Source organism: Orcinus orca, chromosome 12 (genome assembly GCF_937001465.1).
Source record: "Orcinus orca chromosome 12, mOrcOrc1.1, whole genome shotgun sequence".
NCBI classification, from domain to species: domain Eukaryota; kingdom Metazoa; phylum Chordata; class Mammalia; order Artiodactyla; family Delphinidae; genus Orcinus; species Orcinus orca.
In genome coordinates, this window is record NC_064570.1 from 13822909 (window position 1) to 14280000 (window position 457092).

The following is a 457092-nucleotide window of genomic DNA, read 5'->3' on the forward strand; positions in this document are numbered from 1 at the left end:
AGGGGGGCCTGGGTTCCATCCCTGGTTGGGGAACTAAGATCCCACGAGCTGCGTGGTGTGGCCAAAATAAATAAATAAAATTAATTAATTAAATAAATATGGCAATTCTGAATGCAAATGTCCCCAAAGGCTTAAGAATATGTTACACTGGAGAGTGTGATCTGGAGCCAGTGTGTGAGTGGATCTAGTCCCAGTCAGGCACTCCAACTTTGACAAACTCCCACAGATAGATTTAAAAGTTCCACAGATTGCTAAACGTTCTCCCAAAGCTGGCTGAGTACTGGAAATAAACACACGGCACCTCTAGACAGCTCTGTTCCTTAGTAGCCCCAGAAGGATAAGACAACACACGGGGTATGTGGAGAGGGGGGCTTCCAGGGATGGCCCAGTGAGGAGACTGGTAAATCCTTGCTCCAAAAAGCAACTATAAAGCTGAACAAAACTGACAAACACAACCATTTCAGCACTCTGCGAAGTGGCCAAAGGCACACAGCAATATGAGAAATGTTTACTCTTAAAAAAGTGCTGAGATGGGCTTCCCTGGTGGCGCAGTGGTTGAGAGTCCGCCTGCCAATGCAGGGGACACGGGTTTGTGCCCCGGTCCGGGAAGGTCCCACATGCCACGGAGCGGCTGGGCCCGTGAGCCATGGCCGCTGAGCCTGCACGTCCGGAGCCTTGCTCCACAACGGGAGAGGCCACAATGGTGAGAGCCCCGTGTACCGAAAAAAAAAAAAAAAAGTGCTGAGCATTGGGTGAGTGCAGGGGCTTCTCCCATCCCCCACCCATGGTCGCAGGTGGCTCACTTGATTTGGTGGATGAGCAGGGAAGACCGAGGCTCTAATAGCCCCAGGTTGTTGCTGTGGTTATAGCAGGTGCCTTCCTGGCTGAGGTTGCAGACATGTGTAGCAGAGGCTGGAAAGTGCCCAGCTTCCCCCAGCACTCCGGTCTGACCCTGCAGGCAAAAAGCTGGGTCAGACTTGAAAACAGCCTGAAAACTAAATGTGCTCCCCAGTCCACATGCAGGTTCATCAGCCAAGGATGAAAGTCCTCCTGGCTCCAGGTGCTGGGAAAGGTCTGTTCAGTCATTAGATAATCATGAAGCTATACAGACACAGGGGCAGCTCCTCGGAAGTCAGACTCGAAAACCAAAATGAGAAGAATAATCTAAGAACCTAGCAGAAATATCTGAGGCCAATGACTGCTGGAGAGACAAATTTCACCATTTTAACCCAGGTGAGTTACTAAACACAGAAACAAGCAACAGTGGAACACAGCACCAATAGCAAACCACTTTAAGGGGATCTGAACCTGGAGTTGCGATGACATAGTGTCTAAAGCATTCAGCTTTCAATAAAAAAAATTATGGGATATGCGAAGGAACTGGATAATGTGACCTATGCTCAGGGACTAAAGAGGTCAAAAGAAACAGTTTATGTGTCTCCCCTGATGCTGGATTTAGCTGACAGTGACTCCAAGCAGCTATTATGAATGCATTAATATATCTAACAGAGATCATGTTTAAAGAGTTAAGGTATGACAACAGTGAATCAACAAATAGGGGTTCTCAATAAAAGATCGAATTTATAAGAAAAAAGGACTCAAGTTTTATGCTGGAGCTGAAATGGACAATAACTGAAATTCACTGAAGGAGCTCAACCTCAGAGTCAAGATGTGGCAGACGAAAAAAATCAATTCCCCTGAAGATGGGTAAATAGAAATTGCCCAATTTGAAGAGCAGAGAGAGGAAAAAGGGATTAGAGAAAAATGAACAGAGCCTCAGAAACCTGTGGAACAACATCAAATGTACTGACCTGTATTTAATGAGAGTCAAGAGGAGAGGGGAGAGGTGAAGAGAGAGAAAAATTATTTGAAAAAATAACGGCTGAAAACTTCCCAAACCTGATGAAAAGCATCAATCTACACATCCAAGAAGCTCAGTGAATCCTAAGTAGGATACACACAGAAAGATCTACACTTAAACACATCATAGTCATGCTGTTCAATGAAGATAAAGAGAAAATCTTGAAAGTAGCAAAGAAGAGCTGACTCATCAGATACAGGTGAGCATCTGAAGGTTTGAAGCGATGGAGGCCAGAAGGCAGTGGGATGATACGTGCTCAAGACAAAACAAAGCAAAACTGATGACCAAGAATTCTACATCCAGAAAAATGTTTCAAAAATGGTGAGGGCTTCCCTGGTGGCGCAGTGGTTGAGAGTCCGCCTGCCCGATGCAGGGGACACGGGTTCGTGCCCCGGTCCGGGAAGATCCCACATGCCGCAGAGCGGCTGGGCCCGTGAGCCGTGGCCGCTGAGCCTGCGCGTCCGGAGCCTGTGCTCCGCAACGGGAGAGGCCGCAACAGTGAGAGGCCCGCGTACCGCAAAAAAAAAAAAAAAAAGAAGGTGAAATAAATACATTACCAGAGACAAACAGAGAATTCATTGCTAGTAGATTTGCCCTACAAGAAACACTCTAAGAATTTCTTCAGACTGAAAAAAAATGACACCAGACATGTGAATCCACAGGAAGAAACGAAGAGCCCTGAAAATGGTAAATATGTTGATTAAAAAGTCTATAAATATATAGATTTTCTCACTTCTTGTCTTCTGTAAAAGATATAAAGTTGTGTAAGCCAACAAATATAACATTTTATTGTTGGGTTTATAACATATATAGATATGTATGACAATATTAATAATATGAAGGAGAAGTAGAGAATGGAGCTATATTGGAGCAAAGAGTTCTATTTTATTGTATCAAATTTAAGTTAGTGTTAATCTAAAATAGACTGTGATAGGTTAAGATGCATAGTATAAGAGTAACCACTAAGAAAATAATTGTAAAATAGTAAAACAAATCAACAAAAATTAAAATATTACCCTAAAGATATTTATTTAACCAAAACAAAGGAGGGGCCAGTAAGGAGGAATAGAGGAATGAAAAAGACAGGAGACATGTGCAAAGCAGCAATAACGAAATGGCAAATGTAAATCCAATCCTATCAATGATTCCGTTCAATGCAAATGCTCACAGAGCATAATAACCATTATAATAATGATGGCTAACATGTATTGAGAGCTTTCTATGGGCAGGTCCTATACCAGGCACTTGAGACATTTATCTCTTTTGATCTTCATAATAACCCTATGAAGTGGGTATTGTTCTTATTTACATTTTAGATATGAGGAAACCAAGGAAAATCTGGACTGAAGAACTTGTGCAGGGATAATAGAACAAGAAAACAAAATAAGCTTCTTGGAAACCAAATGACTCAAACAATGAAAAACCTAAACTCATCCTAATAATGAAGAGAGTGCAGACACACAGTTGGAGAGGACTCAGGAAAGGGAGCAGTGCCAGCGGCTGTCCTTAAATGCTCTCTGTGAATTAACCCGTGTAGTCGTCACAGCAACACTTCCAGGCAGGTGGCACTATTAGCCATCTTTACAGGTGAAGAAATTGAGGCACAGGGAAATTACCTTGCCCAAAGTCACACAATAAATGGTAGAATGAGGATTCAAACTGACTAATCTAGCTGCAGAGCCTATGTGCGAATTATGTTGCCTCTCAGTTAGTCACATTATCTCCTCCACCCCCACACTGCCAATTCACCAGTTAAATCACAGAGAAAATGGGGAAAAGAGAATAAGCAGGTATCTCTCTCTGCAAAGGGAAGGGAGTCGTGAAATGGAAACCAGAGGTGGGATGGGGTGGGGATGAACCACTTTCCTGCTTCACGTGCATGATGGGGGAGAGGTTTCCGAGCAACTATGTAAGTTTCAGATCATTCATTTATCCATTCACTCGTTCTTTCTTCTTCCCCGCAAAGAAGGGGTTGGGATCAAGCATTAGAAAACAACTACTATTTTAATGAGCACCTCATATAATCTTCACAATTGCCCTGTGAATTAGGTGTTACTATCACCATTTTGTTGATGAGGAAGCCGAGGCTCTGAAAATTCATGACCAACGGCCATAAACCTTGTATGTGCCGGAGGCAAGACGTATGGCCAGGGCTGCCTGATTCTAAGGTCCACACATTCCCTTCTGTGCCTGGGTTGGGGTGGAGGTGGGTAGGTGGGGTTGGAGGGGAGCCTGGCATCAGACGGATCATCTGAATTCACTGTGCTCTACAGATGCATGTCACCACCTTGATCCTTGATCTTGGGCAGCCGGTGCTGAACCACTAGCGAGAAGGGAGCTGACAAAAAAACCAAACGTCTTTCATTTAGGTCTTTATTTGAACACCAAATAGGTAGAGAAAATTGTTTAAGGTGCTTGAGCATCCCACTGGATTCTTTACTTTCTTTAAGGTGCAAAAGAGGTTTACAAGTGTGTTTCATTGAACGAAGCAAAGCTGCAACAAAACAATCACATCAATAATAGTATATGCGTCGGCGAAAGGGCATATTAAATCCATCACACACAATTCGGCATTTGAGCTTTTCCCCATAAAACAAGAGCTCTACACTGAAGAACTTGTAGTGCACAAAAAGCATTGTTTATAAGCTGTGAGAGAACATAAACTGGCATAATGTCACTTATTAATTCAAGTCTCTATGACCAATGACCTCTCTGTGAATGCAAAGGGGTCCGTGCCTCAGGCACCTGCTCATGGGGCTGTATGTGGTTTCCAGGGTACACAGCTCTGTAAAAACACACTGAAGATGGGTTTGAAACATGGCAGCATTTACATATTTAAAAAGTTCAGGCACATTTGGATGCAAAAAAAAAAAAAAATAGAAATTTTTCTTGAATCTCTGAAAGACAGTGCAAATTGAAGTACCCTAATAGAGGCAGCAGGTACTTAGGAAACAATTTTAAGTGACTTAGAAAGAGGCCACACTCACTTTAATCCAAATGGAAAGGAACTGCAGTTAGAAACAGAGATAATACTAATGAAAAGGTGGATATTTGGGACCACAGTTAAAGTCATTTGCTCCAGTTGAGAGTAAGTGTTCAGGGAGTTCATCCCGGAGGTGTGCAGTGTCATCTGAATCATCCTCCCAAGACTTGCACCAAAGAGAATCACGGTTGTCTCAGAAGCTATGTATGACTCTGTTTGTCTTTCCAATAACCAGCTTCCTGAAGCAAATTTGCCTGTGAATATCAGACATTACTGTGGTCCTAGTGATCACTCCCGGTATCCACAGTCCAACTCAGAGTTGGGAAGGGATTTGGAATTGGTTTCATGAACCAGTGGCCTAAATCAACGGCCATTTCAGTGTATAAGATTTTAACGCAAGAACATCTTAATGGGATCAGAAGTAAATTATCAGTAAGTCCCTTATTTGTTCAGCCCCCAAAAGGCATAGGATATGGCATGGTTAAACATAGTTGTAAGGTTAATAGGGAAATCTAATCAACGACTACACTTCCTTAGGGGCTGGATTTTGCAACCTACGTAGGGTCTTCTCTTTGGATGAACTAGCCTCTCTGATTGTTGCATGACAGCATTGCAGAATCATTACCGCAAGCCTGGAGCTAGGCAATGGCTAAAAGAAACACAGACCACTAGGTATTCCTTGGACTGTACTGCAGATGCCACTAGTTCTTCCCTAGAACTCAAGCTGCCATTATATCTGAATGGCTGTCAGATACAGCTACTTATTTGTGGTTAACAGGGCACAAGTGAAATACTGAACCCTGGTGCATACCCCAGGTGCCAGTATTGATCTGCTTCAAAATACTTTCAAGACTCTTATTACGATATTTCCCATTCTTCAAATTCCTAAACCCACGTCCCCACCCTACCCTCACCCACCCACCCCACCCCAATCCACCATGGCTTTCAAACTTTAAATTGTCTCAGAGCGGGGGGGAAAAAATACAGCATGTTCCCTACACCCAAGAGTAATGTCAGCGGCAAAGTACCAGCTGTCCATTAGTGGCACTTGAAATAAGAAGAGACTTTAAAAATTACTTGAAACTCCCGGGCTAACATACCAACCATCTGGTGTTCTCTGCCCCATTTCAAACGTAGTAGTATCTTAACATGAATACAAACATCTCAGATGAATAATGTAAAACCCTTCACTGGATTATTGTTTGGATTTAGCTGGTATTACATCACCTATAGTCCTAGAATTTTTTTTGTTGTTTTTATTTTTTTTAAAAGAAAATCTAAGTATAAACATTAAAAAGAACCCACTGACCCATTCACTACTGTCCAAAAATATTACTACTTATATTTTGGTAAAGCAAAATTAGCTGCCCTGAATAATTTTCCTTTTCAGGCATAATCTCTGCTACATATGATTGTCTATCATTCAGGATCCAACAATAGGCATCTGGATTAGTGCTATTTTGTCTACTGTGGATATAAAAGTTGATATGAAATGTGATCTTCATTTAAATGAATAATCACCAGGCCTTAGGCATCAATGACTACATCACAAGGTAGTAATACAAAAAAAGTAAACATTTTTCCTTGGTTTTGAATGTTAACCCAGTCAAATTAAATCCAGAACAGAATTACTACATTCAGTTGTCTGACAAACAAGCATTGCAATTTCAAAAAAATATATATTATACTATATAAGGTGCTTCTTAAACAAAAACAACAGAAGAATTATGTTCTAAACATTCTTACTGCAGATACTGATACATAAAATTGCCCCCCAATTTAGATGCACTTGTGAAAACAACTGTTTTTTTTTCTTGGCCCTCCCAGGTTCCCAGTCCTTTGGTGATCACTGATGGGGTCATTGGAAATGGATGAAATCCACTTTTGAAACAGGCATCCCAAGAGAAGCCCTAGAAGTTTGGCTGGGTTGTTGGCTGACGCATTGCCTATCACTGGGGTTTGAGTTAACAGACGATGCGGTCACCAGAGGAAACCCAACTTTCTTTTTAGCTGAAAAGGGGAAATAATCCATAATTGCTTTAGAGAAGCAAAGACCCAGGGAAATCTGCCCTGTGGCTGGAGTAGGCCTCTCTTGTTTAGCCTATAGGTTTAAGGATTCCTATGGCCCAATTCTGGTCTTGCCCTCTTGGCTCATGAAGGTTAATGAAATAGACTCTAGGGAAGTTTGTTTGTTTGTTTGTTTTTCCCTCAAGGCCAAACCCTGATTTTTGGATGAGCTCTAAACAACCAAAGGCAGGTGTGGTCTGACCAGGCCCCAGGCAGCCTGAGTTCGGAGCGCTCCAGTCCTGGCCCTGTTCCCCCGCCCAGAGTGTGCCTCCAACCTGGGCCATGCGGGGAAATGAGGAAGAGAAGGACTGCCCCATGGACCCCAGGGCAGCCCCGCAGTGCAGTATGGGGTCTGCCAGTAGCACTCCTAAGTGGCTGCAGCCTGCGGCAGGGCCACCCCGAGCCTCACAGTTTTATCCAGTTTCTGCCCTGCTTTCCTCTTTGGTCTCTAGTACCTGCAAGAATCATGCACATGTACTATTAAGCCCACTGCTCCAGGGCTAAAAGTGTCACCAGGGTGCCTGCTCATTTAAACTGCCCTTGGTCATAGCCTGGGCACTACCCCTAATTCACCTTGTAAGTTACACACCAGGAAGAGCCAAGCAGAGCGCCCTCTGCTGATAAGAGTGAGATCACACCAGAACAGGTCCTGAAGCCCATTTACTGCAAGTCCTGGGGGGAGAGGGCTTTCTTTTATAAAATGAAAAAAAAACCCAAAAAACAAGAATTTATCTCTCACAAAGGAACTGGTGTATGTGGAGGTGACTTAACTGGGATCAACTTGCTGTTTTCCATGGGTCCATGGGAAGCAAGAATTAATTGGAACCCATGACCTATACCTAGTGCTCTCAAAAGCTAATGGTAAAGCATTCAGCAAATCTGAAGGTGCAGTGTATTTAGTTGACAAAGTGTTGACAGTTAGGGGCTCTTCCTTCCCTGTGTGCATCTTGTATTCCTATAGGGGAAGTGGGTGCACAGTCACCAGATATTCTGCTACAGCCATGCAACAGAGCAGAAGCTTTAAGGTCTGACTTTACTAAAATGATATGTTACTATAGGAATACAAGAGGATGTTATAATGAACCCTGGACCTAGCTTTCTCCAAGTCAGCAATTAAAGGAGCCACTTTCAATTCTTTCCTGTGGCTTACGCTTAAATAAGATCCATTAAAAAGTGCTTCACATTCACGGAGGTGAAATGTCCACTCTCCAGGCCTTGGGTCACAAGTAGCTAAAGTGCACAGTCATCTGAGCCCAGCTGGTAGACGGAGCTCAGCCATGAAACGCTAAGGGAATCCTCATGCTGAGTAAGGTAGCAAAGGGAGAGAGAGAGAGCTGTTAACAAAGAAAGTAGCCCTGGAATAATCCCTTTGGCTGTTCCCAAAAGAAGGTGTGCCACTTAGAACCGAGCAAGCAAATGAATGGCCACCCATATTAGAAAGCCAGCGCTGGGTGCATGCCAGAGTGTGTGCAGGGGCAGAAGTCGGCTAGAGTGATGCACGATGTGGATAAAGTGCGACAGGGATTCTCAGAGCCCTGGGGGAGCCGCGGAGCTCTCAGATTGTGGTGGGGAAATTCTCTGCCTCCCCCGTGATGTAATACGTTTGCAAGGAATGTGATGAAGTTGAGCCGGCGGTGGCCAGCTGGCTCTGGTTCACGTCCTCCGTGGGTGCGCTCCCGAAATTGGCTGGGGCGTGCAGGCGGTGGGCGTCCAGCATCTCCAGCAGCAGGTCATAGAGAGGCACCACATTCTTGCACTTCATGCTGTACAGATGCTCCATGCCTTTGTTACTGTGGGCGGGAAGACACAGACAGGACCACTTTAGACCATCCCCAGATCCAGGACTGCTGAAATGCCGAGGAAGGGCAAGTAAGAAAAACCCCAGCGACACTGATATGCCAACCTTTCTTCCTATTTAAAGAGCCAGTTTAGGGTTTACTATGCAGGTGAATTTCTTTCCCTCTATCACAATTACATCTAAAAAGAGAACAGATGAGATAGGCTACCAGGTAGGAAAGAGTTTTTATTTAATTAATTTATATTTATATATATAAATATATATATATATAAATATATATATATTTATAAATATATATATATATTTATATTTATAATTTATATTTATATTTAATTAATTTATATAAATAATTTAATTAATTAAATTAATTAATTAATTAATTAAATTAATTAATTAATTTAATTAATAAATAATTTTATTTAATTAATTTTTAAATTGTTGTTTTACTTTATTTTTTATTAATTTTTCTTGGAGTATAGTTGCTTTACAATGCTGTGTTAGTTTCTGCTGTACAGCAAAGTGAATCAGTTACGTATACATATATCCCCTCTTTTTAAACGTGCAATAAACCGTTCAAGAAGTTCCCTTGCTTCAAACTGTTCAGTTGCTTCCCATGTAACTCAGAATAAAATCTAAATTTCTGTCCGTGCTATGCAAGGTCCAACTGACACGGCTTGTCCTGCCCCTCTCCCTAACCCACTCCCTTTAACCACCCTAGTTTCCATGCTGGCCCTAAAGAAACAAAGCAAGACTTCCAGACTCAGGGTATCTGCCCTTGCTGTCCCCCCACCTGCATGAACTTCCCCCAGATCTTCGAATGCCACCTGCTCTGAAAGGCCTTCCACGACCCCAGTGGCATTCAGCTCAAGACCCTGCAGGTTTAGCCGTTGGCTTTCATGTTACTGTTTTTCTCCCAGCACTATGACAACCTGACCTTCTCCTATGAATGTATGTCTTGTATGTATGTTTATTCTTGTTCCATAAGCATGTGCACACACACACACACACACACACACACACTGCCAACCCACATCCCAACACACACTGTGCAAGTTCAGTGAGGGGCTGCAATTCGTCCATCCCGTAGGTCTCCAACAGTGGCAAGAACTGGTAAATGCTCAGAGAATATGGGCTGGACGGACCTAGGGAAATGCATGTAAATGGTGCTTCTCCTCTTACCGCTCTTCCCCCGACCCCCAGCCCCGTCCTCCACCAGCTACATCTCTGCTCTCTCCCCACAACACTACCACCAGGAAAAAAAAAAAACAACTATTCTCTAGATTGACATTTATTTAAAAAGAATCATGGATCATGAGTAGACAGACCAAGAACATCCTAAAAAATATTTGCATTTTCAGTAGGGAAAGTCAGCCCTAGCTGGAGACGCGCCATGGAAACATAGCATCAAAGCGATTCGGGCCATATGACACAACCACCTAAATTACGTTTTCCAGTGGGATTTTGTTTTCTTGTTTTTGTTTTAATTTAAAATGCTGTTAAAGTTAAATGCCCCTGGATCTGACACCGTCTTCCTCTTGCAACCTAATGAATCACATTTACCATCCGATGAAATCTGGTGTTAAATGCTCTGAATAACAACATATGGCTGGGGCCAAGCTTAACACAACAGAGTTCCGTGATTCAGATTGGCTGTAATGAGGCACCATAATATTGTTGTTGGTATGTGTGTGTGTGTGTGTGTGTGTGTGTGTGTGAGAGTGAGAGAGAGAAAGCTCAAAGCTTGCAAAAGAATAGCAACTTCTCTCCAGCTCATCCCACAATTCAAACAGGAACTCTCGCCGCCGTGGCCCTTGGCCATGTGTTGCCAGTAAAACTAGCAAGGCCTGTATGTGCAGTGCAAATATACTTGGTATTAACTAATTAGGCTGGCTAATGCTGACAAGCAGTTAATGGATTTGAAAATCCAGCAATTCCTACCAACAAAAGAAAAACCTTCATCTGTGATACATGGTTTCTACGTCAGTGAAATTCCTAGCTTGGAGTAGAGCTAATACATTTTCTTCAAGGGGAAGGTTACTCTCTCGGTCAGGAAATTTGGTAGGGGATTATGTTATTCTGATCTAACCCCCTCTTCCCTATGTGTAATATTCATCAAAAGAAATGGATGGGAAAGGACTGAAAATGTGTACTCCAAATGCAGTCACCTACTCAACTTGGCCAATGTGAGTCCTTCATCTGTGACACAGGGATTCTTGGGGACTCCCTAAGAACAGAGACTGCAGTCACTTTCTCCCCAACTTTGGCAAGTGAAAGCCATCATTTGTGAATTTCAAATTCATAGGAAAAACTTCAGGTAATTTGTTCATTCATCCATTTATTCACTCATTCACTCAGTAATAATGTTGTGAGCATATACGACATGTAAGACTTCATATACGGCACTGTGGGACATACAAAGAACGAAAGATACATTTATTTTCTCAAGAAGCTAACATTGGCAAAGTTGGCAGTTGGCAAAGTTATCTCCAGAAAAGGAGGCACCTGGGACTTTGATGGGATGAACTTCTTGCCATTTGACTCAGTCTCAAGGTCTGAAGACCCTTTAAAAATTAATCAAACTCTTTCTAGACACCTTGGCCCTTCCCTCATAGCCACTAAGAAACAGAATCTTTTTCATTCCTGGGGTTCTGGTGTAAGCCCAAGGTCATAGACACTTCATCATGCAGGAGTGTCATCACTTCACCTCACTGTTGTGGCCTTTCTGGAGTAAAGAATCCGATACTTTCTTCGTCTCTTCCCTGCAGGCTGGGTTCTGTTCACAGGAATGGTACCCACTAAGCCTCTGGCCAGCCATTTAGAATGGAAACAAGGCCACTTTTACCTTCTGGCACAGAAAGACACTATTTCCTCTGCTATCGTCCTTCTATAGAAAATATTCATTGAGTAGTTACTACGTGCCAAGCCCTATGCTAGGTGGTGCTGGGTACACAGAGTAAGCAAAGTGGGTTGTGATAACTGCCTCACAGAGTTTACAGTCTAATGATGCTGAAAGATAAAAAATGAGCAGTAACCATCAGGAAGGACAGGGTATAAATCTCACCTAGGTGTTAAGGGTCAGGAGATGCTTCCTGCAAGGAGTCATATCTAAGCTATGATAGATTAGCTTACTGTCCAGAAAGATTCAGTCTCTGTGCCATGTGTCCATGATCCTTGACTTTGGGCTGTATCATGTGACTTGCTTGGCCCATGGAATGTTCGTGGACATGACTTAACTAAAAGATTAAAATGCACTTCTCCAAACAGACTCACTTTCTTGTGCCTCTGCCATCAATATGAGAACATGTCCCAGCTCTCTTGTGGCTACAAGGAGGGCAAGAGGCACACGGGGTAGTCACCTGGCCAACCTTCAGGCCTGCAGCTAGATGCAGAGTCTCCCAGCTGTGCCCTGCTTCCATCAGCTGACCCGCAGATGTGTGCGTGAGCCCAGCGGAGGGAAACAGCTGTGCAGCCCATCTGCAGCCTGCAGCGGAGGTCCCCCTTGACTCAGAGAACAGCTGATTAGGGCTACAGCCCAGACTACCAGGAAGTCCTGAAAGTTAAGTAAGGCTAGAGCATAAGAAGGAATATAAGCAAAATAAATGGATTTATACTTTCATCTAAAAGCAATGGGAAGCCATTTCAAGGCTTTAAGTAGGAAAGCAACGTGATAAGATTTGGTATCAGAATGATCACACTGGCTCTACTGTGGAGAATGGATTAGAAAGGCTCTGAGTTGAAGACAGGGAGACAGGTTAGGCAGCTGGGGCAGAAATCCAGGAGGAGATGATGGTGGCTTGGGCGAGGGTAATGGCAACGGGGGTGACAAGAATGGATTGAGAGGGATGGAGGAGTCAACGTCGACCATCCACAAGGTGTTTGGACCCAGAGTCTCTCATTTAGAATTTCCACTTGTTAAGTAAGGAGAGTGCGACACAGGAACAGTAATGGATGTGCGCAGTGCTTTCCGAGGACGAGTGTGCTCGCGGACTTCCCCTGATTGGCTGGGGCCGAGTGAACAACCAGACGGGACCCTCCTCCCCTGAGCTGCACGCGGCACACTCTTCCCCGGCTTAGGATCTTGCGCATGCGCCAAACTGAGCGAAAGTATCATCTCTCTGCAGGCTTCTCTGACACCCGCCCACACCCCAGACTGAGTTACTGCCTCCCTCTGCTATCCTCCCACAGCCTTTATGCTATGTGCCGGGAACCATCCCGAGTGTGTTATCTGTTCTCAGACGTCAGCCCTTCCTGGGCCAGCCGTAGCATATTGTTGGGGGCTTGACTGCTTTACGTCTCTCCCATGGGAAACCCAAGGACGCCTCACCTCATGTGCCTGATGTGAGAGAGGATGAGGAGGAGCTGGGCCAGACGCCGGTGCTGTTGCTGCAGAGTCAGGCCCGCTTTGGCCATCAGATGGATCAAGGTGTCTGTGATCTTGTCCAGGACACGGTGGATATGGTCCTTCTCTTCCAGAGACTTCAGGGTGCTGGACAGAAATGTGTACACTCCTGAATGTGCAGAGAGAGAGTGAGAGAGAGAAACTCAAAGAGGATGAGGTCCGGGAAGCTGGGCATGTGCGTGGGACGTAAGACTGAGCCAGTGCCCCTCCCCCCACCCTGCCCCCGCCCGGCAACGGGGATGTTCGGGATCTATTCGGTCCAGGCAACCATGCAAAATTCCTTAGGAATATACGTGGGTGAGAGCACACGTTTAGGAAACTCATGTGGCCCCCTGTGTGGGAGCCAGTTTCCAGGATTTGTCATCAAGATTCCCTGGAAAGGCACTGTTCGCCTTGGGGCCATGGTGGTTGACACCAGCCACCTCTCCTCTGACACGCCTGTCACCAACGCTATCCTGTTAACGCTGATGACAGCTCCACGAAGGAGGCATTATTGTTCCTTTTCACATGAAGAAAGCGGAGGGCAGAGAGCTGCATTAACCTGCTGAGCGAACTCGACAGGATGGAGCAGAGTTGAGAACGAGCCAGTGTGCTGACTCTACATCCGGTTTTATAACGGAGACGCTAAGTTAGAGACACGTGACCGCTCGGTGAGGTGCACAGAGAGAGCAAAAGTGATTTGCTAAGTGACTGACAGGCAATTTTTAATTTGCTGTTACAGTTCAGGTCAGCTGTGGGGCCTTCGTACTTTTCATCCTCAGCTGAAAGGTTTATGATGCGAGGGTAGAGAGGCCCCCGGGAACTGCTGTATTTCACTGCCAGGCATGTTTTTTTTTTTTTTTTTTTCCCCTCTTGCCTTTTTTCTGGTAATAAATCCTGCTCTCGGGGCCACAGGTAGACTCAAGGCTGAAATTAGACAATCAGGTCACTCTATCCTTTTGGATAGTATTAGCCCTGAGATAGACAATCAAAGCTTTTTCTAAGTTTGCATATGGAAGTTGTGGGCGCAAGTTCCTTCCTCTAGGGTGGAGGCACTGGGAGTATGAGAATGTGGGACCTGTAAGCGCCATCTTCCAGGTACGTGGAGCTCCCCCTGCAGAATGGAGCCCAGCGATGACCAGCAGAGGTGATAGTTACGTGGGGGAGGCAGGAGGGGGGAGGGGAGGGAAGGGAGAAATCCTGGTTCCTGTCATAAGGTCCTGGTTCTTACTTTTTTCATTTGACCTTAGAGCTTCCATAATGTCCTTTCTAACACATGAATCCATAAATCCCCTGTTTGCTTAAGATAGTGTTAGTTGGGTTTCTGTCACTTGCAACTGAAAGAATCCTGACTCTTTGACTTAAGTTGCGAGCTCAGCCCAAGGAGCAGAGGAAGGTGAATGATTAAGAGGTGAGAAGTACTGAAAGCAAAAGGAGGGCAGGATGGAGTATTCTTGTCTTGGGACCACAACGATGGCTGTTCTATCAAGTAAACACTGCAGAAATCAGCTCCTCCTACCCAAATGCATCATCTCGCAGGGCGCAGATGACGCGGTATTTTTCTCAAGATATACGTCTATTTAGCAACATTTTTTTTTGGTCTTATGAGCCCACTGGCCCACCCGTAAGTATATTTCTTCTCCTCCCCTCCCCCCATCCTCACTGGTATTTTCAAGTTAAAGGCCCCCAAGTTTATGAATCCCCGACTTTGTACTTGTAACGCAGTGACGAGTTACTGCTCACACAGCAGCCTGTAGGTCGGGAATGGGGAAAACACCCACACAGAGGAACTTACAGTACATACAGTTGTAATTGCCTGGAATGGAAAAGGGCTAATATTTAAAACAAATACAACAACAGCAGAACCAGAATGGTCAGGCTCTGGGCTTACAGGCAGTAGAATAGAATAATGTAGTTTTGATACCCGGAGGCACTCTGATACAGAGGAAATTGAGCACAGAATGAGTAAGCAGCGGACAGGCAGTGGGATAAGAAAGAAATTGCTGGATTACTTATGTTCCACGTGGGCTTCTGATAAAGACTGTGTCCACTAGAAAAATGGGCAAATGTCTAGTGGCCTTGGTGTTGGCCGGGAGGTAACGGATGGCAAGGGAGGTGTATGCCAGTGGGCTGGGGGGGTCAGGGGCAGCCTCTCCAGAGCCCCACGGCCACGCCTCTCCCTGCCCTCATGTCATCACACACATTCTAGCCTCGCGTCTCTCAGAGGCCCTGCGTCTGGCTGGATGTCCTGGGAACCTGCCCAGGCCACAGAACTGAGTTAATCCAACTTGGATGCTGTGTTTTCTACCAAATTCCTTTTTTGTTACCACCCAGGATGCTGGCCTCGTTCATCAATAATCCCATTCTTGTTCGTGGAAACCACAGAACCAAGGAGCTTCCATGTCCCCGCGTGGGAAGGTGACGCTCAGCGGCACCTACGTGTGTGCACAGGGTGAGGGCACCCTGTGCAGAATCACGGGCGTCCTGAGGGCCCGCGTTGCACTCTGCCCTCTCCTGTGGAGGTAAGAGCCTTGGCACTCAGGCTCTGGGGAGTGTGGTTTTCCCTTGTGCCGCTGGTTCCCCATCCTCCCGTGGGCTCCCCCCTCCCGCATGCTCTCATTGAGAACCTACTGTGTGCGGACGGTGTGTCACGAGATAGGGATTCCAGGCCTTATTTTCTTTTAAGCATTAATGTCTTAAGAGCAGCTATTGCCTGTGGAGGAAGGATTGTCTTCACACTGTCTCTCGGGATGCAAGCCACTCTCAGAACAAGCCTGTTTTTCTAGTCCTGTTTTGGCACCAACACAGCTTATCATCTCATCCTTGCGAGACGCTTCCTAGCCGTGCAAATATACTTCGAAATAAATATACAGTCCTGTAGAAATGCCAATAATTGACAACTGCAGCCATCTTCCTTTGGGGCTTTTCTGGCAAAACATGTGGTCCGTGTTTGCTGCCTTTTGCCCCTAAGGGGCCGGTGGAGAGAAACAACAGAAATCCGAATTCCCAGAATGCTTCAGGTGCTCTGGCAAAAGCCAAACAGGGTTCCCGGTAATTTCCATATCCCAGGTGGTCCCTGCCACCCTGGACAGCTGCACCAGTGTTCCCAGCAGCACGGAGCCAGTGATCAGACAGTGCGAGCCTTCAGAAAGAGTCTTACAACAAGGCAGGCTTTTGCAACTCCCCAGGCTGCTCCAAATCCCAAAGATGGAAAAAAACAATCTGTATGTCATTATCCAGTCTTGAAGTGCTGTTGGCAGATCTGAGCCTCTACATATTCTGAATCTTGCAGCCAACATTGGGAGCTTTTAGGAAGAGCCTATGGAGAAAGCGGGTGGCAGAAAAGAACGGGGAGTGGGACTGCATGGGCCCCCCATAGACACGAGATGTCAGCCTCTCTCCCTCTCTGGCTCTCAGTGACCGTTGCCCTTGCTCTCTCCCTCCTTCTCTTTCTCTGCTTGGACACTCTCTTCCTTCTTTCCTCCTTTTTGCTCCATCCCACAGGAACACCCTTGCTACCCCTCATCACTTCTCCAGATGATGGAGTCTTCTGGAGGCTGGAAGAATGCAGATATGGACACGGTAGTGCATGTGTGCATGTGACTGTGTCCAGAGGAAACAGTAGCACAGCCCAGGGTCCTGCTCGCCCGGCCACTGAGCTCCACTGAGGGGCACACCTCACTGCTCCCGGAGAAGTGGGGAAGGCTGAGGCTCACCAGATGCTTGAGGACAAAGTTTCAAGTAAGGCCATTTTCTTTTTTGTCTTTTCCAGAAGGAAGAATGTGACAACGGACCCTGGGACAGTCATTCCATCTATAGCAGCTTGACCAGAAAAGCAGAGGGAATGACTCAAAGGAAAAAGAGAGGGAAGAAAACTCCTCAAACCCACGGCTGTAAGTGGTCCAGGCCAGAAAGCTGCCGCTCAGCTGGAGTAAAAGAGAGCTGCTTTCTGGATCTGGCTCACGGACGACCCAGGGATTCATCGGCAGGTCAGCCTTGAGGGTGGGCCGCTGGGAATGGCTTCCACAGCCAGACGGTGTGCGCTCATAACTGCCTTCAAGGCTGAGTTTCATGAGCACTGCGTCCGTTTTAGCCTTCACCTCTGACTGCGGCTTCTCCTCCTGGGGTTGCTGGTCCTGGTGGGGTGTTGGACAGCTCGTGGCCGCTGAAGCCACTTAGTGGGAAGGGCTGAGCTGGATGTCCTACAATGCGCGGGACAGTCCCAAATAATGAAGGATTTTTTTTTTTTTTGCTGTACGCGGGCCTCTCACTGTTGTGGCCTCTCCCGTTGCGGAGCACAGGCCCCGGACGCTCAGGCTCAGCGGCCATGGCTCACGGGCCCAGCCGCTCCTCGGCATGTGGGATCTTCCCGGACCTGGGCACGAACCCGTGTCCCCTGCATCGGCAGGCGGACTCTCAACCACTGCGCCACTAGGGAAGCCCAGGAGCCTTCTTTTTGTTAATTATGTCTGTAATATATTAAGAAACAGCCAGGGTTCTGATTTTCCTATTCTTCAGTCAATTACTACCTTTCTGAGGTCAAGAAGACAGTCTGAAGAGACACGTGATGGAAAATGTGCAGCGCATCTAATACGAAGGGGTTTGTTCACAAGGTTCCACGCGGAACTCCTAGTGCAGGTGAGCTAGCCTGGTCTCAGGAGGCCTTGAGGGTTTCACTTTTTTCCCAGAAAAGGCAGGCTAAAACATTCTGGCTGAATGTGTTTCCCTGCATCTCACCTTTTCTCACCTGGCCTTTCAAAGACAACGGAGCAACAGTGCAGAGCAGGGAGTGGCTCTTTACATGCGTTGGGGCAGATTTATTTTCCAAAAATGATCACAACAGTATCTCCCATCCGACATGTGTCTCTACGACGTGATCTTGGCAGACCTGTCATGGAGATGTGCGGGTTATGGCCCTCCCTTGAGTCTGGGTGGACCCATAACTTGCTTGCCATCAATAGAATGGAATAGAAGTGACGCCACCTGGCTTCTAAGGTATGACATGCCTGTCATACAAGGCATAGAGCTTCTGCCTGTCATCTGGGACACTTGCTTCTGGAGCCCTCACCGCCTTGTAAGGGGTACAGTGCAACAGGTAGTGAAGAAGCCAAGGCCACAGATAAGCATCCCAGTGGACAGCTCCAGCTGAGGTCCCAGCCAACAGCCAGCATCAATCGTCGGCGTGGGAATAAAGTCCTTTAAGATGTCTCTGGCCCACGACTATCAAATTACTCCCAGTGGATGACCCTAACCTGCGGCCCCAGACATGGTGGAGAAGAAACAGTCCATGCCCTCTGTGCTCTATCCAAATCCATGATTAATAGAATCCAACCCTTTTTTTTCTTCTTTTAGCCATTAAGTTTTGGGGTAACTTATTACACAGCAGCAGTAAACAGCACACCTGGATATCTGCGCCAGACATTCAGGGAGGAAAATGACCCAGAACCAGCAAGTCGGAGACTAGACTCCTGACCCAGAACATCATGAGATGAAACAGCATTTGAATACTTCCTGCTCCACGTTATGAATCCTACTGTGTCTCAATGCCTTGGCCCAGCCCTGACCTTCACTCTTGTTAGTATAATGGTCAGGGCTCAAGCTCATCCTATCAGACCCTGTACACAGTTAACAATTTTCATAGGAGGCCTTTATCCCTAACAACTGCCCAGCTGATTATCAAAATATATGGATCTTCCCTTAACTGGCAACCTCAAATATCTGCACCCTACTTTCTTATCAGAGAATAAAACACTCAAATTCTGGGCTTCCCTGGCGGCGCAGTGGTTGAGAGTCCGCCTGCCGATGCAGGGGACACGGGGTCGTGCCCCGGTCCGGGAAGATCCCACATGCCGCGGAGCGGCTGGGCCCATGAGCCATGGCCGCTGAGCCTGTGTGTCCGGAGCCTGTGCTCTGCAACGGGAGAGGCCACAACAGTGAGAGGCCCGCGTACTGCAAAAACAAAAACAAAAACAAAAAACAAAAAAAACACTCGAATTCTCAGTTGCATAATCTTTATCGAGTGCTGGTTGTGAGAAATAGACCTTGTCAAGATGTGCCTAAAGGAGAGATTTTATGTGGAACAACTAGTCTATTTTATTTTATTTTTATTAAAAGCCAGTGGAGCTTATAATAGAATGTGTTCCCTTTGCTTTGGCCCAGCAAAGGAAACTGAGAGCCAAATTTGTGGCCCACTCCTAGCAACCGTACAGATGGACTACTGTGTGCTAATCTGACTCCTGAATTTATTATTTTCTTCACATTATTTTCCTTTTCTTCAGATTGGGTTAATTACTGCCTTACTCCCTTTGCATCACATGAAATTTAGTAAGCCATTTCTAATCCTCTGTGGAATAGGCAATGTATAAACAAAATAATGAACCGGACGCCCCTCCCTCCTCTGCCTAGTTAATAAACTGAGTTAGTGTGAATACAGATGCTTACAAAACATCATTAAACGTTCATCTGAATGAACTGCGAAGCCAAAAAAAATGACATACGACCTAAGAATATATAGTTGGTTGAATGCACATGTTCACATCATCCTGAGTTGAACAGCACTATTTAAAAACCCTGTGATGAGCAACGCTGGCCACTGTGAAGTGACACCTTCTTGTGTGACTGTAAAGTCCACCCCTTCTTGGTGCTGGTTTGCATGTTTATCTCCAGAACCACAAAGATTCATCTACACTTTTTTCCCCCTTTTTCCTAGATAGAAAATCAAAATGGCAAAACGGCTGACAGTCTCGCTGGTTATTTTGAAAAAGATAGTGTCCAAAATTACTATTTCAGAAAGATAAGTGGACATGTAGATGATACCTATTCTTTAGACGCATCAGTTCCATCATTTCAAGTGAGCTCTACAGTAGATAAAAATTGTGGTGAAAAAGTATCACATGACTGTGACAGGCTTATCTCATTTCTCCTTAATAGAGCTTTGGGAAAAGACGTATTATGTTGCAAAAAGGAGACACAGAATTCCAGCATTATGGATTTAAGTTCAGTGTTTTTCAAACCATTCTGAAAATCAAAATCCTTTTAAAAGAGTGAACTTCATGTGAAACATTCACATAGTTTATAAACGGAAAGAAGTCAAACTTCTCTGATTAAAGTGGGAGAAAGGGAGAGGGGGAGACTGGAGCCTGCTCACTCAGCCCCCCCTCCTCAGCCTCATGTCCCCATCCTCTGGTGACCAGAGGCACCTTCTGAAACATGAGGCTCTAGCAGAAGATTTCAAAAGCACTGATCTCGGGACGATGCAAAGTCAAGCCACAGACTGGGAGAAAATATTTGCAAAAGACACCTTTGCTAAAGGACTCTTAGCAAAATATTCAAAGAACTTGAAACTCAACAAAAAGAAAACCAACAACCCGATTAAAAAATGGGAAAAAGACCTGACACTTCACCGAAGAAGATATAGAAATGGAAAATAAGTATATGAAAAGATGCTTCACATCATATGTCAGTAGAGAACTGAAAACTGGAACAACAATGAGATACTGCTACACGTCTATTAAAATGGCCAAAATCTAAAACACTGACATCAGCAAATGCTGGCAAGGATATGGAGCAACAGGAACTCTCACTCATTGCCGGTAGAAATGAAAAATGGTGTAGCCACTTTGGAAGACAGTTCGGCAGACTTTTACAAAACTAAACATACCCTTTCTATATAAGCCAGCAATCATGCTCCTTGGTATTTACCCAAATGAGTTGAACATTTATGTCCACACAAAAACCTGCACATGGATACTTATAGCACCATTAATCATAATTGCCAAAACTTGGAGGCAAGATGTCCTATAGTAGGTGAATGGATAAACTCTGGTACCTCCAGATAATGGAATATTATTCAGTGCTAGGAAGAAATGATGCCACAACTTCTGAAGCCCACATGCTGCAACTACTGACGCCAGCGCACCGAGAGCCTGTGCTCCACAACAAGAGAAGCCACCGCAATGAGAAGCCCGTGCACTGCCACGAAGGGTAGCCCCCACTCACCACAACTAGAGAAAGCCCGCTCACAGCAATGAAGACCCAATGCAGCCAAAAAAAAAAAAAGAAAAAAGAAAAAAGAAACGAGCTATCAAGCCATCAGAAGACATGGAAAAATCTTAAATTCATATTACTGACTGAAAGGAGCCAATCTGAAAATACTACATAATATATGTTTCCAACTACATGACATTCTAGAAAAGACAAAACTAAGAAGACAGTAAAAAAAAATACCAGTGGTTTTCAGGGGTTAGGGAAATGGGTGGGTTGAATAGTCAGACCACAAAGGATTTTTAGGGCAGAATGTCCTAAATAACATACAGAGTGGAAACTCCTCTGTACATACTATACTGATGGATACATGTCATTTCACAGTTTTTAAAACCCATAGAATGTACAACATCAAGAGTGACCCTTAATGTAAACTATAAACTTTAGGTGATAAAGATATCTAAACGTTAAGTTCATCGATTCTAACAAATATACCTCTCTGGTGTGGGATTTTGATAATGAGGGAGACTGGGGGTGGCGTGGAGGGGGGCAGGTTACATGGAAAATCTCTGTACCTTTCCCACAGCTTTGCTATGAACCTAAAACTGCTCTAAAAAATAAATTCTACAAATAAATAAACAATTTTGTTAATTTTTAAAATTGAAGGCTAGTTGATTTACAATGTTGTGCCGATCTCTGCTGTACAGCAAAGTGACTCAGTTATACATATAGACATTCTTTAAGTAAATAATTTTTAATGTGAAAAGGCCCCCTACTGATCCAGTCATTAATTTACTTGTTGGGAAACAGAGGCTCAGAGAGGTTAAGGAACTGGGGCTAGTGGATGCTACTGCTGGGAGGGTCTTCAGACAGAACAGCAAGGCTGGACTTGCCTGAGGTCACCCTGTGGGTAAATAAAGGGCAGAGTTGGAACGAGCACCCAAATACCCCTCACTCCCGGCAGTACTGAAAGGCTACACAAAGAATTTCCTAACTTCAAGGTTTGTGAGAAACTAGAAATGACCGCCAATAACCTCGCCTCCAGAGATATTTGAGAAAACTAATAATTTTCCTGGAATGATTTAGAAGCACTCCAGATTTTCCAAACAAGGTGCAAGATGGTGTGGAGAAGAGGTGCTGGTGGACCCAAGCACCTTCTAAGAGTCTCTTTAATTAAGAACATTTACCGAAATGTTAACAATGATTACTTTTGTGCAGTGAAATTATGATGACTTGGGAGATATTTTTCTTGGTGGCTTTTCTGTATTTTCCAAGTTCTCTGCCTCAGGCATGTATGCCTTTCGTAATCTGGTAGAAGAAAATGCTATTGAAAATACAAAATCACAGTGTCTTTCATTTCTATTATTTCACAAGCTTTGTCAATGCCTGGATTGATGAGAGGGAAACAGAGCTGGTGATGGATATTCCAAGGACTAAGGAGCTTGCTGTAGGGATATTACTTATTACTATTTTCATAATATTGCTATCATCCCTAAGCCTGTTCGCATTTCTGAAACTCTTCAAGGTTTGCCATTTCAGCAGAAAAGGGAACTAACAAATTTGCTACTAAAGCTTCGGAGAAAATTTTTCTTAGTTGGAAATACCTGCGACATGTCATCAGTAACCTGAGCTACTTATCTAAGTACAGAAAAGATCAGCTTTGTCCCACGAGGACTGGCAAGTTGGAACGCAAAGGAAGCAGAGCATTAAGGTCTTACTAGAAGGTGCTGAGTGCTTGGCTTTCACTGAACGCGAAGGTTGTATTATCTCACTCAGAGTAACATCCGCTCTACCAAAAGTAAGGGCTTCACCATCAAGATGAAAAAGGAAAGGTCGTGTCAGTCACACAAAGTCCCAGAACCCAGAGCAAATGAAATCTTTGGAGGAGGCAGGTTGTCCTTCCCAAGATGAGTTTTTAAAGGGAGGTTCACTTCAAGAGTGAACCATTCAACCTCTTGTCTTTCTTTTTATAAATATCCCTCAGTAAAAACAGTGGCAAAGGGACCAAAGGCAGAGGGTAAGATACTAAATGCCAACCCTCTGTGCATCCTGACTGCTTAGAATAAGAGCAGTTCACCAGCACAGTGTCTGTGCAAGTCATAAAATTTAAAAATGACATAACAAGCGCCTATATAGATAAGATAATAAAATAAACAACATTCTCTGAAGCGATAATTTGCTTCCAAAGGAGTGAGCTTGGGATGTTTGTAATATGATGTTTATAACATGTCCTATGTAGAAATTCCTGCCTGGGAATTTCACAGCTGAGGGCAGTAGCTGGGCTGCAGGGAGCTGTCTGCATCGCTGCCTTTGAGGCGGATGCACCCACGTCTGTCTTCCACATGCATGAAAAGGTTACATTTACGTAAAAGTGTAATTTGATAAAGTTTTCTGGGGCAGTAGGCAATATGTATCAAGAGACAATGATATCTACACTCTTTCACCCAGCAAATCCACTTCGCGAAACATTATCCAAAGTAATGATCACAAGCAGGCAAAAGACAATTATAAGAACGCAAAAGAAGCGTTGTTTATAATAACAAAAGCGAGAAGTCACTTGTGTTTAACAATATCAGATTCGTTAAATAAATGATCTTATATCTTCATGAATGATTATGGCAGCCATTTAAAGTCTTATTTTTGTTTATTTATTTATTTTTATTTTTTATTTTTGGCCGTGCGGCTTGCGGGATCCTAGCTCCCCGACCAGTGATTGAAACTGTACCCTTGGCAGTGAAAACTCAGAGTCCTAACCACAGGACAGCCAGGGAATTCCCTAAAATCTTATTTTTAAAGAGAGTACATGTGTATGATCCTAATTAACATGGGTAAACCTAAAGATGAATATATATACACACAGTACGAAAAGAAAACAGTTTTGAACACAAATTAAGTGTTAGTCTAAAGTAGGCACTGTATTGTAAAAGCAAACCTGTATTAACAGGTAGGCACTACCTACCAGGACCAGGGAATAGGAGCCCAAAGCGTTTAAGTAATTTGTCCAAAGTCATACTACTAAATAGCAGGAAGGGGATTTGAACTTGGAACTAGAGTCCCTTGCTCTTAACCCTTATCCTCTATTGCAGTAAGAGCCATCAGAACGTCCACATGGTTGGTTAACCTCACGTGGTCATTTCCTTAATAATACATTTTGTTATTCTAAAATTATCTAAATTTAACATATTTTTTGTAATCATAATTTCATTTTTAAAAAGAACAGTTCTGAAGTCAGAAAGAGAAAAACATATACTGTATTCTAACGCATATATATGGAATCTAAAAAGAAAAAAATGGTACTGATGATTCTAGTTGCAGGGCAGGAATAAAGAGATAGACATAGAGAATGGACTTGAGGACACGGGGTGGGAGGGGGAAACTGGGGCGAAGTGAGAGTAGCATCGACATATATACGCTACCAAAGGTAAAACAGTTAGCTAGTGGGAAGCAGCCGCATAGCACAGGGAGATCAGCTTGGTGCTTTGTGACCACCTAGAGGGATGGGATAGGGAGGGTGGGATGGAGACGCAAGAGGGAGGGGATATGGGGACATATGTATGCATATGGCTGATTCACTTTGGTGTACAACAGAAACTAACACAGTATTGTGAAGCAATTATAATCCAATAAAGATCTATTAAAAAAAAAGAACAATTCTCTTTTTATATCTGTCTTTATCTTAAGATCGTGCCGTCCCTGAGGTCGAAACTGCCTCACTAATCACTGCTACTATAATCACTACTGGTATGACCACGGGGTCACTTTGATGGAGCGTCCCTAGGGTCCAGGGAGCAGTCCACATGGCTCACTTTATGCAAACTAGTATGTAGGAACTACTACTAGCTCCCATTTTACAGATGAGGCAACTAGAGGCAACTTTTCCTTTCCAGCATTTAATGCCTGGAAAAGTAGTAAATGCTCAATAAATGGTAGTGAAGCTAACATAAATCCATGGACATCACTCAGTTCAGTGGGGGTATTGCTGTCTGTCTTATATGCCAGAGAAAAACAAAACCGAAAAAGTAGATATAAAGTAAAAACTCAGAGAAAATAGAACCGAGGCAACCTCAAGCTACCTCAACATACAAAAGTAGCCGTACCCCCTGGGGGAAAGTGCTGAAGGAGTCTGAGGCTGATGTGGTGCTCAAGGACCAGGACCCCATGGGAGAGGCAGGGAGTTTGTTGTTCCACCTTTCTTTCAACCCAAGAGAAGCAGTCAGATGTAGCCGTGGGCCCACACATGAAAGGCTAGGCCCAGAAGTAGGTCTTCCAACTAAGTGTAGGGGTGTTTGGTTTAGACTGAAAACTTGACAGTCTGACTTTCCATTTAAATGTTTCAGGAAGCAAACATATTCCAACACGGCTTTTACTTGTTCAATGAGTATCATGCAGGAAAGGAAAACCCCATTAAAAAGCAATATTTTATTTCACTTCTGAGCTCAAGAAATGAATGGGATTTTGTTGCTGTTTTCTCATGGGCTTCTTCAGTTCAAGTGTCAACACACATTTAGATTTATAGTTCAATGTGCCAGGCATGAGGGCAGAGAGAGGGCATCTATGGCCCTTCCAAATATAGGGCCTGAGTGTAATTCTTGTCCTATGATTAGAACAGGGAGATCGTGACACCAAAGTCTCTGCAGGATATTAGATCACATATTTTCCCCCTAAAAAAACAACAGATTATAATAGTAATGATGATATTAGCTCATATTTTTAAGTTATCTTGTTATGTCATGACAAACCTTTGGGTTAACAGGACAGTTTAGAATTATTATTTCTATTTTATAGTTGAGGAGACCAGTGAAGAGTGGTCCAGTGGCTTGATGAGACCCTGTTAGTTTAATGGTGGAGCCAGAACGTTCCCTCTTGCCTTCTGACTCCAGCCAAGTCCAACTCACCCTAATGACTCAGTTGAAGCATCGGTGCTCAGGTAAGGACCCTGCTGTCCATCTCTGCGGACACTCTGCTTCCCTTCATCATGACATTCTCTTATCTCATGACATTGACATGATCTGTTAATTGCCTGTGTCCCCTGCCCAAGCCAATGTGTGAAAGACAGGCCTCCATTTCCTGTCCCCAGTGCTGGGCAATGTTCTTTCTGAGCACCAGCAGTTTTTCCCCACAGTTTGCAGAATGGTTCACTTTATAATGTACTAGAGAACTAGTTTAACTTAGCAGACATTTCATCACCTACAGCAGTAGTGTTCAAACTAATTTCCACACATTACTGAGAATTAAAAGAGGATTCTCAAAGGTCCTTAAACTGTCTCCTGGCCTTTTAAAATTGTGCGCTTTTATCTTAACGATATTCTAAACAATATCATTAAGACATTAATTTCAGAATGTTCTATGTCAGTTAGATCAAGAGTTCTCAGTCCTGGTGAGACTGAAGTCTTGGTGGGAGCTTTAAACAAATACCGATATTCATGGTTAACAATATTGGAATCTCTGGGAAGGGTCCCCGCAACAGAATTTTTTCAGAGACCCCCAGAGGATGGAAACGTGTGGAGTATTGAGATGGACCCATCTAAATAATCCATATCATCTTTGACTGTTTCCTAAGTTACATATTTTTCACCCGTGCTCATGATGGCCTCAAGTCTAACAGTCATGTCTTAAGTATCTCAGAAAAATAAATGCAGAAGCAAACAAAATACATAAATGACGTGTTCTTGCCAAAACAGGGTGCTACAGAAGCAAAGCTTTTGCCATCCTTTTGAACACAGACAAAGGGGGAGAACAGGGTCCTCACAAGAGGCTCGGTAGACTAGCAGACAGAGATCTGCCCCAGCAGGCTGCAAAAAGCAACTCAGTTTCTGCCAAAACATTATTACCAGTTTGCCTTTCAGTCTGTATTTAATTTGTGAATTTGTTTTGGTTTTGTGTATATAAGAGCTATGAACATGGAGTTTACACTCATTCATTTACATAATGTGATTATTCATATTTAAGCAACATACAAAGAGCTTTTTTTTTTTTTTTTTTGGTGGTATGCGGGTCTCTCACTGTTGTGGCCTCTCCCGTTGCGGAGCACAGGCTCTGGATGCGCAGGCTCAGCGGCCATGGCTCTCGGGCCCAGCCGCTCCGCGGCATGTGGGATCTTCCGGGACCGGGGCACGAACCCGCATCCCCTGCATCGGCAGGCGGACGCTCAACCACTGTGCCACCAGGGAAGCCCCAAAGAGCATTTTAAATCAGCAGTGGGGTAGTCTGGGGCATTTTTCTTTTTTTTTAACAGTCCCGTATATTATTCAAACTTAAGAATACAGACAGGTAATTTCTGGGCCCTAGAGAATGTGGGTGAAAGTGGTGGTTGAATCAAGGACCTAGGAGACAGCTTCCCCCTTTGTCCATGCTCCTTGGAGCATAAAAGGATGGGCAGCTGCTCCTCCCTCTGAGGTTCTTGAATATGAATGGATAACTGCTCCTAATATCAGGATCATCGGAAGGATTTCCAGTCTCCCAATGGCTCCTGCCTTTGCCCCGTCCAAAGAGTTAAGACCCCCAAGTCTTCCCCACGTTACAGGCACTTAGCTGGTTCCCCCAGTTCCTTAGAAGTTCCAAGAAGTCTCTGCAAGAAGACGCAGGACCCATTCCACCCCTTCTGGGGCCTGGGACTATTCCACTCACAAGAAGGACATCTTTGCCGTGAGAATGCAGTTTTTTTTAACCCCAAATGACCTGCGTGAAATCCCACTTCAGAATTCCCAGGCAGGAAGTTATGTATCATCTGCTAAGAAAAACGTGCCAGGGCTTTTGTATTTGGAGAGTCTACAGACTGACATTTATGTGCACATATTACGTGCCAGGCAGTAGGTGGTCATGGTTTCAATAGTCACAACGATTCTGTGTGTTAGGTATCATTATTTCCAGTTTACACATGAGGCTCAGGGAAGTGGCTTAGCAAAGGGCATCCAACACCGCCTAAGGAAGTGCCCGAGCTGCTTCTCTTGAATGCCTGGGCTCTCTAAGACAAAGTCCATGCTGCGCCGAGTGTTCAAGAAATTAACGGAGGCTGAGAGGCTTCAGGCCACACCCTTAGGTGGGAGCAAGGAAAGACTCCAAGAGCTGTCGACTGCCTCCAGAACCCATCAGCCAGTGAGGAGACAGTGAGCCACTTAGTAACTATCAAGGGCCGTTTATCTCAAAGTTACCACAATAAGCAGGGGCTCCCTGGAGAGGAAGCTTGGCATTATAAAGAACCCAAGAGAGAATACAATCAAATCTTCTCCACTGTGACAGCAATGGGCAAACCTGACAATGTGTCTGTCTGAGATTCCAAGGCTTGTTCCCATCAGGAACCTTCAACTGTTAAGAATGAATGATCCTTAATGTTTGCAGTCAACATATCTACAGTATGTTTTTAAAATGTTTTTTCATCTAAATATAGGGACGCTGAATCATTGTCTAACTTCTACACTTAAAAATATCCGGGCATCCCTGGTGGCGCAGTGGTTGAGAGTCCGCCTGCCGATGCAGGGGACACGGGTTCGTGCCCCGGTGTGGGAAGATCCCACGTGCCGCGGAGCAGCTGGGCCCGTGAGCCATGGCCGCTGAGCCTGCGCGTCCGGAGCCTGTGCTCCGCAACGGGAGGGGCCGCGACAGTGAGAGGCCCGCGTACCGCAAAAAAAAAAAAAAAAAAAAAAAAACACCAATGCAGTGAATAATTGTCTAATAATTAGCAGAGAGAAAGCAAAGAATTCAGCTCCGAGAGAGGAAATAGTCTTTGTGATGGGAGCCTGTTATAATTAATCATGATTACAAATGCTTCTCTGACGAGATTGCAGCCTCTGGTGAACATATACAAAGCAAATGGATGTCACCAGCTTCAGCCTCAGATGTTTCATCAAGACATCAAGATGACAAGATATGCCATGATTAACAAAGCAGAACTAGGTGACAGACAAGAGCTGGTACCATGTTTATGTTTACATTTAATGTATATGCACCCGTGGCATATTCCATATCCTTTTTTCTTTAAATGAACACGGGGATACACACGTTAGAGATGTTGTCATAATTCTTCCTTCCTGGCATTTTACTTTCCTTTAACTTTCCACCTCGGGTTTTTAGCCCCAGTGGTTTTGGCTCCTTATTCTTCTTTAATACTCCATCAATTGAAAGAGACATGTTGTCTGAAGATCAGCTTTGGATGAACAGGTAATCAAGGGTACAACATTTTTACAGCAGAAGACTTTCCAGGAGTAACAAACGTGCCTGCCAATGGTAACACCGGGATCCAGCGGGCAAAGAGTCGGAGTAATTGGAATTAGTTTGTGGATAAGGAGAGAAAAGAAGATCCACTGTAACACAGAGGGCAGAGGAGCTGCAGTCAGGGGTCTGACAGGCTCTCCAGGGAGCCAGTTGGATAAAGTTACCTGGGAGTGAAGTACGTGAGGCTCTTCAGAATTACTGAGGCATATAAAGCATTGTGGTCAGAAAGATGTTCAGAAAATGGGGAGAAATAATTATTAAATCGATCTTGAAGGCCAAACCCAACGTTCATTAGAGACTGTAGATTTATACGTATTAAGCTTTGACTCATGAATTTTTCCGAGTCTTGGAAAACACTTCCTAAATGGGTGGTGTTCTGAATGAGGGTGGATTCTGAAGGCTTCATGAGGACCACACAGATGGGGAAAGAGGATGAGAAGAAGCAGAGTCAACTGATGGTGAATGGGGACACCACAGAGTTTTCGTTAAGGTCCGTCAAAATTAAGGTTCAAATAACAATCAATTACTATCCATGAGATAATCTTGCTCTAAAGTTTCTCTAAATAAAATTAAATAGCACAATTAACAAAGCCTCAGGAGAAGAGTTACAATCTCCATTGTTATTATCACCCTCCTGTCCCTGCATACTTTTTTAAGCCTAGCGGAAGGCAGGCCTTTAAACTAAAAGCACTTAATTTTATTGAAAAAAAGGCATGAACTGACTCCGTTTAAGCCAGAGATTCTCATGAGTGATGATGACAGTTGTCACTGATTGAGGACGTACTATGTTCCAGGAACTGCATTAGACACTTTATACACAGTTTCCCCTTGATCTCACAATAACCCAAGGAGATGGGCATTATTTTTTTCCCATTAATAGTCTGACATTATCTAGATCTATAGTACACTGAAAAAGATGATATGTTTCATCATGGTGGGAACAGCATGGGAAAGATGGGGACTTTCTAGGTGCTTTTGGTCATGTCCAGCAAATACGCGTCTATTAAATGACTGAAGGGTCTAATACTTGTTGGCAGTTCACAGGCTGTGAGGAATAAAAAAAATTAATAGTTTATAGGGAAATTAGGACATACACGCATAAAGAACCCATCCAGGCTAAAATAAAACACTGAAAACCCAAAACCAAAGAATGATGTCATTCACTTTCATATATTTGGCTTACATTTCATGGTGGGAATTCCATAACTGATGAGTTATTGAATAAATTAATGAAATTATTGCATCAATTATTGAAATCAGTGCACCAACTGTCCAAATGCTAGATTGTGAGGTACTGGCTCTAAGAACTAAAATAGTCTGGAGAAGAAAATCTCATTACGGACGTGGGTTGTAGCAAGATTTCCTGAATGAGGTGAGGTCTGAACCGGACCTGAAGAATTTGAAATATTGGAGTTACAAAGAAGAACTGAAGTCATGCTGGGTAGCAGGAATACAGTAACCGGGCACAGAACCTCCCTCCCGGTCCCCCTCTGTAGCTCCAGCTCCCTCCTCCTCTCCCACTGCTGCTGCCTCCCAGCCTTTTGCCCTGAGCTCACCTGCTCTGTTCGCATTTGCCCTACCTTGAGCCCCGTCCAGCTAGTTCTCAGAATGCCTTGACACTAGCATTGATTTGGCTAGGGCGTCTTTGGATTAACTAGCAACGCCTCTGTCCTTTGGTGGGGAGAATAAAAACATACAGTGTTTGTCCTGTGGATATTAGAAGCTTTTGCAAGCAAACTAATAAATTATTCTGTCTCAGAAATGATGAATCCCTCCCCCTCGCAAACAGCTGTGAAGAGGGCTTCCCCTGGAAATGTTGGCATTTGGGAGACCTTCTCAAGGCTTCCAGAAAGACATTCCTAACAGGTCCTCATAACAACCTTTCAACTCCCCTTGTGTCTCGACCCCAAAGTCAAGGCCAATGTAAACACACTCTTCTCAGACTTTGTCAACAGGGGCTCAGCCCAAAACCCAGGGTTCCTCCATACACTGAGGTCTTGTTTCCCAGGGACCAGAAAAGCATCTTCTAGTGAAGGTTTCCTGAATCATTTCTAGCTTGGCTTCCGTCAGAGATTCCAGGAATTAGAGTCACTTTGTATTTTGTCTCATGACAGGTGAAGAGCTGCCCCTGATCAGAGCAAGGAATTGGTTGGATTTTTAGAAAAGTCCATACCTCCAGTTGCGGGAAAAACCTGTTGATCGTCGTGGTGACCCTCATATGACTGATCACTTTTTGACTCTGAAAAAGGCCCTGAGCTCCACACCACTGTGTTTAGGAGTCATGTTTTTTTTGATTCTGTTTTTCAGGAACAATATGAGACACCAGGAGCTGTGCTCAGCGGCAGATCCGCTTTTCCAAAACAGAGCTCACTTTTGGAGTGGAAAGAGCGATTCCACTTTTCCCAAGTGGAGAGACGGCTTCTGTTTTGCTACAGCGCGTGAGCCAACAGTGCCGTCCTTACAAGAAAAGATGAGCTGCTGGTATCTCATGAAAAAGACAACTATAAACTCTGTCAGTAAAACAGTGCCTCGTATTTCCAAAATAGCGTTCCAACCCTCCCGGCGCAAGGGAGCTCACAGAAGATCCTGAGAAAGGGGTAAAAGAACAAGGATAGAGCAGGAAAGTTTAACTGGTGTCAGGGGGTAGCAGGTGGAGGTCCAAATCCTGCGGTGGGAAATACTGTTTGGAGATGCTGGTGTCAGTCTTTAATAAATACTTTCTTGTGAGGGCTTAAAGTTTTTCCTCTGGGATTTAAAATACTTAGGTCTATAAATCCAATATTTTGATGGCAAAAGTCCTGCCTTTTTTATTACATAATATGAAAAAAAACACCCTCCTATAGGAACAGACCAGTAATGAAGGAAAAAACTCTGCAGATCTGAAGGATATAGTTTTGATTACCAAGATCAGAGCAGCTCCTTTTGTTGATTTTATAACTCCAGCTAATTTCACTTCCTGTCCGGGGTATTATTTCCTGGTAAAGGTAGGAAGAAAGTCCCAGCACTTGACAGGCCTGCCTTCCCTGAAATTAACAGATTGCCCACACGAGAGACGTCTGCGTGTGCCAGCCCTCCAACAAAGAAGGAGCAGGTTCAGGACCTGGCACTGTGTAGCCGAGTGGCACTGCTCCCAGAACTCTCATCCAATAAAGAGCCATTATGGGATCTGGACCCTTCAACATACAGGACAAATGACTCAAATGAAAAGCACAATACACGTTGAGTGGAACCTGAAACTTGAATGGAGTGGTAATCACTTCCTTAGTAGAGACCACATTATTTTTCATGCAACTTCATTCTGTAATTCAGTCCCTGCCTAGTGTAATAGTACAGATTTCCATTTATCAGTTAAGTGAGAATGATTACTATGACAACCATTAAGCAATATAGGTTACTAGCATTGGTGGGGAAGAGAAGTGGAAAATTGTTAGGGGATATGGGAAGGGATTGGCATTCAACAGGAAGAAACAAAACATCTCAAAACACAAGGGAGTGCCGACGCTTTCCATATGGGATCAACACAAACTGTAGTTCAGCTATTGGGAACTTTGAGACCGTATCGAATGATGTAAGAAACTAAATCTGAAATCGGGTCCAGGGCTTCCAAACAGTTGTGATTTGTATGTGAGAATGAGGTCTCCGGCATGAGGTAGGCCTGAGGCTGGGGGACTAAGGTCCAGATTAAGGGCATCTAGGTGCAGGTGGCACCCCATTGTTAAGCTTCAGGTGGTGCAGACTGGGGATCTAGTGCTTAGACTCAACTACCAAGGAGTCTGGGACGAGTCAGGGTGCTGATTCAGGCTGAGCCATAGTTTCCATCTGGGTGACCTGGAGTGACTCATTATGCAACAGCCAACCTCACCACCAAAAAAAAAAACAGATGCCACTCTCAGCTAAGCTTTCTCAAATGAATACATAGGAGGGGACAGTTGAATTAGACACCATGGATCAAATGAAAACCACTCTTCCAGCTGGACCAATGTACCGAACTCCACGTCCCTCAGTTTTAGAACTAGGTTTTTCTATCTCTGAGCCAATTATATATTTCAGCTAATCAATTTTGACCAGAAACATGGTCTGTCTCAAATAAGCCTCTTTGCTTATGATCTGGAACTTAGAATTGGTCATACTATCCTAACAGGGTCACTCGCTCTACTTACTTTCTGACATATACAACTAACAACAGACTTATGTCCACATACATGTACCACTTTAATAAAAACATCCCCAATATCTGTGAGAGGATAAAAGTATTTCAACAGAAAGGCCATTGGATTCAATGTTCGATTTTTGGTTTTCATTCATCATTTTTGACCAGCATGGTTTCACCTCCATAAGTAATTTAAAAAGAAGATAGGCATTTTATTTTATTTATTTATTTATTTTAAATGTGTTAATTGTTTCTATCAATTTGTGATTATGTCTTGGTAGTAGGTAGCTTGTACCTGGTTGAAAGTACAAATAACTATTTCTTCCAGTAACCAGCATTAAATTTTCCCATGTTATCCACTCACCAGAATTAAGCAAAATGATGGATTTGAGGCACACAAACTCCTCTCCCTGGAGATTCATCATACGGAACCGAGACGATGTAGCCAGCAACATGTCAAAGATCTCCACCATGCCCTCAACACATTTTCCCTGGTTCCTATGAAAACACAGGAAAAAGGAATTAAAGAACGGGAAAGCTTCCAGAAGACATGATAAGGTTCACATTCATAAAAATTTACTGGCTCCAAATCTGTAACAAAAAACCACAGCCCATTCTCTTCATAGAGCATGAACATTCATTTGAATTCTAGAAGGCAAGATGAAGAAAGATTTTCCATCAATAAAACATTTTCATTTCAAATTCTTAGAAGAGATGTATTATTCAATCCCCAAATCTGTCACACTGAATATGAAGTTCTTCAACCTATGGGTAATTAAAAATGATTCGAATTCAGATAAATAATTTTTCTAATAAATATTTATCAAACTGCTACTATATTCTAGACGTTGTGGTAGTAATGAGAATAAAAATAGGGCCTCTAATCTCAATATGCTCACGACATGAAATAATATAATCAGTTTTAATAGACTTATATAAAATGCTTTTGAAATACAGGACAAACTATGAAAACTATGAGCTGTAGTTGTGCTGGAACCATCGGTGTTGCCTAGGATGACAGGTAAAGATTTGCCGAGTGGGTGGCATTTGAGCTGACATTTTAAGAAAATGTAAATAGGATTTCATTGAGCTGAGGTGTGAAAGCATCATTGGAAGAGGCCCTAAACATGGAAAGGAGGAACAGTGTGAAAGAACTTGGAGCAGTGTGCTATAAGCAGAAGGAGATAGGAGAGTAATCTGGGAAAGAAGGACAATGTCGGTTGATGAAGGATGTCCTACATCATTATATAAGAAGTTTAGGCTTTTTCCCTGTACAACAGAGCTTTGGCATCAAGGATTTAGCATTAATAGTTGCAACTACTGAATAAGCAAACTCAAAGGTTCAAAACGTGTAATATTTTCAAAATAAAGTATTAGTATCTTTTCCGTAGGGTTGGTGCAAAAATTAAATGCAGAGATAGATGATACATGTGAAAGGAATTCATTCATCTTGTTATTCATGAGCTGAATTTTGGGCATGACGGGTTTGGGGGGCTAGAAGGAAGCTAGGATATTTTATGCGTATGCAAACATATGTTTGTGCAATATATAAAAATTTAAAACATGAACAGTAAACACATTGTCCAGCACCTTGTTTTGTTTTTAATTGATATATTTTGGGGTTCTTCATCAACGGTTTTTAAGAGCTGCATAATTTTTCACTAAACAAAATGCTATTATTTCTCTAACTACTTCTTTGTTGGTTGATATTTAGTTTGATTTCAAGTATTGTGCTGTTGCAAACATTTCATGCAATGACTATACTTATGTTTATGTCTAGACACATGTATAAATAGCTATAGAATAAATTCCTAGAAGCCAAATTGCTAGATTGGAGGACTTATGTATTCTTAATTTGGACAAATAGTTCAAATATTGCTTCTAAAGAGCTTGTACCATTAGGCTGTTGGTTGGAGAATATATTGGTATAAGCTCTTCCTCTGAGCTGCCTGCTTTTGTACTTTGCCCATATTTTTGGTCATTTTCACATTGATTCTTAAGAGCTCTTTATATATTACAGTAATTAGCCTTTTGTTCTATGTGCTTTTAATTATTTTCTCACTATTTGTCATATTTTTCTTTTGATTTTGTTTCTAGTATTTTCTTCTGCAAAATATTCAATTATTAAATAATCAAATTATCAAACTTTCATTTATGGCTTTAGAACAGTATGTCTTGCTTGAAAAGGTCATTCTCTCTTCCAATAACATATTAAAAACTACCTTATGTTTCCTTCTAATACAGTTCCATGTCTTTACACTTAAATCTTTGATCTTCTGGGATTTATTTTTATAACCACTTTATTGAGATATAATATCATATCATATCATTCACCCATTTAAAGTGTACAATTCAATGGATTTTAGTATATTTATAGAGTTGTGCAATCATCATTTGAGATTTCCTTTGGTGTAAGATGTGAGACAGGGATTCAGCTTCGTATTTTTCCAGGCAGCTACTTAGTTTTCTTAACACCATTTATGGAATAAGCCATCTTTTTTCACAGTGACTTAAAATATGCTAGGTGGGGCATCCCTGGTGGCGCAGTGGTTGGGAGTCTGCCTGCCGATGCAGGGGGCGCGGCTTCATGCCCCGGTCCAGGAGGGTTCCGCGTGCCGCGGGGCGGCTGGGCCTGTGGGCCGTGGCCGCTGGGCCTGCGTGTCCAGAGCCTGTGCTCCACGGCGGGAGAGGCCACGGCGGTGAGAGGCCCGCATACCGCAAAAAAAAAAAAAAAAAAAAAATATATATATATATATGCTAGGCACTTTTGATAAATTCATTTACTTCTTACAACTGCCCTTAAAGGTTAGTATTATTTTCCCTATTTTCCAAATGAGGAAATTAGGACTCAGACTTGTTAAGTCAAACCACACTGCCTACCAACCAAAAGAAAGTATTCCAACAATAAGATTTTCTTTGTCTTCCTTTCTTGCTCTACTTTAATTCATTCAAAAAGACTTATTGAGGGCCCCTTATATATCAGGCTTTGTGCTAACATTAGGGGACAGAGAAGAAAGCCACGGCCCTTGTTAATGAAGAGATCAGGATGGGTGGAGGGGGTGAGATAAATTAGGAGTTTGGAATTAGCAGATACACACTACTATACATAAAATAGATAAACAACAAGATCCTACTATATAGCACAGGGAACTATATTCAATATCTTGTGATAAACTATAATGCAAAAGAACCTGAAAAAGAATATATATATATGTGTATGTATGTATATATAAATAAAATATATATATATATATATATATAAAACTGAATAACTTTGCTATTTACCAGAAACTAATACAACATTGTATATCAACTATACTTCAATAAAAATTTTAAATAAATAAAGAGATCCAGAACAGGGGCAAACAGACAAGAAAAAGATGAGTGCAATACAACAGGATACATTCCCCAGAAGAGGTATAGAAAGAGTCTTATATCTAATGTCAGTCTCCGCAGATTTACCCCAGATCAATATTGAAGCAATTGTCATAGAATTCTCCAATAAAGGTAAAAAGAGTTTTTATGTAAAATGCTTAGAATGGCATGTAGCACACCGTAGGGGCCATATTTAAGTCTTAGCTACAGACGTATTGATAAATAGGTAGATCCATAGGTATCTGGGTAGAGGTTGGCCTTTTTACCTGAAGTATCCAGAAAACAATTGCCACAGTGCATTTTGCTTTGTGGAAGTCCAGGTGCATGAGAGCTTGACATAAGCAGAGAGGAATCTTTAAAAGCTATATTGGCAAGGCGGACCTTCAAGATGGCGGAGGAGTAAGACGTGGAGATCACCTTCCTCCCCACAAATACATCAAAAATATATCTACATGTGGAACAACTCCTACAGAACACCTACTGAACGCTGGTAGAAAACCTCAGACTTCCCAAAAGGCAAGAAAATCCCCATGTGCCTGGGTAAGGCAAAAGAAAAAAGAAAAAACAGAGACAAAGGAATAGGGACAGGACCTGCATCTCTGGGAGGGAGCTGTGAAGGAGGAAAAGTTTCCACACACTAGGGAGCCCCTTCACTGGTGGAGACTGCGGGCGGGAGGGAGGGAAGCTTCGGAGCCACGGAGGAGACCACAGCAACAGGTGTGCAGAGGGCAAAGCGAAGAGATTTCCGCACAGAGGATCAGGGCCGACTGGCACTCACCAGCCCGAGAGGCTTGTCTGCTCACCCGCTGGGGTGGGTGGGGGCTGGGAGCTGAGGCTCGGGCTTCGGAGGTCAGATCCCAGGGAGAGGACTGGGGTTGGCTGCGTGAACACAGACTGAAGGGGGCTACTGCACCACAGCTAGCCGGGAGGGAGCCCGGAAAATGTCTGGAACTGCCTAAGAGGCAAGAGACCATTGTTTCAGGGTGCGCAAGGAGAGGGGATTCCTTCCCTGTCTGCCCACAGAAGGCAGAGCACTGCCTAAACGAGCTCCAGAGATGGCTGTGAGCTGTGGCTATCAGCACAGACACCAGAGACAGGGACGAAACACTAACGCTGCTGATGCAGCCACCAAGAATCCTGTGTGCAAGCACAGGTCACTATCCACACCCCTCCCCCACGGGGAGCCCATGCAGCCTGCAACTGACAGGGTCCCGTGATCCAGGGACAACTTCCCTGGGAGAACACACAGCATGCTTCAGGCTGTTGAAACGTCACACCGGCGTCTGCCACTGCAGGCTCATCCTGCATTCCAATTATAACTACTGTATCCCTCCTTCCCCCAGGCATGAGTGACCCAGAGCCCCCTAATCAGCCGCTGCTTTAACCCTCTCCTGTGTGGGCGGGGAACACTACACGCAGAGGCGGGGCCAAATCCAAAGCTGAACCCCAGGAGCTGTGCAAACAAAGAAGAGAAAGGGAAATCTCTCCTGGCAGCCTCAGAAGCAGCAGATTACATCCCCACAATCAAGTTGATGTACCCTGCATCTGTGGAATACCTGAATAGACAATGAATAAACCCAAAATTGAGGCGGTGGACTTTGGGAGGAGCTGTAGACTTGGGGTTTTCTGTCTGCAACTGACTTCTTTCTGATTTTTATGTTTATCTTAGTAGTTTTTAGCACTTGTTATCACTGGTGGATATGTTTATTGATTTGGTTGCTCTCTTCTTTTTTTTTAATTACTTTTTTATTTTAATAATTTTTTTATTTTAATAATTTCATTTCATTTTTATTTTCTTTCTTTTTTTCTCCCATTTCTTCTGAGCTGTGTGGCTGACAGGGTCTTGGTGCTACGGCCTGGTGTCAGGCCTGAGCCTCTGAGGTGGGAGAGCTAAGTTCAGGACATTGGACCACCAGAGACCTCCTGGCCCCATGTAATATCAATTGTCGAGAGCTCTACCAGATATCTCCATCTCAATGCTAAGACCCAGCTCCAACCAACGGCCAGCAAGCTCCAGTGCTGGATGCCCCATAAAAAACAACTAGCAAGACAGGAACACAACACCACCCATTAGCAGAGAGGCTGTCTAAAATCATACTAAGTTCACAGACACCCCAAAACACACCACCGGATGCAGCCCTGCCCACCAGAACACAGGCACCAGTCCCCTCCACCAGGAAGCCTACACAAGCCACTGAACCAACCTTACCTACTGGGGACAGACACCAAAAATAACAGGAACTACGAACCTGCAGCCTGTGAAAAGGAGACCCCAAACACAGTAAGTTAAACAAAATGAAAAGACAGAGAAATATGTAGCAGATGAAGGAGCAAGTTAAAAACGGACCAGAACAAACTAATGAAGAGGAAATAGGCAGTCTACCTGAAAGAGAATTCAGAGTAATGATAGTAAAGATGATGCAAAATCTTGGAAATAGAATGGAGAGAATATAAGAAATGTTTAACAAGGACCTGGAAGAACTAAAGAGCGAACAAACAATGATGAACAACACAATAAATGAAATTAAAAATTCTCTAGAAGGAATCAATAGCAGAATAACTGAGGCAGAAGAACGGATAAGTGACCTGGAAGGTAAAATAGTGGAAATAACTACCACAGAGCAGAATAAAGAAAAAAGAATGAAAAGAATTGAAGACAGTCTAAGAGACCTCTGGGACAACACTAAATGCACCAACATTCGAATTATAAGGGTCCCAGAAGAAAAAGAGTAAAAAAAGGGTCTGAGAAAATATTTGAAGAGATTATAGTTGAAAACTTCCCTAACATGGGAAAGAAATAGTCAGTCAAGTCCAGGAAGCACAGAGAGTCCCATATAGGATAAATCCAAGGAGAAACATGCCAAGACATATTAATCAAACTATCAAAAATTAAATACAAAGAAAAAATGTTAAAAGCAGCAAGGGAAAAGCAACAAATATAATACAAAGGAATCCCCATAAGGTTAACAGCTGATCTTTTGGCAGAAACTCTGCAAGCCAGAGGGAGTGGGAGGACATATTTAAAGTGATGAAAGGGAAAAACCTACAACCAATATTCTCCACCCAGCAAGGATCTCATTCAGATTCGATGGAGAAATTAAAACCTTTATAGACAAGCAAAAGTTAAGAGAATTCAGCACCACCAAACCAGCTTTACAACAAATGCTAAAGGAACTTCTCTAGGCAGGAAACACAAGATAAGGAAAAGACTGACAATAACAAACCCCCCAAAAGTAAGAAAACAGTAATAGGAACATACATATTGATAATTACCTTAAATGTAAATGGATTAAATGCTCCAACCAAAAGACACAGACTGGCTGAAGAGATACAAGAAAAAGACCCATATATATATGCTGTCTACAAAGACCAACTTCAGACCTAGGGACACATACAGACTGAAAGTGAGGGGATGGAAAAAGATATTCCATGCAAATTGAAATCAAAAGAAAGCTGGAGTAGCAATTCTCATATCAGACAAAATGGGCTTTAAAATAAAGCCTATTACAAGAGACAAAGAAGGACACTACATAATGATCAAGTGATCAATCCAAGAAGAAGATATAACAATTGTAAATATTTATGCACCCAACATAGGAGCACCTCAATACATAAGGCAAATGCTAACAGCCATAAAAGGGGAAATCGACAGTTTAACACAATAATAGTAGGTGACTTTAACACCCCACTTTCACCAATGGACTGATCATCCAAAATGAAAATAAATAAGGAAACATAAGCTTTAAATGACACATTAAACAAGATGGACTTATGTGATATTTATAGGACATTCCATCCAAAAACAACAGAATACACTTTCTTCTCAAGTGCTCATGGAACATTCTCCAGGATAGATCATACCTTGGGTCACAAATCAAGCCTTGGTAAATTTATGAACATTGAAATTGTATCAAGTATCTTTTCCAACCACAATGCTATGAGACTAGATATCAATTACAGGAAAAAACTGTAAAAACTACAAACACATGGAGGCTAAACAATACACTGCTAAATAACGAGGAGATCACTGAAGAAATCAGAGGAAATCAAAAAATGCTTAGAAACAAATGACGATGAAAACACGATGACCCAAAACCTATGGGATGCAGCAAAAGCAGTTCTAAGAGGGAAGTTTACAGCAATACAAGCCTACCTCCAGAAACAAGAAAAATCTCAAATAAACAACGTAACCTTACACCTAAAGCAGTTAGAAAAAGAAGAACAAAAAAACCTAAAGTTAGCAGAAGGAAAGAAATCAGATCAGAAATAAATGAAAAAGAAATGAAGGAAACAAAAGCAAAAATTAACAAAAGTAAAAGCTGGTTCTTTGAGAAGATAAACAAAATTGATAAACCACTAGGCAGCCTCATCAAGCAAAAAACGGGGAAGACTCAAATCAACAGAAATAGAAATGAAAAAGGAAAAGTAACAACTGACCCTGCAGAAATACAAAGAATTGTGAGGGATTAATACAAGCAACTCTATGCCAATAGAATGGACAACCTGAAGGAATGGACAAATTCTTAGAAAAGCACAACCTTCAGAGACTGAACCAGGAAGAAACAGAAAACATAAACAGACCAATCACAAGGACTGAAATTGAAACTGTGATTAAAAATCTTCCAACAAACAGAAGCCCAGGACCAGATGGATTCACAGGCAAATTCTACCAAACATTTAGAGAAGAGCTAATACCCATCCTTCTCAAACTCTTCCAAAATATAGCAGAGGGAGGAAAACTCCCAAATTCATTCTATGAGGCCACCATCACCCTGATACCAAAACCAGACAAAGATGTCACAAAAAAAAGAAAACTACAGGCCAGTATCACTGATGAACATAGATGCAAAAATCCTCAACAAAATACTAGCAAACAGAATCCAACAGCACATTAAAAGGATCATACACCATGATCAAGTGGGGTTTATCCCAGGAATGCAAGGATTCTTCGATATAGGCAAATCAATGAATGTGATACACCATATTAACAAACAGAAGGATAAAAACCATTTGATAATCTCAGTAGATGCAGAAAAAGCTTTTGACAAAATTCAACACCTACTTATCATAAAAACTCTCCAGAAAGTAGGCATAGAGGGAACTTACCTCAACATAATAAAGGCCATATATGACAAGCCCACAGCCAACATCATTCTCATATGGTGAAAAACTGAAACCATTTCCTCTAAAATCAGGAACAAGACAAGGATGCCCACTCTCACCACTATTATTCAACATAGTTTTGGAAGTTTTAGCCATAGCAATCAGAGAAGAAACAGAAATAAAAGGAATACAAATCAGAAAAGAAGAAGTAAAGCTGTCACTGTTTGCAGATGACATGATACTATACATAGAGAATCCTAAAGATGCTACCAGAAAACTACTAGAGCTAATCAGTGAATCGGGTAAAGTAGCAAGATACAAAATTAATGCACAGAAATCTTTTGCATTCTGATACACTAATGATGAAAAATTTGAAAGAGAAATTAAGGAAACACCCCCATGTACCATTGCAACAAAAAGAATAACATACCTAGGAATAAACCTACCTAAGGAGACAAAAGACCTGTGTTCAGAAAACTATAAGACACTGATGAAAAAAATTAAAGATGATACAAACAGATGGAGAAATATACCATGTTCTTGGATTGGAAGAATCTACATTGTGAAAATGACTATACTACCCAAAGCAATCCACAGATTCAGTGCAATCCCTATCAAACTACCAATGGCATTTTTCACAGAACTAGAACAAAAAATTTCACAGTTTGCATGGAAACACAAAAGACCACTAATAGCCAAAGCAATCTTGAGAAAAAAAAATGGAGGTGGAGAAATCAGGCTCCCTGACTTCAGACAATACTACAAAGCTACAGTAATCAAGACAGTATGGTACTGGCACAAAAACAGAAGTACAGATCAATGGAACAGGATAGGAACCCCGAGATAAATCCACGTAAATATGGTCACCTTATCTTTGATAAAGGAGGCAAGAATATACAATGGAGAAAGGACAGCCTCTTCAATAAATGGTGCTAGGAAAACTGGACAGCTACATGGAAAATAATGAAATTAGAACACTGCCTAATACCATACACACACACACACAAAATTCAAAATGGATTAAAGACCTAAATGTAAGGCCAGACACTATAAAACTATTAGAGGAAAACATAGGCAGAACACTCTATGACATACATCACAGCAAGATCCTTTTTGACCCACCTCCTAGTGAAATGGAAATAAAAACAAAAATAAACAAATGGGACCTACTGAAACTTAAATGCTTTTGCACAGCAAAGGAAACCATAAATAAGACGAAAAGACAACCTTCAGAATGGGATAAAATATTTGCAAATGAAGCAACTGACAAAGGATTAATTTCCAAAATATAGAAGCAGCTCATTCAGCTGAATATCAAAAAAACAAACAACCCAATCCAAAAATGGACAGAAGATCTAAATAGAAATTTCTCCAAAGGAGATATATAGATTGCCAACAAACACATGATAGGATGCTCAACATCACTAATTATTAGAGAAATACAAATCAAAACTACAATGAGGTATCACCTCACACTGGTCAGAATGGCCATCATCTAAAAATCTACAAAAAATAAATGCTGGAGAGGGTGTGGAGAAAAGGAACCCTCTTGCACTGTTGGTGGGAATGTAAATTGATACAGCCACTAAGGAGAACAGTATGGAGGTTCCTTAAAAAACTAAAAATAGAACTACCATATGACCCAGCAATCCCACTACTGGGCATATACCCTGAAAAAAACATAATTCAAAAGAAGTCATGAACCACAATGTTCATTGCAGCACTATTTACAATAGCCAGGACATGGAAGCAACCTAAGTGTCCATCAACAGATGAATTGATAAAGAAGATGTAGCACATATATACAATGGAATATTACTCATCCATAAAAGGAATAGAAATTGAGTTATTTGTAGTGAGATGGATGGACCTAGAGTCTGTCATACAGAGTGAAGTAAGTCAGAAAGAGAAAAACAAATATCATATGCTAACTCATATATATGGAATCTAAAAAAAAAAAAAAATGGTTCTGAAGAACCTAGGGGCAGGACAGGAATAAAAACGCAGATGTAGGGCTTCCCTGGTGGCGCAGTGATTGAGAGTCTGCCTGCCGATGCAGGGGACACGGGTTCGTGCCCCAGTCTGGGAAGATCCCACATGCCGCGGAGCGGCTGGGCCCGTGAGCCATGGCCGCTGAGCCTGCGCGTCTGGAGCTGCAACGGGAGAGGCCACAGCAGTGAGAGGACCGCGTACCGCAAAAAAAAAAAAAAAAAAAAGAAAAACGCAGATGTAGAGAGTGGACTTGACGACATGGGGAGTGGGAAGGTTAAGTTGGGACGAAGAGAGAGAGTGACATGGACATATATACACTACCAAACGTAAAATAGATAGCTAGTGGGAAGCAGCCACATAGCACAGGGATATTAGCTCGGTGCTTTGTGTCCACCTAGAGGGGTGGGATAGGGAGGGTGGGAGGGAGATGCAAGAGGGAGGGGATATGGGGACATATGTATACATATAGCTGATACACTTTGTTATACAGTGGAAACTAACACACCATTGTAAAGCAATTATACTCCAATAAAGATGTTAAAGAAAAAAAAAAAGAAAGCAAGCTATATTGGCTCCTCGAGGGGATGAGCTGGTGATCACACCAAAAGGTGAGTTGGCCTTAAGCCCTAGTGAGCCTTAAACTAGAAGTGGCCTTAATCTAGAAGTGAGCTTTTCTTGTCCTGTAGTTGAATTTTTTTAAGTGGCACATTTTCTTTCTGGTGAAAAAATAAACAAGGAGAGGGGCAAATGTTTGGAGGATAAAGCTTTAAAAGTAACAACTCACAGCCAAAATAGTGAAATGTTCCTTTCTCAGTATAAAGTCTTTGTTTACTTAACAGACTGCACACCGGCAGGGGAGGACATCTCTGTGTGGGAGGGAGCCTGTGTTCACCTGCTGTGAGCAAAAGTTCAGATCAGAAACTGAGAAAGTGGAGTCTTAACAATTCTCTTCTCATTCCCTTTCAATAGTCTCCCACATTTTCCCATGAGGAGCTTGTTCTGTACTCTTCCAGAGAGAGCGTATTCTTCTCAGCCTCTTCTCACTGGATATCCTGCTATTTCTAAGCAGCAATTATTATCTGGCCACAGCACAGTGCTGACACTTCAGCACACATTAGGACTGAGCCCTCAGCCATGGCACACACCCACAACACTCAATTCAGTTCTCGCTATGCGTGTGTGTGCGTGTGTGTGTGTGTGTGTGTGTGTGTTTTACTTCAGAGGACGTGGAGGGAGCATACGTTAAGTATAAATCATTGAGACAATATGATAGAAGGACCCTGGGGCTTACCTTCCGTACAAACAGAAGAGCTTCATATTTGCTGGTGGGGGTCTCAAATTTGAGGGCTCTTGGGGGAATATTCACTGCAGTGAAGCTGCAATTTTCTAAGCAATGCTCTAAGAGTCTGGAAGAACTTTACGCTGATGACTCCAAAAGAATGAACACACTACCTTTCAATGGGAAAAACTCACTTGGTCTAAACACTTCAGCCAATCCATTATTTGTGTAATAAATTAAAAGTGTGTACTTTGATGGCCCTGATGATATTTTCAGTAAATCACTAGAATGTTGCCTGCATGGAAATGACTGATTACGTGGTATGTGACGGTCTCTCACCGGCATTACCACCAGGTGAAAATGCTTGCCATGTGAGCTAGTGGACAGGTGATTTGTCACCGTAAGATCAGGTACAAATCTATGTGGACTTGGAAGGTTAACTGACACTTGTCACCTGCCCGACACAAAGGAACCCTTTACTGTCCACTGAGGTCATTACACATTGGGGTCAGGGCTTCATTTTCAAAGCCCTGTCGAAATATCCTACACTAACTTCAAGGAGCCAGTCAGGCTAGCACATTTAACTCAATTTCAGGGGACCCGATGAATCAATGCCTCAGAGATGGGGTGATGGTTAAGAATCGGGAGGTAACCTGTCTATGATAAGACAAGATTAGTCTAAATCCATGAGGTACTCTTGAGGCTGTGAGACACATGGGGCTTGGAAGAACAAGATTTATTTTTAAAAGAAGCACAGCTTCAGGCATAGAGCAGGAGTAGTTTACCAAGCAGACCAGCCCATGACTCCCACTGTGAGACACGTCAGCCTGCAGTGACGAATTCCACCGATCACGTCAGTCTGGCATTCAGAGCACCTCAGAACCACCTCATTCTGCTCCTTACCCTCTGCAAGTGAAGTCCAACTGCACTTAAGTCATGGGAGAAGAAACAGGTTTGAAAAGAACATTTGCTCATGGAAGTTTCTCCTCTCTAGAAACGAGCACCTGTTTTTCAGAAGCCCTTAGGTACCTATTGCTCCACGTGGGAAATAAAGAGCTCTAATGAGGGTGTGCAGAACAAACCTGCTTGTATACCTTCAAAAATAATTTTACAAAATGTAAAATTACCCCCTAGCCTCTCTTTGTATAAATGGATATTGACAGATGGAAACCGAAAACCCCCAGGGGATCAACAGAAGACATTCAATTTAGCTGTCCTGAAAAAATTTACAATAGAGTTAGAAAAAACGTTAAGAATTAAGAGGCTGTTTAATATCAATAGTGGCAGGTTTAGTTGTATTTAAAGAGCTTCTGTATCTTTGACGCTACAAAATCTCTCAGCACATGCTCTGATATGCTGTGACTCCATAACTCTTTGTATGATCAAGAGGTTTACATATACAACCCACTGATGTGTGGGACAAAACGCTGAAGATGGCAAGTTGGAAGTGATATACCTTGAAAGATGCAAAATTTGAATGGTTGTATCTCAAAGCGGATTACTTGAGAGGAAAGTGGGTTAAGATTCTGGAATCCAACTGCCTGGGCCCAAATCTTCATACGACTATTTACCAATTATGTGATCTTGAACCAATTACTTAAACTCTTGTGTGCCTGAATGAGCATATACCCACAGTGGTAGGTTGAATAAGAAATAAATAAGTTGTTAGCCTATGTGGATCAATAAAGAAATTGGTCCTGAGAGTGGGCTACTAACATCAAAAATATTTACCCCCTTAAGGCCAAGTAACAAGAAACAGATATAGCAAGCTAGAGAGCCCTGTTACAACATTGCAAAATATCTGGTAAAACCATGGTCTGAAAGAAACTGGAAGGCAGACCACTCACCTGGAGATGTGGACAGAAGGAGTCAGAGTGATGGTGTGTGGTTACCTGTACAAAAAAGAAGTGAACGCAAGCCAAGAATTGAACGGTTCTCAAGCAGAAACTGAAAGGAATGGGGAAATCCCAAAGATAAACAGTCTTACAAGTTTGGAAAAGCCAAATGCTTCTGGCTATGAAATATTAAAGAGATGAAGTTAAAAAGTGTTCTGCGTTTAAAGGCCAGTAAGCCTTCTCAATTTACAAGGTAACTCAGTGTTCAGAGAGACAGAGAGAGGGAGGAAATTGGGGAGCAACAGCATCTCTGGCATCGGAGCCAGAGTGGAACCAGTCAAAAGGAGTAGTGGTAAGAGAAGTGGCAGATTGGGAGGGACCAAGATGTTGAAGGTTAGAAGGTCAAAAGGAAAAGGCAAGCAATGTGATGAACTAAAGGCAGGGACTGAGAGAGGGAGGGAAGGAGAGAAAGATGGAATTTTTATAGATGAGTACAGACTCAATATCATCATAGGAGCAGGAATGCCTTTTTCTAACTCAAGAATAAGAGAAGAAACAGTGTCAAAACAGGGAAATTCTGGGCTTCCCTGGTGGCGCAGTGGTTGAGAGTCCGCCTGCCGATGCAGGGGACACAGGTTCGTGCCCCGGTCCAGGAAGATCCCACGTGCCGCGGAGCAGCTGGGCCCGTGAGCCATGGCCGCTGAGCCTGCACGTCCTGAGCCTGTGCTCCGCAACGGGAGAGGCCACGACAGTGAGAGGCCCGCGTACCACAAAAAAACAAACAAACAGGGAAATTCTGAGAATTTAGTGTTAGAAATAATATCACCTCAAATTGCTTAGGAAATGGGACGTAATATTATTGCAGAAAATATGGGAAGGTAGATTGAGGCTGGAGACTTCAGGACATGGGAGGAAACCGTAAAAGTTGTTGGGGGCCTGGGATCAGACAACGCTCAAGAATGCCCTTGGATTTCTGGCCCTTGCCCAGTCTTCTCAAGTCCATTTCTTACTGCCTACCTTATAATTTATGCTGCACGACACTTGTGAACAGATGCAAATTATCCATAGCACTCACTCCTGTTAAGGTTTTCACCTCTATCCCACCGCATCCTGCTCTTGGATATCTCTTTCTCATCTTTCAAGGTTCAGGTACATATTTCCTCTTCCAGCGGGCCTTCCTTGACAGCCCAGCATTCTCCATCCCTTGGGTTATACACTTTTCCTCTGTCCTCTGAGACTATCCTTTACATCAGTAATTAGCAAATTTTTTTTCTGTATAAGACCAGAGGGTAAATATTTTAGGCTTTGAGAGTAATAATAGTTTCTGTTGCATCTACTCAACTCTGACATTTTGTGGTGAAAGCAGCCATAGACAATATGTAACCAATGAGCATGACTATGTTTCAATAAAACTTTATTTACAAAAGTAGTACCAGACTCGATTTGGCCTCTGGGCCATGCTTTACTCCTGCTGTATACATTGTTCTATACTCAAAAAACGTATTGAGCACCAACTATGTGCCCATGTTGGGTGAAAAGAATGTAATGATGAGCAAGACAGGAATGTGCCTGCTTCAAAAAGAACTACCAGGGCTTCCCTGGTGGCGCAGTGGTTGGGAGTCCGCCTGCCGATGCAGGGGTCACGGGTTCGTGCCCCGATCCGGGAGGATCCCACATGCCACGGAGCGGCTGGGCCTGTGAGCCATGGCCGCTGAGCCTGCGCGTCCGGAGCCTGTGCTCCGCAACGGGAGAGGCCACAACAGTGAAAGGCCCGCGCACCGCAAAAAAAAAAAAAAAAAAAAAAAAGGAACTACCAATCTCTTTGGGAGACAGATAGTGAAAAGAAAAGAGACGAGAAGAGAGGGAAGGGAAGGGAAGGAAAGGGAAGGGTAGAAAAAAGGAATAATTAAAGTTGTAATTAGTGGCAGAAGGAAAAATACTAGGCTCTGTGGAGAAGTTTGAGATGCCCGCGGGATATCCAAATAGCTCTTAGAGATCTGGAACTCAGAAAACCTTTGCACCTGGAGATTCAGCTTTGGGAGCTGCCAAGAGAGAGTGTTTCAGTGCAGAAGGAGAGAAACAGACAGCATCTCAGGGGAATCCAGCCTAAAAGGAAGATGAAGCTGCCCAAGAGGGGCAGTGGGAGAGACGAAGAGGAACCAGGAAGGAGGCGGACAAGAAGCACAGAATGATGTCCAAATGGAGGCTAGAGACGCCAAGAAGAGAAACAGAAATCTGTGGGCCAGACCAAGATGATATTCCAGCTTCAGAAAAAGTATTGAGTAGCCCGGGAATGGAAGCGATGAAAGTAGACGGTGGATGTGGCCCGAGGATGAAGACTGATTCTTTAGGCAGAGAGAAGAGTCGAGGGGAGAGAGATTTAGAGGTGACTGATTACAGGGCTTAGGATGAACCAGGAGGAAAACGAGATCAGAAAACTGTAATCAAAGAATAGGAGGAGTTAAGTGTCAAAGATAAAGAGTAGGTCCAGTAGGAATAAAGGAGCGAGGACGTAGAGGCTACAGAAGCTATACTCCTGGAGAGGGAGCTTCCAATTTAAGATACTACTGGTGGTACAATCCCCAGGGGTGGCATCCACTAAAAGAGAGAAGAAACCAAATAACTGAAATGTAGAACCTTACGAACACTGAGACCAAGTTTCCTATCATTATAACAAAGCAGGATATTAAGTGACTGGCTTTAGAGTTGACCAAAAGTCTCAGTGTTTTGAAAAATTACCCAGGGCTCTTTTGTTTCTGCAAGAATGGGCTCGATGAACTCACTAAAAGGAGAACATATCTCTCTCATGCTCAGCCTTCCCTCTGTGCACCTGTGAACATGTAAACTTCGTGGCTTTGGGTCAAAGTCTGTGCTTCATGTGTGAGTGTACTTTAACTATCACAGGCTATATGTCAAGGCAAATGAGCTAAGAACACATAATTATAACTAGTAAAAATGTCATTCCTCTTAGAAAGGATAGTGTTTAGGTAGAGAAAACTGGAATATAATGAAAACCAATGGGGAAAATTTTAAGAATATGGCCAAAAGACCATCTTCTTAGAGTTATTCTGAGGAAACGGAGATAAAAACCATGTTGTATGATTCATTTGGAAGAACTGGATTTCAAGTGGAAATAACTTGTGGTCCATTATCTAGAGAAGAGTTGCTATGAGACTGAAAGCCAGTGCTGTCTTCATTGAGAGTTGGAGGAATAAATGCATAGAGCGATTTAGGAGCATTTTGGAAATGTAAAGTCCTCAGAAGGCACATTCCAAGTCAAGCAGACCTTGCTAAAGAAGTAGGGAAGTGTGACAGTGGGAAGAAGGTTTTCAACTCTGCTTTTCTCAGCTTCAATCCATACGTAGCGTTGTTGCTATTGTTGTTTTCCTTTGAAACATAAGGGAATCTACCAAGAGAAGCCAATCAACATTGGTGCCCAGTAAATGGACTTCCAATAAATGGAGAAAAAAGCCAAAAAGATTCTTTCGGCATAAGGAGGTCCATGCTCATTGAAATCACAGAAAGGAGTGAGGCTTTCTTTCAGGCAGTGACCTCAGGATATGTTCAGCTCAAGAAAAAGTCATTCTCCTTCAGAGAGGCATTAACTCACTGATGACTGAAGTGTTGGAATGGCTGCCACAGGATGCCAGGCCATCAACACATATCTAGGCATACATCCAATCCCTTCCAGAATGAGGACCCTACTCATGTCCCCGCAATCATGCCCTGACACAAGGCCTAGAGGACTCCCAGCCCCCGCTCCTCTCTCTTCATTGCAGTCTCTAAGGGTGGACTTCAGCCTTGCAAGAGTTGCTGGGAGCCACCTCCCATCTTGGCAACAGAGTACAGATAATTGATATGCCTATTACTCACCCAGAAGGATCCAGACCCTTTTTGTTCATACCGGTGCAAATGGTTGTCATGAAAATTACACAGGAAGCATTACAGTGACCTATCTGAAAGATGGTCTGTGTATTAGCTTCAAACACTTAGTCATCTAATATCCAATTATCTTTATTAAGCCACCTGTCACCTAGGAGTAAGACTCTAGGGAATTCATTGCTATTTACTTTTCTCACATCAGTAGGTTGATAGTCAAAAGAGCTTTGAAGCCAAGAGATATTTTCTAATAAACAGAAAATGCCTTAACATGTAGTCTTTTCATATACTTTAGGATGCTAAAGTAGCAAGAAAGGAGGTTACAGCTGGCTGTTACAGGTGCTTCTGTCAGAATGTGTAAAACATACTTCTGGGTCTGAATCATTTGCCAAAGGGAGAAGGAATTCTGCACTTCTATAGATAACGATCCACTTGAGTTTGCTTGTTCAGTATATACAGTTTAAGAGCTAAAGTAAGTCCCTAGAAGAAAATTCTCTAATGGTTGCATCTATTCAAATATCCAGTTGAAAGGGAGTTGGTCAGTCATTTAAGATGCCTGCATCAAGTATGGAAAACATCAGGAAGAATGCCTCCGGTTATTCACTTTCCATTTGGATGTGTTGGAATTACACAAAGCAGTTAAGTAGTTTTTCTCCCGTGTACTTAGATGAGCAGATTCTCTTAACTCGAATGAAGGTAAATGAATGAACAGAGAGAGAGTGGTCTGTATGAGAGCAAGTTTCTATTTTTGATAAACCAATAATTGTTTCTCTGTGGATGATAAACACTTCACTTCTTCATTAACTTGATTTTAGTTATACACTATGTTTTAGTCTCTTATATATGCCAGATTCAGTGCTAGACACTAGGAACTCAAAGATCAATTTTATTCATTCATTCCTTTATTGATTCAGTGAATATTTACTGAGTGAGAATCTATTATGCTCTGGGCACTAAATTAAGTGTTGAGGGTTTAACAATGAGCGAAACAATGCCCTCCTGCAGCGTAAATTTAGTAAGGTAGACAGGCATTAAATACACACACACACACACACAAAACAATAAAATAAGTAAAACTATTAATTGTAATCAGTGCCAAGAAGGAAGAGTACAGGGTCTTACGAAAGACAGTGACAAGAGGACTACCTTAGATCGGGGGAAAAGGGGGTGTCAGAAAAGGCCTTTTTGAGGAGGTGACACAATCTGAAACCTAAAAACTAGGAATCAGATAGGAAAAGACTTGGGAAGAGTGAACCAAGGAGAGAGCTGTGTATGTAGGTTTTAGAAGAAAAAAAAATACTTGATGAGTTTAAGAAACTAAAAGAAGGTCAGCCTTTGGAAATATGGAACTCTGTGATCACTGGCACAGTGGTCCTGGATGAGGCTGGCAAGGCAGCCACAGAAACGAGGCCCTCAGGCTTTGATCGGGAGGGCAATCTTCAGCACTCGGCCAAGAGAGGCCATTGCAGTATTAAGAGAATTCCGGGGAGAACTTAAGAGTGACCAAGATTTGCGTTTTTCAAAGATCAGACTCACAGGGGGTGTATTTCCTCCAGTCTCTATAGCAGGAAGAAAATAAAATTCACATTTCTTAACCTGGCCATTCTAATTGCAAAAGTTTTTACGCACAAAAAAACAAAACCAAAATGCACCACCAAATGCTGTTTTGTGGTACAGAAAGAAAATGCAACCAAAATGCAGTCTACCAAAAATAAAATAGATAGCTAGTGGGAAGCAGCTGCATAGCACAGGGAGATCAGCTCGGTGCTTTGTGACCACCTAGAGGGGTGGGATAGGGAGGGTGGGAGGGAGGGAGACGCAAGAGGGAAGAGTTATGGGAACATATGTATATGTATAACTGATTCACTTCGTTATAAAGCAGAAACTAACACACCATTGTAAAGCAATTATACTCCAATAAAGATGTTAAAAAAAATAAAAACACAGTCAATTACAGCCATTGAAATGTCTGAAGAAGAAGCAATTCCTTTCTTACCCTCTTTCTTTTATAGAAAACCTTAATCCGTTCACTATCCTTTAAGACAAATAACACATATCCAATACAGAATATCATGATTCTAAGCACTAAACTAATGACCTAGGAATTCTCAGGGGAATTCTAGAATCATTCATTCAATTAGGATTTATCAAGCTCTTATTTAGATCCCAAACACTTTGCAAGATATTCAAGGTCCCTACTTTCCTGGAGCTTCCACTCAAATGGTAAAGGCAGATAAAGAAAAGTCAACACACAAGTAAGATAATCTCGATTGTGACAAGGGCTTTTATAGGAAATAAAACAAGGAGCAGCAGGCTGCGTGGTAGATGGCAAATTCAGCTAGCCTGTCCTCCAGGAGGTGACATCTGACCTGAGGCCTGAGTGACAAGATGTTTTGAGATAACCCAGACTCCATTTGCAGAAGAGAAAATTTTCAAGTGTTTTTTTCATTAGGATAAGAAACAAGCTAGTCATTTTAATGGTTGGTTTGAAGGCTCACAAGAAGTATTCTGGTTTTGAAATCAAATAGGGTAGATCAACACATGCAAAGCATGGTGCCAAACAATCCAAGAAACTGGAATTGAAAAAGGAGAATTAAAAGTGGCCAGAAAAACCACCAGTCCCTCTCATCAGGAAAATTGCACAAGCCTCTTAGATAGCCGCATCCACCAGAGGGCAGACAGCAGAAGCAAGAAGAACTACAGTCCTGCAGCCTGTGGAACAAAAACCACATTCACAGAAAGATACACAAGATGAAAAGGCAGAGGGCTATGTACCAGATGAAGGAACAAGATAAAACCCCAGAAAAACAACTAAATGAAGTGGAGATAGGCACCCTTCCAGAAGAATTCAGAAAAATGATAGTGAAGATGATCGAGGAACTCCGAAAAAGAATGGAGGCAAAGATCGGGAAGATGCAAGAAATGCTTAACAAAGACCCAGAAGAATGAAAGAACAAACAAATAGAGATGAACAATACAATAACTGAAATGAAAACTACACTAGAAGGAATCAATAGCAGAATAACTGAGGCAGAAGAACGGATAAGTGACCTGGAAGGCAGAATGGTGGAATTCACTGCTGCGGAACAGAATAAAGAAAAAAGAGTGAAAAGAAATGAAGACAGCTTAAGAGACCTCTGGGACAACATTAAACACAACAACATTCGCATTATAGGGGTCCCAGAAGGAGAAGAGAGAGAGGAAGGACCCAAGAAAATATTTGAAGAGATTATAGTCGAGAACTTCCCTAACATGGGAAAGGAAATAGCCACCCAAGTCCAGGAAGCACAGAGAGTCCCATACAGGAAAAACCCAAGGAGAAACACACCAAGACACATAGTAATCACATTGGCAAAAATTAAAGACAAAGAAAAATTATTGAAACCAACAAGGGAAAAACGACATATAATATACAAGGGAACTCCCATAAGGTTAACCGCTGAGTTCTCAGCAGAAACTCTACAAGCCAGAAGGGAGTGGCATGACATATTTAAAGTGATGAAAGGGAAGAACCTACAACCAAGATTACTCTACCCGACAAGGATCTCATTCAGATTTGATGGAGAAATCAAAAGCCTTCCAGACAAGCAAAAGCTAAGAGAAGTCAGCACCACCAAACCAACTCTACAACAAATGCTAAAGGAACTTCTCTAAGTGGGAAACACAAGAGAAGAAAAGGATCTACAAAAACAAACCCAAAACAATTAACAAAATGGTCATAGGAACATACATATCGATAATTACCTTAAACGTGAATGGATTAAATGCTCCAACCAAAAGACACAGGCTCACTCAATGGATACAAAAACAAGACCCATATATATGCTGTCTACAAGAGACCCACTTCAGACCTAAGGACACATACAGACTGAAAGTGAGGGGATGGAAAAAGATATTCCATACAAATGGAAATCAAAAGAAAGCTGGAGTAGCAATACTCATAGCAGATAAAATAGACTTTAAAATGAAGAATGTTACAAGAGACAGGAAGGACACTACATAATGATCAAGGGAACAATCCAGTAAGAAGGTATGACAGTTATAAATATATATGCACCCAACATAGGAGCAACTCAATACATAAGGCAACTGCTAACAGCTATAAAAGAGGAAATAGACAGTAATACAAAAATAGTGGGGGACTTTAACACCTCACTTACACCAATGGACAGATCATCCAAACAGAAAATTAATAAGGAAACACAAGCTTTAATGGACACAATATACCAGATAGATTTAATTGATATTTATAGGACATTCCATCCAAAAACAGCAGATTACACTTTCTTCTGAAGTGCGCACGGAGCATTCTCCAGGATAGATCACATCTTGGGTCACAAATCAAGCCTCAGTAAATTTAAGAAAACTGAAATCATATCAAGCATCTTTTCTGACCACAACTCTATGAGATTAGAAATCAATTACACGGAAAAAAACGTAAAAAACACAAACACATGGAGGCTAAACAACACATTACTAAATAACCAAGAGTTCACTGAAGAAATCAAAGAGGAAATCAAAAAATACCTAGAAACAAATGACAATGAAAACACGACGATCCAAAACCTATGGGATGCAGCAAAAGCAGTTCTAAGAGGGAAGTTTATAGCAATACAAGCCTACCTCAAGAAACAAGAAACATCTCAAATAAACAATCTAACCTTACACCTAGAGGAACTAGAGAAAGAAGAACAAACAAAACCCAAAGTTAGCAGAAGGAAAGAAATCATAAAGATCAGAGCAGAAATAAATGTAATAGAAACAAAGAGAACAATAGCAAAGATCAAGAAAACTAGAAGCTGGTCCTTTGGGAAGATAAACAACATTGATAAACCATTAGCCAGACTCATCAAGAAAAAGAGGGAGAGGACTCAAATCAATAAAATTAGAAATGAAAAAGGAGAAGTTACAACAGACACCGCAGAAATACAAAGCATCCTAAGAGACTACTACAGGCAACTCTATGCCAATAAAACGGACAACGTGGAAGAAATGGACAAATTCTTAGAAAGGTATAACCTTCCAAGACTGAACCAGGAAGAAATAGAAAATATGAACAGACCAATCACAAGTAATGAAATTGAAACTGTGATTAAAAATTCTCCAACAAACAAACGTCCAGGACCAGATGGCTTCACAGGTGAATTCTATCAAATATTCAGAGAATAGCTAATACCCATCCTTCACAAACTCGTCCAAAAAATTGCAGAGGAAGGAACACTCCCAAACTCATTCTATGAGGCAAACCTCACCCTGACACCAAAACCAGAAAAAGATACTACAAAAAAAGAAAATTACAAACCACTGTCACTGATGAATATAGATGCAAAAATCCTCAAAAAAATACTAGCAAACAGAATCCAACAACAGATTAAAAGGATCATACACCATGATCAAGTGGGATTTATCCCAGGGATGCAAGGATTCTTCAATATAAGCAAATCAATCTATGTGATATGCCATATTAACAAATTGAAGAATAAAAACCATATGATCATCTCCATAGATGCAGAAAAGGCTTTTGATAAAATTCAACATCAATTTATGGTAAAAACTCTCCAGAAAGTGGGCATAGAGGGAAACTACCTCAACAAAATGAAGGTCATATATGACACACCCACAGCAAACATCATTCTGAATGGTGAAAAACTGAAAGCATTTCCTCTAAGATCAGGAACAAGACAAGGATGTCCACCCTCACCACTGTTATTCAACATAGTTTTGGAAGTACTAGCCATGGCAATCAGAGAAGAAAATGAAATAAAAGGAATACAAATTGGAAAAGAAGAAGTAAAACTGTCACTGTTTGCAGATGACTTGATACTATGTGTAGAGAATTCTAAAGATGCCACCAGAAAACTACTAGAGCTAATTGATGCATTTGGTAAAGTTGCAGGATACAAAATTAATGCACAGAAATCTCTTGCATTCCTATACACTAATGATGAAACATCTGAAAGAGAAATGAAGGAAACACTCCCATTTAGCATTGCAACAAAAAGAATAAAATACCTCAGAATAAACCTACCTAGGGAGACAAAAGACCTGTATGCAGAAAACTATAAGACACTGATGAAAGAAATTAAAGATCATACAAACAGATGGAGAGATATACCATGTTCTTGGATTGGAAGAATCAATATTGTGAAAATGACTATACTACCCAAAGCAGTCTACAGATTCAATGCAATCTCTATCAAATTACCAAAGGCATTTTTTACAGAACTAGAACAAAATATTTTAACATTTCTATGGAGACACAAAAGAGACCCCGAATAGCCAAAGCAGTCTTGAGGGAAAAAAATGGAGCTGGAGGAATCAGACTCCCTGACTTCAGACTATACTACAAAGCTACAGTAATCAAGACAAATATGGTACTGGCACAAAAATAGAAATACAGATCAACGGAACAGGATAGAAAGCCCAGAGATAAACCCACACACCTATGGTCAACTAATCTATGACAAAGGAGGCAAGGATATACAATGAAGAAAAGACAGTCTTTTCAATAAGTGGTGCTGGGAAAACTGGACAGCTGCAAGTAAAAGAATAAAATTAGAACACTCCCTAACACCGTACAGAAAAATAAACTCAAAATGGATTAGAGACCTAAATGTAAGACTGGACACTATAAAACTCCTAGAGGAAAACATAGGGAGAACACTCTTTGATGTAAATCACAGCAAGATCTTTTCTGATCCACTTCCTAGAGTAATGGAAATAAAAACAAAAATAAACAAATGGGACCTAACGAAATTTAAAAGTTTTTGCACAGCAAAGGAAACTACAAACAAGACGAAAAGACAATCCTCAAAATGGGAGAAAATATTTGCAAATTAATCAATGGACAAAAGATTGATCTCCAAAATATATAACAGCTCATGTAGCTTAATATTAAAAAAACAAAGAACCCAATCCAAAAATAGGCAGAAGACCTAAACAGACATTTCTCCAGAGAAGATATACAGATGGCCAAGAAGCACATGAAAAGCTGCTCAACATCACTAATTATTAGTGAAATGCAAATCAAAACTACAATGAGGTATCACCTCACACCAGTTAGAATGGGCATCATCAGAAAATCTACAAACAACAAATGCTGGAGAGGGTGTGCAGAAAAGGGAACCCTCTTGCACTGTTGGTGGGAATGTAAATTGACAGAGCCACTATGGAGAACAGTACGGAGGTTCCTTAAAAAACTAAAAATAGAATTACCATATGACCCAGCAATCCCACTACTGGGCAAATACCCAAAAAAAAACATAATTCAAAAAGACACATGCACCCCAATGTTCATTACAACACTATTTACAATAGCCAGGACATGGAAGCAACCTAAATGCCCATCCACAGAAGAATGGATAAAGATGATGTGGTACATATATACAATGGATTATTACTTAGCCATAAAAAGGAACGCAATTGGGTCATTGGTAAGACATGGATGGATCTAGGGACTCATACAGAGTGAGGTAAGTCAGAAAGAAAAAAAAAATCATATATTAACACATATATGTGGAAGCTAGAGAAATGGTACAGATGAACCAGTTTGAAGGACAGCAATTGAGAAACAGATGTAGAGAACAAATGTATGGACACCAAGGCGGGAAAGTGGAGGGGCGGGGGTGGTGGTGTGATGAATTGGGAGGTTGAGAGTGACATATATACACTAATATGTATAAAATGGATGACTAATAAGAACCTGCTGTATAAAAAAAATAAATAAAATTCAAAAATTCCAAAAAAAATAAAAATAAAAATAATGGCGGAACACTGCCTTCCTCTAAGAATCTCCAGTCTTTTCATGCTAAAGTTGGACCTACAACCATTAGGAGAATAACGGCTTTCCCTGGAAGCCAGTTCACAAACTCGGCCCATGAGCAGTCCACAGAAGATGGCAGTATTTCTTAGCTTACATTGGAAACAACCTTCTTTGATGGAATACATCTTTCTTTAATATTTACAACTGTTGTGGAGTTCTTTTGTTTCCTTCATTTTTAAAATTTTTGTCTTTTATTATGTATGATCCCTGCCTCGCTGTACCATATAATATCTACTCTCTAACTTCATTTCATACATCTCAATCTACGGTTTAGCCAAATAAAAACACGAATATAAAACATTAATTTGAAGAAGGGTAATTGACACTGAAAGCTGTTACACACCCATAGACAGCACCCACCACCTCTGTCCCTCACTTAGCTACTTTTTATTGACACATTTTAAGCTTTGTCTGTTCATGTAACTATCTTACTACTTCCCCCACCCCTAATAGGTTATATGCTATCAGAGGACAGGCTTGTGTCTTATTTTTCTCTATATTTCTAATGCCCAGGAAAATGTTGATATTATTAATCAATATCACTCATTAATGGTGGAGCGAAAGAACATTGATGCTGGAGTGAGGAGTCTTGATTCCTGCCACTAAGGAGCCTTACAATCGTAAGCAGATACATTAATAGCTATAACCTCATTTTCCCAGAGGAAAGATGAGCATTATGATGTCTATCTTAATATCCTGAAAGAGCTGTTTCAAGGATAATGACAGAATGTGGAGGGTAGTACATTATAAACCGCAAATATGACACATTGTAGAATTACTGTCATTACTTAAAACTTAGCCTTCTTTTCTACAAGGGTTGTTTCTGAGGCTTTTTTGAAGCAATGCAATCTAGGAGAGGGAAGGTTATAGCTCACAAATGCTTATTAGAAACTGAAATTAAAATTAAGAAAAATGCACTGAGTTTCATTAACAGCAAGGTTCAACATCATCAAAGTGACCTCAAAGGCCAGATGAACTGGTTCTCCTCCACCCAGAGCTACATGTACTGGCATTTTCAGGAGAGAAATAAGAAATTATCTACATCTCCTTTATGGATGAGTGTGTCTTTCTCAGCATCCCTACCGTAAAGGGCAAGGTTTTGTTTTTTGTTTTGTTGTTCATTTGTTTTTATGATACTCTTTTCTCATTTACTGTCTCTCTCCCTTTATTAAATATTCCCAAGTCTTCAGGCTGCAGTACATGGGAGAAATTATATATTTCAACTGACAGAGTAACACTAAACTGGGCCAATACCATCACTCTAATTTACCAAGGACTTCTTGAAGAAACTAAAGCAGGGATTGAAGTTTAATCCTACCATTTCATCAGTGATTGGCACTACAATATATTGTTCTGGAAACAATTGGTAAACAAAACTGGAGCCCATTTCTGGGCTTTTAGAAAAACATTTTTATCTTTTCTTTCCCTTCCTGGTGTAGTCCCAAGGACTTCGTGCTGCACTCTGACCCCTCAGGCCTCAATGATGATTAAAATTGATTCTGAACCAAGGTAAACAGGGTTCCTCCCAATGGCCTGGAGAGCTCCAGTCGGCAGAAGCTAATGAAGCCCTTGAAGCAGGCTGCTCCTCTTCCACCCACACTTTATTGAAATGCTTTTGAGTCTTATTGTGTTGTAATTACATACTATAGAAAACTCAACCATCATCTATTTCTAGGATTGGACCCATGACTCTTACTAAAACATTTCAATTCCATTTTCCTGAACATACCATCTCTAAATGCACCTGTGAGGGCCCTCCACAAGTATTTCCATTTCACATTTCAGAAAACTTAGAGTGATGCAGGTTCCTGACTGAGCTGATGATGGATGTAAAGGGACAGCCATTCTGAGCTGTTTAAGTTGTTCTCTCTTTCCTTACTTCATTTTCTGTCTAATATTTGATTCATGCAAAAGAATTGTGATCATATATATGTATTTTATAAAGCATAATAAAAAAATAAATACCCATTTCTCCAGCGACCCACCTTCTGTTATTTTTTTTTAATAAAAGTTGTTCATTTTAGAGAGATCAACTTTAGCAATATTTCTTTTAGGGTTAGTACTTTTTTGTGCCCTGTTTAAGACATCATTCTCAAAACTGAGATGGATATTTTCCTAGAAAACGTTTAATTTTATCTTTCAATTAAATCCTTCATCTGGAGTTAATTTTTTCACGTGCTATGAAATAAAACCAGATTTCTTTTTTTTCTTTGTAAATAACAATGGTCTCAGGACCATTAATGTAATGCTTCTTTCTTTCCCTCCCAACCTCAATGCTCTATCAGAGGTCAATTTTTCATAAATGTCAGTTTCTGAACTCTCTTTTCTATTTCTATGTGATTACCACACTGTCAATTATAATAGCCTTATGAATTTATAACTTAATTATTATAGTTTTTAACCTAATCTCCCCACCTTAATTTCAGTCTTCAGAAATATTTGGCTATACTCGGCCTTTGACCTCTACCATATAAATTTTAGAATTAACTCAAGATTTTGATTGGAAATGCACTGTATTTATAGATCAATTTGTGGAGAATTGGTATATTTTCAATAAAGGATCTTCCTAGTCATAAACATGGTATAGCTTTCTTTTTAAGGCTTTATGTTTTTAATGTCTTTCAATAGAATTTTCTAAGTGTCTCTACAGAACTCCTGCAATTTCTTTATTAAATTTATTCCAAAATACATTATAGTTTCTGTTACTACTGTAAATGTATATATAATTATATAAAGCATTTATATAATTATATTTAATTGTGTTTTATATTTATTGCTGGTATATAGAAATAGATTTAGTTTTTATATATTGATTAACTAAACATTCTTCTCAACATTCTGATGGGACTGAATATCAGAAAGATAGCAAGGGAAGTTCTTGTCTAAGAGTATTTTAAACCAGATATATCAAGTCTGTCTAAATTGCTCATGATTAAACAAAAAACCTGGAATTTTTTATTTTAATGGGAGGCAGCTGCTAGAGAATGGAAGTTAATCTCATAGGCTTTCTTTCTGCCTAACAAAATATAAAAACTGCGTAGCTTGAAACCTAAATGGCTTCTTTTGAGTGAACTTATACCACGTACATAGCAGTCTATTGCTCCCAAAATCAAAACACACTTCAGTGATGAAAAAGGGTCTTTTGAAAGCTCCATTTGATGGTTCTGAGTCCTTCTAATGAAGGATGAATTTGTGTTTGTTTAATGCCCATTTTTAGCATGTATCTTTGCTAGTTGTTAGTAAAAACCTGGTGTGGTTGAGACCTATGATTCATTGGGGTCTGCTTTGACAATTCAGCTCTTCCAGGTACTGCTATCCACAAAGGAGATGAAAACTGTAGCCTAATATATCAGAATAAGTTACAAATAATGAAGAAAATGGTCAAAGCTTTGAAAGAGTTGTACATTTCAGAAACAGAAAATACAGAAATGATATGATCAGGGAACAGAAAAAAATAAACAAGAACTGAGACATTTTGGAAATAAATTTTAAAATAAAGAAAAAACATTCAGAAACACAGACTAAATTAGACAGGATATAAGAGCAAATAGACTCCATGGACAGCATAGTGAGGGGAATAAAGGATGGAAAGATAAAGAGTAAAGAAAAAGAATAAAAAGATTTAGGAGAAAGTCATAAATATAGAATACAGATAAAGAGTACCCATTGTATGTACAAATGGGCCCCTAAAGAAGCAAACCAAAGCAATATAGCAAAGCAATTACTTAAAACTATAAATCAGGAGAGTCGAGAAGTAAAGAAGATTTCAATCTATGTAGTCAAAAGACACACCATGCACTTGGGAAAACTGACTTAAAATGGTCAACACAGAGACATATCTTAATAAAACTACTGAAATTTAAGTCCATGAAAAAACAAACAAACCCTGTAAGTATTCAGACAAAAAGTCCAAATCACTAACAAGGGAAAGAAAGTCAGACTGCCATCCAACTCCTTGACCACAACATTTCATACTAAAAAACTAAGGAGCAATTGTTTAAAATTACTTGAGAAAAATGTAAGACAACGACTTTGTATACAGCCAAACTTTCCACATAAAGGACACAGAAAAATAATTATAAACGTTCTAAAACTAAAAAAAAAAAAATTTGATAAGTGGTCTCATGAATCTTTCCTGATAATAGAAGCTCCAGACAACCAGAAAAGATTAGAGAACCATCAGCATATGGTGTGAAGGTGGACATTAAATATATTTAATGATAGAGTTAACACTAATATTTGGGGTTGGGGCGACAAAAAAGAGCATCTAAGTGTTATTGGCACTAACTCTGCACAAAAATACAATAAATAAAAATAAGATGAGAAAGGAAGAGTCATAGAAATTACTATTAGCTTATGATTATTTCATAGGTAATAACTGAATAAATTAATATCATTTGATTCTGACAAATCAAGTAGTAGAAGCATAAGTACATTTAACACTTTCACAAAGTTTAACACTAAAATAATGTTATGGGCTTAAATTGGAGGGAGGTTGAGGAATGTTAAATGTCCAGCTTACTTAGTAACTTATAGTAGGTGCTCATAGCAGGAAATGAACAGTTTCTAAAGGAAGAATTGACTAAATAGACATAAATTTAACAACCAGAACAAAAATACAAAATATCTAAAAACAAACAAAAAATTAAAAATAGCAAAAAAAAAGAGATAGGCAGATAATATTTTACCTTCTATCTTAATAACAGTAAATAAACATTCATATCAAGCATATATTAAACATTTAGAAAAACTGAAATTATATTAGTCTACAAAGAAAATGTTAATAAATTGCAAAAATAATTGAAGTAGTGTAAGCAGTATTCTCTGATTCCAAAGCAAAAAATGTTTATTAATAACAAAAAATGCCCTTCAAACCTGGAAATTAAACTGTATATTAAACAACTCTTGAATGAAAGGGAAAATAAAATATGAAATTGCTGAATTAAAAAAATAAGGATAATGAAAGCAAGTATATCAGAATCTATGGGACATAACGAAGACAGAGCTCTGAGAAAATTCTTTGCATTAATTACCCATATTATAAAGTGAAAATAAATAAATTAAATATCAACTCAAAAAGCTAGAGAAAGAATTACAAACTTAACTGACTGAAAGCAAAAAGAAGGACTTAATAAATCTAAAAATATAACAATGAGTTAGAAAGTAAAAACCAGTAGAACTAATAAAAAAAAATAAGGGTGAAAGAATTGACAAAATAGAGAAACCACTAGCTGACCTAAGTTCTAAAAAAAGATAAACACATAAAATAAATTATAAGGGTGGAAGTAATCATCAACCCAGAGAAAAAATTTTTTTAATCATCAGAAACTACTTTGTCCAACTCAATGCAATAAATTTGAAAACTTAGATGAAATGGATAACTTTATCAGAAGATTTATATACCAAAACTGACTCCAGAAGATATAGTCTACAGACTAATTACTACAGAAGAATTAAAGTTTCCAGAAAGCTCCCCTCTGAGGGAGCCACCAGGTCCAGATGGTTTCAAAAGGGAACTCTACCAACATTTAAAATTTTAAAGATTAAGTAATCCCAATGCTACTCAAACTTTCCAGAGCATAGAAAAGTAAAGAAAAATTCCAAACTAGTTTTATGAGTCATGTGTAGCATTGATAACAAAAACTTGTAAAGACTACACAAAGAGAAAATTTCATAACAAACTTTCATATGAATTTTGATGCAAAAATGACAATAACCTTCATTCCTAATAAAAACATCTAATAATACAGAAATCTATAGAACCTCTTGTAACATGAATATACAAGAACAAGGAAATGGTGCCCACTATTGCTACTATTTTTATATGGTATTAGAGTTATTATTCAATGCAACTAGATAAGAAAAAATATTTTGATGCTTAGGGATAGGAAGAGGTAAAACAATCTCTATTCGCAGGTGATGTGATTGTATATTAGAAACTCCATGGAAATTAGTGGAAACACTAAACAATAAGAGACTTTAGTAAAGTAGTAATCTATTAAAATAATATGCAAATATCAATTATCTACATACAGACAATATACATATTTATTTATACTTATATATCTACATATATATTAGCTAGGTATGATCTTTATAATATGTGCAAAATATATATAAGGGTATTTGAAAACACTTCTGAAAGACACAAAGATGTAAACACAAATGAAAAGGCACAACTTGTTCTTAGATAGGAAGATTCAACACCATAAAGATGTTAATACTCCCCAAGCCAATTTATATTTAACATGCTCCCAATAAAATTACCAACAAAGCTTCTTATGGAGCTAAACAAGTTAATTCTAAAGATCACATAAAAAAAGGAACAAGGAAGAATCACCTATAAAACCCTTAAAAATCAAAAGGCAACATTAGAGAGATAGCCCAACAAGAATTAAAACACAATTTGGAGCTACCATAAATAAAGCTAGGTGATGTTGATTCATAAAGAGATAAACCTTAGCAGGTAATTAAAATTTCATGAAGAGACAAGTTTATAAAGACATTCAGTATGTAATTAAGAAGAAAATATTGATTTTTTAAAATAAATGGTGTTGGGAAAACTGCAAAGCCATCTGGGAAATATAAAAGTCAATCTTTATTTCACACTGTTGTATCAGGATAAATTCCAAATGGACTCAAGGTATGAGAGTAGAAAGTACTAGAAGCAGGCAGAGTGAATATAATTATAATTGGGGAGCAGAGGAACCCTTTAATAAAATAAAAGATTAATATATTTCTGCTGTATAACTTAATATGCAAACGTTTTTGCATAGCAAAATCCTCCATAAGCAGTTTAAATACAGATGAGAAATTGAGAAAATATGTTGACAATTTACACTGAGAACAGCTACTCTATCTCTAACATATACAGAGCTCCTAAAAAATTTTTTTAAAAAACACAAGCTAATACTAAATGGACAGAAATATGAATAGACAATTCACAGAAGATGAAATGAAAGGCTCTAAATGTAAATAAGATGCTCAATTTTATTCATAAATAAAAGGAAATGTACTTAAAACCATCCTAATATACTTCTTACCCATCAGATTGGCAAAAATCCAAAAGTTTGACAACATATTCTGTTGGAGAGGCTGTGGAGAAACAGGCCCTCTTATACATGGCTGGTGAGAAAGCACAATGACACAATATCATTGGTAGTAAATTTTCCAGTATCTACTAAAATTATGTATGCATGTACCTTTTGACCCAGTAACTCCACGTCCAGGAATCTATCACAAAGATAGACTAAGGAAAATACAAAATGACTTACTCACAAAGTTAATTATGGTTGCCTTCATTCTGTTGTTGTTTATTGCATAAAATCGGAAAGAACCTACATGCCCATCAATAAGGGATCCACACAATGGAATATAAAATAATCATGAACAGGAATAAGGAAGATCTTTACACACATACATGTAGTAACCTCCAAAGCAATATGCAGAATTATATATCATATGTTACTTTTGTGTATGGGGTGCGGATATGACTACATACGAGCACACATACATATGTATATCCACCTCCCTTCTAATCTTAATTCAAACTTGACATTATAGGGAACACCCAGTGGAGAGGTTAGTAGTGCAAGTTAGACTCTGAATACACCTGGTTATAAAGTTTTGACTTTGGAAACAAATATTTTACATATTCAAACAATTAAATTAAAAATATAAAAATGAAAATCAAGTTGAAATGAATGATTCTTACTCTATATCAAGGTGGCAACATAACTTCAGAGAGAAAGGTTACAACTAGTGTCTGCAAAATATATTTTGACTTTCCATTCTCAGTGGAACATAGTTCAAAGACAAACTAAGCTACTTAGAAATCTTCAACTACATTCAATGGTCTAATTGTTAGCTATATCCTAATTTTATCCATTGAAAAGGTCAAGAAGCAATGGCAACTCTAAAGCAGTGAACACACCAAGTGCCAAGACTGAGTTCTAAATACCATTTTCCCTGAAACAAGTGCCCCTTGTAGAAATGGTTGATTCCAGCTCTGGGGCAGGAAATATGAGGTTGGGAGATGTTATTGTGCTATTCTGTAAGGAGGCATCGAAGATTAATGGCTTATGTCAAAATGACACAAACGTCGACATGAAGAAACTCTATTAGCCAAAGATGGGACACCTCGAGCAACAAAAGAGGACAATAAATCAATCGATTGACACACACTGAAAAAAACAAGCCTCATAATGCAACTAAAAACTTTCTCATTGGATTGACCTAGGACACCTGCCCCCTTGATGCTGTGCTATCAAGAACTAGAGATCCACTGCCTTTCACTACCAAACATCTGAAAAAGCTAGTTTGTATTTCCTTTCTCTAATTTTCCCTACCCATGTTCTCTTTCATACATTATACTTACACTTAACACATTTACACTCTTGTTTTATTTCTCCTACCTCTTTACATTTTTACTAAAAATGCCCTCTTCTCTTTAAGGACAAGAATTATCCCCTACTTATCAAATCCTTAGTCCCCTCCTTCTTACTCCTGCCTACCCCTCTCTAGTATTTGGCGTAATTCACCACCCTTTTTCTTTTGAAAGCCATCACTCCCTTGGAATCAGAGACTTTGTGCTCCTACTTCTCAAACAACTCAATCCCAGGCTGGGATTCTTTTCTACTTGTAACTCCTAAGTGTCAGCCTTTTAAGAGGTCTTTCCTCAGTCCTTTGGACACCACTTTCTCCATTGTCTTGCCTACTTATCACATTCATCCCACGCTTTTAACTAAGGAGATGACTCAAATCTTTTATCTCCAGCTTTTAATCTCCATCTCTCTTCTGGGCTCCAACCTTCTGCAGGACATAGCCTTGAGTATATCCTCCCTGTACCTTAAGCCCAACATATATAAGGAAAAATTCATCAGATTTTCCCAACACCTACTCTTTCTTCTGTCTTCCTATCAACAGCATTGCCATCCTTTCAATTGCCAAGACTACAAGTCTTGAAACCTTCTTCATCTCTGCATTTCATGCCACACCCACACTGAATTAAGTGCTCCCTCAGGCTCTGCTCTCCTCAGAGGCTAAGATGGATCCAGTCACAGGCTCAACTTCACAAAGTATTAAGCTTGTCCTATCGAACTTGGAGATACAGAAGAAGCCCTTTTCTTATCAGGGGTATGACTAACCTTTCCTTATTATTGTGACATGTCTGTGGCATCATATTTTCCAATGATAAAGTCATGATGGATCTTAGAATCTGTGCCAATGGAGAGTGGCCAATATATAAACAGATTAAGAAACTGACTCTCTGCTGTGGTATTATAAGACCAAAGAAAATACTGACTGTGTGTTTTTCATTTCTCTTGCATTTGATAAAATAGAAAAACAGGTAAAATAATGAATAAGAATATATAATGACTTAGAAGTGCCTCTTGAAACATCACAAGAGAAATATGATCCTAGTATTTGGATTAGGAGCCTACAAGGAGAAGTCAATAATAGCAAAGAAGAGGTTGGAATTCAATTACAGATCATAAGGGCATATAACCATGACACTAATAATAAAGAGAATTGTAACTTTACATAAGAAATGGAAATAGATATACTAACTTCATTTACTTTGAAGTGAAATTCCAAACCTCTATCCAGTCATAAAATTAAAAGCTGTAATCATAGAAAAATATCCAAGCAGTACTAATACCTTGTCAGAAATAATATTTCAAAAATATGTAACTTTTGGTCATCTACCACAGAGGCTTAAGAAATCTCTGCTAAAACCCCCTGCTGCCCTCCTGCCAGACCCAAAAGACCAACATATGGAATGATCTTTTAGAGTTATCTATATTAGCATGCACTTTTAAGCAGGATAAATGTATAATGAGTATAGTTAGTTATGCTGGCATGGAAATGTCAAGAATGAACCAGTTTATAAATGTAAGTATAAACCAGGGTTTGATTTTCCCTTACATAGACATTAGAAAGTGAAAGAGGTACAGTTGATACAACAGAAATACAAAGAATCATAAGAGACTACTGTGAACAATTATATGCCAACAAATTGGAGAATCTAGAAGAAATGGATAAATTCCTAGAAACATACAACCTACCAAGACTGAATCATGAATAAATAGAAAATCTGGACAAACCAATTACTAGTAAGGAGATTAAATCAGTAATCAAAAACATACCAATAAAGAAAGGGACCAGATATATTCACTGGTGAATTCTACCAAACATTTAAAGATGGATTAATACAAAACTGTCATGAACTCTTCCAAAAAATAGAAGAGGAAGGAATAATTCCAAATTCACTTTACGAGGTCAGCTTCACCCTGATACCAAAACCAAAGACACTCTAGAAAAGATAATTACAGGCTAGTATCCCTGATGAACAGAGATGCAAAAGTCCTCAAAAAATATTAGCAAACCAAATTCAATAATACATTAAAAGAATCATATACCATGATCAAGTGGGATTTACTCCAGGGATGCAAGGATGGTTCAACATTTGCATATCAATCAATATAGTACACCACATTAAAAAAATGAAGGATAAAAATTATGTGATCATCTCAGTAGATGCAGAAAAAGCTTTTGACAAAATTCAATATTCATTTATGATTAAAACTCTCAACAAAGTGGGTATAGTACCTCAACATAATAAAGGCCATATATGACAAGCCCACAGCTAACATCATACTCAATGGTGAAAAGCTTAAATCTTATCCTCTAACATCAGCAATAAGAAAAGGATACTTTCATCACTTTTATTCAATGTAGTATTGAAAGTCCTAGCCAGAGCAATTAGGCAAGAAAAAGAAATAAAAAGTATCCAAATCAGGAAGGAAGAAGTAAAACTGTCACTATTTTCAGATGACATGATATATAAAACCCTAAAGACCAAAAAACTGTTAGAATAAATGAATTCTGTAAAGTTGCAGGATTCAAATGCAATATACAAAAAGCAGTTGAGTTTCTCTATGTTAATAAGGAACTATTAACATATAGCTCCTTATTAACATATATTATGATGCATTTACAATTGCATCAAAAAGAATAAAATACCTAAGAATAAATTTAGCCAAGGAGGTGAAAGACCTGTACACTGAAAACTATAAGATGCTAATGAATGGAATCGAAGAAGACACAAATAGCTAAAACTATATCTCATGCTCATGGACTGGAAGAATTAATATTGTTAAAATGTCCATACTAACTAAAGCAATCCACAGATTCAATGCAATCCCTATCAAAGTTCCAATGGCATTTTTCACAGAAAGAGAACAAATAATCCTAAAATTTGTATTAAACCACAGAAGACCCCAAATAGTCAAAGCAATCTTGAGAAAGAAGAACAAAGCTGGAAGCATCACGCTCCCTGATTTCAATCTATATTACAAAGCCATAGTAACCAAGACAGCATGGTATCGGCATAGAAATAGACACATAGATCAAGGGAACATAATAGACAGCCCAGAAATAAACCCACACATATGTGGTCAATTAATTTATAACAAAGGAGCCAAAAATATACAATGGGGAAAGGACAGTCTCTTTAATAAATGATGCTGAGAAAATTAAACAGCCACATGCAAAAGAATTAAACTGGATCACTATCTTATATCATACACAAAAGTTAACTCAAAACAGATTAAAGACTTGAACATAAGACTAAAACTATAAAACTCCTAGAAGAAAACATAGGTGGTAAGCTCCTTGACATTGGTCTTGGCAATGGTTTTTTTGGATTTGGCACCATAGCAAAGGCAACAAAAGCAAAAATAAATGAGTGGGAGTACCTCAAACTAAAAAGCCTTCATACAGCAAAGGAAATTATGAACAAAATGAAAAAGCAACCTACCAAATGGGAGAAAATATTTGCAAATCATATATCTGATATGGAGGTAATATCCAAAATGTATAAACAATTCATACAACTCAATAGCAAAAAACCAAACAATCTGATTAAAAAATAGGTAGAGGATATAAACAGACATTTTCCCAAAGAAGATATACCAATGGACAACAAGTACAGGAAAACGTGCTCAAACACCACTAATCATCAGGGAAATGCAAATCAAAACCAGGAGATATCACCTCACACCTGTCAGAATGGCTATTATCAAAACGAGAAGAAATAGGAGATTGGTTCGAGGTGGCAGAGTAGAAGGACGTGCTCTCACTCCCTCTTGCGAGAGCCCCGGAATCACAACCAACTGCTGAACAACCATCAACAGGAAGACACTGGAATTCACCAAAAAAGATACCCCACATCCAAAGAAGGAGAAGCCACAATGAGACGGTAGCAGGGGTACAATCACAATAAAATCAAATGCCATAACCACTGGGTGGGTGACTCACAAACTGGAGAACACTTACACCACAGAAGTCCATCCACTGGAGTGAAGGTTCTGAGCCCCACGTCAGGCTTCCCACACTGGGGGTCTGGCACGGGAGGAGGAATTCCTAGAGAATCAGACTTTGAAGGGTAGCGGGGTTTCATCGCAGGACTTCGACAGGAATAGGGGAAGCAGAGACTCCACTCTTGGAGGGCACACACAAAGTAGTGCGCACATCAGGACCCAGGGGAAGGAGCAGTGATGCCATAGGAGACTGAACCAGGCCTACCTGCAAGTGTTGCAGAGGCAACACTGCAGAGGCAGAGGGTGGCTGTGTCTCACCATGAGGACAAGGACACTGGCAGCAGAAATTCTGGGAAGTACTCCTTGGTGTAAGCCCTCCCAGAGTCCGCCATTAGCTCCATCAAAGAGCCCAGGTAGGCTCCAGTGTTGAGTTGCCTCAGGCGAAACAACCAACAGGAAGGAAACCCAGCCCCAGCATCAGCAGACAAGTGGATTAAAGTTTTAATGAGCTCTGCCAGCTCTACCCACCACCAGTCCCTCCCATCAGGAAACTTGCTCAAGCCTCTTAGATAGCCTCATCCACCAAAGGGCAGACAGCAGAAGCAAGAAGAACTACAACCCTGCAGCCTGTGGAACAAAAACCACATTCACAGAGAGATAGACAAGATGAAAAGGCAGAGAGCTATGTACCAGATGAAGGAACAAGACAAAACCCCAGAAAAATAACTAAATGAAGTGGAGATAGGCAACCTTCCAGAAAAAGAATTCAGAATAATGATAGTGAAGATAATCCAGGACCTCGGAAAAAGAATGGAGGCAAAGATCGAGAAGAGCAAGAAATGTTGAACTAAGACCTAGAAGAATTCAAGAACAAACAAACAGAGATGAACAATAAAATAACTGAAATGAAAACTACACTAGAAGGAATCAATAGCAGAATAACTGAGGCAGAAGAACGGATAAGTGACCTGGAAGGCAGAATGGTGGAATTCACTGCTGCAGAACAGAATAAAGAAAAAAGAATGAAAAGAAATGAAGACAGCCTAAGAGACCTCTGGGACAAAATTAAACGCAACAACATTCGTATTATAGGGGTCCCAGAAGGAGACGAGAGGAAGGAACCGAGAAAATATTTGAAGAGATTATAGTCGAGAGCTTCCCTAACATGGGAAAGGAAATAGCCACCCAAGTCCAGGAGGTGCAGAGAGTCCCACACAGGATAAACCAAAGGAGAAACACGCCAAGACACATAGTAATCTCAGTGGCAAAAATTAAAGACAAAGAAAAATTATTGAAAGCAACAAGGGAAAAATAACAAATAATATACAAGGGAACTCCCATAAGGTTAACAGCTGAGTTCTCAGCAGTAACTGTACAAGCCAGAAGGGAGTGGCATGACATATTTAAAGTGATGAAAGGGAAGAACCTACAACCAAGATTACTCTACCCGACAAGGATCTCATTCAGATTTGATGGAGAAATCAAAAGCTTTCCAGACAAGCAAAAGCTAAGAGAAGTCAGCACCACCAAACCAGCTCTACAACAAATGCTAAAGGAACTTCTCTAAGTGGGAAACACAAGAGAAGAAAAGGTCCTACAAAAACAAACCCAAGACAATTAACAATATGGTCATAGGAACATACATATCGATAATTACCTTAAACGTGAATGGATTAAATGCTCCAACCAAAAGACACAGGCTCACTCAATGGATACAAAAACAAGACCCATATATATGCTGTCTACAAGAGACCCACTTCAGACCTAAGGACACATACAGACTGAAAGTGAGGGGATGGAAAAAGATATTCCATGCAAATGGAAATCAAAAGAAAGCTGGAGTAGCAATACTCATAGCAGATAAAATAGACTTTAAAATGAAGAATGTTACAAGAGACAGGAAGGACACTACACAATGATCAAGGGAACAATCCAATAAGAAGGTATAACAGTTATAAATATATATGCACCCAACATAGGAGCAGCTCAATACATAAGGCAACTGCTAACAGCTATAAAAGAGGAAATAGACAGTAACACAATAATGGGGAACTTTAACACCTCACTTACACCAATGGACAGATCATCCAAACAGAAAATTAATAAGGAAACACAAGCTTTAATGACACAATAGACCAGATAGATTTAATTGATATTTATAGGACATTCCATCCAAAAACAGCAGATTACACTTTCTTCTGAAGTGCGCACGGAGCATTCTCCAGGATAGATCACATCTTGGGTCACAAATCAAGCCTCAGTAAATTTAAGAAAACTGAAATCATATCAAGCATCTTTTCTGACCACAACTCTATGAGACTAGAAATCAATTACATGGGAAAAAAACGTAAAAAACACAAACACATGGAGGCTAAACAACACATTACTAAATAACCAAGAGTTCACTGAAGAAATCAAAGAGGAAATCAAAAAATACCTAGAAACAAATGACAATGAAAACACGACGATCCAAAACCTATGGGATGCAGCAAAAGCAGTTCTAAGAGGGAAGTTTATAGCAATACAAGCCTACCTCAAGAAACAAGAAACATCTCAAATAAGCACTCCAACCTTACACGTAAAGGAACTAGAGAAAGAAGAACAAACAAAACCCAAAGTTAGCAGAAGGAAAGAAATCATAAAGATCAGAGCAGAAATAAATGTAATAGAAACAAAGAGAACAATAGCAAAGATCAAGAAAACTAAAAGCTGGTCCTTTGGGAAGATAAACAACACTGATAAACCATTAGCCAGACTCATCAAGAAAAAGAGGGAGAGGACTCAAATCAATAAAATTGGAAATGAAAAAGGAGAAATTAGAGCAGACACCACAGAAATACAAAGCATCCTAAGAGACTACTACAGGCAACTCTATGCCAATAAAATGGACAACGTGGAAGAAATGGACAAATTCTTAGAAAGGTATAACCTTCCAAGACTGAACCAGGAAGAAATAGAAAATATGAACAGACCAATCACAAGTAATGAAATTGAAACTGTGATTAAAAATCTTCCAACAAACAAACGTCCAGGACCAGATGGTTTCACAGGTGAATTCTATGAAACATTTAGAGAAGAGCTAACACCCATCCTTCTCAAACTCATCCAAAAAATTGCAGAGGAAGGAACACTCCCAAACTCATTCTATGAGGTCACCATTACCCTGACACCAAAACCAGAAAAAGATACTACAAAAAAAGAAAATTACAGACCAATATCACTCATGAATACAGATGCAAAAATCCTCAACAAAATACTAGCAAACAGAGTGCAACAACGCATTTAAAGTATCATACACCATGATCAAGTGGGATTTATCCCAGGATGCAAGGATTCTTCAATATAAGCACATCAATCAATGTGATACACCATATTAAGAAATTGAAGAATAAAAACCATATGATTATCTCCATAGATTCAGTAAAGGCTTCTGATAAAATTCAACACCCATTTATGGTAAAAACTCTGCAGAAAGTGGGCATAGAGGGAATCTACCTCAACAAAATAAAGGCCATATATGACACATCCACAGCAAACATCATTCTCAGTGGTGAAAAACTGAAAGCATTTCCTCTAAGATCAGGAACAAGACAAGGATGTCCACTCTCACCACTGTTATTCAACACAGTTTTGGAAGTCCTAGCCACGGCAATCAGAGAAGAAAATGAAATAAAAGGAATACAAATTGGAAAAGAAGAAGTAAAACTGTCACTGTTTGCAGATGACATGATACTATACGTAGAGATGCCACCAGAAAACTACTAGAGCTAATTGATGCATTTGGTAAAGTTGCAGGATACAAAATTAATGCACAGAAATCTCTTGCATTCCTATACACTAATGATGAAACATCTGAAAGAGAAATCAAGGACACACTCCCATTTAGCACTGCAACAAAAAGAATAAAATACCTCAGAGTAAACCTACCTAGGGAGACAAAAGACCTGTATGCGGAAAACTATAAGACACTGATGAAAGAAATTAAAGATCATACAAACAGATGGAGAGATACACCATGTTCTTGGATTGGAAGAATCAATATTGTGAAAATGACTATACTACCCAAAGCAGTCTACAGATTCAATGCAATCCCTATCAAATTACCAAAGGCATTTTTTATAGAACTAGAACAAAATATTTTAACATTTCTGTGGAAACACAAAAGAGACCCCAAATAGCCAAAGCAGTCTTGAGGGAAAAAAACGGAGCTGGAGGAATCAGACTCCCTGACTTCAGACTATACTACAATGCTACAGTAATCAAGACAATACGGTTCTGGCACAAAAACAGAAATATAGATCAATGGAACAGGATAGAAGCCCAGAGATAAACGCACGCACCTACGGTCAACTAATCTATGACAAAGGAGGCAAGGATATACAATGAAGAAAAGACAGTCTCTTCAATAAGTGGTGTTGGGAAAATTGGACAGCTGCATGTAAAAGAATAAAATTAGAACACTCCCTAACACCGTACACAAAAATAAACTCAAAATGGACTAGAGACCTAAATGTAAGACCGGACATTATAAAACTCTTAGAGGAAAACATAGGAAGAACACTCTTTGACATAAATCACAGCAAGACGTTTTTTGATCCACCTACTAGAGTAATGGAAATAAAAACAAAAATAAACAAATGGGACCTAATGAAACTTAAAAGCTTTTGCACAGCAAAGGAAACTACAAATAAGATAAAAAGACAACCCTCAGAATGGGAGAAAATATTTGCAAATGAATCAATGGACAAAGGATTAATCTCCAAAATATATAAACAGCTCATGCAGCTCAATATTAAAAAAACAAACAACCCAATCCAAAAATGGGCAGAAGACCTAAAAAGACATTCCTCCAGAGAAGACATACAGATGGCCAAGAAGCACATGAAAAGCTGCTCAACATCACTAATTATTAGAGAAATGCAAATCAAAACTATAGTGAGGTATCACCTCACACCAGTTAGAATGGGCATCATCAGAAAATCTACAAACAATAAATGCTGGAGAGAGTGTGGAGAAAAGGGAACCCTCTTGCACTGTTGGTGGGAATGTAAATTGATAGAGCCACTATGGAGAACAGTATGGAGGTTCCTTACAAAACTAAAAATAGAATTACCATATGACCCAGCAATCCCACTACTGGGCATATACCCAGAGAAAACCATAGTTCAAATAGACACATGCACCCTAATATTCATTGCAGCACTATTTACAATAGCCAGGTCATGGAAGCAATCTAAATGCCCATTGACAGATGAATGGGTAAAGAAGATGTGGTACATATATACAATGGAACATTACTCAGCCATAAAAAGGAATGAAATTGGGTCATTTGTAGAGACGTGGATGAATCTAGAGACTGTCATACAGAGTGAAGTAAGTCAGAAAGAGAGAAAGAAATATCGTACATTAACGCATATATGTGGAACCTAGAAAAATGGTACAGATGAACTCGTTTGCAGGGTAGAAGTTGAGATACAGATGTAGAGAACCAACATATTGTCACCAAAGGGCAAAAGTGGCGGGGGGTTGGGGGCTGGGGGGATGAATTGAGAGATTGGGATTGACATATATACACTAATATGTATAAAATGGATAACTAAAATGAACCTACTGTACAAAATAATTAATTAAATAAAATTCAAAAAAAAAGAGAAGAAATAACATGTGTTGGTGAGGATGTGGAGAAAAGGGAACCCTTTTGTGCACTGTTGGTAAGAATGTAAATTGGGCGGCCGCTATGGAACACAGGATGGAGGTTCCTCAAAAATTTAAGAATAGAACTACCATATGATCCAGAAATTCCTCTTCTGGGCATTTATCCAAAGAAAATGAAAACACTAATTTGAAAAGATATCTGCACTTCCATGTTCATTGCAGCATTATTTACAATAGCCAAGGCATGGAAGTAACCTAAGTGTCCATCAATGGATGAATAGATAAAGAAAAAGTTTATATATATACATATATATAATGAAATATTATTCAGCCATAAAAAGACGGAAATCCTGCCGTTTGTGATAATATGGATGGACTTTGAGGGCCTTATGCTAAGTGAAATGAGTCAGACAGTGAGAGACACATCGCAGTATGATATCACTTATATGTGGAATCTTAGAAAAAAACAAATCCACCAGGCTCAAAGATACAGAGAACAAATTGGTGGTTGCCAGAGGAGGATGGTGGGCAAAATGGGTGAAGACAGTGAAAAGGTACAAACTTTCAGTTATAAGATAAATAAGTTCTGGGGATGGTAATGTACAGCCTCGTGACTACAGTTAATAAAACTTTACTGTATATTTGAAAGCTGGTAAGAGAGTAGACCTTAAAATTTCTCGTCGTAGGAAAATATATAACTATTTGTGGTGATGGATGTTAACTCGACTTACTGTGGTGATCATTTTATAATATCTACATATATCAACTCATACGTTGTATACATGTGTTGTACAATATAATGTTATGTCAATTGTATCTCAATTTTTAACACAGTGATGGAGGAAGCTAAACTAGACATGAATGATGTGGGGTGTGATGGAGGCTTGCTTATAATGTCTTGCTTTTGCCTGCATTCATTTGTACACCAATATTACTCGACCACTAGACAGTGAGTTCCCTGAGGACAGGTCTGCCTCTTACACATTTTTTTCATATCCTCCAGTATCAGGCAGAATAGAGACATGGACATACTCAATAAATATCTACTGAGTTGACTTAAACTGAATCCTAACTAACACAGACTTGAAGTTGTGTTATCTCCCTTTATCAATGGATTTTAATTGCACTCATTAAACAAATGAGGATCTTTCCAATTCCGACTATGGAAAAGCAGCTGCGATTAAAGCAGATATGAGAGAGGGATTACGTGATTACCTCTATGTAGCATGTGTGACTTAAATAATATCAAGATATTTTAGAACTGTCAAAAATATTATGATGATTGTATTTTAAATCAATTAGCAAGTTTAATTGTTAACAATTTATGGCAAATGCAAAAATAATGTGGTAGGTAAACATGTAAGAAAAGTTAAATTAATCTCTTACACAGGATTAATTCTTTGGTTGGAATTATGCCTTTTCCTCTGGGGCAATTTTATATTAAGTGGATCCTTACTGTTTATAGGCTTATTCCTCTTGAGGAGTTAAAGACTTGTGGCTTAGTAGCCTTTATAACATAGCACTGCTTAATTGCTTTGCTTTTAAGGAGAAATTTTGATTTGAATGTTTTGTTTTTTACCTTTTTCCAGTAGAACCCCTACAGGCGCTTTCATGATTGAAGGTCTTGTTGGTCAAATTGACTTTTTCCAAAACTCCAATATGTGTGTGTGTGTGTTTAGTATTTTTATTGAGATATAATTCACATATCACATAATTGACCCACTTAAAGTGTGTCATGAAATTGGGTTTTAGTCCAATAGATATTTTGATACCTTTTCAATCAGAGATAGCAGTAATATTAGCAGCTTGGCTAATTTCTCTCTTCTTTGGGCCTCAATTTTTCTCCTCTGCAGTTTACAGTTTCATATTCCCAGGATTTGTCATAACTCTGCACCAAAGACTTTAAAGAATCAATCAGTTGGCATCTGCTGTTGAGGAATTAAGGACTCAGAACTGGAAAGAACCAACGGATCCAGCGCCAACAATACAAGCTGGTAAAACCCTTTGCTACCTGTATTCTCACATAATGAATAAAATATAGTATAGAAGACAACCCAACACACTACTGTACAGATTAAAGAGGTTACATAAAGGTTGGCTTCCTTTCTTTTCTTTCCTCATCCAATTCTATAAGGTAGAGCAAAAAAAAAAAGTTATGAACAAAGTTCTTGGGATATGAATGGGCCATATAGGGATGCAAACCAACACAAGCCTGGAAAGTTATGAGGGGATCCAGCAAAGCCACTGGAGTAACCGAAACTGTCTCCTGCCCAGGACTGACTTTGCTGAGGAGCTGATCACTCCCCCACCCACCTGCTGCCCCTGCTATTATAACATCCCCCTTCAGTAGAGCATATATTTTTCAGGGAGAAGAAATCTAAAAAGGGAATATAAAGGGAGGTCATTCTTTTTATGCCCAAGAAACCTTTAAACAAATTACATTCTGAATTTATCAACTTACTTACTTTCTCTTCCAAGTGAAAAAAATCTGCAAAGAATTTACATCAAATTTTACACAGGAAAAAAATTTAAAAGGCCAATTAAAAAAAGGCCCGTAAAAGCATTTGCTGGAAGCATTGTTTCATTTGCATGTTTTTATCTGCATGTTTTTTTCTGAAATATTTACAATAAATAACTTGAAATGAGCATGCTCTTGCTTCTAGAAAATGACTTTTTTTTTTTTCAGTTTAAAGTGAATTTATGGTCTGAAAACAGTCAGTTATTTAGTAGAAGAAGCAAAATGTTCTCTCCAGTGCAACAACCTGTTTTTCTCTTAAGGAAGAGAACTTATTCCTATTCCATGCCTACAAGTCAAAGAACTTTCTGTTGTCCAATATTATTTCCTACAGACAGAGCCTCCTGATGCAGGAGCGATGGAAAGAGCTAGATCAACAACCCTCTGGCCAGACGCTTGGTAGAGGGAATATTCTCCTTGTCGAATTAAGCTTTGCTTTCAAATGGATGAATAGTTTTTTTTTCTCTGAGAGTGAATAGGAATCGAAAGAGAGTGCTTTGGCTTCACTGAGAAATCCGCAAACATTTCTCAGAATTTGTTAGCATGGATGGCGCCAGCAAAACAGAATTTAGACAGTGCTCTGGGAACTGGATAGTCTCAGCGAACTGGCAATTCACACTGTGTCCTCTAACATCACATCTGCCTTCCAGCGATAGCAAACTTTACTCCTGCGAAAACAAAGCGATCCCACAAGGAATGACTTATATTGAACACTTTTGCTTCTGTTTTCCGTCTCTGTTTTTCCAGGGTGAGCACTCAACCAGGACTAAACGAAGAGGTGCATTCCTAGTTGACACAGGGGACATATTTTGTGTTTTCTGGTGCCAAAACACACCAAGGGATTAGGTGCTAGAATGGAAAATGAGTTTTCTCCATTTCCTGATTACTTTCACAGGTGTTCTTATTATCTTTAACTTCCCTCTTATAAAATACACACACTCACTGAGAGAAATGACTGGGTTCTCTATTAATACCTGATAATAAGCTTTATATCTTGGTTTTCACAGGAAGAGAAGACTGCATTAAGTGCTTGGAACTCACTGCTGCAAGATACAGGGAAGAACTGGAAACTGTGGGTAAGCTAAGTGGCAAGGATAAAATTTCCCTTCAAGCATATGACTACCAGGAAAGCTATAAACTACCAGAATCAAGATATCATGGGTTATCATCAGGAGTAAATCAAGCAATAACTATTTTGAAACGGATGCTAGATAGGAAATACAGTCCTCTGCTCACAAGTGTGGGATGGTAATCCAGCAATTTTTTTATATTCTTATAATCACTAAAGCCCATTTGCCAATACTAACATTTGAGTAATTACAAGGGAAGACTGAGGTATATTCTATCCTCTTGATAGCCTTGGAAAGCAAGGCTGGATTTGCAAAGAAGGCTTAAGAAAACAGGATATCATTGTAATCTATCGCAGATAAACCCTTGTCTCTAGTTAGCAACGTTGATAATCCCTGGGTGACAGGACTCCTTGGGACTTCTGGCTTTCCCTTGTCCCCAGGTCTATGCAGATGTAAACACCCTACGGAGGCCGACTTTGCAAAGGTAGTATCACCAAGCCTGAGATAAAATAAAAATGATGCAGCTAACACTCATCTTTTGCTTACCAGCTCTCAAATACTTGGCTTTAAAACTCATGGATTTCTACATTTTGTTACAAAAAATGTTTACAATGTGCAAAAGGATGGGAAAAGAGCAAAACGGAGATCAAGGTGACTGATGTTAATCAGAAAGCTGAATGTTACCAAAAGGGTTGGGAGCCTGCAAGGCGAAAACATAAACAGTGCTCTCAACTATCCCTCAAAAGTCATCTTCCAGATGTATAAAATTTCAAATGGGTTGCTGGTCACAATATTTTTTACTGTTATACATATATCACTGTCATCAAAAGCAGTTATCTTCTAATACCAAGAGAGTAATTTAATAATATTGAAATTTTACAATATTTAGGTACATGTTAATAATTAGAAAAATATAGAAAATTATATACTATAGACCATATTTTAAAAAATAATATTATTTATATTATTTATGTATTTTTCTAATCATTAACATGATTAGAAATGTATGTATGTAAATGTTCTTAAACATATTAAAACCTGGAGGATTTTACTTCATAGTGGGTCTAGTGATGGAAGAAAAATAAGATCCTCTGTTTATCTTCATTTGGAATTTAACAGGTTTGTGGAATATAAGCAGAAGTATAAGCATAAGACAAATGCACTTAGTAATTTTTAAAATCCTTTCGAAACAGATGTATCTTAATTTCTTCAAAGTCTAGAAGGGTCTAAGCCAGGAATTAAGTAGCCCTGAACAAGAAGTGAGTGAGTTTGATGACAAGAACAGTTGAAATGACCATCAGAAGACGTGGCTTCTCCTGACTCTGCCATGAGCCACCGGGGGACCCTGGCCAGCGCAATTAACACACACTTATCGGGGATCATGGAAGACTTTGTTCATTGGAGGGAACAAAAAGGCGAACAAGATCTGGTTCCTGCCTGCATGAAGTTCATGAGCTGAAAGGGAAGATAAGACATACAGTCATAACTTACAGGTGGCAGAAGGAGAATAAGAGAAGCAGAAACCAAACCCCAGGAGAACACAGACAAAGAAAAGGCTACTTTCTGGCTAAAGAGGAGAGAGTTTGGAGGAAGGTTTTCTGGAAGAGTAACATCTGAAATGGCCTTAAGGAAGGTCCCAAGATTCTGACAATGAATCCTAAGGGTACAGGGCCTTTCAGAAGCAGTGGAAAAAAACCTTGAAGAGTGAAGTCAAGTTCGTGGCTCTCGGGCTGCAGTCAGGGCCCAGGTGTTTGTTAGCCTGGAAAAGAGCCCACCAGGCTCACTTAATCCCCAGAACTCCGTTTTGGACTCAAAGCCACTGGCCTTCCTCATTACATCATCTGACCCGCTCTGCTGATGTCTGTGTCTGTGACACTTGCAACAGGGATTCATAATTATCAAGGTAAGAAGTCTAGACAGAACTTTCTAAAGAAGGCAGAGAGCCAATGGAAGCTGAATCAGGAAGCATCAGGATCGCAGCTGTGCCTTAGAAGGAAGCCTCTGGCAGCCCTGTGGGAAGAGACTGAAGGAAAAAGGGCCGGTGGCCGAGAGACAGTGCTGGAGAGGCAAGCCTGTGGGGAGGGCTGACTTGGACCTGTGCTAGGGGAGGAATGGCGACAAAGGGGAGGTGTGGATTTCAGAAACAGGGCAGGAAGGATTTGACAGTTAACTGGATAATCTGGTGGGGGAAGTGGAATCCATGGTTAACTTGAACTTGACAGCTTCAGTGTCTAGATGAATGCCACTAATAGAAAAAAAGAAAAGGAACAAACGTGGTGAGGAAGATAATGTATTCAATCCTGTGAGTCTGAAGAGCTTATAGGATTTTGAAATGGGAAAATCTAGAGTAGTGGTTCTCAACCAGGGACAATTCTGTGCCTCCCTTCCCCCCGCCCCCCCACACACAGGGGACATTTAGAAATGTCTGGAGACATTTGGGGTTGTCATCTCTGCGGAAAGGGATGCTGCTACGAGAGCATCTAGTAGGTTAAGTCCAGGAATGCTGCTAAACATCCTAAAATACACAGGACAGTCCCCCCACAAGAAAGAATAATCCAACCAAAAATGTCAATAGTGCAGAAGTTGAGAAATCCTGGTCTAGAGGTAGTAGGAACTTCCTATCTGGAATTTTAGAAGGTAGGAATGGAGAGAAATGAGAACTCTTAGTCACTGACACTGCAGTGAGAAACATGGGAGAAAATTAAGCACACTGACAGTGTGTGGAAAAGAAAGGCAGATGGTTGATAAGATCCTACACAATATCACCTTGCTGGCAAAATGCGTTTCATCGGGGTGAGGTGATGTCACAAACACTTTCATATCTAAAATGCAATGACTGATGATTGCTCTCAGGGAGTGTGTACCTAAGAAGGTAGACATAGATGAGGTAGTAAATCAAGGGACACATCAATTCAGTCAGGAATGTCCCCAATATCCTAAACCCTGAAGACACCTTCCAGTCTACTGTGGAGAAACACTGTATGTGGTCTATGATTTTCATCTGCAAATTTATTATAACTTGGTCATGGAACGACATGACTGTAACAGAAAAAATTGAAAAGCAGCAGAAGAAAAAGGAGGAGGAGAAAGAAAAGGAGGAAGAGGAGATAGGCCAAAAAAAAAGAAGGAAAGAGGAAAGCGAAGGAAAACAGGAAAAAAGAGGTGGAAGAGAAAAATGACAAGAGAAACAAGGGAAGGGAAGGGAAGGGAAGGGAAGGGAAGGGAAGGGAAAGGAAGGAAAAGAAGTGAAGAAGCACTGTAGAGACATCCTCTAAAAGGCAGGCTAAATACCGTGCGAGGGCAGTTCTACGGAACCAGACCAGTGGCCGCTCTCGATCAGTCCACAGAACTGTGATACGGGCCTATATTCCGTGGAAAGAAAGAGCTGCTTCTTGAACAGCGTCATCACTGTTGATGACGCTATAATAACACAAAATGATGAAAGAGTAACCAATACGTATACAATTCTCCAGTATTTAAATAAATAAATGTTGCCAGAACTCTGTTCCAGGCGGCTTGGCAGGTGTAGGAAAGGAAGCCAGAGCAGGACAGGAGATGAGGGGGCAGCGTGGTGCTCCGAAAGGAAGGAAAGCCCAAAGGTGCATTGCGTGCAACCTGGCAGCCTTGGACTGATGAGCAGAGGCAAAAAAAGTCTGCAAGGAACAACTAGAAGATGGATCTTTCCCATTCAAATGATTATGTCGTCCGTAAAGACAAGGTACATCTGGTAACAAAAGGTCACAGTAGCAGACCAGAGAAGGCATTGCTGATGAGGAAGGAGTGTGAAGGACGTGTGCACAGGGCAGGAGCCAACATGAGTGTGCCAGAGACAGACAGATCTTGAATTCCAATCCTGGCTCCACCATCGGCTAGCTCAATGCTCTTTGCAAGTAGCAGAATGTCTCTGAAACTTAGCATCCTTTCTGGTAAAACGTGAATGATAAGGCTTCCCAGGAGTGATGATTAAATGAGATCATGTATGTAAAGTATTCAGCACAGCAGCTGGTGCTGGGATAGGGACTCTGTTAGTGGTAGCTGCTGTTAAATAATGTCTAAATTCGATTACTCTAAGCAATGACTGAATAAGAAAGAATAGGACCCACATTACAAGGCAACCCAAATAGAATACATGAAATAAGGTGGCACATTTGAAAACTGAAATCTTCATTTTCTAAAATAAGCAAGTTAACTTGTATGAATTCATAAAACTGGAAGTGGCCTTCAGAACTCTGTTCAAATTTCTTCATTTACTGATGGCAAAATTGGAAAAGGAAATGAAAAGACTATTGTGGTTTGGATGTCCATGAGCCAAAAAAAGATTTTAATTAAAGGAAAGTTACTCATCATTCTTTTATATAACACAAGATGAAGGTGAAGTTAGAAAATTACAGTTCACAATTTTGTAAATACACACAAATACATATGTGTATATATATTGATACATACATATGTGTATCTATATTGATACATGCATATATGTATATATAAATATACACACACATATACAATATACATGTATTTTTTAGAAATGAGAGAGCTAATCTGGGGAGACATCAGGCAGACAGTTATCCTTAGCCTTCTGTGAACTCGACTACCCTACATCACCCGAATCCACCCATTTGTAAATATATCTGATAAAGTTCTTGGAAGCTTCGTGCAATGCTGAATAAAGGAGCGTCAGGATCAAACTGGTGATTATCAAGAAGATGCTTCCCCCAAACTACAGCCAGGTCACTCACCTGTCCAGGAGCAAGTTAGGAGCAAACAGGAGCTTCCCTGGGTGCTCCATGGAGCGCCAGACAAGACCAATCATGAGAATCTCTAGCCAGGCACATTCCAGAAGGTGGACCTGATCATGGAGGGTCAAATCCACAAATCCTGAAACAAGACAAGAAAACCCTGCTGACTCAAATGAAAAGTAATGCAACCAGGGATTTGAAGTGGTAGGGTCTATTTTTCATTAGATGGGAAAACATAAATTAGAAGCACACAGTAGGAAAGTCAAGTAACTATTTTTTAAACCTAGCATATCAATGAACTTTACTGTGGCATTCTTTTAATGTCTTAGTGTCATATCTACAGAAATATACTAACTTAAGCAACCCACTTAGTTTTCTATAACGGTCTGAACTTAGTGTTAAAATGTGTATGCTTTTTACTTAGACATTTCTAATAGCCCTATGTGATCATTACATTTCATTTCTGTTTCAGCTGAAGATATTTAGGTGCAGGAAATTTAAATTACTTGCCCTAAACCAAATAGGAATTGGAGCACAGGCAGGACCAAAGTCACTAAATTTCTACCTCTTTGCTTCATCACTAAGCCATGCTCTTTTTTTCACACCATGGAAAAGAAAGACTAATGCAGTAGAATGTGTAAATAAATCACTCGGGAGAGAATGAGTCAGATGAATAAAAGTGACATTATGGTTACTTCTGGTAATAAACACTAAAAAGTGTCCTTGTTTTCCAATGGCGTATTGGGAGAGTAAAGCTTTCTCCAATCATCACTGAAAATATGGTGGATGCCTAATAGTAATAATAATAGTGAGAAGAAGGAGGGGGAGAAGGAGAAGAAGGGGAAAGAAGAGGAAGATCAATTGATTGAGCCTTTACTATGGGTTAGAAGCGATGCTAAGTACTTCCCATACCAATTTTTAAAGTATTTATTAACACAATAATTCTCAGAGGTAGGAACTCATGGCGATATCATTTTACAGATAAGGAAACAGATGTTCAGAGAGCTTATATACTAGTTAAGGTCAGAGATGGAAATATAATCTCCAGAACCTATGTCCTTGACCACAAGTGACAGTACTTCTTATGTGCTGCAATTAATTGTAGACTTTGGATCAAGTGACTAAATAAATCTAACCACACAAATTAAGACATGTCAGAGTGACAAGGGCATTGCATAAACAAGATGTCCATAAAGTTTGCTCCTTTCCAAATAGGTTCCCTGTTCTTTTGTCCTGAGGTACCCCCATCACATTTCCTTCCCCTCTCTCTCTGCCCTCAACCCTTTGTTCTCTCTTATGCATGAGATGGGTCTAGGAATCCCATTTTTCTTTGTCCTCTTCTTTAATTTTTTCTCACTAATATTATACTTTTATTAGTTATCTATACTTGTATTTACTAAAAAGCCAAAATGTAAGTTTATTTTCCTTAAGCAGTAGTAGCGATGGTTTGCCTACTGAATGTTTCTTCTTGGGGGTGTTGATTAAAGAATCAGCATTAAACAATTAGCTCATCATTTCTTATATACTTAAGTGCCATCTTTCATATAATCCTTACCACCAAGTAGATGATATCCACATAGAGAAACCCAAGGTGGAGAAAGACCTCAGAGTGTAAGCCCCCGCTAGCCACCATCCCATAACCAAGCCTCATTAACCCTATCTTTGAAGTAACCATAAAATTCTTTTTCTCCTTTCTATATTTCCACCATTACTGCATTTATTTAATTCTCCAAGAGTCTCTCATCTTTTTGCCTTCTTTAACTCAGCATAATTATTTTAAGACTTACCTATGTTGTTACATGTATAAATAGTTGACTCTTTTCATTGCTGAGTGGTATTCCACTCAGCAATAAAGAACAGTTGATTCTTTTTATTGGATATAGCCAATAAATAAATACAATTTATCCTTTCATTGGATATTTGATTAACTTCAGGCTATTACAAATAAAATTGCCATGAGCAATCTATGTACAATTTTTTGTATGGACATATGCTTTCATTTCTCCTGGGTAAATATTTAAGTGTACTATGGCTGGATTATAAGGTAGGTATAGAGTAGGTATATGTTTAACTTTTTAAGAAACTGCTAAACTGTCTTCAAAAGTGATTGTTCCATTTTACAACCCCGACAGCAATGGATGATAGTACCAGTCTCGCCACATCTTCAGCCAATACTTAGTATGGTCAGTCTTTTTCATGTTAGACATTCTGGTAGATGTACAGAGGTATCACACTGGCACTGTGATTTTAATTTGCATTTCCCTAATGACTAATGATATTGAGCATCTTTTCATGTGCTTCTAACAGATCATTATCTTATACTCTATTCACATTAATTATGCATGTGTCTGTAAATCCTTCTAGACTATGTACTCCTTAGAAGCACAAAATGCATAATTCTATCAAATTCTGCTTTTTTCACATCTAAATTTAGTGCACCTTCTGCTACACCATTCAGCCATGCCAAGGCCAATTAACAGTGTAGCATTTATCAGAGCAAGTGTCTTCCCACTGGAAAGGGTGGGTTTCAGTCACACAAAGCGGGACTTGCAACTGGAGAGAAAATGGGCAGTGCTGTTCATAAGAAAAACTAAGGGATTAAAAAACAGTGACTGGGTTTCAGGACTCCTGGGAAGAAAAAGGAACAGATATCCCTACAACTTGGAACTGTTCACCTATAGCATGCTTTGGGTCAAAATGGACTAGCCTTGCTCGGGAAGAAGCAGTGCCTAAGGCAGCAAGAAAGGCTTCTCTTTCTCAGTAGTCAACGTCTAATGGGATAAACCATCTCCAGTGAGCAGTGTTTATAAGGAAAACTCACAGGCAAGTTTTAATTCTTTAAGATTTCATCCCAATTTTTCAGATAAAGTCTCATAATAGCAATATAAACCTACCCTATAAATCAAACTCACTTTCAGAAATGTTAACATTTGAGAGGTATTTTCTCTCTTCTCATGACGTTCCCTGTTTGATGTGGAAAAAAAATGTAATCCTGTGATAATGTCACCCATAATGAAACCTACACGATGTAATTCAATACCCTCCATAAGCCCCAAACAATCACGCAGGATGACATTTAGAGGGTATCTCGAGAGAGAACTGCAGCCATGTAACCAATCAATTTTGGAAAACCAAAGGAGCACTTTCTGGTAGCAACCTTACATATTAAACTGAATCATACTTTTTAATTCTCATGTCAAAACTTCAGTGCTATTTAAGTCGGACAGTTTTAGTGGTTTTTGGGGAGTCTCAGAAGCTCACCATAACCATTTGTACCACAGAGGTCTGGTGATTATGAAATCTGTCTGAAGTATGTCTGTTAGTGACAGTTTTCAGTCTGAATCCAGCAGAATTGCTGGGTGCTTCCGTTGAAATGATGTAGATCTCTCAAAAAGGAATAGTCTCTTTAATTATCTTTCCCAGCTGTGCATATTGCCTGCAGACAAGGGTTATTGTGTCTCTTCCAAAGTGTCCTCTGCAAGTTCCTGGGGCAGGGCTGCAGGGAGTGTGCAAAACTGTCAATTAACCTTCTCAGTGAACGGGAGAGCTACTGAAGGAAGTTACTGGATGGAGTGTCTCTTCCAATATACTGATCTCAATATTATTTTAACCATACAGGAGCTGCATGCTCTTTTGGTGTAGAATAAATGTCCTTTAATACTCTCAATTCATATACAGTGAAGAAAAATAATGTAATAAATCCCAAACAAAATTATACTGGGCCAACTATCTATAGACACCGAGTTTCAACCCTTTGGCTTATTTTCCTTTGAAACAGGAAGAATAATCTATTATGCAACTTCAGCTGAATCTATCATAACTTAGAGGCATGCAACAATGCCTTTCTTGAACACTTGAAAGTGTGGCCAGTATGAAGGTGGGAGCTAGCAGCATCTAGGGGATGTGAATAGAGGCATCAGTGACAGAACTTCTTACAGGTGACACAGTGAGACATGATTTACCCCCCATCACTTAGGGACTCTCATTTAGTGCCAGTGGCAAGGGGTCTTCAGGGCTGTGGAATCCACACCAGTGGGGTAGAATGCATACCTCAAAAGTAGTAACAGTAGTTTATTGAGACCAAGTGAAATCAGCTGCAAGGAAATCTCACTTTATAAAATAAAATTTTAAGAGAAAGCGAACATGAGCCTTTATTCTCTAGTCTGCACTTACAGGTCTAGTAATAGAGTATCCAGAGATAGGATATACTGGAAACAGACAGAAATGCTTCAAGTCCTGTTCGCCACCTGTTATGTGGGCAGGGATCTGATGAAGTTGAGGAAGGCCTCTTTCAGAGAAAAAGAGTCTCTCCATACAGACAAGCAGCTTGTTATTTCCAGTCTCATCACCAAGTAAAGATATTTCTGCCTTCTTTCTTCGTTATAAGGTAACTGTTTTGCCTCCAAGATTTTCCACTGCGTTTTGACTGTGAAAGGAGCTCGTGGCATGTCTTCCCCCCTCCCTTGGGCCTCATGAGATCCTAAGCCCTCTTCCCCACTCTGCTAGGGACTGCCATACTAATTGCTTAATTTGCCTTGGCACACAGGAGATACTTAAAGCCTTACCCACTCTTACGGGGTGTGGCAAGACACGGCAAAGTGTGCCGAGAGCCTAAGGCAAAATGATTAATATAATATGAATGCCCCTTAAGTTCTGCAGTGCTGTTGAATAAAAGATAAACCAGAGTGGGTCTTCAGTAGAGGCATGAGAAAAAAAGCGAGGGCTACAGTAATTGTATTTCTTATTTCCATGGAATACAATCTATATGTTATAGATGTAAAACAAAGTAGAATCTCTGTGAAGAAAAAAGCAACTTTTTCCTGGGGAGCAGTTGTCTCAAAACTAGAAGCCAGGTGGTTGGTTCCCTTAGTAAATCCACTGGAAAAATATTAGTTTCCTGACCTTCAAAAAATTAATCATGTTCTCAGTCATATGATGACCCCAATGTTCTCCAAAATGTCAGTTATGTTGCCCATTGCATTCTTTCTGTTTTGCCTTAACTCAGTGAAAGAAGATTTAAATAATTCATCTATTTTCCCCTTGATGCCAAAATAAAATAAGGGTTTTTAAAAAAAAAAAAAGAAAGAAAGAACATATGGAACATGAGATTGTAGCATAAATCAGCTACAAACTGAATAAAACTTGGGATTTCTGAGAGAAAGCCTATAGAACAGATAATGTCAGAACAACCTAGATCCCAGCTCAAATGCTAAGCAGTCTTCACATCCTCCATTTTGTTGTTGCTGTTTTTTTTCTTTTTATCCACAAGATAGTAACTTAATGCCATACTACGAACCATGTACCTCATGGTGTAGTTGACTATAACCTCCCTCCTCCAAATAAAAATATGGAATCTCCTTTATATGCAGCCTTATTATAGAGAGACCCATTAGAACTGTGATTCTCATTCTCTAATGCTTTAAGATGTCTCCGTAACATATAAGCATTGAAAAATTCTTTTCTAAGAAATGAATTTAATCCATTTAAATAAATAATGTAATATACCACTCTTACCAAATATGTACCACTGTTATAGAATAAAACGGTATGAGACTATCACTTGTTTAGACATACTGAATCACAGTGCAAGAACATGGGCCTCCTACCAAGCCTGCCCCACATCACATCCCTGTGTATTCTGGCTTTCCTCCGCTATAATAAAAGGAAGTGTTCCCAGGCCCCCTCTGGCAAACATCACCTATCCAAAGCCCTTATGCAAACACCGTACTCAATATCCACCTTGCCAATACCAAGCGGACACTTTCCAGAGGCTACAACAGCCTCACCCTCAGGCCTGATTATTAGGTATTTCCAAGTCACTTCCCAAGATGTAACTCTTTGGAAGGTACACACCCTCCCTTCTCCCCCAACAGAATGAGGAGGACAGAAGTAATTAAAAGACAATGAACCAAAAAGACACGTAGACCTGGCTTGAAATTATTCCGTGGCCCACGGTCAGTTACTTAAGGTCTCTGAAAGCTCTTCCCATCTGTAAAATAATCACTTTGGGTTATTGTAAAACTTAAGGAGTTAGCAGATGTCTCAGTTCCAGAGTGGCTACTCAATGAACATTTGTACTCTTCCCTACTTCATCCCAACAGGCTGGAACTTCTGTCCAGTAGAAGGGAAGACCACTTTTGCAACGTACCAAGAGAAATGTTTGGTTTTAAAATATTGGAGATTTAGAACTTCAAACTTAAATAGAGCACTTTGTGTTTGCCCTAAATCATGACGTCATGTTGTGTTTTCTGTTTATTTTTTCTTTTTATTTATATGTAAAAAATAACCTAATAAAAAGGATAAAAGACTTCCTGGACATCAAACAGTTCTTACAAAACAACATTTTCATGACTTAAAAGTGGAGGGAACATGAGCATGTGGGTTATATTTCTCCTAAAATACATATGTGAAAAAATGAAAAAAGAAAGCACGTTTGGGCTTTTATTATACTCAAAGCATTTCAAGATGTTTAGCAAATCCAGAATGCAGCTGTCTTCATGCACCCCTCCCCGACCAGCCCCAATATAAGTGGCCCATGGCTTTCTATTGAACTCAGCAGACCTCCACTGAGGTCCTTTGTTGCTCCTTATTTGCCTTGGGGTAGAGAGAATGAATCTTACACTTGAGGTGACTACATGCATTGGGAAATACAGTGGTATTCTCAAGGCAATGCTAAGCAATAAAAACCAGTGGTAAGTGAAGAACTGAATGTGACAAAGTTGACGTTTTTTAAAATCTGTCACGTTTAGCATAGTTGACAGCCAAATTAATTTGAGTAAAGATCGAAGAATTCAGCCCAGAGGTTTTTAAATAAACAAAGGTACTGCCTTTAAAATTACTGGAGCGTCCTTCAAACACCCCTTACTTAGAACACCATATGTTGAAAGAATTACAGATGATGAAAGTCATGATATCTATATAGATCCACGAACTTTCCAATCTTGACTCTGCAAACTGACAAGAGTGTCATGTTTTAGCTGACACTGTATGATGAAGACGCTATGACATCATTACTAATCCCTTCAGAACAGTGCAGCAGAGCTTAACACATTTTACTCTGTGACTTATTTTTATGTGTACAGATTCAAAGGTAGAGTTTCTAAGGCACATCCAAAAGAAAAACCAACACCGCTGTCTGCGGTTATTCTCCTTCTTCCCCAGTTTTATCTGAATGAAAGACAAACAACAGAGAGCTTGCTTGGGAGGATCTGAGATATTTCCCAGACATCTCTCTTACAATGCATACATGAGAGATAAACTAAATGCAGAAAATTGTCCTTCCTCTGAAAAGATCTTAGGTATAATGAGTAGATTACTCACTGAGAAAGGATATCCAAAGACAACACTGGCTTCAAGTTTGCTCAATTGTTGCTTGGTGTTTTGTTTTTTTTTTTTGCGGTACACAGGCCTCTCACTGTTGTGGCCTCTCCCGTTGCGGAGCACAGGCTCTGGACGCGCAGGCTCAGCGGCCATAGCTCACGGGCCCAGCTGCTCCGCGGCATGTGGGATCTTCCTGGACCGGGGCACGAACCCGTGTCCCCTGCATCGGCAGGCGGATTCCCAACCACTGCGCCACCAGGGAAGCCCCTGTTGCTTGGTTTTAAACACCCTCCCAGAACTATATTCAAGGAACCACACTCCTTATAATGCTTCTTTGAAAAATTGTTAGACTTTCCCACAAAAATGTATTCAGAGTCTACTTCAAAAATTTTCTAGAAGATTTTCCTCGCTTCAGACATCAGCCCACATTTATTGTTTAGTCATCGTACATGTCTCTGGATATGCATCTGTGTGTGTGAACTATTGCGGTTACATTTTACTCAACAACCAGTATTTGACTATGTTTACACATCAATGTATAGGAAAAAAAAAAAAAAAAAAGAAGAAAGTGTATGGAAATAAATTACCTCTGATCTAGAGAGGTAATTGTAGAACTTCTCTGATTAGAAAGAAAAAATGGAGCACCTCAAGACTTTAAGTTTAGAATTACATATTGTAGCATATGTAAAATAATTTTAATACAAAGAAGGAAGTATTCTTGACTTAAAAGCTGAACTTCATAAAATATTTCCCTTAACCTTTATTTAGTGATTTAGTTTACCACACTCCTTTAAATGGCTAGATACGTATTTTCTTATTTTTCAAAGGTTCGGTATGTCTTAATTCTGATCACAGCATGTGTGAACTTGTGAAATGCTGACTATATCCCTTTAAAAAATTAGGTTCTCAATTTTTGTAGTAGGTGGATGTGAGAAAATGTCACTGCATCTTTGGTAAAGGAGTGGATAAAAGGTATTGAGCTGCATCCCGCATGTAAGCAATCATTTATTTGGCAAATTTCTCTCGAAATGTAGTAACAGGAAAAGGTTTTCCTCTCCTAAAGAATTAATGCGCTCCTTTTCGTTGGAAAATAAGAACACCAGAGTTTCTTACAGACTGCACAAAGCCCTCCCATCAAGAAGCACAGACATTAATACAATGTTCAAAAGCAGTAATAGTTTTCCCTGTTTCCTGGGAAAATTATTGCCTGAGTCCTGCTTTTTCTGATCTTTTTTTTTTTTTTGCGGTACGCAGGCCTCTCACTGTTGTGGCCTCTCCCGTTGCGGAGCACAGGCTCCAGACGCACAGGCTCAGCGGCCATGGCCCACGGGCCCAGACGCTCCGCGGCATGTGGGATCTTCCCGGACCGGGGCACGAACCCGTGTTCCCTGCATCGGCAGGCGGACTCTCAACCACTGTGCCAGCAGGGAAGCCCTGATCTCACTTTTGCCTGTAGTGTTGAATTACTAGGCACCTTGTATCAGACTTTGCAAAGTAGATAGAGGAATAAATCATTAAAATATGTATACTTGTTTTCACACACACATAATTATCCTTTTTTTCCCCTCCTTTTAGCAATAAGTAAGGTATGTGATGACAGATAAAGTCAGGAGAAAAGAACTAATCTCACAACTATATCTGACTCTAGAAAGAAAAATAGGTCAGGACTTTCAGGTATGAAGATCATACTTGGGGATCAAAAAAAATGTCCCTCAGAGAAAACAAAGCAGATGGCAACTCTACCTTGTTACCAAGCCCATCTGTATTACACTCGGGGCCTTGGTTCATGAAGAGATGGTTGTCATGACAATAAGCATTTGAGAAGAGTTCTGGAGAAGCTGATGGATTTGAGAGTGTCTCCTAGCTTCCCAATTTTCCAAACACACACAAAAATCCCATCCCCCCACCCCATCCTCCAAATAAACAATTCTATTACTTCTTGTGTTGGCTACAATTATCCTATATTGATGTTACAAAATTTTGCACTCTCATGTCAAAATCCTCCTTGGAGGTACAGAACAGCTCTTTACGCTGATACAGCACAGCTTGAAAGTAAACTGGTCTTTTATTTTTATTCAGCAAAGCAACTGTATTAACTACAGCTTAATTTTTTTCTTTCCAAGCTCAGAAAGAAATCAATTTCAGCTTAAATGAGAAAGGGGAAAAAAGTAAAAGAAATTATTTTCCAGTTTCTGAGAGTAGATGGCAAACTAAAGAAGGAAAAATATTAATAAACTATAAAGTGCTTAAGACTGTCCTTTGACATGCTTGTCAAATGGACAGGAAGGCCAGCACCGCGGAGCGATTCTGAGATCTCTGATAAGGAGCACGGGCTGGCTGCGTTTAAAAGTCAACAAGCACTTGTACCCTGGAACATACATTTTTTCCTGTGTACCTCATAGCAGACCTACAGAAGCATTTCAAATACTATTGTCATCAGTCTGAGTTTTCTGGGTACCTGCATGCTCCCCGTAAACACTACAAATGTCATCAACACAAAGATTGAAGGAGAAGCGGACAATCTCCTTTTAGAGCAAGTTCCCCAAACAACTGAAAAATGATGATTTCTTCCTACCCCCACCCAGCTAAAGTCCCTTAATGAAACCAAAATTGATGACTATCTTATAATTTTAGAGAGTGTTTCCACACACACACACACACACACACACACACACACACACACACACACACACTTGATTTAAAAGCTAGAGGAACACCTGTTGTTGCCAATTACCCAAGGACATCTCGTTCTAGAATGAATTAGGAGCAAAAAAAAGAGGCTTATTCTCCCTTTCCTATAGTTAAATTCAGAAGGTTAAAATGGGAGTTTTGCAAGCCAAAATCATCAAGAAGTAACAGAAATGCTGAGTAAAAAGTCACATAACAACACCTCTCCTGAGAAACCAGAGGACAAGATACAGGGCCCCACACCAAGAAGAGGCAGGGCCACAAGTCTGGGGCGGTGGAGGCCTGCGGGTCTCACAAGCACATGGGGATTTATTTTGAAAAGTTTGCTTCCTCTGTTCCAGGCGTCCCATAGTGCCCCACTTCCCACATTCTTTCCATTATCCTACACAAATTTCAGCCCCAGAGAGGACAAGCAACAAAAGGATGGAGAAAGAAATATTTCAGCCTCTTCCACCCCAGATCTGAAGTCAATGAACACTGACCTTATATACACCATTGCTGAGAGGCCATAAGGAGATGAGAAAGCCAGAGACTATATTTCTTTCATCCATGGTGGATCCTTTTATAAGCATAGCAGTTCCTGCCAGGCCATTAAATAGCCACTCTAAAAATAAAGTGGGTAGCTAAGCAAACCTCAAAGAGAGATTCTCTAAGTACCAATTACCTTCAAAGCAAGAACTATTCCATTTGTTCGCTAACTCAACACGGCCCGTGGCTTGGTATTGGGTCCCATCAGTAATGCTGACTACCTAAGGTTTACAACAGGAGTTACAATGATATTTCCTCATAAAAGTAGAGAGTAGCTGTATTAGTTTCGTAGGGCTGCCATAACAAAGTACCACAAAGTGGGTGGCTTAGAAAAACAGGAAACAACAGTTCTGGAAGCTAGAAGTCTGAACTCAAAGTTTCAGCAGGGCCACGCTCTCTCTGAAGACTCTAGGATAGAGTCTGTTCCATGCCTTTCTCTTAGCTTCTGGGGTCGCTGGCAATCCTTAGCATTCCTTGGCTTGTAGATAGATGCATCATTCCAATCTCTCCTCCATAATCACATGGTTTTCTCTGTGTGTCTCTGTGTCTCTTCTCTTTTTGTAAGGACAGCAGTCATATGAGATTAGGGTCCACACTAATCAAGTACGACCTCATCATCTTCTTCTTTTTTCCTTATTTTTTTTTGGCTGCGTCGGGTCTTAGTTGCAGCACACGGGATCTTTGTTGAGGTATGCGGGATCTTTTCATTACCCCACGTGTTCTGCTCAGGCTTCTCTCTAGTTGTGGCGTGCAGGTTTTCTCTCTAGTTGTGGTGCGCAGGCTCCAGGGTGTGTGGGCTCTGTAGTTTGCTGCACGCAGGCTCTAGTTGAGGCACACGAGCTCAGTAGTTGTGGCACGTGGGCTTAGTTGCCCCACGGCATGTGGGATCTTAGTTCCCCGACCAGGGATCGAACTCGCATCCCGTGCACTGGAAGCCAGGTTCTTTACCACTGGACCACCAGGGAAGTCCCAAGTACAACCTCATCCTAACTTGATTATATCTGCAAAGACTGGTTCCAAATAAGGTCATACTCACAGGTGCTGGGGGTTAGGACTTCAACATATCTTTTGGGGGTGTGCAATTCAATCCATAACAGTAAGAAACTGTAAACATTTTACCGCTGACATGTCATGTTCAATATTCACCAAATATTTCTTGAGTATCTCCAATATATATATAAACCTGGCATGAGGCTGGGTACTATCGGTAAAGAGATGGGACAATGTTCTCATTCTCAAATAGCTCCTAGTCTATAGGGGAAGCAGAGAAAATGGACATATGATAATAATGACAGGTGTTAAGTGCCAAAATATAGAAAAATATCTGTGGAGCAGACACCTTAATCTCTGAGGCTGGAGCAAAGGTTATTCCTTGGGCTACTGCATACGCCTTCCCTTCTTCCCAGAACACTCTTCCAAGGACTTCAGCGCTCACAGCATCAAGATCAAGTTCTCATTCCTAGGGTAGCTCTTAACTGTGTGAATGCCTATGTGCTCATTAGCATCACTCACCAGAAAGGAAACAGACTGAGCACAGGGACTATGTCTTGATGACATTATGCCTACAGTACTTAATGCAGTGCCTGGCTGAGAAAAGACCCTTAATAAACACTTCTCTTAATGAATGAGATGATGAATGTAAGTGAATTATCTTCTTGTAGTAGGTGCAGCAATTTGAAGGACTTCTTATAAGAAGGTATCCAGTTTCTCTGGGAAGAAGGAGGAGAGCTCCTTTCTTGGGAAGGAGAAGGAGGTGATAGGTAGGGAGTTAAGAGTAGCAAAGGAGGGGACTGAAATTGTCACTGTGGGAATAGAAAGAAAGCGAGAGTGAGAGGAAGAGAGACAGAGAGAAAGGGAGAGAGAACACGCTAAAGAGGCAACAAGAATATTTGGAAAACTTAGCTGTTAGACCCTCCAATCTCTAAAAATTATTCTAAATGTGGTCATAGATTAAAATAGGAATATATCTTTCCCTTTAACTGGGATATTGTCCTTTTGAGTATAGTGTTGCTTAAGTCTTAAAAATTCAGTAAAATCTATGCATAAACCCAACTTTTTAAGGAGCAAGATGTGAAATTTAAATACCCAACCTTCCCATTAAAAAAAAAATCAACAATACTCACAAATACAGTATTCTTTGGAGTACTTAAAAGCATAAATTAGTTACAGAAAAATTAATTTCTTCACTATTTTGAACACCTACCATGTGTCAGGAACAATACTGATGTTACGGACAAAAAATTTTAATATGTCTTGGTCTCTGACATCAAAGCTAAGGGAAAAGAGAGTCCAATTTAAAAAAAGATTGTAATCACTACTATATGTAAAATAGATAAACAAGGACCTACTGGGAACTATATTCAATATCTTATAACAACCTATAATGGAAAAGAATCTGAAAAAGTATATAAATATATATATTTATATATGCATGTTTATATATAACTGGATCATTTGCTGTACACTTTGCTGTACACCTGAAACTAACACAACATTGTAAATTAACTATACCTCAATTAAAAGTGTTTAAAAAAAAAAAAATAAAATAAAAAAGATTGCAGTGTACTATCTAAGACCACGTTGGAGGTCTGTGCAGGGCTCACTGGAGGCACACAGGACCGGCAGCTATAGTCCAAAGTGGCAAGACTCATATTTCTGATTTGAGTCTGGATGGCATACCTGATGGAAAGGGAGGCAAAGCTACAGAGGGACCAGAGAGGATGGCACGTTCCTGAAACTGTCCCTAGACCAGACAGAAAGCAGGGCAGGCGTGGTCAGAAATGGGGCCAGAGAAGGAAGCTGGGGCCAGGTGGCTTCACCCAGAGGCAAAGAGGAGTCACTGAAGGATTTTAAAGCGAGGAGTATTAACTAGTTAAGTTCATTCTCCACTAGGAGAATGAACCAAAGGAGAGCCACTGATGAGATATTAAGGAAGGTGAATGAAAGGAATTTACCAACTGATGAGATGAAAAAAGGGGGAGAAAAAGCCAAGGATCTCCCGAGTGTCTGGGTGGTAGAGCTGTGGCCACTGTGATGGGCAGACAGAAGCAAGAGGGGGTTCACAGGGGAAGGCAGTGAGTGCCGGGTGGAACATGTTTAGTCTAAGCTTCATGTGACACCACTGCGTAGTAACGTCTGGTGGTTTTGCTGAAACAAGGGTCTGAGGCTGAGAAGCCTGGAAGGCAGGTCGAAATCAAAGATTTGGGTTTTATCAGGAACTAGGTGAGAACTGAATTCATGGGATTGCAGTATCAATTTGAAGGAATGTGCAGAGAAAAAAAGAGACCAAGATGCCATGAAAAATGCCAACGCATCAAAATGATAACATTTTTCCCATACTGGAAACAATGACTTGATAACTTTAAAAAAAAAAAAAGAAAAAAATAGAGCATGGGGCTGGCATATGCTTTCCTTTCTTTGTACTCATTATGTCCAAAGTTGTTAAACAGATGTCCAGAAAGGGAAAAATACACATCTGTTATTTACTGATTCTAAAAAAAAAGAAAAAAGAAAAAACCAACTCTGGCCATGTTTGTGACTTTTTATCAAAATACTTTCAATAATAAGAATTCAAAAACGGCATCAAATACATTGCTTCTTGACCATTGCTGGCTGGGATGCAACACTTCCATCCACTTTCTCACATTAGGAGATGAACATGAAAAGATCACATGTGTTCTTTTTCTTTAACCCCAAAGGGATCCTGAGGGCAGACAGGGTCCCAGCCTCAAGGAGCCAGCTGCAGCTGTGTTCTCCCTCCCCCAGGACCTTGGGAAGGTCCACTTAGGCAGCAAATGCAGCCCTGGCTTTTGCAATGATGTCACCTCGTGCCTCCCAGGAGACCTTGCGCCAGATTTCTCTTTGGGGAGAGGCTGGATGGCCTGACTGCACTGAGGGTGCCAGCCTTGGAGCTGTCCACTGTTCATCCCAGAGGGGAGCAGGCAGAGATGATGGGATAATTTTTTCTTACAAACCTGCCAGGCAAGGTATCAACCTGTAATGAAACTTGAGGAAAATGAAACTCGAAACTGCTTTGTCCATTTTGAATTCTTGGAACTAAAAATATTTTGAACATAATTATTTTTTCTTCTTATGGAGAAGTTGTCTTTATTTTTACAAGTTAAAATTAAAGAGAATATCCATGCCCACTAATGTTGGATTAGTCAGATTTCCAACCTATATTCCACTGTCATAAACCCAAAGGAAAGGATTTCTTTTCTTTCTTTTTTTTTTTCTTTTCCCTTCCGACCACCTATGAAGCAGATAGGAAATCCTCCAGGGCACAATGGGCTAAAACTCCTAATCACACTTTCAATTGCTGTCAGTGTCAAGGTCAGCTTCTCAAATCAGCTTCCAATCTGGAAAGAGGAGCTAAGCCAGAACTGGAGATGGCATGAAGTGGCTCTTTTGATTCCAAGAAATTGTGTTTATCATCATAAACCTGGCTTACATTTCCTAATGAAAATATAATCCGTCTTCAAGACTGCAAGGTCTCTTGTTCTACGTATTTCAGACCACAAATGAGAAAATCATGGGATCACTAAAACAACAAAACCATTCCTCCACACCTTTCCCTCACCACCACACACAAACCAATGGTACATGCACCAAATTAGAGGCAAGATTTATGACTATTTAGCAAGGCAGAAGAGTAGATGTCTTTTCTTGAATACAAAGACATACAGATGCCATCTCTGAAAACGACATAAATTTTTATTCTGTCTCATGATGACAAGACTAGTGATGGTTCTAGAAGAGAATGAACTTATTTTAGGAAATCGCTGTTTGGGCTCTGGTTTGCTCAGGCAATGCTAGAACAAAGAAAAGCATGAGCAGAATTACTACTTTGGGGACTTCCCTGAAGGCACAGAGATTAAGAATCTGCCTGCCAAGGCAGGGGACATGGATTCGAGCCCTGGTCCGGGAAGATCCCACATGCCGCGGAGCAACTAAGCCCGTGCGCCACAACTACTGAGCCCGTGAGCCACAACTACTGAGCCTGCTCACCTAGAGCCCGTGCTCTGCAATAAGTCACCACAATGAGAAGCCTGCGCACCACAATGGAGAGTAGCCCCCACTCGCCACAACTAGAGAAAGCCCGTGTGCAGCAACAAAGACCCAACACAGCCAAAAATAAATAATAAATTTTTAAAAAAAAGAATTACTACTTTGCAGGAAGATCTAATTATGTTTCATATTTATACAAAGAGAATATCTGTTGGCTACCTTCTTAGAGTTCTGTGTTTCTCAATAGGATTTTTAACTTTTCCAATGTAGAATGAGATATTATGAAGATGCAATGTGTGATGGGAGGGACAGTGGGCTTTGCTGAGTTCAGCTTTGCCACTTCCTAGTGATGTGACCTCGGGTGAATTATTTCATCCCTGATGCCTAGCACAATGTCTGCTCGTAATGTATACTCTATGAGTATTTTTTAAATAAATGAATTGCTCTGGGCTTCAGTTATTTCACCTACAAAATGGGAATGATAACAATATCTCTACAGTATATTGCGGTGAAAAATAAAAAGTATCACGTTGCCTGGAAAACACTGGTAGTTGACAAATAAGTGATAGCTATCATTGCTTTAGTTCCTTTTTAATGATCAAAAGTGCCAAGAATATTATGACCAATTTTCTTCTGACACCCTGACCATGAGTTTCATCATCTATAATTTGTAGGTTGAAATACATTTATGACAGGGTTCTTAAACATTTTGCTCAATTTGGAAGTCTGATGAAGTCTATGGACCCTTCTCAGAATGGAATTCTAGATGCACAAAAGCAGATATTTTAAAAATCACAAAATAAAACCAATTATACTGAAATTCAATTATATTTTTTAAGAACTCTGTGTGTCCATGGACCCCAGGTTAAGAACCCCTTGTCGGGGAAGGCTAGAAGTCAATGACTTCCCAGATAATCAGAGGCTGCTGGTAATTTCATGCACATCGCATTACAACAGGGAAGTCCTCTTCCAGCCCCTACTTTTCTTGGAATGCTCTCAAGACATTATTGAAGAGCAATGAGAATATTATTAACTATTGGAATGCTTTGTGCATATGAGACAAAGAGATCTGAAAAAAAAAAAAAAGGTTGTCATACAGATCTAGTAAAAAAAACCAACTGCTCCTTAAGAGCATGTACAGGAGTTGGCCTTAATGACTCACATTCGATGACTCACCTCATAAGCTATTAAGGGAAATTGTTCCTACCCTTATTTAACTAAAGAATGTCTGTGAAAATTCATCAGGATTTAAAGAGTACAGGTAAATGGCAGTTCTTATAATAAAGATAATTGACTGAATTATAAAATGGCTGAGATATCAAAAAACACATTTGATTTACTTTTAAGAGACAGCAAAATCTACTAATAAGAATTTACACATGAAATAGACAGGCAAAACCTCAAAAATACATGCTTCTCAACTTTCACGTGTCAGATGTATGAGGTTTTTATTTATTTTTATTTTTTTGAGGTACATGGGCCTCTCACTGTTGTGGCCTCTCCCGTTATGGAGCACAGGCTCCGGACAAGCAGGATCAGTGGCCATGGCTCACGGGCCCAGCCGCTGCGCGGCATGTGGGATCTTCCCGGACTGGGGCACAAACCTGTGTCCCCTGCATCGGCAGGCGGACTCCCAACCACTGCGCCACCAGGGAAGCCCTGTGTGAGGTTTTTAAATGGCCAGCTGAGAACTGGCCAGGAGGACAAAGTCATTAGCTTTGACATGACCATGATGAGGAGTGGCCAGAACGGATGAGGGCAGAAATGGCCACCCAGCCCACTTTGAAGAACTTCTACGTATTCTGTCCAAGGCATCTTAGACACCAATAAATGTCAAATTTTAGGACTAGAAATTGATAGCCAGGGCAAATAGTCTGAAACCCATGCAGATGTGTGAAAAGACGTTGCTTTAGATAGAATAAGAATGTGAAGAATACCTAAACTTCAGAATGTAAGCTGGCAGGAAGGATAGTCATAAATACGTGAAGGATCCTCAGTCTTACAAGAATTGATTATACTTGGTTAAGTAGATCAACGATATCATCTTGATCTGGAGTTTACAAGACTGTGCATGATTAATGACATGTTTTCAGAAAAATGTAATTGATTGACCGAAAAAGGTTTCTGAACCTTTCTCTCATCCTTTCCTCAGCCTAGAAGATATCACCCCCTCCAATGCATGGACTTAGTAGAGAGGAAGACACAGGCTCACTCATCTTTGCTTTCCCCAAAGAACCCAGAACAGTGCTTTTCATGAAACTTAATATTCAAAAAGATTCTGACTGAATGTTTGCAAGGGTCTAGAAATTAATATAAAAAAATTAATGCTGATTTTATTGGCAACTATAATATCCTAATGGTGGAGTCTCCTAAGCTAGGCCTCATTATCTTTGTGGCTATGTGTAAATGGCATGTTTACATATACATTTTACCTAGCCATTTACTATACCCCTAATTGGAATGAATTCAAGAGAAATAACAAAGAGAAAGATAAGAGATAATGAATAGTCTTAACACAGAAAATACAAAAGCAATAAATCTAAAAGCAAATAATCTTCCAAATAACAAGTTCTAGCAAATACCAAGGAGGGCTGGGATCCCCTCATCACTTCTGGAAGACTTCAGGAACACCTCCAAATGCTCTTTCCCTCCCCTTGGCTTTCAGTGGCCTGTTTTCTAATCTTTTCAGGATGGTGGCACTCTAAAGCTTTTTCATTCCCTTTTCTTTTATTTCTATGTTTTTCTCTTCTGCTACTCCATTCAGTGGAATTTTAGCAAAGTGAACTTGATTTAAATTTTGAACTCCAACAAAAATCTCAAATCACTTTTGCCCTGCTAAAAGCACAATGTCAAGAAAGAGGCAGAAAGTGGAACGATGGTTTGTTGAAAAATAACTTAGATTCCTGGTTCTATCAGCTTCCGGCAATCACAGCCATTCTGCACATTACTTCTCAGGAGGTATTTTTCTCCCGATGTATCAGTATTAGCAGTTGTAATGGGTTATACTTGTCCATTTGAAGTTCTTACAGCTATAATGTTAACCCTCTGGGATACTTTTTGTCTTCTGTCTCATTTTGCAACACTGAGACTGAGACTGAAAAAAAAAACACACTTTTTTTGGATCAGAGCATAAAAGGATTCCAAATCTCCTAAGGTTGCTACAAAAAAAAAAAAAAAAAGATCATGTAATTTGAGCACAACAATTTGGGTTTGCAGTTATCTAATGTCTCAGTTTCTATTTCTTGAATGGGCTACCACAGATCCTTTCATTTACTAGCTGATTGGTAAATTACATGTTAATTGAATGGACAAAAAAATAAATAAGTATATTATGAGAAAATTCCGAAGCCAAATATATATCAATACTGATTTCCCCCAAAGACTGACCAGATCTAGTCCTATCAACCACGGTTGGGCAAAACAATAAACCCCAGTGAGATGCTCTTCACATCGTCTTTTAGTTTTATTTTGCCATTTTGTTCTTCTTTTGGCCAGGACTAGGAAGGGCATTTATATAGGGAGGGAGAGTACCTGCTTATGAAAGAGTCTCATTTGTCCCATTTTGTCACCTGGGATCAAGTATTAAAATAATACCCATGGATGGGCTGAAAACCTTGCACTCAAATCTCTTTTGTCTTTAATAGGGAGTGCTATTGTTACTGCTATCTGTTACAATACACTTTATTCCATAAAGAGAAAGAAACAAGAAAGCCTCTTTACTTACTTTGAGATAGTTTCTTGGACTCGCTTTTGATGAAGGGCTTTTGATACTGCCCACTGTCACACATGGAGTAACAAGTGGGAGAGGGTTTGTCACCCACAGGTCCTGGGTCAATGGCATGAGGAGTGTGTTAGGACTTCAGCAGGCCCTTATGCTTTGCTTTGGCTTTACTGGGAGGACTATTTTGCAACTTAATTGAACAAGTTTTTATTGAGTATATATGTGCCTAAGGTTGCTTGTGCTCATCCATCCATCCAACCACCTATCTATCCATCAATCCATCCATCTAAGATTTATTGAGCACTTATGTGCTGGAAAGTAGCTGGGAGACACAAAACAGAGTTGTACGCAATTCTTCCAGGAGCATAAACTCATAATTAAGAATAATGAGAATCCTTCCCTGTAGGAAAGATGGGCAGGCAGCTACTCTTACCTATCTTCTTCCTGAACTAACCTGTCTGACAAAATAGCCCCAAGCACATGCATAAAACACACAAGCACATGCACACACACACAAGCACATGCACACACACTTGTGCATGAAACAAAAATTGAAGGGTGGAGAAAGAGGAAGGGGGAAGGAATAGAACAAATGATCTATATTCTTAATCTTCCACTGCAGGAAGTCAGGACTTTCCGCTTGCCGTGAGAGACAGGCAAATCGTTTAAAATTTGGCCATAGCCACTGGGAGAACTAGTGCATTAACAAAGGATTGAAGAGAAGGCAGGAAGGGACTCTCACATTTTAAAAATTTAATACCCACATGCACTTTAATGTTTTGCCTTTTACATTATGCCTAACAAGCTTTTCAAAACTAGGTTTTCTAAAGATAACTAGTTAGTCCACAAAATGTGCAATATATCTATTTAAATTCACTTTTAATCATAGAAATAGTACTTGCAAATAGTAGCCCACCAGCGCTCAGAAAACTACAACCAAGAGTGGACAGGTACTGAATCAGACTGTTCGCTCAAGCATAGCTAGAGTTTAACAACAGAGGTAAAAATCACTCTGCGTGAAAACTTCTGCATTTGTACATATAGGTGCCATAACTCTAGCTTAGCTTCAAATGCCAGAACTAATTACCCAATTTTTTATTTCTAGTGTTTTTGTTCCCAGATTGAATCCTACTTGGATATTTTAATTCCTCACAGTTGGGTTTGAATATCACTTCAACCCACATTTCTCAGAAAATAAGAGAATTGTATTACTGATGGGAAGTAGCCATATTAAAGATGTCCAATGAGAAAACAGACATATGGATTAGATTCTAGGAAAAGCTTCCTGTAACTAGAAGGATTATGAGATACTAAAAAACATAATCAAGGATGGCAGCAAAAGTCTCTTTTACTGAATATTTTAAGCAGTAGACAATTATCTTGTAGAAAATAGTCTTTCTTGAGAATCTTTCTAGATATACTAGGCTGTTCTTGGCTGTTTTGCTTTGGTCTTGCTTTTTGGTTTGTTTCTTTCTTTTTTTTTTTTTTTGGCCTACTCTTCAGGGAGAGTTGGTGAAAACAAAGCAACAGGCAAAATCTACACAGAGTCAACTGAATAGTTGGAAGTTTACTTGATCCTTTCTAGGGACTCAGAATTGCAAAATAAGCAAGGTACTGATGACTCTATGAGGGTGTTAGTTAGCAGCAGTAATGAGTCATCTGAATCTAAACCATCTGCTGTTTGTCTCAAGGAGAGGTCCAACATCCCAGACAGGTGACAGAAGAGCAACCACTCCCACCACTGCCCCAGGTATTCAAGTAAAAGAGCCAAAGACAGGAATGAAATCTGTCCCACCCAAGAGCTGACAGTTGAAATGCCAATAAGCAAATGACTACTAGACCCGAGATGCCACAGGAAACCTTCAGTACGGCCATGCCAACCACAAGCAATAATAAAACAATAACAACAACAAAACAAAAAACAGCATTTTTCATTGGAAATGAATAAGCAAAGTAAATTCGCGTACAGCTTAAAAAAGTATTATTCACAGGGAAATCTTGAAGGGGACAAGCTAAGATTTCTGAGCTACAGAAGCAAAGGCATTTTGGCACACCCAAGATGACACTAATATCCACCTCTCTGGAAAATAGGCCCGTGAATCATAGTTAGACTAAGCTACTTAAGCTCAAGGACCATGTCTATCTAACTGAAGCCCCAATACCTAGCCCCGACATCTCACATAATGTGTGTTCAATTACTCAGTTAAATGATTAAATGAGCCTACTATTGCTACTTCACATGCTTCCAAGAGATCACATCAAAGTGTTTTCCTTCCTCCTATCTCCTTGGTAAGTTTCTATTGGGTTTTCAAGATCCACTTCACGGATTCCTTTCTTAACTCTCTAGAGCTCTCTGCTCACGCCTCTGCTATAGCACTTATCTTACTGAGTTGTTATTCTTGAGCTGCTCTATCCAGTATGATAGCCACTAGCCTCCTACGGCTGTTGAGCACGTAAAATGTTAGTGTGACTAAGGACCAGAATTATAAATTTTATTAATTTTAATTAGCTTAAATTTTTAAACTGATACTCAATTCAGTTTAAAAAAAAAACTTTTAAGTATATTCAGAACTAATTGGGTATGTGAACCTACTTTTTCTCCACCCTAAAGTTTATAAAATCCAAACACAGATTCAAATACTCTCAATGAAAAGTTAACATCCAAATCGAGGTGCTTTACGTGTAAAATACAAACCAGATTTCAAAGACTTACTACAAAACAAAGAATGTAAACTAGCTGATCAATAATATTTTATATTAATTACATGTTTAAAAGCTAATATTTTGGACATATTGAATTAAATAAAGGATATCATTAAAATTAATTTCATCGGGCTTCCCTGGTGGCGCAGTGGTTAAGAATCCACCTGCCAATGCAGGGGACATGGGTTCCAGCCCTGGGCTGGGAAGATTCCACATGCCGCGGAGCAGCTAAGCCCATGCGCCACAACTACTGAGCCTGCGCTCTAGAGCCCGCGAGCCACAACTACTGAGCCCGTGAGCCACAACTACTGAAGCCCACGTACCTAGAGCCCGTGCTCCGCAACAAGAGAAGCCACTGCAATGAGAAGCTTGCGCACCGCAACGAAGAGTAGCCCCCGCTCGCCGCAGCTAGAGAAAGCCCTCGCACAGCAACAAAGACCCAACACAGCCAAAATAAATATAATTAATTAATTTTAAAAAAATTAATTTCATCTGTTTCTTTTTACCTTTTTAATGTGGCTACTAGAAAATTTTAAGTTACATATGTGGCCTAAATTTCATTTCTATTGGATAAGCATCGCTCTAGACATTCTATGAACACATTGCTATTCACTAAGATAAGCAATTTATATGTTAACCCTGTTTTACCAGTAAGGAAACAGAGGCTCCTAAACAAAAGTTATGTAACGTGCCCAGGAGTGCAGTTAAAGTGGGATTAGACCCAGGTCTCCACGGCTTCTGAGTTCCAACCCTCAGCTCCTCTTTGTTCCTGGTGTGTACATGGTAGCCTGCCCATTCGGCTATGAGCTCTTCCAGAGCACAGACCCTGCCTTAATCATATTTATGTCTTCCTCAACTGGTACACAGCAGGCAGCCAGTGAATGCTTGTTGACTGAATGAAACACAAAGTGAATGAATTAAATGGGATTATCTAGGTAAATATATTTGTAACACATTAAAAAATCTACATAATGTTAAGCTCAAGTTTAACAATATAAAGAGGGTGAAGACACATCTGATTTGTCTGGAAACACTGCAGAACTCGTTAGTTTTGATGCTTACATTTACCCAAAGACATACAATCCTTTTGAGGAAAACATGTTCGCTATGAACATGAAGAGTTTAGCCTAATCACAGACGGATAAGCTGCTGGGAAACCAAGTTGGGCAAATGTCTACCAAGGGAGCAAGGGATACTAAAAGATTGCACACATCTGAATTTTTAAGTTCAATATGGTTGAAACTGCTCAAGCTAGAGCAGCAGTAACTTTGTGTGAACAATGAGAACAATCTTATATTCTTAGGTTTATATTTCACAACAGACTTTTTAATAAACGTTCTACACATATTTCTCAAGTTCATTCTGTTGGCCTTGATCTGCCACAAAGGAATGTCTTATGCTTAAATGAAGATTTGTTTTACAAGGTAAAAATTAATGATCTATAAGGAGAATATAGAAATTTTAGTCTTGATGTTTCCCTTAGATTGAAAGTTTCTGTAATACTATTTTCTTTACTGTCTACAGTAAAGAATTTTCTTTACTGTCTACAGTACTCTACAAAAAATTCAATTCAATCCCACAAAAATCATCCAAATGCCTCGTGGGTGCTAGGTGCTGGTTATTAAAAAGTGAGTAAAGCCATGAATAAGAAACTCCTCCAGATCACTGGTTTTATCATTTCTTTCCCTTCTTACCCACTACTGAAAATTTCTCATTACTTTAGGAATGGCAATATAGAAGTAAAAATAAAACAAGTTTGTAAAGAAACAAGGAAAGGTAGAATACCTCTAAACCTTAAAAGGCAGATATTGAGTGAACAAGAAGACTAGAACCACTGTACAACTACAGACAGAAACTGCTCAGAACATCCTGTGCGGGACATGAGAAATGCAGCATAACCCTAGAGTTCATGGTCTGGTCATTCTTTCTAATCATTAGAAAATAAAATTAGTCTCCCACTAAGACACCTGCAGCCATTTTAAAGCTTCAGATGGCTCCAGTATGCAAAGCTCATCTATCTGAATTTCTTTTGGGCAAGATAACCTAGACATGTCGGATGTTACCGACTGTTGGTCTAATTCTGTTCTTAATGGCTACCCCGAAGAGAAAAAATCTCTATAATAGTCAACGATGCAAATTAGTAATCTATGTTTTGTCACCTCTCTAGAAAAACGTTTGAGACTATTTAGACAAAAATAGTTTTTGTCTCCTATTTAAGAAAAAATATATATTCTTTCCTTCATTGCTTCTCCCCCTCCTCAGAGTAAAGAAATTGTCCTTGAGCAAATGCCAGATGCGGAAAATTATTCAAAGCATTATAGTGACACATCAAAGAGAGAAGAGACCAGGAAACTAATTGCAACAATTTCTTTTGAACACTCTAAAAACTTCTTTAACTGGTGTGTAGGAGTGTCAAAGTCCAAGAATGCCAAAGGGGAGGACTTTTAGAAGAATACAAATTGGAATGTAGCTGACCATTTGAATTTATTTTCTTGTCTAGTAAAATTAGCAAGCAACATGTTCCAAGAAACCCATCACTTACTAACCATCTAAAGGGCTGTTATTTTTCCTAAGAATCCTTTCCAAAATGTGACAACCAAAAGTGCATTGTTTGTTTGAATCTTTCAACTTCAGGCAAGCAAATACTGAATAAAATGGCTGTCATTAAAAAAATTATGTGCAATTAACTAGGCAATAACATTATGCAATTTGGGAAATCTGTTCTTCTGATTATTTTTAAGGTTCTTATATGACCCACTGTGTTACACAATAAAATGTTTCTTATTGAAAAACCAACAGTGAACAAAGATTATGGATTATGCCTATTGAGATTACAGCGCTAAAAGCTCATTAAGTTTTAATTCCATGTGCAATTTGGTATTTAGAAAGCAAATGTGTCCAAGATTTATGTTCCATTATCTAGAAATAAACCCAGATTAATCAAGAGAAGCAATATTGCAAATAATACTGAAGAAGAGGAATATTCACCCTAGTTAAAACAGATTATTTTCAAGAACTTTAGAACTATGTAATTAATTTTTAATTGTCAATTGCTCATGAAAGCAGGTTTCACACTCTGCTTTCTTAATCTGAGTCACCATACATTCTTGAAAGTCAATTAAAATATGATTTCTTATGATGCTATTCCTTAGAAATGATAGCTTTACAACACTAAGTAAGGAGCAGGTAACTGAGTTATGATTATGAGCCTTTTGTTTATTGTACTGAGTTTTTAAAACATGTCAAGTCATTAATAAAATCAAAAAGGAGGAGAGCTGGTATATTTAATATTCATTTTTTCTAAAATCATCTTAGGTTAAATAGCCAAGTTCAATCCTCCAAAATAACTTTGGTCTCTTCCTCTTCCAGAAGACAGGATTTTACTACAAAAGTTGCATGGTTACAGGCTGAATGGTGTCCCTCCCAAAATCATATCTTCAAGTCCTGACCCCCAGTCCTTCAGAATATGACTGCTTTTGGAGATAAGGCTTTTAAAGTGGTGATTAAGTGAAAATGAGGCCATTAGGGGGGGACCTAATCCAATCTGAGTGGTATCCTTAAAAGAAGAGGAAATTTGGACACAGAAGAGATACCAGGGACACAAAGTTCATGGACCACTTCAAGTCCCATCATCCCCCTTCCAACTTAGATATTATTATGGTCCCATATTTTAGTTCTACTTAAATATTTAACCTTCAAATTAGACATTATCATTGCTTCATTAGTCAATGCTTATTTTTATTTACTCACATATTTCTCAATATTTTACTCACAATCTCTTTTTGCATATCAAACATTTTTTCTAGAGTCTTATTTCTTAGGATTGCAAACTGTAGGCTTCTGAATCTGAGGACCAGCGTCTTTCAACATTTCTGGACGATTTTCGGCCATTATATTTCTTGAATGTTGTACGTTTCCATTCCCTTCACTATCTCCTCTTTAATCCTGGCTGAACTTTATTACACCTTCATACTCTGTTCTCCGTGTCTCTTAAACTGAAGTTCATACTTGTCATCTATCTATCTCCTTAAGCTTCATTCCTGATCAACTGTCTGAATATATTTTTCGGTTCACTAAACGTCTGCTAAATCCATACTGTTTAAACCGTCTAACAATTATTTCACTATAATCATTATACTTTTATTTGCAGAAGTTCTATTAGGTTCCGTTTTAAAATTTGTGTCATCATTTTTTATAGCTTCTTACTACTTGCTAATATTTCCAATCCTCTTTTACTTCTTAAAGAGATTTAACATACATCCTTTGTATTAGGTGTCTAAATCTCCAATATACGAAGTCTCTGAGTTTGATTCTATTGTCTTTTTTTTTTTCCCCCTGCTGGCTTACTCATAGTGGTTTGTTTCTGGCAGAGGTGGGTGTTTGGTGATTTCTGAGTGTGGGTACCGATTCTTTGAAATATTTTAGTGGGAATTCTTTGAGGCCCAACTTGAAATTCCATTCCCCCGTGAGGATTGGTGTTTCCTTTTCCCAGTGCCCTGTGGTCACTATCAACCTGGGTCCAAATTAAAGAACAAAGTCTGGCTGTGGTTCTTTTGGACTACAATCCTGGCTGAAAGCTCACATGAGGGCCAGCTTGTGGTTATCGTTTCACAGGGAAGATATTTTCCTTTCCTCTCTCCAGAACCAATGTTGTGTCAGGCAAGTTTTGTTACTGTTCTTTCTGCAGAGATAGCTGTTTTCTCATTCATCCTAACACTGAGGGTATATATTTTGGAATCCCAGATTTATGTGGGAATCTTCTGTTGGACTACGTGCAGGTCAAAATGGAAACCTGAGGTCCTTGGGTTTCATAAATATCTTCAGGCTTGCTTACATTCCAAGATTCCTGCTTTCACTTTCATTTGTTCTCTATAATGTCATACTTTCTCGCCAGCTCAGTGATGCATTTTGAAAGATATTATTTAACATGTAATCCAGCATTTATAGTTGTTTTCAATAGGTTATCCAGGATATCTAGTCACTATGTTACCAGAAAAGGAAGTCTCTACGTACATTTTTAAAGACTTCAAAAAGCCTCAATTGAAAATTCTCTTATTATTTTCAGCGGTAGATTTAATTTTAACTATATATTTATATAGTTATGTCTACTTTATACATAGATACATATAAAAATTTTGGAGCATCTGCGAGTGCTGAAAGGAAAAAAATCATCATAACTTTACACTGTTAAAGGACTATTCAAGTACAGAAGAAAGCACTACCAAAAAGGTAAACTACTTAAAACATTAGGTGAGGATGACTAATAAAAGGTAATTTAATTTCTATCAAAGAGTAAAATTTTGCTTTTTGAATTTTATTAGTTCTATGCTGTGTTTGTCTGAATAGGAAATAAAAGCTAAATGTGAGAGAGTTATTACTCTTATGGTATTTCTGAATTAATCCAAATCAGGACATAATGAAACAGCATAAGAAATATAATTCTCATAAGTTACTTTACTGTATTTTCCAGATAAGCAGGACCTATAGAACCAAAAAGACTCTGTAAGTGCCATAATGGGTAAGGAGATTGAATGAGTAATCAAAAACCTCCCAACAAACCAGATGGCTTCACTGGTGAATTTTACCAAACGTTTAAAAAGGAATTAATGCCAATCCTTCTCAAACTCTTCCAAAAAATTGAAGAGGAGAGAACACCTCCAAACATTTCATAAGTCCAGCATTAGCCTCTTACCAAAGCCAGACAAAGACACTACAAGAAAAGAAAACTATAGGCCAATATCCCAGATGAATATAAATGCAAAAAATTTCAACAAAATACTAGCAAATTGAATTCAATAGTACATTAAAAGTATCATACACCATGACCAAGTGGAATTTATATCTGGGATACAAGGATGGTTCATGAGATGCAAATCAGTGTGTGACATACCACATTAATAGGAATGAAAGATAAAAACAATATGATCATCTCAATAGATGCAGAAAAATCATTTGACAAAATTCAACAATCTTTCATGATAAAAACTCTCAAAAACTGGATATGGAAGGAACATACCTCAACATAATAAAGGTCATATATGACAAGCATACACAACTAACATCATACTCAACAGAGAAAGGTTGAAAGTTTTTCCTCTAACATCAGAAGCAAGACAAGGGTACACACTCTCACCACTCCTATTCAACATCATACCGGAAGTCCTAGCCAGAGCAATCATGCAAGAAAAAGAAATAAAAGATGCTCAAATTAAATCAGAAAGAAGAAGTAAAATTGTTTCTATTTGTAGATGACATGATCTTATATTTAGAAAATCCTAAAGGCTCTATACCAAAAACTGTAAGAACTAATAAACAAATTCAGTGAAGTTGCAGGATACAAGATCAACATACAAAAATCAGTTGTGTTTCTATACATTAACAACAAACTATCTGAAAAATAAATATGTGAAACAATCTAATTTACAATTGCATCAAAAACAATAAAATACTTAGTAATAAATTTAGTCAAGGAGGTGTAAAATGTCTAACACTGAAAGCTGTTAGACATTGATGAAAGAAATGAAAAAAGATACAAATAAATGGAAAGATATCCTGTGTTTATGAATTGGAAGAATTAATATTGTTAAAATGTCTGTAGTACCCAAAGCCATCTATAGAGTCAATGCAATTCCTATCAATATTCCAATGGCATTTTTTACAGAAATAGAACAAACAACCGTAAAATTTACATGGAACCACAAAAGACCCCAAAGAGCCCAAGCAATCCCAAGATATAAGAACAAAGCTGGAGGCATCATACGTCATGATTTCAAACCATATTACAAATCTATAGTAATCAAAACAGTATGGTACTGGCATAAAAATAGACACACAGACCAATGGAATAAAATCAAGAGCCCAGAAATGAATCCATGCATATACGTCAACTAATATTGACAAGGGAGCCAAGAATACTCAATGGAGAAAGGATAGTTTCTTCAATTAATGGCTCTGGGAAAACTGAATTGTCACATGCAAAAGAATAAAATTGGACCCCTATTTTACACCACTGAGAAAAGTTAACTCAAATGTATTAAAACAATATATGTGTGTGTATATACAATATACACGTGTGTGTATCTATATATGAATATTAGCCATAAAAAGAAGAAAATCCTCACATCTGCAACAAATTGGATGGACTTTGAAGGCATTATATTACATGAAATAAGTCAAGCAGAGAAAAGACAAATACTGTGTGATCTCACACGTGGAATCTGAAAAAGTCGAACTCATAGAAACAAAGAATAGAATGATGGTTACCAAGGCTGAGGAATGAGGGAAATCAAGAAATATTGGTCAAAGGGCACAACTTTCCAGTTATAAGATGAATAAGTTCTGACGAATCTAATGTGTAGTATGGTGATTATAGTTAACAATATTTGAAAGTTGCTAAGACAATAGATCTTAAATGTACTCACCACAAAAAAATTGTAATTATGTAAGGTGATGGAAGTGTTAATTAACCTTATTGTGGTAATTATTTCACAAGAGATACATGTATCAAATCATCCCATTATATACTTTTAACTTACATAATGTTATATGTAAATTATATTTTAAGAAAGTTGGGAAAAAAAGATGGGAAAGTTTTATAATTTTCTGAAGTCATGTAAAATGGAGCAATTTTCATTCACATAAAAATCAGTTTCATTTTTTATATAAAATTATTTTATATATTTTTATATTTTTATATAATTTTCATAAAATTTTTATGATTTATAATTTTATATCTCAAATGACTGATTTTTATTTTTTACTCAACTGTACATTTGAAAAGACAAACCTTTAGCTATTACTGTTGGAACTATTATTGTTAGAGTTATTATGCATGTAGAAATATACATTCAAACAGTGTAGAAGGTACAAATTAAAAGTGAAAACCTCCTACTTCTATTCCTCAGAGATATTATACTCGATTATGTCCATTTCTAGTTCTCATGGTTATTCACACTGCATCTACATTGTTTATTTACCTCAGAAAGGGCACACATTTTGAATGCTTATTAAAAGCTTGAACTGTGTACAAAATGGTGCGGCATACTGTGTTACTAAGAGATATTGTCCCCACCATAGCTTTTCAAGCAGACTTTATTGACATTTTCAGCATAGAGCTCTAAAATGTTGATATTTAATGTAAAAGTTGTCTTTAGTACCTAATACGACCATGAATAGCTTCACTGCAACCATTACCAAACAGACATTAAAATATCCATGTAAATTCTATTTGAATAGATTTCATGCCTTGTAAAATCTGAAGAATCTTTTAAATTGATGTGGTGTTAGAATGTTTCAAGAAATAAATTGCATTTAATACCAGATTTATCAGAATCTATGAAGGTTGTATTGTGGCATAAATGAATGTACTATAAATGCCGGGGGGAGAAAAAGAAAACAATCTAAGAATGGATAAATTCCCATTGGATGTGCTGTTACCAGTTTATTATTCTGAGATAACTATGAAAGCATTTGCTAACATTGTCTGTTCTAACTTTTCAAGCACATAGTTGAATTCAATCAGAACATGATTTTCCAACTTGACAGCCACTAGAGGTAAGAATTCAGATAAGAGGAAGAAAAGGTTCTATAAGTAATTATGGTACCAAAATTAGCAACTGATTAAATCAAGTTGCTGTGAAAACTTTAAGTTAAATAGTTGGCTTAGTGTGTGTTAAACTCCCCTCCCCTATGAAAATGTAACTGGTTGATGGACTTACTTTATTTTGCAACTAGTATAGATAGTAACTGAACTCAGGCAAAATTTCTTGGAAGCAAAACAGAATCTCTTAGGTGAAAACAAAGTTATGATGCTATCAGATAGCAGGCAATCACACTTCTGTAGACTATCTCCTTTTCCCCATTTTATAAAATGAAAGAATGAAGCTTATTTTATTGAGCATTAAAAAATCTAAATCTTAAACAGAAAAAAAAAGAATAAGCTCTTTACAGTTCTTGGACTGGTAAAAATAATAAACACATCAACATCTTCATCCTTGACAAAAGTTCTTTGAAATTAATCAGTGTGATATTATATGCTTGAAGCCAAACTACTAGTTGGTAGAACCTATTAGTTGGGTGAACTGTAGAGGCAAGGACACTGCAGATATCTCTTGTTGCCTCTGACTTAAGAAGAGGTTCCTTGATCTCAGCATTCCATAGAAATGCTGGTTCAGAATGACCAGTATTTCTCTCTACTTCCAGTTTACAAGTAGGCTATAATGACAGGTTATTGATACCAAACGTGATGGCTAACTTTATGTGTCAACTGGGTTAAACTATGGTGCCCAGCTATTTGGTCAAACACTAGTCTAGATGTTGCTGTGAATGTATTTTTTAGATGTGATTAACATTTACAATCAGGAAAGTAAAGTAGATTATCCTCCATAATGTGGATGGACTTTGTCCAATTAGCTGAAGGACTTAAGAGCAAAGAGTGAGGTTTCCCTATGAAGGCATTCCGCCTCAAGACAGCAACCCTCCCTGAGTTTCCACCATGCTGGCCTGCACTACAGATGTCGGAGTTGCCAGCATCCACAGTCCCAAGAGCCAATTCTTTAAAAATAAGTATTGCTCTGTAGATAGGTAGATAGATGATGGATACATAGATACAAAGATACATAGATCCTGTTGGTTCATTTCCCTGGAGACTCCTGACCAATACACCAAATTAATATAGACATCTGTTACATAAAGAGCTAGTAAAAGAGAGCTGAGGAAAAACTAAAGGGGGAATTTACTAAGCACAATATTGTGAAGGAATAGCTTGGGTGGAAAAAGGAGCAGCATTTAAGGTTACCTCAATTCTTTTACTTCGTGATTTTTTTCAGATGGGGAGATGTGTACCATTCCATCCCTGCAAGTCAGTTAGTAACATCTGGCCAGAGGCTGTGAGGACGGGAAGGAAGGCATTGGGAAAGGGGTGCCTCAGAACTGTATCAGCCAAATCAATCTTTAACAAGACATGGTTAAATTGGAATCACACATTTGAACTCTATAAAAACATAACTATATTTTATGTGCCCTTTGACCTCTTTCTTTGCATCCCAGCCTCACCTCTATCCTCCCTATGTCCACCCAGCCTAAGTGATTTAGGAAAAGCCCTTTGAAAACAGTTTACTCTTGCTCAACAGAGTAAAGGAGTGAGAGAATGAATGGTACACCTTTCCTTCATAGCAGAGAGGGACCTAGATATATAACAACAAACACCCAGAAAAGGTGAGTGCTCTAGGGCTGGGAGAGATCAAGAAGAAAAACAGTGAAGATGGCTTTAGGTGTCAACACCCTGATAACTCTCTTATGGGTTCAAGAATTCCACTGCCTTTCTTAAAAATTTCTTTTTACTACACATTAAAAAAAAAAAGACTAAGATTGTTTTCTATGTCTATGAGTCTGTTTCTGTTTTGTAATAAGTTCATTTGTACTATTTTTTAGATTCCACATATACGTGATATCATATTTGTCTTTCTCTGCAGAGGGGTGGTGGGGAGGGGTAACTTGGGAGTATGGGATTAACAGATGCTCACTATTATATATAAAATAGATAACAAGGATTTATTGTATAGCACAGGGAACTATATTCAATATCTTGTAATAAACTATAATGGGAAGGAATCAAAAAAAAGAATACAGATATATACATAGATATATGTATAACCAAATCACTTTGCGGTACACCTGAAACTAACACAATAATGTAAATTAACTACACTTCAATAAAAAAGACTAAGATTTATCCAAATGACAGACTAATAACTAACAATTATATAGTGTTTACAGTTTGTAAAGCACATTCACATACTTTTTTATCCTCCCAGCTGTCTCTATGGTTGGAAGAACAAGTTCTATTATTATTCCCCTTTTATAAGTGGGAAAACTGAGGCTCAGCCTTAACGTAATTTGCCATGGAATAAAGTTGGAGTGTGAACCAGATTTCCGATTGTAAGGCCCATCTCAGTTTAGTATCATTAGTATCTGTGTAGGTGCCCATGAATCCTGAAATCAGTCCACCTGTATCAATATATTGGCGACACGTAACCCCGGCAGGCTCTCTGTGACTCAGTTTTCTTGGCTGTATGTGAAGATAATAATAGTACTTGCTTTATAAATAATATAAAGCATGTAAAGTGCTTAGCAAATTGCCTGACATGTAGCAAACACTCATTACGTGTGAGATGCTATTAATCTCAATGATTAAATTAGATGGTTGTGTCATCAATTTAGTCATTTCCTGCCCAGTAAATTTTAGAAAAATATAGAAAACACAGACTCAAACACGGTAGCATCTAATAAGCATAGCACATTTCAAATCAGGGGTCGGAAAGCTACAACCCAGGCTGATCCCCTCATTTTTTCCAATAAAGTCGGATTTGACCACGGCCATGCCCCTCGTTCACAGATTGTCTATGGCCGCTTTCTTGTCTATGGCAGAGTTGAGTGGGTGTGACACTGACTAAATAGCCCACAGAGCTGAAAATATTTACGATCTGGCCCTTTACAGAAAAAAATTTGCCAACCTCTGCTTTAAATCAATAATGAAAATTCAAACAAAACCAAACAAGTAAACAACTCTGCTAGGTATCCAACAGAAGGTAAAGGGAATTACGGAAATGGGAAGGCTCTATGAACCGCCTGTGAATCAAGAAAGGCAGGGAGCGGTGTTTTTCCAGTCCTGTCTCTATTCAGGAAACATTCACTGAGTGTTTATAGTACTCAAAGCTTTACTTTCTACCAAAAGATGCAATCATTGGCCCTCCGATGAACTTCTGTTTGTTTCCAAAAGCATCTGGAAAGTTATGGTAAATTACACAACGACTTTCTCAGTTCCGGCTTCTAACAAAGTGGAGGAGGGAAGGGGGCCGGTGGGGCTGGTGCTCGTAGCATGATGGGCGTTCAGGAAATGGTAACTGACAGCGTAGTAACAGTTTGGGGCATCCCAAACACTCAGCGCAGAAAGTCACTCGCTCAGGGGAAGTCCCCCTTGTTGATCTTGCAGTACGGTGAGCCAAGCTATCAAAATGGGAGTAGACTGAAAAGCCAGCTGTATTCTTTAGTTTGCTTACAATTCAGACAATAATAAACCAGCACATCTCAAACACAGACAGAACACAGTGGCTGTACTCTTTTCTACCAGCTGTGTATCCTTGGCAAGTTATTCAACTTCTCCAAGCCTGTTTCCTTTTCAGTAAAATGAAAATAAATACCTACTTCACCGAGTTGTCATAAGGTTAAATGAGATAATCTTACTGTTGTTATCACTATCTATTTTTCCATGAAGGCTATTAGCCACGTTTAAAAATTAACGATAGACATTCTCCCACAGATTAAAACCTCTACTATCCAGGACACACAAATGATGCCAATTTAATATAAATCCATTCCACAAGATCTATGGATCACCTGTGTTGTACAAGGTACTATGCTAGGTACTATGTGGAATACAAGAATAAATGAAATACATTGAGTCTGGAAGAAATAAAGCATGTGCATCAAAAAATCTGATATAGGGGGCTTCCCTGGTGGCGCAGTGGTTGAGAGTCCGCCTGCCGATGCAGGGGACATGGGTTCGTGCCCCGGTCCGGGAAGATCCCACATGCTGCGGAGCGGCTGGGCCCGTGAGCCATGGCCGCTGAGCCCGCGCATCCGGAGCCTGTGCTCCGCAACACGAGAGGCCACAACAGTGAGAGGCCCGCGTACCGCAAAAAAAAAAAAAAAAAAAAATCTGATATAGGTAAACTATACTATAATAAACATGTAAACAAACAGCTAGATGGAACCAAAGGCTTCTATTGGGATGGGGGTGAGGAATGTCATAGAAGAAAAGTAGCATTTAAGCTTGTTTTAGAGGATCTGACAAGCAGATATCGGCACTCGACGGGGAGAGAATGGTGTGGGAGAGACACAGAAGGAGGAAAATGGAGTGAGCTCAACAGGACAGGAAGTCGCCCTGTTGGGCAGAACAGAGAGTGTGGGTGAGCCAATGCATGAGGCTGACTGCCTTGCTAAGTGCAGACACTTCATTTCTTCAACTGCAGGGTTTCTGGGTCAGCTGTCCAGTGTTTCCCCATGTAATCAGTTACTAGTAATAAACTGTGAATAATCCCTTTACAATATGAATTCGAGGAGCTCCACGGCACTTCCTGTAGTAACACTGCTTTCATTATCTTGGATCTGCTTTCTAGAGTAGGAGAGAAAGAGGCCCACTTCCTGTAAGTACCAAGGCTGGGACTGCTCCGTAACCAGGCTTATCTTCATGAAGCCCAGAAAGAAGAAGCCCTGGTGGGGTTTTCTTCCCTACAAATTTTTATCTGTTTCTATAAAATATGGGTACGCTCATGAGAAGGCTTCTTATATGGGAGTGTTCTTGGCCAGGCATGTCATGACAGGAAGACTGAGAGATGTGAGGGGCCAGTGGTGGAGAAGGCATAGGGAAGGGGTAGCAACAGAGGACTGCAAGCCGTCATTAACCTCCATCCTCTGCCAGCTGTGTATCCCTGGTCTTCATTAACCTTAGGGACTGAACGGCAAGCATCATGGTGAGCATGTGGAGGACAGAGAGGGAATCAAACAGGGATACTATCTTTGCAAAGTGTCTAATCTGGTCATCATCAGAGCCATGCATTGGAAGGGCCTCTCTGGAGGCAAAGGTAGAAATAATGGAAAGGAGAAACAACTAAAAGGCAGAAGGTCAGCAGAGCCTAGCGCAAGAGTCCAGGACTACGGGGACTGCACCATAATGATGTCATTAGAAAGGAGAAGACTCATAGAGGTGACAATGGATAAACTAAAATTAGCGTATGTTTCAAAAGGAAAGTCAAGTGGGGAGGGAAAGCGCCACTTACAAAGACACATAGAACAGGATTGGGGGAGTGGGGAGAGACCATGAGTTTCATTTGGTTTCAGGAGTTCCCGCATCCTGAAATAAAGTCTCTAAGGTGTTTGTGGCTCACAGTGGACCCAGGCTAAGCAAATCAACAGAACCTGCCTCCACTACTGTTTGGGGGAGTTGTCAGCTGCAAGAGAAGAGGGAAGTGGGAGGGAAAGTCATATCCTGATGACTCAATATTTTACTCCTATTGTCGATACGGCTGGCTCCTGCACACATTCCTGCCAGAGCCACTGGCACTGCAAATGGTGAAACTCCTACCACCAGCCACCACTCAGCTGCCTGTGTCTGCTGGAACAGTTAGATGAGAGGAGACATGGAGAAATGGTGTGTGTGTGTGTGTGTGTGTGTGTGTGTGTGTGTGTGTGTGTGTGTGTGTGTGTGTGTGTGTGTGTGTTCATACGCAGATGTACACACTCTTTTGCAGGGACTCACACCAGCTGTATACCTGAATGACTCATTTAGAAAAACGTTTCAAAACATTTTGGAATACTCAACTTCATTTTAGTCTGCTCCCTCCTTCCACATGAAAATAAACGCTCTTTTTTAAAATTATAGGCTGATAAAGGTTTGACTCTGGACCCAAACACTGACAAGCTACAATAATAAAGTTCATGAGTCTGTAAAAATATAAAATCTTATTTAAAAATAAATCAGAAGGGCTTCTGGTTCAGGGAAAGGGACAGAGCACACCCACGTGTCTCCCCTCCCTTCCTACCCCTTCAAGGTAGGAAGCAGATGCAATGAACTGGCACAGAAATCAGAGCAGAGGTAACACACCAGAGGTAAAGGAGTTCTTCCTAGAAGCCAGAAGTTCACAAATGCAAAGCACCTTGGAGCAAAAATCAGAGTAGTTCATTAAAGAACTGTATTCAGAAAAGCGTGGAAACCCATGTACGTCCCACCTTTTGCCCAATAAGCTTGAGCCTTTTAGCCTCCACCCAAAGCCTGAGCTCTGTTTACTGAAAATGTGGGTGATCTGTATGAAGAAGAATCCAGCTAGGGGTTTTGATGCCAGAGAAAGCCTAAGAAACTCTAGATCTCAACTGTAGACAGGAAGAAGAAAAAATAAATCAAGAAGGCAGCTCTGCCCAGGACCATGCACAGAGGAAGTCTTCTCTAGCTTGACCTTTTTCCAGCCTGTCTCCCTGCTTGCTCCCCTCCATCAGGCTGGAAGTATGCCTGCAAGAAGAAATGGTCCATTCATTGACCCAGAACCAGATCAGCTTGCCCAGTGTGGGGAGAGGTATGGCGGGGGAACAGATTCCCACACCCGCAGTGAAATCACTGACCAGCTGCCTGTTCCAACCTTGACTCTAACTAATAAATGTGAACACAACAAACAGACCACCATGGACCACCGGATGTTTGAGGAAAACCAAGAGCAAGAAAGAGAGGACATAAGACAAACAAATGAAATTAATGAGCCATGAAAAAAATAAGATAGAGATGATTCTGGGAATAAAAGAGTACTTTTAAAATTCTCTTCTCCATGCTCAGAGAGATCTACAACAGGTTATTTCATCCATAAAATGAGAGAAGATTGCAATGAAAAAGGAGTATAGTGGGATTGAATTCATCTCCCTTCACAGCTATTATTTTTCTCACCTCACTTTAAATAAGGGAATGCAAAGCAGTACTGACAATGCAGGTTTGAGGGATGACAGCATGAAATGGAAGTCTGCTGGTCCCAGTACAAAGAGTGATAGCAAAATGAAAATTGGAACTTAGCGATGTGGTGAGGGGTAGAGAAAAAGAGAGAAAGGGATGTTGAGGGAGGTGATAATATATAGGCATTGGGGAGACTTGAAGACAGTAACAAAATGTTTGCCCCACAATATTCTGCACTCAGAGTGCACTCCTAACCAGCTACGAATAAGAATAAGTTCTTCCTAGGTATTGTGGAATGTAAAAGTAGGGTTTCAGGAAAAGGTAGAATACAAACAACCAATACTTAGAAATTAAAAATATAGTTACCAAAATTGAAATTAAAAATTCAAACACAGATTTACTAATAAAATTGACATAACTGAAGATCTAATAGGTGGTGTCCCAAAGTGAAAGAGTATTCTAAATGTAGTGTAAAAAGAAAACAAAGATATAAAAATATGAGATAATCTCAAAGACATGGAAGAGTGAGATAGGGAATCCAATATATCAAAAAGGCCTTCAAGAAGGAGAGAAGAGAGACAATAAAGGGGAAGAAGAAAACCAAAACATAACAGATGAAAATTTTGCCAAGCTGAAGAAAGATGAGACTTTAATTGAAAGGCCTTTTGAATATCTAAAGGACTAAACAAAAGAAACACTCACACCTAGAGACATGATAGAAAAGTTTCATCGGTCAGAGGATAAATAACAGTTGCCTAGAAGAAACAGTCAGGTGACCTCAAAGAAATGTCTCAGACTGACACCAGAATTTCTCATTAGCAGCAACAGATTCTAAACCACAGTTGGGCAGTATCTTCAAAGTTCTAAGGGCGAAAGAAATTGAACCTAGAAGTTGATATTCAATCAAACTGCTAGCAAATATGAAGGCAAGATTTTTGAACATATGAGAGGTCAGAAAGTTTATAACCCTCATACCTATTCTGAAAAATTACTCAAGGATATCCTCCAGTCAAAAGAAAAGGGATCCAAGAAAGATTGATCCAAAGTAAATGACCTCTCTGCGGAGTAAATTCTTCTTTGAGAATTTTATTATTATTTTATTAAATATTACTATTTTATATAAATAAATACATTTTATAACTACAGAGTAGTAATTATTATAAATCTTGACAATCTTAAAGCAGTAATATAGCAAAAAAATTGGGAGGTCTAAGAAATAAACAAAGATGTAAGTAAGTAATCAATTTACACACACATATGTATATAAAGAAATTAAAATGTTTAAAAACTATAGCAGTTTCAAAAACATTTTAGAGAGACATGTCATGGCTTGGAAAGACGGTCACAGCATGTTAAGTGAAAAACAGCAAGTTGCAGATCAGATGATATATGATCCCAACTGTATAAAAATTAATTAGGGGCTTCCCTGGTGGCGCAGTGGTTGAGAGTCCGCCTGCCGATGCAGGGGACGTGGGTTTGTGCCCTGGTCTGGGAGGATTCCACATGCCGCGGAGCGGCTGGGCCCGTGAGCCATGGCCGCTGAGCCTGTGCGTCCGGAGCCTGTGCTCCACAACGGGAGAGGCCACAACAGTGAGAGGCCTGCATACCGCAAAAAAAAAAAAAAAAAAAAAAAATAACTAGGTGTGTAAGTATGTGAAAATGCCTAGAAAATATCTGGAGACAGTTTCATAACACTGTTCAGCAGTTTATCTACTAAGGAGTGCTTTTGGAAAAGTAAGACAACACAGCTTTTGCTTCTTAATTTATAAACTTTTTCATCACTTAGATTTTTTTCAGCAAACCAGTATACACCACATAATTAAGAAAATAGTTAGAGAATATGATCTATTACTCCTAAACAAAGAACGTTCTCCACATTAGTATAAAAAGCCCTACAACAGCACATGATTTAATTATTAGGTTAACATTAACATAGTGATTGGCAAAACAACATTTATCTCTAAATGGATAGCATTGATTGCACGTTATCAAGGGCCTTAACAATTTCATAAGTAACAAGCTACTCTGTTTATTGTAAGAAAAAACTAAATTGCATCTGTAAAGTAATTATCTTCTTTGCAGATTATTTACACATTTTTTGTCCTATCACCTAAAATTCCTAGCTTAAATAGACACCCAGTGGTTCAATGTGTTAGAGGTTGCAAGAGAATATGTCTAATTCATTTCACATCGCTTTCTATAAGAGCCATAAATGATTTGAGGATCCTGTCTTCATCAAGGTAAACAATACATCTCTCTTCTACTAATGAGTTTAATCAAGAGATAAGACTATCTAGTGGGAATATCGTGCCACAAGTTCAATTTCTAAAAATCAAAACTCAGGGGCCTGCCTGAAAAGAAAATGGCAATATGTTGATTTCAAAATTTGTCTCGAACAAAACTAATTATAAAATTTTATGTCAAGCCTTATACAAGTTGGCTGGTGGGGAGAAGGGTAGCAGGAATAGAATTAGTGATAGATCAGCTAAAAATGCCTCAAAAAGAAACTTAACCAAATAACCACAAGTTATTCTAACCACTCAACCATAATGAGTTATTCTATAAAATGCTCAGGACAAAAGGATTCCCTGCACTGACTCTGACAAATATCAGAATTCTCTACAGATTCTATTTGCTTAAGCTCACTTAGGTTATTGGCTATTAGTCATATGGCAAAAACTATAGCTTAAACTTTAAAGGGTTATAAAAATCACTTTTTTTATATATAGCAGAGCAAAAAGTGAAAAAATATTTTATCACAGTCAACTGTTATGCAAATAAAAATCTGGTTAACTAGGTCCCTTATACCATTTTAGGGACCATAAAAACAGCAACATAACGATGTGTGAGGCTTACAAGTTGGGTCTAAGAGAAATTTTAGAATATTTTCTACAGTATTTTGAGAAATGCAGCATTACTGTCTCAGGTGTAGAGTTGCTCAAGTAGAGTTGAAGGGCAACTTTCATTTGAAAGCATGGTTTTGACATTTGTTTTTTAAAAATGGAAGTTTCTTCACATTCTGGTAAAGATTCATGTATGAAAAAGAGCATTTAAAACATAAAAATTCACTCTGAAAAATATTATCAGGGAGAGATAATTTTGACACATAATACTATACTTCAAGCTTGTAGCACTTTTTAAACCTGAAAACAGAAACCAAAAGGATTTAGAAACCCTATGACCACCGGCTCTGCTCTGTGTCCAGCCATAAGAGAACTCTTCCAGCAGGCAGACACCTTCCCCCAGGGCGAGGCAGTTTCACTGGAAAGGTGGAAAGAGCTTTAATCAGAAGGAAAAAAATCTAAAAGAAAATTACCTTTATTTTCTGTATTGGGGAAGAATCTAAAATTCAGCTTCTAAAATCATTTCATCTTTTAGAGATAACACAAGGGGTAGAGGATGGAAAAGGATATCAGTGAGAATCAAGGCAATGGCCCCTCAGGATCCCAGAACAACTCAGAGGGATAAAGTGGCTAAGATGTCAGAGAAACTGGTGGAAAATCTGTATAATAGGTTAAACTAACAGGCCCCCATCCTACTTATCAACATCAGGCTTCACATTTTTACTCTCTATCCCTATCCCCCAAATCCCTGTCAAAATACTTGAATTTTATTTTCTGAAGAAAGATAATTAATAGTTTCATACTTTGGAATTCCAAGCATGATGGGGGTCGGGGAGGTCTAAGGACTGAAGACAAGCAAATTAATGAATCTACATTCTGATTAGGGGATCACTCTACCTTCACTTTCACTTCCATACAACAGGCAACTAGGCTTTCACTTCCTGAAAAGGAGATTGGAAAATTATAGATTTGGAGAAACTAATCAGTCCCAGAGAAATGCTTGTATTGAACCCCACTGAGTTTCACTCAGTGCATTTTTGGTTCCTCGTGGTTAAAAATGAATGAATGGTCAAATATTTTGTGATAAACCTCCAAAATCAAGAGCAAGAGAAAAAGAAGGAAGGAGAGAGGGAGAGAGGGAAGGAGGAAGGGAGGGAGGAAGGAAATAAGGAAGGGAGGAAGGGATGGAGGAAGGAAGGAGAAAAGAGATAATTCAGGGACCAGAAGAAAAGTGTTTTTAAAATACCTATAACTGTAATTATGTAACATGATAGAGGTGCTAATTGTCACTACAATGGCAATCATATTACAACATATAAATATATCAAATTAACATGCTGTACACCTTAAGTTTACACAATGTCATATATCTAATACATTTCACTAAAAAAGAAAGTTAAATATAAAAATTAAAAAACTGAACTCAGAAAATACCTATAACTAACATTCACAGGGAGATAAAAAGGTAACACAGTAACAATGAACCAAAATCTATATAAAATATATGTATATATTATAGCTTTTATATATTTCTAAAAGAAAGCTTTAGAAGACAAAGAGTAGCCCCTGGAAATTTAAAATAGTTCAGACATAATTTTTTTTTAATTTATTGGACGAACTGGAAGATAAGGTTGAAGAAATTTTTTAAAGTAACCCTTCCCCACAAAATTCCCAAAACCCAAAAGGGTCCACTGAGTGTGTGTACCCAGCACAGTGAATGAAAAGACCACATAATTATGAAATTACAGAACACTAGATATAAAAGAGCCACAATGCTTGGGTGAGAAAGCGGGCTGTGGTAAAAAAGACACATACAAATAATGAGTGATAAGATTACCATCAGACTACTCAATAGTAATAAGGATCTTTAGAAAACAATGGATAAATGTCTTCTAAATAATAAAGGAAAATTCCATACCCAGACGAATTATCATTTAGATGGAAGAATAAGAAAAAAGACATTTTCAGACATGCAAGAACTTCAAAAAATTTAGCTAACGTGTCCTTTCTTAGGAAGTTCCTCAAGGATTTGCTCCATAAATGAGGCAAGGAAATAAACCAAAAAAGATGATGTAGGATTTCAATTTGAACCAAAGACGAAAGATGCTGTCAGGTATAACCCCAGGGGGAAAACTTGTAACTTTGTATTTCAGCATGTTTGTGTAGGCATACTAGACAAATGTTGAAATACCTGGAAAAAATAAAGCTTAAAAACTGGGCAGTGGAAAATATGAAGTAATTATTAACCTCAAGAAAAATGAAAGATTTGTTCAAAAAGAAAAATGTGGCCATAATTCCCTATGTGGCTTAGCAATGCACAATATTTACAGATCACAGTAATGATTTAATCAGTACTTGTGATGTAATTATATTGGGGGGAAGGAAGAAAGCAAAACTTGCGTTGATGAGGGATAGCTAAATTATTTTTCTCCTTGTGAGCCAACAGCAGATCAGTCAAGAAATATCTGCATAAACAGATAACTAATAAGGATCTATTGTATAGCACAGGGAACTCTACTCAATACTCTGTAATGACCTGTGTGGGAAAAGAATCAAACAAGAGTGGATATATGTATAATTGATTCACTTTGCAGAAGCTAACACACCATTGCAAATCAACTATACTCCAACAAAAATTTTTTTAAAAAGAAGAAATATCTGCATAAGCAGCATGGATAGATGTAGAGATTATCATACTAAGCTAAGTACATCAGAAAAAGAAAGACAAATACTATATGATATCACTTATATGTGGAATCTAAAATATGACACAAATGAACGTACCTACAAAACAGAAACAGCACATAGATATACAGAAGACTTGTGGTTGCCAAGGGGTAGGGTGGTGAGAGAGGGAAGGATTGGGAGTTTGGGATTAGCAGATGAAAACTATTATATATAAAATGGATAAACAACAATGTCCTGGGACTTCCCTGGTGGTGCAGTGGTTAAGAATCTGCCTGCCAATGCAGGGGACACAGGTTCAAGCTCTGGCTGGGGAAGATCCCACATGCTGCGGAGCAGCTAAGCCCGTGTGCCACAACTACTGAGCCTGTGCTCTAGAGCCTGCGAGCCACAACTACTGAAGCCCTTGCACCTAGAGCCTGTGCTCCGCAACGACAAGCCACCACAAGAAGCCTGCGCACCGCAACAAAGAGTAGCCCCTGCTCTCTACAACTAGAGAAAGCCCGCGCACAACAATGAAGACCCAACACAGCCAAAGGGGTGGGATAGGGAGGGTGGGAGGGAGGGAGATGCAAGAGGGAAGAGATATGGGGACGTATGTGTATGTATAACTGATTCACCTTGTTATAAAGCAGAAACTAACACACCACTGTAAAGCAATTATACTCCAATAAAGATGTTTAAAAAATAAATAATAAAATAAATTTATAAAAAACAAAACAAAACAAGGTCCTACTGTATAACACAGGGAACTATATTCAATATCCTTTGACAAACCATAATGGAAGTGAATATGAAAAAGAATATATATATATATATATATATATAACTGAATCACTTTGCTGTACAGTAGAAATTAACACAACATTGTAAATCAACCAAACTTCAATAAATTTTTTTTAAAAACATATATCTGGGGCTTCCCTGGTGGCGCAGTGGTTGAGAGTCCGCCTGCCGATGCAGGGGACACGGGTTCGTGCCCCGGTCCGGGAAGATGCCGTGGAGCGGCTGGGCCCGTGAGCCATGGCCGCTGAGCCTGCGCATCCGGAGCCTGTGCTTCGCAACGGGAGAGGCCACAACGGTGAGAGGCCCGCGTACCGCAAAAAAAAAAAAAAGATATATCTGCATAAGCGCATAATTTCCACGTTACTGTAGCTGTTGATACCAGGGAAATGGCAAAGCCAAGCGGAAACTTTTTTCTGAGGTGTGGTTCTTGAGATGATTGTTATCTATCACAAGCCTTATTATGGTACCAGACTTTTATAACTAAGTATATGCATTGTCTCAATTAATCCTTCCAACCCCTTCCAACCTTATGAGATGTACACTAATAGAGAAGTTTTCAGAGACTAATTCAACCAAGAATAAGCAGCTAATTAGTAGCAAAGCTAGCCTTTAAACCAGGATCTGTCGAACCAAGTTTGAGTGCTTCACCAGTGCTCAACCAGCTTCAGACAGGCTGCTTCTGACCACCTCTGAAAGGACTGTGGTAAAAGCTTTGCCCAAAGTCTCTGCTCAAATCTATGAACCATTTGTCCAGATCCATTTCGGTAGTTTTCCCCAGGCATGTGACACTGTGATGGCAGAGTTCATCAATAACACAGCTAAACAGTAAAATGATCTTTGCTCATTTATTTTCTGCTTAGGGGTAGAAAAAGATCTCTGCACATCTTCTCTTGCAGAAAATCAAAAATTATCATGTGGCTTCATTTAGAATAGTCATTTAAAACCATGTCCTTTACTTTCTAATAATAAGTCCTTATGGCCTGGAAGAGTCTCCTGGGTAAAACATTACTGGTGAAGAAGACAATAAATTTACATTAGTAGCTGCTTTTGAGTATGTAAGCTGCAGATTTTTATTTATAAGAATTTTGAGTGCTTTGTCTCAAACATTGAGGGGACTATTTCAGTTTCTGGCATTAAAATGTTCTTTGCTTTTTCCTTTGCTTATTTTAGGTTTCTTTTCTTCTACTTCAGTTTTGGTTTTGGTTTGCAAAGGAAAGAAAACTCAATAACGATTTCATTCCTTGCTGGATTGCTATAGTACAAGATTCTATTTGAAAAGGAATTAGATCAACTAGGAGCCCTACATCACACTGGAGGATACGTGCTGAAGGCTGTGATCACACCAAAGCAGGTGGGAGGCTATCAGAGCAGAAAATTCATTTCAGGAGGCTCTGGGGGCTCCTCACAGGGTGGATCTGGTATGGGCTGAGGTAACCCACTTCGGTTTCAAGCAACCACAGACATTCTGCCATTGGAGTCTCCTGAAGGGCCTCTGGACTCTGGATAAGGTTACACAGAATGCAGGTCTTCCAAACACACTTCTGGGAAGATTTCAAAGCATCCATGAAGAACCCGACTTCAGAGACTTCCGTGAAGCAGCAGAGCTCCTGGGAGATGCAAGCTCTCGACCCTAATTATAAAGGACAGGCAGCATGCTTGGGGTCCCACTCCCCTTTCACCATCCCCTACCCACTCAGCATCTACATTCCTGCCTCACCTGCACCATTTTTATTCATTAGAATCCCTGGTCCCTCTCTTGATTCATCATACAGAACTACTGCCCTGTTACATTCATGCCAGCTCCCCATGCAGCTGAACTGACTGAAGAGAAACACACAACCACACCTTCATGACCCAAACGTCAAGTGGGCCTGTCATGTAGCCCAACAACCTTACTCTTCTGCCCTGATCCATCCACTCTCCCTCTCATCTCTCCTGTTTCCAATTCCTTTCCTCCCGATTTCTCATGAACCCACTCCGATTAGGCCTTCACCACAACCACTCTATAAAACTGCGCTTGACAAGGTCACCAGTGACCTCCAAGTCTCTGACTACAATGACCAGCTATCAATTCTCAGTGTACTTGACTTAAGAGTAACAGCTGATACAACTGATCATTTTTCTCCCTGTATTTTCTTCATTTGTCTTTCAAGATGCCACAGTGAGGACCCCATTTCCATCTCCTTTGACAGGCCCTCCTCTTCACTCCGACATAATGTCTGAGTGTCCCAAGGCTCAGCCTTTGGTCTCCTTTTTTTTTTTCAACCTTGTTAAAATAACCTTTCTTTTCAACCTTGATGAATCTAGGCAACTAGTGGTAACTAAAACTATCAGAATGAAGGGTTGACAGGAAACGATAGCAGATAAACTGTTCACCCTGGAATCACTGATTAATCTTAACATCTCTAAAAGTGGTGTTTCCAGATCTTATCACATCCTGATGCAATTCCACAGTGTTCTTACCAATGATATTGAACAGGAATATAATCAAGCCTTAAAATCCAATTAACACGTAACAATAAAGAGAGTAGAGGAGATTATGCTAAAGGTCATCAGAAAGATTCAATTGGCCACCTCCAAACTGTAGAATATTTTACAGGGTATATTTCCTGTTTCTTCAGTAAACAAATGGCAAGAAAAAAAAAAAAGGGAGGGTCACACCAACCAAGTGCATGGTTTGGACATTGGATCCAAATCAACTGTAAATAGACATTTTGAATGGAATGGCTGGGGAAAACTAGGAATTTGATATTTAAAGATTATCATTTATTTGCCTGTTAAATATAGTTATGAGATGGGGCTCTATTTTCAACAGTCCTTCTCTAGTAGAGATATACACTAAGGTATTAATATTTATGGGTGCAAAAAACAGTGTCTGAAGTTTTCTTTAAAATACACATACATACACAAGTGTTTTGGAGGGAACTGTACCATTGTTTCCACTTATTTTTCAGATGTTTGAAAATTTCTAGATGTGAAGAAAAAGTGGCGTAATCTAACACTAGAGTAGATATATAAGATAAAGAAAAAGGAATATGAAAACACCAATCTCCTTCTCTTTTTTCTTATACTCACTTCCTTGGTGATTTCAATCATCTCTATGCTGGGGACTCATGACATTATATCAAGTCCAGACCCACTTCCAAATCCCAGGACATCTCTGCTTGGATTGTCTGAAAATATTTCAAAACTGAACTGATTACCTGCCCCAGAAAACACTACGTGTAGACTTCTCCATATCAGTTGCTGACAAGTCCACCTTCTAATTATTCAGGCCAAAATAACCGGAGCCATCCTTGACACTGTCCTTTCTCTCACACTCTACACCAGCCCATGAGGAAAACCCTGTCAGCTCCTCCTTAAGAGATATTCAAGGTGTGACCACCCCTCACTGCCACTCTTACCACCCCTGTCAGAGCCGCCATCAGCCCTTATTTCTCAACTACTTACTGTCGTAGTCTCTCAACTGCTCTCCCTGCCTCGACCCTTAGTCCTCTTTGGGGCTTTTCTCAAACCAGCAAGCCACAGTGAACCCTTGTAATGTAAGTCATATGTCCCTCAAAATCCTGCATGAGACCCCATTTCCCTCCAAATAAAAGCCAAAATCTTAGTTGCTACAGGGACTCACACGAGCCCCCATTCCTCCCCTCTCAGGCCACGTCTTCTCCTAACTGGCTCCTGCCTCCTTCTGCTCTTGTCCTCCTTCCTGTTCCTAGAATGTTCCAGAACTGATCTTGCTCCGAGGCCTCTGCACTCGCTGGGCCCTTTGCCTGGAATGCTGTTCCCTCCACATGACTAACCAACTCTCTCACCTCCTCCTTGAAGTGTTGCACAAATGCTCTCTCCGAGAGTTTTATTCTGACCCACCCCCTCCCCCTTCCCCACTCCTGGTCCCCTGTCTCCCTCTCTCCTTTTCCTTTGTCCACTGTCATCTTCCAAAAATAGATAGTGAACTTGTTCATCACGTTGGGTTTTTTCGTCTCCTCCACTAGACTGTAAGCACCAGGGAGGCGGGGCTTGATGTATCCCGAGCACCCAGAACAGTGCCCGCCTGTAGCATCCTCAATGAAAATTGCTAAGTGAACAAAATCATCAATAAATTATTAGCCGCCATCTCCAACCATACTCCGGGCTCCTTAAGGCAGTGTTTCTCCACTTTTTAAAGTGCAGAGACTCCATCGGAACATCAGTAGAGTCTGAGGACCTACCCCAACCCCCTTCCCCTAAGCACACACATTAATGTCCTTTTAGTGAGTGTTGGCTGAGAAAATGTATAATAACCAAAAAATACTGAGATCAGTAATGTATAGACTGAATCTGTATTTTATTGATCATGCAACCGTCAACAAATAGTTAATAAGTGCTTACTATGTTCCACGTACTGTTCTAGAAACTGGAGATAGTAACAGTAAACACGATGGATAAAAAAAAAAACTCTTCTCACAGAACTTAAAATCTACTGGCTCCATGGGTCTATAAATACTTGAGAACATAGTCCATACATGTGTAAGACATATTATTCAATGTTTTGTGCTCATATGGAGTAGTGGATCTCTTATATTAATGCATCTGTTCTCATCAGGGACAATTATTATCTCTGACAAGGGAAAACTTAGATCTGGGGTATCAAAAAATCTTGGCTATGACAATGGTCTGTGGTCTTCCAAAGCTGCGGGTACCTGATAAAGTCCTATTCTGTAGTATCTGATAGTCCTCTAAATTAAATTACATTAAATTTTTCTACTTGGGGTAGCAATAATGAACAAAAAGGTTGAGGTACACTGTGATAAGGCAGTAGGCCTCCTGGGTTTGCGGGTCTCAGATTCACTGCCCGTGCTCCAGGAATCCCCCCAGCCCAGCTTTGCAACCTCTGAGGGTTGCAGGTCCCTCAAAAGCTGGTCCCTAGACAGGAGTCACCCATGGCACGGCACTGGCCATGAATCTTCTGAGACATGTTGGCGTATAGAGACTGAGAAAAGATGATTAGTGGGGTGGGGAGACATGGGAAAAGAGGCTGTGACTGTTTAGCAGAAGAAACATTAAAAAAAAAACTCATGAGAAAAATCAGCATTTGAGTTTGCATTTGTTCATGAGTAGAAAAAGATGTGTGCCACACCAGTGATTCCTAACAATGAAGAGTTTACAGTTTCACAGATGACTAAGTGATCTTTCACTATGGTTGATTAATGGGATGATTCAAACAAAGATGGAAGAACAAGCCAAGCGCTACCCCTGAAAATGTGTGGGTTGAAGAGGCATTTCCTGTTGAACATTTCTGTCCCAAGATGACCAGTTCATACATTGGGGAGAGTTTGCATTTATATACTTAGGTGAGTGGTTCTGGAGCCCCAGGGAGATGCCAGTCCTGGTCGGCAATTCCTCCTCACTCTCCTCTCCACTCCACACCACTGTCCTTGCTAATGTAAAAACTAAAAACTTTGGTCATTGAAGCTGTTGGCTCTCGATTGGCACTGAGGCTGGGTCCTGGGTCTCAGCATCTGAGGACTCAGCATCATCAGCCCTCTGAAGACAAGTGTGTAATATTTGTCCACTACTTATGCTCAGAACACATTCCCTCGCATACAGAAAATCTTCCTTCAAGAACTATTCTCAGAGGTAAATGTGAGTGTGTGTATTTTGATCTGCTGCACACAGTTTAAAAAATATGCATACAGTACTATCACATGGGTACAGCATCCCAACAGTTAAATAATTTGAACAGCCAGAATTTCTCACCAGACCATGAAACAATCATCAATGCTCATGATGACCAGCTGCAACGTCTTGAAATACTGCAACATCCTGAATGACAAAATGAAGCAGCAACATGCAAGGGCTTTGAAGGTACATCATTAGGAACCAGACTTCCCAGAGCTCTACCACTTCTTAGCTCATGCAATTTGGGAAAGCTGCTTTCATCTTGATGCCTCTGTTTCTTTTCTCTGTAACGCAGCCACAATGATAGTACCTAACTCATAGGAATACTGTGATGATACTTCACTCAATGCTTGATAATAAAACACTCAAGAAGTAGCAGATATTTTTCAATATGGCTTTCATGTGAATTTTGTTTTTTCATGTTCTGATCCTTTTTTAAAAATGATCTATCTGTGATATATGTTGATGTCCAGCATATACATGAATATCCAAGTCAGAATATTCATTAAAGAGAATGTCTAACTCTCCAATTATGATATGAAGATAACTTGCAGTAGAGACTGCTATTTGTCTACCAAATATCCATTCAACTCTTATTATTACTAATAGGACTCAGATTTTATTCCAGGTACAATGTACATAGCTTAAAGACTATATTTCCCAGTGTCTCTTGCAGCCAGATGGAGCCTAAGTTCTGACCAATGAGATATAAGAGGAAGTGCTGAGTAAGACTTCCAGCCAGGCTCCTTAAAGGAAGCTTTTTCAGCAAAGTGTAATACGACTGACTTTTCCCTCTTCCACTTTTCTGTGGTCTATAATGCAGCTATGATGGCTGAAGCTCCAGTAGCCACACTGGACCAAGAGTTGACCTTGAGAATGGAAGCCTTGGGCTAGGCTGGGAAACAGAAACTCAGAAAGAGCTTGGGTCGTTTTGACTGTGGAGCTGCCATACTACTGGTAAAGCAGTACAGATTTATCTTATGTGAGAGAAAAATAAGCTTTGTATATTAGGCCACTATGACTTGGGGGTTTTCTGCTACGAGTGGCTGATTCTAATCCTAAAAAAAAAAGAGTTATATTTGAAATAGGATTTCTTCTAAAATAGGTACAATTTCTTACCCCTATATTCTTTCCAATTTCATGTAAATATTTGTATGTACAAATACTTTAAGCTTGTAGGATAGCTTAAAGCATTTAAATATAACCAAAATGTAGTTAATATTAACTCAGAAAAATTGGCAGGAGCTGATATAACTCAGGAATGTTTTTTTTTCCTTAATTGTAATAACGTGTAAAAACAAAACAAAACAAAAGCAAAGAACATCAAATCTCAATTAGTTTTGATTATACAGACCCTCTTGATGATGTCTATGTCTTATGGCAGGAGAAGGGGGAGTAGACGTTATTTTGCTTTTTTTAAAAAAAATCTAATAGTGATAAAATGGTACAACTTTTTGAAACTGTGTAATCATTTTTTTAGCCTATTCTAAGAATTTCACACAGGAAAGTATCCTAGAATACAAATTGTTTCCCTAATACTAAACTTTATTAACCTCTCTGTCCATCAGTTTCCTATTCTATAAAATGGGAACAATAAAAGCAATCAGCTGAGTTAATATCAGTTAAATGCTTAGAACAGTGCCTGTCACCTAGTTAGCTACTATTCGTAACAGATAAATCACTAAATTCATCTCCACTTCTTCTTCATGTGGAAAACGGACCAACCATAGTAACTGCATTCACATTCCTCATGTGACAGCTAGCACACTGAAAGAGAAGTTCCTTGAAAGCAGGATTTTGTCACTTTTGCTCTCTAGTGTATTCCCACACGTAGAACATGTAGGAGGAGCTCATTAAATCACTGTAAAATGAACAAAACTGTGCTCTTATTATAGAAGACTCTCTAAGCGCCTAAGGTAAAACCTGTTTCTAGTTCATTATTCCACTCCACTTCATTGGATTATTAATTTACCTTTTTACAATGTGTTTATATTCTACCTAAAAATCAAATTCAAAGTTTTGGATGAGAGAAATGACCTCTGAACTTTGTATCATTTTTCTCTATTACCTTTTTGCCACGTGATGCCTCTTTCCTTTTCATGTATCTGATGTAAAGTATTATACCTCCTTTTTTATTGTGGTGAAATATACATAACATAAAATTTACCATTTTGACATTTAAGTGCCATTAAGGACATTGTTGTGCCACCATCACCACTATCCATCCATACCTCTTTTTTTTTAAATGTAGCTTCTAAGCTATATTAAGTTCCATTTACTAAACATAAACAAGACAAATCAGAAAATGATTAACGAGGCTAATAATAACCATGTTCCTGTTCTGACAGTTATTTTTCCACTAAAGATTCAGTCAAAGTGATCTGCTATTAAGAAGGAAAATTAAAAGATATTTAAGTAGATCTCTCTGATTTCATGAGATTGTGAATCATGAGATTTGATACAGTTATTAGACACTAACTGACTATTTGATATATATCTACATATTTGTCAACCTTTTAAATTTGAAATCTTTCTTAATCAGCCTCAGTGAAGCCTTCCACTCTCACAGACCCACTATAAAGGTAGCATTCTTCTGGATCATAGTTTGGGGAATTTCCGATCTACTCAAGAAGGGGCAGTATTTTTTTTTTCAGTTTCTATTTCTGAATTGTGCATAGCAATAAAGAAAAAACAAAAGTGATTCTATCCCATTTCTGCCTTATTGATACAGGAAGAAAAACACTGCCAGATACAACTTAAATGCATGCTTAAGGCCACAGCTTAAGACCTTGAATGATTTCTCAATTCATAGCATTTATCCACTAATTTTCAAGGATGGCTTTCAAATGCCCTAAGCAAATTTAGGCAAACACCTTGACCAGGTAAAAAGAACCAAATGTTCTTACGTGACATGCTATTCTATGAAGAGACACTTTTAACACCCTCCAGAGAAAAACGACCCACCATTTTATTAGATTTCATATTTATGAAATGGTCACACGATAAACACATGCTATACTACAAAGAGAAACTTCAATTTCCTCTAGAGATGGGCACTGCCACTATTTTATTAAATTCTGTTTAGCAATCACACTTCTAATTTTTCATATTATTGTGTTAGGGGCTCTGCTAGGTGCAAGTAGGTGAAAAAACTCTAGACCAAAAAGACAAGGCCATTTGTTTTTTTGAACTAAATCACGGTGAATTTGACTCAAGAATTTTTAAGCAGAAATTAGATTTTAACACATCAAGCAATTTACTTACAAGGGAGAATGTTCGTAAGAGAAGTACCCATTCGAAGTTGAGCAAACTGCATGGAACAGTTTAGTAACCAAGGCAACAAGAATTGAATCTCTAAGATTCCCTGGAACTAGAGGTGCCCAACAAGAACAGCTAATTTTGTCACTTATCCTTTTGAAGAAGATGAACTAACACCAAGCTGCTTGTGGTGACTCAGGTGAACTTTAAAATTAAATATAAACAACCCCAAGGTTGTATCAACCTTACTATTACTGTTAGAATACCACAAGCATTAAAAGGACCTTACCACAGCACTTTTTCTAATTCCCCACCCTCTGTGCAACAGCAGGGTGTAGAATGGGCATCTATTTACCTAATGACTATTACCATTTTCATCTAGGAATCACCTTAAGAGAACAGTCACACTGCCTCCTCTGGGAAATAACGTATTTGAGTTAGAGAAAAAGAACATATTTCTATATTATATCTAGCTTAATACTTTCCAACCTGCTTCACTGTTTAAGCACTTGCTAGAGGCAGTGGTTTTATTTTCACACTAGCAAGAAAAATGTTTACCATGAGTATTTGAGACCTGGGGGTTGGCGGGAAGTGAGGAGAGAAAAGTAATAATTGTGGCCCAAACAAACAGTCAGTTTAGACTGTAGTCTAACATAAAGTCTACAGTGTAAACCTGGTGATTAGAGCTCTCTGGTTCCTGTGAAAGCAATAACAGTGTGGTGGTATGAAACAAATTTCAAATCTATTGATTGAGATTTCTCTAGAAATTACTGGTTTTACAGAGTTGCATAGGAAATAGGTGAATTCTTTTAATTCTACTCCCTTACTCCTTCCGAGGTTCTCCTTGTTTTTAATGGCTCTGCCTACTTAGATCTCATTAGGGCCAATACTGATTTTCTCTCCTTTTTGCAGTTCTCTGGTCTTCAACCCCCTAAAGAAAACTAACATCTTACATCACTGAGTGTAACTTCCATTGGATAGCAGGGAAGTTGAAACTTCAGTTTGGCCATGTTGACGCTCAGGGCACACAGAGGCTAAGCCCACAGGGTGCCTCAATACACACCTGTTAGGAATAAATGGATTCCAGGGATGTAGACAGAGAATTGGCTAAGCCAAAAGGTCAAGTGCACTCATCCCAAGAAGAAAGCCACACGTGTCTCGGAGAAGCCATACAGTTTCAGGGTCATTCTGAGAACGCAGCTATACTACAGTCAGTCCATCAGTCAGGTCATAACGCTAAGAAATCTCAATTTCTGAAGAAGCACAGTTCAATAAAAATAAGAACATTTGTTTTGTCAAAGGAAGGATCACTTCACATAGCTGTATCTGTAGCAGGTTTTATATAAATGAAAGACACCCTTACTACAATTAAAATACGATTAATTTAATATAAATGCATTCTGCACATAGACAACTTTTAAAGAACAAGTTCATGGCTTAAGCAAGTCAACCTAGATTGCAAAAATACTTTTCCTTTGACAAAGTTCCCTGGACAAAAAGAGACACTCAGCCATCAAGAGACACCTATTCATCTTTACATTTAAAAGAAGACATCCAACCATAGTATAAATGAATCGCCCAGCAACAAATCTACCATCAGAGAAATAAGAGTACAGTTTAAGAGCTCTTGCTGTGTTTTAGACCCTGGATGATTTAGTTCATCTATATACATCTGACAAGGCACTCTGGACCATGGACTGGTTACACTGTGATGGCAAATTCAATCCAAGATTACACTGATTAAGCTAGTCTGAAGTTTCAGAAAGGAAGTAGAAGTTGAGGTGTCCGTTTAGGGGAAAAAAATGAGTATAGAGGTGAAACAGAGAGAGGGAGATGCAGGTATTCAAGCAGAAGAAAAAAAAAAATGAACACTTTGTGGAGGGGAGACCGGCAGGAGGAAAGGGTGAGGCAAGGAGATCAGATTGGAAAGTAGAAATCAAATACAATGGGAGAGACCGACCCGGTGAACAGCTTTTCTACATGGTCCTTCACAAGGGTCTGTCTGAAAAAGGGTAGCCTAGGGTTTGGCGCCCTGAGGCATAGTCTCATTCTGCATTTTAGGCGTCAAGGTACACTATCACTTATCTGTTAAAGCCATTGCTAAGTTAGACAGTCAAGTCCACTGCCAAATTTTTAATTGAATAGCTGTTTCCCCTAAAATTCATATTCACCCAGAACCTATGAATGTGGTCTTATTCAAAAGTAGTCTTTGCAGATTTCATCAAGTAAGATGAGGTCATACTGGATTAGGGTGGGCCCTAAATCCAATATGACTGGCGTCCTTCTAAGGAGAAGGAAATTTAGATACAGACACACAAGGAGAACATCGTGTGACAACAGAAGGGCAGAGATTGGAGAGATGTATCTGTAAGCAAAGGAATGCCAAGGGTTGCCAGCAGCCTCCAGAAGCTAGGAAGAGGCAAGGAAGGCTTCTCCTCTAGAGCTTCAGAGAGCATCGCCCTGTTAACACCTTGATTTCAGACGTGCAGCCTCTAGAACTGTGAGACAATCCATTTCTATCGTTTTACGCTACCCAGTTTGTGCAACCTTGTTATGGCAGCCATAGGAAACTAATAAAGGGAGTGGAGCATTCTGAAGTGATGATTTGCAGAAATTACTCTGGCAGTGATGAGTAGAAGTTGAAGGGAGGAGAGGCTGGAACCGAAAAAGACCAGTTAGGAGGATATTACAGTAATTTGGGCTTGGAAAACAATGAGGATGTGGACCAGGCTGGTGACAGCGGAATGAAAACAAAGCCAAAATCTAGAGATGTTGAAGAGGAAGAACTGATGGTCCACAGTGAAGAAGAGCCAGACACAAAGACGATTCCAAAGTTAAGTCAGAGAGAAGGGTGGGGACTTCCCTGGTGATGCAGTGGTTAAGAACCCACCTGCCAGTGCAGGGGACACAGGTTCGAGCCCTGGTCCGGGAAGATCCCACATGCCACGGAGCAGCTAAGCCCGTGTACCACAACTACTGAGCCTGAGCTCTATAGCCCGTGAGCCACAACTACTGATCCCTCATGCCACAACTACTGAGCCCGCGCACTCTAGGGCCCATGCTCCACAACAAGAGAAGCCACCGCAGTGAGAAGCACATGTACCGCAATGAAGAGGATTGACATATATACACTCATATGTATAAAATAGATAAATAATAAGAACCTGCTGTATAAAAAATAATTTAAAAACAAACACCCGAGAAGGGTGGAGTCCCTGGCAGAAATGGAGAGGATTAGAAGAAACAAATGAGTTTGCCATAAGGGGGAGAAAGAGAAAACAGCTAGTTTGGTTTCATATATCAGAAGATATGTGGGCAGTTGAAAGTGGGAACTGAAAATTTAGGTGTTGGGACCTACAGAAAGAAATCTGGAAATCGTGAGCCTAAAAGTAAACAGCTGAGGCTCTGAGGACACTAGCTTTTCAAGTTGGTTAAAAGCAGCAGGAGCGCTCAGGGCCCAGTACTGAAGTATCTGGGGAACGCTTTCAACAGATGAGGAAAGAGAGAAAGGAAGCCTGGTACATCCTTATCTTTCTCTCCTGGGAACAATTTTTCTGTCCTATGAATATTGAATGGTAATTCTACTGATTACCTCTTATCAGCACTAGTCTTTTCAAAATGTATCACATCTCATGAACTTTTGCTTCTTATTTCTAAGATCAGTGGAATGTTATGAAATACCTCTACACAAGACAGCCAAATCACATTATATATTCAGTTAATGTAAATTAGGCAAAATTTATAACTTGTGAATAAATCCCTTATTTTCTTTTTTTATTTTTTATTTTAGAATTGGGAAAAAAAATAACCAACCGTGTAAACTAATGGGTCATATCTATCACTCTACTTTCAAAGCTCTTAACAAATAGTCAACTTGGAAGGTCAAGAAAAGTCTTAACAATACTTCTGTAGGAGGCCGTTCAATGAATGGAATCGAAACAACTGTGCAGCCACCTGTAGAAAAACAACGTTGGAGTCGCACCTCATAGTGTAAACCAGGATGAATTCAAATGGATCAAAGATATAAATGCAAAAGAGGAAACTATTAAAGTACCAGATGAAAACATTCTTTTGTTGGTTAAAAATTTTTACCAGGTAGTTGCCAGGTAGATGCATGGAACTGTTAAAAGTTCTAAAACAACTTCAAAGCCAGAAGTTCAGTGGAGTACTTGGACAGGCAAAGGAGAGAATCTACAAGAGTAAATGATTAGCCAAGCCTCCACCAGGTGAGCCAAACATCCCTTTTAAAATCAAAAGCTCCTTATTTCTTCTGCCTTAAAAATACAAGTCCCTTTTATTTTTAAAACAATTGGTAATCGTTTCCTAGAACTGTCACACAAAGTATTAAATAGTGGGTGCCTTAAAACAACAGAAATGCATTGCCTCACCTTTCTGGAGGCTAGGAGTCTGAAATCAAGGTGTCAGTGGGGCCGTGCTCTCTCAGAGGCCTCTTGGGGAGGAGCTGTCCTTGCCTCGTCTGCCTTTGGTGTTTACTGGCAGTCCTTGGCGCTCCTTAGCCTGGAGAAGCGTCATTCCGATCCCATGGCCATCTTTTCTCTGTGTGTCTTCACATCATCTTCCCTCCTTGCGTGTCCACCCCTGAATCCCAATTTCCTCTTTTTCAAAGATTAAGCCCTACTCTAATGATCTCACTCGAACTTGACTTCCTCTATAAAGACCCTATTTCCAAATAAGATCACATTCTGAGGTACTAGGGGTTAGAATTCCAACACATCTTTTTGGGAGTATACAATTCAATCTATTTCAACACACTTCAATAGTATTACATCTGTTTAGCACATAAATAGATACAAAAAAACTGACATTCTCCATGCCAAGTTCCCCCCTGCCCCAGAAGTAGCACAGCCACAGGCCAACAACTCCCCACGAGGAGGCTTGAGAACCCTGGGCCCCCACCCCCACCCCGACTCACAGAAACAGAACCCTGAGGAGGGTGGGACAAAGAAGCCCAGATGGGGCATTTTCCTCAAACACTCTCGAGAGGAGAAAAGTATTTTAAAGGCTTAACAGCATCTGGGCCAACACGCTTCTATGGGGCTTCAAAGTTTCATGTGAAAGAAAAATCAGGAAGTAGGTGCTTTCCTTGGATTTCAACCAGAGCTTCCAGAGGAGCAGTGAAAAGCCGGGTAGGGCTGACTTGGAAGTGGAGTGCTCCAAAGAAAGCTCCCAGGGGGCTGCCACCATCCATGCGGGGGTAATTCTAACCCAGTCCCAAGGCTCTTATTATAGAAAAGTTGCAAAGTCTAAACCACAAATCTTACCCTTAAACATAAGTATCTGTCGCCTCTCTGGGATGTCACCCATGCTTCCAAGTCACTTCCAAGTTATCTTTCATCACTGTGCCATGCTGAAACAGGCTGGAAAACTATGACAGCTTTAAAGTAAGGTCCACTGATCTGATTACAAGTTGGGAATCAGAGTACTGGGTAGGATTGCCAAGTCCCTGGAATCCACAGGAACCTCCCAGAATAAGATATGTTCCTTGAAGATGCTCCCAATTCCCAGACTGAGGTATTGTGCCCTCTCCTTGGTGCCTTGGCCATACCCATTTTAAGGTTTAAATTACCCTCGTGAAGTGAAACAACCTCGCTGCTCGCCAAGCGAAGCCTGTTAAAGTCCTCAGAGCCCAGTTCTGTACATGTCTCTGGATATTGCTCTGGCCCTCACAAAAGAAAGGCTGGAAATGAGTCTCATGAAGGCAGCTGCTAGAAGGATGTCATAACAGCAGGTAGATTCTGAAGGGAGGTGAAAAAGAGTAACACCACAACTTTAAAGATCACTTCGACTTTATGGAAAAATTGAGTTCTAACAGGGCTCAGAGATTTCTTAAATATCATTAGTTTCCAAAGGCTTCTTTCATTCATTCATTTATTCATTCATTCAACAAGCATCTCCTGAGCTCGATCCATTGCTAACTTGTATGATGAGGATACATGTTAGAGTCCAGGAAGGTGATTACTGGATTCCTGGTGAACAGAGCATCAGAAGCAGCCTTGAGCCCTGGAACGGCTAAGACAACCATGAAGTCTCAGAGATAACACAAGAAGTTCCAGAGAAACGTGAGCTTGGGGTTGGTGGGGGGCATGCTCAGAAAAAGTGAACCTCTCCCCTCTCCCTGGGGCCAAACAGCAAGAAAGGAACCCACAGTAAAACGATGGGGAGTCGGGGGGCTCAGAAGGAAGAGGGGACTCGTCTGGTGTTGAGTACAGAGTGACCTAGGCAGGAAGGGAGAAGGAGGAAGTCCATCTAGTTTGCCACTGAAAGAATGAAGAAGTGGATAAGGTAGTATGTTTCCCATGAGCTTGACTGTGAACATATGTCCCCTTTATTCTTCTTCCTGGGCCAGCAACTTCCGCACACTCATAACCCACCCAGATGTGCCTGGGGCTCAGTGAGACTGTCAAGCTTCTACTTTTCAGCCTTTAAAGGGCAGTGAAGAGCCCAGGGCTAGATATTTGTCCAAATATCCATTAGACAGAACTAGAACACAAACCTGAAGTATGAAATTGCCCTTGAGGTATATAAAATTATAGTGAATTTTGGAAAAGGCATAATTTTTAATAAATCAAATTAACGGTTTCCTGATGCAATTCAGCTTCTGGGGGAAAAATCAATGTACTTATTAACACTGAAAAATAAGAATCAGCCAACCAATGATGCAATTAAGTGTGATGCAGAAATTAAAAATATAACAACTTGGCAGTCATACGTTTTTTCCTTCTGACCTTCAGATAATGATGTTACACTTGTTGACAAGTGTCACTGTGTATAGGATAATGATGAATTAAGATTTAACAATCTCTTTTAGAACTAACTCTCCATCCATGGATGGATTATATAAAGTGCTTCTTAAAGTTAACAAATTTCAGTACAAACAATAAAGAGAAAAATACTTCTCTATAGCTAGATATCAAAAAGCAGATATGTAACACCTGTTATAAAAAAGCATCACTTGTCAGAGTGGCGTAGGTAGGTTTTATCATTCTCCTTGCTGCTATTGTTTTTAAGTTGCAGAGGGAAAAAAATTAATGTCGTGATGTGATCTTAAGCCAGGCCAGCTATAAGTACTTTACAGATGGGAACTTGATTATCATACTTGTATGATGTATTTTATCATGATGCTCTTCACGTCTTGAGTCTGAGTAGAGAGATATTACAAGTCAAAAAATATGCCCTAGATAATTAAGAGAAAGGAAAATTCAACTTACAATCACCAACATTTGAAAATTCTGACAATACTCTGTTAGTAAAAATGTACTTCTAGAACTATTAGAATAGTCCAGTGAACTGATTATTTTTATTAAAATTCATCAGGCAAAATGAAGTCAACTGGGGGTTATGGTCCAAGATGGAGACATAGGAGATCTCTGAACTCAAAACTCCCACAGGCATACCAAATCTCCCCTACAAACAGAGTGATTTCCCCTAAAAGAAATCCAGAGACTAGCCGAATGAGTCCTTCACTTTAGGCAAATGAGAAAATACCCTTATTGAAATGGGTAGGAAAGGCTGAGACACAGTCTCACTGAAACTCCACCCCCAAACCCTGGCACAATGCCATAAAATCAGAAGGGAACTCACAACTCCCAGCTTCTACCTGGGAAGGGAAGGGTTTGGTCCCAACATCTAATACCCCAGGAGTAGGCCGCCAAAGCACATTGCTCTGGAAGCCAACAGGGCTTACATCAACCACACCCATAATACTAGAGCAAGCAAATTGTTCTTAATGGACTCACTATCTTCCCAGGGTCCTGCACAAAAGAAGCAAACAGATACAGGCATTTCCCAGTGTTTCCCTGAAAAAGGTCCATTTGCATACTTTAAAAGCTGCTACCTGAGAGTCAGGTTTCTAATTTAGCACAGTCTAGGGACTGACTGATTCTCCCCAGAGACTGGGAAAGCAGGAGACACGATCTTTGCATTCTCCCTGTAGGCTGCTCCAAATTGCCAATATCTCCCTGGAAGGAGCTTGTACACACGTTTGGCACCCCAGCTTTTGCAGATGCCACCTAAGGAATACATCCCTTGATCACCTGGCTCTAGTGGCCAGCAAAGCTTGCACTTGCCAGCCCCACAGGCTTTTAACAAACAAATGTTCTTAAGGGGCTATCCTGCCAAGGGTCAGCACAGAGGAAGCAAACAGAAAATCCCATCACCCAGTCTTCCCCTAAAAGGGATCTATTTGTATACTTTAAAAGCTGTTACCTGAGGGTCCAGCTACCAATCAGCCTGTATCTGCATGCTCACTGAGATCCTCCCCTTTAGGATACTGACAGGTCTTGGCATACCCTCAACTATTGGGAGCCTCTAAGAACAAAGAATTCACCTTGGAAAATCACAAAGGTCTGAGAGACAACCAAGAGCTCAGGCTGGGCTGAACAGTAAGGTTCATCTCCAACATGAAACCACTCTGTCAAGACTGGAAGAGGTGGTTGTTTTATCTAAAGCACAGAAACCAATACAGAGACTCAAGGAAAGTGAAAAAACAGAGGAATATGTTCCAAACAAAAGTACAAGATAAAACCTCAGAAATAGACTTGAATGAAATGTAGATAAGTGATTTACCTAATAAAGGGTTGAAAGTAATGGTCACAATGACGCTCACCAAGGTCAGAAGAACAAGGCATGAACAAAGTGAGAAATTCACTAAAGACATAGGAAATATAAGGAAGTATCAAACAGAAATTACAGTACTGAAGAATACAATAACTGCACTGAAAAGTTCAATAGAAGGGTTCAATATCAGCTAAATCAAGCAGAAGAAAGGACCAGCAATTCAAAAACAGGGTAGTGGAATTCATCCAATCAGAGGAGTGAAAAGGAAAAAGCATGAAAAAGAGTGAAGACAGCTTAAGGAACCTATATAAGGACAACATCAAGAAAACCAACAGTCACATCACAGTGGTCCCAGAAAAGGTCAGTACAAGAGAAACTGAAAGGAGTAGAAAGCTAAAGAAATAATAGCTGAAAACTTCCCTAACCTGGAGAAAAAAACAAACATCCAGATCCGGGATGCTCAGAGAGTTTCAAATAAGATGAACCCAAAGAGACCTACACCAAGACACATTAAAATTAAAGTGTCAAAACTTAAAAACAAGGAGATAATCTTAAAAGCACCAAGAGAAAAACAACTTGTTACATACAAGGCTATCAATAGATAAGACTATCAGCAGTATTTCAGCAGAAACTTTCCAGGGCAAAAGGGAGTCACATCATATATTCAAAGTGATGAAGAAAAAAAAAAAAAAAAAACACCAACCAAGAATACTCTACCCAACAAAGTTGTCCTTCAGAGTTGAAGGAGAGATCAGCACTTTACCAGATAAGCAAAAGCTGAGGGAGTTCATCACCACTAGATTAGACTTACAAGAAATGTTAAAGGTACTTCTTCAAGCTTAATGAAAGGATGCTAATTGTAACAGAAAAACATATGAACTTATAAATCTATAAAATAGGTAAACAACAAGGACCTACTGTATAGCACAGGGAACTATATTCAATATCTTATAATAACCTATAATGGAAACGAATCTGAAAAAGAATTTACACACATGCACACACAACTGAATCTCTTTACACCAGAAACACTGTAAATCAACTATCCTTCAATTAAAAAAAAGAAAGTATAAATCTCACTAATTAGGTAAATATAGAGTTAAATTCAGAATACTCTAATGTTGTAATGATGGTGGGTAGTTAACTTATAGATCTAATATGAAAAGTAGTAAAAATGTAAATTGTGACATCAAACATAAAACATGGAAGGAAAGTCAAACTATAGAGCTTTAGAAGTTGTTATCAACTTAAAATAGACTTATAAATATAAGTTGTTGTATGTAAGCTTCATGGTAGCTACAAAGCAAAAACCTATAATAGATACACAAAAGATAATGAGAAAGGAATCTAAACATACCACTAAAGAAAGTCATCAAACCACAAAGGAAAAGAGCAAGAGAAGAAAAAAGAAACAGGGAAATTACAAACAGCCAGAAAAAAATCAACAAAATGGCAATAAGTAGACACCTATCAATAATTACTTTAACTGTAAATGGACTAAATTCTCCAATGAAAAGACATAGAGTGAATGAATGGATCAGAAAACAAGATCCAACTGTATGCTACTTACAAGATACTCACTTTGGGTTTAAGGAAACACACAGATAGAAAGTGAAAGAATGGAAAAAAGATACTCCATGCAAATGGAAACCAAAAGAAAGTGGGATAGCTATACTTATCTCAGACAAAATAGAATTCAAGCAAAAGACTTTAATAAGAGACAAAAAAGTCATTATATAATGATAAAGGGGTCAATCCAGTAGACGATATAATATTTGCAAATAATTATGCACCCAAAATAGGAGCACCTAAACACATGAAACAAATATTAACAGACCTGAAGAGAGAAATAGACAGCAATATAACAATAGTAAGGAAATTCAATACCCCACTTTCAACAATGCGTAGATCACCCACAGAGAAAATCAATAAGGGAAATATTGGACTTAAACTATATATTAGACCAGATGGACTTAAGAGACTTTTCATCCAACAGCAGCAGAAAACACATTTTTCTCAAGCACACATGGAACATTCTCCAGGATAGATCATGTTAGAACACAAAATAAGACAATAAATTTAAGAAGACTGAAATCATATAAAGTATCTTTTCCAACCACAATGGTATGAAACTAGAAATCAAGTACAAGAAGAAAACTTTAAAATTCACAAATATTTGGAAATTAAACAACATGCTACTGAAAAACAAATGGGTCAAAGAAAAATCAAAAAATACCTTGACACAGATGAAAACTGAAATAAAACATACCAAAACTTACAAAATACAGCAAAGCAGTCTAACAAGGAAGTTTACAGCTGCATTAAGAAAAAAGGAAAGCACTCATTACATTGAGAAAAAAAGGAGCTCAAATTAACAACCAATTTTACATCTAAGGAAATATAAAAGAAGAACAAAGTAAGCCAAAACCTGGTAGAAGGAAGTAAATAGCAAAGATTAGAGTGGAAATATGAAATCAAGATTAAAAAGACAACAGAATAGATCTTTGAAACTAAGAACTGTTTTTTTGAAAAGATAAACAAAATAGACAAACCTTTAGCTAGATTTACCAAGAGAAATTAAAAAAAGATCGCAAATAAATAAAACCAGAAATGAAAGAGGAGACATTATAACTGATACCACACAAATACAAAGGATCATAAGAAACTACTATGAATCATTATACATCAACAAATTGGACACAAGAAGAAACTGATAAATTCCTGGAAATACACAAGCTACCAAGGCTGAATCATGAAAACAGAAAATCCAAACAGACCATTACTAGTAAGGAAATCTAATCAGTAATCAAAAACATCCCAACAAAGACGAATCTAGGACCAGATTGCTTCACTGGTGGATTCTACCAAACACTTAAAGAAGAATTTCAAACTGTTCCAAAACATAGAAGAGGAAACACTTCCAAAATCATTTTATAAATCCATCATTACCCTGATACCAAAACCAGACAAGGACACTACAAGAAAAGAAAATTACAGGTCAGTATCCCTGGTGAACATAGATGCAAAAATTCTCAACAAAATATTAGCAAACCAAATTCAACAATACATTAAACGAATCACACACCATGATCAAGTGAGATTTATTCCAGGGATTAAAGGATGGTTCAACATCCACAAATCAATCAACACACAACATTAACAAAATGAAGGATAAAAACCATATGATCATCTCAATAGATGTAGCAAAAGCATTTGCAAAATTCAACATCCATTCATGATAAAAACTCTCAACAAAGTGGGTGTAGAGGAAACATACCTCAACATAATAAAGGGCATACATAAAAAGCCCACAACTAACATCATACTAAACAGTGAGAAATTGAAAGTTTTTCCTCTAAGATCAAGAACAAGACAAGAGTACCCTGTCTCACCACTCCTAATCAACATAGTACTGGGAGTCCTAACCATAGTAACTAGGTAAGAAAAAGAAAAAAAAGGCATCCAAATTGAAAAGGAAGAAGTAAAATTGTCTCTATTTGCAGATGACATGACATCAAACATAGAAAATCTTAAAGACTCCACCAAAAAACTATTAGAATAAATTCCGTAAAGTTGCCAGATACAAAAGCAATATGCAAAAAGCAGTTGCATTTCTATATACGAACAACAAACTATCAAAAAGACAAATGAATGAAATGATCCTATTTACAACTGCATTAAAAAGAATAAAATACCTAGAAATAAATTTAGCCAAGGAGGTGAAAGATCTGAACACTGAAAACTATAAGACATTGATGAAAGAAACTGAAGACGGTACAAAGAAATAGAAAAATATTCTGTGCTCATGGACTGGAAAAAATAATACTGTTAAACTGTCCATACTACCAAAAACAATCTGCAGGTTCAATGAAATTCCCATCAAAGTCTCAATAGCATTTTTTACAAAAGCATTTAAAAAATCCTAAAATTTTATGGAACCACAAAAGATCCCAAATACCTAAAGCAATCATGAGAAAGAAAAACAAAGCTGTAGGCATCAGTGTCACATTTCCTGATTTCAAACTATATTACAAAGCTATAGTAATCAAAACAGCATGGTATTGGCATTAAAAAAAAAAAGTAGATCAAGGGAACAGAATAGAGAGCCCAGAAATTAACCCAGGCATAGACAGTCAACTAATATTTGACAAGAGAATTGAGAATACTCAATAGCAACAGGATAGTGTCTTCAAAATATGTTAGGAAAACCGGATATTCACATGCAAGAGAATGAAACTGGACCCCTATCTACACCACTCACACACACACACACACACAAAATCAATTCAAAATGGATTAAGGACATGAATGTAAGACCTGAAACTATAAAACTCCTAGCAGAAAACATAGGGAAAAAGCTCCTTGACACCAATCTTGGCAATAGTTTTTTTTGGATTTGACACCAAAAGCAAAGGCAACAAAAGCAAAAATAAACAAGTGAGACTTCATTAAGAAGTTTTTGCATAGCAAAGGAAATCATCAACAAAACAAAAAGGCAGCTTACCAAATGGGAGAAAATATTTGCAAATCATGTATCTGATAAAGGGTTAATATGAAGAGCACATATAGCAAAAAAAACCAAAAAAACAAAAAAACCCCTATGATTAAAAAATGGGCAGAGGAACTGAATATACATTTTTCCAAAGAAGATATACAAATGCCAATGGGTACATACAAATATCCTCAACCAATCATCAGGGAAATACAAATCAAAACCACAATGAGATATCACCTCACACCTGTTAAGTTTGCTATCATCAAAAAGACAACGGATAATAACTGTTGGTGAGGATGTGGAGAAAAGGGAATCCTGTATACTGTTGTTGAGATTGTAATCTTGTGCAACCACTGTGGGAAAGAGTAAAGAGTTCCCCCCCCGAAAATAATGTAGAATTACCATAAGATCCAGCAATCCCATTTCTGGGTGTATATCCAAAGGAATTGAAAACAGGATATCAAAGAGATATCTGTAGTCCCATTCATTTCAGCATTATTCGAATAGCCGAGATATCCAAGATATGGAAATGAACTAAGTGACCATCAACAGAGGAATGGATAAGGAAGATCTGATAAATCTATATCTACATAGATGGGCTTCCCTGGTGGCGCAGTGGTTGAGAGTCCGCCTGCCGATGCAGGGGACACGGGTTCGTGCCCCGGTCCGTGAAGATCCCGCGTGCCGCGGAGCGGCTGGGCCCGTGAGCCATGGCCGATGAGCCTGCGTGTCCGGAGCCTGTGCTCCGCAACGGGAGAGGCCACAACACTGAGAGGCCCGTGTACCACCAAAAAAAGAAAACAAAACAAAAAATCTATATCTACATAGATATATAATGGAATATTATTCAGCTACAAGAAAGAAGGAAATCCTGCCATCTGTGGCAACATGATGGACCTTGAGGGTATTATGCTACGTGAAATAATCCAGTCAGAAAAAGATTAATATTGCATGGTATCACTTATACATGGAATCTAAAAAAAAAAAAGTCAAATTCACAAAAAGAGAGTAGAAAAAAGTGGTATCCAGGGTTTAGAGGATGGGACAAATAGGGAGAGGTTGGTTAGAGTATAAACTTTCAGCTATAACATGAAAAAGATCTGAGGAGCTAATATAAAACATGGTGATTATAATTCAAAACACTGTATTGTATAATGGATTTGCTAAGAAAGTAGAATTTAAATGCTCTCATCAGAAAAAAAAAGTAAATGTGTGAGGTGATGGATGTTTAATCAACTAGATGTAGGGAATCCTTTTATAATGTCTAAGTATATCAAATTACCATAATGTACACTTTAAATATAATTTTGTCAATTATACTCCATTAATGCTGAAATTTTTTAAAAATGAAATCAATTCACAATCTCTGTTATACTGATAGCCATCTGAGGATATCCAAATGTTCTATGCAGGTTTTTGTATCATACAGCTAATTCCAGGTACTTCTACAACTGCTTTCTTACTGTCCTTCTTACTGATGATGTTTTCTATTCCCTCTATATTAAATTATTATTATTATTATTCTCAAACTGTGACCATATAAATGTAATATTGTCTATATTAGATTTTCGGTGTGAACTATGTTTTTAATGACAGAGAGTAGTTGGATACAAAAAAGCTTTTCAAAATGTGACTTTGTCAAATTTCTGAGAAGCTTGACAATCATCTTCAAAGATGATTCCAGAAGACATTTTTTTCTTCCCTCATTTTTCATCTTTTTAAAATCAATGACTCTTTTTATTCTGCTTCGTCAGACTACTAGGCTTTTGATTTACAACAGCTATATTCCAATAGCATATATATAATTTCATTTTTGCCTTTATAATTATTATTTTTTTAAACCATCAAGTAACAAGATACAGTTTGGTCCAAGGATTTTGGAACCATTCAGGTCTTTTAAACTAATATAATCGAGTTATAGAGTGGTTTTGCTACACATCACATTATCATAAATTTGTTTAGTTCTGGGTTTAACAATGGGATGGCTAAGCATGGACGTAATATTTTCCTTCTCTTGATTTCCAGCTCCATTTTATTCCTAAATTCAGAAGATTATTGCCATGAAATTTTCATCCACTGGTAATGTATTTGAATTTAGTTCTCATTGTTTCAAATGCCCTTCAAATTTTTATAATTATAAAAATGTCATGATAGAAGTCTACTGATAAGTATGAAAAATATATACTTGACTTCAACAGTGTTCTAGAACTAGTATTACCAAAACTTCATTCAGGAAAATATATGCTTATAGGACAATAAAACTTAATAGTAACTAGAGTTGGTTCTCAGGGATATGACCCTTAGTTGTTCGTTTGTTTTTTCCTCTTCTCCCAAAGTATTTTTTTAAACAAAGGCAATAATAAATATAAAGATAAAACCTATAACCACATTACATGTAAATTCCAATATTTACTTATCATGGATCTGCTTCTCATGGGAATGCTAAGGTAGGTAAGTGCTCATTAAAACTCCTAATTCCAAAGATGGCTGGGAATTTTTATTTGCCAGTTGGACTGAGTCTGAAATCTAAATATGCCTGTTAATCCCCATGTTTCCATGTAACCCAACCTCTGCTACCTAAATAGATGCCCTCTACAAAGTTTGGATCACAACATTGCTGGCTCCTTATTCAAAGGACCACATGTTCATATGTTAAGAAATGCAAATACATGAACCAGTATCTAAGGCCAGATATATGTTTTTCTTGGCCTATAATAGATCTCTAAAATGCAAGTACAAAACTCCACATTTATTTAGTTTAATAAAAAAAAAAAAGTCCCCTGCTTCATAGGTAATAATTAACTTAATCTATTAAAAGAGAGCACACAAGACAATCGCTGTCTAACTTCATTACTCATTTGATCTATAAGCCCAGAAAAAAAGATTTAACTTCCTCTTGCCTTGGTTCATCTACGTTAGCTCCTGAATGGATATGATGGGGCATGGAGGAGGTCATTTTCTAGTCTTGTTTCCATAATAACTAGAGTTCTTCTCCCTGAACAACAAGAGCAACAGTCAAGTTTTACAGGAACACCAGTTCTGAGAGTATCAACTGAAGGACCGAGTATCACTTCAGCCACTGTCACCTTTCTACAAGCTCCTCTCAGGGATGAGAACTTAATTTATTTTTCTATTGTATTACCTTTGTCCTAAAATATTAAGACTAGACCGTTGAATGAATAAATGGCATTCAGTTAAAAAAAATTAACTCTTTAGTTTATAAATACCTTAAAATAAAACTTAAAATCTTTTAAGGTAAAATTGATGATTCATAATTTAGGTGTTTTGAAGAAAAATCCTCAATATTAAAAATTTATAGGGCATAGATCACTTAGTGTTAAAAATTTCTGCCACTGTGAACATATAATATTAAATGCATTTATTGCCTAGAGTCCACCCCCAATTTTTTGGTGAATACCGATGGGTTAAAAATAATGTCAGATTAAAGACTTTAATCATCTAGATCTTGATTTCAAAACATTATATCCTAACTTCCAGGAGAATTACAGCATATGGATACTGAAAAATTTTAACCAATTCTGATGTAACCTTGAAACCAATTAGATAACAAACTGGTTTTTCCCACTGTTTCTCCCATGATACCGCAACCAGTTCATGAATCGTTAATGGCTCTGAAAAAAACAGTTGAGCTTCGTGTTCTTACCTGGCACCCTCTTTGCCCAGTTGATCATGTGGACCAGCTCCCTGTCTGCAAGGCTGGTCAGCAAGCCCATCATTGAAGCCTCACTGAAGGGTCTGGTAGGATCGTACTCGGAATAGATTATGGGGGGCTCAGCCTCCAGCAAGGCACTGATCATCTGATCGGCTGTCAGGGACAAGACGGGGCTGTTCTTCTTAGTGTGTTTAATCAAGAGTGGGCTCGGCCAAAGGTTGGCAGATCTCCTGTCTCCAGAGGGCTCCGCTTCGTTCCTGCCCTCCCCATCATCTCTCTGGCGCTTGTGCTTCAACATTCTCCCTCCTCTGCGGTCTTTCCGTATCCCTGAGAACACAGGGGAAAAAAAACACAATTTATTCTTTTTCTCATATAAACTTTCACAGCAAAACCATCTTCAATGCTAACAGCCCTTTATTTTATTTGAGGAAAGAGTTTGGGGCACAGTTGTGCTGGTAAGTGTTTAACAACCAGCTGTCCGCGAGAAAAAAAAAAAATAGGCTTTGATTTGTAGCATTCGCCAATTTCCATGGTGTAACTACTCCCATTTCCATGGCAAATTTCAAGCTAGTGGTCTGAGATTAAGCATCATACAAAACTCCTGAAAAGTTAACAGTAAGCTTTTATGAGCCAGTACAAGCTGGTCTAACAAGCCATTGGGGTGTGTGTGTGTGTATGTGTGTGTGTGTGTAAGAGCTGATGTAAAAAGGACATGATAATAATTATTCTTGAAATATGGCTTATATCAAAGATTGCTTCTGCTATGAATATTCTTTCAACAGTAAATTAAAAAGCCATCTTTAAAAAAGCATTTAATAAACATCCTTATCATCCAACTACACCTCTTTATGGAAGACACTAAAGAGGAATGATTTATCCAAAACGTATCTGACAGCCTCTGGATCCTATAGGTGTTCAGTCAGTCTTTCATTGCTACTAAACTGTACCTCACCACCTGAGGAATTGACCCACAACCCTCAACTTGTTTACTTGGTTCTAAGATTGACACAAATGTATTTCTATTTTCCTGATACAAAAGTTTTTAAATAGTTGAAAATAGTTTCCCCCCAAAGATTTACCAGCTGTGGTTCCCACTAACTAAATTATAGGGCAGGGGAGACTCCATTCTCTTTTGCAGAGACTCTGAGGTTTGGCTCAGCATCTTAACCTGGAAAAGGCCAGCCTGTGGTGCTGAAACGTATCAGCAGAAACAAATATTTTAAAGGACAAAAATGATCACTAGCTTCCATATTTTCAAAAACTGTAATCTTTTCAAAATATGGCAGATAGCAGCAGTTCTTAGATTTACATAAAAGAAATAATCATTTTGGTAAAAAGTTAATACAATTATTTTTAATATTAAAGACATGAGAAGTCAACATTCTTTATAACATATCACCTGTTCTCTTACTCGAAATGAATAACTAATGTCAGAACTTTGTTCTATGTCCTTCTAATTTGTCAAGGCGTTTGAACAAATGTGCGGTGGTGAATTTTTTATGTATAGCTTTTATTCGTGTAGGTCTAGATTAGATATGTTAGATGATACTAAAAATATAATGAAGCCACAACCCTTCCTATTTGTTCAGTATTAAAATAAGCATTTCCCAGAACTCTTGGAATAAGTAACAATTGTAAAGATTATTATCGCTAACATGCACTGAGCACTCACCATGTGCTTAAGCACTTTAATATATACTTTACATGTGAGCATTTCACAACTAATTTAGTCCTCACGATAATCTTGGAAGGTAAATACTATAAAACTGCTGCTTTAGAAAGGTTAATGAACTTGTCTGAGACCATTCTCTATTAAGTATGATGCAAGATCCGAGCTCTGAAATGAAGTTTGTTTTTTTTTTCCAGTTAACAGAGTTTTAAAAATGTATCCAACAAAGTCGACACATTTAAGGATACCTAGAAGTAACATAGTAAAGAAATAAAATGAGAAGAATCGTTGTATCTGACCAATTGTTGTCCATAGTCAGACATTTCAACTCTTTCGCTGCTAGATATGCTAACGAGAGTATAATATCTGAACTGAGGAAGGTGATACAGCCTACTCTCAGCTCATCAGAGCACACCTGGAGTATCACACAGTGCTGGATGCTGCAGAGACAAGCAAAACAAACCTATTCAGAGGAACTAGGATGGTGAGGAGATGTGAAATCAGGTCACATGGAGAACCACTGAGGAACTGAAAGGGGTTAGCCGAGAGAAAAAAAGACTTTGAGGAAACATGAGTGTCACCTTCACATGGGCTATACTATATAAAATGGCATTATGGTGTGAAGGTTTGTGCCCCCCCCCCAAATTCATATGTTGAAATCTAATCCCCAATGTGATGGTATTCAGAGGTGGGGCCTTTGGGAGGTCATTAGGTCACGAGGGTAGAGCCTTCATGAACGGGATTAGTGCCCTTATAAGTAGAGGCCAGGGGGCCAGCTTACTCTCTCCACCCTGTTAGGATATGAGAAGACAGCTGCCTACAAGCCGGGAAGCAGGCACTCATCAGACACCAGATGTGCTGTCAAGCTTGGACTTCCCAACCTCCCGAACTGTGAGAAATAAATGTTTGCTGTTTAATCTATGAAGTCTATAGTATTTCTGTTATAGCACCCCAAACTGACTAAGAGAGATAGATGGGTTCAACTTGCTCTTTATGAGCCCAAAGGGTAAAATAGAAAAAATATGTGGAAACTCTGAGTAGTTAGAGCTCACTGCAAGGAATCAGTTTGTAGGAGTCAAAGCTGACAACAAAGATAGAATCTGCTGCCGCAGGAAAGGATGTGTTAGATCACTGGAGGTTTCCAAGAATAGGCTAGATGAAGACTTTACAGGGGTGTTACCAAAGGCATTCAATTACCCAGTATTTGCACTACGTGACCTTCGATATACTTTCCATCCTGAGATTGTAGGACTCTATGTTCTTCCATTTAGAATGTAAGACCAGTGGCCTTGGAATGAAAAACAGGAAAAGAAGATCGAAAGCAAAGAATTCCTACAGGTTCACATTTCTTAGGAAATTCTGAGGTCAGAATTTTGAGAGGATGATTCTGATTGTTATTTACCTACTTTGGGTAGGAACTAGGGTGAAAAAAATGCATTGTTCTTCAATATTAAACAGAGTATAACTCAAATACTCTTTGCCCCCCTACTCTATAACTTTATAAAGAGATAGAGAATGTGGACAGATCTTATTGGAAAGTTGCAGCATTCCAATAAAATCTTTTAATATTAGATCTACATGGAAAGATAGAAGCAAGTGACTTGAATAAAGAAGAAATGGTTAAAGGTGATATTGTTTACAGTAAGATGAAAGCAAGTTACCTGAGTAATCAAGTTATGACTATACACATGCATTTTACTTTTTAAAAATGAAGACGATGCTTTATGTTATAACTGTAGTTTATCTTCATTTTAAAAGATTTCCAAAATAAAGACAAGTAGATAGAAGGTTAATGAAGCAAAACAAAACATAGTATTACCACCCACTTTAAAAGTTCCCAGCAATCATACTACAGACAATCTGATCTCCAGAAGAAGAATTTTAAACTCAATTCAGGTTCTAGGAGTGACAGTTATAAAAAATTGTTTACCAAAGTATTTGTTCTTTTCGTAAAAATTTGTTCAATACTTACAATGTATATTCACAGATGATGCAGTGGGAAACAAAGATCATGTTACCCTCCATCAAGTTTTCAGCTTGGAGGGAGAAAGCCATGAATCAAAAGTTATTCTGTTATTTGTGGAATGAATGCATTAGCTGCCCAAAACACTATGGAAGGGAGGGGGAGGTGCTAATCGGAGGAGAAAAAGAAGGCTTCTCTAGGAGACAAAGTTACATTTGAGCCAATTCATGAGATTTCCTCTCTTGGAGAAATTTCAAAGCTGACTACTCAAATGGTTTAGGTATAGCACTACTTAGAGCAGTGAGCTGAATCACCACACCACTTTGAGTCTCAAATATTTGATTCACGTTGTTGAACACAAGACAAAAATGTCCACAGGCTTGGAATGCAGAATGAGAAAACACAACCAGAGAGATGGAGGAAAGAGTTAAATATTTATAAAATCATCAAATTGTCAAATAGGGTAAGGTAGATTCAATTAGCATTAACAAATATTTTCTTAAATTTACCCCTCAATGTTCCATATTTTTCAAATGTCAAAGGCTCTATAAAATATACAGACAGAACAAAAATAGCAAGTTGTACATACTGTGTGGCTGACTGCATGTGATAGGATCCCAGGGCACAGCTCAATGAGGAAAGCAACCATTTCTACTTGTAAGCAGTAACTGTCATATAAGTAGTGACTATCAGTGTCACTACCAGTGATAATATTGCATATTTCATAGTAGTTCAAAAAAAATCAAACTGGAATTGAGTGGAACAGGTGAAAAATGGCCCAACTTCTACTATCTTAACCTAGGTTAAATGAGAATTGCAGATCACAACCAATAATTACAGCCTGTGTCACTATGGAATATACAGCCAGTTCCTAATTATATACAGTGATGGGGTATAGGAGTGGCATGCATATTTGAAATCCAAAGATAAATTTAAAAACTCATTCTATGCTCCCTACCAAGAATTTTTCCAGACAACATAGACTGATAAGTATTTTACTTAAGCTCAATTTCCTTTGTCTAAATTATTTTAACTATTTTGGTACCTGAACAAAAGTTCACAAAGCAGGGGGGAAGAAAAACAATTAGCTTAGATCATGCAAATATTAAACAGGCAGCCTCTTGACAGTCAAGATGTTTCTTTGTAACAAGTAGGACTTTGGCTTGTAACGCCATATAAACAAGATGTATTGTCATTCAGCACCCCAAAATGTCATTTCCCAGAATGGTTGAGCACAATATTTAGCAGCGCAATTCAGATGTCATGTAACGGATATGCTAGTGTACAAACGTTATTAGCTCTCAAGTTGTGTCACTGATTAGACAAGAGTTGTATCACAGCAAATTTCTCTACATTCCTTTGAAAATTTCATAAGCTTACAATAATTCAGTGATTACCCTCAGGCTTGAGAAACAAACTCTCTCTCATCAAGCAAGCCCACCACACATGTGAAATGCCATCACTTTGAATCTTATGCCCTTGGGTTAAGCCTTCTCTAATACCCTGTCGCACTGTGGTAAGGATTTAGAAGCGGAGTATAGAACCTCTGCTTTGTAATACTCAATGTGAATTTGAGTGATTCTAATCCACTAGGAAGTGTTAATTTCAGGGAATTTATTAAACCAATAAGCACAGACCACTGGAATGAGAACAAAAGGGAGAGAGATGATGCCCAGGGCACTAAGATCCCTCAGGAATCTCTCTAAGGCTGCCTGGGCTTGGGGAGGTCTGCGGTAAGGCAATGTAGGGGCTGAGCCCTGGCAGGGAGAAAGGGGCTGGGGACATATCCACTGCTTAAACAATTATGTCCTGGCCCTAAAATAAAAAGATCTGTCCTAATGCCTCAAACTAGGAGTTTTGAAAGACTGCTTCTAATACTTGAGTTTATTTAATCATCCTTTTTTTTAAATTCTTTAAACTCTTTGGCTTGGTCATTATATCTTAGGAAAAATGAATATGCTATCTGAATATTCATTAATTAATAGAATTCATTGGCTTATTTGCTTCTAATGCATTCTGCTTTTTAAATTTTCTTTTTCTGAAATGATCTTTTTTCTTCTTAGTACCCTTTGCCTCTACAAAAAGCTACTATAACTTCAGTAAAGTTATTTCTCCAATTTCCCAAGACTACTTTAATGTATTATTAAATATTTCAAACATTTGCATAATCACCTTTCTTTTGTTTTTCAATAATTCCACATTATTCATGAGGCATTAAAAACCCAGGCAGAGAAATACCCTAAAAGCTTTTTAATTCAACATGTTGAAGAAAACAGGAGTGCTGATTAGTTAAGAATTAAATAAAGATAAGAACTAATGAAACTTGCACCAGAGAAACTTCCCTGCATCAATTCTAATGCTTTCCCTTCAAATACTAGAAATGAATCTTGTAAGGTAGGCACTGGTACAGTCCCCATTTAACAGAAAAAAAGAAGTTTAGAATAACTATCATGACCAAGGTCATACCAAGCGCAGCACAGAGATTTCAACCCAGGTGAATTATGTAATTATAGATTATTATTAATATTATCATAGCCTCTAAGTGGATCATTGATGATGGTACATCAATGATCCACTTTGAGGTGATGAATTATCCAGTTCATTTAAAGCTACTTAATGCTCTTCCTCTCCCTCCTTTCACATCCAACAAATCACCCCAACCTGTATTTACTCACATATCTCTTCCTTTACTCCCTTTCACTCCATCTTTACTGCCACCATCCTGGTTCACACACTTCTCCCTTTTTGCCTAGATTGATGCAGCAGCTACTAATTTGTCTCCCTGCCTACCTTCAATCTTCCTTCCAATCCAATCAACTGGCAATTGAATAATCTCCACTACACACCTATTTTATCCTGTTACGTATTGTCCATCTAAAGCTGTCAAACACCTCCTTAGCTACAGCAGTTGTTTGTGCTCTGAAGACTCTTGGCAATTCTAAGCAGTAGGGGTACAATTAGGGCTTCTGCTTGCCCCGTTCCCCCCATTTGTCTAAAGCAGCTGTATATATATATATATATATATATATATATATATATATATATGTGTGTGTGTGTGTGTGTGTGTGTGTGTGTGTGTGTGTGTGTGTGTATTTTGTACTGGGATTAGGGAAATAACTCATTTTTAAAAGAGTTTACTGGTTGTATTTTACATTTAAAAAGCCACTAACCCACTGAATAAAATCCAACACTACACTGACTCATGAATTTCCACAAATAATCCCAAAGTACTTTTCAAATCTATCTTTACAAATCCCCTCCACAAACCTTTACTTTTTTATGAAACAGGGTTGGCCTTGCCACTTTTTATAATACTTCCCAACATCACCATCTTGTACAATTTCCACTCCTCTTATATTGGCCACCAAATCCCAAGTAAAATCTCATTTCCTCCATAGTCAATCTTGGACCCCACTCCAGTCTAGTGGCTCTACCTCCTTCATTCTTGTAGCTTTTCTTTCATCTTTTTCTTTTCTTGTGTCATTCATCGGATAACCATCATGTACTAATTTCTGTGTTTAATTACACCTGAGTTCCCCCTCCCTGGCTATGGCCTCGAATTTCTCTCCAGGCAGGAAGTTGGAGCAACAGTAGGGCTCACCTCATCTATTTTCCCTTTCTCAAGAAACAATGCCCCACGCTGCCTGATATCCAAGGTTTAAAAACAGTTGTTTCATATATTATATCCATTTTTAAAAGATACTTCTGTTGGGAGGCAATAAGGTTAGAACTGGAAAGCAAAATAGGTCTGCTATTATAGTTGGAAACATCATTATCTCCCTGCCCATAACTGATTACTTAAGTAAGCAGAAAATCAATATGAATGGAATTGACCTCAAAAATACTATCAATCAACTTGATCTAATTGATATTTATAGAAGACCCCATCAAATAACAGATGAATACACATTATTCTCGAGTTCCAATGGAACATTCACCGAGACAGACCCCATTCTGGGCCATAAAAAGACCCTTAACTGTTATAACTTTATCAACTAGAGTACAGTGTTTGTGTATAGCCCCTTTTGTCTTTAAAGGTTATAAGAATTGTGAAACCACTCTTAGGTATATTGGAATTAAATAATTAAGTAAATGAATGGCACATAATGGGAGCCAGGTTTCACACTGTTGCAGAAAGAAGTGACTTGTAAGTAAGAGAAGACTAGAATGATCCATGCTGTAATGGCAAGAGTTGGAGACATCAGTGTGTATTCATTTTTAGCTTAAGACAGATACAGATGTTAAGCTGTATAAAGATATATAAATACAAATATTTATAAATAGGTGTATATACATGGGCTAGTACAAACATATATCTCCTTGCACTGTCAGCTTAGAGGTCCTAGAAGTAACAATATCCCAGGAACAGAAAGTACATCTACTGCTCAGATCTTGGTTTCCAATAAGAGAACCATGACTCCATGGAAAAATGGCTGATTCTAGGACTGGGTAAGGAAATATACAAGATGAGTCTGAACTAAAAGGAAGAACGTGCTCAAAAAAAAAAAATTGCTCAATGATGTGTATGTCAAAAGAATACAGGAGCCAACTCAGAAAGCTCCCAGTGCCAAGGCTGGGACAACATGAGCAGCAAAATAAATAAGAATTGGATTATATCCCCAAACATAAATATCCATGAGTTTATACTGATATAAATAAATGACTGAATAAATCAATTAACTGAGAATAGCAACTCCAACTAATTTATGTAAGTACTCCAGCCTTAAGGCATAACCCCCCATTCCTTAAGTATGAGCTGCACATAAGCACTTCCTTCCAAAGCTAACTGTGTGAAAAAGGAGAATAAAAGAATAACTTTACAGTACAGAAACCTAACAAATCCTGCCTCGAGTAAGGTTGTCAAGGTCAACATCAATAGTGATAAGTCATATTGATTGATTATACGTACCCTTGATATGATGTGATGACAATGACACTTTACATTTCTGGTCTCCCTCCCAGAACTCATTAACCCCAGTCTAACCATGAGAAAAACATCAGACAAATCCAAACTGAGAGACATTCCACCAAATATCTGACCAGTAATCCTCAAAACTGGCAAGGTCATCAAAAACAAAGAAAGCCTCAGAAACTGTCACAATCAAGGGGAGCCTAAGACAACATGAATACTTAATAGAATATATCCTGATGGGATCCCGGAACAGATGAAAAGTATTGGGTAATAGCTTAGGAAATCTGAACAATAATTGACTTCAGTTAATGATAAAATATCAATATTGGTTCACTCATGGTGATGAAAGTACCATATAGTAGTATGAGATGTTACCCACAGAGGAAACTGGGTGTGGGGCATCCGAGATCTCTCTGTACTATCCTGGCAATAGTTCTGTAAATGTAAAACTGATCTAAAATGAAAAGTTTAGTTCTTAAAAGTCAAGGGGAAAACACTGAGCAAGAAGTGCTTTTATATAATATGAAAATTAATTTTATACTGCTTCCTGATTGTTTGGAATAACTAGTCACTGCCATTCACGCCGCTATGTTGAAGGAGAACAGCTGAGTCATCCTACCCAAGAGCTTGCGTCAAAGTATAATTCTACATTCATGATTGCATTGTGTATGGAGAAGACCATGGAGTTGGTCAAGAGGAAAATTTAAGGCTGTCAGAGACACCGACCTATAAATTGAAACTACAAAGATTATATCTTTGCTGCTTAAAAAGTTTTCAGGATGTAGAATAAGCTTTGGAACTGGGCACATAAATTTAACCCTGTGGTAGCTTTTTATCTTTTCCTAAAATATATATAGAGAGGGAGACGGAGAGAGAGAGAGAAAGAGAGTGTTAGTTATGGTCAGTGTTTAACACAAGTTAAAATTATAAGCGTCTCCTATTAAAGACATACAACAATCACAACAAAATATCAAAGACTACTCAATTACAAACCACATGAAGGCAGAGATTACATCTGTCTTGTTTACCAGTAGACATAATTACCTACTAGACTTCAATAGATATGGCGGTGGAATACATAAATGAGTCAGTAGGACCTAGAATCACATTGAATATATTAATAACACAAGTTTGATATATTAAAACATCTTGGAATTGTTGGAATTTTATTATAGCAGTGTTTGAAATCGGTCTTTCTGGTAAGGCAACTCACTTTATGTGATCAATTTAAGTAATTTAAGTAACAAAAGTCTTAAATAAATTGCTAAATAAAAGAAGTAAGTTAGGATCAGTCTTTCCACATTCAATCTCCTGACCCAGCTATGTATCCTAAGTACCCTGTGGTCTGATTTTATGACTTGATTCCTCTGTCCCCTCCCCATATCGTTAAGTTCTGTTTCCATTATCTTACATAACTTTGGAATAAATCTGTTAGTAGTGGGGAGAAGGTCGTGTACATGACCCAGACAAGATCGGTTAATTCAGTTTTCCTTGAAAGTAGTTAATTATTAACTTTTCCACCAGGCTACTGTCACCACCACCAGTTAACCTCAATTGTCCCAAGTGCTGTATACCAACTAACTTGGTCCTTCTCCTCCAGCCCAGTGGCCTATCTATCAACCTCTCAATAGACTGCAGTACTCATGAGGAGCCGTAATATCCCATGGTGTCACCTGCCAGCACCCAAATTCAAATAAACTGGCAAGTTTTCTTAACACTAGGCTCCTCTGGGGTGATTAACCATGGTGAGTTAATTGTCCTTGATGAGTAAACTTGTGTACAGATGAGCAGTGTTTCCTCCCGTGGATGCAAAGAGCACATTTCCCCCCTTTCCTCCTAAACTAGGACTCCAGTGGTATCTGCTCTAATTATTCCATTGGCATCAGGGTAACCAGAGCCCCCCATGGTGGCCAATCATGCTACCCCAGCCCAGTCTTCATGCTTCTTCCCAGGCCCCAGAGCTAGGTTCCTATCTGCTGTGACAATAAGAACTCAGCAATGATGGAAGGGAGCAGCTGAAGTTCTATGACAGGAGAAAACTTAATTAATATGCTGTCAGCTCTGCCTGGTCACGCCTGTTCCATCGTAGAGTGTGTGCCCAGAAGTTTACAACAGCCCACGTTTCTGCCCTGTTAAGCTGGTGTCGTCTGCCAGAAAGGCACTTGACAAACACCAACTGCAGAAGTACACAGTGATTCTTCTCTGCAATTAGCATGTATTTATGTTTACAATCTGGAAAACAAAACCCATATATGTTATTATTTTGAAAAGGAATTCTGCAAGCAAGTGCGGAGAGAGTATTCATCTCTGTCTTCACCAAATCGTATTGGAAAACCATGATTTGCTTTGATAATATTTGATAATTTATCCAGTTTACTTTGATGAAATTTTATTTCAAAATGGATTGTATTGTTCCTGTTCTGACTTGTTGCTGTACTGCTTTACAAATGTCCCTTTTGGAAGCTGAAGCAACCAAAGAGGTAGCCTTCGTATAGGAATGCACTGTTTTGGAATTTTCCCAAAAGTTTAGACAGGGAGTGCCAAGAAAGGGAAATCAATCACAGGTTACCACACCTTTAATTGCATGTCAAATCATGCTGCCTTATCCCAGCAACAAAACCAAGTGTCCAGGTCCAGATCGAGTGGGGAGTAAGTCACGATCCCGTGTGATCTCAATGACATCCGTTTTGACTTAAAAGCATAATGTTCACTCATAAAACTGCTGTGCACTTTAATAAAAATTCGGCTAATAAACCCTTGTTTCTAGAGGCAGCTGTGGCAGGCTGTTCTATAAGAATCTGATTTATTAATAACAAAATTTATGGGGTGAGGAGAAAAGCAATACATATTTTTCTTGCCTGGCTTCATTTCCCTGTAATATCTTAGTGATGAGTCTCCTGCTGGCAGGCATTCTGTAGCCAAGAGGAATAAATAAGACACCAAGGTTTAGCCTGTGAAGTTCTCACTTTTCTCCCATTTCTTAGCAGTTCTGCTACTCAGGTCTGCAGTTTTCCCTTCTCCAACTTATAAAAGAAACAGTTTGTCTCCCCACCTCCCCATGGGTCTCTTCCGTGTCTCATGCTGATCGGTGCGGCGTTGGATACAAATGAAGTCCTTGTTGTCTTTAATTCGGTCGTGGATGAGCCTTCCCAGCCTCACTTGAGTCACCAACATCCAATTACATTCTCCTGGACCAGAAGTGCCTGCCAGTGGGACAGTCATCTTACAACAATCCTACAACTGGGTCAACAAACCAGCTCACCCTTGCTGGTGATTTAACAAGTCCTCAAGTGGGTGAATGTCATATTTCTTGAGGCTTAAAAGGGTCTATTCCTTTCTACAAACTCTCATTTGTGAGCTCTGTCACCTTAAATCTATTAGAAATCTTTCATACACCCTACAGCTCAGACCTGGGCAAATTAGGGGCTCGATAAATATATGTTAAATGATGAATTTATTACTTGACCTGGTAGCTAACAGAAATCATTGGGCTCCTTTCCTAAAATGTTGACTTGAACAAGTACTAATAATAGAGGAGGAGGAAACAGAATTATCAAGAGCCTTCAGGAGCACAAAATTCTACCACCCGTATTAATAGAGAGCTCAGCAAAAGGAAATACCTCATTCTTACCACTGATACAGGAGGAGCAATTCTTTGTCACCATACTTATGCCAAAGGAGCCCCTATTGCCCCAAGCCAGAAAGTTTCTCTCTCTGAAACATGCCAAGAGTTGAAAGTTTCTTAATGATAAGGACTGTGCCTAGTTCTCTGTATTTCTTGCTAGATTTAACTCTGTACCTTGTAAATAAATTAGCTTTGCTAGGTAATGATCAATGAATGTTTCGTGTACTGACTAGAACCAGCGCCTTTCAAAGAAGACAACATTCCACTGAGGGTAGAAGTATCATCTTGGGGCCAGGTTCTCCTCTATAAAATCTCCATTTTCCTCTTCTTCGACTCTATTTCAGTGTTAGCGACTCCTCATTCAATCCAAGCAAAGTAACAGATTTATTATACTGTGATTTCTTCCTGAATATCAAATATCTTGCCCCATCTGATTTGAACTCCATTATTCACTCTCACAAGTTCTTATCCACTTTTCAGAAAAGTTAATGCATCTCGATGCAGGAAGCGTGTCCACATCTGTTTGCCTCACCAAATACCAACTGGATCCTTTGTCTACAATTGCCAGAGCTGAAATTCTATTGAAAATATCTTAAACAAGCATGTTTATTAAATGTCAAATACTAAATACATGCTGCTCCAGAATACTTGTTCTTCAGTGGGAAGATACCTAGCAACCTGACATAACTACTGGTTTCCTATAAAACTGGATTTCCACCGCTAAGGATGCAGGAAGAGAGAGAGAAAAAAAGAAAGAAGTCCTCAGTCAGAATGCAAAAGCTGATGTCAGTACTTAGGGTAGCAGAAGATATTCCAAAATAAGCTGGCCGGAACACTCTTAAACTCAAATAAGATGCAAACTTAAAAAAAAAAAATCTGTAAAAACAGCTCAAGACTTGGATAACACATCAATGATAATAACAGTCCAATCATAAGTCGAACTTACAGAATCTTTGAATTCTTTGAAGTCCTAATACTTTGTGAAGATAATTAGGTGGTTTCCTGGCCTCATACGTATTGCACCTGTGTCCATTTCTAAAAGCCAGTCATTTTGCCCATGTTTAGTGCAAATCAGAAGTTATGATAAAGGATAAAGAGTTGAGCATCAAAATGAAGATTGTAGCCCAAATGAAAAAAAAATACTCCTATTGCTGCCATTTCAGAGAAAAGTTCTTAGACTTTACTCATAGCTCATGAAATTATAGATATGTAATTAGGATATGTTCCAAAGGGAGATATAGGTGGAAAATTAATTGCAGATTCCAGCTTTCTTAGTAAGGAAAGGGCTTCCCCAGAAGCATACTGTCCCTTCTGGAGAGAACACAGGGGGACTTCTGCCCTTTCTCAGGAGGGCTGGTGCCACAGCCCCATATATAATCAGCTTCATCAAATTCTTTGATTCTTGACAGTTGGTAACTGTATATCTCTTTTAAGCTTACTATATTTTTGGAAATGGTTATGGCATATAAAGTATATTTTTATTGTGACTCTGGGATGTCCAGTAAACAATCTGAAATTATCCTGTTTAAACTGGCAGGGCTTTGATTCAATTAAGAAAGAAGCTATTAGAATTGAACACATGGATTTTAGGTTTATTCATAGGAATACCTCAGTGTCTAGGGCCTCCAGCCTTCCAGAAAAAGCCTGTGTAGTCATTAAGTTAGCGATGACTGTCTGAATGGTCTGACTAGGGAAAAGGTAGAAGAAATTGTTTCAAGCCAGGTGATAGACTTGTTTTGTAACTGAATAAGAAATATTTTAAAAACTAGAAAGAATATCTAGTTGAGATTTGATCAGATGGGCTATTCCATCTAATACATTCTAGAGCTGATACCAAGGTTTTAGCTGGTAGAGGAAGTGAAAGCAAGTTTAGCTACCCATGGAGTACATTTATGCAATAATGATAATAAAATAGTTTTATCTAGGCTGAAGTTCACCTATCCTGAATTCAAAGCAGAAGTGCCCATTTCTTGGAAGGACGAGAATTATCATTATGGAGGCGATTATACTATGGTCTGTGGACGGTGCTTTACATATCACTTCATTGAAACATCTGAGATATTAACCCCAATTTTATAAATGAAAGGGCCTGTAGAGGTAATGATGGCTTAACCCAAAGGCACACAATTAGGAACTGACAAAAAATTAGAACTCAAGACTGCTAATCTCAATGTCCATGACCTTTTACTCGCTATACCATCCCCAATACTACTATGATTTGTCAAATGTCATGATGATTTGCCTTATTGGCTGTTGACTCAGTGCACAGGGATATGCAGATTCTCACTATCGTTTCTTGATATTATATTGATTATGGGTTATTTTACTTTGGCTACATTGCACATTATGCAGTAACATGAACATGCTAGCAAATTCTTTCACAGTACATGATGATTTTTGAACTCATTCAGAAGTTACGCATCCAATATGATTAAGCAGGACAGAGACTTAGTTTCAATCAATAAGCAGATGGGTTTTAAATACAGCAACGTACAGATGATGAAGTCAAAAGAAGGCTGAAGATATTTTAATAAAAAAGCAGACACAAGTACAAAGGATAATCTGAGAAGCTCAAAGAAATTGTGAGCCCTGAATTGCAGAGAATGGAGCAAAGTAAAACGTTCCTTACAGCAGACAGAAAAAAGAGAGAAAATTGGCTTGCTGAAAATGATGAGGGAATTGGAGACAGGGATAAGGAAATGACAGTTATTTTTCCCATGATTTTAAAGTGAAGGAATAGAACACAGAGCTCCTGAAACTAAAGATTTTATTTTTCAGAGAGAAGGCACATAAAGCCCACATGCAGCAGAGGAAAGAAAAATTTAAGTTTCGATGAAATATCCTGAATGGAAACAAGAAGGATACTGGTGGACAGGGGGGTTCTAAAGATGCTACTTTGAAAATTACAAGATTATCACAATAATTCCTTTTTAAAAGGAATCATTTTTGAACTAAGGGCCTGATTGTTAAAAGAATTCTCTGGTAATTTAGTGATGCTTATAATTTTTTAACTCAGTATGTGAAAAGAAGATCTAATATACATTATTCTTCTTCATAATATTACGATTTTACAAAATCTGAAATATCATACTGGGACTCAGCCTTCTTTGGGAGAACAAGATTAAAACTGAAGATATATGAACTAAAATGGGAAAAAAAGATCACTTTGGTTACCAGGTCCTATCAGAATAAGTTTCTCATAGGTATTCTAAGAGAATAAACTTCCTCGAGTTACTATCTGTATATTATCAGCTATTCATTACAATTATCAAATACAATAACCAGCTTATCTGCCAGAGATATGAGTTAAACTGCCATTTTAATAATTCTTCTTTGTACCAGGAAATGTCATTATTTGAAATAGGGTGAAACTTAACAGAATGAACTTGTTAAAAATAAAGCAAATGCATCTACGAGATCTTAATTATAATTACATAGTCATTTGTGATCATTTCCAATAGTTCTTGGCAAAGACAAATGAGCATAATGAGTTCCATTAATGGACTGATGTGTTCTGTTTACGTGCAAGGAAGGGATTTAATAAAAGTGTCCGAAATAGCAGGAGGGCATACAAAGTGACAAACGAGGTACGGGTGAAAATCTACACAATGGTGTAAGTGGAAGCATCGTGTCAAGAAAGGGATTTCAAGTAATTTGAGAAAGTGATTCTCACCAAAAGTCAGTAAAGACTCAGCTGGTAAAATGGCTACTCTTAGCTTTTTGCTTTTTAATAAATGAAAATGATATTAAGGTTGACATTCTCCCACTCCTAATGTTCCTGTTATCATAAGAACCTGTAGGACTGGCCTAGTAGGATGTTTATACTGATGTATTATTACAGCATGAGATCTGTCCCTCCCTGGATTTCACAAATGTCACGGTACAAGGCAATGACTGACACCATATTTTCGTTTGGTGGGATTAGAAACCTTGGGACAATTTTCACCAGCTGTTCACCTCTTCCGTAAAGCAATATAGATTTCAGAGAGGATAACCTCTATGACTAAATTATTTTTAAATGACACACACAACAAAAAATAAGTTAGGGATTAAGTGAGATGCTGCTAGAAACACTCTAACAAGGGAGATAAGTCAAACAAAGATAGGCTAAGCAAATCATATAAAATCAAACCAGTCCTTCACTTAAGTTAACTAAAACTTATTTCAACTGAATCTAAAAATGAAGGGACTCATAAACTAAGTTCCAAATGTAATGTAAGATACAGTATCTACCAATCACACCAAATGCTTTGGGGTTTCTGTTGTATTGTACCCTCTCTCCTTCACTTCTCCAATGTGATGTTTCCCAGTTGTTAACACAGCTCAATAGACTTCTCTGTGGTGATGGAAATGCTCTACAGCTGGGTTGGACAATACGGTAGCCACTAGCCACTCTGGGTACTAGTGGCTACCGGGTACTTGAATGTGGCTGGTGCAACTTAGGAGTTGTATTTATAATATTATTTCATTTTAACTCATTTGAGTTTAAATGGCCACAAGGGGCTAGTGGGTACCTATTGGGCTATACAGTAGACAACTGTGCAAAAAACTAAGTAATATCTGAGGATGCTGAACAGTGCTTGAGGGGGACAGATAGCGCGTCTTAGAATCACCCGGGGAGTTCTGAAAACAATTCTGGGAACCTCCCTCAAACCTAATTGGTTTGGGAAGAGGCAATGGAAACAGGATTGCTATCTCTAAATCAGAGCAATAAATAAGCTTAAGTAAGAAGATGCTCCCAGAACTAGAATTTCTGGCACTGTATTCATTTTACATCACTTATGGAGGCAGCTGTGAGGGAAGGAGTCAGAGCAGGTTACAAAGGGAGATGACACATCTTGAAGCCTCTGATGGATTTTCAGAGATTGTTAGAGGGAGCTATAAAGATACAGAAAAATGAAACATCGGAAAGATACAGACATGGGAAGAAACAGGAAAATTCACTGAGCGTAAAAGAGCTATGAAACTTATAACAAGTGAACTGGCTAATGGAGTTATTGAAAAAATTGTAAAGAAAATCTTTCAGTAACTATACTACCCTCGTTACTACTTTATCAAAATATCTGAGCTAAGGATATTTAATCACATTGGTTAGCCCCAGGGATAGCTTTGTCTATAGGTTATACTATTGACCAGAGAGCTCTCTCTCTCTCTCTCTCTCTCTCTCTCTATATATATATATATATATTTTTTTTTTTTTTTTTTTTTTTTGCGGTACGCAGGCCTCTCACTGTTGTGGCCTCTCCTGTTGCAGACCACAGGCTCCGGACGCGCAGGCTCAGCGGCCATGGCTCACGGGCCCAGCCGCTCCGCGGCACGTGGGGTCTTCCCGGACCGGGGCACGAACCCGTGTCCCCTGCATCAGCAGGCAGACTCTCAACCACTGTGCCACCCGGGAAGCCCCTCTATATTTTTTTGATTACACATCTCTATTAGGAAAAAATACTTGAGCAAGCACCCCCAATAGATGTATATATTTTGCTGTACTACTGTACTAACATATTATATGACTATAACACAAGCTGAAACACAAGTTTCTTAATGAGACAAAAAAAAAAGAAAAAGAAATTATTTTCTTCCAAACCAAACATTTCCCTCTTTGCAGAAATTCCCCTGAACAGTCTGCACGAGATATGTAGTATATCCTTCAGGAGCTATGTCAGAGATGAAAAGGATGCTACTGCCAATAGAACATTCTCTCCACCTAGTTTGTGCAGTCTTGATAATTGGTCACAGCACCCCCGCTTTTGTCCTCTGTCTCCTCATTCATAGCGTCTTACAGCTGAATTTGTTTGTGGCCTACAGTTCAATTTCTCCCAGGCCCCAAGCCAGCCAGTGCAGACAAAGACAGTATGTCAGCCTTCCTATTTGTCCCTCTGGTGAAACTTGTGATTACGTCAGGCTCCCAGACACAGCACAGCCTATCTTCCACATCCACACGCAAGACCTGAGCAGATAACTGTGCAGGTCACCAAACGTGCCCCATTCCTCACCTGCATCACTCCCCGACGGAGCAGTTGGCCAAGTTCTAGAGGTCATGCTTCTGCCCAGGGTTTTCAGGGGTGAGTCTCAGCTCTGAACTCAGTGCAGCTGGGGAACCATTTATGGCACTTGCCCGTGCATCTTCCAGCGACGGACCCCGGCCCCAGAGCCCTTTCGAATGTGGAGGACCCTGTCCCTTCCAGGCAGATGCCTAACGCTGGCTTACGCCGTGACTCCGCCTGAGAACCCTCCTGGTGGCTGAGCCCAGCCAGTCTTCTGTGCCACACCCACTGAAAACAGTGCTTGGACTAACACCCGCTTCCTGAAGCCCATTTAGTTTTTCTCATCCTCCACCACTGTGTCCTGGCCTGAGACACTCTAGGGCCCCTCTCCCAGCCTCAGTTGGCTCTCTTCCTTGATCCCACAACTGGCTTCGAGTTGGAGACACCCTAAGTTACGACATGATTCACTAAAAAATCCACACTCCTGTGCCTCACTGTGAATGGCTAGCAGATGTCCCAGGGAGTCTGTGCCAAGGCAGTGGGGCTCTTCCTCTGAGTGTCACTGCCCTGTAATGGGATAGGGCCCACGACCTTGGTGTCATTAGCACCCCGCTCTCACCAGCTGAGTTAACCCGTCTCTAAGTTTCAGTGAAAGTTTAAGGTCACAGAGGTTGGCTTGCTCTTTTCCATCTTATTCACTGAAGATGGGGTGAATTACCTTGATTGCAGGAGTTGCCCAAATAAAAACATTTCAACTTCGCAATATTTCGGAACAAGGTGTGCCGCTAGTGGACGTGAAGCAGGCAGTGAGAATGAGCTACCACGTACCAGTTACAAAATCTCTCGGAAAGAAAACCTGATGGCGGTGGGGTGCCTGGCTGAGAAAAAAGATAACTTTAAACATAAAATTATCAAACTCTTTGCCAGTAATTACCTTAAGAAAACACATTGAAATAAAAGGATGGGGCATACGTTATTGTTTCAGAACAACTTTTTTCTCAATTGTTTGGAAAGCTTTTATTGTTCCCGAAATCTCTTTGTTCCCTGTTTACCTTCAAGAGGGACTGACTCCAAAACAGTCATTCGTTATTGACATTTCAATATCATGATTCTGATGTTGAATAAACTCACTCCATGATACTTCTGAGTTTGCCTACAACATAGTTAAGTACCAAATGGGGAATAAAATAATTACAGTTGTGAAATTTAGCAGCTAACTACAATAAGAATAATGTACACAGCTGTTATTGTAAGATAGCTGGCAACCTCATTCCTAGAAGAGAGAAAGAAACATATAAAAAGAATTGCCATGAAGAAAGTTTCCTAAAAATTAAAGAAATGAAGGAGAAATATTATTCCATTAAACCTATATAAAAATATCAAAGTTTTTAAAAAATTTTATTCATAAATAATTCACATGCATTGTTGAGAACAGAAATGACAGAGAAGAAAAAAATAGAAAATAAAAATCATGCATAATTCCCTTACCCAGGGCTAACTGCTACTAGCTTCTTGTTGGGTACCCTTCCAGAATCATGTATTCATTCACTTATTCACTCTCCTCTTTATTGCTTATAAGCCTAAATAATTAAAATACTTAAATATTATTTATAATCTGCTCTCTTCATGATATAGTCCACATCAAGAAATATATCTTTATATATCATAATTTGTAATGTTTACAGTGTTCTTTTATGTGATATTATGATTTCTGAACCAACACCACTGGATTGATTCTGACAATATATATCAAAAGTCATGGGAAAAGTGCATAACTTTTGACTCAGCCATTCAAGTTCTAGGAGTGAATTCTAAGTAAATAATTATTGTGGTATACAAAGATTTAGCAAGAAAGCTGTTCACAGTCCTGTTTAAAATTGTGAAAGCAAGAAACAATGTAAATACCAATAATTAGGAAAATAATTCAATAAATTATAGTATTCCATTTTGGAATATTAATGCAACTGCACGAATAATCTTATATTGAAGGATACTCAGCAACATGGGAAAATTTTAAATGAATAAGCAATGCAGTCCTGAATTTGTAAATTTTTAAAAAATATATGACATGTCTGAAACAATAAGATAATGTAATTTTTTAAAAAGATATGCCTTTAAAATGTCAGTAACACGAAATAGCTAGGAGTAATTTTTTTAATATGCAAGACCTTTTGGAGAGAATTTTACATTTTTATTAAAAGTCATTTTAAAAGATTTAAAATAAGTAGAGAATTTATATAATGTTAATGGGTGAGAAGACTAAGTATCATAAAGATGTCAAACCTCCCTAAACTAATTTATAAATTCAATGTAATTTCATTAAAAGTTGATTTTAAAACTTCTTTTGGAAGCAAAAGTAGCCATAAATAGCCAAAACAATTTTGAAAAAGAACAAATTTTTTTCAAGAAGGATTAAAAAGTCAAAGTAATTACAAAGTTATGGAAATTAAAACTGTGGTTTTATTGACAAATAGAGGAAAGAAATACCAAAGAGAGCTCAGAATCAGATTCTCTCTTAGAGAGGAACTTCATATAAAAAGGAAGTAGCTTTACAGATCGATGAGGAAATAACGTATTGTTTAATTAATAGCTCTGGGACAATTTGGTTATCCAAATGGAAAAAAAATAAAATTGTATTCCTACTTTTTTGGAACGTTCTGGAATTTTTTTCCAAATATTTTTGATCCACAGTTGCCTGAATCCGTGGATGTGGAACCCACAATACAAAGGGCTGACTGTATTTTATTCTTTTAATATTCTCAGTATTTTTGAAATTCATCTTGCTAGGGTTTGTTCTGCTGTTTGTTTGTTTTGTTATTTGTCCTTGTATCAGATGACTCTCTAATTTTTTTTATTGGATTTAAATCAAAGAGTCATCTAGTACTGATTTCCTTATCCTCCCAGTGGTTAAATTTCAAAATATATTCCTTGAATATCTGACAGATGTGGATGGGCAATTTTCTGACCCATTACCACTATTAAAAGTCAGAAACCTACATCACTTTGGGAGTAAACAACACATCCATGTGAAGTGAATCAATTCCACATGTACAAAATTTAATTTTGGGAAGTTCTCAAGTGAATAAATGGTGAACTGCAGCCCTGGAGCAAACATAGGTAAGTTATTCCAAAATCAATTATTATTAAAGAAAATCCTTAGAACTTATTTTTTTAATCTTTCATTTAATGAACTGAAACCACATTGAGAGAGAGAGAGAGAGAGAGAGGGAGGGAATAAAAATGTGTGAAAATATGTTTTTAAAAAAAATAGAGCTAATAATATCTGCCTGCAAGAAAGAATACCTGGAAAATTCATTATGAAACCATTGTACTACAACTAATATTTTATAGGAAATTCCCATGTATAGCAAAATGCATATTTTGAATCCTCAAGAAACAAAATAATGAACATAAACGTATAGGCTAAAGGAAAAATAAAACAGGAATTATCCACAATAAAGACGCTACACCTAGAACTTCTCAAAACAAATATCTATAAAAAGTTTCAACAACCAACAAAATAGTTCATCTCACCTGTGATACTAAATATTACCCAAATAATTCAATAATGAGGAAATCTTATTTTAACTTAATAAATTTGGAAACGGCTTTTTTTTAACTTCCTAAAGCTTGCTTTTCTTTGACTTAAGGTACAGTTTTATATATTTGTTATGATAGTTGTAGTATTTGGTGTCATTACTTTTTATGCCTAAAATTGCATAATACATTTCCCCCAGGTCTATGCACTAGGCAAAAAGAGAGAGGGAGAAAGATGGGGGAGAGAGAGATCATTACAGTTAGTGGTGTTACTTCAGTCATGCTTAGTGATCTGAACAACAGACTAATGCCAAGAGAATGGCTTATCTAAACATTAAGATAAACCACCTCTTCTCCTTTTCCTATTAGCATTAAACTCACCATCAATAACGAATATTTACAAGATATCACTGTGCTATCAATAAAACAAGAATATGACACTCTCTGCTTCCAGAAATTAAAAAGCTAACTGCATAGATATGAGATGAATATATTTTTAAAATACAATACTAAGTCGTTAGCTTGGGTGAACTCAATCTGGTTCCTAGAAGGTGAATCCTATATCCCATTCAATTAAGTGTTCAAATAAACAAAGATATGTATTAAGGCAGCTGGCTGGGTGCTGGTGGAACCGCACAATCAAAGGACCAGAAGCTAAGGGGCGTGGGCACTCTACCACTCGAGAGGCCAGCCTAGGGATGAGACTCAGTGACAATACTGAGGCCAGAGCTGAGTGGTCTGGGTATCTATGGGTGACAGTAAAGTCTAGACACAGTTCTAGCAATGAGAAATGAGCAGTCAGATAAATAACCCAGTAGTCAAAAATCAAAGCTTTATGCAGATGGAATCATGCCAAAGATTGGAAATGAAAATGAGGAGGCGGAAGGCTGACAACGAAGTATATGTTAAAATCAAGGGTGGTGAGGTCAAGCAGTAGTCAAGCGTCAAGACGGCGCAAACTGCTCTCTTGCGGTTGGAATTCACTGTACACCAAAGTGTCCAGCTTGTCCTCAGGCTGGCGGGGTTCAGGATGCTCAGTACCTGGGTTAGCACCAGGATACTGACAAGCAGCTCACCTGACCTGATTAACACAGGGAAGGAATAGAAGAGCTATTCCAAGGAACAAGGTGATGACTTACAGGGAGTCCTAAACGAGTGAAAGAGAGGGGCTTTAGCAATCAGGGAAACCTACTACGAATAAATAAAGTATTAATAACTAACTTCAGATTGAAGGGAGGCAGAAAGGGATAAGGTACATTCTGTGGTCAATGAGCAGACCTGCTTGTTGTAGCCAAAGGTTTCTTAGGACAGTAGGAAAGAGTCTGAAAAAAATAGATGTGATTCAGAAGATAGAGAACTCTGAACGTCAGGCTTGGCAGGAGTCTAAATTATAGGTTCCTCGAGGCTAGGCACTACCTTTTATATATCACTGATTATCCAAGCTGAACTAAATACATAATAATTAATTGCTAACTAATCCTTGATTAATTGTGACAGTGTCGAATTGAATTTTATATGGAGACTAGAATTAAGTACATCAGGCAAAAATTGAATGTACTCTTTATTACTGCTGTAACCAACTTTTATGGAGGGCTCACTACAGGCCAAATACAATACTAAAAGCTATAGATTAATTCTTACACAACCTTGTTAGGTAGATGTTATTACTGTCCTCATTTGGCAAATAAAGAAACTGGGGTTAGAGAAGTTAAGTATCACGCTCATGGTCATACGTGTCTAGACAGAGCTAAATTTTGAATCCATGGGGTCTGATTACCAAAGCCAAAGACATAACCACCAGGCTACACCATATATGAAATATGAAACCTAACATTTGTGTGCCAATTTTTAATTATCAAAAGATAGTTCATGCCTTTAATTCTCAGAAGAGCCTGATGAAGTAGTTAACGTTTTCATGCAAGTATGTTTTCTATGAGACTGGGACCCATAAAGAGAAAGAAATAAATCTAGTATGGGCAGGACTTAACTTGGCAATAGGACATATCCCCGTGAATATCAGCCGGAAGTTGAAACCCCAAAGTACAAAGGGCCAGCCAGCAAACTTGAGCTTGCCTGACCCCTGGGAGCACTGAAAGATATCACTAGGGTCACAACTGGTGGGTAAACTGAGGCAGCAGGAATTTTTAGGCCAACTCCAGTCCTAGGTCTCTTGAGGGAATGACAGGGCTTGGTCACCTTTTATGTGAAAAATCTCTTTCCATCATTAGGTTGTCTAGACGTTACGCTCAGTGACCATGTTTTACCCTGTGTCTCCAAACACCTTCACATAGTAAATGCTCAGTAAAGGTTATCTGTAAATGACTTAGGCTAAGAAGTTTGGACTTGACCTGGCATTTGTTAGGTAAAATTTTCTAAATAACAGTGCCAAAAGTGTAATACAAAATAAATATAATAGTAACTAGTCTTAAGCAAGCTTTTAAAGATACCAACCCCTAGGTATAACTTTGTATGTTTCTCACTACTTTTTACTTCCTCAGTCAAGCTTAAACTAAACAATGTGTCACCTCCAGATGTAACCAGAACATGTCTTTATAATGACTCCTCACTTTACCTTCAGTCCCTCTTAGGGCTGGTATATATTTCCGTGATTTCCAAGAGGTCTCACCTCAAGTGTGTTGGTTTACGCCTACTGGATAAGTTTTCAAGGAAACCTCACCAGACTCCCTTGTGTGGTATTTAAACCAGGAACTTCTCAAAATTCACTATCTTTTCAGCCTCTTCCTTTCTCTGTTCCACAAGGCAGACACTAGAAAGTTTCACCAGCTCCTGGGACTCAAGTCTTAGGCATGACTATTACATTTTTAATAACAGACAAGAACTTACTGGTCTTCTCAAAGTCCTATCTCAACAAACTTTGTTCTTGAACTCTTTCTTTGATGTGGCTAAAAAAAGTGTAGTGATATTATAGCCATCTGCTCATATCACTATGGACATCGAACTCATTTTGGTGACACTCTTCACTCCAAAGAGATTGACTTTGAAAGCTAATCAATGAAGAGAATAGCTTTGTCCATTCCAACAGGTTTTTCCAGTTGCTGGTTGCTCTGCAAATTTAGCTTGAAATGTAAATATGATAGCTAGTGAGGTGGTTCCTCATACTGGGAAACTTGTATACATACCTTTAGCTTTAAATTCTGACCCTCCCATCATAAAACACAAAATTTAAGATTTGAAAGATGCTCTAGAGACCACTCAGTCCTAAGCCCATATTTTTCAAAAGTGACAACTGAGTTCAGAAGAATTACGTGATCTGCCCAAGGGTCTTGAAAGAGCCAGGTTCAGACTGGACCCTTAGCCAGGTCTCCTTTTACTTGACAAAGTTACCTTTTTTTATAGCAGAATAATCTAAATATTTAAACAATAAAAACAGATGGGCTTTCAACAAATATTGCAACTGTTACCTGAAAACAGTGAACACCCTTGGCCTGAAGGAGAAAATGTCCTTTTTAAATGATATTAAGCAATAGGAAGTAATGAAATATTAAGTAACTCTTTTTAAAATAACCATCGCACACTCCATATAAATGTAATGTGGTACTTCTGCTGTGCAACTATGCTAAATGCATTGATTAATGTTTTTGTCGAAGAAGAGTAGTATTTTGTGCCCATAGTAATTGTTCCTGAGTCATAATTTGGTCTGTGTGATATTAGTATCTTACTTATACATGAGTCTACATTTCATTATGATCTAAATTACTCCTGGTCAGTAAGGCAGTGCAGTATAATGAAAAGAGCCCTGAACCAGGTGTCAGGAGTCTTGGCTTCTGGTCTGAGTGGTTAACTAGCTGTGTGACTTGGACGAGAGCAATGAGCTGAAAAACAAAGAGGTGGACTAGGGGATCTTTTAAGTTCGTTCAGCTCTAAACACCGTTTATTATCCTAATCACAATCATTGAAACAAAATAAAAACACATGAAAATGTATGAGGTCTTAGGCTTATAGAATTTAAAAACAGCAATTTATTCATACAATTACTGCCCCCAGAGTTCTGCATTTTGTAAATACTATTGACAGAAAGGGTCCTTACATCATCTCAAAAACGATTTGCTTTTGCAAAATCAAATTATAGGAACAAGAAAGACTGATTTCTGGAATTTTTGTAAAAACCCGTCAGCATTTCTTTTAACATTCAAGGTGAGATATGGTCATTCGTGAACAGGTAAATGAAGATCCCTCTTCCTGTCCTTTAAAAACCAAAATGACCTCTAAATAAGCAGTCAAAATTACTTCAGCATAAAACAGTGGAATCAGTATTCTAACTCTAACTTATATAAAAGCAAAAGTATGATCGTCAGTGTTTCTTGGTTCATTTTATATATGCAGTGAACTTCTACTGAAATATTAAAATAGCCTTCCATTTAATTGTTTTCTAACATCCATTCATAACCAATTGTAACATACATGAAACCTACATCTAAATGAATTAGTGAAATACAGCACATCTGAAACAAGCCCATATTTTTCCAGAAGTACTGGTTCACGCCTACTCCTGGTTTTTTTCCTGCCCTATTGTGTCCACTCATCATGTATATAAGGCAGGCGCGAAGATAAAATTCACATCCATATTCAGCACCCCTCACACAGCTGTCAGGAAAGCTAGATGGGGGATTCCTGCACTGAGTATGGAAGAAGGGTAAACGAACCTATAAGTCCCTTCCAAGTGTTAAGAGTCCATGACACTCTAATTATTTTTCAGTTTCAAAGCTGAAAAGTTCATATTTCTGGTTGTGATAGATGACAAAAAAGGGTTCCAGTTTTTTAACCTTTGCCAGATAACTCTGAAGGCCCCTCTCACGAAACCGAAGGACTCAGCCATTTGACGGGCACTGGCCCTCGGACATCAGCTGATAATGCAAGCAAAAACTTGAAATGGGCTTGTGATTTGGGGCTTGTTCTCTTTTGTGCCTCTGCCATTACTGGGAGAACACGCCTGGACTAGCCTGCTGGAGGATGAGAGACCTGTGAAGCAAAACTCAGTCATCCTAGTTGCTCCAGCCAAAACAGCCAGCTGACCTCCCGACATATGAGTGAGCCCTGCCAATATCAGCGGCTTCCTAGTCTCTCCCTGACATGTAATAGATGCTTCTTGTCGTATTGCCATTGAGATGTTGAGGTGAGGTTCTGCTACGTGGTGAAAGCTAACTCCTATACAGGTTTTAATTTCCAAGCAGATATTCTCCCTTCATTAGAAAAACAGTACTCTTGATGCTCAATCTATTCATAGCTCAACACTTACAGTGTCCTTTCAGTTGTGCTCATTCATTCTATTAATTCGTGCATGCTACAACTAGTTCTCGACTGTCTATTAGATGCAGGCACTGATCTACGCACTTGAAATACATCAGTGAACAAAACATACAGGCATGTTTTGTTTGTTTGTAAGCACTCATCTGGAGCTTATGCTCTAGTAAGGGAGACAGATATCAAGCAATAAATCATCTAATAATTAATTCCATGGTGTATTAGAAGGTGAAAATGCGGGATGTGTGGGCTGCGCTATTAAATGCAACAATCAGGATAAGCCTCATTGATAAATTGACAATGGAGCAAAGAATCTGAGGGAGGTGAAGGAGTCAGGTGCCCAAATATCTGGGGGAATGGCATTCCAGGGGGAGGGAAAAGCTAGAGTAACTGGTCCAAGACATAAGTGCGCCTGACACGTTAAGAACGCCCACGTGGTTTAGGGTAAGCGGGAGAGGGCGGAATAAGAAAAGAGGTGAAAGAAGTAAGCATGGGGAGGAGATCTGGTCTTCTGGCCACTGTAATGACATCAGCTGGGTGAACGGGGAAGCCGTGCAATGTTTTGAGACGTGATATGATTTGATTTCCATTTTTAATGTATCTTTAGGGACAATAGATGGTAGGGAAGCAAGGAAAAAAGCGGGTAGGGCTTTAGCAATAAGCTGGGAGAAAGATGATGGTGTTTCACGCCAGAGTGTCAACAATACAGCTGGTGAGAAGTGGTCAGATTCCAAAAATATTTGAAGATAGAGCCACCAGAATTTCCTGAACATGAGGTATGGGAGAAAGAGAAGCGTCAAGGTTAACTACATTTGTTTTAGCCTGAGCAATTCAAAAGATGAAGTTATTAGCTAGGATGGGAAGGATTGCAGATAAAGCATGTTTGAGGGTGAAGCAGAAATTCAGGTTTGAACAAATTGAGTTTGAGATGTTTCTTAGACACTCAAGTGAGGAAGACACCTGAGAAGTTGTATACAGAAGTCATGGACTTGGGAGAAACTTTGGGCTAAAGGTATAAACTGGGCAGTCATCAGCATATAAATGGTATTTAAAGTCATGGGATTAGATGATACCAAAAAGGAGCGAGAAAAGACAGAAAACAAAAGAGACAGAGAAAATAACGTGAATTCCCAACCCTGCCTTCTGAAAAAGCTTCGATTCAATGCAGCTACAAGTCTCACAAGGATTGTTGGACTATCCCAAGAAAGAAATTCACATTTACATTCTTTTCTTTTTTTTTTTTTTTTTTTTTTTTTGTGGTACGCGGGCCTCTCACTGTTGTGGCCTCTCCCGTTGCGGAGCACAGGCTCCGGACGCGCAGGCTCAGCGGCCATGGCTCACGGGCCCAGCCTATCCGCGGCATGTGGGATCTTCCCGGACCAGGGCACGAACCCGCGTCCCCTGTATCGGCAGGCGGACTCTCAACCACTGCGCCACCAGGGAAGCCCCACATTTACATTCTTAATTCATTGATTTGGTTCTCCTGTCATTAACATTAATAAACAGTTACTTCTGGCAAAAAAAAAAAAAAAAGAGCCAATGTAGGATCAAAGGAAACCTAATTTTCTGGTCTGGAAGCTCATCCCATCAATGAAACAAATTATAGTAACACGTGACTATAAATATTAAACTTAGGCAAAAGGAAATATTTTATTTTCCAGCTCTTCATTGGGCATCTCAGTTATTCTGAACCCACAGCATACATTTCCCCATCTATATTATTATTTTTATTATTTTCTCACTTTAAAATTGTAACATTAATTTGTTAAATTTATTTATTGTTTTGGAATATTTCTCAAAATTAAATTGCAATGTTGTCACCAAAATAAAGACTAGTGACAATTATTACTTTATCTCAAATTTCTTCTTAATGTATTACAAGGAAGCACAACCAGGATGGGCAGTGCATGAGTCCTGCACATCAATTAATTTCTGGTGACAATTTCCTTGTCTGAAAAATGAAAACCTTGCCACCAACACACTTCCGAGTTTATCGGGAGGAATTTTAACAAGTTTGTATAAATCCCTGGCATCATAAAATGATAATCAACAAATTTCATTCATCATGAAGCTATATCTAGCATATGACACCAAAAAGAAAAAAAGAAAAAGCAGATGTGTCTGAGCCAGGGTTTTACTCCCCACAAAGGAATTAGATATTTATACTTAGTACTAGTGATAAAATTGCCATTCTTTTCCTTCCAAGAAAAATCTGTGCTGAGTATTTAGGTAAGATAGGAATTATTTTTAGGATAGGAGATCTACAGGCATACCTCAACTTATTGTACTTTTAATTTTTATTTTATTTTATTTTTTTGCTGTACGCGGGCCTCTCACTGTTGTGGCCTCTCCCGTTGCGGAGCACAGGCTCCGGACACACAGGCTCAGCGGCCATGGCTCACGGGCCCAGCCGCTCCGCGGCATGTGGGATCTTCCCGGACCGGGGCACGAACCCGTGTCCCCTCCATCGGCAGGCAGACTCTCAACCACTGCGCCACCAGGGAAGCCCATCTTATTGTACTTTGAAGATATTGCGTTCTTCACAAACTGAAAATTTGTGGCAACACTGCATAAAGCAAGTTTATTGGTGCCATTTTTCCAACAGCATTTGCTCATTTTCTGTCTTTGTGTTCCTTTTTGGTAATGCTCACAATATTTCAAACTTTTTCATTCATATTATATTTGTTACAGTGATCTGTGATCAGTGGGCTTTGATGTTACTTTTATGACTTGCTGAGGGCTCGGATGATGGCTAGCATTTTTTAGCAATGAAGTATTTCCTAACTAGGTACGTACATTTTTTTAGACATAATGCTATTACACACTTAGTAGACTACAGTATAGCGTAAACATTAACTTTTATATGCACTGGGAAGCCAAAAGAATTTGTGTGACTCACTTTATATTTGCTTCATTGCAATGGTCTGGAACCAAACCTGCGATATCTCTGAGGTCTGCCTGTAATCACTAACACTTGTGTTGTACTTTATAAAGTACTTCACATGTTATGAATTGTGACCTTTACAAGAAACTTGTTAAATATAAATTATTTATTTTTATTTTACATCTGAGGATAATGAAACTCATAAAAATGACTGTAACAGGATTGCTCAGCAAATCTGAGGGGAAGCCAGTATTTGGTCCAAGAATTCCATCTCTGAGGTTTTCCCCTTTCCATCAAACCAAGCTAGAATGCCAAGTTCTTGGATAATAATATACACCTTGGAAGTCACATGGTCTGAATAACACTCTGGGTTGGACTAAACCCAGCAGTGGCTGGCCAAAGCTCTGAACTTCCACTGGCTGCTGGTCTTCCATTCTCATCTTCATCTTCCATCCAGGTCTTAACTTCTCTTCCAGATTTTTATTTGCCACCTCAGGTGCAAATGTCCCCTTTGTACAATGAGGATTCTGATGGAAGGGACTAGGTGATTATCCATGTTTGTACTCTTCATAATAGCTCACCCTTAAGCAGCCCTGAACAAATAACTATTTAAATGAATTAAGCCATTATTTCATGGGAAAAAAATATCTTGAACACTCACTTTGTGACTTGCTTAGTGCTAGATCAGTAGGCAGGACAGTCTCCACCATCGTGGAGTTCATGGACAGATGTTGAACAACTAACAATAATAGTGAGGAGGGCTCAGGGAAGAGTTGTTTCCTATAAAAGGGAGAACACAGGAAGCTAACCTAGTGTGGGGCAAAAGGAAGACCTCCCTGAAGAAGAGACATTTAATCTGCCACTTAAGGTTGAAGGGGAGGGAGACAGATGAAAAGGAAAATGCAAGCTAGACAGAGACCAGCAGCACTAAGATGGGAAAGTGCATCCCCTAAAGCATGTCTTAAATTCTGCATCTTACTGAACCATCGTGGCTCAGGACCAAATCTAATAATGAGGTTGGGATTTTCAGGGTACAGCAGGCATCATAAGAGATTAAATTTTTTCATGTAGATAAAACATGCACTGTTTTGGATCTTTAGGGTACTTTAATAAATGCATTCTACCTTGCTATAAAAGTAGGAGGGGGCTTCCCTGGTGGCGCAGTGGTTGAGAGTCTGCCTGCTGATGCAGGGGACACGGGTTCGTGCCCCGGTCCGGGAAGATCCCACATGCCGCGGAGCGGCTGGGCCCGTGAGCCATGGCCGCTGAGCCTGCGCATCCAGAGACTGTGCTCCACAACGGGAGAGGCCACAGCAGTGAGAGGCCTGCGTAGCATAAAAAAAAAAAAAGTAGGAGGTAAGTTTGTGGTTCTCTCTCTTTTATCTGAAATGAAACATTTTATTTCATATGGAGAGATTCAGTATTCGAATTGGTCTCTAGCCTGGTTCAGACACTGGATTCTTATGAAACCAGTAGGAAAATGTTGTAAAGATTTATCTAGTCACAGCTGTTCTTTACAAGTAATTTCAAATTTTATAGTTGGCTATAACTGTACTTCCAGCTGTAAATTAGGTCTTTACTGGGTGGGATCTTGGGAGTTGTTATACAAGGTGTCATGAGGTTATGTGTGGTATCCCATACTGTGGAAGAAAAATAAATTATATTGCATTATGGCAAACACTATACATATAATTAAAATGAGATGTTCTCACAGCCTATAGTTTTACAATTTTAAAGCTTGTCGTAAAACTTATACACACGTATAAACTGCCAGAAAAACACATGTTTTCATTTTACGTAACGGATACTAACAACTGCTAAGGAATCTCTATGGGAAATTGTTATGGACTGAATTGTGTCTCCTCGACAAATCACATTGAAGCCCTAACCCCAGTACCTCAGAAGAGTACTAAATTTGGATATAGGGTCTTTAAAGATGTAATAAAGATTAAATGAGGTCCTAAGGGTGGGGTCCTAATCCAATATGACTGGGGTCCTTAAAAGAAGAGAAAAAAACACGACGGATGCACACACACAGAGAAAAGGCCACATGAGGGCACAGCGAGAAGAGGACCACCTTCCAGCCAAGCAGAAAGGTCTAGGGTGAAACCAACCCTGCCGACACCTTGATCTTGGACTTCCAGCCTCCAGAGCTGCGAGAAATCAATTTCTGCTGTTTAAGTCACCCAGTCTGTAGACTTTGCTATGGCAGGCTGAGCAGAATAACACAGCAGCAAACTAGTATAGATATATATTTTGCACTCATAAATATACATGTACAAGTACATGCATGCACACATAGATTGACTATGTGCAGTAATTATCTAAAGTCCTATTTGAAAGCAGTGGGAAGATTTTTATTATGTCTTTGCATGTTAAATTTTTTGTTAGATAAAAATGTGTATGCATAATTTATATTCATGCATCCAGATTGTATCTGGATGTTAATTAAGAAAAACAGAATTGTTTCTATGAAGTGGGGTCAATGTATGGGTACCCTCAAAGAAAAAAAATGTTTTGGACCAATTTACAAGTTGATCATTTCAGCTTTTAGAGAGAATTTAAGAGTCTGGGCTTAATCTACCTACAATTGCCAAAGAAGAATATTAAACTTGGACTCTACTCTTTCAAAGTAAACTTTTTGCATGTAGCTGTTTTATTCCTGTCACTTATCAAGTTACCTTAAGAAGCTTTTTGTGAGTTTAATTAAGCCTGACTAATTCTCCAACAGTACAAAGAAAAATGAATTCCTTAAATATTTAATCCATTTATGACTCAAAGTGTCATTTTCTGAATGTGACTGTTAAATTCTTGGAATTAATTACCCTTTGAATCAAAGCTGCTTTTTCAGACACTCAAGACATATAGTCACAGCTCACACAATGTGTAAATTCAACATTTCATCTGTTCATCAAGATAATTTATTCCAAATGCTGTATTCAAAATCTCAACCCGGTAGATTTATTTATGGCCATTAACAAAGGAATCTTTGCCTATAAGCACCCTAATAATCAGGCATGATTGTTGGTTTTTCCTCTGCCTCCCCCTTTGTCCAAGTGTTAATGAGTTAAAGGTTAGCTTCCCTCTATTTACACAATCGCTACTCTTTTTCATGGCCACTTTGTTCTCCTTAACTAATCTCAAGCCTCCTCTCCAGAAAGATTTTCTCCCATTCTGATCAGCAGGCAGCACCATCATAGGTCTGTCTCTCTCCTTTCTATCATCCTAAAACACTGGATGCACCCATTCCTTTATTTCAATTACACATTTCCTCTTGTTCTCTCCCAGTATCTTGAAGGCTCTTCAAGACTAGAAGTGTTCTTCAAAACTAGATTCCAAAGAATACAAGGAGATCAGGCAACCACATTTATGGAGCACCTAATATTCCCAGAACCAGACGCTGGATTCCTGTATAAGAAAACTGGAAGGCTGGATACATGAGGAGACAGAAAACCACACATACACACACCCACAGCGCAAATACACGGACACAGATCCCGACCACCTCGTGACGCTAGCGCTCAGAAATCACTGCATTGTTCCCAGCTCCATACTGGACGCTGAGATTATGGGAGCTGCTAGTTAACTCAACTTCTAAAGGAGAAAGCTGCCTTTTGATTGAAATTCAAATTCCCTAAGGGATGTGAAGGGATTGAAAGATGACAAACTAGCTCTTTAGCTTTCACATGTACAAGTCTCAGTGTAAGGAAAGTTTCTTCGCAGATACTGTTTTCTAGCATTAGGAAATATAAACAGTAACTGAAAACTATTTCTAGAATAATTCGCTGAGCAGTCTTCTTTTCCTTCCACCACCACCTCCCACACACTTTTGATTTTAAATATAAGTATTTACATTGAAAATATGAAACACAAAATGGTGTGCTCGGATTTCTTCTTTTTTAATAAAATGTGTTATAAAAATAGTTTTGTTGTGAAGAAAAGTGAGAATAGGAAAAAAATTAATTAGAAGAGAAACCACTCCACTCCCGTGGTGACTAGAATGGAAATGGCCAGCAGTGGGTGGGGGACAAGGACCTCATGGTGGGCGCCCTGGGTCCAAGGTACCTACCCCCTTTCATCATGCCCACTTCGTAGCACTTGCGTAGCCGGCAGGCCTGACAGCTCTTCCTCCTGTTTTTATCAATCGTGCACTGGTTGGTAGCCGGACACATGTAGTCATTATGTCCTATCGAAAGCAAGAGGACAGAATTAGTATTATTTCAGGAAATTTAGTCGGTCGGAATCTACAGGGAAGCTGTCTGTGGGATGTTTTCACATCTCTTCCTTGGCCTTTCTATGTTGCTGCCTCAACCCATCATCCTTTTTTGTGTCCTTCTTGCAATGTTAAAAAAAAAAACTCTCCTACAATTAATTTCTGCCTCCCCAAGTTGCTTTGCGAGTTCTTTGGGCAAATCCCCTTCAGTTCACACAGCCTATATTTGGGGGCATGATGTTTTATATATATATTCTCAAGGTTAAGCTTTCTCAGTAGATAAGGCCTTTTTTTGGACCCAGGCCACCCACCAAAATTGTTGTCCAAATAGAGCTGTTAGAACTTTCAGACAGAGGGTTTCAAAGTGGCCTTTCTTAAAATATAATTTAAAGAATCTTTAAGTAGGTCTTCAAATGCAGCACAGGACACCTAAATTTCAGTTGCGGGGTGGTGGGCTGTGGTGGTGACCAAGGTCGATCCTTAAGGTAGTAAGTCAGTTCACCACTCACTAGCTGGAAGACACTGAGCAAGTTGGTTAACATCCTTAGGCCACACTTTCCTCCCGGCACCGCTACATAACATTATTCTAAGAACTAAATGTGAGACTACATGTCACGGGCTTAGCACAGTGCCGTAGGCAGGGCAAACACCAAATGAATATTAGTTGTTGTTGCTGTTATTTTATTCTAAATCCTCTTTCTTTTCTCTCTTGTTTATTGAATCTCTCTCACTCCAATGCTTCCTTCTAATTGGCTTTTTTTTCAAGGTTTATTAAGATATAATTAGCATATAATATTGTGAAATTTGGGGGGGACCTATGAGCTTCATGAACTTGGATGTCCAAATCTCTCCCCTGTTTTGGGAACGTTCTCATCCATTATTTATTTACATAAGCTTTCTATCCTTTTCTCCCTCTCTTTCCCTTCTGGTTCTCCAATAATTCCCAAGACTGTTTCTCTAATGATGTGCTGTAATTCACATAGGTTTACTTCACCTTATTGGCTTGTATCATGTCATGCAAGTCTGACCCACAAAAAAGGTCTCCCTTGATCCACAGCACTCTCGAACTTCTATCTTATATCCTGTCCCTCCTTCTCAGCTCAACACCTGACAGATGTCTGCACTGGAGGTCTTTTTCCTCCTTTTCTCCTGCCTGGCTCAACCCACGTCAATCTGCTTTCCACCTTTGTTGCTCCACAAAAACAGCTTCCCAGAAACCGCCAATGACTTCTGTTGCTGAATTCAATAGACACTTTCAGCCCACATCACACTTGACCATTCAGAAGCATCTGACAGTTCCTTCCTTCCTCTTGAAACATGCTTTTCCCTCGGCTTCTGTAACACAAAATGCTCCCAGCGCTCCTTCTACCCGTCGAGCTGGAGCTTCCCAGGGTTTGCAGATTTGCCTCCCTACATGCCACAATAATCCAGAGCTGCACAGGGCTCAATGCCAGGCCCTTTCCTCTTCTGTGACTCTGAATTCTCCCACCAGAACATCTATCTCACGCCTACGGCTTTCATCACCACTAAATACAGATGACACACAGACTTAAACTCCCAGCCCAACCCTCTTCTCTGAGCTCTGGGGACAGGTATCCAATTGCCCACATGCAGTTTCTGCTCTAAGATTTAGAAGTCACCTCCATTTCTTTATCCCTCAAAAGAAGTCTGGTTGATAATGTACAGAATATTAAACTTCACAAATTAAAAAGTATTATTGGCATGTTTTTATAAAGCAGCCCATTTATATGAGTCTAAATACTTGCACCTCTTGGGAAAACATCCTGAATTTAGACTAAAAAGATGATATGTACTATTTTAAAATATGCTTTCCATTCACAAAAAACAGTAAGTGTATATGCGACCTTCTAATTCAGATTCTCTGTTTAAGCCTCCATTTTCTCATTTAATAAGTGCAAGACTCAGCATGTAGTGAAATGTTTTAACTACAGACCTCTTTGTTCTTTATTCAACTTAAGGGTCAGCCCAATTAGAATAGGGTGGAGTGGGGACTTGATAAGAAATGTTGGTCTCATAAAACTCGATTCTCTATCTTTAGATATACATTATAAAAGTCACTGTATAAACAGGCTTCAGATTAAATTAACATCTGCATTCTTCTATTGCATAAGAGGAATCAACAAACAGTTAAAACCTTGTAACTTCAGGAAGAGACCACACACTGCCTCGAATACCCAGGCATAGTTATTACTTTTAGAATCTTCCCTATTAACAGGGGCAAATTGAGGAAATAATAGAATCAGAAATAAAATTTACCTGGGCAGATATAAACTCTAGGCAAAAGGTGTATTCTTCTGACACCTCAAAGAAACTCTTAGTGTTTGGTCTTCTATGATGTTTATGTAGTACATGTTGACTTATTTTAAATCTTAAAATATAAGTTTATATCAGAAGAAAACAGTTAATAATAATTTGAACCAAAAATTACTTTGATTCACTTTCTTTCCCAAAAGCCAGAAGTTCTGCAAGCCAGAAGATGGGAGAACTGAATTGGGTCTGAAGTCAATGGTTAAATCTTATGTTTGGATTGGCCAGCCATCGTAGATATGTATCGTTATAAAATCAAGTGAAATTCCTGAACTAACATGTTTAACACATAAAATATGCAGGATTTGTACAATCGAATTCATCCCTTAACAAGAATGAAAATAGACGCACAAAAGAACCAAGTTCATAATGCAAACCTTTTGTGACAAAGCTGGGCTTTCTCCTGCCTAATGTACGTGAACATTTAGAATTGACAGATTGGCAACAAGAAAAAGTTAACAAGTACTTGCTTCATATAAACAATTAAAACAAATTCTTCTTAACCAAACACCATTAACAACTATTTATTTCTAAGTCTTCAACTTGCATCAGAAGAAAGGAAAACATGAAAGTTTTTTGTTGCCTAATGAGTATAATTTTGTAAAGATGTGTTCTTAAAGCAACTGATTTAAGTTTCTTTAAGAAGAAATTTCTTTTTAAATGTTATTATTTGGTCTTGTAAAAATAATGGAAGAGAAAATCTTATTGAATTAGAGTTCATTTAAAAAAAAAACTCGCACCAACAATCTTAATGAAACATACAGTGTCTTTACTGAACAGACTGAGGAACTCTGTGTACCTGTGACCAGATCAGCCCCAAAGTTCCTCTTGCACAGAATGAAGTGCAAGAGGCCAAATCCAAGATGTGAGCTGCAAGTGAAGGTTTGGAGAAATAATCACTATTTTTTTTTTGCCCACCAAAAATTAAAGCCTTTGAGCTAATGTAGGGTTTGAATAATAGGAAGCGGGGGTGGGAGAAGGGATGAGGCAAGCGAACCGTAAGCAGGAAACGTGAAGGGTCGGGAGAGGAATTACTAGGAATTGCCTGTAAGCAGGAATTACCAGACTCACCCCCGGCTCCAGGGGCCTCACACAGAGCTCTTCCCCAGGCCTCTCTGGGATTCTTTTCCTTGACTTTTCATTTCCCCCTTTCTTCTTATTTTCCCTCTTTCAGCTATTTTTGCATTATTACCATCACACAGAAAGTCTATATTTGTTAGTTACCAAAAATAAAATAAATAAATAAGGGCTTCCCTGGTGGCGCAGTGGTTGAGAGTCCGCCTGCCGATGCAGGGGACACGGGTTCGTGCCCCGGTCCGGGAAGATCCCACGTGCCACGGAGCGGCTGCACCCGTGAGCCATGGCCGCTAAGCCTGCGCGTCCGGAGCCTGTGCTCCGCAACGGGAGAGGCCACAACGGTGAGAGGCCCGTGTACAGCAAAAAAAAAAAAAAAAGCAATGGCCCATATTCAGAGATTGAAAAGAAATATAACAACAGACCAAATTAAAACAAGCAGGGGAGGATGTGGAGAAAAGGGAACCCTCGTGCACTGTTGGTGGGAATGTAAACTGGCGCGGCCACTGTGGAAAACAGTATGGAGGTTCCGCAAGAAATTAAAAATAGAACCACCATACAATCCTGACGTGCCACCTGTGGATATGTATGCAAAGGAAATGAAATTGTTATCTTGAAGAGATATCTGTACCTCCATGTTCATAGCAGCGCTGTTCACACTAACCAACGATGGAAACAACAACCTACGTGTCTGTTGACAGATAAACAGATAAAGAAAATGTAGAATATATATAATGGAATATTGTTCATCCTTAAAAAGTAAAGAAATCCTGTCATTTTCAACAAGGTGGATGAGCCTGGAGGGCATCAGTTAAATGAAATAAGGCAGACAGAGAAAGATAAATACTGCATTGTATCACTTATATGTGGAATCTGAAAAAAAAAAAAGTCAAACTCATAGAAACAGAATAGAAAAGTGATTGCCAGAGGCTGGGGTGAGGGAAATGGGGAGAAGCTGGTAAAAGGGAACAAACTTTTAGCTGTAAGATGAATAAGGTCTCAGGAGCTAACGTATAACATGGTGACAATAGTTGGTAGTGCTGTATTGTTTAATTGAAATTTGCTCAGAGAGTAAAATTTAAATGTTCTCACCCAAAGGAAAAAAAAAAAACAGAAAAAAGTAAATATATGAGGTGATGGATGTGTTAACTAATTCAAAGGGGAGAAATCCTGTCACGATGTATACATATATCGTATCATCACAATGTACACTTTAAATATCTTACAATTTTATTTGTCACTTATACCTCAGTAAAGCTGAAAACAATAACATAAAACAAGCAGTAACCTGAGAGGAATTTAATAGTGTGTATCTTTACTTTTGTCACCCTTTTCCCTCAGTGCTTTCTGGCAGTCACCTCAGACCAAATCTCTTTACCAAGCTTCCCACACCTGCCCCCAGTTCATTTAGACTCGACTATCTCACAGACTCTTTGAGATGTATGTGTCCCAAACATAACTGACCATCTTCTCTCCTCACCTACCTGTTCCTATTCACCAACACACCATGACGCCTGAAACATGCGTGTTGTTCTAGCCTCTATCCTCTCCCTCACTCAAACCCCACACACACAGAGTATAAACATCTACCAAATCAATTATTTTAAAGTTCTTTTTCAAAGCCACATCAACTTTGTCCTGGGCCTGCCGTCACTACCATAGTCCCAAGAATTTCCCACCCAGGTTTTCACGACAGCCACGGCCTGCAGCCTTCCCCTGCCAATCATGCCCCACCACGTTGCCAGAGGGATTTTTTTTTTTATGTCTCTGCTGTAAAATGTTCATTTTTTTCATCTTTATTGGAGTATAATTGCTTTACAATGGTGTGTTAGTTTCTGCTTTATAACAAAGTGAACCAGTTATACATATACATCCGTCCTTATATCTCTTCCCTCTTGTGTCTCCCTCCCTCCCACCCTATCCCACCCCTGCCAGAGGGATTTTTATAAAATCACACACCATCATGTCACTAACCCACTTTAATAGTCTGACGTTCCTCAAAGCTCTCAGGATAAAATCTAAACGCCTCAAGACAGCTCAGCAAGCTGTCCCTGACCAGCCCTTACCTCCTCTCCCAGCCTTCTCTCACCACCCTCTAAGTCACATCCAAGCTCTAGCTGTGTCTTTCTGTTCACTCTGTGCTCCTTACCTCCTCTCCCAGCCTTCTCTCACCACCCTCTAAGTCACATCCAAGCTCTAGCTGTGTCTTTCTGTTCACTCTGTGCTCCTTACCTCCTCTCCCAGCCTTCTCTCACCACCCTCTAAGTCACATCCAAGCCCTAGCTGTGTCTTTCTGTTCACTCTGTGCTCCTTATCACCCCGGGGGCTTTGCACAGGCCCTTCTTTCTTGTGGGAACGCACTTCTCCTACTCTCGGACCAACTGACTCCTACTCATATTTCAGGTGTTATCAGTTGAGATAGCAATTCCTCTGGGAAATCCTTTCTGCCGCTCCAGTGATGCCTGTCTTTTGTCCTGTCATAACACCTACTTCATTGCCCTTTAATCGCTGTTTCAACCCCCAGGTCACTTTGGGTTTGACAAGGAATGGACTATCTCTGTCTCATTTGTCACCAGGTATCCTGTGCCCAGCACATTATCATGGCACACAGTGGAGCTCAACAAATATTTGTTATCGGAACAAAATGGAATCCCTAAGCTCTGTGTTGCCCCTCCCTCGCCCCCTGAACCCCCTCTGTGGAGCACAGGTCTCCTGAGGGGGCAGACTGGAGTTGTATGAAGGAAGATGGTGACCCCCAACAAAGCAATGGTCACTACATCCCAGGACCCCAAAACTCAGGTTCACAAAATCAAGACTTGGTCCTACGGGACAAAAGCAGCAGAGGGAGAGGCAAGTCTGCTCTTCAACACTGGATGGGGCCAGACATTAGCATAAAGGAGCAGGTCTTCACAGATGTGACAGGTCAGGAAGTGAGAAGTAAGAGCTTGGATTACCCATGAATTATCTCCACCACTATTTCTATTCTGATGCCTTGCTGGTGTTCTAAGATGAGTGTATTTTATGACTGCCCCCAAATAAAAATCAACACGTTCTCATTATTTCAAAGCTTGTTCTTTATAGAAATGTTTTCGTGAATTGTATTTTTTTCCCCTCTAACATTTTGGTTATGTATGCATGATAATACGGTTTCTTTTACTAATAGTGATTTCTTTTAGGAGTGTTTTAACTTTTTTGGAACTTCTACTTTATGACTTTTCTGAAGTTCAGTTCTACAAGGTGATTAACAATTTCTTCCTCTCATCTCCCCCCTCACTGCCATCACCAAGAAACAGATTTAGCTGTGAAAATAATGGGTCCCTTTTATTACTTCCCATAAAAAATTTAAAGTCTTATAAATGAATTATTAACAGCATCAAAGTATTAGTAGGGAAGGAGGCACATCTTAACTGAAGGGTTTCCTACATATAAACTACATGGACCCTTCCGTAACTGAAGCTAAAATACAATGTGTACTGCTCGTCTTAATAAAGATATTTAAAAGATTTGCTTCAATAATATTACACAAATCTGAACATCAACTTGCTTCAATAACAGTTCTGTGATAGGTACGTGTGTAGTTTTTTATTTTCTTCCTCTTTTACTACTTTCTAACTTGTGGATTCAGAAGTTGTACTTGAACTGTGCTTTCCAACTATTTCTGTCACTGACACATTTCAAAGTTTGAAGGAAGCACACACACAGATTTAAGTCATAACCAGAAAAACTTCAAATTATATGACATCAACTCTTATTTTATGATTTTTTATGAATGAGCTCAGTAAAAATATACACAGTTCTCTGGGGGAAAAATGAATTAAAATCAAGAAGACTGATGAGGTCAGGCAAAAAGCCAAGCATAGTAAGGAATAAGCACTTAGCATTTTTTATGAAAATATGAGTAGTTAGCTAACTGTTCATATTTTTAAGGCATGGAAATGAATTCTCAAATTAAAGATAAATTAACTCTCCAGTGTTTAAGCAACCACAAATCCAAAAAAAAAAAAAAGAGGGTCAATTTTAGCTAATCTTATCTGAAAGTCTCATTGTATGGTTTCAACAAAATAGTATTTCATTTTCAACGTCCCATTCTTTTATACCTGATTAATCCATAAATTTAGTTAGCATCTATAAAGCTTGGTTACCTTTTCATTAAAGGCTCACTGAAATTAGAATTTGAAGTATCCAAGTACACAAATTGTTTAAGGTGCCAGATAAGATGTCAAAATCAGTATTTCTTTCTCCTTCTAAGAATCAATATGCATTTATAGAGCGTTCAATACAGTTTCAAATTTGATATGGAATCACAGGATCGTATACATATTTGGCCAGGAGGAAACCTCTAACTTTTTGTCTTATCAGTGAAAAATTATTCTTTTCTTGAGGTGCTAAGGTACAGAAAACATGTCAAAACATAGTTTTGAGCCTTAGCATTGGGAAAATAGGGGTTTGCTCATGAATCTTCAAAGCACTGCAATATAAACAAGCAACCATCCCAACCTGAGTGGGGGCTTCCAGCTACAGCCCCGCCTCAGCTTGTTCATTTCACACTTGTGCATGAGATCGTATGACCAAACATTCTTGCTTCTAAGAAAACTGACTCATCTGGGTACTGACCGTGATGTGCCAGGCGCTGCGTCATACACGGATTATTTCATTTAATTCCCCAGCAACTCTATGAGGCAGGGATTATATTTATCTCCATTTTACAGATGTAAACCTATGATAAAAGTTATAAAGCCTGCTCAAAACCACACGGCAAGCAAGTGGCAGAGATGGGATTTGAAGCAAGGGCTCCCTTACTCCAGAGATTGAACTCTTATTCATATATGGAAGGCTCAACTTCCCCAAAGGACAAGACCTTCACTCAGGAGCTGTATCTACTTTCCAGAGGCAACAATGGGAAGATTCTCTGCAACTGGTTGACCACTGAGTGTTCCGCTTCTTAGAAAGCTCATGCATGAGAAAGTAAAAAGTGAGGAATTAATAAGACCAATGTTACTGTCTTCTATTTAACTATCTGAAAGAAAAATACTGTGCAAGCCCAAACCAATATTGAATTCTTTTGGCAATAACATTTGACTTACATGACAGGGATGAAATGAATGGTCCAACTCTCCTGGACATGATTGTACAAAGGAACAGAAGTCTAGTCCTCCCTTACCCTCCAAGGAAAATATTGACTTCCTGCATTATCTCCAGCTACTCCAACCCTGACTCATGAGGGCTGCTTGATCTTAGCAGTGCCCATACATTCATCGACTGTGACCAAAGGAAAGAAGTGTGATGGGAGTTGTTGGTTAGCACTGAAGAACCAGTCCAAACGGCAATGCCGTGGGGCCCTGCTGGCAAAAGGAAAAAGAAGACTGGCAGGGAATCTGTTGTAGAAATGAGAGTTCAAAAGGGTTTTTTAATGAAAATGGGAGTGTATAATTTTCATTAAAAAAATGAAGAATCCTAAAGTATTCAAAGTTATGTCAAGGAAAAACTCATACCGAAATATGCACTAATCATCTCTGAGTAGTAAAGTAGATGAGGCAGAGAGATGTGAAGAAGTTTGAAATAGCTTTGCCAAATTCTTAGGGCTGCAGAAGAGGAGGAAGAAATCAAAGATTCTGGTGGTTTGCGCCAGGTGTCTCGAAGACTGTTCTAATCATTAACCACAAGGAGGATCTGATTTGGGAGGCCAGTGGGAAAAAGAGGTACAGAACAACTTTAAACATGTTGCATTTGAGGTTTCAGGAGCACACCAAGAACCAGCTACCCAGCAAGTTATTGTAAATGCAATACTGAAGCTTGGGAGGCAAGTCAAAATGAAGTTGGAGATCATATGATTCAGAAATTCTACTTCTGGGTATATGCCCCAAAGAATTGAAAGCAGACTCAAACAGATATTTGTACACCCATATTCACAGCAGTATTATTCACTATAGCTGACAGATGGAAACCACCCAAATGTCCATTGATAGACAAATGGATAAACAAAATGTGGCATATACAGTAGTCCCTCCGCCATCTGCAGGGGGTTTGTTCCAAGAACCCCAGTGGATGCCTGAACCACAGACAGTACAGATATATATATACCATGTCTTTTCCTACACATGCATACCTGTGATAAAGTTTAATTTATAAATTAGGCAGAGTAAGAGAATATCTGAATTGTTAGCATCTCTACTCTCGCACTTTGGTGCCATTAGTAGGTACAATAAGAGTTACTTGAACACAAGCACCACGATACCTCAACAGTCGATCTGATCCACCAGATGACTACTGAGTGACTAACAGCGGGATACAGTGGGTAAAGGGATGATTCACATCACCGAGCAGGACAAAGCTGGATGACAAAAGATTTCATCTCGTTACTCAGAATTGTATACAATTTAAAACTTAGGAATTGTTTATTTCTGGAAACTTCCATTTAATATTTTCAGACCACAGTTGACCACAAGTAACTGAAACCAAGGAAAGCAAAACTGCAGGTAAGGGGGGATTACTATACATAGAATGGAATTTTATTCAACCTTAAAAAGGAATGAAATTCTTTTTTTTAACTTTTATTTTATATTGGAGTATAGTTGATTAACAATACTGTGTTAGTTTCTGGTGTACAGCAAAGTGATTCAGTTATACATATACAGATATCTATTCTTTTTCAGATTCTTTTCCCATATAGTTTATTACAGAATACTAAGTAGAGTTCCCTGTGCTATACAGTAGTTCCTTGTTGATTATCTGTTTTATATATAGTAGTGAGTATATGTTAATCCCAACCTCCTAATTTATCTCTCCCCCCTCTTCTTTCCCCTTTGGTAACCATAAGTTTGTTTTCTAAGTCTGTGAGTCTGTTTCTCTTTTGTAAATAAGTTCATTTGTACCATTTTTTAAAAATTCCACATATAAGTGATATCATATGATATTGTCTTTCTCTGTCTGACTTACTTCACTTAGTATGATAATCTCTAGGGCCATCCATGTTGCTGCAAATGGCATTATTTCATTCTTTTTTATGGCCGAGTAATATTCCATTATATATATGCACCACATATTCTTTATCCATTCATCTGTGGATGGACATTTAGGTTGTTTCCATGTCATGGCTATATAAATAGTGCTGTAACTAACATTGGAAGGCATGCATCTTTTTGAATTATCATCTTCTCCAGATATATATGCCCAGGAGTGGTATTGCAGGATCATATGGTAGCTCTAATTTTAGTTTTTTAAGGAACCTCCATACTATTCTCCATAGTGGCTCTACCAACTTATTTATATTCCCACCAACAGTGTAGGAGGGTTCCTTTTTCTCCATATACTCTCCAGTGTTTATTGTTTGTAGACTTTTTGGTGATGGCCATTCTGACAGGTGTGAGGTGATACCTCATTGTAGTTCTGATTTGCATTTCTCTAATAATTAGCAATGTTAAGCATCCTTTCATGTATTTTTTGGCCACCTGTATGCCTTCTTTGGAGAAATGTCTATTTAGACCTTCTGCCCATTTTTTGATTTGGTTGTTTCTTTTTTTGATATTGAGCTGCATGAGCTGTTTGCATATTTTGGAGATTAATCCCTTGTCAGTCGCATCATTTGCAAATATTTTCTCCCATTCGGTGGGTTGTCTTTTCGTTTTGTTTATGGTTTCCTTTGCTGTACAAAGCTTTTAAGTTTCATTAGGTCCCATTTGTTTATTTTTGTTTTTACTTTCATTACTCTAGGAGGTAGATTCAAAAAGATATTGCTAAAAAAAAAAAAGATATTGCTGTGTTTTATGTCAAAGAGTGTTCTGTCTATATTTTCCTCTAAGAGTTTTATAGTATCTGGTCTTACATTTAGGTCTTAAATCCATTTTGAGTTTATTTTTGTGTATGGTGTTAGAATGTTCTCCCCATGGACCAGGCACTGTGCTAAGTGACTGCAGCCCTTTATCTCATCTTAACATCATAACTGAGGAGGCAGGGTACTGCAATTCCCATGTTATAGAAGCAGAAGCTGAGACTTCAAGACTGAGTAACTTACTGAAGGCCACTTGGCTGGTAGCTGGAGGAGCCACGACTGAAATCCAGGTCTGTGTCATTCACAAGTCCTGGTTCCCCCAGTAACAACACAATAGGGTTGGTGAAATGGAAAGAACTCGAGAACTATTGAACCAGAATGCCTAAATATGTTACAATTGACACTGTAATAAAAATAGAATTCCCTAATGTAATCACTGTATTATATCTTTGGGAGGGCATTTCAGAAGCAGCAAGGAAATTAAATAAAACCTGTGATTTCTAATACTTCCACAGTTAAAGTTATGAGAGCTTAATCACATGAAATACATTCATCCATAGGTTACAACACTTATTAGACAAAAATCTTTCCGGAAAACCTTTCAGCACGCTCCAGCGTAAAATAAAGAAAAGGAGAAAGTAGAAATAAGGTATTGAGGAAATAAATAAAAAATTTACATTCTGTGAAAGAACAACTGCAGTATTATGTTTAGAACCGAAGTTTGACTCAGATATTGAAGCGAATATTCTCTGATTTACGGCCAATGCGACAAGCCAAACAAAATGAAACAGAATTTGGCTGTCTCAGTGAACACATTCCTAAAAATCCAGTGAGGACATTCAGTGTGCCACGATCTGAACGATTTCACAACCACATCTGTACATTAATGGCATGCAAATAAAAACAGTATACCTTCATAATGCATCCCCAAATTATATTTGTACAGCTAATCAGTTCTAGTATATCGTATCAGTGACAGCAACCACCTACAAATGACATTTTATTTTATTTTTTAATGAAAGTATTTTTTAATAAAAGTATTATTTATACCTCAGTCTATTTTTAAAGGAAAAAAAAACTTTAAAGGAATTCTAGGAAAGATACTCGCCCTGGAAAGTTTATTTTTCTAAATGAAGTAAAGGGGAAATCTTCTATCTACTTGCCCTCGTCAGACCCCCGTCTGCTAAAAATTTTGGCCAGGGCAACAACATGATCCCTCTCCTTGTCTGGCCTCGCTTACCATGTGCAAAACCACAATTGTTTTAAGGCCATGGCACAGGATCAAACCAACAGCTGCAATAAAGGAAAACATAATGAAATCAGTAACCACCAGCTCATTGTCAAACCCCAGAGACCATGAACCGCTTCCCATAACGCCTCTTAGGGCTCAACCCATAAGCAAGGGCTGTTCCACAGCCCAGAAAAGGACTTCCTGAAATTGCTCCCCCGGAACAACTGATAAGTATCAGACAAAGAGGGGACCAGCGTGACAATCGGAGCGATGAGTTCCATGCCAGTCCGTGTTCTGCTCACCTCAAGACCCCTCTCCTTTGCTCTGTTCAATTGTTTCCAGAGCTTTTCTTCAAGCTTTTTTCCTTCCTGTGTTCATTTAAAGTCCAAACAGTGGTGGCCAAAAACAGTAGAAACAATTTCAAACTGTTCTTGTCCCAAGCTGAAGAGCAAATAAGAGGAAACTGGACAAGCGATCAGAGCAAGAGGGTAACACTTAGAGCCTGAGCAGAGCTGTGCTTCAAGTCCTGGATGCCTAGAACCACCGATAAGTGCATCGCCCCACCCTGCCATCTCTGGGTCATTGTGGTGCTTTAAAGAGAAAATGGAAAGACTATTTACTAAGATCCGACGTGGTGTGGAATACGAATGTCCTTCAAGCTGCCACACCTGAATGTTCCCTTGTAGGCGTTTGACCATCAAACTGCTAAATAAGGGGTTTCATCCACCTTCAGGAGGCCTCCAAAATTAACGCCCCAGGTGAAGCTCCTCTCAAACATCCTGGTAAAGATAAAAGAAGAGGCAGGAGCTTCCGATCCCACGGTCAGAGGTCTCTTCTAGCATGTTTTAACAGATGAGTTCAGACATTTTCTTAAACTGAAGTCCACTTCAAATAAGTGGAAATAAACCAAAAGACAATCTGTCAAACTTAGAAAGAACTACTAGTCTTCTTTCTCAGCTTGAACACCAATTTCTCCTAACAAGTAGAAATAAATGGATACTGGTTTTCATTCACTGTGTTGCCAGTGAACCTTTACAGGATGGTTGTTGGATAAAACAAAACAAAACCTACGCCTCAGGAGAATTGTTTTGTACTTAATTGTACCTATTTGCATGGTAAATTTAAATCCAAAAGAGCACAAATAATCTCTTGCATTTTATGGTCCTCAGGGTGGGAGATGTTACTTCACCATAAGCTGCAGGAGCCCTGCAGCCTGGCAAAGAGCTGTGCGAATATCAGACGCTCAGTAAGTGAATGAGTGGGAAGCAGAAGTGGTATTAAAATCCACACTGTCTGGGCGTCCAGACAGCTCAAGTCTACGTGGTCATACTGCCCCGGAGGGAGCATTCTCTCAGACAAGCCACTTCACTGTGCTTGGAAAGTTTTCTCATTTCTCAAAGGTCTATATGCAGTCCACACCCCATTGTAGCTGAGGAGAACGAGAGAGCCTGGGAAAATCTAGAGTCTCCTTTCCCTCCCCTCTCCAGAACTAGCTCAGGAAATAAAATGGCATCGCTGTATGGTCTGAACAAGCCTTTGATGTCTTGGACGCAGATCCTCATCTGTACAGGGAAAGGGATGAATCTGTTGATCACTAGGGCCCATTCTAGTTCTAAACTATGATTATTCTCTTTTCTCACTTTCCTAAAGTACACATTTCCTTTTCACCTGGCCTCTTGGGGTTCCAGATTGATGATTTTTTTTTGGCTCCTGCCAAGAGTTGACCTCCACTGGTGGTCGTGGCACTAAGTGGAAGGAATACAGGCATTTTTAGGGAATGCCACAGTGCCAGGAGCACTGAACTTCTATTTGAGTCCCATGCCATCCTGGATGAACAAGGCAACCCCTCTGGGCCTTTTGATACCTTCCCTAGTGGCTACCATGAGGCCCAGAAAGATAATATATGCAAACACTCGGTCAACCATAAAACTTTGTGCCAACAGAAGGTATTACTATGGACTAATATACAGCCATCAAAATAAAATGAGACTTGTATGTACTAGTATGGAAAAATCTCCACTATACATTATTCAGTGAGAAACACTAGGCACAAAATAATGTGTAGAGTATGATACCACTTATGTTACCAAAATATGCACATGTGTGTATAAGTGTGTATGCATATGTGTATGTATATTTATGTAATTTTTGGAAGAAACTGTTAATATAGTGTTTACCTATCAAGAAAGGAAGTATGGACTTTTGAATGGGAGCAGAGGAAGACCTTAACTTTTCATCATATACTATTTTGTACTGTTTAACATGTAACCATGTGTATTTGTGAATTCATTGTTTTTTAATAATCAAAAAAGAAAAAATATTTTAAAAATTTCAAACCAACACCAGCCCAGCGTTAACAATCTTCATTTCTTTCCTGGTTCTCCTGCCATTCCCATCCAGTGGTTACTTCTCTCTGCTCAGCAACCCATGGGCCAAGCAATAAACTTAACCACCAGAACTTCACTGAGCAAAAGAAAACACCACATTTCTTTTATAAAGAATGGGGAAAAGGTTAAGTGTGAGCTGCATTTTTTGGTCCTCAGATAGTCCAGCAGAGAATGAGTAGCAGATGCCCAAAACACAGGCAGATGCTCCTGTCTTGAAGCCATGTCGAGTATGTGACTCTCCTCCTGCCCCAGCTGGGCCTGGCACCCCTTGATTTCTGCTGACCCAAACCTTTATCTGTGAAGGGTCTTGGTCCCCTCCCCATATAGAGGGTGGAGTCATCATTCACTTTTATCCTATGCCAATAGGGTATAAGTAGGCACAGGGGGGTGGCCCGGATTCTGCTCAGTGGATAGTAACAACCCCATTTTCCCCTGGCAAACAGGACTAACCCCAGTCAACTCTGTACCCACCGTTTCTTGCCTGTCGTCTTAGTGGGACAAGGAGCCAGCTATGGTCAGGTGGCAGTCCTCACTTCCAGTGTCCCTTTTAGAAGCATTCCTTCCCTTGGGGGATGCCAAAGAACACAGTGGTTAACACAACACAATGGGTTCTGCAGTCCAACTAGCTGGGTTCAATACTAGTTTTGTTTCTTATACACCTCAGTTTCCTCATCTGTAAATAAGAGTAATTTTAGTGCTGACTTCCTAGAATTTTGTGGAGGATTAAATGAGATGATGCATATGAAACCCTAACGTAAAGCCTGGAGCAGGGCAGGTACTTATTAAACATTAACCATCATTATTATGATTTTTTAAAGGTTTATTTCTTCATTGTGGTGCACAGGCTTCTCATTTCAGTGGCTTCTCCTGCTGCAGAGCACAGGCTCTAGGCACGCAGGCTTCAGTAGTTGCGGCACCTGGGCCCTAGAGCACGCAAGCTTCAGTAGTTGCGGCGCATGGGCTCAGTAGTTGTGGTGCACGGGTTTAGGTGCTCCACGGCATGTGGGCTCTTCCAACCAGAAATCAAACCCACGTCCCCTGCAATGGCAGGTGGATTCTTAACCACTGTGCCACCAGGGAAGTCTTAACCATCATTACTATTAGAAACTCAATCTCCAGACCAGAAGAGCTCAGCTTTTAAGAGACAGCACCTAAATGACAAGACCTTCAAACCAATCTGGAATAACCTATCATTGCTTAATAGTTAAACAATCCTTTTTTACCCTTAAGTAATTCTCTTCACATTATATAACTTGCTAGGCTACACTTATGCAGTCAAGTGCAAATCATCCGAAACACTTCATCCGATCCAAAAATTCACTTCAGTCGCATAAGGCTAACCGTCAGAGCTGGAAACTATTCTTAGGCTTGAAAAAGAAAGCAAAAATGTAAGAAAAATAGCTATTTATTCGAACCTCTTAATAAAATACATTCAAACACCTTTTTAAACAACAGAGAATTGCAGTCTAACTGTCCAAGAATGTAGGAGAGTCATAACATGCCTCTGAAAAGGGCTAAACTCAACTAATAATTCACTTCTGGGCCTTAAAATGAACGTGGCTGCCTCTCCTGCCCAAGAAGATAAAGGACAAAAGTCATCTATAGTCAGTAAGCCCCAAACTATTAAGCCAATCTGTACTCCGATTCCTGATTCAAGCTACCTGAATTATCTTCACTGAGAACAGGGAAGAAGGACTACACTTTATTTAACAGAATATATAATATTTCAAGAAGTGTTAAATTTGGTATAATTACCTTTTTGAAATCTATTCTTTCTACTGATTAATAATTTGGTGCCATTCCAAATTCTCATTTTGAAGCAACAATTATAAAGGTTATTGTGATTTTTTTTTCTAATTTACTGCAAAATGCTTGTTCAGTCTGGAAGCAGAGTCCACAGTTTGGGACTGCTCTCACAGAGATTACATTCTTTGGTGTCGCTATCAGGACATAGCAAGATTTAAAATGGACTCTTTAGACTCAACCAACCATAAAATAAAGTCTATTCCAATAATTTACATATCCAACAAGTTTAATTTTAAAATTGTTTGCCTCTAATTCCATACTAAAAGCCTCGTTTTTCTGACCCTTCTTGATCTACTGCCATATTGGCAGGTACCAAGCAGATAGCCCCACGATAACTGCTCCTGTAAAGATTTTCTTCGAAGAATGCTACTGTAATGACACATAGGCCTTTTTAATAACAGTTCACCCCACTTAATTGGTAACTGAAACAAAGCCGATTTTGAAGGAAAAAGTTTCTACTAAAGTCGTGCAGAAATAAATCAACGTGACCTGTTATTTCTTGATAAATGATTCATTCTTTAATTTCTAGTCCCTTTATTTCAAATACACTATTAAGTAGTTAAATGATTTCATACCATGAATGATAATCACAGCAATCCCTAATGCAGTTATGGCTTTAAGCAAAAGGGGAGTCCCAAGCAGGATGGTACCATACGAGGTATGACTGTGGTCTCGTTCCTACTGAAAATACAAAGCTAAACTCCTTAGGAAAAAAGTGAAGCAATTGAAAGTAAGATACTAATTCACAGATACAATACGAAAAACAGAGAGGAATGGATCAAGAGGTGGGATGGTAGGCCAGAGCTCATCTCACATTCAACTCCCAGTTGCTCGGTGGTACAAAGGCATCATTAAAACAAATTGCAAGCATTAGCCTCAGTGTTCTTCCAACCATCCTGACAACATGCCAGAGTCATCCCCTTTCTCTCCCTCAAAATCCAATCTGCTATGAATAGTTGCCATTTGGAATGGTTCTACTTCCAAATCAGCTGCTGCCTCTCCTTCGGCAAAGCAGCCTTTCCACGTGGTGAGGCAGGGCCCCCGTCAGCTGCCAGGCTGCGCGTCCTGTGTTCCTCTATTTGTCCCTAGTTCTATCCAATTTTACCTCTCACCTTGTCTATTCCAATGGTTTCTTGACTCCGACATGTTTCAACACATACAGGCAAACTACTCAAGGGCAAAAGAACTAAAAGGACTAATCTACTAGGAGTAGTAGAGTGGTGGTAGTAGTAGTAGGAGTAGTAGTAGGAGTAGTAGTGGTGATAGTACTAGTAATATTTCAAAGAGCTACCTTCTTGAAGAGGTAAAAATGAAGGGATTTTAAAAATTGAATGGCCTTAAAAACTAAAATTAATTTGGATAAAGGAGCTCCAGCATTATGACGGTCAAGTGAGAAAATTTCACATCTCTAAAAAGAAAATCACTAAGACACGCTTTTCACATTTCTAAGAGTTAATGCAACAAAATACTCTGTTTTTGCCCCGAGGCAAGAAGAAACAGCTCATCTCATCTCAGGGGCACATTAGCACAGAGGAGATGTCCTCCACTGCTGAGCCTCACCTGGGGTAGCCGGGAGCCACCAACGCAGAGCCCGGAACCCCCTGGCACACCAGACAGTCTATTCAAGAAGACCAGAGCATCTGCTCCTTGTCACTGAGTAGTTAGTTTTCTATCCCAAGGCCTTCTTAAAGGTATAAATTTACTTTTTTTGTGATAAACAAACAAAAGAATAGAATCATTACAATGATTAGTCCATTACAGCCAAAGATAACTGTTTGCTTTCATTACAGTGATTAGTCCATTACAGCCAAAGATAACTCTTTGCTTTCAATTTTTCCAGCTGCTTCAAGATGACTTTCCTACCCTTTATCCAACCACTTTCAGAATGAAAAGTACAACATTTCTAAATGAAGAAGTGGGAGCAGAATGAACTGCTAAAGTACATGTCATCAGTCACGATGCCATTGGCACAAGGAGTTATGGCAAAGGGCAGACAGTCGAGGTGAGGACCAAGCACTGTCTGCAGAGTGATCAACTCATGTATGTCATCCATGTGTGCAGTATGCTTCAACTGTGTAGAGCCCTCAGGACAAACATAAGATGCAAACGCATTTGAAAGCACCACTCCTTTCACGAAAGCTTACTGTCAGGATGTGGTTTCTCAATCAGTCCTCAAATTTTATCCCCTTTCAATCCTTTTTCTTGAAAGGTCTGGGAAATGCTGGTGTAATGCAGAGTCTAGTACCTTAGCCAAAAGGTTAAGACACCAAGGGAAAAAAAGCCTCAATCTAATGCAAAGCTTTGTGAATTTCAGCGGCTGTCCCACCATATTCAAATCAAAGGGGGGAAACTCTTACTGACACTAGTCCTCTTGAATGACTAAATTTTAAGTCTTTGATGGACTGGGAACATCCTTTGGAAAGACAAAGACTTTTTCATGCTGTGGGACTTGAGAAATATGAAAAGGAAGTTGAGAGCTGCCAGTTCTGGACATCCGGATTGCAATTCCTCATTTCAACAGTGTTTCAGTTCTATTAGCGTGCGACTGCCATCAACAACTGTTAACACCCAAGGCCCTCCCAAAAGGCTGGCTCTTCCTCCCTGGGATGTATGATTAGGTAAACAATCGCTATTTGGCTGCATGACTGGAATATTTCATCCTTGCTGGTCAGGCCAGCTACTCTAAAGACCTAGATTCCTCAGGTATCATTGACACAAGGCCTTTCACCTCTGCTATAGCTTCTCAACAACGCATACGGAATACTTCTTTACTGGCCTCAGCTACCTCATATCCAACTGATGCAATTTCACTTGGGCCCGTGAATAATAAAATGAAAGCTGTTACTTCAGTGCATATGGGTCCTCTTGCAAACAGAGAATAAAAATGTTTTGAAACTCAGGTATGAAGACTTGCTAGATACACGACAATCTTTCTCTACTGAGGAAAAAGTAAAGTAAATACTAGTGTGAAATAAGTCAATTACGACATGGATCTTTAAAATAATTTTTTATTACACCAGTAAAGATACTTATTAGAAAAATTAAAATGCAGATTATCAAAAAGATTAAAATTTAGTCATAATCCTATAACTCAGAGATAGTCACTGTTAATATACTGTAGTACCTATTTCCAAAGTCTGTACATAGTTCTTTCCCTCTCTATATATGAGTGTATGTGAATATGTGTATTTATGTATGTATCTATGTATATGTGCATATGTATGTTAATACATACAACACACACACACACACACACACGGAAGTGTTTACAAGAAACTTCTGACTCAAAGACTTTCTCCTGTCTTGTATTCAGAAAAAGCGTCTCTCTAGGAAGCATTTAATGAGTAATACATGGTCCACAGGGATCTTAACAGTACCTATATTTCTAGGAAAATGGATCCAAAATCAGGATTGTGACTCTGGTGCCCTTACTTGGTTCAGGAAGGAGATACAAAAGTGAGAAAAAGGAGCGGGATACCTCAGCCCTGGTAGGAGTTGAACCAGCACCTACCTTGCCCATCCTGGTCCTTGCGTGGATTTACAAAAATTCAGGAAGGAACACAACCAGAACAGGTGGTAGAGTGAAAAAAAAAAAAAAAAAAAGCCCATTTCTGGGATCTAAGTTCACGTATTGCTGTCATCTTATGCCTTTACACCAACTGCCTCAACAGTACCAACCTTAGGATAAAGTATTATACAGAAAGAATGGAGGAGAGAGGAATTGAAATGCTCCAAATGCCCTTAACAAAATTGATTAAAGCTGACCAAATTATTTTTTTTTCTTCTCTGAGATCAGGTTTCCTGCCACAATTTTAAAAATTAAAGGATGTATCTAAGTTTATCATCTATCAGTGGTTCACATTATATGGAAGTTTATGTCAAAGCTTAGAAGTGAAAGTCTCTAGCCATTTTTTAGAACACCGTTTCATAAATATCTCATAAATTAAAACCAAGGAAAAAAGTCAAGAAAGTTGCAAACAGAAAAATTATGGAGTCTAAGCTAAGCCTACTTAAATACATCTTAGCTTGGGACCAACTGTTTTCTTCCACATCAAATATCAAATACATTTACCTCCATAATAGCTACATTACTTCAGAGGAACATCTTCAGGTTTTTATTAACATCACTCCCATGTCAAACTTCAAAAGTAAACTGAAATAGCACATTATCCTGGAAATAAGTAAAGTGTTATCAACTTCTGAATACATGAGAGACTTACTGCTAATAAAAGCGGTCCAGATATACACATGGAATATGTTTTTAAAATATGTTACAAATAATAAACCCATATATATATATATATGGGTTTCATATATATTTATGAAACTGAATCGCTTTGCTGTACACCTGAATCCAACACAACACTGTAAATCAACATTTCAATAAAAATTAAAAAAAATAAACTACAGGTAAACTTCAAAAAAAAAATAAAAATAAAAAACCCATACTCCCCTAAAATATATAATGTTCTACGGTATTAAACATGCAGAAGCGAGCCATGAGATCACAACAGTAAATCACAGGCACTTACAATGAAGTAGAACTCTCCACCTGGTCCTCTGAACAGGGTGTCCATTTAAACACCACGATGTCTTCAGGTTTACTCCAGTGCTCTGTGCCCACTCCCTCCTCTCAACTCATAACCTTATCTTCTGAGATATTCCTTTGTTCCTTTATACTGCTTTGTGGCATCTCCTGTAGTGCTCAGTTTAATGCTTCTATGGTTTAGTGTGTATTATTACAATCTTTCCACTTTTGTACAAGCTGAATTCTTAATTGGATCTCACAGTCTATGGATTTTATATGTTTGCATTTCTCCCAGGGCTAAAATAAAATGGTCATTCAAGAAATATCTGTTGCATAAAAAAATCTTGTTCTAAGTCTCTGAACTCGAAGAGTTAGCCCTCTTGGGTAGAGAGGCTGTGAGGAACTTGAGGAGGGAGGTCTGTAGGCTAAGAAGACATGAGCTAAGAAAAGTGCAATAAGGAAAAGCAAGAATTGGGTCTGGTCAAAGACAACACTTCGTAGAAATCAGGTTGGGTGGTGAGAGGGGAGAGAATGGCATGTACCAGATAACACAGGCAGAGGGAGAACAACTCCCACAAGGGGTTGGTGAAGACACCCACCAAATTAACTTGATAAGAACAGAGGCCAGTATGAGGAACTGCACACGAGGAGGTCGGTCGAGAGGGCAGAGATGGGGCTGGTCTGCAGGCACTTGTGTAGCAGGAAGAGTGATCAACATGCTAGCAGTCAGAAAAACAAAATAAAGAAGAAAACCATCTCCAAGGTGACTACAATCTACCATCGTGTCACTGGTTAGTAGTAGTGGTAAGTGTACTTTTACATAATTTTCAAATGAAATCTCTCATTAGGAACTCTGAAGTGTCAAAGGAACAAAACAATTATGAATTTCAATTATCTTAAGAACTATAACTTATCTTCTCTGGTGTATAAGGAAAATATTGTGTGCATTACTTAATGAAATATAGTAAAGTGTGTGTAGGATTCTTTTAAATCACTGTACTTTGATTTGAATCACACAAAAAATGTATATTTATAAACGTAATCTAGCCACTCACCCCTGGGGGATGATTTAAGAATTTCTTTACTTATTCACTCCACACTTCCTAATACATGATTTTGAAACCGCCAAATGGATCGGATAAAGATGATGTTCCTCTGGATAAAATTTAAAATCCATGTACCCTTTCTCAAAGAAAACAGAATAGTACCTATGGCAGAGAGAAATTATAATTTAATAATTAAATTGTTTACTTCTTTGTTCCTTTACTTCTTAGCAACTGAAAAAATGAAATCTCTTTTTTATTTCAGCTAAAGGAAGACGAAAATGTGAGGAAAATAACAGAAATATTTCCCCCACTATATTCTCTGTTTCTCAAGTAAAGCACTACATTTCTTTAAAAATATTAAATCTGCTCCTAAAACTCACACATGAGCAGAGAATTAACATAATTCCAAGAAAAAATTTGACAAAGTGGATGGCAGATCTATGAAACAGATTTTTCTTGAGTGTTGTTATTTTTCAGTCAAAAAGCCAGGCGAGCAGGTTACAGTATAACCTGTATGCACAGTTCTGAAATAGCAAAGTATAATACATAGTTCAGAAATGATCAGACTACATCTCGAAGTATACGCTTCTCTGAATGAGTATCAGAGAATCAGCCCGTTCTCTCTGAAAGGATCTAAAAGGAAATAGCATTTTAACGGTATCAACAGCAGCTTTCTATGAAGGAAAGGGAAATTTAGGCAGGATTAGGCCACGGGACGCCATTGGTAGGTTTTGTAAGAACAGTGTTAGCACATAATTTTGAGGGCTAGTTAATGCCCTTTGAAAATGTGCCTATTAAAGGCTATCTATAATTTTTGTGTGAAATTAATGTCGCTCATAAACAAGGCTTTCTAATGGAATTGTTGATAAGCTTAACCACTATATATGGGCACAAAGTCTACTACTTTAATGGAAATAGTCAATGCCAGGACCAGGACAGAACCATTTAGTAGGGAAATTGGAAATTTAACTTCAATCAGATGGACAAAAAAAGGAAAAAGAATGCTTGAAGTGGTAGCATAAAAACACCAGCGATTAAAAACATTTGGAACCTTTGCTTACCCTTCAAAGGCATTTGTTGCCATGGTTTTTAAAGACCTCTAAAAGCTTCAGCTGTGTCCACAAGCACCGCCAAGAAATAGGGGCTCTAGACTGAGTTTATTTGTCAGATGCATTTTGTCTTAATTATCTCCAAGATAAAGATTATTTGGCTGAAGGATAAAAAAAGAACAGCCACTGTCATTTCACAGGTAGAAAGACTATGATTTTGCTTTTCTGAGCCAGTCTTCAAATGCATGCATTCATGTGTGCACACACCTCTAATTTTCATACTGTAGCATTAAAGAGTAACTAGGACTTAAAATTGGTAATAGGGATGGCACTCTTACATGGAAGGAGGTTTTCAAGTCTTAAATTTTAGGGTTGTGCCTTTCTTTTTTTCCTCCGTTGACAGCCAGGAGCCAAACATCTGGCAGGTTTACCAATAGCTGGAGGTAAGACTTTTCTTTTAAAAAGTTTCATTATAAATTCTTTCATTTGAAAATTACATGATAGCTCATATGTATACACCCTAAAACTCTCCTGCCCTTTGGCCCCGATTGTCTTATTTCTCTGTTGCACAATTTGCATCTTTCTGGGTTAGAAAAGCTGTCTGTGGACTCCCACAGTATTAATAATTGGGGGTGTGGGGGAAGCTTGCTTTTTTATTTGAACATCATAAAAATGCTTCGATTTGTTCCTGCCATTTACTATTTGTACAGCTAATGTGTTGGTACCAGCATGTTCTCAAATTGTAAGATCCTGGAGAGCAGCATTTGGCCCTATTGGGCTAATTTGTGATTTTCCTGTTTAGAAGGGCCTTGAACATACACGTTTAATAATGAGTGCTTCTTACAAGGTTTTGGTAAGATCCAGGAAACTCATATTATCATGAGAATCAAGAGGATGTTTCTGGAGTTACTTCTTCATTATTAACAACGGACCACCTTCAGGAAGTAGTTAAACCATTCATTTCATCAAGTTTCTTTAAAATTAACTGAGGAAATCGATTCCAATTCCCACTCCTGGACTGTCTGCAGGGTGCTGCTTCTGTTTCTGTAGCTGCTGGATAATTCTATCTGAATGTCCAGCTATCACGTCAAACTCAGTACGTCTGGAATTTAATTTTCTCTACCCCTATCTGTTTGGCCTTCCTGTTGATTTTCCCAGTTCAGGTGATGACACCAGCATTTTCCCTCTGTTTTTGAACCTCTTTAACTTTCTTCTTTTCCAGATACTTCATATTGAATCATCTTAAAACAGTGTAGATTCTTTCCTTATAATATCCTTCATTCTATTCCTTTTTCCCATTTCACAAATACCAAAGTTCAGATTTTTAGTAAGTCTAAGGTATGTGACTATCAGACAAATTCATCCTCGTGCTTTTAGTTGCTCCCTTCTCTGGTCTCTCCGAAATGCCTCTGGCAGATTCATCTTAATTAAAGACTGTTTTGTCATATCTCTCCCATGACTGAAAAAATGTAATGGCTTTTATGTTGCTTAAAGCAAACTGATCCTAACCATCCTTTCATTCCTGTATTTATTCATTGAGTGACTCCTGTAATATGAAGCCTCGATTTGGGCCTTGCCTTTGGGAGACTCACAGTCAGTAAGAGAAAGACACACATACACTAATACAAGCAGACCTCAGAGATTTTGAGGGTTGGGTTCCAGATCACTGCAATAAAGTGAATATCACAATAAAAGGAGTCACATGAATTTTTTGGTTTCCCAATGCATATAAAAGTTATGTTTACACTATACTGTCATCTACTGTTCGCAATAGCGTTATGTCTTAAAAATGTACCTGTCTTAATTAAAAAATACTTTATTGCTAAAAATGTTAACCATCATCTGAGCCTTCAGCGAGTAATCCTTTTGCTGGTGGAGGGTCTTGCCTCAATGTTGATGGCTGATAACTGATCAGGGTGGTGGTTGCTCAAAGTGACAATTTTTTAACATAAGACAACAATGAAGTTTGCTACATCGATTGACTTTTCCTTTGACTTGAACAATCAGAGGCTACTGTAGGGTTATTAATATAAGACAACAATGAAGTTTGCTACATCGATTGACTTTTCCTTTGACTTGAACAATCAGAGGCTACTGTAGGGTTATTAATTGGCCTAAGTTTAATATTGTTGTGTCTCAGGGAATAGGGAGGTCCAAGGAGAAGGACAGAGACTAGGGAACAGCTCATCAGTGGAGCAGTCAGAACACAACATTTATCAATTAAATTCACCATCATGTATGGGTGCAGCTCATGATGCCCCAAAACAATCACAATAGTACCATAAAAGATCACTGATCACAGATCACCATAACAAACATAGTAATAATGAAAAAGTTTGAAATATTGCGAGAATTACCCAGATGGGATACTGAGACATGAAGTGAGCAAATGCTGTTGGAAAAATGGTGCCAACAGACGTTCAACGTAGGGTTGCCGCAAAACTTCCAATTTGTAAAAAACGCAGTATTTGCAAAAAGCAATAAATCAAAGAGCAGTAAAACAAGGTATGCCTGTACCTGCAATCCTAGGCAATGGGAACAAAGTACAGTCATCCCTCAGTATCCTCAGGGGATTGGTTACAGGATCCCCCTCAGATGCCAAAATATGTGGCAGTTCAAGTGCCTTATATAAAATAACCATAGCATTTGCATATAACCTACACACATCCTCCAGTATACTTTAAATCATCTCTAGATTATTCACAATACCTAATATAATGTAAATGCAAATAGTTGTAAATACAGTGTAAATGCTATGTAAATAGTTGGCTGGCACAAGGAAAATTCAAGTTTTGCTTTTTGGAACTTTCTGGAATTTTTATTAATATTTTTAATCGGGGGTTAGTTGAACCCACAGATACAAAGTGCTGACTGTAAAACGCACTGCCAAGAAGAAAGAGAACTTCTGCATTAACATCAGAAGTTTGATGACAATCACTTTGACTAGGACAAGAAGAAATTTTACAGGTAAATCCAGAAAGAAATTCCTAGCAAAGAAATGGGATAGTCATGTTTGAATAACAGTATGTAGTCCAGTCTAGAGGGTCTACCTCAGAAGTAGAAACGATGACTTTAAGACAACCAGAAAGATAGGCTAGGACATGACTAGGGAAATCCCTGAATGCTTGGTTGTCTAAGGATTATTCCATGGGCCCCAGAAGTCATTAAAGAATTCTGTGCAAAGTATTGTTATGATTAGTGATTTGCTAATGTTAATAGACTGTCAGTGTGCAGACAGGTTTGGAAGAAGGAAAACAAATGAAGGAAGTGACTTAAATGAAGAAGGAAAAAGGAAAAATTAAATTACTGCAATGATCCTGGTGAAAGTTAATGAGGCAAACTCGAAGTAGTGGGAATTGGATGGCTAGACATTAAAGAGATAGACCCAACAGGATTACACAACAGTTCTGATGGGAACCATCCCAGGGAAGGACTGCAAAGTGAAAAGATGAGGATAACTACCTCCAAGCTTTTAAGTGTAGATGCCTGAGGGAATGGTGAGGGAACTGATATAAAAGTAATTAGGAGGAGTGGCTAGTGTCAGGGATATGTAGGCGTCACTAAGAAGCAGGGTTGGTACAGCTAAACTTGGAAGATATTTACATAGCTGTTATACTGTAGGTCTTAAATACTGTTCCCTAGGGCTACCATAACAAAGTACCATAAATGAGTAACTTAAAACAACAGAAAGTATTGCCTCACAGTTCTGGAGGCTAAAAGTCTGAAATCAAGGTGTCAGCAAGGCCATGCTCCCTCTGAAGGCTGTAGGGAAGAATTACTTGCCTTCTGGTGTTTGCCAGCAATCCTTGCTGGTCCTTGGCTTGTACATGCATCACTTCAATATCTCTTTCCATCATCTCACGGCATTATCCTCCCTGTCTCTCTGTCCAAATTTCCTCTTCCAATAAGAACATTAGTCACCATACTCTAGTATGACCTCATCTTAACTAATTATATCTGCAACAACCCTATTTCCAAATAAGGTGACATTCTGAGGTACTGGGGGATTAGGACTTCATCATATCTTTTTGGGGGGGACACAATTCAACCCATAACAGATATGTACGACATTGCTTAGGAAACTGGGTGGAGAAAAGGATGAGCAAGTGAAAGGAACAGAGGTTGCAAACTCTGGAATGCCTGCTTGTAGAGAGACGAAGAGGGAAAATAAAGAGGCAGAGAGAAGACAGCAAGCCCTCTGTTCTTTCACAGTTGATTTACCCAATTTCCACTGTGCATTTCTTGGTTTATGCTGTTTCACATTTCTGGAATTCTTCTCCAAACTTCTTAACGCCGATGAAAATCCTCCAATTCTTTCCAGGCCTACATCAAATATACCACTTGCATTAACACTTCTCTTGCTAGCCTGACCTGATGAAATAACTCTGTTCTCTGAAGCCCTCCAGCAGGTTTTATCTACTATTCTTTTGACTTCTTGCCATGTTCTATCATTTAACAGACATGTGCCCACGTGACTGTAGACATGGGAGTTATAGCAACAAACAGGGCAAACCAGACCAGAAACCGGCTCTCACTGAGCTTCCACCCAAGTTTGGGCAGGAATATTTGAAGGTGGCGCCTGTTGCAGACAGATAATAATCAACCAAATGAATAAATTTGTAAGTTCATTAAGGGTTTAAGGGCCTTAAAGGAAAGTAAGGAAGGTATTTTTTAAAACAAAAAAACTAGAGGCAAAGGTTTGTAGGGTTATTTTTGGTGGGGTAATCAGGGGAGGTAAAAAGGGAACCATATATACTAAGGTCCTGAGAAAGGAATGTGTGTCGTGTGTTGGGAGAAGAGAAAGATGGCCATCGTGGCTGGATTACAGTGATGGGGAGAGAAGGAAGCAGGAATACGACCATGCAGAGTATTTTAAGGCATAGAAAGGAATCTGGACTTTAAGTGCAGTGAGAGTTTAAGTTTAAGACCGTATGACCTGATTAATGTATCTAAAAGAGCTCTCCTGCTGTCACTTGGAGACTAGACTGCAGAGGAGCAAGTAGGGAAATGTGGAGACAAAAGACTTAGTATTTTGGGGTGCATGTACTGCCAGGATCAACTCTGAGATGTATCTCTGAAATGACTCCAGAGATAAGACAGTTTTGTAATGAGAGAGCGGCAGCCTCCACTTCTACCCCATCCTCTGGCCTTTTCTAGACAGGGGCGCATAGGTCAAGACAGAAGGCGACTGGAAATGGGAAACTTAGCATAAAAACGAACCCATCTTGGGCAAACAAGAGTGAATTCCTAAGCACAAAAGAACTAAGTTCTCTTTTCACAGACCAGCTGAACGGGCCTGAGGTTCTTTAGAAAGTCAGTCTCTGCTTACCCCTGGCAGCTGCTGAAGGAGCTATCCAGGGTGCTGGACTCTCACCCTGAAGCTTTCTAGGGCCTGGTGGGTAAGGACATCAGTTATCCTTGTCGGACCTAAGACCCCCACTGTGCTGAACCATAACCAGACTCCACCCTAATACCATGTCCTTCTGGCCTTAGCTAACCTTTAAGTCAACATGGGCCTGGGCCATATCTGTTAAGCATAGTGTTAAGCATCTTCCACAGATGCCTTAGAAAGAAAATATAAAGTGGCGGTGCAGCTAGGGGTGTACAGATAGGTTTGAGCCTCCACTGTGCCTCATGACCATTTATAATATAAGACCATAATATGATCTTTATAATATTTATTTGTAATATTATGACCAAGCTGCGAGCTCCATGGAGTCCTCTTCCTTGGAATAATGTTCAAAGGTAGTACTTGGCTGCTGAACCTATAACCAAATCTCCTTATGTAACGTATCCAAGAGTCTCTGCCTACAACACATCTTAAGGAACACTGCTCCTCTACCTACAGTGATTAATAAATTCACAGAATATCCAATTTCACCCATCTCCTTTAAATTGTGTCCTTGACTTCACTTAAAAAAAAAAACGTATGTTCAACTGGAGGCCATTATTCAATTTCTTGAGTAATCAAGTTCATACACTAGGCAGGGGATGAAAATTTGTATGCTTTCAAGTCAAACACTTTACCTCTTCAACTAAACACTTAGAGCACTAGAGTAATCGGATGGATACTCATTTCTAGCTCTCTTCTTAAGCAACAAGAAAAACAGGAAGAGCTACAGCATCTTCAGAACTTTCTACCTGCAGCATGTCAGACCCTTCACTGTCCTTAAATAGGTTTGAGGGGCAGCGTGATTTATAAAGAGTCACAGAAGTTCAGTAAAACTTTTTAGTTCCAAGCTATCAAGACTATGATGAGAAAGACTCTATTGCTCTGCTGTTTTCCTTTTATATACGCAAACAAATCAAATAGATGGAAACGCCATTGAAGTCAAAAGGAAATAAATTACTTTGTTTTTACACAGTCTAAGAAGAAATATATGGCCCAGGAATGTCTTAGATGGTGTATTAATTTTGTTAATTTTTATTCACAGAACTCCCCAAACTCTGCCTTACCTCCTGGGCTTTACCCGCATACTCAGTCCCATTTTCATATGACTGAACACTCAACCTGCCCTTTTTCATTTTGCTCACTTGCAAAATTCTCCAGACAATTTTAAATCAGGAAACTTTCTCTGAGAGCCTGACTCAAGCCCCACCAGGAATAAGTGAAGTCTGGACTCCTGTAAAATCTGTACTCACCCTCATCTTGGTACTTATCACACTGTAATTTAATTGCTGGTTTATCTGTCCACCTCTCCTACTACCTTTCAGCTCTATGGGGGTAAGGACTATGTCTTTACTGTAATTGTATCTCCAGGACCTCACACAGTGCTTTGCTTAGTAGAGGCATTCAATGAACAAATTAATAAATTAGTGAACTTTATAATTTTTAAGGTTCCTCTCTATCTTTAAAAGTTAATAACTCTGCCTTGTTTCCAGGCTTCCTGCAGAACTTTGGACTCAATAGTCATCTCATTTAAGAAACCTTCTGTAAATGTCTTCATACCATGATAAGTAAGAAGTTTCTGAAGCCACGTAGAAATTGCACTTGTAAGCAGTTTATATGTACAACTTTCGAGAGTATAATGAAATCCTACTACTTAGTCTGTACGTACAAGTTAGATATCAGATACATACTTTAACTATCAAAGAGTAAGCAAACATTTTTTTGAATATTTGAACTTGAGATAAAGCCATACCAACAAAATATTTCTTTTTATACACTTACATTGACTTCATTTAATTTTTATAAGTATTTTTTTCCTGTGTTTTCTGTTCCGATGCCTTAATGCCTAGAGACAATACTAAGTTCAATGTGGTGTTACATAGCACACTCCTAAATGCTGAACACACATGAAGAAAATAATTTGTGAAAATATTGTCATTGTTCCTTGGAGGAAGATAGTTTCTACCTTCAATCTCAGTCTTTTTACATTTATAACTGACAATATCTTCTTTTCTTATATTCATCTATTGTCTTCCCTATCTGTATCATAGCACAGCACTTTATACTAACTTACTCTCTAATCCTATCGTGAGAACGTGTACCTTTGTCTCCCCAAATAAATTTCCCAAACAAATTCTAAATTTTGTGGGATTATGGATTACTTCTTACACATATTTTTATTTCCCTCAGACTATCTAGCACAGGTACAGAGTAAGTTCTCAATAAACATGAAAGACAAAACGTTAGATTTGGAAACCATCGATTCTCTTGTCGTACATTAAATCGGGAGTCAGCAAATTATGGCCCACAGGCCAGTCCTGGTCAGTTACCTGTTTGTGTATATAAAGTTTTATTGGCACACACCCATTTATTTACACAGTACCAATGGCTCCTTGCAGGCCACAATGCCAGAGTGAGTAGCTGTCACAGAGACTGCATGGCCTGCAAAGCCTAGCTAGTTACTCTCTGGTCCTTTGCAGAAAAACTGCTGACCCCTGCTCTAAATCATTTTTACAGATGAGGGAACTCAGTCTCAGATAAATGACTTGTCCAAGTTTGTAGTTGAACCTACCCACTAAATCTACCTCTGTCAGATGATTTTTCCATACCAGATTAAATGCTTGATAAAAATAATGGTATCTTAGATTATATAAAACTAACTGAAAAGAAGAATCACAAATGAAGATGGCTGTCAAAAGACCTTTAAGGGCTTATACTAACTTAAACCAAAATACAAATATCACTTTTCTAAATTAAGATAGTATTAATATCTGCTAGTAAAATTAAATAATCTGTGTTGGTATGTATCTATATACAAAAATCCACTATCATATAATATTATAAATTTTATTAAAATTCTAATAAAAAAGTCCCAGTCTTACAATAGATTTCTAAAAGATGGTGAAAGTAATAGTTGTCAAAAAAAAGTGCTTTTAAAATGGACCAAGTTGACCTCACATGCTACTCTATTAAGATATGAATAGCCTTTAAAAAAATCCATCCACTGGCAATGAAAGGAAAACTGAATAGTGTGTATCATCCCCCAGCTTTCACCCCACATCAGGGCAGCGAAGAGCTACAGCAAAAAGTCCATGAGAATAGTGATTCATTCTCTATTCAAAAGTGTCTGCAATCAGTACCTATTAATTTAGTAGACTCTGGTTTTCAACAAGTTACTTCAGTCTCAATTTCCATAGAGGGAATCACACAAAAACTCCATCAGAAATATTCTTAGTATTTATATACTAAACTTTGTTTAAGCTGAAAAGATAAAGGAATAAGAACAGAGAAAAATGGTCCAGTATTAAAACAAAAGGTTAATCCAGCTAGTTTGAACTGCTGTCAGGCCTCTGTTTTTGTCAAAGGATCTTTAGCATAGATATTTTAGGTAGTAAAAACGATTGTTTCTCCCAGTATATCCTATATAGACAATATAGCAACAATATAGACACTCCTGGAGTAGAAATGAAATGTAGCTGGCAGTCTATCAGAGAAACTGCACTTGGAAAACTGTATAAAAGAAAAGGATTGAAGCAGACATTGCAAATGACATAAATGAAGTCTTACAGGTGTATACTTAATAACTGCATGATACAGATAATACATCCCTTATTACAAGTCACCAGCCATTGAATCTTCTCAGTTTAGCAAAAGGTCATGTCATCCATTGAGACAACAAAGAGATGGAAGAAGAGCAAGAGAAGAACGAGTTAAATTAGAATTGGTCTGGAGCAAAGATCAGAATGCTTATCTGCGCAAAGCTAAGCTGGAGAAATAATTATATATGGATAATTCATATCACACTACATCACAACAGCCTAGTTGCCTACAACACATAAATATCCACCTGCCATCCCCCAGTCATGGCATGGACAACATCTCAGAGACACAGCTATTGAAATCCTCTTCCTCTAGAGTTGCTCAAGACTGTTGGGATCTTGCCAAATGGAGGAAGCATAATGACTCAGCCACAACTACCCTGACATTTGCCAATTCCTTCTCCTAGGATCTTGTCTCTTCTCCATGTTTCTACCATAGATACTCGTGGACCTACCAGGTATTAGTGTTTTGTACAAATGGCTGATCACATGCCTTCCTCTGTTGCTTCCCCTCTTAGGATTAAAAAATGGGATAAGTTGTTTGCAACACACTATTACCTTGAATACTTCTCTTGAAGAAGGCCTTACAGCCCTCGCAAGACCAAACTCCATAATGGTAGCCTGAGGCATAGTCATTGCACACTGCACAGTAGCGAGTCTCCTTGGCAGATTCCATGGCCATGCTTCCCTTGTCACTGGTGCTGGCCAATCTCTCTCTGCCACCCTGGCGCCGATTATCTGAATTTGGCCTGGGGAAAAAAATAGGAGAAAAAAAACAAAAAAACAAAACAAAAAAAACACAGTGAATCCATTAACATTAGAAAAGCAAAACATGCACTCTCCTCTAAAGAATAAGAGGCTTGGAAGACGCAGCAGATCCACTTTATTCTGACATTTCGAAATAATGAATCATAATGTAAGCTAATCTTCATTACCTCTTGCCGTCTGTTGCAGCAAAAGGGGTTTGCCTATTATATTAACCTTGAGGGGAAATTGTTTATTGCAAACTTTCTTAAAAAATGGACTTCCTACACCAGAATATATTATCCAGAAAATGACAAAATGAAATTAGCTGGTTTCTAATAGACTTAATCATTTTTTTAGGGATTCTCAATTAACCCAGAACCATTAGAGACCAATGCTCATTCCAATTCTAGACCACACTAAGGGCCTTTAGAAAACGGAGACAAAGCATAAAACAGCTGGAACATTTGAAAGTCAGATGAACTGATGAACAACATAGAACATGTATAGAAAGATAATTCAAATTTTTACATCATTGTTACAAGGTAACCCCGGGTATCAGTTGTTATGACTTGACTGTAATTTGAGGATAGTAGTCAATATTCAATATTCCTCTTCAAGAACATGTAGAATGAGAAGAACAGAGGAACACAAATGATTACACCAACCCTGAAAATTTTCAGGGAGGAAGCGTATCTCAGAAAAGAAACTGAGAAGGCACAGTCAGAAAGTTCTGGGAGAACCAAGGAAACGGGGAAGCAAAAAAGTTTAAAGAAGTAGAAAGCTTTAAGAAGGAGAGTGTGACCAATTGTGTCAAAGGAGCAGAAAAGTCCAATAAAACCAGGACTGATAAAATGAAGCTGGATTTGACAAGGAGGACACTTAGCAAGGAGTTTCAGTAGAGGGTACAAGCCAATCCAGTGGGTGGAGAGTGGATGGAACATAAGGAAATGACAATGAGTGAAGGCCATTCCTCTGAGAACTTGGACGTGAATGGGAAGAGAAAGAGATAGGGTTGTCACTAAAGAATACAAAGACAAAAAGGCGTGTTTTGAATGGAAGGGGCCTGAGAAGGCCTCATGGAGACTGAAGGGAATGGGCCAGTAGGGAGGGAATGGTGGAAGGTACAGAGAAGGGAAAACAGAACAAAGTCAAGAAGGAAAGTAAAGCAGTTGGGATTAACTACACAGGTAGAAGGGACAGCTTCACTGAAGACACCTTGAAGAAGACAGGGAGCAAAGAGGTAAGGAAAGGAGTAGATGAGACTAAGTTTGCATGTCTTATCTAACCACGTATAGGAACAGAAATGACATTGACCCAGGATTTGCTAGGCATGTGCAACAGAATAAAGGTGGTATGAGAGAATTGGGGAGTATATAGCCAGAGCCCAGCACAGTGCCTGGAATGTAGTTGGCACTCAATAATACCTTGAAATGAATGGAGTGTTCCAGGGTATATAAGGGGGGAAAAAAGAAGTAGAAAAATATTGGAAGGAAAGATGGAATGAAGCCTATGACATTTAAAAACAAAACCAAAATAAGATGAGAAAAAGTGAATTGAAGATCGAGCTGCCAGGGTCTCTCGGTTAAGGAAGCTCATGCTTCTTGCTTTCCGCTCCCCGCCCAAATAACCAGACCACCCTGACTGTCACCACTCCTCCCCTTCACAAGCCTGCCTCTCCTTTTAGCTCAAATTGTACAACCCTTCCCTGCCCTTCTCACTCATTAACGTCGCCCACAATTTTGCGGCAGTGGCTCTCAAACTACATTTGCCGTAATATTCACAAAATAAGGAGCTCCTTGGGTTGAGTGCGTCTGACTTTGCCAGTTTGTTCCATTCTAAATGACTTAGCTCTTAGGTTGGCAGCCATAAACAGGAGATCTTTATTTTTTTAATATCCTTAGAGAGAGCTGCCTCACAGTATTCAATTCTAGTTCATATTCTGTTACCCATCTCCTTCCATTTCGTCACCATGCCGTCAACGCTCCCCCAATAACCTCAAATCTTTCTACTGTTTGTTTACTAATGTCTCATGCATGATTCAAGTCAGCAGGTAGCAGCTGTGAAGATTTCACTACAGAAGCTTAGCACCTGGGGAGGGAAGGGGTGGTGAGCAAGCATGACACTGACAGATTCGATGTCTTATAAACATTAGTATTGACCCTCGGGAAGCAGCTCAGCACCTAACACATAGCAAGCGTGCAATACATGTTTGTTGAATGAATGAATGAATGAATGAGTGAATAGTATGTGCATGGGCAAAAGTTCCAAGGTGTCAAGTATCCTCCACCCATCCCTGCATAATAAAATACTGTATTTTTTTTAAATTGTGGCAAGGTAAACATAATATAAAATCTGTTACCTTAACTGTTTTTAAGTGTACAGTTCAGTGATAAGTATATTCACACTGTTGTACAACCAATCTCCAGAAATTTTCCATCTCACAAAGCTGAAACTCTTTACCCATTAAACAACAACTCCTCATTTCTTCTTCCCTCCAGCCCCTGGCAAACACCATTCTACTTTCTGTATCCACGCATTGGTGCTCTGGATACTTCATATAAGTGGAATCATATAGTTTCTGTCTTTTTGTGACTGGTTTATTTCACTTAGCATCATCCGTGCATGAATTCCTCTCTTATCAGCCACTCTTAATCCCCACACGCTGGAAATAACGTATCCCTGTTCTGAACTCGATAGCAGGTTTTCCTTTACTTCTCTTCTGCTACTTACTACATTAGCCCTCTTTCAATTGTACATTCTCGTCTTCACTGCTGTCCACTAAGTTCCTTGTGTCTTATCTTTGGAACGCTGAGCGTTTAGAGCACAGAGCCTCTTCCAGAATAGGAACTCAATAAATATTGATATCAAATGAATTAATCAATGACTGAGTCAATAATATAACAATTTTTAAAACAATATAAATAGGATATGCAAAGACTGATTTTAAGAATATGGGTAAAAGATGTAAGAGCAAAAGCCCATTTTCCCCAGATCTAGCAGCGTTGCATGCCGTCGGCAAAATGCCTTTCATCCACACTTTACCTTTGAGATGGCCCTGGAATACTGAAAGTCTACTGTAGACATAGGGCATAAAATCAGAAAGCCTCCGAGAAGAAGAGAGGGGAAATTACACAGGCCATGTTTCCTCTCCATAAAGCAACTTTTTTATCCAGATGGGAAGTTCACATATATAACACTGTCAGTAATCATTTTGGCTCAGCCCTGCTCCATGAAGACTCCCAGACCAGGGCTGCATAAAAACGAATATAATACAGATCAAGCGAAAAGGCAAGTGAGATCATCTCATGGGTTGCAAAGCCCTGCGGCACCTTGAAATGCGACGCTCAAGGCTGTCTTGACAGTCAAGCCAAGCTCACTTGGCACAGCTGCATCCAGATAGAGATCCGTGTCCTCAGGATGCAGACTCACTTGGCCCCGTTATCCGCAGTAGAAAGGATCAGAGAGGGAGGTGCCCAAGTCTGGACTCAGACCAACACACAAGGGTGGCTCAGGCACCAACCCAAGGTTAGACCAGTCCCCAGGGATAAGCCTACTTACAGGTCCCGGACTCACCTCTTCCAGCTGTCCTCTGCCTGGCCTTGCCCGACTGCAGCTGTCATAGACCCGGAACCTTTAGCCTCACATCTCTCTAGTAGGAAGTGCTTACATTACATTTAAGGCAACCTTTCTTCCTCTCCCTCTGCCTCAGAGGCCCTTTGGCTTCTCCTTATTTCCACAGGACCAACATTAACTACTCTCATTAACTACTTTTCATGTTCTAAACGTCTTCAGGTTCTGCCTTCCTAATATGAGGCTTTGGATAAAACCCTTTTTATCCATTTGGATAAAAATGCCCTCCCCCTTCATCCTATGTGAAGATTTAACTAACTCTTTTGCCAAATTGCTAGAACATCTCCCTTTTTGTAAAACTTGTCTCCTATTCTCACTAAATTGTCACCAAATTTAGTGAGTTTCCCATCCTGGACACTTCCTCATAAGACATAGATAAGAAGTTGACTAGTCTATTAGGCTACGTATTAAGAGATTAGATGTTTTTAGCACTACAGATACTTTAAAAGATTCTCTGAAAAGAAGTAGGGCAGAAGCTTGAATGAGACATGGAGGGATGTTCTGCCTCAGTGACTTAACACATTGCAACTCTGAGGCGCACAAGTGACTAAGGAATGGAGTAAAGTAATGGCAGGAAAAAGAATGGCAGAAGCTGGAGAGCATCAAATAACAAAAGACACCACCACTGCACCTATGGAAACTAGAAACTCAACTGATTAGATTTAGTTCCATTTTCATTACATCAGTTTGACAACTAAATATTTCCAAATGGATGACCCACTGATATTACATATCCAATATGATTAAGAGAGATGTCAGAAGGCATTCATATTGAGGTCAGAGAGTGGACTCTCTTGGACCAAGTGAAAACAGAGCCCATTAAAAAGTATTTGCCAGGCAGATTTTCATTAATCAAAGGAAAAGTTTGAAGCTCAATGTAACCAAATACTCTTGTTTTTCCAACCACAAATCACGGTACCAGACATCCAAAAGCACTATTCCCCTGATTAGCCAAGCATTTAAAAAATTTTTTAGAGCCTTGGTTTCTAAAGGAAATATTTTTTGCGAAGTTAAAAGAATCAGCAAATATCCACTCCCTAGAAATGTGGGGGTAATTAAGTGCTAGTGGAACAACTTCATGACGTTCCCTCACCAATCAAATCCCCGAAGTTGTGAGCGGTCAAAGCTCCCTGAACTTTCGTTTCATGGCATTTACTATAATTTCCAGTCCCATGATTGAGGCATTATTGACAAATATATGTTCCCTGTGGTAGACAGTAAATTCCATGAAGGCAGGGACCCTGTCTCATTTGCTCCCAATTTTAACTGACACACAGTAGGTCATTAATAAATTAATAAATATTTGCTAAATGTACCTCCTACATCTAAGCCATCATCAAATTCAGTCCATCATTTCTTCAAAACACAATGCCTATCCTTCTTTGCATCCCTGGTTTTCAACATTCTCGCATAAGAGACCAATACTCCATGTCTGAATGACTAGAATTAAAGTCCTGTCTCCCATCATTCCTCAAACTCATCCTGCCAACCACTGCCAAAAGAATCATCATAAAAGACAACATTCATCTCTCAATAACTTCTCATTGCCTATACGCAGGGATCATTACCTTTTCAGTGGGTCATGGACTTGTTTGACGATACAATGAAAATGCTGAAACTGTCTAGAAAACACATAAACACACTTTCAAACTTCTGCCTATAATTTTAGGGGAGTCATAAATCAGGAAAACTCAAGTTAAAAAATCATCAACAAATAAAATTAAGCCCAAGTGCTTGAATTCCCTGCTCCAATCAGAACTGGTCTCTTTGTAGCTCCCTGAGCAAAATTTTATCCAATCCACCTCTGAGAAATTGCTCACGCTATGCTCCCCACTTAGTCACCACCTTCCATCACCTCAGCTGTCAGATAAAACCATGCTTCGTTTCCCATATTCCATAGGGCTTATCCTACATATTCCAACTCACACTGGTTCAGCTTTAAATTCTTACAGCAGGTAAAGTCTTCACCACTTCTCTGGACACCCACTCAGATCTCACTGGCCATTACTCCACCTCTATTTCCTCTGCAGGATTTTCTTCCCCCACCAGGCTCCTAAATGTCAATGTGCCTTGAGGTTCTGCCCCCAGCCCTCGTCTGTCTCAGCTGACAGCTCTTTGTGGGAATCTCAGCCATGTGTGTGACCACGAGAAACTGCCGTCCCATACTCCTCTCCTGGACAGCAGACCTAGATGCTAATTACCCGATCTGCAGCTCCTCTTGAATGACCCGAAGAAACCTCAACCTCAATGCGCACAAAACTGAACTCAGGATCTTTCCCTAAAAGCCTGTTCTTACTCCTGCATTCCCATTTTTGGCCCTGTGGCCCACTGATCCACCTGAGGCATTCAAGCATGCGGCTCCCCCTGCCTGGAACACCCTTCCTCACCCACTGAATAACTCCCATTTATCCTCCAGTTCAAAGTTTGAACTTAACTTCCTCCAGGGAGCTTTGCTGACCTCCATGAGCTAGGTTAGATGCACCCTGAACTCCCCCTACTGTAGTAGAGGCCTTTACTCCCTATGATATTATGATTTATAATAAAAAATATATATTTGGTCTTCATCCCCATTCCTTGCACAGAGTTCCTAAAACCCTTGGAATTTCCTAAGTGATGAAAGCAACAAAGGTATCTCTTGTTATGTTAACAAAGTGACTTTTGGACCCCATCTAGGGAGGAGGGTTGGTTGCCAGGGGAACCAGCCAAGCATTGAGGGTTGGAACTTTCAGTTCCACCTCCTGATTTGGGGGGATAGGGGACAGGATGGAGGCTGAATCAATCACCAATGGCCAGTGATTTAATCAATCATGCCTAAGTAATGAAGCCTCCATAAAAACCCAAGAGGAAGGGGCTGGAGAGCTTCTGGGTGGGTGAACACACAGAGGTATGGAGAGAGGGGTACACCTGGAGAGGGCATGGAAGCTTTGCACCCCCTCCCCATACCTTGCTCTATGCATCTCGTCCATCTGGCTGTGATCTAGTAAGTCAAATGTTTATAATAAACCAGTAATCTAGTAAGAAAATGTTTCCCTGAGTTCTGCAGGCCATTCTAGAAAATTAATCAAACCCAAGCAGAGGCTCATGGGAAACTTGGATTTAAAGCCAGTTGGTCAGAAGCACAGATGATGACTGGGCCTTGCGATCAGCATCTGAAGTGAAGGGCAGTGTCATGAGACTAAGCCCTTAACCTATGGGATCAGATACCATCTCCAGGGAGCAAGTGTCAAAATTGAGTTCATCGCTTGGTGGTGTGTTAAAACACATACACACATACAGAATGCAGTCAGAATCACACTTCGCTATTCAAAACCCTCATGGCTTCCCACCACACCAAGAATAAAATTCAAAGGCCCAGCGCCATCTGTTCCCTGGCTGTCACTCTCACCTGGACTCTTCGCACTGCTTCCCTCACCGAGTTTCAAGCGCTGAAGTCGCTGCTGCGCCACAAAGGCCAAGTGCGTCCAGGTTTCAGCGCTCTTCTCCTGACTTGTTTCCTCCCTCCACTCAGGGTTTCTCATCTTCTCAGGGAGCCTTTCCTGACCTCTCTAAAGTAGCTTCCCAATTACTGTTCACCCTTTTATATTGGTTTGGTTTTTCTTTATAGCGCTTAATGGCTACCCAACGTCAAACCAAATGTTAACGTTTATTTACTGTGTGTCTTCCCCAAATGTAAGTTTCCTTTCCCCAAAACCTTCAAGAGAGCCTAGCAGAGAAATAATTGTTGAATGAACAAGTACATAAATAAATGATTGAAGTCATGGACCCACATTTGGTTGTGTTCTGTTTAATTATCTATCCTTCCCCATACACTGTAACATCCACCATGGCAGGGACTGCGGCTACCTTACTCACCATGGTCTCCCAGCTCATGCTCAGCACAGTCTGACACACAGGTAAGTGATTAAGAAACATCTGCCATCTGAAGGAAGGTACAGACATGGTGAGTCTTCTTGAAAGTCTTCCCAACTCGCCTATAACTCCCACATCACAACCCTGTCCTCCACACCACAGCAAGAGCGAGACAAAATGGACATGAAATCCTTTATGTCTCCTCAACATCTATCGTAAGGCTTCTGAATCTTCTTCTTCTGGGTGGACCCCAGGAAAATACCCTTATTTACAGAAACACAGATTTTGCTCATAATCTTTGGGTGTTCACGGGCCCCCTGAAGTCCATGAATGGTCTCCTTAAAAGACTTCAGACTAAGAGCACCCACTGCAGGTCTATGGGTGAAATGCAGGTTCTTTAGTATTGACCATGATGACTTGGCCACTGTCCAGTCTCCAGCTCCGTCCCTCCCTGTCAGGGTTAATTTTAAGTGTCTCACTTCCCCAACCTGGCTAGCACATGTCTGGGCCTTTGTCCACACTGCTTCCTATCTTGGCCAAAAAGCAAAAAGCTCCTGAGTGAAAATGGCCCCTTCTCGGGTAGCAACCACTGAATTTCTCAATAGAATCAACATGCGCTCCTAGAGTATCACATATATAACTATTCTGAAATCCTCATCATCATATGTGTTCACTGTGAGTCTCCAGGAAAGAGATCCTATTAGTGTCACCTTTGCTTCCCAGTTTCCAGCACAGTAATGACAACTAGTAAGCGTCTGACAGTTGACTGTGGAATGAGTAAGATTATATGCTCCATATTGTATGTCTTGCCTGCCCAACCAGGCTGTGAGCTTTTCACCAGTATGGAAACGATATTCTAAGTATTTTCTATCACCCCCAAAGCACATGGTATGGTACTCTGCACACAGAAAGTACCCAATAAATACTTACTGGATAAATTAATCAGTAAAGAATTAAGAACAGCTTTGCAAGAGACACAGCTGAATCTGTTGCAATACCAGAACGCTGTATCAAGATAACAAGAAGCCAGTTATTGATGCCTGTGTGTGTACCAACATACAAATCAATTGGAACATGGTTTCTTGTGTACCTCCTTCTGCTTTAAATATCAACAGGGATGGGCATAAGCTAGAGGTGGTTCGTGCCTTTGGCCAGAACTTACCTATGGGTATTTCTACTCTATGCAACTTTGTACTTGGATTTTAATATGACCTTTATTTTTTTTCCATGGCAGTATAGAAATGTTCTTACAAAGAATAAAGTTGACATAAAATGGTAGAGTCTAGAGAGGGAAAATTCTGAATCTCATTTTTAGAAAAGCTAGAGTTAAATAAGTCCTGGGCCACATTTGGGAAGCCCAGTAAAACAGGTGGTAGTTATGTTCTGCGGTAGGCAAGTTAAAAATTATTTTCTGGGTAACAAATATAGGTCCTTTCAACTTGGCTGGAAATTAAAGACTCTAGCTCATTTATACTGCTTACCTGAAAGCTTACTCTGTCTCTTGTCTCATATTACCCACTTAACGAGTATAATTTTTATTTGTATTTGTTGTATCTTCTGGTTAATAAACAGAGGCAGATAATGTTCTTCCCTAAAAGGTACAAAAGAAAACTTCTTCCAAAAAATGACTGGTGATAAATGCAGTTCACTTCGATTCCATGAAATTATCTAGGGAGAGAGTTATGGTTGCTATTTCAGCTTCTGCCCAAAGTTCAAACCACACCCTGGACTTCTGGAAAACCCAGTATGACCCTTGGTCTAGCAGCTGGAGGAGTAGGCAAGCAAATTTTCGCACAAAATTGATAGTTGTGGCAGGCATTATTTTAAGTGCTTTACATGGGATTAAATCATTTAACCCTCAAAACTACCCCAAGCAATACTATTATAACCGGTTGTTTTAAACATGAGGTAACCACGGTTCAGAGAGATTAGCTAACTCACCCAAGTCATCCAATCAGGAAAGGATGGCGTCAAGGACCCAGGCAGTCTGATCCCAGAGCCCAGGCTCCCCAAAGAGAAGAGAGTCCTTGGGAACTGCACCCCAACTCATCACAAGGCAAGGGCAGAGTATGTCACAACTGGGAACAAAATCATTACCTCAGATCTCATTCCTAAACTCATAAACAGTAATCCTGTTAGAAATTGTCTGTAATTATTTATTACAAGGCCAATAATACTTTTTTTAAGGGAAAATGCTAATTCAATTTCTAGTGCAAAGGTTAAGAACTGTTATGTTCCATGAAAACAGAGATAATGGAGCTGACAGTCATACAGAAGAACGCGTTGATGAAAGTTTGAATATCTCCTAAAAAACCATTTCAGAAAATGCCTATTTTAACTCATCAACAAACAGAAAATAATATGTCATTAGTGCTTATATACAAGAGTCCTGAAATTCTTTATACACAAAGAACGTTAGCATTTGCCAGTCAAAACTTAAGTCTCTGTGAAATGTCAAGAGGTTTTTCCACTCACTTAAAAAAATATCTTCACCCCCAAATACAAGCAAGTGTTGATTTTCCACACTAATGGGAAACAAGAACAACCTGGCATAAAATTCCCTAAAAACCCATTTAGCCAATATCTTTTTATCCTTTATCAGTTACTAATGTGTAACCAAGCGACCTGATTGGAGTTTCACCACCTCTCCTTCCTCTACTCTCACCAACCAGTTGCAAGTGCTAATGAACGGTGAGTATAAGAAGCCCAAAGTAAGATGCAAGACGTGGGGCATACGGGTGACACAAAGGAGCTAAAAGTCAGGAAAGAGCTGTGGTTTGACAGCACACCTTCTTAAAACAAGTCTGACTTGCAGTCTAATTTCCACAGAAAATAGGACACTATATCAGGAGAATAATCATCTACTCACATGCAGAAATATTAAGAAATTCATTCACTCATTTAACAGCACTGGGAAAGTGTCTACTTATTACCAGCCAGGGAGCATCCTAGGACAAAGGACACATGCAAAAGGAGGAAGAACAATAAGGAGAGGAGGGACAGAAGGAAGAGAAGAAGGATAGCTTCTGTCCTAGGAAAGCAGACAACTCAAGGAGGAAGACTTGGGCCTTTGGGAAAAGGCACTTCAGGTACAGAACCCCAAAAGAGCGAACACAATCCTGCTCTAACACTGGCCTCTGGTATGCTTTTGAGTGTGATCCATAAATCACCCCATAAATCGTAAACTGATGATCCCATCCAAGACACAGAGACAACATATCATCACATAAAAAGACCACAAAAACATGTCTAGAATTGCCCATCCAAGACACAGAGACAATATATCATCACATAAAAAGACCACACAAACATGTCTAGAATTGCAAATGGAAATTTTTACTTAAAATAATTCTTTGGGAATCCGTATGTCATTAGGGATAGCTTCACTGCAAATGTAATAAACTTCAATGAGGGAGGCAGGGTATTGTGGTGGAAAAATTCTACACTGAGTCAGAACTCCTGGGTTCTAGATAAAAAGCTGCTGATAACAGCTGCATGGCTTAAGCAAGTCACCAATCTCTTTGGGCCTCAGTTTCTTCTCCATCAAATGAGAATTCTCAACTATGTTTTCTAAATTGCTTTCCAGCCTTTATGCTGGGTGACCATGATTCTGACCCATGCCTCTGACCAACAATAACATCTATAACCAGCTAGAATTTCTTCAGTGGGTCTCGCCAGTGCACAGCCCATTTTTCAAAACTCTTTCCCAAGAGTAATAAAATGTATAAAAGATGAGTTGGTAAGAGGCCCTAGCACTGCATTTAAGCCTGCTCAGTGCTCAGTCCCATGACCAATCAAAGGGGACAAACCCATTCCATCAGAAGGAGCTGTCAGTGATGGCCATTGTGTTTCTAACTGCCAAAGTGGCTTGCCCACAGAAATGTCACTTCTCACTAATATGAGGCATGAGAAAACAGGAAGAAAAAAAAATAAGAGGGAAGACAGACAAGAAATAGATAAACAAAGAAACAGGGAGGGGGATGTACATCTGTATATTTGACATATTCTTAGTTCACTGAGCTCTATTAACAATGATTGAGGTGGGAAGCTGGGTAGAAGAAAATATAGCTGAGATATCAAAGACAAAGGAGACATAATTCATCTATTGAGGCTCTGCTCAGTCAACACGCATGGCTGGAGAGGGTTCCGAAGCAAATGAACGATTCCAGAATAGAAGACAATTTGGATATGGTTTAAAATGAACAGAGGTTCTTTTGCACAGAACCTTCAATGATAGTAAGGCCAAATTCTTCACCATAATCAGGGACCAGAAATGTTGATACCTCCGGGTAGGTATCAAGAGCTCTCTTACATGCGGAAGTTAGAACTAACCTGCAGCGTTAGCCCTCTTTGATTTTCCAATCCACTCTACAGGAAGCAAGCTCAAAGAGCAACCTATTCTTTTGCTGCTGATGCAACAAAGAAAAAAACATCTTGCTTACTTCTGAGAAGACACAGTAGATTGCTCTGTGGTGTAGCAATGACAACTGCAGATTATGTCATCTGGAGACACTAGGAGCACAGAGTTGCACACTATGTGGATCTCATGGCGAGATGAGATTGCGTTGGTGTGTGTGAGACACCCTACCAGGGGCAGCGATTCTGGAACTTGCGGGGAGTTTTGGAGTTTTGACATGCTACTGTTACCTTTTTGACTTAGGGTAACATATGCAAAGTGCTCTCTGCAATAGCTCAACTTTCTCCAGACTCATCTCCTGCTGCTCCTTTACCCACCTTCCAGGTACTGTGTACTCCAGCAGCCATCTGTGTGCACTTCCTAACCTGCCATGTCTTCACTCTTCTCATGCCTTCACTCTTCTCATGGCTTCGCTCTTCTTCTCATGCCTTCGCTCTTCTTCTCATGCCTTCGCTCTTCTCATGCCTTTGCTCTTCTCATGTCTTCACTCTTCTCATGCCTTCGCTCATGTTGTTTTCTGCTAAGAATACCCTTGCCCAGCCCCTGTGATCCAGGAGAAATCCTAATCGCATCCTGACTCACTTCTTCCCTCTGCTATCTCTATACCTTGTAGCCATGTTCTCTCTGCCTCCCTGATTGCAATAATGGTTCCACAGGTTCCATACCCACTAGACTGTGGGAGCCTTGTGAACAACATCTAATAATATATAGGAGGCAGCCAATTAATCTTTTGATTTCATTTAAATTAATTCAATTTAATAACCCACCTGAATTACATGGAGCTAGCTGCATGATAGCTCTTGAAATAATTAAAAATACCTTGAGAGATTAGTAAATCCGTCCTAATATATGTCCAACTGCCGGCCCAAATTTCTTCTAGAGAAGAATAGATAATAGAGCAAAAGAAACTTCAAGTTTGGGTAAGTCACTCCCTGTTTACCAGGATTTTCTCAACCACCATCTAAGGGACTTTAGAATAAGTCACTTAACATGTGAGTAACTCTGTGCCACTTTTCCACATTTGAAAATAGCAATACCAATATTTTCTCTAGCTGGGGAACTGACGGCGTTGGATAATATTTACAAAAAGAAACTAAAAATCCTGAAGGTAGATGCTGATGTTAATCTTTAAAAACTATTTTGAAATACATACATAGTAGTTTTCCAAAAAATGTATGACACTGAAAAGGATTTTAATTACTGTCTAATCCTTGACTCCTCTCATATGCTACATCAAAACTCTCAGGAAATCCCAACAGCTTGACCTTCAAAGTATAAATCAATGCAAATTCTTGATACTTATAGAAATATTGTTAACTTTTAAATATGCTAATCATAGTATAGTTGTGTTTTTAAAAAAATAGTCCCCATCCTTCAGACACGCATACAGAAATATGTACAAATAAAATATAATTGCCAAAGCTGGGTGATGAATACATGAAGGGTCGTTATGCTATTGCACGTCTGTCAAGGTTTGAAAACTTTCACAATAAAAACTCAGATCAGGTCATTCCGCTCTTCAAAACCCTCTGTTGGATCTCCCACTCATTCAGGGTAAAAGCCAGCAACCCGACAATGACCTGCAAAGGCCCTGTTCACTCTGACGCCTACACTCCTCTCCGTCCTCACCTCCAACTTGGTGCTCCACTCTGTCATCCCAGCCTCCCTGTCTCATACACACAGGGCACACTCCTGTCCCAGGGCCTTTTCACTGCTCTGACCTCGGCCTGAAATACTCTTCACTGAGATATTCTCATGCCCTTCCCTATTTCACAACTTTGCTTAAGTGTCGCCTCCCTAATGGAACCTTTCCTGATTGGTCTGATTTCTTTACTGGTCTGTTCCCAGTGCCTAGCATAGTGCCTGGCATAGAGTAGATGGCCAATAAATACCGGCTGTGGAATGAATGAATGAATGAAAGGGCAAACTGGGTCAGCCATCTGGTGAACCTAGGTGGGGGTCCTACAACGTCAACAGGGTGAAGTAAGAGCATGTCAGACAGGCTGCATTGGTGACTCTAAACCAGACTGGCAAACAGTGATTTCAAATACTCCTTGGACCAACGGTCCAGTGTGGTACCCAGGAAGTCAGCAAAGTTTTCTAGAGCCTGAGTCTCAAGCAGCCAGGAGATCGATCCTCCAGATCCCTGAGCCAGCCCTGCGCTCCACCAAGCAGTTGGCCACCAACACCGACCACCTGATCACATGATGTCCACCCCTGGGCATGCCGCCACCCCACACCCTCCAGAACTTCCTGACACTCCTGAAGACCAAACCCAAGGAATACAGACAGGTCACCAAAGGCCTGTGCTGTAGCCTCACCACCATGACAGCTGCCACACGGAGTTCACACACTGACACCCCCAGACGCCTGGCTGAGAAGAAGGTCAGGGCTGGGCTTCTGAGGCCAGAGCGACTCTCCAGAATGGATCTGTTCTAAAAATCCACCCAGGATTAGACAGAATTTGTTTTTAAAAGACTTGATTCGTTTGTATCCTGGAAAAACAATTGTAAATTAGAGGAATGTTATTTATTAGAGAAGAATTTTCAGGTGATTTTTAAAATGATCTGATCTTGAAAACTGAATTAATAAATACTGTGAAATGAAGAAAAAAAAGAAAACAGCTGCTCTGCTACTCTTTGGAAACATCAGTGTCTCAGGCCTCCCAGCACAGGCTGGCATGTTGTAGCCTTTGCATTTGCAGACTTGCCTCTCATTTCTGGACAGCAGCCTCTTGAGATTCCTCCGGTTTCTAGACAGTACCCTCTCATGGTTCTGTCTAGACAGTGCAGTCAGAAGCAATCTGAAATCTCTGAGGAAAAGGGCTCAGATTTCCCAGTCACTACTCCACTTGCTCAGTCTTCTTACAAGACTTGGCCTTGGTCACAGGGAAGTCAATATTATACACTGTTATTACCCTTATAAGTGGTATTTATGACTTGCTATATTTCGTGCTGAAATACTCTTATATAAAATACTGATTCTTCTGCTGTAGTTCTGCAAGGTATAAGCATGCTATGAAGCAGAAAACAATCAAACCAACCAAACTTCCATTTACTACCCTCCCATCCCCAGTGCTCTGTTCAAACCTGGCTCACATCCATTTGGGCAAAATCACTCAGCTGTTAGCCAGTGGCCTCAGTTGCCACCAGCTCAAGCAACAAGTTTCCCAAGCAGCTGAGAACCGAGTTCTAACTCTTCCTCCCACCAACCCTCCCTCCAACCCCAGCTATGCCTTGGCATGTGACTCTGGGAGTTCTTCAATGTCCTTGAGTTAGGACTGAGTAAAAGGAAATGTTTCCAAAGACTTGGGAATTCTCACTCACACTTTGTTCCCCATGGTCTCACCAAAAAGACTTCAGAGAATCTCCCTCTAGAAAATTACACATGTATGGTTATCTGACCTATACTCAGAAGACTGTTGGAGCAATTACTTATCCCACTGATTCCCAGGCAGCTCCTTATTTCACCCCTTAGCCTTGACTTCTTTACAAACCCCCTAGTATCCACGTATTGGAGGTCCCCCACGCCACACGCCATCCCTGAAAGCCCGTTTGCAGCCATGCATTGAGGCCCCTCATGCAGCACGCCACCTCCCAAGCCCCCATAGCCAAGGTCAAGTTCTCCTGTATGGAGTCAGCCACCCCAACGTGCTAAAAACTGAAGAAATGGATGAGGGGGAGTGCAGATCTGTTCAATGCTCTATCTAGATAGGAGCTGTACATTTTCTTCTAAATCTTTCACGCTCTAGAAAGCATTTCAAAGAATAATTTTTCTAAACTATTTTCTGAAATCAATCAGAATGCTGCAAAAATAAGAGAATTCCCCCCAAACAACCAAGAAAAAAGTTCACTCAGTATATTACTCACTCACAAAATTATCTAACTAGGAGTTCTGATGACAGGTCTCTTTTTACTAGGTCCTTACTCTTTGATTTTCTCCTCACATAGAATTATAATATTGTAATATTACATTGTAATATTTTGCCTTGTACTTTGCCTATCTTTTCAGGTAACAGAATGAAGAGCTATGTCATTCTGTATTTACTCTAAACCTATGTCCTTAATTATAATCAATAACGGTGACAAAAGTTTAAGTGTACAGATTCCACATCGGCGTGCCTCCTTTCCTGGTAGGAAAAGGCAGGTGGACATCTGTGTTCCAGCTGGAAGAGAGAGCCATAAAACAGAACCTTCAGCCTTCAAGAATGAAGCTCAGTAAACAGTCAGGCACTATGTCTGGGGCTACCAGACTTACCCAATAAAAATGCAAGATACCCAGTTAAGTTGAAGTTCAGATCAACAACAAAGAATCTTTTAGTATAATATCATGTGGGACATAGTTATCCTAAAAGAGTTTTTTGTTATTTATCTGAAATTCAAATTTACCTGAGCATCCTATATTTTACTGGGCAATCCTAAATATGATGCTTTTAAGAGAAGGCAACAGAGATGCATGAGCCTGGCAGAAATGACAGAGTTGAGTCCAGGACAGTGGGAAAGATTACACCACAGGCTTAACCATGCTTTTCTTGTCAAGAGACAGAAGTCTGCTTTGAACAAAATTAGGCAATTTTGAAGGTGCATTAACTATTGGGCCAATGGGATATCACATTAAATTAATGTTCGCTCATTTACTAAAATTATATAGGAGTTTAAAATACTAATGTGCCTTCCGATTTACATGGCTTAGATCACCAAAGAGAAGCTCACTCAATGCTAAGTGCGATCTAGCACCACACCATGAGGCACGTGGCCTTGAATTAATTGATCATTCTCACTTTCCATCCGCCAGCTGCTGCTCTCCTTCCTGTAGATCCAATTAGAGAGTTTTAGCCTATACCTTGAGAATATTAAAATGATCATATTCCAAGGGGAAATATTGACGTAGAAAAAGCCACTATTGACCTAATCCTCCTTTCTGTATATATCAATAGCATCCCTGGGCTACAAGGAACCACCAGAATGCAGAATGCGGGATGAAAGCTCTCAAAATATCACTACGGAAGTTTTGTCTTCAACTTCTCAGTGAAAGTCATTTTGCTGAGAGGCTACTGATACCATTTTCACAACCAGAAGAAAATACGTTTTGGTCTACAATTTTTCACAAAAGAGAAAAGAAATGGGAAGGGCAACCTCAAGAAATCTATAGTAACTTCTGCCACTTCAAACTGTTGTTCTTCCCCACATATAAAAATCATCCTTTCCATGAAAAAAAGTCATCAAATGTTAATAAAAGTGCATTTAGTCCCTCCACGCTCTCTTTACAGTATTACTAACTGTAAGGTTATTAACACATTCTTTTCATATATTTTAATGGTCGATTCTAACAGTTCTTTAACTCATTAAAAAAATGAAAGTCAAAAAAATAGTATGGTTTTGTTTAATTATAAATCCTAGCCTATAAATTTCTACAGAATAAGTGGTTTCAGATCATCCTGGTTTAGTAGTTATAACCCATCAGCCATGCCCTTCTTTCACACATTTGTCACGAACATTAATTATACCTGGGACACACGGTTCCATCAATTGCCACGCTTATTAAACTTACATTTCATTTCCTGGAGCAGTATTAAACTACAAGGGGAAAAAGTTAATAGTAAACAGTATACAGCCAACACTGGGTCTAGTGATTAGCCCAAAAGAAGACACATGATTTTCAACATGGGACCTTGTTATAAAAAAATGCCTATTGTAACGAGGCTGCTGGATCAAGCACAGACTGAATTATTTTTTTAATTTTGCCAAAACTAAGGTGAAATATCTATTCTGAAATAATGCAAGTTCCATTTTCACATTGGTAATTATGGAACAAAAACAGCATCCAACTGCTTTAGAAATCTAAAAGGAATCAGGATACGTCTCCAGAGGAATCCAGTAAGGTAATTCCTAACCTTCACGTCCAGGAGGAAAAAAAAGAAAAACAAGAAAGGAAATCTTCAAACACAAAGTAACAAGATAGAGTCGTCCCTTGGTATCCGAAGGGGATTGATTTCAGGACACCCCCCACCCCCCACGCCCGCCTGGAATCCTAAAATCCGTGGATGCTCAAATCCCTTATATGAAATGGCATAGTATTTGCAGATAACCTATGCACATCCTCCCACATACATTAAATCATCTCTAGGTTACCTGTAATACCTAATACAATGTAAACAGTTGTGAATACGATGGAAATGCTAGTAAATAGTTGCCTATGCACAGCAAATTCAAGTCATGTTTTGGGGAACTTTCTGGAATTATGTCCCCCAATATTTTCCATGGGCGGTTGAGTCCTCAGAGTCAGAACCCTTGGATACAGAGGGCTGACTGTATAGATATTAGAACTGAGAGGAAATGATCTAAACGTTAAGTATAGGAAATAAGTCTCCCCGATTCTTAAAACTGAAGGGTCAAACCAAGGTTAAAAATTCTCACGGGGCCAAACAACAGTTGAACTCATGGCCTGTCTAGACAGGTATGGCTGGTGCATTCACTTTAGCCATCGCTGTAGTTTTGTAGTGATCAGCAACAGGCGTTCCTTCCTTCCACGTTGCTTGAGCTTCTACTCTACATGCTAGAACTACAGCAAGTAGGGCACGGCCCCGACATCCTCAGTGAACAGAGGCTGGTCACACCTCCATCTGTTAAGCAGGAAGTGGTGGGCTGGAGACAGACATAGGTTCTAGCTCTGGCTCTGCCCGCACCAGCTGGGGAACTTTGGGGAAGTCACTTCCCCTCTTAAGACTTCAATTGCTTCAATTAGAAAATAAAGAGGTGGGAATCCATCAGGACTAAGATCCCGCCTAGATTTAAAATACTCTGATTTTATGATTTTATTTGTGTAAAGAGAGGTTTGGACCAAATGAATACTATAATTCTGTCCAGATTTTAAATTCTTGGGTGGGTTTCACATACAGAGAAATGCATAAGGTTGCTATTGGGAAGTCTATGTAGGATTTTATTTAATGGCTCCTCCTGATATCAGAAGGGAAAACGTTCCCCTACTAAATGGAAACATGTTTAAACATGATTTTAGCAAGCATCATAAAAATAGTCATTTCCCATAAAACTAAAAGAAGCAGTCTTGGGATGTAGTCTAAGATGAAAGTATTGTCACAACTAAATATAAAGATACTACAAGGAATTAAACCAGCCGCCAAGTAAAGCAATCAGTGACAGAAGACATCCTGTCAATTTCTGTGCATGATATAGTAGGTTAAAACTGGAGTTCCAGGGTTCACCTTCTAGATTTAGATTCCCTATTTCTCCATTACTGGCTGTGTGAGCTTGGGCAAGTCACTTGCCCTCTCTTAGTTTCTTTGCCCATAAAATGGAATAATAACAGTATCATCCTCTTATGGTTGATGTAAGGATTCAACAAGATCATCCATTTAAGGTTTACAGCAAGGTGCCTACTGCACTATGGTCAAAAAATACTAGCCACTGCTATTATCAAAGTTATTTCTCCTATTTGTAACAATTTACTCTTTTTGGTTGATTCAACAATTTGGCTCTATAAATTATTAGGCATTCATTCTGTCCAAGGAACTGGGCTGGAACTCTAGGGAGGACCAGGAAATCAGAATCAGCATCTCTTCACAGCCTCACCCACCCTTCTTTGACTGCCTAAATCCTACCTCCATCAAACCTTTCTGGGTCTGTTCCTCAGTAGGTGGGAGCCCTCTGTCTGGTTAAGTGCCCCTCCTCAGTGCCTCTAGTGGGTCCCTCCTCTACCACCATTCTAATTCCACTGGTTTTCAATTGTCTATACACTTTTCAGCTCCCTCACTTAACTATGAGCAACTTAATGACACATAAGGTGTCCAATCTCTGTAGCTACCACAGGAGTCAGCATATGAGTGACATTTGATAAAGCTTACTGAGTGAATATATACATTAATTAATAAACTGTATACAATTACTCTAAATTAATCTATAAAATTAATGAAACAATCATGTCATTAATAATGAGTTAATATATGAATGAACATTACTGTTATTAATAATTGGTAACAATTAAATAGACGGGGGAGACAAATCTATTCACAACCATAATGAAAAGCATTCTATGGTGATTTCCATAATACAGGTACCCAAAAAGGTGCTCTATGTGCACAACGAACACTGAAAGAATGCCAGGTGGCATTTGAACTGAACTTTGACTTTTGGGTAGACTCAGCCTAACATAGATGGGACAAGAAGAAAGAAATGTATATTATGTGAGAGATGGAGATGACTGAAGAATGGAAGTGGGAATGTGCCCGTTTAAAATTTTTTTTTTAATTTATTTATTTTTGACTGTGTTGGGTCTTTGTTGTTGCGCGTGGGCTTTCTCTACTTGCAGAAAGCAGGGGCTACTCTTCGCTGCAGTGCGCGGGCTTCTCATTGTGGTGGCTTCTCTTGTTGTGGAGCACGGGCTCTAGGCACATGCACTTCAGTAGTTGTGGCTCGCGGGCCCCAGAGCACAGGCTCAGCAGTTGTGGCACACGGGCTCAGTTGCTCCACGGCATGTGGGATCTTCCCGGACCAGGGCTCGAACCCATGTCTCCTGCATCGGCAGGCGGACTCTTAACCTGTGTGCCACCAGGGAAGCCCCTTGAATTTGGTTTTGAACAAGAGTGACAGGAGATGATGAGTTGGAATCAAATTACAAGGGCTTTGAACATGGCGCTATAGGATATGCATCTGTTCTGTGATGGTGAAAAGCCACTGAAGGCTTTGAAACAGAGGAAGGACCCAATCAAACGTCTACTTTGGGTAGTAAGCTCAGGTAAACTGGAAAATTAGAGTTTGAAAGCTCAAAGTCAGTAAGGAACTATTACAGCAATAATAGACAATTGGCTGTGTGCAGAGAAAAGAGAGAAGGACACGAAAGGCATTTGAGAAGGAGCTTCTTTCTGTGTTTTTGAGACCTGCAAGAAGATGCCTGGTACCGCATTTCTCTGAACTACAGTTGTTCAACATAGAAACACTAGAACTTGTGAATGTGCCTACCAGCCACCTAACACCTTTGCTAGCCATTTTCTAATGTTAAACACAGACTCCTTAGACGAGGGCTGGGCTCGTTATGGAAAAGCAACTTTGGTTTCATCAATCACAACTGCTGAGCATCAGACACAAAACACAAAGAACCAGAGAGCCCTGAGCCTGTGGGTTGATAGTGCCTCATGGTGTAGGGCCTAGAACATCGTGTGGACATCAGAGGAGCCCCATGCTCACTTCAATCAAACAATTGTACTGATACTTAGAGGCTGTATCAACAATGCTAGAGTCTGGTGTGTGGCAACAATCGGAAGAACTAAAGAGAAGAGAACCCTGTTAGGGGGGAAGGTTCAAGGATTTCAATGACCTCCAATTATCTAAACCTTTACCAAAAACCCAAATCATGCCCGCTAATCGGCATAGATGTGTACAGTTGACTCTTGAACAAACACGGGGATTACGGGCACCAACCCTCAGCCCAATCAAAAATCCGAGTATATACACCTGAAATGAGCATAATGCTGTACATCAACTGTACTTTAATTAAAAATATTCCTGGTATATCTTATAGCCCTTCTCCATATCCGTGGCTCCTCCTGTATCCCCAGTTCTGCACCTGTGGATTCAGCCAACAGCATATCGTGTAGCACTACAGTACTTATGCTGAAACAAATCTGCCTGTGCGTGGATCCAAGCAGCTCAAACCTGTGTTGCTCAAGGGTCAACTGTATTCGCATTCGTGTTTTCGGTCGTTTCCTAACTTCATCTTCATATCCTGTGGCAAAAGTCTGCAACTTCAAACTCTTCCATTTGCCTTCTTTGTATCTAGTCAACGTCCAATGCAACCGCCTACTTTATACGTTATTTTGGAAAGGTGAGTAGAAATTAACGTTACTGTCATTTTTCTCCTCAGCACTCCTTCCTCCCTCTGCTTCTGAAAGCCAAGAGGCTCAGTGAAATGGAGACTTGGAAAACAGGCAGCCCTGGGTATGAACAGTCTTCCTCGCGGTCAGAACACAGCAAAACCCTGGGGCCACCGTGACAGACAGGCATAGGAAGATTAAATGTGATAACACTTACAGAAGTGCTGGGAGACTTCGAATCAGTGGACTGCCCAGGAGAAAAGCCCATGGAGTTTTTTTGTTTTGTTTTGTTCTCTTAATTGCTTATTCACGCTTAACCCCCAGGGCAGTTAACCAAACTGCCAAGATATGGCACAGGTCTCAGTAGTTATTTTAATCATCTGGGTGATTCTGAAATCCTCCTTGATTCTAACGTGCAGCCAGGTTGAAAATCCACTTTTATAGATGCTCTATAAATGCTGGCTTCCATCCCTCTTCCCTCTCTGCGTCCTTCTTCCCGAATCACGGAGAAATTCCCTCCTTGCCCTTGTACGTACGTCATGGCTTCTCCGTAGACTGCTTCCATCGATTTCAACTACTTCCCTCTCTAGAGTTGCTTCAGTCCAGAATACTTAATGCCTTTCCCTCTTTTTTATTGATTTATTTATTTGGAGTTTATTACAGTTGCTTTGTTTTGTTTTGCTCGCACAGTATCTGGCATACGCTAAGCATTTCTAAAAATACTAGCTTCCTGCTTCCTTTAGGTTGGAAAAGTTTAACTTCTAATCACAATAGGGTATTAAAGTTGATCCCTTGAAGGCAAAATAAACAAATATAGGGAAGTTACAAACATTCCAGACTCTTACAGAGCTCTCATATTCACCTTCTTCAGTGTAGAGTTGCCAATTCCCTTCTAAAGAAGTAATAAAAAATTGTGGCTGGCTACGTGCTGGGTGTGTTTTCAGCCCTTGACATCTCTGAAATTTAATCCTTGTTGTTGGGTTTAATCCTCCCAACAACCAAAAGACGTAGGTCCTATTTTGATTGGCATTTTACAATTGAGTAAACTGAGGCACATTGAGCCAGAGATTACAACTGGGCAAGGGTCAAGAAACAAGCAGCTGGTCTCCCAAACCTGTGCTTTCATCACTTTATTATATACAATCAATTCTTATTACTTGCAAGTTACGTTCTATGAAGTACAGCGTAGAAGCCACAAACACTGAATTAGTGAATACTAAACCATCACTCCTAGGGGAAATACAGGGTTAGGTTCCTGAGAGCCTGTGGTTGTAACATTTTTATGAACCAAGCAATATACAGCCTTGCTTCATGTGTGTGTGTGTGTGTGTGTGTGTTTCTGTTTAAAGACATCTTATTTAACATATGTTGTTGACTTGTTGACATTAAAATCATGGCCAACAGCACTGTGACTCATGCTGAATGAAGTTTATCTGACACGTATTTTCTCCATAAGGCACATCACAGCATTCTTGTACTTAGGAACACTAGACAGCACTTCAGCACTATGCTTTTTAAACAGCAAAATCACTAATGAAAAGGACAAAAATGCAAAAAACACACAAACAAAGTGGCACCAAATGGACCTCAAACAGGACACTTGTTTACAGTCTGAGAGCTAAAACAAGCAGGCAGAGCTCACCTCATTTGACCTCAGCTAGGAACGTGCATGTTGGATGACTCAAATTTTTCACTACTTTGTGCACGGCCGTGCTACTGTGAATGACTGAGAAAGTGCGATGAGTACTGATCGAAGGTTACAAAAATGTCAGCGAGTAAATGCAAATTCATAAAAGTGCAGTCTGTGAATACTGGGAATCACTGAACTTGAAATGCCCAGTGGAGTCCTTTGCATTTTCATTCCTGAGAAAGGGGTATTCGCAAACTCCCCGCATTCTTCCAGTCCCATCTAAACATCTCTTCCTGACTGGCCTTTCTCGCTGCAAGAGACCAGAGGGAATCAGGGTAACTGGCGCTTCCTGCCTACCATGCTTCTAGGGACTTGGTGTGCCATGCACTTTGCCAAGGGCTGAGGGAAATACAGTGATGTAACACAGGCTTTCTGCTTGGACCAGTGCTCAGGGATTCCTCCTGTTAGAAATCCAAAAGGCTTCTGGAGGCCTCTCAAGTTTTGTCAGATAACTAAAGAAAATACCTTCCCATTGTAACTACATTGTATCCTGTACTCAAATTAGAATGTACATTCTCTCTCTCTGAAGTGCTTGAAATAATCCAGCAGAAATATGTCTTCCCCCCTCCCCCCCCAAAAAAAGCAGGAGTCAAAGTTAGCATAAAGCACCCTTAAAATCAATTATGCTTCTGACAATGTTGTATAGTGAAAGTTTTACCAACAACAACAACAAAAAACTAAAACTAGGGACTTCGCTGGCGGTCCAGAAGACTTCGCCTTCCAATGCAGGGGCTGCAGGTTCAATCCCTGGTCGGGGAGCTAAGATCCCACATGCCTTGTGGCCAAAAACCCAAAACATATCACAGAAGCAATACTGTAATAAATTCAATAAAGATTTTTAAAATGGTCCACATAAAAAAAAAATCTTCAAAAAAAAAAACACTTAAAATACCTTCATGAAGTAAGTAAAATGAATCATGGATGTACCTACGACTGTTCAAAGAGGAATGTTTTTGTTGACGAAGTGGGAAATTACAGTCGGTTTTAAATGCATGGTGTAAGTTCACGTGGATCCAGATTCCTGAAAAGTAGGCCACTGGGAGACCACAGCAAAGGCTGCACTTTTTGTCACCTCCATACCAAATCGACATGCAGAAGCCTGTGGCCCTAGGATTTCACCCACTCACGCAGTAAGACTCCTGGTTGCTCTGTGCTAACACTGATATGTTAACTGCTAGGAATACAAACACACATTTTATTGATATTTCATCTATGCCTTTGATGAGCTACACACTTTGGAACAACGTAGCCAAATGAATGAATGAATGAATGAGCTACGAAAGCAATTTTACTAAGTGAAATTTTCTCCCTGAATTTTTGTTAAGCGTCTATCCTTAAAGACAAGAAAAAATCGTTTTTGAAACTTTTACTGTAGTTAATGCCACTTTTAATGTAGTGAATGGGTTATTAAGGCATATTCTTACACCACTGGCCTTCCCAGGCTAGGGAGGAACTCTGATGAGCCCTGTTCCAAATTTTATTAAAATAACAGACAACAGAGGTCAATAAAGAAATAAACCAGAAAAGATGGGAGGAAAACTGTAGGACTACACAGATGGAGTGACTAAAACAGAGAAGAAAAAAGAAAGCTCGATAGCCGAAAAGAAGCCAAGAAGAGTTTAAAGGGAAGAACAGTAGAAAATAAAGCAAAGAAACAAGAAAATAGGAGAACGGACTATCAAAACAAAGATCAGCGGAGGAAAGAGAAAGGATGCCAACGCCAAAATTACTATTTGTAACACTATTTAGTTGCAGGAAACTAAAAGAGAATTCTCTTTTACTTCCAGGATCTTAAAAGATCGAGTTGCCAAGAAAACTGCCCAGTAAGTAGTGCCTGGCACGCACACATGAAGGCTGCTGGGTCAATGCACTCGCCACTGTTTGGGAACAGGGGGAACGAGGGCGAGGGATGCAGGCTAGAAATGGGACCACAACCACAGAGGCGGAGCCTTCGGGCCAGACAGTTCTGTAGCTTCCAAGCTGAAGGTGAGAATCTGAACATGAAACCTCAGAGGTCACTGGCCCGTCTTGAAGGTGACAACTTTGGGGGAACCCTCAAAAAGAAGGACCCCGGCTGAGTTTATCGAGGGCTCACTGGGAAATATCTAGTCCTGAACGTTTCTTAATTAACTTTATTAACTTTCATTGATCTACTATAATTTTCCCAAGCCTAATTCACTGGAGCTTCAAAAAGTAGAAAATGAAAAGACAAAGTCGCCTACTATCTCATGAAAGATGACACACTTGATTAAAGGAGAAGATGTTATGGGAACAAACTAAGAACTCAATGTGTTCCTCTAAAAAGTTCAGGGGAGAAACAAAGAAAAAAATCCAGGTATGTTTGGATTTTTCTTTTTTAATTTCTGTATAGCAATGGGAGGTACTTAATAGATTTATGGTACTCATATTATTGATAGTATTATTATTGAAAATTTTGACTATATATGTAAATTATAACTCCACAAAAATGAGTAAAGTACATTAAAAATTTTTCATTTCTGTTTGGATAGATATCTCCAGGCTACATAATAGGCATCCAGAAATACTACCCCAACTGACTTCGACACCTCCTTGCTGCTAGCATCATAACTGTCATCACCGTCACCCTCTTCCTCTTCCTTCTCTCTGCCGCCACAGCCACCATCATCGTGGATTCCACCATCACACCACCATAATACTTCCAAGAGTCAACCCTACTCCTTCTTATTCAATTATCACTTTGTTACACCATATAAAATTTTGTCATTTGGGACCAAAACAGTTGCCTTTCTAGCCTTCATATTTTTAATAGGGTTTAAACATGTACATATAATTAAAAGTGTTGTTGATTAATGCAAAATGTTCCCCCATAATTCCTACTAATATTCTCTAAGGTGCAGAACTCAGCATTCATGGTTTCTTCTCTCATGAGCTCAAGAATATTATAAAGGTGCTTCCCTTCACCTCCAGCCCACTTAAGTCCTCAGATTTCAGAGGACGCTGTGAGGGTATGTTTTAGGGATGGAGTAGGGGACAGCTCAGACACACCGCTTTTTAAAATGATGTTATCTGTCAATTCATCAGCAGAATTTAAAATATAAAATAAAACTGCTGGATGATTTTGATGGACTGCCTCCTTTCATGAAATCCTTTACACTTTCGCTTTGGCTGGTTTGTGTTCAAACAGCTGTATTTTGGGGATTTATATAGCATCTTTTACTGGAGTATGAATTTGGGTTCTAAACAGTTGTGGCCACTCTGTTTTCCTTTCTTCGATAAGCAAACTGAGACTTGGAATTAAACCAAATGAGTAATTTGCCTCTATCAAGTCAATGTGTCCTAGAGAAGAAGGGAACACACTTAGCCCTCTCTACTGGGTTCTTCTAAAGTTACATTAAAAATAATACTGAAGTCACTGGGAGGAGTTAGATTTATAATTTTTGTGCTGAATATGCATTTTAGAAAAACTAGAATTAAAATTCATATATTTCCTTACATAAAACTATTATCACATAATCAGGGTTTTGACTTTTTAAAAAAATGTATCTATAAGATAGATGTTCTTTATGATAACCCATACTGCAAACAAATGTTGCAGATGGTAATAAAGATTTTATTTAAATTTGGCTTCCACAGAAAATGAGTTCATATTATCATCAATCTATATTTGCAGTGAAACTCCTGATCACGTAAATCAGTTCTTCCCCGCAGTTTTTTTTTAGCTTACAAAAGCACCAGAACAAATATTAATATGTGAATAAAATAATAAAATAGCGATTGCTTATATAGCTTATGTACTGCTTTCACATATACTAGCTCACTTGACAAAAGTACTAATGTCTTATCATGATCGGAAAGTTTGACATCTTTTATAGTTTTTCCTGATATCTATTGTTCTTGTCATTGTCAATTTCTTACCCCTGTCTTTTACATCCTTAAAATAATAAGAAACCAAAATGCTGAACCTGAATCTTCCCAAATTATGAATGTCACATCTTAAATATATTCTCAAAAGTAATCCAGAGATCCAAATTACCGGAGTGTGAGAAAGAAGGTTAGAATAAGTGGCAATTACCTTTCAGGGGCTTTTTACAAAACACGTACAAGCCACATAGAGTAGGTGAAAATGAAATGGGGTTTGAAGATGTGATTCCGTTTCAACCTAAAATATACTCATTCCCCAGGCAATATGTGGCTCCTTGAACTATTCTTAGACCAACACAAAGAGTCAGGTAAACAGTAACAATTTAAATGACTGAAAAAAGTAAGAACAGGAAAAAAGGGTGCTGAGATATCACCTAACTACAAAGAAAGAATTACTCAAAACTTGAAAATTAACCATTCAAATCTCTCCCTAGAAGTGAGCCTTGCTCAAAGTTGAGAAATAGTTCTAAGTGTTCACCAATGCACAAACTAGACACTAAATGTGTGCATACAGACAGCAGACAAATCACTAGGGCTCTGGCTTTGATGCAAAAGGTTTGTATATTGGTCAAGTTTTTTGGAGAAGTGGGCAATATTTAGCCTTTAAGAATACTGAGTAATAAAACTGAAATCAGCACAGAGTATTAAATACCTCATTTGAATTTTTTAAAACAGAGTGGATATAATTAATTTTCATCTTCAGTTTTATCCAAACTCCCTAAGATATTTGAACTTGCTAAGGAGCCAGGATAAGATAACTCCCACTTGCCTTCATCATGACATTTTAGGTAAGACATGTTTTGCAGAGTCACAGCTTGCCTATTTACAAATTTATTCCCTTTTAATAACAACTTGTTGGTACATGTGACAATCTTTCCCCATTACTATATGTCCAGGGCAGTTTTATCTGTTACATTTCTTCATGCATAAATAAGGCTACATATTGTGGCCAAAAGAAGAAAATACCCATAGCATCTTAACGTTAAATGATGTGAACTTCGCATAAATTCTCTGAACATCCCTGTGGGACATTCAAGTGGGCAATCCACACAGTAGCATTTTATAAATGGAAAAGTTAAGAACCAGAAGTAATAAAGCTTAACCTAACTGACCCAAAGTCACCAGCTAATATGTAAGAGAAAAATAAAATAAAGACAATCAAAACTGCTTTTTGATTTGTGTCGCTAAAACAACCAGCCACTTAACTGAACTTTTTGTTTTCTACTGACCATAACATTTTAGGTCAGTAGCTTTCAAACTTCTTTACCTCAAACCACGTAAGAAATACATTTTTAATCACAGCCAGCACAAACAAGCATGTATAATTAAAACAAATTTTCAGGAAACAAAACCTTCCCTTATTAGATATTACCCATTCGGCTATTTTCTATTATATTCTTTTCTATTTTATTCCTTTAAAAAAAATGTTCTAGACTCACTAAACTAATTTGGTGATCCTCTGGGTCATGACAAGCAGTTTGAAAACATTGCTTTTGGTCCCCAAAACTTTTGGTAACTACTGAAGAAAATGAGAGGTTCCTAAAAGAATCTAATCAGTTCTTTTTACCCAGAGTCAAACAGCAAAACTGAGAGGGGGGAAAAATATTAAGTAACATCTGTCTATTTGAAATAACTCTACTTCACAGAGCCTTCTTTTCCTCCCTGGGTAATAAAGGCAGAATTCAAACAAAAAAGACAGGATGTTATGGTAAATAAACGACAAAGGAAAAAAAATTATTCTAAAACTGAATTTCCACACAGAATCCCATGTGTATGAGTTTTTCACCTTATTTTTTTTAAGTTCCATATTTTTTTTATTATTCTAAAAGTATCTGAATATCATCTAATGCAAAAAGTTTAAGATGGGGCATGTTATAGCGATATTATTTGCCACTGAGATGATGAACAATTTTGAATAAAACGTGATTCCCCTCTTCATTTGACCATGCTCACTTTGTAATTATCAGCGAGGCAGTAAATAATCCACTGAGAAGCAGCCTCATTAGTGCCCATTGAAATTCAGTGGCATTAATTTGCAATAAAAGAACTGAAAATTAAATGGAAAAGAAAATAGTTTCTGGAGTCTACCATAAGGTTATGGAATTCACATCATACCACTGCCTTCCTTCACAACAAGGAGTTTAAAAGGTTTGAGTTAGACTTAATCATTATACTTTGTGCTAACACTTTTTTTTAAAAAAAGTGGGCAGAATTCTTTTTTGTTTTCCATTTTAACCCTGAATTAAAACAAGTTAAATTAACGTGATAGATGCCAACTTTTTAAAGTTTTGTTCATTGTTTGTCTTCTGAGGAATAACTCAGGCTGGACCTGCTTGGCTGTGGGATGTTCTAAAGTCCTTTGAGGGGCTGAAGGATGTGGAGTATGTTCAGATACCCCAAGAGTCTGCCTTCACAATCCTCTGGGGCCACCCTGCACCTTCCTCCTATTTCTTCTGCTACAAATATCTGTGGATATAGAACACTGAATGGAAAATCGGTCCACAGCTTGCTATACAGAAAGATCTGGGTGAAAGTGGAAGGCGAGTCCAGGCACCAGTGTACAGTCAGGCAGTGCCTAACTCAGCACCCAGCCACGTGGGTGCCCTGAGGCCTCCCAGCGGCACCTAGGGCACAGGTATTCACCCGGACCACCTGCCAAAGCCTTCCTCAAGTCCATCACGAAGAGAAGGGAGACGCTGTCAAAAGGAAAATGGGAGGAAGAGGAGAGAAGGAAAGTATAATCTCTACAAGCAAAAATAAATAAGGACACAAAACATTTGCCTGTTAAGTCACAAAAGTGCCCCAAACTACCAACTGCTTCTTCTCCCTTGAAGGAAAAGCACAGAACTGGGCTGAAACCCTGCTCCACAGTCCTGGGGCATTCTCCTCCCTGGTAGGCCAGAAATGAAACTTAGCTGTCAGGAAAGTATTTCAAAACACTCGTGCTTCGATGTGGCATGTGTTAAACCCACAGGACACTTATAAATCTCTGGCTGTCAGAAGTCTTCTGTCTGCCCTGACACGGACTCAGCCGGGTAACTCAGAAATCAGAAACTCCTTAAGAGCCATTGAACTCTATTGCTCCTCTAAGCAGCGCAAGTCGATCCTACAGCCCTCCAAGGTGGGACGGGGAGGGCGAGGAAAGCAGTGCTAGGAATCGCTTCCCAAGGGAATCACCTTCACCATCATTATCATCACCATCATCATAGCGTGCATATTTCCACCCCGAAATTCTAGGAGAAAGTTAATTTTGCAAGCACATTAAAACAAAATTGTAAAATAATACTAATAATATAAATAAATAAAATTCTGAGCTCCGCTAGCCCCAGACACCTTCAGCCTTAAATACCAAAGCGGGACATTTTCTAGGGACTCAGAGCACCTTGTGTTTATTTGCTCTGGGGTGTTCCCCACACACACACACGCTAATAACCTCTGCTTTGCACAGTTTTCCAATATTTGTTTAGTTAGGAAGCACACGGGGTTTCGGATCTGCTTCTCACGCAGACACTGGGGGCGGGGGGGGGGCGTGGAGAACAGAATGTTGCTGGGTTTTTTTTGTTTGGTTTTTTTTTTTTTTTAAGCCGCCAGGCCAGAGAACTTGACTCTCGAACGCGAGATCCCCGCGTGACCCTGGGCCGGGCCGCGCGCTAGCCCTCGGGTCGCGCGTCCGCGGTTCTGGCGGCGGCCGGGTTGCTGGGCGCCCGGCCCCGCGGCCTGCGGGCCCCGCTCCCTCCCGGCGGCGCGGCCCCTCGCCCCCCGCTCCCTCCCGCCGCCGGGCGCGCGGCGGCCACCCCGACGTGGCGCAGCGGGCGGCGCGGGTACCTGTAGAAGGCGGGAGGGCCGGCCTCGCGCACCGCATAGCCGCTCGGCTCGTTCTCCAGGTAATAGGGCACCTGTTGGCCGTGGGGATGCAGGAAGGGCGAGAGCTGCGGCGGCGGGTGCAGGAGCACCAGCGGGCTCGGAGACACGCTGTTGAGCGGCGGGAAACCCCCCAGGCCGCTGGCGCCGAACGCGGCCGCCTCGGACCCGGGGCCATAGGCGAGGCCCGACTGGCCGTAGACGGGCGCGGAGGCGGCGGCCGCGGCGTTGAAGTCGTACGCGGCGCCCTCGGGGTAGTTGTACACGGCGGGCTTGCTGCTGTCCACGTACACCTCGCTCAGGGGCCGCTCCAGGGGGATCTTGAGCTGCGGGCGGTTCAGGGGCTCCAGCTCGTTGGCTTGGATCTGGTGCAGCAGGGCCATGCCAGACGCTTTGGTGTGCAGGGTCATGGTCATGGTCAGTGGCCGCGGGCAAGGCGCAAACCGTCTCCCCCCGCGGCAGAGGGCTCAGCAGCCGACCGGCCACCTGGAAGAAGAGCACAGCCCGCGGTTAGAGGCGGCGCAGCGCATGTCCCGCCGTAACGCGAGCTCCGGCCCTTCCCCGGGAGCGGGCCCGTCCGATGGAGCGGGCCGGCCGGATGCGAGCAAGTGCAGCCCGGCGCGAGCGCGCTCCGCCAACTCCCGGGCTCGGGTCTCCAACTTTAAGTACCGGTCTCCCGAGCTCGTATGCATTACAGAGGTGCTGGAAGCCGGCCAGGGGCTGTTGCCTTGCCCTGACGTTGGCTTAAACATCACTCCAGGCGCAGCTCGTTTTGGAGCGATCCCAAAGAGCAGCTTCCCTGAACTTTACTTTACTTGTCGCTGCTGGATAGAGGCTGAATTTCACTGCAGGAGGGCGGGGGAGCCGAGGGATCTCCTAAAGGTGGCCCAGAGAAGACGGGGTTTAAAACAAACTCGGAAGACTAATCCAGGGGCCGGCTTTCTCTAACGTGCTACCTTATGTGCCCCGTGCCAGGCTCCAATCTATCTCTGTTTGTCTCTCTTACTGTTTGATTCACGCTCCTCGTTGGCTGGAAATATGTAGTGTGTACATAGAATGACCCTGGGGAGGACCACTCTGTAACCGAGATACGGCAGATAGAGTGGGCTATGCGGTTGAATATGCAGACAGCTATATTTAGCAGCTGCCGGGACTGATGGGAGGCATCTGGGGGGAAGGGGGTGGAGATTCAAGGTGTACATATAGGAAGAGCCGCGCTTTGCAGCAGGAGAGCGCTGCCCGACCTCAGTTTTCCTCATCTTCAAAATTCTCCCAAAGTGGTCCCCTCCAGCCACGACCTTCTGAGATTCTCCCAGCCCGACTCGTCTGTTTGTGCTGGACCACAGTACTGTACTTGCTCCCAATAGGAATTCTAATGTGAATGACGATTTACAAAAACCTTCCGTTAGGCGGACATGGGTCTTCATGCCTTCCACTGATTATGCAACCAAAACTTCAGAAAACTGAATATGAAACGTGACCTTACCATAAAAAAAAAATAACCTCAGGTCATTAATCAAATCTTTGGCAATCAGGTTACACTGTTGGTCTAACCAACAAATTTTAAAAGGCAATGATACATTTCTGTTCTTTCATCCTATGATTGGACCTTCTTGGTTCACTTGGACTAGGATATGCAGAATCAAATATCCAGATTGAAAGAGAAATAGAAAAAAGTTTTGTATTGAATTAAAAAGTAAACACACTCAAGTACATTTTATATATATATATAAAACATAATATATACTACTATATACTATATAGTATATAATTGTATATATAAGTATATATTAAAAAGATATGGTCAATATATTGTGCACCTATAATCTTGGACAGTTTATACTTTTTAATAACTTCCTTTGCCCCAGCCTAATGAACTCTGGTATGACCATCAGATACTTTGCTTTAACTGCTATACCAAACACCTGACAGAATACCTGACAAAATGTTTGTGTCATATAGAAATGACAAGGATGCTGTTACAGTAATATTTTGGGTTATCTTTATACTAATAAGCATACATTTTACCTAATTCTTACAAGAACAGACAGACCATTTGGGGGTAATATGCAGATGCAGCTGATTTAGTATGAAGCCAAAATTGAGCTCAGCAACAGTAACTATAGATTGTAAGCAAAGAAAGGGTTAAAAACACATTAGGTGAATCACAGATATTTCTCTTTATGGCCAGCAACCATTACTTTCCAAAGCAATTTTTTTACAGATGACTTCGTTTCGGTAAATCACACTTTCAATTTTCAAATGTCTTTCTAAAACCCATGCAAAAGCACTTCAGAGGGCTCTTAAAAATCTGAACCTGCCGAATTATATGTAAATTACACAAAGATCCTTACAAGTCCTGAAAGCAGAAGGAGATGCGCACATAAACCCATGGAAAACAGCAAATCCTCGTCTCCCTGCTAGGATACAGACACTGGCCAGAAAGGTAAGTTGCTTTCTCAAAATGCTAAAGCTACAAAGAGAAATCAAAACAATCCTACCCTGCTGGATCAAGAGCGTCTTTCCAGAAACGTTCCATGGGCTTGTAGAAGTCAAGGGCTGAGACAGTGAGAATGAAGGAAAGAATGTGCTCACATGTGCCTGTGGCTCCGTGTGTGAGCAAGGCAGAGCGTGTGGGGCTGTGTTTGTATGTGGAATGGCAGGGAATCGGGAAGCAGCCAGTAGGCAGGGCACTTGGCAGCCCCTCCCGGCAGGCACAGCAACTGGGCTGCTGCACAGAGATGGACGAATGGCCGTGGGGAGTGAGGAGAAGCTTGCTGTCTGCTTCTGGGGAGAAAGGTGGCACACTCAAGTCAGCATGACTGGGGAGAAGCAAAACTCCAGCCCTTTTTGCTCCTTATACTTCAAGCCTAGGAAGTGCCCCATGTTTTCTGCTGCCATCCTAGGCAAGAAGGGAAAGCAGGCTTGCTGTAAATCATAGGCTTACGCTAAAATAGGATGCCAGTCAAAAGTGTGTAGATATCAAGTTTACAGAATGTGACACGGGCGGTTTTTCCTGAAGAATATAATTTAACAATAAAAGCCTTCTGGGATACACTTGGATCCGACGCCTTGCTGGCCCCAGCCCCCAGTCTCTGAACAGACACACTGTTGCCTTGCCTCTGATTGCACCAGGAAACCAGACTTTGGAAGAAATGTTTTGGCATTCTAGGGATGTGTTTCCAACTGAAACATAATATTCCTCCACCTCGTTAACCAAACCCACAAACCTTTCCATGAATAGCTCAGTTGACTGCTTTCTGTAAACATGAAAAGATATATTATTAAAAGCCCAGAGTAGGAAGATAAGACAAAGGTGGGTACCTTTGTTGAACTGATTTGAGGCTTTCTGGTTCTAGAGGCACTGATCATGGGGAAAGGGTCTCTCATTTCTCAATGGTGCCCACATGGGTCCACCAGGTTCTCGACTTTTCTCTTGACCATGCTGCTAACACACAATAAGAAGGTGCTCCTAGGGGCCCTCACCCAGTGTCTCAGGACATGTGACACCTAGTGGAGCCTTTGTTGCCAGACATTAGTCACTGCCTTGGGTATTAAATGACTCTAATCACAATGCCAGGAGTGGCCAGTCTCTGGCCTGGGACTCTATGCAGTTACCAAGAGATTTATGAGTGACTCTTGAGACCAGTACAAAGAAAGAAGTTCAAAGTTACTTTTTTTTTAAGTTGGAAAAATGTTGATGATGTCATAATGCAAATATATATTTTGTGCTTTGAAAGGCCCAAAATATTGCAGTATTGGAGCACAGAACCCTTTGTTGTTGATGGTGGTGAATCCTAACTCCTCCTTTAGGTCAGCCATGGCCACCCACGCACTAGGCCAGTCCAGAATAAAACAGGAATGTGCAAGGAAGGGAGGAGAGGGAAGGGAAGGAAGGAATGGTGGAAGGAAGGAGAGGAAAAAAGAAGACAGAAAGGAAGGGAGGATGGAGGACAGGGACTTTGCAGATATTCTCCTTGAACATGGGAAGGATAAGGAACCTCATTATCTCTTCATAGACTTTGCTTATTCTGAAGCTAACCATCAAAGTTAATTCAAGATGTCCAATAAAGGCAGTTTTCCTGAGCACTTTCTTTCCAGCATTCTCTTTCCTGTTCCTGGTAAGAGCCGTCTCCCAGGCTTAATGAGAGTGGGTGGGAAAGGACACCGCACCTTTTTGCCAATTTTCTTCTACTGCTTCTGGCAAACAGCCTCACAGTCCTGCCCCCCGCCCCCTCGTCTTCCCTTCCTCCTCTTCTCCATCCTCTCCCTGCTGCACAGACTCACACTCCCCCGCTCTGTGACTTCCTGGCACTTGCAGGTGAACTAGCGTCAAGTATGTTTCTCTAGCTCCACCCCTGAGTGCATCTCCAGACCCACTTTGCCAGCAGTCTCCTGGGCATTGCTGGCTTCTTCAAAATATGGGTCATCATTCTCTCTCCTCCAGACATGGGGTTCCTCTCAACCCCCCAGTCTGTGAAAAGCATCCCTATTCCCTCCAGTCGCCCAGATTAAAGTCTCACAGTCTTCTTTGAGGGCTGTCTTTCCCTTGCCTTCCACACTCCTGACTATTCTAGCTTTGCGATTTCTCCCTCTCCCTGACATTCCTATGGCCCTCCTGCAGCCCCTCGTTACCTTACCTGTTGTAAGAGCCTCGTAGGGACATCTGCCTCCTCCCTCCCCCTCACTTCTTCCTAGATCCTGCTGCCTTTTATTTCCTTGGTTTTTACAGCTTTGAGATCCATTTTCTCATGACCCGGCTCTACTCTTCACCCAGATCATAGCTTCCTCCGACGTTCAGGCCTTCCTCTCTTCCCATAATATCCTGTCTAGTGTACCTCCCCGTGATGTGAAGCCAATGCTTCAGCCAAAAGAAAAAAAAAAACTTGACACTCCAAGCACTCAAAGCTTTCCTGATGCCATTCTCTCTGCCTACAAACCCCACTCTGCTGGCTTGTCAGCGGAAAGCCTTTTTGAAAGCCCCCCCCAAATGCTATCACATCGAAAATGCCTTTATTCGTTATTCAAAAGTAATTTCCTCTCCTTTGAACACCAGTGGTATTTCTCATGCATGTATTGGGTTGCCCAAAAAGTTCAGTCGGGTTTTTCCGTAACAGCTTACAGAAAAACCCAAATGAACGGTTGGGCCAACCCAATATTACATTCATTCTTGAATTCGTTATTTATATATACTTTTATCCCCTCATCCTGCTAAGAAGTTCCTTGAGGACAGGGTCTGCAAAGAGTTATTTGGGTATTTTCTGAGTGCCTAGGCCTGTGCCTGGTCATATGAGATCATCAAATATTGGCTAATTTATTCATCCAGGTACTTAAAAGGATAAAATAATATTATATCTATCTGGGTAACCCATCTCTAAAAGCTAAATTTCCAAGTAACGTTCTCCCATTTTCAAACTGTTTTTGCTAGACAATTATCTTGGTATCCTCATACTGACTGAGGCCATAAAGTCACAATTCAAATTCATACAGTCTTGGGGATTAAGCCTGCAATTCTTGGCAACACGATTTGCGAGAGAGCTCTGAATTTTTAGTTCGTAACCAGATAATACTGTGACCAAACAAAGTTTCTTCTCTAGCTCCATTAAAAGCTTTTTACATTTACAAAAACATGATTCCTCCAACAGAAACATGAAAGAAAATAAAAGTGGAAATATTTCCAAAGTAGCTTACACTCCTAGAAATGGTTCCTTCAGTCTGAGACATGGAGCTCCAGCCCTGTTCAACTTGACTATTATTATTTTGATCATAAATGCTCTGTTTGGGAGTTTTCGTTGCACATTTATTTGACACCATCTATTTTTCTCTAAAGTAGAAGAAAAATAACTTCCTTTTAAATTTCTGCCTTTAAAAAAATGTTTCATACTGCTTATTTTAAGGGCTTTTGATTAGCTCCTAGAGTTTTTTTCAACTGACCTTTGATTTTTGTCTTATGAATTAAAATTTGTATGCAGTGAAATGCACGTATCTTATGTGTACAGTTTGACAAGTTTGGATATGCCCATGTGATGACCATCTTAATGAAATCATAGGGTATTTCCACCACTCAAGAAAGTTCCCTTCATGTTTTAGATAGCACCTAACCCCTACAGGCAACCACTGTTCTGATTTCTATCATCATAGATTTATTTCGCCTCCTGGCCCAAAATGTGGACCATGACCTCTTACATATTGGAGAACATAATATACTGCATTTCCGACCAATAACATAACAGTCCAGTGCTGGGCATGCAGCATTGCCCGGGTACACAAGTCAGCAAGGTACAGAGCTATGCTTCCCTCAGTCAGACCCCTCTCCCTGGGAGCAGCTCCCTCAAGGCCACAGAATTTTACTAACACGCTATTCCTGGACCTTTTTCTATAGCAGGCTTTACGTGATCAGATGCTACAGAAGCCTGCAGAGATACGAGTCAATGAGGAGCAAAGGAAATCAGGATTCTCTGGCGTGTTCTTAAACAGTCACTCCAAACGCTAAAATTTAAACATTGTAATGATTTTTAAGCCAAGAATCAAACCCCAAATCCTTATTCTAATGAAACTCAGCACCTCAGATGCCATTTCCTGTCTTCCTACCCAGAACCTGATGGAGATAGTTTGGATTTTTCGTTGCCAGGCAGAACGGCTACTCTTTATTGTGAATCAATGAGTGATTCCGATTTAATTCTCCAGCTTAATAGAATTTAGTAACTTTCACGTTACATTTTTTAGAGAATTGTTTATGTAATTTAACTATATAGCATGTGGCATAAGACAGTTTAGAAAGTACTTTCTCTAGAAGTACCATGAGTGGTGAAAGAATTCCAATTATTCCAATTATTATTACCCCGTGTCCCACTCTCTCCCTTTATCTGTTGTTTACTTGAGGAATCTCATTGCCAGCTTAGGGTATTATTTCTCTGTGGAGAGCAATAACCAGATTGTGCCTAAATTCAAGTACTATGAGTACTATTATTCAAATAGTACTCTCTACTGTTAGGGAGGGCCTTTGTACACACACGCGCGCACACACCTGGCAATCAACCAGGAACCTGGCCCAATTTCAGAACCAACCTTATTCAAATGGTAAAACAAACAAAACAGAAAAGGAGATGTGTACATTTTGAGCCTTTTCGGGTCCTTCTTCCTATTTTGACCACACTCATCTGGATAACTGGCTCCCTCAGCACCCAGCCCCCTAGGCTAGCCATGCTTACCAGTGTTCGCCCCTTCTCCCAACCCCCTCAGTTATAATCCTACTGTCTCAAGAGAGTGATATATTTATGAACACGCCAAAGAATAACTCATGTATTCAATCCACTCAAAAAATATTGCTTACCTACCGTTGACCAGGGCCACGTCTAAGTGCGGGGCCTTGTCTTAGTGAGCTCAGGCTGCCATAACAGAAGACCATAGACTGGGTTTAAGCCACAGAACAACAGAAATTAATTTTTGCACAGGTCTGGTGGCCAGACATCCAAGATCAGGGTGCCAGCTTGGTCAGGTCCTACTGAGGACTCACTTTCTGGCCTTCTCCCTGTGTTCTCCTATGGTGGGGAGAGCTCTCTGTTCTCATAAGGCCACAGTCCTGCTGGATTAGGCCTCCACCCGTGAACTCATTTAATCTTCATTACTTCCTGAAGATCCTATTTCCAGATACAGTCACCTTGGAGGTTAGGGCCTCAACATATGAATTCAGGGAAGACACAGTTAAGTCCACAGTTGAGTCCACCCAAACATAAACAGCAAACGTCTCTGCCCTCAGAGAGCTTCCTTCCAGAGCTTTAGTATTTAGTCCTTCTTTCATGGCCCCTCCTACTCACCCTCGTCCAAGAGCATCTCTGCCTCTGTCTGCCCACAGATGTTGGTATTCCTCTAGGTTCAGCCCCTAGGCCCTCTTGTCCCCTCTATACTTCTCCCTCTGGATGATCTCAGCCACTCCCAGGGTTCTAAGATTCATCTGTAGATTGAAGACTTAAAAATAGAAATCTCCAACCAAGAGCTCTCTGCTGGCTAGGAGCCATTTCCAGATGCCTCTTAGACATTTTTACTTACATGTTCATTCATTCAATAAATACTTCCTGAGTACCTACTATGCGTTTGCCATTAGAAGCTCAACTTGTTCAAAATTAACTTACCTCTTCCCCAGACCTGTTCCTCCCTCTGTTTCCTATCTCAGCAAATGGCATTGCTGTTCATGTAATTGTGCAAAGCCAGAAAAGGATCCAGCCTTCAGCCTCGACCCTCTTTCTCACTCCCTACATTTGATCTCTCACAAATCTTTTTTACTTTTGTCTCCTTGATCTCTTTTGAGTCTACTCCCTTTTTTCATTGTCATTATTATTTTCAGGCTGCTCCCTTCTCTCCCAAGGCCTCCAGCCTTTTTCTTCCCCTATCCATTCTCCATACTATGGGAAGTGTAGTCTCTCTCAAGAGCAAAAGGACTTGAGTTATTATTCTCATTTCTCCAGCGTTCTCTCCCACAGGTACTGTGTTCCTGCCATATTGAGTTATTTTCAAGTTCCTCAAACTCTGTGGACTCCGTCTGAATCTAAATATTCATATTTTCAATTCACCTTACCTGGAAACTTCCTCCTATTTCTTTTCATCTGACTTAGTCCTACCCATCCTTTAAGTCTCCCTTGAGATATCACAGCCACCAGGAAGCCTTCCTTGATATCCTCGATTTTCTTCGGGGCCTGTCTATGAATGCTCCCTAAAAAACCCTGGTTATGGCTCTTATCACGCTGTTGGAATTTCCTGTGTATTTCTCTGTATCCTCCCACTGACCTATAAATTTTTAAAAGGCACAGAGGGACTGTCTTTTTCCAAGTCATGAGCCCATCGCTTAGTAGAATGCCTGATGCATTGCTGGCCCCAATAAATACTATTTGAATAATGAATGTTTATACCTTTCCCAGATATCACATTTGCATTGTTAACTAAATTCCTCAATAACTTAATTCAAAAGGAGTGAATATAACGGCAAGAACTCAGAACCAGAGCTTAGAGGAGAATTTGGAAGCAGATTCATATTTTCTAGAACAACTCAGATTTCTTATCTCAGGCTATTAGAATTAATAGCCCCTTGGGCTTCCCTGGTGGCACAGTGGTTGAGAGTCTGCCTGCTGATGCAGGGGACACGGGTTCGTGCCCCAGTCCGGGAAGATCCCACGTGCCACGGAGCGGCTGGGCCCGTGAGCCATGGCCGCTGAGCCTGCGCGTGCGGAGTCTGTGCTCCACAACAGGAGAGGCCACAACAGTGAGAGGCCCGCGTACCGCAAAAAAAAAAAAAAAAAAAAAGAATTAATAGCCCCTTTATGGGTTGTCAAGACCAAGCTCTTAATTGTATCCATAAAGAAAGGTCATACTTGCTGAATGTCTAGCCCAGGAGAACTGGACTAGAATCTGGATCTCCAAGTTTAGGGTGCACCATTCTTTCTACCACACCCCTATTCTCTCCCTGTTGATATTTCATTCTTTCTTCTTTTAGTGTGGGCCATGATCAGTATAATCAAACTGAGACATAATGTTAATGGCTCAGTGGGCTATTCTTAGAGTCTTAAAATTTTCCAGCTCTGGAAAACACAACAAGACTGCTTCACATTCTCAAGTCACTGGTAAAGAAATGGGGAGAAGGGTTTGGGAACCTAAGTTAAAAACATTGAAACAACTTGTGTTCAGAAAAATAGCTTGCCTTATGAACATGAGGAAATGAATTTTCATGCATTACTCCTGGAAGAGGGTTCATTAAGGTCTGACCTTTATACCTACATCATTCAAATCAAACTTTCTAGCTAAAGGAAAACTTTATATCCTTCCTGTATCTTCTAACTTGTACAGACTTGCAAATATATCTTTAACCCCCAAAATTGCTTTACTGTATTTGACACATTCCAATTTCCAAGAGAATCTAATTTGAAAGATACCTTTCCAGTTTGCTATCATACTCATCACAGGAATTACATTATGATCCACAGGTGCTAGCCTTCCTGAAAACCGTAGCTTCTTAACTGGAAAGATTGTTGGGAATAACATTATAGACACTAGATTCAGAAGAATGTAGCGGCACACTTTTGGTTGATTCTCAAATAAAAACATTACTTTTCATGACACTTGCCAGCAACTTTTTGTACCATAAATACAAAAAAAAAATTCTACAAACTTTTATGCCTTATGCTAATAAATGGCTAAAATGTACAAATTGTCGTTTTTCCCCCTTTTCTCCACCCTGCCCTTCTTCTCAATTTTCTATCCTTAATACATCTCTACCTCTTCCTTATGTGCTGTCAAGCCTACCTCTTCTCTGAGGCCAGCCCTAGGCAACAGAGGTCACCCCAATGAGGCCCAGAATTCTAGTCCAAACTCACAGCAGAAAAAGATGTCTGCCAAGGGACTTCCCTGGTGGTCCAGTAGTAAAGAATCCGCCTTCCAAGGCAGGGGACGCGGGTTCGATCCCTGGTCGGGGAACTAAGATCCCACATGCCGCAGGACAACTAAGCCTGCGTGCTGCAAACTACAGAGCCCACGCGCCCTGGCGTTCGCTCACCACCACTACAGAGAAGCCCACGCACCGCAAAGAAGAGCCCTCGCTGCAATGAAAGATCCCGCATGCCGCAACTAACGCCCAACGCAGCCAAAAAAAAATAATAATAATAATAAAGAAAAAAATGCCTGCCCAGCCACTGTGTTCCCTCTCACATGTGTGATCTCAACTCCTTTGCCTCCCCTTTCAACACTCCTGGTCACAATACTCCTTCAACACAACCTTCTCAGGTCTCGATTTGGGTGGGTTGCCCAGAGTTCAAGTTGTACAACTCTCCACTCTCCCAACCCCCATCCCATCCAAATTCTAGCTTGTTCAAAGTCTTAACTTCAGCCTGCAGTTTATAGGAACATATCTGATTGAACTAATTTCCATTCTCACTTCACATGCAGGTATTTGAATTTTTTAAAAAGGGATATCTTATTAAACTAAGGAAATCTCTACTTGTAGATTTGCAAAAGGGCCTGGGAGGAGGCATCTGTAGGTAAGGCATAGCCTGTGTTTTTCTTTCTCAAGCTGTCCGAAAACCAAACAGGAAGGAGCAATATCAAACTATCTCTTGATTAACCCCCAGAGTGCCTGAGGGAATTGTTTTTCACATTTCAACAGAGGATGTGTCCTTACCCTAACCAGTACTGTCTTTGTTCTTGTGTGAGCAATTAACGATCTATAATAAACAAGCCCAAGCAGTGCCTGGGGGCAAAGTTATGGCTTTCATAAGATATGTTCCGTAACAGTCAAACCAAAGGAACTAATGACTTTCCCAAAGAAAAACTGAAGGTGAGACTATTCCAAATACCTAAAATTTACTTCCTTGCTACATTGAGATGCTAGAGACAGAAGAACATAAAAAGCAATAAAGTCATTTTCTGAGTGAAAGTTTAGGTCTAACAGTCGCATTCCCACTGGTTTTTCTTTCATGCAAAATGTGGTCTTTGACTCTTTCTGACGTGATCATTTAGCTTTTTCAGAATGGGCATAAGAAAGATTGAACTAAATATAGCTCTTGCTCAAGAATCTGGACATGCTTATCCTTGAAAATAATGCTACATTCATTCAAATGAATGTTTCTCAATCAACCCAAACTCACCCTTCACTCTATACTTAATATACTTTTCCATCTCTGCCCACCAGACCCGCTTACCATTTTGCGTAATCTAGCATTTGATGACTGGACAGTTGCAACTCCACTTACAAACTCTTCACATTGTTTAAAGGAGTTTTCATAGAAACTAACCCAGAACCTCATAACTCTGAGCCTGCACTTGCTCACAATGGCAGTAATAGCTTTGTGTATATTCCTGGCAGTTTCATCATCTGCAAACACCCCCTCCCCACCCCCCATCTATATGTGGGGAGGAAAGAGGTTGCCAGAGGGAACCAGATTGCCTTAGCCTTTCTATAAGCTGGTCTGGTAGGGAGGATTATTTCTGTTCACTCTGAGCTAGTGCAGTATGAGCTGATACTCAGTTTTGGAGACTTTTCTTTCGGATTGGTTTGACAACAATCAACACATCCCAAGACATCCTTTCTCTAGAGCTGATTTCTTTATTGATATCTCACCAGCGGCCTAAGGTAAAGCCTGATGGCTATTCATTGAGCAACTATCATGTGCTTTACAGATATTATCTCATTTAAAATTTGTTTTTTATTTACTTTTAAGTATATCATGAAGTTTGTATTTTAATCTTCAAAAGTTATTTCCAAAGCCATACTGACAGAATCTCCTCCCACCTCTGCCTGCCACCCACCAATTCCCTTTTCCAGAGGCAACAGATGTTACAGTTTTTAAAAGGTTCCTTCCAAAGATATTCCATGCATATAGAACACACACACACACACACACACACACACACACACTCTCACTCACTCTTCCGCATCCTTTTCTGAAAATAGTAACATATGCCCTGTTTTGCGCCATGTTTCTTGTTTTCATTAACAATATATCTTTCTATTTTGCTGCATAAACATCTCCCTCATTCTTTACACCTGCATAGTATTCCATTGTGTGGAAGAATCATAATTTATTACGCCAGTTCCCCATTCATGGCAATTAAGTTTGTCCCCAAACTTTTGAAATTATCAACAATGCTATAATTAGTAACCTTGTACATAAGTCAATTCTCATAGGATTAATGTGCACAATATTCATTTTACTAGATGTTGCCTAAATGCCCTCTATTGTGGCTGTACAATTTGAACTCTTATATACTCACTAATATGGTGGATCTTTGAACTTCTTGATGTTTCTCAAAATAGTATCTCCATGCAGTTTTTTTTTTTTTTTTACCATCTTTACTGGAGTATAATTGCTTTACAATGGTCTCTTAGCTTCTGCTGTATAAAAAAGTGAATCAGCTATATATAAACATATATCCCCAGATCTCCTCCATCTTGCGTCTCCCTCCCACCCTCCCTATCCCACTCCTCTAAGTGGACACAAAGCGCCAAGCTGATCTCCCTGTGCTATGCGGCTGCTTCCCACTAGCTATCTATTTTACATTTGGTAGTGTATATATGTCCATGCCACTCTCTCACTTCGTCCCAGCTTACCCTTCCGCATCCCCGTGTCCACAAGTCCATTCTCTATCTCTGCTTCTTTATTCCTGTCCTGCCACTAGGTTCTTCAGAACCATTTTTGTTTTTTAGATTCCATATATATGTGTTAGCATACAGTATTTGTTTTTCTCTTTCTGACTTCCTTCACGCTGTATGACAGTCTCTAGGTCTATCCATCTCACTACAAACAACTCAGTTCGGTTCTTCTTATGGCTGAGTAATATTCCACTGTATATATGTGCCACATCTTCTTTATCCATTCATCTGTCGATGGACACTTAGGTTGCTTCCAGGTCCTGGCTATTGTAAATAGAACTGCAATGAACATTGTGGTACATGACTCTTTTTGAGTTATGGTTTTCTCAGGGTATATGCTCAGTAGTGGGATTGCTGGATCGTATGGTAGTTGTATTTTTAGTTTTTTAAGGAACCTCCATACTGTTCTCCATAGTGGCTGTATCAATTTACATTCCCACCAACAGGGCAAGAGGGTTCCCTTTTCACCACACCCTCTCCAGCATTTATTGTTTGTAGATTTTTTTGATGATGGCCATTCTGACTGGTGTGAGGTGATACCTCATTGTAGTTTTGATTTGCATTTCTCTAAGGATTAGTGATGTTGATCATACTTTCATGTGTTTGTTGGCAATTTGTATATCTTCCTTGGAGAAATGTCTATTTAGGTCTTCTGCCCGTTTTTGGATTGGGTTGTTTCTTTTTTTGATACTGAGCTGCATGAGCTGCTTGTATATTTTGGAGATTAATGCTTTGTCAGTGCTTCATTAGCAAATATTTTCTCCCATTCTGAGGGTTGTCTTTTTGTCTTGTTTATGGTTCCCTTTGCTGTGCAATACCTTTTAAGTTTCAGTAGGTTCCATTGGTTTATTTTTGTCTTTATTTCCATTTCTCTAGAGGGTGGGTCAAAAAGGATCTTGCTGTGATTTATGTCATAGAGTGTTCTGCCTATGTTTTCCTCTAAGAGTTTGATAGTGTCTGGCCTTACATTGAGGTCTTTAATCCATTTTAAGTTTATTTTTATGTATGATGTTAGGGAGTGCTCTAATTTCATTATTTTACATGTAGCTGTCCAGTTTTCCCAGCACAACTTATTGAAGAGGCTGTCTTTTCTCCACGGTATATTCTTGCCTCCTTTATCAAAGATAAGGTGACCATATGTGCATGGGTTTATCTCTGGGCTTTCTATCCTGTTCCATTGATCTATGTTTCTGTTTTTGTGCAAGTACCATACTGTCATGATTACTGTGGCTTTGTATTATAGACTTAAGTCCAGGCGCCTGACTCCTCCAGCTCAATTTTTCTTTCTCAAGATTGCTTTAGCTATTCGGGAACTTTTCTGTTTCCATACAAATTGTGAAATTTTTTGTTCTAGTTCTGGAAAAAATGCCACTGGTAGTTTCATAGCAATTGCATTAAATCTGTAGATTGCTTTGGGTAGTAGAGTCATTTTCACAATATTGATTCTTCAAATCCAAGAATATGGTATATCTCTCCATCTGTTTGTATCACCTTTAATTTCTTTCATCAGTGTCTTATAGTTTTCTGCATACAGGTCTTTTGTTTCCCTAAATAGGCTTATTCCTAGGTATTTTATTCTTTTTGTTGCAATGGTGAATGGGAGTGTTTCCATAATTTCTCGGTCAGATTGTTCTTCATTAGTGTATAGGAATGCAGGAGATTTCTGTGCATTAATTTTATATCCAAATTCATTGATTAGCTCTAGTGGTTTTCTGGTAGCATCTTTGGGATTCTCTATGTATAGTATCATGTCATCTGCAAACGGTGACAGTTTTACCTCTGCTTTTCCGATTTGGATTCCTTTTATTTCCTTTTCTTCTCTGATTGCTGTGGCTAAAACTTCCAAAACTATGTTAAATAATAGTGGTGAGAGTGGACAACCTTGTCTTGCTCCTGATCTTAGTGGAAATGGTTTCAGTTTTTCACCAATGAGAACAATGTTGGCTGTGGGTTTGTCATATACAGCCTTTATTATGTTGAGGTAAGTTCCCTGTATGCCTACTTTCTGGACAGTTTTTATCATAAATGGGTGTTGATTTGTCAAAAGCTTTTTCAGCATCTATTGAGATGATCATATGGCTCTTCTCCTTCAATTTGTTAATATGGTGTATCACATTGATTGATTTGCGTATATTGAAGAATCTTTGCATTCCTGGGATAAACCCCTCTTGACCACAGTGTATGATCCTTTTAAAGTGCTGCTGGATTCTGTTTGCTAGTATTTGTTGAGGATTTTTGCATCTCTGTTCATCAGTGATATTGGTCTGCAGTTTTCTTTCTTTGTGACATCTTTGTCTGGTTTTGGTATCAGGGTGATGGTGGCCTCCTAGAATGTGTTTGGGAGTGTTCCTCCTTCTGCTATATTTTGGAAGAGTTTGAGAAGGATAGGTGTTAGCTCTTCTCTAAATGTTTGATAGAATTCACCTGTGAATCCATCTGGTCCTGGGCTTTTGTTTGTGGGAAGATTGTTAATCACAGTTTCAATTTAGGTGCTTGTGATTGGTCTGTTTATATTTTCTATTTCTTCCTGGTTGAGACTCGGAATGTTGTGCTTTTCTAAGAATTTGTCCATTTCTTCAGGTTGTCCATTTTACTAGCATAGAGTTGATTGTAGTAATCCCTCACGATCCATTGTATTTCTGCAGTGTCAGTTGTTACTTCTCCTTTTTCATTTCTAATTCTATTAATTTGAGTCTTCTCCCTTTTTTTCTTGATCAGTCTGGCTAGTGGTTTACCAATTTTGTTTTTCTTCTCAAAGAACCAGCTTTTAGTTTTATTGATCTTAGCTATTGTGTCCTTCATTTCTTTTTCATTTATTTCTTTCCTTCTGCTAAATTTGGGGGGGGGGGTTCTTCTTTCTCTAATTGCTTTAGGTGTAAGCTTAGGTTGTTTATTTGAGATGTTTCTTGTTTCGTGAGGTAGGATTGTATTGCTATAAACTTCAATTTAGAACTTCTTTTGCTGCATCCTATAGGTTTTCGGTCATCGTGTTTTCATTGTCATTTGTTTCTAGGTATTTTTTGATTTCTTCAGTGATTTCCTGGTTGTTCAGTAGTGTATTGTCTAGCCTCCATGTGTTTGTTTTTTTTTTTTTTTTTACAGATTTTTTGCTCTAATTGAAATCTACTCTCATAGTGTTGTGGTTGGAAAAGATACTTGATATGATTTCACTTTTCTTAAATTTACCAAGGCTTGATCTGTGACCAAAGATATGATCTATCCTGGAGAATGGTCCATGAGCACTTGAGAAGAAAGTGTATTCTGTTGTTTTTGGATGGAATGTCCTATAAATATCAATTAAGTCCATCTTGTTTAATGTATCATTTAAAGCTTGTGGTTCCTTATTTATTTTCATTTTGGATGATCTATCAATTGATGAAAGTGGGGTGTTAAAGTCCCCTACTATGATTGTGTTACTGTCGATTTCCCCTTTTATGGCTGTTAGCATTTGCCTTATGTATTGAGGTGCTCCTGTGTTGGGTGCATAAATATTTACACTTCTTATATCTTCTTCTTGGATTGATCCCTTGATCATTATGCAGTGTCCTTCTTTATCTCTTGTAATGGTCTTTATTTTAAAGTCTGTTTTGTCTGATATGAGAATTGCTACTCCAGCTTTCTTTTGGTTTCCATTTGCATGGAATATCTTTTTCCATCCCCTCATTTTCAGTCTGTATGTATCCCTAGGTCTGAAGTGGGTCCCTTGTAGACAGCATATATACGGGTCTTGCTTTTGTATCCATTCTGCCAGTCTATGTCGTTAGGTTGGAGCATTTAATCCATTTACATTTAAGGAAGTTATCAATATGTGTGTTCCTATTACCATTTTTTAATTGTTTTGGGTTTGTTATTGTAGGTCTTTTCCTTCTCTTGTGTTTCCTGCCTAGAGAATTTCCTTTAGCATTTGTTGTAAAGCTGGGTTGGTGGTGCTGAATTTTCTTAGCTTTTGCTTGTCTGTAAAGGTTTTAATTTCTCCATCAAATCTGAATGAGATCCTTGCTGGGTAGAGTAATGTTGGTTGTAGGTTTTTCCCTTTCATCACTTTAAATATGTCCTGCCCCTCCCTTCTGGCTTGCAGTGCTTCTGCTGAAAGATCAGCTGTTAACCTTATGGGGATTCCTTTGTATGTTATTTGTTGCTTTTCCCTTGCTGCTTTTAATATTTTTTCTTTGTATTTAATTTTGATAGTTTGATTAATATGTGTCTTGACGTGTTTCTCCTTGGATTTATCCTGTATGGGACTCTCTGTGCTTCCTGGATTTGATTGACTATTTCCTTTCCCATATTAGGGAAGTTTTCAACTATAATCTCTTCAAATTCTTTCTCAGTCCCTTTCTTTTAGTCTTCTTATTCTGGGACCCCTACAATTCGAATGTTGGTGCATTTAATGTTGTCCCAGAGGTCTCTGAGACTGTCCTCAATTCTTTTCATTATTTTATCTTTATTCTGCTCTGTGGTAGTTATTTCCACTATTTTATCTTCCAGGTCACTTATCCATTCTTCTGCCTCAATTATTCTGCTATTGATTCCTTTTAGAATGCAATGTTTTATTGCATTGTTTATCATTGTTTGTTTGCTCTTTAGTTCTTCTAGGTCCTTGTTAAATGTTTCTTGTATTTTCTCCATTCTATTTCCAAGATTTTAGATCATCTTTACTATCATTTCTCTGAATTCTTTTTCAGGTAGACTGCCTATTTCCTCTTCACTTGTTTGGTCTGGTGGGTTTTTACCTTGCTCCTTCATCTGCTGTGTATTTCTCTGTCTTCTCATTTTGCTTAACTTACTGTGTTTGGGGTCTCCTTTTTGCAGGCTGCAGGTTCGTAGTACCCGTTGTTTTGGGTGTCTACCCCAGTGGGTAAGGTAGGTTTGTGGGTTTTGTAGGCTTCCTGGTGGAGGGGACTTGTGCCTGTGTTCTGCTGGATGACACTGGATCTTGTCTTTCTGGTGGGTAGGACTGCGTCCAGTGGTGTGTTTTGGGGTGTCTGTGAACTTATTATGATTTTAGGCAGCCTCTCTGCTAATGGTTGGTGTTTTGTTCCTCTCTTGCTTTTTGTTTGACATAGGGTGTCCAGCACTGTAGTTTGCTGGTCATTGAGTGGAACTTGGTCTTAGCATTGAGATGGAGATCTCTGGGAGAGCTTTCGGTGTTTGATATTATGTGGGGCCGGAGGTCTCTGGTGGACCAGTGTGGTGAACTCAGCTCTCCTGCCTCAGAGGCTCAGGCCTGACACCCAGCTGGAGCACCAAGAGCCTGTCAGCCACACAGGTCAGAAGAAAAGGGAGAAAAGGGAAGGAAGGGAGGAAGGGAGGAAGGGAGGAAGGGAGGAAGGAAGGAAGGAAGGAAGGAAGGAACAGTTATTAAAATAAAAGAACATTATTAAAAAATTTAAAAAAGCAAGAAAGAGAGAGCAAGCAAACCAAAAAACAAATCAACGAATGCTAACAAGTCCTAAAATCTATACTAAAACAAACAAACAACAGCAACAAAAAAAACGGACAGACAGAATCCTAGGACAAATGGTAAAAGCAAAGCTATACAGACAAAATTACACAAAGAAGCATACACATACACCCTCCCAAAAGGAGGAAAAGGAAAAATATTTTAAAAAAAAAGAAGAAAGCAACCAAATCAATAAACAAATCTAACAATGATAATAAGCTCTAAATACTAAATAAACATAAAACCAGAAACAAATTAGATGCAGAAAGCAAACCCCAAGTCTACAGCTGCTCCCAAAGTCCACCACCTCAATTTGGGATGATTCGTTGTATATGCAGGTATTCCAGTGATGCAGGTTACATCAAGTTGATTGTGGAGATTTAATCCACTGCTCTTGAGGCTGCTGGGAGTGATTTCCCTTTCTCTTTGTTCCGCAGAGCTCCCGGGGTTCAGCTTTGGATTTGGTCCCGCCTCTGCATGCAGGTCGCCTGAGGGCATCTATTCTTTGCCCAGAGAGGATGGGGTTAAAGGAGGTGCTGATTAGGGGGCTCTGGCTCACTCAGGCCATGGGAGGGAGGGGTACGGAGGTGGGGCGAGCCTGCGGCGGCAGAGGCCGGCGTGACGTTGCACCAGCCTGAGGCACGCCGTGCGTTCTCCTGGGGAAGTTGTCCCTGGATCATGGGACCCTGGCAGTGGCGGGCTGCACAGGGTCCCGGGCAGAGAGATGTGGGTAGTGACCTGTGCTCGCACACAGGCATTTTGGTGGCTCTAGCAGCAGCCTTAGCATCTCATGCCCGTCTCTGGTGTCTTCACTGATAGCCACAGCTCACACCCATCTCTGGAGCTCATTGAAGTGGTGCTCTGAATCCCCTCTCCTCACACACCCTGTAACAAGGGTCTCTTGCCTCTTAGGCGGGTCCAGACTTTTTCCCAGACTCCCTCCTGCTGGCTGTGGCGCACTAGCCCCCTTCAGGCTGTGTTCACGTAGCCAACCCCAGTCCGCTCCCTGGGATCTGGCCTCCAAAGCCTGAGCCTCAGCTCCCAGCCCCCACCCTCCCCCGTGGGTGAGCAGACAAACCTCTCGGGCTGGTGAGTGCTGGTCAGCACCAATCCTCTGTGCGGGAATCTCTCCGCTTTGCCCTCTGCACCCCTGTTGCTGCGCTCTCCTCCATGGCTCTGAAGCTTCCCCCCTGCCGCCGTCTCCACCAGTGAAGGGCTTCTAGTGTGTGGAAACCTTTCCTCCTTCACAGCTCCCTCCCACTGGTGCAGGTCCCGTCCCTATTCTTTTGTCTCTGTTTTTTATTTCTTCTTTTTCCCTACCCAGGTACGTGGAGAGTTTCTTGCCTTTTGGAAAGTCTGAGGTCTTCTGCCAGCATTCAGTAGGTGTTCTGTAGGAGCTGTTCCACATGTAGATGTATTTCTGATGTATTTGTGGGGAGGAAGGTGATCTCCACATCTTAATTTTCTGCCATCTTGAAGCTATTCCCCTCCATGAAGTTTTAATTTGCACTTTTTTAAATTGTGTGGCTGCACATCTTTTCACATATTTTAGTTTGAATACTAGCTGGACCACTTAGAGTTTGAGTGAATTTGGACAAATTAAAGTTTTTGAAATCTATAAAGTTGGGACAATCCCTACCTCAAAAGGTCGTTGCAAAGATTAAATGCAATGATGTCAGAAGTGCACATTCTTCTCTCCAGTTTCCACCATTATTTTTCCAGTAGTTAACAAGTACAGGGGCCCCAGAATTATAAGCTAATAATGCATTAAAGGTAACAGAAAGGGTGATAAGACCTAGGGTTGTGGTACCAGGAAGTTTTAGATGAGCTGAAGAGCTGTTGTTGAAGCCTCGCTTATTACCGTTCCAAAATGACAGTTTGCTTAGCACAGCATCATTGAAATTGAGTGCAAATCAGGACTGTTTCCCTGGGGATAAAAAATAACTCTGCATAGTGGTACCGTAGGTGTGGAATAGAACATTAACACCAGAAGCAAGCTATGTAAACTTGAAAAACAGAAACTCACTTATGAATCCAGTGTGTTTTGGGAATGAATTATTGAAATGCCAGTTTTAACTATTTTACAATGTTTTCACACCCATTGCTGCAAACCACCTTCTACTGCTCCCACTGAGGCACCGTACAGACAAGTAAATACGCATCATCAGATTTTAAACCTCTGTAAATAGGTGGTAGATTGTTGACAAAATCTTGGTTTTCGTGACAGGAAAAGGACGGCTGCTTTCACAAAAATAAAAAGAAATATTTTGAAGCACTGTTAAATATCAGGTATTAAGATGCTTTACTATACAGTCAAAATTCTTGGGACTCAAGTGGCAAATGTGTCCACAGCCTAATTTGGAATCCCTTTATGTACAGAATTATCAGTAAAGTTGAAACCACAAACCATCCAATTTTTTTAACCGTATCTTTTAGTTTTATCATTTATGTCCTATCAATAAACACAACCAGTGAATTTGGAGAATGTGGGTCCCAATAAGAGACAGGAAAACAGGAATACATTGTGACCTTCAATGTTTTTTAATGTAAAAAAAAGGTTTTATATTTATGACTAATTTTTCATTTTTGCAAAAGAAGCCAAATAGCTGTTTTTATATTAGAAGAAAACCCTATTGCTATGTATTTATAAGCTTTCTGATCCAAAGCATAGACATCAAAGGAGGTCTGATGTCACTCCTTTCCACAGTCAAATATATTCTATTCCAAATTTCTAGAAATCAAGACACAATTAAATAGCCTGGCATTAAAGATAACATCATATTCCCCCAATATTTTTAATTGTGTTTTTATCTTACAAGTACATGCATCTAAACTTAACAACTGAACCACCTAGATTTAATTCTTCATGGGGAGTAGGTAGGCGACCTGCTATTATAGGATTTTTCACTTTGAATTTTACATATTGTTTTTGTGTTGTGTTTCCTACTAGATTTTGAGAAGCTTGCAGGTCTCTAGTTCACTGCCTGGCACATATTTGGTGTTCCTTAAATATATTGGAAGAGAATTCATGAATTAATTAATTGATTGATTAAAATGACTCCAACTTACTGTCTAACTTCACGTAGATAGAGGTTTTTTTCTAGGTTTCGCCTGTTATTTTGAGTCATACAGCATAGACCAGATGTATATCACTATCTGAAATATGGAACAATATCCCTGCCTCAGGAAGTACAGGGTGAGATGAGATGTTCTGACCAGCAGATGCCCTGAAAGCCACGTGTCTCCGAGTGTCCCCGCCCTGCCTTCCAGATCAAGAGAGGCTCTTTCTGGTAGTTACACCGAGTTTCCCCTGAGATCCTTGCATCCCAGCTCAATCCACCATGGCCTTCTCTTCGTTACCTTCAGGAACTCTGTAACAATGTGCCCAGTGACCCCCAGGTCCACCACACAGCTGACAAAGTCAAGAGCAATGAGCAGAATTGCTCTGAGGCCCCCAGTACCATACACCCAGCAGCAGGCCAGCTGGCTTTCTCTGTTCATGACCAGAAGCAACTGTTCTACTCAAACACCATAAATCCCCATGATCTTTAACAACATTTATTATTAATGGTACTTTGGGGAAAATCTCATGATACCCAACTCTATACTGTCTTTTATTCATGTCCAGAAATTTCAGTTGTAAGACCAAGTTGCCAAACCATATTAGACATTCCTTGAAGGTGGAGACTAAGTTCAGGAATCAATTCAGGATAACATGATGGAGACTCCTGGTGGTAGAAAGACTGGCTTCATTATTTGGGTCTTTTTCTTAACTGAATTAAGTGATTGGATGGTAAATAGGTTAGAAAAAGTTGAATCATGTTTACTTGGTCAAATGTATGCATATATCAACAAACAAAATGTTAAAATTAAGCTCTTTGGTCCTACTGTTGAGTTGAGATCCCTAAATATTAGATGGTACAATCCAAAGGGAAGTTTAAGCCACCAAGCAGTGTTTGGAGAAAATAAAAAGCAGGGGGGTACATGCCAAACAAGTAGCAAGACAGGAACACAACCCCACCCATTAGCAGAGATGCTGCCTAAAATCATACTAAGTTCACAGACACCACAAACAAACCACTGGACACAGTCCTGCCCACCAGAAAGACAAGATCCAGACTCATGTACCAGAACACAGGCACCAGTCCCCTACACCAGGAAGCCTTCACAGGCCACTGAACCAACCCTACGCACTGGGGGCAGACACCAAAAAAAAAAAAAACGTGAACTACAAAGGTGCAGCCTGTGAAAAGGAGACTCCAAACACAGTAAGTTAAGTAAAATGAGAAGACAGAGAAACACACAGCAGATGAAGGAGAAAGGCAAAAACCCACCAGACCAAACAAATGAAGAGGAAATAGGCAGTCTACCTGAAAAAGAATTCAGAATAATGATAGGAAAGAATATACAAAATCCTGGAAATAGAATGGAGAAAATACAAGAAACATTTAACAAGGAACTAAAGGAACTAAAGCACACAAAACAATGATGAACAACACAATAAACAAAATTTAAAATTCTCTACGAGGAATCAATAGCAGAATAACTGAGGCAAAAGAAAGGATAAGTGACCTGGAAGATAAAATAGTGGAAATAACTACCACAGAGCAGAATAAAGAAAAAAAAATGAAAAGAATTGAGGACAGTCTCAGAGACCTCTGGGACAACATTAAATGCACCAACATCTGAATTACAGGGGTCCCAGAAAAAGAATAGAAAAGAAAGGGACTGAGAAAATATTTGAAGACATTATAGTTGAAAACTTCCCTAATATAGGAAAGGAAATAGTCAATCAAGTCCAGGAAGCACATAGAGTCCCATATAGGATAAATCCAAGGAGAAACACCCCAAGACATAAAATCAAAAATTAAATACAAAGAAAAATATTAAAAGCAGCAAGGGAAAAGCAACAAATAACATACAAGGGAATCCCCATAAGGTTAACAGGTGATCTTTCAGCAGAAACTCTGAAGCCATAAGGGAGTGGCAGGACATATTTAAAGTGATGAAAGGGAAAAACCTACAACCAACATTACTCTACCCAGCAAGGATCTCATTAAGAGTCCACAGAGAAAATAAAACCTTTACAGACAAGCAAAAGCTAAGAGAAGTCAGCACCACCACACCAACTTTACAACAAATGCTAAAGGAACTTCTCTAGGCAGGAAACACAAGAGAAGGAAAAGACCTACAAGAACAAACCCAACACAATTATAAAAATGGTAATAGGAAAATACATATTGATAATTACCTTAAATGTAAATGGATTAAATGCTCCAACCAAAAGCCATAGACTGGCTGAATGTATACAAAAACAAGACCCATATATATGTGTCTACAAGAGACCCACTTCAGACCTAGGGACACACACAAGCTGAAAGTGAGAGGTTGGAAAAAGATATTCCATGCAAATGGAAATCAAAATAAAGCTGGGGTAGCAGTTTCCATATCACACAAAATGACTTTAAAATAAAGACTATTACAAGAGACAAAGAAGGACACTACATAATGATCTAGAGATCAATCCAAGAAGAAGATGTAACAATTGTAAATACTTATACACCATGTTACTGTACATAGAGAACCCTAAAGATGCTACCAGAAAACTACTAGAGCTAATCAATGAATTTGGTAAAGTAGCAGGATACAAAATTAATGCACAGAAATCTCTGGCATTCCTATACACTAATGATGAAAAATCTGAAAGTGAAATTAAGAAAACTCTCCCATTTACCACTGCAACAAAAAGAATAAAATATCTAGGAATAAACCTACCTAAGGAGACAAAAGACCTGTATGCAGAAAATTATAAGACACTGATGAAAGAAATTAAAGATGATACAAATAGATGGAGAGATACACACCATGTTCTTGGATTGGAAGAATCAACATTGTGAAAATGACTCTACTACCCAAAGCAATCTACAGATTTAATGCAATCCCTATCAAACTACCACTGGCATTTTTCACAGAACTACAACAAAAAATTTCACAATTTGTATGGAAACACAAAAGACTCCGAATAGCCAAAGCAATCTTGAGAACGAAAAATGGAGCTGGAGGAATCAGGCTCCCTGACTTTAGACTATACTACAAAGCTACAGTAATCAAGACAGTATGGTACTGGCACAAAAACAGAAATATAGATCAATGGAACAGGATAGAAAGCCCAGAGATAAACCCATGCACATATGGTCACCTTATCTTTGATATAGGCGGCAAGAATATACCATGGAGAAAAGACAGTCTCTTCAATAAGTGGTGCTGGGAAAACTGGACAGCTACATGGAAAAGTATGAAATTAGAACACTCCCTAGCACCATACACAAAAATAAACTCAGAATGGATTAAAGACCTCAATGTAAGGCCAGACACTATCAAACTCTTAGAGGAAAACATAGGCAGAACACTCTATGACATAAATCACAGCAAGATCCTTTTTGACCCACCTCCTAGAGAAATAGAAATAAAAACAAAAATAAACAAATGGGACCTAATGAGATTTAAAAACTTTTGCACAGCAAAGGAAACCATAAACAAGAGCAAAAGACAACCCTCAGAATGGGAGAAAATATTTGCAAATGAAGCAACTGACAAAGGATTAATCTCCAAAATTTACAAGCAGCTCATGCAGCTGAATATCAAAAAAACAAACAACCCAAACCAAAAATAGGCAGAAGGCCTAAATAGACATTTCTCCAAAGAAGATATACAGATTGCCTACAAACACATGAAAGAAAGCTCAACTGATTCACTTTGCTATAAAGCAGAAACTGACACACAATTGTAAAGCAATTATACGCTAATAAAGATGTTAAAAAAATTTTTTTAAATAAAAAGAAATACAAAATAAATTTGCTGATCCAGGAAAGTCAACATATCTACTACTTCTTTTCAAGGACACATGTGATGCCTACCAGAATAAAATGTCTTAATAACTGTTCATATGTCAAATTACGGACTTTTAGAACAAGTCAACAAAAGGCACTCTGAGAGGTTCAGTTTATACCCTTGAATAAAGACGCTTACCCCTTGTAAAAAGCCAAATGTCCCCTTCGGCAACACTTGTGTGTACAAATGGTTGTTTGCCTTTGGTGTTGTTTGAAAACAAGATTGGGAGAAAATGGGCATGTTCTTTCATTAACTACTCTCTAAATCAAGTCCAGCGAGGATGAGATGAAGAAAGGGTGTATTCATTTAAAAGAGCCCCAGACTCCGCCAGGTCTCTAGCTCTTGGGACCGCTGCCCTCCAGCAGAGCTCCCTGCCCTGTAGCTCACTGGAACTGTGTCAAGGGCACGAAAGGCAGCCTCTGGCTGGAGGGTGGATGGGAGACTCAAGCACACAGGGTTTGAAAAGAACATCTGACTTTGGAGGTTGATCCTGGCCCCAGCAAAATCAGGAACATTCTCTCAGGAAACGGACCACTCCCAGCCACTTCTCTCTAGCAGCTGTGTCCTGGACCAGCCTTGTGACTTTTATGATAAAATTACGTCAAGACAAGCAAGGATGCCAGGGCTGGACAGGATCTTAAAGGTCATATAGGTTAATGGGCCACAATCTTTTCACTGCTGCCCACTCACATGAAGGGCAAGGCTCATAAAAGCTTGAACATTCGTCTGTCCAATCCCAGGTTCTCTGCAACCCCTGTTGCACCAATGTTTTCCTCCTTTGTAAGAAACGTCGAGAGTTAAAAAGCCATTAATATGGGAAGAACCCCTTCTCTGCACAAAACACATAGACATCATTTGATAACAAAGTACTTGAATCATACCTCCCAACCAATCTCATTCCACAGGATGTCACCACAGTGCATTTCAGACTTGCTTGTCCATTATAACCTCTTCTTTGTATCAATTGGGAACTGAAGCCCTAAAGGGTTAAGTGGCTTGCCCTGAGTGATAACCTAGAATCATAGTCTCATAACTCATTAATAATGGGTGGAATTTGTGCTTCTTGTCACTTCCCAGACAGCCTAGTCCTTACCTGGAGCAGCCCTTTATCTCTACCTTGTCCTAGGATCTTTCAAAGCTTCCCTCTTGAGATTTTACCTTCTCAACAAAACTCTCAGCCTCTCAGGGCATGTGAGGAAGGCATCTGGAGGAAAAATGATCACTCTGAGATGTTAGGGGCCTTCCCAGGATGAATGGCATACTGTAATAGGTGTACCCTTAAACCCCATTCTTCTCAAAGTATAGTCCCCAAGGCAATTGCATCAATATCACCTAGGAATTTGTACAAAGTCCTTCCTTTCTTTCTTACCTTTCCATATCTCAGCTCAAATGTCACCTTCCCATGACCACTCCAACGAAAGTGCATCGTCCACTCTCCTTCCCCATTCCAGCCTCTCACTGAACTATCACTAGGTTGTTTTCCCACTCATAGCACTTTTCTGTCTTCATCCCTGTGATGGTTGGTCTTACATGTCCACTTGGCTAGGCTATAGTACCCAGTTATTGAATCAAACTCTAACCTAGGTGTTTCTGTGAAGGTATTCTGTAGATATGGTTAACATCTATAGTCAGCCTTCTACAATGTGGGTGAGTCTCATCCAATCAGTTGAAGGCCATAAGAACAAAAACTCAGGTTTCCTGGAGAAGAAATTCTGCCTGAAGACGATAGCATTGCATCCTGCCTAAGTTTCCAGCCTGCTGGCCTGCCTCACAAATTTCAGACTTTCCAGTCACCACAATTGCATGAGCCAACTGATAAACATTGAAAATCTGAACAAAAGGCATGGCTTTAGGGTGGGAGATACCCTTTTATTAAAAGAAGAGGAACTAGTATATGCCAAAGGTTTTTGGTGGGAAGGATAATATGTTAAGGAAATTTAAAAGGTCCTAGCAACTGGAACCCAGTGAGAGAAGTGACAGTAGTCACAGTCTCTACATCATGTAGTCTAAGATAACCGAGTCGAGAGTGTCACCTTTATCCCAGGAGCAACAGGGCCACCAGGGAGATTCAGAAAGAGGCCTGGGAAAGGTACTTCTTATCAGACTGAGTTACCTGTTGCCTACCTCAGCCTTGAAAACTTGTCACTTGTTCTCTGATCTTAGCATATTAGAAAATAAACACTAATTTTTACATTACAAGCAATCAGAATTTTATTTGGTAGAATATTGGTATAAATGAGATGAGTTAAGGGTAAAAAGTATTTTCTCCTATTACTAAAGTTGACTTAGTTCTTCGATAAGAGTGTTTTGATATTTAAAAATCTATCTTCCTCCAAAGCTGGAACAATATAAGCAACAAAATAAATAAAGTAGAAGTGTATTATAACCCAAAGTATAAAATAAATATCCATGAATTTATACTGATATACATGATTGAATAAATAAAATAAATGGGGGAGAATAGACAAATCTCCCATGCTAAAGAATTCCCAATAATTTATGTACATACTCTACCCTCAAGGAGCGGGAGTATAATTCCCCACTCCCTAAGAGTGGGCTGTGCATAGTGACTTCCTTCCCAAGAATACAGTATGGAAAGGGGGTACCCTTACAGTGAAGAAACCTGACAAACACCACCTCAGCCTGATGGTCAAGGTCAACGTCAAGTCATAAATGACATAAATGTTGATAGTATATACTCTTGATGAGATGTAATGAGCATGGGATCTCACCTCTGTGATCTTCCTCCCCCCAGAACCCATAATCCTACTCTAAGCATGAGAAAAAATCAGACAAATCCCAATTGAGGAACATCCTTACAAAATACCTGACCGGTAAGCCCCCAAACTGTTAAGGTTATCAAAAACAAGGGAAGTCTCAGAAACTGTCACAGCCAAGACATAACAACAAAATGTAATATGGTACCCTGGATACTGGAATAGAGAGAGGATATTAGGTAAAAACTAAGAAAATTGTTATAAAGTATGGACTTGAAGAATAATGTATTGGTATTGGCTCCTTGATTGTAATAAATAGACCATATTAATGTAAGATCTTACTAATAAAGGAAACTGGGTGTGGGGTATACAGGAAAGCTCTACCATCTTCACAATTTTTCTGTAAATCTAAAACTGTTCCAAAATAAAGAGTATATTTAAATACACACACCGTCACATATATCTTTTATAAAAAGTGAAATATGACATATGAAATTACTTTCTAAATAGACCTGTACAGAATTGCTAATACCATTTTCTGTTGCACTATTCTGGAATCAACCCATTCTGGTTGTTGTCTACACTTAATGCTAATGAGGTTCCTGCAGCCCCAAGAGGGTTTCCTCTGCCAGACTTGCCATGCAAAGACCAGTGGCACTTAAGAACCTGGCTCCCGGCAACAAAATGCCCTTCCCGTTCCAGCCGGCAAAACAGCCAGCATCTCCTCAAGAGAGGGAGCAGTGGGCGCTGGGCTGCCACTGCCTTTGTGGAAACTGGCAGAATGTGCCCCATTTTCCAGGCACACGTTGCCCCGTGCAAAGGCGTTTTGGTTTGAGAGCAGTTGAGAGCTGGATGTCAGCCACCGCTTACTCTTTCCCCCAGTGAGAGTCACTGCGGTGGCCTTGGGGGACACAGGGTGACATGTAGGTTGCTACTAGGTGACTTATGAAGGTCATGGTGCTGGCACAGTAGCCAGTTTCCATGGTTTGTTACACGGTTTGTTAAAACCACTAGCTCAGAAATCTCAAGTGTTGTACAAAATAAGATTAAATTTTCTTTCAGATTTCAGCAAGTGGAGATTGGGAAGAACATGAAAAAGATTGGGAAATTAGAGGCCTAATGAATATCCAGTTGACTTTGATTTACCTTTAACATTTTTCCACATTTGGTCAGGACTTAATTGTTCATTCACACATACACTTCTTGTGTTTAAATGATTAGATTTCGGGCGGAGAGTCATGACATCAGGGTAGCCTGATTTATAGAAGGCAGCCAGAATGACACAGAGTGGTGAAATGGGCAATTCCACACACTTTTAAATTTGTTTACACATTTCTAGAGGGAAATCTGGAAGTGTTTATCAAGAGTCTTACACATATTTATACTTTAAAAATTATTTATCTTAAGGAACTAATCTAAGATTCACACTAAGATAACAAACAGATATTCACTGAAGCATCACTTACTAAAAACTTGGAAGTAAACTAAAAAAAGATCTCTATTAAGGAGGAAATGGCTAAATAAGTCACTATCCTTAAGTAAATTCAATTATAAGTTGAGTTATAACACTATTCTTAAAAATAATTTGTTCAAAAATAGACTTGCCATCTTACATAAAGTGAAGAAATCAGACTATAAAAATACACACAATACTTGCCTCGTTATAATCTTTAATGTTCTCTATATTCATATTTCTACATGACCATACATTACTTTTATAAATAAAAAGAAAACAAGTGATAAATTTCTTTCTTTCTTTCATTTTTTTAATATCCAAAACAAGAAGGATGGAGAATCAGATTTAAGTTCCAATTCCAACAGGTTGTTGGCTGACCTTTAGTCAAGGAAATTTTGAAGTCCTCATTTTTAAAACAAACGGTTTGAACATAATAATCCAAGTCCCCAATTTTTCATAATTCTATGATTTATATGACTATAGTATACAGTTCTGTAGCATATTACAGTTAATGATATTATAGCATATAATATAATTTATATAGCATATTACAGTGTGCCCATGTATACCTAATCTTTTAGGATTTTAGCTGTTATTATTTCTTCGATACTACTCACTTCTGCTTCAGACTTTTACAAAAAAGCAGAGTAAAAATAAAATCAGTTATATCAGCTATTCTTAAGAGCTCTGCTGTTTCCACTAAAAATTTGGCAAATTAAATTCTAATCTGAAAATATATCTTTTGCACAGTACTTTTTAAACAAATATTTGTCACTGTTTATTAGAAATATATTTTATTCTGCTCCACTAAATAAAAACTTAAAGTCATTCTGACCTGTCGTACACAATTTGGTGTATATCAATTAGTAAATGTGTGTTGAAATAGATGAAAATATAAAGGAATGGAAACAGGGGAGAGACAGGGTGTAGGAGAAAGAACATTCTGGATTGGGAATCAGCACATCAGGGTCCAGGTCTAATAGATTTTCTGTCCTTAACTAGCTGTGTGCCCTTAGAGAAATCATTTCATCTCTTGGGAATCTCAGTTTCTTCATCTATAAAATTAAGAGATTACATTAAAACAATCTTCAAGAATTCTTCCACATATAAAATTCTACTTCAAAGGAAGTTTGAAAAAGATGTATAGTTTTAAAAGCAAAAAAGAAAAAAAACAGATTTAGGGGCTTCCCTGGTGGCGCAGTGGTTGAGAGTCCGCCTGCCGATGCAGGGCACACGGGTTCGTGCCCCGGTCTGGGAGGATCCCACATGCCGCAGAGCGGCTGGGCCCGTGAGCCATGGCCGCTGAGCCTGCGCGTCCGGAGCCTGTGCTCCACAACGGGAGAGGCCACGACAGTGAGAGGCCCACGTACCACAAAAAAAAAAAAAAAAAAAGATTTAGTTTTGCTAGTGTTTGCATCCTACAACAATGATGATGAAAATCTGAATATTTATGACCCAGTTATATTTAAGAACTCTCTGTTAGATTTTGATTAAAAATCACATTAAAAAGTGAGACAATATCTACCTGGAAATGTCTACTGCACTATGATTATATGTACAAAGTAGCAAAAACACTTCCAGGACTACTAAGTGTTTGAAGCTGACCGTGGGTCAGTAGTTTTGTCTCATGATTTTGATACCAAATGCCCTCTTGGGACAGTTTGAGTGGACTGAGCATTAACAACCAATGGCATCAAATGTAAGCCTAATGTTCACCTGAATTCCGCCCAAGTCTGGACTTCCGCTTTTCGGAAGAACAGAGAAAACTTGAAAGTCCAGTGTCTATCAATCCTGGCTACACCTTAGAATCATGAAAGGAGCTGTTAAATCATTTTCCTGCCCAGGCCCCATCCCATAGCAATGAAATCAGAATCTAGGGGGAGTCAGCTGTATGTATTGTTTTTAGAATCAGAGTGATTCTAATGTGCTGCCAGTTGAGAACAACTGGGTTAAGTAATGAAACATATAAGGAAAAGGAAGAAATGAGAACTGCTGAAAGAAAGAGAGAAAGAGAGAGAGAGAGAGAGAAAGAAAGAAAGAAAGAAAGAAAGAAAGAAAGAAAGAAAGAAAGAAAGAAAGAAAAAGAAAGAAAGAAAGAAAGAGAAAGAGAGAAAGGAAGGGAGGAAAAAGAAAGAAAAAGAACAGGCTTTTCCCAGCAATGTACAGTTGCACAGCATTGTGTTTGCTTTTCTGTATACTGTGCACAAAACAAGAAAAAAGTAGAATTCAAGAATGACAGCTGTCTGTGATTTTCAGAGGCAAGTGGAAACTACTTTTAAAAATTAGGCCAGGAACGAGTTCTGTCTTGGGGAGTTGAATGTCAAGACGTGGATTTCCTGGTTTTGCATAATCTACTGTACATTTTAAGCACGCATGATCAACCATTTCCTCTGAGTTAATTATTCTGGCCTCTGTCTGCCAGAGGGATTCTTGGTCCTCACATGCCCATTCTTGTATTAATACCGTTCTAACCACAACCTCTTGCTCTTTACATCATCAACACTCGGCATTTGTGTCCAGTGAAATACCTAATTGCTAATTTCACCTCTTCTTCATAGTTTCCACAGCCACCAGCCTCACCAATGCCTTTATTTGAGATAAAAGAAAAAACAAACCCAAACCTCAGAGTTGGGCATGCCCTCCTCTGGCTTTTCATACACAAAGCTGGCTTCCCTATAAACCCAGATTAACCTTTCTGAGATGCCACTCTCATCCTCAACAAAGCATTTTGGACTTGTTTTGCCTCACATATAAAACCCAAATACCTACCTGCTAGCCTGTCCCATCAACCCGACTTCTTATTTCTCCCTATACACAATTCCTTCTCCAACCAAGACCGTCCTGTGGCCGGTCTTCTGAACACAACATTTCCCCCTCCATCTGCATAAGTGAGAACTCATTGCTGTCTCTCCTGCAATTAATAGCCACCAGCACCCACAGCTCTATGGTTTGCTTTAGCTGCCAAGGAATCCAGCCAGTCTGTTCATATGAAGGGCAGAGAACAGACAGCCTCTGCTTTGGTAGTTCTCATAGTAAAATTGCTGTAGTAACCATTGGTATTGCCCCCACAAATCCTTTCCATGCTGAACTGGATTCCCGGGCCTCTTTTCCTTAATATTTCAGTACTGTGGTTTCAGCCTGCTCGTGCTGGCCTCTTTTAGCCAGGGCACTGCCTATTTCCCCGAACTAGTCTCCACTCCTCCCCTAGGTTCTCCAGGCATCCTACTAATAATGTATCTGATTCCTGCTGCCAGATCCACTCTGACCCAGCTTCTTTCCTTGAATTTGCATTACCTGCTCTTCCCTGCCTCCAAAGTCCTGAACCTCTCTACTTGCAATTAAAACTGCCCCCTCCCCACCCCTTATCCTCTTCATTTGGCCTCCCTTCTGGGATTTAAGGGTCTTACACTTCCATTCGTACAAGAACTGACTTCCTGACCACACCCTTGCTTTCCGAATCATAAAAACCCAGCACATCTTCTGGGTAGACCAGATGTCTGGGCCTGACTTCTCTTGGCCTGTCCAGTGCTGGCGCTATTTGAGACTTAGTGTAAACAGGCCTTGAACATCCATCTCTTGCAAGAGCTTTTGTTTCTCCCTTGCCCACTGCTCTAAGTACTCCAAAGCCCACTACTTTAACTTGCTAGTATTCTTCTCCATCAGTAAGCAGTTCTGCTGTTTGGGGGTATGTATGCTCCATATGAGAGATTGTGTTCCTTTTAATGTCTACTTTTTGTCCTAACTTTTCCTTTTACCTCTTCTGACAGGCCTTGCCCAGTGACAGAACTGGATGCCTAGAGAGTAGTCATGCAGATAACATTTTGAAGTTTGACCTTTCCTGAAATCAAAGGGATACGTTGGAATAGACATTGGCTCAAGGTCCACCTTAACCCTATTATTTCACTATTTCTCTATGGTAAGATGAAGGAAAAGTCAATTAAAATAACATTAAAATGAAGTCAGTGACAAACCAAGAGAAAAGCAGTTTGAATAAATATATAGTTATTTAATGGTTACCAGTGACTTCACTGAGTCCCAGGTTTTTTCTACCCATCTAATCAACTAATTCTGTTAAGGTACCAATAAATGTCTAGAAAGATACTGGTTTCTCTCAGTTTCACCTGAAAATGTTCAACACCATGGATGGAAGACATTTTTCCTAAACATAGACTGACTTAACTGATCGTCTCTAACTTCCGTGATCATCACAGACTTCTGCAGATGCATCTTGGTGGTAGAAAGTAATGATAACCCAGCTCTCCTAATACTGTGCAAACACTAAGCTGAGAGTCCATCACACGCAGCAGAAGGTTTTAGAAACTGAAGGAAGACCACCACGCGGTGCCATCACTACCCATCCATAACTAATTGGCCCCCAGTGATCCAGAACCTGTTACCCATTCTTGGCATATTATGCTTTGTTCAGAGGCAGAAAAGTTCAAACAACACAACTTAACTTCAAACAAAATGTCAGAGTTATTCATTACTGAAGAACAGCCCTTTGTTCTCACCACCCTGCTGACACCAACTGCACCGTTTCCTCTGAAACAGCTGTGCTTCCCAATATGGCACCGTTCGGAGTGACCAAAGCAAACTTATGGACGTAAAACAAGAGCATATGAGTCACAGTCTCTGTCTCTGGATGCTAATAAATTTCACCAGCTAGTGAAATGGTTTCAATCCAGCATCATTGCAACATGAACCAAAACTGACCAAACCCTTCCAGAAACCTTCTTTAACTCTCTAATGACAACGTTCCTTAAAATAGCCCTGCTTAATTCACTTATTCCAACTCCACCAATAGCTATTGGACACCTACTCTGTGCAAAGCATTGTGCTCCAATCTGCTCCTCATTCTTATTTTAGACTGCTTTCTCTTTACCAAAGATGTTACATATGTTTATTTAGTTGAAAGCCATCTGACATCATAGCATTACTGATAACAATCCAAAAAAGCTTCTCACCCTCTGCACTTGACCAGGGATCAATGTTCCAACGAGAACCTCTACAGCCCGATCACTTGGCAACAGAGGATGTGAGAGGTTAGTTTTTTCAAAGATAATCAGACTCTGTCTGAAAACTCTGTTCTTGACTTTACAACAAGCAGGATCTCCCCCTAAATCAGTGAAAAGGAGAAAATGCCTCAGTTCCTATTTGTGCAAAGACCCGTGAAGCAAGAAAACAACCCTAGCTTTCCTGAGTCACCAGGTTGCCGCCCAGCAGCGGCCTTCAAACATACACTCTAGCAAAGGTAATTAGTCTTCACCAATAGACTTTCTGCTTTTATAGAAGAATGAGTAAGGATTGTTCCAAAGAATGAGTGTTATCACAGAGGAGAGAGTGTATTCGTTTGCTAGGGCTGCCATAACAAAATACCACAAACTGGGTGGCTTAAAAAACACTGGACACGGAGACTGTCCACCTGATAAGAATACAAAGTTCGCAATCATTGATTTGCAGATCTGGATTTTCAAGTTGGCAGAACTCAATTTTGAATCGCTCACCAGCGTGGAGGTTGTCACGGAGCAATCATCACTCTTAGCCCTTTTGTCCCTCTGGCTTCATTGCTCTCAAAGGTCCCTCAGCGGGGGCCTCTACCATTAATCCCCTGAAAAGCAGATAATGTCTATTTGGTAAATGGTTGGAGAATCTGTCACATATTTTGCTAAACCCTGCCTTTAAAAGGTAAAACCAAAAAGGGATCAGACTCTAGCTTTCTGTTTGGTTGTTTGTTTTGCATATACCCATGGCCACACAAGGTACAACCCACCTTTGTGTATAATGCAAAAGTTATTACAAAAGTTAATAGCAACTAATTTCTCTTTATTACTTTGCGGTAGAACCAAGAAAGTTCAGAGAGATTCAGATTGGTGCATAAGCTAAAGGGCCACACTTCCATGACATTTGGGTGCATGTCACAGTGCCCAGTACATCTGAGCAGTTGAGACCCCTACTGGGACTTCACGTCCTGTTGTTCAAAATTTCCCTTCCTGCTCCAATTTGATAAACCAACAGTTACAAAAGCATGGTTTCCCACTGACTATGGCGCTGTGCACTGCCCTGTTGAACACCCACATTCCTTGATTTACCTTAAAAATCTGCATGTAGCGTTTATTACTAACAAAACCAAAATGAGGAATTTAGGCTGGAGGTGGGAAGGTTGAGCTGTTCATTTAATTAGAAACACTTACCCTTCCTTTTTAAAGCAACCTCCTGAGAAAAGCAGCAGAGTTTTGATTTAGCAAGAGAAAATAGTCAAGAAGTATCGACAAATTAATTATTTAAACATATTCCATTCCAAGTAATTTCTTACTTCCTGGAGGTTTTTGTCAGTTGTTTTTGTTTTAATGACAAAATAACACTTGCTCATTTTAAAAAATTCAAACAATACAGAAGTGTATAAAATAAAAAGTATAATGTAAAAAGTGAAAGTCTTTTCTCACTTTCCCTCATCTCACTGCCCAGAGGTTATCACTCTATAATTAAGCAAATATCTAAACATATATACATAAATGTTACATATAGAGTTGCTTACTCAAAAAATAGGGTTTATTCAACATTTGCACTGTAACTTGTTTTTTCTCACTTTACAATACAGTATGGACTTTCTTCCTGTCATTCCATGTTTCTTCCAAAAGAATGCAATTTTATTTTTTGGTCAGTGGTGAAATAGCAACCAAAGGTGTAACTACATGAACATGGACAGCTAGGCTGCCACAAGAAATTCCAGCTTTAGTTCTTGTGCAGGACTAAATTTTCAACAGGTTATACTGGGAAAAGTGGAAACTTTAGAACAAAGCTGAGTGAACAGTATTTCCTAGGCTGTGGACAAACGTGGGGGATTTCATTACTTCCAAATGCCCAATTTTTCTACTAAGAGAGGATAAACGCTTTCAATTACGTGAATTCCCATCAGGCAGACAACAATAGCATGGACATGATTCTATAGCTCTTGAGGAATAAAAAGTATATCACAGACGGAGAACGGGACAAAGAGAAACAGCTCTGCCTCCGTAATAAGGTAGAGAGTGAGGATCGTTATCCGCAAAATACTACTGAGGCACATTAACTGAAAATTTTAAGCAAATAAGTGGTACACTATTTCTCAGTGATTTACAAGACTTCTGTAGAAAATTCTAGTATAATCCATGCTGCTGGTGCATATCTGACGTCTCTAACTGATTCAGGTGCTTTCTTTGTATTTCTTCTTCTTTTTTTTTTTTTTTTGCCCTTCAAACTTTTCCCTCTCTGATCTGAACACTTTCACTTTCTTCTCTTTTTGCTCAGAAACAACTGAAATAGGCAACCTAATCATCTTCAGATCTAATTTGAGGTGCAGAGAGACTTCTAGACTCTTCATCTCTCTATCCTTTTTTTGCCTCCCATTATGACAGAAGCTTTGTGAAAAAAATAGACTCAATCTGATTTATAATAGCAAAATTATATACATAACTAATCGATGATATCAAAAACAGTCTGATGCAAGAGGGAGGAGATATGGGGATATATGTATATGTATAGCTGATTCACTTTGTTATAAAGCAGAAACTAACACGCCATTGTAAAGCAATTATATTCCAATAAAGATGTTAAAAAAAAAGTCTGAGATTATCTGTGTTGGTTTAATTCTTCTTTGCTTTGTACATATTCATCACGTACCCCATCACCTCTTGGAAAGAATTGGTCAATTTTAAGATTCCTCTTCAGATAGTTTAATTTTAACCTTTTTCACTTATATTTATCAATTATATTTGATTATTTATATTAAATTAAATATTACAGGTAAATTATATATTAGTTACAGTTATATATCAATTATATTTAATAACTGGAGTGTTATAAAACAGTCAAAATTATGCCTGTCTTTGTTACTGATAATTAAAATTTTAATGCTGCATAATAAATATTTCTAGAGTGTTTTACCCTAATTTAATAAATATTTATAATGAAGTCTCTTCCAAACAAAATAAAGAGTTTTTTTCCATTTCAACTGCATTAACACTCTCAGTTCAGCTCTTAGAAAAGTGTAGCAAGTGTTGTGTAATATTTTCTGACTTATAAATGAAAAGTTAAGAGCACATAATGTTGAAGTGATTTGTCCTGGATCTACTAGAATGTCACCACATAAGTTAGATTCACAAATCATCAGAATTGGTTTTTGAGGCAAAGAATTTCCATCTTAACTCACCTATCTTTCCCCTATCCTTGTACCCTTCTATTTTATCCAGGTTAATACAACCTGACTTATATACCAACTATCTTCAGTGTTTTTCTTTAAAACTTTTCCATAGACCATCATGCCATTATATCTTATCAAGATCTTACTTTCCTATCATTAAAAGAAGTCTTAAAAGCTCATTTTCTCTGAAGCTTATTGATTGATGGGAATGTAGACATAAATAGCCAACTCTTGATTTGACATCTTCATGTGGACATTTTATAAGAACCTTGTTATGGACTGAATGTTGTGTTCCCTGAAAGTTCATATTTTGAAGTCCTACCTGGCAATGTGATGACATTTGGAAGTGGAGTCTTTGGCAAGTAATAAGGATGAGGTCATAAGGGTGGTGTCCTCATAAAGGGATCAGTGTCCTTATAAGAAGAGGAAGCACACAAAGGCCACATAAGGACAAAGAGAGATGGTGGCCATCAGCAAGCCAAGAAGAGGGCTTCACCAAGAACCAAATATGCCAGAACCTTGATCTTGGACTTCCTGGCCTCCAGAACCATCCAAAAAATATCTGTTGTTTAAGCCACCCAGTCTATGGTACTTTGCTATAGGCACCTGAGATGACAGAGGCAAACCTCAAACTTGGTGGTTGTCCCAGACTGAACACCTAATCTACCCTCTGCCTGTCTCAAACTATTTTCCCTTCAGTGTTCTCTATATTACTATGCGCCTCCCCCACATTCCATTACTTTCAACCTAGAGATGCACTGTCCATTCAATCAATCACCAAGCCTGTCAATTATAGATCCTAAATGCTCCCTGTCATTCTGTTACTCACAATTTCAACTGCCATTATGGCAACCCATAGGAGAAATAAAGATGGTATCTATGCAACAGTGTATGTTAGGAACTATATATTGATGGGGCTATTATTAGTACAAGTGCTGCTAAATGAATTAACCTGTTGGCTTAGGCTGTTTGGAATTGTCCATTTAAATGCTGGGGAAAATCTACCCCAAACTAAGAGTTTAAGTCTGGGTAATTTATGCTGAGCTGTTCCTTCTGATAGCAATTAGCCAGAGTTCAACCACTTCTTGGCAAAACATCTAGTCAAGAAAAATAAATTTGTGACACCAGTACCAAAAAAGTGGGCTTGTCTTCTATTTCCTATAACAAGATGGAATGTGTTATTCGCATGGCAGTTATACTAAGTGCTTGAGTATAAACTTAAGAAGTCAGTACAATCCTATCTGATACCACTGAAAACATGGACTTATTGGTCTACTAGATTATAAGCTTTGCAATATCAAAGACCTTGACTTGTTGTCCATTGCATCATTAGCAGTTAACACCAGGCATAGCATGTAATTACAGCTCAGTAAATATTTTCTGAAAGCATGCATAGCTCTGTTGTCTCTTCATTTTATGGTTATATTGTGAGGCAAAATCCAAAGGATCAATAACAGTTCTAAATCAAGGCAGTAGTTTGAATCACAATTATTTCTAGCTATGAAATTAAATGCTATTGAAAAAACTCAATGGCATTGAGAATGGATTTAAGTTTTCTGGACGAATTTTTCAAGTTGGCAAATTTCACGTAACATGGCAAGTAGGGATTAATGTGTCCAAAACTTACATTTTCTTCGCAGTAGAAACTGCTGGTGCCAACCCCAAATCCATTTCCTTCAGTTTAATGGAATCCCAATTTAAATCGTGCATCCCCCCAACTTCACCAACAATCCCAGCTTCAGAGGGAGATTCCAATTAATCCAAGGTAGTCCACTGGTTAAGGGGTGAGTACACCACTTAAATTGACGGGAAACAACTAACATTCCATGCTTTTAGGAAGAGTTTTTCTCTGTCCCCTTATTGATGTGAACAAGAAAACATTACTCCACAGGCGGTTGACATCAATTTTTTGACAGTACGGTGACCCAGTCTCAGGGTGAAGTAGACGGATGGGAAATGACAGAGCAGAAGTTGTAAAGGACGTGAGACTCTGATGACATGATTAAGCCAGTGACCCAACCAACTGTGGATTCCACCACTCATGTGGAATCTGTTATGTGAGATAAATTTTCTAATTGTGTAAACCAGTTTGAATTTTCTGCTAAAATAACTCCTAACTGATATTTCCCTTATAAAAGATAGTTTTTTGAGAAAAGAACTGATACAGGTTTTTGGAGGAATGCTCAAAATACTAATCAGACTTTAATGTTACTGAGGGAAGGATTTACCATTTAAAGATAAACTTGATCTTGCTTTTTATTTACACTGAGAAAACTATCCCTGTAAGAGTAGTAGAGAAAGTAGATATTGAAAGAATGAACATGTATTCATTTTTTTGCTTATTCAACAAATATTTATTCAACCAGTTCCTGTTTATGTACCTTATAAACTATTTCATTTGATACCCACAAAAACTCTATGAAGTAAATACCATTAACCATGTTTTAGAAAAGGAAACTAAACTTATAGAGGTTAAACGACTTGACTTAATATCATGGAATCCCTAGGAACCAGGACCAGATCCTGCAACCATCTAACTTCAAAACCCAACTACTCCCCGCAGCCCTACATTGCCCTCCATAATTAGGTTTGGCAAAAATTGGGTCTAATACCAAATTTGGAAAGCTGATAGTAAAAATGGTATATATCCATTTATACAGTGTGTGTACACCACTGTAAACTGGTAAAGACATTTTGGAAATAATAAATGGTAAGAGTATACACACGTGTGCGTGCAAACACACATACACATCTATATCTATCTAATGTATCCATGTATATTCTTAGATATAGCTATCTTATTCCTGGGAATTTGTCCTCAGAAAATAGTTCAGTAGAAGAGAAAAGTATGTAGATGCTTTTGGGAGGAGCAGTTATTATCTCTTAAATTGGAGGACATTTTTCAAATTCTAAAATTAATAAAATAGTTGAAAAACTTCTGGGGCGAAATGTTATAATAAGCTATTATGCATATATAGCAAGTAATTATTAACACTGTAGAAACATTGGAAAGGTTTTTAATACCACTGTAAGTCAAGGAGCATAATGCAAATCATATGTCTTCTATTTTAAAATAAAACGTAAATGCATGTGGACAGACCAGAGTGGAATCCACACCAAAAAAAAAAAAAAAAAAATTAAAATAGATCATGATTAACATGGTGGGATTTTGCATGGGTTTAAATTCTTTTGTGCTGTTTAGAGCTAAACTTCTTTTATTTATATGTGATCTACTATTACAAATAGATTTTAAACAATTTGGGAGTCAAACCATTTTCTGGAAACTTACAAGTTGCTGGTAACTAGCTGATCATACTTTAGCTTGGAAACATAACTGGCTCTCATCCAAGGGATCCCCAGTGGGCTATAGAGTCCAATCATTCATCATCAATAGAAATTTACATCTTTTAAGTTCTCTAGAAATAGCAACAACTGAGAAAAAGTACACTAAAACAGTGCTCAGCATTGCACCTGAGAGATGAGCCCAAAACCTTTCACTGGCATTTATTTTAAGACATGTTTTGAATAGACAGATTATTTATACAAAGATCTAACCTCTATAAGGATGGGGTAGCTTCAACTGGATTTTATATGCTGTGGAGCTGGGACAAATATATGAGGGTTTTTTGGTTTGGGATGTCTCTTTTCCTACCAGTGTATGGTACCTGATTTCTAAGGCAAATGACAATCAGACAGGTTTCAACAAATCTAGCATCTGAAGACATCAGAATGATAATTTTAAATTATAGGATCTTTAACTTCCTCATTGCCATAACCTCACTGGTGTGTCTGTGTGTGTGTAAATACAGTGGGCACACACATGCAGTCAGAGTCAAGACCAGGGATAATGAAGATCAGAATACATTTAATAGTAAATCATCACTTCTAAAGGGTGTAAAATGACTGTAATGGTTGCTCCTCAGTAAGAAATGAAACTAAATATTTCCTTAGATTCCCAGAGGCTGCCATTCAATACTATAAGCTTTTATTAGTAAACAAATTTGATCAGATCTTTTCTTCTGGGGTTCAAGAAGCCATGCTTGGAGAGATGCCTTGTGAAAATAAACTTGCAAGACCAGATTTTCCAATGAAGTCTTGGCAAAACTATTGACAATTCAGACATTCAAATCTACCCAAACATGTAAGTGGATAACAAGATAATAAAATGTTCCAGAATCTGCAGGATTGGGATGCCAATTAATAGTTGTATCCATACATTAAAGCACACTAATGTACTCTTCTTAGGAAAAATGGATCAAAAGACGGAGAACTATGTTCTTTCCACATGGCTCAGAATCTCCTAGACTTATACTCTGATGTTAACTAGAATACAAGTGATCAACCCAGCCTGTCACTACCTAAGGTTCTTTGATAAATAGAAAAGCACAAGGCAAACAAAAGTTTGGACCATCCTCCTTGGTTTTATAAGAGTCAGGCTGGGACGGAGTCAAGATGGCAGTGTGGGAAGACACGGAGTTAGCATCTCCCTACAGCTAGGGCGCCTGCTGGGCACTGGTGAAGGACTCTGACACCCAAGGAGACGGGAGGAACCCCAAAGTGAACCAGTGGCTTGCGAGGTTTTGGTTCATGAGACCAGGGTTGGGCCGAAGCTCCTGCAGTGGGAGCTCCGAGTCCGAACCACTGGACTGACAGAGAACCTCAGACCCCAGGGAACATTCATCGGAGTGAGGTCTCACGGAGTTACTTATCTCAGCACCAAGACCCAGCTCTACCCAGCAGCCTACAAATCCCAGTGTTGAAAGCCTCAGGCCAAACAACCAATAAGACAGGAACACAATCCCACTCATAAAAACTTAAAAACAAAAAAATGAGATGGCAAAAAAATATGTCACAGATGAAGGAGCAAGGTAAAAACTTACAAGACTAAATAAGTGAAGAGGAAATATGCAATCTACCTGAAAAAGAATTCAGAGTAATGATAGTAAAGATGATCCAGAATCTCGGAAATAGAATGGAGGCATGGATTGAGAAAATACAAGAAATTTTTAACAAGGATTTAGAAGAACTAAAGAACAAACAAACAGAGATGAACAACATAATAACTGAAATGAAAACTACACTAGAAGGAATCAATAACAGAATAACTGAGGTAGAAGAACAAATAAGTGAGCTGGAAGACAAAATGGTGGAAATAACTGCTGAGGAGCAGAAGAAAGAAAAAAAATGAAAAGAATTGAAGACAACCTCAGAGACTTCTGGGACTACACTAAACACACCAACATTTGAATTAGAGGGGTCCCAGATAAAGAAGAGAAAAAGAAAGGGTCTGAGAAAATATTTGAAGAGATTATAGTTGAAAACTTCTCTAACATGGGAACGGAAATAGTCACCCAAGTCCAGGAAGCACAGAGAGTCCCATAGAGGATAAACTCTAGGAAAAACACACCAAGACACATATTAATCAAACTAACAAAAACTAAATTCAAAGAAAAAATATTAAAAGCAGCAAGGGAAAAACAAAAAATAACATACAAAGGAATCCCCATAAGGTTATCAGCTGATTTTTCAGCGGAAACTGCAGGCAAGAAGGGAGTGGCAGCAAATACTTAAAGTGATGAAAGAGAAAAACCTACAACCAAGACTACTCTACATAGCAAGGATCTCATTCAGATTCAATGGAGAAGTCAAAAGCTTTTCAGACAAGCAAAAGCTAAGAGAATTCAGCACCACCAAGCCAGCTTTACAACAAATGCTAAAGAAACTTCTCTAAGCAGGAAACACAAGACAAGGAAAAGACCCACAAAAACAAACCCAAAATAATTAAGAAAATGGTAATAGGAACATACATATTGCTAATTACATTAAATGTGAATGGATTAAATGCTCCAACCAAAAGACACAGACTGACTGAATGGATACAAAAACAAGACCCATATATATGCTGTTTACAAGAGAGCCACTTCAGACCTAGGGACACATACAGACTGAAAGTGAAGGGATGGAAAAACATATTCCATGCAAATGGAAATCAAAACAAAGCTGGAGTAGCAATACTCATATCAGATAAAATAGACTTTAAAATAAAGAATGTTATAAGAGACAAGAAAGAACACTACATAATGATCAAGGGATCAATCCAAGAAGAAGATATAACAATTGTAAATATTTATGCACCCAAGATTGGAGCACCTCAATACAGAAGTCAAATACTAACAACCATGAAAGGAGAAATCGACAGTAACACAATAATAGTAGGGGACTTTAACACCCCACTTACAGCAATGGACAGATCATCCAAACAGAAAATAAATAAGGAAACACAGGCTTTAAATGACACAATAGACCAGATAGATCTAATTGATATTTATAGAACATTCCACCCAAAAGTGGCATAATACACTTTCTTCTCAAGTGGACATGGAACATTCTCCAGGATAGATCACATCTTGGGTCACAAATCAAGCCTCAAAAAAATTACAAAAATTTAAATTGTATCAAGCATCTTTTCAGACCACAATGCTATGAGATTGGAAATCAATTCCAGGAAAAAAAAACTGTAAAAAACAGAAATACATGGAGGCTAAACAGTGTACTACTAAATAACCAAGAGATCACTGAAGAAATCAAAGAAGAAATTAAAAAATACACAGAAACACATGACAACAAAACACGTCGACTCAAAACCTATAGGACACAGCAAAAGCAGTTCTAAAAGGGAAGTTTATAGCAATATAATCTCACCTCAAGAAAAAAAAACATCTCAAAGAAACAATCTAACCCTACACTTAAAACAACTAGAGAAAGAAGAACAAAGAAAACCCAAAATCAGGAGAAGGAAAGAAATCATAAAGATCAGAGCAGAAATAAATGAAATAGAAATGAAGAAAACAATAGCAAAAAATCAATAAAACTAAAAGCTTGTTCTTTGAAAAGATAAAGAAAATTGATAAACCCTTAGCCAGACTCATCAAGAAAAAAAGGGAGAGGACGCAAATCAAAAAAATTAGAAATGAAAAAGGAGAAATCACAACTGACACTGCAGAAATACAAAGGATTATAAGAGACTACTACAAACAACTATATGCCAATAAAATGGACACCCACGAAGAAATGGACAAATTCAAAAAAAAAAAAAAAAAGAAATGGACAAATTCTCGGAAAGGTACAATTTCCCAAAACTGAAGCAGGAAGAATTAGAAAATATAAACAGATGTATCACAAGTAATGAAGTTTAAGCTGTGATTAAAAATCTTCCAGCAAACAAAAGTCCAGGACCAGATGGCTTCACAGGTGAATTCTGTCAAACATTTAGAGAAGAACTAACACCAACCTTTCTCAAACTCTTCCAAAAATTTGCAGAGGGAGAAACACTCCCAAATTCATGCTGTGAAGCCACCATCACCCTGATACCAAAACCAGAAAAAGATATCACTAAAAAAGAAAATTACAGACCAATATCCCTGATGAATATAGATGCAAAAATCCTCAACAAAATACTAGCAAACAGAATCCAACAACACATTAAAAGGATCAGACACCATGATCAAGTGGGATTTATCCCAGGAATGCAAGATGCTTCAATATACGCACATCAATCAATGTGATACACCACATTAACAAATTAAGAAATAAAAACCATATGATTATCTCAATATAAGCAGAAAAAGCTTTTGACAAAATTCAACACATTTATGATTAAAAACTCTCCAGAAAATGGCATAGAGTGAACATACCTCAACATAATAAAGGCTATACATGACAAACCCACAACAAGCATCATTCTCAATGGTGAAAAACTGAAAGCAGATCCACTAAGATCAGGAAAAAGACAAGGATATCCACTCCTGCCACTCTTATTCAACGTAGTTTTGGAAGTCCTAGCCACAGAAATAAAAGGAATACAAATTGGAAAAGAAGAAGTAAAACTGTCACTGTTTGCCAATGACATGATAGTATACATAGAAATTCCTAAAGATGCCACCAGAAAACTACTAGAACTAATCGATGAATTTGGTAAGGCTGCAGGACACAAAATTAATGCACAGAAATCTCTGGCATTCAGATACACCAACAACGAAAAATCAGAAAGAAATTAAGAAAACACTCCCATTTACCATTGCAACAAAAGGAATAAAATACCTAGGAATAAACCTGCCTAAGGAAGCCAGAGACTTGTACTCAGAAAACAATAAAACACTGATGAAAGACACCGAAGATGACATTAACAGATGGAGAAATATACCATGTTCTTGGATTGGAAAAATCAATATTGTGAAAATGACTATACTACCCAAAGCAATCTACAGATTCAATACAATCCCTATCAAACTACCAATGGCATTCTTCACAGAATTAGAACAAAAAATTTTACAACTCGTATGGAAACACAAAAGACCCTGAATAGCCAAAGCAATCTTGAGAAAGAAAAATGGAGTTGGAGGAATCAGGCTCCCCAACTTCAAACTATACCACAAAGCTACAGTAATCAAGACAGTATGGTACTGGCACAAAAACAGAAATATAGATCAATGGTACAGTATAGAATGCCCAGAGATAAACCCATGCACATATGGGCACCTAATTTACGACAAAGGAGGCAAGAACATAAAATGGAGAAAAGACAGCCTCTTCAATAAGTGTTGTTGGGAAAACTGGACAGCTACATGTAAAAGAATAAAATTAGAACACTCCCTAACACCATACACAAAAATAAACTCAGAATGGATTAAAGACCTAAATGTAAGACCAGACACTGTAAAAGTCTTAGAAGAAAACATAGGAAAAACACTCTATGACATAAATCACAGCAAGATCTTTTTTGACCCACCTCCTAGAGAAAAAGAAATTAAAAAAAAAATAAACAAATGGGACTTAATTAAACTTAAAAGCTTTTGCACAGCAAAGGAAACCATAAACAAGACAAAAAGACAACTCTCAAAATGGGAGAAAATATTTGCAAATGAAACAATGGACAAAAGATTAATTTCCAAAATATACAAGCAGCTCATGGATCTCAATATCAGAAAAACAAACAATCCAGTTAAAAAATGGGTGGAAGACCTAAATAGATATTTCACCAAGGAAGGCATACAGATGGCCAAGATGCACATGACAAGATGCTCAACATCACTAAATATTAGAGAAATGCAAATCAAAACTACAATGAGGTAACACCTCACACTGGTCAGAATGGCCATTATCCAAAAATCTAGAAACAATAAATGCTGGAAAGGATGTGGTGAAAAGGGAACCCTCCTGCACTGTTGGTGGGAATGTAAATTGATACAACCACTGTGGAAAACAGTATGGAGGTTGCTTAAAAAACTAAAAATAGAACTACCATATGACCCAGCAATCCCACTACTGGGCACATACCCTGAGAAAACCATAATTCAAAAAGAGACATGTACCACAATGTTCATTGCAGCACTATTAACAATAGCCAGGACATGGAACCAACCAAAATGTCCATCGACAGATGAATGGATAAAGAAGATGTGGTGGGCTTCCCTGGTGGCACAGTGGTTGAGAGTCCGCCTGCCAATGCAGGGGACACGGGTTCATGCCCTGGTCTGGGAAGATCCCACATGCTGCGGAGCGGCTAGGCCCATGAGCCATGGCCGCTGAGCCTGTGCGTCCGGAGCCTGTGCTCCGCAACGGGAGAGGCCACAACAGTGCAAGGCCCGCGTACTCCAAACAACAACAACAACAACGAAAAAGATGTGGCACATATATACAATGGAATATTACTCAGCCATAAAAAGAAATGAAATTGAGCTATTTGTAGTGAGGCGGATGGACATAGAGTCTGTCATACAGAGTGAAGTAAGTCAGAAAGAGAAAACAAATACCATACGCTAATGCATATACATGGAATCTTAAAAAAACAATGGTACTGATGAACCTAGTTGCAGGGCAGGAATAAAGAGGTAGACATAGAAAATGGACTTGAGGACATGGGGTGGGACGGTGAAGCTGGGGCAAAGTGAGAGTAGCATTGACATATATACACTACCGAATGTAACATAGTTGACTGGTGGGAAGCAGCGGCATAGCACAGGGAGATCAGCTTGGTGCTTTGTTATGACCTAGAGGGGTGGGATAGGGAGGGTGGGAGGGAGGCTCAGGAGGGAGGGGATGTGGGGACATGTGTATGCATATGGCTGATTCTCTTTGTTGTGCAACAGAAACTAACACAGTATCGTGAAGCAATTATACTCCAATAAAGATCTATTTAAAAAAAAAAGAGGCTTAACAATATTTTTATTTTGAAATAATTTCAGATTTTAAATGAAATTTTGCAAAAATAGGACAAAATATTCCCACATATGTTTTACCTATATTCCCCAAATGTTAACAATTTATCACACTTACTTTTTCATTCTATCATTCTTACTATCATTCTATCTATCTACTTATCTACCTATTTATTCTTTTTTCCTGAGACATTTGAGAGTAAGTTGCCAACATCAGGATGTACGTCCTCAAAACAGGTTATTTTATTTTACTTAACCACAGTACTCTGATCAAAATCAGTAAGTTCATACGGATACGATACTGTTGTCTAACCTATAGACCTTATTCAGATTTTATCAATTGTTTTACAAATGCCCACTTTCTGATTCAATATCCAATGCAAAATCACCCTTGCATTAGTTGTCATGTGTCTTTAGCCTCTTTTAATCTGGAACAGTTCACGATCTTGACAATTTTGAAGAGTTCCAGCCAGCTACTTTGTAGACTATCTCTCAATCTGGGTTTTTCTTTTTTTGTTTTGTTTTGTTTTAATATTGTTTATTAGCACAGTAACAAATGCAGACTTCAGTAGTCCTCAACATAGAACCAATCCACTGAACAACTCCTATTCCATGCCTTACAGTTAACAGCTTAAGGTATTTTACTACAGGTTTTCACAAGTTCTGATGCAAACCTCTATCTTTTCATAAGAAAGTAGATTGGCATATAAAATAAAATACATAACTACTCATTTCCTATATGGTGTCATATAGCCATGTGTCCATTTTATATATATGAGATGACAGTCTCTAAAAGCTGTTAAATATCAATGTTCCCTTCCAAGAAGGGAAAACAAATTCCAATTTTTTTAAACAAAAAACTGTATATAGTCTTGCAAGGACTTGACATAAATGGCCACGTGTGTAACCTGTACAAATTAAGCTGTTTCAAGTTACAGACTACAAGCAACTGAACCCAAATGTCTATTCTTCTCTGTATTGCATTTCAGCTAATATTGCAGAACTAATGACAGTTTTAAACGTTGCTATTGCCAATTCTGTCTATTGTAGCAAGATACCTTAAGTTACAACAAAATCTTAGGAAATAAGACTGAATAATATCTGTTATAGAAATACCCTACCCTTTATCAACTCCCACCCTCCCCTACCCCATCAAAATCATAAGCAGCTCTCTCTGTGACAGACAAATAATGTAAAGAATTGTGAAAATCCATTTTATGTAGCGTACCCCTTGGTCCACTGTCTGGCCATTCTGTCGTGTTCTGCTCTGTTGGTCATATACTGAGTGGCAATACTTCCCACCAAGGGGTCGGCAGGATTACAGTCTGTAAGAAGAGAAGATAGAAAGAAGGACTTTAGATATGGTTAGTGCTGGACTCCAGTTATCTTTCAATATGTCCAAGCAAATAACTTCTTGACTTAATACTACAAGTGATAGATTCTTGTCCGAAATGCAATCTTTGGAGGCTTGAAGGGATATTCTGGGGTAAAAGTGATATCAAGGAAGAATACACCACCCTCATACACGGACCCTGGAGGCCGTAGGATGGTTGATCTCCATTCCTAGCTGTTATCGCCTTTGGGACCAGCACTGCAGTTGGGTGGGGGGTCTAAAGTGATGTCCGCCAGCTGCTTCTGAATCCTCTTGGCGCTCGTGGAGAGGGGTTTGGAGTTTTTGCTCATGCTGACTTTACTCTCCTTCTTCTTGGGGGTGTTTGTTTCTCGGTTTGCTGGTTGGAGGACGAAAATGGGGAGGAGCTGGTTCTGGCCCTCAAATTTTCATCCGCAGAGTGACCCCCGCCCACCCCCACCCAGCAAACAGCCCCTCTCTTCGTGTCTGGCTGCTTCGCTGCGGCTGAGCCTGGCCACTCGAGTCTCTCTCTCGCTGGGAGAGAAGTGGAAGTGCAGCAACAGCAACTACTAAACAGGCAGTGGCTTCCCCCAGCCACACACGGGGGCACACCCCGCTCCTCCCCCCCCGCCCCTCCCACACCGGCCCCGTCCCACCCACGCGGGCTCCCCGCCCCCTGGACACCTCCAGGGAGAGGGGCGCGAGCAGCGCTCGGGGAACCCCGGGAAGCCCGGCCCCCTCCGGACCCGGGACGCTGGGCCCAGGGGGCGAGGGCTGTGAATTTTCTCTCAAGAGGTCTGGGGACCGCCCTGGGTTTTTCTGATGTTTCCTTTGACTAAATTCAGGTTATGCATTTTGGGTGGGAATCACAGAAATGTTCCTGCTTTGTGCGTCACCTGTGCCAGTTTGTCTCATTACTGATGACATCACCTTTGATTACTTGGATAAGGTGCTGTCTGGCTAGATCTCTTCCTCTCCATAAAGTTAGTATTTTCCCTTCCCAATTAAAAAGTATCTGTGTGGCAGTACTACAAAGCTATAAAGAATATTCTGTTTCTCATCATATTTTTCCTTCTTAGTTTTAGCATCCATTGATAATTCTTGCTTGAAACAATTATTGCTCCATGCTCTCCACATCCTACCTCCTTCCTGCACACACAGCTGAAATACAGTTCCTAGCCCTCTTCCTCAGAGGGACAATACAACTTGTTCTAGCCCATAAACTCTGACTGCAGGTGGTGTATGTCCCTTCCTGGTTTGGCCCCCAAATGTCTCATATTATCCTACAAGGTCTTTGTCAGTCGATCGCATGCATAAGATCTAGTAAAGGACTCCAAGAAGTCTTTGGTAATTGTGGAGCCACTAGAACCTGAAATCTAAGCCATTAAGGGAGTCCTGTGAGCTTGGAAGGGGGAAATGTGTTTTCATGAATTTTAACTGGACCTTAGCATTCCCTGTATTTACGAATGTAGTCAGTGGTTACAACAGTGTTAGCAAAATGTGCCTTTGTCTCCCATAGAAATCACAGATACTTCATATCACATTACACTTGATGCAGATATCTTGAAATATATTTACCTGGCACTATTTTTTAATTAACTTTGAATTTTGGTTACTAGCTCTTTTTTTTTTCTCTTCCACATTTACAAACACTATTCTTAGAGGAGGCCCATAGGCATCACCAGACTGCTAAAGGGCTCCAAGACATAAAATAGGGTAAGTTGGATGGAGCTGATCCCTGAGTCCCCACTTGGTGGGGAGCCATCAGGAAAGCAGGTGGGGAGTATTTGCACTAGAATTTGTGTGTGAGAGAGAAATAAGCCACTGAGATTTATGATGTTATTTGTTCAGCAATTATCCTGTTCAGACTAACAGAAAGAATGAAGTCACAAATTTGGAAATTAACATTCGTGGGAAGATAGTTGAAGCCATGGGATCGGACGTGATAATTGAAGAAGGAGAAAGAAAAAGAAGCCAAGTGCTGAACTTTGGGTAAATATTACATTTTGAAAAAGAAAACAAAAAAAACTGTTAAGGAAGCAGACAGAATAGAAGAAATGCAATAGTAGAAAGACAACCAGAAATATATGGGGCAAGAAATTACAGAAATGACACCATGTTTTAATTCCTCAGATGTCTTCATATAGAAAGTCCTTATATGTGGTCTCTGCTAAAAAGATAAGAAACGAAAACATTTGGGGTAGGTTTTCTGAAATATACCTAGAAATTTGCTAAATGACAGGTATAGTACTTCTCCAAGTCTAGTTTCTTTAGCTATAAGAAAATTGCTCTTCAGATTAGAAGAGGTAATAAAAGCAAACACATGCAAAAGAAGCTTGTATAGCTTCTGATGTGTATCTGTCCTAAATAAAATTGTCTCTTTCTCTCCTCAAACCTTCTCCTCTACCATTTCACAGACTATCCCAGAATTTAAGAAGTAAAGAGTACATTAAGCATTCTGAGTCAAAAGCATTGGTATTAGACTTATTATACTAGTTACACTATGAATATTCTACCTATAAAACTAAAATAAGCAAAATCATGATTAGAATTCAGCCAGCACCTTGAGATTCTATTTGGGAGACAGACTGAGTGATAATTACAGAAAAGAGAGGCTGTGATTTTAAAATGCCACCCAAAGAGTATCAAGAAAACACACCACAATTTGATGGGGTTTTGTACCAGGGGGTCCTCACGAGCTACACAAAAATGCACATCGGGGTACTGGCACAAAAACAGAAATATAGATCAATGGAACAGGATAGAAAGCCCAGAGATAAACCCACGCACATATGGTCACCTTATCTTTGATAAAGGAGGCAAGAATATACAGTGGAGAAAAGACAGTCTCTTCAATAAGAAGTGCTGGGAAAACTGGACAGCTACATGTAAAAGAATGAAATTAGAGCACTCCCTAACACCATACACAAAAATAAACTCAAAATGGATTAAAGACCTAAATATAAGGCCAGACACTATAAAACTCTTAGAGGAAAACATAGGCAGACCACTCTATGACATAAATCACAGCAAGATCCTTTTTGACCCACCTCCTAGGGAAATGGAAATAAAAACAAAAATAAACAAATGGGACCTAATGAAACTTAAAACCTTTTGCATAGCAAAGGAAACCATAAACAAGACAAAAAGACAACCCTGAAAATGGAGAAAATATTTGCAAATGAAGCAACTGACAAAGGATTAATCTCCAAAATATACAAGCAGCTCATGCAGCTCCATATCAAAAAAACAAACGACCCAATCCAAAAATTTAGGCAGAAGACCTAAATAGACATTTCTCCAAAGAAGATATACAGATGGGCAACAAACACATGAAAGAATGCTCAACACCATTAATCATTGGAGAAATGCAAATCAAAACTACAATGAGATATCATCTCACACCGGTCAGAATGGCCATCATCAAAAAATCTAGAAAAAATAAATGCTGGAGAGGATGTCGAGAAAAGGGAACACTCTTGCACTGCTGGTGGGAATGTAAATTGATGCAGCCACTATGGAGAACAGTATGGAGGTTCCTTAAAAAACTACAAATAGAACTACCATACAACACAGCAATCCCACTACTGGGCATATACCCTGAGAAAACCATAATTCAAAAAGAGTCATGTACCAAAATGTTCATTGCAGCTCTATTTACAATAGCCAGGAGATGAAAGCAACCTAAGTGTCCATCATCAGATGAATGGATAAAGAAGATGTGGCACATACATACAATGGAATATTACTCAGCCATAAAACGAAACGAAATTGAGTTACTTGTAGTGAGGTGGATGGACCTAGAGTCTGTCATACAGAGCGAAGTAAGTCAGAAAGAGAAAAACAAATACCGTATGCTAACATATATATGGAATCTAAAAAAAAATGGTTCTAAAAAATGGCAAGATAGGAATAAGGACGCAGACGTAGAGAATGGACTTAAGGACACGGGGAGGGGGAAGGGTAAGCTGGGACGAAGTGAGAGAGTGGCATGGACATATATACACTACCGAATGTAAAACAGATAGCTAGTGGGATGCAGCCTCATAGCACAGGGAGATAAGCTCGGTGCTTTGTGACCACCTAGAGGGGTGGGATAGGGAGGGTGGGATGGAGATGCAAGAGGGAGGAGATATGGGGATATATGTATACGTATAGCTGATTCACTTTGTTATAAAGCAGAAACTAACACACCATTGTAAAGCAATTATACTCCAATAAAGATGTTTAAAAAAAAATGCACATCGGTCCTTAGAAACTCAACTTGAATCCCTCCAATGCTGGTACCCCTCTTATCTCATGTTCTTTTATCACAAACACAAAATGAAGGGGAGGGGAGGGATGCTAAAATGTTAATCCATGAACTATAAACACATATATATAACTTTAGCTACATGTTATTTGTTCAGGGTGTTTTTGTTGGTTTTTTTTTTTTTTTTTGCGGTACGCGGGCCTCTCACTGTTGTGGCATCTCTCGTTGCGGAGCACAGGCTCTGGACGCGCAGGCTCAGCCGCCATGGCTCACGGGTCCAGCTGCTCCACAGCATGTGAAATCTTCCCGGACCGGGGCACGAACCCGTGTCCCCTGTATCGGCAGGCGGACTCTCAACCACTGCACCACCAGGGAAGCCCTGTTCAGTTGTTTTAATAATGGATGTGGATGTCTTACATAGAAAAGAAATATGAAACTGTAGGCATTCTAAAACATTCACTTACAAAGTTGCCTGGAAAATGAAAAAAACAGATTAACATTGCCACAGTCTTTAAAACAAAATCTTACCTCTCATCTGCTTAGAAAAGTTTTATTAAGCAGCACTTGGAATCACCATTTCCAAAATATGGATTTGAGCAAATGAAAGAGTTTTGATAGGAGTCCTTTAATTGCATCTCTTTCTTCTCTCACCTTAGAGCTGCTTTTCTTTTACCCCAAATTGAGGAATGTGCAATTTTCTAGAGGCTGAGACTGTTTCCATAATCAGCAGCCATCTATACAGAATGACAGTAGAACTGAAAAGATTCTAACCTATGCCACCAAAAAATTTTCCGAAGAATTGACTCTATGAAAAACGCCAGAATCTGAGTGACAAGTCCTAGCAACTCCTCCCTCTTACAGTTTCAGGAAGAAAGTGCTGCCATCTACAGGACGTATATGGAACTAATGCCTACAAAAAAAGATGGAGAGTCTTTTGGCTTTTATAGTTGTAAACAGCTAAAGAGAAAAAACAAAAAAAAAGCACGACAAAGGAGAGTAATAAAATGTGCCCGCTTCCAAATTCATTTACTAAATATATTCTACTTCTCTGTTTTCTAATCTTCAGCCACTAACCATATGTGGCTAATAAGCCCTTGAAATGTGGCTAATGTGACTGAGGAATGAAGTTTTTTTTTTAATTTCATTTAATTAACTCAATTGACTTCAAATTTAAAACTGACACTCAATTCAGTCATTGGAAAACTTTTAAGTATGTTTGTGACAAGTTGGGTATATGAATTTACTTTTTCAACTGTAAGTTTTATGATATCTACATATAGATAAAATATGCCTGATGAAAGATGTGCTGTAAGTGAAAAATACACACAAAATTTTGAAGACTTAGTCCAAAGCTAAGGAATGTAATATATCTCATTAATAATTTTTATATTGATAACATTTTGAAATTATGATATGTTGGATAAAATGTGTCAAGGTTAATTTCACTGGCTTCCTTTTACTTTTTAATTTGATGACTAGAAAATTTTAAGTGACACATGTGACTCACATTATACTTCTATTGCACAGCACTGTTCCGATTTAAAGGCCCAAAAGAAAAGAGGTAAATGTGTTCAGTGTCTTACAGAATTACATGAAGTGCTATATTATAAAATGTTCTTAGGTTCTGAGTGTTTAATTGCTATCTGGCCCCAAGATTAATAAAAAGCATGCAGTAGACACTGATATTTGTATGGATTAATAGAACACAACTTTTAGAGGAAATTATCTAACATCACTTTCAATAACCCTCATTGTGACTGATAAATATCTAAAAATGGTAGAAATTTTAGATCTTGATGAATGTAATTGTAACTATTGATAACCATCTATATCATGGCGAACGAACTGATGACAGAAACCACACATTTTAAAAGAAATTCCAATAAGTTTGTCCTCTGTTCCATTTCTTCCATCAGTTTCCAGCATTCTATCTCCAGACTATGCATTTCAAGGACTCCACCCCAGCGATCTCCCACTGCCCTTCACTCTCCCAAGTGCAGGGCACAGACTCTTCTCCGTGGTCCCTGCCTTTGTCCTTAGCTAGAAAGCAGTCCTCCATAGCATAACCATATCCTTCAGGGAGGGTGTCTTCTTCCAAGCCACAAAAATCATACCTCCCCTTTCTTTCTCCTCCATAACCCATCTTTAACATATTCTTCTGTTACTTAGAAAACAAAACCAAACAAACAAAAGACAGGCAGATGATTCAGCTGGCAGATACCCACACAAAGATAGGGAGCTCGAGGTTCCTGATGTGGCGAGACTGTCCCATTTTAACCTTCAAAGTCTCACCTTGCCGCAGACCAGAACGTATGGTCACCCTACTTGAAAGTCTCACCTTGCCGGAGACCAGGACTGTTGGTCACCCTACTTGCCAATCTGACCTGTTGACAGCAAAGCAAGAGAGAGGCGAACGTCATAGTTTATGCTCCAGCAACACCCCACTGCCTGTGTTTCCTGCAGTTTCTAGCCTCTTTCCTTTACTGGTAAACACAGCCACCTTTCTCCTTACCGCTTCCTTAACTGGCCTGATTTATGTTAATCTTTCAGGCATCATTTCCCTTCCAAATTCTTTACTCATTCCCCCAGGCTGAGGTCAGTTGTTAACACTGTATTTTAATCCTCTGTCCATCCCCCAAGACCCCCATCGGCTGTGAGTTCCTTGAAGTCAAAACCGGAGATGACATCATTTTTGTCTTCTCATCACCTGGTAGCCGAATTTGTGAGTGAATGAAGGTTGGTGTGTCTTAGAAAGGCACCTGAGCTTCGGGTAATTTCATGTTTTTATTTTTCTTTTAAAATTTATTGGAGTGTAGTTGATCTACAAGGTTGTGTTAGTTTCAGGTACCCAGCAAAGTGAATCAGTTACACCTATACATATATCAACTTTTTTTCAGATTCTTTTCCTATATAGGCCATTAGAGTATGAAGTAGAGTTCCCTGTGCTATATAGTAGGTCCTTATTAGTTATCTATTTAATATATAGCTTATTAGTTATCTATTTAATAATATAGTGTGTATGTGGCAATCCAATCTTCCAATTCATCCCTCCCACCGCTTACCCCCTGGTAACCATGAGTTTGTTTTCTAGATCTGTAACTCTAATTCTGTTTTGTAGATAAGTTCATTTGTCAGACAGAGAAAGACAAATACGATATGATATCGCTTATATGTGGAAGCTTTGGGTAATTTCTTTGGCCTTCTTCAAGCTAATTCACTGCTCTTCTGCCATAACAACAAACTGTTTTCAAGACTGGATGCCCATGTCTTTCTCTGCCTTGGAGAATCTTAATCAGTTCTTAGCTCCTCCAACACAGTAGATAATACTATCCTGTCACTAGCCCCTGACTGGCACCATCCCCACTGCCCTTGAGAATGAATGAAGGACAGTGGGAAATTGCTGGGGGTAGGGTCCTTGAAATATATAGTCTGGAGATAGAATGCTGGAAATTGATGGAAGAAATGAAACAGAGGACAAACTTATTGGAAGAAAAGAAACACACACACACACACAAAAGCACACACACACCAAAAAGCAACAGGAACAACAACCACACACACAAAAATGAAACTTGTTTTTGTTTTCAACACTGACTAGTAATTTTTGCTCTTGGGTGTTGGAATTGCTCAATACGCATATTTCTTTCCATTGTGGGAGGAGAGGGAATATGTTTATGCCACTGAAGAATGTAGCAAGGTGGAGAGAAGGTGTAGAAATAATGGAAGACGTGTACCTAAAGATTTCTGCATATGGAAAAGTGACTCTGAGTGGTTCTCAGAGTGCTGGAAACTAAGGGAGATGCAAAAGAATACCAGACACAGCCCTACTTTTCCAGGAGCTACAGAGGTTATTATTTGGAACTTATATAAATATGTTTTATAAGTATTATGTAACACTTAAGGAAATAAACTGCTTTTAGAAATACACAGAAAAATCTAAACACATGTTGAACATTTTAACATATATATTTGTTATGTATTTTAAACTTATCCATTTTAATATAGTAAAATAAAATTTACATATCTTTTATATAATAACATTTTGAAATATATTCAAATATATTTTAAAATATGTTTTCAGATACTAGATATTAGTGGTCATTTTTGAGTGCTAATTATGTAAAATAACTTTACCAGTATGATTCTCAAAACCCTATGAAATGAGTTTTATAATTATCCCTATTACAGAGAAACCTGTGGCACAGAGAAGTGAGGAAATGAGTCCAAGGTCATAGAACTGGTAAATGGGAGAGCTGGGATTTTAAGGAGATTTATCACCCTTTAAAAGTGATAGCCCATTTGCAGCAACATGGATGGACCTAGAGATTATCATATAAAATGAAGTAACTCAGGCAGAAAAAGACAAATATTATATGGTATCACTTATATGTGGAGTCTAAAAAACTGATACAAATGAACTTATTTACAAAACAGAAATAGACTCACAGACATAGAAAACAAACTTACCATAGGGGAAAGGGGGTGGGGGAGATAAATTAGGAGTCTGGGATTAACATATACACACTACCATATGTAAAATAGATAGAAAACAAGAACCTACTATATAGCACGGGATATGTTCAATATATACAAGATATGTTCAATATCTTATAATAACCTATAACAGAAAAGAATCTGAAAAAGAATATACATACATATATAATGTATACATATATATGTATAATTGAATCACTTTGTTGTACACCTGAAACTAACACATTTAAATTAACTATACTTCAATTTGAAAAATGGTTACAGGGACTTCCCTGGTGGTCCAGTGGTTAAGAATTCGCCTTCCAATGCAGGAGACATGGGTTTGATCCCTGGTCAGGGAACCACGTGCCACGGGGCGACTAAGCCCACACACCACAACTACTGAGCCTGCATGCCACAACTAGAGAGCCCGCATGCTGCAACGACAGAGCCCACACGCTCTGGAGCCTGCACACCACAACTAGAGAGAAGCCCACGCAACGCAACAAAGAGCCTGCATGCCACAACGAATGATCCCACATGCCGCATCTAAGACCCGATAGAGCCAATAAATAAATAAATAAATAAATATTTTTAAAAATAAAAAAATCTTTAAATGGTTATACAATTTTTTTTTCATTTTAAAAATCAATTGGTAGAATTCACGTGTTTAAAAAAAAAGTGATAGCAGCCCCCTGGATTGCAAAGAAAGACATCCACAATACTCACCAAAAATCAAATAACATATCAGCAAAACTAAGTTATAAGATAATCTATAAAATCCAAAGCAATATTTCAGCACACACCATGCTGTTTTGGTACAAGCTGCACAACATGTGTCCCAACAGATGCTCCGAAGATAAGTATACACCTTAGTAAAGAAATGACTATTTCTGGAGGAATAAACCCATGCATGGAAGAGTAGACAATAGAGTCTTTATGACAAATTTGTTTCATATTCATTTAAGTTAGAATCATAGTCATTTTTGACCTGGAAGATACCTCAGAAGTGGTTGTCAATAATGACTGCTCATTAGAAGAAACTTGGGAACTTTAAAAACTATTAAGATCTGATTACCACCACAGAGATCATGATTTAATTGGTCTGGGGTCCACTATTTGCAGATGACATGATGCTATATACAGAAAACCCTAAAGACACCATAAAATATTGTTAGAACTAATAAATGAATTCAGTAATGTCACAGGATACAAAGTCAATATAAAGAAATCCATGGTGTTGCTATACACTAATAATGAACTATCAGAAAGAGAAATTAAGAAAACAATCCCATTTACAATTGCATTGAAAAGAATAAAATACCTAGGAATAAATTTAACCAAGGAGGTAAAAGACTTGTGCACTGAAACGAGAGGACACTGATGAAAGAAACTGAAGAAGACACAAATAAATGGAAAGAAATTTCATATTCATGGATTGGAAGAATTCATATTGTTAAAATACCTATACTATGCAAATCAATCTACAAATTCAATGTAATTCCTATCAAAATTTAAAAGGTACATTTCACAGAACTAGAATGAATAATTCTAAAATCTATATGGAACCACAAATGACTTCATATAGCCAAAACAATCTCTAGAAAGAAGAACAAAGCTGGTATCATACATTCTGATTTTAAACTATACTACAAAGCTATAGTAATCAAAACAGTATGGTATTGGCACAAAACAGACACACAGATCAATGGAACAGAATAGAGAGTGCAGAAATAAGTCCACACATATATGGATAATTTATTTACAACAAAGGAGCAAAGAACATACAATAGAGAAAGAATAGTCTCTTCAATTAAACGTGTTAGGAAAACTGGACAGCCACATGCAAAACATGACACTAGACCACTATCATACACCATACACAAAAGTTAACTCAAAATAGATCAATGACTTGAATGTAAGACCCAAAACCATAAAATTCCTAAAATAAAACATAGGCAATACCATAGCCGCATCCACCAGAGGGCAGACAGCAGAAGCAAGAACTACAATCCTGCAGCCTGTGGAAAAGAACCCACAATCACAGAAAGATACACAAAATGAAAAGGCAGAGGACTATATCCCAGATGAAGAAACAAGACAAAACCCAAAAAAACAACTAAATGAAGTGGAGAGAGGCAACCTTCCAGAAAAAGAAGTCAGAATAATGATAGTAAAGATGATCCCAAATCTTGGAAATAGAATAGAGAAAATGCAAGAAACATTTAACAAGGACCTAGAAGAACTAAAGAGGAAACAAGCAACGATGAACAACACAATAAATTAAATTAAAAATACTCTAGAAGGGATCAATAGCAGAATAACTGAGGCAGAAGAACGGATAAGTGACCTGGAAGATAAAATAGTGGAAATAAATACTGCAGAGCAGAATAAAGAAAAAAGAATGAAAAGAACTGAGGACAGTCCCAGAGAGCTCTGGGACAACATTAAATGCACCAAGATTCAAATTATAGGGGATCCAGAAGAAGAGAAAAAGAAAGGGACTGAGAAAATATTTGAAGAGATTATAGTTGAAAACTTCCCTAATATGGGAAAGGAAATAGTTCATCAAGTCCAGGAAGCACAGAGAGTCCCATACAGTATAAATCCAAGGAGAAACACGCCAAGATACATATTAATCAAACTGTAAAAAGTTAAATACAAAGAAAAAATATTAAAAGCAGCAAGGGAAAAACAACAAATAACACACAAGGGAATCCCATAAGGTTAAGAACTGATCTTTCAGCAGAAACTCTGCAAGCCAGAAGGGACTGGCAGGACATACTTAAAGTGATGAAGGAGAAAAGCCTACAACCAAGATTACTCTACCCAGCAAGGCTCTCATTCAGATTTGATGGAGAAATTAAAACCTTTACAGACAAGCAAAAGCTGAGAGAGTTCAGCACCACCAAACCAGCTTTACAATAAATACTAAAGGATCTTCTCTAAGCAAGAAACACAAGACAAGGAAAAGGCCTACAATGACAAACCCAAAAAAATTAAGAAAATGGGAATAGGAACATACATACCGATAATTACCTTAAATGTAAACGGATTAAATGATCCCCAAAACACACAGACTGGCTGAATGGATACAAAAACAAGACCCATATATATGCTGTCTACAAAAGACCCACTTCAGACCTAGAGACACATACAGACGGAAAGTGAGGAGAAGGAAAAAGATATTCCATGCAAATGGAAACCAAAAGAAAGCTGGAGTAGCAATTCTCATATTAGACAAAATAGACTTTAAAATAAAGACTATTAGAAGAGACAAAGAAGGACACTACATAATGATCAAGGGATCAATCCAAGAAGAAGATACAACAATTTTAAATATTTATGCACCCAACATAGGAGCACCTCAATACATAAGGCAAATACTAACATCCATAAAAGGGGAAATCGACAGTAACACATTCATAGTAGGGGACTTTAACACCCCACTTTCACCAATGGACAGATCATCCAAAATGAAATTAAATAAGGAAACACATGCTTCAAATGATACATTAAACAAGATGGACTTAATTGATATTTATACGACATTCCATCCAAAAACAACAGAATACACATTTTTCTCAAGTGCTCATGGAACATTCTCCAGGATAGATCATATCTTGGGTCACAAATCAAGCCTTGGTAAATTTAGGAAAATTGAAATTGTATCAAGTATCTTTTCTGACCACAACACAGCGAGAATAGATATCAATTACAGGAAAAGGTCTGTAAAAAATACAAACACATGAAGGCTAAACAATACACTACTTAATAACAAAGTGATCACTGAATAAATCAAAGAGGAAATAAAAAATTACCTAGAAACAAATGACAATGGAGACAGGATGACACAAAACCTAAGGGGTGCAGCAAAAGCAGTTCTAAGAGGGAAGTTTATAGCAATACAATCCTACCTTAAGAAACAGGAAACACCTCAAATAAACAACCTAACCTTGAACCTAAAGCAATTAGAGAAAGAAGAACAAAAAAACCCCAAAGTTAGCAGAAGGAAAGAAATCATAAAATCAGATCAGAAGTAAATGAAAAAGAAATGAAGGAAACAATAGCAAAGATCAATAAAACTAAAAGCTGGTTCTTTGAGAAGATAAACAAAATTGATAAACCATTAGCCAGACCCATCAAGAAAAAAAGGCAGAAGACTCAAATCAATAGAATTAGAAATGAAAAACAAGAAGTAACAACTGACACTGCAGAAATACCAACGATCATGAGAGATTACTACAAGCAACTCTATGCCAATAAAATGGACAAACTGGAAGAAATGGACAAATTCTTACAAATGCACAACCTGCCAAGACTGAATCAGGAAGAAATAGAAAATATGAACAGACCAATCACAAGCACTGAAATTGAAACTGTGATGAAAAATCTTCCAACAAACAAAAGCCCAGGACCAGATGGCTTCACAGGAGAATTCTATCAAACATTTAGAGAAGAGCTAACACCTATCCTTCTCAAACTCTTCCAAAATATAGCAGAGGGAGGAACACCCCCAAACTCCTTCTACGAGGCCACCATCACCCTGATACCAAAACCAGACAACGATGTCACAAAGAAAGAAAACTACAGGCCAATATCACTGATGAATATAGATGCAAAAATCCTCAACAAAATACTAGCAAACAGAATCCAACAGCACATTAAGAGGATCATACACCATGATCAAGTGAGGTTTATTCCAGGAATGCAAGGATTCTTCAATATATGCAAATCAATCAATGTGATACACCATATTAACAAATTGAAGGAGAAAAACTATATGGTCATCTCAATAGATACAGAGAAAGTTTTCGACAAAGTTCAACACCCATTTATGATAAAAACCGTCCAGAAAGTAGGCATAGAGGGAACTTTCCTCAACATACTAAAGGTCATATATGACAAACCCACAGCCAACATCATCCTCAATGGTGAAAAACTGAAAGAATTTCCACTAAGATCAGGAACAAGACAAGGTTGCTCACTCTCACCACTCTTATTCAACATAGTTTTGGAAGTTTTAGCCACAGCAATCAGAGAAGAAAAGGAAATAAAAGGAATCCAAATCGGAAAAAAAGAAGTAAAGCTGTCACTGCTTGCAGATGACATGATACTATACATAGAGAATCCTAAAGATGCTACCAGAAAACTACTAGAGCTAATCAATGAATTTGGTAAAGTAGCAGGATACAAAATTAATGCACTAATCCTATACACTAATGAAGAAAAATCTGAAAGTGAAATCAAGAAAACACTCCCATTTACTATTGCAACAAAAAGAATAAAATATCTAGGAATAAACCTACCTAAGGAGACAAAAGACCTGTATGCAGAAAATTATAAGACACTGATGAAAGAAATTACAGATGATACAAATAGATGGAGAGATATACCTTGTTCTTGGATTGGAAGAATCAACATTGTGAAAATGACTCTACTACCCAAGCAATCTACAGATTCAATGCAATCCCTATCAAACTACCACTGGCATTTTTCACAGAGCTAGAACAAAAAATTTCACAATTTGTATGGAAACACAAAAGACCCCGAATAGCCAAAGCAATCTTGAGAATGAAAAACGGAGCTGGAGGAATCAGGCTCCCTGACTTCAGACTATACTACAAAGCTACAGTAATCAAGACAGTATGGTACTGGCACAAAAACAGAAATATAGATCAATGCAACAGGATAGAAAGCCCAGAGAGAAGCCCACAAACCTATGGTCAACTAATCTATGACAAAGGAGGCAAGGATATACAATGGAGAAAAGACAGTCTCTTCAATAAGTGGTGCTGGGAAAACTGGACAGCTACAAGTAAAAGAATGAAATCAGAACACTCCCTAACATCATACACGAAAATAAACTCAAAATGAATTAAAAACCTAAATGTAAGACTGGACACTATAAAACTCTTAGAGGAAAACATAGGCAGAACACTCTTTGACATAAATCACAGCAAGATCTTTTTTGACCCACCTCCTAGAGTAATGGAAATAAAAACAAAAATAAACAAATGAGACCTAATGAAACTTAAAAGCTTTTGCACAGCAAAGGAAACCATAAACAAAACCAAAAGACAACCCTCAGAATGGGAGAAAATATTTGCAAACAAATCAACAGACAAAGGATTAATCTCCCCAATATATAAACAGCTCATGTGGCTCAATATCAAAAAAACAAACAACTCAATCAAAACATGGGCAGAAGACCTAAATAGACATTTCTCCAAAGAGGACATACAGATGGCCAAGAGGCACATGAAAATCTGCTCAACATCACTAATTATTAGAGAAATGCAAATCAAAACTACAATGAGCTATCACCTCACACCGGTTAGAATGGGCATCATCAGAAATCTACAAAGAACAAATGCTGGAGAGGGTGTGGAGAAAAGGGCACGCTCTTGCACTGTTGGTGGGAATGTAAACTGATACAGCCACTATGGAGAACAGTATGGAGGTTCCTTTAAAAAACTAGAAATAGAACTACCATATGACCCAGCAATCCCACTACTGGGCATATACCCAGAGAAAACCATAATTCAAAAAGACCCCAATGTTCATTGCAGCACTATTTACAATAGCCATATCATGGAAGTAACCTAAATGCCCATCGACAGATGAATGGGTAAAGAAGATGTGGTACATATATACAATGGAATATTACTCAGCCATAAAAAGGAATGAAGTTGGGTCTTTTGTAGAGATGTGGATGGACATAGAGACTGTCATACAGAGTGAAGTAAGTCAGAAAGGGAAAAACAAATATCATATATTAGCACATATATGTGGAATCTAGAAGAATGGTACAGATGAACCGGTTTGCAGGGCAGAAATAGAGATACAGATGTAGAGAACAAACATATGGACACCAAGGGGGGAAAGTGGGGTGGGGGGCTGATGGGATGAATTTGGAGATTGGGATCAACATATATACACTAATATGTATAAAATAGATAACTAATAAGAACCTGCTGTATAGCACAGGGAACTCCACTTTGCTGTACAGTAGAAACTAACACAACGTTGTAAAACAACTATACCCCAATTTAAAAAAAAAGAAGAATAAATGTAAAAAAAAAATTGGGCATAGAGGGCACATATCTCAACATAATAAAAGCTATTTATGATCAATCCACAGCCAATATAATACTCAACAGTGAAAAGCTGAAAGCCTTCCCACTGAAATCTGGAACAAGACAAGGATGCCCTCCTTCACCACTTCTATTCCACATAGTATTGTAATTCCTAGCCACAGCAATCAGACAAGAAAAAGAAATTAAAAGTATCCAAGTTGGAAGGGAAGAGGTAAAATTGTCACTATATATAAATGACATGATACTATATATTGAAAACCCTTACTCTCTTGTATGATTATGACCTGAAGTCTGTGACCTGGGATTTTCTGAAATCTACCTGTTACTCCTCAGGTAGAAAGAGAGAATGTCAGCAGGAAACAGTTACAAAAAAGGACAGTGGTGACCATTTGTTTGTGGTACTCATCCTTCTCAATGATAATTATACATATCTTCTGACCCGAAGAGTGAGACTAGCTGAGGTTTTCAAGGGATCTCAGATTTCTTACCCAATGTGGAGATCCACTCCTCACTCATTTCTTTTGCATTAGTGAATATTTTCCAATGTAGCATTTTGTTTACTTTAATGATTTTTTTAATTAATAGACTTTATTTTTAGAGCAGTTTTAGGTTTACAGAAAAACTGAACAGAAAGTACACAGTTACCATATATCCCCCCTTCCCAATTTCCCCTATTATTAACATCTTGCATTTCTGTGGTACATGTATTATAATTGATGAGCTACCATTGAAAATTATTATTAACTAAGGTCTATAATTTACACTATAGTTCACTCTTTGTGTTGTATGTTCTGTGGGTGCTGACAAATGTATAATGAAGTATATCCACCATTAAAAAAAAACAACAACTATACACCAAAGACAGTACATTGAGGTCAGATCCTTAAGCAACTGCAGACAACCTGAATTTTCTCAGTGATTAGAAGAGTAGCCCATACAAAAGGAAAAACTTATCTGAGGTGAATGAACTCCAAAAGGAGATTGACTGAAGATGCAGAAGTTAGGCAATTAAAAGAAGAGGACCCAGATTTAAAATACAGCAGGTAGGGCTTCCCTGGTGGCGCAGTGGTTGAGAGTCCGCCTGCCGATGCAGGGGACATGAGTTCGTGCCCCGGTCCGGGAAGATCCCACATGCCGCGGAGCGGCTGGGCCCATGAGCCATGGCCACTGAGCCTGCGCGTCCGGAGCCTGTGCTCCACATGGGAGAGGCCGCAACAGTGAGAGGCCCGCGTACCGCAAAAAAAAAAAAAAAAAATACAGCAGGTAATTTTCCCTTTGCCACATGGAGCCAAAACATTCACCAATCCTAAATGAAGAACAACTAGAATTAACACCAGACTATGATGTTTTGGGGGCTATATATTAATTATAGTTGTGTGTGTCAAATAACTTATTTACATATTTATTTATAAAATCTTAACAAGTGGCACCTTTCAGAGGGAAAATTTTCTTCACTTAAAAAAATAACTCAATGGTATATTGAGTTGTTTTGTTTTGCTTTTTTTAATGCATAGACTCAGTAAGACCAAGAAGGAAACAACAAACCAAAGGATGAGCTGAAATATTCTGCATAAGACAACAACCCCCAACGCAATAGTACAGAAGCTGCGATTGTTTACAAGATGGAAAAAAGGAGAAAAGAAGACGGGAAAGTTGAGATCAGCAAGGATGTTGAAGTTTGAATTGGACAAGAAATTTTTAAGAAGAGGGATATTTAATATTCTATTTCAAGATGCTTCTTTGTTGTGCTGTAAACTCTTTCTTCTTTGGTAAAATCTGGCAGTAACTACAAGGTCTTGTCTGGGTGGCCTTTTGTGGAAATCAAAGGAAGAGAATAAATTCCCCCTGAGACTCCACTCAGTATGGAAAGTGGACAAGACATGCAGGACAGTAAAATGACCCGCATTGAATGAAGTAATTAAACAAGTCTTCTGGGAATATGTGTATATCGAAGGCATAGAGAAATTGGTCTTCACCAATTGAGGGTTGTGCCAGTCTCACCTAGATTTTACATGATGTGGTGAACCCTGATAACGGCTTGCTCACACATAGGCATGTACGCTTCAGTTAAAGCTTTCTGTAAACTCTATATAGCTTAATTTGTAGCATAGATTCAGACACATTTGATTAAAGTTTTTACTGATTTTATAACTTTCAGACTTCCACCAACCTTTTCCAGTTCTGATAAAGAAAAGTCCCAGAAGGACCCAAATTCTGACGATGAGAGGACTGAGGCTGTACTCACTGAGAATGACCCTGAGTAAGGACCATGTCTACCTGGGTATGGTACCAGATTTACATCACCAGAAATATTTACCAAGTGGAGCCACACGCTGTGCCATCTTTATCAAAAACGAAAATGGGACCCAAGATCTCCACTGTCTAGATATCAGCCACCAGGTGGTGTTCTGCAGCACAAAGCTCCGCGGTATGGCATGCAGGGCCGGGCGCGCCAGGAACATATTAACATAGCTTAAATTCTTTGAATATTTAAATACAATAAAAGGAATCTAACTTATAAACACAGTTGTTTTAATATATTAGCAGAACCATGTTGTCTCATGCAATGGAAATCACAGGAATATTCTGGTTTTGTTTTGAGTTCTCTAGACCATAGAATATGTCTTGATGAGTTTGTTGTTGCCATTGCTGTTGCTGTTACTCCAAAGTTCATAATAATTTTTATTTTCCCATGTGACCAAAAAATACAGAAAGGCTACTTTGAGAAATAACTTTATGTTATTTCTTCATTTTGAGAAATAACCTCTTTGTGATTTAATAATAAGAACAGCTGAGAGATTAGGAGAGGCAGCTTTCATAATGCCCAGCTCTGCCAGCCGTTCAGTGTAAGACCTTGGGCGAGTCACCACCTGGCTTCCCTTTTCTTCTTCTGTAAAATAAACAACTGGGCTAGGCTTTTTCTGAAGTCCCCTGGAGCTCAAACTTGCTGTCATTTTATGATTCTAAATGCACCATTATCATTGCTCCTGTTCAAGTATTACAGAATAATTTATGAAGAACAAACAGGCTGAAGACTTAAATAAATGCATAAAAAAGAACTGAAGAGATAAGTGCATTTTAAGCTCCAGTGATGAAAGAAGGCCCCGTGAGGCATCTATAATCATGAAAGCAGTTTGCTTCTTACCATCTATTTTGCTACTTCTATTAGGAAAAGAAACCAAACCAGCCCATAACTAACAAAACTGGCCAAAAATTCCTGCTCTATTTTTATCAAGCAGGTGTCTCTAAAGAATGCTAAATAGCCAAGACATGAAACTACAAAGAAATCACATGGCATGACCCCTATGCTCATAGCAGCACTATTCACGATAGCCAAGACATGGAAACAACCTGAATGTCCATCAACAGAAGAATGGGTAAAGAAGATGTGGTACATATATACAATGGAATACTACTCAGCTATAAAATGAATGAAATAATGCCACCTGCAGCAACATGAATGGAACTAGAGATTATCACACTAAGTGAAGAAAATCAGAAAAAGAAAGACAAATACCATATCACTTATATGTAGAATCTAAAATATGACACAAATTAACTTATCTATGAAACAGAAACAGACTCACAGACATAGAGAACAGACTTGTGGTTTCCAAGGGGGAGGGGGTGGGGGAAGGATGGATTGGGAGTTTGGGATTAGCAGATGCAAACTATTATATATAGAAGAGATAAACAACAAGGTCCTACTGTATAGCACAGGGAAATATATTCAATATCCTGTGATGAACGATAATGGAAAAGAATATGAAAAAGAATGTATATGTATATGTATAACTGAATCACTTTGCTGTAAGGCAGAAATTAACACAACATTGGAAATCAACTAAACTTCAATAAAATAAAATTTTTTAAAAAGCATTCATATGGCATGAACATTGAACTTTAAAACTCCCAGTGTTTTTGGAGATTTTGCAAAGCTTTCTATTCCTGTGGTTTTATCAGCTACCTTATAGTTTATAAACTGCCTTGTTTCAGAATAGAATGGAGGGTACATACCACTCTACATCCAGCCCTAGAAATGGCCTCTGTGTTTGGAAGCAGACCTTAACAGGTTCCTCAAGTTCAGACCATTGCCTTATTACAGGAAAGCTATGACAAGATGATGTCATTTCTGGCTTTCAGTTTGTCTAGAAAACTACCTACTTTCTCAGTTTAATACACCACCCTCTGCTATCTCTTTTCTTGCCTCTTGGTGTGGCACCTGATCTTAGAACCGAAGCTTTCATCTTAGATCTAGTCAGACACGGAGAAACACGTGGGAGAAGACGCAAACACATAAAGCTTCCAGATGAGAACTTCTCCTTCTGAGGGAAACAACAGCCTAGTGAGTTCTTGGTAATAGGGAATACGCATGAGCTCACTCTGTTCGAGAGCTATAACTTGAGTAGCCGATCTGAGGGCAGGATCCAAGGTTCTAGGCCAGCTCCACCCCAGTCTGCTCTGACCATAACACATTTCCTCCAGACTCTCAGGGTCTTGCTTTTGTCCATTTGGGTGCAATGAAGAAAGATGAGAAGGAAAGCAAGAGACAAGAGGGATGGAAACTTTTTAATATGTCCCTAAAAGCCTCTTTATAGAGATGAGTAATAGAAAGATTGAGGCCAGCAAACATATTCAACCTTTCCACATTTTCTCTAAACTGTTATAAAACTGAGAGTCTTCTAAGGTCAGAGTTAAAGTAGTACAGCCTTGTTTTTGTATTTTAAATGGTTTTTAGTGGAATGCTAAAATAGCCTCACCACTAGTAAAAGGCGTAGTCAAGCCATTCTGATTTGACTCAGGAGGGGATAATAGGACCCAGCAAGTAGGGAGGTTAGATCATTTTTTGTGAACTCTCACCCAAATGCCACATATGGCTCTGTGCAGCTCCTCCGCCCCCCCGCCATGCACATGTTTCCCTTCTCCTCCAATCGAGGCACGTTATACTATGAGATCACCTAGTTGATTTTGACCAATCATAATTTATTACCCTCAATTCTTTCAAAACACATCAGCTGAATGCCTACTATGTGTTAGACACTGTTCTAAGTACTTGGGATACAGCAATGGACAAAACACTGAACTCTGCCCTCCCAGAACCTATAGTCCAGTGCAGGGAGAAGGAAAAATAAATCAGTAAAGTACACAATAAGTTCGAAGGTGATAAAGAGAGAAAATGAAGCAAGGAAGGGAGTGCAGTATATTCAGGGAAGAGGGGGAAAGTTAGAGAGGGTTGCAATGTCAAATATGGTGGTCAGGCAAGGCCTTGCCCCAAGTGAAATTTAAAAAATGACCTCAACAAAATGAAGGGCAAGCCATGTGTCTGAGCAAACGTGAAAGTTCTAGATCAGAGGCATGTCCAATGCTTCAAGGAGTACTAGGGATGCCAGTGTGTCTGCAGCAGAATAAGTAAGAGTAAGCAGTAAATCAAAGAGGTAAGTAGCACAGGGAGATCAGCTCGGTGCTTGGTGACCGCCTGGAGGGGTGGGATAGGGAGGGTGGGAGGGAGGGAGACGCAAGCGGGAAGACATATGGGAATATATGTATATATATAACTGATTCATTTTGTTGTGAAGCTGAAACTAACATACCATTGTAAAGCAATTATACTCCAATAAAGATGTTAAAAAATAAAAAAAATTAAAAAAAAAAAGAGGTAAGAAGGGGAGGGAGACAGGTTTGGCTTTTACCGGGTGAAAGTGGAAATTATTGGGAGATGTTGAACAAAGTCATGACATTATGTGACTTCCATTTTAAGTGCTAGAACTGACTGATCATGAGCAAAAAAAGGCAGAAGCAGGGAAACGAGTTACCAGGCTGCTACAACTCTCCAGACAAGAAATAGTGGTAGCTAGGACCAGGGCAACGGGGATGGAAGTGATAGGAAGTATACATTTCTGATGTATTTTTTATTCTAAAGCCAACAGGATTCTCAGGTGTTTAGATTGAGAGCATGGAAGAGAGGAGTTAAGAATTACTCCATGGTATTTGGCATGAGAATCAGAAGGAAGGATTTGCTATAAGTTAAGATGGCATGTTTGTTTGCAGACATGGTAAGTTTAAGAACCCTCTTAGGCACCCAGGTGGAGAGGTCAAGTAGGCAGGGACAAGTCTAGAGTTCAAGGAGAGAGAAGAGAGGGTGATAGATGGTATTTAAAGCCATGACACCAGATGTGACTGAGACCAAGAAAAGAAGTCCAAGGACCAGATCCTGGGGAGCTCCTACTTTGAGAGACTGGAAATTAGGAGCAACGAACCAAAGAGACAGAAAGAGTGGCCAGTTTAGAAGGAGAAAAACCCGGAAAGCAGAGTATGTTGGAGTGGAGGGAAGTCTCCAGATGAAGGGAGTGATCGACTGGGTCAAGTTTGGCTGACAGGCGGGTCAAATAAAATAAGGGCTGAAAATGGATACTGGGTTTAGTGATTCTGCCAAGTCAGGTCAACGAGGACTGAGTGCTGTTGCAATATGGCCACTAGCCTGAACAAAAGAAATCGATCAAGTTTTTGGCTAAATAATTAGATCTCAGGGGAAAAACCCTTATCATCTTCAGTGGTCCTTTGTTTCACAAATATTACTTGAGAAGGAGAGAGAGTTTTATTCTCTCTATAATGGTATCAGACTTAATGGTATCACTGCTTAGCTCACAATGGCTGGTTTAATTTCATGTGAAGTACAGATACTTTTTTGCTTCCTAGGCTCCGGAAATCACAGACGATTTTCTTTCTTAATTAAAATTAGACTTTTTTTTTCCTAAATCATACCTGGAATGCAAAAATGTATATTTCCTTTAACTATTTTGATTTGAGGGATTTTTTTTTCCCCTTTTTTCTCTCCTTCCAGCTAATTCTGAAGGTTTTCTGTTTGTGTGAGCATCTCAGACCACTCCCCTTTCTCACCCCCTTGCAATATCTGACGCCTCTGCATTATCACAATCAATTTGACCTTGAGCATCATAAAATTCTACATATTCCCAGAGCAGCAGATTTGATGTCACTGACAAAATATGATGGATTCGAAGAACAGGCGAGCAAAAGGAAAGGCAGACAAGGGCAAAGATACCTAAGAGGAAAAGAGAGAAGAAGCTGGAGGAGGTGGGCTTAACTGACCATGTGCTTCCATTATTTTCCACAGAAACAGGTTAAATCAGAAACTGCAAGCTTTAGAAATTCCATGTGGATAAAGTCCAGCCAAATGTATGCATACTAAATAATTATACACATTTAATAAATAAACACCATGGCAATATCTATGCACCTCAACTAATGATATTGGTCAGCAACTAATGTATTAAAATTCACTCAACCGATTTTGAGAATAACTTCCTATTTGCATAATTTTCCAAACTGATTCGTGATATATAGAAATTGCCTCATTCTGAACGGTTGGCAGTACAAACCAAAATAGTCCATAGGATCTTCTTGCCATGATATCACAATCCTAACTCTTAAAACACATAAACAGTTGAAGATGTCAAGTAGTTCATAAGTATGTTTCAAAGCTGCAATTTTAACATTTTTCATTTATTCATTATGGTAAATCTCAGAATATAAGCAGCAAATAAAAGTTACGATGTCCTACATTAGATTTGATTATTTTGGTGTTCTTGGCACTTTTAAAAGAACTAGGAAAATAAAGGAAAGGTATACCCTCCAATTGCAATGAAGTAATTACTTTATTAGTCCATTAGTCTTACTAGAACCTAGCAGCTCCAGAAAATGCTTAACTCAACAGATGTCTTTCTCCTACGATATCCTTTAAAAAAGAGAAAGCAGTGAAAGACAAGGGAGAAATATTATACTGCCAGAACTCGCAGAAATACTTTCTGAATGTAAACAAACATTTTCAGGGAAAAAAAAGGGGGGATATCAAATGTTCAAGGAAATAAATGCTGAAAATATTTTTAAATAAGTACAATCTGTTTAAAATAACATTTTAGTAGTATATTGTATTCTTTTCCATTGCAGTGAATTTGACACCTTGAAAAGAAATTGAACATCTTTTTGTTTTCTATGTCTTTTTTCTGTGTCTTTGGAACTGTTATTTTTATTATCCTGGCAACAATATTTTGCAGAAGGTCATGGAAACATGAATAGGGAACCCACAGCAATATTATAAATTTCTAAGGAAACAACTGCAATATTAATATGAAGAGGAAATTCAAAATTTGGAAGTAAACTGTAGTAAAATAGTACTTTGAAATAACGCAGTTTTTAAAACGTCATTAACTCTACCTTTCCCTCTATATTCTAAATCAATAAAAACATTTCAGAGTGCTTCCATTTTGCCATTGCTGATTTTTCTTTATTCTCCCAGAGTATAAGGTTTTTGTTATTTTTGGTAAAAATAAATAAATAAAGCTACATTAAGATTCAGCCTCAAAAGAGGTTGAATTCCTAGTAACTGCAGATGCATGGTACTTACTGCTAATTGGACATGGCTGCTTTTAGCAAACCTGGTAGCTGCTAAAAGCTACTGTTGCCGTAGTGCTGCTTCACCAACGCACTGGGCACAGATACACCATCCACCTCTCCTTTACCAAGGCTACACGTCTGCAAAGTCTGCCTACCAAAATGCGGAGCCGACTCCTTTGTTACAATGCATAGACAGAAATCTTAAAGGGCCACCTACAAGGGCACTGCAAGAAAATGAGGACCTCTTAATGCATATTAAATATTCCTATTAAAACATTATTACAGTAAAGTATCTCCCTGTTATAATATGCTATTTCAAGCCCCATGCCTTGTAGCGTGGGATACAAAAGGAAACGCTATTAGCACTTTCTTAATTACCTTCTCTCTAGTGTACCATACTGCCTGGCTGGTAGACTGTAGTTTTGGGAAATATTGTGAACTAAGTTATATCTGTGTCTCATATCATCATTTGTGTTTTTGTAGGATGTTTGTTATGAGAAGTCTAAAATTACTTTGTTAAAAATTGGACCACATTTACCAGTACCACATAAATCTCCTGGTTTAAATATTAATGCTTTCCATTCTTTTCTAAATTTACAGCTTCAGTACATTCTACCAATTCTACTCTCTAACAATAATTTCATAAAACATTCAAGTTCAGACAAAAATGTCCTACGTGCATAATTATTCATATTCCAAGACTCTTTGTGTCTTACTGTCTGCATTAGACACATTCTATGCGGGTACGCTGAGTTATTGGAAGGGAATTATTGAGAGCAACTGAAGAGAGAAAAATCCAGAAGTAATGACTTGAAAATAATCAAAATGTAACTCTCAAATGGCCAGTATGATTATGGACCAAATACATATAAATATTATACAAATCAGCATATGCTTCTTCCTGTTTCATAGCTGGGACCCCATAGATCATGACTCACAAGAAATTCCAACCCTTTCCCTAAAGAAGTTAATATCATCCATTTCAGGCAAATTTGCCCAAGGTCATACGGCAAAGTCCAGGTCGGCCAAAAATTGAGCCCATTGATGTTGACACACAGCAGATTACCGTGCTTCCTTAAACACCTAACTTATCTATTGGACACTGTTTTAAGTGTCTGAAGACGGGTGATGAGACCATTTATACTACATAAATTGCAGTGCATCAAGATTGCCTGTTTCTTTTGCTTTTCACATATCAATAGAATCATTTTTTTTCCTCCACTGGGGTTAGTTTTCCAGGTTTCTCCTCAAATGCATCTTGGACTCCTGGAACAAATCTTGGGTTCCATCCTGCCTAGAGGCAGGATGAACAATCTGAACCCTGACTTTTGATTTCCAGTTCAGAGAATGTGATTTTAAAAAAAAAAAAAGTCGTAAAATTAGACCTGATTTCCGAACAAAGCTGACCTGCTGAGCAATGACTTCTCAAATCCCATAGCTCCTCATTTGTTGCCAAAATAAAACACCTGTCAGAGAGGGTCTGGTTTTAAGGTTAGCGTTCCAAAGGAAGGGGCTTCTACTTCAAGGAGGTAACAGGGTTGTCTCTTATTCTGAAGGAAAAGCACTTTGGAAAGCTTGGTAGAATTGTAGCTGCTCATGAAAATTTTTTTCAGTGGAAACCCAGAAAATGTTCTTCATTGGAGACATCTTTCTGCTGGTTCTAAAGGAAAACTACAAAATACCCCTTTTAAAATACCTGGAAGTAGGGCAAGGCCACCGAGAAGACTGAAGGCTCTACGCTCGTCAGTGTTGTTGGGGAACATTGACCCAAATCTGGGAGGGAGATGAAGAGAAGAATCCTATAGCACCTCCTCATCGCCCCCCGTCCCATTACTTTTCTCAGTTAAAAAAATATTTTTACCACTTCTTATCAGTTGTAATGGCTAAAATCAAAAATATAGATAATAACAAATGTTGGTCAGGATGTGGAGAAACTGGAACCCTCATACGGTAAGAATGTAAAATTCTGCAACCATTTGGTAGTCCTCAAAATGCTAAGAATAGAGTTACCGTATGACTCAGCGGCTCCTTTCCTAGGTATATACACAGGAGAATCAAAAACATATGTCCACACAAAAAACTTGTATACAAACGTTCACAGCAGCATCATTTACAATAGCCAGAAAGTGGAAACCCTAATGTCCATCAACTGATGAGGGGAAAAACAAAATGTACTATATCCATAGAATGGAATATTATTTGGCAATAAAAAGAATGAAGTACTGATACATGCTACACTATGAATGACCCTTGAAAACATTATGCTAAGTGAAATAAGATACAAAAGACCAGATATTGTATTGTTTCATTTATATAAAATGTCTGGAATGGGACTCCATAGAGACATACAGGAATTGAGAATGTTCTAAAATTAGATTGGTAATAGTTGCATAATACATTGAATATACTAAAAACTCCTGGGCTTCCCTGGTGGCACAGTGGTTAAGAATCCACCTGCCAAGATGGGGAAGAGTAAGACGCGGAGATCACCTTCCTCCCCACAGATACACCAGAAATACATCTACACCTGAAACAACTCCTACAGAACGCCTACTGAATGCTGGCAGAAGACCTCAGACCTCCCAAAAGGCAAGAAACCCCCCACGTACCTGGGTAGGGCAAAAGAAAAAACAGAGACAAAAGGATAGGGACGGGACCTGCACCAGTGGGAGGGCGCTGTGAAGGAGGAAAGGTCTCCACACACTAGGAAGCCCCTTCGCGGGCGGAGGCTGCGGTGGCGGAGGGGGGAAGCTTCGGAGCCGCAGCCGCGGAGAGCACAGCAACAGGGGTGCGGGGGCCAAACTGGAGAGATTCCCACACAGAGGGTCAGGGCCGACCGGCACTCACCAGGCCGAGAGGCTTGTCTGTTCCCCCGCCAGGACGGGCGGGGTTGGGAGTTGAAGCTCAGTCTTCGGTCGGAGCGCCGGGAGAGGACTGGGGTTGGCGGCGTGAACACAGCCTGCAGGGGGTTAGTGCGCCACGGCTGGCCGGGAGGGAGTCCGGGGAAAAGTCTGGAGCTGCCGAAGAGGCAAGAGACTTTTTCTTCCCTCTTTGTTTCCTGGTGCGCGAGGAGAGGGGATTAAGAGCGCTGCCTGAAGGAGCTCCAGAGACGGGCGCGAGCCGCGGCTAAAAGCACGGGCCCCAGAGACGGGCGGGAGACGCTAAGGCTGCTGCTGCCGCCACCCAGAAGCCTGTGTGCGAGCACAGGTCACTCTCCACACCCCCCCTTCCGGGGAGCCTGTGCAGCCCGCCACTGCCCGGGTCCCGGGATCCAAGGACAACTTCCCCGGGAGAACGCACGGCGCGCCTCAGGCTGGTGCAACGTCACGCCGGCCTCTGCCGCCGCAGGCCCGCCCCGCACGCCGTGCCCCTCCCTCCCCCCGGGCCTGAGTGAGCCAGAGCCCCGGAATCAGCGGCTCCTTTAACCCTGTCCTGTCTGAGCAAAAAACAGACGCCCTCCAGCGACCTACACGCAGAGGCGGGGCCAAATCCAAAGCTGAGCCCTGGGAGCTGTGAGAACAAAGAAGAGAAAGGGAAATCTCTTCCAGCAGCCTCAGAAGCAGCGGATTAAAGCTCCACAATCAACTTGATGAACCCTGCATCTGTGGAATATATGAATAGACAACGAATCATCCCAAATTGAGGAGGTGGACTTTGACAGCAAGATTTATGATTGTTTCCCTTTTCCTCTTTTTGTGAGTTTGTATGTATATGCTTCTGTGTGAGATTTTGTCTGTAAAGCTTTGCTTCTACCATTTGTCCTAGGGTTCTATCCGTCCGTTTTTTTCTCTGTTTTTTTAATTTTTTTTCTTTTTTTCTCTTAATAATTATTATTTTATTTAAATAACTTTATTATATTTTATCTTACTTTATTTTATGTATTTTATCTTCTTTCTTTCTTTTTTCCTCCCTTCCCTCCTTTCTTCCTCCCTCCCTCCCTCCCTACTTTCTTTCTTTTTCTTTCTTTCTTTCTTTCTTTCTTTCTTTCTTTCTTTCTTTCTACTTCTACTAATTCTTTCTACTTTTTCTCCCTTTTATTCTGAGCCATGTAGATAAAAGGCTCTTGGTGCTGCAGCCAGGAGTCAGTGCTGTGCCTCTGAGGTGGGACAGCCAACTTCAGGACACTAGTCCACAAGAGACCTCCCAGCTCCACATAATATCAAATGTTGAAAATATCCCAGAGATCTCCATCTCAACACCAGCACCCAACTTCACTCAACGACCAGCAAGCTACAGTGCTGGACATCCTATGCCAAACAACAAGCAAGACAGGAACACAACCCCACGCATGAGCAGAGAGGCTGCCTAAAATCATAATAAGTCCACAGACACCCCAAAACACACCACCAGACGTGGACCTGCCCACCAGAAAGACAAGATCTAGCCTCATCCACCAGAACACAGGCAGTAGTCCCCTCCACCAGGAATCCTACACAACCCACTGAACCAACCTTAGCCACTGGTGACAGACACCAAAAACAACGGGAACTACGAACCTGCAGCCTGCAAAAAGGAGACCCCAAACACAGTAAGATAAGCAGAATGAGAAGACAGAAAAACACACAGCAGATGAAGGAGCAAGATAAAAACCCACCAGACCTAACAAATGAAAAGGAAATCAGCAGTCTACCTGAAAAATAATTCAGAATAATGATAGTAAAGATGATCCAAAATCTTGGAAATAGAATAGACAAAATGCAAGAAACATTTAACAAGGACCCAGAAGAACTAAAGATGAAACAAACAAGGATGAACAACACAATAAATGAAATCAAAAATACTCTAGATGGGCTCAATAGCAGAATAACTGAGGCAGAAGAACGGATAAATGACCTGGAAAATAAAATAGTGGAAATAAATACTGCAGAGCAGAATAAAGAAAAAAGAATGAAAAGAACTGAGGACTGTCTCAGAGACCTCAGGGCCAACATTAAATGCACCAAGATTCAAATTATAGGGGTTCCAGAAGAAGAAGAGAAAAAGAAAGGGACTAAGAAAATATTTGAAGAGATTATAGTTGAAAACTTCCCTGATATGGGAAAGGAAATAGTTCATCAAGTCCAGGAAGCACAGAGAGTCCCACACAGGATAAATCCAAGGAGAAATAGGCCAAGACACATATTAATCAAACTGTCAAAATTAAATACAAAGAAAATATATTAAAAGCAGCAAGGGAAAAACAACAAATAACACACAAGGGAATCCCATAAGGTTAAGAACTGATCTTTCAGCAGAAACTCTGCAAGCCAGAAGGGACTGGCAGGACATATTTAAAGTGATGAAGGAGAAACAGCTGCAACCAAGATTGCTCTACCCAGCAAGGATCTCATTCAGATTTGATGGAGAAATTAAAACCTTTACAGATAAGCAAAAGCTGAGAGAGTTCAGCACCACCAAACCAGCTTTACAACAACTGCTAAAGGAACTTCTCTAGGCAAGAAACACAAGAGAAGGAAAAGACCTACAATAATGAAACCAAAACAATTAAGAAAATGGGAATATAACATACATATTGATAATTACCTTAAATGTAAATGGACTAGATGCTCCCACCAAAAGACACAAATTGGCTGAATGGATACAAAAACAAGACCCATATATTTGCTGTCTACAAGAGACCCACTTCAGACCTAGAGACACATATAGACTGAAAGTGAGGGGATGGAAAATGATATTCCATGCAAATGGAAAGCAAAGAACTCTGGAGTAGCAATTCTCATATTAGACAAAATAGACTTTAAAATAAAGACTATTAGAAGAGACAAAGAAGGACACTACATAATGATCAAGGGATCGATCCAAGAAGAAGATATAACAATTTTAAATATTTATGCACCCAACATAGGAGCACCTCAATACATAAGGCAAATACTAACATCCATAAAAGGGGAAATCGACAGTAACACATCATAGTAGGGGACTTTAACACCCCACTTTCACCAATGGACAGATCATACAAAATGAAAATAAATAAGGAAACACATGCTTCAAATGATACATTAAACAAGATGGACTTAACTGATATTTATACGACATTCCATCCAAAAACAACAGAATACATATTTTTCTCAAGTGCTCATGGAATATTCTCCAGGATAGATCATATCTTGGGTCACAAATCAAGCCTTGGTAAATTTAAGAAAATTGAAATTGTATCAAGTATCTTTTCCGATCACAACACTATGAGACTAGATATCAATTACAGGAAAAGATCTGTAAAAAATACAAATACATGGAGGCTAAACAATACACTACTTAATAACGAAGTGATCACTGAAAAAATCAAAGAGGAAATAAAAAATTACCTAGAAACAAATGACAATGGAGACACGACGACACAAAACCTATGGGATGCAGCAAAAGCAGTTCTAAGAGGGAAGTTTATAGCAATACAACCCTACCTTAAGAAACAGGAAACATCTCGAATAAACAACCTAACCTTGAACCTAAAGCAATTAGAGAAAGAAGAACAAAAAAACCCCAAAGTTAGCAGAAGGAAAGAAATCATAAAATCAGATCAGAAATAAATGAAAAAGAAATGAAGGAAATGATAGCAAAGATCAATAAAACTAAAAGCTGGTTCCTTGAGAAGATAAACAAAATTGATAAACCATTAGCCAGACTCATCAAGAAAAAATGGTAGAAGACTCAAATAAATAGAATTAGAAATGAAAAACAAGAAGTAACAACTGACACTGCAGAAATACAAATGATCATGAGAGATTACTACAAGCAACTCTATGCCAATAAAATGGACAACCTGAAAGACATGGACAAATTCTTAGAAATGCACAACCTGCCAAGACTGAATCAGGAAGAAATAGAAAATATGAACAGACCAATCACAAGCACTGAAATTGAAACTGTGATGAAAAATCTTCCAACAAACAAGAGCCCAGGACCAGATGGCTTCACAGGAGAATTCTATCAAACATTTAGAGAAGAGCTAACACCTATCCTTCTCAAACTCTTCCAAAATATAGCAGAGGGAGGAACACCCCCGAACTCCTTCTACTAGGCCACCATCACCCTGATACCAAAACCAGACAATGATGTCACAAAGAAAGAAAACTACAGGCCAATATCACTGATGACCATAGATGCAAAAATCCTCAACAAAATACTAGCAAACAGAATCCAACAGCACATTAAGAGGATCATACACCATGATCAAGCGGGGTTTATTCCAGGAATGCAAGGATTCTTCAATATATGCAAATCAATCAACGTGATACACCATATTAACAAGCTGAAGGAAAAAACCATATGATCATCTCAATAGATTCAGAGAAAGCTTTCGACAAACTTCAACACCCATTTATGATAAAAACCGTGCAGAAAGTAGGCATAGAGGGAACTTTCCTCAGCATAATAAAGGCCATATATGACAAACCCACAGCCAACATCATCCTCAATGGTGAAAAACTGAAAGCATTTCCACTAAGATCAGGAACAAGACAAGGTTGCTCACTCTCACCACTCTTATTCAACATAGTTTTGGAAGTTTTAGCCACAGCAATCAGAGAAGAAAAGGAAATAAAAGGAATCCAAATCGGAAAAGAAGTAAAGCTGTCACTGTTTGCAGATGACATGATACTGGACATAGAGAATCCTAAAGATGCCACCAGAAAACTCCTAGAGCTAATCAATGAATTTGGTAAAGTAGCAGGATACAAAATTAATGCACAGAAATCTCTGGCATTCCTATACACTAATGATGAAAAATCTGAACGTGAAATCAAGAAAACACTCCCATTTGCCATTGCAAAAAAAAGAATAAAATATCTAGGAATAAACCTACCTAAGGAGACAAAAGACCTGTATGCAGAAAATTATAAGACACTGATGAAAGAAATTAAAGATGATACAAATAGATGGAGAGATATACCTTGTTCTTGGATTGGAAGAATCAACATTGTGAAAATGACTCTACTACCCAAGCAATCTACAGATTCAATGCAATCCCTGTCAAACTACCACTGGCATTTTTCACAGAACTAGAACAAAAAAATTCACAATTTGTATGGAAACACAAAAGACCCCGAATAGCCAAAGCAATCTTGAGAACGAAAAACAGAGCTGGAGGAATCAGGCTCCCTGACTTCAGACTATACTGCAAAGCTACAGTAATCAAGGCAGTATGGTACTGGCACAAAAACAGAAATATAGATCAATGGAACAGGATAGAAAGCCCAGAGATAAACCCACGCACATATGGTCACCTTATCTTTGATAAAGGAGGCAGGAATGTACAGTGGAGAAAGGACAGCCTCTTCAGTAAGTGGTGCTGGGAAAACTGGACAGGTACATGTAAAAGTATGAGAATAAAACACTCCCTAACACCATACACAAAAATAAGTTCAAAATGGATTAAAGACCTAATTGTAAGGCCAGAAACTCTCAAACTCTTAGAGGAAAACATAGGCAGAACACTCTATGACATAAATCACAGCAAGATCCTTTTTGACCCACCTCCTAGAGAAATGGAAATAAAAACAAAAATAAACAAATGGGTCCTAATGAAACTTCAAAGCTTTTGCACAGCAAAGGAAACCATAAACAAAACCAAAAGACAACCATCAGAATGGGAGAAAATATTTGCAAATGAAGCAACTGACAAAGGATTAATCTCCAAAATTTACAAGCAGCTCATGCAGCTCAATAACGAAAAAACAAACAACCCAATCCAAAAATGGGCAGAAGGCCTAAATAGACAATTTTCCAAAGAAGATATACAGATTGCCAAGAAACACATGAAAGAATGATCAACATTATTAATCATTAGAGAAATGCAAATCAAAACTACAATGAGATATCATCTCACATCAGTCAGAATGGCCATCTTCAAAAAATCTAGAAAGAATAAATGCTGGAGAGGGTGTGGAGAAAAGGGAACCCTCTTGCACTGTTGGTGGGAATGTAAATTGATACAGCCACTGTGGAGAACAGTATGGAGGTTCCTTAAAATACTACAAATAGAACTACCATATGACCCAGCAATCCCACTACTGGGCATATACCCTGAGAAAACCATAATTCAAAAAGAGTCATGTACCACAATGTTCATTGCAGCTCTATTTACAATAGCCAGGAGATGGAAACAACCTAAGTGTCCATCATCGGATAAATGGATAAAGAAGATGTGGCACATATATACAATGGAATATTACTCAGCCATAAAAAGAAACAAAATTGAGCTATTTGTAATGAGGTGGATAGACCTAGAGTCTGTCATACAGAGTGAAGTAAGTCAGAAAGAGAAAGATAAATACTGTATGCTGACACATATATATGGAATTTAAGAAAAAAAAGTCATAAAGAACCTAGGGGTAAGACAGGAATAAAGACACAGACCTATTAGAGAATGGACTTGAGGATATGGGGAGGGGGAAGGGTAAGCTTTGACAAAGCGAGAGAGAGGCATGGACATATATACACTACCAAACGTAAGGTAGGTAGCTAGTGGGAAGCAGCTGCATAGCACAGGGAGATCAGCTCGGTGCTTTGTAACCACCTGGAGGGGTGGGATAGGGAGGGTGGGAGGGAGGGAGGGAGACGCAAGAGGGAAGACATATGGAAACATATGTATATGTATAACTGATTCACTTTGTTATAAAGCAGAAACTAACACACCATTTTAAAGCAATTATACTCCAATAAAGATGTAAAAAAAAAAAACTGACGAAAGAATATGGAATAGCTAATTCTGAAGAGCTTCAAGATTTTAATATTAAAGGTGTTATCGAATCCCTCCAAAAAAAAAAAAAAAAAAAGGAAATGCACTTTAGAGAAATATTCACAATTTCACCCAACTTGATACAGTATTTTGAGACTTAAGCTTTTAATATTTCAGTAAAAATTCAGTTAATTTGTAAAAAAAAGAATCCACCTGCCAGTGCAGGGGACACAGGTTCAAGCCCTGGTCCAGGAAGATCACACATGCCGCAGAGCAGCTAAGTCCATGCGCCACAACTACTGAGCCTGTGCTCTAGAGCCCGTGAGCCATAACTACTGAGCCCCTATGCCACAACTACTGAAGCCCGCATGCCTGGACCCCGTGCTCTGCAACAAGAGAAGGCACCGCAATGAGAAGCCCGTGCACTGCAACGAAGAGTAGCCCCCCTCACCGCAACTAGAGAAAGCCCACGCGTAGCAGTGAAGACCCAACACAGCCAAAAATAAAATAAATAAAATTTTAAAAATAAATAAAAACTCCTAACTGTATACACTTTAAATAGGTGAATTTTATTTATGTGGAATATATCTCAATAAAGCTGTGGAAAAGTTTTTAAAACACTATCACATACATTATCACATTGGCTCTTCATACTCGTCCTCAAAAACGATGACTGTAAAGACCAGATGAGATAATATATATACAACAAAAGACAGAAAAGAAAAACAGCAACTACTTTTAAAATTAAAAGTCTATAGTCCTGAATAGTAGTCTGGGTTCTATTTCTGGGCTCAGAAATATTTCTGTAGTAAAAGACACAATTTACTAGGGGTTTGCCTCCTGCAGAATATCTGCATCATCAATGATTCAGGCATTAAAGGCTCTTACAGTCACCCAGAATATATTTGTGATGCACTCATTGACTCTTTTGATACAGCCAGAGTCTAAGAGCTTTCGGGGTACAAAATGTTCCATCCACCACTCTTTCCATTTAGGCACTACTAAGTGCCTAAAAGGAAAGGGGATTTTAGACCTTCGGTTAGTCCACATTTTAAAACCACTCAGTAAAAAAGAAAAACCTATTTTTTTGCAGATGACAACAACACTGATGCCCGAGATAATATGAAGAAGGTAGAACAACCTAAGGATTCACGGCCGATGCTAGAGAAACAGTAGCAAACTCTTACATAGCACTTCTTCCATAACAGCCATAGATCTAGCAAGTTACATATATTAACTCATTTAAACACCACAACAACCAGTTATTAACTATAGTTCACACATGAGAATGTGAGGCTCTGAGTAGCTTGCCCAGTGTCACCCAGCTCACAAGTGACAGAGACTGGATTGGCACCAAACGCTCTGACTCCAGAATCTGTATCCTTGACCATGTCTACCGGCTCCTCATCTAAACCCAAGTTTCATATAGAAAAGAGCTGCCACACATTATGTTTTCTCTAATAATATTTTTAATCAAAGTAGAACTTAAAATCAAATGCATATAATCACCCAACTTTGTATCTTTCATCACCTTGAGTCTTCCTCAACCAGATTCATTTATATTGCATATAGCACTTCAGTTTAACCACCATATCAAATGAAATCTGGTCATGTTATCTGGTAGCTAGAGGACTTTTTGACGAAAAAATAAACTTGAGATAGTAAAAAGTTTACCTTTGTATTAAAATACATAGCGTTTGTTATAAAACACAAAAACAATCATGAACCATTTAATAAAATTATTGGAACCCCTTATAGCTATTACAGGGATAATTTTAAACAATCATCCTCTTCGTGGCCTCTGTCTAAAATAATACAAACCTCACAAACTTAAAAAGACAAAAAAATAAATCAATCAAATATTGGGGCTACATAGTTCTCAAGAGAAAAAAAAAGAGAAAAAGAGGAAGAGGTACTCATTGTTCTCTTTTCATTGAGATGATATATTTTTGTTGAACTGAATCGTGTTTTCCTGGAGTAATAAAGAACTAGCCAATAGCCCATCAATCACAAGAGTGATTGATCTACTTGTATTTTGAGGTCCACAAGTTTGATTAACTTCAGCACTTCCACTGTTTGAAAAAGAAAGCACAGGCAGGTGGCATTCAAGTTGTAATTTGTTCGTGATTATCCTAATGGGATATGTCTAAAAAGAAGCAAAATACATAGATAGAAATGTTCAGAAAACAATGAAAAGCCTAAATCAGGAAATAGGAGTCACGGACTGAGAATTACTTGATTATTCAGTGAGTTTAGGAAGATGCTAACAGAGAGTCCAGAGAATCCAGAAGGAAGTAAACCACCTTCATTTTAATTATGCACACTACAGGTTACAAAAGTTTGACCTAAAAAAATACAAAGTCATTTTCTTTGAGAATCATCTTGGTTTATGCAATTCTTACAAATGTACAAAGATGAAAAAGTGTGATTTAATACTTTCCTACCAGTAATACACTTTTTAAAGGTATAAACATACTGGAAGTACATGGTAATATTAGAGACAAAAAACTAGCTTATTTATGTTCCCTTAAAATCAGCTGAAAAATGAATGACTTCTCCTTGTCCACTCTTGGTGGGATTACAAAACGGTGCAACTGCTATGAAAAACAGTACGGCAATTCATCAAAAAACTAAAAATAGAATTACCATATGATCCAACAATCCCACTCTATGTATACATCCAAAGGAACTGAAAGCGTCTCACAGAGATATTTGCATACCCATGTCCATAGCTGCATTCCCCACAAGAGCCAAGAGGTAGAAGCAACCCAAATGTCCATAGACAGATGAATGGTGCATTCATGTAGCACTCAAATATTATCTTATCTCCTTTTTGTATTCCCAATCAGTCTGTGAAATCTGAAAGAAAGAAATAAGGACTTATATTTCTTTGTGTCTATAATGCCCAGCACATTCATGCATTCACTCAAAAATATTGATTGAATGCCTATATACTTGGCCCTATTCTAGGTGCAATGACCATCAATGTACAACATACACACCTTCACTAAATACATGACTGGTGTACTTGATTATAATGATTCTATTCAACTGAATTCAACACACAGTAGCAAACATTTAACTGGCCATATTGTATGGCAGGAACTGTTCTAAGCATCATTATTATTATCTCCAGTTTGTAAATGAAAACACTGAGGCACAGAGAAGTTAAGCAATTTGCCCAGATTACACAGTTAAGAACTGGCAGGGACAAGATATGACTCTCAGCAGGCTCATTCCAGATTCGGTGATTTTAACTACCCTGCTCTATCTGCTCAGCATGAACACTCTGCTACGTTTAAGGGAAATGATATTAATAATACCTCGCATTTATCCTGTATGAGCTCACGGGTGAGCAGGGTAGAGAGAGAGCTATAATACGAAATTATAAGTGCTATAACAGAGAGATAAGCGTAGGAGCACAGAGGAGGATTCAATGAAGTTTGTTCTAAAAATACGAAGGCTTTATAGTGAGAAACACTTAAGGTAAGCTTTGATAAAGTCACCAGGAGGAAAAGGAGGAGGAAGAGAAAAAGAAGCAGGAAGAGAAAGGGAAGAGGAGGTGGAGATGATTGTGATCATGGAAAGATTGCCATCAGGCACAGAGGAGAGAAAATTGACATTGCTGTGGATTGCTAGGAAACAGCAGTGAACAACAGACCCTCCTCTCACACCCCTATCAGAAACGGAACAGTTTCCTCCCAATAAAGGGACCTGGCTAGCCGGAGGCAGACACAGCTACAGCAGCAGCCCCATTTCTGCTGACAGCAGCCTCTAGAGATGTCACAGGTGGTCAAAGCAACTAGAGTAGAGGAAAGCCTTACCCATCAGTGGACTTAGCCACATTCACCCACCTGAAGAGCCGAAGGTCGGCCTCGATATTTTCAAAATAAAGCCTAGAGTTTAAGGAGAAGAGGTAGAAATGCTAAGCAAATGACTAAAGGGAAATTTTCAGAGTGAACCAAATTCTGAGTGCTTGGGCATCAGATTAAAAAGAAACCTGTTAACTCAGCCATAGACATGCACAGGCCAGAAACAAGTTCTGATGATACTTGGCTTCGTTTTAAAAGTAGAGAAAGAAAAAAAATTATCAAAAATTAACTAAGGAAGCTCTAAGAAATGTGAAGAATGTTCCTGGAGAATAAGAAGGAAGTTCAAGACAGAGGTGAAGGCCGAGGTGAGAGCTTTTAGAGGTGAGGACACATTTCGTCAGCTCCGGGACAGCACAGGAGATTAAGGGCCTGGGAAGCAGCCTATCTTCAGAGAATATCTTCTCTTCTATCTTCAGAGAATATTTGTTTCAACAAGTATAGGGGAACCTAGTGATAATATAGCCATAAATCTCAACTGACCTGTTAGATCTGCAGTGACGGAACTAGCAAAGACAGTGCCCAGGTCCAGATCTCAAGGAGTGTAGTGCATTCCACACAGTAGCTTCTCAATAAGTATGTGTGAGTGGATAATGGAGAAAAAGGGATAGAAAGAGGGATGTAGGGAAAGAAGGAGAAAGGGAGGGAAGAGACAGCAAATGAGGACCATGTCGTGGATGGTTGTGGGTAGATTGCTAACAGATGAAACCAAAAGATAAGGAGGGAAGAATTTCTGCCAGAAGAAACTGAAATATGATGCCTGTAAAGACAGAAGTTCAAAATCAAGTCAGAGCATGAACAACAAGGCGAAATAAACCATTTAATCTATGGCATGGTCGTATTTTGGAAATTAGATCAAAGAGGTTTGGGGTTATAGCCTGTATGGACTTATCATTTGAGAACAAAGGAAAGTGGTTTAGCAAAAAACAAATCTTTGAGGTATATCACACACACAGGGCACAGCAAAGACTTTTATAATCCTGACAACAGCTGTTTTTCACTTTGTTGGACAACATGCAATCACAACTAGACTTGGAATCCCTTCATGCTCATGAGAAGAAAGAAAGAAAAACCATCTATCCAGAAGATAAATAGAGGATATCCGAGCTAGTAAAATTACCCTAGAAAAAGAGCCACACCATGGTTTTAGACCTTTTTCTTGAGAATAAAGGTTGACTGGCCTCAACAGCATGATTACAAGATATAACAACATCAACAGCCACTATGTTTATGTAACACTTACATGCCAAGGACTTTGCTAAATGCTTTTCATGCCTTATCTCATTTAGCCCTCATGACAATATGAAGTAGGTACAAGCATTATTATCTTTATTTAAAAGGTTAAAAATCTAACAATCACCAAGATTGAGAAACCTGACCCCAAATCACCTAATGGTCAAGCCAGGACAGTGAAGCCAAGACTCAGTGAACCCTCATCTTATGAATAAGATAAAACATGATATACTAGAAGGGATTCACGATAGAGAAATCTCTACCACAGCCTATATTCCATGATTTGAAAATGGTGGGAAGTGTCCTGCTGCCTTAAGACACTAGGAAATACCTTCTGAGTGCTGAAAGCAGCACTAATATTCTAACCTAACAGAGGCAGGAGGTAAACCAGGTTTCAACACTGCCCCAGTACCTTCTTTAATGTAATGTCCCAGTACCTTCTTTAGCCACCACCAACTCCCAAGTCAATATGAAGCTAATAAAGTCATTTCATCTTAATCAAGTTCAATTCAAATTAATCCCACTTTGACCACAGACACCGAATTTCAGCTTATGCCCATAGAAACTATTTTATAAATGAGACATATACAAAATAGAACCAACTCATAAGAGATAAAAGTCCTCCAAATATAAGTACTCATGGATCCATTCTAGTTTATAATATTGCTTTTACGGAATACATGAAATTGGAGAACTGTTACTTGGACATTATTTTAAAAAAACAAATTCTGATAGATATGTTATTCAAAACAATTGATTCTCACATCCACTATGATGGCTACTATCCAAAAAAAAAAAAAATACAGAAAATATCAAGTGTTGGTGAGGAACTGGAACTCTTAGTCACTGTTGGTGGGATTGTAAAATGATGCAACTACTATAGAAAACAGTATGGCAATTCCTCAAAAAATAGAATTACTGTATGATCCTCAAAAAAATAGAATTACTGTATGATCTAGCAATCCCACTTCTGGGTACATATCCAAAATAATTGAAAGCAGGGTCTCAAAGAGATATTTGCACACCCATGTTCATAGCAGCATTATTCACAATAGCCAAGATGTAGAAGCAACCTAAGTATCCTTTCACAGGTGAAGGAATAAACAAAATGTATTATAGTATATTCATACAATGGAATATTGTGTGACCTTAAAAAAGAAGGAAATTCTGTCACATGCCACAACACAGATGGACCTTGAGGGCATTATGCTAAGTGAAATAAGCCAATCATAAATTTTAAAAACTGTGTGATTCTACTTATATGAAGTGTCCAAAGGAGTCAAATTCATAGAAATAGAAAGTAGAATGGTGGTTGCCAGGAGCTGAGTGGAGGGGGTAATGGTGAGTTGTTTAATGGCTATAGAGTTTCAGTTTTGTGAGATGAAACAGTTCTGGAGATGTGCTGCACAACGACGTGAACACACTTAAAACAAGCAAACTGTACACTTAAAAATGGTTAAGGTGGTAAAAACATACATACTCATTACCATAAGGTAATACTTCCATACTATTTGGAGTTTTTTCTTGCAACATTAAACAATACATCTAAAATATGGATTGCTTAAAAAATGAAAAAGGAATAAATTATGAAAAAACAATTGAATGTATGTAGAAGAGAAAATAAATCTGTTTGTGCTTATTAAGAAGACAAAACTAGACAGAAGACTCAAGGAGATACGTTAAAGCTCTATTCAGTAAAAGGCTTTATAAAACAGAGCTGGCCAATGGAATGTGTTTTGTTAGGTGGTGAGTTCTGGGCCACTGATTCATTCAAGCAAAGGAAGACCTGTATCTATCAGTGTTGCTATAGGGGCTTTTGCACTGACTGGAAATTTTTCCTCTGTTAACTCTAAGGTCTTTCTAGTCCAAATCCCATGATTCTATGTCAAAAGAATCCAAGTAAACAAAGGGACAGTTGGAGGCTTTGATCATCCAGGAAAATTATTCACAAACCAAACCGAAAAGATTGATAGATTTGATTATATAAAAAGAATTCTCTATAGCCACACCAAAACAAAGAACAACAACAAAAAAACCCACAATCATAAAACAAAATTAAAAGGCCAACAATGAAATGTGAAATAAAATTTGCATCATTTAGTACAAATAGGCTGGTAATTTTATTATATAAAAAAGTTGTACATATCATAAACAATAACGAAAATAATAAAAAACCACAGTAACAAAAGGCTCAAAAAATATTGATAGGCCATTGCAGAAGAAGAAGAAATACCCACAGACAATAAACAAATGTTAATATTTGCAGCTTTTTCCTTATAATGCAGTAGTAGACATTAAAAATAGTACGATAGTCCTTTGCTTGCTAATATGGAAAAATCTTCAAGGTATTTTGTTAAGTGAAAAAAGCAAGGGGCAAAACAATATGTACAGTGTGCTTCTGTTTGTGCGGGGAAAAAATGAGGACACACATGCGTGCACACAGACACACACACACGTGTTTACTTCCATGTGCCTTTCCTTATATGTGCATAATTATTTTAGGGAGGCTACTTGAGAAAATGCTAGAGTGGTTGCCTCCTGAGAGAGTTACTGATGATGTCTGGGAAGCAGGTATTGGAGGTACTCATCCTGTATAATATTTTGTTTCTTTAACATTTGAACCACATATACTTATTCAAGGGATAAATAAAATATTTGTTAATTTTTGTACTTCTTGCAAATCAAAAAATACGCACTGAAATGAGAATTTTTTTCTTTTGTTTTGTCTATTAAATACAAAGAGGCATCTAGTGTCCAGGAAAATAAGCCCTCTTGTTGACTGCTAGCATTAATGTAACTTGAGACTATCTTTCTGGAGAATAATTGACAATATAAATCAAGGAACTTAAAATGTGCATATCCTGAGGTTTGGCCAAGATGGTGAGTAGGAAGACCCTGAGCTCACCTCCTCCCACAGACACATTAAAATTACAACTACTTATAGAGCAACTATCTAGGGGAATGACCTGAAGACTAGGAGGAAAGATTTTCTACAACTAAAGATTTAAGAAGGATCCACAATGAATTGGTAGGAGGGGCAGAGATGCAGTATAGTCAAGACCCACACCTCCAGGTATGCAGCTCACAAAGGTAAGGATGATTACAATTGCAGAGGTTTGTCCCAAGAAGCAAGGAGTCAGAGCCACACATTGGGCTCCCCAGCCCACAGGTCCTGCACTGGGAAGACGAGTCCCTGGAATGACTGACTTTGAAGCCAGTGAGGCTTGAATACAAGAGAGGCAGGGGACTGTAGGAAACAGAGACTCTGCTCTGAAAGGGCGCACACTCCATGTCCCAGTGCAGAGGCAGTAATTTGAAAGAAACCTGAATCAGACCCACCTGCCAATCTTAGAGAATATCCAGAGAGGCAGGAGGCAACTGGGACTCCCCCTGGGGACATAGAAGCTGGAGGCAGCCATTTGGGGAGCTCATTCTACCACGAGGACACCTGTGCTGACAAGCACTATACTGAAGTCTTCCCTCTAGCCTATTAGCACTGGGGGCTTACCCACCCACCAGCAAGTCAACACCAGTCTTGGGGTCCCCAATCCCCACAGCCAGTCATGCCTGGATTCAATCCTGCCCGCCACCAGGCCACCAAAATCCTAGGATTCCCAAGGCCATGCAACCAGTCACGCTGGGACTCAGCCTCACCCATCAGCAGGCCAGCAGCCACCACATGAGGCAGGGCCTGGCAACTAACCAGTGCACCCACAGCAGTCAGCCCAACCACAACAGAAGGACCCATGCAGCCCACATAGGGGACACCCCTAGAGTGTATAGCTCTGGCAACTATAGGGACATGTGCTGCTGGAACCCATAGGGCACCTGCTACGTAAGACCATTTCTATGAAATCAGGAATTGTAACTGACCTACATAATACAGAGAAATAGACACAGAATTAGGGTAAATGAAGAGATAGAGGAATATGTCATAAACAAAGGAATGAGACAAAAACCCAGAGAAGAATTAAGTGAAGTGGAGATAACAATTTATCCAATAAATAATTCAAGATAGTAATCATAAAGATGCTCAACAAACTCAGGAGAAGAATGGATGAACTCAATGAGAAGTTTAACAAAGAGTTAGAAAATACAAAGAAGAAACAAACAGAGCTGAAGAATACAATAACAGAAATAAAAAATACACAAAAAGAAATCAACAGTAAATTAGATGATACAAAGAACAGATCAAAAAATTGAAAGACAGAGTAGTGGAAATCACCCAAGCTGAACAGAAAAAGGAAAAAAGAATTTTAAAAAATGAGAATAGTTTAAGAGACTTATGGGACAACATCAGGCATACTAACATTCACATTAAGGGGGTCCCAGAGAAAAAGAGAGAAAGGAACAAAGACCTTATTGGAAGAAATAATAGCTGCAAAGTTCACTAACCTGGGAAAGGAAACAGACATCAAGTTCCGGAAGCTCAAAGAGTCTCAAACAAGATGAACCCAAAGAGGACCACATCAAGACACATTCTAATTAAAATGGCAAAAATTAAATATAAAGAGAGAATCTTAAAAGCAGCAAGGGAAAAGCAACTAATTATATGCAAGGCAACTCCCATAAGACTATCAGCTGGTTTTTCAGCAAATTTTGCAGGTCAGAAGGGAGAGGCACAATATATTTAAAGTGATAAAAGAAAAAAACCTACAGCCAAAATACTCTACCCAGCAAGGCTATCATTCAGATTTGAAAGAGGAATAAAGAGTTTACAGACAAGCAAAAGCTAAGAGTTCAGCACCACTAAACTAGCTTTACAAGAAATGTTAAAGGGACTTCTCTAAGTGGAAAAGAAAAGAACACTAGAATTAGGAACATTATGAAAGGAAAATATTCATTGGTCAAGGAAAACATACACTAAAGGTAGTGGATTAACCACTTATAAAGCTAGTAGGAAGGTTAAAAGACAAAAGTAGTAAAACCACCTATAGCCACAATAAGTAGTTAAGGGATACACAAAACAAAAAGATGCAAATATGATGGCAAAAACATTAAATATGGTGAAGGAGGAGGAAAAATGCAGGGTTGTTAGAATGTGTTCCAACTTAAGAGATCATCAATTTTTTTTTAATCTATATGTATCTATAAATATAATCTATATCTACATATTTTGTTATATATGAACCTCATGGAAACCACAAACCTATGATAGACACACTCACAAAAAAAGAGAAAGGGAGTCAAACATAACACTAAAAATAATCATCAAATCACAAGGGAAGAGAGCAAAAGAAGAAGAAAGGAACAAAGAAGAACTACAAAAACAACCAGAAAACAATCAACAAAATGGTAATAAGTACATACCTACCAATAATTACTTTAAACGTAAATGGACTAAATGTTCCAATTGAAAGACATAGAGTAACTGAATGGATACAAAAATAAGACATATATATTCTGCATACAAGAGACTCACTTCAGATCTAGATACAGAAACAGACTGAAAGTGAGGGAGTGGAAAAAGTTATTCCACACAAATGAACACACAAAAAAAGCCAGGGTAGCAATACTTATATCAGACAAAATAGATTTTAAAAAAAACTGTAAAAAGGGACAAAGAAAGACATTACATAATGATATAGGGATCAATCCAACAAGAAGATATAACAATTATAAATGTATATGCACACAACTTAGAAGCACCTAAACACATAAAGCAAATACTAACAAACATAAAGGTAGAAATTGATAAAACATAGTAACACCCCAGTTACATCAATGGACAGAGCATCCAGACAGAAAATCAATAAGGAAACACTAGCCTGAAATGACACATTAGACCAGATGTACTTAACATATATAGAGAGAGAGATCATTCTATCCGGAAGTAGCAGAACACATACTGTTTTCAAGGGAATATTCTCCAGGACAAGTCACATGCAATGCCACAAAACAAATAAAATGTTTTGGCCGTGCCACCCAGCATGCATGATCTTAGTTCCCCAACCAGGGATCGAACCCGTGCCCCCTGCAGTGGAAGTGTGGAGTCTTAACCACTGGACCACCAGGGAAGTCCCAAAACAAATAAATTTTTAAGAAGCTTGAAATCATATCAAGCATCTTTTCCAACTACAAAGATTTAAGACTAGAAATCAACTACAAGAAACAATGCAAAAAACCCACAAACATATGGAAGCTAAACAACCAATGGGTCACTGAAGAAATACCATAAATGTCTCTTAATAAGAAATTTAATTATGTAAATTATGTACTTCCATACAATGGAGCATTATGCAGCAAAAAAATCATGATCAAGAAGAATGATTTTTAACATGGGAAAGTACGAAAGTAGGGGTGGGGTACAAAACAGTATGTGCAAATAAACTATCTTTTTTTAAGTTATATGCACATAAAAATTCAGCAAGTAAATGCAGCTCAGTTTTTTCCAGGTTTATTGAGATACAATTGACATATCACATCATATAAGTTCACTGTATACAACATGATGGGTTTTTTTTTAACATGATGGTTTTATACATGTATGTATAGCTAAGTTTTAATTGTTTCCATTTACCAGGTATCTTTAAATGGTGGGGAAATGGGCAGTTTTTTCATGTTTTTGAAGTTCTCTACATTAAATTCAGCTCAATTATTAACACCATAGGCTGTGAAGCCAGACTTCCCAGGATTCAGATGCCTACGCCGTTACTTGTGATGAGACTTTGTGCAGGTTCCATAACCTCTCTGTGCCTCACTTTCCTGTCTGTAAAATGGGGATAATAATAGTTATGACAGCAAAAGGTTATTGTGGGTTCAATGAGCTAATAGAAGTGAACTGCTTAGAACAGTACCTGGAATATAGTAAATATTTAATATTGTTGTTTCTAGTTTTAGAATTAGGGGGGAAATCTTTCAAAAACTCAAGTTTATGATCTATTATACATTTCAACTTTCACTTTATTACATGTTGCTGAAAAAATATATATATATATAAGACTTGAGGGACAGTGAATTTAAAAAATAATCAGAAAATTCTTGGAATGGAATGGACTACTATTAATTTGGCCTTCCAAATTTAAAAAGGTTAAAGAGCTTTTCTATTATTCATATCCTTAGACAAAATCATACTCACAAACAAATAAACCAATAAAAACCACCTCCCCATTGAGGCGGTATTATCTCCTAGGAGGAGGCCATCTTGTTTTGACACCTGATTGTAGATTCACAAGCAAGTTACATTTATCTACTAAATTGGTGGAAGAGCAGCTCAACAAAAAAGATGCTTTAGGGATGCTCTGCGAGTGCTCAGAAGCAGCACAAAACTTTTACCAGCCTGTGGGAGGCTGGCGATCAGGACGATCCTACTTAAATGAAAAATCTGTTGCTAGGATCCCAATGCTTCAAAAATCTGCGGGACACCAGGGGACTGATGAAGTAGGCTTGGCAAAAAGAATTGGAGACCATAAGCATCACAACAATGCATTATGCTAAGAAACCTAGTCCAGCACTCTGAAAAAAAACCCTGTAGATGTTAGATGGGTTCTATTAACTATCAGCTATCCCCAAAATAACACAATCGTGGAAGATAGGATTCTCCTCTAATGAAAGAATGGTCAAAGGCTATCATTTGTCTGCTCACTGTCTGCTTTATAAACGTTTTTATTTTAGCCAATTATTGTTATATCATCCAAAGGTCCATTGGGACCTAGACTTCATTTCAGTTTATACTTGTTTTCGTTGTTTGGAACTCAGCTTTGTCCCTAAATAGACAGCAGCAAACTGCCAAAAAGTGCAGCAAAAAGCCCTGAACCCTCTCACCCAGGTTGTGAGGCCCCCTCCCCAGGCAGGGCAAGAGTGATGAACTGCTTCAGACACCAGGGCAGCATCAAGCTGCAGGTGGGACTTGGTCAGCTAGAAGCAAGGCAGCTCCTCTCAAGTTCTCATAAATTAACCTTGTTATAGCAGCGGAGGTGGTCATAACTTGGCATTTGAAGCCACTGGCACAGTCTCCAAAGACAGCTCAGGGGGAAATGCCCTTCAGTGATCCTTGGAGTGATAGCTCCAATCTGGACCACAAAGAAGATGGAACTTGACTTTGGATTATGCCGACTTCTTTTTCTGCATCTTTCTTGTACACGATCACCCCTCTCAGCCTCTCACAAGCAGTCAGGTCTCTTGCATGGCCAACTGGCAGTCCAAAGAAGCCTAGGAAAATGCTTCATTATTTAAATACCAGTTTGTCTTTCTTAAAGTACCCCTATGCTCCAAAATAACTTCTCAATTCTACAACAAATTAAAATTCTCATTTCTGTACTGATGTGAGCTGAGGTGTTAAAAGAAAAGCAATCTAATTGAAGAGCTTCATACTAAGTTGGAAATTAAGGGAACTGTCTCACAGTTTCAAAATGGAAGGGATAACCCAACTATCCAAAATGAATATGTAATCAATAGAACGTGTGGAGGAAAATAATTGAGTAAAGCGGAGGCATCCAGTGGAGGAAAGAAGTATCGTGGGTCCAAGAAAACCAGGGTGAACAACTTGGCCCATCCCTTTGTGGAGACAGCTACACATGATATGAGTGTTCTAGAGTCTAACACAAGTATGGAAGAAATCCTAACACCTGGGGAAGCAAAACTCGTCATTTCATTGCTTTTTTTCTTACCTACTCAGTTCCTTTTTAATTTTCTTAATTAATTGACCATACAATGTACAGTTGTTAAGGAAAAGGATTCTGGAACTCACTGGAGGGGTCTTGTGTCTGTGTGTGTGTCTGTGTGTGTGTGTTAATACCTGCTTTATAACAAAGTGAATCAGCTATACATATATCCCCATATCTCCTCACCCAAAGCACCGAGCTGATCTCCCTGTGCTATGTGGCTGCTTCCCACTAGCTACTTATTTTACATTTGTTAGTGTATATATGTCCATGCAACTCTCTCACTTCGTCCCAGCTTACTCTTCCCCCTCCTCGTGTCCTCAAGTCCATTCTCTACTTCTCGTCTTTATTCCTGTCCTGCCCCTAGGCTCTTCAGAAGCTTTTTTATTTTTCCTTTTTTAGATTCCATATATACGTGTTAGCATAAGGTATTTGTCTTTCTCTTTCTGACTCACTTCACTCCATATGACAGACTCTAGGTACATCCACCTCATTACAAATAACTCAATTTCGTTTCTTTTTATGGCTGAGTAATATTCGATTGTATATCGATTGTATATATTCGATTGTATATCGATTGTATATATCTTCTTTATCATTCATCTGTTGATGGGCACTTAGGTTGCTTCCATGTCCTAGCTATTGTAAATAGAGCTGCAATGAACATTGTGGTACATGATTCTTTTTGAATTATGGTTTTCTCTGGGTATATGCCCAGTAGTGGGATTGCTGGGTCATATGGTAGTTCTATTTTTAGTTTTTTAAGGAACCTCCATACTTTTCTCCATAGTGGCTGTATCAATTTACATTGCCACCAACAGTGCAAGAGTCTTCCCTTTTCTCCACACCCTCTCCAGGATTTATTGTTTGTAGATTTTTTGATGATGCCCATTCTGACCGGTGTCAGGTGATACCTCATTCTAGTTTTGATTGGCATTTCTCTAATGATTGGTGATGTTGAGCATCCTTTCATGTGTTTCTTGGCAATCCATATATCTTCTTTGGAGAAATGTCTATTTAGGTCTTCTGCTCATTTTTGGATTAGGTTGTTTGATTTTCTTGATATTGAGCTGCATGAGCTGCTTGTAAATTTTGGAGATTAATCCTTTGTCAGTTACTTCATTTGCAAATACTTTCTCCCATTCTGGGGGTGTCTTTTCTTCTTGTTTATGGGTTCCTTTGCTGTGCGAAAGCTTTTACATTTCATTAGGTCTTTTATATCCATTTCTCTAGGAGGTGGGTCAAAACGGATCTTGCTGTGATGTATGTCATAGAGTACTCTGCCTATGTTTTCCTCTAAGAGTTTTACAGTGTCTGGCCTTACATTTAGGTCTTTAATCCATTTTGAGTTTATTTTTGTGTATGGTGTTAGGGAGCGTTCTAACTTCATTCTTTTACTTGTAGCTGTCTAGTTTTCCCAGCACTATTTATTGAAGATGCTGTCTTTTCTCCATTGTATATTCTTGCCTCCTTTATCAAAAATAAGGTGACCATATGTGCCTAGGTTTACCTCTGGGCTTTCTATCCTGTTCCATTGATCTATATTTCATTTTTGTGCCAGTACCATACTGTCTTGATTACTGTAGCTTTGTAGTATAGTCTGAAGTCAGGGATTCCTCCAGCTCCATTTTTCTTTCTCAAGATTGCTTTAGCTTTTTGGGGTCTTTTGTGTTTCACAAATTGTGAATTTTTTTGTTCTAGTTCTGTGAAAAATGTCATTGATAGTTTGATAGGGATTGCATTCAAACCTTAGATGCTTTGGGTAGTAGAGTCATTTTCACAATGTTGATTCTTCCAATCCAAGAACATGGTATATCTCTCCATCTATTTGTATCATCTGTAATTTCTTTCATCAGTGTCTTATAGTTTTCTGCATACATGTCTTTTATCTCCTTAGGTAGGTTCATTCCTAGGTATTTTATTCTTTTTGTTGCAATGGTAAATGTGAGTGTTTCCTTAATTTCTCTTTCAGATTTTCATCCTAGTGTATAGGAATGCAAGAGATTTCTGTGCATTAATTTTGTATCCTGCTACTTTACCAAATTCATTGATTAGATCTAGTAGCTTTCTGGTGGCATCTTTAGGATTCTCTATGTATAGTATCATGACATCTGCAAACAGTGACAGCTTTACTTCTTCTTTTCCGGATTTGGATTCCTTTTATTTCTTTCTCTACTCTGATTGCTGTGGATAAAACTTCCAAAACTATGTTGAATAAGAGTGGTTAGAGTGGACAACCTTGTCTTGTTCCTAATGTTAGAGGAAATGCTTTCAGTTTTTCACCATTGAAAATGATGTTGGTTGTGGGTTTGTCATATATGGCCTTTATTCTTTTGAGGTAAGTTCCCTCTATGCCTACTTTCTGGAGGGTTTTTATCATAAATGGGTGTTGAATTTTGTCAAAAGATTTTTCTGCATCTATTGAGATGATCATATGGTTTTTCTCCTTCAATTTGTTTGTATGGCTTATCACATTGATTGATTTGCATATATTGAAGAATCCTTGCATCCCTGGGATAAATCCCACTTGATCATGGTGTATGATCCTTTTAATGTGCTGTTGGATTCTGTTTGCTAGTATTTTGTTGAGGATTTTTGCATCTATGGTCATCAGTGATATTGGCCTGTAGTTTTCTTTCTTTGTGACAACTTTGTCTGGTTTTGGTATCAGGGTGATGGTGGCCTCGTAGAAGGAGTTTGGGGGTGTTCCTCCCTCTGCTATATTTTGGAAGAGTTTGAGAAGGATAGGTATTAGCTCTTCTCTAAATGTTTGATAGAATTCACCTCTAAAGCCATCTGGTCCTGGACTTTTGTTTGTTGGAAAATTTTTAATCACAGTCTCAGTTTCAGTGCTTGTTATTGGTATGTTTATATTTTCTATTTCTTCCTAGTTCAGTCTCGGAAGGTTGTTCTTTTCTAAGAATTTGTCCATTTCTTCCAGGTTGTCCACTTTATTGGCATATAGTTGCTTGTAGTAATCTCTCGTGATCATTTGTATTTCTGCAGTGTCAGTTGTTACTTCTCCTTTTTCATTTCTAATTCTATTGATTTGAGTCTTCTCCCTTTTTTTTTGATGAGTCTGACTAATGGTTTATCAATTTTGTTTTTCTTCTCAAAGAACCATCTTTTAGTTTTATTGATCTTTGCTATCGTTTTCTTCATTTCATTTTCATTTATTTCTGATCTGATTTTATGATTTCTTTCCTTCTGCTAACTTTGGGGTTTTTTTGTTCTTTTTTCTCTAATTGCTTTAGGTGTAAGGTTAGGTTGAGATTAAGGTTTATTTGAGATTTTTCTTGTTTCTTGAGGTAGGACTGTATTGCTATAAACTTCCCTCTTAGAACTTCTTTTGCTGCATCCCATAGGTTTTGAGTCACCATGTTTTCATTGTCATTTGTTTTAAGGTATTTTTTGATTTTCTCTTTGATTTCTTCAGTGATCTCTTGGTTATTTAGTAGTGTATTGTTTAGCCTCCATGTGTTTGTATTTTTTACATATTTTTCCCTGTAATTGATATCCAGTTTCATAGCGTTGTGGTCAGAAAAGATACTTGATATGTTTTCAGTTTTCTTAAATTTACCAAGGCTTGATTTGTGACCCAAGATATGATCTATCCTGGAGAATGTTCCATGAGCACTTGAGGAGAAAGTGTATTCTGTTGTTTTTGGATGGAATGTCATATAAATATGAATTAAGTCCATCTCTCTTAAGGTGTCATTTAAAGCTTGTGTTTCCTTATTTATTTTCATTTTGGATGATCAGTCCATTAGTAAGAGTGGGGTGTTAAAGTCCGCTAGTATGAATGTGTTACTGTCGATTTCCCCTTTTATGGCTCTTAGCATTTGCCTTATGTATTGAGGTGGTCCTATGTTGGGTGCATAAATATTTACAATTGTTATATCTTCTTCTTGGATTGATCGCTTGATCATTATGTAGTGTCCTTCTTTGTCTCTTGTAACAGTCTTTATTTTAAAGTCCATTTTGCCTGATATGGGAATTGCTACTCCAGCTCTCTTTTGATTTCTATTTGTATGGAATACCTTTTTCCATCTCCTCACTTTCGGTCTGTATGTGTCCCTAGGTCTGAAGTGGGTCTCTTGTAGACAGCATGTATACGGGTCTATGTCTTTTGGTTGGAGCATTTAATCCATTTACATTTAAGGTAGTTATCGATATGTATGTTCTTATTACCATTTTCTTAATTGTTTTGGGTTTGTTATTGTAGGTCTTTTCTTTCTCTTGTGTTTCCTGCCTAGAGAAGTTCCTTTAGCATTTGTTGTAAAGCTGGTTTGGTGGTGCTGAATTCTCTTAGCTTTTGATTGTCTGTAAAGGTTTTAATTTCTCTGTCGAATCTGAATGAGATCCTTGCTGGGTAGAGTAATGTTGGTTGTAGGTTTTCCCTTTCATCACTTTAAGTATGTCCTGCCAATCCCTTCCCCTTGCAGAGTTTCTGATGAAAGATCAGCTGTTAACCTGATAGGGATTCCCTTGTATGTTATTTGTTGCTTTTCCCTTGCTGCTTTTAGTATTTTTCTTTGTATTTAATTTTTCATAGTTTGATTAATATGTTTCTCAGCATGTTTCTCCTTGGATTTATCCTGTATGGGACTCTCTGTGCTTTTTGGACTTGATTGACTATTTCCTTTCCCATATTAGGGAAGTTTTCAACTATAATCTCTTCAAATGTTTTCTCAGTCCCTTTCTTTTTCTCTTCTTCTTCTGGGACCCCTATAATTCAAATGTTGGTGCATTTAATGTTGTCCCAGAGGTCTCTGAGACTGTCCTCAATTCTTCTCATTCTTTTATATTTACTCTGCTCTGTGGTAGTTGTTTCCACTATTTTATCTTCCAGGTCATTTATCCATTCCTCTGCCTCAGTTATTCTGCTATTTATTCCTTCTAGAGAATTTTTAATTTCATTTATTGTGTTGTTTATCATTGTTCTTTTGTGCATTAGTTCTTCTAGGTCCTTGTTAAATGTTTCTTGTATTTTCTCCATTCTATTTCCAAGATTTTGGATCATCTTTACTGTCATTACTCTGAATTATTTTTCAGGTAGACTGCCTATTTTCTCTTCATTTGTTTGGTCTGGTGGGTTTTTACTTTGCTCCTCATCTGCTGTTTATTTCTCTGTCTTCTCATTTTGCTTAACTTACTGTGTTTGGGGTCTCCTTTTTGAGGGCTGCAAGTTCGTAGTTACCATTGTTTTTGGTGTTTGCTCCCAGTGGGTAAGGTTGGTGTGTTGGTTTTGTAGGCTTCCTGGTGGAGGGGACTTGTTCCTGTGTTCTGCTGGATGAGGCTGGATCTTGTCTTTCTGGTGGGTAGGACTGCATCTGGTGGTGTGCTTTGGGGTGTCTGTGAAGTTACTATGATTTTAGGCAGCCTCTCTGCTAATGGGTGCGGTTGTGTATCTGTCTTGCTTGTTGTTTGACCTAGGGTGTGCAGCACTGTAGCTTGCTGGTCGTTAAGTGGAGCTGGGTCTTAGCATTGAGGTGGAGATCTCTGGGAGAGCTCTCGCCATTAGATATTGCATGGAGCCGGGAGGTCTCTGGTGGACCAAAGTCCTGAACTTGGCTCTCCCACCTCAGAGGCACAGGCCTGACACCCGGGTTGGGCACAAAGACCCTGTCAGCCACACAGCTCAGAAGAGAAGGGAGAAAGAAAGAAAGAAAGAAAGAAAGAAAGAAAGAAAGAAAGAAAGAAAGAAAGAAAGAAAATAAAGTTATTTAAATAAAATATTGGGCTTCCCTGGTGGTGCAGTGGTTAAGAATCCCCCTTAATGCAGGGGACTTGGGTTCGAGACATCATCTGGGAAGATCCCACATGTCGCGGAGCAACTAAGCTCGTGCGCCACAACTACTGAAACTGCGCTCTAGAGCCTACAAGCCACAACTACTGAGCCCACATGCCACAACTACTGAAGCCCACACACCTAGAGCCCGTGCTCTGCAACAATAGAAACCACTGCAACGAGAAGCCTGCACACCACATGAAGAGTAGCCCCCGCTCACCGCAATGAGAGAAAGCCCACGCGCAACAACAAAGACCCAATGCAGCCAAAAATGAATAAATAAAATAAATAAATTTATTAAAAAATAATAATAAATAAATTTAAAATTATTAAAAATTAAAAAATCTTAAATATGAAAAGAAGAAAAAATAAAAAGAAAGGAAGAAGAGAGCAACCAAACCAAAAAACAAATCCACCAATGATAACAAGTGCTAAAAACTATACTTCAAAAAAAAAAAAAAAAACCAAAAAAATGGACAGACAGAACCCTAGGTCAAATGGTAAAACCAAAACTATACAGATAAAATCACACAAAGAAGCATATACAAACACATTCACAAAAAGAGAAAAGGAAAAAAATGTATATCTATATTTTTTTTAAAAAAAGGAAGAGAGCAACCAAATCAATAAACAAATCTACCAATGATAATAAACTCTAAATACTAAACTAAGATAAACATAAAACCAGAAACAAATTAGATGCAGAAAGCAAACCCCAAGTCTACATTTTCTCTCAAAGTCCACCACCTCAATTTTGGGATGATACACTGTCTATTCAGGTATTCCACAGATGCAGGGTACATCAAATTGATTGTGGAGCTTTAATCCACTGCTTCTGAGGCTGCTGGGAGAGATTTCCCTTTCTCTTCTTTGTTCTCACAGCTCCTGGGGTTCAGCTTTGGATTTGGCCCCGCCTCTGCATGTAGGTCACCTGAGGGCATCTGTTCTTCACTCAGACAGGATGGGGTTAAAGGAGCAGCTGATTAGGGGGCTCTGGCTCACTCAGGCCGGGGGGAGGGAAGGGTATGGAATGCGGGGCAAGCCTGGGTGGCAGAGGCCAGTGTGACATTGAACCAGCCTGAGGCGTGCCGTGTGTTCTCGAGGGGAAGTTGTTACTGGATCATGGGACCCTGACAGTGGCGGGCTGCATAGGCTCCTGGGAGGGGAGGTGTGGACAGTGACCTGTGCTCGCACACAGGCTTCTTGGTGGCTGCAGTAGCCTTAGCATCTCATGCCCGTCTCCAGGGTCTGCACTGGTAGCCACAGCTCGCGCCCGTCTCTGAAGCTCCTTTAAGCAGCGCTCTTAATCCCCTCTCCTCGCGCACCTTGAAACAATGGTCTCTTGCCTCTTAGGCAGTTCCAGACTTCTTCCCGGACTCACTCCCAGCTAGCTGTGGCACACTAGCCCCCTTCAGGCTATGTTCACACAGCCAACCCCAGTCCTCTCCCTGGGATCTGACCTCCGAAGCCTGAGCCTCAGCTCCCAGCCCCACCCACCCCAGAGAGTGAGCAGACAAGCCTCTCGGGCTGGTGAGTGCTGGTCGGCACCGATCCTCTGTGTGGGAATCTCTCCGCTTTGCCCTCCGCACCCCTGTTGCTGCACTTTCCTCTGTGGCTCCGAAGCTTCCCCCACACCACCCCCGCATCTCCGCCCGCGAAGGGGCTTCGTAGTGTGTGGAAACCTTTCCTCCTTCACAGCTCCCTCCCAGAGGTGAGGCCCTGGGTCTATTCGTTTGTCTCTGTTTATTCTTTTTTCTTTTTCCCTACCCAGGTACGTGGGGAGTTTCTTGCCTTTTGGGAAGTCTGAGGTCTTATGCCAGCGTTCAGTAGGTGTTCTGTAGGAGTTGTTCCACATGTAGATGTATTTTTGATGTATTTGTGGGGAGGAAGGTGATCTCCACATCTTACTCCTCCACCACCTTGAAGGTCTCTCCCACTGGAGACCTTAAACTCCCATTCTGCCATTTCCTAAATGTAAAGTATTTTCAACTATAAAATAGGGATAATTAGAACCTCATTAAGATCATTGTGAGAGTTAAATCTCATTTATGTGAAGTGTGCCTGACACATAAATGTGCCTAATAAGTGGTAGATGATGAAGTGCAGGATGAGGATGACAACAATGACAATAATTAAGGTTATAGGACAGCCCTTATGTGTGCCCCCAGGTGCTGGAAAGGGTGCATATTCCTCATCACAAGTAGCATAAAATTAAGCAGAAGAGATCAACATGCCGCTGATTAGTTATACCGTGATGGCGCTATGTAGTTGATCTGAGTTCAAGGGGCAGGATAGTGTGGTGACCAATAACATGGGTTCTTGTGTTGGACTCCTGGGTCCACATCCTGGCTCTACTACCAACCATGTGATCATGGACAAATTGTTTAGGCCCTTAGTGCTTCAATTTTCTCAACTGTAAAATGGGGATATGAATAGAACCTCTTATCATTGGGTTATTGTGAAGATTAAAAGAATCAGTATGTGTAAAGTACCTGGAACACTGAACAGTATGTTGTATGCTCCAGAAGTGAATGTCATCTGTTATTGTTATCTGGGCTTTTCACAGGTCCAGAATAGATGAGAACTCCAAGATGAAGGAACAAGAGAAATGAAGGGTGATGGTCATGGGAGGAAGGAGAAGGATTGGACTATAGGACGTGTAGCCAGGCAGCCCTGGGAGATGGGGCTGGAGAGGCTAGACTCAGAGGTCAAAAGCTTTTAGCTCTTCTCTTGTCCAAAGGCAACCATCCCTTTCAATCTCAATATCATGGCTCATACTATCCGTCATGGTTCACGGGCAGAGTAGCCACAGTCTGCAAAATTGGATCTGATGCCTTATAAAAAGACCCTTTCCCCTAAAATATATCCCCTACCAACCTCTATGAAAACCCAAAAGTCTTTTTCATCATTGGGGTTAAGTTTCTGGTTTAAGGCACTATATGCAAAAAATTCTCTTTAAATGCAATAGGCGAACTAAAAACATAACCAAATTGAATTAACACTCACTAGCATAAAAGCATGAGTTATATACATCCCATATAACTATACACACACCAGAAAAATCAGGGGAGCCCTATTTACCCATGAGAAAATCCTGAAAGTGAAAAATCCTTTTACTTTCATCAGAGAATTAGGCACAGTTTCTGGCTCATAACCAGAATAACTTCAATTAGCAAATACAAATAAGTTCTTAATTCTTCGGAATTATATTGGCAAGGTTACGAAACCATTTTTTACCTTTGTGACAAAAGGGATCACATACAGTACGTGACAACAAGATATCAGCTACTTTTTAAATTTAGCTTAATGATTCGTATATTTTTTACAATGTAAATTAACTGCCTGATGAACTTGACTAGCTATTTATAGTGGCAATTTTATAATCAAAATAAAAATGTTACCCTAGAAAAAGAAAAGAAGCATAGCTTTCTAAAACTCTAAAAAGTTACCATATATAACTTGGAGAAACTTGCATTTTTAGATTTTATCTATCTAAAAAAAAATTATGAAAAAGCTTTCAGAATTATCAGCAGCCCAGTTAATAACAGTGATCAAACGTATGGGTAGAGTGGGCTATTCTCTCTCTTTGCTCAAAATTCCATGTATCCTGTCTGCTTCTTGCCTTCTGGTTCACAGTGGGCCCACTTCACTAGGACTGGTGATTTCTTTTTCTGATGAATGGGAAACAGCATTTTCTACTGCTGTAGATGCCTGCTGCAGTCTAGCAATGCATAACTGTAGATTTAACCTCTACCCTGTTCTTTCAGCTGCATAATGAAAGTGGTAATACAGACACCTTATGCTGTCTCCCTGATGAAGGAAGAAGGCAGATGATAAAGGTTATTAAAAACCAAAGACCCCACTAGTGTTCATTGCACCACTATTTACAATAGCCAGGACATGGAAGCAACCGAAATGTCCAACAACAGAAGAATGGATAAAGAAGATGTGGCACATATATACAATGGAATATTATTCAGCCATAAAAAAGAAAGAAAGAATGCCATTTGCAGCAACATGGGTGGACCTAGAGACTGTCATACTGAATGCAGTAAGTCAGACAGAGAAAGACAAATATCACATGATATCACTTATATGTGGAATCTAAAAAGAAGGGTACAAATGAACTTATTTACAAAATAGAAATAGAGTCACAGATGTAGAAAACAAACTGATGGTTACCAGGGGGAAAAAGGGTGGGGGGGGATAAATGGGAGATTGGTATTGACATATACACACTACTATATATTAAATAGATAACTAATAAGGACCTACTGCATAGCACGGGGAACTCTACTCAATGCTCTGTGATGACCTATATGGGAAAAGAATCTTAAAAAGAGTGGATATATGTATATGTATAACTGATTCACTTTGCTGTATGGCAGAAAGTAACACAACATTTTAAATCAACTATACTCCAATAAAAATTTTTTAAAAAACAACAACAAAACAAAACCAAAGACCCTGCAATTCAATCTCACTGTGATCAATGGCTAGTATCCCATTAAGTCTGGCTAAAATATAATCAGTATTCCATCATGGGTAAGCCGTGGCTGAAGCACTGGATTGGCATAAACTCCCAGAGAGTTTATAGAAGGCTTATACAAAGATTGACGTCGGGCGCAACACTGACTCCAAGACGCAGAGACCTGGCGACATCTCAAACCCCCTCTGGTGTAACTCTGGGCTAGGACTCCACATGGACACTGCCAGCAGCTGCTCTGTTTCCATGCTGCTCTAAGTGCCAGCCAAGCCCAATCGTTCCAAGGATTTTTTTTTTTTTTAAATGTAAAAACCACATCTGCACCCCCGTTTCTGTCTGCTAATCAATTTCCCTCGAACAGAGAAAGAAGGTACAAAGAACAAGTGTGCCCCCTCGCTCATGGGTGACATGCAGGCACCCTTCTAGAGAAAAGAGGCAAGTAAAATGTCTTTTATCATTAGTTTTATACAAAGATCCTTCTATCTGCAGTTTGGCTAGACAGAGAAAATTGAATCTATTTAATTTAATAACTTACTAAAAATTGTGTAAAAGTAGTCTTAGAGATAAAAGGAAAAATTAGGATGAACATTTCACCAGGGAAGACCAGTAGGAATGTCTTCAGCACCGCACTCTATGCTTGTAAACTTCGTATCATCACATGCCCATGAAACACAGAGATCCTGGTTACTCTTGGTGAGGTCCTTCAATATGAGCTATTACTTCCTTATAATCTACCAGACTGAACTCCAAATTGGAAGTGATTAATTGTGGAGACATTTATTTGTTAATGATTCATGCAGTAAGTCCAAATCTAGATCAAACAAAGGAGAGAAATCTCAAAAAGGAGGTAATGATGAAGTCAAATGATGCAGATGAGACAGGTACCAGCTACAGGACCTGAAGAAGCCGGGACTTGAGCTCCTCTGAAAAGGAGCAGACCTTGAGGACAGATCAGCTGTGGATAATGAAAGGCTGGACCAGAACAAAAGAAGATGGTCAGAGAGAGCAGGACCCAGGAATGGGCCACAACAGGCCAACAGGACAAGGCAGGGAGTTCCCGTCAAGAGTGATGGGCAGGCAGAGTTTGAGATGGGAAACAGGGAAGCAGGCAGCGTGCAAGGTAGAGCCAGCAGATGGTCAGCATCTGGGGTCATAGGCAGCAGGACGAGAAGCTCCAGTGACAGGGTTGGGGACCAGGATGCCTGACCCTGGCCCTAAGAAAAAGAACAGGGAGAAGGCAGGAGCCCAGTGTCTGGGTCCTCAAAAATTCAGATTGGTGTGCCTAAAAATTGGACCAGGGGGAGAAGCAGAGGATCAAGAAGGAATTCATTACTAGGTCTAGGGTGCAATTCAGAGCAGTGGCAGCAACAAGACTAATGTGATATTGAGCCACAGACCACTTTCAGCCCTTGCCACTGATAACTCGGGAACCTTGGGCAAGTTATTTAACTTCTCTGAGCTTCAGTTTCCCCGTCTGTAAATAGGCTAATAGGACCTATCTCATAGGCTTGCTGAGAGATGTAAATAAGAACGTGTACAAACCATTTCAGCACAGTGTCTAGCACGTGGTAGGCTTAACAAGGTTACTACTTTCCTTACCCTACTACTCCTTTCACTTCATTTCTACTAAACTCTAAGTTTCTTAAAGATGGGTCCAAGCCTTATTATTTCCCCCAGTTCCTGCCATATAATGCTGGGGACACAGGCTGCATATGCTCCCTGGGAAATTGACTGACAATGAGTGAAAAACAAAAGGATGGGACAGTGGTTGCGGAATATAAAAGTATTGTCTGTCATGGCAGACCTGATAAGAGCTCACCTTGGTTGCTGGAAATCAAATAAACAAACACTTTCATCTAAATGCACTTTTATTTTTTTATAAAGAAATATAGATAGATTTTTAAAAATATTTATTTATTTACTTATTTATTTGGCTGCACAGGTCTTAGTTGCGGCATGCATGCAGGACCTATTTCCCTGACCGGGGATTGAATCCAGGCCCACTGGATTGGGAGCACGGAGTCTTAACAACTGGACCACAAGGGAAGTCCCTCATCTACGTGCATTTTTAGTACCACCTTTTCTGAAACAAACCCTGTATTTTCCTGTATTAGTAGAGTATTAAACCCTGTATTAGTACTGCGTTTATATGGCTCAAACTCTATTGATGTTCATTAAAATCCAGTAGAACTCCAGAGTAGGGAAGCACTTTTGCTGTCTTTCTCTGCAGGGTTTTGGAGGCAGGGTTAGACTGCCACAGAGCACCAAAGCCACTTCTTCTTGGCCAGTGGGGTTGGGGAGGGGTGGGGAAAGAGATTAAAACATTGGGGGTGCGAGTGGATATGTCCCTTGTCTTGATTATGGTGACGGTTTCATGGGTATACACATATGTCAAAATATCAAATTGCACACTCTAAATAGACATAGTTATGGTGTCAATAATACCTTGATAAAGCTGTCAAAAATTTAAAGGTTGGAAGTTGTTGAACAGTCAGATATCACAAATGACTTTTAAAAATTATTCAAGGTTTTGAATCAGGACAAAATATCGAACAACTACTCAGTGTTTTCAGTGGATGAAAATCTTTCTGGTAAATACATTTAAACAATTTTCAAATTCAGTTGAACTCTCCATTTATAGGAGATTTTTTTCTAATAACAATAATAATAGCTGAAATTAAACCACTCGCTAGAGCCTGGAATGACCTATGCACTTTAATGTGCTGTATTGTTTAATCCTCAGCATAAATCTATGCGGTAGATAGAGCATTATCTTCATTTACACAGAGAAGGCCACTCGGAACTAAGATCCACACCAAGTAAGAGGCAGAGCTGGTATATCAAACCAGGCGGTCTGGAGTCCAAAACCTCTGCTTTTAGTCACAAAGCTATGCTGCCTCCTGATTTGGCTTTGGAGGAAATCCTCTTCTCCCATTGAAGACTGTCAGTCGAAGGGCTCTCTCTTCTCCTGTCCTCAGTCCTATTTTTTCTGAGTGTGATTCATCAACTTGTACTTTGACAAAAATTAATATATCCCAATCAAGTTGGATGTAGTTCAAAAACAAAAAATTCATTTGAAAATCAACTAATATAATCATCATATTCATCATATTAACAGAATAAAGATAATATTCATGTGACCATCTCAATAGATACAGAAAAATTGTGATAAAGTTTATATTGAGTAACACTATATTAATACATATTATATTACTAATATTAAAATTAAATATTATATTAATTCACAATTTAAAAATAACTGTTATTCAACTAGTTAGGATTAACTTATTTCTTTTTTGTAAAGTATCTACAAAACCCTGGAGAGCAAACATCACTCCTAATGGTGAAATGTTAAAAGCTGTCCCTCTGAGATCAGAAATGAGAATCCCTACCATCATCTTCTATTTATATTGTCTTAGAAGGTCCTGGTCAATGCAATATGGCAAGAAAAAGAATAAAGCCAGGAAGAAGAAATTAGAATGTCATTATTCATACAAGGTATGAAATGTTTGGAAAATTCAAAAAAAGACAAAATTATTATAATTAATAAGTTTAATTAGCAAGTTTGCTGGATACAAGGACAACACAGAAAAATGCACTATATTTCTATGTATCATCAACAGAAATTGAAATATTTTTTAAAATATCTTTGACAGTAACATAAAAGCATCAACTATCTAGGAACAAAAGTATTAATAAAAGATGAGCAAATCTTCTACATGCATTCTTATGTTCATAGCAGCACGATTTATGACAGCCAAGACATGGAAACAACCTACATATCCATCGACAGATGAATGGATAAAGAAGATGTGGTACGTATATACAATGGAATACTACTCAGCCATAAAAAAGTGAAATAATGCCATTTGCAGCAACATGGGTGGACCTAGAGATTATCGTACTAAATGAAGCAAGTCAGAAAAGACAAAGACAAATACCATATGATATCTCTTACATGTGGAATCTAATATATGACACAAATGAACCTATCTATGAAACAGAAACAAAATCAGGGACATAGAGGATAGACTGGTGGTTGCCAAGGGGAGGAGGGTGGGGGAGGGTAGGAGTGGGAGTTTGGGATTAGCACATGCAAACTGGTATATATTTAACGGATAAACAACAAGGTCCTACTGTATAGCACAGGGAACTATCTTCAATATCCTGTGATAAACCATAATGAAAAAGAAAATGAAAAAGAATGAATATATATTTATAAGTGGGTCACTTTGCTGTACAGCTGTAATTAACACAACATTGTAATTCAACTATACTCAATAAAAAATAAATTTAAAAAAAGATGAGCAAATCTACACAGAAAACTGTTCAAACTATAAAAAATAAAGAGAAATTAAATGAGGCCTAAATAAATGGATGGATATACCATATACATGGGTTGGAAGACCCAATACTGTAAATTCCTTTTCTGCCTAAGTGAGCCAGATTTTGTTTCAGCTTCTTACAACCCAAGCACCCTGACAAGTCCAGAAGTTTGGGATCGAGGGTGCCCCTCCCTCATATACATGATTTCCTTGCTCTCTGTTGATCAAATACACCTTATGGTTTTCCACCTCTTTATTTTTGCTCCTCTCTTTCTTCTCCTTCTGCCCAAATCCACTCCTCCAACACAATTTCATCCTTTTATAAGTTTTTTGTTATGCAACTCAATTTAAGTTCATTGCTCTTGCCTTGAATTCTATAATAATTTTTGTCATATAACTAGTCTTAATAATGTTTGCAAACTCTTACAGTGTCTGTTATATAAATATTTCTTATTTTACTTTTCACAACTCATCTCCCCAGCTAGAACACTCACACCAAGACAACAAATATCATAGCTTATATTTCTTTGCTTTACTCTTGCATAATGCCTTCCACATAGGAAATGCTCGATGCACATGTAAAGCTGTGATTTGTTTTATACACAATATGTTACCACAATTAATGGATATGAAATAGACAGGTCGATACAATAACCCAAGATCTTAAAAATCTAAGATTTATATGGCTCTTCCCCTGTTAATTAGAAAAATATGACAAAGAGTAGTCTTGGGAGCTTTACCAATTGCCAAGAATTTACCCAGAAAATTAAGAATTGGAGATTTTATCCAGAAACTCTATAGTCCCAAATCAAAGGACATAGCCATAAGGTTTCCTGGAAAAACAAACAAAAAAGACTCAAGACTTTTAAATAAATTCTGTGTTCTTGGAGTTTTAAAATACTAGAGGGACCCAATTAAATATACCACCCCAAGATGACCTCAAGACACATGAATGGTAGTACAGCAATGTGGTTCAACAAAGAGCTGTCATAGAGAAGAGTCTTCATTTCCTTAATCAGGGGACAGAGGTGGGATCGTTGTAATAAATTTTTGGCAGAAAGCCCTCCATGGGATCACATACACAAAATGAAAGCTCATCCTTCTAAATTCTTCATTCTGAATGACACATTAGGCAAATGCATAGAATGACAACGATGAAATATGAGGCAAAATGCATAGAATGACAGCAAATGTGTTCTTATTTCATTTGCTGACAACACAGAATAAAATACTTAAAATCTGAAATTTAGCTTTTAGTACAACAAAATAAAAGCCTTCTCCTAGGTTTTCTGGGATTCCTAGAAAATGGTTTATGAAAACATCCATAAATTTGTTCCAGGCATTACCACCCATAATAACTCTGGATTTAAACCTGAAGATGGGGCTGTGAGCAGCATGACTGTGAACCCTGAGAACTCCGCCTCCTCCCCACTGAGGAGAACCCAGGAAAGTAGCTCCACCTGTGGGGACAGCATGTGCTCTAGAGCATGAGCTTGCACCTCTCCAACCTCTGATCAAAGAATAATGCTGTCCTTTGCTTCTGAACTGAACTCTATTGGTGAGAGTGACACCGGGCAAGAGGACCCTTGTTGGAGCCCTACTTGAAAGGCTCTCTAGAACCCGGCAGCACACAAATTTTTCCTAGCTCGAACCCCCCTTGATGTGTGATCAGAAATGAAGAGAAAAGGTTTTATTGAAAAATTAAAAATCCATAAGAATTGGACCTTCAAGATGGCGGAGGAGTAAGACATGGAGATCACCATCCTCCCCACAAATACATCAAAAATACATCTACATGTGGAACAACTCCTACAGAACACCTACTGAACGCTGGCAGAGGACCTCAGACTTCCCAAAAGGCAAGAAACTCCCCACGTACCTGAGTAGGGCAAAAGAGAAAAGGAAAAGTATAGAAGTATAGGGATGGGACCTGAACCTCTGGAAGGGAGCTGTGAAGGAGGAAACGTTTCCACACACTAGGAAGCCGCTTCACTGGTGGGGATGGGGGATGGGCGGGGGGGAAGCTTTGGACCCACGGAGGAGAGTGCAGCAACAGGGGTACGGAGGGCAAAGTGGAGAGATTCCTGCACAGAGGATCGGTGCTGACCAGCACTCACCAACCTGAGATGCTTGTCTGCCCACCCACTGGGGTGGGGGCGCTGGGAGCTGAGGCTTGGGCTTCAGAGGTCAGACCCCAAGAAGAGGATGGGGGTTGGCTGTGAGAACACAGCCTGAAGGGAGCTAGTGCACCACAGCTAACCGGGAGGGAGTCTGGGGAAAAGTCTGAAACTGTCTAAGAGGCAAGAGACCATTGCTTTGGCGTGCATGAGGGAAGGGATTCCTGCTCCATGCACCCACAGAAGGCAGGGCACCCACTAGGCAAGCTCCAGAGACGCGTGAGACACGGCTATCAACTCAGACCCCAGAAATAGCATGAAACACTAACGCCGCTGCAGCTGCCACCAAGAATCCTGTGTGCAAGCACAGGTCACTACCCACACCCCGCCCCCAGAGCCTGTGAAGCGTGCCACTGCCAGGGTCCCGAGATCCAGGGACAACTTCCCCAAGAGAATATGTGGCATGCCTCTGGCTTTTGCAATGTCACACTGGCCTCTGCCACCACAGGCTCACCCCGCGTTCCAATTATGACTACCGTACTCCTCCCTCTCCTCAGCCTGACTGAACAAGAGAGCCCTAGTCAGATACTGCTTTAACTCCCTCCTGTCTGGGTGGGAAAGAGACACCTGAGGGCAGACTACACACAGAGGCAGGTCCAAATCCAAAGCTGAACCCCGGGAGCTGTGCGAACAAAGAAGAGAAAGGGAAATCTCTCCCAGCAGCCTCAGGAGCAGTGGATTAAATCTCCATGATCAACTTGATGAACTCTGCAACTGTGGAATACATGAACAGACAATGAATGTTCCCAAAATTGAGGCGGTGGACTTTGGGAGCAACTGTAGACTTGGCGTTTGCTTTTTGATCTGATTTGTTTCTGGTTTTTATGTTTATCTTAGTTTAGTTCTTATTGCTTGCTATCATTGGTAGATTTGTTTATTGGTTTGGCTGCTTTCTACTTTTTTTTTCTTTTTTTGAGTGTGTATGTTTCTTTTTATGATTTTGTCTGTTTAGGTTTGCTTTTACCATTTGTCCTAGGGTTCTGACTGTTCATTTATTTCTTTGTTTGTTTGTTTGTTTTTGTTTTATGAGTGTGTGTATATCTTTCCTAGTGTGATTTTGTCTATTTAGTTTTGCTTTTACCAGTTGGTTTGGGGTTCTAACTCTTCTTTTTTTTATTTTCCTTTTCTTTCTTCCTTTTCTTCCAAGTCGTGTGGCTGGCAGGGTCTTGGTCCTCCAGGTGGGTGTCAGGCCTGAGCCTCCGAGGTGGGACAGCCGAGTCCAGGACATTGGACCACCAGAGATCTCCCGGCCCCAGGTAACATCAATCAACGAGAGCTCTCCCAGAGATCTTCGTCTCAACACTAAGACCCAGCTCCCCCAACGGCCAGCAAGCTCCAGTGCTGGATGCCCCATGCCAAACTACTAGCAAGGCATGAACACAACCCCACCCATTAATAAAAAGGCTGCCTAAAGTCATACTAAGTTCACAGACACCCCAAAACACACCACCGGATGTGGCCCTGCCCAACAGAAGCACAAGATCCAGCCCCACCCACCAGAACACAGGAACCAGTACCCTCCACGAGGAAGCCTACAGGAACCACTTAACAAACCTCGCCAACTGGGGGCAGACACCAAAAACAACAGGAACTACGAACCTGCAGCCTGTGAAAAGGAGACCCCAAATACAGTAAGTTAAGCAAAATGAGAAGACAGAGAAATATGTAGCAGATGAAGGAGCAAGGTAAAAACCCACCAGACCAAACAAATGAAGAGGAAATAGTCAGTCTACCTGAAAAAGAATTCACGGTAATGATAGGAAAGATGATTCAAAATCTTGGAAATCGAATGAAGAAAATACAAGAAACGTTTAACAAGGACCTAGAAGAAGTAAAGAGCAAAAGAACAATGATGAACAACACAATAAATGAAATTAAAAATTCTCTAGAAGGAATCAATAACAGAATAACTGAGGCAGAAGAACAGATAAGGGACCAGGAAGATAAAATAGGGGAAATAACTGCTGAAGAGCAGAATAAAGATAAAAGAATGAAAAGAATTGAGGGCAGTCTCAGAGACCTCTGGGACAACATTAAACACACCAACATGTGAATAATAGGGGTCCAGAAGAAGAAGAGAAAAAGAAAGGGTCTGAGAAAATATTTGAAGACATCATAGTTGAAAATTTCCCTAACATGGGAAGGGAAGTAGTCAATCAAGTCCAGGAAGCACAGAGAGTCCCATACAGGAGAAAACCAAGGAGAAACACACCAAGAAACATATTAATCAAACTGTGAAAAATTAAATACAAAGAAAAAATACTAAAAGCAGCAAAGAGAAAAGCAACAAATAACATACAAGGGAATCCCTATCAGGTTAACAGCTGATCTTTCAGCAGAAACTCTGCAAGGGGAAGGGAGTGGCAGGACACAGTTAAAGTGATGAAAGGGAAAAACCTACAACCAAGATTATTCTGCTCAGCAAGGATCTCATTCAGATTCGACAGAGAAATTAAAAGCTATAAAGACAAGCAAAAGTTAAGAGAATTCAGCACCACCAAACCAGCTTTACAACAAATGCTAAAGGAACTTCTCTAGGCAGGAAACACAAGACAAGGAAAAGACCTACAAAAACAAACCCAAAACATTAAGAAAACAGTAATAGGAACATACATATTGATAATTACCTTAAATGTAAATGGATTAAATGATCCAACCAAAAGAGATAGACTGGCTGAATGGATACAAAAACAAGACCCAAACATATGCTGTCTACAAGAGACCCACTTCAGACCTAGGGACACATACAGACTGAAAGTGAGGGGATGGAAAAAGATATTCCACACAAATGGAAATCAAATGAAAGCTGGAGTAGCATTACTCATATCAGACAAAATAGACTTTAAAATAAAGACTATTACAAGAGACAAAGAAGGACACTACATAATGATCAAGGGATCAATCCAAGAAGATATAACAATTGTATATATTTATGTACCCAACATAGGAGCACCTCAATACATAAGGCAAATGCTAACAGCCATAAAAGGGGAAATCAACAGTAACACAATCATAGTAGGGAAATTTAACAAACATCCCACTTTCACCAACAGACAGATCATCCAAAATGAAAATAAATAAGGAAACACAAGCTTTAAATGACACATTAGACAGATGGACTTAATTGATATTTACAGGACATTCCATCCAAAAACAACAGAATACATTTTCTTCTCAAATGCTCATGGAACATTCTCCAGGATAGATCATATCTTGGGTCACAAATCAAACCTCGGTAAATTTAAGAAAACTGAAATCGTATCAAGTATTTTTTTCCTACCACAACACTATGAGACTAGATATCAATTACAGGGGAAAAACTGTAAAAAACACAAACACATGGAGGCTAAACAATACACTACTAAATAACGAAGCGATCTCTGCAGACATCAAAGAGGAAATCAAAAATACCTAGAAACAAATGACGGTGAAAACAAAATGATCCAAAACCTATAGGATGCAGCAAAAGCAGTCCTAAGAAGGAAGTATATAGCAATACAATCCTACCTCAAGTAACAAGAAAAATCTCAAATAAACAACCTAACCTTACACAAAAAGCAATTAGAGAAAGAAGGAAAACAACAACAAAAACACCCAAAGTTAGCAGAAGGAAAGAAATTATAAAGATCAGGTCAGAAATAAATGAAACTGAAAGAGAAATTAAGGAAGCAATCCCATTGACCATTGCAACAAAAAGAATAAAATACCTAGGAATAAACCTTCCTAAGGAGACAAAAGACCTGTACACAGAAAACTATAAGACACTGATGAAAGAAATTAAAGATGAGAAAAATAAACTACAGGGTCCTGAACCAAGATGGAGGAGGAGAAAGATGTGCTCTCACTCCCTCTTGCGAGAACACCAGAATCACAACCAGCTGCTGGACAATCATCGACAGGAGGACACTGGAACTCACCAAAAATGATACCCCACATCCAAACACAAAGGAAGCCACAATGAGACGGTAGGAGGGGCACAATCACAGTAAAATCAAATCCCATAACTGCTGGGTGGGTGACTCACACACTGGAGAACACTTTTACTACAGAATTCCATCCACTGGAGGGAAGGTTCTGAGCCCCACTTCAGGCTTCCCAACCTGGGGGCCCGGCAACAAGCGGAGGAATTCCTAGAGAATCAGACTTCGAAGGCTGGTGGGATTTGACTGCAGGACTTCGACAGGACTGGGGGAAACACAGACTCCATGCTTGGAGGGCATACGCAAAGTAGTGTGTGCACTGGGACCCAGGGGAAGGAGCAGTGACCCCAGGGGAGACTGAACCAGACCTACCTACTAGTGTTGGAGGGTTTCCTGCAGAGGCGGGGGGTGGCTGTGGCTCACCGTGGGAACAAGGACACAGGCAGCAGAAGTTCCGGGAAGTATTCCTTGGCGTGAGCCCTCCCAGAATCTGTCATTAGCCCCACCAAAGAGCCAAGGTAGGGTCTAATGCTGGGTCACCTCAGGTGAAACAACCAACAGGGAGGGAACCCAGCCCCATCCATCAGCAGTCAAGTGAATTAAAGTTTTACTGAGCTCTGCCCACCCGAGCAAGAGCCAGCTCTACCCACCACCAGTCCCTCCCATCAGGAAACTTGCACAAGCCCCTTAGACAGCCTCATCCATCAGAGAGCAGACAGCAGAAGTAAGAACTACAATCCTGCAGCCTGTGGAACAAAAACCACATTCACAGAAACATAGATAAGATGAAAAGGTAGAGGGCTATGTATCAGATGAAGGAACAAGATAAAACCCCAGAAAAACAACTAAATGAAGTGGAGATAGGCAACCTTCCAGAACATGAATTCAGAAAAATGATAGTGAAAATGATCCAGGACCTCGGAAAAAGAATGGAGGCAAAGATCGAGAAGGTGCAAGAAATGTTTAACAAAGATCTAGAAGAATTAAAGAACAAACAAACAGAGATGAACAATACAATAACTGAAAGGAAAACTACACTAGAAGGAATCAATAGCAGAATAACTGAGGCAGAAAACAGATAAGTGACCTGGAAGACAGAATGGTGGAATTCACTGCTGTGGAACAGAATAAAGAAAAAAGAATGAAAAGAAATGAAGACAGCCAAAAAGACCTCTGGGACAACATTAAACACAACAACATTCGCATTATAGGGGTCCCAGAAGGAGAAGAGAGAGAGAAAGGACCAGAGAAAATATTTGAAGAGATTATAGTTGAAAACTTCCCTAACATGGGAAAGGAAACAGTCACCAAAGTCCAGGAAGCGCAGCGAGTCCCATACATGATAAACCCAAGGCAAAACACACCGAGACACATAGTAATCAAATTGGCAAAAATTAAAAACAAAGAAAAATTATTGAAAGCAGCAAAGGAAAAAAGACAAATAATATACAAGGGAACTCCCATAAGCTTAACAGCTGATTTCTCAGCAGTAACTCTACAAGCCAGAAGGGAGTGGCAAGAAATATTTAAAGTGATGAAAGGGAAGAACCTACAACCAAGATTACTCTACACAGCAAGGATCACATTCAGATTCGATGGAGAAATCAAAAGCTTTACAGACAAGCAAAAGCTAAGAGAATTCAGCACCACCAAACCAACTCTACAAGAAATGCTAAAGGATCTTCTCTAAGTGGGAAACACAAGAGAAGAAAAGGTCCTACAAAAACAAACCCAAAACAATTAACAAAATAGTCATAGGAATATACATATTGATAATTACCTTAAACATGTATGGATTAAATGCTCCAACCAAAAGACACAGGCTTGCTGAATGGATACAAAAACAAGACCCATATATGTGCTGTCTACAAGAGACCCACTTCAGACCTAGGGACACATATAGACTGAAAGTTAGGGGATAGAAAAAGATATTCCATGCAAATGGAAATCAAAAGAAAACTGGAGTAGCAATACTCATAGCAGATAAAATAGACTTTAAAATAAAGATGTTACAAGAGACAAGGAACGAAACTACATAATGATCAAAGTATCAATCTAAGAAGAAGATATAACAATTATAAACATATATGCACCCAACATAGGAGCACCTCAATACATAAGGCAACCGCTAACAGCTAAAAAAGAGGAAATTGACAGTAGCACAATAATAGTGGGGGACTTTAACACCTCACTTACACCAATGGACAGATCATCCAAAATGAAAATAAATAAGGAAACACAAGCTTTACATGACACAATAGACCAGATAGATTTAATTGATATTTATAGGACATTCCATCGCAAAACAGCAGATTACACTTTCTTCTCAAGTGCGTACAGAACATCCTCCAGGATAGCTCACATCTTGGGTCACAAATCAAGCCTCTGTAAACTTAAAAAAATTAAAATCATATCAAGCATCCTTTCTGACCACAATGCTATGAGATTAGAAATGAATTACAGGGAAAAAAACATTAAAAACACAAAAACGTGGAGGCCAAACAATATGTTACTAAATAACCAAGAGATCACTGAAGAAATCAAAGAGGAAATCAAAAAATACCTAGAGACAAATGACAATGAAAACACTACGATCCAAAACCTATGGGATGCAGCAAAAGCAGTTCTAAGAGGGAAGTTTATAGCTATACAAGCCTACCTCAAGAAACAAGAAAAATCTCAAATAAACAATCTAATCTTACACCTAAAGGAACTAGGGAAAGAAGAACAAACAAAATCCAAAGTTGGCAGAAGGAAAGAAATCATAAAGATCAGAGCAGAAATAAATGAAGTAGAAACAAAGAGAAAATAGCAAAGATCAAGAAAACTAAAAGTGGGTTCTTTGAGAAGATAAAAAACATTGATAAACCATTAGCCAGACTCATCAAGAAAAAGAGGGAGAGGACTCAAATCAATAAAATTAGAAATGAAAAAGGAGAAGTTACAACAGACACCGCAGAAATACAAAGCATCCTAAGAGACTACTACAAGCAACTCTGCCAATAAAATGGACAACCTGGAAGAAATGGACAAATTCTTAGAAAGGTATAACCTTCCAAGATTGAACCAGGAAGAAATAGAAAATATAAACAGACCAATCACAAGTAATGAAATTGAAACTGTGATTTAAATTCTTCCAGCAAACAAAAGTCCAGGACCAGATGACTTCACAGATGAATTCTATCACACATTTAGAGAAGAGCTAATGTCCATCCTTCTCAAACTCTTCCAAAAAATTGCAGAGGAAGGAACATTCCCAAACTCATTCTATGAGGCCACCATCACCCTGATACCAAAACCAGACAAAGATACTACAAAAAAAGAAAATTACAGACCACTATCACTGATGAATATAGATGCAAAAATCCTCAACAGAAGACTAGCAAACAGAATCCAACAACACATTAAAAGTATCATACACCATGATGAAATGGGATTTATCCCAGGGATGCAAGGATTCTTCAATATACTCAAATCAAACAATGTGATACACCATATTAACAAATTGAAGAATAAAAACCATATGATCAGATCCATAGATGCAGAAAAAGCTTTTGAAAAATTCAACACCCATTTATGATAAAACTCTCCAGAAAGTGGGCATAGAAGGAACCTACCTCAACAATAATAAAGGCAATATATGACAAACCCACAGCAAACATCATCCTCAATGGTGAAAAACTGAAAGCGTTTCCTCTAAGATCAGGAACAAGACAAGGATGTCCACTCTCACCACTATTATTCAACATAGTTTTGGAAGTCCTAGCCACAGCAATCAGAGAAGAGACAGAAATAAAAGGAATCCAAACTGGAAAAGAAGAAGTAAAACTGTCACTGTTTGTAGATGACATGATACTATACATAGAGAATCTTAAAGATGCCACCAGAAAACTACTAGAGCTAATCAATGAATTTGGTAAAGTTGCAGGATACAAAATTAATGCACAGAAATCTCTTGCATTCCTATACACTAATGATGAAAAATCTGAAGGAGAAATTAAGGAAACACTCCCATGTACCACTGCAACAAAAAGAATAAAATACTTAGGAATAAACCTACCTAAGTAGACAAAAGACATGTATGCAGAAAACTATAAGACATTGATGAAAGAAATTAAAGGTGATACCAACAGATGAAGAGATATACATGTTCTTGGATTGGAAGAATCAATATTGTGAAAATGACTATACTAGCCAAAGCAATCTACAGATTCAATGCAATCCATATCAAATTACCAATGGCATTTTTTACATAACTAGAACAAAAAATCTTAAAATTTGTATGGAGACAAAAAAGACCCCGAATAGCCAAAGCAGTCTTGCGGGGAAAAAAAAAGGAGCTGGAGGAATCAGACTCCCTGACTTCAGACTATACTACAAAGCTACAGTAATCAAGACAATGTGGTACTGGCACAAAAACAGAAATACAGAAAAATGGAACAGGATAGAAAGCCCAGAGATAAACTCATGCACCTATGGTCAACTAATCTATGACAAAGGAGGCAAGGATATACAATGGAGAAAAGACAGCCTCTTCAATAAGTGGTGCTGGGAAAACTGGAAAGCTACATGTAAATGAATGAAATTAGAACACTCCCTAACACTATACACAAAAATAAACTCAAAATGGATTAGAGACCTAAATGTAAGAGCAGACACTATAAAACCCTTAGAGGAAAACATAGGCAGAACACTCTTTGACATAAATCACAGCAAGATCTTTTTTGATCCACCTCGTAGAGTAATGGAAATAAAAACAAAAATAAACAAATGGGACCTAATGAAACTTCAAAGCTTTTGCACAGCAAAGGAAACCATAAACAAGATGAAAAGACAACCCTCAGAATGGGAGAAAATATTTGCAAATGAATCAATGGACAAAGGATTAATCTCCAAAATATATAAACAGCTCGTGTAGCCCAATATTAAAAAAAAACAGCCCAATGAAAAATGGGCAGAAGACCTAAATAGACATTTCTCCAAAGAAGACATACAGATGGCCAAGAAGCACATGAAAAGCTGCTCAACATCACTAATTATTAGAGAAATGCAAATCAAAACTACAATAAGTACCACTTCACATCAGTTAGAATGGGTGTCATAAGAAAATCTACAAACAACAAATGCTGGAGAGGCTGTAGAGAAAAGGGAACCTTCCTGCACTGTTGGTGGGAATGTAAATTGATACAGCCACTATGGAGAACAGTACGGAGGTTCCTCAAAAAACTAAAAATAAAATTACCATATGATCCAGTAATCCCACTACTGGGCATATACCCAGAGAAAACCATAATTCAAAAAGTCACATGTAGGCTTCCCTGGTGGTACAGTGGTTGGGGGTCCGCCTGCCGATGCAGGGGGTGCAGGTTCGTGCCCCGGTCCGGGAGGATCCCACGTGCCACAGAGCAGCTGGGCCCGTGAGCCATGGCTGCTGAGCCTGCACATCCGGAGCCTGTGCTCCACAATGGGAGAGGCCGCGGTGGTGAGAGGCCCACGTACCACAAAAAAAAAAAAAGTCACATGCACCCCAATATTCATTGCAGCACTATTTACAATAGCCAGGTCATGGAAGCAACCCAAATGCCCATTGACAGATGAATGAATAAAGAAGATGTGGTACTCATTAATCATTAGAGAAATGCAAATCAAAACTACAATGAGATATCATCTCACACCGGTCAGAATGGCCATCATCACAAAATCTACAAACAATAAATGCTGGAGAGGGTGTGGAGAAAAGGGAACCCTCTTGCACTGTTGGTGGGAATGTAAATTGATACAGCCACCATGGAGAACAATATGGAAGTTCCTCAAAAAACTAAAAACAGAACTACCATATGACTCAGCAAACCCACTACTGGGCATATACCCTGAGAAAACCATAATTCAAAAAGAGACACGTACCACAGTGTTCATTGCAGCACTATTTGCAATAGCCAGGACATGGAAGCAACCCAAGTGTCCACCGACAGATGAATGGATAAAGAAGATGTGGCACATATATGCAATGGAATATTACTCAGACATAAAAAGGAACAAAATTGAGTTATTTCTAGTGAGGTGGATAGACCTAGTGACTGTCATACAGAGTGAAGTAAGTCAGAAAGAGAAAAACAAATACCGTATGTAACACATATATATGGAATCTCAAAAAAAGAAAAAAAGGTTCTGAAGAACCTAGGGGCAGGACAGGAATAAAGACGCAGACTTAGAGAATAGACTTGAGGACATGGGAGGGGAAGGGTAAGCTGGGACGAAGTGAAAGAGTAGCATTGACATATAGACACTACCATATGTAAAATAGATAGCTAGTGGGAAGCAGCCACATAGCACAGGGAGATCAGCTGGGTGCTTTGTGACCACCTAGAGGGGTGGGACAGGGAGGGTGGGAGGGAGATGCAAGAGGGAGGGGATATGTGGATATATGTATACATATAACTGATTCACTTTGTTATACAGCAGAAACTAACACAACATTGTAAAGCAATTTTACTCCAATAAAGATGTTAAAAAAAAAAAATCTGAAGTTGAGAAAGAGCCAGGCACTGAGACCAGAATGAAACCAGTCCAAGCATTGATGCTACTAAGACCAACCAGATTGTCTCTGCCTCCTTTAGGCAAAGAGTAGCTCAAGAAAGGTACAAGATGTTATCCACCCTATATAGTTCCTCCAACAGAACTGGAGTGTGTGTGTGTGTGTGTGTGTGTGTGTGTGTGTGTGTGTGTGTGTGTGTGTGTGTGTGTATTTATTTGTGTGTCTATCTTTCATGTTACTGCTGTTGTCTGGTGATCCTTGATTACTCCAAATCATATTTCCACATGTGCATCTCTAATCAGGTGGGACCCTGTCATTTCACTGACTCATAAATATCAGTTTTGGAGGGTCCTTTCTCTTAGACTGTTTCCTCAGAGACAACTCCTCCAAAGTGCTGCCTGGATGGTATGAGCTTTGCTGTCTGTATTGAGATGCAGGGTACATGGAGTCTTCCATTTGGCAGGACCGTCTTCAGTCTCTCTATTCTCAGGAAGACATTTACCCCTCTCCACTAAACTGTAGATGATTTGGAAATCAGAAGTGCATCTGTTGCTCTGATTGCTCCTTTTAAAGATTTTCAACTAGTTCTCCTATTTTCAGCCCCATCCCAACCCTCATCTGCAGAGGCACCTGCTGCCTCCGAATCCCATGCCTTTCTGGGGATCCACAGTTTGATGGATTTGCTTCTCAATGGCTGCCCGTAGCCCACAGGCTTGGGTTTCACCTGAACTGGTTGGCTCGGTTGGTTACCAGTCATCCATCAGCTTTCACATCCTGTTATCTCCTCTCTCATTGTCTTTGTCCTCATGGATTTATGCCTTTTTTCATTCCTCTGTTGTCGTTTTAGCAGTGTTTCCAAAGAAGTGGATTTTCTCAATTTTCTCTCTAGGAGCCAAAAGCTCCTAGTTATATTTTATACGTAATCTAAAGGGCTTCTCTCTGTCTAAACAGCTCCATATGCCTAATGCCTACCCCACCTCCATCCCCTTCCTAATCCATAGATCAAAAATGTACGACATTGGCAAGATACAAAAATTACCTTTTAATAGAACTACACAGTTCTTTATTACTGAGAGCCTGAAATTATCTACCTTTAACATTTTGTAGACATTGTTTCTACATAAGTGTGACTTGAAGCCTACATTTCTGCCACATTTATATGGTTATAAACAGAGGGGCAGAGAATGGTATATAAAAAATGGTTTGCAACAGACTTTGCTAAAAAGTCCTAATGCTCTGCCTCCCAAACCTCCTTTACATCACACTATACAGTGACAACTCATGCAGATAATGAATTCGTTTTTAACAGGACTTTGCCTCATCAGCTTCATCCAAAGATAAACGATACCTATGAGAGACCATTACTGTTTTATGGAAAGAGGATGGATTTAGAGAAGTCCAGATTTTTATTTCAATTTAACAAGACTATGAAGTTGCTCAAGACCAGAAACATATTGGGATTTATAGACACGTGGGTATGTTAGTGCCAGAATTATTACTGGTAGAGGGTCTCTACCGCTTCATCTGAACGCACTTCACTCTCAGCCAGGCTGGTTCACATTTTCTGACTCTCCTTCCTCCCAAAGGCTTTCCCACACGCCGACAGATCTTTGGTCAGCGTTTTCCTCTCTGCCTTCTATCTTCATCCATATCTGCCTTTTTCTCTGCGTTGTCCTTGCCTCCTCCTGAGGCCAGGTTCTTCCCAATCTAATCCTCCCTGTATCTTGGGACTTCTCAATGGAAATACTTGCTTTCGGTGTGTCACTTTCTTGTTTGAAGAGCTCTAATGGCTGTCTGTCACCTACAGAGGAAGCCAACCCATCTTGGTAGGCAGGTCTGTCAAACTCTCCACAATCAGGGCCCATGTACCTGCTCCAGCACAAGCCCTCACTCCTCCCGGCCCTCCTTGCCCCCTGAACCCACCGCGCTCACCCCAAAGCTACCGATCCGTTGCTCAAGAGCTGTTACCGTCCTCTCAGGTATATCCCTCTGTGCCTCAGTTATTCCCACCTACTTTCCAAGATCCTGACTATAATCAGTCTCCCAAACAAGACTCTCTCAGGGCTTCCAGGGCAGGTCAATCTCTTAGGAAATTAACGTGTCACTGTCTTTTGGAAAGCGGATCAGACTTCGCCTGAAATGTATAACTGACTAGTTTACATGTCTGTGACTCACTTCAAATAAAATGAAACCTCCTCGACATATACAGCTAGCTCCCTGAGAACCTACCACGGTGCCATGTACGTTGATTATATTTAACACACACTGGTTGGAGGAATGAATCGCTTTTGAACAAGAGTGAATTCCTGTTATCATGGATATGCTAAAAGCCCATCCTTGCAACTCTGCACCACTGAGTCTGATGAACTGGGGTTCTGTGAAGGAGGAGTTGGGATCCTTCTCTTATGAGCACCTCCCACACTGACTTGTTCTCAGAGCACTGGGCAGCCACCTGGATCTGAGCAGAGACACACAATGATAAACAAGTGAACGATATGACTTCTTTCCAAACATTCTAGTCCCATCATTTCCAAAGAGTTGTAGCTCTGTCCTGATTTTGCTACCTAAAATTTCTTTTCATATTTTTTAAATATCAGTAGATGAACTTAAATGGCCCAATCTACTCCTGTCTCCTCAAGAATCTCATTCCATCAATTATCCACTACATCATGCTCATACTCCAGCCAGAGTGCTCTTTCTAGATTTGTATCTGATTTTTGTTATTCGGGTTTTGGTAGCCTGCTGGGTCATTGCAAGCCTCTGAGTGATCTGCTTACCCCCAGTCTCTCCACAGAATCCTGCAGTCTAGCCGTGATGAACCCCTTGCAACCCCCAACTGCACCAAACCCTACCCTGTTACCCAGACACGTTCCTTGTTGCCTCTTCCTTGAACACTCACCTCCAGTGTGTCACCCTGGCCCCCCTGCTAGACATGTATGCATCTACGCCCTCTTCTTTGTTCTTATCAATCACTAGGTTCTGACCTTAAATTCTCTCTGAAAGCTACTAGTTGAGTCATGGAACTAGATGAGTCACATTTCTAAGCAATCACTAAGTCGAGTACTTCTGCCCCCTCACACATTAAATGCATAAACATACTCAGTGGCAACTTGAATATAATTCTATCTCCGTAGCTCTGGGAGAACTCTGCTTTAGTTTTCCCTTATAATTCTTCTCTATATTGGTGAATTTAAAAAAGGAAGAGAAGTTTACGAAACGAAATTTACCTAGAGCTCTGAGGGAAGGTTAACCATATAGAAGTCTGCTTGCTAATCAAGTTTTCACATGAAAATTGAGGTTTTTAGATAGTATGAAAGCACGTTTGAGAAAGTTTTCATTTAAACTTATCCAAAGCTTTACCCTTTCAACTCCCCAACTGAAAAGCAGTTTACCTGCCCCATCCTCTCCTTAGCCCTCTGACCTTCTCTCCCGGACTGGGCTCCAAGCCCACTGGCCTCCTACGAGGAAGGCTTCTCCTCAAGGCTTAGCACCAGCTCTCCCCTCTGCCTGGAAATTTCTTCCCTGGGTCCCCACTGTCTCACTTCCTCATCTCGTCCATGTCTTCGCTCAAGGGCTCCCTTCTCAGCGAGGCTTGCCTTAACCAACTTGTTGCATCCTCCCTCCACACCCATGTAGGCCCTCCCCCTTCTATCTTCCTTTGCTCTACTTTTTTTTTTTTTTTTTTTTTTGCGGTACGCGGGCCTCTCACTGTTGTGGCCTCTCCCGTTGCGGAGCACAGGCTCCGGACGCGCAGGCTCAGCGGCCATGGCTCACGGGCCCAGCCGCTCCGCGGCACGTGGGATCCTCCCGGACCGGGGCACGAACCCGCATCTCCTGCATCGGCAGGCGGACTCTCGACCACTGCGCCACCAGGGAAGCCCCCTTTGCTCTACTTTTGCTCTTTGCCTGAGTACTTACCACCCTCTGATATCTATACCTACTTGTCAAGCTTATTGTTTATTATCTGCCTCCCTCCACCATAAGATGTAACCTCCATAAAAGCAAGATCTTTGTCCACGTTGTTCATTCCTGGAGCTGAGCATCCAGAACACCGCCTCGACATAGTAGGCGCTCAATACTTCTTGAACGAAAGAGTGAATACTGTAAATTGGATTGTATCTAAGATTGCAGATAAAGTCGGAGCTTGAGGAAAGGGAGGTGACCCAAGGAGGAATGAAGAACTAGCGAGTCTAGGTTTCTTTTCTCTTTTCCCTACCTCTTCCTGATTCAGGCTGCTTCTCCAATGCTTCTCCAGGAACAAGGAAAGAAGGGTGAAGGTAAGAAAGACGGGGGAAGTAAAATGGTAGGATGCGAAAGAGAAAAGGAAGAACTGCAAGGGCACTCATCTGGAAAGGGGTGGAATGAAGTTGAAATCTTCCAACAAAATAGTGAGCAGCAATCTATTCTCTTCAGCTGTCTCTTGTCCTGATGAAATTGAAACTAACTGAAAGATAATTTTAAGGCCCAATAAAAGTGCGTGATTTAAACAGACACTACTAATTGTCAGCAAGCGACAGGAACTTCCTTGGGGCACCATAACCTATTTTTCAGTCATTTAGAAAGTAAAACCACTGCATCACCTCCACATGCAGCCCACTGGCAAGGACAGATGTGGGTTTTCTCCTCCCGGTCCTTGCATAATATTTCTCACTAGTATATTAGTAATAGATAGAAGGACAGAAACATCATGTACGTTTTTAAAATGAGAAGCCTAATAATGCTCAATTCTCAGGTCACCAAAAATAATCCATTATTTTAAAATTAGTCTGCCAATACTCCTTTAGCATTTATTAAGTGCTAGTCTCTGTGTTAGGTGCTGAAGCAGTAAGGTGATAAGATGTGACTCTTAATTGTAATTCAATGTTGTGTTTCTCATCCTTTGTATAAAGAGATAAATATCACACTCCTTCTCCAGATAGAACCATCTGGAGAGAACTGGCCTCCTGGGTAAAACTTCTTATTACTGATTCATAGAAGGGAAGATGTATATTCTCACCAAGGAACAAGAGATTTTTATTGAATTTCATTTTCTCATTTCATACTGTGAAAACAATAGATTTTAAATTTGTTTTCCAAATACAAAATGTTACAACATGTTGTTATAATGTTTTATAAAGTTCATTCATGATCAAATATTCAGAGTGCTTCTAGAGACCAGCTAGGTGCTATGGTTAAAATGGTGAATAATAAGGAAAATGTTTTCTTAAGTTGCACACACAACACTAACAAAGAGCTCTTCCCCTTACCCACCACCTTTCCTCCTTGAGAATCACTGATCCAGGGAGATAACAACAGAATTCCATGGGAAACTATTGTATGTATGATTTTCCAAGGCACTATTATTCCCATTCCATTTTAAAAATAAATTGTATTGACTTCTTAACATTATAAAAATAATGCATGAAAAATATGGAAAACTTGGGAAATACAGAAAAGTGGAAGAGGCTAAAATAATTCATTCATAATCCTACCAGGGTCACCAGGGTCAACTAATGTGAATGATGGTTTAATACATTTCCTTCCAGTGTTATTCCTCTTACTAGATTACTTTTACTCTAAAAGGAAATATAACAAGAAAGATATGAGAGCAATCCTGTATAAAGAAAATTAATCATATGGAAGTTCCTAACACAAGGTCTAAACAAATGTGAAGACCACGAAATTGTCAAACCACTGAAAATTAGAGGACACATTTAAGTTAGTTACAACCATAAAATCAATATGCTTTCCTTTTATCTGTTTGATTATTTTTTAATAGAATTCCTTTAAAAATCATATGGAACTCTTAAGTGTTGAAAACTAGACCAAAATTAAGAAGAAGAATGTGGGGGAGGGGCATCACCTTGCCAGATACTAAAATAAATTACAGAGCTATTACACAGAAAGCAGTATGGCTCAGGCCTGGCAATAGATAAATAGACATGTGGACTAGAGAAAAAAATTGAAAAAATAGATACTAGTATATGAGGAAATTTAATTTACTAGAGAAAAGGCAGTTTATTGACTACGTGATACTTAAACAATTGGCTATCCATCTAAAAGAAAATACACTTGGACCTCCTAGTTTTATATAAAAATAAATTCAAGATGGAAAAATACTACTGGTAAAATATTATGAATACAAAAAATAAAAATTAGGATTTAAATTAGAAGAAAATTTAAGAAACTAGGTGGGAAGACCTTTTAAAGCAAGACTGGAAACCCAGATTCTGTAAAGAAAGAGTGATAGATGTGATATCATAAGACTTTTTTTATTTTGTGGAAGAAAATTACAAAAATAAAATCAAAGAACAAATTGTTGATGGTGAAAGTATAGCAACTAATGTGACCCCCCCCAAAAAAATTTATAATATTCAAAGAGTTTTAAAAATTAATAAGAAAAAAAGCAACTATATAGGGGCCAAGGATACATATAGGTAATTGACAGATAAGGAATCCAAAGGGATCATAATAATATGAAAACACACTTAACCTCATTAGAAGCCAAAAAATTGAAATGTCTAATGCTTACTCATTAGACTAGCAAAAATTAGGATGTAGAGAAATAGGAGTGCTGGTAGAAATGTGAGGAAAATGATATTCTCAAACATTGCTAGTGGGAGTGTGGTTTGTTACTATATTTTTAGAAAATAATATGGGAAAACCCATTAAAATTTAAAGATACACATATCCTTTGAACTAGTCATTTTACTTCTGGGAATTAGACCATAAAAATAAAACCACCCACAGCTAAGAATATGTGTCTACAAATATTTGTAGTGATAGCACTTGTTTTATCTGTTGAAAACTATTCACAACAGAATGTCTATTGATAGCAGAATATCTGAATAAATTTTAGCAAATTCATACCTCATACAGCTATGGAAAAGAATAAGACATCTTTCTCAGAATCTCCAAGACATATTTCAAAGTGAGAAAATCAAGACACAGAGTAATACACACACACACACACACACGCACACACACACGTACACACACACACGCACGCACACGCACACACACACGTACACACACACGCACACGCACACGCACACACACACGTACACACACACACGCACACGTACACACACGCACACACACACACGCACGCACACGCACACGCACGCACACGCACACACACACGTACACACACACACACACACACACGCATATACTGTGTATATAGCCTGATCCCACATTTTAAGATAAATAGGGACCATTCCCCTGTATATCAATGTATATCACAGTGCTGTGTGTGACCATCGAGAAAGGAGTAGAGGAACACATCAAGCTGTATTCACTGGTTTCTCTGAAGGGGTACAGGCAAAGCAGAAAGAAAGGAGGAAGGGAACAAGAAAGATAAAAAAATACTGTAGCATAATAGAAACTACCCATGATACAACAAAAGAAGATGTAGGAAATAAAATTCTATCCGTTATCTTAATGGAAATAGTCAATAATAGCATAAGTTCATGGACAAGGACCAGAGGTGACATGGCCAAATAAAATAATAATTTGATTTCTACGTGGGACTAAGACAATTTTTGCTTGGAATATTTTAAGAGAGTTTCTGCAAAATAATAATGTTTCAGAAGGAAACAGAAGAAATCTGGCAGTACCCCCTCAAGAAGCTTAAAAGCAGCTTTGCCTTTTGACACTGTATTTCCACTTTTAGGAATTATTTTTAAGGAAATAAACAGATGTAGACAAAATGCATGTTGAAACACCTAAATAATTAAATAACTTCTACAAGATACAACATAATTTCAATTTGCAAAATACATAGCTGTGTGTATGTGTGTGCGTATATGTGTGTATATTATGTATATATGTTATACACAAATGCTATACAAATATGTTAATGAAAATCCAAGATACAACATAATTTCAGTTTGTAAAATATATACTTTGTATATATATATATGTATATGTTTTGCAAATGGAAATTGTTTTGTATTTTGGGTTTTTGTTAACATTATACTGTGGGAATTTTTAATTTTTTATATAATATACAAATATGTAAATAAATATATATACATATACACATAATAAATACTAAGCAAAGACTACAAGAAAATATATTAAAATATTGTTAGTGATTATCTATGGCTGGTGAGTAGGTGATTTTTATTTACATCTTTATTCTTTTCTCTTTTCAAAGAATGTTCAAATTAACATGCATTCTATATAAAATATGCAAAACACAACAACTATTTTTAAATGGCAGCAAAGAAAGGTGATGAGTTGATTTAAAAATGAAAAACAGTACTTCAACATAATTCAACGTTCATAACCTTCCTCCAATGCTCTTCAACATTAGAAAGTAGTGTCAAAGCGTTCAGCAGCCTAACCTGTGTCTACATCGCCTAGACAAAAGTCAAAGTCCAGCATCCCCTAGATTAACAACGTGTTCCTCCAATAACACCTAAACCTTGGATACTACACATCCTCAAATTTCGAGGATGAATTGCTCAGGTAGCCAGTTCTCAGAGACGCTACACAGAAAGTCTTCCTATGAAAACCAGCAAAGCTGTTTTTTATATTGCCTCTAGTGAACAAGGTTCATAATTTATTTCTTCAGATTTCCAGTTAGAGCAGATATCTCTAGTTTGATCTGAGCTCTCAAAACTGGAAACACCTCCTCTGTTTTCTCTGTTGGTTTTCCTCCTGGGTAGAAAGGATTTCAGCTGAAATGCAAGGCAAATGCACTGGTGTTAAGAGGACAAACAAGCCTGCAGTGAAGTGAGCTGGTGAGGTTTCATGGCACAGGAAGGATAATCAATAAGCCTTGTTCTTATCCCAGAAAATCTTCCCTAACAGGCCAACAAGATAAATATCACCCCTCTAAAACATGCTTCTCCCCCCTCACCTGCCTTCCCACCCATCCCTTGAAAGGACTCTGGTTTCCTGGTTGACAAGGATTCCCAGCTACATCTTGTTCCCACAGTCCAGTGGGATTGAAGGAAGATCAACAAAAACATGGGTGGATTTCTTTAAAACATACTAGCCAATGTCTCCTGTTGCCAAAGCAATTTGGAAGAAATGTGTTCGGCATGCTTGTGCTGAGTAAAGTTCACAAAACTATTCTGAAAAGTTTTTATACTCAACTAGTACCAAAATATTTACACTTCGATGGTCAGTAACATTATTACTTAAATAGGTGCCCAAACAGTGGCTACATGTTGTAATGGGAAGAAAATGTGGACATGGATGTATGCGTGCATGTCCTCAGCTGATTCTAGCTCCTGGTGTCTAGCTCTCTTAGGCATCATGGAACCCAGACTTCCAGATGACAAAGATTTTTACTTCTTATGAGACTATATTGTTGCTGTATACATATACCTTCAGACTGGATAGAAAATTCTGATCCATCTGATTTGCTACTATGTGTCAGGTCAACGATATGAACAGAAAACTACTATAATTAGCTGTGTAGCACTGTTACGTAGACAGGCCAAAATAAATCGAATTGAACCAAACTGAATCTTTTAGACTCAATGAACCATAATCAAATTGTGCATTAGGGCTCCCGTTAGCACATATCCAAACAGATAAATTAATAAGAGAAGCGCCTTCTCATGGTACCTGGCCTAAAGGCAGGAGTTACACTAAACAATAATAGAGTATATTTACTGGGCTGCAATGTACTTAGAGACAAGATTAAAGCCAAAAGATAGAGTCAAAACTAGGAGAAATCACAGCAAATAGGTACCAGTAAGAACAGAAATACAGCAGAGAAGTAATCTGATGCAAATGGAGAGTGAAGAGAGGATAATGGTAACTTATTTAATAGTTGAAATGAACACATATTGTTGTATTGTATTCAGTTCTTGGTTATTCATGTGTGATTTACCGATTTTGTGGATTATTTTTCCCTCTGCTAGTCCTTCTACATCCACCTGAGTCATCTCTTGCCATCTTCAGTTCATATGTGCCCAGGGGACCCCAAAATAATGTTTACCATTAATCTATTTCAAACTCAATCAGCATAGCAAACCCCAAAATAATGTTTACCATTAATCTATTTCAAACTCAATTAGCATAGCAAACCTGATGGGATGGCTCCGGTACTGATCAAAGACCCCTTCACCTCTCCAGAAATCAAATCTGATGTCACATTTTCACTAGAGAGAGAGAAGTCAGAATGGGAATTGAATTTGGTAAATGAGGATACTGGTCAATTAACCTTTGCCTGTTGCCTTTTTGCTAAGTTAAATTGATCCAGATATAATCGGTCAACTCCATTAAGTTCATTTACAGGCTAGACAGTGTACTCCTAGGATGATGAAAAATAGAAAAGTCACCACCCAAAGCTGGTAAAGGCTTACACTCAGAGTTCTTGACTTGAGTGGATGAGCTCCAAACAGTAAAAAAGGAAATCATAGGAATTTGTTCCAGGCAAAAGGGACACAAATATTTCACAGTGGAAATTTGAGCTCCTCATTTCAGTGGATTATAAGATTCTCGAGGGAAGAGACCTTTTTTTTAATACTGTTTCTGTATTTCCTTCAATACCTAAGCACTTTGCCTGCAAACATAACCTGAAAACCCATATTTACAGTGGCCAAGCTCTTGAGTTACTGTTCTAAGTTCAAGTCTTGTTATACCATTTACCAACTGGATGACCCTCAGCAGTTTACTTGATTTCTCTGAGCCTTGGTTTACCTCCCTAGAAAGTGGGTATAATGATACCCGCTCCTAGAGATGTTGTAACGACTAAGTGAGCTATTCACTGCAAGGTGCAAAGCACCATGGCCGGCAGAAAATGCGATCAGTACAGGGAGAAGTAGTATTCCTGTCATTATATTACTTACTTGACTGACTGACTCCAGGGATGAGCAAAGTAGATCATAAAAGAAACAGGACTTTAAAGAATTGGTTATTTCAACAGAAGAGCTGGATCTTTAAAAAAAGAAAGAAGCGATGGTGGCGGGCAACCCCACGTGTGGGTACTACACTAACCTACTAACATATTTTATGTATTTTATTCTTTAGCCCTTAGATTCTTTCTACTGATACTTAAGACCAACATTTACTAAAACCTAGAGCTTTGGGAGTGGGAGAAACACGGATATTCTGTGTTGTTTATAAATAAAAAATGGGGGGAGGGAATGATTTTGGTGTTATTACCCAAGTGACACAAGATAAATGCACAAAAAGCCCCAGGTTCCATGGCATCTGGAATCCCAGTGGCTTTGTTCAGACCTCTTTCAAAGTCCCGGCAACGGCTCAACCTCAGACCTTTTCAGGATAATCAGCTTCTGATCCAGGACCTCAAAGTGCGAAGAGAAATTCAAGCCCACTCAGAGACCGACAAGCATGTAGAAACACAAAAGTTGAGGAAAGGAATAGCATCTTAAAAACTGTGTAGGACGCAAACTCCCAGTGGTTTGTACTGGCTCTACTTTCTTCAGCCCCAGGTGAGTAGAGGACTCATTTTTTGGTTAAAAACCTTTTCCTTCCTTCCTCTTCATTGTCTATCTCCTTGTTCTCCAAACTAGCTCTCTGCTCTGAGCTGGCAAATAGCTACGGGCACTGTCTCCTTGAAAGTAAGAAGCTCCGGCAGTTCACCCTGTTCCCAGTTCTATGATTCACATGAGAATTCCTTCACAGCTGCTCAGACTCTTAATACAAGGATTAGAACGATAGCTGTTTAAAATTCCTAAGCCAGAGGAGGTTTTGCGGGGCTTCTAAGCAGCCAGCAGTCAGCCAGGCCCTTGCAGACAAGGCTCTGCAGGTTCCGTGGACCCAGGAACAATAGCACAGCCCCACCCTCCCTTGGAAGACTGGCCCGACCAGTCCCACTGCACTCTTGAGGACAGTGGCCAAGCCTGGCATTGGTGACATTAACATTTTGGTTAGTCACGAAGTAAAGGCTTCACCTAGAAACCTTCATTTCCTATACAGCAGGGTAGACAAGGTCCAACGGAAAATTTTCCTGAACTACTTCCCTAAAAGAGGCCAGTTCGGGCTTCCCTGGTGGCGCAGTGGTTGAGAGTCCGCCTGCCGATGCAGGGGACACAGGTTCGTGCCCCGGTCCGGGAAGATCCCACATGCCGCGGAGCGGCTGGGCCCGTGAGCCATGGCCGCTGAGCCTGCGCGTCCTGAGCCTGTGCTCCGCAACGGGAGAGGCCACAACAGTGAGAGGCCCGCATACAGGAAAAAAAAAAAAAAGAGGCCAGTTCTACAATGAGGAAGTGACCCACTAAGCAATATATGTCGGTTTGATCCTTAGAGAAATCAGGTTTAACCCACTAGCATCTCTAGCTGATTGGCAGACAGACCTGGGTCCCATACCCCAGCCCTGCCTTGTAATCTGGGCAGGTTACATAAAAATCAACCTTCCAGTATTACTCAGTTGACTCAGACTTCCTGTGCTTTGGAACATTTTGAATGATAGCGTGGTATTTACAAACCAGAGGGGCTTTTAATCTTTTATATCACATGCTGGTACTGGATTCACAAACTGCTAAATAAATAGCCTCTCAAATTGGCTTCTAGGCAATGGTGACAATTTGTACTTTCATTGTAAATATATGCATGGCTTTTCAAGAGGTTTGCTAACTAGTTTAGAAATGTGCCACGGGGAAAATGAGAAGTGGACTTGAAAGTCAGTTATTTTCTCTTTTAAATTTTAAATAAAAAACAATGTGATTACTTGGTGATCACAAATAAAGTGAAATGGCTACTTGTTCACCTAATCAGCTTTTTTTTCCCTTAAGAACCTTCCACTTGCCACTTCCAATAATTCAATTCAACAGAAAGGTTTTTCAGTGACTGAGAATGTAAGAATCTTGCCTCTATTTTTAGGTAGGTAATTGAAAATACAAAGTCTATACTCTGAAGATGTTCTCCTATTTTTGAGCTCAATTAAACACACATTAGACACACAGACATGGAAAACAAACTTATGGTTACCAAAGGCGAAAGGGGTGAGGGGTAAATTAGGAGTTTGGGGTTATCATATTTACCACTATATATAAAATCGATAACCAGTAAGGACCTACTCTACGGCACAGGGAATATTCAGTATTTTGTAATAACCTATAAGGGAAAAGAATCTGAAAAGAATATATACATATATATATACATATATATGTTAGAATATATATATATATATATATACACACATAACTGAATCACCTTGCTGTACACCTGAAACTAGCACAACACTGTAAATCCACTATACTTCAATAAAAATTTAAACACACACACACACATATTTTGCTTCTTATTAGTACCATACAACTGGCAAAAGAAGAAGGAGGTTGTGAAAATCAAATCAGGAAATGTTTTTACTTCCTAGCAGCTATGGTAAAGCCCTGAGGGGAAAAAGAATGAAATAAAAGATCTTTTTTAAAAAAAAAAAGTTTGGGCTTTCTGTATGTAAAGTGGACTACTGAGCATTGTAGATACATTCATTAACATCCCTGATAACATGTAAAGAAACTTCGACCACACAGTGTATACAGACGATGTTTTAAGTACACCATCCACTATATCAACTCAGGTCCATAGAATGAGTTCCATTTCTGTAGATCAATTTTGCCATTAGAGCAAAAAGTCCTGGCCCACAGTATCTCCAAACATGAGTTCAGCAGCAGAGTTGCACCTGCTGTGGCTGTGTTGTATGGGTTTACAACAGAGATTCAGACATTGCTCTATGATGGGAAAAGCAGTCACTACCCAGAGCAAGCGAGAAATTTAGCAATGACACTTAATACACACTTTTATCCTATTCCTTATAAAACGACTTCCTTAATCCTTACTTGCATGCAAAATTCTTCTTGAATTTTTACTTTATTATAAGATATTCCAGTTGACTCCCTTGGAGTACTTCAAGAGTATTCCGTGGGCAGTTTTCACTGTGAATTTCAAACATCAGCCTGAGCTATTGAAAAAAGGCCCTGGGTTATTTTTTTGTTTTTAAAATGCTATACATAATGGCTTTCAATGTACAAGACATGATAGAGTGAAAAAAATACTTGTTTAACTTCCTAACTTTGTTTTTCTCTCTGTAATACTAGCCTGACTGTGTTTTTTCTTAATTCCAAGCAGCAGGGAACGTAATTTATGAACTTTTCCTCAATAAAAAAACAACGAATGGAAAGTTTAACATTGAATTAAGGAGGCTTCAGGATTAGCAGGTACACAATGACAGATTTACAGGGGCCAAGGACTGATAACTATATTTTAGGTCTAGGAAACATCTGCTCAGAGTAAGGAGTTTATGGTTTTCATATCAAATAGAAGAAAAAAACCCACATTGATCTGAGACTTTGGTAGTTTTATTTTTTATGTTTTAACCAACGGTAATGCAAATCCTATTCCAGTGGGCTTGTACAATTCCTTGATATGTTCCACTAATATCCAGGGCATACAGAAATTGCCACATGAGGAAATGGTAAAGGTAAGAGAGAATCAGAGTTTTCGATGGAAAATTCATAAGCCCATGCTGTAGGGGGGAAAGTTTAATTAAATATAACATTCAATTAATCTAAAATTCTTTCTCCATGTAAGACCATAGATTATATGGGCTTCCTCAATCACCTCAACATACTAATTTCACTAAAATAGTGAAATCCCTGGAAATACTCAGAATTCGACATCCCAGATAGTAAATACAGATACAGAGAAATTTCGCATAAACCTACAACAACCTTGGTAATGAACTCGTCTTTTTTTTTTTAACTCCAGTCTTTCAGACTCATTCTAAATAATTGCATGAAGCCAGGAATTGGCTGTCATCCAGTGAATGTGGACTGTGGACAGTGACCAAGCTGTTTGACATTTTACCCCCTTCCCGTCTATTTTCAGTCCACATTCTCCCTCCACGGTGACTTTCTGGTTAGGCCTTATCTGGTTTTGGCTGTCTCTACTGCCTACTTCAGATAACTGCTCAGCTCTCCACTTGGCTTCTTGCTGGGTAGGCTTGACCGAAGAGAATGGATGAAGAAGAAGCCAGCATTTTCCTTTGATCTCTTAGAGCTCAGGATTCCGTTATATAATCTACCATAAATCCTGGAAATAGAGATTGACATCAACTTCCAAACTTGCCATAATATGACACTCCTCGTTGATTCATTACAAATCCTGACATTTCTTAATTAACATGAACTCAATACTTCAGTTTGTCAGTGATAAGACATTTTGTTTTAGTTGCCTTCTCCATAGTTTTAAGGGTTGCCTTGATTAATTTTTCTCTTCTGCAATCTAAGCCTTAAATGCCAAATGTTCTAACTGGCTATCTGCCTCTAAGGTTTAAGCTCACAGATGTTTCCTTGTGGCCACAGCAAATACCACTCCTCTGAGAATAAGTCTGATAAACAAAATTGGCAATAAATTTAGAACTAAAGAGCTGGATAAGAAATTTAAATACAGCCCTTGTTAGCTACACTTTCGTAAATCTACAAACTTGCCTAGTGTGCTCAATTCTCAAATATTGGTGTTAGTGGATTCTAGAAATCCCGTCAACAAATTAAAGCCTTAAACAATCCAAAAACTTCCTTCACTTTAACAGTATAAATCCCTTTCCCTACTGGACACATTACCATGGCTGCTAACAAGTAGAAAATTGGCCCACTTAAATTTCGCTTCTATTCCAAGGGCTGAGGGAGGAGTAAAATGGATAGAATCCAGATGGTGAGAAGAGTGTGAAGCAAGGGCCCTGTGTAGTCTGAACATGAATAATTTGTGAACTGCTCTGAATGATGAATACTCAACCATATTAATATTGCTTATGCAACATGAATGCTATAGTAAGCAGGAGACCTTTGCTTTCTGCTTTTTCGTTTCCTAGAAAACAACACTCTTCTATGAATATTTTCCTCCACAAACTAGACTTGAAGTACCTCTTTGCTGGATTTGTGAAGCCTAAGTAATCTGGAGGAATACACCAGCAAACCAATGTGAGCAGTGTTCTTCATGCTGAATGTTATGATGTCACCCTGTCCCTGTACTTTTCTACTTAAAATACGATGCCCAGGCATGGTCCACCAGGGAGCATTCTCAGGAGTGGAGTATTATCACTTGAGATTTATTGTAACTGAAATTAAATTATTTAGTGTGCTTCCCCCCCCAACTCCCAACCTCCAATAAGTCGTTGCCTTTTCTTGTTTTTTCTTTTAATTGGTATCCTTGCCTTTTATTTACCCTTAGAAGAGAAGGGAAAAAAGAGGCAAAAAGAAAGCACAATCTGACCCCTTCCCTTTATCCTCAAATCACTGGATTCATAAGCATAAAACACTTCAGACAGCCGCAAGAGATATCAGAGTCTTCTTTTTCTGGTTAGAGTCCTAAATCAATGGAATGATGATGTGTCTTTTATTCCCAGCATAGATGGCCATGGGTTTGACTGTGCTTATATAATATCTCAATTCACTGTTCTAAGTGGAGACTGCTGAAAGCAAGAACTATAGAATCATAAAGCATGGCCACAGAGACCATAGGGCTCCCCTAGTCCGATGCCTTCATTCAACTGATGAGGGAAATGGAGCCTCAAAATTGGACTTGTTCAAACAAAGCTGGAGACATAACACTTTCTGGTTTCAAAAAATATTATGAGGCTACAGTAATCAAAACAGTATTGTACTGGCATAAAGACAAACATATGGACCAACAGAATAGAATAGAGAGCCCTGAATAAATCAGCACATACACAGTTGATTGATCTTCAACAAGGTTGCCAGGAATACACAATGGGGAAATGATTGCTCTTCAAGAAATGGTGTTGGGAAAACTGGATATCCACATGGAAAAGAATGACATTGGATGCTATCTTACCTAGTAACAAAAATCGACTCAAAATGGATTGAAGACTTAACTGTAAGACCTAAAACTGTAAAACTCCTAGAAGAAAATGGGGGAAAGTTGCATGACATTGGTCTTGCCAATATTTTATTGGATATGACACCAAAAGCACAGGCAACAAAAACAAAATAAACAAGTGGAACTGCATCAAACTAAAAAGCATCTGCACAGGAAATAATCAACAGAGTGAAAAGACAACCCATAGGATGGAAGAAAAGATTTGCAAACCGAATATCTGATAAAGAGTTAATCGACAAAATACGTAAGGAGCTCATACAAGTCAATATCAGAAAGACAATCCAATTTTTTAAGGGACTTAGAACTTGAATAGACATTTCTCCAAAGACATACAAATGGCCAGTGGATACATGAAAAAATACTCATCATCACTAATCATCAGAGAAATGCAACTCAAAACCACAATGAAATATCACTTACACCTGTCAGGATGGCTATTATCAAAAACACAAAAGACAAGTACTGGCGAGAATGTGGAGAAACTGGAACCCTTGCACACTGTTGGGAGGAATGCAAAATGGTTTAGCTGCTGTAGAAAACAGTATGGAGGTTCTTAAAAATTAAAATAAAACTACCAGATGACCCAGCAATCTCACTTCTGGGTATACAGCCAAAAGAATTGAAACCAGGATCTGGAAGAGATATTAGCATAACCATGTTCATTGCAGCACTATTCAAAATAGTTTGTTCAACGTGAAAACAACCTAAAAGTCCACCAAGAGATAAATGGATTAAGAAAATGTGGTATATACATACAATGGAATACTATTCAGCCTTTAAAAAGAGTAAATTTTACAATATGTGGCAATATGGTTGGACCAAAAGGAAGTGAAATAAGCCAGTTACAGAAACACAAGTACTGCGTGATTCTGCTTATGTGACGTATCTAAAATAGTCAAATTCATAACATCAAAGACTGGCATGGTGGGGCTTCCCTGGTGGCACAGTGGTTGAGAGTCCACCTGCCGATGCAGGGCACGCGGGTTCGTGCCCCGGTCCGGGAAGATCCCACATGCCAAGGAGCGGCTGGGCCCGTGAGCCATGGCCGCTGAGCCTGCGCGTCCGGAGCCTGTGCTCCGCAACGGGAGAGGCCACAACAGTGAGAGGCCCGCGTACCGCAAAAAAAAAAAAAAAAAAAAAAAGACTGGCATGGTGGTTACAGGGGCTGGAGAGAGGAGGAAATGGGAGTTATTAATCAATAGACATAAAGTTTCAGTTAAGTAAGCTCTAGAGATCTATCATACAACATTGTACCTCAGGATCAAGGAATATGTCAGGCTCTCTCGAACACAATTATGTACCGAACATCTCAGGACCTCCCACAGCACTAGAGTGAAGCCGGCACAAAGCCCATCATTGCACTTGAGGCACTCTCAGTCTGGTTGGGAGCAGAGACTCTGGACAGACCTTAATAAACCACAGCTCATTCCTTAAATAAAATCAGGGAAAAAATTAACAGTGTGTATCAAGTTGAACTGCATTGGATTCTGAGTAACTCTAATCTCTAAATATCCTTTAGTAAAATTTGATGCAAGGGGAGCCTGGAGGTGAGGTAAAAGGCTTTGGGGAAGAGTTTTGTGTTTCTTGCTAAAAGGTACAGAGGCAGCCACCTACGTCCTTTTGTCTTGAGTGGTACCAGTTCCACTTGTTAATTACAGAAACAAAGATAAGCCAAAAAAAAAAAAAAAAACAGAAAGAAATTTGTATCTGTATTTGTCACATAGTTTTAAAATGAAGTATATTAAAATGGATTATCAGATGCGATGTGATCGTCTTTATTTACTGCACATGGTTTTAAGGAAATGAACGCTGACAGATGATGGCCATAGTAAATAAAGATGAGCATACAAAAGACAAATGTTTTCTGTGAGATAAACTCAAAATTACTTGCAGATTTCTTTGTATCTTTTTAGAAATTCTGAAAGGAAATACCCCATTGAGACTATTTCTACGAACAGCAGAGGGAGGAAGGGTCTCAGAAATGCAGATTATCCATTTGTGAAAGTGCTTTAAGGGCTCCTGAACCAACCTAGAGGAAGAGGTATGTTTGGAGAGCTTGCTCAGCTGCTGGCTATCTGATAAGAGAACAGTTTGATGGAATCAGAGGAAAAAGAAATGCCAAAACCCCAGTGGCAATCTACTATCCCAGCAAAGGGCAAGGACCTAGACCAGGAGCCGTAACTACTCAGACTTAGCAAGTCTTACACTTGTCAGTTTCCCTAAGCTGTCATTTTGTTGGGGCCTGTCTCTTCCTCCTGGTGACTGCGAGTTCCCACAAGGGGCTGTGCGTTTTCTTCAAGGCATCGAGAAAGAGGAGGTGGAAGACTGTGCCCCATTTGTATTCATTCTTAGCAGGAAACCTCAAAGAATGGAGAGTTGGGGATGGCTATAAAGAGTGAAGTCAGCTGAAGCTCCTGGAGGCCGGGGTTAGGAAAATGAAGCTCGAGGTGTGCAGCTGAACCAGTCTTGGTGGTTTTTTACAACAGAACGGCAAGGGCAGCTCCTAGCCACTTGTCTTCTCAGAGAAGTCAGAGAGCATCCCGAACGCTGCAGGGATGCCCCCGGGAGAGGATTACTCAGAGAGGGAACAGGCTGACTCCCAGCCTATCTGCCACTATCCTGCCAAAGCCCCACCCCTTCTGCCCACCCTATTCACCAGCTTTGCCACATGCTCCGGAGGCCAAGACTCTCCACCCACACCTCCACCACTGCACACACTCTCAGGTCTTTGGAACATAAACCAACCCACCTCTCATACCCATTTCATAGCCCCACACCAGGGCCACTCTCATTCACGTGGTGACAAGGTTAGATATGTAACTAAGTCATTATTTATGCATTCCATATGTAAAACTTGTATTTCATAAAACTGAACTTTTCATAAAGGTCTTCTACGTCCATTATTTAATTTAATCCTCATGAATGGCCATAAAACTTCTGTAACTCAGATATCATTATTCCCCTTTTACAGATGAAGATCCCGAGGCCTGGAGAGGGTATGATATTATCTCTTGTCAGCCCTAGATGCTCAACTTGCTTCTCCAAGGCAAGGATCATAATGATCAAAAACTTCAGAAATGAATATTTTGTCAAATGATGACTGAGAGCATGGGCTTGGGAAACAGAGAAGCTTATCTTCAAGTCTTAGAACTGTCATTTATAAAGCCATCTAACATTGGACACTTTACCTAACTTTGCAAAGCCTTAGTGTCCTCAATTGTTAAATTGGAATCATACTATTGTTTACCACTTGAGGCTGTAGTGAGGATTAAATGTGATCATGCCTTTAAAAAGCATTGTACAAAACAAGAGCTCCCAAAACGGGAATTGTTAATATTCCATATAATTGCTGTCCCTACCACCTCATGGGCATGAAGTATTTGTTATACAGCCAGTGGGGGAGAGACCATCCCAGGTCTTTGGCATCACACTGAATGACAAGTCAGGGTACAACTCCACACGTGCATAGACTCAGGTTTTGCCCAACCACCAAGCAAAACACTTCTTTGGACAGCAAAATGAATGTGAAGCATTTGTACCAAGTTTCATACATACTTGTCTCAGCAAGTATTTGCCCATTTTCTTTGCTACTCTTCTTATCACAAATGGATGTGACTATCCTTAGGGTCACAAAGGAAAAGAAGTCATGATGGAGGGTAGGATATTAAGGGTTTCTGCACCTTCTCTTCCAACACTTTATGCTCATTACAGAAGCAGCAGCATTGCAACCGTGGCATGCTCAGCTGGCTGCATTTGTTGCCTTTTTTTTCAGGTCAAGTTCCCTGTTATGGTCCAATGGATGCAAACTCCTAGTGTCTGTGGTGCTGACCATGAGGTCTCGTCATTTATTCCTCCAACATCTATTATCAGATACTGTACTAGGCTTGGAATAAAAATGACTTCATTATATTTAGTTTCTAACATGTGAGGACCGCATTGAGTGGTTTAATATCATTTATTCCACACAATTATATCCAGTGGCCACTCTTATTATCCCTACTTTGCAGATGAGAACTTTGAGGGCAGAGGTTAAGTATCACAACTAGAAGGTGATGGGAGCTATGGCTTGAACTCAGCAGTCTCCTGCAGATTTGAATTGAACTACTGAGTATCTGAATCCTTCCCAGAGAGTTCCTGCTAGGGGAGACCTGAGCAGAAGCTTTCCAGCAAGATATTTTTAGGGGTGAATAGATAATGCAAGCCTCTGCATCCTGACTCTTCCAGATTGTGAAAGAAAAAAATTTGACACTCCTTAGAAAGAATCATAAACTCACTGATGTGCAAGGTTTTGTCGGGGTCCAGTGGGAATGATCCAGAGGAAGTCTACTGAGATGTTGCCCAGAAGGCAAGCTCACCATCCTCACCATCACCTTCCTCAAAAGCCAACTGTTAAGTACCTGCAACGAAAACTAGCACTTTATTACACCCTGGGCAGGGTGTAATAGTAATGGGCAGGACCACTTCTCAACCAGTACGGGTGAAACATGGCTATGCATATTTCACAAAACTGTGGATGGTGTATTCAGAGGTGGGTCACTCTCATCCTTGCCTATTAATCTTTGCAGCCAATCTGCAACCATAAACCAGAGCTGTTCTCTGTTTCTGGCAAACCGAAGCCTAACTACCAGGCCCTCAGCCCCAGCAGCTGTTCTGATCAACTGGACTCAATGAATACAGACAGATACTCAGAGAAGCTATAGAAAACCTCATAAAAATGTTCAGCAGACGTGCGGTGCAAATATTTATATTGTAGAGAGGTTTAGAGTGGGTGCTAGGAAGAAGGAAGGAGGTAGTTAGCTCTACATCCTAAACTGAATGAAAGATAGAGTTAACCGAAGTGAAAGATAATTGTTGCATTTGTCCTTGCTGCAAGTTTGACATGCCTGAGCTTTATCATTTTCCTGCCATAAAACAAAACACATATCTCCAAGGGTCTAAGAAAAATACCCTGCTAGGAAATATGACCCTTATATTCATATTCAAATTTTTGCTTTTTCCCCCCTCCATGTTATCTCTGATAATTACATTACTTTTATTCCTAATTTCTTTAAAATCTAACACTCTGTATGGTATTACATCTAACCTCTGGAATAGTATAGCCACGTGTGTTAAAGCCTAGTGAGCAGTCTTCGTAGGATATTCACAAAATTGGAGCAAACATTTGCTTTGGAGAAATAAGAAGGGGGTGTAAGGAGTAGAAATGGGGTCTGAAGCCTAGATCTCAAAAGTGCCCACCTAATTTCCCTTCCTTTGTCTCTCGGTTCATGTTAAGATACAACTCAAATACTTCTTCTACCTCATCTTCATAAGTTCACTCTCAACATTAATATACACCATATACATGATATATGTGATACATACATTGCATTCAAAACCAGATGAGTTTCCCAGCAACCTCGTGCGTGGAGTTGCTCTGCAAACCTATTAGATCTGGCCCAGAAAGCCAATAGAAATCTGGCACCTTTGAACAGGAATCATTGCCGTGATCCAAGTCCTGATAAAGCCCAATCCTTACATTAAGGTTAAAAAAAAAAAATCATGTTGGCTTCTATGGGCACGTCTGGGAGAGCAAAAACTGGTTACCCTCTTGACACAGCACAAAACTTAGAACTCAACGTGCATTTCCTGAAACGTGTGGCAATTCCTCTAACCAAAATGAAAGTAGGCTGCCCTGTCCTTTGTGACTGCCACATCATTACTCAAGTAGCACTCTGCTTCTGGTGGGGAGGCATTTATGTGCATACCATCCCCTGTAAAAAGCGACCGGGAGTTTTTTACAGGGGAGCAAACTGAGGCAGCAAGACCCCAAAGAACTTACCTGAAATCACAGGGCACTTTAAGGACAGGGTGGCTGACTTTTGGATTTTGCTAGATGGCGTAGCTTTTCAGAAAACTTGACTGCCTCCAGGAAGCAAATAATGGCTTATTCAGATTGCTTAGTTCAAACGCACATAAGTTACGGCACCAAAGATTAAGAAAACAGGTAGCGTGTTCATGCTAGTCCGTGATCAGGCCAATTAATAACTTTTGAGATTCTGCCGCATTCCAATAATCCAGAACTTCCTAGCTAGAGCTGGATCAAATAAATAGGCGTTATCTGGGACAGGCAGACAGCCTGTCAGTGCTGTACTAAGAAAAGGGTAGTCGGGTTGCCCTCTGACTCAGCTGAATATTATTTGAAAAGTGAATTTTCACTGTACCAAGTTTAGATTTAACATTTTAACGTCGTAGAAATGCTTGCCAGTAACTTTGCAAAATATCCCTGGAGCATTAAGAGAAAAATGAACATCTTTTCATAGGAGAGGGAAGCTCTAAAGTTACATCATGCTTGTAAATAGTAGCACATATAACAAAAAGAAAAAAATATATTGAGAAGAAGAAATAGGAGTACCTACTTGAGGAGAAGAATGTCACTGAAAGACTGTCTTCTTATGCTATAGAAGGGGCAAGGGAAAGGAACATTAACCTTTCAAGCCCGTTAAGGAGCTTCTGAGCATGGAGCCTTTATTTTCAGTTTTGGTGAAAGCTGTTCTGAGGCAGTAGACAGGAGGCTGTTATGACCATGAAATTAGGAAATGTGGAAACTCAAAAATAAAGAACTAGCACCACCATTTGACTAGGAGTGGAAACATCTCCCGTACAAAAGAGAGGAGGGGGTGGCCTTTCTTTCTCCACATGAGGCCCGTTTCTAACTATCTTAGCACTTGGGTCAAGGTAGACGTCTCACAAGGGTGTAAGTCATCTGTTAATCTGCCTGAAAATTTTTTTAATGTAATCCAGCTGATTTTCTCTTCACTACTAATGAAGCTTGAAGTCTAGACAGGCATGCTGAGTTGGAAAAATAATAACAATCAAGGATTCATTCAGCACATCAATTTTGTTGATCCCAGATTAGTTAAGGAGTCGGGACACCTGTTTGGTGAGCGTTTTCGTATCTTTCTCTTTCAGCATTGACTCAAGGACTCTGCATGTCTGGTCACTGATGAATTAGGTTCTGGACTTCAGTATCCTGCAGAGGTTAGCTTCTCTCTGACTCCGAAGCCATTCCTCTGCCACCTGATCGTCCCATGAACAGCTGGCTTTCCTCCAGCCATTTAAGAGTTTGTGGCATGTTCTGTTTTGTTTCATTTGCATGGGTAGTATGTATTCTAAAGGATTTTTTTTTGAACATATTAGATTTTTCTGCTCAAGTCCGAAGAAAGGCTGGTTTTTCTGCAAGTGAGAATGGTGGAAGAGAGGTTGAAGAAGAGGAGGCTCTCTTGCTCACGGGCTTTCTAGAATCTCCAAGTGCAGGCTGACATCTGTAGGGCAAGCCATGCATCTCAAAACTGGCTTAGGAGAGAAAATCAAAATTCTCACAATCAATGCTTTAAAACATTTAGAAACAAAGGCTCTTAATTGTCTTCCATCATCTCTATACTTGCAAGTTAGCCTGTAAAATAATTTGAATATGCAAATTTGTCTGAGATTAATTTCCACATAGGGCTGGACATATTTTAGGTAATATGTAAAGTATTTCATTTTGACTTAAGAAACATAGAATTTCAACAAGATGCACTTACCAAAAAACCCATCATGTATACTAATGCATTGTGGCAGTTTTATTAGCTTTTTATTATTTTTATTATGACTTGTGGCAAAAGGTATTTACTAAAATGTTTTGAACACTTAAAACATTTTGAAAGCAAAATATTTTTTTCGAAATTAATTAAATCCTATAGTTATTTGATTTGTCAGAATGGGTGAGGTATGCTTTTCAAATAGCATTTAGCCACCTGTTAAAATCAGCTGTGCACCTCAATACAGAGAAGAAAATTATTTAGAGCAACATTTCTCAAAATAGGACATCCGGTGAATTCTGAAGGTTATGGATTCTTTTCTACTCATTAGAAAATTTAAATGTATAATATACAATTCAGATAAAATAAAAATTAGGTCAGTCATCCTTCAAAGACTATTACTGACATTCATTTGTATTCTAATATGTGCTTTCTCAAGTGGGAGAGTACAAATAACAGCAAAAGCCTTCTGAGCAGGCACTAGAGGTCAATACTATTCTAAGCACTTTCACGACAACTCAATGAGGTAAGTACCATTGCAAACCCATTATACAGATGAGGAAACCGTAGGATACCAAGGTTAAGTACCTACCCCAACATTTTATAGCTGGAGTCATGGTTCAAACTCAGGTGGTCTGACTCAATCACCAAAGCTTTTAACACTCCACTGCAGAATCAAAACCAGCACATGGTGGGAACACAAATGTTTTACATGTATCATTGGAAGAAAAAATTGAGAAGTTATCAGTGAATGGGTAAGAACATGTTTCTACAGATTGATATAGAAAGGTTACTATGAATCATCTTAAAGTTTATCATGCTAATGAAAACACTAAAAATAAAAATGTCTGCTTGGACTGACATTGTTTTAAAATATTCTAGAAAAAAAAAAATCTCCTTTGAGGAAAAGTTTCTAATTAAATTGTGTTCACCATTGTTAGATAGACTGAATAATGAAAAAACAAATAGGAAGAAAAGAACAATGTAAGGGAAGCAGCGTGATACAGTGTAATTGAAACCAACACGGTGCAAAGTTAATCTCATAAGTATAATTCAAAGAGAAGTATCACACCTTTATGCCTAATTCCCTCACATGCATTTTACAAGTGAAAAATGAAGCCTTTTATTTCATCGAAGTCAGGTTATCCACTATATCTTTACTTTTTAAAAATCAACATACACATTCCCTTAAGTGGCATGCTGTTTGTTAAGAAATACAGAACAAGGAAATTCTAGATCTTTCCAGGTTCCAACTTTTTTTTTTTTTTTAAATACTTCTCATTCCAGAAGTGATCACTAACAGCCTGGTCTTCACAAGCAAAGTAAAGCAGAAAATTGATGCAATCTGTCTGGGTCATTCAAGCAAAATTCTGCTGTGATCTGGGTGATTCAGGTTAAAATAAAACTCAGGTTTTTGATTTGGAGTGGTTTTGTCTGATGCCCCAGGCAATAGCAGAGTTTGTGACTCAATTACATAGTTAATTGTCCAAATTCTTTGTTTGCCCTTATTAGCAAAGATGTTTGCTTTGGGCGGCGCTCTAAGTATGATTTCATCGGATTCTGAAGGCAGCCCTGCACATTCAGTTGGCCTCGTGAAGAGAAATCAAAATTGAAACTCTGCCTTGAGATACCAGTCAGTACCCAAGCACCCACTCACTCAGCTCTCTAAGGGCAATTGCCCTGCCCTCAGCTCCTGTTGCCTAGACAACCAAGTCACATCCACATGCTCCTCAGCCCCACCTCAGATAGAGCTAATTGGATCAGAGATAAGCATCTAATCCAGATAGGCGGGGACCAAGGACATGGCCTAATGTGAAAAGATGAACTTGACCAATCATATTCAGCTCTCAGGATGTATGAATTTTGGAAATCTAGACTGAGATAGCGAGACACACAGGCAGGAAGGATGTCTTGGGGTAGACTGGAGGCCACAGTTAGCAAAGGCCCTTAGCAAATGAAGTTACGTGAGGACAGAGAAACCCAATGGCCAAGATGAACAAATATGGGGCTCTGGGCCCATGAGCGCGTGGCAGGGTCTGTACAGCTGCGTTGGTCACTGGCCGGGTTGTGAATGTCACACAAATTCTTCCATAACCCTTATTACCAGGTATCCAAGGGAGTCTCTGTTCCTTGCCATAAAAACCTGTAACTAAAACACTCATCCCGGATCACAGGTGCTAGTTTGTGTAGCAGAAGGCAGACTAGCCAGCAGTCCTGTTTTCAATGTACAGGTCCAGGGTATTTGAAAACAGAGCCTTAATAGAACCAATACCTGGTGACTCAAATTGAAACTCTCTAGTTGAAGCTTATAGGGATAAAGATAGTCTCTTTCTCAAAAAAGAAAAAAAAAAAAAAAAAGAAGGACCAACTTCCTTCAGATAACAAAGATGTTAGGCAGAAAATACTTTTGCAAAAAGATAACAAATTCAATTAAACCTTACCCTTCATCTCTAGAAAGGCCTTTAAAATTTCCCTTCATAAATCACATGCCTCTTCTTTATAAAGAAAAAGATATATAGCAAGTCACAAACATCCCATGTGAAGAAATAATTATTGAAAAAACTTCTGGTAGAAGAATAAATGGGCTTTTATACTGATAGGGGTGACAAAGGAAATAGCATCTGAAGAATACCATGGTTTAAAGTGGAAAAGCTAGGGGCTTCCCTGGTGGCACAGTGGTTAAGAATCCACCTGCCAATGCAGGGCACATGGGTTCGAGCCCTGGTCCAGGAAGATCCCACATGCCGCGGAGCAACTAAGCCCGTGTGCCACAACTACTGAGCCTGCACTCTAGAGCCCTCGAGCCACAACTACTGAGCCCACGTGCCACAACTACTGAAGCCCGCGTGCCTAGAGCCCGTGCTCCACAACGAGAGAAGCCACCACAATGAGAAGCCCGTGCACCGCAACGACGAGTAGCCCCCGCTCGCTGCAACTAGAGAAAGCCCGCGCACAGCAACGAAGACCCAATGCAGCCAAAAATAAATTAAATAAATAAAAAATTTTTTAATCTTTAAAAAAAGAAAAGTGGAAAAGCTAGTCACTCTGCTGAGCAAAGAAAATCTCTCCGTGACCCTCCTTACTCCCCCAAGTCCCTGCCCCTCCATCTTCTCCCCAGACACCAGTCCCTGACCACTGCTCAACCCCATCCGTCTCGGTTGCCAGATACACAAACACACACACGCTTCTCCTTGGTGGGAAGCAAGGTCTCAACTAGCATTCGGAGAAGGTTGGCCCTTCCAGGAGTTTATTTTCATGGAGTAATAGGAGAACTTCTAAGGGGAAAAGAGAACCCCACAAATGTCATGCAAGGCCAAGGAGCCAGGGCCAGAGGAAAAGGGTTTTTAAATACAGCACAGATTTGTCACTGTTTGTCAAGTGTACTGCAAGAACAGGCTGCTATAAAAAGCAGAAGAAAAATCTCTGTAAGACATTGAGAGCAAAGGGAAGCCTTGATTCCTAAACCACATGACAACTAGGAGTGAGCTGCTCTCCCCACTTGAGGATCCGGCCACCTAAGCAGCAGGTGAACCCAGCCCTCATTGGCGCCTCTGATTGGCACCAGCGGCAACCGCCTTGGCTTCAGCAGGCCTGCAGTGACTCTCAACACCTGGGGCAAGTTCAGCAGCAACTGCTTATTCATCTGGGGACACAGGAAGGAAGAATTTGATAGGACTTCAGCTTGTAAAAAAAAAAAGAGTTGATGGAGAACAGAGCGAGAACAATATTATTTTCCTATTGTTTTCATCCTATTTTTTTTCCTGGGCTGGTTTATTCTAGGGAAATATGGATTACAAGAACTTCAGACTCTGTCCCCAAAACATCGTCAGCCTCCATCCCTTCTATTTCCTTCTTCATGTTACTACTCAAGCCTTCTTCAGCTCTGAGCTGGACTACTGCAATAGCATCCTAACAGCATCTGACTGCCTCCAGCCTCTCCTATTTCTGGTCCACTGAACACACCTTCACCAGATTACCTTCCTGACTAATCATCGTCGTCATGTCACTACACGAGCAAATTAAGTGCAAACCACTCACCGTCTCCCCGAGAATCCGGTCCCAGCCCACCTCTTCAGCCTCAAGCTCTGGTCAGGTGGCCTCGTTCCCTGCTCCCAGTATCCCACACATATGTATCGACCTCTTCCCCGTCTGGGTTAGTTATGATCCTACCACTTCTTCAAAGTTCGTCTCAAAGAACATGTTCTCTAGGGGGCCCCTTCCTGATTGCCCACCCACCTCTGAATCCCCGCTGAGCATTGCTTGCACTTGTCGCCTGCAGTAACAAGTACTTAAGAAGCACCTCTTCTATGCCAGGCAAAGATGGATAGACATGGCCTTAAGGAGTTTGTGTCTAGGAGGGATAGACCCTTCAACAGATGAATTGTATGACAACCTAATAACTAATGCATCAGAACTGAAATATAGTTTTCCTGAACACTTGGTAACACTCTTAGGGAAATGAAAATTCAGTCTGGTACTGACTTACTTGTGCATCTCCCACACCTCCTACCACCAACTGATTGTGGTCAATTGCAGGTTACCTGGGAATGTGTCATACTCCACCTAGATCCATGGCAGTAATTCACACAGTGCTGGACACACAGACTTTTTTTTTCATTAAAATGAATTTCAACTTGAAAAGAAGAGAGAGAAAGTCCTGTTCATCCCAATCTCCATCCCTCTGTCATCCCCAGGGGCCTAGGAGACCTACATTTACCTTGCTCTCCAAGTAGCAGAAACAATGCAGCTTGACCATGTACAGGAGTACTGAGCCGCCTCAACCCCCCAGCACATCTCTGCCTGGGTTTAGAAGGCTTCCTCTACAACATCAAAATCTATACCGGAGGGCTTCCCTGGTGGCGCAGTGGTTGAGAATCTGCCTGCTAATGCAGGGGACACGGGGTCGAGCCCTGGTCTGGGAGGATCCCACATGCCGTGGAGCAACTGGGCCCGTGAGCCACAACTACTGAGCCTGCGCGTCTGGAGCCTGTGCTCCACAACAAGAGAGGCCGCGATAGTGAGAGGCCCGCGCACCGTGATGAAGAGTGGCCCCCGCTTGCCACAACTAGAGAAAGCCCTCGCACAGAAACGAAGACGCAACACAGCAAAAATAAATTAATTAATTAAAGTCTTTAAAAAAAAAAATCTATACTGGAAACTATTTTCCCTCAAGGCCTAATACCTTTAAGGTCCTTGAAGTAAGGACATGAAGCAAAAAAAAAAGAAACATAGAAAACAAGAAGGAAAACTAGATAATTACATCAGAGACAAGGCATAACATATTTAAGTTACACAGTTTGGGCATTAAGTAAAATAAGAGGATAATAGAAAATAAAAGGCAATCATTTAGATCACGAGATCATCGTAAGTGTAAAATGTGCTTAAAAGGGTTAATAATATGAATATAATTTTGTTGCCATCACTTGGGCAATGAATGTGTTTGATCATTTTCCCCACAATCAAATTGTGGTTGGTTACCACATATATATATATACATATACATATATATATATATATATATATTTCTCTTTTATAAAATCATCTAGCCTTTTCTGGTTTGCTTACTCCACTTTCCAAAGCAAAGATCCACATGGATGGTTCCAGGGGATTTGGAATCCCCTGAAATCGTAGCCAACCTTTTGGCTACATAAACACATGTGCATTTTTCTGAGAAGGGAGTCTAGAAACTCCACGTGATTCTTTAAGAAGCCTAAACGAGATTAAGAACTACTAAAGGCATGGGCTCATCATTATAAGCGCTGTGACGTATACTATTATGTTTTTTTGAAATTTTTTAACATTGCCTATATGGTTACTTTTTCTTTTCAAAACTAACACCTTTTACCAAATTAATAAAGTTTTACAATTTGTACCTTTCTTCTAAAATAAATTGAGATAGTCATTTCTCATTTTTTAACACTTTACTTGTAAAACTCCAAAGAGATCTTGTTTTTAAAACCTTAGGGCCAGCCAGCAATTACCAAGCAGTAACATGAAGCAGTCCCTGGCGTTCAGAATGAACCCTAGAAGATCAAGGTTGAATACTAACTTAGCAGGTAAACATTTTTCCTGTAAAGGTGGGACAGACAGTTGATATGCATGTGAGGGTTTGTAACCGGTTTTTGTAACCTCTCCGTTTTCAGCGCCTCTTGTGGTGTCTCTGCACTTAAGAGAGGAGTGTAAGAAGGAACAGTAGATTTCCAGATGCAGACAGCCCCAGCACCTCGCAGGGAGCCTGTCTTCCAGAGTCACCACAGGGGGGTCTTTGTTTGTTGAGACATTTAAAAGGTGTTTTGCCGGAATCCACACTCCAAGGAGGAGCCGTGAAAGGAGAACTGGCCCAAGCCAAGCTGTGGGTCACCACTAAACCACCCAAAGCAGCCGGAGCCAGCAGACGCTCTCGAGCAGAGGAAGCAGTCTGTCCCAAAGAGTTTGTGTCCTATTTATTCAGGCAAAGAAAGGGTATTCATTTCAACCAGCAAGGGAAATGTTAGGTTATGTAACCCTGGGATGCAGAGAACGAGGCTTTTTTTTTTTTTCTTTTTCCTGGAGAAAAGTATTGTGAAATAGTCCAGAAACAACCTCCAGTTTCCATGGTCACTCCCGCCCCCAGAAGCCTCTAGATCACAAGATCAACAGTCAGAGCCGTGGGCTGTCTTAGGGTTATGTTAGGATGAAGAGAAGCCAAAGGAGAACTGGTGGGCCCAGGACCCTCTCCCGTCTACTGTTGTCCCCTCCCCCATCAGAGCCTGCCGGGGCCGTGGGAACCCTTGACCACGCACCTTCATCAGTCATTTCAGAACAACCACGGTCCAATCATCCTGAAGCATTTTTCCCACCTTCTCACACTCCAATGCAACCTTAGAAAGAAGCCTTATTTATGGCTGTGCCGCACAGAGCCAGCCTGAAGCATCATTAAGAATTATTGAAGAGGGATGCTTAAGTAAGCCTGAGGTTGACCAATGTATCAAAACTCCAGTCTGGTGAGGACCAGAGTTTGCTTTTTTTAAGGGAAAAATGAGAATGTGAGCCCAAGTGAGGTGTCAGCCAGGAGGTGGGTCCGGAGAGGCAGGGACAGAGGGAGTGTGAGTGCTGTGAGCGAGAAGGACCCCAGCTAGCTGACGGAGCAGGGACAGGGAAGTGACCACAACCGACCCCAGCATTGGCAGAGCCCCAGGTGGGCAGGACACACAATAGGCCATGGAGCCTCAGGTTGTCCAAGGCGTGGGAAGTTCCACTTCTGGGGAGACTAGGGCATAAGGCCAAGACTCAGCCACAAGCAAGGCAAACCCAGTCACTTGGGAAGAGATTAGCTAGGACACCCATTCATTTCTTTTTTTCATCTAATAATTATTTACTGAGCCCCTGTAAAATGCCAGGCATTGTTCCAGGTGTTGGGGACATAGGAAACAAAATAGACCAAAATCCCTGACTTTGTGGAGTTTATATTCTAGTGGAGGAAGAAGGGAGGTAAACAATAACTAAGAAATAAGATAGAGAAGCTCAAGTGGCAACAAGTGTGAAGGTGAAGATTAAGCAGGGCATGGGGACAAGGGGCACAAAAGCAAGGTTGACCTTTAAGTGTGGCAATCAGACAGGTGACCGTAGAGATGACACTGAGTGACCACCCGAAGATGGTGAGGGAGAAGCGTCCCGGGTCTGCAACAGCCCAGAGTAGTAGAAAGCACAAGGTCAGGAGTGTCCCAGGCATATCTGGGCAAGAGGGTGGAGCTAGAGGGGCTGAATTGGTGCCTACAGGGGTAGACAAAGGAGAAAAGGTGGGAGAGGTAACAGGAGCTCCAAGCTGTATAGGACCATCCAAAGGGAACTGCCTTTTACTCTCAGTGTGATGGAAAACCACTGGAGGCCTTTGGGCAGGAGTGACATGACATGACTCCAGTTTGAAAAGGCCCACAATACCTGATTAGTACAGACCTATGGGTGGGGTGGGGAGAGACAGGAGGGGCAAGGACCAGGGAGGAGGCCACTGCCCCAGCCCAGGTGAGAAGCCAGGGTGCCTACACCAGGGCAGTGGTGGTCAGTGTGGCCAAGTAGTTACATTCTAGGTGAACTTGAAAGGTAGAGCCAACATGCTTGCTGATACACATGACGTCCAAGGAGTGAGAGAGAGAAAGGCCAGAACACCCCCAAGGCTTTGGGGGTCCATCCTCCAGAACCCTAGTATGGAGCCGTCATTTACTCAGATAAGGAAGACCCAGTAGGCCCAGGTGGGAGGAAGAGAGGGTTCTAGAGTCCAGCTTTAGACATGCTAAGTTTGAGATGCCAATTTAGACACCCAAATGGATATAAGCTGACAATCGAGGTCAATAGAAAGGGCTTGAATGGAAATATAAATGGGAGGGTGGAGGTCATCAGTGTACAGATGGTATTTAAAACTTTGAAGACAGTGGCTCCTGGTTGGTGACAGTGGAGCCCGGCCTCTCTTCTCTTCTGCTCAGCCGCCCAGGGTCTCTGCCTCCCTACCCTCAGGTACCTATAATCTCCCTATTACCTGGCTTCACCTGGGTTTGCTTTGCCCGTTCCTGGCTTTACCTCCCTCTTCATCTCAAATGCGTTTATTTACTTCTTCTGAGTCCTGTTCTCTCAGAGCGCTTTTCTTTGGATGTAACAGGCCAGCAGATATAAATGAAATGAATAGGTCTCAATGTCTGGAAATCGCTTTTCAAACTAATGTGAATTCTTTTTAATAGGGAACTTTTAGGCCATGTCAAAGGTCCCATCTGGGACACGTGGCATCCTTTGAATTGCATGGGGGAAGACAGCTGGCTCCGAGGACGAAAGTGTTGCCCTTGAGGTACAAAATAGACATTCCATCCACTCTCAAAGACAATCTTTCCACAAATGGATCAGGACCTTTGAAAAATATATATATTTCCACCACAGTTCAAATAAAGGCTATCAATACTCTTTCATACCATTTCACTCAGCATTTTCATAGCATCTTAAGTGCTCCAGAAGTTCAATTGAAGAAAATCTTATTATTTTGAAAGTCAGGAAGAGCCAGAAAGTATGGGAGCAGTGCGAGAAGAAGAGGCTATTGACAGCTAGAAAAAACCCACAAACGTGCATCGGTCCACACAGGTGTCTAGTACTAGGCTAAGATCCCTTGCCTGGAGAGATTTCTAATGAGCATTTTTCCATTGGTTACTAGCAGTTCTCAACCCTGGCTGTCAACTAACGAGTCTTTACAAATGTCTAGGCCTAAACCACACCCTCAGATGTTCTCATTTCTGGGAAGAGACCAGAGCATCATTTTTTTTTAAATCTCCAGGTGAATCCAATGTGCTGCAAGAGTTGCAAACCCCTGGGTTGGATTAATCTTTCGACACTGTTCTCTATGAATCTGTCCCATTCAAGGCCATTCCTGTACCTCGTACACATATGATCAAACCAGATCATGACATCACCAGTTGTCATGTTTCTGTATATTACTATTTCTGTACATTTACTTCCTGTTTCTTACATTACATTTGCTTTAACATATTTTTCATTTTTTTTTTACAGGTTTGCCATGTTGAACGGTACCGCTTAAGAGAATGTGTGAACCTTCATTAGTGGAAAAGAAAAACTCCCGGGCAACAGTTCCAACGCCTGAAAAAACAAAGCTAAAACAATACAGTATTCCAAATTTATGTCAAGACTTCCTCCCTTTGCAAACTCTGCTGCAGAAATTACACTGCGTACCCTGTTCCCAGAACGATTCTCTTATTGACAATGTGGGTTAAGAAGTAAACAGAAAGAGCAATGCTCATTTCAAGCCTCTGAGAAACACAGGCCAGAAGAAAAATAAAATCAACCTTTGCCAAGTGGAAAAGAACAACCCAGCAGGGACTGAAGTTCTATATTCAGCTTTTAAAAGAGTATTTCAAACAGTAAAGAACAAAATACTAGGTAATCCCGCCAAAGATTTACAAACAACATGACAGAACAATGCAAACCGAACGGATACCACAGGGCGTAGGTTTACTCTCGAAGGAAAAGCTGGACGCCCTGAACTTCATTAATGAAATACTCCATGTGTTTGCACTCATTCACAGCAGCCTCTCAGGGAACCACTGGGCTGTCAGTAATATTCTCTATTCTTACCTTTAAAAACTTTTGTAAACACTGTCAGCAAGCACTTGAATTCCCATTTTACAGAAAGAGAGATAAAGGCAGGAAGATGTTCATTTCTCTGATCAACAAAGTAGCAGTTAAGCTGCCTCCGACACAGCTAAGAGTAAAAGGCACCCATTTCTGATTGTTTTTCCGTGTCATCACGCACCAGAAAAGTTCCGTCCATCTTCCCAAGAAAATCAGTGCCTATCATTTCATGTTCTAACTCAAATTTTCCTTTCTTTTTCAAGAACTCTTTCCTGTATTCTCCCCAGGTCTTTCTTTCTCCATACTCTGTCTGCATTTCCCAACTGCTTTTCACAGTTCAAGCTCTGTTATAATCAGCGCTAAGGGACTATCTAAAATCCTTCTGCTAGGATTTTGGTGAATATACGTGTCTTGAGACAAGCAGCCATCTGCTAGGACTTGGTGATGTTCCTTACTGAATAGCGGTGTCTCTGGTGAGGCAGCTTCCATGAGCGGTAAGGGGCAGATGGGGAGAGGGTGCAGATAAGGGAGCTCCAGGATGCCTTCCCACGAGGGGTGCTAAATGCAGTGTGCCAGGGTGCCACGTCAGGGTAGGGAATGGTGCCCAAGTGTTGGCTCTGTTAATTAGCACAATTTGAAGACAATTATGACAAGACCACACGGGGAGAGCATGATGTTTCAAGTGGAGTAGACCATTAAGTAAACAGGAGTACCGAACTGTATTTCCTGGGTGGTTGTGAAAAATCTTCCAAAACCTGAACAGAAGGATGCTGGGGGCTTTAGTTCTCTGGAGTAACCAAAAGGAAAAGCACAAGCAAAGCCACGTCACCACACCCTGATCACTCCCAGATCGTCCCAAGTGCACTCGACTTACTTTAATGTTTGTTAATAAGATAAGAACCTTGCAATTTCGGCTCCAGAGAGATACGTGGCTGGTGTCTCCCATATCGCAGTCCATTAAGAGCCACTGCCCTTGGAAGACCAAGCAGGACCCAGCAGGGACCTGAGCTGGGAAGGTGCTGGAGGCAATGTTGGGGAGATAGGCTGGCTTCCCTCTGGCACCTCCCGGCTACCCACCCACACTCACCTTGTTTCTCCTGTTCCCTTTGCTTTCACCACCCAGCTCTTGACTTACATCAGTCCTATTTCAATCCTTGCTTCCCTGAATTCTGACCTTTGTTGAGTTTCTAATTCTCTTGCTTTCCTCCCTTCCTCTCAGATACAGTCAAAACCTTGATTCTGTCTCCTAACCCTTTGCCACCTTCACCTGTGACCTAGGAGCCTGGACCTCAGCCCGCTCTCTGCTGCCCCCACCTGGTCCACAGCCGCATATGCAGATGGTAATCTGACGAACCGGCCCTTCTCCAACGCAGCTTCACCTGATTTCTGACACCAACTCGAATTTTGCTAATTTTGTTTCACCATAGCCTGACTTAATGTATGGATTCCAAGCAATTCTTAATATTTAATGGCCAGGTTATGCTAGTGAGTAAAGGAGTCACTTTAGGGGAAGTGTTGTGTTTTTTTTTTAAGGTAACTACCGAATGGTGGTAGCATGGTGAACATCCTAAAAAGTCCAGCCTAAAATGATGGCTTTTTTAAAATCACGAGGACACACTGTATAAATGTAGAGTTATTCCAAAAAGTGACCACTTATGTAACATTTTTTTTTCTTCTTTCCTTCTACTTCAAATTTCCTATGACAGTAATAAAGGGGGTGGAAAGAAGAAGAAAGAGAAGGAGGAAGAGGAAAGACTTCTGGTTTGTGAAGCAGCTCAGAAACTTGTCAGAATAAGTTCCAGCACCTGAAGCCATGAGTTAACCATGCAGCCATTCACAGTCAAATAGACAGCAGGAGCATAAACGCGTGTCTACCTCCGCATCACCAGCGCGTGGCTGGAATCAGGTACACAGTAGACTTTCAACAAGTATTTGTTGAACAGACCAATGAATTCACATGTAATTAACAGCACTTTGTAATCCATACATTCACTTAGTAAGCTATACCTATGTATTTGTTCATTTATATAGCCTGGAAATGACAGCACTGCTCGTCATATGCACAGATACTCAATAGTTACATGCGCTATACTCTCTCCTCCTATAGCCTTAGTTATTCCTACCTTCATACTCCATATTACTGGTCAAAAATGGACCTAGAACTTAAAAGCTTTTGCACAGAAAAGGATACCATCAACAAAATGAAAAGACAACCTACTGAATGAGAGAAAATATTTGCAAATGATATGACCAATACAAGGTTAATGTCCAACATATATAAACAGCTCATACAACACAACATTGGAAAAACAAACAACCCAATTAAAAATGGGCAGAAGACCTGAATAGACATTTTTCCAGAGAGGAAATGCAGATGGCCAACAGGCACATGAAAAGATGCTCAACATCATTAATCATCAGGGAAATGCAAATTAAAACCACTATGAGGTATCACCTCACACCTGTCAGAATGGCTATCATCAAAAAGAACACAAATAACAGATGTTGGCAAGAATGTGGAAAAAAAGGGAACTCTCTTACATCATTGGTGGGAATGTAAATTGGTGCAGCCACTGTGGAAAACAGTACGGAGGTTTTTCAAAAAGCCAAAAATAGAACTACCATATGACCCATCTATTTCACTCCTGGGTGTAAATCTGAAAAAAAAACAAAAACAAAAAAACCCCACTAATTTGAAAATATACTTGTACCCCAATGTTCAAAGCATCATTATTCACAATTGCCAAGATATGGTAGGAAGCAACCTAAGTGTTCATCAACAGATGAATGGATAAAGGAGATGTGATATATATACATATATATATATGTGTGTATGTGTATATATATATGTAAGCAATGGAATACTACTCAGCCTTAAAAAGAATGCAATTTTGCCCTTTGCAGCAACATGGATGGACTTGCAGGGCATTGTGCTAAGTGAAATAAGCCAGACAGAGAAAGACAAATACTGCACAGTATCACTTTCATGTAAAAAATACTACAAACTAGTGAACATAACATGAAAGAAGCAGACTCACAGATATACAGAACAAACTAGTGGTTACCAGTAGAGAGAGGGAAGGGGGAGGGGCAAGATAGGGGTAGGGGAGTAAGAGGTACAAACTACTATGTATAAAATAAGCTCAAGGATATATTGTACAACATGGGGAATACAGCCCATACTTTATAATAACTATAAATGGAGTATAACCTTTAAATTTGTGAACCGCTATATTATACACCTGTAATTTATATGATATTACACATCAACTATATACTTCAATTATAAAAAATGGGCCCAGGAGTAGGAAAAGTATTTATTTTTTATAAATCACCAAAGCACTTCAAAGGCTGGCTCAGAAGATACTGGTCTAAAAATACATCTCTACATTTTTCTTCTTTAGAAAGCGTAGGATTTCTGAATGGAAATCTAATGCAGTCTTACTAATATTGTCTTACTAATATTGTCAGGTTCTTGCACCAATGTCTGGGGGGTATTTAGTGGGACTGGTAAGTCTGATGATCTCAGGTAGAACAGAACTGTAACTTGGGTCCAATAGAAAATTATGCACTATCTTTTGTAATAGAGAAAAACCATTTGGCTATAATTAATGTCTAAATTAAGTGCACTGAGGATAGGTAGGTTTTTGAAACAGCAAAAAGTATCATGGAATTGTTTATAGTTTATTTTCATAGACTCAATGTTGAGACATACAGTCTTAGAAAGATAAACCCAAAGGCCCAGTACAACGTGATGGGAACAGAGTTGCCTATGCTACTTTGAAAAAGAGTAACTTTAATACCATGGCATTTTAATTATTTATGGAAAAACTGACCAAACAAGATAAAGAGAGATATTATGTAACATAAAAGATAAGCTTTTATAAAGGAGGTATAACAATCAGTAGACTGAAGGGCCCAAACGACGTAACAGCTAAATAGATAAAGCAAAAGCTCTTTAGAAGTGCAAGAACTTGATTAAAAGGCAATTATGGTGAAAGATGTCAATAGATCTGTTAGAAGTAAATCAATATTACATTCAATTATCTACATTTGAGAGTGATATAGGGATCCTGAGATTCAACTACAGAATATTTTTCCATCAACCATTTATAAAATTTGGTTATGAGTTTAGGCACAAAGCATACGCTAAAAATTTTTGCAGAGAAAGTATAGGTTTACAGAACAAATAATCTGATAATAATCCAATAAACCTGGGATAAAAAGATAAAACCTTTACTTAAAAATGAGGATATATATACTTAACTAACTTTAGAACTGAAGAAATCAAAGGTGATACTCAAACTATCTCGAAGGCAATGAAAAAGATGCTTCACCCCAAAACTTATGGGTCAGAAAAGAAACTGAGTTAAAAGAAGTTTTTCTATATATCATATATATAATGATATATATTATATATAATTATAATACCTATATAATTGTTTCTTTATATCTGTAATTGTATGTTTACAATGTAATTATCTGTATAATTATATCTATATTATATAGACATCATTATAATTGTACAATATATGTGATTTTATATTATATAACTATATATAATAATATAAAATGATAAATATATCATGTAACATATTATATAATATCATTATATATGTATATATAATTTAATACTCATTTTAAGAAATCAGAAATGAGCAAAATAAATCCAAAAAATTTAAGAGAAATCAGAACCTGAAGCTAAAGAAAGACCAAAAAAATAGAAAGAATAAGTAAATCTGAAAGCTGTTTCTTTGAAAAGACCAATAAAATAGATATATTTCTTATAAACCTGATATGGAAAAAAACAAAAGAGAGAAAGAATTAAAATATGTAAAACTAACAATGAGAAAACAGTAGTGTTTAAGAGAATTACACAGGCAAACCCAAGAGAGTATGAAAAACCTCCTGGCAAACCTTCCTAGAAAGATGTAAATTACTAAAATTGACCCAAGAAATTGTGGGAAAGTTGAGTACATCAATTATCATAGAGCGGGAAAGGTCTCAGAGAGCTGTCTTTGAAAATGGGTTTATGAGCTAATGGGGTCACAGCTTAGTCCTACTGAACACATAAAGGAAACACTAATTACGAGGAAACCATTCCCTAAATGGCCTGGTGGGTTCCCTACTCCTTATAGGCCAGAGGCATGGAGTTGGGGTCTGGTGGGACCAGAGCCAACAAACACTTCTCCTACGTTTGCACCTTTACTTTGTAGGGCCAAAGCAATAGTGAGACTTGAAGGAAAACCTGCCCTGATCCCCTCTTGGAAAATACAGCTAGCTGGTGGAGCAGAGTGGTTAAGACAGTAGATGCTAGAGGCAGGCCTGGGGATGGTTCCTGGCATTCCCACTGACTAGCTGTTCAACCACCCTAAGCCTCCATTTTCTCAGCTATAAAGTGGGACTAATAGTGGCGCCCACCTCAGGGGTTACTGTGTTGATGAGATGAGCAGTAAACACATGAAAAGATCTACCACCATGCCAAGCACATGACATGCTCAGAGTGTTAATACCGCTATTTCAATTAGGCCAGGAAAACTACAAAAAAAGATAAAAGAGAACAAAAAGCAAAAACAGAACAGCTACCATCAAGTGCAAGAACTTCTAACTCCTAGTTACCCACCTTGTACTGGGAATCCTCCAGGAACTTCCTCTCCATTCCCTGGGCGCATAGCTGTACCTCTCATTTCTCTATTCCACTTCCTCTATGATTCCTTAACACATTCCTCTGAGATCCATTCTGAGCCCAATTCTACCTCACTTTCTACATAGCATTTTACTACAATTTTTCTGTGAAAAAGGAAAAAGGAAGGTAATGTGACCCATTTCCCCAACTCCTTCCTCTCCACTTCAATACATATCTTCTATGTATTATATATCTTTCACCTAGACTTGCCTCCCATTTTCTCAACTATTGAAACATTGGTTCATTCAACAGACACTTCATTGAGCTCCTACTGTGTGCCAGGAGCAAAGGGAACTGTGCTGACTAAGCAGAAGAGGTCTCTGCCCCAGTGAAGCTAGTGGAAAGGGGCGGACAATGAATAAACAAGAGAACATCAAGTGGCGAGACATGCAGTGGAGACGTGGAGACGTGGGTATTGGAATGGACACTGGCTGCTTTGGATTGGATGATCACGGAAGGCCTTAATGATACAAAGGTTACAAAGGTGATACGAAGGAGCCAGCCACGTAAGGGTCTGAGCAAAGAGCACTGCAGGAAGATGGAATTGCTGGAACAAAGGCCCAGGCGGGAGCAATCTGGGCAGGGCTGAGAAAATGCAAGAGATATACAGTCGTCCCTCGGTATCTGTGAGGGACTGGTTCCAGGACCTCCGTGGATACCAAAATCCTCGGGTGCTCAAGTCCCTTATATAATATGGTGAAGTATTTGAATATAACCTACACACATTTCCTTCCATATACTTTAAATCATCTCTAGATTACCTAATACAATATAAATAGTAGCCAGTGCAAGGCAAATTCAAGTTTTGCTTTTTAGAACTTTCTGGAAATTTTTGGAAAATATTTTTGATATGCAGTGGGTAGAATCCGCAGATGCAGAGCCCGTGGATAAGGAGGGCTGACTGTAAAAGGCAGTAGGGAATATAGGAGGAATTATAGCTAGAGAGGCAGATAGGAGCCAGTTCACAGGGGCTTTTGTGGTCCAGATAAAGAGCCTAGATTTTATTCCAAGTGCAAAGCAAGGCCACTTTTCCTTCCTCCAGGACTAAGTTTCTCCCATGCACTTATTCCATAGCCTTTGGCCTGGGTCTTAGTTTACCTCCAACAAGCTCTCTTCAATATCTTCCATTTCTTCCCTCTCCCATGTGCCCTTCCCCTCAACTTGACACATGCTTCAAGATCTCCCATTAATTAAAAGAAATCAACTTCCCTTGATTCTGCTTCTCACTCCAAGCAGTCCCATTTATATTTGTTTTCACTACACTTTCTTTAAAACCTCCTAATGATGGCAAACACACATGATGCTTATTTATGCCAGGCTCTGTTCTGACAGCCTTATCCTTATTAACTCATTTAATCCTCACAACAACCTTATCAGGTGGTTATATGGTTATGCCCATTTCACAGATGAAGAAACTGAGGCAGGGGTCATTAATAACTTGCCCAAGATCATCCCGCTAACAAGTGGCAATCCCAAGATTCCCAGGCAAACATTCTGGTGCCAGAGTCTTCCCTCTTAGTCTGGTTTGGCACCCCGGGGCTTGCTCCTTGAATAGGACTTTTGTCTCCTCAGGTTCCTCAAGCAATTTTTTTAAGGCTGTTGTTGTCCTTTCTTCCCCCACCTTCTTAAATTTCTCTGTCGATTTCATAGTGTGGAATACCTTCTCCGTGGTGGGACACACTCCTCCCACGGTTCCTGTGCAGCTCACCTTTAACCCCCTTCTCCTTCCTCCCCGTGACACTAGCCCATTCCCAGAAACGAGCACCTGCACCCAGATCTCAGTACAACAGCTTCCTCACTGGTGCCGATCCCTTTAGGCTTCCCAGCTCCTAAACAGCTTCCCCACCACTGCAGTGAATGTCTCTGAAGCCCAGTTGTCACCAACACCCTGCTCAGATATACGCTCTGGTTCCACGTTTCCTACAGAACTGAGAGGTCATGGAGCCAGGTCAAGAAGACGGCAGTGGGCCTGGCCAGGTCAGTGGAGACTGGATGGAGGGGACAAGTGGCCCAGGAGCTGTGGGCCCTTTTGTCATACTCATCTACTGGGAACCTGATTTCTGCTTCCACAGGGGCGGGTGAACATGCAGTTTTCTTCATAGAAGTAGTTGAGCTTATTAACCAAAAATGCTCTTTAAAGTACAGTAATGACAAAAAGAAGCATCTGTCTCTCCCTCCAGACCAGCTGTGCAACTTCTTTTCCTCACTTCTAACAGCTGAACAAGAGGGCCAGTATTTGGGATCCCCTGGGAATGGACTTTTTTCTTTCTAATATCTCCAAATCTAAGATTTAATTTTTTTCAATGCAGGTTTTCTTCCCCACTACAGGTTTAAATCAATTTCAGAATGCCAGTTACTTATGGCGGACACATTTCAACAATTTTCTATGAAGAGCCCAAAGAAAGACACTGAAATTAGCCAATTTCTTCTCATTACTATAGCTGTACTAGTGGAATTTTTTTTCAATAATTTCTTAGTTTTTCAATGCAATTGAAATTCTTTAGACCCTGACAAAATAAAATGTAATTTTAAAGTGTTACTAGAAAATATAGAAGGAAATAACTGTCCAAGAGATTTAGGGGAATTGAAATAAAATAAATGATTTGAGAACTAAAATGGTATAAAATTCTTGTCTCTGTCTCTTTGTAGCAATCATTTGAGATAATATCTCTACAGGCCTAAAAGAGGATATGGATAAGAATGAAATCACTTCTTAATATGCCATTCTGTTTTTGGAAAATGTGATAAAACATTTTATGTTAGCAGTCTGAGGTGATTTAGAAATCATTTATTTTTGAAGTATCTGAAACCTTTTAAGTCTTGGCATGGGAAAAGGGAGGGTAGATCTATTTCTTAAAAGGAGAAGAAAAAGAAGGCTGGGAAGAATAGTGCTGGCCTAGTGGGATGACGGTGAGGCTAGTCATCTCTCCCTAGGACCACCCAGCTCTCACCCCCTGCCCAGCACCCCCACCTTCAGTGAGGTCGTCAAGGCACTGGTTCTACACCTGCCAAAATCAAAGTTCGCCCTGAATAGAAAATAAATGGTCCACATTTACTCCCACTAAGCTCCAACTAGCCCAAGAGAGGAGTGGGGAGAGGAAAGAGCAGCCTTGAGTAAACTTCTGTGTGGAAGACAGAGGAGGCCTTGCAGACAGCAGTCAAAATCCGCTGTCCTGACCACGGAAGAGCTATGCTTGCTCTGGTCCCGTGACGTCCAGCTCCGGAGTCCTCTGCTTCCAAGTTCCGAGCTCACAGTTCTCTACCCGCGTTGTCTCTTTAAAACAAAATCTCTCTGAGGCCAAATTTAATGATGAAATTAACAATGATTTATGTGTCATGACAGACACTTCTAAAAAACAAACCACTTTAAAAATCAGTTCCCTGGATGGCGCTTGGGTTCAAGTCCAATTCCCTGTTACCCTGCTATTTCTCTGACCCAACCCACCTCATTTTCTTGTTTAATGGAGGAGGCTCCCAGCCAGGAAAATAAGGCATGAAAGCGACCGCGCAGGACACAGCTGCGAGCAAGGAAGAATATTAATGCTGCTCATTCTAAACTGCACCCCTCCACAAGGAGAATTTCGGGTGCTCACAAAACTTGCTTTGATTTTTATCACTGCCATTTCTGTTCATAATAATAACTGTAATGCGACAAAAACATATTTTGAGGACTACAAGTTTTTGGCAGTTAGATTTGGCATATTTTCTACCTATTCTACAATTGAAGGCAGTAATTTTGGAAAATACTTATTACTTTGCAAACCCAAACTCATCACAATAATAAAATGATGATGAGTGTTATCTCTTTTTCTCCTCAGACCATTTTCAAGACAATTCTCTATCTTCCTTTCCTATTTCCTTCTCAGTTTAGAAGTGGAAGAGTTTTGTTGAGGAAAAGAAAGGGTCGAAGGCAGAAAAAAAACAGACATGTCAGATTTCTCTTAACTGACTCTCAGCAACAAGGCTGATTGGTCTCACAAATTTAAAAAAGAGAAAATAAAACTTTACACGCGGGATAGGGAGATTTAGCTTGTTTTTCAAACTTGAAGAAAACGGTGCAGTTTGCGTTAAGAAAAATAATTTACTATTTTTGTCAGGCAGGTGCTGTGTGTATGAACTTGTTTGGGTGCTCGATCGTTGACCTTTATCAGATGGGCTAGAGAGCCGGGATTTTGGCAGGTCACGCCGTCAAAGATAAATCTTTGCCTGGTATTTTTCTGCGAAAAGGAAAAGTACCTTCTCGTGTTATCTAAAGCATTATCCTTATCATAACCTGATACATTTTTAATAGTTATTTCTCTGGTAATCATTTTTTTCATACGCTATAGGGTTTAATAGTAGACCATTCAGAAACTAAGTATCAGTGTTGCTTAAGTTCTCTAAATTAATTTACTTCAAAATATGGTAATGGCGTCCTTGTTTATTTGCTCTCACAGAAGGCTGACCTTCTCCCAGTATCCATAAAAGCAGTGCTCACTTCCATCTGGTGGTAATACGAGTTTTCAACATGTCCTACAATCTAAATATGGTTTTCTCCATGGGATCTGTATTTCCTCACTTCTTTTCTTTGAAGCAGGGTGGATTTACAGTGTTGTATTCATTTCTGGTGTACAGCAAAGTGATTCAGTTATTCATATACAGACATATTCTTTTTCACATTCTTTTCCATTATGGTTTATGGTTTATTTATATTTCCTCACTTCTAAGTCACCACTTCAATCTTTTTCTTACTTCAAATTATGGTTACCTTTATCCACGTACCAAGAGTGTGATGTAACTGGCACGACATCAAAGGTAACCAGAGGGCAGTGGGGAAGCTGCGAAAACGCATCCAGGATCTTCCTAGAAAGGACATCTTTGAAGAGCAGGGTCTGAGGCAGAGAGAAGCCCTCACGAAGCAACAGGGCTTCAGTGAAAACCTCCCTGCTCCAAGTTCTCTTTGCAGTTAATTTCCTTCACTTTTAGGCTGCTGATTCTTTCCTAGTCTTATTTCTTCACTATCTGGAAGAATCGGTGCTTTGTTTTAGACCACAGCCATAGAACACATACGATCAGAACTTCCCTTGTGTATTGTTCTTGTGTGTCGGTCTCTAATTGTCCCCTGTTGTAAGGCTTTTTCTCCAACAAGATTGTCATCTCCTTGAAATCAGACAGTACTTTTTTTGAGCCACCGTTAAAACCTCTCACAATCCCGGGGACACGGTGAAAGCTCTCACAGGAAATGAATGGAATTGAACAAAGAAGGAGAACAAACCTAATTCTCACATCAGTGATTAATAACCCAAAGAAACGGCACTAATGCTTCAATTACTACGGACAATTAATCTGAAAAAAAATTGAAACCAAAGGCACCAACCCTTTGGTGGGAACTAAGTCTGAGTCTATACTAGTCAGTTCTTACTGAATGTATTGAGAGAAATGCTGACACTTAGACTACGGTCCAGAAATCTCAGTGGCAGCAGAAGAAAAGCTCTCGAAATAAAAGTGGTGAGTAGATAAATATGAATGAGATGTTGAAGTACCCAACCCACAGGAAGATCTACAGGCCCTTGTTAATTAATTAACGAATTAATTTCTAAATCAACTCCTTCCTGTAGTGGAGACACAATCTCAGACACCATGTGTCCCAGGTGCTGTATAAAATGTGCCACATGTAATTGAATAATCACCAAAAAGGAAACTGAGGCTCAAATAGGTGAGAAAAAGTCTCCAAGAGCGTACAGCCAAATCCCACCTTACCAGTGGACTAGCCTACACCATCTGTTTAACAATGAGAATCATGACCCTCCGGTAGTTTAGGAGACTTACCCAATGTTACATTGGGTTTGGGGCCAAACCACTCCTAGAACCAGGCCTCCTGAGTCACACTTGAGGCATGCTTTCCATTATAGAATAAACAATGACTTAATTTACTAGCTGTACAAAAGTTTAACAAGAATTTTCCAGAGAAGCATGGAACACTCCACATTTTTTTCTTATAAACAAAACCCTTCATTTTCCAAATAACATGCTAAAGACTTTTAAAACTATTCTTTGCAACTAATGTTGAACAGAAACTGAGAAGTGGTGGAGTTGGTACTCCTTTGTCTCTGGTTCCTGGAGGCTGAGGCTCCTTCACCGAAGAGGAAGCAGAATCTCCAAACCCTTCCTCGTGATCCATCTCCTCTGGTTGTTGCCACTCACTGACCCGTGGTCCTCTCTGCTTTTCATGTCACGACTCATGGATTTGCTGACGCAGAGGTGGGGGATGAGGCGGTAGAGAGAGCTGGCAGCAGTAGTCCTTGGAGATACGGCACAGAGGTATCGAGCTTAGCCCAAGACCCAGAGACACCTGGGCTGGAAGCCTGCTTCTTTCATTTCCCAGCTTTTGATTGAGGACAAATTATTTAACCTCTGTTTTCTCCCCTTTCACAATGTTGCTTATCCCAAGGTTGATATGAAGATGACATGAAAATCAGTTCTCAGTAAGTACTAAACATGGTTATTATTTCCCAGAACTGGAAGTAAGGCTGTGTTGTTGTCCATAAAGTAAATGCTGGCAGCCTAAAGAAATGGGGAAGACATGGTGCAACTTTGGGTTCTGTGATGGATGGCAGGCAGAGCTAATAATCACCCTGAATATACCAGTGAGGCCACGTTGGGGGTTAAAATACTGAAGTAACTCCATACCAGTTGGGTAAGAGCCACTAACTTGAGTCCCTGGAGTGACCTTTCGTGCCACCTGAACGGTCTTGGCTTCTCCCTGGGAATGCCTCCTCCCATCTCATTTCATCCAGCTAAAGGGTTAGCACTTGGCAGCCTGGGAGATGGGTGGGGGGAGAAACGCAGGACTCTGCTCATATGCCTCTGGCCAGCATCCCTTCTGATCGATTGGTGCCCATAATTATTTTGGATACTTGCTTGCGTTTGAAAAAATATTTGGTGGCATTCGGTCTTAAGCACCAACATGAAAGCCATGCCAAGGTAAGTGTGTTTGGAACCTCTGTGCTAATTAGGAAAAAGCACTTCTTCCTCCCATTGGAAGCAACCTCTCACCAGGAGACACACCCTGGGGAGATGACTGGGCTTGAGCCTCCACTTATGTTTCATCTGGACACCCTGCTGCAAGGCATGGTATTATTACACAGCAGCTCTCCTCTTCCCACCCTGATCCCCAGAATAAATATTTCAAAACAGAAGCAACAGTAAGTTGCAAAATCTTTGTAAGGAAGTCCATCGAAGTGTGGTTTTCCCCATGATATCTATTATATGGGTGCTTTGTTAAAAATATCAACTATCAAACTATTTCAGTTATTTTATTACTTTTTTAACTCTCCCTGTCCCCTTTATTTTGCTTAGTACCTATTGCACTAGCTCTTAGAAAGTAATCCCAGTATTGGTCAATTTTAGCTTCACTTAGAATCAACTGGACAGCTTTTAAACGAAATACTGATTCTGGGCCCAAACCCCAAATCGCTTAAACCAGAATGTCTCGGAGTGGAGCCTGAGCATTAGTATATATTTTAAAGCTCCTCAGGATTATCTAACGTACAGCCAAGAATTCAAAGCACTGTCTCACAAACCGCTAGAAATTCAGAAATGAGGCAGAGTATTATGGCTTGCCTGTGTGTGTGTGTGTGTGTGTGTGTGTGTGAGAGAGAGAGAGAGAGAGAGAGAGAGATCCCTCTCAGTTGTACTAATAAATAATTACTGTGAGTAAAACGTACATACAAAAGAATCTATATAACATATATATATATATTTAAATTACAATAGGAAAAAGAGTATCTAAAATACAGCCCACTCAACCAAAGAACTGGAACATTTCCAAGCTATGCAAAGCCTACTTTTTTTGTTCCCTAATTCAGAGCCTTTTCTTTTCCCTGGTTAGGTAACCACTACCCAGAATTTTGCTTCTATATTTCCCTTCTTTTTCTTTATGTTTTTTTCCACGGGTGTATATTTCTTAATGAAATATTGTTTGCTTCTGCCTATTTTCAAATTTCTATGACTGGATTCCTACTGGATACATTCTTAGGAGACTTCCTACTTTTAGCTCAAATTTATGTTTTGATGAATTTTACATGCTTTTCATTGAATCATCACAACAACCCCATAAATGAGGTTTGGAAGATGAGGAAATGCTCGAAAGGGCAAATAGTTTGATCAGAGCCACATTCTAACAGTGGCAGAAGTATCTTCAGAACATAAATCTGTTCACCTCAAAGTTTAGCCACTGGGCTATACGGACCAACCATTGTACTGAACTGGCCACAAAATCATAAGGAATATGAGAAATAAAGTCGCGGGATAACGAAGTTGAGAGTTTAAGAACAACACAGATTATGCCAATCTATCATCCTAAGGTATGCTATGTTCACAGAAGTTGCCAGAGCAAGTCATAAAGTCCTTTGCAGAGTTTACTGGGAATTATACATTTTCCCCATAGAATGGATACGTTCATTGCACCTACTAGGTGGATGCATAGAACTGATGTTCATCCTGATTTCTTTGAAAGTATTGAACTCCAAAGCGCTAAACTTACGACCGTGCAGACACGTCTATTATAAAATGGACATATTGCATATACATAAATGCTAGTAATTCTCGTATTCTTTTTACCATTATAAATAAAGGTGTCTTTCCCACAAGCAATTATCAGTAACAATGTGTTATTTTCAGGCAAATTATGCCTGACAGTTCCTTATGTTTCTATACCTGTTGCCACCTTAATTTGGCTTTAATGATCACCCATAACCTGCTATGAATTTTAGGGGTAAACATTATGAGTTGATGTGTATACCACACACATTCTTTTTCTGTTCTTTCTTTTTTAACTTAGTTGAGATGCACACTATAAACCTTTAGACTGTCAGTTTGAATACAAAGCTCTTGGTGTGGTTGGAGTGTTGGCAAGGAAGACACCTGCCTTCTTGACTTATTCCTATCAAGGGTCAGTCCCCAGACTTTGCTGACAACACAGGATGGCTCGCAGAGTCCTATAGAGTCACCCGCACACCAATTTATTTCTTAGTCATGAGAACTCAATGGTAAACCGGGCTGGGACACTTGCATCATTGGGCAAACCAAATGGAAAACCATTTTATGAATGGAAGTTTGCAGGATAAACAATGGAACCAGAAAAAGGGAGAGTTGCTGGCTGATTCTATGTAGGAAAGACTAGCCTCTGGGACTGAATGAGCCTGGGGTTCCAGTCACCCCCTCTGTTGGTCAGTGCATTGCCGTTGCCTTGGCATTTCTCGATGCAGGCTCTCGGGGCTTCCCTTTAGTAAGCGCCAGGCGGGCTGTTTTCAGGAAAAGCTTTTCTAGTAGACTTATGCACGTATGTACTATAGTGTTTAAAAACCTGGATTTAGACCCAGGCTTGGCTGCTTTCCTAGCTCTGTGATCTTAGTGAGACATAAATTCTCTAAGCCTGGGTTTCCTTATCTGTAAAGCAAGAATGATGTTCCTTCCTCCTAGGATTATGTGAGGATTAAATGAGATTATAACTTGAATGCACTAAGAACAGAGTCCACCACATAGGAGGTGCTTGATATATGATATCTACTATTATTTTAAATAAAAATGTTAAAAGCACATATTAGTTATAAATATATATTTAATATTGGCATCTGAATTTTGCATGGAAGGGAAAATAATGCAAGATTCTTGACTCATTGAAATGAACAGTCCTTAGAAAAGTGCTCTGTGCATACTGGGAATCAACTATTTTTATTGGGTAAGGAGTGTTAATAACCACAATTTTAATAAAATTAGCAAACAACAGCATTGATTGTGTTTATGTGTAAGTAAGGATTATGAAATATTTCTTAAATTCATAGTTCAGAAACGTAGACGGTTTATGGTTACCAAAGGGGAAAGATGGGAGGGGGGGAGGATAAATTAAGAATTTGGGAGTAACATATACACATTATTATAAAATAGTGTATACTATTTTTTATATAGACTGTATTTTATATATACTATATATAAAATAGGTAACCAACAAGGACCTACTGTATAGTACAGGGAACTATACTCAATATTTTGTAATAACCTGTATGGGAAAATAATCTGAAAAGACTAGATATATATAACTGAATCACTTTGCTATACACCTAAAACTAACAAAACATTGTGAATCAACTAAACTTCAATATGAAATAAATTAATTAACTTAAAAAAAGAAATGTAGAAGGGAAAAAGGATTTCAGAATCAATAAGTACTTTTGTGGGTCATTTCATCTACATGAAAGGAAATATTTAGAGAAACCAAAAAGGTCAAACTAACCTGAAGCCCAATTTTATTGACAAAAGTTTAAGTTACCTTTAGCATATTTCATTACACTGTAATCAGAACCATCAACAAATATTTACCAAGTGCCTACCACACTCAAGGCACCACAGTGTGGGCTGCATTCATGGTTAACTGATATGAAAAATTACTAAGAATTGTACAATAAGGTACCTGTCTTGGATGATTAAAATCTAACTGCAGAGACAGAATGTGGCATAAAAATAAATCTGCAAAAAAAAAAGGGACAAAAAACTAGCCTACAAAATTTTCCAGTTTTTGGAATGTGCCTAGATTACTCTAATATTGAAAAATATTTTAAAACATAAAGCTTATGATGAGTAAATAATTCTCTAGTCATCACAAATTTTTGGTCAATAACCTCACAAAAGAAAGATTTTAGAATGAATGATATGAAAATGCCAATATTCAACAAATTTTTTAATATGCACAACCAAAAATTGTATATGGTTTAATTTCAGTGAGCCATTCTTTAGAGTCAGCCCTTATTTCTTCTGGGGCTTTTTCAGATCTGAGGTAAATATGTAGAGAAAAAAATTACATCATGTTTAAACTCAGAGACTGAAGAACTAGCACAAAAAGTTGATCAGTGTTGAAGAAAATTTCATTCAATACATTTCATAAAGAAAAAATATTTAATGCACATGGTAGAGCCACTCCAGTAACCTGTGTCAATGCAGTGATATTAACTAACAATCAAATTTTAAAATAATTTTCCCCAGAAAAGGACTTGTTTTTGCTTAGAAGATTATGCAGTTTGCAAACATCTGTGGGCTACAATTGCTACCCAAAATATTTAACTTCACAGCAGATTGTAAGTAGTTTCAACGTAATATAATGGACAAAGTTTTATTTTTAAAGGTTTATGTCTTCAGAAGTTGTCCAGTTTGACTAATGTCCCTTTTTCCATGGTATGGTAGATCTCAAAATTTGAAATGCATCCATATGTTGCCATGTATTTTCAAAATAGTTTTTAATTCCCACACAACATTAAACTTATTTACAACCATAAATCTAAAATCTGAGTTTTTAAGAAGAAAGACATGTGATAACCTTACCTGAATAGACAAGGAAACATTTAAAAAAACAAATAATTAAAATGTGTTCCCTGTAAGTGATAGACTAATTTAATATAGTTGAAGAGTTGTTTCACTATCATTTGTTCATCTTCTAAAAACTCTCCTAATGTGAAAGACTGTCATAATTTAGGAGCTCTGAAAATCTAGGAACCTTGTATCTGCAAGTCCTTGAAGACACGAAACATTGTGCCCACTTATAGCCCACATCTACATCTCAGCATCACTTTATAGGAAACAAATTCTTTCTGCCTTGTATGATTGTAACCCATTCTGTGAGGCCTTGGTCTGATTACATCTTTTCCTAGCATGTAGATATTAGATTATCTGAAATAAATTTAATCAAGGAGAAAAAACTTAAAACTTAACCTTCTTTGAGAGCTAGAGAATATAACTCCTAATCAAATGAATCGGTTTCAGATTCTGAAGATATCTGAAGCTACACATTCATTTATCTGACTGATCAGAAATTTAGACCTACCAAAATAAAATCTATTAACCAAATTTTTTTGGACAAAGCTAACAAACACAGTTTGTTTAGGCATTGGTAGTATGTCTGGGAGAGTCACTTCTGCTCTCAGATAAATGTGTTTACTGAAAGAAAGCACAGAACAACTGTCTCAAAAGCCAACAATAAGCTTTCCAAAAGATGACAAATATTCACAGTAAATGGAAATCCTGACTGTCACTGGTATTCATGGTCAATACATCACAAGTTACTGAAAAATTGGTGTATAAAGTAACTAGCTTACATTCTGAGACTTAGAGCTAAAAAAAAAAAAAAACTGTATTTAGAAAAGAGATCCTGCAAAATACTAATTATAATAAACAATGCGTTAATATTTGTAATATATAAAGAGCTCTTTAAAATTCTACTCAATACTCTGTAATGGCTTATATGGGAAAAGAATCTAAAAAAGAGTGGATATATGTATATGTATAACAGATTCACTTTGCTGTACACCTGAAACTAGCACAACGTTGTAAATCAATTATACTCCAATAAAAACTAAAAAAATTTTTTTAAATCTATTTTTTTTAAATGGAACATGTGAACAGGAAAATTAGCCAAAGATCTACAAAAAACAAAATACTAAAGGCCAACAAACATACTTTTTTAAAGTTCAACCCCACTGGTAGTCAAAGACTTACAAAGTTTCAAAACTGTATGCTGCCAGTTTTGAAATGATATTTACGGTGCTGATGATGTACAAAACAGGCCCTATGGGACAGTGCTGGGGGCAGTATAAATTGTTACAATCTTCCTAGACAGCACTTTGACTTCAGTTCAAAATCTCAAAACAAGCTTTCTTATCGTCTCATCTACAGATTGGAATAAAATAAATGAAAAAATATCCCACTCATAAAAGCAAAAAAAAAAAATCTTTTATATATATAAAGGATCTTAAAGCATTCATTATGTTATAGACTCAGAAACTTAATACTATAAATGTAATCTAATTTCCAAAATCAGTCCCTGCATTGAGGCCTTCTGGAAGAATAAACACATGAGAATAGCTTAGATATATCTGAAAGAAGTAAGAAGAATAGTTAACCTGTGGGAGTTCCCTGGCGGTCCAGTGGTTAAGACTCTGCGCTTCCAATGCAAGGGGCGCGGGTTTGATCCCCGGTCGGGGAACTAAGATCGCACATGCTCTGTGGTGCTGCCAAAAAATATATATTAAAAAAAAAACGTTAACCTGCAAGTTTTGCTAAGCATTATTATTGAACTAAGACTGATTCAGTAAGAAAGAGGTCATTAATACAACCAAATTACAAGTTTAAGAAGGGTACTGTTGCATCGGGCTCTGTAGGGCAATGGATAGCACATTGGACTTCTGAAACAGTACTGTTGTGAGCTGAATTGTGTCCCTCCCCCAAAAAAATTCATATCTACCCAGCACCTCAGAATGTGATTGTATTTGGAGATAAGGTCTTTAAATAGGTAATTAAATTATAATAAAGTCATTAGGGTGGGCACCAATCCAAGATGACTGGTATCCTTATAAGAAGAAGAAATTTGGACACAAAATACACACAGGGAAGACAATGCAAAGACACAGGGAGGCCAAGGAGAAAGGCCTCAGTAGAAACTAACCCTGCTGACACCTTGATCTTGGACCACTGGCCTCCAGAATTGTGAGAAAATAAATTTCTGTTGTTTAAGCCGCTCAGTCTGTGGCATTTGTTACAACAGCCCTATAGCAACCTGAAATACAAGGACCAAATATATTTAATAATTTAGTATATGATGAAAATGGCATTTCAACTCAGTGGGAAAAGAACATAGGCAAAACATTCTCTGACATAAATTGTAACGATGTTTTCTTAGGGCGGTCTTCCAAGGCAGCAGAAATAAAAGCAAAAATAAACGAATAGGACCTAATCAATTCCGTGAGGAAAGGATCGATTCAATAAATTATTTTGGAATAATATATTGGGAGAAAATGAATTATTTTGAGTTAATTATTTGTATCTATACTGTAAAGCATAAACCAAAAAACCTTGGTTGGTCTTAATTTTTAATGAAAACATTATTATAGTAATAGAAGAAAAATAAATATAACCTTGAGGAATGGGAGAGCTTTTCTAAGCAGAATCCATATAGGGAAATATTGATAAGTTTGATCTATCATGCTACCTGTCTCATGTATCAAACTTCAATTCATGTATGGGTCTGTTTATGGGATTTCAAATGTATTAAATTCTACATAGCAAAAAATACAAAAAGCAAAACTAAATGTAAAACCACAAATAAAGGAAAATATTTACTATGTATATAGTGAGAAAGAGTTTTTTTAATATAACTCTTTAATATAAAGAGTTCTGACTATTCAATGAGAAGCAAATATCACAGTCAAAAAAAATAGCCATGAATGGACAAAAGAAGAAATAAAAATGGCCAAAGGATGTGAAAAAATATTCAACTTCACTGTAGTAACAAAAATACAAATTAATGAATGAGATATAACTTGTACTTATCAAATTAACAAAGATTTTTTAAAAATAATAACAATGAGAATCTTTTCTTTTATATTTAGAACTTTTTTAAAAAAGATTTTGTTCCCTACCCAAAGTTCAACATATAGTCACCAAATTTTCTGCAAAAAAATTAAAGTTTGGTTTTTGACATTTAAGTCCTTGAGACATCTGGAGTTGAACTTTTTATGTGGTATGACACAGGAATCCAATGTTTAGTTTTACCTTTTCCCATTATATTTAACCATTTTTACCCAGTAGAATAATCCCTCCTTGCCTCAATAATCTAGCATGCCACCTCTGTTATATGCCAAACTTCAGTTTATAGGCTCTCAAACATATTCTGTTGGTCAGTTTGTTTATTTCTATGTCAAGACCACACTGCCTTTTTTATGCTAGGTTCAGAATAAGTCCTAATGTCTAATAGAGCAAGACCCTCTCTTTACTTTTCTTCTTTAAAATGTTCTAGCTATTCTTAGCTCTTTACTTTTCCACAAAAATTTAATAATTAATTTATCAAGTATCAAGAAAAACCTTGCTGGGACTTTTATTGGACTTTCATTGAAATTATAGATCACTTTGAGAATTGACATCCTCAAAATATTGTTTTCTCGTGGATGAATATAATATAAACCTACTTACTTAGTCTTTTTAATATCTCTTAATAAAGTTTTACAATTTTTTTCTCCAAGAAGTCTTTTAGCATTTTATACTGTTCTCAAGTTCTTGATATTCTCTAATGTTAAAGTCTTTTTTTTTCCTGTCAGTTTTGCTAGTACGTTGAAATGATACTGACTTTTGTATATTAACTTTATATCCAACCATTTTGCTGCCTTCTCCTATTGTTCTGAATAATTTTTCTGAAGGTTCTTTAAGATTTTCTACATAAATAAGAATATAATTTGAAAATGATGGAATTATTTCTTTCTTTCCAATCTTTATGCTTGAATCTATAGTTCTCATAATCTTTGCTTCATATATTTTGAGGCAATTTAATTAGGTGTATACATGTTTAGAATGTACTACATCTTCCTTGTGAGTTGAAACTTATGTACTGCCTCTCTCTATTACTAATAATGATATTTGTCTAAAAGTGAGTCTTGTCTGACGTTTATAGTTCCTCCAGCTTTCCTTTGGTTAATATTTGTCCATTTTCTCTATCCTCTTATTTTTCTGGTTTTGTGTGTTTTTATGCTTCAGATATAGGTCATATGAAAAACGTAAGTCTGGCATATTTATGATCTAATTTGATAGTTCCTTTGAATGGGCAAATTTAATCCATTGGTAGTTATTGTAATTAGTGATACATTTGTAAACCCTTCTATCATTTTATTTTATTCTTTCAATTTGATTCCGCTTTCTGTTTCTTTTTAGTCCTTTCTTATCTTTTTTTCTTCCGCCAACAAGTTAAGAATTAAGCATAATCTCACATCCCTTAATCTTTTCCCTACATCTTCATCAACTCCCTTAATGTTGAATTGATCTAGCATTTTAAGCCTGGATAATTATGAATAAACCTTCCCTTTTTTTATTCTTTGGTATTGATTACATATTTAAGTCAACAAATTTTACCAAGATGTTTGATCATCTTTACTTCACACATCTCTGTGGGTGTGAAGGTGAAGAGTCTTGAGTACCAGAAATTACAATTACTTCCTGCTCCACCAAACACCTCCTTGTGTCTGCATTCATCCTCAGCTACCTACAGACAGGCACCGTTAAGACGAGGTGGTCCTTAAATTACACCCACCCCCTTCTATTTTCCTCAACTGCCTGCTCTCCCAGACAGCTTCCTCACTGCCTGGACTTTACTTCTGAGGATACACACCCCAGCAGTCTGAGCGACAGCTGTGGGGGCAGACCCTGAATACTCCAGGCAAAAGCAGGACTCTAAAAACTCATCATCTTCTATTTTATCATCCCACAGCCACACCTGGCTGCAGCCATCACCCCAACAAACACACACACACGTACACACACCAGTTCAAAACAATCCTCCCAGGTTTTTTCTGAATCTTAATGTTTTCCTTCTATGATCTGTCCCGATGTGAAAGATGAGAACCAGTGGTCACTGCTAGTTCAGCATCTTGTAAGAACTCAAATCGTAGAAAACTTTATGTACAGAAATGTGCATCACAGGATCTTTATAACACTGAAACAGTTCTTTTAATCCATTGTAAAGTTTTAAATAAATAAATCTGATATATCCATAAGATAGAACACAATATAGTCATTAAATTATGTTGTAGAAAAAACATCAAATGATGTGGGAAAATAGTTTTAATGGCTGATAAGTTTTTTTTAAATCAGTTTACAAAACTAGCTTGCAATATGATTTGAATTCTCTCTCTCTCTCTCTCTCTCTCTCTATATATATATATATATATATATACACACACACACACACACAAACACATGTTCACATACAAATAGATATAGTAGAATGCACGTAAATAGTGGCAAAACCTGAGAAGGTTTGTAGTTCAGTTGACAGTATTTTACCAATGTCAATTTCCTTATTTTAATAAGGTTATGTGAGATGTTATCATTGGGGAAAGCTAGGTAAAGGTTACATGGGAACTCTCTGTATTAGTTTTGCAACTTCCTGTGAGTCTAAACTTATTTTAAAATAAAAGGTTTTGTAAAGTATATGTTGTAACAGAACTTTTTATGGGGGGAGGGGTCCTGCTTAGCAGCCATTCCTCCTTTCTGAGATCCCTTGATTTCCCTTTGGAGAGTAAAAGTGTAAATATTACCCCACCGTGCACAGTCTTGATGGAGTCCTAATCCAAGAAGCTTTCAAATTGCCAAGCCAAATGCATCCACAGAATCCATCACAGCTGAGTTCAGCAAGAAAATTCCTCTCATAGCCAAGGCCTAGAGACACAATCCAAGCTGGTCAAATCAGACCCTCTCTCCAGGGACTTTTCTTCTTGACCAGAGTGATGCAGCAAAGGAAGATGGTCGGAGGCTCTTCATTCCCAAATGCCCAAATAGCTCTTGCTGTCCTGGTCCTCCCATGGCGGTTACTCTATGATCTACGTGGCACACATCCAACATAATCCCTTTTTGTTTGAGTTTACTGAAGCCAGTCAACAAAGAACTATAACTGAATAGATGGTGTCTTACCCATGCCCATCTTAAATAAACTTAAGTGAATTTGTCCTCCTGTGAACTCCCTTCAAATTAGGGACAACTGGTCACAGATTCTCATTTCTTTGAATAATAGCTCTAATTAAAATTTTTCCCAACTCTGCCAAAATTTAATAGAGTCTTCCCATTTCTGTCTCTAGGGTCTCCAGACTGATGCTTTCACAGAACACTTTTGTCTACCAGCTCAGTTTTTTGGCCAGACAGTCTTGAGATCATTGGTTTCACCTCAGGAAAATTCTCTGTCAAAACTAAAACACTTGTGCTCACAATTCCCTGGAACATTATTTAGACAAAAGACATCAATAGATTGATCACAGGTAAGGCTACAGACTTTGGAATCAAACTGAGCTGACTGGAAGTTTGTCTTCACTGTGTGCTGGTGTTCATAGCTTGTGCAACTTACTTGATCTCTTTGAACTTCTGTTTTCTCTTTCAAAAATGAAAGGTTATATCATTATCTTGTGGATTATTTGGAGTATTAAGTAACGAGTTTCTGTAATGCCCCTGAAACTGTGTCAGGCACAAAGCAGATAGCCACTAAACCTCTGGCTGTGCATCAAACAACTCAAGGAAGAAGAATAAAAAAAAAAAGAGGAAGAAGAGGAAAAAGAAAAGGAGGAATGAAAAGGGGAGAAATGTGCCCCTTCCTCTCACATAAAGAGAGAAGAATTAGAATGCTTTATGTTTTCGTATGACGTTATATACATCTTCTCTTTGTATCCTCACAACAGACTCATGAAATAGACAAAGCGAGTATTCTTTTTCCTGCTGTAATGAGGAGAAACTAAGGCATCGTGCTGAGTTAGGGGCAGAGCCAGGTCCAGAACTAAAGTTCTGACCCAGACTCTGTGATGTCCTCTGCCTGGTCCACATTTGTTAGAACATTTATAGATGACACCTACAACAGCCTAGTCCAGAAATATCTCCCTCCCATGCCAAAAATCAAGAGAAGACTGTCACTGGCATTATAACCTGAACAATCTCTTAGGCTATGTGGGCAAAAGAAAAAGTTTTATACGTGCAGGAAAGTAACAGATATGAAAATCGTCCCCTAGTCAAGTCATAAAATCAGGACAGCAACCTGCAAAATAGTTGACTATGTTACCTAGTGTACTGCAGTGTTATTCAATGAGCACTTGATTGTGTGACAGCGTCAGGCCAGGACAAAATAATATGTATACTTTACGAGGTATCATTACGAGCCGCGTCAGCTCTCAAATCACACAGGCATTTGATGTGTGACAGTATCAGGCCAGGACAAAATCTGACTTCTTAGTTCTCCTCTGCTGGAGAAGAGATGGCCTTGTAAAATATCCTCTCTCCATGTTCTGTATTTTGTGATTTCAATAATATCCCATTTAGGGTAGAAAAAGCAAATAATTCTAGCAAATGTATCACCACAATGAAGTATAACAACGAACAGGAGACACTTACATTCTACCACAGAATAATATAGTTGGCTCTCATCACAACTTCAGTAATACAATGACGAGTCTGTAGTGAACTTATCAAAATGTTTAATCTATAAGTGGAGGTACAATTCAAGGTAGACTCATAAAATGTTTGGTTTGAAAAAGCATTAGAAATTATTACTTTAACCTCCATCCCCTTTCTCCATTTTTAGATCATGAATCTGAAGATCAGAGAGGTTAAGTAACTTTCCAAGCTAACGAAGACACACCAATTAAGATGGTAGAAAGATTTCAAGATTTGGAGCCTGGAATATGAATTGTGTCTCTACATCATGCCATTTCTATCACCTTTCTTATGTCATTTAATAATCTACACATGAGCTATAATAATTTATATTTTGGAATTTGGGGGGGAATAGTCCAATTGTTTTCTCATAGTAAAATGGTATAATGATAAAAAATAACAAAAATAATACCTATATCTTAGGTTGTAATGAGAATTAACCGACATGCCCTTTTGTATTAAAAAGCACTTTGCAAACTGTACATTTCCATGCAAATGTCAGTTATTAGTAATAGGATGCTGAGTGGTAGAAATTTCTTACTGCTTTCTCAAATTGCTGGATTCCACTGAGAGTTTTTAAAAGGCCAAGATTGTCTTATTCATCATTGTATCCTCAAAATCTATCACAGTGCCTGGCATATAGAAGGCAGTCAACAAATGCGTATGTTTTTTTAAATAACTAGATGATTACATAGACAGTGTGATGAATGTTGGAATTTGTTGAAAAGGATACTAATAAACTGTGAACAGGTTGGGAAGGGTGGAAACAATGGGATACCACTAAGGCCCTATTCGGAGGAAAATTCAGAGCCCTTAAATGTATTCATTAGAAAATCAAAAAGACTAAAAATAAATGAGATAAGATTTCAGCTCAAGAAATTGGAGAAAACAAAATAACATCTCCAAAAAAGAAAAAGTAGAAGAAAGAAATGAATAAATAAAAATAAAGAAATCAATAAATTTGCAAATAATACTAAATGAGAAATTTTAAAATTTTGGTCAATAATACACTTTTTCTTTGAAAAAAAAAACAATCAGGTAAATAGGCATAATAGTATTAAGAGGTACTCTCTACAAGACTTGCTTTTTTCTATCCTCTCACTGCAATACTCTCCCCCCAATACTGTGCTCACACAAAGTGCCCCTCCCTCCGCAACCCTGCAAAATTAGCATCAGAATAGCCCACTCCATCAACTGTCACCACCATCTCTGATGCTCAGGGGAGACTAGCTTAACCAAGGTGGAAAGTTCTCTGACATCACAATATGTTGAAGGCTGTGAAAGGACAGTGCCCAGAAACAGAGGCAAAGATGGCCAGTGGGAGGGTGGGGACCACTGAGGATTCCCTCATTGCTGAGACACCTCTGCTGAAGTTCTGAGGGTGAAGCAAAAGATATCACAGTGATCTCTGGTGTTGACATAGTAATGAACCATCCTTTGCTGAACTTCACCAGAAAAATTTCTTATAAAAAGTACATCAACCATTACATAAAATTAACCAAAGCTAGATGCCAGGAGATGAAACAATGCAGAATAAAACCTTTACAAGCAGAGATGTGGAAAAAAGCAAGCACAAAAGCACATGGGACTAATAATACTCACACTAACAGTAGGCAGCACTTACCTGTACCACACACGATTCTAAGTTCATTACATGCATTAACTCTTTTAAATGTCACAGTATTGCATGGTAGGTACGATTAGGAACTCCATTTTACAAATAAGAAGCTGGGGCAGAACAGTTCATTTATTTTCTCTTGTTCACAATGCTCATAAATGGTGGAGGATTTGGATACATACCTTCTAGCTCCAGAATCTATGCTCTTAGCCACTATAAATAACCCCAGTAATTAAAAAACAAACAAACATGAATCTAGATGGCAATAGGATACCTTGACTCAGTAAATGATTGTATTTATGGATGGTTTTAAACATTAAAAAATAATTTTATTGGGCTTCCCTGGTGGCGCAGTGGTTGAGAGTCCGCCTGCCGATGCAGGCGACGCGGGTTCGTGCCCCGGTCCTGGAGGATCCCACATGCCGCGGAGCGGCTGGTCCCGTGAGCCATGGCCGCTGAGCCTGTGCGTCTGGAGCCTGTGCTCCGCAACGCGAGAGGCCACAACAGTGAGAGGCCCGCGTACCGCAAAAATAAATAAAATAAAAAAATAATTTTATTTATGGATGGTTTTTAAAAAGAAAAGTATTAATGAATCTGGCTAGATTGATAAAGTGTCATCATAACTGTGGCTATCGCTCTTCCTTATACACAGAACATCAAGATTTAGACAGATAATTGATATCACCTTGAGTTCTATACATTTATTTGATTTCTATCTATTTGTACTAGAGGCTTTTTTTGAAAAATTTCATGTAGTCTATCCAAAATAAAACATCAACTTTTAAAAAGTGGGATAAAAAAGGTGATAATGTAGAAATTTTGAAAAGTAAGGGCAGACTACATAAAAATTAGTAGTAAGAAAATTGAAATCTACACCATGTGGCTGAACTTCTAAAAATAATATGATTTATCAATAACGATATAAGAGTAAATGAACTTAAACATACCAGTAACCACAGAATAAATGAGAAACTTAGTCAAAGTTCCTCCTAAGAAAAGCACTGGGTCCAAATAGTTTTACAGGCGAAATTTATAAACCTCTCAAGCAACAGATCTATAGAAACAGGCATCTCCTAGACCAGGAGTCAGGAAACTGAGACCAGGAGTCAGGAAACTGCAACGTAGGTTGGCCTGTCACCTGCTTTTGTAAATATAGTTTTATTGAAACACACACCCAGTACAGGCTTTGGATGCTTTACTGCTATAAAGGCAGAGTCAAGGAGGTGCGAGAGGCCTAAACTACTTACTCTGTGACCCTTTACAAAGAAACTCTTCCTAGAGGGAGGAAATCCAATGGCCAATAAATATATGTGGTAGCCATAAAAATGCACCCCTCAGATCTGCTGTGGGGAACATACCTGACAGGCTTTCTGGCTGCTGAGTTCACACCGAGGCCACGATTCCCATGGGCTGCTTCAAGCCAGTGCCTGAGCAAGAGGGCTGCCGGGTACAGGATTCCTGCGAGGCACGGGCGCTGGACTCCCCTGACAGGTGACTTTGGTTCAAAGGCTCCACATCGGTCTGGGCCAAGTGTTCTAAGAACTACACTGTGGTCTGAGAGTCTGGTTCCCCAGCCCTCCTCCTCCCCTGCTCTCCTCCAACCTGCATGGCAGTCCCACAGCTTCTACCACATCCATTGCTCTCTCCCCTTTTTCCTTCACAGGCATTTTCCCTAATAAACCTCTTGCACATCTGGTCTAGTCTCAGTGTCTGCTTCTCAGAGGACCTGAACAAGCATAACATGTAACAATTGCTAACCTTATCTCTTCTTGCATTAGGAAAATTCAAAATAAAACAACCACACACCATTTGCACTCAGTCAGATTAGCAAACTTTCTAAATTTGACACTATCGGTTGTTGATGACTGAGGAGGAACTGATTTTCCCATAATCTACTGAAAGTGAATTGGTTCTGCCATGTAAGAAAGCCATTTGAAAAGTGAGTGCACACTTTAACCCGGCAATGCTGCATCCCCATAATTGTCCTAGAGGAGTACTTGAAATATATACAATAACACACATGTAAGGTGTTTCATTGCAAGGCTGTCTATGATTGTGAAAAATTGGGACTATCCAACAGTATGATTAAATAACTTATGAAATATCTATGTTATGAAATACCATGCAGGATATCATGAGAGGGAAGATAGATCTATATGTATTGAAAGATCTCTAGACATCCTAGTAAGTGATGAAAGCAAGATGTAGAGTAATACATACCATGTAATACCATTTATGTTTAAAACTCCCAAAAACCTCTCCCCCTCTCTCTCTGTTTACACACACACACACACACACACACACACACACGTATATATATTTATAAACTAATTATCAGTTTATTGTATTTAGGTAGAGGAATGAAATTAGGAGTGGTGAAGGAAATTTTAGCTTTACCTGATTTTTGGTTAATATTCACATGGAGAATCTATTCATATATTATTTTCATGGGAAAAATCTATATTTTAAAAAATTCAAGTCATAGCAATTCTTCTTTCTTTCTATGTGCTGCTGGGCAATATTGGAGGCTCCCTGAACACTGCACATAATGGCATGTATTCCATAGGTAGGATCTAGAAACTCCTCCAAAGAGCAAGGTCGAAAAGAAATGACTTTATCTGGAGGTTCTGTTTCTATTAATTCAACAGAAAAGCACTGCATGGTTATCAGCAAAGAATCCATAAAAGACTACTTCCAGTAAACTTCCTAATAGGTAAGAGACAACTCGTTCATGATAGATGGATAGATCGATAGACGAGAAGAAATACAAACATGTATATTCAATAGTTATCTAGATGTATCAAAATATACATCACACTATTGTTTGTCATTTGCAGTCAGTGTGGCCCAGACTAAGCATCAAGGAGAAAAGCCTGCTGTGTCTTCGGAGCAGGTTTTACAAAGGGAACTGACAGGTCACGAAGAGCTGTAAGAATCAAACTGTCTTCCTTTGAACGTGGTAACTACTTCTGTCCTCGAGACTCATAACTAGATAAAGCATTTTGTGAAGACCAAGCTTGGAACCAAAGAACCTCACCTAGGCCAAATGCCAGTTCTTTTTCCACTTAGCCTCACTCTCATAGGACCCATTTACTGAAGATGAGATAGTTTATTTATCTGCCCAGAGTTATCCACCTAATCCTAATATCTCTCCAGTGAAACGGTTTAATACGACATGAGCTGGACATCGATTGCTAAGAGCAGCCGGAGTGCATGTTTTGGCTTCCTCTTCGGAAAAAACAATACCTCTAATCGTTAAGTTCTTGTCACCCTTAGCGCCCTCTTCCATATTAGACTGTGGAGTAAACCGTGGAGTCATGTAAGCAGCAATGTTTTCTTAGTGCTTGGAGTTTTATGGCTGTTGATAGCAAACTAAGAGACCACTGGTAGTTATGAGTCAATCTGAATCCCAGGATTGGGGACTTGGGGTTCTGTAGGAGCCTTGAGTAAGGTCTAAAAGGACTAGCAGGTTACTGCAGGCTGGCCATCTAGAAGTTGGTCCACAGTCCTGCCCCTTTACCCACTTCTGCCCTGTCTACAGTCAGAATGTGCCTGTAGGGATACGTAAATGTAAGTGTCCTTGGCCTAAGGCCAACAACAATATAGAGAAAGAATGTCAACAGAAAGATACTGTAGCCCAAGGCACCCTGTACCAAAGCAAGGCTCACTCCCACCTCCTAGCACCACAGCCTTAATCTACCTGTGCCTCTGCATTCCACGGGTTTGCCTGTCTCTGCCAGCAGGACTTGGCATTCCTCCCTTTGCTGTGCCAACACAATCTTGTTTGTGCATCATGTTAGTTCACTTAACATCACAATGACTCACATCTCCTGAGTCCCCATCATAGGCGAGGCACTTTCCACCGGTGTTCTTATTTAATCCTCACAACAACCCCATGAGACAAGCATTACTTTTCGTCCCATTTTACTGCTAAAGATAAGAGCGATACATTGCCCAAGATCAGCTTAAAAGTGGTGAATGAGGACTCAGCGCCAATCTCTTTGCTTTCAAAGCCCAAGCTCCCAACCACTATGTAATAAGATCTCTAATGTCTTAGCGCCACAAGTTGGTCATCAAATGACATTTAAGATTGTTTCTGACAAATACAATTACATGGAAACCTTAGAGTATTAAATCAGTTTACGTTCATTCATCCAAGAAACATTTACTAAAGTTCCGCTCTGTCTCATTTCAGACGCAACAAAGATTCAAGCATCAGGAAGGTAATACATCTCAGGAACTCACAGTCTAGCAGAGGAGACAGACACAAAAATAACCATAATACAATGAGATAGAAGCAAAACAATGGAAAGACACTGACAATTCCCCTCTTCTCTCCAAAATTTTCCTATTTCTCAGCCTTAATTAGGTTACCTATTCTTTGATCATTTTCATAACTACATTTTTGCAGCTCACAAAGATTTTTTATTATAATCTCTCTTTCACATAAAATTATCAGATTTTTTAAAGAACCAACAACTTCCCAATTCTTTGCCCAAAATTTGATTATGGGGCTTCCCTGGTGGCACAGTGGTTAAGAGTCTGCCTGCCAATTCAGGGGACATGGGATCGAGCCCTGGTCGGGGAAGATCCCACATGCCGCGGAGCAACTCAGCCCACGTGCCACAACTACTGAGCCTGCGCGCGTAGAGCCCGTGCTCCGCAACAAGAGAAGCCACCGCAATAAGAATCCCGTGCACTGCAACAAAGAGTAGCCCCTGCTTGCCACAACTAGAGAAAGCCCGCGGGCAGCAAAGAAGACCCAACGCAGCCAAAAATAAATACATAAATAAATTTTTTTTTTAATGAAACTAAAAAAAATTTTGATTATAATAGCTAATGTCTATTTGTTCTTAAAGTTTTTAAATGTTTTTGTTTACACAATGCTAAGATTAATTTAAATCTGCCAAAGGTTATTACCTTTAAAAATTGTTATGGGAAAAAAATTTGCAAAATACATAGCTGATAAAGTATTGTTATCCAAAATATACAAAGAACTCTTATAAATCAAGAAGAAAACAAACAGCCCAATTAAAAAAATGAGCAAAAGATCTGAACAGACACCTCACCAAAGAAAATATACAGATAGCCAATAAACATATGGAAAGATGTTCCACGTTATTTGTCATTAGGAGATTGTAAATTAAAACAACACTGAGATACCACTACACACCTGTTAGAATGACCAAAATCCGGAACACTGACAACACCAAATTCTGATAAGGATTTGGAGCAACAGGAAATCTCATTCATTACTGGTGGGAATGCAAAATGATACAACCCCTTTGGAAGACAGTTTGGCAGCTCCTTACAAAACTAAACATTCTCTTACCATAGGATCTAATAATCATGCTCCTTGGTATTCACCCACATGAGTTGAAAATGTATGTCCACACAGACACAGATGTTTGTAGCATAACTGCCAAAACTTGGAAGCAACCAAAATGTCCTACAAGTAGGTGAATCAATAAATACACTGTGGTACATCCAGACAGTGGAATATTACTCAGCACTAAAAAGAAATGAGCTGTCAAGGCAGCAAAATACATGGAGGAAACTTAAATGCATGTTACCAAGTGGAAGAAGCCAATCTGAAAAGACTATATACTGTATGATTCCAGCTCTATGACATTCTAGAAAGTGCAACACTATGGAGACAGTAACAAAGATCAGCAGTTTTGGGGGGTTGAGGGGTGGGGGGGTTGAATAGGCAGAGACCACAGAGGACTTTTAGGTCAGTGAAACTACTCTGTATGATACTATACTGATGGATACGTGTCATTATACACTTGTCAAAACCCATAGAATGTACAACACCAGGAGCTGTAAAGCTATGGACTTTGGGTGATAATGGTGTAAATGTAGGTTCATTGATTGTAACAAATGTACCTCTTAAGGATAGGATCGTCATAGTGGTGAGGTTGTGCATGTGGGGAGAAGAGGTTATGTGGGAAATCTCTGTACCTTTCACTTAGTTTTGCTGTGAACCTAAAATGGCTCTTAAAAATAAATTCTTGGGCTTCCCTGGTGGCGCAGTGGTTGAGACTCTGCCTGCTAATGCAGGGGACACAGGTTCAAGCCCTGGTCTGGGAAGATCCGACATGCCGTGAAGCAGCTAGGCCCGTGAGCCACAACTACTGAGCCTGCGCGCCTGGAGCCTGTGCTCCGCAACAAGAGAGGCCGCGATAGTGAGAGGCCCGCGCACTGCGATGAAGAGTGGCCCCCGCTTGCCACAACTAGAGAAAGCCCTCGCACAGAAACGAAGACGCAACACAGCAAAAATAAATAAATAAATAAAATAAAATAAAATAAATAAATAAATAAATTCTTTTTTTTAATGTTCATTCAAAATTGATTGTTTTATCTATTCCATCCTAGTCATGGATTAAATGTATTTTCCCCAGAAGATTTATAATCCTCTCCAATGCCCAAATCACTCAAGTCATTTCATCTAAATGCAATGAAAAAAAGGGATTCAGCAAGGGAAGCTGAGTCACTGAGACACAGCAGTGTTTGGTATATGTACTTCGGTTGGCCCATGTAGAAAGAGTAAGTCACATGTCACATCTACTCAGCAGCCACAGTGCAAACAGGCTCTCATCCCTTCAAATACAATAACATTCAGTATTATTTGGTCAAGTTCTTAGAGCTCTCCAAAATAACCTGAGTCCTTACCCTACTCTTCTTACTAACCACATGTTTTGGAAAAACACCATTAGGGTGCAACTGGCATTGACATTTTCCAAATAAAACATTTATTTCTGAAAATATAAATTGTCTTATTTTTCTGTAGTAAACATTGGTTTTGTTGGCAAATGGAAATGTGAGTAGCAATTATTGTGGTGAAGCAGTTGGAGTGTCTGTGGGGTTTTTTCGTATTTCCACAGGCCCAAGGCCACAGTGATGGCTTTCCCATCAGACCTGAGTCCTGGCAACTCCCTTAGGTGCCTTCTGATGGACTTCTTGGCAACAGGACATAAGCGCACAATGTAGATGTGCTACTCTGAGCTCTTTGAAAACTCTTCTCTTTCCCCACAGCTGTCCATTTGCCATTGGGATTATAGTATTCATGCTGCATTTTTATTACTATAGGTTTCATAAGAGGTGATGTTTCACAGTATTATGCAGACATGACAGAGGATGCTCCAATCATCTATTGCCGCATCGCAAACCGACCCCCAAAAATCAATGGCCCAAAACAATACTAATTTATTAATCTCATGATTCTGTGGGTTCTGTTCATGACTGGACTCCCCCAGGTGTTTGCACTCAGCTGGAAAACTGGCTCAAGGCTAGGCTCACCCAGAACACTGGGATGGCTGGGCCTCTCTCCCCGTGGGGTCTTAGAATCTCTCTCCGAGAAGACTAGTTGAGTCTGGTCTCTCTTGCATAGCATCTGGGTTTCAAGAGGGTAAGTCCCAATATGCGAGTGTTTATCAAACCTCTAGTTATATTACACCCACTGATGTCCCATTGTCCAAAGCAAGTCACAGAGCCAAGCCTGGAGTCATTGTGGAGTGGGGAAGGATTAGACAAGGGCAACAGTACCAAGAGGCATGATTCACTAGTGGCCATCCATGTAACAGTCCACCCAGAGGGAGGAAAAAATCAGTCTTTGATGATAGTGATTTAATCTAGGAACAAAGGTATTCAATATGAAAACATGATGACTGGACCTAGTAAGGGCTTAATAGTAATAATAATTTAATTAATATAATAATAACTAATATAAACATAGACAATTATGCTATACCAGACATTGGACTAAACATTTTGTGTTATTATTTAACTTAACTCATAGCAACTGTAGAAGATTTGGTACCATCGTGAATCCTCATTTTACAGAGGAGAGAACTGATGCCCAAGTATGGAAGCAAACAGTAAAAGGTAGGGGTCAGATAAGAGTCCAGTGAGAACAACGCCACATCTACGTTCTTAATCCCCATGGTATCAGACTTCTAAGCAAACGGTATAGGAGTCCCCACGATGGTGGCAGTAGCATGTCTTTTAAAAATAACCTTTCACATTCAGTTGAAGTCAATCGTCCTAACTCCCTAACTGGTGAGTCCGAGTGAGCTCCTGTCCACACAAAGATCTATGCTGAGCATACAGCTTTCTTTCTTGGCCGTGCCCCTAGACTTCCGAGACACCGGCTAATCCGCATACACAGATAAAGTTCCCACTCTCCTTCAGGACAGGGCACAGCCTGGCCAGGCCTCCACCTCCAGGGCCTGGCAATAGGCTCCTCCTTGGAGGCGGCAGAAGAACGCAGGAGGAATAACACTGGTTAGACCACCCAGCGCCCAGGGGAGCCACCTGACACTAGTCCCTTAACCTCCTTTAGACTGTTTGTTCAGCTTTAAAGTGAGGCTAGTAACAGTGTCTGCCTCAGAGAGTTTAAGAGAAGATTAAATTAGATAAAGCTCACAAAGCAGTCTCTGGTGCATAAATAAATGGTTCCTATGGGTGGTAAGATTAAGTGCTTTTCAGAACTTTTTTGAAACTCATCACATATGCTGAGAGGAGTGTCCAAGGGGCTTTATCATCTCTGCGGAGGACCTTCTAAGGACTATCAACAGAGCCACGTAGACCATATGTTAGCTTACTTATAAGAAACAATCAAAGAAAAGTTTTAAATAAGCTACTTGACTTAGCTGGGGGGGAAAAAAAGAGCAGTGTGATTCTCAAAAGTATGTGGATCACGTCTCCCAAAGTCATATATTATATATCCTCTTGGTTTATATGTCAGCTCAACCTCTGTACTGAGGGTAATAAAAATTAAATTGCATTGGTGAAGAATCACGTTGAAATGTGCTGTTTTTAATCTAGTATTTTACTTAATTTTATGTATTTTTTCTAAAAGAGGAAAAATTCAAAAACAAATACTGAGTTAAGAGTCCAATGTTTCAAGAGGCATAAACACTTTGTAGACGTTCTCCCCATGTGTTACCAGCTTAGCATTCCTCACACTGCTGCAACCAGACACAACTAAACTCCCATATATATGACAGGCCGTTGCATTAAGTTTACAGAATGGAGGTACCTAGGGAAGTCTTTTACGTTCTTACAAATTCTTCCAGTTAGTTGCTTTAAACGTTATCACAAGCAAAAGGAAAGCATGAAAGATATGACACTAAAATAATGCCAGCAAATTATCTTCACAATTCCAAATTGCTTGTAGATATTAGATATCATTGCCCTATAAAAAGCAAAGTGTGTCTTAGAAAGCTTTTGGATAAAATGGGCAGCTCAAGTACCCATTAGAATGTCTCTTTTTCTAAAACATGAAAATTTCAGTCTTCCTAATGAAGTCTGTTTTGAGTATTTTCTCACTTATACTCACCTTGAACAAATAATGAAAGCAAGAGAGACATTCTGGTACAGTAAGAAAAGCAAGAGCTGTACGTCGGCCAGAACTGAGTGCAAATTCCACATTCTTCTACTTGCTGGTTTAACGACCTTGGGTGAGCCCCTCGTAATCACTTTAACCCTCTTTCCCCTCATCTGTAAAAATGAGAATCACGGTTCCTCCTTTAAGGACTGTTGTGAGGATTCTAGGAGTTAGTGTAGATGAAAATCCTTGGCACACTGGCACAGAATAGGCATTTTTTAAATGTTTCTTTTTTCTGTCTTCTCAATAGACTTTATTTTTTTTCAAACCAATTACCTTCAAACCTACACTGCATTAGAAAAAAGTCCATATTGAAAGGCTTAATCATTGGCAAATGTAAGCTTTGACCTAAGAGCTCTACATGAAGGGATTAAATTCTTTACAAACCTTACCAGTGAAATTAACAACCACCTTCCATACACGGGGCAGGTGAACTCCTCATACACTTCACGTTCAATATGCGCTGTCAAACTCTTAGAATAAATTATCAGTTTTTACACCTACTTGCATACCCAGGAACTTAATTAAAGCCAACTAATATTTTTTAGGAGTATAACAGTTGATTCACAACTGCCTTGTGAGCTTAATCCCTCCTCTACTAAAAATTATAAGGTACCAATCACTCTTCTTCTCTGTTTTCCCAGGTAAGTGTCAATCAGGTCATTAAGCACACAGAGCTATTACAATGCACCCATTTTCAAAAGGAGAAACTGCTGTCCCAAGGACTAGAACCCACTCTCCTGATTCTCAATCCACTGTACACTGTATCAGATTATTAAGTCTTTTCTGTGAGCAGCCTTAAATCCTTTTTGTTAATTCAGGGACAGGGGAGGGAACAGAGTAGAGTAGACATTGTGGATTGGCACTCAATATCCATTTCCCCTTCTTGTGGTGCAGTATTTTTCAAACTGCCAGTTGCCATCCATTAGTCATGAAGTCAACTTGGTGGGTCAAGGCCAGCATTTCTTTTTTTTTTTTTTATTAATTATTTTATTTATTTACTTTTGGCTGTGTTGGATCTTCACTGCTGCACATGGGCTTTCCTCTAGTTGCAGCGAGCAGGGGCTACTCTTCATCGCGGTGTGCAGGCTTCTCATTGCAGTGGCTTCTCTTGTTGTGGAGCACGGGCTCTAGGCACACAGGCTTCAGTAGTCGTGGCTCGTGGGCTCTAGAGCACAGGCTCAGTAGTTGTGGCACATGGGCTTAGTTGCATGTGGGATCTTCCCGGACCAGGGCTCGTGGGATCTTCCCGGACCGCGGCATGTGGGATCTTCCCGGACCAGGGCTCGAACCCGTGTCCCCTGCAGTGGCAGACAGATTCTTAACCTCTGCACAACCAGGGAAGTCCCAAGACCAGCATTTCTTAATGGAGTGGAGTAGCCTAGATTAGCATAGAATTGCACAGCATAGACTAGGATAGAAGCCATCATGGGGCATCACATTGTCTTGTGAATCTTTTATTTCAGTTAGACATGAATGTGACTGCGGGTATGTGTGAGTCAAATGAATTTTACAGTAGAGTATGTCTTAAAGTTTGAAACACATTGTTCTGGTATGCTTTTCTGTACCTCTGACATTGGGAAGCTAAGTACTCTTGTTTCTAGAATCCCTTGAGAAAGAATTCCAGGTATAATTTGTGTTTGGCCAGTCGGAGGCCCAAGGGTGCAATTAGGAAGATGGCAGTGGTCACACCTCTACTGCCACAGCTATTTTTCTTAAGAAGCATGTCACAGACACTTTGCGTCTTCTGGGGCTTCATTAGCAGAGGTCCCACCATACGGTCATAAGACCCCTGGGTACCAAGAGGCAAGACGCAAGGCATCTGTTTCCTGGCCCAGACGGCAGCAGTGGCAGTGAGGTTCTGGAGTTAGCAGCAGTGGGCGAGCCACTCTGAAAACCTGAAAACAGTGGCTTCCAGAACTAGGTGATATGGATGAGATCCTGGATCCACTGGGTTCCCGGTTGCAGAAGTAGCAACAGCTGTCTTGGTGGTTTAGTTCTGTAATGGGTCTCTGGAAATTGCTATGGAAAGTTAAACTTCAAGTCTGTTCCTCCAGCCTTCACATGATTCTACAATCCACTTAGGACCATGTAATAAATCCCTTCTTGCTTAAGCTACTTGGAATACCGTCTATTCCGTACCCTGTTGAAACTGATAGGAAATGGAAAAAAAATAAAATATTTTTTTGATATTCAACATTATACTGGAATCTGGTTATGAGTCTCTATAGGGAATTCTGGAAAGGAGCAGAAAAATCAAGTAATTCGTGAGTTATAGATATTTTCAGTTTTGTTTTGTGTTTTTCAGGTCTTATATCACCAAGTGATCAATAGTTGTTGACTGACTAATAAAAAACACATGTTGGAAAACACCTACATTGTACTTTCGTAACTAGTTGCAAGGAGAATGAACGAATCTGTCTTAGGTCAGGCTTCCTGGAAAGACTCTGAGATGGGAATGTGGATGCAGGGAGTTTGTTGAATTGCACATTCAGAACAAAACCTGTAAGAAAATAAGAGAGCAGAACTGGGCAGAGGAAGCAGTTGCACTGTGAAGCAGTCACAGCAAAGACCTTAGCTGATCTTATTGGGGGAGGGAGGAATTCTGAATCTGAGGTGATCCTTCAGAGTGGTCCTGTATTGAGGGCAGAAGACCATGTATTTGTAGTCCCTCATTGACCAGTCACTGGATTCAATGCCTGGGAAGGGTCTGAGACCCAGGGCGAGGTATCCCTTCAGCCAAGGGCAAGTCCTTGCAAGGGACTCTGCTGTGGGTTTTCAGGAGCTGGTAGCTCTGGGCAGCTGGAGGATGAGTGCTTCAGTCCTGAAGGGGGCACCTAGGTAGTGAACCACAGCACCTGCTCAGAAGCCAGAGAAGTTTCATCATGTCCTGCAGCTTCCTCCGTGCCTTGTAAATACATTCAGTCCAGTCCATACAGGAAAACAGGAAAGGTATGTTTTCAGTATATAAATGACTTTCAGCATGACTGTAACAATAAAATCTATTTTCCGCTTAGCAATACATCCAGCTAAGCATGTTTTTCAAATAGAATTTGTGAGTCTGGAGCCAGAGAGCATGAGTGTAAGCTTTGTCCCCTATCTTCTGTTTCCAGATCAACAGTGGATATGATCGCTCCACTTTTGTTTATGGGCCATTACCACTTTGAGGAGTAGAATTTTTTATGCCTTCTCTACCCTACTTTCTGCTAGGTCAAGAATTAACCACAAGGCAATTTTATGAAAAGGAAAACTCATGGGACCAGGATTCAGGGAACCTCCCTCTTTCTCTCTCTCTCTCATTCTCTCTCCCTCTCATTTCCTAGGAATAACCATACCTGCCCCATTGTATAGATCAAAACAAAGGAGTGTACATGAAAATAGTGTGGTAAGAATTACAATACATCTGTAAGCTCTTTTTTTTATTGAAGTATAGTTGATGTACAATGTTTCAGGTGTATAGAAAAGTGATTCAGATATATATATATATATTCTTTTTCAGATTCTTTTTCATTGTAGGTTATTACAAGATTCTGAATATAATTCCTTGTGCTACACAATTGGTTCTTTATTTTATATATAGTAATGTGTATCTGTTAATCCCAAATTCCCAATTTATACCTCCCTCCGCCTTCCCCTTTGGTAACTATGAGTTTGTTTTCTATGCCTGTGAGTCTATAAGCTTTTATCATTAACAGTCATCTGCCCACTTTAAAATTACTCATACAAATCATCATGCAGTAAGAACCAATCCAATCATCATACAGTTTATGTTTTGGGACATAAAGAGAGGAAGAGCCAGCCCCCTTCAATATTCAAACTCCATTCCATTGGCTGATTCACTCACACATTCGACAAATGCTCATTGAGCATCAACTATGGGCTAAACACTAGATGCACAGTGAACAAGCCTGTAGGAGGCAACATGGCTGAAAGTGAACACTGTGGACCTAGAAGTAAGAGTAGCCCAGCTTTCAGTTCCAGCTTAGGTGGCTATAACCTTCACTTCTCTGAGTCTTGGTGTTTCTTTGCCCATGAAAAGTGATAGAACCATAAGGGATTGTTGTAAATAAGTGCTGGTAGAGTTACGCACAAGACACCATGGAAACCCATAGGTGGGTGACCTAACCTAGACTCAGAATAGCAGGGATGGCCATTCTGACCGGTGTGAGATGATATCTCATTGTAGTTTTGATTTGCATTTCTCTAATGATTAATGATGTTGAGCATTCTTTCATGTGTTTGTTGGCAATCTGTATATCTCCTTTGGAGAAATGTCTATTCAAAAAATCTAGAAACAATAAATGCTGGAGAGGGTGTGGAGAAAAGGGAACACTCTTGCACTGTTGGTGGGAATGTAAATTGATACAGCCACTATGGAGAACAGTATGGAGGTTCCTTTAAAAATGAAAAATAGAACTACCATACAACCCAGCAATCCCACTACTGGGCATATACCCTGAGAAAACCATAATTCAAAAAGAGTCATGTACCAAAATGTTCATTGCAGCTCTATTTACAATAGCCAGGACATGGAAGCAACCTAAGTGTCCATCATCGAATGAATGGATAAAGAAGATGTGGCACATATATACAATCGAATATTACCCAGCCATAAAAAGAAACGAAATTGAGATATTTGTTGTGAGGTGGATGGACCTAGAGTCTGTCATACAGAGTGAAGTAAGTCAGAAAGAGAAAAACAAATACCGTATGCTAACACATATATATGCAATCTAAGAGAGAAACAAAAAGTCATGAAGAACCTAGGGGTAAGACAGGAATAAAGACACAGACCTACTAGAGCATGGACTTGAGGATATGGGGAGGGGGAAGGGTAAGCTGTGACAAGTGAGAGAGTGGCATGGACATATATACACTACCAAAGGTAAAATAAGATAGCTAGTGGGAAGCAGCCGCATAGCACAGGGAGATCAGCTCGGGGCTTTGTGACCACCTAGAGGGGTGGGATAGGGAGGGTGGGAGGGAGGGAGATGCAAGAGGGAGGAGATATGGGAACATATGTATATGTATAACTGATTCACTTTGTTATAAAGCAGAAACTAACACACCACTGTAAAGCAATTATACTCCAATAAAGATGTTAAAAAAAAAACAAGAATAGCAGGGAAAACTCTTTGGTGAGGGTAACATCCAAACAGAGACCCTAGAATAAGCAGGAATCAGTCAAGTGTGGGAAGAAAAGACAGACAGTCCAAAAGGTCAGCAGTTGCAAAGCCCTGGAGGGAAGAAAGCACTGGGGAGACTGCAAACATTGTTTTGTAGGAAGTATAGCATCCATAGAGAAGCAGGTGAGGAAGACAGCCCTGTGTGCTGTGCCGACAAGGCTGGCCGCTGTCCAGAGAGCAGAGAGCACAGCTGATGGGCATAAAGCAGGGAGTCATGGGATCCTATTTGCATGTTTTTAAGTGATCGCTCTGCCTACAATGGAGAAGGGAGAGGACAGTCCCTCATGCCAGGAGCATTAAAGCAGAGACTGAGTGAGTTAGAGATGATCGTGTGTAACCCACTGTGGTGTTAATGGTGTATAATGGTGTATAGTGGTGTTAATGGTATATAATGGATAGATGAGGGAGAAGGTGGGTGGTGGAACAGACAGGATTTAATCACATTCAATGAGCTCTTGTAACACCCATGTTCCAAGCTATGCACCTTGTATACGTCAACTCACTGAATCGTTACAAGGACTGTATGAGGAAAATGCTCTTGCTATTTCTGTTATAGTCCTGAAGCACCATAGTGTTCAAAAAGGTTAATCAAGTAGCCCAAGTCCCTCACGAGAGCCTGTATTTGAACACCAGTCTAGTTTGCTCATACACTGTGTGTGCCTCCTCCACGCCATACTGCTGCATAGGTTGGTGTACAGATCAGGACAAAGGTCTTATGTAGAGAGAGAAAAGCTGGCATCATTACCACACAGATGATCATTAAAGCCATGAGAACAGGAGGAACTGGTTAGCAATATTTACAGGCACTGAGTATTCCCTATGTTCCAGGAGATTTTCTAAAAGCTTATCATTATTTAATCCTTACAGCAACCTTATAAGAGAGTGTGTTAGTTTCCTAGGACTTCATTAACCAAGTTCCACAAACTGAGTGGCTTCAACAACAGAAATTTATCATCTCACAGTTCTGGAGGCCAGAAGTGTGAAACCAAGGTATTGGCAGGATTGGTTCTTTCAGAGGGTTGTGAGAAACAAGCCGCTCCACGCCTCTCTCCCAGCTTCTGGTGTTTTGCTGGCAACGTGCGGCATCTTCAGCCTTAGCTACATCCCCCCAGTCTCCGCCTTCATCTTCACAGGGTGTTTTACCTGTGTGTGTGTGTCTTTCTCTGTGTCCAAATTTCCCCTTTTTATAAGGACACCTGACATACTGGACTAAGGCCCACCCTAATCTCTTCATCTTAATTTGATCATCTATCTGCAAAGACCCTATTTCCAAATGAGATCACATTCATAGGGTACTGAGAGTTAGGACTTTAATGTCTTGGTTGGCGAGGGGGACACAATTCAACCCATAACAGGTAGATATTTTACGTCTATTTTACAGATGAGGAACCTGAGGCACAGGGAGATAAGTAACTTGCCTAAAGTCAACGGCTAACGCACTGGAGAGTGTATGAAGTATGGGAAAAAGGGACTAAGACAGACCCCAATGGAACACTTAAAACATCCAAGAGACAGACATGAGACCCCACTCCTGTGACCACAGTAGATGGACCAGAAATGGGTGCCTGATCCAAAGAAAACCTATCTACAGGCTTGTCGCTGCTGGCCTGCAAGGTGACACGGTGTAAAAGGGTTGCTCGCACTGAAGAGTGATGGATTAAGCCAACCAAGTTCTCCCTCCGGAGGCAAAACACAGAGAGACAGAGCAAGAGCCGTTAATGGTGGGAGCAGAAATGGGATGTACAGAAAAGCCAGGAAGTACTAGAAACCATAAAGAAGAGGAAGCCCAGAATAAGCAGAAGCAGATGCTAAAGGTAGAGAGAAGAGTGGAGAGCTGACCATGGTATCAGCAGAAGCAGTAGAAGCAGAGGCAGGGAGAAGGTGAATCATCACGGCATCAAAGGACACCAGCATTCATGGGATGGGTAAGAGAATCCAGCCATGGCAGCTGCACGGTACCCTGAGACTGGCACTCTAGTTCCTGGACTAACAACTTGTTCCAGTTTATGGGATGTGTGACTGATCTTCATTGGGTTCTGACTGTGAGGTCAAGATTCCCACCCACAATTATACCCACACTTATCCTTACACAAATCTCTCATTTCAATTTTGTGTCTGATAACCTTAAAATAATCTAACTCAAGCGCCCAGAGAGGCAGGAGAAAAAGGAGTTGAATGTCACAGTATGGGAGTTAATAAAAGAGAATGTTTCAAGAAGGAAATGGTCAATTGAATCAAATGTTACAGAAAGATCAAGTAAGACGAGCACTTTAAAAGGAACAGAGATTTGCTAACAAAAATGTGAGAGCTGGGTAAGTGGAGAGAGAAGCCAGGTTGCCATGGATGACAGCATGAATGGGAGGTAAGACCAGAAAGTCAGCAATACAAACCCTACTTTCAAGGGTGAAGAGAGAGAAAAATAAGGCTCTAAGTTGTGGAGTACAAGGAGTGATATTTTTTAAGATGAAAGAGATTTGAGCATATTTAAAGGCTGATGGAAATAAGCCACTAATGAAGGCAAGGTTGAAGACAGCTGAGAGAAGAAAACAATAGGACTAAGATGCTGAAGATGGCCAGGTAGAGGGAATAACCCAAGACAGGAGGAGAGAAGGAGGCAACAAAGGGCGGGCACACGTATGAGGCTATGTTAGGATCAGATATTAAAGGTGTTTCCTGTAATGGCTTCTATTTTCTGGGTGAAATAGAAAATGAGATTATCTGCTGACAGTGAAGAAGGAAAAGACAAGGTAAGAGCCTCGAGGGAATGGAGAATATTTGCAGCAGTCATTTTGGAGAATGGCAGTGAGATCTAACCAGGAAAACGGTGAAGGATTACCAATTAGTACAAAGGGCTCAAGTGAAATCAAAGGCCGTGGATTTGGCATACCAGTTAGCTGTGCTTTCATGTGATTTCCTCCAGTCTCCTTCAGTGGGGCAGGAAAAGCAGCAAAAACATTGGTAGTTGGGATTAATTCCAAGTTGAGGACAGAAGGGCAAGGGAACAAGAAGTTTAAGGTGTTAGGAAGAGAATGACTGAGGATATATGTCGGCTGGCTCCAGAGGGAGTGAAGACGAGCAGGTCTAGTAGGGAGAAAATAGGAGGACCAAGGGATCTCAAAGAACAGTTATTTGGGAGTAAGAGATAGAGTTCTGCGATAATAAGAGGCTATGGAGAATTTAAGATTTCAGAGGTGGAGAAGTTCTAGGTGATTCGAAGATCCTGAATTTGGCCGTGTGTAATAGGTGTGTGTTGTCTGTCCGTCCAGCTTCTCTTTCCTTGGGGAACTTTCCCTCTGTTACTACATGTGGTTCTAGTTGAACAGATTATTCTAGAGGCTCACCCCATCCCACCCTCACTGCAGGGGTTGGCATAGGATGCAAGCCAGTGAGTTCATCCTTCTGGCTAGAGTGATTGGCTCAGGGGTATGTGACCAAGAAGAGATGATTGAACTATTCCGAGATTTCTTCCATGAATGTTAGAGGCAGAGAATCTCTCTTTCTCAGCTCAGTTCCTCACTTGTAAAGACTTTGTAATTGCTTATGACCATCTTTCTTGGCAACATAGAGAAATCATCTCCAGAAGGAGCAAGTGAGTCCAATATACAAAGACAAGCAAATCAAGCAGAGACAAAGATGAATAAAAGCAAAAAGGATCCAGAAAACAATGTTGAATCCCTGGATCTAGCCACGCTGAAGTTAGTCTACCCCTGAATCTTTCAACTGAGCATCCCAAAATCTCTTTGCTTAAGGTAGCCTACATTGGATTACTAGAAACTCCAGTCTAGGAGTTGGGTGGCTGAAACCAAAGGAGGCAAAGGTATGAGAGCTGAAAGAACAAGAAACTAAAGATAAAATGTTGCATGGGTTTGCCTTATAGGCATGAAAGTCACCTAAGATGAAGGCAGTACTTGATGAGAGTGGAGAAGACACCTCTGGACCATTTCAACAGTCTTACATAGGAAGAATAGACAGGATGTGAGTGAATTAACTGCAGTAAGGACCGGAAGAAAGTTAGGTATTAGTTAGCAAGAGCCTCAAAAGAATGATGGTTCTTATACAAAGGTGAAGGAATAGCAGCATGGAAGCTGCAGAGGGGAACGAGAAGCATACAGACCCCACTTGCTGGGAAGAAGCTAAGTGGGGTGTGCAATAAAGTGGGTAAGATCGCTACTGTGTAAAGTGGGCAGAGCCTTCCCAGTCCAAGGTAACTGTGAAATGCTTCCCCAGTGAAAATTAGACTTCATTTTCTAAGTCCTAATTGTTACAATATCAATAATATAGACATTCTTTAAAACTTTCAGCCCACAACCCCTTGACCTTGAATCACTCTCTGTTCATCTACAAGATAAAGTAAAACTGGAAATGTAGATGGATCAAGTTAAATTTTTCTAATTGAGATATTCTAAGCATACATTCAAATGTCTCACACAATGATCAGAATAACCACCTCAGCAGCAATTATTACTCAGGTGATTTGGTAGAAGGGTTAACGTTAAATATTTTAAAACTCTATTTAGAAGATCACATCACACTGATGCATTTTACTGGACAACATGAAATATACATGGATATTACAGAAGAACAAAAATGTGAAGCTGGCCTGCCACCTCTGGAATGAAGGCCACAGAGGGAAAGCCGACAACCAACTGGCATTTCAACAAGAATGGAAACGGCTTTATTAACGGAGTCTCAGTTTGTCCAAATGACAAACAGTTAATGCGCATATCGACATATATACATAGACAGAATTTATTTTTCTTATCCCATATAGTCTTTCCACCAGAAATTCCTAAGGACTATATTCAAACACTTTAAATATTTCTATATGTATTAAAGATGATTGTATCTATGCTTGAGTTATATTTTGGAAATATTAGATAAATGCATATTTAG

At 39.4% G+C, this 457092-nt stretch overlaps 2 protein-coding genes and 1 pseudogene across 3 annotated transcripts in view; all 3 read right to left on the reverse strand.

Moving 5' to 3' along the window:
• Nucleotides 1-4220: 4220 nt before the first annotated feature.
• Nucleotides 4221-256674, reverse strand: ESR1 (estrogen receptor 1). 2 transcript variants are annotated; one of them, XM_004263708.4, is made up of 9 exons: nt 255132-256674; nt 252595-253116; nt 221266-221456; nt 188359-188475; nt 154445-154780; nt 85019-85157; nt 33796-33929; nt 13034-13217; nt 4221-8701 (listed from the first exon to the last, which is right to left on the reverse strand). In XM_004263708.4, the coding sequence occupies exons 2-9, from the start codon at nt 253044-253046 to the stop codon at nt 8467-8469; spliced, it is 1788 nt and encodes a 595-aa protein (XP_004263756.1). In that variant the 5' UTR covers nt 253047-253116; nt 255132-256674; the 3' UTR covers nt 4221-8466. The 2 variants fall into 2 exon arrangements, with proteins under 2 accessions (XP_004263756.1, XP_033260665.1); XM_033404774.2 differs by lacking the exon at nt 255132-256674 and having other exon boundaries at nt 252595-253888.
• Nucleotides 256675-301804: 45130 nt separating this feature from the next.
• LOC101280613 (ubiquitin-conjugating enzyme E2 E1-like) lies at nt 301805-302406 on the reverse strand (annotated as a pseudogene).
• A 154319-nt stretch (nt 302407-456725) lies between these two features.
• The window catches only part of CCDC170 (coiled-coil domain containing 170), an 85734-nt gene continuing 85367 nt past the window's right edge, over nt 456726-457092 (reverse strand). Inside the window, 1 exon segment of the mRNA XM_049695246.1 lies at nt 456726-457092. This exon segment is cut by the window's right edge and continues 1211 nt beyond it. The gene's annotated coding sequence lies outside the window, so the exon portion shown is untranslated.

Excerpts from the sequence above, each read along its gene's own strand:
- ESR1 (XM_004263708.4), bottom strand. The coding sequence starts at position 253,046 with ATGACCATGACCCTGCACACCAAAGCGTCTGGCATGGCCCTGCTGCAC. Across the intron at positions 221,457-252,594 it reads GGCCCTCCCGCCTTCTACAG|GCCAAATTCAGATAATCGGC; the intron begins GTACCCGCGCCG and ends TTTTTTCCCCAG. Across the intron at positions 13,218-33,795 it reads CATCATTTTGCTTAATTCTG|GAGTGTACACATTTCTGTCC; the intron begins GTGAGTGGATAA and ends CTGCACATTCAG.